General features: G+C 37.1%; 2 protein-coding genes and 1 pseudogene across 3 annotated transcripts; 2 read left to right on the top strand and 1 right to left on the bottom strand.

Moving 5' to 3' along the window:
- The first annotated feature begins 121,513 nt into the window (after positions 1 to 121,513).
- Positions 121,514 to 365,822, top strand: PDGFD (platelet derived growth factor D). Of its 2 annotated transcripts, none has more exons than XM_045818302.1 (7): positions 121,514 to 121,994; positions 284,892 to 285,078; positions 292,187 to 292,367; positions 332,982 to 333,044; positions 336,736 to 336,934; positions 350,017 to 350,231; positions 363,242 to 365,822. In XM_045818302.1, the coding sequence occupies exons 1-7, from the start codon at positions 121,871 to 121,873 to the stop codon at positions 363,365 to 363,367; spliced, it is 1,095 nt and encodes a 364-aa protein (XP_045674258.1). In that variant the 5' UTR covers positions 121,514 to 121,870; the 3' UTR covers positions 363,368 to 365,822. The 2 variants fall into 2 exon arrangements, with proteins under 2 accessions (XP_045674258.1, XP_045674257.1); XM_045818301.1 differs by having other exon boundaries at positions 284,874 to 285,078.
- Positions 244,345 to 245,493, bottom strand: DDI1 (DNA damage inducible 1 homolog 1). The gene has a single exon (XM_045818299.1). It carries the CDS (start codon positions 245,491 to 245,493, stop codon positions 244,345 to 244,347), a length of 1,149 nt encoding a protein of 382 aa, XP_045674255.1.
- Positions 365,823 to 488,041: 122,219 nt separating the features above from the next.
- On the top strand, positions 488,042 to 488,683 carry LOC123805552 (annotated as a pseudogene).
- The last annotated feature ends 88,033 nt before the right edge of the window (positions 488,684 to 576,716 follow it).

The following is a 576,716-nucleotide window of genomic DNA, read 5'->3' as shown; positions in this document are numbered from 1 at the left end:
ACCAGAGAAAAAATAGTGCATTCTGTATCATACAGTTTATATAAAATTTTGGGAAATGGTAACTAATCTGTAGTCATAGATAATAGATCACTCTTTTCCTGATGATTGGAGAAGGCATCACAAAGGGACACCTTTGGGGATTGATGAATATGTTCTTTATCTTGATTTTTAGGTAAGATTTACAGATGTTTACATATTTAAAACTTAAGTTGTACACTTTCAGCATCTGCATAACATCATATGCTAATGAGACCTCAATAATGCCATTAAAAGCAGATCAGACATGGTATGTTCTCTGGTGTCAATAGAAATAAGTTAAAGATCAATAAAAATAATAAAACCAAGAAAACTAAAATAATTTCAAAATTAAACATCAAACATTTTAAAATCCATGATTTAATGGAGAAATAACAACAGAAATTAGAAAATACTTCAAAATGAATGTTAGTGACAATCTAACATATCGAAATCTTTTAGATGAATTATAGCAGTGAATAGAAGGGGATTAATGCTTGTTATGGGTTGAATTGTGCCCAAATCCATATCCTGAAGTTCTAAGCTACAGTTCTCCAAATATTACCTTATTTAGAAAGAGACTCTGTATACGTAACTAGTTAAGATCACAGTGGAATAGGATGCACCCATAACTGTGTCCTTATAAAAAGTGGAATTTGGGGCATAAGCACATACACAGGAAGAATGCCATATGAAGACAAAAGCAGAGATTGGTATGATGTGTGCAAAAGACAAGAAATGACAAAGGTTGCCAGCAAACCATCAGAAACTAAGAAACCTGGCAGAAGTTCTATCTTATGGCTCTCAGAAAGAACCAGTTCTCCCGACACTTTGATCTCAGAATTCTAGACACTAGAACTAAATGTGAAATAAAAAATGTATGTTATTTACACTACTCAGCTTGTGGTAGTTTTTAATGGCAGCCCTGGGAAACTAATACTATATTTTATTTTAAAAAGAATAATGGTTTAATAGCAATAATCTAAGCTTCTAGAAAAAGAAGAGCAAATTAAAAAAAATAAGCAGAATGAAGAAAAGGGATAGCCATGGAAATTAATCAAATAAAAGTGGATAAACAATTGAGAAAACCCAATGAAATCTAGATTGATAAACCTGTAACTAGACTAATTAATAAATAAAGAAATACCAAAATGCTAATAGAGAAACATACTGTCTCAATGGATTACAATACTCAAGTATTGTTTCAAGATAAATTCTCTCTAATAGATATACACAAAGTAATTTTCCATGTGGAAAAAGCAAAGGGCCCAGGGTAGCCAAAATTATCTTCAGAAGAAACAAAAAACGAGGTCATATGGTATGTCATTTGAAGGTTTACCATAATGCTACATTAATCAAGCAAATGTAATATTGACAAAAATGTAAATTTAAAAGAATGAAATGTTTTCAAAGAGACTAACACATATGATTCGTTTATTTTCAACGAGGTGTCAAAATAGTAAAATAGGCAAAGAAAATTGTTTTGAATATATTTTGCTGGAATGAGCAGCTGTGCATATAAGAAAAAGAAAAATCTTAAGCCATACTTCACCTGATACACAAAATAATAATTTCAGATAGATGAAAAATATAAATGCAAAATGCTGCATTTTAAAGATTATTTTTAATGTAGATGTAGGGTAAATGGAGGCAGAATGGCTTCCTCACCCATGTGTCTGGGTAGCTAAGGGAAGCAGTGTAACCATAGCCTTGGAGGGGCCTGATAACTAGTGTTCTCATAGCCATGAGACTGGGTTCAGTAAACTTCCCATAACATAAACTGGGCTCGCATGTGCAGAATTATGCTATATTATGTAATGTTCTGGCATCATGCTGGCTTTGTTCACCTCTAGTACTTAAACAGGTAGGGACTCCCTGCTGGGGGTGATGAAGATGAGAGATACACAAGGGGACAGGTGCCACGATGGATGCCAGGCTGTGGAGCAAGGGCCATGACATGAGACATGTAGATAGACATGCAGCTTGCAGCATTTGTGGCTCACCCACCCGTGAATAAAGGCATGCCAGACATCTCAATGGCTCTGTGAATATTTTTCCATTTGCACAAATACCATGAACCTGCCTGGCCTTGAATGGTGGCAACACAGTAGATTACCTTCATACCATGTATGATACTGGTTTGGACAAAATGATTCATAAACAGGACTGAGAAACTAATAATAATAATAGTAATAATAATAATGTTATCAAAGTTTTAAAAAATTTGCTCAAATGTTGAAAATGTGAATATAGAAACTGCAAACTAGGCATTATTTGTGATACATATAACTTACAAAGAACTTCAAGTATATATAAATAATTTATACAACTGAATAATAAAAAAAGCCCAAATTTTAACAAATAGGCATTTCATTAGGGTTTATATACCAATAACTAATAAGCTCATGAATGTGTGTTCAACATCATTAGTCATCAGAAGTAATGCACATTAAAGTAACAATGTGATACTGTTATGTGTAACACCAAATGATGGCAAATAAAGTAGAGGGGCTGAAACTCTCACAAATTGCTGGTGGGAATGTAAAACAGTATAAATCAATTTGGAAATCAATCTAGCAATTTCTCATAAATGTAGTCATCTTTACCCATGGTACATGACAACAAATAAATGCATAAAAGATCTGGAATGTGCTGCTTCAAAGCAACCTTATTTGAAATTGTCAAAAACTAAAAATAACCCAAATGTTTATCAACAAGACAATGAATAAATACACTGCGGTATTTCTAAATAATGCAATATTACTGAGCAATAAAGAGGAATGAACTACTCAATGACATGGATGGATCTCAAAAACATGCTTAGCGAATGAATCCTTACACAAACTACATTCTGTATTATTCCATGTTTATGAAGTTCATGCACAAAGACAGAAAAAGGAAAGTAAAAATTCATCTTTGGTAAAAGACTTCAGAACAATGGATGTTTCTGGTTAAAGGTGGAATTGACTGGGATGGAGCACAAGTCATCTCTCTTGGGTGATGAAAATCATCTGTATCTTAATGAGTGTGTAAGATTTATGCAATTGTCAAAATTCACCAAACTATGAACTTAATGTTTGTGTATTTACTTCATTGGAAATTATACTTCAAATTTTTAAGAAGCTGAAAAATAAGCTCTTTTACATATAGTAACCCTGTGACACAGAACTGTGTTCTAAGAAAGTTAGTCCAAATATATAATCAATGTGTGAAATATTCTACATTTTGAATCCAATGAACTTGTTTCTCACTCTGGCTCACCATACACTTGCTCACCATAATTTATAGCTTGTCTTGGTAAGAAAGGCTGCTTCCAGAAGAATTTTGGATTTTCCAAAACCTCATCCAATTTTCTTGGTTTAGTCTACTATGTTGGTCTTCCAGAAAACAAGTATATTCTATGCCATACATTCGTTCCTAATTTCAAACTCACATCTATAGCATCAGTGAGCCCGGGCTGCTGTGGCTGTAGGTCGAGTGCTGACCTACAAACTGAAAAGTCACCTTTTTGATTCCCAATCGTGGGTTAAGGTTCATGCCTGGGTTGTGGGCATAAATAAAATCTTAAAAAAATATATATCTTACAGTAGCAGTGAAAGTTCAATCCAAATTAAACTAATTCCTCTCAAATTTGTTAATATGTTCTGTTTTCTCTCTCTCCCTCTCTCTCTCTCTGCCTGTTAAACACTTTTCTTCTGGGAAACAGATTGTCACATTAAGCAGTAGAGGAATAAATTATACAAAACTGCAAAGGGAAGCATAATAGTTTTAGTGAGCTACAATTCACATACCACATGATTTACCATTTATAGTATACAATTCAATGTTTTTAAGTATATTCATAGAGTTGTACAATATCACCACAATCAATTTTAGAACACTTTTATTGCCTTCATTTTTATCACCTTATTATACTTTGTATTTCCTTAAGTTATACTTGCTTTTGTTTTACATTTTGCCTGGCTAATTATTATGCCTCTAGTTGTTTTGTACATATTCTTAATTTTCTCTTTTATTTAAGACATTAAACATATGATTATAAAGTATGCAAATAATACCAATACATCAGTATTTGTAGATCTCATTCTAGTTTTTTTTTTCCCCTCTGATTCTTTCAGGTTTCAGGTCTGCGTAAGATTAGCTTGTGATTTGCCATTCTTAGGATATAGCTTTTATTGTATCACTGGGTGCTAAGACCAAGATTTACATGTTTACCACCTCCCTTTGCAGTGTGCTTTATTTTCCTTTCTCCAGTTCACCATTTTTCATATTAGACATATGGCTTTTTTGGAAGCCCATGTTTATGCAGCCTTTGACCCAATAACCCACCTAGAATTGGTCCAGGGTGCCTTTTGTCACTCTATTAGACTGTTAAATCAAAACTCAGGGTCTCTAGGCACTAGTGTGTGACCTTAGGAACTGTCATGCTTGATGTTAGCTTAACTCTTTGGGCTAGTGATTTCACTTTGTGTTGCTTGAACTCAGAATTTCTGTCACTACGTATCCAGTTCTGCTTAGCATTTTTTAAAGCTTCAAAAAATATTGTACATAATTTTATAGATTAAAATCCATAATTTAATTCTATCTATATTGTTTTGAATTACTGAAGGCAAAGGCAAATGCTGCGAAAAACTAAGACACAAGTGTTTTCAATGATATACAGTACATTTTTGCATCAAATCATTTTATCTCTTTACCTTGCCTGTCCATTTTTTTTTGTTTCTTAAAAGAGCTTTATTGACATATAATTGGTATTCAAAAAACTGCACCTGTTTAAGGCATACAATTGATGAGCTTGTGCACATGCATACCCCCATGATAACTGTCACTACAATCAAGGCAATAAAATATATCCATCATCTCCAAAAGTTCCTTTGTATCCCCCTTTTTGTTGTCTTAAGAACACTTAAAATGAGACACACACACAACAAAATTTTAAGATCCCAATACTGTATTGTTAACTATAGGCACTGTATTGTACAGAAGAATTTTAGAACTTACTCACCTTGAATAACTGAATCTTTATACCCATCAAATAATCACTCCCCATCCCTCTCTCTCTCTCTCATACAAAGGAATCATACAGTGTTTGTCCTGAGACTGGCTTATTTTCCTGAATGTAATTCCCCCAAGGTTCAATCATTTTCTCAGAAACTGTATAATTTCCTTCTTCTTTTTTTAAGGAATGGAATGGAAATATAACATTCCATTATATTTATATAGCAAATTTTCTCTATCCATTCATCTGTCTTTGGGCATTTGGTCATTTTTACATCTTGACTATTGTGAATAATGGTAGAGTTCATTTTGTGTGACCCAGTGGATTAGAGAGTAGCCCTGAGAAAGTGCAGGGTAACTGATTAGGGGGATGGAAGAGGAAAAAAGGGAGGGAGCAGTGAAGTTAATCCACTGTTACCTGGCATCTGCTCAAAAGCTAGTGCTGTGCTGGGCATTGTGAAAGATTTCTAGGAAGAAGACCCTATTTTTTTAATCATTGTTCAATTACACTTGTCCCAACTTTTCCCCCTGTTGTTCTTCCCTGTCCCGCTTGATACCACAGTCAACCCACACCCTGTTTTCTATGTCCATGGGTCCTTTATTCATGTTCCTTGACCTTACCCTTCTCCTTCTTTCTCCCATTATCCCCCTCCACGCTCCCACCTGGTTATTGTCAGTTTGTTCCTTGTTTCTATGTCTCTGCTTCTATTTTGCTCATTTGTCTGTTTTATTTATTAGTTTCCACTTATAAATGAGATAATATGGTATCTGTCTTTCCCTGCCTAGTTTATTTCACTTAGCATAGTACTTTCCAGTTCCATCCATTCTGTCATGAAGGGTAGAAGTTCATTCTTTCTTTCTGGTATAGTATTCCATTTTGTAAATGTATCAGTTTTTTGATCCATTCATTTACTGATGGACATTTAGGCTGTTTCCAACACTTGGCTATTGTAAATAATGCTGCTATGAACATTGGGGTGCACAAGTTCTTCTGAATTGGTGTTTCAGAATACTTGGGGTAGCCCTGGCTGGTGTAGCTCAGTGGATTGAGTGCAGGCTGCGAACCAAAGCATCACAGGTTCAATTCCTAGTCAGGGCACATTCCTGGGTTGCAGGCCACGGCCCCCAGTAACCGCACATTGATGTTTCTCTCTCTCTCTCTTTCTCCCTCTCTTCCCTCTCTAAAAATAAATAAAATCTTAAAAAAATAAAGAAAGAAAAGAAAAAAGAATACTTGGGGTATAATCACAGCAGTGGAATCACTGGATCAAAAAACAGTTCATTTTCAGTTTTTTCAGGAAATTCCACATTGTTTTCCACAGTGGCTGCACCAGTCTGCATTCCCACCAATAGTGCACTAGACAGGGTTCTCTTTTCTCCACAACTTTTCCAGCACTTGTGGTTTATTGATTTGTCAATAAACCACAAGTTTAATGTTAATGATGGTCTTTCTGAGTGATGTGAAGTAGTATCTCACTGTGGTTTTAATTTGCATCTCTCTCATGGCTGGTGATGTTGAGCATTCTTTCATATGTCTATGGGCCCTCAGTATATCCTCCCTGGAGAAGTGGCTGTTCAGGTCCTTTTCCCATTTTTTTTATTGAGTTGTTTGTCTTCCTGGTGTGGAGTTGTATAAGTTCTTCACATATTTTGGAGATCAAACCCATGTCTGAAGTATTAGCTAAAATCCTCAACAAAATATTGGCAAACCAAATCCAGCAATATATTAATAAGATAATACACCATGATTAAGTGGGATTCATCCCAGGGATGCAAGGATGGTACAATAATTGCAAATCAATAGGTATAATACATCACATAAACAAAATAAAAGACAAAAATCACATGATCATATCAATAGATACAGAAAAAGCATTTGATAAGGTACAGCACCCATTTATGATAAAAACACTTAGCAAAGTTGGAATAGAGGGAGCATTCAATATAATAAAGGCCATATATGGGAAACCTATAGTCAACATCATACTCAACAAGAAAAAACTAAAAGCTTTCCCCTTAAGATCAGGATAAAGACAAGGGTGTCTGCTTTTACCACTTCTCTTCAACTTAGTTTTAGAACATAGTTCCAAAAGTTCTAGCCATAGAAATCAGACAAAGAAAAAAAAAAGGCATCTGAATTGGAAAGGAGATGGTAAAACTGTCATTGTTCGCAGATGACATGATAGTGTACATAGAAAATCCTGTAGATTCCACCAAAAAACTACTCAACCTAATAAGTGAATTTGGCAAAACAGTGGGATACAAAGTCAGTATTAAGAAATCAAAAGCATTTTGTACACCAACAATAAAATACTAGAAAGAGAAACTAGGAAAAAACTCTCATTTACTATAGCAACAAGAAAAATGAAGTATCTAGGAATAAACTTAACCAAGGAGGTGAAAGGCCTATGCTCAGAAAACAACAGAACACTGAAGAAAGAAATTAAGGAAGACATAGATAAATGGAAGCATAGTTCATGGATTGGAAGAATTAACATCATTAACATGTCCATACTACCCAATCTATAGATTCAACACAATCTCAATTTAAATACCAATGGCATATTTCACAAATATAGAACAAATATTTCAAAAATGTATATTGAACCATAAGTGAGCCTGAATAGTTTCAGCAATTTTGAGAAAGAAGAACAAAGTAGGAGGGATCACAATATCTAATATCAAATTATATTACAAAGCCACTGAACAAATTAAAACAGTCTGGTACTGCAAAACAACAGACACATAGATCAATGGAACAGAATATAGAGCCCAGAAATAAACCCATGTCTCTATGGTAAGTTAATATTTGACAAAGTGGGCAGGGACATACGATAAAGTCAAAATAGTCTCTTCAATAAAATGTGTTCAAAGATCTAGATAGGTACATGCAAAAAAGTGAAACTAGATTATCAACTTATTCCATACACCAAAATAAATTCAAGATGAGTAAAAGACCTAAATATAAGTTGCAACACCATAAAAGTCCTAGAGGCAAACATAGGCAGAAGCATTTCAGATATCCTATGCAGTAATATTTTTGTTGATATATCTCTTAAGGCAAGGGATATAAAATAAAGAATAAACAAATGCCTATATATTTTTACAAAACAATATTTTTTGAAAAGTCAGATTCTCTTCTAACCCACTCTTATCTTATTAGATAAGATAATATCTTATCTAATATTAATCCCCAATACAGGAAAATACAAGTGAAAAATTGACATTGAAGTAGAAAAGTTCTTACTGGAGAAGGCATATACTTCCTCAGCAGAAAATAATGAATAGATGATAGTTACAATTGAAACTAAAAGCACATAGTACAAAAAATACTAATAAAGAAGGAAATTTATGCACAATTCTCCAAATAAGAAATATTATACATGTTAGAATCCTATTAATGTAAACGTGAAAATCAATATAAAGTTCTTAATGTTAAATAGCCTCAAAGAGTTTTCACAGACCTCTGAGCCCAGCATCCATTTATTGAGGATCCATCCAATTTTACTGATCATTTTCTATGTTTTTATGTTCTATGTCCACTTTAACCCCCCTATGCCCTCAGCATACCTATAAACAAGATTCCTCCACTAAGGAATGAAATGGCAAAGTAATCAACTAGCATTTCTTCCATAGCATTCCCAATACTTCCCTGAATACAGATTATTTTTAGTAAATCTGAGGTAAGGCCAGTGAACCTATATTTTAAATAAGCTTTTCAGTTGATATTCATGATCTAGAACATTTAGGAACACTGCTAGAAGCAACAAGCAAAGTCTAGGCAGCTCCTGTGTACTGGAAAACACAGAAGTACACAAACACTCGCTGAGTTAGATGGCTACCCATCCTGAAGTTACAGGTATGAGATCAAGTTCATAGTCATCTCTTTCTTGTTTTACTTTTGGCACTTCTCCAACTTCTTGATGTCCTAATAAAGATAGATCATCACATTTTCAATTGAAAAATCAAATGATCAAACACATACAAAGCTCTTAAGCACTATTATTTCAAACTGAGAACATGCAAACATGTAAAACTATATTATACAACATGTAGTTCATGAAAATAAATGCAGTCATATTTGATATAGGTAACTTAAGTACAGGAAAAACAGAAAATCCCTTTGTCACTGTGGACCTCTCTTTTACTGAATGATGACAAGAGAATCACCTGCCTCTTTGGGTAGCCTGGTGAGGAAGGTAGATCCCCCATCAAAGCAATTGTCATTGCCTAAGGCTGGGCCTCTGGCAAAGGCTCAGTAAAGCAACATTCCTCGTAGATTTTTTATTGTGAAACCAAGGAAAGCAGCTCTCTGTCTCTGCTGAGAGACAAAACTAGGATCTATGACTCTGGATCTCAAAGTTGTCACACCTAGACGCTAGTTGACAGGGGGAGAAGATGAGTGTTTTAAGAACAAGTGCAAGATGAGAAATTAGTGTATTTTAGCATTTTCTCCAGTCCTTTTGCCAATCACCTTTCAGGCACAGCTACAGCCATGATTTTCCTGTAGCTTTGTTAAATGAACAAAAATCAAAACAAAAAGCATGGCCCTTTTCCTCTAGGTGTGAGTCTGTCACACACAACTGAAAGACCACTGATTGGAACAATAGATTGTCAGGCTTCAGAAGGAAAACAAGGAGTACCTAAATAACCATTCCCAGTATTAGGAACTTTTATGATACAAACAAAGGTTTTAGAGGCAAATGGAATTTTTTCACTATTGATATCTCAGGAATGACAATTTTATGAAAAATAAATGTTTTCTTTGCATTTGAAAATATTTAAAGGTGAATTGACCTAAAGAGAACTTACTATACTAAGCAGAATTATTCACTATTGCCCTTGTAAATGGGTGATATAGAAAACCCAGGTAAGTATAAGAAAAATTATTTGGCAGAGGGTATAACCTGAAAAAACTGCTAGATCATTCATTTATTTGTAATTTTAGCTATGCCTTTACATTTCAAAATAACTGCAAAAACATTTTTTCATCTATAATTACTCAGCTAGCATTTTCAAGAGATGTATTTTATGCAAAATTTAAAATAAAATCTAGTGTTGTTTTCTGTAATTAGCTTGGGAATCCATATAGGATCTGTACTGGAATATATCTTTCTTATTTTGGTAAAAGTTCATTGTTTAAAAGCCTTTCAGAAGTTTTCAGATAATCACTCTGAGTGAACATATTTGTTGACTTGAGAAAAAATTTATTCACCATGAAACTATTATGTAAAATTTAGCCTCTTAATTATATTTTCAAATGAGAACCTATAAGCAAAATAACATGTTTCCTTTGCCCTGGTTTTCACAGTATCTACTGGAATAAGTATAAGAAAAATTGGTATTACTCTCTGTTTTCTGTTTTTTATGATTCATTATGCTATATTTTAGGACATGTCCTGATATATTTTCTGACACAGCCATTTCTGATTCTCATATTTGTGATTGTTGGCATTAAAAAGTACAGGATTTTTCTCATTACAGGGGGGCAGCCATGTTGATTCTCAGCTCAAATTGGAAATATTCATTGTCTACATATTGGAGAAAAAAATGTTAACAATAACACAGATTACTTCATTTTTCTTCCTGATAAAATACTAAGTCAGAAAGTAGGTATATAAAAGTTCTATCATAAAGGTGTGTCTTTAAACTTAAGCATATACTATCTAGGAACTGGTGCTAGAAGTTACACAGACATCTGGAGTCAAGGTATTACTACGAGCCATGGGAACAGATTTAGCTGAAACAAATGAAAAACTTATTTGTAATACCTTCAGTTCCCAAGGGAAATTAAAAGAATGTAGAACATATACCATTAGCACCTGGAAATTTTTGGTGGTGCATAGTTAGACTTTACAAATGAATTAGTAAAATCCTGAATATTTACTCTTCTCCAGGCTATCTCAAAAAAATGAAACTAAAATGAACTTCATTGCTCACTGCTTTGGAGCCATCCATTAATTTTACTTTAAATTAGGCTGTATTATTATAAAGTTGCATCAAATAATAATATCTAATATTTATCATATACTTATAACATGGCAGGCAATACTCTCAGCATGTAATTTGTATCAATTCATTTAATTGTTAAAACAGTTACATGAAGAAAATGAGGCACAGAGATTTAAGTAGATTGACAATATCACAATACCTAGTTAGTGATACAAGCCAAGAAATCTGGATTCAGAAGTGCTATTCTTATTAATTTATTTACACCTACCTATTAAAAATAGAGAAATGTCCACTTAGATACATATAACATACAAAGATAATATGAATTAAAGTATATGAGACTTCTGCATCCAGTAACAATGGGCTAGGTAATTGGGATTAACTTTCTGACTAAGAGCAGCCATTATAACTGGAAAAGAAGTTTTTGAAACATCTGTAGGAACACATCAAAGAAGCAGAAAGGCAGTGCCTGATTTTCAGCTGATGTCTGAGGAAGAAAAGACCCAGAGAGAACATCTGAGAGTCACAGACACTGACAGCCTTGAGGACCTGGGGGCAATAATTAGAGACCAGGGCCTATCAGTGCAGGGGTAATTGGTAAATTCTATTGGTTAGGACCCAGACAAGTTCACAGAGCAAGTGATAGCTTACACAAAGAACTGAAGTTTAGCTTTGAATTATTTTAATTCCAGAATTGAATTAGAATAATTCTGAATGTTGATGCCACAAACACTACTTAGAAACAATAAATAAACAAACAAAAAACAAACACACATACATATGAGTAGATAAGTAGGTATATTGATCAATACACCTATACTTTAAGTTAGTTATTTTTTTACAAATAATTTTCTGAACACATTTGAGTGGGGAGTTGCAGGGTGGAGGTGGGATACAGGAAAGAAAAAATTACAACTGTAATAGCATCATCAATAATATATACTTTTAAAAAGACAGTCAAAAACATGAGTTGGTGAGCATATGGAGAAATTGGGCCCATATATATTGTTCTTTGGGATGTAAAATGATGACACTACTTTGTAAAACAGTCTGGTAGCTCTTCAAAAGGTTACAAAATAAATAAATAAGTGACCCAGAAATTTCACACCTACATATCCACTTAAGAGAAATGAAAACATGTGTCCATGCAAAAAAGTGTACATGGATGTTATAGCAGCATTATTCATAATAACCGACAGGTTGAAGCAACCCATTGTCCAAGAGATGAATGGATAAACATAATGTAAATGATGGCATAGCATTTTGCATTCTGATGCATGCTACAACATGGATGAACTTTAAAAACATATGCTAAGTGAAAACAGTCACAAAGACCATATCTTGTCACATTTTTATTAAATGTCCAAAGTAGACAAATCACATATAGAGAAACCAATTTACTAGTTAACTGGGACTGGAAGTAGAGAAGTGGGGAGTGACCTGCTAAAGCATGCAAGGTTTCTTTGAGACACAATGAAAATTCTAAAATTAGATTATGGTAATTGTTGCATACTATGTAAATTTGATAAAAACTGTTAAATTGTATACATTAAACAGATAAACTCTATGTATGCAAATCAGAAAAAAAGTAGAAATTATTTACCTAATAACTTGAAATAGAAATATTTCACTTAAAACTTTCTGTGAAGAAAGCACCAGGCCTTGGCATATCCTTATACTTACTGAAGAAATGATATCAATCATATTTAAATCGTTTCATAAAATGGGGGAGGAGAAATGTGTAAAACATTTTTTCCTTTATTTGTTAGCAAAGGGTCCCAGCCTCCTGAATAATGGAAATTGACAAAATACAAAGAGAGGATATTTCCTTTTGTCCCCCATAAACATCAGCTCTTCATATTTTAAGGATATTAAACCCCAAAATAAATATTAAGTACCAGAGGGAACGAGGCCCTGTTTCTGAGTTATAATTTATACTTCCAAGCTTATAAACTAGGAATCTTCTTGCTCGCTTCCCAGAGAAAATTTTTTTATCTTATGGAGATTAATTTCTCAAGTTCTTTTAGGAGGAGCAGGTAGCAACTGAGCAGCGTGTAATCCACATAAACTCTCAGATTCATAATTTCAGAGCATCACTCTTGTAGTGCAAAATTTCCCCTTTGCAGTGTAGGCCTAGTCAGCTGCTGTAGATATTAATAGTCTGGTTTTAATCCAGAAACCTTATCATTTCTTTTAAGACAATATAAATGCTATTGATATTGAATACTTACCAAGAAAACTTTCCAAATCATTTTATGAGGTAAGCATTATCCTGATACCAAAACAGAAAAAAGACAGTACAAGAAAGGCAAACTACAGATCAATGTATTTCATAAACATAAACACAAAATCTTTTTGAAAATGTTAATAAGTTAGACTATAATATATGGAAAGGATAATGTACCATGAACAAATAGTGTTTATTCCAGTAATGCAAGTTCATCTTAAGATTCAAAAATCAATGTACTTGGACACATTAGGTGAATAAGAAATAAAACACATATCACAATATCAATAGGTGAGCATTTGACAAAAATGCAATTGACAAAATTCAAAACATTTTATGATAAAATTTCACATCATATTGGAAATGTAAAGGACCTCCTCAATCTATAAATAACATCCACAAAAATCTTTCAGCTAACATCGTAATGGTAAAAGCTTGAATATGGGAATGAGCAAATGTAGGTTTACAGTTATGATACAAGTAACAAAATAATTAACAAACAATAATACAAGAATAAACTTTGTGTTTTGCATACTTATAACTGTAAACCTACTTTTGCCAACTCCTGTATTTCCTCCCTAAGGGTGGGAACCAGTAAAGACATCTTTTGGCTCCCACCACTTTCATTCAGTTTTTTACTAGATGACCTCATCAGAGTAATAGTCAAGAAAAATAACAGTCACACAGGATACAAAGAGGAAATAAAATTGCCTTTCTTTGCATAACACATGTTCTCTACATAGAAATTCTAATGAATTTACCAAAAAAAATTAAAAAATAAATACATTAATCAAGACCACATAATATACAATGTACAAATATCAATGAGGGGGTAAATATGATAAAAGAGGTATAAGACATGCACAATAAAACATGACTTAGAGAATCAATTGAAGATAAATCCAGAGGTATATTATATTCATTGGTCAGAAGAATATATATTTTTACCATGCCAATTCTCTACATATTCATATATAGATTGAATTCAGTATCAGTAAAAATACTAGGCATCTTTTTATAAAAGTTAAGCTGATTCCACAATTTATATAAACATATAAAGAACCTAGAATAGCCAAACAATTTTGACTAAGGTAACCAAAGTTAGAGAAGATACACTAACAAATTTCAAGATTTACTAATCAGAATAGGTATATGGATCAATGCAACACAATAGAGAATCCCAAAGTATAATCATATGCCTAGGGTCAATTGATTTTCAATGAAAGTGCCTGTTCAATTCAATGCAGAATGAATAGTTTTTCTAATACATGGTGTTACACTAACTGAATAGTCATAAGGAAAAAAAATATGCTTCAACCCTTGCCTTATGTTCTGTACAAAACCTAAATTGAAATGCATCCCAGGTCTAATGTAGAAGGTACACCTGTGAAACATTTAGAAAAAAGAAAGAAAAGATAGCATCTTTTGACCTTGGGATAAGCAAATATTTCTTTTTTTTTTTTAAGATTTTATTTATTTATTTTTAGAGAGGGAAGGGAGAGAGAGAGAGAGAGAGAGAGAGAGAGACATCAATGTGCGGTTGCTGGGGGTTATGGCCTGCAACCCAGGAATGTACCCTGGCTGGGAATCGAACCTGGGACACTTTGGTTCCCAGCCCGCGCTCAATCCACTGAGCTAAGCCAGCCAGGGCTAAATAAGCAAATATTTCTTAGATAAAGCATCAAAGGTAGTAACTGTGAGTTTTTTAAAAAATAGGTGTAAAGGACTTTGCTTACACTTTTTCTCTTTGAAAAACACTTTTAAGAAAATGAAAAGGCAGTTATCATACTGGGAGAAAACACTCGTAATATATATAGCACCATAGGAGACAATAAGAAGACAATTGTCAATAAGACAATTCTTATCAATAAGAAGACAATTAAATATTGATAAAAGTTTGAAACAGGCATGTCACAAAAAAAAAGATAAAATAAGCCCCAAACACATGCAAAGATATTCAACATCATCATTCATCAGAGTAAATCAAATTAAAGCCATAATAAACACCACTATATACGTAATGGTTCATATAAAAAACTGACAATACTTAGGGGTAATAAAAGTGCAGGGCAACTGGAGATCTCACACATTGTTGCTGGGAATGAAAACTGCACAACCATTTTGGAAAAATCTTTGGCATTTCATTATAAAGGTAAAAATACACTGACAACATAACCCAGCCATTTTATTTTTTAGTAGTTACATAAAAAGAATGAGTACTTACAAGTCACAGAGATTTGTACTTGTCTGTCTGTAGAAACTTATTCACAATAGTAAAAAACTGGAAAGGACCCAAATGTCTATCAACAGTGAGTGCATAAACAAATTGTATCCATATGATGGATTCTATACAGAAAAAAAAAGGGAATGAATTACTGATGCACACGACACAATGAATAAATATACAAAACATTTCAGCAGAAGAAGTCAGACACAAAGAGCACTATAAGATATGATTTTCTTTATATGAAACTATCAGAAACACAATTCTATTTTATATAACTATAGAAAGCATATCTGTGATTGTCTGGGTCCAGAAATTGATAGTGGGAATAGGTTATAAAGGGACACAGAGAATCTTAAGTGGTCATAGAAATGTTCTATATTTTAGTTTGATATTCATAACAGAGGTTTATATATTTATTCTTATTGAACTACAAATGTGTGTGCATTTTATTGTGTGTAAATTATACTTCAGTGAAACTTTTTAATTTGAAGCAAATAGCTCAATTGTTATAACAATAAGTTATAACAACATATAATTATATATATGCTATATATAACTATGTGTTATATATATAAATTATATATATTTAGTTTAGTTATAACAATCATTTTCTCTTATAAATATGACCAATTGAATTCGCCAAGTTCCAACGTACTTTTAACCAAGATAATGCCAGATGTTAAAAACCACTCATCTATCCACACTTACCATTGGATATGTAAATGAGTCTTAATGTCATATTATCAATATGGTAATTTTTAATTAAGCAAATAATTAGTATATGGTCAAGAAGAAAACAGAATTTTTATCAGTAACAGTAGAGTAAATCAATTCTTTATTTTTGGACATTTAATTTGCTTGCTTCTTTTACTCTATTCTAGATCCTTCTCTGAATCTCTTATTTCCTTTACTTCCCTGTTCCAATGCCATGTCATCTTTTGCTTCAACCCAAACAGACATGACCAAGTATCTTCATGTTTTACAATAATAATGAAACAATCCTCTAGTAATAAGCAAGTAATTAATAGCCTTAGCTAGCATATTTGTTACCTGGATTCTACTGCATTAGGTCAGGCTATCCTGAAGACAGATGCAAATTAATTTTTTTCATTGCCTCATACTTTAAAGCTCTGATGTAATCAAGTCAGATCCCATGGAGACATCATTGTAATTACTCAACTTCATTTTCTTTCCACAAAATGGCTCTGTATATACCGAAAGCAGCCTTTCAGTTCTCATATTTCACTATCTTTTAGGTAAAAGTACTCTGTTTGAAAATGTACATATTTCACAAATAGAAAAGAAAAAAAAGTAAAATGGTTTTCAATGGGTTAATTTAAACCCAACTATTTAAGGACAATGCGATCCATATGTCAGTTACTTCAAACACTGAAAGAGCCACAGCTGAAGCTGTCTCCAGGCCAAGTCACTGTAGTTAACAGGTGTGAATTAATCTTTGTTAGAATCAGTTTTCCTTGGGGAATCCTTATTTCACTTTTTTTCATCTTCTCTACTAAATGAGTGAGACTTCTTTAGAAAAAGAGGTAATGAGTATTTCTTTTAGTATTGCAGCTTGTTCAGCTGTAGTGCACATGTTCTCAGTATCAGCTACTCTCTAAACCATACGCTAATTTTAAAAAGCCTTTGACTGCCAGGCTTTTCTTTTAATTCAGAATGAGAGACTAAAATTGTATGTAATAATCCTGACCAATCAGTGGCACAGGCTTTATGAAATCTACCACTATAGCTGTTTAAAATGTTTTATTTTTCTTGTCTTTATGTGAATAAGAACCAGATCTTAAATTACATCTAAATTTGATTGAGTGTATAGTTGCCTTTGAAGATGAAAGCAGTTTTATTTTTATTTCATTAATTATTGGAGAGGGGAATAAAACTATAAAATATACATAAGCCTACTCTTTTTCTGGTAGGCAAGATAAGGAGAGAATGTGTTTAGAAGTAATGGACAAGTACTAAGGGGAACCCTAGCCACAAAAAAGCTAAAAACTATAACCTTTAGCTCCAGAATCTAGGACTGTGAAAACCTGAAAAATTATTTTCTTTTATCCTGGCTCAAAAGGACTATACAGAAAAAAATTGTGTATTTTCCTACAGATAGGTTGGTATTAGATTAGATACAAGATGTCACAACAAATCCCATAGTTGTGATCTCTTAAAATAAGCACTGACTTAACTTCTGACTAGAATTCCTCACACAATATATTGATGTTAAACATGACATTTTCTTACAGATGTTTCACTGAGAGAAAAGGATGGTGTAATTTCTTAGAGCAAGAGAGAGAAAACGCTGCCACCTCACCAAAGGCAGGTAATCAATTTTTCACTTAATCAGTCCTTCATTATATGATGAGAGAATAAATTGTTTCAACAAACCAAAGCTCTATAGTGTAAGGAAAGAAATGTCATGCAGAAAGTTTAAATTAATAATTCAACACAATATTGTATAAAGGGCAATCAATGGAGAATTAATATTAATACTTTGGACAGTTTCAAGGTGATTTTGCTTAGTTCTTCATACCATATAGAAGTCATAGTCTATAACTCATGAATTTATTCAGCAAAATCATAAAGTGTTTCTGATGTAGAAGATATCACTCCGGTTGCTGTAGAGAGTAAATTGTGACCCAGTGAACAGTTCAGGCCATCTACACTCACACTTTTAGATGTTGTTTTTTTTTTGACATTCCCATTGATTTACACTCTCATGGTTATTTTGACATCAAGGACTTGATATCCCATGGGAAAGGAAGAATAGCTCAGAGATCAGAACCAAGAAGAGGGTAGGGTGAAGGACAGAGGAGAATAATAATTAGGGAACTAGTCCCCGGAAGCAGAGCGGGTCCTAATAAAGGAACATTTATAACCCCCTAAATCAGTAGACGTTTATGCCATGTCCTGCTGGATTTGATAGTTGCTATGAAAGAGGGGCAGATACCTACTTTTTATTCTCTACTTCTTACGTGGGCGTATGTTTTGTAGTTACTCTGTTCCTGTGATACCATGTCTATCTTGTATGTATGGAAGACACGCTACTTCCCTTTAGTTCATATAAACCATAGAAACCTCACCCATAACTGGGTTTATTTAGATGATGGCATCCCAGATTCACAGTCTGAATCTACAATGAGGTAAAAATCTTGGGAAGGTTAAATCTATTTCAAATATGAGAAGAATGTAAATAATTGTCACTGGAGTGTGTACTGTGGAAAATGAAAAGTAGTTCCAAATTGTTTGCCTCACCTCCCATCAAGAGACAGAATCTAAGTTTCTGCTTACATTGGATTGATAATTATGTGTTTCCTCATTGAGTTTAGTCCAGTTTTACTTGTCATTATAATCAGGTAGTTGATTTAAATATTCTGTAAAACAGTACAATGCAAAGTGCGGTATGCAGACTGCTACCTGATTTCAATGGGCTGGTAGTAAAGTAAGCACAGTAATTGAGTGTCTAGAGTCTCTCACAGCAATCTGATTTTGCTACAACAACCAAACATATAAACAGGGTCAGCAAGTATGTTTTGTATTTACATTTCGTGAGAAAATATGTTCTACTGTCTTAGAAGTAGTGACTGGAACGCATTTGAAATAGTTAATATTAAGAAGTATATGCCAGAAATAAATCAATGTATTGCTTTCTTCATCAAGAAAGTCTTGCAATTAAAAAACCATGAGCCAAACCAGTGTGATTATTGGTAAGTTAAAAATTGTGAATTATATGAAGGTTAACATGTTAAACTTAAAAATATTTTTTTCAAATGTAAAAACTCTTTTATTGTTTGCTGAGATACAATGGTTACTGAAGAGAAAATTTCAGCTGGAAATATTTGAACTACAAAATAAATTCTAGTGTTTTATAAATTAAAAAAAATTAGTTTGAGTCCAGCTGTGGTAAAAGCATGGTTACCTGGTATTTTTGGTTATTTTAATAATAATCATAATCCTTCTACACAAAGAAGAAATGTAACAAATCTTTCCACAAAAGATAGGATAAAAGACTCAATCATATTGTAAAGCTCTCATAAAAAAATGCATTGAAGACTCCAAAATAGACAAACAAATAGAGGATAGAAAAATAATGATATTCATGGCAAAATGGGGCAGGAAGACCAAATCTCAATTTGAAGAGTCATCTGTGTGGCTAGTAATGCACACACAACAGAGGAGCCAGCCTCGTTTCCCACATGCCATCCCTACCATTCCTCCTACTTCTGACCACGTAAGATCTGACAGGGAGCCTTTCTTCTTGGCTTTCATCCAATGTCTTTATCTAGAAAACATCAGCCAAATACTCCCAAGTGGACAAAAAAGCTCGAGCTGACATTGGCACATCGGTTTGCCTGTCTGATATGTGATCTCTTAAAAAAGTAGGCATGAAATCACCACTGGGATTCTCTGTGGAACTTACCACCGCCGTCCTCTGACTAGAGGGGCCAATCTTCTACTGCCTCTACAAAGGAGGCCCACTTAGAAGAATGGAAAATATGAACCAAAAGAAACTTATGTCACTTTTTAATAAAGTAAATCACTCTCTCTCTCTCTCTCTCTCTCTCTCTCTCTCTCTCTCTCTCTCACACACACACACACACACACACACACACACACCAGTCCTTATGGTCTAGGGCAAGCCCAGAGCAGAACAGAGAACTCCCTCTAATGAACCCATTCCTCTAGTTAGCCCATAGACTTCACTAAGTAAGAGAGAAAGCTCCAGAAAACCTACAGATTTCTAGCAATGCAGCATTTTGCCCAGTCATTGATTACCAAGCATTAGTGTCATTCTAGTGACCTGAAGGAAACTGTGAAGAATTGACTGTAATTTTAATTCTCCCATTATAATCAGAATGTGTCTGACCAGTATAAATGTGCACTGCCAGTCATAATTTCAGAGCCACACCAAGCGCTCCACAAAACATTTGAAGTTTGGTTGATGAAAAGAAAACTATGTTGAGTAAAACACTGATTCATCTCTGCATCCACTGAGACTACATTTTCGAGCACTTTCAACATACATTTATTTAACAATGAGTTTGCCATCGAGGCATTTTAGAAAAAAAACAAGGATTGCTGCCAAGTCCCCTCCAGGAAGGTTAACCATGCCATTAACTGGCCTCAGTTTTGTGAACCATGCTCTCTGCTGTGAAGTTGTGGAGAATGAGACCCTGGCTCATACAGTGTTTCCAAGTGCCAGCTAGCTGAATGATATAGTTTCTGCTGTCTTAAAGGGTACCGCTGGATATTTTGGATTTACTGGATATTTTACAATCTCAAAATCTTCTCTCTTCCCTCTTCTGTCTTCTCTCTGTCTCTTCTTGATTTTTTAAAAAGATTTTATTTATTTATTTTTAGAGAGGGAAGGGAGTAGAAAGAGAGAGAGAGAGAGAGAAGCATCAATATGCGGTTGCTGGGGGTCATGGCCTGCAACCCAGGCATGTACCCTGACTGGGAATCGAACCTGCGACATTTTGGTTCGCAGCTCTTCTTGATTTTAAAAAGTTGAGAAAACATAACACAAAGAAACACAGAATATTCCACAAATGATATAACCATAATAAATTTGCCAAAGTGAGTGCAACTACTCTGCACAGAAAGACGATTTTGGAGACAGAGCTCACTTCTTTCACCATAGAAAGCTCTATTCTGAATGCCCTCCGGTCTCCCTGACTGAAGCTCTTGTATCAGTTTTTTCTTGTGTCAAAATATTCGTTGCCAAGTATCTCTCTGTTCAGATCACTCCTATTTTAAAAGCACTTTCCCTCAATGTATCAAACTATGCAAGCCCTTGCCCTAGCTCTCCCTACATTTCATTCTCAGAATTCTTGAAAGTCTAGGCTCTTCTCTCAGTCTTTGATTTCCTCACCAACAAATAAAAACTTAATCCTCTGCAATCTGGTTTCCACCTCCACAGTTGCTAAAGCTGCATTTTCAAATGTCACGAGATATAACAGCTGGTCCCAATCCTTTACTTAAATCCCTCTTCTCTCTCAGCTTCATTATCACCATACTGTCCTGTCCTTCCATTCCAAATCTGTGCTGATCTCACTGTTCTCTCTAGTTCCACTGCCTCCTTTAAATCCCGAAACTTCTATATTCCCAAGGTTTAATTAATTGTCACCCATCTCCTCTTTTTACAGTTTCCCTTTGTTAATTTTAAAGGTTGGTGACTTCAGTCAATTCCCTTACACAGAAGATTTCTACGTATTTTTATCTGACCTTACCCTTCTCCAAGCCCCAGACAGATATTTCTAGCCTCCTGTAAGAATCTCAACAATGACATTTCAAATTCAGTGTGTCACAAACAGATCTCAGCCTCCCTCTCAGTCTTCTCCTCAACCCCTCAAAGAGATGTTCTTTTAAATTTTCTGATAAATTGTATTCTTAATTATGTGGCTCAGAATCTTGCAGGTATCACTGACCCTGTCCTAAGACTCATGGATTTTGCTTCCGATACCCTCATAGTAGGGTTTTTCCATGCCCACCGGCACTAACACACCACACACACAGCCATACAAGCCTCTTTCTTTATTTTTTCTTTAATTTTGTTCTGGAACTTTGATTTCAAGGGATTATAAAACCTAGAATGATATTACAGACTTCATAGTTTAACAAAATGCTACCAGTATAACAACATACACACTGCATGCTGATAAATTACGTTTACCAATAAACTTTTTTCTTTTCACCTTTTGATCTCCCAGGTCTATCTTATCTTACAACTAAGGTTCTTTCTCAGTTTTCTAACACAGGGACTCCATTACTTGATTGCCCTTTAAGGGCAGACCCTGCCACATTACATTCCTGCTCATAAACGTCTCGGCCTGTCTTGTGATTCCAATTTACCTGTATGTCTGTATCTTCTCTTCCTAATATATACTGTAAGTTTCAAATAAATTGTACTTTTTCTTGTTCCCTAAATATGGTCTAGACAGCCCTTCTTCAGTACACTTTTTTAAAAATTCTGTTTATTCTGCCTTTAATTCTATCTAAGCTCCATATTTTAAAGCTTATTCATCCTTTAATGTCTATGTCAAAGGCTATCAGCTCATTTCAGTTCTTCTTGATTTTTTCCTGTCTAAAGGCACCTTTTTTTCTCCAAGCTATTGTCTTGGACTTACTAGTATTCTAGAATTTGCAATTTGTGTGTGAATAGCCTGGCTCAATCTACATAGAACTTTCCACAAATTACCTCGTGTTCACTTAGTAAAAAGAATATGAGCATGGAGTCAGATAGATCTACATATGGATATCTTCTCCACCACTGAAGTAGCATGAATAAGTAAAGAAGAGAAAACTCACCCAGGATGGTGTGGCTCAATGGATTGAGTGCCAGACTGCAAACCACAGTTCTATTTCCAGTCAGGGCACATGCCTGAGTTGTGGGCCAGGTCCCCAGTAGGGGGTGCATGAGAGGCAATCACACATTGATGTTTCTCTCCCTTTCTTTCTCCCTTCCTTGCCCTCTGTCTAAAAATAAAATAAATAATGTTTTTTAAAAAGAAGAGAAAATCTTCAGTAAAGGTCAGCATCCAAACCAAACTCAGGTCACATAAATCTTCATGCAGTTCTGTTTGCACTGCAATCTAATGGCTCCCTCTCACTCCCTTTGCCCGCTGCAGAGTCTGTCATAGAAGCATGATATACAGCAGAAACCCACAAACAGCTGAAATTTCAAATAGTAACAATAACTGAATTTCATGTTGGGAAATGACTACCTGAAATAAAGCTCTGTGAATATCTCTTTGTATCCCTACAAGCTTGGGAACTTGGGACCTTTCAGTACACAGTGTTTGTATGACCCTTACAATAGTTTTAAAATACATTTGAATTTGAGTGTCATCAGATCAAAACTATACATTCTACACATAGTCATATTCCTTTCCCATCTTCCTCTCACTCTTTGATTTATAACCAGCCTCCTTTAGCCAGTTATCTAAACTACCTCAATAGTAACTGGGTTTTTAATCTTTGATTTATGACTCCATTTAAGGTAAAATACTTGGGAGAGTACCAGTATAATAATCAAATAAAATGAAATGTTTAATGAATTAAAAAAGAACGAAAAAGAACAGGAAGCCTGGTTTGAAATAAGTTTTCCATTCCTGAGAACATTTGACAACTCTGAATACTAATGCTGCAGCTTCAGTGCCCCTCTTCCTCATTTGTACTCTTAGAATACTTTGTGGATAGCTCTATTGAGAAAAATTACTTAATCTCTGAGCTTCAGTTTACTTATCTAGAAAATGTTTTAATGATGAAGCAGGACAATGAAGGGTGAATATTTTGCTGAGAGGCATAGGTTGTTATTGACACATTAAGCAATTGAAATTCAGAATTTACTTGTCTGGGATTAAAGACTGAATTAACAACAAAGCATGAACTAAAATTCACTTCTCCTTGTCCCAAATTTTTTGTATGGTATCACTTTTGGTTAAGTGACACAATCATGAAGCTGAGCCTGTAGACAAGAAGTGCTAGTAAACATTCCTGAATGCCTCATTTATGCCAAGCTCTTACGACCTCAATACAAAGTTAATAATAGGTGTTACCTTTTTGAATGTTCTTTTGTTGTATAAACAGTGAAACTGAAGCTCAGAGAAGTGAAGTCACTTAACAATCATTATAGAGGAAGTAGCTGACAGGATTTGATCTCTGATCTGACCCCAAAGTTCATAATCTTTTGCCTATGTTACATTATAGAAGAAAGTTCACATGACTGAGATTTTAAAAAACTTGAGTTTGTATCTTGTCTTGTGAGAGCATGCTAGTCATCCATTTCAAATGAATATGTTAGTGTTTCAGTTCCATAAATGAGAGAAACAACTTTGCTGCCTACCAATGCATAGCAAAAGAGTGTTATAAACACTGAAGCACATCAAATATAAATCTATTGAATTAGATGAAGAAATAGATTTTTCAGTAAATGAAGTATTTGATCATCAACCAGGTTGTCTAATTTGCTTCTGTGCCTTTTTCACATTATATTTCTCAGCAAATAATCAATTGATTTTAGAGAGTAAATTTGGTTCAGCTGCAGGCCACTCCAACTTGTTATGAATATATAAAATTTATAAATTTTTAAATAATTTTAAACAAAGTATTTATTTTAAAGCCTGAACCTGGACTGACTAGTGCATCAAAATGTGTCATTTGTCTATTGCTGGTTATTGATGAAGCTGGGGTGAATGAAACTCCATCACTGGAATAAGATCGTAGAGGCTTTAAATCATGTGATAAGTTGAGGAAAGTTCCAGGTAGAAGGAGCAGTGCAAAGGTCAAGGGGTAGAAGTGCTAGTATAAACAAGCTTTTTAACCCTTAATAATACATAATTTGAAAAATCAATGGAATCTTGGTGAACATAGATAAATTACATAATCTTATCAAAATACAGTCAACATTTTTACTTTTTCTCATATAATTTCAGACTAAAGTGCCAGAACACACAAATTTTCAGTGAAGGCAATTTTTGAGCTCAAATATTATCATCTCATGTTTAATTTCTGCTAGTTGTTTATAATTTTTGATTAAGACAATCTGAAAATTCTTAATTTCAAAGATACTGTTGTATATCCTTAATTTTCATTTGGATTTTGTAGGAGAAAAAAGCATATTTATTTTAAGTTAGGTGAATGAATCATCCTAGAGGTGCCATTTTAACAGAGGAGAAATACTCAGCAAACATTTACTGAGGTCATAATATAAACAAATAATGATTTCAAAGGAATGATACAAACAAAAAGTAATAAAATATTCCACTAACCATTTTCTTATTTTATAATGAACTCTTTGTTTGCTGTAACTTAAAATAAAGTTTTTAAAGGTTTGTGAGCAAATTATACTGTGCTTATCATTATTTAACCTGATTTTTTTTAAGCCTCATTGCATCTCTTTAAAAAAAAATCAATTTTTCACTCTGTTCAAGTTAAATTAACTGTGTTTGACTGGTTATATTTTCAGAAAAGCAAAACAAATTTGAAAATTGTTGCTCCGGTGATGAGAAAACCTCCTAATTTGTTTTGTCAGAGCTTTCAACAACATGCTAAATGCACAGAGGATAGTAATTAGACTTCATTTCTCTAACAATTATTGCCAATTTCCCATATAGTTCTGTTTTACTGTCTGGTACTATAATAATGTCAATTTAGAAAATTAAATTTTAGAAGTGGAAAATGAATTGTCAAATACAGAATTGAGGCCAAAAGAGAAGGGCCTACATTATAAAATAAATATAATATATTTATATTTTTTGTACAAACTGTCTTAAGGGATAGCTGTGGTCCTCTAAATTTATATTACTAGTATTAAATATAATAACTTATTTCATAATAATTTACATAGAGCTTCAATATTTATTTTTTATATTTTTAAAGATTTCATTTACTTATTTTTACCGAGAGAGGAAGGGAGGGAGAAAGTGAGGGAGAGAAACATCAGTATGTTACGTCCTGTACGCACCCTGACAAGGAACAAACCTGCACCCCAGGCCCTGCTGGAGGATCAAACTGGTGACCTTTTGCTTTGCAGGAAAAGACCCAACCAACTGAGTCACATTGGTCAGGACTAGAGCTTCAGTTTTTAATACTTTATTTCATACACACAAGAATCCTGAAAGTGTTATTTCTATTTCACGGAAGCTAATATGAGTCAACAACATGAACACCCAGGTTATTTAATCCATATTCTTCCATGATCTTTTCAGCATTCTTTAGCAGGATTTTTAACAAGATCTTTCAAAAGTTTAATCTGATAGAATAATCTATCAGATTTAAAATCAAGAAAGTCAAGATTGAAAATCAAGATTTTTTCATGCCTTCATGTAACTGATAAAGGGACCAAATGTAAAATTTAAACTATTTGTAGATTTTCATTTTTAATATACTTATTGAGACTAGTACTGTGATACAGAATTAAAAGATAAAATTTCTTTTCTTAATAATATAGTTTGCAGTAAAACAACTACATAAATAATGACAGTATTGAGGTAAGTGCTGTGATACATGTATGCTGAGTTGGTATGGGACCATGAATAAAAGCTGTCCAACTCAGGAGTCTGAGACAAACTTGGTAATTTCTTCCTCGATGGTTTGATATTGAGGCATAATTGTGAATGTCTATTAGCACTTATCCAGATAAAGACAAGGGAAAGGATTACTGACATAGCATGCTAGAGTAGCAAAAGCAAACAAGGTATGCAATTGTAGGATTTGTTCTACTACTTACACATATTTTGGATGTGGGGAAGGTCAGATTCAAATGGAGATTGGCAGGAGAAGGGTAAGAGGGGCCATTGAGACAAAGTCATTGGGTCCAATGCACCAGGCTCAGCCGTTCAAAGTTTAATCTTCTGGCCATTGCTAATGTATTTAAATGCAATATAATGTGATTAAATACAACATAATCGAGATGTCTGAGAATGGCTTTTTACATGTAATTAGTTATCTAATAATTTATTGCAAAAGGTACACTTCTACATTGTAAAATTCAATTTAAAACAAAAATGAAATACCCTCTCCCATTTCCATTTTTCAGAGCTAATCATTAAGAGTTGCAATTTCTTCTTAATTTTTTTCTAAACTTAAATGTGTAAGACTTTGTATATTTATCTATCATCTGTTTAGCTAGCTAGCTATTGTTAGCATAAACGGATGATGATAATTTTTGGTTCTACAACTTTTTTTAACCTAATTTATAGTGGCCATTTTCTCACTATTCTACCTCATTGTCTTTAAAGGGTGTTAGCTTTACATAACATGTGTATATTATAATAATTTGCCTAACCTCTGAAGATTAAACTCTTTGTTTCCACCTTTGCAATTATAAAACAATTGTAATAAATAGACATATATGCATACAGTGGTACACTGTAAGTTTTATATAGGGTACTGCAGGGTAAATGGAGGCAGTCTGGCTTCCTCACCCAGGTGCCTGGGTGGCTAAGAGAAGCAGTGTTCTCACAGTCTTGGAGGTGCCTGATAACTAGTGTTCTCATAGCCTTGAGACTGGGTCCATTAAGTATTCCCATAACATGAAATGGGCTTGCATGTGCAGAATTATGTTATGTTATATAATGTTCTGGCAGTTTTCTTCTAGTACTTGAACAGATAGGGACTCCCTTCTGAGGGATGTGATGATGAGAGACACACAAGGGAACAGGTGCTATAATGGGTGCCACGTTGGGGAGCAAGGGCCATGACATGAGACATGCAGATAGACATGCAACTTGCAGCATGTGTGGCTCACCCACCCGTGAATAAAGGCATGCCAGACATCCCAAAGGCTCTGTGAATATTTTCCCATTTGCACAAATACCATGAACCTGCCTGGCTTTGAAGGGTGGCAACACAGATACATTCCTAGTTTGGGCAGTCCTGAGTTAAATGTTCTACCCATTAGGAATTTTGATTGAAATATTATCTAATTGTTCTCTGGCTCTTTTTGTGAATTTTTTACTCTCTGTTGATACTTTAGATTATAAATAAATCTCTCCCTACCCAGTTCTGCTCCAAAAGATGAAATATTCCATACAAATGTAAAAAAAAATAGATGGCGTGTTTATAGCACTTTGGTGCTTACAGATTTGTTACACATTATTAACGATATATATTTAGATCCAAACAAAAGTAATCTTACAGAATCAGGTAAAGGTTCATTGTGTTTTTTTCTTTCTTCTATTTTTTTTAATAGAGAAGGAAACCAAGTCTTGTCAACTGAAACAAAGCTCTGGGTATTAATCTAGGATACTATTTCCATTTCACAACCTCAAGTACAACTACAAATAGACATAATATGGATTTCTTGGATTTTGTTTGTTTGCTTCCTTTTTGTACACTAAAAACTGCTGTGAATAACTATGCATCAAAGCTACTCTGTCCATATGGACTCAAAATATTGTTAGAGTATTATAAAATAAAAAGAAATTAATAAAGCTGGTTTCAAAGACTAACAAGGGAGGTTAAAAAATGATCTGATTTTGAAGCAGTGGTTTACAAAACCTCATGCACAGCTGTATTTTTTAAATAAAAGGTGTATATTTCTGTTATTAACTATTACTATCCGAGGGGACTGAAGAATAAATAGGCTTTCTAACAAATACATTTAACTACAGTGATTTTGCTTTTAATACCTGTAAAGTCTCCCCCTGCCCAAATGTAAGGTGCCTCTTGCCATGTTCTCTTAAGCTCAGGAATAAGAATGGAGATGAGGTCAAGAGTCACTCATGAACCTAAGATTTGCCTAAATTTCATGAATAAAGCCACAGAGTTGTCAGTGAAATTGGAATTAAAGTAAGCAACTAAAGGTATAAAAGTCATGGTAGGTAAATGTGCCTGGCAGTAGTGTCCTTCAATCAGGTGTGAATTGAAGTCCCATTGCACAAATGAGGGAGAGAAACAGATTAAACAGATTAAAACAAGCAGAACTTGCCTTTTTTTTCTAAAAGAAAATATGACAAAACTTGGAAGGCCTCTGTCCTTGGGAAATTAAGATAGAAACTCAATACAACTCAGGAACCAATAAATGGGGAGGAAGGAGTAAAGGAAGGACAAAATGTGTGCCTAGGTAGAGTATCTTTTCATGCTGTCAGATTGCATCTCTGTGTTGATACGTTATCTCTCATTCTGTTTACCTTTTGTATGTTCTAAATTTTTTACAAAGAACAATAAATATGAATAGCTTTTGCAGTAATAATATATATATATATATGTTTTGAAATAAACATTATGGAAGTATATATGCATTACATTTTGTGTGAACATGAAATACATTTTGATGAATTTATTATACACTCTTGTGACTACCTCCCCACTCCCAACCTAGGACATTTCCATCACCGCAAAAAGTTTCCTTGTGCCTCTTTCCAGACAATAATCCTTTAGCTCCAACCACAAGCAACCATCAGTTTGCTTTCTGACCCTTGAGATTAGGTTGTTCTCTTCTTGAGTTTCAGACGAATGGAGTCATACAATCATACTGTGTGTGCTTTTTGTTTCTGGTTGGGTGTTTCTGTTTGTTTGTTTCTTTTTCTCAGCATGTTTGTAAGAGTCATTTGTGTTGTTGTAAGTATAAGTACTTCATTCTATTTCTTAATATTCCACTGTGAGAATAAACTATAATGTGTTTATCCATTCACCTGTTGATGAGCATTAGGAATGCTCCCAAAGTGACACAATTAAGGACAAAGTTATTGGAGAATTAATGTGCAAGCTTTTATGTGAAGATATGTTTTAATTTTTCTTGTGAAAATACCAAGAAGTTGTATTTCTGTGTGATATTATATCTTTATATTTAATTTACAAGAAACTGAAAATCTATTATCTCACTTTACATTTCCAGTGTGTGTGTTCTAGTTGCTACATACATGTTCTTGACAGAACTTATCATTGTTGATGTTACTAAATTTAACTATTCTGATGGTTGTATATTTTTTTTATAATTTTGTTTCACTAGTGGCTAATGGAATTGGACATCTTTTCATGTGCTCTTGGTTCTTTGTATATATTTTTTGTGATATCTGTTAAAATTATGTATAAATTTTAAAATTTGGGTTGTTTGTTCCATTATTAAGTTGCAAGAGTTTTTGTTAAATATTAAGGCTATATATAAATCCTTTGTCAGATATATGTATTTGAAATATTTTCTTCTAGCCAATAGTTAACATTTTTACTTTCTTAACAGTGCCTTTTGAAGAGCAGAATTTTTTTTATGGTTTATTTGTTTATTTTTAGAGAGAGGGGAAGAGAGGGAGAAAGAGAGAGAGAATCATTAATGTGTGGTTGCCTTTCACATGGCCCCTACTGGCGACCTGGCCCACAACCCAGGCATGTACCCTTACAGGGAATCAAACTGACGAGCCTTTGGTTCGCAGCCCACACTCAATCCACTGAGCTACACCAGCTTGGGCTGAAGAGCAGAAGTTTTTAATTTTGAGGATGTCCAATTAATACATGTTTTTAATTTATAGTCTGTGCTTTCAGAATCTTATTCAAGAAATTTTTGCTAACTGGGCTGAAGAACCAAAAGAGAGAGAGGGGTGGGGGGAAGTATAGTGGTTTTTCTAAGTACATTCCTTATTGCAACCATTGGTGGGATTTAACAATCATTGGGGTCTTTCGATAAAGCAGCTACATATTCTACTTAGTCCAATGTAGTCCTGGTTTATTATATAATTACAAGTTTTAATTCTTTCTCTTTTACTCTTAAAGGTGTCCTGGTATAGATGATAAAATATAGGTCACCCTACTATCTTCCCTGGCTTTTCTGTCCAACATGTCTTATGATGGTGATATCAAATAGCCCCTTGGAAAAATGTGTTGACTCTAAAGATATGAACATGGGTTTTTAGATAGTAGATATTCTAATTTGTGGAACAGAACAGAACATGCCCAGGACACCTTATATATGATTTTAAGTGTTTTCTTAAAAGGGGTGTGTTGGAATATTCTAGGACACTTTTCAGAGATAAGCCTTTCTTTGTGCTACTCTAAAGTCAACCCAGCTAAGTTTGCATTTGCAAGAATAAAAAAGAGAGGATTTTAAAAGACTGTGCATGGTAGGCTGAATAATGGGCTCCAAAATAGTGGTGACCCAATCCCTGGATATCTTCAATGCTATTTATATGGTAAAAAAAGAAGTTTGCTAGATGTTATTAAGTTAAGGATCTTGAGCTGTGGATATTATTAAGACTTACTTGTGTTGAAAACAAGGCCCTTCATATGATGTCCCAAGAGACCCACTCCAGACTAAGAGACACAAACAGACAGAAAGTAAAGGATAGAAAAATATATGTCATGCCAATGGAAATAAAAGAAAAACTGGGATAACAATACTTATATCAGACAAATAGACTTCAAAACAAAGGCCATAACAAGAGACAAAGAAGGACCTAGCAATTCCACTTTGAGGTATTTATATGAAGAAATACAAAACATGAATATGAAAAGATATGTGTATCATATGTTTATCACAGCTTATTTAAAATAGCCAAGATATGGAGGCAACCTAAGTGTTTATCAACAGATGAATTGATAAAGATGAGATGATATATATGTACAATGGAATATTAGCCATAAAAATGAATGAAATCTACTGAATGAATGAAATCTTGCCATTTGTGATAACATGGATGGACTGAAGGGTATTATTTTAATTGAAATAAGAGAAAGATAAATACCATATGATTTTACTTATATATGAAATCTAAAAAACAAAATCAGTTAACAAACAAAACAGAAATAAACTCAGATACAGCAAAGATTTGCATGGTTGCCAGATGGGAGGTGGTTGCCAGACTGGTGAAAAACATGAAGGGATTAAGGTGTATAAATTGCCAGTTATAAAAACAGTCACAGAATTGTAAAGTACAGCATAATAATATAGTCAATAATATTGTAATAACTATATATGGTATTTGATGGGTACTAGACTAAACAGGTTGATCACTTTGTGAGTTATATAAATGCCTAATCACTATATTATACCCATGAAGGTAATATTATGTGTTAACTGTAATTTAAAAATAAAAAGAATATTTTAGAAAGTGAAAGAAAATCACATGAGTTACCACTTTATGCCCATTAAGATGGCTATCAAAAAATAATAGGTGTTTTCAAGTATAGAGATATAGTGGAATCCATGTGCACTATAAGTGGAAATATAAAATAGTGTAGCCACTATGGGAAACAGTATGCACATTCCTCAAAAATTAAAAACTAAATTATCATATGATCCAACATTTCAACTTCTGGGCCTATATCCCAAAGTACTGATAGCAGGAATCACACCAACATTTGTTCACATATGTTCATAGCATCATTAGTCACACTAGCCTAAAGGTAAAAGCAAATTGTGTCCATTGACAAATGAGTGAATAATCAAGATGCAATATAAATGTACAATGTAATATTTTTCAGCCTTAAAAATAATAAAATTCTGACACATACTAAAACATGGATGAACTTTGAAGACATTATGCTAAGTGAAATAAGCCAGTAACAACAACAACAAAAACTAATGTATAATTCCACTTACATAGGATAGCTAGAGAACTCAAATTCAGAGACACAGAAAGTAGAATGGTGGCTGCCAGGGACTCATGGAAGGGAGAAAAGGGGAGTTATTGTCAAATGCGTTCAAAGATTTAGTTTTGCAAGATGAACAGGTTCTGGAGATGGATGTTGATGATAGTGGCACGCATATGAATGTAATTAATGCCACTGAAGTGCACACTTAAAAATAGTTAAACTGGTGCCCTGGCTGGGTAACTCAGTTAGTTAGAGTAACATCTCAATATGCCAAGGTTGTGGGTTCGATCCTTGGTCAGGGCACAACCAATGAATGCATAAATAAGTGGTACAAAAATTGATTATTTGTCTTCTCTCTCTCACTCTCCAAAATCATAAATTAAGAAAGGTTAAACTCATAAACTTTATGTTGTGTATATTTTACCACAATTTTAAAAACTACATAAAGCAATAAAATTATTCCGTTTTAGAATAAGGCAGATTATTTGAACCAAAGCTCCCTTTGAATGAATAAAAAGTGTTTAACATAAAAAAATTATGTGAAAGGCATTATGAATTTGCATTACTAACATTAACTGACAGACTCTGTCTGTGAGATGGTTCTATACAGTTCTGCTCTCCTGATGGGAGACAAATCCCCGAGGCTTGATTTAGCCAATGAGAGATGAGCAATAGTGGTGTTAATAAGTTCAGAGGAGAAAGTTTAAGACCTATTGAACGTTTCTTCTATCCCTTCTATCATTGTCTACAAGAATTCCATTTCTTATATAGAACCTGGTTCTTAAATCTATATTCCAGAATGAAGAATAAACATGAGGCAGGAGTATATCTTACTTATAGCTGGCATGTATATATGAGAAAAAAGCTGTTATTATTGGAAGATGTAGAACTTTGTGTTTATTACTTTAGGATAAACTAGTAAAAGTTAACTTGATGGCCTTCCAAGACACTGGGAATGTATTCCCAAAACCAGAGTCTGTTTCCAGTGTGGGAATTTTAACAGGATAACCTCTCAGATTAAATCTTGGACTCCAAAAAGTGCACCCTGCCTGTAAGGATAAACCAGATGCAAACTACCCAATAACCACCTCCATATACTGTCAGGAAAGTTGCTTTACCACTGGGCAAAGCAGCACACCAAAAAACAAGAAAAAATGAGTAACATCACTCATATGTGGGATATAAAAATGAAAGTAACAAATGAATGATTTCACTCATATGTGGGATATAAAACTGATAGTAACAAATGAACCAACAATTAAAACAAACGAAAACTCATAGATACAGGCAAATATGTTGATTAACAAAGGAAAGAGGAGTGGGGGTAGTATAAGGTAAAGGGGTCCAAATATATAATGACAGAAGGTGATTCGACTTTGGAGGTGGGCACACAATGCAATATACAGATAATGTATCATAGAAATGTACACTTGAAACATATAATCTCATTAATCAGTGTCACCCCAATAAATATAGTAAATATAAAAATAAAATAAATAATGAAGATCAGCATCAAATGAACTGAAAAATAAATAAATAAAAATTTACATAAGCGGTGTGAATTCAAAATCCTTTTTATTTTCTAGAGCTTCTGAACTGATTGTGCCCACTCTATGCCTAGCAGAAGCAAATGCACAGTGTCTCTGGAGCAAGCCAATTTCATTCTAAACCTCAGAGAAATTGGGCATTTATTTGAAAAGGAAAATTATTAACTCATAGGCAAAGTTAACACAGCATACAAAGAGAAATGATGTCATGCTAAAGGCCTAGCTGAAAGAAAACAGTGCAAAACAGATCTGAGAAGGCTCTGATAAAGGAATGCATCAGACATTAAAATATGAAAAGGATTCCTATGTAAAACTGTAAAATATCTAAAAGACAAGCCTAAGAATATCCATGGAGAACAGGAAATTGTGTCTTAAAAACTAATGTGTGTATATTCACTTCTAATCAACATGGGAAAACAGGGATTAGATTTACATCTTTGCATCAAGTAACTTAAATATAAAGATACATAAAGATGGAAAACAAAATACGTAAGATGGTGACACTCAAGATATTGCACGTGAGGCAAGGAAGGGCTGTTTTTCCATGAGTGGGGAACAAATGGGGTGACTGATTGCAGGAGAGTGTCCTCATGTGCTTTCAATTGAGTACTACTTGGCATGTATGTTTGCAGAAAGTATCTGGGGTGAGGGAAAAAAGTATTCAAAATAAATGTAAATGGAATAATTCCTGAAATTTATGCAGGCAGGCCTGAGCATAGTGCTTGTTTCCAACAGCCAGAAGAGAAAACTTAGTAATTCCAAAAAACAATTACAGTTCTTTTATTTTATTTTAATCATTGTTCAAATACAGTTTTCTCCTTTTTACTCCCAGTCCAGCCCCCCCCTCACCCCTCCACACTTCCCTCCCATTACCACCCTCCCACTAGTTTTTGACCATGTGTCCTTTAAGTTTGTTCCCGTGAACCCTTCCCAATGTCCCCTGAAATTCCCTCTACTTTCCCCTGTGATCACTGTCAGCCTGTCCTCTATTTCAGTGTCTTTGGTTATATTTTGCTTGTTTCTTTGTTTCGTTGTTTAGGTTCCTGTTAAAGGTGAGATCATATGGTATTTGTCTTTCACTGCCTGGCTTGTTTCGCTTAGCATAATGTTTTCCAGCTCCATCCACGCTGTTGCAAAGGGTAGGAGCTCCTTCTTTCTTTCTGCTGCATAGAATTCCATTGTGTAAATGTACCATAGTTTTTTGATCCATTCATTTACTGATGGGCATCTTAGTTGCTTCCAGCATCTAGCTATTGTAAATTGTGCTGCTATGAACATTGGGATGCAGAGGTTCTTTTGGATTGGGGTTTTAGTGTTCTTAGGATAGAGTCCCAGCAGTGGAATCCCAGGGTCAAAAGGCAGATCCATTTTTAGTTTTCCGAGGAAGTTCCATACTGCTTTCCATAGTGGTTGTACCAGTCTGCAGTCCGACCAACAGTGCACTGGGGACCCCTTTTCTCCACAACCTCTCCAACACTTGTTGTTTGTTGCTTTGTTTACGATGGCCATTCTGACTGGTGTGAAGTGGTATCTCATTGTGGTTTTAATTTGCATCTCTCTGATAGCTAGCGATATTGAACATCGTTTCATGTGTCTTTGGATTTTCTGTATGTCCTCCTTGGAGAAGTGTCTGTTCAAGTCCTTTGCCCACTTTTTAATTGGATTCCTTGTCTTCTTAGAGTGTAGTCATGTAAGTTCTTTATATATTTTGGAGATTAAACCCTTGTCTGAGATATCATTGGCAAATATGTTTTCCCATATAGTTGGTTCTCTTTTAATTTTGATACTGTTTTCTTTAGCTGTGCAGAAGCTTTTAATTTTGATGAGGTCCCATTTGTTTATTCTTTCCTTTATGTCCCTTGCTCTAGGGGAAAAGTCAGTAAAAAAGTTTCTTCGTGAAATATCTGAGATTTTCCTACCTACGTTCTCCTCTAGGACTTTAATGGTGTCATGTTTTATATTTAAGTCTTTTATCCACCTTGAATTTATTTTTGTATGTGGTGTAAGTTGGTACTCAAGTTTCATTTTTTTGCATGTGGCTGTCCAGTTCTCCCAATACCATTTGTTGAAAAGGCTATTTTTACTCCATTTTATGTTGCTGCCTCCTTTGTCAAATATTAATTGACCATAGAGACTTGGGTTTTTTCTGGGCTCTCTGTTCTGTTCCATTGGTCCATGTGCCTGTTTTTTATGCCAGTACCAGGCTGTTTTGATTACAGTGGCCTTGTAGTATAGTTTAGTGTCAGGGTATTGTGATCCCTCCTACTTTACTCTTCTTTCTCAAAATTGCAGCAGCTATTCGGGGTCGTTTAAGATTCCATATAAATTTTTGAAGTGTTTGTTCTATGTCTATGAAATATGCCATTGGTACTTTAATAGGAATTGCATTGAATGTGTAAATTGCTTTGGGTAGTATGGACATTTTGATGATATTAATTCTTCCAATCCATGAACACAGTATATGTTTCCATTTGTTTGTGTCTTCCTTGATTTCTTTCTTCAGTGTTGTGTAGTTTTCTGAATACAGGTCTTTTACCTCTTTGGTTAGGTTTATTCCTAGATATTTTATTTTTCTTTTTGCTATTTCAAATGGGATTTTTTTCCTTGATCTCTGCTTCTGCTGTTTCATTGTTGGTGTACAGAAATGCCTTTGATTTCTGGATATTGACTTTGTATCCCGCTGTTTTGCCAAATTCATTTATTAAGTCAAGCAGTTTTTTGGTGGAGTCTATAGGATTTTCTATGTATACTATCATGTCATCTGCAAACAGTGACAGTTTTGTTTCCTCCTTTCCAATTTGGATGCCTTTTATTTATTTTTCTTGCCTGATTGTTGTGGCTAAAACTTCCAGTACTATATTGAATAGAAGTGGTGAAAGTGGACATCCTTGTCTTGTTCCTGATCTTAGTGGAAAAGATTTTAATTTTTGACCATTGAGTATGATGTTGGCTGTAGGTCTCTCATATATGGCCTTTATTATGTTGAGGAATGCTCCCTCTATTCCCACTTTGCCGAGTGTTTTTATCATGAATGGGTGCTGTACCTTTTCAAATGCTTTTTCTGCATCAATTAATATGATCATGTGGTTTTTGTCTTTGCTTTTGTTTATGTGATGTATTATATTTACTGATTTGCGAATATTGAACTATCCTTGCATCCCTGGAATGAATCCCACTTGGTTATGGTGTATGATCTTTTAAATGTATTGTTGGATGCAGTTTGCCAGTATTTTGTTGAGGATTTTAGCGTCAATGTTCATCAGTGATATTGGCCTGAAGTTTTCTTTCTTTGTTGTGTCTTTGTCTGGTTTTGGAAATAGGATGATGTTGGCCTCATAAAAAGAGTTTGGGAGACTCCCATCTTTTTGGATTTTTTGGAATAGTCTGTGAAGGATAGGGGCTAGCTCTTCCTTAAATGCTTTGTAGAATTCTCCTGTGAAACCATCTGATCCAGGGCTTTTGTGTGTTGGGAGTTTTTTGATTACTGCTTCAATTTCTTTTGTTGTTATTGGTCTATTCAGGATTTCTGCTTCTTTTTCATTGAGTTTTGGAAGATTATGTTTTTCTAGAAATTTGTCCATTTCACCTAGGTTTTCAAATTTCTTGGCACACAGTTCTTTGTAGGAATTTCTTACAATCCTTTGTATTTCTGTGGTATCTGTTGTAATCTCTCCTCTTTCATTTCTGATTGTGTTTATTTGGGTCTTCTCTCTTTGATGAGTCTGCTTAAAGGCTTATCAATTCTGTTTATCTTTTCAAAGAACCAGCTCTTGGATTCATTGATCCTTAGAATTGTGCTTTTAGTCTCTATGTCATTTAATTCTGCTCTGATCTTGGTTATTTCCTTCCTTCTGCTTGCTCTGGGCTGTCTTTGTTGTTGTTCCTTGAGTTCTTGTAGACGTTGGGTTAGGTTGTTTGTTTGGAATGTTTCTAACTTTTTTAGGTGGGCCTGTATCGCTATGAACTACCCTCTCAGGACTGCCTTGGCTGTGTCCCATAACTTTTGGGTTGTTGTGAGTTCATTTTCATTTGTTTCCAGAAACCTTTTGATTTCTTCCCTACTATCATTCTTGACCCATTCATTGTTTAATAGCATGCTATTTAATCTCCATGATTTTGAGTGCTTTGGGTTTTTTTCCTTGGGGTTGGTTTCTAGCTTCAGTCCCTTGTGGTCTGAGAAAATGCTTGGTATGATTTCAATTTTCTTAAAATTCTTGAGGCTTGTTTTGTGTCCTATCATGTGGTCTGTCTTTGAAAATGTTCTGTATACATTTGAAAAGAATGTATATTTAGCTTCTTTTGGTTGGAGGGGTCTCTATATATCAGTAAAGTCCATTTCAGCAAGGATATTGTTCAATGCCACAATATCTTGGTTGATATTTTGTTTGGAAGATCTGTCCATTTTTGATAGTAGGGTGTTAAAACCCCCCACTATAATTGTGTTGCTGTCCATATCTTTCTTGAAGTCCTCTAAGATTTTCTTTATGTATTTGGGTACTCCTATGTTGGGTGCATATATATTTACAATATTTATGTCTTCTTGGTGTATTCTTCCCTTGAGTATTATGAAGTGACCTTCTGGGTCTCTCTTTATGGCCATTTTTTGGAAGTCTATTTTGTCTGATATGAGTATTGCTACCCCGGCTTTTTTTTACTGTCCATTTGTTTGGAAGATTTGTTTCCAGCCCTTCACTTTCAGCCTGTGTAGGTCTTTTATCCTGAGGTGGGTCTCTTGTAGACAGCATATATGTGGGTCATTTTTTCTTATCCATTCAGCTATTCTATGTCTTTTGATTGGAGCATTTAATCCAATTATGTTTAAGGTTATTATTGATAGGTACTTATTCATTGTCTTTTATGCATGTGTGTTCCTCTCTCTCTCTCTCTCTCTCTCTCTCTCTCTTCCTTCCCTTCCTTAAAGCAGTCCTTTTAGAATCTCTTGCAGAGCTGGTTTGGTGGAGGTGTATTCTTTCAGACTTCTTTTGTCTGGGAAGCTTCTTATTTGGCCTTCTATCTTGATCGAGAGCCTTGCTGGATAAAGTATCTTTGATTGCAGACCTCTGGTTCTCATTACCTGGAGTATTTCTTGCCATTCTCTTCTGGCTTGAAGTGTTTCCATTGAGAAGTCAGCCTTTAGCCTTATTGGGGCTCCCTTGTATGTTACTTCCTGTTTCTCCCTTGCTGCCTTTAAGATTCTCTCTTTGTCTTGAAATTTTGCCATTTTAATTATGATATGTCTTGAGGTGGGCCTCTTTAGGTTCCTCTTGATTGGGACTCTCTGTGTTTCCTAGGTTTGTGTGACTTTTTCTCTCATCAAATTAGGGAAGTTCTCCTTCATTACTTTTTCAACTAGGTTTTTGATCCCATGCTCTTCTTCTTCTCCTTCTGGTATCCCTATTATACGGATATTATTATATTTCATATTGTCTTGCATTTCTCTTAATCCCTCTTCATTCTTTCTGAGCCTCTTTTCCTTTTCTTGCTCTTTCTGGATGTTGTTTTCTACTTTGTCCTTTAGCTCGCTAATCCGATCTTCTGCTTCTTCGATCCTGCTTTTCATTCCTTCTACTGTGTTCTTCAGTTCAGAAATTGTATTCTTCATTTCCTCTTGGCCTTTGTCAAGAGTTTCTATTTCCTTTTTCATGTTTATATAATTTGCAGAGAGATTGTTGTAGTTTCCCTCTAATTTCTGATAGCGCATTGTGAGTTCATTGAACTTCCTGATAATCATTGTTTTGAACGCACTATCTGATAGCTGAGTTGCCTCTATTTCATTTAGCATTTTTCCTGAGGCTTCCTCATTTCCCTTCAGTTGGGGGTTGTTTCTTTGTTTTCTCATTGTTCGTGGGTTTTTTCTTGTTAGACTCTGTTTCTTAAATTGATCTGTTCTGGTTCCCTGTAATTATGCTGTGAACTTCTGTGGTAGAATACTTGTGAAATTCAGTGGTGCAATCTCCTTCATGTACCCTGGTGTTCCCAGCTTCCCCCTACTTTTTTTTTGTGATCAGTTGGAGGAGTAAGGCAAAATAGTTTAAGACAGCAAGACAGTGTACTATGATATTTACATTAGTAGCCAGTAGAGAAGAGAGATGGGTTATCCTTTGGCTCCTTATACAATTACAGTTTTAAGAAGGGTATCACCTCAATAGTAGGGAAAAATGAAACCTAGACTAAACACAAATCTGGTTCTACCTAACAAAGCTTAAAATGAAACTCAAAGACTAAAACAACTCTTATAACTAACTTGATCAAGAACACTTATAGGAATACAACAATTCCAGCATATAAGAAGGTAAAATTAATAATATCTGACATTCAATAAAAACTTTCAAAGAAGACCAACAAGTGGAGAAATCCAGCCCATGAGGAGTATATAATAGAAATACTACACAGGACATTAGAATCATTATTATGACTAGATTACTTTTGTTCAAGAAACATGTTAATTAAAGACATAAAAGAATAAAAGGCCCCAAATTAAACTTCTAGAGATGAAAGCTATAATGTGTAAAATTAAAAATGTACTGGATGGCATTAAAGACAAATTGGACATTGTGAAAGAAAAAATTAATGTATTTGAAAAGAGAACAATAAAAAGTACACAAAATAAAAGAAGAATTTAAAAGAACCAAAAAAATGAACATGTCGTCACAACCTTTGGACAACTTCCAGTAGGTATTCCAGTTTGTAATTGGAATCCCTAAGGACTGACAGTGTGGGGTGTGCAAAGAAGACAAAAAATAATTTGAAGAAATAAGAACGTTTTTCTCTTCTAAATTTGATGAAAATGATAAGTCCAATGATCCAAGAAACTTAACAGGCCATAGCATAAGAAATCATTTTAAAAAGTAACAAGACATCAAAGCACATAATAATTATATTGCTTAACTAGGGTTAGTGAGAAAATCTGAAAAGCAGCCATGGAACAAGTCTACATTACGCAGAGAGGAGTAATGAAAAATTTAAAACAAACTTTTTAATCCAAAACAATGCAATCTTATAAGTATTAGAGCAATATTTTACAGTATTAACAGGAAAAAAGTAAATAAATAATTATTTACTGTTTGAAATATCTTTCAAAAGAAAAGCAAAATAAATTTTTAGACCTACAAAAGCTTAGAATATTCATCATTAACAGAAACTTATGTCTGTTAAAGGACATTCTCAGGCTGAACAAAACTAATGCACTAATATAAAATGGAAATTTGAATTTACACAAAGTGTTGGGAACTGTCTAGCCTAGTTTCAGGAGCTGTAATGCCACCGACGGTGAAAAGGCCCCATGGCTAGAGGACCTTGAGGCCACAAACTGCTAAGGAGACAAAAACTTACCCTCTCTCTCATATCCTCCTGCTTGGCCTGAGCGGATGACTAGTTAGCCAATGATGTGTAAGATTCCTCAAGGGAGGAACAACCTAAGACAGGCACAGTCATGAAGGTTCCATCAGGGAAGGACTTAGGAGACTACAGAAAAGGGATGATGGACCTTTACCCCTCAGCTTTGTCATAGCCTGAGTCCTCATTCTATCTGTAAGAAATCCTACCTCTTGGTTGCCTTACTTCCTCTGCCTGACTTATGCCTGAAACAATGCCCTGTGCTGGAACGGGTGGTTCCTGAGGGGCAATCAGGCCTAAAAAAGAATGCATCAAATCCTGTGAAAACTACTTTGCTAAGAATGCCCTCAATTTAAATGTTAAGGGTCCAAGCATAAAATGAGTTTGTTTCCCAAAGTTTTATGGCCTTTTGCCATCACTCTATATATCTGACCCTGGCTCAGAATAAGCCCTTATAGTTTTTTGAATGTTATCTATTCCTTAATCATTACTGCCTGACGATGGTTGATGAGCTTTACATATATATATTCCCTGTATTACTATGCAAATGAAACCCAAGAAAAGCCCACAGAAAGAGGTGCTTGAGGCCTTTCTCCTCTGAGACACTGGTCAGCCTTTTCTCCCCAAGGAGATCATGACTTGGTAGACTTATTCTCATCCGTAGTGGCTAAGAGAGCTCTGTGGGTGGAGTCTCCCACAACAAAGTAATGAAACACACCAAAAATGGTAACTACATGAGTAAATATAACATATCTTTATTATTTAAATATTTTGAAGTATAACTGACTTTAAAGCATAAATGACAACAAAGTATTGTGGAATTTATAAAACATGTAGTATTAAAATATATGACATTAATAGCACAAAGGCCATGAGAGGAAAAATGAAAGTTTGGTGTTATAAAGATCACATACTATATGTAAAATGGTATGATATCACATGAAGGCTAACTGTGATGAGTTAAAGATATATACTATAAACCCTAAAACAACCACTAAAATACACAACAAAGAGTTGGACTTAAGTAATATAAATATAAGAGGAAAAATAAAATAAAAGGTAAGACCAAATAGGATAAATAAAAAACAAATATCAAGATGGTTCACTTAAATACAACCATCAATCTTACACATATATGTAAATAATCCAAACACCCTAATTAAAGTAAAGATTAGTAGATTAAAGATAAAAAGTAATAATTTATTCTATACTGGCTGCAAGAAATCCAATTTAAATGTAAAGATGCAAATTTGTTAAAACAAAGGAGATTTATAAGGCTTACAGTAACATTTTTTAAAAAGCTTGGATGGTTATATTAATATCAAATACAATAGATCAGAGTGCAAAAATATTTCTACAGATCAATGTTTTTATTTTGTAGTGATGAAGGGGTCAATTCATTAAGAGGACATAACAATTCTAAATATTTATGGACCTAATAACAGCTATAGAAAAAATAAACTGATAGAATTGCAAGGATGCACAGATATATCATAATTATAATTTGAATTCCTTACACCCTTTCTGAATAGCTGATAGAACAATTGCATATAAAATCAGTAAAGATATACAATTAAACAATTCTATTAATCAACTGAGCTTCATTGATATTACAGAACACCACCAAAAAACTACAAAATGTGTTCACTGAACATATTGTGGACCATAACACAAGTTTCAATAAATCTATAAGAACTGAGGTCCAAGTGTTTTCTATGACCATAATAGAATAATAGAGAACTTTTACAACAGAAGTATGTTTTAAAAATTATCAATCATATGATAAATAACACTCTTCTAAATATAGAAGAAATCAAAAGAAGAGTTAGAAAATCTTTTTAATTAGTGAACATAAAAGCACAACTTACAAAAATATGTGAAATACTGTTAAAATGGTTTTGAGAAAGTTTATAACAATAAATATCTATATTATTAAAAAAGAAAATTTTCTCCCTGACCTGCATTACTCAGTTGAGCATGGTCCCACAAAGCAAAAGATGACAGGTTTGATTCCAGGCATATGCCTGTGTTGCAGACCTGGTCCTGGCTGGGGCACATAAGAGAGGCAACCTATCGATGTTTCTCTCCTCTTTTTCCATCCCTTTCCCTCTCTCTAAAACTTGAACATTAATATTTTATGTGTGGATGAAGAGAGAGAAGAGATTGAAAATTTCAAGAAAACAGTCTATGAAAAGAGAAGTTCTGAGAGTGAGTCCACACAGGGAAATTTATTATTCTTTTAACTTTCACTCCCACATTAGTATATATCTATTTTTTAAAAACGTTTATGTCCAAAATTCCCATATTCATCATTTGTCTATAAAGTAATTCTGTATTTTATATTTTTAGTCAATAAGGCTATTTGTATAACCTAAAACAACAACATACTGCTTCATGGACTAGATGGTCAGTAATGATGGTAGCAATAATGGTAATCACGGTCATTATACTGTAAAAATTCTCTCTCTCTCCCTCTAACATATAATATGTATATACTTTAGGTATTTATTTGGGATATACAGCTTAGTGGTTAGACAATCATATAGCATATATTTTGACCAGCACTGCTAATTTGTTGCTCTTTGCCTTACCTTATATTCAGCTAGAATCTAAACTTTCAATAGTGAATTGTTAATCAGGTTTGCATTTTATAGTTAGCACCAAAAGCATTTAAAGTTGTAGATCAGATTGTTAAAAGTCAGTTTGCACAAATGAACCATACAGTTTTCTGCTAAAGCAAATAAAGCTTCTCCTGCTAACACTAAATTTATTAGTAAAGTTGCATTTTGAGGAGGCCATTACTGAATAACATCTAAAAGCTCTTCATGATGTACACAGGGCATCACATGCATGACTACTCAAAAATGACTTGATTTGGCCCTGGCTGGTGTAGCTCAGTGGATTGAGTGTGGCCTGGGAACCAAAGGGTCACCGGTTCAATTCCCAGTCAGGGCACATGCCTGGATTATGGGCCAGGTCCCCAGTAGGGGGCACACAAAAAGAAACCACACATTGATATTTCTCTCCCTCTCTTTCTCCTTCCCTTCCCCTCTGTCTAAAAATAAATAAATAAAATATTTTAAAAAACTGTTAATGAAAAAAAGGTTTTGATTTGGGTGGAATGGGAGGAGGAGGGTAAACGGGGAAATCTGGGACAACTGTATATAGAATAACAATAAAATGATAAAAATGATTTAATTCAGAACATGAGAACAGTGAAGAATAACAAATGTTGGCATTGATTTGTCTATATTGAAGGTTATCTTGAGAGCTCACTGTGCCTAATTGCTATATTTATTAATTTATTGTTGCTGCTCAGCTAACTGAAAAGTCAACAGCTTCTTCTGTACTTCACATTAGATTTTCTATAGCTGTATGGTAGAAACTTTAAACTTGTTCTGCCTTACATGAAAGACATTCATTAGTTGACCATTATATATACTCAGTGCTACACAGGTTCCTTATAATACTGAAGTCATATCTATGTACTGGCAGATTTTGTAGCTTTACTTCTCTTTCTTCTATCTTTTCTATTTTAATGGCATGAAAATCTAATTTGAATAATAACCCAGGCAAAATTGCATAATTTAATCACAGTAAAAATATTTCCACGTCAACTTCCTTATCAAGACTTCTGCATGAACTACTCACACAATTTTATCTCTAAAAACATGAATTTTAAATGCGGGAAATTCCCAACATACAAATGGATTGTTTTTCCCAAGTTTATTTACATGACAGTTATTTTGAACTTGGCAGACCCTCATTCACAGAAACAATGTTACACATAATAATAACCCTATAAAGTTGCGTAACATGTCAAACTTTTAAAATTATCTTCACAACTATTTTTTTACCCACCTTGGAAGGAACCCTTTAGAAATATATGTGGGTATTACAATTTCCTTTGTATAAATTATCAACGATAGGCTGAAAGATTAAAAGGAAACTCTTCTATTCCTATACTCATAGAATAGTTTTTACACCAAAAAATGTGGGTGTTTCCCCAGCACTGACCAATTCTCCAACTCTCATAACACTGGCTGGATGCCCTGCAGATTAGTGATGGAACTAGCTATCTGAAATTAGCACAGACTCCATAGGTTAAGAGCTCATTTACATAAGACTCCACACCTACCCCCACACACACACACACACACACACACACACACACACACACACACACTTCAGACACCAGTAGCGAGTCTCAGGTTGTTACCTGCACTTCGGTCCAAATGGCTATAAATCAATACTTCTTATAACCCCTTCTTCAGTTTTCAATAATTTGCTATAATGGCTCACAGAACTCAGGGGGACACTTATTTATGCATACTGGTTTATTATAAAGAATATAAGTGAAAGGCCAGATAAAGACTTGCATAGAGTGAGGTCCTGAAGGATCCTGAACACAACTGCTTCTGTCACCAAATTGGGGTGCACCACCATTTTGACATATGGATGTGTTCACCAGCCCAGAAGCTCTCCAAACTGCATGGTTTAAGGGTTTTTATAAAGGTTTCATCACATAAGCATGCTCAATTATGAATTCAATCTCCAGCCCCACTCTACTCCCCAGAGGATAAAGAGTGGACCTGGAAGTCCCAGACTTTAATCCTAACTGGGTCTTTCTGGTGATCAGTCCCCATCCTGAGGCAATCTAGAGGCTCTCAGACACCAGCCATCTCATTAACAAACAAAAGGAAACTGATTACTCTAAAGAATCCATGGGTCTTAGAAGCACTTGCGTCAGGAACCAGGGTTAAAGATCAAGTATTAGAACAAGAGATGCTTTTAGTGGGCTTATCACTTAGAAAATTATAAGGATTTTAGGAGTTCTGTGTCACAAAATGTTGTGACTTGCCCAAGGAAATGTGAGTAGTGAACAAACCAGTAAACTGATGTTAAAACTCAAGATTTTGGACTGCTAAAATAGTACTTAGTCCACTATAATAAATTATCTCATAAATGTTGGTTGTTATTTGGGATGTCCAAACCTCTCTCAGCAAGTATTGTACATTTTCTTTGAAATATTTTAGGAAATACTGGAATGGTGGTGACTAAGTTAAACACATAAAACAGATCAAATAAGATGTTTTATGTTTATTTCTAAAAGGATACTTTGAGAAGAGCATATTTAATTGAATAAAGATGAGCAAGCTCATGAATATTTGCAGAGAGTCTGAAAGATTCTTTTCTAAATTTTCAAGGATATTAGTTGAAATGGGAATTTCAGGTTACAACAATTTCTTTTATGTGAAAAAAATATGAAACTATTATTTTCTTAATACTGGAATATATAAAATAGGACAGGGGTCTTACTGAGGAATGGGATCTTTTACAAACCAAGAAAAGAAAAGAGAAGAGGAAAAAGACTGGAGAGAGAATTTCTTTTAAAAAATTAATATTTACAGAAAAAGATGAAGAGAAAGACATTGGTTGCCTCTTGTTTGGGCTCTGACTGGGGATTGAAACCACAGTTTGGTGTATCACAGTTTGGTGAGCTACCTGTTCAGGGCAAGAGAGAATTTCTTAGGGTTAGCGTGAGAGTTGAAAGAAAAGCAGAGAAGGATTATATTTGAAAGGAGCCTGCTGATGTGAATTGAAATGAAATGTGAGAGAAGAAAGAATGAGAAAAACTGAGGATCATGAGATATGTGAGGGATCAAAGAGATGGAGAAAGAAAGCATGAGGTCCATCCTTCCTTTTCTTTCTTTGGAAGGGCCTTGGAAAAACTCCTAAAGTACATGTGGCAGACGGGACTTAAGGTAGCTCCAAGGACATTTACCTTCTGATTCTAGTCTTTGTGTGATCTCCTCTCTTGAGTGTAGGCTGGATTTAGTAACTTGTATTTAGTGAATAAAATGGGACAGAAGAAAATGATGTTACTTCAGAGATTAGGTTACAAAAGTCTTTTGTTTCCATCTTCAGTGTCTTCCCTTGATCTTCCTTGGTTTTCTCTTCTTTCCATCTTCTTTCTCCTTCCCTTCCTCCCTCTCCCTCTGTTGTATCATTTGCTCTGGGTGAGTGAAGCTTCCATGTTGTGAGCAACCCTACGGTACAGGCTAGCATAGCTAAATCTGAGTCCATTAGTGCAACAGTCTATAAGAAAATGAAACCTGTCAATAACCACATGAGTGGATCCTTCAGCTTCAACTGGGTCTTAAAATAACTAGAGTTCTGGCTTGCTTTACTACTCTGAAATGAAATTAATAGATAACCCATCTATTTGCAAAACTGCAAAAATTCAATAAAATGCCTTAACTATAATACAAAGGAGAAATAAAAGGGCAAATTTTAATGTCATATAATATCATTTAAATACATATATTGAATTTTGAAAATTGCACTTGCAGATAGGTTATTGTCTATTAATTTCATTTCAGAATTGTAAGGCAGGCATAAAATTGATTAGAATAAAAGAGGACATTAAGTCTAATAGGACTTAGCCCTGGTGTAAAGAAAACACTTATATTTAGTAAAAGTGTTGGATCAACTTAGTATAAAATAAAAAAAACAGCTCAGCAATTCAATGCTAAAACTGTGGAATTTTCAGCAGTATAACTCAAGAAATTCCTGGATAGCAATTTATGATTCTTCTTAATATAAACTTTGTAACTGTGCACCTTGTAACATATTGATTCCTTGTATTTTTGACACTGCAGCCTCAATTATTAAAAAACATATTAAATATTTTTCTTTACTATTTTTTCAATGTTATATAAAGTACAGTTGCTTCCATTTACCCCCTACCACACACCCTCATCACACCCATCCCCACCTTCTACCCTTGAACCTATCCCCTTTGGCTTTGTCCATGTGTCCTTTACACATGTTCCTTGATAGCGCTCTCCCTATTTTCCCCCATTATCTCTCTCCTACCTGTTATTGTCAGTTTGTTCTTTTTTTAAAAAAATATTTTATTTATTTATTTTTAGAGAGGGAAGGGAGGGAGATAGAGAGAGAGAGAGAAACATCAATGTGTGGTTGCTGGGGGTTATGGCCTGCAACCCAGGAATGTACCCTGGCTGGGAATCGAACCTGGGACACTTTGGTTCCCAGCCCGCACTCTATCCACTGAGCTATGCCAGCTAGGGCAGTTTGTTCTTTTTTTAAAAGCAATTTCTTTTAAAGATTTTATTTATTTTTAGACAGACAGGAAAGGAGGGAGAAAAAAAAGGAGAGAAACATCAATGTGTGGTTGCCTCTCCCGTGCCCCCTACTGAGGACCTGGCCTGCAACCCAGGTATGTGCCCTGAGTGGGAATCAAACTCGTGACCCTTTGGTTCACAAGCCAGTGCTCAATCCACTGACCCACACCAGCCAGGACCTTATTCTTTATTTCAATGGCTCTATTATATTTTACTTGTTTGTTTATTTTATTGACTTCATTCCACTTATAGGTGAGATCATATGGTATTTGTCTTTCACCACCTGACCTATTTCACTTAGCATTGTGCTCACCAGATTCATCCACGCTGTTGTGAGGGGCAGGAACTCCTTCTTTGTCCTTCTTATACAATGTCATTGTGTAAATGTGCTGTAGTTTTTTGATCCACTCATTTACTGATGGGCACTTAGGTTGCTTCCAGCACTTGGTTATTGTAAATTGTGCTGCTATGAACATTGGGGTGCATAGGTTCTTTTGAATTAGTGTTTCAGGATTCTTAGTAAGTGAAAATGGAAGCAACTGTATGGGAAAATATATTTGCATATGATACCTTGGACAAGGGTTTGATCCCCAAAATATGTAAAAAACTCACACAACTCCACTCCAGGCAGACAAACAACCCAATAAAAAAAATGGACAAAGGACTTGAACACACATTTCTCAAAGGAGGATATACAGAGGTCCCAGAGATATATGAAAGGATGCTCAGCATCACTAGCCATCAGAGAGATGCAAATTAAAATCACAAGGATATACCTCTTCACACCAGTCAGAATGGCATCATTAACAAATCAACATACAACAAGTGCTGGCAAGGATGTAGAGAAAGTGGACCCTAGTGCACTGTTGGTGGGAATGCAGACTGGTGCACCACTGTGGAAAACAGTATGGAATTTTCTCAGAAAACTAAATATGGAACTGCCTTTTGATCCAGCAATACCATTGTGGGGATTATACCCTAAGAATATTTATTATTTTTAAAATTAGTCAAAGTCAACTTCATTTTACAATAAACTTTCTTTCTACCTTCTCTCTCCATGTCAAATGCTTAATTAGTTATCCATACCCAAACTAGAAAAAAGCTATATGACATTAATCCTTGAGAAATTCCAGATGCTTTCTTCCAATGTTGGCTAAATAGGGGTGGAGCATGCACTAGGCCATCCTTAGATGAAAATATAGCAGTTTACTGGGATTAGAATCATAATGGGATTGGTATTGATACACTTGTACGAACTTCTGTACTTTAATGTATAAATTGCTCTTCACTAAATTATTACATTATGGTTTTGCTGGTTTATGAATATCACTGTCAGAGATACTATACATTATCAAGAAGTGAAGTTATATAAATGTCTTACTGTAATTTTGTAGCTATTAGTATATTAAGAAATTACAGTCTTCATGATAGTGATCATTGCATAACTAAATGTATGACAAATAGCAGCAGCAGCAGCAAGAAGACACAAAGGAAAGAGAGATGCAGAAAAATTGGGAAAGGAAGAAGATACGGTATCTAATGCAAGGGCAATCGTTCTGAAAGGTTGATGGCTGGCAATGGTTTTCAGCTGGTCAATAGTGCTGAGCAGTGAAAACCCCAGGGTCATTCACAGGAAGTTTCTTAGTTTTCAGAACAATATTGCATTGATGTAAGACTTCATGTCTCAGAACTATAAAAACCTACACCCTGAATTCAAAAGCAGAAAAATCAAAGCCATCTCTTATTACACAGTACTGACTTTCCAGTATAATAACATGTATTCTTTTTTTTGCTTTTAGGCTACTTTTCCTTGCCTGCAGCTTTTTTGAAAGATGAAAATATTGAACTTGCCTTTCCACTTTGTTTTTCTCCACATGCTCTCAGATCATTAAGATTTTTTAAAACTAACTTTGTTGCCAATGAAACCCTTTGTGAGCTCTTCACATCTACTTGTAGGTATGAAACCAGGGCCAGAATAAGTCTCAGCATTTCATATACCTATCCCTTGCTTAGTCCCTATTTTGGTCCTCTATCTGTATAATTTTAAATCTGTGCATTATATCAACTTGCTACTATGCCCTATAAAAGTGTCCCTTGAATTATTCCCACTTTTATTTATTCAATTTATCTTTCCCCATTTTCTCAGACTACAAAATTCCTACCCTCCCCAAATTCCATCATTCCAAACTCTTCAATCTATGGTCCTATCTTTATAATTTCCATAATTATCCATTTCTTAAGAGAATAATATGTCACATTTCCACTTAGTCTTAGTTAATTTACTCAACTTTTTTGTTCCTGAAAACTGAAATAAAATTACTCTCGTAAAGTTTCCTCTGCTCACTTGCTTAATGCTGTTTTATTCACTAACACATTCTCAATGCCTAAATCTTAGTATTTGCTCAATCAAACTTTGCTGAGGCAATTAAGGATTCAATTGTTTTCAAACTTCCTACTAAACCATTCAAAGGACTCAGCAATCACTCCCAAATATTTTTCTAGTTTCATCTCTTGCTATTTCAAATAACATATCATTTGTTTCTATCATGTTGAGCACACTCTGAGTTCTGTGTCTGTGTTTTCATTGATGTGCTCCTGGAAAAAAAATTTATCTTTTCCTCTGACTATTAAATATTTTCCAGAGGTATTAGAAAATAGTGGTTAAGAACTAGGCATAAGATGTAAGATCACCTGAATTCAAATTTTACTGTATAACATACTATCTGTGTCAACACTTGTTCTTACCTACTTATTCTTCAAGGACCACTTAATTGCTATGGAGAAAGGAGAACTTCACTCCTCAGCCCACCTAGCATCCCAGGAGCTTTTGTCCCCTTATATCCTTATTAAATTGAAAGTTCCTGTAGGACTGGGAGTATGTCCCACTGATCTTGGTTTTCTCCCATTGCCTCAAAGACAATGTTTTCTATTTGGCAGCCATCATAGTCTTTTTTAAAGTGGGGAAGATTAGGCTCAGCTGGATACTAGTCCAGTGAATAGCAGCTAGTGGAAAGATCAGAAACTAAGGTTGATATGATTCCCTCCACTTCTAAAGAAAAACTGAAAACAGTTGGAAGCCCTTATCTGGACCAAATATCATCATCATTTAGAAAATAAAAATTGTTCTTCAACTGCCTACTGTAATGGGTTTATTAGATGAAGCAAACTACATACCCACCTCAAGTTGAGGAGAAAGGGATTAGCGTACCTTTTACCGGATGATACAGTCCATGTGTGAAGAAAATTCTAAGCATTCAAGTCACCTGATCTAAGAGGCTAAGTGAAAATCAGAATAAGATCCAGTACAAGGGGAGCAGGGAATCCAACATCTAGTGGCCAAATACAGTAGATTACATTGAAATAACAGGCAAAAATGAATAAAAAGCCAATGTATTCCCGAGTAGGAAGCATTGATGTAAGCATCAAAGAGGCTTGTGAACTGAACAATTAGGACTATTCATGGTGCATGGTTATATGTAACAATAACACAACAATAATAATACTCATTATTATCCTGGTAGTTTGCCAGGACAGTGATTTAAATCTAAGAGAGGACACATATTTGAGAAGATGTGAGTCAAAAATACAAGCATTCTGTCCAAATATATATGACATGTTTTTAATATGAAAACACCTATGAAAAGGTCCAAGAGAGAAAACCACATAAGAAGAAAGAGCAAAATATTGCCCTGGCTAGTGTAGCTCAGTGGATTGAACTCGGGCTGTGAACCAAAGTGTTGCAGGTTTGATTCCCAATCAGGGCACATGCCTGGGTTGCAGGCCACAGCCCCCAGCAACCACACATTGATGTTTCTCTCTCTTTCCCCCTCCCTTCCCTCTCTAAAAATAAATAAATAAAATCTTTAAAAAAAGAGATTTAAAAAAAGAGCAAAATATCCAAGTTGTGTTTGAAAGCAGCACCCCGAGTATTACCTTAAGGTGGCTAAAATGTAGACTTGATTTAGTGTGTGATTCTGTGATTCTTGCCCAGAGAGAGTCCAAGAATTGACCCTTGTATCTAAAATTAACTCCACCCAGTAAAATTTCCTCCAGATTTTGTAAGAATTTCTACCATAAATAAAAATGGATCCTAGTGCCTAAATCTTAACATAGCATTTATTTAGTTTTCTGGAGAAGAAAACAGTTGACAATCCTAGGTCATGCCCTTTTGTGAGTCTAATACCTAATCTTGGGAAATGTGATCCTCAAAATAGAGAACTATGAAATAAAAAGATAAAGTTACAGATTTAAATGAGGGGATGATCATAAATAGAGTGAAAATTGATAAAGAGAATTTTTACTTTAATTTGAATAGTGTCAGGAAGAAATTTTTCTAGAAAGAATAGGAACACAACTACAGAAATGATTTGAGTTGGAGCCCCAGCACTGACTGACAGAAATTGTGATTTGTAGGGAATAAAGGGAGCCATTGATTGAGATGAGATTCCACCCCACCATACTGGAGGCAAGTCACAAGCCAAGCGCTCCTGCAGTCACAGGCCATTTGGATCAGGTCTAGTGTTTTCTTTAGGTTTTCTGTAGAATTGCGTGCTGCATCTCACTTGAGAGGCTGTGCAAATTATTAAACAAGTGGAGTTGAATGTTTAGGAGCTCTGGCTCTGTGAGTCACACTGAACTTTGAATCTTGGCTCTGCCAACTTTGTGTGATATAAAAGAAGTTAGGAAGAATGATTTGGGAGAAATGGGTGGGAGTGAGGGTGATGGATGGTACACATTGACTGTGTAGTATTTTGGAGCCAAGACACCCTGATGGTGGACCTCTCCTAACCAAACCCACTTGGGAGGCAAAGAGTTCTTTCTTCTCATTCCTAAATTGCCTGCCATCTTCTAATTTCTTCAGAAATACTATCTTATCCAGAGAGTTTGTCAGGATAGCTGAGTCCAAAGATAGCTGTACAGTTTAAAGGTGCTGAAGTTCACAGCAAGTAGAAGCTTTGACAGACTGATGCATAATTGACTGAAAGACACCACTTGAAGAGTCCAGAAAATAACTGTCCGGGCAATAAGGAGTTAGCTAAAGTCTATAAAATGTTTATTTTACTTCATTTTTAATCAAGCTAGGTAATATGTTAGTAATATAGATGTAATCAATTTAATCATTATAATGGCTAGATGACACATAATACAATCTCAATTTTATAGAAAGCTAAGGATCAAGTAGTGAAAGAAATATGCCCAGCATCACAAAACTGGCACAATCAAAGCATGGTTTTAGGCTGAATTTTGTCTTTCTCTATTCTCACATTCTTTTTCTCACCTATTCACCTGTTAGTAGTGCTAGTGTATGAACTTGAAGATCATACAACTGCCTATATTTTAAAGTGTCCTTCAGCCCAGCTGTTTCCTCAGCCAGCCGAGCCCCTCACCCAGCATGGTGCACTGAGAAGCCCGGCACTGCTGTGTGCAGCAACCTGCATGTTCTGTCTTTTGGAGGAACAGTGTCTGGAGATTGTACCCAGATGACACCTCTGGTGCTTAACAGGAACCACGTCTCTTCTTTAACTTGTGTGGTGTGTCTTCTTTAAATAGTTTTAATTCTCTGAATTATAATCCAATGACACAAAAACCATTCTACAAGGATATATGATGTGCCCTCAGCCCCCACCAGCACCTGCCATCACCAAGCAAACAAGCACTCTAATTACTCATTCCCAAGATCTCATGTTTTCCATGGTACCCATTTGAGACATGTCACATAAGCATCTTACTTGAGTAGTTAATTTAGAGCAGAAGCTCTTATCAGGTGCCATTGGGCATGTGGTATTATGCATTAGAAAATTCACATACTTTTGAGTTTGACCTGATTTTGAATTCTTTTGTTCACAATTCATGGCTGCATGAACTTGGGCAATGTCTCTCTCTAAAATCCAACTTTTTATCCATATAATATTGATATTTGATACTAATACCCATCTCATAGGGTGGTTATGAGGACTAAGTGAGATACAAGGCCCATCCAATAGCAAGCATTTAAAATGTGCTTCTTCCCTATTCCTGCAGAGTAGTCAACAACCATAAAAATTTCCTGATTTAAAAAACAGCCATTTCTACTAACTTGAATTTCTCAAATCAGAAAAGTCTGTAGGGAAGGTAATGTATTAAACCATACCATCTACTGGAACCTCAATTAAAATGAATTCCTTCACACTTTTCGATATGACAAACAAACTGAAAGTACTTCCCTACAAAATAAAACTTGTTGCATATGCTTTGATGGGGGATGGACATTTGGAGTGGGCCTGAGCAACAGAGAGGTAACACAAGCCTCGGGAGAGGTGTGGGGAGGATCTACCAAAGAGAAAATCACCCTAAAAAGTGAGGAGAAATATGAGAGACCCAGAGATTATTTTACATGGCAGCCTAGGGCACAAGAAAAGTCTTAAAAATAATAGCAGGTTGAATATTTATGGGTATATGTTTATTCATTATGTACCTATCCTGGTGGGACACAAGTTTTACATTTCTTTATTTCTATGTTTCTAATATCTACCATAAGTCTGCATATAGTACATATTTCATAAGTATTTACTGAATGAATAAATAAACAGCACTCTTCTAGTTATTAGGCACTAATAAATGCCTACCTCTGTGTTAACCTTTATGTCCAAAATCTCATTTAATCCTATAACTTCCCTTTGATTCAGACAATGTCTTTGTTTATAGATGAAGACACTTAGGCTACAAAAATTTAAGAATGTTAATCAAAGTTATATAACTGATAAGCAAATGTATCAAGATTCAAATCCTGGCCTATCTAGCTCTAATCCATCTTGTTTGCATTCTACCTTATTGGACAAATATATTTGAGCTATGTGATTCTCTAGTAAGTGCTGTGATATCACTCCTTATAATCCCTCAAAGATCCTTTAAATGATGAAATTTTCTTACCTCAACTACTTAAGCACTATTTTTATTTTTCTGGCTGAGGGAGCATGCTTGGCCTCCATGCAGAGCAAGATGAAAGTGCCAGAAAATTAATGTCCCAACTAATCAATGACAGATTGAGGAGATGAAAAGAAATCCCAACCCACTTACTCTTTGGTTGGGTAACTCATACATATTCTACGGTGTCTTCTGTGAGCCTCCAGTAGGATTAATCCCAATTGTTCACAGGAGTAACTTACTTACAAAATAACTCACACTTTACTGACCTTTTTCCATTTACCTACTTAATAGCCCACTCTACTCCTAGTACTTCCAAGAATCACATCTCAAATAAACTTCTTGTTCCCAAATTGTTTCCTCAGGGTCTGCTTCTGGACAACCTGACTTAAGAAATCTCTGTAGTCCTGGCTGGCGTAGCTCAGTGGATTGAGCTCGGGCTGTGAACCAAAGTGTCGCAGGTTCGATTCCCAGTCAGGGCACATGCCTGGGTTCCAGGCCACGGCCCCCAGCAACCGCACATTGATGTTTCTCTCTCTCTCTATCTCCCTCCCTTCCCTCTCTCTAATAAATAAATAAATAAATAAAATCTTTAAGAAAAAAAAAAGAAATCTCTGTCAATGATTCCCCAGGACTCTTCATGGTCTTATCTCAGTAAAAGGCTTTTTCCTTTCCATTTTTTTTTTTTTGCAATTTTTAAAATTCATTTTATTTTTATTGTTCAAGAACAGTTGTTTCTAATTTACCCCCACCAGCCCCCCCCGCCCCCCTGCCCCATCCCCACCTCCCACACTTGATTCTACCCCCCTTTGTCTATGTGTCCTTTATACATGTTCCTTGATGACCCTTTCCCTTTTTCCCCCATTATCCCCTCCCCTCTCCCCTCTGGTTACTATTAGTTTGTCCTTTATTTCAGTGTCTCTGGTTCTATTTTGCTTGCTTGTTTGTTTTGTTGATTAGGTTCCACTTATAGGTGGGACCATATGGTATTTGTCTTTCACTACCTGGCATCTTTCACTTAGCATAATGCTCTCCAGATCTATCCACCTTGTCCCAAAGAGTAGGAGCTCCTTCTTTCTTTCTGCTGCATAGTATTCCATTGTGTAAATGTACCATAGTATTTTGATTCACTCATTTACTTATGGGCACTTAGGTTGTTTCCAACACTTGACTATTGTAAATTGTGCTGCTATGAACATTGGGGTGCATAGGTTCTTCTGAATTGGTGTTTCAGGATTGTTAGGGTATAATCACAGCAATGGAATTGCAGGTCAAAAGGCAATTCTATTTTTAGTTTTCTGAGGAAATTCCATATTGTTTTCCATAGTGGCTGCACCAGTCTGCATTCCCACCAACAGTGTACTCGAGTTCCCTTTTTTTCACAACCTCTCCAACATTTGTTGTTTGTTGCTTTGTTTATGATGGCCATTCTGACTGGTGTAAGGTATCTCATTGTGGTTGCTGATGTTTTCTTTAGCTATGAAGAAGCTTTTTAATTTGATGTAGTCCCATTTGTTTATTCTTTCCTTTATGCCCCTTGCTGTAGGGGATATATCAGTAAAAATATTGCAGAGTAGAATATCTGAGATTTTCCTGCCTATATTCTCCTCTAGGACTTTCATGGTATCCTAACTTATATTTAAGTTGTATCCATCTTGAGTTTATCTTTGTGTGTAGTATAAACTGGTGGTCAAGTTTCATTTTTTTGCATATAGCTGTCCAACTCTCCCAACACCATTTGTTAAATAGCAAGATGCTTTTGAGAAAAGCTGAAATTAGGCCATTCACAGTCAAATAAATAATTTAGAATTAATTGATGTATACCACTCTACCATGTCCCAACTTGACATGCCTGTTTCTTCAGCAGTCTCATTCTGAATGTCCCCATTTATATCTTGATGGCTCTTAGACCCCTTGGGTATTTCCAGGACCTATCCATGTCAGAATGTCATAATTCAACACAAGAGAAAGGTATGGTTACTGTTGGTTGTATGTGTATATTATATTTTGCAAAATTAATGATATGCTGGAAAAATATTTTTAATTAGCATTTCCCTTAATTTAACAGCTCTGATCACATACCCATTTCACCTGATGTAATATAGGAAAAAGGAAAGATCAAGAATATGAACCTGGTAGTTTTTGGTGAATAAATGTATGTATATATTTATGTATATATATAAAAACATGAATGAAAAAGAAATTGATGCATATATTAAGATAAGTTTATAGGCGACATAGAGTATAAAAATAAAATTAATGTCTGATTACAATTTTCTCCTCAGGTAAAATACATATTATATTTAGAGGGGATAGAATGGCTTGACAGCTCTGATAAAAGGTAAATTGAAAAGAAATCAAGGTATGAAAGAGTGAACTATGTAAATGTATTTCTAAGTGACTGACTTTGAATACTGTCTGACAACACCTGGGAGCTGATAATTATCACCTAAAATATACTCTGTATCAGTTCCTTTGGCTGATACATTTCATCACAAAATATGATATTTTTATTCACACTTATAACATTACTGAGGTTTCTGGAGTGTTTTATTTTCAGCCATTTCATTAGCATCCATCTTTCTGGGACTTTATTATTGATCCATAAGTAAGTTATTCCGCCTTTCAGCAGAGCTTATAGAGTGGTCTGAGAAATAAACTTGGGAGTACAATTCAGGGTACATTCAACTTAATTTTCCATTGAGATTTAGGAAATTCAACCATACCCTACTAGTTTTGTTCATGAGTCACTTATGTGTTTTCATGTGGAAACTTTTTTGAAATTACTTGGTTGGCAGAAGACAAATGCTAAATACATATCTATCTATCTATCTATCTATCTATCTATCTATCTATCTATCTATCTATCTGTAAAGTTCAGCTGTATTTAGAAGGGATTGTAACATGATAGGGAAAAAACAGTCATAAAATATGGGCCTGTGAATAATGCAAGACAAGAACATTTAACCAGGATTCAACAGTTCTCTTTAACTCCATGAGAGCTGCATGTCTGCCTTGCCCAATCTCAGGGCCCACTTCAGTGTCTAGCATGGAGGAGGCACTAAAGGATTTGTTAGACTAATTAATGGAGGATGGAAAATATATGTTTTATTTAGAAGCATTGGCTTATTCTTTTTTTTATTTAATCTTTATTGTATTTTTTTCCACTACCATTTAGCCCCCTCATATCCCCCTCCTCCTAGCAATCACCACATGGCTTATTCTTAAAGTGACCATGTTAAACTAGAGGCTCAGGGAAGAAATTCATATATTAATGTCAGGCTATCTATTTTATTTCTGTAAAGGTTTCAAGAAGTAATATATCCCTCTCTTTTGTAAAAAGCCAGTGTTGCCATTAATTTTAGCAAAAAAAAAAAAATAGGGAAAAGTAGCCATATATTAGTGGTGCAATTGTCAACTCAACAACTGCCCTTAAATAAGGTCCAGTCACTGAATACTACAAGGAAGATCTCCAATAAAGTTAAACTCAGGCCCCACATCAATTGATATGGACCGTTTTCTTTGTTCTTTCTTTTTGTTCCCTACTCAATTTCCATTTGTTTTTTACCCATCTGGGGTCTCTACTAGTCTATGGAATGGAGTCAACTAAGCTTTTTAATACCCACATACAAAAAGTCATCCAAAACCAAAAAGGATATAACTCCCATAAAGAGACTGTATTAACTAACTAATGAATAAAAGAAAATGGTCTATGCCGGGGCATTTTTGTTTCAGTGGTAGACTCCTGAGTCCTTTAAATTTTGATGTTTCCATGATGAAAATTACTTAGGTAGGTTTACTCAGTCTGCAGTAGTTTCACAGTATTAAAACACTATATTACTAAGAAAAGTTTCAATTTGTTTTACTACTATTATTACTATCATTTTTTCTTTTATTCAATATAGTTTTCTACAATTATTTTGAGTTTCTCCATGACTTTCAAAAGTCAATTCATCCCCCCCAAGACCTCTTCTGCTTTTGTAGGGCTGTGAAGAAATAGGATTTTTTTTTAAACCAAACCATTTAAGTAAAGGACAGAGAGAAATGCTGACATGAGCTCAGTGCTGCACACATATATTTAATATGTATTATAATTTGAATTAAATTGAATTAATTTATTTGAAGTTCTATCCTTCAGTTTTGCATTTGTTTTATAATTGCTTTGACTTAAAAGATAATAATTTCTAACAACTCACAGATTTCTATCCAGCCAGTCATTTATGTGTTTTTATTACCCCTGGAAAAAGTTCATTTTAAGAGTCATACTTTACAAAAAGGAAAAAGGACACATGGACATGGACAACAGTGTAGTGATTGTTGGGGGGAATGGGGTGTAAGGGGACTAAATGGTAATGGAAAAATACAGTAAAGATTAAATTTTTAAAAAACTCTCATGCTTTATATGGGCTCAGTTTGTATATATGCCTTTTGATTATATTTTAAGGAATACTACTTAGGAATAAAATTTGTCTTGTTTAACCATACAAAAAAGATTATTAGAGTTCATGAGTCAAATACAAACACTGCTAGAGTCATCGGCATGTTTTACACCAGTTTTCCATTATTACTGAGTTATGCAGAACTGCAAATAATTAGAGTACAACAGCAAATTACTTTTGCATGCATTATTGGTATCTGGCATTTCTTATTATTACAAGTAACTTGACTTAAAGAAACAATGGTGTTTTTATGGTATTTATTTTTACTTTTGTGCTTTCTGTTTCAGCTTTCCTCTTCCTAAGACCAAGAAATAATTCTTAAGCAATGTAGGATATATTTCTCTGACATATGGGTGAATGATCACATCTGATAAAAATCAAATGTGATATATAATTCCCATCTGTTACAATTTCAAATGCATAAATACTGCTCCATGGACAACGTGTATAGAAAAAATATAGAGAAATTAACTGTAAAAAACAAAGGGTTACCAATGTTTATATTGTTAACTCCTGAGAGTTTCCATGGCCTTGACATGCCCCATATTAGTACTTAAAAAATTCAAACTATATAAGAGAAGAAAATAGAAGGAAGATAAGAAGCAGAAAGCAGTGGGTTAACATTTTTCATTCATCTGTAGATTAACATTGCTTCTAGGCTAGAGTTCCATAGGGCAGAATCTACAGATCTTCTAAGGTCACACAATACTGGTCAGAAAAATAAACCCATCATTAACTAAAATATAAATAGATTTTTCTCTATTCAGCACACAGGTACCCAAAATGATACCACATTTTTCTACTCAAATCATTTAAATTTTAGCACATTGACCCTGAGACATCCCTAACACCCATGTCCACTCCAGCCATGCATAGATGGATGATTCAGTTACGGTAGATGTCTAACACACATGTTGACTTTTCTGTTTTCCTGTCCTTATCCCTCACTACATTGTAAACTCTGAGAACAAAATATGTCTTGTTTACTGTTGTATTAGTCTCTGGGGGCACTGAAGTTCTAAGTTTCTATCCTTCTAGAATGAGGTAAGTGCATTTAAGATACCTTGTGTGTTCTTACAAAGAAAAAAAATGACAGAATATTTTCCAAGGACCTAATGACCTGTAAAATCACACTAAATGTTATTATGATGTTATCAAAGAATAATTATTTTATATTAAACATAATACTGCAACAAATGTGGTTATGGGAAAATATCAGAATGCTTCAAGATAGTACAACTCATTGCCTAACGAGTTTACCCACTTATCTTTGTTGTTCTCCATGCATCCCATTAGAAAGTAACAGTATTTTGAGGTAACCCACTTATATTTTTAACTACAAAAACCCCACATTTTATTTAGGCAGTATATATGAATATGTTTTATTATGTAAACACATAAAACATTTCCATTATCTAGTTATTATACATGAATATATTAATATTATATATTCATTAGTATTTTATTAAAACAACTTTGGGATATATAATGTTATTTTTTATGAATTTAGAAACATTTTTACCAGGTTTTTATTTTCATCAGCCTTGGATTTCACATGAGTTTAGAGTTGACCTCACTGCACTTGTAAACAGTTATTAGCTCAGTTAAATGAAATTGCAGTGCAGAAATGGGCCAGTATTTCCCTCATTAAATCTGATTTCCTCTTGGACATGAAAATGCTGATGTCTTGATAATTATTCTACTGTCAGACTGACCTCAGACTCTAAAATATTTTCCTAATGACAATGTTACTTTTTTAAAAAACAAATCTTCTTCCCTTAATCATGTTATTTCTAAAGCCCTTTAAGCCTTTTCCAAAATTGATAGAAATGGTAGACTGCTGATGAACAAAACTGAAGCAGAGGCATGGAAGCATGGAACAGATTGAAAGCTGTCAGAATGGAGGGGTGAGGGGGGACTGGGTGAAAGGGAGTGAAGAACAAACCTGTTTTAACCCATGGACACAGACAATAATGCAGTGATGGTCAGAGGGAAGTAGGGGAGGGGTTGGATGGAGATGGGCAAATCGGGGGGGTAGGGAATGAAGAACATCTTTAAATAGTGTCAACAATAAAAATAAGTTAAACAATGGTAGACTGGACTGTTTTCAATTGTTTTGCCATATAGAGCAATCATACTGCATGATTATCTAGGTGATTAGCCACTGAAGAAATGGCACAGCATTTGATCACCAAATGGCCATCATTTGCACATTGGTCCAGGATGCCATGTCTCAGGAAGACTGGAAATCTAGATGAAGAGGCTGCTATCTGCAGTGTCTGTGATTCTATTCTCCTGGACACTGGTCTATCCCAAGTCTTAACTCTCCTTTTGTTTGACCACAGCTTAGTGCCCTGTCTTCCAATGTCTCCTTATTAGTGTTGCCTTACTAACCAGTTCTGTCTGCTATTTGGAAAACTGGTTGCATGCCCAGGGAAATAGAGTGCTGGAATTATAAAGCCTTTTCCAGCAAGAACCTGCAGACTCCTGCCAGCTGCTGTTTGTTGGGGGCAGGGATAAGCCTAAAGCAGGCTGATGCAGCCAGAGATGGAAATTGCACGTACATTACAGGACATCTGTCGTCAGAAGTTTCCTGCACAACAGGGTATCTGCGATTAGAAACATTGTAGGTGCCTAGCCTGAGCACACGGGCGGCACACCAATCAGTGCCTTGATCACGCACCTATCATGCGCCCCCTAGCCTATCCCAGTTAAGAGCACGCCCCAAAGCTACCAACCAGAGCTACTTCCCCTATCTGCCTTCCTCTACCCTCCTCTATATAACTCCCTCCATTTTAAAATAAAACTGGCAGCTTGATCAGAATCCTTTGTCTTGCTGTCGTTCTTTCGTGCCTCCTGTCCCATCCCTTTTCATCCGTTACAGGTACTTCGGCGGACCCCGTTGACTGCCTCGCGGGCCGAGGCAGCTGTTTGTCCATCATTCTATTGCTATCACATTCCCACATGTGAACATTGTGGCTCTCTGCTCAGATCTCAGATTCCACTTTGCTGACACTCCTCTCTTCCAGGGTTCTATACAACTGTTGCTGTAAAGTTCTGCTGTAATGTGGCCTTACATACCCATCCAAGCCATCAATTTGTTGATTTAATGATGGCTTCTTTTGCCTGATGAGATTTTACTTCTGAATGCTTCCTTGACCTAAAAAACTTCCTTTCTAGGCCCAGCTCTCAAGGAATACTAAATTAAAAAAAGGTACCAAATCCAGATAGAGTTACTATGGAAGTCTCCTGCCTGCAGGGAAGCTGGCCACTGTTGGTACAGAAGCCTAAAACCCTGAAGTTGGACTAAGGCAAATGAGGGGACTTTTGAAGTGTTTTAACTCAAGTGAGAAATAACATGTTATTGTAGATATGGTTTCAGCAACAGTTTTATCATGTCCTAATTGTATGACCTTGATACAGACACCTGAGTTACCTCCGTGTCAAAATTCTTCTTTGTAAAATGAGACCTATAACAGTATTTCCCTTACCTAACTGAGGTGAGGCTTAACTGTGCTCATGGATATCAAACTCTCTGGAGAGTGGATGCAGGTAGAAAATAGTACCAAAAGGTAGATATTTGATCAACTGGAGGTTCCATTGTTCCAAACATCGGCTTTGCACTGAGCATCATTCATTCAACACCTACACAGCCCTCCAGTTCACTGATGCCACTTGGACTGACTATACAGTACAAAAGCCAACAGATATCTACCTTGCCTTAAGGAATAAATGCAATATTGAAGTATATTCAGAAAAAATAAGGGCACATATCAAAAAATTGAAAAAAATAATTCTTACTGCACAAGAATGATTAGGTTAGGGTCAACAACCGTACCTTAATAGTGAAATGAAGCAAACCCAGACTTGTCTATTGATAATTTAGGGACAAAGGAGTTGGCTTGATCATATTTGGGGAGATGGCTATTTTTATGTAAGCCCCTTTTCTTAAAGTACCAAATATTCCAAAAAGACTGTCACTCATCCTTTACTTATTTCTCAAGTAAAGGTAACATGACTTTGAGGAATAAGACTACATTTTGAGTCACACATTTTTATTAGTATTATACACAGTTTCACTTTAATTCTCTGCTTTTCTGCCTGCCTGTCTGTTCATGTGAATGCTTTAAAAGGGAAGTAACTCCATTTATTTCTGGAAACACAATCTGTCTCATCCTTCAGGGTCCATATTCAATGCCTTCACTTTCATGAAGTCCTTCCTGATTCTTCCAGGCCTCCAATTTGATATGATCTCTGTCTCCTCTGTATTTCATAGCACTTAATATGTTCATGCCTCATGCTAAATAACAATTTTGAGTTTATGAACCACTGATTCACATACTTGCTTTAATGCCTTATCATACCTTATTTGAGAACTGGTTGGTTTTGTGTATTTGTGTGTATGTATTAGAATCAATTTTAAGTTTCCAAACTCTTACAAACATTCCTTAAATATTATTGAGTCTCAATAAGTGTTTGTTAAATGAATAGATTTCCAAGACTTTAGATTCTCTAGATTCTGTTTCCCATTGGGGTAAAAATTATGCTAATTGTGTGAAAAACAGTGCCTTGTAAGTAAAGCAGTTAAAGTAAGAGCTCAACATATATCTCTTGGTGAGTAAATGGAACATTTACATGTCCCATGGAGATGTTTCAATTAGAGGTATTAGTCTCATTTTCATTGGTAGAGGAGAGGAAGCAGCTTCATGATATATCTTGACAGGCTTTTAATAACTGGGAAGACCAGCGGCAAGCTTCAATGTACGTTAAGTCTCACAACAACATGAAAACATAATAAAAGGTGTAATAAATGCTTCTATCTTAATTCAGCAACTTTTATTTTCCCTTCTGCTCATTAGGCATTTACCTTCTTGATAAACTCTAATCTGTGTGTACATAACTCTAGAAATTTTAAATGAAAGTGATTATTTAAAATCATATTAAAAATGCATATACCTTAAAACATGTCATAAAAGTTTATAAGGCAGTGGCTCTCTGAAATTACACATGGGAGATGTTTTCTAGTCAGAAATAATTACATAAAGCTTTTAAACTTAGCATGCATGAGGTCTTCAATAATTTAAACAGAATATATGGCATGGCAAATGTGACATATGTGCACAGTTAAACTGGAATTTACTAGAGTGCTCTAAAACTGTGTTCTTCTCATTAACTGAATTATATTGATAACTGAGAATTAAGCAGGGACATTTTTTCTCTAAAATCATTGTATGTTTCATTTATAACTTACTGTTTCAAGAGCCTCCAGCTGGGAACACTTACCTTCCACTCTTGCTCCTCCACCATCTATATGCTTCACAATAGCCCTTGATACTTTAAAAACTTAAGGTAGATTATGATACTCTCATTACTTTAAAGTTAAAATTCAGTTTTTGTTTATTGGGAGATTTATTACTATGCCAATTTCACTAGGTGTAATCTGTGTGTTCAGATTCTCTCATTCTTCTTGATTTAGTTTCATAAGATTGTATATTTCTAGGAATTTATCCATTTCATCCTGGTTGTCCAGTTTGTTGGCATTTAGTTGTTCATAATATTTTCTTACAATCTTCTGTATTTCTTTGGTGTAAGTTGTTATTTCTCTTCTTTCATTTCTGATTTTATTTATTTGGGTCTGCTTTTGTTATTCCTTGATGAGTCTGGTTAATGGTTTCTCAATCTTGTTTATTTTTTCAAAGAACCAGCTCTTGGATTCATTGATCTTTTGTATCATTTTTTTAGATTCTCTTTTGTTTATTTATGGTTTGATCTATATTATTTCCTTCCTTCTACTCACTTTAGGTTTTGTTGTTCTTTTTCAAGTTTCCTTAGAAGTAAAAGATTGCTTATTTGAGCTTTTTTTTTTGTTTATTTTTTGGAGATAGCCCTGTAATGCTATGCGTTCCCCTCTTAGGATTGCATTCACTGTGTTCCACAGATTTGGGATTGTTTTGGCCTCATTTTCATTCGTTTCAAGGTTATCTTTTGACTTATTTTTTAATCTTGTTGTTGACCCATTCATTGTTTAATAACATGTTATTTAGCTTCCATGACTTCATATATTTTTCAGTGTTCTTCTTGTGATTGATTTCTAATTTGTCAGTGTTGTGGTCAGAGAAAATGCTTCATATAATTTCAGTCTTCTTTAATTTCATGAGACTTATTTTGTGTCCTAAAATTGCTCTATCTTGGAAAACATTCTGCATACACTCGAAAAGCATATATTTCCTGCTGTTTTGGGGTGAAATGTTCTGAAGATATCAATTAAATCTATTTGAACTAGTGTGTTGTTTAAGGTCTGTATACTTGTTGATTTTCTGTCTGGAAAATCTATCTATTGAAGTCAAAAGGGGTTAAAATCCCCAACTATGATAGTATTTCTATTGATCTCTCCTTTTATATCCATCAAGATTTGCTCTACATATTTAGGTGCTCCTATGTTGGGTGCATAAATGTTTCCTACAGTTACATTCTTTTTGATTGTTCCCTTTATCATTATGTAGTGTCCTTCTCTATCTCTTACTATAGTATTAATTTTCAAGTCTATTTTGTTGGATATAAATACTGCCACCCCAGCTCTTCTTCCTTTCCATTTGCATAACTTTTTCCATCCCTATATTTTAATCCATGTAAATCTTTCAATCTGAGGTGAGTCTCTTAGAGGCAGTATATCTATGGGTCTTGCTTATTTATCCATATGTCTTTTAGTTGTAGGATTTAAGCCATTTACATTTGAATTGATTATTGATAGATATGTATTTATTGCCATTTTACTTTTAAGCTATTTTCCTTTTTTCTTTTTCCTTTCTTCTTTTTCTTAAAGCAAGCTCATTAGTTTTTGTTACAGTACTGGTTTTGGTATAACAGATTCCTTTAATTTTTTCTTCTCTGGGAGCTCTTTATTTGTCCTGCAATTTTGAATAATAGCCTTGCTGGGTAAAGTACCCTTGTTTTTAAGTCATTGCTTTTCATCATCTTGAATATTTCATGCCAATCCCTTCTGGCCTGAAATGTTTCTGTTGAGAAATCAAATGAAAGTCTAATTGATGCTCCCTTGTAGGTTACTACCTGCTTTTCTCTTGCAGTTTTTAGGATTCTCTCCTTGTCTTTAACCTTTTTATTTTAATTATGAGGTGTCTCAGTATAGGACTCTTTGGGTCCCTCTTGTTCGGGATTCTATGATTCCTGGACTTGGGAATCTTTTTCTTTCACCAGACTAGGGAAGTTTTTGGTCATTATTTATTCAAGTAGGTTCTCAGTTCTTTCCCTTGCTCACTCTCATCTCTTCGCATTCCCATGATGCAGATGTTGTTACACTTCATGTTGTCTCTAAGGTTTCTTAAGCTCTCCTCATTTTTTAATTTTTTTTTTCTATTCACAGCTCTGCCTGGATGTTTTTTCTACCTTGTCTTTCAAATAACAGATCTGATCTGCTGCTTCATCTAACCTACTGTTTATTTCTTTTAGTATATTATTTATTTCAGATATTGCATTATTTACTTCTGACTGGTCCTATTTTATGCTTTCTATTTTTTTTTCATGCTGTAGAGTATCCTTATAACCATTACTCTAAACTCTGTATCTGAAAAATTGGTTGCCTCTTTTTCATTTATTTATTTTTCTGGAGAATTCTCTTGTTCTTTCATTTGGGTCCTGTTGGGTTTTTTTTTGTTTTTTGTTTTTTGTTTTTGTCTTCCAATTTTTCTTGCTCCTTTGTGGTTGTTTCTATGTGTTTGTTAGATCTGCAAAGACTCTGGGTCAGCCCTTATATCTGATTCTGCCTGTGACTGGCCCCAGGCAACCTGTTTGGAGCTATCAGCAGAAACCGTTCGTGGCTCTCTATGCTCGGCCCATTTGTGTGCAGAAACAACCAGGCTGTTCACCAGGGCTGGCTTTTACCAACACAAAGCCTGTGGGGTGTGTTAGCTAAAGTCTCAGAGCTCCCACATATCTGCCTTGGATGTCAAACTCAATCACTGATATAACTTCAAGCTGTACTCAACAGCCTGACTTTTTAAAAAAGTTTTTACCACAGGAAATAACTAAGGGTGAGACACGTAACTATAGGTCATGCTAAGTGGTTCTTAACTTTGGTTGCTCATTGGAATCACCTAGGGCAAGGTTGTCAAACTCATTTTTGCCAGGGGCCATAACAGCCTCACAGTTGCCTTCAAAAGGCCAAATGTAATTTTAGGACTGTATAAATATAACTACTCCTTAACAGTTAAGTGAGAGCTCGGCGCTGCTGCCAGGTAGAAATAGGTGCTGGGCCAGATAAAACAAGGCGGAGGACTGGATTTGGGCTGCAGGCCTTGTGCTTGCCTCCTGTGACCTAGGGAGAGTAAAAACATTCTGACACTGGGGTTCCCCTCCCAGAGATAGTTCTTTAATTAGTCTGGGTTGGAGCATAAGTATGGGCATATCTTAATAGATTCCCAGGTGATGCTCAGCTAATGTTGAGATTTTATGTGCTAAAGAGTTTGGCCCCCATTCTGAGAGAATGAGTAACCAATGATGTGCTTTAAACTGTGAAGGAACAGGATTGGATGTAACTTAGAGAATAATACAGCTTTCAAAGTTTACCCCTTACATATAATTTCTTTTTGCAAACAGAAAGAATGGCATGTGCCACCTCTTTAGTTAGTATTTGAGTCCTTTTAATAAAGAATAGCAACTCATCCAGAATTTATAAGATTGATAAATGACCACAGCACATATGTCACTAAAATGGCATAGTACATTTCTAAATATGAATCATTCATTTATTCAGAAACATGTTCTGTGTTTTTACCATGTGCCATGAACTATCTTATAGTAAGAAACAGGAAAATGAACAATCACAGTTCTACTTGTTAGTATGTGCACTCTTTTTCAGGAGGACAGAAAAATACATGACTAATTTAGTGAACAAGTATGGAATTCTACTGGAGTATAAATAAGGGAAAAATCTACTTTTGAGGCCCAAAGAAGGGTCAAATATAGAAAACTTAGATAAAAGATGCAATTTGCTCCAGGACTTGAAAGACTGTTGAAGATTAACTGAGGAGAGAGGGCTCTGGCAATAGCTATGGGCTGGGGGAACCATGAGAAGGTGTGCTCTGTTGAAGAATTAATAATCAAGGGCATAGAGCCACAATTTGCAACTGATGTACCACAAGAATTTTCAAAACATGCAATACCTGACTATTTAGTGAGAGGTACTGACTTCTTTTCCCTTAAATTGTCAAATAAAAAAATAACAACAGCCAACACAACAATAACTATATGGTGTATATGCCCTGTCTTGAACCATAAATATATAGGTCATATAATAGAATTGCATCTTATTGGTCATGTTTCATAATAAGGTTATGAAAATAACCTTATTAAATAACTATCTCTGATTTAATATGAAAATAACTTTATGATTGGGTAAATTCTTGGTTCCAGAAATTCATATATACAATTATAGGCACCTGCTTTTTAAAAAGTCTATTTGGAGCAAAAGTGTAATAAAAGTGTAATAAAAAGTAATAAATTATTATTTTTATAGATCAGTCAAAATTATACCTATTTTTCTTAGGTCTGCAAAAAACAATATATATTTTGGTGTGCCACAGAATTTTAGTAATTAGTTTATGTGTGCCACGAGATGAAAAAGTTGAAAATTGTCATTATAAAGTATAGGGTATGTTGGGGGCAGGGGATGGTGCAGATAACAGAAAATTAATTCACACTATTTCAATCTCTTAGGACCTTTAATTTCTTCTGACAACTTCTTGATATTTGGAGACAAAGACTTAACAGGTTTAGTTTGGTGATGTTTCAAGTCTAGAAATTAAGTTTAAAATTTGAGTTAAGCTCTTCAGGTACAAAATGGAATGTCCCGGAGTAACAGCTATAATGCTAGCTTCTGTTTCCCTCTAGGTTTTCAGTAAGTCCATATGGGAGCACATGTACATAAAAGTCATTCTCAGTGTACACAAGTAGTGCCCATAAGATCAGCTCACTCTAATACACTCTGCATTGGCCCCAAATTTCCACCTAATCTAGGGACTGTAAACTACTTCCTGTGAGCCAAATTTACCCCATTGCCAGTTTTTGCAAATAAAGTTTCACTGCAACACAACTATTCTCATTTATTTATATATTATCTATGGATGCTTTTATACTATAATGGTAGAGTTGAGTACTTGCAACAGAGTCCATGTGGGCTGCGAACCTAAAATATTTACTACCTGGGGCTTTACAGAAAAATATTGTCAACCCGTTATCTAACCTGTGAGTAAAGACACAATTAAAGTGAAAATCAGTTAGCTGAGAGAGATAATTCCCTAAGGCCCAGTCACTGTTTAACATGTTAGTTAGCACACAATCTTGTATTGCAAATAAGGGCACAAGTTCTGGAGCCATCCACGCCACATTCAAACCTCAGCTCTGCCACTTACCAGCTGTGCAAGAAACTTGGGGAAGTTCATAAACTTTCCTAAGTCCTAGACAGGGTCATAGGGTTCAGTTGTGAAGACCAAATGTTCCATAACTCCAGGGGCAACATTCACTTGATAATCTATGTGATTAATTACCATGGAATTACACAGTATACAATCTATATGCCTCTACATGTTTTACTGATCTTTTAAGTAAGTCCAATAATTATATCTTTATCATACAACATACAAAGAGGTAATACAAATTAGGTAATGCAATCAGGTAATTAACACAGGGCATAGCACAGAGTATTTACTCAATAAATAAAGTTTACTGTGCAGATGGCTAGTTGCCTTACCAAATCTCTTTCCCACTTTCTTTCTTTCTATTATAGTTTTAGTCAGGCACAAACCATCTGGCTCAGGTCCATATTTCCTAGTTTCCCCTGCAGTTAAGTTTGGCAATATAATTAAATTTACAAAAAGAAATACAGTAGAGGAATAAGTACTTCCACATTATCTCTGATTTAATATTACTCCCTCTCCCCGGAGTGTACCTTTTTCTCCCTCTCATGGAGTGTGTCAGAAGATACTGTAGAAAACCAACAGTCACCGTGCAAATGAAGGCAATAGCCTAGGGAGATAAAGAAACAAAAAGATGGTAGGAATCTAGGTCCTGAATTATCTGAGAAGTAGAACTTCCCTCACAGACTACACAGAACAAACAGAAGAAAGAGAAATAAACATTCACGTATTTAGGCTACAAATAGTGTGATGAAATTTTGTGTCATCCAACTGTGTTCAGCCTGGGATGCTAATCATTCCTTTGTCCAGTATAGCTATGCATATATACCACCCACATATTCTTTGGTCATTATAGCAGCTGTCTGAGTTATCAGATGTGTTATCAAATCTTTCTCAGAGAGAAAGAAAGAGACCACAGTCACATAACTTGTATAATAATATATTGTTATAATTGTTCTATTTTATTATTTTTATTGCTGTTAATCTCTTACTGTGAAAAATTATAAATTAAACTTTATCATTGGTATGTATGTATATGAAAAACATAGCATGTATAGTAAGCCCTCATTTAACATCATTGATAAGTTGTTGAAACTGTGTGAAAGGACATATAACAAAATCAGTTTACAATAGGATAATTGGTATAAATAAGAGCTAACTTCCTACAGCATCTTTCATCAACATTATAACAAAACAACATTGAACAAAATGACATTATTCGAACACCTGTTCTGTAGAGTTTGATACAGTCTACAGTTTCAGGCATCTGCTGAGGGTCTTGGAGTGTATCCCCATGGATAAGAGGGGATTACGGCATTTTATAGCCTTTTTTGTAGGAGTTCTTTAGCATTTATCTCAATTATTGCAGATATTATTAGTTACTTATTATTAGTTATCATGCATTCTATGTTAGTTCTCATCAAAAATTTTGACAAATGATCCCACTGATGTATATATCCTAATGTGGTGGGGGAAGAGGAAGATGATGGAAATACCTGAAACATAGAAAACTATCATGGAACAAAGCAGAGTTTTGTGGTAAGTGATTTCAACTTTCAGGTACAACTATTGCTTGATTATAACTCATTGTGACTTACATACCCCTAGCACCTACAGCAGTGTCCTACCTTCAGTATTCAATGCATGCAAAATTTGCAAATGGATGATGGTATGCTAGCACAAAAAGAGAGAACATAAAGGTCAACAGTTGAAAGTTATTTTATAAGTATTAACTGAGCTTGGCATCATTGTCCATGCATTAGGAGGCTAAGATAAACAGCTCCAAAGCAAGCAAAGAAATAAAAATATTTTAGATATACTTTCTGTGGGGAAAATATCTTTGATTCCCTTCTAAAATATTTGGTGAAGGAAAACAAAAGTAAGAAAATACTTGATATTATGAAAACTCTCAGGAGAGGAAAAATTGATTTGAAATTTAAGAGACATCTCTGTTTATATTTTTTCAACTCCTGATCTCCAGCTTAAGAGAAAATAACAAAACTAAATAATGAAGAATGAACAGAATGAGTCATGTGCCGGAACAAGTGTGAGGGGAAGAAAATGGATTGGTGGAAACTAAGAAATCCTCACCAGCCTGACTAGCAGGGTACCTGTGCCCCTGTACTTTTTTTATGTCATTTACAGATTCACTCTTCATTCATTCATTCAGTCAACCAACCAGGGACTAGATGCAGTTACTGTACTAGGAGTTGGTGGTAAAATGATAAATAGTGCACTGTTAATAGGGATCTTACTAGGAGAAGACAGTCATGTGAACACAAATAGGAGTTATAAGTAGAGGAACCACACAGCATAATTTTTTCAGAACAGTCACAATTTAAACCTATTGGACACTGTAATTTTTTGCTAGTATCCTTTAATTTTATAAAGTGTCCTAGACTGAATGGCAAATGCAGTGCTCTAATAGAAATCTTAATATTGTCTCAAATGTTTGAGTGGTTAAATCCACCTTAGGAGATCAGAAAATATTTCATACAGAGGAAATATTTAAAGTAACTATGAAATGTAAGTAGCTATAAGCTAGGAAAGGAGGACAGTGTTGGGTACTTCAGGCATGGGGAGTCAAGTTTCAGGGTTATAAGCAAGCATAGCACTTTCAGGAAAGAAGATGGTGGCAAAGAGGAGAAGGTCTAAAGGGAATGGAAATGTTTTTGCATTAAATATTTATGGAAAATGAAGTACAGTAGATTAAGGGTGAATAGAAGGATTTCTGAGAATGCAGGTAGATTGGTGACCACAGTTTATTAGGGAATTCCATCCTCCCAACAGGCAACTCCACAAACAAGATCCATGAGGTCATGTATATGAGCAAGTCAAGGCTGTTGATATTGACTTATGTTTTATAAGAGGATGAAAAAAAAAACAAAATGTTGAATGCATGTATAGGCAAGAGAGCTTTTAGTACAATAAAGTATTTTCTCAAATCTGGGTAAATTTTGAAGCGGGGCCAAACTGGATAGGAAGGGGAATAAAGGAAAAAATATAGTAAGAAACTATACGACTAGATTAATGATCTTAAATTTTAGTATCTAAAAGAATCATTTAAAGTGTTTAATAAAATTATATCTAGGTGCTTCACTCCTAGCATTCTAATACTGAAAATTTGGCATGAGTTTCAAGACTCATTTCAAAGGGATGAATATGGTTAAAATGAGGTGAAGTGAAGGTTGGATATTCAGAGACAGTCATTGAACTGAAAGAATATAAATTTTCTGCCTCTCTTTCAAATTTACTTTAATCAATTGCTATCTTTAAAGTAAGTACTTTATTTAGTCCATTCCTTCCTTCCTATTATTTCTTATTTATTTTCTCATTCAAATACAAAGATTTTATTTAACTAAGGATGTGAAAGACCTGTACACTAAAGACTACAAAACATTGATTAAAGAAATTGAAGAAAACACAAATAAAGAGAAAGATATTCCATGGTGATGTTTTACAAGAAATAATATTGTTAAAATTCCTATACTTCTCAAAGTAATCTAAAGATTCAATGTAATTTCTATCAAAATTCCAATGGCATTTTTTTATAAAAATACAACCAACAATCTCAAAATTTGTATAAAACTGCAAAAACCCTGAGAAAGAAAAAAAAAATTGGAGGCACCATGCTTGCTGATGTCAAGCTACACTACAAAACCATGATAATCAAAACAGTATGATGGCATTGGTGTAAAAATAGACCCAGAAATGAATGGAATAGAATATAGAACCAAGAAAAAAACCCACACTATATGGTCAATTAATTTATGATGAAGAAGCCAGGTATAGACTGTGGAGGAAGGATAGTCTCTTCAATAAATGTTGTTGGAAAAACTGAATAGGTACAAGTGAAATCGAAAGAAATGGGACCACTAGGTTATACAACAATCAAGTCCAAATGACTGAAAGACTTGAACATAAGACCTGAAACCCTAAAACTCCTAGGAGAAAACATAGGTGGTGAGCATGTTGACATTGGTCGTAGTGATGTTTCTCATTTTGGCAGGGGGGTTGGGTAGGGAGAAGGATTTGACATTAAAAACAAAGGCAACAAATGTAAAAATAAAAATGCAAGAGTATATCCAACTAAAAAGCTTCTATAGTAAAGGAAACCATCAACAAAATGAAAAGGCAACCTACCAAATGGCATGACACATTTGCAAATCATATACTTGATAAAGGACTAATATCCAAAACACATAAAGTATTTGTGCAACCCAATAACAGAAAACCTAATTTAATTAAAAAAATGGACAAAGGTTCTGCATAGATATTCAAGATATACATAATGCTAACAGGTACATGAAAATGTGCTCAACATCACTAATCATGAGGGCAATACAAGTCAAAATGACAATAAGCTATTATTTCGCACTTGTCAGAATGACCCTTACCAAAAAGACAAGGAATAACAGGTGTCAGCAAAAACGTGGAGAAATGGGAACTCTTACGTGCTGTTTCTAGGAATGTAAATTTGTGCGACCAATATGGAAAACAATATGGAGGTTTCTCACAAAAAATGAAGAATAGAACCTAACTATGATTCAGCAATTCCACTTCTGGAAAAATATCCAGAGGAAAGAAAATAACTGTTTCAGAGATACACCTTATCCCCATGTTCACTGCAGCATTATTTACAATGCCCAAGACATAGAAACAACCTAATTGTCCATCAAGAGATGAATGGATTAATTATACATATGGCTATTACTCAGCCATAAAAAAGAAAGAAATTCTGCCATTTGTGACCACATGTATGAATCTAAGGGCATTATGCTTAGTCAAATAAGTCAGACAGAGAAAAACAAATACTATATGATCTCACTTATATGTGGAATCTTTAAAAAAATAAACTAATAAATACAGAAAACAGATTGTTGGTGAAGCAGGATGGGAGTGGTAATGGTGATGAAATTGATGAAGGGGATCAAATGTACAAAATTCCAGTAATAAAACAAATAATTTGGTGGGATATAATGTGCAGCATGGTAACTATAGTTAATAATACTGTATTTTTTAAATGTTGCTAAGAAAGTATATCTTGAAAGTTGTTGCAAGAAAATAAGTTTCTGTAACTGTACTGATCCATGTTAACTAGATTTATTTGGTTATCATTTCTCAATACATATGTAAAGGAAATTATTATGTTGTATAGTTAAAATTGATCTGCTATGTCAAATGCATTTCAGTAAAAAAAATAAAATAATAAAAGAAAATGCAGATTCCAAAGGATTTAATTCACTTTCCAGCCTTGGCAGTTTGCATAATCCAAGCCTTGGTTTTATCATCTATAAAATGGGTATAATATCCAGACATTGTAGGGATGTTGCATTAAGTTATGAAATATGTGCAGAGACAGAAAATGGTGGTGAGGTAGGTGGGAGCAGAGCCCAGTTCTCCCTGTGCCCAGCAGGTACACCTAGCCAATCTTCTGAGGAACAGAGTGAACAGCCAACAGAATCCCAACATATATGAAGTTTGGAGGCCGAAAATTGTAAAGGATATTGAAAAACAGACAGGAGATTGCACTGGGATAGAAAGGTCCCTGCAGGCTGCTGTAGCCCCCTGCCCAGCACCTGCCCACAGGATACAAGGAGGAGAGATAGATTACCAGCTACCTCCACTACCACAGCAGGGAGGGCAGTGCAGTACCAGGAGGGATTTGAATGCTGGAAGTTGTTGTGGAGAATAGAGATAAAGTGAGAGACACACAGAGGTATGTACACCCACTGGGGCTGTGGCTACCAGCTAAGTCATTACCAGAGATATTGGGGACCTGGTAACACCTGGAGAAAGGAGAAGAGTTGGGCCATGTTGGACCCTGACCCAGATAGACACCAGTCTGGTTAGAAAGTTGTTCTGTGTGAAAAGCCGGGTGCTTGTTAAGAAAGGCAGGCCTAAATAAGAGGCTTTTACTTAAAAAAAAAAAAAAAAAAAGTCTTGCAGCTGCTTTGTAAGAAACTCTCACTCAGTGGCTGCCTCTCTTCAAGGGTAATTTGAGCTGCTCACGCCTGGCTCCGGCAGCTTGCTGGGCAGCTGATTTGCCCCACTCACCAAGAGGCTGATTTGAGCCACTTGCCTAAACCTGACTCCAGCCACTAGCCCAGCAGCTGAGTCACACCATTCACCTGGAGGCTGACTGGTGCTGTTAGCCCTGTGGCTGATTCTAGCAACTCAGGGGGCCACTGACGGGCCATCAGCTTGACTGGTGCTGCTTGCCCAGCAGTGGGCTCCGGCCACAGTAAGCTCGCAAAGAGCAAGGAGGAGGTGCACTACATGGACATTGGCACAACTGGTGGATTAAAGGTACAGACCTGGCTCAGATGGAAAGTGGGGACCCAGCAGCTCACAGAGGACCTGGGCTGGAGGTGGGGAAACTGAAAATATTGCAGCCCAGACCTGGCCCTCATCCTCGCAAAACCATAGGAGGGGAGAAAAGCAAAGCCCCACCCGCCTTTTCCTGTGGTATCCAGAAAGACCAGCAGAACTTGCTCAATGGGTTTAAAGTCAGCAAAAGACTTATTTTTTTTCTTTCCCTTCCCCCTTTTTTTCTTCCACCAAGTGAGATTTTAAGACCTGGAGTTGTGATAGGTCCAGAGACAAATCCAAAGGGGGAGCACAAGGCTAACCATAAAAACTGAGACTGAGAAAATTTTACTTTGCTATCCAATAGGCATTTTATTGTTTATTTGTATTATTATTTTTTCATTATTTTTACCTCTTTTACTTTATTAGTGTTTTTTATGTCTCTTTTTTCTGTTTAGTTTTCTTCATTTTATTTCTCTGTTTAGTTGTATGATTTGACTGGTTTTCCTTATTCTCTCTTATTGTATTTTAATTTTCCTTCTTTCACTCCACTCATGTTCCAGTAACACACTACTCTTGATCGTGTACTTTCTATTCTTGTTATACAAATCATATATTTCTTGCCATATAATTGTTGTTCCAGTACAATTATAAATAATTGTTGTTCTATACAATTGTAAATACTAAACAGCACCCCACCCTGATCTTAGCCCATTTTACTTTATTCCTGAGCTTTGCTATTGCTCTGACTAACTCTGTTCTCTCAGACACTATGCTTACTTTCTATAATTTACTCTCACTATATCTCATCATCTTACCTTGCACAAGTGCTCTGTTTTCTGGATTCAGTTCACAATCCTCCTCCCCTCTAACATGAGCCTTCTCTCTCTTTCACCTTTTATAAAAAGTGGCTAGTTGGGTGAAATATCACCATTAATGCTATACTTATCCAAAGGATCTCCTGTCTCTTCTTTTCTTGCTGGTACTTTAAATTCCATAGAATACTCTCCCACTGTCTTAATCCACTTTGCCTACCCCCTGCCACTGATCACATAAGCTTCGAACATCAGTATACCCACTGGAGGGAGAAACCACCAACAAAGGAACCACCAAAAGATAAAAACCCATGTACAAAAAGAGAGCCCACACAAACAGAAAAAGGGGAAACCTAGAGCATCCAGACAGGGAAATCAAAGAGACCACACTACTGAATCCCATAGAATTCCTACCATAGAAGTTCACCCTACAAAGACAGCTAGCAAAGTGAAACATCAGGAAGCTCACAAACAAACAAAAAGAATCACCTAAAATGGGGAAACAAAAAGAAGAATCTACAATCAAAAGGAATGGAAGACTCCCCACTCAAAGAGCTAAATGAAATGCAGGTAAGCAAACTATCAGATATAGAATTCAAAATAATGGTTATAAAGATGCTCAAGGAACTCACAGGCAACTACAAGGAATTGAGTGAGAACTACATCACCATGAAGAAGGAAATAGAAACTATAAACAAAAACCAGGAAGAAATGAACAACAAAATCTCAGAAATAAAAAACACACTAGAAGGAATAACAAACAGGATGGTTGAAGCAGAGGACCAAATTAGTAAGCTGGAAGACAAGGTGAAAAGAAACACCCAAGTAGAGCAGCTGCATGAAAAAAGAATTTTAAAAAATTATGAAGATAGCTTAAGGGAACTCCAAGATAACAAAAATACAACATTCAAATCATGGGAATATAAGAAGGGGAAAAAAGGAACAAAGAATAGAAACACTGAAAAAATAATGACACAAAACTTTCTGAAACTGAAGAAGGAAAAAACCATGCAAGTTCAGGAAGCACAGAGAGGCCCAATCAAGATGAACCCAAAGAGGCCAATTCCAAGACATACCATAATTAAAATGCCAAGTATTAAAAACAAAGAATCTTAAAAGCAGCAAGGGAGAAACAAGAAGTAGCATACAAAGGGGCTTCAATAAAGGTAGCAGCTGATTTCGCCACAGAAACATTCTAATCCAGAAGAGAATGGCAAGAGATACACCAAATAATGAAAAACAAAGGCCTGCAACCAAGATTACTTTACTCAGCAAGGCTCTCAATTAAAATGGAAGGCAAAATAAGAATTTTCTCAAACAAAAGAAGGCTGAAAGAATACATCTCCACCAAACCAGCCCTACAAGATTTACTAATGGGACTACTACAAGAAGAGAAAGGAAAGCAGTGAAAGAGAGAGGAACACAGGTGAAAAGGGGAAAATTAACAAATACCTATCAATAATAACCTTAAATGTTAATGCATTAAATGCTCCAATCAAAAGACATACAGCAGCTGACTGGACAAGAAAAAATGCCCCACACATACACTGCCTAAAAGAGACCCACATCAAAGGAAAAGACCTACACAGACTGAAAGTGAAGGGTTGGATAAAATTATTCCAAGTAAATGGACAGGAAAGAAAAGTCATGGTAGCAATACTCATATAAGACAAAAATAGACTGCAAAACAAACACCAAAAAAAAAGAACCAGAAGAATATTTCATAATACTGAATGGAAGAATCCATCAAGAAGACATAAACATCATAAACATATATGAACCCAACATAGGAACACCCAAATACATAAGGAAATCTTAGAGGACTTCAAGAAAGATATTGACAGCAAAACAATTATAGTAGGGGATTTTAACACCCCACTGTCAAAAATGGGTACATCTTCCAAACAGAATTTCAACAAAGATATTGTGGCACTGAACAATGTCCTAGATCAAATGGACTTAACCAATACATATATAGCCTTTCATCCCAAAGAAGCAAAATACACATTCTTTTCAAATGCACATAGAACAGTTTCAAAGATAGACCACTTGATAGGACACAAAACAAGCCTCAACAAATTCAAGAAAGTTGAAATCATATCAAGCATTTTCTCTGACCACAAGGGACTGAAAATAGAAATCAACCTCAAGGAAAAACACTCAAAAACACTCAAACTCATGGAGATTGAATAGCATGCTATTAAACAATGAATGAGGCAAGAATGAGATCAAGGAAGAAATCAAAAAGTTTCTGGAAACAAATGAAAATGAACTCACAACAACCCAAAACTTATGGGACACAGGGAAGGCAGTCCTGAGAGGGAAGTTCATAGTGATACAGGCCTACCTAAAGAAGATAGAAACATTTCACATAAACCACCTAACCCTACACATACAAGAACTGGAGGAACAACAGCAAAGACAGCCCAGAGCAAGTAGAAGGAAGGAAATAACCAAGATCAGAGCAGAATTAAATGACATAGAGACTGAAAGCACAATTCTAAAGATCAATAATTCCAGGAGCTGGTTCTTTGAAACGATAAACAAAATTGACAAGCCTTGAAGCAGGCTCATCAAGAAAAAAAGAGAGGACCGAAATAAACACAATCAGAAATGAAAGAGGAGAGATTACAACTGATACCACAAAATACAAAGGATTGTAAGAAATTACTAGGAAGAACTATATGCCAAGAAATTTGAAAACCTAGGTGAAATGGACAAATTTCTAGAAAAATGTAATATTCAAAATCGGAATGAAGAAGAAGCAAAAAGCCTGAACAGACCAACAGCAGCTCATGAAATTGGAGCATTAATCAAAAAACTCCCAACACACAAAAGCTCTGGACTGGATGATCCCACAGGAGAACTCTACAAAGCATTTAAGGAAGAACTAACCCCTGTTCTTCACAGACTATTCCAAAAAATCCAAGAAGACAGAAGACTCCCAAACTCTTTTTATGAAGCCAGAATTATCCTAATTGCAAAACTAGATAAAGACATAACAAAGAAAGAAACCTCAGGCCAGTATTGCTGATGAGTAGATGCTAAAATCCTCAACAAAATATTGGCAAACAGCATCCAGCAATACATTGAAAGGCCATATACCTGGGATTCACCCCAGGGATGCAAGGATGGTACAATATTTGCAAATCAATAAACATAATACATCACACAAAAAGAGAGGAAAGACAAAAATCACATGATCATATCCATAGATGCAGAAAACGCATTCAATATGGTATGCTTAGCAAAGTCAGAATACAGAGAGCATTCCTCCACCTGATAAAGGCCATATATGAAAGACCTACAGCCAACATCAAACCCAGTGAATGAAAACTAAAAGCTTTCCCACTAAGATCAAGAACAAGAAAAGGATGTCCCCTTTCACCACTCCTATTCAAACAGTATGGAAGTCCTAGCCACAGAGATCCGACAAGAAAAAGAAATAAATGGCATCCAAATTGGAAAAGAGGAAGTGAAACTGTCTTTATTTGCAGATGACCTGATAGTTTACATAGAAAATCCTATCAACTCCACCAAAAATTACTCAACTTAATAAGTGAATCTGGCAAAACAGTGGAATACAAGGTCAATATTCAGAAATTGAAGGCATTTTTTGTACACCAATAATAAAATATCAGAAAAAGAAATCAGAAAAATACCATTTGGTAGAGCAACCAGAAAAATAAAGTACCTAGGAATAAACTTAAGCAAGGAGGTAAAAGACTTGTACTAAGAAAACTACACAACACTGAAGAGAGAAATTAAGGAAAACACAAATGGAAGTATGTACCATGCTCATGGATTGAAAGAAGTAACATCATCAAAATGTCCATACTACCCAAAGCAATTTATAGATTCAATGCAATACCTATTGAGTACCAATGACATATTTCACAGATATAGAATAAACATTTTGAAAATTTATATGGAACCATAAATTACCCTGAATAGCTGCAGCAATTTTGAGAAACAAGAGTAAAGTAGGAGGGATCACAATACCTGATATCAAACTGTATTACAAGGCCACTGTAATCAAAACAGCCTGGTACTGGCATAAAAACTGGCACACGGAACAATGGAACATAACAGAGAGCCCAGAAATAAACCCAAGTCTCTATGGTCAATTAATATTTGACAAAGTGAGCAGAGCATAAAACAATAAAAATAGCCTCTACAACAAATAATGTTGGGAGATCTTGGCAGCTACAAGGAAAAAAAATGAAACTTGATCACCAACTTACACCATACACAAAAACATATTCAAGGTGGATAAAAGACTTAAATATGTTATGACACCAAAAAAGTCCTTCAGGAGTTTATAGACAGGAAAATCTCAAATATTTCACGCAGCAATATTTTTTCTAATATGTCCCCTAGAGCAAGAGACATAAAGGGTAGAATAAACAAATGGGATCTCAACAAAATAAAAAGCTTCTGTACGGCCAAAGAAAACAGCATTAAAATGAAAAGAGAAACAACCATATGGGAAAACATATTTGTCAATGATACCTCAGGCAAGAGTTTGATCTCCAAAATATATGAAGAACTCACATGACTCCACTCTACAAATACAAAAAAAAAAACAAAAAAAAATGATAAAATGAGCAAAGGAATTCAACAGACACTTCTCCAGGGAGGACATACAGGGGGTCCAGAGCTATATGAAAAGATGCTCAGGATCACTAGCCAACAGAAAGATGCAAATTAAAACCACAGTGAGATACCACTTCACACTGGTGAAAATGGCCAACATAAACAAATCAAGAAACAACAAGTGTTGCAGAGGATGTGATCAAAAGGGAACCCTAGTGCACTGTTGGTGGGATTGCAAACTGGTTCAGCCATTGTGGGAAACAGTATGGAATTTCCTCAGAAAACTAAAAATGGAACTGCCTTTTGACCCAGAAATTTCACTGCTACCATTATATCCTAAGAACCCTGAAACGCCAATTCAAAAGACCTTATGCACCTAATGTTCATAGCAGCACAATTTATAATAGCCAAGTGCTGGAGGCAACCTAAGTGCCCATCAGTAAATGAGTGGATAAAAAACTATGTTACATTTACACAATGGAATACTATGCAGCAGAAAGAAAGAAGGAGCTCCTACCCTTTGCAACAGCATGGATGGAACTGGAGAGTATTATGCTAAGTGAAATAAGCCAGGGGTTGAAAAATAAATACCATATGATCTAACCTTTAAGTGGAACTTAATCAACAAAACAAATAAGCAAGCAAAATGTAACCAGAGATATTGAAATTAAGAACAATCTGACAATAACCAGAGAGGAGGTGGAAGGGGATAATGGGATGAAAAGGGTGAAGCATTTTCAGGAAAAACTATAAAAGACACATGGGCAAAACCATGGTTGGGTGGAAGCAGGGGAAGGAGGTGGGGATGGCTGGCATGGGGAAGAGAGGTGGGAGGAAAAGGCAGACAACTGTACTTGAACAACAATAAGGTTAAAAAATGGGGAAAAAAAAAGAAATACATTCAGGGCATCCTAGGTAGAAACTGGAATAGTCAGTTGAAAAATATTGGTTTCTTTCATTTTTTTGTGTGTTGTGCTCTTACTACATATCAATCTTTAGATAATTTCATAAGACTATCCTTCAAATGGACTTCATCAAGTGAAGTTCTCTCTATCTGCTTAGGAAAGATTCTAGATGACCAAGAGCCATTTATTTATCTAGAAAGATTGGAGGAGGATGAGTGTTTTAAGTCTTTTAAGAGAATTCTTAAATTGTAAAGGAAGCAAAATGTAAACTCATGGCCTACATGATTGGTATAGCATCATAAAGTATTTACATTGGAATGAGATTAAAGGTCATCTAGTCTGAATATATGATTTATTGATTAAGAAATTGAGGTAAAAGAAGGCTGTCTTTTACCCCAGGCCACAGAGTAAAGTGGTGGAAATTAGCCTAGTACCCCGAGGTTTTGATTGCCAAGCCAGAGCTCTTCAGATTCTCTCTTAAGTGTGATTTGTATATTCATTCATTCATTTGTTCATTCACTTTACAAATTTTATTGAGTAGCTAAGATGTGCCAGACCTTGTTTAAAATATTGGTTACTCAAGTAGTCAATAATCTGATAATAACAGTTAAAATTTGCTGTGATCTGATTATAGGTTAAATACTATTTTAAGTACTTACATATATTAACCCATTAATAGTCACATATTTGCAGATATGGTATTTTCTATGTTTCAGTCTTGAAAGTATTAGTCAAACATTGCACATAGTTTAAATATTACGAAATTAATATCCAAATAATGTACCTGTTTGATTTCTTAATAAGTTAGGAGAAGGTAGGTGGAGTGAGTATTGTAATGTGCAAATAAGTTGTAAACTTTACATTCATTTTTAAACTCTTTAATATAAAACTGTTAATCTTAACACATTGTTACTTTAATGTATGTATAAAGAAGTATTACTACCTATAAAATGCTTTTTGCTTAGAAGGTAAAAAAGAAACCTATGATTTTAAGTATTTTCTGTATGTTGTATTTAAAGTTTAGACCATTAACTTATCCATTTAAAAACTTAGTTGTTCTTTTCATATTAATATTTTTCTCTAAATAATTTAGTCACAGACAACTTTGCCTCCCTTGTCCCTTCAAAACTTTATATATATATATATCACAGAATATATATATCACAGAATGTGTGTATATATATATATATATATATATATATATATATATATATCACAGAATTAACACTGTTTGCCTGAAATGTGAATTCTAATTAATGACAAAAATGTATAATACTTTATTGGCACATAACACTTTAAAATTATTGGTATTATTATTTAATTTATAAATATCCCACATAAACTTGCATTTTAATATCTTAATTGTAATTCTATAATAAAAACTAGCAAAAATGGTATGCATTATAAAAAATTGGGAGGGTTGTTTATTATCTTCACTATGCAGATGAAGAAGCTGAGGCCAGAGAAATTAAATAACTTTTCTAACACCACATAGCAAATAATAAAATAATTCAAATAGTGACAGTGTTATAATTAAACTAAAGTTAAAAAATAATGATGAAGAGAAAAGTTGGACTCTATCCAGATGTTAGCCAGGGAACTTCATATTGCAATTTTGTTAAGATGAAAAAGATTGGAAGCCTGTTAATAAAGAGAGGAGGAATAATGTTCACACACAGCAGATACAAGTGAGAAGGCCCAAGTACATAAGAGCATGTCCATGCAAAAAAAAAGGAAGCCAGTGTAACCAGAGTGTTGAGGGGAAAGACAAGAAGAGATACTGTTGGAGAGCAGGGTAGTATCCAGGGTGCAGTGCCTTGGCCACAGTAAGGAAGTTCAATTTCATTCTTAAGTGCAAAGATGTATTGATCCTTATAATTTTTCTTTTAGTCTCTGTTGTTTATTCTTGATCTTGGTTATTTTCTTCCTTCTACTTGCCCTGGGCTTTGTGTTGTCCTGCAGTTCTTGTAGATGTAGGATTATGGTGTTTATTTAAATGTTTCTATCTTTTTCAGATAGGCCTGTATCACTAAGAACTTACCTCTCAGGACTGCCTTTGCTGTGTCCCATACATTCCAGACTGTTGTGTGTTCATTTCCATTTGTTTCTAAAACCTTACTGATTTCTTATTTGATCTCATTATTAACCCATTCATTGTTTAACAGCATGCTATTCAATCTCCATGAGTTTGAGTTCAGAGCAGTACAATTTACAATAGCCAAGTGTTGGAAGCAACCTAAGTGCCCATCAGTAAATGAATGGATCAAAAAAACTGTGTTACATTTACACAGTGGAGTACTACACAGCAGAAAGAAAGAAGGAGCTCCTACCCTTTGCAACAGCACGGATGGATCTGTATAGCATTATGCTAAGTAAAATAAGCCAGGCAGCAAAAGCCAAATACATATGATCTAACTTGGAACCTAATGAACAAAACAAAGAAGCAAGCAAAATATAACCAGAGACATTGAAATAAAGAACAAACTAATGGTAACCAGAGGGGAAGGAGGAGAGGGATAATGGGAGAAAATAGGGGAAGGGTCATCAAGAAACATGTATAAAGGACACATGGACAAAGCCAAAGGTGGGAGGCAGGGATGGGTGGGGTGGGGGGAGTAGTGGGGTGAAAATGAAGTCAACTGTCCTTGAACAACAATAAAAAAAAATAAGGGAAAAGAGAAGTCACTGAAGGATTTAAACTGAGACCATGTTTTTTGTGCTTTTTACATTTTCTATTCAGTCTTTTTCAAACTAGTGCACTATACATCATGGATTGTGGATAAAGATCAGAATTAAATTTACTGTATTTAAAATAGGGAATAAATAATTACATATAAATAAATAAAATATAGGGAAAGAAATAGCATTAGGGCAGGGATGTTGTGTTCTCTAGTCATAGGTAGAAATAATTTTAGCTGAAATGTATTCTCATACTTATCTTGTAAATCATTTTTTACCTATATGTATGTAAATATCAGATATAAAATCATGTACTTGAATTCTCCAAGTTACTGTGGAGATAAGATTAAACATGTGCTAACCAAGCAAACCACTGTATTTAGCAGTTACTTGACCCCACTAACCCAGCAAGGAACACTTTCCTTTTGAGGGCAGAAAGTGCTAGACTTTTTTTGTTTGTTTCCTGTTAGATATTCTTTTTCTCATAAAACATCATGGGAACAGTTGCATAAACTTGGGAAAATTAACCCAAGATACGTATTTTAAATCCCTTTTGTTCAGCAACATGATTACGTGCTACAATCAGTGAGTTCACAGCAAGTCATATGTGTAATTATATTATTTGAACCTTCTAATGACTTTAAGACCTCAGATTATCCATTTACAGATGCTATCTGAATAAGAGCATTAGAATTGAATTCAAGACAAAAAATCTAATTGCTGTCCCTTTATCTACATTCTGAAAGGGAGGGAAAGTATCCAGTATGGGAGTAATGTTTTCTATTTATAAAATGCTTGCATATATACCAAGTTATGTGATGCAATATTTTATAAACATAGAAAGTAGCACCCAGAATGGTTAACTGACTTTTTCAACATCATTGTGCTAACTAGTTAAGAAACAAAAGTCAAGCCTAGGGATTCTTTTCACAATCCTAAGTGTGAGTCCCCAACCACATGCATAAACTACATAGGAATGAGCCACGTCCTATGAGGGGAGCCTGAGTGCAGCCTGCCAATACTTTAACTAGTACAGTCCTCTGACATTATTTTCTGAAAGCAATATTAATACCTATTATCAAATAAATATTTAATATCATACTGTATGCACTGCACTCACATGATCTATCTATCCATCAATGCATGTAAAATACATCATCATTTCTTTCCAAACTAACAGGCATAGGAAGAAGTTTTATCATATTATTTTTCAGGCTGACACCAGTTGAGTGTCAGCCTGTATTGTATTCAGGCTGTATTGTATTATTCATTAACACTAGCAAGTACCATAGCATGGTCATGTTCCAGATCAGCATCATTCTCAGTGAAAACGTAAGGAAAATAGTAGTTTGTTATTTCCCCTAAATATTTATTTATGGATATGGCTTAGCCTTGCATCATCACTGAGTACCAGACATGTACAATCTTTTAGCATCTTTGGCCACACTGGAAGAAGAAGAGTTGCCTTGGGCCACACATTAAATACACAAACACTAATGAAAACTGATGAACAAAAAGGTAGGTTTTAAGTAAACTTATCATTTTGTATCAGGCCACATTCATAGCCATCCTGGGCCGCACACAGCCCATGAGTCATGGGTTGGACAACTCTGTACTAAATAGAAAATGAATTTAATGTTTTCTACTATAAAATGAAATTAAAAGACATAGCATTGTTACCATAAGATGCCATAAGATACCACAAGATTTTTTGAGAGCATAAGTTTAAAAAATTTAAGTTAGCAAGGTCATCCATTACTTGCTCTGACCTTGTCTTTCTGAAATAATCCTAGCCTAGCCTACTGTCCCAGATGAGCAAACAGTAGGCCTAATATCCTTGCCACTCTTCCCTCCATTTTTCACCCTACTCACCAGCACTTCTACCCTGAGTATTTCTGGGGGGACAAATCATACAAATATAGAGATTGTTCTATGAGATTTGCCTCCAAAAGACAAGATTGGATGAACCAATCAGATTGTCCTACCATTTAAACCACTTGATAATAAGGGAACATCTAATCAATGATAAATATCTGTTTTGAAAGGTTTATAGAACAGAGTCTATTGAAGCAATTAGAAGCATCCAATCCTTTGAAAGTTATACAAGAAGATAATTTCAGAGGGTATTGGTTGGGAGACAGATAAGAAAGGGTCTGAAATCCAGGCATGGGATGCTGGAGACCTCTGGCCTCAAGAGACAAGCAGCCTCTGTCCCTCATTTGTTAGGAATCCCTGACCACATTTAACTCTAAACCTTGGATAGGTGTGGGACTCTTTAGATGCCTTACAATAAATTTCCTTTTGCGTGAGTGAATTTAAATATTTTTGTTACAATTGATAGAAATATGCTAACTAGAACACAAGTAATTCCTTCAGCTTTGAGAATCTGTGTGTGTGGGGTACCCTCAAGTTATCTTTTACATCCATGAACAAACACATAAAACAAGCAAAATACTTTAATTTTTTAAAGTAAAAGTGCTTCTCAGTTTTAACAGAGAAAAGAGAGATGTTGGGAAAGAAGTAAGTGGGAGAAGCTCTTTACCATCTATCAAAGTACTATGATTAGCAAATTATTTGGTACTAAAAAATCATGACGATGCCACCTATATGGTTAATTGTATAAAAACATGATGTCCTAAAGTGTTTACAGAGATGATGTAAGCTAATCCAGCCACACATTCAATTTATAGTTGGAATGAAAAGTCAGCATTTTGCATACTAGTTTCCTATGGTAGGTATTGTCCACAGTTAATATTCATGCTGAGCTTAAGAATAAGTAAAAAGAAGCACCTAATCTGAAAGAGTGTATTATTGGTGACAAAAGAATAACAACATGAGCAAGGAAGCTGGGACTGCAAGTTTTGCATTTCGAGAAAACCTCATTTTTTTTATAAAGCTATTTGTGGAAGATCTGGGAGTTGCTCCAAGGCAGGCATTTACATTTATGCAATTATTGCATAAATTGTGTGCCTTTCCTTAAATGAGGCACCTTTTGTGTTATCAGTTCCACTCTTCAACTTATGAATGAATCGCTTTGCCCAACACAGGCCATACTGAAGTTTTCTTATTTATATTTGTGCAGAATGTGATAAGAATATTTCTGAAAACATATCTCCTTGTTAAGAAACTGATTCTGTTAAGAAATGTGCTGACCAACACCCAATAGTTATAATTTTTGTTTACTGGGACTTTAATGTTAAGATTATTTTATACATTTCCCAGAGAATCCAAGGTACTTTTATGGGACATTTTCTATTCTTCAACCCAGAATATATTTATCTCAATTTCTCCATGGTTTTAAAAGAATTTAAACAATAGAATAAAATCACAGGAAAGTGGCACTGTTGGTGGGAATGTAGATTGGTGCACCCACTGTGGAAAGCAGTATGGAGATACCTAAAAAAATTAAAAATGGATCTGCTTTTTGACCCAGTGACCCCACTTCTGGGAATATATCCAAAGTAGCCCAATATACTAATTCAAAAGAACATAAGCACACCTATGTTCATTGCAGCATTATGTACAATCACCAAGATACAGAAGCAGCCCAAGTGTCAATCAATAGATGAGTGGATAAAACAACTATGGGACATTTACACAATGGAATACTACTCAGCCATAAAAAAGAAGAAGAAGAAAATTTTACTTTTTGTGACAGTGTGAAAGGGCCTGGAGAACATTATGCTAAGTGAAATACTGAAGTCAGAGAAAGACAAATACCATGTAAGTTCACTCATATGTTGAATCCAATGAACAAACTGAACTAACAAGGAAAATGGGAACAGACTCATAGACGAAGAGCAAGATGATGGCTGGGGCAGGGGGAGGGTAGGGGGTGGAGGGACTGAGCAAAAAGGAAAAAGCAGTCATGGACAACAGAGTGGTGACTGCTGTGGGGAGGGGTATAAGGGGACTACATGGTAATGGAAAAAATACAATAAAGAGGAAAAATAAACAAACCTTCAAAAAAAGATACTTCCACAGTGCACTTTTTGATAATCAATATGGATATTTCATGGACTTAAACTATCAATAACAATGGATTTTGAACTTATCAAAGGTATAATACTTAATAAAGTCATTGCTCCAAAAGAAACATTTGTTTTTACAATTTGACATACAAGAATAAACTTCTATGAAATAAATAGCAGTTGACAAGCTTCATGCCCAGTAATTTCATTGTAAATTCTGGAAGGCCACAAAATTGTCTCAAGATAACGTATTTGTACTGCTTATCTAAAATGAAGGCATGGACATCTGTTACAAAGCATTATAAGGCAGAAAGCTTTGAGCAGATACATATTTTTCCCACTAAGAAACTACAATTTTAAAGATGAAGCTTGTAGCTTGAAGAACCTAACTAAGTTCGGCATACATAATTTATATGCATCTATGTTAAGTGCCTAACTCTCTGGCATGTGAATTGATCCAATTATTGGGGCCAGAAAAGTGCTTCATTTTCATTTTCTGGTGTGATACTTTTAATGGTTAAATATCTGTAGATATTTCTAAATGAGTGCCTACAATGAAGTTGCTAATTCCCCATTTAAACTTCCTGAAAGAAGTTAGGTTAATATTCTGCTATATTAAAATTTATATTCTAAATAGTCATATTGCATTATGTTAGTGTCTTTTATGATTGCATTATTTTTGTAGACTATGGGGAACAGACTTTGAGTAATAAGAAAATTCTATTTTGCATTATTAAGTAGTTTTGTTCCCTTTGTCCCTCTCATATTCAACTATAATGATATTTATTTGACCACCAGAACATTTCTTTTGAGAGAGAGAAATCTTAGCATAATGAAGTGTTTTGAAGAAAACAGCGTGTGCATAGATGCACAGAAAAAGGCAACAATTCTACTTTCCAAGATAAAGTTTTGTGGTACCTGAATATTGCTTTCTATTATTCCTCATTTAGAGCTACTTTTCTCCTTTTGTCAAATTAGAAAAAGGAAATTTTGCAGATGGGAAAAATCATAAAGATGAACAGTTATTTTTCCCTTAGTTTATTCTAATTATTTTTCCCCTTTATTGGCGTGTCTTTATCAGAAAGAGGGTGGCAAAATTATTATTTTTCTCTTGTTAGAACATGATTTTTAGGTTTGGGACATTGTTAGTTAGAATAGATTTTTAGGTTTGGGACACTGTTAGTTAGAGTGTATAGTGGAGGCATAATTATTAAGACTTTGAGAGCAAATCCAAGAACTACTTAAGTTCACCTTCTCTATTTTTAACTTCAGATACAAGGGGTTAACAAACACACCACAGTTCATAGCACCGACATCTTTATCCTTGTATGCCCCTTATTTTATTGTGTTTTCAAATCCCTTATATATGCTCTATATTTACTCAACAATGTCCCCAGTTCCCCACAGGAAGTCACATGAGAAGAAAAATAAAACCTTTCACATCATAAGCTTCCAAGTGTTCTTAACAGGTGAAGGGGAAAAATGAAGGAAGACATAAAAAGGGAGATTAATCAGAAAAGGAAAATTAATGATCTAATTAATCTGGTTTCCATTCATGAAAAACAGTTTTGATACATGATTGATTATAACATAACATTTAAAATTTTCTACCACATGCAGTCTACCATCATTTTACATTGTTCATTTCAAAGATCTACTAGTCATCCTTGATTTATCTTTCTTTCAGCTCTCACATACAATCCAATAGTAATATCTCCAAAATATGTCTCCGTTCCTGTTTTACTCTTTCCAGTCTCTATTCCTGGTCTCCTGATCTACAACACCATCTCTTCTCCTCTCACCTGGACTGTAGCAGGAATCTTCCTTCCTATCTCAATGTTTCCATTCTTAACAAGTATATTTCTGCCATGTTGGCCTTTTCCTTCCTACCTCAGGTCCTTTGCATTGATTCTTTTCTCTGCCTGGAAAACTGTTCTGAATTTCACTTATTTTACACCTTAACATATCTTCATTTTCAGTTCAAATATCACCTCCCTGAAGATGATTTCAATGATCATCCTAAAAATGTAGCCCTACTCTAACCCAAGTCATTCTCCATTTTATGACCGGGTTTAATTTTAAATTGCTAATTATTATTGAGAAAATTATTATTTATTTGTTTGTTTATTTGTTTATTTTTGTATCTCCCTCCTTTTCTCACTTCCAAATAAAAGGTAAACTCCATGAAATATGTGGACAATGTCCTTTTCAGTAGCACCTCCCCCAAACTCAGAACAGTAGTCACCTCACAAGCAATCAGTGAATATTTATTAAACAGGTAAAAGCACCAGGTACATTATTAGGGAATATACATCCATTTTAATACCAGGTATATCATATTATTATTATTACTGTTTCGTGGGTGAGGAAATTGAAGTTTAGAGAGATTGCCTGAATAATAAGTTGCACGTCCAAAATTAAAACCTTCATTTGTTCTGACTCCAAAGCTTTTGGCCTTTTTATTGAATCTTTGTAAATTTGACTTCCTTGGATTTGTACCACAGCCCTGCAATGTAGAAATTACCATATCCATTCTTATAGATGAGAAAGCTTAGACTTCAGATAATCAGTCTGTTTGCCCAAAATTACACGGGTGAAATACAATGAAGTCAGAATTTTAATTCCATTTTCTCTGACCTAACCTCATGCTTTTCCCACCTACCATGCCTCCTCACCTCCCAAGTCATAGTACTAAAGTTAAGGTAGTAGAATACAAGGTTTTAACAATAAAAGATGTTAAAGGTAAGCAAATCATATTTTTCTACAATAGGTGTTAAATTTTTGCCTCCAGTATACAGGGTAAATGTCAGTGATTGACCTTTCGAGGAACATGAATCTTTAACCTCATTAGCATCTTTTTAAAAGGCAAGTGGTACTATACCAAACCCTTTAGAGACCGTACGTATGTACAGGGCTACAAGTCCAGTCATCTGGTTGTAGTCACACAGATTTAGGCTTTGCAATAAAATCAGTTTTGATTATAATTTTGTAGCACACACTATTGCCACTGCCTCCCAAATCCATGCTCTCCTTTTCTTCCTGGATAAAGGGGTACATATTTCTGAGTACATAATCACATTTATTGTGATGCATCTCTTTATGTGTAGCCATAAGACTAAATTTCAGACCATGGAATAAGGAACATAATCAGCACCTTCTATACAAAGAGTGGCCCAGGAAAATATTTTGTAATTTTTTTATTTATTGATTTTAGAGAGAAAGAGAGAGTAAAAGAGAGAGAGGGGAAGAAGGATTTGTTGTTCCATTTATGTATGCATTCATTGGTTGATTCTTTTCTTTTTTTATTGATGTTCAGATACAGTTGTCTCCATTTTCCCACCACCACTTTCCCCTGCCCTACCCACCCATACCTCCCACCCTCAGTCCTACTCCCCATTGGCTTTGTCTGTGGATCCTTTACACATGTTCATTTACAAAGCTTTCCCTTCTTTCTCATGTTATTTGCCTACCCCCTCCCCTCTGGTTTGTTTTTAATTTCAACATCTCTGTTGGTGATCAAGTTTCATTTTTTTCCTGTAGCTGTACAGTTCTCCCAACACCATTTCTTGAAGAGGTTGTTTTTACTCCATTTTATGATTCTTCCCCCTTTGTCAAATGTTAATTGACCATAGACACTTGAGTTTATTTCTGAGTCTGTTATTATGCCAGTACCAAGCTGTTTTGATTACAGTAGCTTTGTAATACAGTTTAATATCAGATATTATAATCCTTCCTATTTTGTTCTTCTTTCTCAAAATCACTGCAGCTATTCAGAGTTGTTTATAGTTCCATATAAATTTTTGAAGTGTTTTTTTGTACATCTGTGAGATATGTCACAGTATCTATTGGTACTTTTCTACATCTGTGAGATATGTCACAGTACCTATTGGTACTTTAATAGGTATGGCATTGAATCTATGAATTGCTTTGGGCAGTGTGGACATTTTGATGATGTTACTTCTTCCAATCCATGAACATGGTACAAACTTCCATTTGTTTGTCTTCCTTAATTTATTTCTTCAGTGTTGTATAGTTTTCTGAGTATACGTCTTTTACATTCTTGCTTAGGTTTATTCCTAGGTACTTTATTTTTCTGGTTGCTCTACCAAATGGTATTTTTCTGATTTCTTTTTCTGATATTTTATTATTGGTGTACAAAAAATGCCTTCAATTTCTGAATATTGACCTTGTATTCCACTGTTTTGCCAGATTCACTTATTAAGTTGAGTAATTTTTGGTGGAGTTGATAGGATTTTCTATGTAAACTATCAGGTCATCTGCAAATAAAGACAGTTTCACTTCCTCTTTTCCAATTTGGATGCCATTTATTTCTTTTCCTTGTCGGATCTCTGTGGCTAGGACTTCCATACTGTTTGAATAGGAGTGGTGAAAGGGGACATCCTTTTCTTGTTCTTGATCTTAGTGGGAAAGCTTTTTAGTTTTCATTCACTGGGTTTGATGTTGGCTGTAGGTCTTTCATATATGGCCTTTATCAGGTGGAGGAATGCTCTCTGTATTCTGACTTTGCTAAGCATACCATATTGAATGCGTTTTCTGCATCTATGGATATGATCATGTGATTTTTGTCTTTCCTCTCTTTTGTGTGATGTATTATGTTTATTGATTTGCAAATATTGTACCATCCTTGCATCCCTGGGGTGAATCCCAGGTATATGGCCTTTCAATGTATTGCTGGATGCTGTTTGCCAATATTTTGTTGAGGATTTTAGCATCTACTCATCAGCAATACTGGCCTGAGGTTTCTTTCTTTGTTATGTCTTTATCTAGTTTTGCAATTAGGATAATTCTGGCTTCATAAAAAGAGTTTGGGAGTCTTCTGTCTTCTTGGATTTTTTGGAATAGTCTGTGAAGAACAGGGGTTAGTTCTTCCTTAAATGCTTTGTAGAGTTCTCCTGTGGGATCATCCAGTCCAGAGCTTTTGTGTGTTGGGAGTTTTTTGATTAATGCTCCAATTTCATGAGCTGCTGTTGGTCTGTTCAGGCTTTTTGCTTCTTCTTCATTCCGATTTTGAATATTACATTTTTCTAGAAATTTGTCCATTTCACCTAGGTTTTCAAATTTCTTGGCATATAGTTCTTCCTAGTAATTTCTTACAATCCTTTGTATTTTGTGGTATCAGTTGTAATCTCTCCTCTTTCATTTCTGATTGTGTTTATTTCGGTCCTCTCTCTTTTTTTCTTGATGAGCCTGCTTCAAGGCTTGTCAATTTTGTTTATCGTTTCAAAGAACCAGCTCCTGGAATTATTGATCTTTAGAATTGTGCTTTCAGTCTCTATGTCATTTAATTCTGCTCTGATCTTGGTTATTTCCTTCCTTCTACTTGCTCTGGGCTGTCTTTGCTGTTGTTCCTCCAGTTCTTGTATGTGTAGGGTTAGGTGGTTTATGTGAAATGTTTCTATCTTCTTTAGGTAGGCCTGTATCACTATGAACTTCCCTCTCAGGACTGCCTTCCCTGTGTCCCATAAGTTTTGGGTTGTTGTGAGTTCATTTTCATTTGTTTCCAGAAACTTTTTGATTTCTTCCTTGATCTCATTCTTGCCTCATTCATTGTTTAATAGCATGCTATTCAATCTCCATGAGTTTGAGTGTTTTTGAGTGTTTTTCCTTGAGGTTGATTTCTATTTTCAGTCCCTTGTGGTCAGAGAAAATGCTTGATATGATTTCAACTTTCTTGAATTTGTTGAGGCTTGTTTTGTGTCCTATCAAGTGGTCTATCTTTGAAACTGTTCTATGTGCATTTGAAAAGAATGTGTATTTTGCTTCTTTGGGATGAAAGGCTATATATGTATTGGTTAAGTCCATTTGATCTAGGACATTGTTCAGTGCCACAATATCTTTGTTGAAATTCTGTTTGGAAGATGTACCCATTTTTGACAGTGGGGTGTTAAAATCCCCTACTATAATTGTTTTGCTGTCAATATCTTTCTTGAAGTCCTCTAAGATTTCCTTATGTATTTGGGTGCTCCTATGTTGGGTTCATATATGTTTATGATGTTTATGTCTTCTTGATGGATTCTTCCATTCAGTATTATGAAATATTCTTCTGGTTCTTTTTTTTTGGTGTTTGTTTTGCAGTCTATTTTTGTCTTATATGAGTATTGCTACCATGACTTTTCTTTCCTGTCCATTTACTTGGAATAATTTTATCCAACCCTTCACTTTCAGTCTGTGTAGGTCTTTTCCTTTGATGTGGGTCTCTTGGAGGCAGCATATGTATGGGTCATGATTTATTATCTGTTCCCCTACCCTATATCTTTTTTTAGAACACTTAATACCTTTACATTTAAGGTTATTATTGGTGGTACTTATTCATTTACCTTTGTACCTTTGTTCCTTTTTTCTCTCACTGGTTTTCTTCTTCTTAAAACAGTCCCTTTAGCATATCTTGCATTGCTGGTTTGGTGGAGGTGTATTCTTGGAGCCTCTTTTAGTCCACGAAGCTCCTTATTTGGCCTAACATTTTAACTGAGAGCCTTGCTGGATAGAGTAACCTTGGTTGCAGGCCTTTGGTTTTCATTACTTGGAATATTTCTTGCCATTCCCTTCTGGCTTGGAGTGTTTCCATTGAGAAGTCATCTGCTAGTCATCTGGGCTCCCTTGTATGTTACTTCCTGTTCCTCTCTTGCTGCCTTTAAGATTATCCCTTTGTCTTGGAATTTAGCCATTTTAATTATGATGTGTTCTGCAGTGGGCTTCTTTGGCCTCCTCTTGATTGGAACCCTCTCTGGTTCCTGGATTTGTGTGGCTTTTTCTCTCATCAAATTAGGGAAGTTTTCCATCATTACTTTTTTAAACAGGTTTTCTACCCCTTGCTCTTCTTCTCCTTCTGGTATCCTTATTATATGGATATTATTATGTTTCATGTTGTCCTGCATTTCTATTAACCTCTCTCCTTTCTTTTTCAGCCTTTTTTCCTTTTCTTGCTCCTTTGGGGAGGTTTTTTCTACTTTGTCCTCCAGCTCACTGATTCCATCTTCTTCTTCATTGAGCCTGCTTTTTATTCCTTCTACTGTGTTCTTTAATTCAGAAATTGTACTCTTCATTTCTTCTTGGCCCTTGTTGATTGTTTCTATGTGCTTTTTTTATGCTGATATAGTTTGCAGTAAGTTCCTCATAGTTTCTCTGTAGTTTTGTTCATTTGTATTGAGTTCATTGAGCTTCCTTATAACCATTGTTTTCAACTCAGTGTCTGATAGTTGACTTGTCTTTATTTCATTTAGCATTTTTTCTGAGGATTCCTCCTTTCCTTTTGATTTGGGGTTGTTTCTTTGTCTTCCCATTGTTTGTGAGACTCTTCTTGTTTGCTTATGTTTCTTTAATTCATCTGTTTTGACTTTCTGACTTTTTGGTGTGAACTTCTGTGGTGGTGCCCTGTGAGATTCAGTGGTGCAGTCTCCTTGCTCACCTCAACTTAATGTACTTGGGATGTCCTTTATGCCTTCTATGCTGCTTTTCTGGATTTAATTGGGTCTTGATTGTTATTGGATCATTCTGTCATGGGTTTTTCCCTGTTGCTGGTTGACTGAGGGTCACTCCACGCACCACATCTTCTGTGCTGCTGTGGAGGTGCTTGTCTGAACAAAACCACAGAGCCCAAGAAACAAACCTACACATGCAAATATAACGGTCCCCCAAAATCCCACTATCAATAGCAAATGAACCAGTTAATAATGGTATAATGAGATTAAGACTATTATAAGAAAGAAGAGTGGCTATGAGATGACGTACTGAAAGACAAATGATTCTGAGAGGGTAGAAGGAAGAGCACTAATAAGACTTAGGAGTTGTAGCAATGGAAAGACAGAAGGAGAAGTTTACTTACCTCATGATTAAAAAAGGGAATGAAGAGTGAGTTATCTAGTATGAGAAGAAAAGTGTATAATACTAGTTTTAAACAGTAATTAAAATTAATATAAAATAAAATAAAGTGAAAGAGAGAGTGAAAAGGAAGGAAAATATTAAATAATTAATAAAAATATAGGAGCCAAATTGGAGAGAAAGATCCCCCAGACTACTATCAAACGAATGAGCTAAAATTGATGTAGGTAGTATGAGAATAAGAGGGGAAAAGAAACAAAGAAAAGTCTAAGAGGTGTTTAGAGGAATGGAAAGTGATTTTGAAATGATAGAGGTAGAGGGAATACTAAGTGAGGAACAAAAACCAGACTGAGTGAGGAAAAAATTAAAATTTGGGATGTAAAGGAAAAGAAAAACAAGGGGGGTTAAAGAAAAATAAAAGGGTAGAATGAAAGATAAATAGAAGAAAGGAAAAAAGGAAAAAAAGGCTAATATGGCAAAATTAAAATTTGAGATGAAAAAAAGAGTAGGAGTGGGGTCCAAAAATATTTGTTTTTTGAAATACAGAATTAGTGAAGCTCTAGAGATAACCTTGAAAAAAATGCAACAAAAGCTACCCTACCCACAATCAACTAGAAAAATTTGTTAAAGATGTAGAGAGAACACAGGTATTTTAACAGCTGGGCAAAAGGATGTGAAATGACCCTTGACAAGAAAATTCACTTTGAGTGTCTGGATGGGGGAGAAATGGTAAGAATGTAGAATGGAACCAAGTTGTAGCTAGAGAGAAAACCAAATTGGAAATGAAAATATTGTAAGGGAAGAGGAAGGTAAGATGGACTAAGAGAAAGGAGGGGCAAAATATGTGAATTGAAATACACTGTAGTATAAAATCTAGTGGCTTATCATATACAAACTGGCTGAACAAGAAATGAATGTTATAAAGCTATGCAGAAAAGAAAATATCACAATTCATGAAGAAGCGCACAGTGGCTTTTGTCTCAGTAGTCTCTTGTATTTATCACTGCTTTTTTCTTTCTGGATCTGCCTCTAGTGATGTCATATGTCGACCCCATCTGAACTTAGGCAGCCTGTTTGATACTTCCAGTGATCTGCTGTCACCGGCTGTCTCCCTCAATTGTTAATCTGGTCACACTGCACTCAGCAGTCAGGTTTAAGCACCATAGGGTGCTTCCCTCCTGGGAATCCCAGAATCCCTCCTGGGGTGGGGGTTATTATTTCCCCTCAGGCTGCTGCTGGAAGGGGAGTGGTCTGCCTGAGCAGGATGGTTGCTGTGTATCGGGGTTGGCACAGCATTGGGATCCTGGTGGCTACTCTCAGTTCTCTCCCTAAGCCTCTGACCCCAGTCTCTCCTCAAGCATTATCTGCCCCAACCTTTGCCAGGGATCTATGTCTGTGGCTGTCTCCTTTAGTTATTAATCTAGTCTCACTGCACTCAGCAGTCAGGTTTAAGTACCAAAGGGCCAGCAGAGAGACTCTCCTGGGGATGGGGCTACTGTTTCCCCTCAGGCTATTGCTGCTGGGAGGACAGTGGTCTGCCTGAACACAAAGGCTGCTGCCCTCTGAGGGATGACTCACTACTGGGGTCCAAGGGACTACTTTCTCAGTTCTCTCCCCAATGTTTTCATCCCTGTGTCTCCTCAAGCATCTCCAGCCCCCTCTGCCCCTGCCTTTGCTAGAGTCCCAGGTAAGTGGCTACAAATGAAAATTTGTGTGTTGGCCCTTTAAAAGGCCCTTGTGTCTCCAGCCATGTCTCTGTCAGAAAGCAACCTTGCCTCTTTTCACTGCTGGTTGTTATCTGTGTACTTTTTGGGTTCTAGTGTTCTGGGCTGGAAATCCTAGCTTAGGGTTTAGACTCCAATATTCTCTGGGGAATCAAACCAGCCCCTTAATTAACCCTCCAGTGCTGCCATCTGTGGGTGCCTGGCCAGCCTTCTCAAGTCTCTATTACACAGGTGGCAAACGCAAGTCCCTTGGGCCAAATCTGGCCCTCCACCTTATTTTATCCAGCCTGGCACCTTGTTTCTACCCAGTAGCAGCACCAAGCTCCTTGCCCCTAGTTAAGGAGTAGTTACATTTATACAGTTCTAAAATTACATTCAGCCCTTTGAAGGTAACTGCAAGGCTGAGGTGGACCCCCCATGAAAATGAGTTTGACACCACTACTCTACCACACTCCTTACCAGACAGGTTGTAATGAAGCTGGTTCTTCTGTCTGTCTTAAGTTATATTCTTCTCTCTCCTTATTGCTCAGTTGTTTGTTCTGGGTGATTTCTCCACAATCGAGTTGTAATTCCAGATTGGTCCTGGGATGAGGTCAGAGTGACTTCCATTCACTCCTCCACCATCTCTCCTATTCATTGGTTGATTCTTCTATGTGCTTTGACCAGGGATTAAACCCACAACATTGGTGTGTTCGGAAAAATGTCCTAACTGAGATACCTAGCCACAGCTCTAGTAAAATCTTTTATGAAGTTTTCTCAGAGTTTGTTCTCTGGTTGGTTGGTTGGTTGGTTAAAATGGAGATCACTCCAAGGTCACCTTGTAAGTATCCCTAAGTCTGTGTTCCTGAAAAAAGTGGGCGGAGTAGGACAACCTACTAACCTGTTCGAAAATAGTATTGTTAGTTGAGGGAAAGATGGTCCAATGGGGTCTGTTCTGCTATACTTTCTACAATGAATTTTAGCTCATATAAAATTGCTAAACAGAGAAGTTATTTAGAATCATTCATAGGTGATGTGATTTTGTATGTAATGTTCCGTAGCATGTTAATGGCTTTTGCTTTGCAGTAACAGCTACAGATCACCAACTCTACTAGTAGGGCAGAACACAGTGAACCATAGAGTAATTCAGAATTGTGACTTCCCATTCACTCCATCATTGTTCTGAGTTTGGATGGTCTTCTCTGGTCTTTGTCTCCATAACTCTGAAGCTCAATTATTCCTTGTACTCTTTCACCATCCTTGTTATCCTATTTTTTAAAAAGTAACTTCCAAGTATTTTCTAACTTATTTGGAATTTAACATGTTTTTTAAAAAGACACTTAGTTTTTTAAAACAGTTTTAGATCACAGCAAAAGGAAGTGGAAAGCACAGAGATTTCCCATGTACTACTCACAACCACCTTAGACAGCCTCCCAGGTGGTATTAATATATAATTTATTATTACACATTAATAATTTATGTGTAAGTTATAATTTACTTTTATAAAAATTACACATTAATAACTTACTAATATGTAATAATTAATGATTCATTGCCATTAATGAATCTACAATGACAAATCATTCATTCAAAGTCCATAGTTTATACAAAAGTTCACCTTGGGTTTATTCTATGGTTTTTGACAAATATATAATGACATGTATCCACCATTATAGTATCATACAAAGAGAGCTTCACTGCCCCCAAAATCCTTGTGTTATACCTATTCATCTCTCCTTCCTTCCTAATCTCTGGCAATTACTGATATTTCTACTGTCTTCATAGTTTTCACTTTTCATGATGTCATATACAAACAGTCCCTGAATTACAAGGTTTGACTTCTGATATTTCAACTTCATGATCATGTGAAAGTGACATGCATTTAGTAGAAACCATAGTTTTTGAACCATCTTCTCCAACTCTCTTTTTCCCAGAAGTCCTGTTATTTTAAATGTTCAATTTTATAGGATTTTTTAAAAAGTAATAGGTACATTGAGTTTCTGTAGAAGTACCCTAATGGCGTCTGAGCCATTACAAATTCTGGAATCTCAACATTACAAGAGTTAGTCTACTCTAGTTTATATAGATTTTTAGCTAAAATCACTTTTACCCATAGAGTAGGCCATTTTGAAGCAGTACTATTAGAAGCAGTGTAGAAAAGTAGTTGTGTGACCTTGAGAAAGTCTCTAAATCTAATTGTCTTACATAAGAAAGTAATGCAATAGGTGCCTGAGAACCTTCAACAAAATAAGCTGTGTGAAGGATATGGTTCAATACTGGCTTATAGTAGTCACTCAGACATTTCAATTGCAATTTTTATCATTGGCTTTGATATTAAACACACCATAGTTTTGCCACTTACTATCTGGACAAACTTAGGAATGACATTGAAATATTTATAGCATCAGTGAAAAGGAATGAATACCTTAACTCATTGTTCCTGGGAGAAATAAATGAGGCAATGTATGCAAAACTAGTAACACATGCTGGATCACATTTAAGTAGAAAAAGTGATATTCAAACACTTTCCCAGGACCAGCAACCACATTAAAAAAAAGAAAATGGTTTTCAGTGTTTTTCAAGTAATATCTTAAAGGTAGTTACTGTTCTTGCATACATATAAGAATGGTTCCAGGGGATAAGAGTGAAACAGAAACATAATTGTAATCTGTAGCAGACGTGCTAAGCTTAAGAAAATGTAAATTTTCCAGCTGCAGTACCATACTATAATTTACCCAGGGACATGTTTATAGCAAGAAACTCTATGTTGGTAACCAGTTTATTAAAATTCTTCCTGGATTTTATTGTATTCAATTTAAATAAGGGAGATAAGACAAATAACATGCATTAAAATAAATTTTAGAACTTGAGAAGTAAGTAATACAAAATAAAGAAATTTAAAGAAATAATATATGAATACTAATTAGTTACTGGTCTACAAAAAGACTTTTTGATCATAATATTATAGAAAAAAACATAAAAAGAAAGTTTAACAAATATGACTTCCTAAAAGAATTTTTGTCAAAATATTTGACTCCTCTATGAATCCACCTAAAAGATTAGCAACAAATTAAGAAAAATTGAGTAGCATATACATCAAAGGATTAATAATATTAATGCTCTCATTCTATTATAATCTTCTCTATAAGAAAAAGAGAAACATTTAAATAGAAAGATGGTTGATGGACTGTGTATTTGTATCCCCCTACAATATCTGATCTTATTTGTTGACATCACAAGACTCACAAGATGGTATTAGGAGGTGGGGCCTTTGGGAGGTGATTAGAAGAACCTCATGGATGGCATTAATGCCTTTACTAAAGAATCCTTAGGTTGCTCTCTCATCCCTTTTGCCACATGCAGACACATTGAGAAAATAGCTCATTGTGATAGATTGTCCTCAGATAATCTATCAGTGTCTTCATCTTACATTCCCAGCCTTCAGAACTGTGAGAAATGAACTTTGGTTGTTTATTAGCCCCCCAGTCTATGGTATTTCTTATTATAGAAGCTGTGGAGGATACCGGCCAGCAGTATCCATCTCAGCTGCAGATGTTCGTCAACAAGCAAGAAAAACATACACAGAGACAACCAGGTCCTGTGGGGGAATAGGAACAGCAGGGCCACTCCTCACGTGGGGGGCACGCCAGTTGGCCACCCTCCCTGGTGGGGAGAGTGCGCCGTTCCCCCTCCAGAGAGGCTTTTCATTGGTTTCGTTTGAATAAGAATTCAAGTAAAAGCTCATTACTCATTGCTAGGAAGTAAGGATCAAACAATAGATAACAAGGAACTCTGAGGGTCTATTTTGAGTCAGGGTCAAAGAGCTGTAAGACTTTTAAGGAACAAACTAACTTCCTCCTTGGACCCTTCTCATTCAACTGAGAGCATTCTAAACAAAGAAGGTTTCACAGGAATTTACATGTTCTTTCTTAGGCCTGATCACCCGGGGAATCCGCCCTTTTCAGCACAGAGCTGCACCACCCTGTCATTGTTTCAGGCTTAGGTGGAGCAAGGGAACTAAGGCAACCAAGAGATAAGGAGATTTTCTCCCAGGCCATGAGGACTCAGGCTATGTCAAAGCCGAGGAGCGAGGGTCCATCACCCCTTTTTGCTGTAGCCCCCAAAGTCCTTCCTTGGGGGCCTCCCACGTGATCGTGCCTGTCTTAGGTCATTCCCCCCTTGGGGAATCTTACCTGTCATTGGCTAACCGACCAAGCTTTGGGGTTCAGTTATGAATGAAGCAGCAGAAGCCGTGCTCCTGCCAGGGAGATAAGCTTTTGTCTCCTTGCTGGCTTACGGTTCCAAGGGCGTTCCCTTAGCCTTAGCCTAAGCCTAGGTGGGGGTTACAGCTTCTGATACCAGGCAGGGCTGTTCACAACAAGAAGCCAGACTAATTAAAACATAGGGGTAAATGTCAAATTCAGATAATTCATTGCACAAATATTTATTAAGCAACTAGTATACTCTAGTATATGCTAGTTTTAAGTGGTAGGAATTAATACCAGAATGCTTAAGACAGTAATAGTCCCTCATCTCAGAAAGTTTCTATTCTATTGAGATGACAGTAAAAAAAATAAACAGAAGACGATTACATAAATAAACGACATAATTTCACTTGGTAAACAAATGCTATAGAAAAGTAGAGGAAGTAGTTATAATGGGGAAGAGGATTTTTTGGATGAGGGATATATGGAAAGTTTCTCTGAGGAGATAACATTTGGACAGAACAGAATGAAATGCGAGAGTGAGCAAAGATTTGGAAACAGGAATAAGTTGTAGGTTCAGAAAACCAACAGCATAGTCAAGATATCTGAGATGGAAATAAACTTAGGGTAATCAAAGAACAGCGAGACCTAAATGGCTGGAGCAGAGTAATAGGAAAGGTGGTTAGAAAGGAAGAAGATCCAGATAGATCATGTGGGACAACTGAAGGAATAGCTATACTTTCAATATAACCTCACTAATAATAGCATACATGTAGAGTAAAAATATGAGAAAAGATTTTACCTATTGAACTGGCAAGGATTTAATGATTGTGTATATTGTTGAAGAGACAGTGAGTGCTAGATATTCTCAAATCTCCTGTAAGAATGAAAAGATGTACTTCTTCACCAGAGATCAATTTGACATCTATATCAAGAGGCTTAATATGCATTTATGATATTTGACCAGTTAATATATGTTGATAGAATTCTAGAAATTTATGCTGATGAAATTATTGAATATACATATGCACACAGATTCTCCTATGTTGTTTAAAATAATGCAATATTGGAAATAAACTAATGTACAGCAATAAGAGATCATTGTATGGTACAAAGATAATATTTTATCCAGAAATAAAATAATAGTTTTTAAAAAACTACTTAATAAGACATACAATACTTAGAATAATATGTCGAATGGAAAAAAAGCAATTAAAAAAAAGAAATGGACCTAATGTAATAAAAAAAAAACAAATAAGTGAGCAAGAACATAGCAATGCAAGCAGTAATTAGGGACTGTGTGAGTTTTATCTTTCTTTTGCATGATCTGTGTTTTCCCAATTTTGTGCAATTGTAATGTGTTACTTTTATAGTCAGGAAAATCAAACATTATTATGAAAATAAAGTTTGCATTCAAGAACTTTTTATTTTTTATAAAGGTAGTCTATGTTGAGTTGTCCTGGTAGTGAGCTGTATGTACAGCTTGTTGGCTGTAGACAGAACAAAGGCAAGAAAAATGCAAACTGCTCTAGGTGTATTTTTGAAAAGGGTCATCACAGGATAATGGGATCTTAGATGCCAAGGGACTATGGAGGTCACTTAGTCAAAACACTTGGTTTTAAAGATGAGGAAACTGAGACACAAAAAATATAAGTGATCTGCCAAGGACTCAACAATGAGTTAATGGCAGAAATTAGACTAAAACCCTCTATCTCTTGCTTATAAGTCTGTTCTCCTGTATCTCAGAATATGTCCTCAAACCTAACAGCAGTATTACCAAAGTTTCAGAAGAAGAAACCTATTGCTAGGGGATAGATACCTCTACTGTGTGGGAAGAATATCTCTAGTGAGGTAGAGACGAAGATGACCAAAAGAACTTGTCAATAATTGACAATGTGATCATTTGTGGACAGAAAACTAAGTGCAAAGAAGAAAAAAAATTATTGAGAGTCATGATATAGTGAACAGGCTAATAACACTATAGAGCAGTGACTTTCAAACTTTTTTATGTCATGATACAAGTAAACTAATAACTAAAATTCTGTGGCACACCAAAAAATATATTTGTTGCCAATCTAAAAATATATATAGGAATAATTTTGATTCATTCACACAAGATGGTTGTTATATTAGCTGTCATTTGTTTTACTTTATTTTTATTATTTACACTATTACAGATGGCCTCAGTCTCACCTCCTTTGCCCACCTACCCCTGTTCTCACTGCCCTCTTCCTGCTGGCCATCACCACACTGTTGTCTGTGTATATAGGTTATGCATATGATTCCTTCACCTTTTTTCATCCAGCTCTCCTTCTCCCCTACCCACTCACAGCTGTCAGTCTATTTCATATATCTATGCCTCTGCTTCTATTTTGTCTGTCAGTTTATTCTGTTCATTAGATTCTACATATAAGTGAGCTCATATGGTATTTGTCTTTCTCTGACTGCTCATTTCACTTAGCATAATTTATTTGACAAGCTAAGGGAAAAGAGGTCAGTGACCCTGACTAAATAATCAGATATTGCATGTTTTAAAAATTCTTGCTGGCACATGAGTTGAAAGTCACTGCTTTAGGGTATCCATTTTTATTAGAATCAGTTCAGCCAGGGAAGGTAACTGGAGCAGCAAAACTAAAAACTATCCTATTCATTCTTTAAAAAAAATGAAGACCAAATGATCTAGAACCAAAAGGGAGGAATCAGATAAAATGCCTAGAGATGGTATGTTGGGGAAAGTATATCCCTAAGGACACTGTGTCTCTTTTTTCCTTATAGTTTTATATACTGAAATTCCTTATATAATAAGGCATTATTCTTGTATCTTAAGAATCTACATTGATAGTTTAACATAGTTATTTCTGCCATCATATGCTTCAAAGATATTATCCTCATTCTTGAAATGCTAGCATCTGAATGGTGTAAGATATATAATTGTAATGCAAGACTGGAGTACAATTTAACAATTCCAGTAGTAATGCTGAATTTCAAATTAGCACAGTGAAGAAAGAGAAGTTACCATTTGACAGATCTACATATAATTCTAATTCATCACTTATTAACGTTGGGTAAATGAGCTTCTGACACTTTATCAATTCTACCTAATAGAACTGAAAACATAAAATGAGGCAATGTATGTAAAACACAGGGAACAGTATTTGGAATATAAGAGGCACAAGATAATCATTAGAGGTTGTTTCCATCTTCCTTATGTTTGAATATGTACACTACTGTCTTCCCTTCATCCTTTCTATTCTTTCTAAATGTGATTAGAGTATTCTGAACTGGGAACCCACTTTATGATCTTCAATGATACTCCTGCAGATCTGTACATCTCATGGGCACTCAGTGCTTCTTAGCCAACTCTTTAACAACAGAGATCTCCACAACACTAAAGATGAAGGTAAAAGCTTGCTCTGACATGTGAGCAGTTGAAATTGCCCATTAAGCACTGAAATGGATATCCACAAACCTAACATATGGTATTGTAGGTGCTGCATATATATCAGAATGTGTGTGTGTTTTGCTTATGTAGAGGAAGGAAGGTACTTTTGACAAGCAAAATCACTGAATCAATGGAATAATGAGCAATGTAATGATGGATTTTACTGCACTTGTTGTATGTGTCTTAGAGGCACAGACAAACCCATAGGAGGACTTGCAAATTTCAATTTTCAATTCCTTCCCACTGAGCATTAAGCGAAATGGAAAAAATAGTTGTTTATTTGAGTTTTCTACTATATTTGGTGTAAAGGATATTAACTTTGAAAGTAAATGAATTCATTTATTCTCCACATGGCTATAATCTAATCCTGTTTTGGATGAAAATATGTGTGGAAGCCACAAACTAGTGAGTCTATGTCCATATGCACAACCTATATCTGCACCCTTACATATAACTCTTTTAACTATCCCTAGGAATCAGTTTCCCAATTTTAATATTTTTTAACCTTAATATATATGTATAAAAATCACCTGTGGAGATTTATGAACAATACAAATTCTAGGTTTGCCATGAATTCTAATTCAAGAGTCTGCATGTTTTTATGAACATCTCAGGCATTTCTGGGGCAGACGGTCATCCCTCATACATTTCAAGAAACTGCTGCCTGGTCTTTCTTGTTACTTCCTTCTAGCGGGGCCTTCTGCCAGTTCATCATCCTTCCCTCTATTGTTCTCCACTGAGAAATAATTTTTTCTTTATTTTTTAGCAATCTTTACTGTTATTTTGCTTTTCTAAATTATACAGTTAATGTGAAACATCTTCACTTGGCTTCCGGAGCACACAGTGGCCTGCTTTTTCTCTCACATTTTTGGCAGATTTTTCTCAGTAGCCTTACTTATCTTGCCAATCTCTCAATGATGATATTCTCAAGGCTAAGTCCTTGGATTTTTTTTTTTTAAATCACTCTGCAAGCAATCTTATTCATCTCATGGCTTGCATATCCAATTGTCTATTTACATCTCCACTTGGATGTTTAAAAAGGATTTCAAGCTTGTCATGCCCAAAACTGTGGTCCTGATATCCCCTCAAACCCAATTCTCTTGCAGTATCCTCCAGTTGCCAAAATTTTTCTCTTATACCCTGCATCCAATCCACTAAAAAATGCCTTGAGTACTACTTAAAAATGTATTTATAATTTGAACATTTCTTACTATTTCCAACTCTCCCACTCTAGTCTAGTTACCACCATATCTCTCCTGCATGAGTCAAAGCTTTCTCACTGATCTACTTCCCTTTCTGAACTGTTCTTACTACAACAGCTGGAATGGCCTTGTTAAAATACAAGTCAGAACATGTTACTCCTCAAAACCCAAAGACTACTCATCTCATTCAGAGTTAAATCCAAAGTCTGTACTATGCCCACAAGGCCCACAGTAATCTGGTCACAAGGCCACTACTTTCTTCCAATTTCCCCCTTATTCCTCTACTCGAGCCACGATGGCCTCCTCACAGTTCCTGGAACATGTTGTCGTGTTCCCACCACAGGGTGTTTGCAACTACTATTTCCTCTCTGGGATGTGCTTTGCTGAGATACATGCATGGCTTGTTTTCTTACTTCTTTCACGTTTGTTTGTTTTTGTTTTTGTTTTTGTTTTTTTTTGCTTAAAAAGTCACTTTCTCAGAGAAACCTTTCCTGAAGTTTCAGCACTTCCCTCCCTCTCTTAACTATTGGCAGTTCTACCCTTAGCTCTTATTCTATCCTGACAGAATTTTTACCTGTGTCACCCATATTTGAACGCTAGTTCTTTGAGTGTGTTGTTTATTACCGTATTCCTGCCACCTAGAACGGTGCCAGACAGTAGTAGCACACATTCAATTAATACTGCATGAATGACTTAATGAACACATGTTTAATTCCTGAAGCCCTATAGTCCATTCAATTTACTTCTAATATTTTCTCTACTTCTGCCCTTCATATTTATTTTCCAATCTCCTTTCCCACAAATAAATATATACCAATACCTTTATGTGACCCAAAATGTACAGTTTTCTCTCTAATACTGTTTGACTGTTAACTTCTTTTGCTATTAAAATGATAGTTTTCAGTTTTGTATCACCTTCCACATGATGAACACTAATGTAATCAACTTCTAATACAATGCTCACTTCCTCACTTTACAGATCAGGGAAGGATTCTTTGAGTGAGTAGCCGAAATGTTTCTCTTATACCCTGCATCCAATCCACTAACAAATGCCTTGAGTGCTGCTTGAAAATGTGTTTATAATTTGAACACTTCTTACTGTTCCCATCTCTCCCACTCTAGTCTAGTTACCACCATTTCTCACAGTAGTTTTTGTCACATTTAGTGATCATTCTTTTATCCTTCTCCATCTGTCCCCTTAATGGGCTTTATTTTCCCATTAAGCATGCTCTACCCACTCATACCAATGCCTCATCACATTGCCCCTCATGCAGTTGCCCCATGTTCGAAGCACTCCCAAATCCCAACTATGACACATTATGCTCCCAAGATCTATGTCATATACAACCAGCTTGGTTCTTTCTTTTAAAACTTATATCTTAAAACTTGTCCTACATTTGCACTCCTCCTAAAGTTTTCCTGATCGAGAAAAGATTTTATCTATCTTTGTAGTTTTTTACATCATTTTGCCTCAAAAATCTCTCTCTTTTTCTCTTTTTCTCTATATTCCCCTTCCTCAGGTCTCTCAACAGTTAAAACACCTCAAATTCCAACCTCAGTTAAAAAATGTGGCATATAAGCGAGAGGTAATAGTGATAGCCAATGTCAGCAAAAAAAAAAAAAAAACAAACAAAAACCCAAAACTGGATAACTCTTTGTTTCAGAATGCAACTATTGGCTCATTAATCTGGCAAAATTCTTTGCATAGTGTAAAGGCACTAACACATGTGCCAAGTGCCTCCCTTTACATTTTCTCTAGGTAAATGTATCCATGGCAATGATACAATAATGACAAGGCAGATTTTAGAGGACACTGACACCTGCATTTATAGTACACTTTTGTGCAGCTTTTAATCATAAATACTAAAGGTAGGCTACCTGACATTATCAGGGAAAGGGAAAAATCATGATAAGTTATTATTTTACAAATTAATCATGTTCTTCTTGCTGAGATTGACCTTAAGGCAGACATTGATTATGAGGAGACAGTAGCACCTCGACAGAACAAAATTCTAATCTTTGGTAAATATTTTAATGCTTATGACTCTAAAAACAAATGCCTTTTTTCTTCACAATTTACCAACAATGTTGTAAGATAATATTCTGTAAAGTCCTGCCTCCTTCAGTGCAGACTTGAGCTTCCCAATGTTCCCTCTGCATTTTTATTAGAAAAGGGAGGAGGCTGAAAAACAGGATTATGAAGGTACTTATATTAATGCACTAACTTTCCTAGAGATGAAGGTGGGTTTTACAGTCATAGTGCACTGAAGCATACCCCCTTAATACATGGTTGTGTTTTATGTTCAATAACTCCCTATGAAAAGGGAAAAAAGTTAAAGTTACTGATTTATAAAAGGAAAATATATGTAATAAATTTAAAAGAATGTATATATTTTTGATAACATAGTTTTTCTGCTATTAAATATCAAATCCATTGAACTATAGCAGCCAACAGTGGAATAACAACAGTGGAATAACTTGTTAAGAATAATAAGTGAAAAATCTAGAAGCAACTTCAGTTATTTAGTGTTTAAGTGTGGACAAAAATCTCACCACAGATTTTAGAATGAAAACTCATATATCAGATTTTTAGCTAAGAGCTTATCAGATAATTGCAGATTCATACAGCAATAATCTTTAAATATCCATCAACATCCTGAAAGTAATCTATTGAATTGCAAATAGTTTATTCAAAGTATCAAACCAAAAACCATCAGTTTTAACACATATGTCTATCTCATAGAAAATACAAGTTATTTGTAAAAGAATGATTGAATATGAAGCTTGAGAAGCTTGATTCAATATGAATGTATTCAAGTTCCAGCATCTACTGGAAAATTAACGTAGTTGAACATAGCTAGTATGAGTCTTGAGATATGTCATTATTTTGTGTACTCTTGATAAAGGGGAAAAACTGTCGGACTACTAAACTAATCAATATTTTGTTGTCTTTAGAAAGGTTATGCTTATTCAAATAACTCTTTCAAATTAATTCATAGTTTTTAAAATTATTCCTGTGCATAAATAAAATAAAAAATATTAGTTGAGTATTGTGGTTTAAATTCCTTAATATATGGTAGCATTTCCATTTTTAATAACTCCCTGTGAAAAGAAAAAAGTTAAACTTGCTGATTTATAAGAAGACACATATATAATAAATAATTAAGAATGTGTGTATTTCTGAGATAATATCTTTTCTGAAACAACTTCTAATTCAGAATACAACTCTTCTTAATAATTTTTGGTTGAGAAGGATTGAACTTTGTGTTTTTCCACATGATGGTATTTTCGGGGCCATCTAGTGTTTATGGTGCAGCATTTATTAAGGCAGCCTCCTCTATTGTCTTTGAAGTCTTCTCCCCATGCAACAACGCCATTCTGTAAGGTTTGAGGCTCTGACTCTCTCATTCTTACCAGAGGTGTCCATTGATGTCAACCATGTTATGACCACTACTTAACTGAGAGTGTTCGAGAGAAGCGAAGACTTATCCTGATTTTAGAATTGTTTAAAATAAGAAAGATAAATGCATATTAAAATTGATGACATATGGTATACTATTTGCAAAATATGTCAAGTAGTTCTTGTTTTTCCTACCTGGGACAATTTCATGTACAAAAGGCTTATTTCTACAAGTACAGTAGTTTCTCACTTACCCATGGGGAGATATACCCTAGTTGATGTCTGAAACCATGAATAGTGCCAAATCCTATATAGAATATATATGGCTATGATAAAGTTTAATCTCTAAATTATGCACAGTAAGAGATTGACAACATTAAGAAATAAGCCAGTCAGAGAAAACAAATACCATATGATCTCACTTATATATGAAATCAAATGAACAGAATAAACTGACAGACAAAATAGAAACAGAGGTGTGGACACAGGGAATAGCTGTCAGAGGGGAGGACGGTTAGGGAATTAAATGAAGGGAAGTGAAGGGACTGAGCAAAAACCATGTATTTAAGATACAAAGTCAAACAACAGAGTGGCGATAGCCAGAAGGAAAGGAGGGACAGGGTTAGGTGGAGGTGGACAAAGGTGGGGAAAATGGGGATGGGAAGAGACTTTGGGGTGATGAGTGCATGATGCAGTGTGCAGATAATGTCTTATTGAGTTGTACACTTAAAATCTGTATGGTCCTGTGAACCAATGTAACCCCAATAAATTCAATTTCAAAAAATAGCACAGTTAGAACAATATATTGTAGTACAAGTTTTGTGAATGTGGCATAATTAAGTAATATAGGGATTACTGGAACACAAGGATTGTGATACCATGATGGTGAATCTGATAACTGAGGTGACCATGGAGTGAGCAGCAGACAGATAGTGTATACAGTGTGGATACACTGGACAAGGTGATGATTCACATCCTAGGTGGGATGGAGTGGGACAATGTGAGATTTTATCATGCTACTCAGAATGGCACACCATTGAAAACTTATGAATTGTTTGTTTCTGGAATTTTCCATTTGAAATTTTCAGATCATGGTTGACCACTGATGAGTAAAAGTCAAACTGCTGACTAGGGGGGAACTACTCTATTATGCAATGCCTCCTGTTTTAATGTTTCAGTGTTTCCACTTGCCTCATCTTTGAGTAGTCTCCTTCAATATCTAGTTTAGTTTATCAGTGTCCCTCTCTGTATAGTGGCCATAGAATTCAATTTAAACAAGCTATACAGGATTCTTTAATACAACTATTTCAGAACTTGTAACATATTGTGGTCATCTAAGTGTGGAAAATCATGTAGCATTTTTAAAAGTTAATTGATCACAGAACTTTTTAATAGTGTATGTTACAGCATTTGAGTTTTGGAAAAAAGATACAGTTAGCTAAGATTCTTTGTAGGGTTTCTCTGTGGTGTCTTGTCTTTGTTATGTGGCACTATAAATTTCTGGAAATCTAGGGTTGAATGTGATTTTAATACAGATAACTCCTTATTTATCCAGTATTATCAAGGAAAATGATCATCATGCAGATGTTAAGGTAATGAAATTTCATTTATGCACAGAATTATTTGCCTTATATCATACATTGTATTACACAATTCTATAACATATGTTTGTGTTATAAACTGACCTAAGTCAACAAACAAGGTCACAAGACAAATTCTAAGATTTTATGTAAATATTGGCCATATTTGACAGTTAAGGTAAATGAAGGCTAAGTTTTCTCTCCAAAACTTTTCTACTAGTTGTTATATTACAGTATAAGCACATATATGTCACACATATAAGTATTATTAGCAAACAAGTAAAAAAACAAGTAGCCAGTTTTTAGAGCTACCCTGACACCTGGAGACAATCCAGTCCTGCTCAGACACCCAAACCAGCACCGTGCATTACAGACTCACTCTGAGCTGAACACAGTGGCATCTGGCAGTAGGACTAGCTGACTTTTTGACTGAGTCAGGGTATAAGGCACTCTGTGAAGCGGGAGGATGCAAGTCCAAAAGGAGGATGTTAGTCAAGACTGAGCTCTGCACCCAAAACATCCAGCTGTTGACCTTGCTGAATTTTCATATCACATTCATTCAAGAAGAACAGATCTCATCAATATTTGTCACCAGCTACATGTATAGGGCACTATTCATTTCACAAATTAGAAATTATTTCTAGCATTGTTTATATAACTCAATAAAATCCTAATGTGTATATTTAGATAAAGGGCTAAACCTCTGCAGACTTAATTTCTGACAAAGATTTTTTACATGCTAACCAATTATTGCTTGAGTTCAAACTGGAGTTACCTTGTATGCCCATACATATATGTGTCATTATTAATATTCAATTGTTTTTAAAGTGAATTCCTATGTTCATAGTGTAAAACTTTACCATACTAGATAGAATATAGCCAATGTTTTTTAAAATTTTATGATAATTTAACACCATTATTATATGTTTTAATTAATGAAGCATTTTATAGATATCCATGAGACCCCAAAAGACATATCAGGATATTTGGAAGCATAGTAAATAATCACAGACTGCTATGTTGAATTTTAGATTCTTTTTATATGTTTTCTCTTGAAATATCCTCCCATACTCTCAATTTTTTTTTTTATTATTCAGTTTTCTACTTAATGGAGAAACCAGATATTGGAGCTGTTTAAAATGACTCACAAAGTAAGGCCAAGCTGGCTCTGAATTAGAGCCTAAAAGTTTCCCACAGAGTAAGGCACACAGACATTTCAGAATAGTGTTTTGACATCTAGTTTGGCTATTTGGAGATTGCTCCTTCAAGTTCCTTCAAGCTGATGAATAAGTTATTTTTGAAACTCAATAATTTATTAAAAAAGCTATACCAGATTGTATCAGCCTTAATATTTTTATATTTTCTCCAGTAATGTTTGGTCTCAAAAGTAAATTCAACAACTTTCTAGAGCTTGTTAGAATTAATATTGTGCTAGAAAAACAGCTACATCAAGTTTAATGGGAAAATATATGTGACACCATAGCACTATTGAGGATGTTGGGCAGATTAAGAAGATAATTAATTTGCATATTTTTTGTCTCAATGTAAGATCACCCTTGTCTATGCCTTAGAACCATGTTAAGGCTGCTGCTGTGCTTTAATGAGGGTTTAGACAGCACTTTTAACTAAACACATTTGAAAAAGATGTGAAATAGAACTATTAAAGCTCCCCAGCTTTGCTATACATGATAAGATTATTGTTCAGTGATCTCTTATTGTATTATATCTCCTCTAAGTTAGTTAGTGAACAATTATAAAATCTTAGAGTTGGGGAAAAAAAACAGTTGTAAGGATTTTCAAAACTTCTTAATGAAGTAGCTTCATTTTTAATACTCGGCATTTATGTAGTCCCCATGATGATACTTTGAGTAATTAAAAAGGAAAAAAAAATTTCTGCCTTAATATACAATTCATTCTGCTCTTAAACAGGTCAAATTAGTTATTTTTAAAACAGTGTATTGCCCCGGCTGGTGTAGCTCAGTGGATTGAGCGTGGGTGTGAACCAAAGTATCGCAGGTTCGATTCCCAGTCAGGGTACATACCTGGGTTGCAGGCCATGGCCCCCAGCAACTGCACATTGATGTTTCTCTCTCTCTCTCTTTCTCCTACCCTTCCCTCTCTAAAAGTAAATAAATAAAATTAAAAAATAAAAAGTAAATAAATAACAGTATATTAATTAGAATGTGCCTCTTAGTAAGAGCATATATATGCATTACAGAAGAACAGTTTATTTACTCTTCCATTTAATAGATCTTTAAGTCTTCAAGTACACAAAGGAAATTTGGGGGTCTCTCTGCACCCTTCACCCCTACTCCAGCTCTATCTCCACATCTCAAGCCTTTATCTTCATAATTTTTAAGACATGATTTCCACACAGATACTTTTCTGTTCCTGGGGCTTCAGAAACTAGTATGCATATTAGTTTTTCTACACTTACATATGCTGTCCAGATGGATTGTAAAGCTAACTCATTTAGTGAATTACAAGTTGGACAGATTTTTTCTGCCTTCATTACCTTGAAATGACCTACTTCTTTCCTGTGGATGCTTTTTCAGCATCCTTTCTTTGTCACATTTTTATTGTTTTTTACTTTGTCCAGTCCATTCTTGAGATTGCATCCCATTGATTGTTCTACATAAATCGGTAAGCTTGCTATTCTTTCAAAGCTTCCTGAGAGGTTTAGAGTTTCACTCCAGCCAACTCTAAATTAGAAATGTCCAGCAACAGTTTGGACCAGAGGCGGCTTTTTATAGCTTTGACAGTTGTTTATGCTCAAGCATAAAGAATATAATCATGAAATACACGCCATGACTTTTCAAAGACGCCACATTATGTGACACTTTAGAGTCACTTGTGGATTCTTTAATTAGTCACAGTATGTAATACTGAAAACTACTCATTAGATTATGTTGGTGACACAACTGCATATTCATATTGTCCACCCTCATCAAAAGTCTCCCTTTTGAAATTTAAAATTTCAAGTGGGGCACTTTTCCAGTCTTTACTCAGGAAACAAATTTATTGTGGCCTCAAAAGAAAAAAAAGAACATCTAATAGAAAGATCAGGGTCAATGTCTAATCAAGGTCAGTGTCTGGGAAAAAAATTCCCAGAAATTTTTTTCCTACTCTAAGTTAGCTTATTCAAAGTAAACTATATTATTGACTGCACAGTGCTTTCAATACATATTTCTCTTTCACAGTGCACTTTTTCTTTTGTAGATTAAATATAAAGAGGAAAGTATGAAAAATAACCAAGATTTTAGAATGCAAAAGATGACCTCTATTTCAAACTTTTGAAAGCAACAACTTGATGGAAAAGAACACACATGAGATGGGTTACCTCTGTTAGGGAGAAAAATAAAGTTGCTCATTAATAAGGGTGATATACTCACTCAAGTTTTAAGTGTCTTATTAAAAACTTCAATATTGGCTTGACTAAAAAGGAGAGTAAATATGCAATATGGAACTGCAAGGGATATAAATATAAGAAAAGATTTTCTTGAATGAAATAAAACTCTCACTCAAGGCAAGAAGCATTTCAAGATCTGAATACTGATTTTTGCTTAAGAAATGGCAAGGTAAGAGGAGAAATCACAGTATGGCAATTCACTGGACATAAGCCAATCATCTAAAGATAAAAGTGCAGAATTCTAAAGAAGGTTGGCAGACATCCCAGATCAATTAAGGAAGAAATCCTGCAATACAGGCAATATATTAATCTTTTAAACCTTAAATTTAGATAATGCAGCTGAAGGATATGAAAGTAAACATATAAACAAGTTGAAGGAAAGTTATAGATACAGGGATTCTTTCACATGGTAGACTTAGAACTTAAGGACTCATTCTATTGAGCTGAATCATTAGTTAATTCAATGAAATAAAGAAGCTAATGCTTGACAGAACAGAGTATCTGGTTGACTGACTGAGGTTATTGGTTATCAATGAGTCAAACTGATAGTTTCACCTACAACCGTTTTTAAAAGTTCAACTCTGAAAATTACTGTTCAAAATGTGCTACCACTACAGCTGGATAAATTGTATTTGACATGCTATGTAGGAGTCTAGATAAAATGTGGTGATTGTGTATATACATTATGTGTAGGGTAAATCATATAGTGTAGTATAAATTGAACAAATATGGGTTTATGATTATACCAACATGTACTATGACTTTCTTCAAATTAGGACCTAGAAAATAGAAATTAGGTGTGCATTAGAGTGTACCAAATTGAAAGAAACATCATTACAGTTGCCTTGTGTTTTTATGGTGTACATTCAGCCTGTGCCACAGAAATGGCAGTTTGAAAGATAAATACTTAACAAGAAGGAACTCTGCGTCATGGTCTGTGAGGAAAGGCAATGCTCAGGGTGTGTGCTCCCTCAATAACTGGAAAGAAAAGCAAATTAATGCTGATTTGAAATGAATTAAGTAAATCAATGTTTTAGTTCTCTGAAGAGCCCGAATTTCAAAGTAATTTCCGCCTTCCTCAAACATAGAGAACATAATACTTTTAAAGAGAAGATGCTTAAAAAGTCTTTCTACAACTTATTTTACTATTAATAAAAATGGTAATAAAAGAAAAAATGTGATACATATTTATTGGCAAATATGTCAGTTAAATTACAAAAGATAACTTCCATTATTAAAAGACAGTCATTGGATGGGTTAAAAAATGGTGTGTTTATAATGGGTCAGCATAATTTAATAATATATTTTTTATATACTTGATACAAAATATTCTGTAACCATGTTGGTATTCTAGTTCCTTCAAATTATTTGGAACAATTTAGAAAATTTGCCAGTTTGTAATTTTATGAATAATTGATTTCATTCTTTGGCACCAAATATTCAAAATATTATAATGTCTTATAATACTTTGAAAATAAACTGAGTTTAATCTAATTTTTCTGAGTCAAGTCATAGGTAATAATGTTTTTGCTAAATGTCTTGAAGCATCGTAGTAAATTTCTTTTCCAAATTTGTCATACTTTTAATCAACTATATTTCATATATATAGTAATTCCTAACACTAAAACATGTTTTCCTTATCTGTATTTCATCCACTGATTTCTTTAAAAGAAAATATAAATTTGAAAAGTAAAGTAACTATTAATGTTAAATGTTAATATTAAATTAGTCTTTGAGCTATCATTTTATTATATATTAATGGAATTTTAAAATTTGCAGAAAAGTTTTATTCTTGTATATAATCAGACTTTCTAACAGCTATTTAACATGCATTTGAGGCTGATAAATGTATATATATATATAACACATGGTAAAAAAAAATGAGAAGAGCCCCGACTGGTGTGGCTTCATGGGGTGGGTGCTGTCTTGCAAACTGGAAGGTCACCAGTTTGAATCCCACTCAGGGCACATGCCTGGGTTGAGGGTCAGTCTCTAGTTGAGGGCATAAAAGAGACAGCTGATCAATGTTTCTCATACATAGATGTTTCTCTCCATCTCTTTCCCCCTCCCTTCCCTTCTCTCTAAAAATAAATAAATAAAATCTTTTAAAAACTATAAGTACAGGTGAAATTTTAAAAATAAAACAAAATATTCAAATCATTGAAAGAGTCTTAAAGGTAATTTATTATGATGATTTCATTTCACAGGAAGGGATCTAAGTCCCATAAAAATTCAATGTTCACCAAACTCCTTAGTCTAGTGACAATGCAGAATTCAGGATGTCAAATCACAGTGTTTTGCTTTTTCTGAAATCTAATGAGGAGAGGATAATAACAGAGTGATGTCCTCTTTGAATGGAGTAGTCTTCACAACATCCCTTCTACAGTCAAGGAGAAGGTCCTGCAATGAGTTGTAAGTTAGAAATTTACTTAATAAAAAAGGCTCTGGTGTGAGACACTTGCAGAATGAGAAGGCTTCAAAGAGACTCATTTTCCACCATAACTTTATGAGTTAGAGAAAGAAGCCAAGCATATTTGAAAATGTAATGGAAAAATGTCATTCTTCTGTCTTAATAATGTAAGGAAAGAATTTATGATATAGATAGTGTCACATCCTAACCTACCCTTTTTAATCAAATTATTATGGCTAGAATATTTGTTTGAGATAAATGTCATTTTAAATCAATCTGTTATAAATTGCTGTCATATTTTTTGAAAATTTCTGAACAGTACAGTTATCTTTATAGTTATTTGAATGTCATTGAACAAGGGCTAAATATCAAATATTTGATTTTTATTATTCTGAGTAGTAATACATATTTATAAATCAGATTTCATTTTGTTGGTTCATATTCTTCTAACTGATCTATAGGCATTTAAAATATATTGGAAAATTCAATGTTGTGGTAAGTTAGTTTGAGACACATGTGAAAAATAAGTTGAAACAGTTTATATTTTATCTTTATATCAGACCCTTCCCACTCTCTCAAAATATTTTATTAAGAAACTATTCTGCATATGATAATACCTTAGTTGATAATTTAATTTGTAAGAATTATTAGGTAACATTTAAAACTATGTTCAGAACAACTGGTTAGTCCTGGGTGCCTAATTTTTTGGTTTATCCTTGATTTTGGATATTTCCTGCATTAAAAACAATCAAGGATATGCTGATTTTATGTGATGCCCTTTACTTTTTTAACTAAATTATTTGACACTATGAATTCACAATGCTCTGTGAGTACACAGTATTTATTAGTATCTTGGAAGCACTACTTTGTATACTATACATTTAATATTTAATATATTTAAATAAATAATCTCTAGCATTTTGATACTTGTTATTTTTCATATATTCTTATGTCAGGAGCTGGGTATAAAATTCTAATGAGCTTTTCCAATCACTTTTTAAAAATGGTATCACATATTTTAATTAATCTCATAATTCAATCTCATCAATCTTTGACCCTTATGTTAATATAGATATGGTTTACTTGTGTAAGGTCCTTCTCCAATAAAATGTAAACTCCAATGAATTAACGATATTTCTCACACTTTCCCTATTTTATTCCCCAGGGTACATAGATTAGGTCACGGCAAAGTAAAAACATAATGCTTAATTAATGCTTGTTGAATGAATAAATGATTGAATGCAGGTTTTATGCCACTCCAAGATGCCTCTTCCAGGGATTGTTTGTACTTTGAGATAGAGTAACCAGAACTTTTTTCAGTGGCTTTCAAACTTTCCTGATTAGGCCCCATAGAAATAACTTTTATATCCCAGTGTGTGTTTGTGTGTGTGTGTTTGAAATAATACTTAGCATTATTATCTTCAGTAAACCCTGGTAATTAAATCTCTATTTATTTAAAGAATAATACTTGAGTGTAGATTTTTAGAGCAGTAAAAACACTCAGTATAATACCACGATTATGAATATGTATTGTTATATATTTGTCCAAGCACATAAAATGAACAAAACCAAGAGTGGACAAACTATAATGTAACCTTTATGTATACCATAAGTAACCAAGAGTGCCATCAGATAAATTTGGGGCTTTTAGGGTGTTGTTATGTAGGTTCATGCACTGTAACAAATGTACCTCATTGATGGTGATGTTGATTACAGGAGAGGCTATACATGTGTGGACACAGAAGGTACATGGGAAATCTATATGTTCCACCCAATTTTGCTGTGAACATAAAACTGCTCTAAAATATAAAGTATTAATAAAAAAGAGTAATAATGTTGGTCTTGAAATTGATTTCATAACCAACAAAATGACAGTTGTGATACACTGTTTTAGATAAAAACAACAAGATGAACTATATTAATCTTTGAGTATGTGGAAAGAATACATGAGTCCTAGTAAGCATGGGATGGTGCAATTGTGAAGTCTGTCTTTTTCTGAACTTTCTACCCTTCTCAGCCACTCCCAGCTCCCTATAGGTGTACATCACTTACTTCTCATACCTCAGACTTTCAGAAGCTAGAAGGCCTGAAAGAAAATGACAAAAGTCCTTTCTAGATCTCATGGGTGAGTAGCTGAGAAATTATGAAATTTGGACTTGGATTCAGCTACAAAGAAAACAATATAATAAAATTATGTCATGAAATTCTCACCAGAACCATACAAAGAGGAGGTGGAGATGGGGCATATAAAAATAGCCTTGAGAATTTACTGTGCATGCACTTCACCCCATGGGCCCATGACTACTAGAGCTCTGTGAGCTAGGAAGAACGGACTGCTGTTCTCCCTGAGAAATTAGCCGAGTCAGCTAAAGTCATACATAGTCACTGAAGTTCAAAGGAAAGCACAGAATTAAGCTCCTTTGCAAGTACATTTTTCCACTTTTTCACCGAGTGAAATCTTGGTTAAGTAGAACTAGTCAAGATTTATTGCAAACTAAACACTTCCAACCGCAGCCCCCTCCCCAAACCCCACTATCACCATGACATGACCTGTATCTTGTGGGTAAATGAGTCAGTCACCCCTGGAGAAGCACTGGGATTCCACCTTCTCCCATTTCCTCCTGGCCACTTTGTTTTCTGTTCCCTTTCTGATCTAACGTCTAGGGTTAAGTGCAGGGTAGTGGGAAGAGTCCTGGCTCACTGTCAAAGCCGGCATATTCACTTGCAGAGCGGGTTACAGCCTGGCCAGAGAAAGTTGGGCTGCTACTGCGGCTGAGAGTGAGTGCGCGCAGCCCAAGGGCGGAGGACGCAGCTGCTTCACTATCCAGCCTTGCAACGCACAGCCGCTGCCCCCTGCAGCCTGTGTTGCAGCCGCTGGCCACCGGAGGGGGCGAACAAACGTCAACCTGTTGTTTGTCCCGTCACCATTTATCAACTCCCGGCACTACAAGGAAGTGCGGCACCCACACGTGCTCTGAAAGTTCAGCATGCAGGAAGTTTGGGAGAGCTAGGCGATTAGCTTAGCGGCGGCGGGCCAGCGCTGGGCGAGCGCAGGCAGCAGAAGTGTGGCGCAGCACCGTGCAGCATCAGTCCCCGGAGCTTCTCCCGGATTTTTCTTAGAGTCACAGCGTGCCTCAGTCGCTGATCCCAATGCACCGACTCATCCTCGTCTGTACTCTAGTCTGCGCAAACTTTTGCAGCTATCGGGACACTTCTGCAGCTCCACAGAGCGCCTCCATCAAAGCTTTGCGCAACACCAACCTCAGACGAGATGGTAAGAGGCTCCGATTTTATTTTTTTTAATTAAAAAAGCACTTTTTGTTGTCATTGACTCTCCACCCCCCCACCTCACCCCTCACCCCATCTATCTTCTCTCTCCAAATCTTTCATGTGGTGAATGTATTGTGCTGGAGAGGTTCCTGCCTGTCCGCAGTCCTGAGAGAGCAGCTTTTTCCAGAATGGGATTGAGAGGAGTAGGATGCGTGCTGCAGAGGATCCAGTGGGTCAGGTGGCTCATCTCCATACACTGTAGAGAAGTCATTTCGGTGTCCAATAGTCACTGATTCCAGGACCACGGAGTTACAGAAAGTTGCAGGCTGCGCCGCCCATCGGTCAAGCTCTTAACCTTTTGAACTTGAAAGTCGGATAGATGGGGCATTTATAATAAATAGGTGGAGGGACTGGAGAGTGACCCTCTCTGGGTGATTTATTTTAATTTTTAGTGAGGGGAGAAGGAATGATACATTTCAGCCTCTCAGTCACTTCTGGAACAGAGTGACAACTATGCATTATTTTGAGGAGATGGCTGTGTGCAGCATGTTTCCTTCTGTCCCCAAGGTGACTTTCCCACTGGGGTTCAAAGTGGCTCAGAAACTCAGAGTCTGGAAAAATAGGGGTTATAGGGTACCATGTGTACCACAGGGGTACTGAGTTTCTGCTATTGGTTTCCTTACACAGAAGGCTTTCCAACTGTTTGCAAAAAGGGAAGCTCTTTAAACATCTATTCTAAGCAAGGTCCCAAGCAGGCTTGTTTGTTTTTCTTCATTCCAGAGAACACCTGGTTATCAGGTCCCAGAGATTTTAACTGAGTTTATTTATTCTCTGGGCCTCCACCAAGATCTGAAGTTGATTTATTTCTCAATTCTCAACTACAGCTGATGTTGCCAGTATTTTGCAGCTGTTTCTGTCACCTACCTGAACTGATCTATAGACTTTTGTATTTTTCCTTCATCAGCAATATCTTTCTCTTCCTCTGCTTGCTTAAAGTTCTAACACCTCCCCTAAGGAGATCACCAAGCTAATCTTAATGGGGTCACTGTTGGAGCTGGCAATATTTGACTGTTCTCTGGTAAACTCATATTAGCCACCTTATTCCCTTATCAGTTTCTTTCTTGGTATGTCCTTAACTTGGACTTCACTGAAAGGCTTTTGAACTTTGAAACAAATGAACAGAAAAAACTTTATTATATTTTCTGATGACAAGTGGACTGTGGATTTCAGTATGTCCAAGTTATCTGAAATGGCATATGTGTGTAGGGGCTGTAGGAGGCCACAGAGTCAACTCCTGACCAAAAGACCCCCTATTTTATAGAATTACTTTAGTACAGCACCTTTCTTATAACTTTCCAACTTAGTTAAAGCACAAAATATTCTTATTAAACTTAAAAAAATGTTTAGGTTCAAGAATAATGTTTTATAGTTTTGTTCCTTTTGGAAACTCATTACTGTTTCCAAAAGGAATAGTCTTCTAGCTGACTTTTAGTTTTGTTAATGTTTGCACTTTATATGCCCTTTCAGCTGCATAAAGTAAAATGCCATTTATAATTTGCATGACTTCATAGCCATAATTTTGTAATCTTTGGCCTCTCAGTATCAGTTACAAGAAGTCAAGGACAGAATATGAAAAGTATGTAACCATTGCCGAGTAACCCAAAATTCCAACTAAAACCAAATCATGCAGCTCATAATACTTTTTGGGGAAAAGAATAATCTCATTTTGTTTTTTTGTGTAAAAACTCTATCTAGTCCACATGACAAATGATTTGTCTTATCAAAATTTTTAAAACTATGCTGGATTTATTTCTTCATATTTTAGCTAAGGCCCTTTTACAATTACTCTTACAGTAGGCACACACATACATACACACATTGATTAGATTGTTTGATACTTTTTAATGTCAGTCTCTTCCTATAAATAAGACTGGGAAAGAGGAAAAGATAGTTTACTTAAAAAATTTTTATATACCGATTGAAAAATTTTAACTCTTATGAAGTGTGGTTAGCTTGGGGAATCTTCAAACGGTAGATTATTCTTAAGTGTTATAGAGCATGCATCTCAAAGAGAGGCAAGATTGCCCCACAAGGTCAAAACTGTATCTTAGGAGGTGAAAAAAATCTTTGATATTACAATGGTTTGTGCTCCTCCTAAGGGTCAGTACATACAAACAGATTAACAGTCTATCTGTACTGTTGATATTTCATAGGGAAGGGATGTGGTTAGGAAAAAAATCTAAAAAGGCTCCTTAAATAGAGATTGACAATAATGTAAAAATTTGAGAAACATTGCCGTAGAGTTTGGAGGAGAGAGTAAGAAGAGAGGGTCTTTGAAAAAGTCTAGACGTTGTCTGGAAAAATCTTAATAACATCAGTTGAGCTGACGAGAGAGAGCAACATTAAATTAAACCTTTGTTCTGATTCTAGACATGTTTAATTTGTCCCAAAGTTTTCTAATGCCTCATTAATAGGTCCATATTCTCAATCTTTTGACTATCAGATTAAGATAGGGTATAAGCTTGGGAAGGGCATGGACACGGAATATAATGAGGGGAAACATATTAGGGTCTCTAGATGATCTGGTCCTCAGATTTCAAATGGTAAAAAAAAACAAAAACACAACAACAAAAAATTAAACATGACCTTTGAATAGGGGTTTTAGAAACCATTACCTAATGCTGGAACTATCATTACACTTGAGTGCCATTGATTTCTCCCTGCTGACCCTGTTAGCTGCTATCTAGCGTCAGGGTGAATGAAGAAAGGAACAATGAAGGCAGGCATATTGTCCTGGGCCTGAGGTGGGATGGATCCTGTCCAGCTTGATGACAAAAAACAACTTCTTTTTAATCAACCTGTACTTAATAGTGCCAAATAACTGGAGTAGCTAAGAAATGATACAGAAATAAAGTATAAGGTTGATAAATAATATAATCTCCTTCTATCCAGTGTAGCAGGCTCGTCTGCTGATGCCTCTTGGCCTTCCTGCACTCTTTGTTATGTTATATAGTGGACCCTTGAACAACTTGGATGTTAGGATTGTCAACCTGCATCAGTCAAAAATCTGGATATAACTGATGATTCCCCAAAACCTTAACTACTAATAGCATCCCATTGGCTGGAAGTCTTACCAATAACATAAACAACCGATTAACACAAGTTTTGCATTATGTGTATTATATACTGTATTTTTACAATAAAATAAGATAGAGAAAATTATTAAAAATTATTAGGAAGAGAAAATAGATTTACAGTATTTTAAAAAAGATTTTATTTATTCAATTTTAGAGACAGTGGAAGAGAAGGAGAGAGGGAGAGAAATATCAATGTATGGTTGCCCCTCACACACCCCATACTGGGGACCTGACCTGCAACCCAGGCATGAGCCCTGACTAGGAATCGAACTGGTGACCCTTTGGTTCGCAGCCCACATTCAATCCACTGAGCTACACCAGCCAGGGCAGATTTACAGTATTTATTGACAAAACTCCTTGTATAAGTGGACCTATGCGGTTCAAACCCATGTTTTTCAAGGGTCAACTGTTTCTTGTTCTAAAAGGAACATCTGTAGAGCCCTTCTCAGCACCTGCACAATAGCTGAAGCTGGCCCAGTGGAGGGCAATGCTTGAATTTGGTTTCTGTATCCAAGAGGAAACTAGGTTCTGCAGCTAAGAAGATTAAAATTAGTTTGCAGTAATTAATTGAATTTTTATATTTCCTTATATCATATTTATAATTTTTTCTCAAACTGATTTACTTTTGATATCTTTTTCTTTATTCACCTCTCAGTACAGGGAAAAATCTTCATTTGGCAAAGCAACCACATATGAGCACGTATTCTCATTTTAGTGCCTATGAACTTGGTTGTTGTAATAAAAACTGGCCAGAGCTGGTATTGCTCAGAGTGTGGATCATGAAGTATAAAGGTAGTAATTAACTGACGGCATTACTTACTTATTTTAAAATCAAACTAGATAGAACTTCCTGCTTAGGGGTTTAAAAATACAAAATTACCCTTCACTTTCTTGACCTATTGCTGCTTTCAGAAACTACAGGTGTCAGATTGTTTAATATTCTAGTGTTTGAATCATCTATTACATTATCATTATCTAGTGACAGGCCTGCAATTTTAGTGATTGAGGTCTTAGATTTTTAAGTACTCAAGCTTGTTTCTTAAATAAAGTGGGTTTCTATTATCTTTATTGAGGACAGCACATAGACTGAAGCAAGGATCAAAGCTTAAAGGGAAAGCGATAAAACAGAGAACAATATAAACAAATTAAAGTATCTGAAAGCTAAGAATCAGATTAGTGTCTAAATCACATGTTCTTCTGTGTTTCTATTTCCGTTCAAGTCTAAGGGTATTAAAGCCTCATAGACCATAGTGGTGATGACATGTTTTAAATGCAACATAGCTTTGATTTTCCATCGTAGGTTACACTGTCTCATAGAGGTTCTTCTAAAAAGGCTGGTTCAGCCAGGTGTCCATATACTGTATAATAGAAGATGCCAGTAAGTTGTGAGTTATAGTGATGGCCATATTGTATTCATTGAATAACAGTGATTTTTGTCTACAAGATTTTCCCTTTCAGCGTATGAAAGCAAAAGTTCATTGTTTCATAACGGTAGGGTCAGACAATGGAGCAATATCCCCAGAGTTACTGTACATAATGGCCACCATAAGCATGCTGTCACAAAGGACTCTTGAGCATTATTCTAAGAGTCTAGAAGGATATGTATATTTATCACTGTCCTGGAGAGTTGAGTCATAATGCAAATCATTTTCCTTCTGGAACTGATTCTTAAGCTTTCTTTGCTGAATGTTTTGATTAGCATAAAAAGTCACTTCCTGAACACCTTAATAAAATTCTTCTTGTGTTTAAATAAGAACATCTTCTAAGCAAACAAGTGTAGGATGTTTCTAACTTGTGTATACGCCATTTCTGTAGTGCACTGGTCTTTATAAAAGATCAAGATGCCTCTTGAGAAGAGATGTGTTACCCTTTGCACTACCTGATCTCTTTTAAGGTCATCTCTACTCAGGTCATTCTTTGCTTGATCTGGGCTGTCAAAAGATGACAGGACAAATAGTTCTTTAACCTGAGCTCTGCCACTGACCCTGCTCATTTATTCAACAATTACTTGTTGCATCTCTAATGTCTTCAGCTTTCTGGATCAGATGCTCAGTTATCAAGTACATTATGAATGAAACAAACATGGTTTCTGACTTCTTGAAGTCTGTGGTCTAGTGAGCAATATAGAAAAATAAGCACTTTGTTCTAGAGTACTGTAATTGTGTTTCAGATGCACTCTGGAGAGTCCCAAGATTCTCAGAAAGTTCCTTAGAGGTCATAACAAACATGCTGGGGAAGCTGAACATACATAACTTCAGGTTCTCCACCCCTTCTTAAGCAGAAGAGTTCCATGTATCTCCACATTTCTGTTTCATATATTTCAATTCATTCTAAGATTTTTATTCCAAAAAATATATTTCACAGATTAAAAACCATGAAACCACTGTGTAGTGTGATTGATGCCTTAATAGAGAAAATGCATAAAGAGTATTGAAATTCACAAGGTGGACACAACATACATTTTAGGGATTGTAGAAGGCTTCTTGGAGGACGTGATGTCTAAACTGGGGAATGAAAAGTGAGAAGGATTCAAAAAGTTGATGGAAGTGAGGAAGGAGGGTGGAGTTTCCTAGTGCAGAGAATAGCACTTGCCAAGATTTGGAGATGACAATACAGGTAAGCAAGTGTCCACTGGTGAAAGGCCTGAGAAGTAATGTTAAGGAGTTTGGCAGTCATCCTGAGGGCAAGAGGAAGCCATTGAAAGACTTAATTTAGGGAAAGATATGGCCTGTTCTGTGTTTGAATAGTGAGTGCTGTAGTGTTTCTGAGAGATCAGCCAGGCCAGTGCTATGATCAAGACCAGCCTTTCAACACCTCCACTGCCTGGGGGGCATTGACACAGAATTTATTTTCATTATGATAGTGGAGGACGTGCCTAACTTTCCTTGTCTGAAATCTGTGAATATTAGGTGCCCAGTGCTTCAGAACAACACTGAAGTTTCCTCACCCTGGGTACCCCTCTGCAGCTAAGCACACCAGGCATTAGAAATTATTAAATGTGTCTGAGATCTCATTAAATAAAGCAAATCATGAAAGTAACCTGTCTAATTTTGATAATATTTTAAGTTATTTCAAACTTCTAAATTTCAGAATTAATGCAATTTATTTAAAAGGGAGCAGTTTTACATTAACTCTTTTAAAAATTACTTATTTTAGAGAGAGGGGAACATTAGAGAGAGAGAGAGAGAAACACTGATTTGTTGTTCCCCTTCTTTATGCCTTCATCGGTTGCTTCTTGTTTGAGCCCTCACTGGGTATTGAATCCGCAACCTTGCATCAGGATGACACCCTGACCAGCTGAGCTATTTGGCCAGAGCACGTTTACTCTTGTGAGAAGAACAATTTACCAAAAAGCTACAGGCAGATAATATATAATAGCAAAAAGGAAATAATCCAAGACAAACACAGCAGCAGAAATGTCCTCCCCACTCAGTATTTCAGAATCAGATATAAGCCATAAATAAAAGAACAAGCCAACGAGACACTAAAATGCACAAGTGCGCAGACAGGAGGCAATGTTTTCTTCTGAGGATTTTTTTTTTCAGAACAGTAATGAAGCAAACCTTGTTTCTTACAAGTGTTGGTGATAAATATAAAAATATAACTTTGCTCTTTATCTTGATATGCAGACATCTATATATTAAATTTAATATTGATCAGTTAATACTGTGTTTTGTGCTATGTGAAAATTAGAGGTTTTTCTATAATTGGGAGATGCAGAAGTCTGTGAAAGGCATATTAACTGCCTTTCATCACAAGGAGTGATTTTTCTCAAATTTTAGATTTTGTACTTGAGCATTTTTTGTAGAGTGTTTATGAACACAGTTTTCGGTACAGTGCTTGACCTATAAAAGTGAGCCAAACATGATTTGAAAGCTTTTGTATTAAGATTCTTGGTTTTTGAAATTTGAAATCTAGCATGCCTTCTTTGGACTAAGGGAGCTTACTGACAATTGCTGGGTATAAGCTATGAGCAAGGGTTGAATATGCTATGTTACTTTTGAACAAGTCATTTCAGACCCAATTGTGAGAAGCTGCTGACAAGTTCTGCATTTCACTAAAACATTTAATAAGCAATCTAGCATCAGCCTACTTCTATAGAATTTAGCTATTCAGCAAACTCAGCTATGTAAAACACAACCAAATGAACTAATAAATATGCAACAAATTCACTTAAAAGCCAAAATTAATGTCACAAAGTATAAAAATGAGTTTGTAAAGTTTATGTGGTAAGCATTAAAAGACCATTTGCCTTTACTTCCCAAGTAATTTCATCCCTCTTGCTTATGTGATTTCCATATTTGCAGCAGAACAGGAGCTTGCAGTCAGATTAACAGCTAGCAGGAGTATCAGCACTAAGTGACAGCTAGTAGTTTTCTTGTCTCCTCTTATATTTTCAGTTTTTGAAAAGCATTCTTAAGACCTAAGCAAGCATAGCTCTCATAGACTTCTTATTAAATGTGGTGAAAAATGCTATAACCAGCTATGAACTGAATGTTTGTATTGCCCCTTAAATTCATACCTTGAAATCAGTAAGTCCCAATGTGATAATAATAGAAAGAGGAACCTTTGGGAATTGATTAGGTTATGAGGACAGAGTTCTCATGAGTGGGATTAGTGCCCTTGTAAAAGAGACACCAAAGAGATCCCTCCTTTGCCCACGTGAGGATACAGCGAGAAAACATTTGATCTACTGGCACTGCAATCTTGGACTCTAGAACTATAAGAAATATATTTCTGTTGTTTATAAGCCACTCAATCTATAGTATTTTTTATAGCAGCCCAAATGGACTAAGACTCAACCTATTTCCCTATGTCACCACAGAACCATTATATGATAGCCCAGTAAAATTGCTGATACTTTTAATGATGTCTTTGAATCATAAAGTTTAGATTATATACTTGTTATGTTTATCAAGATCATAAATTGTACGTGGTACTAGCTTAAACATACATGAATTTAAGCTATGAAAATTACAGGCTCACTTTGACAGCCTCATGAAAAAGAACCATAGTAGCCTAATGATAATGCACTGTTGTTATCATTCTTTTAGTGGTAACTAATAGATTTGTATTAGTCAAGAGGGAGATAAACAGGGATTTCTATCAGTATTTTGGATTATATCCTATTGGGATTAGAATTTTTATAACTTGAATGAAGACATGGAAAACATACCTCCCAAACTTGAATATTTTAGCTGGAAAGTATAGTTCATGGGTTAGATTAGATGCTGAGGTTGGCTGACTTTTCCTGTAAAGGTACAAATATTTTCTGCTTTGTGGGGCATAAGTTCTCTGTTGCAAATACTCATCTGTGTCATTGTAGCATGAAATCAGCCATAGAAATTACACAAATGAATGAGTGTGGCTCTGTTTCAATAAAACATTATTTACAAAAATAGTCAGTGAACCTACAGACTACAGTTTGCTGATTACTGAATTAGAGATCTATGTACTCTCAGGTTGAAATGATGGACTTATCCTATTAAAATGCAATTCAACAGGGATAAATGTAAAATCTAGCTCTTTGGCTATAAAATAAAAGCAACTACATAATTATGAAATGAAATAACTAGAATTAATACCAGCTTATGCAATTATAGATCAGATAGATAGATAGATGATAGATAGATAATAGATAGTCTATATGGTTTAGTTGAATACAGCTATGTTTCAACAAATGATGTAGTTGCTAACCAGTAATAACATCAACAGTGTAAACCTAGTAGTTTGCACTAATAACTTATCTCAGGGTCAGAGAGTCAGCAGTGCTCTTAAAAGGCAGTCGAATATGTGGGTGATTTCTCTACTGTGCATGATTGTGCCTCTTTCAGACTCCCTCAGCCTGAGACTTACCTCACAGAGTTTATTTCTACTGTTTTTAAACTTTCCCTTCTTATTGGTTCCATCCTCTCACCAATACATATGTCCAAGTTTCTTTGCATCCTCCCACAGCATGTGTAAGGTGTTCTACTCCTTCTCTTCAAGTCATCACCATGTTAACTTCTTCAGTCAATACAGCTCACTGTCTTTACTCACTGTCTCCTTTCCCCTTTGCAATTTAGTAATCTCTGGGCTCCACTGGACTGCTCTGGGGGAGGTCACTATAATTTTTAACCTCCTCTGTGATCAGGAGGTCTTCTCTTGAAATGTTCTCTTCCCTTGGCTTTATGCTGCCCTCTCTTTGTCTCAAGTACCTCTCAATTATGTTTTATTTATTTATTTTTTATGTATTGATTTTTGAGAGACAGACAGGCAGACAGACAGACAGAGACAGAGAGAAAGATGTAAATTGTTTCACTTATTTATGCGTTCTTTGGCTGATTCTTGTATGTGCCTTGAACACAGATCAAGCTGCAACCTGGCACATTGGGACAATGCTCTAACCAACTGAGCTGCCCAGCTAGGGCCCCTAAATGACATGTTTTGAATGGTGATAGAAATAAAGCCAGAACTACCTGAATATTTATTTTAGGTTCTTTGGAATAGCAAAATTAGAGAAGGTTTTAAAAAGTATATTTTATGTTTTGTTCTGTCCCTGTAACCATTATGAATAGTAAAGATCTTAGATGAATGAGGATCTTGTGACTATAAAAAGAAAGAGCATCTAACAAATAACATCATATTATATAAACCGTCAAGTTCTACAACTGCAATATTTTTTGGTAGATATGTGTAAATAGACATATAAACTTTTAATATTTAAAATAATAGAGGGATATTTATAACAATAGAAAATGACATTGAACACACATAGGTATTTTGTATTTTCTTTCTTTATTTGTTTGTTTATTTATTTTCTCTCCTTGGGTGGGTCGTCATCATCCTGTGTGCCCTATAAATACCGGTATGTTTTTTAAACCTCTGATCTTAGCCTTATCTTTTCACTTTCTCTCTGATAGTTTTTGGAGGATCTCAGTTTTGTCCAAAGGATTGACTGCTACTTATGTGCCAATGTGCTGTAATTCAACATTTACTGTCTCTTTACTGAGTTCTCCATCTGTCTGCTTACTTCATTACTTGAGGTCTATAGTGGGTGATCTTACTGGTATTTAAAGTAAACTCTCCAATTCAGTAGTCCTCAAAGTAAAATAATTAGTTTTTTATTGTTCTTTTTAAAAAAAAATTTTAAATAAGAATTAGTTTTCTCAACGTTAAGACATTCATCCAGTGGTGCATTCCTTAGCAGTATTAATCTTTTTGCTCTCATTGTCCTTCCCAGCATATTATAATTGTTTTTGAGTGAACTGTTGAGTGCATGTACTGACCAGGCATCACAATATACACAGAGGAATTTCACCATTCTATGTAGCCTTTCCTGACTCCTAAATCTCCCCATTTATAACTACTTCTCTATTTTTTCCACATCTCCATCATAAATCTTACATTGATATTTATTTACCTATCTTACATCTGCTGATGTAAGCATAATTTCTGTACTTAATACAGTCCATCATCCTTGTTTTCCATTTCATTGCCTGGCATGTAGGAGCAGTTCAATAAGGTTTGAAGAATCAGTGAATCATCATCCAATTAGTGTCTTCCTTTTATGACTGATCTTTGGGCCACATGAGCTCTCTTGCTATCAGATTGTAACTGAATGGGCGAAGGGATGTTTAAACTCTCAGTGCAGGGTGACTGGCAGGTTTCTGTTAACTGTATGGTGGCTATTTATATCATTGAATAGGAAAGGGAATAGGAGAGGAAGAGCAGATAAGAAAAGGTCATGGAAACAGAAAAATAATTTGTGCACACTTTAGGCTTTAGAAATTTGTGCAGTATTCATGTGGATAAACTCTAGGGGCAAGAAAGAAGTACTTATTTGTATAAAATACATTCCCAGTAAACACAGACTAGACAACTATCATATTTTCTAAGTAAGTGATATTTCTGATTGTGAGTATGCATGTTAAAACCTGGTATTTCTTGAGTACTGGTAATTTATAATGGCTTTCTTAGCCATTATAAACAGTGGATTGGTGGAAAGAGTTGGTTATGTTTCCAAAAGACTTCCTTGAGAGTGCCAAGATCATGCATACTTCTAGACTGCTGCCTAGGCATAAGCATGACATTTTGGGGTTAATTTTAGACTTATATTAATGGAATGTAGAGAATTTTCAACTGTCTTTTCTTACCCCACACCCCCAAAATAAGCCCCACACATGCTTTGATTAGAATGAACCCTTTTTGGTATACATTTCCTTTCCACATTAGTATTTGAGAACTTCTATGTAAAGATTCCACCACTTAATAGACATTTAAAAGAAAGAAGTAAATAAATGAAGGGTCAATAAACAATTATTAAAGTAGAATATTGATGATTAACTGTAAAAGTCTAAGGGGAGATTAATTTACCTCCATTCTGTTTGAAAATGTATTTGTATAAAGAGAATATGTTCACACTATATGTTATAATACTGAGGAATAAAGGAGAGTTGCTATTAAATGGAACAAAAAAAGTATATATTTCGTGTAAAAACAAGAAGTTGTTACTTCTCTTTCATTTCTGATTTTATTTGGGTCTTCTTTTTTTCTACATGCATCTGGTTAAAGATTTATTAATCTTGCTTATTTTTTTCAAAGAACCAGCTCTTGGTTTTATTGATCTTTTGTTTTACATCTTTAGATTCTATTACTTTTATTTCTGCTCTGATTTTTATTATTTTCTTCCTTCTACTGAATTTGGTCTTTGTTTGTTTTTCTTTTTCTAGTTCTTTAAGTGAACATAGGGGTGTATATATTCTTACAAATTATTGTTTCAGGGTTTTTTTTTTTCAGATATATTCCCAGAAGTATAATCACTGGGTCAAAAGGCAGATCTATTTTAATTTTTGAGGTAACCCTATACTGCTTTCCATAGTGGCTGCAGCAATCTGCATTCCCACAGTACACTAAGGTTCCCTTTTCTCCACATTCTCACTAGCACTTCTTGTTTGTTGATAATTAATGATAGTCATTCTGACCTGTGAGAGGTGATATCTCACTGTGGTTTTAATTTGCATCTCTCTGATGATTAGTGACATTAAGCATATGTTCATATGTCTATTAGCCATCTTATGTCCTCTTTGGAGAAGTGTCTATTCAGGTCCGTTGCCCATTTTTAAATGGATTATTATTATTTTTTGGTGTTTAGTTGCATAAGTTCATATTTTTAATTATTTTTATTGTTGTTCAATTACAGTTGTCCCAATTTTTCCCTCATTACTCTACCCTGCTGTACACACCCCACTCCCACATTCAGTCCTACCTCCACTTGTCTTTGTCCATGGATCCTTCATACATGTTCCTTGACTTGACCCGTTCCCTTCTTTCCCCCATTATTCCCCTCCCCCAACCCCTCTGGTCACTGTCAGTTTGTTGTTCATTTCCATGTCTCTGGGTCTATTTGTTAGCTTGTTTGTTTTGTCATTTTGGTTCCACTTACAGGTAACATCATATGGTATTTGTCTTTTGCTACCTGCCTTATTTCCCTTATCCCATTTATTTTGATCTACTCATTTACTGATGGGCACTTAGGCTGTTTCTAGCTATTGGCTATTGTAAATAACGCTGCTATGAGTGAGCATAGGGTGCTTAGGTTCTTGGTGTTTCAGGGGTCTTAGGGTATAATCCCAGCAGTGGAATCACTGGATAAAAAAGCAGTTCCATTTTTAGTTTTTTGAGGATATTTCCATAGTGGCTGCACCAGTCTGCATTCCCACCAACAGTGTACTAGGGTTCCCTTTCCTCCACAACTTCACCAGCACTTATTGTTTGTTGATTTGTTAATGATGGCCATTCTTAGAGTGAGGTCGTGTAAGTTCTTTATATACTTTGGATATTAAACCCTTGTCTGAGGTATCATTGGCAAATATGTTTTCTCATACAGTTGGTTCTCTTTTTATTTTGATACTGTTTTCTTTAGCCATGCAGAAGCTTTTTATTTTGATGAGGTCCCATTTGTTTATTCTTTCCTTTATGTCCCTTGCTCTAGGGGACATGTCAGTAAAAATGTTTCTGTGTGAAATATCTGAGATTTTCCTGCCTATGTTCTCCTCTAGGACTTTAATGGTGACATGGCTTATATTTAAGTCTTTTATCCACCTTGAATTTGTTTTCGTGTATGATGTAAGTTGGTGCTTGAGTTTCATTTTTTTGCACATAGCTGTCCAGTTCTCCCAACACCATTTGTTGAAGAAACTGTTTTTACTCCATTTTATGTTTCTGCTGCCTTTGTCCAATATTAATTGGCCGTAGAGACTTGGGCTTATTGCTGGGCTCTCTGTTCTGTTCCATTGGTCCATATGTCTGTTCTTATGCCAGTACCAGGCTGTTTTGATTACAGCGGCCTTGTAATACAGTTTGGTATCAGGTATTGTGATCCCTCCTACTTTGCTTTTCTTTCTCAAAATTGCAGCAGCTATTTGAGGTTGTTTATGGTTCCATATGAATTTTTGAAATGTTTGTTCTATGTCTGTGAAATATGCCACATGAAAAGATGCTCAATATCGCTAGCTATCAGAGAGATGCAAATTAAAACCACAATGTCATACCACTTCACGCCAGTCAGAATGGCCATCATAAACAAAGCAACAAACAACAAGTGTTGGAGAGGTTGTGGAGAAAAGGGGATCCTAGTGCACTGTTGGTGGGATTGCAGACTGGTACAACCACTATGGAAAACAGTATGGAATATTCTCAAAAAACTAAAATTGGATCTGCCTTTTGACCCAGCAATTTCGTTGCTAGGATTATATCCTAAGAACCCTGAAACACCAATCCAAAAGAACCTATGTACCCCAGTGTTCATAGCAGCACAATTTACAACAGCCAAGTATTGGAAGTAACCTAGATGCCCATCAGTAAATGAATGGATCAAAAACTATGGTACATTTACACAATGGAATTCTATGCAGCAGAAAGAAAGAAGGAGCTCCTACCCTTTGCAACAGCATGGATGGAGCTGGAAAGCATTATGCTAAGCAAAATAAGCCAGACAGTGAAAGACAAATACTATATGGTCTCACCTTTAACAGGAACCTAAATAACAAAACAAAGAAACAAGCAAAATATGACCAAAGACACTGAAATAGAGAATAGTCTGACAGTGTTCAGAGAGGAGAGGAGAGGGAATTTCAGGGGAATTTCAGGGGAAAAGGGGAAGGGTTTATAGGAAGAAGTATAAAGGACACATGGATAAAAACTAGGGGTGGGTGGAAATGGGTGGGAGGAGGGGAGGGCTGGGTGGGTGGGCTGGGATGGGAGTAAAAGATAGAAAATTGTACTGCAACAACAATTAAAATAAAAAATATTTAAAAATATGATGGCCATTTTGACTGATGTGAAGTGGTATCTCCTTGCGGTTTTAATTTGCATCTCTGTGATGGCTAGTGATGCTGAGCATCCTTTCATATGTCTCCGGGCCCTCTGTGTGTTCTCCTTGCCAAAGTGTCTGTATAGGTCCTTTGCCCATTTTTAATTGGATTATTTGTCCTCCTGGGTGTCATTTGAGTTGTTTATATATTTTGGAGATTAAAGTTCTTTATAAATTCTGATTATTAACCTTTCATCAGATGTATCATTCACAAATATTCCTCCATAGAATAGGTTGTCTTTTCATTTGGTTGATGGTTTCCTTTGCTATGCAAAAGCCATTAGATTTTTTATTTTTGTTTCCTTTGCCTGAAGGGATGTATCCGAAAACATATTACTACAAGAAATGTCTGAGATCTTACTGTATATGTTTTCTTCTAGGATTTTTGTGGTTTTATGACTTACATTTAAGTCTTTGATCCATTTTCAGTTTATTATTGTGTGAAAGTAATCTAGTTTCATTTTTTGTCATGAATCTGTTCAGTTTTCTCAACACCATTTATTGAATAAACCATTTTATTCCATTGTATGTTTTTCCCTTCTTTGTCAAACATTAACTGGTCATAAAGGCATGTTTATTTCTGGGCTTTCTCTTGTGCTCCATTGATACATATGTCTGTTTTTATCCAGTACCATGCTGTTTTGATTATTGTGGCCTTGTAGTATAGTTTGATATCAGATAGCATGATTTCTCCAGCTTTATTCTTTCCCAAGATTGCTGAGGCTATTTAGGGTTTTTTGAGGTTCCATATAAATTTTTGGAATATTTGTTCCAGTTCTGTAAAATATGCCATTGGTATCTTGATAGAAATTGCATTGAATCTACAGATCGCTTTGGGTGCTATGGCATTTTTAATAATGCTAATTTTTCTTATTCATGAACATATTATATCATTTCACTTATTTGTATTTCTTCAGTTTCTTTCTTCCATGTCTATAGTTTTCTGATTACAAGTCTTTTATATCCTTGGTTAAATTTATTCCTAAGTATTTGTGGTGCAATTGTAAATAGATTGTTTTTTTAGTTTCCCTTTCAAATAGTTCATTATTGATTTATAAAAATACAAATGATTTCTGGATAATTTTTTTATATCTTGCTACTTTACTGAATTCATTTATCAATTATAGTAGGGTTTTTTGTGAAATCTTTAGTGTTCTCTATATACAGTATCATATCATCTGCAAATAATGAGTTTTACTTCTTTCTTTCCAACATGGCTGTCTTTTAGATCCTCTTCTTGTCTAATTGCTTTGGCTGGGACTCCCAGTACTATGTTGAATAAGAGTAGAAAAATCAGACATCCTTGTCTTGTTCCTGATATTAAAGAAAACACTTTTAGTTTTTCCTGTTGAGTATGATGTTGGGTACTGGTTTGTTATATATGGCCTTTAATATGTTGAAGTATATTCCCTCTATTACCACTTTGCTTATAGTTTTTATCAAAAATGAGTGCTGGATTTTTATCAAATGTCTTTTATATATGATCATTTGGTTTTGGTTCTTCATTTTGTTTATGTGATGTATCACATTTATTGATATGCAGATATTGTGCCAACCTTGCATCCCTGGAATATAATCCACTTGTTCATGGTGTATAATCTTTGCAATGTATTGCTGCATATGATTTGCAAATATTTCATTGAGGATTTTAGTTTCTGTATTCATCAGAGATATTGGTCTATAAGTTTCTTTCTTTTCTGTATATTCTTTATCTGAACTTTATTATTATAGTGTCTTTCTTTGTCTTTTACCATAGACTTTGTTTTAAAGTCTATTTTGTAATCTATAAGTATTACTACCCCAGCTTATTTTTTTTCAATTTGCTTGAAATATCTTTTTTTCATGCCTTTAATTTTAGTCTGTGTATATCTTTTGTTCTGAAGTGTGTCTCTTTTAGACAGCATATATGTGGACCTGGTTTTCTTATCCATTTAGCTACCCTATGTCTTTTGATTAGAAGAGTTGAGCCATTTACATTGAACATAATTATTGATAGGTATGTATTTATTGCCATTTTATTGTTTTAACTATGTTCCTCTGTTCTTTTTCCTCTTCTTCAACTTCTTCAAGAAGGCACTTTAACATTCCTTGTAATACTGGTCTGGTGGTAAAAAAATTCTTTAGCTTTTTCTTCTGTGGGAACTTCTGTTTCTCCTTCAATTTTAAATGATAGCCTTGTGTTAGTTCCTTGCTTTTCATCACTTTGAATATTTCATGCCAATCACTTCTGGCCTGAAATGTTTCTGTTGAGAAATCATCTGACAACCTTATGGGAACTCTCTTGTGGGTAAATGTGTGTCTCTTGCTGTTTTTAAGATTCTCTCTTAATCTTTAACCTTAGCCATTCAAACTATACTGTGTTTTAGTGTGTGTCTTTTGGGGTTCATCATGTTTAGGATGCTTCATACTTCCAGGACTTATGTGTCTTTTTCCTTCACTCAGTTAGGGAAGTTTTCAGTCATAATTTTTTTCAAATAGGTTCTTGATCCCTTGGTCTCTCACTTTCTTCCTGTTACCCCTGTGATGCAGATATTGTTACTCTTCATGTTGTCCCAGGAGTTCCTTAAACTATCCTTCTTTTTTAAAATTCTTTTTTCTTTTTGCTGCTATGATTGGGTGTTTTTTTCTACCTTGCCTTCCAAATCACTGGTTTGAATCTCTTCATTATCCAACTCACTGTTTATTCCTTTCCATGTGTTTCTTATTTCAGATGTTGTATTCTTCATTTCTCATTGGTTCTTTTTATGGTTTGTATGTTCTTTTTCATACTTTTGAGCATCTTTATAACCATTACTTTAACTCTGTATTTGATAAATTGCTTGTCTTCATTAAGCTCTGCTTCCGAAGATTTCTCCTGTTTTTTCATTTGAGGCATGTTTCTTTATTTCCCCATTTTGGCTGCCTCTTTGTGTTTGTTTATATATATTAGATAGATATTCTATGACTCTTAATATCCTAGAGGTGGTTTAATGTAGTAGGTGTCTTGTGGGGTCCAATGGTACATTATCCTCAATCATCTGAATTGGGTGCATCAGAAATGTCGCTTGTGTGCGTTATGTGGGCCCTCCTGTTGTAATTGAGTTTTAACTGCTGTTGACCCATTCTTGCACGAGATAGACCATCAGTCTGACTGAATGTGAGGCTCAGCCTCAACCATGGTGTGCAAGCTGTTGTGCAGGTGCTGACCACATGAGATGGACTTTGCTTCAATAGGTCTGTTGCCTCCTGAGTTCTTCCTTTGTATTTGCCACTTGTGAAGCTTATGAGACCCTGCTATAATGTTTTCTGAAGCTGACCACTGGGTGTGCTGGTTCTGGACCTCTTAGAAGGAACTCTGGTGCAGACCACTGTCATATGCTGCCTGTGACTGGTCCTGAGCAATCTGCTTAGGGACTACAAGCAATCCACAGTTTGTGGCTGCCTCTTCTGGGCCTAAAGGACTAAGCTGTGCCCCAAGGCCAGCTTTTACCACCACCAGGCCCAGGGGCAGGTCAGCAGAAGTCCAAAGGCATCCAAAGATCCACCTCTGCAGGCCTCCACCTTCCTGCTTGCTGCCTATTAGACTCAGTCACTGAAAGAACCTCTGGCAGTACTCTAGTTGCATGAGGTAGGTTCTCAGTGAGTCACCAGGTAGGGGTGAATGATGTTCTCTAGATTGATACAGGTTCAAATTCAATGCCAGTGCTGGATCTGAGGCTACTCAGCTAATTTCCCTGGGTATAACAAGTCTAGCTGCCACACATTGGTTACTCACATACCTTTGTGTTGAGGCAAGGTCTCAGGGATTCATCAGGATGAGGCCAGCAGGGTTAATCAGGCTCAAACAGACCAAGATTTGGACATGTGGAGGGAGGGGCTCTCCTCCAGTAGGTCATGGAAAGGAAAAATGGTCCCTATTTTAGAGCACAGAACTTCTGCCAGGGGAAGACAAAGTTCAGCATAGTGGGACTGCCAGAACTTGGGAGGTTAGGGCTAGGAGATTTCCAGTCAAGCTTCAAGGGAGGTAAGGGGTGTGACAACCTCCCCAAAGTCACACAACTTAGTCTCTAGTTTTTGGGTTTCTGTTTTACTCTGTTCTGTAGATGAAATTATGAACCATAAATAATTTATTCTGTTTAGTTCAAAATGATATTGGTAAAAGTAAATATAGAAGCAAAATAAATAATTTTTAAAAAAATTATATCCATATTTTTGGTAAAAAAAATGTACCAATGCTAACAGCTAAGAGGGTGGTTGATAGATAGCAGATACTTGATGTATATGGATGAATGAACAAATAAATATCTGAGCCCTCATCATTTCTACCCTGAGTTTTTATGATTACTTCCAATACTCTCCTTGCATTGTACCTAACTGCCATCTACCTAACAATACAACTGGAATTCACCTTTAAATCTACACTGCTTCTGCTCCTCTCCAAGTTCCCTGCTAAAAAAATGATATTGGTTAAACTGTTGTGGAGCACAACATTATTTCAAGATAGAAAAACAAATCTATTATTATTATTACTATTGTATTAAAACTTGAGCAGAAAAAAACTTTTAATTATGGAAATGTGAGTCTAAATTTTATCTTTTGTGTGTTTAGCTATAAGGCTAAATATTCCTGCACCATAAAAATAAATATGTGGACTCACTTACCAACCCAATATGACTTAACTTTTATGTGCTATGCAATGTGATTATTTGAGCACTGGTTGACAGTAGAGAAAATTCAGCTTTGTGTGTCATATTTTTTCCTCTTCTTCTTGGTTGGGAATGTAAATTAAACTAGGGAAATTTTGTATTTCTGAAATGTATTAAAAATTAAGAATAATGGTTCACTCTCATTAATGTACAACTATTCTAGTCTATACAATCTCAATACATTTTAGATATAATTAAAATATATTGAAAATTTTACATGAACATTTTATTGCTTTGTGCCCTTTACACATCCAGTTTGTCTGTACATGAAAAATTTATGAAAATCCCATTTAGAAACATTGATGAGAAAAAAATCATTTCCTGAACAACAGGTTAATGTGTGTAGTCATTGGCTGAAAATTTCCTTTGAGTATAGGACCAACTAGTTGGCCACTCTAGACTTGCACAAAGTTCCAACAAACTGGTTATATTACTTGCCAGGTGAATGGATTAGTCAAAAATCAGTTACTTTTGGGGGACAAAAGCATTATTATGATATCAGAAGTGAGAAATCATCCTTTCAGAATTTTGTGGTTTCTGAGATTTTTGGAAGACAAGGGACAGAATGGTGAGCATATTAAACTATAGGAAAATGAAACCTGCAGCTCACTACCAGGATGTGAAACAGGTGATCAATTACAGGTGTGCATTGGCCACGTAATCGCTACATGAAAAAATTGTGGCTGTGCTTATCCAAAGTGATGTGCAAACATGATACTTTTAAGTGAATGTTTTAGTGCAGATTGAAAGTCTACGTATTGGGGTGTGTCCTGGGCTGAGTAACAGCCCTCAGAGATTTTATGCCCTAATTGCAGCTTCTCTGAAGGCCCCTTATATGGTAAAGATTTTGCAGGTATGATTTGGCTAAGGATCTTGATATGAGGAGATTTTCATGGTTTGTCTGGGTGGGCTGATAGGAGAGAGACCAAAGGAGATTTGACACAGGTAGAGGGAGAAAGGACAATGTGACCAGAGAAGCAGAGATTTAACTGATGTGGCCGCAAGTCAAGGAATGTCAACAACCACCACAAACTGGAAGAAGCAGAGGATTATCCCCTAGGGCATCCAGAGGGAACATGATCCTGCCAGCATTTTTATTTTGGTTCATTGAACTGATTTTAGATTCCTGGCTTCCTATAACTGTAAAAGTATACATGTGTGTTGTTTTAAGCAAATATGTTTTTGGTGATGTGTTACATTACAGCACTGACAGAGCACTAATACAGGGTCTTTGATGTGAAAGATGGAACTGCATAACTTGTTAAGCCCAACTTTCTAACCATGTACACAATTTCTTTGGCAAGAAAATCTGTATTGGTAGTTTAGTGGTGTATTAGGTCTCTGCCGTTGAGGATATTCTAGTAAAACAAGCCTTAGTTGGTCCTGGTTCTATGTCAGAATACTTAGAAAATTCTGGCTTCAAATTTTATCTTTTTTTCCCAATAAGATTAAGTACTGATATGATAAAAAGGGCAATAATACTATTTCATTATATTTTCGTTTATTTTTAAAAATTTCCCTTAATCCTTCGATTCCCAGCCAGGGTACATGCCTGGGTTGCAGGCCATAACCCCCAGCAACTGCACATTGATGTTTCCCTCTCTCTCTCTATCTCCCTCCCTTCCCTCTCTAAAAATAAATAAATAAAATCTTTTAAAAAATTTCCCTTAATCCAAATATTTCATTTATGCATTTGCTCATTCATATTATTATTTATGTGTTTATTCCACAAACTTTTGTTGAGAGTCCACTATGTGTCATTTTCCATACTAGATTCTGGGGCAAAATGTTAAAAGTGATGGATCATAATTTGTCAGTTGAGCATGGAATCACTATGTGATAATAGCTACCACCCACAAAGTATTTATTAGTGTGGAGAATATGCTGATATTATATATGTGCCAGTGCAATGATGATATTTTATATTAGGTGATGGAACAGAGAATAGATATATGAGAGGAAATCTTTTCAAATTATAGGATTATTGGAAATTTGGAGTTTAGGAAAGGAACAGTGAATTCCAGTTGAGTTTCTGAACCCAGTTTCCTTAGTTGACATTGAACCTCTCTTGCCACTCCAGGCCATCGTTGTCCAGTAGAAATATAATGCAAGCCAATGTTATTTTTAAAAATTTAGAAGGTACATAAAAAAGTGAAATGAACAACATGAAATTAATTTGAATAGTATATTTCACTGGTGCTATATCCAAATATTATTATTGTAATATTTAAGAAATACATTTTAAAAAGTGACTTCTTTTTATATTCTTTTTATCATATTGAGTCTTCAAAATATTATATGCATTTTATACTTACAACATATCCTATTTCAGACTAGCCAATTTTCAAATACTACATAGCCCCACAAGAGGCTACTCATTGCCAATTTGGATAGCAACAATATTTTAAAATTACTTATTTAGACCAACACAAATTTTTGTTGTTTTTTTTTCAACATAAAAAAATATTTAATTTACAAAAGCTATTTCTCTAGCTCCTTCTTGCAATTTGGTGAAGTTGACTGAGTCACTTTTTAGAGCTATTATAACCCAGCATGGGCAAATTTTATATAGTTTATATTTTGTTTTCTTGTTATATCAACATTGATACAATTGATGCATCTGGTTACTTTCATGTATTCTCTTGATTTTTAAAAAAATTACAGTTATCTAACAGACTCACAGCCAGTCAACCAGGCTACTCAGTTTCTACACCAGGTGCAAAATTTGATATTTGAGGAGCTGCTTATGAAAACAGCAGCTGGTACTTCTCTTCCATGCATGGGAAAAAGCTATGTTTAACCAGCATTGGTTTTTCTTTTTATTTACAGCTTAATTTGACTTCAGTAATGATAACATTCTCTTTTATCATTTGACCATTTTTTAAAGTCTGGCTGATCAGTAAAAATTTGAGAAAAACAAAATGCTGCCATGTGTTTGGGTGGTTTAACCTGCTATGTATTTGATACAGATTTCTATTAAATAACTCACATCTCCCTCAGTTTTGAGGCCTTGGACAGCATAATTTTGGAGGATGCATTTTCAGAAAAATTAAATTTTCTGAAAACTGTTGTCCTACATTTTAATGTTTCAGATCCACCACTTACTCTGTGCCATTGAATTAATGATTAATAAAAATTATTACAGCAATATAAATCATTCCTACTTCTGTTAAGTGACATATCTCTACCACGCTTTTGATTTGATGTTTATTGGCATGGCTTATATATCTTCCTGTTGTAAATTTTAATGTAATTTAATTAAGTATCGTGTGATACTGTATATTTAATTTGCTTATAACTTGGGGACTCCAAAGCATTCTGTTAAGCAGTACTTGTAAGAGTGTCCTGTTTCTCCTTAACTGACTTTAGAAACATTTCATTGCATTATGTTCCTGCGAGAGGTTCATGTGTAATGATGCCTTGTAAAACTTTCAGTGCTATAAAATTCAATTCTTTCTGAGTGGAGAGCTCAACCTGAATTGCCCATTTTGATGTCTCATCCCAGGAAGGACCTCAGCACAGTGTGCCTAATTTTTAAAACAAATGCTCCAGATGAGAAAGGCTGTTCTAAGGAAGGAACTGCTGCTCCATGAGCTCAGCATCTGTTCAACAACTGTGTGTGTCAGGACACACACAGTATGACTCCCTTGTTGCTGGAAACCTTTTATTCATAAGGCACTTTTTTAAGTATGTATTTTTTATTGATTTTCCCTTTTTATCCCCCCTCCACCCTGCCCCCCAACCCTCCAGCATTCCCCACCCTTAGTTCATGTCCACAGGTTGTACATATTTTGAGTCCTCTGTTTCCTATACCATTTTTTATCTTTCCCCGCCTACCTTATGCCTACTAATCATACTTCTTCCCTGTACCTTTCCCCCCCTCTTCTTCCCTTCCCCCTCCCCACTGAAATCCCTCCATGTGATCTTCATTTCTCTGATTCTGTTCCTGTTCTGGTTGTTTGCTTAGTTTTTGTTTTCATTTCTTTTAGGTTCATTTGTTGATAGTTGTGAGTCTATTGTCATTTCACTGTTCATATTTTTATCTTCTTTTTCTTAGATAAGTCTTTTTAACTTTTCATATGGTAATGACTTGGTGATGATGAACTCCTTTAACTTGACCTTATCTGGGAAGCACTTTATCTGCCCTTGCATTCTAAATGAAAGCTTTGCTGGATAGAGTAATCTTGGATGTAGGTCCTTGCCTTTACTGACTTCAAATACTTCTTTCCAGTTCCTTCTTGTCATAAGGCACTTTTCATTTGCAGTGAAGTGGTTTTACAAATACTATTTTAATATGCCCTGTGTATAATTCGCACTTCTCTCTACCTGAAATTACATCATTCCTTTTTATTTGTGTAGATTCTGTCTTCTCCCAGGAATCCAAGCTCTGTTAGGGTAGAGACTTTGTCTCTTTTATTCCCTCCTGTATCCCTGGTCCTGGAATAGTTTCTGGTATTGTAGGAGGTACTCTCTAAATATTTGATGAATGATTGAATGCACATCAGCTGAGTGTAACTGAGGTGAAATTCAAACTTGTAGGAAGAAGAAAGTGTCTGTGGATAGCAATGGTGGACTGACTTCGAAGCAATGAAACCTAAGCTTCTGGACCTCTCCATTCTAAGACCCTGCTTTCTAATTTTATATTTATAATTTGGTATTCTATTTCTTATAGAGAATGTCCCAAATTGTATTAGCATCAGACCCTACAAAATCTGGATGATTCCTTGGTATTAAGGTAGATACCTAGTCATTTGAGATTTTCTCTGAAGATAAGTTCTGTTGATTTGGGGCTTTTTTATGGTAAATATAATGGTTATATATTTATATATGTTTTTATCATTTTGAACTAAAAGTAGTAATAAGAATTGACAATGTGTGGTTCTTCCATTTTGTGTTGTTATTTTATTTATAATCTTAACCTTTAATGTTCAGTTTACTTGGGTGTATTCAAGCCAAAGTTGTAGATCAAGCCAGTTTTCAGCCTGTTCAGAAGAGGCTTGACTTTCTAGCAATCCGTTCTCTGTATATAAAAACATGAATCTAAATAAAGTGGAAAGACAGGATGAAATCTATTTCTGACTTGCCAGTCAAATCTTTCTTTAAAGTCTGAAAGCAATATGTATGCAAATACAAACTAGTCTTAAGAAAAAAGGACAGGAACTTATGCTGCTTTAAATAATCCTAATAGAACTTGAAAAGTAGACAAATAAGTTATACTGTAACCAAAGAAAAAAATGCAAATTCTTTCCTGCATTTATAGCAGCATTTTGGGAGTGCATTTTGCTTGAGTCATCAGTCCTGTATTGAATATCTACTGTGTGCCAGGAACTTGAGTGCAAGAGAGACACGATTCTTCACTGCAGTAGCTCATTTGGTGGGGAGACGCTGGAGGCCAGTAGGTTATATACAGCAGAGTACAGGCTGTGAGCTGAACATGCCAGGTGGGTGCACTGAGGAGGAGACTCCATCCTAGGAACCACCGCAGGGATGGTTTGACACCTCTTCCCCAAAGAACTTTGAGTAGCCGTAAAACGTAAATAAAGTCTCCAAGGATAGAAATGGATGGGCTAAATCAAACATGTAAAGTCCAATTAGCTGCCAGATTTTATATTTTCATGGAGCCTAAAATCAAATAATTCCAAGATAGAAAATCCACTTTATTCTACAAGCATTGGCTCAAAACCCTCTTTCTATTTGTTTGCTCCCTCCAGCTTATTCAGAAATGTGTAGGCTAAACATGGATACTGGTTTTAATATGAATCTTATTCTCTAATGAATGATTTTCTGAAATAGCCCCAGCAAACAATTCCTGATCAGGAGTGTCCCCTATACCACAGAGAGAATTGCAACTCTCTATAAAAACACATATAAAAATACAGCAGACCTTTTAAAACACCATGTTTAGTAGAGAAAGCAATTTATTTTCCTTACAAAATATTAATAAAAATGAAACTCTATTCTTAAAGAAAACCTCCATAGTTCCCTAAAAATGAAGCCGTCATTTTTCAGGGAGCTGTGGGAGCATACTGTGATCTCATCCCCAGGGAGGAAGCCCGAGGCATGTTGGTTTCTGGGAGCAAATATCTTCCCTGGGACATTCCCTGTAGTAACAGGAATGATTTCCTGACTTCACTTAGGACACCCTGAGAGCAGGTTCTGAAACTGGGATGGAGGTGCAGTGCCAAGGCTTATGTTGTTGCTCCTCGATGCATCATAATGTTGAATCTCACAGGAGACATTGGCCATGCTAAGGTGACTTATGAACAGTTGAATCTCACAGGAGACATTGGCCATGCTAAGGTGACTTATGAACAGTCTGCATTTTCTAGAGGAATTTACAAGGGTTGTTATCACTTGCTGGGAACCTGCCCCTTATTCTTGTAACAAAGAAGTTCTTAGGGCATTAGATGTTTATAAAGTATGATTAGTCACATCACAAAATCTCACTTAACTACATCAAGAACTTGAGGACTTTCTGATAAGAGAACTCACAGAAGACTTGAATATTTATTGATCTGTTTGACAAACATTTGCTGAGCACCTTTTGTTAGCATGGAACTGTACTAGATAAGATGGAGATTTTAAAAAACAATTAGGTTATCTAGGGGTAGAAATATTATGTGTATATTAGCACATATACACATATATCCAAATGTGTGATAGTATTTTACACATATATGTATAGGTACACTCACACTTATTTATATGTTCAGATATATCACATTACATATGTTACAAATATGCTCATGTAAAACATAAATATATGTGGTCCCATTAATATAGTAGTGTTAATTAATATAGTACATGTTAAAACATGATGGTGAAATAGTTCTAACTAGGGAGAGTTGCCAAACCCAGAAAGTCAGAAATTCTTTTATGGAACTGAAGATGGCATTTGAACTAGACTATAAGGATGCTATAGTAGTATCCTTGGGCTGCTGTATCAAATTACCACCAATAACCTTGGTGACTTAAAAACAACAGAAATGTATTCTGTCACAGTTCTGGAGGACAGAAGTCCAAAACCTAGGTGCCATCAAGCCATACAACCTACAGAGGCCAGGGGAGAATCTGTTTCACACCTCTATCGGCTGTTGGCTGTATCACTCCAATCTCTGTCTCCGTCACTTCAGCTTCTGTCTTCATGGTCACATTGCCATCCTCATTCTGTGCTTCCACTATCCCTTGGGTTTCTTATATAAGGACACTTGAGATTGTATGTAGTATACCTGTGAATAATCCAGAATAAGCTTCCTTACTGAAGATCCTAAACTTAACCACACTTTTGACTATAGACGTAATATGCAAAACTTTCAGTGAAGACATATCTTTTGGGATGCCATCATAACCCATTACAAATGAGAACATTTAAAAAAAGTTTTATTTTATTATTTTTAATTTATTTATTTTTATCCTCAACTGAGGACATTCACTTTTTTTTACTGGTTTTAGAAGAGAGAGAAAAGGAGAGAGAGAAATATAGTTATGAGAGAGAAGCCTCGACTAGCTGCCTCCCATACACAACAGAAACAGTGATCAAACCCACAACCTAGGCATGTGCCCTGACTGAAATCAAACTCACAAGCCTTCAGCTACAGACTGATGCTCCAACAAACTGAGCCACACCAGCCAGGGCAAATGAGGACTTTCTTAAAAGCTTAATTTGGGGAGAGCATCACAGACTGAGAAACTAGACTAAGCAGAGATGTAGGAACATCTCTAAGAAAAAAAGTATGTGAGTAACAAGGAAGAATATCAGGGACCAGTAGCATGTAGAGAAGAGGAGAGAGAAGCAAGCAAGCATCAGATGCAGCTAGGGGGCCAAACCGTGGAGACCCTTTGATACTGGCAGCCATTTTAAAATGAATTGGGAACCAGATAGGAAGCTATTAATATAGCCCAAGTGAGACATCATCAAAGCCTATATACAAATGCTAGTTAGGAGAATGGAAAGGGAGAGATTTCAGCAGTAAAATCAGATTGGAGTTGATTTCGTTTAGATTCCACTGGAGATTTTGCAACTATCTGGATAACTGGATAACTGGGAAAGGGTTAGGACATTAACAACATTAGAGAAAATAGAAGATAGAAATTATGATCAGATATGAATATTCAGCTGCCAATGTGATGTGCAGAGGGAGATGCAGTTAGAAATGTACCATTGGTATCCAGAGAGAGTTTGACATTAGAGTTATCTGCGTTGAAGGGTGCAGCTCCGAAAGGAAGGAAGGGAAGAGGAAGAAGAGGATGTCTCCCAGGTTATAATCTTAGAAGACTCCTTCCTTTAAAGGTTAGGAGAAAGAAAAAGAGAACTAAACTTCCTTTGTATATTTCTTTTTTCCTCAGATGTAATTATTAAATTTATTTTCAAACATACAGCTTAAGTGAGCAGGAAATGAGAACATTGAATTGCTCAGTTTGCACTGCATTGAGACTTTCTTATTTGTCATTATACTTTTTAAAACTTCTTTTTTATTTTTTTACTGTTCAATTTCAGTTGTCCCAATTTTTCTCCTGTTGCCCTCCCTTGGCCCTCACCCCATCCCCATCCCACATCCTCAGTCACTCCCCAGCCTGTTGTCCATTACCATGGGTCCTTTACATATATTCCTTGATGAGACCCTTCCCCTTCTTTCTCCCTCTCTTCCCCCTCCCCCTTCCCTCTGGTCTCTGTAATTTGTTCCTTATTTACATGTCCCTGGTTCTATTTTGCTTGTTTGTTTTGTTCACTAAGTTCCACTTATAATGAGATCACATGATATTTATCTTTCGTTGTCTGGCTTATTTCACTTAGTGTAATACTCTCCAGTTCCATCCATGCTGTCACAAAGAGTAGGAGTTCCTTCTTTCTTTCTGCTGCGTAGTATTTAGTTGTGTAAATGCCTAAGTGCCCAGCAGTAAATGAATGGATCAAAAACCTGTCGTACATTTATTACACCATGTATGTTTCTCTATGTTCATGCACTAACTGTAAGTGATCTCAAACTCCTTGTGTCATTTCTGTTGGAATAATGGTATGTAAATCTTACTCTTTGCATTTTGTGCTAAAGTAATTTGCTCTAATTATGACCTTATTAAAATAACACAGTTATATTTGCACTTTATTTTATGGTAATGACTGATTAACAAAATGCTAACTGGCATTACAATTTTGTGCTATATTTGTTCTGATATTAAAATGGCTTAATTAGGGTTTAATTTGCACAGTAGCCTGAGTAATTATGTGATATTTCTTTTTTTCTTTTTTTGTTTTTGTTCAGATAGTTATTTGTTTAGACATGGTAAAAGCCCAAAGCTTTGTCACTGTATGTAGGGTTGACAGTGGTTTTCAGGGAAGAGAATTTTCTTTATTAATCAAGGAAATAGGCAGTTGATTTTAAATATGTCATTTTCCAAAGTGTTTGTTGTTTCAGGCGAAAATTCACTAGATCACACTTTGTCCAACTGAAAGAATAACTTCTGCATATAACTTTTGTGTTAGTCTTTAGAGTTTGTGATTAGATCATTGTCCCAGAGCTTATTTCTAGTTCAGTTTAGACCCATATAAACCTGTTCTTTCACCATTTATCAGATAGTAGCTTTTGTGGGGTTCCCTGATGCTCACCTTTTCCCATTTATTATCTGTTACTTTTACTTGTTTTACTTTTCAGCTATTTCCATTAAAAGTTATTGTATGCCCTCTCCCCTGCCATAGATTATGCTCAGAGGATGTGATGTGGCACATCAGATCCTTGCATTAGGAATTAGTTGTCCTATTCTTGGTTACCCATTCTCTCAGTAACTATACAATCCTCTTTGATCATATATCAGTTGGAAATAATATGATTCCATAGTATAATTAGAGCAGATAGTGAAAGAATCAAAGGAGATCATGTGTATTTAAAAGTACTCTGAAAAATTCAAAGTGCCATACAATGCACAATGTAACTGTACTGTATGTTTAATACTAGATATTTAGTTTCTTTATTCTGCAGTGACACATTTAGAGCACAAAGGAAGAAAGGTTCATGGAGTAAAGTTATGCATCTCAAAATTTATTGTGAATGTGAATCATCTGGACATCATGTTGAAATGTAGATTCTGCAGATCCAGGAGGTCTGAGGGGGCCTGAGATTCTGCATCTAACAAGTTTGTTCCTGGTGTCCACACTACTTGTCAACCAAATTTAGTAGTAAGGAACTAAAGAACTTATGCTTTATTCATTCCGGTTTCTCTCTAATTAAATTATAGAAGCATTTAAATATAAATAAATAAATATATGTGTACATATGAACCCAGATATATTCTTAATAATATACATAAGGCTGGGAGGAAACATATAAGCTTATTTAACCCAATTGGAGAGTCAAAGTATTTTAAACAAGGGGAAAACAAAATTAATCTAACCAGAGATTTTGCTCTTAAATTATATATGTAGTGACACCTTTTATAATGCAAATTTCTGCCTAAAATAACTGCTTTGTAAATGTGGATTTTTTCACTGGGTTTTCTTTAAAGTGTTTTATTTTTAATAAACAGTTTTGTATAAGTTAGAATCTATTGTCTATTTTTTCTTTAATGAATATGGTACTTAGGAAAGTAATAAACATCACATCATTTCATTTTTTTCTTTAACACATAGAATTATTACAGTACATTAGCTTTTACAACTTATAGATTTATACCATTTTTCTTAAAACATTCAAAAATATTTATTCTCATAACATCAGCTGTAGGAGGCCTCCAATCTAGCAAGTGTTTGCTAAATGTGGAGGATAAAGACAAGTGCACATGGTTCCTGCTTTCAGGAGCTCATTCTCTTCTGGATAGTCAGCGCAAAGCCCTGCGATCACTCTGTGGAGAGGAAGCTTTGCAATCCAAAAGAGGGTGGTGTCAGGGTGGCAGATAGAGGTTAACAAAGGTGGCAGAAGGCAGCTCGAACTGGGTGTTAAAGGGGCCTGTTGGGAAAGAAAGGAGTGATGGAATTCCAGACAGAGAATTTCAGACATTAAATAAGTAAGAAGTGACAAAAAGGTGATGTACATCACTAGCAGAGTAACTCGAGGTACAATGAAAGGCCACAATGAATCATGACAGAATTTGTTATGTGGCAGTCAGGCAGCACCATCAATCAGTGATCCAGTCAATATGCCAAGATGGTCTTTGGCAACAGTGAGATTTATCAAATCAACTGTAGTTTATAAAGGTATGGAGCACTAAAGGGGCTCCATATGTTTTGGATTCCTATAATTTTTCCTTGCGTCAATGGTAAAATTCACCTAATATGCTTTACTTCTTTTATCCTAGAAACAGCACTGTAAATTGTCTGTCTATGGCCATATTTGCAAAAATGTTCCCATTCCCATTAAGTATGTTTAATGCCAGTCATCACACTCCATTACATTTTTATTTAATCCACCCCTGTCCTCCCGTATGTTGAGAGGTTATAGAAGGGCAAGGATTGAATCTCTCTCACTCACTGCTGTATCATAAGGAACATTTTATTTACTTAGGATGCAATTCTGTGTTGATTCAATGTTTAAAGATCCTATTTTATTACCAAAATTGCAAATAACAGACAAGCTAAAAATGTACTTAATATTTAAAATAGTGTTAATACTTTGTGTAGGATATTTGGTATAATGAGCCTGATGTTTGGTAGACCACAGAGCTTGAGAAATGCTCGTGTAGTGGAATGAAGAAGAGAAAGAAGAAACTCTGCATTGTTGTCAGAGCACAAGCAACGCCTAGCTGTCTGACCTCTGCCAAATTCTCTAGTGTGGCACTTAGTTTCCCATGTGCAAAACGAGAACACAGGTCTACGTAGACTTTAAATCCCTTCTAGTTCTAAAATTTTATGATGTATTTAAGTAAAATATGACTAAAATCTCTTAGGATGTTGACTCAAATGTTTGAGTATTTCTTAAAAGAACTCAGTCTGACATGCAGGATAATTCTTTATATTTTATCTGCAGTAAAGCATAAAATTGATGACAGATTGCTATTGGTGCAGGGTGAACACACCTTACCGATTAAATGTTGATGTAGGTTTAGTGTGGCATAATTATTCTTTTTATGTTATTTATTATTGGCAAACATATTTGTGAAAAGCTACATGCAAGCTGAACTTCATTCTCATGTTATTGATATCATAATTGTAAAGTGTTTATATTTACCAAATTAACGTGTGCATATAGTTAAAAAAATCAGTCAGAAGCCTCTCAGGGTTTGCTGTAATGAACCATAGTTCTAGCAGTCTCTATCTATGTGCACAGTCCCAATTCCCAGATCACTTTGTTTTTTTTCTTTAATTGGCAGTTGTTTTATTATTTCCTCTCATATGCTGCTGTTTCTAGAGTTGTCATTCTTGGACATCACTTATGGGCTTTTAACTGGAAGGTGGTGATTCATGATTTTTGTGAGGAAGAGAAAGTAAACACACATGCTTATTCAATCTGTCATGCTTACCTGGAGGCCTGCAAATATCAGAGATGTTTTATTTTTGTGTCTCTAGAACCATTAAAAGACAGTAACTAGACCCTTAAGTCATATATAGCCTTGGCTGTCTTGACTGTCCAGTCTCCAAGGCCTGAATCATGGAGAAAATTGTGGGTCTTAGATACAAGAGAACTGAGTGGTACCCCGTATCCTCCTTTATCATATTCCAAAGCTCACAGAGTTGCCTCTGCATTTTCATTTCCTCTGTGTTGAAAATACTGGATCCCTGCCTCCCCATCCCACTGCACCTTCTGCCTGGAGTTCCCTTTGCCTTTTCCCCACTGAAACCCAATGTTGCACTATGAGCATCTTTCCCTAGCCCTCCCAAGAGTTTATGGCTTCATTTCTGTACTTCTGCAGTCTATTGGTGCATATATTTTATATACAGTGTGGAGCAAAAGAAGGTTTAGAGAAGTTTGTATGGAAAATAAGAGTATAATGCCAAGTGTAATAAGCCAGGTGGCAAAAAACAAATACCATATGACTCACCTATAAGTGGAACCTAATGAACAAAACAAACAAATGAGCAAAATAGAACCAGAGACATGAAAATAAGGAACAAACTGACAGAGACCAGAGGGGATGAGGGAGGGGGGTGATGGGGAAAAGAAGGGGAAGGATCTAGTCAAGGAACATGTATAAAGGACCCATGGTAATGGACAACATGTGGGGACTGACTGAGAAAGCTGGGGTTGGGGGAGTGGGCGGGGCAGGAGAGAGCAACGGGAGAAAAATTGGGACAGTTTTAATTGAACCACAATAAAAATATAAATAAATAAAAATAAAAGCATGTGCTTTAAAAGAAAAATGATATAAAAAAATAAACAAATAATAATACAAGGATAAACTCTTCTGTTTCCCATACTTACAACTATAAATCTTTTGGCCCTGCCCTGTATTTTCTCACTAGCCCTACCCCATTTTCTAAGCATCTCTGTTGCATGCAGACCCTTCCTTCCCTTCAGTTCCCTTGTAGGCATCTCATAGCTGTCTTTCAGGTACCTTAAATTCATCAGGCACAAAACTACTCATCCCAGCCTTTAGGAAGTGTCTTGCCCTTCAGTAACCTCTGTTATGGTGAATGATGCTCTTATTAAATGAGATTCCCCATGTCCCTTTCTATTGTCCTCTAATCCACAGTCCTGTACACTGCAAGGAAAAGGTGAAAATCAGATTAGATTCTTCTCTTATTAAACTTTTTCAATGTCACCAAGTTCTAACTTTTGAGTAAGACCTATGTTCTGATATTTTATGCCTCTCAAGCCTCATCTACTTACCCAGCCTTTGCTAAAACATATACCCTAGGGTTCTGGCATACTATAACACCATGTGGTATTTCTAGAAAATGACATGTCTACTTTTCTGGGATTTCATATATATTGTACCATTTTGGAATATTCCCTTTCCTCCTCCTCTCACACAAACTCCCATCATTACCTGTAAAATTCCTTATCTTGCATCAGCTCATCTTGCAAGCCCTTCTGAATTATCTCAGAACTGAGACCAGTGCCCCTGCACTGGGCTTCTTTTCCCATAATACCTAAGAATGTGTGATATAATAGACTAAAGAATATAGCTACCCTTTATTTAGAACTTATTTTGTTCCATGGATTGCCCTGTTTTATGGATATTATACTAATTGAATATGGTCTCCTAATAACTAATGTAACAGACACAGTGCTCACTTTACTTCTTTTGCCCATGACCCTTCTCTGAGAGAGACTAACTGAAGCCCCTGCTGAGAGTGAATCTCCTGGCCTACCTCACTGGCCTCAGGACATTGGACAAGGAAAAACACTTGACCAGCCTGGGGCCACCAGATTCCCTCTAACAGAAAGCTCGAATTTGGACTCAGAAACACTAATGAGATGATGAGATCACGGAAAGCTAAGCTGTGATGAATAACTGCTTTCCATTCTATGCATTCAAAAGTAAAGAAAGTGAGTCAGAAAAGAGAAAGGAGATGAGAGACATACAGTTCTTTGGGCCATACAGGTTGTGGGGGCACAGAGTAGACCTATGTTACTGACTGAGTGATTCCTTTCAGCCACTCACGAAGCCTGAGTAAACATACTGCCTTGGACTCCAGGAGACCTCCCTGTGTCTGCCCCTAGGTTTTTCTTTTTACCAAAGCTTAGCAATGGGTTCTTCTTACTGCTTTTAACTGAATTATCCTTAATTAAGATTCTGATCTTAACAAAATACTGACTCTGAGCTTCTGAGGACACAGAGTATGCTTCTTAGAGCTTAGCATATAGCCTTATATATGGAGGGGCTTAGTAAATGAACAGATGTCTGAATGACTCGATCAGTCCTTTAGATTGGGTACCTTCAGATGGTCAAAGCCACAGTGTGACTCCTCATATTTAGCATTCCTGAGGTTGTACCACTTGAGTGAATTGGGCTTGTTATGAGGCTTATTATCGCAGTTTATAATTCTATTTGTATATGTAATACATTTTCCAATCCAACACAATCATTTGTTTCAATAGTATACTTAGGATGTTCTAACTATGATTAATAGGATATATTTCCCCAGAGACACTTAGCATCTGAAAAAAGTTAAGGGTAGTGTTTATTGTGCATAACCCATTATTTTTAAAAAGATTTTATTTATCTATTTTTAGAGAGAGGGAAAGAGAAGGAGAAAGAGAGGGGGAGAAACATCAACATGTGGTTGCCTCACATGTGTCCCCTACTGGGGACCTGGCCTGCAACCCAGGCATGTGTCCTGACTGGGATTCAAACTGGCAGCCCTTTGGTTCACAGGCCCGCACTCAGCCCACTGAGCTACACCAGCCAGGCCAATAATCCATTATTATTTGCTGCAGTTACCTGGTATGTAGTACTCCAAGGATGGTATTGCATATGTGTGTGTGTATATATGGGTATATATGTGTATATAACCCTTAATCACCCATTCATATACACACAGCTGTGCTTATACTTGCAAAGGGTGCTGAACACAAAGCTCTTAAAAATGTGCTTGCTACTTTCATGCTTCCTGTATATTTAGTTAGTAGGTAATAGGAATAATTAATGTTACAGAAATGCATGTGGTTGTCAGAGATTCATTAGGTGAAACAAGGAGTGAGCATGGGTGTGACCTGCCCAGCTGTCTGTCCCAGCATGGGGTTGTCTTAGTAGTTAAGAATATCATTCTGAATGCTGCTAGGTATTTTCAGTTTTACCAGATCATGTCTCTGGTAAATGATATGCACAGATCATGGAATGAGGATACATCAGGGCTCAGGGTTCTGCCACATAATAGGTTATACAGCCTCTTTGAGCCTCCATTTTGCTGTTATTTTTGTAATTTTGTGTTTTTTATCTATATAATGGAATCATAACACTGATCTTGCATTCATGCATTATATAACTGGTCTCTATACTTAGTTCATCATATGACATAGTAGCATGTCAATAAATACTAGGTACTGTTAATGCTGTTTGATTCAAAGAAATAAAATTCATTGCTACAAATTAGAAATTGGATGCCCATAGTAAAACATGGTAGTAAGGTTCTGAATGAAGATAGTGTTTTCAGAGAAATAGAGCTTTTGTCACAAATAACACCATCACACTTGCATATGCTGGAGCATCTCCATTACTTATACTAGACAAGTTTGTGAATATATTTGGGAATCTTTGCTGTACTCTCTTCAGCATACAGGCTGGAACTATAATGATAACTTCAAAACTTGGCTTATCATTACAACTTAAAAACACAAAAAGTTTAGCTATAGAAGTGCCTTCAGCTTTCAAAAACATTCATAGTTTATAAAGTTCTGCTGAGATCTTGATGAAATTATTTATACTTTTTCATTATTTTTGAATTATAAAGATTCAATATATTAATTAAAGTTAAGGTCCAATTTGATTGGATGCTGGCAATCATTTAATTTTTCATGTATTTAACACATAATTGACTGCTTATCATAGTACCAGGCCCTTTTCTAGGTCCTAGGTACATAATAAGGGCCAAGTGAGGCAAAGTCACTACTCTTATGGAACAAGCTTTCTAAGGCGAAAGAGACAAAGGACACTCATAAGTAGGTAAGATTGTCTCCAAAAGTTAGAAGTACCTTAGAAAGAATAAAACAGGGAGTTGTGATAGTAAGTTGGGTAAATAGGTAAAAATTTTAGGTGGGTTGTAGAGGAACAAACTCTTAGGAAGTGACATTTGAAATAAGACCCAAATTATATCAAGGAATAGGTTTTGTGAAGATTGGGAGAAGGAGTGTCCCAGGCAGTGGGAACAATAAGTACAAACACCTAAAGGCAGGAGAACAGAGAGAAACCCAGTGCACTGAACAAGGTCCACCAAAAGATACCAGACCCTGATTCCTGCAACCTGTGAATGTTAACTTAAAACGCAAAAAATTTTGCAGATGTAATTGTTAAAGAACTTAAGAGGAGATTTTGCATTTTCTGAGTGGTTCCTAAATGTCATCACAAATATTCTAAGAGAGAGGCAGATAGAGAGATTAGACAGAGACAGAACAGCAGACCCACAGAAGATGAGAAGGGAATGTGAAGTTAGAGGCAGAGATTGGGGTGATGCAGTCATGAGCAGTAGGAAGACTGGCCACCACCAGAAGCTGGAACAGGCAAGGAATGAATTTTCCCCTAAGGCTTCTGAAAGGAGCTTGGCCCATTCAAACACCTTGATTTTGGCATTCTGGTCTCCAGAACTGTGAGAGAGAAATCCCTGCTGTTTCAAGCCAAATAGTTTGAAGTCATGTGTTACAGCAGCCTTAAGAAACATATGCACATGGAGAATGAGACCTAGAGTGATAATAGAAAAGCAGATATTTTAGGGTTTTTTTTTTTTTTGTAGGCCAAATAAGATTTTTTTATGAAGGAAGTTCAAAGGTCTCATGTTGCATAATTTTATTCGAGTCAGTTTGGCTGTTGGGGGGAATTGATTGTTATGGTGGAGAGGCGATATGGGTGGGTTAAGAGTAGAAACAAACTGGTTAGGGGTCAGATGCAGTAATTTGAGCAAGAAATAATGAAATAATGGTGGCTCGGTTTAGGATGGAAGCCAGAGAGGTGGAGACAAGTAGAAGAATTCAGATAGTGTTTTTGCTTTGGTTTGGTTTGGTTTGGGTTTTTTTTTTTTTTCTTTAATTTATTTTTCAATACAGTTGGCATACAATTTTATATTAGTTTCAGGTGTACAACACAGGGATTAGGCATTTATATGGGATTGTATTTAGGAGAGAGAGCTAACAAAACTCACTAGTGGACTGGGTACTAGACAGTAAAGTGATAAAATTAAGAGCAATAAAACTGTTTTGTGTTAATCCTGTTAATAAGGAATGCAATCTGAAAAATTCTAACATTTCTGTTCTTTATTTTTAAACAAACTAAAATAAATTATCTAATGAAATAGATTACTTCCAAGGTATTTTTCTAAGATCTTTAGATACATCAGCTAAACTGTACTTGGAAAGAGACAAGACTGTGTGTTACAGTGACAGGACAAGAAAACACTTTTTCTGGGGCACTAGTCAGTGCACTGCTTACTGAACTCGTGCCATAACTCTGCTTCTCGAGGCTTTTAGAAACTCTGTAGCTATGTATGGCCTAAAGTACTCGCACAGCAGATTTTACCAGGATGTAGAATAAAATTTTATTGTCACATCTTAGCATTATTTGATGGTAGCACCAGCATTGTGATGAAACTAAATGACTGATAAAGAAAAATTGATTAATATTTATAAGTACTTATACAATATTTTCCCAGTTAGTTGCAGTTCACTAACAGAGGTTCAAATTGAAGGACTTATGTGTTTATTATTTAAGTAAGATGTGTCATTGATCTCAAGAAAATTTTGATTCACATTACTCGATGTTCTATTGTTTATGGAAATACTATAAAAATGACCAGGATTCAAAGTCAATTAAAAAACTGAATTGTTACATATATTGATAATATTGAGATAATAATCATAATGAAATGGTAACATTTAGATGTTATATTAATATAATAATAAATAGAAGTAATATTTAAATATAATATTAATATAACTAAAATCATTGAATGTCACTGTAGGCTGGGCATTACTTTATGAATTATTATTTATAAATTTAATCTTTATAACTAATTCTACCTAGTGGACAGTAGTTGAAGTGACATTTGTCAATTCTGAGCTCAGGCAGTCAAGAATCGATTGTTGCTTCCATATGGATCTTCTCCTACTTAGTGACCTTGACGTTCCAAATGGTGCAGCTACAAGAGCATCATCCAGACTGCCTAGATTTCCTGTCAGTGAGAAACACACTGTGAGTTGTTACTATGACATACTCAACCCCATTCTGACTAATACAATGACTGTACAATGTATTGTGCAATCACATCGATCATTTGGTATATTCTCAAAACATCATGGAAAGGTAAATTTAGTATTAAGGATACATATTTTTTATTTTGACAAGTCAACTAATTGCACTATTATAATCTCCCTCTAAGACTAATCTTTGGTTACATGGGGAGAAGGTAGGTGTCTTCACAAGGCATAAAATTTTAGTATAAAGGCTTTTTAAAAATAATGTTGTATAAAATTATATTACCTGTAGCAACTAGCTTAGTAGACTACTTTCCTTATATAATGGCTTTATAAGCCTTCTTTCTCCATGTTATGGAGTATAAAGAGGAGAATTTAAAATATAATACAAATAGGAAATAGCAGGAAAAATACATCACTGTGAAAGAGGAGCCCCCATGTAAAGAGATTTGCAAAAGAGGCTACAGGGAACCCAGACTAAGGTCACTAAGCATTTTCTGTCTGTCTGTAAAGAGTGGATTAGTATATTGTTACATCTGTATTTGCCTGTACAAACCAGGGGAATAAAGAAAACAAGTTCTTACAGTAATATCTTAATTCATCTGGGTATATACATGTCAGGATTATGTTACTTGTGCAGAATTAAAAAAAAAAGATGCATGGTTTTTATTGAATTTTATCCGGACTCTTATCTATCTACTCTGTAGGGAAGTACAAATAGGGAACATCAAAGAAAACAATGAGAAATTGATCTAAGAATAAGTATGTGAATTAAGTCATCCAATTGGATAACAAGATGAGCCATTTTATCTAATACTACCTTCATTTTTGATAATTTCCTTTCTGGTGGCATGCTCACCATGTCAAGGGGGCTTTTAATTCTCTAGATTTCTGTCTTTTTTCTCCTTAGGTATAGAAAATTTATTTTACTTTAGTTTTTGAGGGTTTTTTTATTATTTGCTCAATCCCTCCACCCCTCCTTCACAGCCTCCCACCTGCTGACAGCCATCAGCCTGCTCTCCAAATCTCTGGCTTGCTTGAACCTGAACAGGGTTCATATGTTTCTAGTGGCATCTCTGTGGTAGGTACATCCAAAAATTCATCCTGGTGCCACTTGTCAGTTTTATCTCTACTTTACCAGGTCCCTGCAAATGAGAATTTCAGCCTAGAGGTTATCTCACCAGAGTGCAGATCACCAAGTGGCTCTTTTTTTTTTTTTACAGTTCATTGTCATCTAGGATACTCAAAAGGAAAATACCTGGACATTGTCTCTGACTAAGGAGATTAGGTGGCATTTCTTCTCATTGGTAGCAGCAACCTTTAAGGCACAGTTACTAGACCATAAATGCTAGTCATTGTAAGATGACAAAGAAATTGCATTTATAATTCTTCCCCCATCCTACCTCTCTCTGAGTGGTAAAGCATCAACTTTAAGGGAAAACACATCTCATTCTTTGAATAAATATATTTCAGTTCCTACTGTGTTCTAGGCTGTCAGGATATACTATAGGCAAGGATCCTGCTGCCACAGATGTTATATTTTAAAAATGGAAAGTTGGAGAGAGAAATGATAAATAATCAGTGAGCTTATTGTGCTGCTTCTAAGATATAACAAATTCAGGTCATATGCAGCTTATAGTTGAAGATGTATTTTCTACCATTTTCCAGGTGGCAGTCTGACATAGCTGTCATTTCCTGCTGATGTCCATAAAGATGGGCATTTGTTTTCTAATTGAGTTGTGTTATGTGTACACACATTGAGTTTAGTGGCCATTTGAAATGTCTTTGAGAAAATTACACTATGATTTGACTTTAAAACAAAAACATTATTGCTGCAGAAAGGACAAGAAGAGAGCACTTAAATTTGATATTAATGAAGTTAATACTCATTTTGAAAAGATTACATCTTAGTATTTTACTGCAAGGCAATAAATGATATATTGCATTTATATCTTCTATTTAGGTATGTAAAAGAGTGATATATGATAAAAACCAATGACTAAATAAGACTTAACAGAGACTCTTCATTTAGTATACAATAAGAACTCAAAATAGTAAAAAAAAATATTATCTTACTTTAATTGACAGCCTTTTGCTTTCTTGGGAATACACAAAATAATAATGCATCTTGTAATCAATCACCTCTTGTATTCAATGAAATACAACAAATGAACTAAAAAGTGTCAGGTGGTTCTATGGTCTATTAAAATAGTAGAACAGGATGGGGTTATAGAAAATGGCTGTGTTGAGGGGAGGGGAGGCCCTTTAGAGAGGTGTCTTGAGAAGGTCTCACTGATCTTGCTGGAGCCTGTGCTTGGATGGACAAAAAGTAGCCATGCTTGAAGGGGGGCATTTCAGAGAAATGGACAGCAGAGTCAAAGGCCCAGAAGGTGAATACACATGTCCTATTCAGCCAACAAAGAAAGGTAGTATAACTGAGTATAGGGAAGGCTGATGTGAGGATATTTTTGTCTTTTTTTGTACATTTCAGCTGCCAGAGACATTAACTTACGCAACTCAGATGTTGCCCTTCTTCTAGTAGCTGAGATCACCTCTCTGGGCTTTGGAGAAAAGTGGGCTAATCTCAACCCACCTGCAGTCACTTCTGCTGTTTCTTGGTGCTATTCCCAGAACTGTTGTGAGGATTATCCATCACTCAGTAGCACGTCACCACCTAGAGAGTCAAACAGCTGCCCCTCATCAACAGCTACAAGGTTCCTGTTCCTACTGCTTCTTGACAATGCCTGTGCCTTACTTCACAGGGTTGGCTCACAAGGATGTGTGGTTACTTGAGACTTCATCAGGCATTTTGGTAGATAAAAGGGAAATTGAAAAAGAACATAGAATATGGAATATCCTCTTTTAGCCTCATCGCATACCCTCCATCCACCTGAATTTCTGCAGACTGCAGCCTCCTATTATACTTTTCAGCCCTCACCTGTCTCTCTCTTCTCTCATTCTCTGTCTTAGTGTTACCCCTCCTTTAGTTTCCTATGCTCAATGGTTTAGCTATTTCTTCTTTTGTTTTTCCCCTAAACTCTTGCCTTTACATTTGACTTTCATTCTGAGACACTGATCAAGGTATTTTTTATTAAAGTCTCTTCTTTAGGAGAATCTATGGTGCCAGCTATTAGGATGGTAAATTCTACACCCTGATGCTTCAGGAAGCATCTGGTGTTGGTGCACAATGTTTCCTGCAGTCACAATAGCAAGGTTTTATTCTACTCTTGTCTCCTTCTTCTCTATGTTGAAAGGGAAAAAAAAGAGAAAGAACGTGTTCCTAGGGACATGTCAGGGAAGGCGTGTACTTATTTTCATGTGTCTGCTCATGATTCCAGATGATAACAGGAGGGAACATTGCAGGTTAGGGGGATGATTGACAAGGAACACTGTAAAATCTCCATGATTTTTTGTTTGTTTTTCCAAAGATGGAAAGTCCTTATCTCAGGGCTTCCTTATCATTAAAACACTCTCCATGGTGTCTGAACAGCTGCCACCTTATGCTACCTAGAAAAATTTAAAAATAAAATCTTTTGAAGTTGTCCAAAGGAGAAATGAAAAGCAAACAAACAAAGGAAAAAGATGGAATGACAAAGTGAGGCCTTAGTTGCTGGAAAAATATAGAGCTCAACCTGGAGATGGCTTTTCTGCATGTGCCTTGCCAGGTTCCTTGAACTTTTCTGCATCTCTTATGTTTTTAAGATTTATGCATGTTTCCACTTTATTCTAAACTTTTGAAGATACACCTGCAGAATATTTTCAATGCACACTGTAAAACTGGTGGTCACAGCATTTATTTGGAAACTCTGCTGAGTCACCAAATGTTTAAAATTTACATTTCTAGGTCTTCATAGAATAATGTAATCTCTGAATGCAGCATTGTAATTAAGAATTATAAGCAACAATAACAACATAAAAATCAATAATAATAACTGACACCATTCATTGAACATTTTTAATGTGGTATGAGAATGCTAGAAATTTCTGTATATTATCTATGTGCATTATCTCACATAATACTCACTGAAAATCTTCCAGGAATATATGATTTTTGCCCTCTTTTAGGTTCAATAAATTAAATTTCTCAAGAGAAGCCAGAATTTCAAAAGAGATTCTTCTCATTCCAAAATAATTCTATAGCTTCTTCTGAATCACTATTTATTATTTATGGCAGGCTTATAAAAGAAAGCATAAATACATTCTTAATCATGCATGTAGTCATCTATTTGTGCCAGGCTTTTAATGTACCAAAGGGCCTTAGATGAGGGGTGATACTACTATGTTCAAGATTTTTGAAGATACAGGGTGCTTTGGTTGCTCTGAAGAAGGGGGTACCACTGGCATTTCGTGGCCATGGGCCAAGGATAAGGAAATCTGCTCTCTGAGTGGAACTTTGGGCACAAGTTTTAAATTAAACTATTCAGCACCTTTTCATAGATTTGTTCCTTTTTATGTAGGCCACCTTTATACTCTCTTCTTTTCCTTTAATTAGGATGCTATAGCCTATACAGAGGTATGATCGACCTATACCATGTTTTATCAGTGAGACAGGAAACATCCCCATGTCCTTTATACTCTGCTTCTCAGTGAGAAGCTAGGAATATCTCACTCGTGGAGCTCTCTATACATGGAAGGAAACATCAGGAGTGGTGGAAAAGCATTCCCTCCTGGAACCCCCACTTCCACAATCAATGCCCTTGGTCGTTCTTTGGTGCTGTACTCTCAGTCTTTGACTATTAGTCCTCATTGTATGATATGCATGAGATTATGAATGCCTGCCTTCTGTAATGGTGCCATTGTTATTTGAGGTTCTGAAATGAGTACCCTGCACCTTAAGTGCATAGTGACAATGTGCCTGTTGGTCATTGTACGAACAATTTATCCACTGTCAAATGTCAGCATCAGGAGTACTCATACTGTACATTTTCTAACAAAATTATAGGGAGTTTAATATTTTTGCATATAAAATTATGAGAATTTTGGTGCTGTTATGAGAAATCACTTGCAAATACACAGTAATGTAACAATATGTAACTTCTCTTTTTTAATTTTTATTGTTGTTCAGTTACAGTTGTCCCCATTTTCGCCCATTACTCTACCCACTCCCCTACCCATACTCCCTACCTATCCCCCACCTCCCACATTCAATCCTCCCCTGCTCCATTGTCTTTGTCCATGGGTCCTTTATACAGGTTTCTTGACTTGACCCTTCCCCTTCTTCCCCTATTATACCCTCTCCTGTCCCCTCTGGTCACTGTCAGTTTGTTCTTTATTTCCATGTCTCTGGTTCTGTTTTGCTTGCTTGTTTGTTTTGTTGATTAGGTTCCACTTATAAGTGGGATTATATAGTATTTGTCTTTCACCACCTGGCTTATTTCACTTAGCATGATACTCTCCAGTTCCATCCATGCTGTTGCAAAAGGTAGTAGTTTCTTCTTTCTTTCTGCTGTGTAGTATTCCATTATGTAAATGTACCACAGTTTTTTGATCCACTCATTTACTGATGGGCAAGGCTGCTTTTAGCACTTGGGTATTGTAAATAGCACTGCTATGAACATTGGGATACATAGATTCTTTTGAATTGGTGTTTTAGGATTCTTAGTGTATAGTCCCAGCAGTGGAATTGTCTGGTCAAAAGGCAGTTCCATTTTTAGTTTTTTGAGGAAATGCCACACTGTTTCCCACAATGGCTGCACCAGTCTGCATTCCCACCAATAGTGCACTAGGGTTCCTTTTTCTCTTGCTGTTTGTTGATTTGTTTATGATGGCCATTCTGACTGGTATAAAGTGGTATGTCATTGTGGTTTTAATTTGCATCTCTCTGATGGCTAGTGATGCTGAGCATCCTTTCATAGTCTCTGGGCCCTCTGCATGTCCTCCTTGGACTGTTCAGGTCCTTTGCCCACTTTTTAGCTGGATTGTTTGTCTTCCTGGTGTGGAGTCACATGAGTTCTTTATATATTTTGGAGATGGAAATTTGTCCAAGGTATCAATGGCAAATATATTTTCCCATATGGTTGATTCCCTTTTCATTTTGCCAATATTTTCTTTAGCCATGCAGAAACTTTTTAACTGAATGTAGTCTCATTTGTTTATTCTTTCCTTTATATCCCTTGCTCTAGAGGACATATCAGTGAAAATATTGCTGTGTGGAATAACTGAAATTTCCCTGTCTATGTTCTCCTCTAGGATGTTTATGGTGTCACAACTTATATTTAAGTCTTTTACTCATCTTGAGTTTATTTTTGTGTATGGTGTATGTTGGTGGTTGAGTGATTCTTAAAATATTATTAATAGAGGAGAGTCTATAAACAATAAACATTTTGGGGTAATATCATGTGGTTTTATTTGAACATTGGTCAAATATATTTAATATATATTTACTATTTCAGAGTAAATATCTCCCTGATAATTTTCATATGGCTGATTTTAAAAAATCTGAAACAAACACTGAAATTCCTCACAAACACTTCAGATAGAAATCCCCCTAGTATAATATAATATAAGAATAAAAATAAAAATGCACATGAATATTTTGTTATATGCAACCCTTTATATATATTATTTTATTTGATTCAGAAAACAATTCCATGTAATATATATTTAGTTCTATTAAAAGATAATTGAATTTATTAAGGTTAATTTGTCCAAGGTCAAATAGCTGGTGGGCAGGAAATTCAGATGCCAAAGTACATGCTTCTTGACTTCTGTGCTGTTCTGTGAGGAAGGCATGTTTTCCGACCATCCTCAAGGCTCATTAATAACCTATTAACTTCATACCTGCTCCTCTCTCCCATGACTACTTTAAATGTTCTGGCTTTTCTTGTAACTTAGCAGGACTGCCTACAGATGAAAGTGGAATTATTTAGTCAATTCTAAGAGTTTGGTAATGAAAATGTCAGAGTGTTTCTTTGTTGTAGAAATTTTAATAGTAAAGGCAATTATAAAATGAAAATTAATGTTTCTGACTCCTCTAATTTACAATAAATACTAGCTCAATGATTGCATTATTTTCTACTTGATGATGCATGAAAAGTTATTTTACTGACTTGTCTGGACTCTTTAAGATTTTTTATTTTAAATTCATGAATCGTCTGTGTGAATAGGAAAGACTGCATGTAGACTTCCGATTTTTTGGAGAGAAAAATCTTCATTTTCATAGAGTGTTTACTAAAGGGTATGGTATAGACTAGAGCCAATACTGAGAAAGGTTTATTAGGTCATCAAAACAATGACATTTGTCTGTCAAAACTTTGCTTTAAACTAATAAAAAGCATCTCAACTTTTTCTAGCCACTTCGATAAATAAAATAAATTTTATTAATCTTCTCTGAATAAATGAGAAACAGATGGACATGAACACAGCTGGTTTAATGAATATAAACGTTTATAACAATTACATGTATTGAAGATGAGGGCTTTAAACACTCTCTGCTAGTCTTCCACTCATGGACATCTGTGACCACTCCAATGGCTGTTGATGCAGGATTTCTAGTGAAGAGGACTCGGCACTGTCCCATATAGCCCTTTCACAGCTGTTCACTTAATAGTCAGAAAGCCTTTTCATGCCTTAAAGTGGAATGTACCTCCTAGAATTGCCTACAAATTGCTCTGACTTAACAGCTGAATGTGCAAAATGACCCTTCCCCCCTCCTGAAAACTCTTAAAATATATTGGTATTTATTGTGCTCTTGGCCCTTTGTACTTGCTCTATTTGTGCTGGAGGAGACTGGCACAGAGGTCCTCTGTTGCTGAGATGAGAAGGGAGGGAAAGGTAAGGCCTTTAATTGGCTTGAGCTACAAAAAAATACATGGGAAAACAGCTTTTGGAGCCTAGTACAGTCCACTTGAAAGCACTATTAATATAGGAAAAGGTTTGATAAATTTAAGCTCACTCTTTTCCAAGATTCTGTCTAAGCCCTTTTCTCTTTCCACCTTGCACACTTTTTTAAAGGGTAATCTTATTAATGCTCATCCCTGCAATTACCATCTGTTTATTATTGATATCTAGGTGTTCCTGTTCAGCTCAGCTTTTATATCTTACTGCTTACTGGACACCTCTACTTGCACATTTCACTATTATCATGTGATTTTCAGCACATCATGTATATTCAGCATGACAAAAAAAAACAATTATTTTTTTCTACCAATTATGTTCTTCTCTCTTTGTATCTTATACCATTCAGCCAACCACTTTCTCTTGATATTTGACAGGCCTGTTTGATTCTTCCCTTCCTGTATCTTATCTCTCAATAAACTCTATTTTATATCTAAATAGTTTCCAAAGCTTTCTCTCTCCATTCCCACTACAACCGTGGTAGTCTAAGCTCCTATGACCTCCAGCCTGCACCATTGTGGGTCCCTCATAATCCAGCTCCATGCACTGTTCTCTTTTACCTCCATACAGCCTTTAGATGAAAGTTTTCAGTTCCTCAAATATTGCCTGATTGTTGCTAATGTAGATCTTTCACACACACTTCTGCAGAATCCCTCTACCTTGTCTCATCTTGGCGGTCCTTAAGGACTTTGAACTCTTCCACGGTTGCAGTTGCAGTGCACTATCTCCTTTCTTAGGTATGAATTGTCAATTCTGTGAATAAGTACAACCTTTTCACTACTGTTTCCCCGGCATCTGTGACTCTTTGCAAATAAATCAGTGATCAGTCTTTGAATCAAGCCTTGGTGGATTGGTTTGGCTTTCCCCAAGCAAAGAGGAAAAACCACAAAATCAAATATAGTAAATAGGTACAGAAGGACTGTGCTAATGGGCCTGGCCAACTGGAAGCAAATATTATATTATGTTTCTTGGATTTCTGGAGTGAGCATCCAATACCTACAGTAGATATTTAAACAAAAAAAAAGGAAAGGAAAAAGTAGTGTTAGAGAAATAACAAATTTTAGGAGGAATATGACAAAGGAATACAGGTGAATAAAAAACAAAAGATGTTTGAAAAACCTTTCAGCCCTGAGTGGTGTAGCCTAGTGGGTTGGGCATCATCCCACAAGATAAAAGATCACCGGTTTGATTCTCACTCAGGGACACGCCTGGGTTGCGGGCCAGGTCCCCGGTTGGAGGTGCAGGAGAGGCAGCTCATGGATGTTTCTCTCCCTCTTCCCCTCCTTTCTGCTCTCTCTAAAAACAAATAAATAAAATCTTTAAAAAAACCTTCAAAGTTTCTGCATTCAAATTATAAGCTTTGCTAACAAGTTATTTATGTTTCCTTTGAATTCATGAATTCAAAATAAAGACAAATAAATTTCACTTTAAACATATTTAATTAGTTGAATTCATGACTTCAGGAGATTATTGACTCATAGTTTACTAGCTTTAAACATTGATGGAACACTTGTTAATAATAGATGCTCATACTCACTATTTAGCATTCACTACGCAACCATGTTTGTGTCTCCACAGACACATAAAGCAGTGGTTTGAGGCAATTAACTAGACATTTCAAGAACTTTTTTACTTGAATTGTCTAGATAATATCCCTGGTGCTCTATTTGCTATTTATACACAGACAAGGAATATAAAATTCATTTTCTTTTTCAAAGGCTATTTCATAGGAAAAAATACCTCATTATTGAAAACCACACCTAGGCTAATAATTAGAACCAGAACATTAGTTTCCAGGTATCAAATAATCACTTTTATGGTCAAAAGTTTTCAAGTGCTATGATGATAGTTTTTTACTTATTTTATGTTTGTATTTGTTTATGGGTTTTTACAGACAAAGTGAATTATTTCCATAATAGGGTATCCTATTTAATAAATATTCATGATAAATATCATGATATCATAAATATAAATATCATGATAAATAAACATTCATTTAATAAATATCATGAAAGTTCCCAGAAAAAAATATTCTTGAAAGGAGAGAGAGAAATTACAAAAGTCCCCAAACTCCCCAATGGTTTAATTTGTTGAGATTAACATTACAAGTAAAAAATATATAAACACAGCTGTGTAGAGTGTGTCAGAGATACAGGGTCAACAACTGTTGTCAGTATGTGCCCCAGCTTGGACTAATAGTAATTTTTCCTTCTGTATTACTTTTTTCTGCATCTGATCTCTTGTTCCATGCTTCTCTTATATCTATAAAATCATCAGGAGCAAGGTACAATTCCAAGTTGTATAAAATCTAAGATTGATAGTATAAAAACTGAAATTAAGGGATTTTTTTGTAAGCCTTTGGTTAGCTGGAAAAAAGAACAAATTTGACTTACTGAAAGTTGTCTTTTAGGGACCACATAGGAGCAGAATAAAGATACTTGGATATCCCAGGGTTCGCTGCTGTTATCAGATGTGTCACATTTATCGATGTCAGTTACTTCTTTTGTAAAATGAGGCTGTTGTTTACCTAAAAAGGATTTTTTGAGGACTAAATAAAATATGTGAAGAATCTAGATCAATGCTCAGTATGTAATCAGTGCTCGAGAGAGAGAAATTATTATGGTTCTCACTTTGCTCTTCGATAAAACAAGGGGACTATGTCAGTGCCACTCCAGGTCTGGTTTGTGGACCACTAATGACTGATGAACTAACTCAGCTATGAGGTAAGTACAGAAATTGAGAGTACGTGTTATAAATTTTACATAATTTTCCAGAATTTTGTCTGTTAAATCTAATAATTAAAAATTAGAGCTTATGTTCTTATATATTTAACTTTTTATATTATTTCATTTAATAGTGACTTATTTTCATTGAGTTTTACAAACTTACTGGTCAATGGCAGATTGAAAATTAAAAAGGAAAAACCTAGTTCTTCACCACAGGTAATTTGGGTAGCCAGGGCTCAGATAATTTCTGAGATATATTTTCCTAACTATGAATTTCTATAATTTTGGATAACTATAAACTTTTCTTCAGAGAAATGTGCTCACAATAGATAACAGATGTTTCTAAAAGTTTGATTTAGTGACAACAACTCCTCTACATTAAAATTCCAAAAAGGTATTTATTCACGTAGTCACCTGCATTAAAAAGGATGTTAAGGTGCCTAAGGAAAAAAGGAATGTTTTTGCATTGTTGACAGTCAAATTAAACTTTCAGTTTTTTCTTTAAAATCTAATCTGTTACCCTTTGTGACAGCATAAATGGACCTGCAACATAAGCCAGTCAGAGAAAGACAAATACTATGTGATCTCACTCATATGTGAAATCTAATGAACAAAATAATCTGATAAACAAAATAAAACCAAAGGCATGGACACATGGAACAGACTGATAGATCTCAGAAGAGAGGTCAGGGGGCCTGGAAGAAATTAGACAAAGTATATGTATGCAAAGCCCATGGACTCAGAAAACAGTGTGGGAAAGGCAGGGGGGAGTGTTTGGCAGAAGAGGAAGGGATGGGGGACTTTGTTATGGTATCAACAATAAAAATAACTTAAAAAATAAAATCTAATCTATTGGATGGAAAGATTTTTTATTAATGAAAAGCAGGACTTCGGCTAAGATGGAAGCATAGGTAGAGATGCTTTGCTGCCTTGCACAACCAAAAGAACCACAATAACAAATTTAAAAACAAAAAAGAACCAGAAAATCAAACTGTATGGTAGTCCAACAACCAAGGAGTTAAAAAAGAAACATTCATCCATACTGGTAGATGGGGTAGAGACAGGCAGCTGGGGTGGAGAGGAAGTCATGAAAGGTAAGGCCCTACATCCAAGATTACTCTCTCCAGCAAAGCTGTCATTTAGAATGGAAGGGCAGATAAAGTGCTATGGGGGAGCTTTGTTCAGAAGAATGCCTCCATCCACCATGGGTGAGAATAAGTCTACCAAGACATGATCTGCTTGGGGAGGAAAAGTGGCCAGTCTCTCAAAGGAGAAGGGTCTTGAGCCTGTTCTTCAATGGGTTTCTATTGGTTTCAATTTGCACAGGAATACAGGTAAAGCTCATCAGTCATTATCCGGCAGTAATGATCAAATAATAGATAACATTCAAAGAACTATGCAGGCTTATTCTGAGTCAGGGTCAGATAGCTGAAGGGCCAAAAAACTTTGGGAAGCTAACTCATTTTATGCTTGGACCTTTATCATTTAAATTGAGTGCATTCTTAGCAAAGCTGACTTCACAATATTTTATGCATTCTTTCTTAGGCCTGATCAGCCTGGAGAACTCACCCTTTCCTGCCCAGGGCTGTACCACCCTCTGGCATTATTTCAGGCTTAAGTCAGGTGGGGGAAGTAAAGCCCCCAAGAGATTAGGACACTTCTTACAAATGGAATGAGGACTCAGGCTATGTGAAAGCTGAGGGGTGAGGATCCATCACTCCTTTTTTCTATAGTCTTCCAAATCTTTTCCTGTTGGCCCCATCATGACCATGCCTGTCTTAGGTCATCCCTCCCTTGAGGAATCTAACCCATCATTGGCTAACCAGCCATCCTCCAGGGGCCAAGCAGGGTGAAGTAAAGAGGGCAGAAGTGGTTCTTCTGCCAGGAAGATAAGCATTGTCTCCTTAGTGGCTTATGGTCCCAGGGTCTTTTTACTCAACTTTACCCATGGCGGGTTACAGCTTTTGAAACCAAGCAGGGCAGGGCAGTTCCCAACAAAGTGCTTCTGAGATAAGGTCAAGTTAAAGGAGTTCATCATCACTGAGCCCTTATTATATGAAATATTAAAAGGACTTATCTAAGAAAAAGAAGATCAAAACTATGAACAGGGAAATGACAACTAACTCACAACAATCAACTAAACCTAAAAAACAAAAATAACAACAAACTAAGCAAACAACTAGAACAGCAACAGATTCACAGAAATGGAGATCACATGAAGGCTTATTAACATGGAGGGGATTGGGGAGAATGGGGGAAAGGTACAGGGAATAAGTAGCATAAATAGTAGGTACAAAATAGACGAGGGGAGATTAAGAATAGTATAGGAAATGGAGAAACCAAAGAACTTACATGTATGATCCATGGCCATGAACTAAGAGTAGGGAGGAATGCTGGAGGGAGGAGGGGTGCCAGGCGATAAAGGAGAGAAAAAAGTGGGACAACTGTAATAGGATAATCAATGAAATACACTTTTTGAAAAGCAGCAGGAGATTTCAAAACAGTGGTGATATGTGTTCTTACTTTGTGTCACCAGTTCCGTTTGTTAGATTAGAAGGAAATCATTCACTTCACAAAAACACCACTCCTGTAGTTTAAATGTCCATGAGTGGGTTAATTAATTTCTAGTTAAAGTTGTTCATCAGCTATTTTTGAGATAGCTTTGATGTACCTGAGCAGCACAATGTAATTATAAGGATCTTTGTAAGTGGAAGAAGGAGTCAGAAAATTGAGAGGCAGATAGATGGTAGCATGAGAACTTGGCCTGATGTTGCTGGCTTTGGAGTGAGACAAAGAGGGCCAGGAGCCAAAAAAGGTGGAAGGCACTACAAGCTGGAAGAGGCTCTCCTAGAGTCTCCAGGAGATTGCAGCTCTGCTGACACCTTGGCTTTAGCTCAATGAGGCCCATTTTGGACTTGTAACCTCTGGAACTATAAGGATACATTTACATTGTTTTAAACCACAAAGTTCATGATAGGATGTTATGGCAGCCATGGAAAGTGAACACAGACAGGCACTTACCAGACATGATGCTATTTTTCCCTCCTTCCTGGCCCATAGCGTGGGCTCACCAGCCCAGCCCAGCCCAGCCAGGAGAACCTGTACCGCATCTCAGGCCCAGGAATAATACTCTTTTCTGAAAGTGTTTATTAATTGACTTGTCACTGAGCAGAAGGTGGCAGAAATGTATGAATGTCTTTGTTTCTTCAACTCCTGTATCATCTAAATAGGCATAACAATTATTTTTAAAACTACCCATCTAGATTTTCTTATGTGAAATTACCCCAAGAAATGCGAACCATAAACTGATCCGAGATCAAGGAGTAACCCAGGTTGTGTATGGGTGCAAGCTTATACAATTTGGAGAGCTCTGTTTAAAAGTAAAATCAGCCCTGGCTGGGTGGCTCTGTTGGTTGGTGCATCTCCCTGTACACCAGAGAGTAGAGGGTTTGATGTCCTGTTTGGGCACATACCTGGGTTGTGGATTTGATCCCCTGCTGGGGGGCATATAGGAGACAACTGATCGATGTTTCCCTCTCACATCAGTGTCTTCTCTTTTCTCTCTCCCTCCTTCTTCTCCCTCACTCCCTCTCTCCCTTGTTCTCTCTAAAAGCAATGAAAAAATATCCTCAGATGAGGATTAAAAGAAAGAAAGAAAAAAAACAAATGTAGGTGTGATAGTGAATATGTATTTAGAATGAGAGAATTAAGAACAACAAATTACAAACAAAAACACAAATAAGTACCACTGATATCTGAAAAGATAGAAAATAATATATAATTTATTATTAATTAAATGGCTGACATATCTTTATAATACTTTTTTATCTTTTAGACTAGGTCCCCTGTATAGTCTCTTCATATGACCATGCTTTTATATGTCATTTTCTGTGAAAAAAGACAAAAGTCATGCAGTCTTTCTTCTAGTATGGCTAACAAATTTTTATCTTTTCATTTATTAGTAGTTTGGAAAAGTTTCTCTTAGCTTCACAACTTTTTGTTAGGCATGTCATTCAAATTTTTAAGATTGTTGCACACCTCCATCAAGTGTCTTTTATATATGAGCTGAAACATTAAAGATTAATTTCATAGTCCAGCTGCTGACTTCATACATTTTAAACCTTGCTTCTTTTCCACTACTGATTCCCTGGTAACTGGTATCAGAGGACGTTTTCCATATCTCTGCAGAACCTCTGGCTTTGCAACTCCATGTCCTGACAGAAGGCAGAGGAAGTAGTAAAATATTTCTGGAAACTATTCCTACACTAGGACATTGGTGATGACTTGACAACACCAGGACATGACTGTGAATCACATAAATGCAGCCCATTAAACCCAAACTAAATGTTTTTTCAACCCAACTTTCCTTAGCAGAATTCACAATGCCTCTACACACTCCATTATCACCTCACACAAGGGAGAGAGGCTGATGGAGCATAAGAAAGAATAGAAAGAATCCATTTGCATTCAAAACATCTTGCTTTTAAAATAGTACCAAAACATATTACTTGGTAAATACATGGCTAGGGCGTCTCCCAAGGCCTTGGAAAAAGCCATTGCAAGGCGGCGGGGGTGGGGGGGACTCTTAAGCTTTGTCCATTTTTCATCTGTAATAAGAAATGATTCCACACTGGCAGGATTCTGTAAGTTTTTGTTTTTGAAGTTTTTCAGTGTGTAATTCTAAAATTCCAAATGTTTCCATAGAACTGAGAAACCTCGGTCGTATCCCATGTCAAAACATTGGTTCCCTTGGGCTGCTCTCTTGAACCTTGATGCCCCACTTGATGTGAGGATAAAGTTTTCAGACTTATTTCTGTTTGAAGAAGCTTTCTTTTGTGTTTTTTCTGGATTCCACTAAGACAGACATGCTCAATGCAGGTGTCTCTCTTTGCTTTTCAGGATTTTTAAAATCATTTTATTGTAGCCATAGCTTGATTTAAAATAGGTAATTTTGCACATGACTACCCCCTTTATCTTTTAGATGAATTTAGGCCTCAGATTCTCTCAGATACAAAGAAGGAGTAAAGAACAATGTTACCTGGAATGGGAAAAAAAAAAGATGCAGCAAAATTTCTAATGAAAACAGGAAGAATGGATCAAAGCCTTCTTTTAGCCATGGATGATAGAAGGTGTTGCGGAATTTATGACTCTCTCAACTGAGTGGTACCTTACAGAACATCAGTAGTTCCTACATTTCACTGCTAAGGTACATGAGGCCCAGAGAAAGAAAATGTTCCATTATTTCTCAATGTTCCATTATTTCTCAAAACTCTTATCTGGATTGACAGAGTTTTATTCAGTATTTATAAATGTTCCTATATTTATTTGTTGGTAGCATGTATAAACAATTGACTAATTTACTTGGATTTTTAATCCTCACAGATAGAATTTCCCAAATTTGGTGAGAAACTTGGGAAAGTTTTTCATCAGTGGAAAAGTGATGTGGGGTGTGGAGAAATAGCAGGAACATTCGGCAATCTCAGTGTACAAAATTTTGGAAACCTCTAAAGAGGAAGATGTGGAGTTATCACTTAGAAATAAATTTTCTAGACTAGGTGTTGTAATTTAATGCAAAACAGATTGTTTTCTTTTTTCATGTCAAGTATGAGCTGTCCTTCTTCAGTTTGGAAATACACTTTGTGAGAAACTTGTTTAAATATGTATTTGATGCCACTTTGAATTGAGAACTTATTCTGTCTTGGTAAACTTCTGAGGGACCATGGAACAGCTCTGGGTTGGAATTCTCTTCCAACTCAATCTCACATTACACAGGAGGCATTGAAGGACCTCCACAGCACATTCGCCTTCCCTAGCATAGAATATTCATGTCAGTCATAGCTGACTACTTCTCCCTGAAAAGACCTTGCTCTTTCTTTTCTCTGTGCTTTTAAACACCTGCTGTTTTTTGTGTAATTTCTGTTTAAAAATATTAGTAGGGAGCGTCTTTGACCTATACTTTGTCATCCCCAAACCCTTTTCAATTCCACAGTCTGTGTAATGTTACCTCCTTCTTTATATATATATATATATATATATATATATATATATATATATATATATATATCTCTCCATTCTATCCTTTTATTTTATTTTTTATTTGTTTTTTTTTATTGTTGTTCAAGTACAGTTGTCTACTTCTTAAAGTCATTCTTGATTTTCCTTCCTGGGAATGAATGAACCAATCAATAAATGTCCTTCCTTCCCTCTTTCTCCCTTAGTATACTTGCCAAGTGTCTTCCTTATTATATTCTGCCATGTTCTATAATTGTGTTCAAAGACTGGCCAGCAAGTTACACTATGGAAAGGATGGTTTCCTGTGGGAGCTTTGCCTTGGACATGGCATCCCTAGTGCCTACTATAGTGTCAGGCAAAAAAAAAAGGTGCTCAATCATTTTGCTTTGTTTTGTTTTAATGAAAGAGAAATGAATTAATAACACCTGCTTGATTTGGGGGGAACTCATATAATCTTTGATATAGATAATTTCCCACATAAAATTAAATTTTAAGGTGCTCCTTCTAAACAATGATGTCAGTGCCAGTCAAAAATCCAACTGAATTAAGGCCTTTATCACTTATAAGTCCTATTATTTATTTTCAAAATCGCAACATGGAATCTCACTTTACAAATCATGCTTTGTATTGTTTTCATTAATTGAATTACCTAGGAAATATAATATTTTGCATTTATAATTTTATAAAATGACAGACATGCAGATGACAAAAACTGACTGAAAGGCACATTGGTATTGCATTCCTTTTGAGAATGATTTGTAATTAATATGACCAGTAAAATCCTTAGTATGAAGATCAGAAATTTCTGGAAGTATATTTTTCTAATAAATTATACAGGTTACACACTACTTCTTAAAGATGCAATAATAATACATGTTTAAATGCCTGAATTGTGTTACCAAGTCTTGTGACCATGATTCATTTCATAATTCCTACTTAATTATGGATCTTATATTTTAAGATCCATATTAGAGAGATATATTTCAAGAAGCCACCTATTTTTTACTCTGTCTACCTGTAACTCCTAGACAGGTTAATTTAACTAAACTGTAGAGTGAGCTTATGTCTAAAATTTGCCCTGTCTTTGTCATTAGGAGCATTTTTCATTTTTCCTTCAGGTTGAATTTCTTTCAGTAGAATATTGTTTAATTTATCCAGAACCTAGCATGGTGGAGATTGAAATTTCACCATTAATGAAAAAATAATAAATAACCAGATATCAGTAGGATGGATTTGTTACTAATGCTGTTCATGTGTAAAATTTTATTTTCTCCTTCATGGGAATTTTAAGAATTGGAAAAAATAAACATAGAGTCTCTTAGGCATCATGCTGTTTGTATGGTTATATATTCTGTAGTCATTTTTATATTATTAGATAGCTAGAATTCTTGTTCTTTTAAATAATAACCACCATGGGGAAAGTTTCCTTTCATAGATTTTACTTAATAAAAGGAAGCAATATGTTTATTGAGTTGAAACTATTTGCACTAGGATAGAAAAGCATTTTTAGTAATGTATGTAATGGTTAAGGATTTTTTTTTTTTACTTTTATTCCTTCTTTCTTTTTGGTTGCTATAAAAATATTTTATCCTGAGATCCTAGTTACTCTTGGAATCTTTCCTAAAACCCTTACCATCTTCTTGCCATTGAAAGGTGAACAAAAATGCAAATAGACCAAACAATTAACCTTATAGATGCTGCCATCACCGAGCTATGATCAGAATTCTGTAACATCACTGCAGTAAATTTATTTTGTTTTATTTGTTCCACTTTATTCAGCTTAATCAAGGTATAATTGACATATAACACTGTATACATTTTTTTCTTTTTTTAATGTATTTTATTGATTATGCTATTACAGTTGTCCCATTTCCCCCCTTCTCTCCCCTCCACCCTGTACCCCCTCTCCCACCCACGTTCCCCCACTTTAGTTCATGTCCATGTGTCATACTTATGAGTTCTTTAGCTTCTACATTTCCTGGACTATTCTTGCCCTCCCCCTATCTAATTTTCAACCTACATTCTATGCTGCTTATTCTCTATACCTTTTCCCCCTCTCTCCTCCTCCCAACCCCCTGCTGCTAGCCCTCCATGTGTCCTCCATTTCTGTGATTCTGTTCCTGTTCTAGTTGTTTACTTAGTTTCTTTTGGTTTTGCTTTAGGTGTGGTTGTTAATAATTGTGAGTTTGCTGTCCTTTTACTATACATGTCTTTTCTTTATCTTCTTTTCTTAGGTAAGTCCCTTTAGCATTTCATAAAATAAGGGTTTGGTGATGATGAACTCCTTTAACTTGACCTTATCTGAAAAGCACTTTTTCTTCCCTTCCATTCTAAATGAGAGCTTTGCTGTATAGAGCAATCTGGGATGTAGTTCCTTGTCTTTCATGACTTGGAATATTTCTTTCCAGCCCCTTCTTGCCTGTAAGGTCTCTTTGGAGAAATCAGCTGACAGTCTGATGGGAACTCCTTTGTAGGTGACTGTCCCCTTATCTCTTGCTGCTTCTAGGATTCTCTCCTTCGGTTTTTACCTTGGCTAATGTAATTATGATGTGCCTTGCTGTGTTTCTTCTTGGGTCCAACTTCTTTGGGGCTCTCTGAGCTTCTTGGATTTCTTGGAAGACTGTTCCCTTTGCCAGATTGGGGAAGTTCTCCTTTATTATTTGTTCAAATACGTGCTCAGTCTGTTGCTTTTCCCCTTCCCATTCTGGTACCCCTATAATTCGGATGTTGGAACATTTAAAGTTGTCCTGGATGCTCTTAAGCTTTTCCTAGATTTTTTGAATTCTTATTTCATCATGCTTTCCTGCTTGGTTGATTCTATCTTCCTTCTGGTCCACTGTATTGTTTTGAGACTCAGATTCCTTCCTTTCACTATTGGCTCTCCTCCGCGTATCTTCCTGCATCTCTTTTATGGTAACCTGCATCCTTTCATCTAAATTGCGCCCATAATCAACCAATTCTGTGAGCTTTCTGATCACCAGTGTTTTGAACTGTGCGTCTGATAGATTGGCTATTTCTTGGTCGCTCAAAAGGATGAGTCCTGGGGGACTGATCTGTTCTGTTGGAAACATGTCTTATGTCTTTCCCTATCTCTCCCTTTTTTTTTTTTTTTTTCCGGTCTGGTCTCTCTTGTTACGGTGAGGGGCAGAGCCTTAGGTGTTCACCTGGGCTGGGCACCCCTGTCGCTAGATTGTGACGTTATATGTGGGGGCGGGGGCGGGGGTGGGAGCAGGAGGGAACAATGGCGGTAGTTCCGTTCTCCTGGGCTCAGACCCTTCTTTGGGTTTCTGGGCTGCGAGCTCTGCCCTGGTCCACAATCGCTGCCTCACTGGGTCCGCCAGCCGCAGCTTGTGTACTCAGGGATCACTGCTGTGTTCTTGCGCCCCGGAAGGCTGTCGCACCAATTTCGTGCCAAATTTTCCCCGACCTCTGCGCGCCGCCGACCTGCGCCAGCCCCGCGCCCACCAGCTCGTTGTCTCCTATCAGTCTGGGTGTACGGGTCTACTTCAAATTCTTGGCTGTCCGACTTCCATTCAGATAAATCTTCTATCAGTTCTGACTGATATTCTATTTGTAAATTATTGTTGTTCTAATCTTGGTTGTGCGAGGAGGTACGGTGTGTCCACCTATATACACTGTATACATTTAAAATGTACAATGTGTTGATTTGATAAACTTATATGTTGCAAAATGATTGCCACCATAACAGTTAAAACCTCCATCATATCGCACAATTACCGTCTTTTATGATGAAAATATTTAAAATTTACTCTTTTAGCATCTTTCAAGTATAGAATATAGTGTTGTGAACAATAATCACCATGCTTTTCATTGTCCCTAGAATTTATTTATTTTACACTATTTTTACTATTTCACCAACATCTCCCTTTGTCTCTCACCTTTCATCATATAGTAACTACCATTCTAGTCTGTTTCTCTAAGTTCATTTTGTTCAGATTAACATAAAAGTGTTATACATATATATATAAAAGTGTATATATATACATATATATATATATATACAGTATTTGTCTTTCTCTGTCTGACTTATTTCACTTAGCATAATATGCTCAAAGACCATGTTTTTGCAAATAGCATGCTGTCCTTTCTTATTGCTGAATAAGAGTCCACTACCTATCTATGTATCTTTTTTATCCATTCATCTGTCGATGGACACTTAGATTGTTTCCATATCTTCACGATGGTAAATAGCACTGCAGTGGACACGGGAGTGCAGATCTCTTCCATATTCTGTTCTCATTTCCTTTGGATATATACCCAGGATTGGAATTGTTGGAATATATGGCAGTTGTACTCTTCATATTTTGAGGAATCACCATACTGTTTTCCATAGGACTTAACCAATTTATATTCCTACCAATAGTTAATGAAGATTTCTTCCTCTCTACATGCTTGCTGACACACATTGCCTCTTATCTTTTTTACAAAAAGAGATCTGCAGACAGCCTTAGGGGAATTCTCTCATACATAGCAAGTTGTTTTTCTCATGCTGCTTTTAAGATTTTCTCCTTATCTTCAATTTTTTGCAATTTAATTATAGTATATCTTGAAATGGTTCTCTTTGGATTCATCTTATTTGAAACTCTGAATTTCTTGGATCTGAATATCTGTTTTTTTTATCTAGGTTAGGGAAGTTTCCAACCATTGTTTCTTTGAATAAGTTCTCACCCTTTCTCTCTTCTTCTGTCCACTTTATTGTGCTATCCGTTTCTTAAGCTATGTTCTCTCTTTTTTCTTTTTGCTCCTCATTGGATGAATTTCACTGTCTTATCTCTGATTTCACGATCCTTTCTTATGCTTGCCTGAGGTTGTTGAACCCTTTTAGTGGATTTTTTTAGTTCAATAATTGTACTCTGCCTCTTTAACTTGTTTTGTAGTTTTAAAGTATTTCTGTCTTGAACAAAGACAAAAGTAAAAAGGGCTCCTGGACATGGGCAACAGTGTGGTGATTATTGAGAGGAGGGGATTATAAGGGGGCTAAATAGTAGTGGAAAATATAATTTAAAAATTAAATTAAATATTTCTGTCTCTTTGTTGTAATTCTCATTTGTTCATGCATAGTTCTGACTTTGGTGAGCCCCTTTATGAGGTATTTGGAAATCTCTATCGGATAAATCACTGATCTCTGTTTTTGAAGATCTGTGTTTGGAGGTTTATCTTGTTCTCTTGTTTGGAACATATGTCTTTGTTTCTTAATCTTCATTGACTCTCTGTGTTAGTTTCTGTGCATTAGATAAATAGCCATCTCTAGAGAGTCATCTCTAAAATAGATGGAGTTATCTTGTGTAGGAGATGGACCTTGTCAATCAGGCCCACCTGTGCTCCCCTCTGTCTCTCAAACCTCTGTGATTGTCCTACCTGCCTTCTTTATTCTTAGTGGTTTAAGTAGATGAGGATGTGCCAAGGCCCATCAGTGTCCCAAGGAGAAAGACTGCAGTCAGCACAGAGATACAGCTGGGTTGAAAGCTGGACCCTGAAGCAGCAGCTGGGAAAATACATAGTTAGGCTTTCCAGGCAATTGGGCATTTTTGTCTGCTCATCAATGCTGGAACTGTGTAGATGGCTCTGCAGGGGTGCTCTTGAGCCCATTAAGATGTTTTGTTTGTTACAGTCTTGTGTGACTCCTGAATACAAACACTGTTGGCAAGAGCCAGACAATTGGAGATTTCATTCCTCAGGTGGCAGATGCAAAAGCTGAGGCACCAGATGTGTGTAGAAGCTCCTTCCTGGAAGATACTGGTGACTTGCAATATCCCTAGGGTAGGGATAGCCTAGGGAGAGGGCACCTGTCTTCTCTGGTCTCTGGGGAGGATCATAGTCACCACCTAGATGCATGCTAAATTAGAAGTTTATAAAGTGACTGCAATGAGTTTGAGAGAGCAGCCGGTAATGGCTTGGTGAAAAGACAATGTGTGGAGGAGCTGGTTCATGATTTCTTATGCCCATTGTAACCATGACCAAACAGTTGTTTGATCCTTAAAAATCTTTCAAAGCTTTGCTTGGGCTTTCTATCTCAATCCAGTCACTAGTTTCATTATGACCTGTAAGATTTATCTCAAGTGCGGAGAGCTCTCACTTAATAGAACTTGCCTTGGCATTGTTATGAACAGGATTCTGAAGGGCTAAATGATTTTATTTTAATGAATAAGAGTATTGCTTACTGCCAAAATCACAGTCATCTAATTGCCATGAATCCATTAAAAATTATGTAGTATTCATTCATGTATTCATTCATATTTTTCACCATGGACTACATATATATATATTATATATATATACTATATATATATATACACACACACTATATATATACTATATACTATATATATATACTATAGTATATAGTGGACAATACAGACATACTTTACTTTCTGTAATTACACTAATTTTGGTAATACTAATAATAATTATAATGGTAACAACAATAGTATTTTATGGAGAGCTTACTGTGTGGCAGAAGCTGGTCCGAGCATTAGAAATATGTTTTGTCACATAACCCCAACAAACTCTGTATGTTATCTCCACTTGTAGGTGAAGAAAAAAAATAAGGAAAAAATTGAGGAAAAAATAAGTTATTTGACAACATTCACACAGCTATTAAATGACTCTAGAGTGCTTTATTCTAATAGCAGTGAATTTTTTGATTGCTGTAAAGGTGTCTTAATTTCTCTGAAATTAACAAGATTTCATCTTTTCTAGGGCATTTTAAATTTACTCTGACATGTATTCATTTACTATTTTTGCAAAATAATTTCCAATTTAGCAGCTTAAAGCAACTTGTATCTATTGTCTCACAACAGTGGTGTCTCGGGAGTCTGGTCCTGGTTTAGTTGGATCCTCCGTTCAAATGCAGATTAAGGTATCAGCCAGGGCTACAGTGTCTTGTCAGGCTTTGTGTCCTCTGGTTGTTGGCAGAATTTGTTTCTTTGTGGTTGTAGTACAAAGTTCTTCAGCAGCCAGAAGCCACTCACCATTTTCTGCCACATGATCCTTTCCATAATATGGCATTTGCTTCTTCAAGACCAACAAGAAAGTGTCCCTGAAGCTTATCTCTTAACTCTAGACCTTTTAATAAAAAACTCACCTGATTCAGTCATTTTGGGTATAATCTAAAGTCAACTGCTAAGGAGCCTTAATTATATTTGCAAAATTATTTTACCTTTATCATATTCTGTAACCTAATTCTAGAAGTGATATCCCCTCATCTTCATTGACCCTTCCTGCAGTTAGGGGAGGGGACTATGTGAAGGCGTAGGTCATGGGGGCCACCTTAGAAGTCTGGCTACCACAACTTACAAAAGGAAGACTTGCTTCATTCCTCTCCACTGCTATACCTGAAGCTTGTGAAAGGCCTAGAACTAAGAGTCTTTACTTTATCCACTACATACAATAAAATGCCTTGGAAAGAATAGGCAGTCAGTATTAGCTGAGTGATGGAACAAGTGTGGAGTTTTTATCTTTTGTTTGTCAGTTCCAATATCTCACCCATTGGAGTGAGATCAGTATTAACACAAATTTTGCCTGTTTCTAGAAACAGAAACAGGTTTTCTGCTATGACTATTTGGAAGTTATACCCATGCAAATGTAGTGATTTGGGCCCTGAAAAACAAAAACAGCATATGTTATGATACAGTCTGGCTGTGTTTTCCAGTAGTATGCTAACATTCTTCAGAGCTGAAAACTGTAAGCATATGCTATCAATTAATGGGTACATGAGGAACTTTGCAAACAACTAGTGCCAAAATGTTAAAAATTGAAATTACCTCATCTTGTTTACAAGTGGACTACATAGAAGTTGGAGATCACACAGCTTACTTAGCACATTGTCTGAATGCTGTTTAGTCATCTATCAAGGATTTTTTTCTGTGCCTCAGTGCAAAAATGTGCGCTTTTAATATGGGCGTGATTTAAAAATCCCTGTGGTGCTAGTTTAATTTTTAAATGAAGATTTAACAATACTTCTAAAGTTACTTTTTAAATAAACATTAACCTCCCCTTTTTTCTTTTATAATCATTGCATTAGGAATTTTTCCCCCAAATATATATTTTTTTCATATATATATCAATCATTCTGGACTTCTTTGTAGGAATGTCTAAATTTAAATTCACTTGTCTAATTTCATTACATACCAACATCTTCTTATGTTTAACAAACTGAGGAGTTTACATTTTTCTCTGAAGAATTATGAATTCTGCATCAAAACACGGGAAGAACCTTCAGGAATTTTTAGTGTAATAAATTTGTATTTTTATGCACTTTTTACTATCCCTCTCCTTTATCTTCTTGTGGCATTATTTTCCTACTGTCATTTTGGAATTTATGGGCTTGCACCGCTGAATTATAGAAGCTGGCACTTTTATGCAGAATGTCACTAGATATTTCTCTGCACATCAGGAAAATAGCATGTAAATCTAGAAAAAAATTAGAAAATATTAAAAAATTTGCAACAAACCAATTTTAATAATTGGAGATATAAGCATCATATTTACAACATTAATTTATGTGTATCAGATTGATGACTGACCAAATACTTTCAATTACTCACATAGACATGGTTTATTTTGTTAATCCCCACAGTTTGTTCTCAGTTCTAGTCTCAGCCTAAGTGAGGTGACTACCGAGCAGGCATTTTATTAGGGCCTGTGACTTTGACTTGTTAGTGAGCTTGTGTAATTTGAGAAAGCTAGTTGGTAACAAAACATAATATAATGAACAGTGGATCATAATGATACCCAAAATTTATAGGCATGTCTTTAGCTGTCCCTCCTTCTTGCACAGAGGAAGCACAGGCTTCAAATTAGAGACCCAGGTTCAAATGCCAGCCCAGTTCTAAAGTCTCTCTTCTCAGAAAAGTTACCATATGGTTGATCTTAATCTTCTCTGTTTCCTCAGCCTATAAAATAATAAGCATGGAGCCCCCTTATGAGGTTGCTTCATGTTTTATATCATTAAGCCATGTAAAGTCCTACATGGACTATTAACATAGTGAGAGACACATAAGTTGTTTCACTTAAATTTTACCTGTTTTTTTATGATACTGACATAAGTGACATATATGGCAAGCAGCAAGAAGGAAGTCCTTATTAGTGAAAAATACGAGTTTTCCTGTGTAGTGTTCCTGTAGATCGGTGAAAATTTTCATGTGAAATCAGTGTTTGAGGTAACAAGCAGCTGTTTTACAAGGTACTTTTGATTATTACCACCCATTTCCAGTGATGCACAGCACTTAGGGTCTTAGAGCACTTCTCTGGAGAAGTGTCCTTGGAGATGTGTGATAAGTTATTAATGGAATACTTTCACAATATTAAGTAGATTTTTCATATATACACATACACACAATGTTCTAATTTTTTTTTTGGAATTTTGCTCATTGAGAAAGGAAAAAACTCTTTTTTTCCTTTCAGGTGAAAGATTTAGATACAAATGGATAATTACAAATAGGATTTTTACAACCTACATAATAAACTGAAAAAAACAGACTTGTTAAATTTATAAAGAAAAAGGTTAATATTTATGTAGTAATTACAATATGACAGCGTTCATCACAGCATTTTACATGTATTAATTCATTTAATCCTCATAAAACAAGGCACAGAAAAGATAAGTGACTCTTGTGGTCATCTGACCGATACATGGCTGATATGAATTTGAAGCATTATAGTGTGGCTCCAGAAACTTTGCTTTTAGTTAATATTCTAGTTAAAATAAAAGGTCATATCATATGTTTCCAAATAATACCACCCTTAGACCCAAGTGTTAGTGGGCCCAGCTAACCACACACACACATGGAAAATGTGAAGCTTCACGTGAGCATCTGGTCTGTGCTGGCAAAGTGTGCCCCGCAGCTCACTCAGGCTCTGGGAGCTGCTTAGGGCATCTCCAGCCCTGAGTCCTTAGCAGGGCCTCTGCACCTGCACCTGCTCCAGAGGTGTGTGGGTTGCCAAAGGCAGAGGGACGCTGCTTCTGAAGATTCAAATGGTGGAAATGCTTCGGTAAGGGAGGAGATGAAATAACTCATCAAAACTTTCTTCTCAGGTGGCCTCTTTGCAATAGATTATTGCATTGAAATAAAACATATTGTCAATTAATTGTAAGCATCCATTTGCTTCTTTCTCTTCATGTTCCAATATGAGATTTGAAGGGTATTAACAATCTAGTGTGATATATTACATTTTGCAAGATAAAGCAATCCATGTTATTCATAGACATAACATTCAAGAGGCATGATGCCTACATTGGCAACTAGATAGACATGAAGTACTAATTTGCAAATAATTATTTATTTATTTTTAATTTAAAAATTATTATTCAATTACACTTTATATTCAACAATATTTTGTGTTAGTTTCAGGTGTACAGCATGGTAGTTAGATAATCATATACTTTACAAATTGTTCCTCCCAATATTTCAAAAACTCACCTGGCACTATATATAGTTATTATAATATTATTCACTATATTCTCTTTGATGTGCTTTACATCCCCGGGACTATTCTGTAACTACCAATTAGTATTTCTTAATCCCTTCACTTTTTTACCCAGCTCCCCAAGCCCCCTTCCTTCTGGCATCATCAGTCTGTTCTCTGTATTTATGAGTCTGTTTCTATTTTGTTTGTTTATTTTGTTCTTTAGATTCCACATATAAGTGAAATCATATAGTATTTTTGTTTCTCTGTATAAGTTATTTCACTTGGCATAGTAGCCTCTAGGTCTACTCATGCTGTCACAAATGGTAAGATTTCATGATTTTTCATGGCTGAGTAGTATTCCATTATATATATGTACCACACTTTCTTTATCCACTCATCTTATGGATGGACTTAGATTGCTTCCACATCTTGGTTATTGTAAATAATGCTGCAATGAACATAAGGGGCATATAGACTTTCAAATTAATGTACTGTGTTTTTTCAGATATAAATCCAGAAGTGGAATTGCTGGGTCATAAGGCAGTTCCATTTTTAATTTTTTGAGGAAACTTTATACTGTTTTCTGTACTGGCTAAACCAATTTGCATTCCTTAAATAGTTTTATTTTGTAATAATCATGAATATTTAATACATTTAATTAAGATTTTAAAATATTAATAAAGCAACCTAAGATATATTTTCAAGGGAGAAAAATGAAACATGTTTCATTGAACAATTTATAATTTTAAGTATTTAAACATACTGTATGTTGACCTCCATTTATATTCTGGCTATGGGCAAAGCATGGGGCCTGATTAAAATATCTAAACATCTGACAGTTTGAAGTTGAGCAACTACATGATTTTCTTAGTTTTACTTTTCCTTTTGGTATTCTGTTTCTTTATGATAGAACTTGGAAGGAAAAGAGCACTCAAAAGGAAAATTTGGGATCCTGTAAAATCCATATTTCACCTTCTCTACTCCAGATGGTACTTAAAATTTTTATTTGATTGATTATTTATTAGTGGTTTTTTCAAGATTGTATAAGTTAAGAAACAAGATCTTTTTCAGAAATTCTGTTAAAAATGCAGGTGGCTACCTACTCTCAAGATAACTTGCGTCCAAATTTTGGCCCTGCAGATCATCAGCTGTGTATCACTGTCAGATTAGTTGAGCTCTGTGTCTCATTCCTTCTGTGAGTCAGACATGCTACTGCATGTGCCTCCCAGTGTTACGGTGAGAACTGGCTCTGAGGAAAACCTCTGTGGAAGTTAGGTATTTTCATTTTATTTTATTTTATTTTCAGTGTTTTCAGCCACTTTCATTAAGAAGAACATTAAACAATTACTTGATAATTTACATGAGGAATTTTACTTACTTTCTCAAAACTAGGACAAAAATAAACAAATTTTATAATTTTTGTGTAGCTTATTCATTTCTGTGCATTTTTCTTCCTTTTTGTATTTGGCAAATAAAATTAAGTAAAATAGACTAAAATATTTCTCTTCCAAATACATGATTCACAACCCTATAAATTACTGTGAATTATTAAAAACTTCTTATCAGAGTGGGTAAAAGTGTAAATTAAAGGGAACTGCCCCCCTACCATGAACATACCAAACATCTCATCCTCCTCCCACCTCTTCATTCATTTATTCTGGAAGGTCCAGGTTTGTTGGTATCTCAAAGAGCCTCAAGGCCAGAAAAAAGGTGTGAGAATGGAAAAAGAATAGACACCATGTCTAATCTTTGCTTTTTTTTTTTCACCAAACAATAGCCTAGCCCAGAGCCAGGTGTACATTAGGCACCAGGCTGACACTTTTATATTTGTTGCAAATTCAGACAAATTATGTGGTTGAATTAGCCTGCTTTCAGTAGAAATTGATGACTCATCTCAACAATGATAAATTTTTTTACATGCAAAGTACTATTTGTGGTGGAATTTAAGAGGGAGATTCTTTTTTTTTTTCTAATGGTTGAGAGTAATTATAAAGGAAGAAGTTATTTGAAGCTTTTGGAGAGAAAGCTTTACATTTTCTTTCTAGTGATAGAGCCACTATTCTGAGTGTCTGAAATTTGCTCTAGAATTATAATAGGCCGCACTCAAGAATGGGTTGTGCTTGGAGGAGACAGTATGGTTATGTTTAAATTAAGAACAGACCTGGTACAGGTCAAAGCCCCATTGTTTACCAGCTGGACAGATTACTTAGTATCCTTAAGCCTCAGTTTCTTCATTTGTAAACTAAGGATAATGATGTTACCTTTTGGTGTCAGCATTCTTAGAAAAATTTGTTAAAGCACTTCACACAATTAAAGAACACAACTACTACTCTACCATTGTGCTGTCATTATTAATGTTGTTGTTAAAAAGTTGTTTCTCTATAACATTAGCATCTGTGAACTGTTTAGGAGTTAGATCCTACCATTTACTGGCTGCCTTGCTAATGCCAGACATTCTTCTAGATGCTTCATGTTCTTTTCCCAGCAACACTAACTGGTAGATGGTATTATCTCCATCATTAGTCACAGATGAGCCTAAGGATCAAAAGAATGCAAAGTTTCAGTGTTTGGTTAGCAGTATCGTTTGTGTCTGGCTACTGCATTTTAAAGGTTTGGAAATGCCAATACATGCATATGTGCCAAATCACATCTTAAGAAAATACAATCAAGTTTTCTTTTAATTGCTACTATGTAAAGACTGTTGGTGTACTGACACCCTCATAAAAACCTCAATGCACATAGCATGTTTGGCCTGATGTGCTCATGACTTGACTTTAGAACCATCTGAGTTATTATCTAAGCGCTGCACCAAGAAGCAACAGCTCCATTGAGTGGGCTGCTGTTGCTGAGGTGCTGGTGCAACCCTCTTGACCTCATTTACCCTCTCTTTCAAGAGTAGAAGAGTGATGGTTTCAGAAGCACTGTAAGGCTTGACTTGTTGAAGATCAAACAATTTAGTATGAACAGTTAAGATAAAAATAAATAAATAATGATCTCATTTAAGTCAACATGAGATTAAGTCTCAACCATATAATTTATCTCCTTTTTGCAGTCTGATCACGTCACTACTCCTTAGCACAATTTGAGGTTTACACTCTTTAGAGGAGTTTTAAATTGCACCATGGATATCTTCTCCCTTATTTACGTATTACACCATATATAAATGCATGCCTAGTTTCAAATGATAGCTTGAATTGTTGTCCAAATTATTAAAGACTGATCAGACTTGAATGAGGCAACTTAATCAGCGATCCCAGAAACATCTACAGAAAAAGACACTTGTAAGAGATGCTTTTGTAATGACTACATGCATGATACATGTTGACTGAAAGGACACAAGTATCTCCTATGCACTCTGCTATGCATCACCTCTCACTCCAAGCTGAGTGCTTTGTGTTTCTTAGAGTCTCAAAATATTTGCTGAATGAAGAAATGGAATTTGGGAAGGTATTGGTAACTGTAATTTGTTCATTACTTCTTTTTCCTCATTCTAGGATAACATTAAGAGTTGAATAAATACACCATTCATGTTTCTTATTTTTATTAATTTGGCTTTAAGTTAAACAATAAACATAAAACTCTTCATATTTCTTTCATCATTATTGATATTTCGAGCAATACCCTTAGTATTGTAACTATAGATAACAGAGCTCCATTTGTTCATTCATTTGCTTGTTTTGAGCAATCATGTAGCCTTTTTTTTTTTTTGCAAGAAAAATAATACAGGTACCGGACAGTTGCATTGGGAACAAGTCCTTAGAGAAAACTCAAATTGTGGCTCATTTCATAAACTACAATTGATCATTTCAGATAGAAACTATTATTTTTTTCAAGGAAGGCATTCTAGAAAATTTAACTGTAATAATAACAGGAGATTTAAACTTAGTACCAGATTCTCCAAGTGCCTAACTAATTCTCTTGGGATTATGTTTTGGCACATCTTGACATTGTATTAATTCTTTCATGCCACTAGAGTAGAATTGAATGACTTACTGTTTCAAAGTACAAGCTGTGAAATAATCTGCTTCAGAATTGATAGAGCTAACTTGCATTTTATTTCTTCATATATCAGTAAGAGAGATTTTATTTCTAGTATGAAATATATGTATATAAAGATATAAATATGATACTAGAGTTTGTAAGATGCTTTCTTCTAAAGATTGGAGCTGTATATTTGGTCTTTCCAAACACTAACAGTAATGGAGATTGTGTGTGCAAGTATTCATTGCAGAGATGATAGGCTTTTCAATGGAATGTATTTTATAGACTAAATCTTGAAAGAGAAAAACTAAGAATATTTCTTACAATTCAAATGTGCTTCCATTGCAGAAATTGAATCTTTTTCTTTTTTTTTTATGTCCCTCTTCGCTCTCCTTTACCTCTCACTTTCTTTCTGACTTTCTAGTCTCTGAGGTGACCAGTGCCGCTGTGATGAGAAATGGATGTTACAATGGGAATTTCAGGCATAGATGACAGTCTTACCATGAATGAAGGCAACAGTTTTGTAAATCTCTCTCCAACTTCCTACTTATAGGGCCCATACTAGAATTGAATGGGCTGTCTACTTCAATGGAAAGATTAGTTTTCAATGGCCAAAATCTTTTTTGTTTATTAACTTACATATAATTCTTGAGTACCTCCTTTGTACACTGTGCTAGGTGCTAGATACATAGTAACAAAGAAATCTAGATCTAATTCTTACCATCATGGAGATTATAATTTAGTTAGGTAACATAAAACAAACAAAAATAAATACATTGTAGTATGAGAATACTGGGTTAATTTAAGTTAGGTGGGTGGTTAATAAGTCATCTGAGGATATACTGTTAAACTGAGAGCTAGAAAATAAGGAGAGGTGAGTGAGGTCAAGAGTAGAGGGAAGACATTTCCAGGTTGAGGCATCTACAAGAAAAAGAAATATTAGTCGAGAAAGATCTTGGTGCGCTTGAGTAACTGACAGGAAACCAGTCTGGCTGGTGTGCTGTGATCTGAGAGGAAGATTGGAAACCTAGGCAGGGGTCAGATCACGCAAAATTTTGTGGGCATATTTAGTTCTAATTTTATTTTCAATTTAGTAGAAAGCCATTAAAGGGCTTTAAAAAAACGTTTGTCATGACCCTAGGTATATTTCAAGAATATCACTTAGCAGTGTGGATTTGAGGGGAAAAAAGTGTATGGGAAATGCCAGATAGGACATTCTTGCATTTGCAATGCAGGGGATGATGTCATGGCTGAAGTTTTGGCAGTACTGTTGGAGAAATAACTGAAAAAGTATATGTGGATATAGTAGTATATAATAGATTGGATGGGACACACAACAACTGTATGAGAGAGTAATGTCTCAAGGTTGATCCTTAGTTTTCTGTCTTGAGCAACTGGGGAGATGCTATTCATGGAACAGGAAGACAGGCTTTGAGGGGTAAGGGACTTTAATTTTTAAAAATTTAAGTCTTGAATGCTTGTATCCTCACATAGGCTTTTGGATATATTTTTCTGGTCCTCAGATATAAATTTTGGCATCCCTCGAACAGAAATTATATTGTATAGGTGAGACAAACTAAGGAGATTACATGTAGAGAGAAAAGAAGAGAGGGCCAAGATTGATTACCAGGGAATTCTAAGATTTCCAGATAGGTTGGAGGAGGAAGAGTGGCAGATGCCACTGAGATTTGGCAGGGAAACCAGGAAAGGCTAGAGGAAAATAAAGAAGTTATGCTGATTTAGTCATGAAGAAATGGGTGATATTAAGATTGAGGGGGTGAGTAATATGCTCAATGCTAGTGAGAAAGCTGGCAATTTAAGAATCAAAGCACGTCCAATTAAATTGAACAACCTAAAGATCATTTTGGTGTGTAGAAGAGTTGATGAACTAGTGGAAGCTGATGCAAGACTTTAGTAAGGTGAAGAATGAATCAGGGGAGTGGCAGAGTGTTGAATGTAGCTATTTACAACTCTTTACAGTCCCTTTTTCTGAAAAGAAGTAGAGAAATGGAAATGGGACAGTAGCTGGAAGAGATTGTGAAATTAAGAGAAAGTTGTTTTAAAATAGGGGAGATGCCTGAATGGAAAGAGAAGGCATAACCCACAGAGCAAAGACCTTGCAAAGAGAATTAAACAATGGGAAACGGAGACATGAGAGGAACTGGCCTTAGTTAAGAAAGGAGAAGATGGGTGGAGAACCGTAATTTGGTGATGTAATTACATGAGAGCAGTGAACCCTATGGATTATACTTTCTCAGTGAAGAGAGAAACAAAGTCTAAAGGCTGAAAAAATGAAGGGTGAAAGGGTTTGGGAGGCTTGAGAGAGAAAAGAGCAAGTTTAATAAGAGAATATTATGAGATGTGTACCTATTTGAGAACTATTCCAGAGAATATGAATATGTAAAACTGATAAAAGAAGAGATGTTTTGTTTCAAGATAAGAGAGGAGGCACAGATTTTTGTCCATTCAGTTTTTTCTCACACTGCTGAGCTAGCCCCAGGGAAACTCCCAGGCTCCAAAGCATTCCATCTGAAAACACCTGCTCCAGGGCAAATGTCCCGGTTCCTCAGCAGAGACTAAGCAGTCAATTGCTGTGACTGTGTGGGGCACATGTGTGTGCAATCACGCCAGCCCCTTCCAGGGCTAAGGTGATTGCAGTCTCCCACCACCCCACATCTCTTTTTCTAAAATTTTATCACTAATTTTTTTCTTTTCGTATTGAAGGCATATAGAATTCCCAGTGGGGAAAAGAAAATCTAGAAGAGTTTCTCACTTGTGAAACTTAGAAGCATTTAGGTTTTTGCTAACTGAAAGCAGGACGGATGCATTAACATGTGAGACCTGGGAGATTTCAAAGTGCAGAAGAGAGTTGTTCAGAAAAAACTGGGAAAAGAACCATCTACTTTATAATTTTGTAGGAGATTTTGTAGGAGATTGCTTTTTCTAAGCTAGTGTTTAAAGTCATAGAAAAATATTGGCCCTGGCATGTTCTCAGGCCTGACTATGGCGTGACTCATGCTGCTCTCGGGTCAACCTTAAAAACATGGGAGTGCAGGGTAAACGTTTAAATCCCAAGATGACTGTGTTCTGTTTTTCCCTATAATCACTGCTGATTTTCTACTTTCTATGTAATGAGCACATTTACTTGAATTAGGAAAGGCCAACAACATGGTGTACTTTTTAAAAAGGGATAATGTTCTTCAAAATTTTGATAATAATTACTTATGCATGCGTGCCCCTGACAGAACTCTACATGGTATGCAATGGTTTCTTCCAAGAAGATCAGAATTAATGTATTTTTTCTGGAGACATGTTATCATTATAAAGACATGTCCTTTTGCAGTGACATTTTCTAATCTGTGAGAAAACCTATTATTTTTCAGAATATCATTCTAAGTCTCTTTAAAGTAGTCAAAGGAATGGGTCTGATTTGCATTCTGTTTTGCTATCTTCATACATAATGGTTCAGCAATTGGGCTCTGGAGAGTTCAGTATGGGTGATCATGGGCATTATACTGTTCTGTAAAATATGAATAATAAAATTACCTCTCTCACAGTGTTGTTGTGAGGGTTTAATGAATTAATATACCCCAAACACTTCGGCCATTGCCTGGAAGCAGTAGTCATAAGCTAGTTAAAACATCTGAAGAAGCCACAGAACCTATCAGGAGGCCACATAATAGAGTCAAAGACTGATTTTGAGTCACACTTCCAGAGATTCAAATTTTGGTGCTGACACTTTTTCCCTGTAATCTTAGGAATGTCACCTTGTTCTCTCAGCCTTGGCTGACTTAATCTTACTGGCTTAGGGGCTCTATTTTTTCTCTAAGCTTTAGTTTCTTTATCTTCACACTACAGATAGTCATCCTTCCTTCACAGGACTGATGTGACAATGACATGGGATAATGTGTGGAAACTGTATGGAATGGCATCATATATTTCTCGCTTAACAGTTGCCAGTGGTTGCTTATATAATGTCAGCCTGTCCTTCATTGCCAGCCAGGTTTGTTTCTATCCTGATGGAAATGACTGTAGCTATTTCTGACAGCTTCCTCAATCCTCATGCTCTGTTGCACGTACAAGTCTCTGAATATTAGATAATTTTTGCAATGAGGTATAGATTTAAAGTCAAAACAAGATTATGAAGTCACTATTTAGATAATGGCAATTATTATTATTTATGATATAAACAGTAAAGGTCTGTTCTAAGTACATAAAATTTAACTCCTAGGGGTTAAGTCTTAGCTTATTCCTTATTAATAAGGAATAAAGAGCATAGTCAGGGAAACTTTATAGCAAGTTGTGAAAACTGACTCGGTAAAGACAGCTTGTCAGCCTTTCTCTTGCAAGTACACAGTGCCATATAACACTGTTGCTGAAGTGAATACAATATGATCAGTTTTATAATATACACAGAAGCTGTTCACTCATCCACACTGGGCAGAGTCTTTCCTGGGAATAGTTCTATCTGGGTCATGCGGACACAGAGAAGAGCTGAAATGTGAAAGTGTATTGAATGGAGGAAACTTCTCTTCCTTAGATACCAATTAAGGACTTAATGGTATCTATCCTTTAAAATAAAAGAAAGTGTTTCATAGTTGATTCTGTAGTATGAAGCATTTCTTTTTTAAGAAAACAGAAATAAATTAACATATTTTAATTCTTAAATACGTTCAACTGAAAAACCATTTATAAAACTGCAGTGTACTCATACACGTATATGCTATCATGGTTTTGGCCAAAGACTGCCAGATTTTAGTATAATTTACAGTTCTTCTTTTTTTTTCATAAGATAGCTGTGTATCTGTATAAATCCTGTTATTTTATCCAGTCCAGGGGCCTTAGGGAATGCTTTAGGATTGCAGCATTAAACCTGGTAGTTTGCTCAAGGGGCTTCTGAGAGACTAGTTGCAGTCCAAGTTAGTACATCTGTTTTAAGTCATATAAACTGCACCATAGGCACAGTGATGGCTGCAGCTTCCAAGTGGACTGCTCCTGGGACAGACCCTGGAGATCCATAATTCAGGGCATTCCGGCAAACTTGAGGGAAAGTACTATCTTAGCTTCTGGGTCTGCGTGGGACATGGCACACAAACAGAAAAATAGAGTCATTTTTTATCCCATTTCCCTATCTCTCTCCACTACAGGCAGATGCTTCTTGAAAAGTGCTATTTTAAAAAATAGCATTGTGGGTTTTTTCTAATTAATACAACTTTTCCACAGTGCTTCATCTGCTGTATCTTGGTTTTCAGCATTGACTGAGCACTGATGACATTGATCTCATAAATTTAGAATTTTAGTTGGGAATTTTGTACAGGCTTGGAAGCCACAAACCCAAATGTTAAAAATGGAAAGTGAACTTCTGTATGACTTACAGTTTTTTATTGTTGTTTGTGTCATAATATGGTTCCAAGGGAAGTGTCCTGAGGGGAAAAAAGGGGATATATAATTAAGATTTCTTCTTTTCTTTCTACTTTCCACTGCTGTCTTTTGAGGAAGAAAGAGCACTCCAGTCAGTCTTCTAGAAATTATGGATTTGATTGATGGGGACATTAATAGGTTTTAGTTGTTGATCTGAATTAATTTGAGGACAAGGAGTGGTATGTTCTACTCTCCACTGTGGGCATCTAAGAAAGGTGAACTGACTTTTAAGGCTCTGTATCTAATGTGAGTGGGCAACTCCAATAGACTATAATTTGTGCTTTCTTTGCTGTGTTCTGATAGGTACACGTTACAGATAAGTTGTATCCATTTTGTTATAACAAATAGATTATGTTTCACATGTATCAGGGAAGCTTCTATTTAAATAATTCTTTGGTAAATTCTTAAAGTTGAAAGGATGCAACTTGTAAGAGAAAACGAATGTAACTTGAAGCCTAGGTGCTCTCACTGGCTGGCAAACTGTAGAGAAACTTCTGAACCGTGCCAGGACCCATCTCCCCGTCTACAAAGTGGAGATGAAAATTTCCCATTAGGTTTGTTGATGATCAATTGATGTGTTTTTGCAATAACACTTGGTAAACTCTGAATTTTGAGGTTTATGATTAAAGTTCTGATTTACTTCTTACAATTGAATTTTTATTTTGTATAAACTTGGTATTTCTAACATCAAACCTTATCAACATTAAATCTCTTCTTTTTCTTAATTTCCAAAAAACAATACCTCTCTTCTAACAGGTTTTTGTTTTGAAAAATATAGTTATTTTTCATAAAATAGGTTATTCTATGAACAGATAAGGGTTTGTTATTTCTATTTTAAGTGAATTAATAAATAACTTTTTAAATGCCTGTGATTATTTTTCACCTGGTACATTTATATTGTGTATACATCAAAGCTATTTGGAGTCTTCGGTAATTTTTAGGAGTGTAATGGCAACACAAATGTCCTTTGATGAGTAAACGGGTAAACAAACAGTGGCACATCTGTACATGATCATCCTCAGCAATTAAAAGGGATAAACTATTGGCACATGCTGCAGCTTGGATGGATCTCAGTAAAGGACAGTATGCTGAGAGAAACCAAAGAGCCAATTTACACAAGACATTAACATTCTCAAGGTGAGAGAAGGATAGAAAACATATCAGTGGTTACCAGAGGTTAAGTTGGAGAAAGTGTGACTACGAAGGGGTAAAAGAGCAAGTTTGTTTGTGGTGATGGAAGAGTTGTATAGTGATGATGGTTGTGGTTACACCAATCTATACATGATCAAATTTAACAGAAATGCATACAAAAAAGTACAAAATGGAGAAATTTAAATAAGATCTGTATCTGAGTAAATAGTGTTCTGCCAGCATCAATTTCCTTTTTTTGAAATGTAGTGTGGTTATGTAAGGTATTATCTTTGCTGGAAGCTGGGGGAGGGGGGGAGGGTACTGTAGTTACTGATATATAATAGTATATATAATACATAATATTATTACATTATATACATTTTAGATGATTAATATTTGAGAAGCATTGTCATAAATAAATCTGCCAGCTGCCTGCCTTTCAGACCTTTCTTTCCTTTACTTCTTACATTTCAACCACATTCCTCTTCCTTTGTTTTCTTCACTGTACCTAGCTGAGGGCCTTTGTACAGGCTCCATTTTCCCCTAAAAATCAGGTCCCCAGCCCTCTTCCAAGCTGATTCTACCTCATCATTTAATCTCTGCTTAAACATCCTTTTCTGAGAGATGGCTTCCGTGACCACCAAGGTGAAGTAGTTTCCAGCCTTGATCTGAGTTCTCTGCACTTTGATCTCCACATGAACAGTTCCCACCACCCAACATGTTTTGTTTCCATTTTTGTTTGTCACCTGTGACCTAGGCTGTGAGCTCTCTGAGTCCAGGCATCTTCTCTGAGAATCCATTGATATTCCCCAGGGCAGAGAACAGCATTTGAAGTATCACTGGAATTAAATACATATTTGTGGAGTGAGTACACTAATCTATACACATGCTTCTTCACCATCACATCCAAGTTTCAGGCCCAGCTTTCTTCACATGCAACACTTAAGTCTAAAGTGTTCAGCCGAGATCAGGTCTCAGTTACTTAGTTGTTTTTTATAACTTGACTGTGGGATCTTGACCTCTTTGACACGTTCAGAATTGACAGTGTACTTTGGAAACACATTAAAGACTTCTGAAGCTTTAACTGAATTTCTTGTCTTATATAACTAGGAGTTATAAACCCAAACTCCCATAGGATCCAGGCAGCCTGTGTAAATTTGGAAGACTTCCTGGGGTGGAGTATAGCAGAGCAGGACCAAAGTCACCATGTGAAAATGAAAAAAAATCTCACCTGATGGCTAGATTTCTCATGAGGGCCAAGAGTCTAGAATTCTGGTGACATCTATCAATTTTAGAATATTGTCAATTATTTTAAATATTTAGAAAAGACTGTTTGAAGGAATTCTGATCTCTAGATTAAGATTTGTGGGTTTTGTTCTCTGTGTTGTAACTGTAATCATATCTGCCTGGCAGAAAACAAAATTGTTTTCAAAATAATTTGGAGATTTTTATTTAAAAATATATTTGTTTGAATAATACCTCTTTTCTTTGATGTATAAATTATTTAAACCTACATCTTCTAGTTTCCAGATTCCATTGACTAATTCTGAAAGATCTGGAATGTTTTTTGCTTTCAATAAACTTGTCTTTTATTCCAGTGCTAGGTTAATGAGTGATTATTCTGTAATTAAATATTAATTTATGCTCTGTGACACTCCTAACAAAAGTATTTTAACAGTTTGTATGCAACAATAAATTCACGCAGCTGAATGCATCCTGCCTAGTCAGTGTCAACTAAGTCACAACTCACACACCTGGTACCATGCAAGTTCCTCTTGATGATGACTACAATGAATGCCAGAACATGGAGAACATTAAACTTTGAGACAAAGTGCATTTTAAGATTTATTCAGTATAGTCAATTTTAGTTGAGCTGCAGTAAAATAAGAAGACACTGAATTGCTGTTTTACAGTATTCCTTGGCAAGTGCTTTTTCTTTACTTAAAATGTCCATCCAACAAGAGGTCAGGAAAGGTACCTTTCCCCTATACCAAGCCATCCAGTGGTAACACTTAGATTTGAGTAGCAAGAGGGCCTACCATTTTCAACTCCTAGGGACATATTTTCTTTAACATCCTGTAACTAACTGGAGCTCAAGTATACTTGTTTATGTTGCTTCCTAAAATAAAGTCCCTACAGAAAAAATATGTTGCCCAGTAGAGAGATGGATATATTCTTGGTTTCTGAGAAAGCCAAAAAGAAACATGGTTTTAATTTTGTCATTAATAGAAATATCAGTGTTATTGGTATTATTTTGAATCTTAACACTATTGAAGAGAATGCAAACTGAGAAGTGGAGTTGTGAGATTTAGCAAATAAAAATACAGGATATCCAGACTGTATTAGTCAGAGTTCTCCAGAGAAAGAGAACCAATAAATTATGTATGCATATATAAAGAGATTCATTATGAGGAATTGCCACACATAATTGTGAAAGCTGAGAAATCCCAAGATCTGCATTCAGCAAGCTGGAGACCTAGAAATGCCAGTAGTGTAGTTCCAGTCTGGGTCCTAAGGCCTGAGATGCAAGAAGAGCCTATTTTTTAGGTTCAAGTCTGAAGGTAGAGAAATAACAATGCTTTCAGCTGGAAGACAAATGAAGATCAAATGCCTTCAGCTCCAAGGAAGTCAGGCAAGAGGAATTCCCTCTTATTAGCTAGAATGTCAGCTTGTGTGCTCTCTACAGGCCTTCAGCTGATTGGATGAGGGCCACCCACATTAGGGAGGACAGTCTGCTTCACTTAATCTGTAGATTCAGTTGTAATCTCATCTAAAAACAGCCTCACAGATACATATTTGATGTATATAATATTTGATTAAATAATTGGGTACTCCAAAACCTAGTCGACATAAAATTAACCATCACACAGACTAATTTCAATTTCAGATAAACAGTAAGTGATTTTTAGTATAAATATATCCCATGTAATATTTGGGACATACTTGAACTAAATAATGACTTATTGTTTATCTGAAATTCAAATTTAACTGACCTGTATTTTATCTAGCAATATTACCTAGCACATCAGATTACCTTATGCTCATTTTTCTCAAAATGAGGTAGACCAACATGCCTGAGTGGCATTCTGTCAGCAAGTATGTGAAACGCAGAACAATATGATGCAACCTCCTACATAATCAGTGTTTGATTAGAAGTTTGAGGATATGTTTTAAGATTTTGCAGTCTTCCAAGATTTTGTCATATGCATGCTTTAATTAAATCAACATGATCCAGTGTTTCTATATTGGGACAATGCCATATTTTACTTTATTTATTTATTTATTTTTTTGGTTGTTTGAAAGCCTGGAGAACAGACACATTTTCCGTGCAATTAGTAATTGGAAGAGTTGATACTTCTGTGTTATCAGGAGATGTAGTAGTGTTCACCTGAGCTGTAGAGTAAAAGTGGTCAGGGCTCAGGAAAATAAAAGAGGAAGGGGATTCTGCCTGTTGTGGAATGCATCATTTCTTAGGATGTCCTCAAAACCCTTCACAGACAATTTTTGAATAATACTTTTTTTCTTATAAATCCAGTATTTTAAACTTCCTATTAAAAATAGTGCTCCCACACATTATTTCAGCTTTTCCTCCCTTTTAGTCAGGTCAGATATCTTGTCCATAAACCACTGTCTAATGTTGTTCCACTTCTTCCAGCAGTTTGTTGAAAAAGATGACCAAGATGCTGAGATCTTTTTGAAAACTCGGTACCATTCATCATCTAACTTTTAAAATCCTTATGGATTTTATTTTTTACCAGCAATATAAATATGAAAGTATTATAAAACCAATACCTTATATGGACAAGTTATAGCACCCTGAAATACACAAGGTCTTGACTAAAAGAAGAAGACCTCACAAATGTTTGCAGTCAACTAAAACTAGTATATTTACATTAAAAGACAGAGGCAGGATGTTCTTAAAACATTTTCATGTGTTTTAATTAACTGTGATGTTTCAAATAAGTGTAAACCTTAGTGTTTTGAACTGATCTTTAAAATGGATGAACCAAAAATTCAGCCATGCAAATTCTGAATAAAAGTCACTGGCACTTTCAGTAACTAAAAAAGAAAAAAATCATAACTATAATCTAGATGGTAAAAAATACAATCAAACCCATAAAATAATACTTTTCATGGAATTTTCTTCAAGGTCCATTTCAGAATGACCTTTAAAAGTGAGATTCACATAATGTGAAACAATTCTGAAATCTTGGATAAGGTCAAAACTCTTCTGGTTCAAAAAGAGGTAGCTACTCAGAAAGTCATCTTTATCAAACCCCATCAGAGAATGTACCTAAACTACTCATTGAGAGCTAGAGTTCTTGCCTGTGTATCTCTGTGATTTTAGAGCAATAAAGTTAACCACTTAATGGACTTTGTGTGTATGTGTGTTTATATATATAAACACACATATTATTTATATATATAAATAATAATAATAATATAATATATATTTATATATATTATATATATATATAAAATGGTATCAGCAAAGATACATTAAATTTCAAACTGTCTTGTCAACAAGCATGTGAGAAAAAACTTATCAATAATTGACAGCTCTATAAAAAAAACAAGCCTTTGGGACCTCGATAGACTGCATGAAGACCTTGCTGTATTTATTAAGAATTAAGTGCCTTAAAGACTCTGGCCCATGCTTTTTTCACTGTTTTCAAAGGGATGGTTTTACAAAAAGTATTTTATAAAATCAAGGGTTTCAGATACCTTTTATTTGAGACAAATTGGTGATGAATTGTAAAATGTATCCAGAAACTTATTCTGTGAATATACAGGGTGGGACAAAACAGGTTTATAGTTGTTCGAGTGGAAAATAACAATAATTAATGAACAGTAATACAAGAATAAACTCTGTGGTTTACTCATAGCTATAAACCTACTTTTGCCCCACACTGTATTCTTGTATATTGAAGTGAGAAAGATGGTTAAAATCCTCAAACTAGGGTTTGAATTGTAGCTTTTCTATGGAAGGGAAAATATGGGATATAGTGATAAAAGGCAAAGAACAAGCTTAGTGGTGGATCTTAGTGGTCTCATACATTTGGTTTATTTTACATATTTTATAAGAATATTCTTATCAACAGCTATATTTGCAAAACCAAATTGTTCTTTTACTGATTCTATTAACATTACCATAGTAAAAATAAAATTCTGTAGTTGGATGAAGAGAGTTGATCACATGGACTATGTATCCTTTGTGGCCCTTAGTTCATTTGGATCTGACAGAAATGAAGGTTTCTTGGTGAAAGGAAAATAGCTTTTGATGACTTATTTTTTGAAGGCATTAAAAAACAAACTAAATAAACAATTCACAGAGTGCTTCAACCTTTCACACAGAACAAGCAACTATACCTCTTACCAAGAAGTTTAACTTAATGAATTTTCTGTCAATAATAGCTTGAAAATTTAACTGTACCAGCGTATTATTAGGACCATATATACCTCTTTTGAGGTATTTCCTTGACCTAGTTCATGAAGAAGTAAAATATTATTTCCATCTGTACCCACTTGTGTATTATTTATATATTGTACATATCAAAATATTTCAAAACTTAGTGGTTTAAAAAAACAAGAAATATATATCTCTTAGAGTTTTTTTTTATGGTTTGGAATGGTTTTGCTGGGCATTTCTGACTAATCATTTTATGCAATTACTGTAAGTATATCATCCAGGGTTATGGTTCTCTGCAGATTTACCTGTGGCTGAGGATCTGTTTCCACACTGACTCAGTCACATAACTGGCAAATTGGTGCAGGTCATTGACTAGAGCCCTCATTTTTTTCCCATGTGGGCTTCTGGACAGGTTGCTCACATGTTCTCATGACATGGCAGGTGGTTCCTCTAGAGTGAGTAATGCAAGAGGCCACCATGGAAGCTGGAATGTCATTCATGGCATCTTCTTAGAAGTCATACACCATCATGTTCTCAATATCTGCTTGTCATACAGATCACCTTTATTTGATGTGTAAGGGTACTACTCAGAGGAGTAAGCGAGGATCAAGGTAAAGGGACATGTTGGAGGCTGGCTACTCCAACATATGTTAGAGGGTCTTCATGCAATATTGTGATACCAATATGGAGACAAGAAATGCTCTCTGTGCTGGAACTGATATGCAGTGAATATCAAATCTCTTCAGTTCAGCCCAATTTTTGGACATTGTAGACTTGGTATCTTCTTGCATATTAAGCAAAATGATGACAGAATTTCTGTTTGTCTTCCAGAAGGTATTTAAGCCATCATTTTAATATTAAGACATAGTTGATATATTATGGAGTCAAATTCAAATTTTAAATGAGATGTCTGGAAGATTTTAAAAAGAGACCAGATTTAGGTCAGGCTGCCTAGGCAGTTCCTCTCCTAGAACTTTAATGACTCTTTGGTATGGATGTTTGAGAAGCACTTTCTTTTAGGAAACTCTTTCTGTTAGACAATTTGGCTGCATAACTAATTCTAAATATCTGAGTTTAAAAGGTGCAATGTCAGACTATGTTTTATTAGTTCTTAAGTCTTGAACGTGTTTCTTATAGATCTGTAGTCATTTTTTTTCTGCAATTCTATATAGCCTAAGGTTTTCTTACTTACCTTCCATCAGTATATATATATAAATTTTTCCATATTTCAAAACCAAGATTTTTTGTTTACAACAAAGTCTTCCCATAATGCCTTCATTTTTGTCCACTTGGGTGGGGTAGGCAACATGGAATGGACGGGGTTGTAAGAAAGAGAGGTTGGTGCTAAGTTAAAGGTAACAACTCTTGGTGAAATTTCTCCAGAGCTTTCATCCTGCTACTTTCGTGTCAGTTACTAATATCCGCCAAATGTCATAGTCACACATGAGAAACTCAGTAATAATTTGTTGAATGAATGTCAATGAAATAGATCTGCAGTCAGTAAGTCACATACTACTGGTTGTTATCTTCCTGTGGTAAGCTGTCATGCTATGAAAGTCAGGCGTTTCATGTTCATGCTCTTCTATGTTCTCTTTGAGGAAGAAAAAGCTCAAAAATTAAAAGTTCAGCTCTGCTCTAGTCACTGTCAGCCTGCTCTCTATTTCAGTGTTTTTGGTTATATTTTGCTTGTTTGTTTGTTTTGTTGATTAGGTTCCTGTTAAAGGTGATAGGAAGAGGGGAGGGAATTTGTGGGGGAAAGGGGAAAGATTTGCAGGAACAAGTAAAAAGGACACATGGACAAAAACAAGTGGGAGTAGAAATGGGAGGGAGGTGGGAAGGGCTGGGGGGTGGGCTGGGCTGGGAATAAAAGGCAGAAAACTGTACTTGAACAATTAAAATAAAATAAAAGTTCAACTCTGCAATTTGTCATTCATTGATCTTAGTTTTTAGAGAACAATTGGTTTTAACACATTGAAGATTTGCTACTTTGTTTTTTTTATTCTCATAGAACCCTCAACATTATTGTCTTTATTGACAGAAATATTAGTCATACTGTTACACTTATGAAGAAAGAACACCAGTCATCACTCACTCGGTTTTGTTATAGAACTTTTTGCATGTATTACCACTTTCAAAATTGCATTCAATACTTTCTTGAATAATTCTTTGTTTCATAGTTAAACAATGAGATATTATAAGGTTATTCTTTAGACTCTCTGAAGCACAAATACAATATTTTTATCGATTAATTTGATTGTGCAAGTTCTGAACAACCAAAATAGTTTATTTTGGAAACTCACAGGCTCACTGGTCTGTAAGCTTCCTTTGGGGTCAGCATTACATTCCTGGCATCTAATACAGTACCTGAATAGAACAAACATTTATAAATACTTGCTCAATGAATAAATGAATTAGATAGATCATACACACTAACCGAAATACTGAATGCCATGTATGCTTTTAAAGGACCTGAATTTCTGGCATGTAGTTTAAATCTGGTGATGGTTGACATTACTTGAAAGGACTTTTCTTGGCTTAAGCACTGTTTATTTATTGCTGATAAGCATATGTGTCATAGTGTATTCTCTTGTTGGAAGCAGCAAAGGCTATAGTGGTAAAAGGCCAAAGAGGTAATGAATTGTAGTCTTTGGAAATTCTGCTGTTAGGTCAGAGCAGTGCTAAAAATAGGTATAAATGATTTAGATATAACAAGTCCCCACTTTTCTCTTAGTAGAGGATGCACTGTGCTAATCCTCTTTTCTCTTCATGTAATCCTAATTACTGTATAATGAGGAACTCACGGGGCTTTTTAGCCACTGTGTACGCATAAGCAGTAAAGGGACTGTCAGCAGCATTATCTTTTAATTCAGAGTATGACATATACTTCAAAGCATGTACAAAATGTATACATTTATAGAGATATTGCTTGACAGAAATGAAAGTTTATAAAATGAACATATGCCATAAATAATGTGTTCAGTCCTCTCCTTTATACCCTTGCCATTAGTAACTTGTTAATGAATGTGGTAATATATAGGCATTTACACAAAGATTAGTTTTTCAGATTACAACTACTCTGTTGCTATTCAGGTGTTGGGAAAACTAGAAAGTGAATTCAGAAAGGGACTGTTTGGTAGGGATTGAAAGTGTGCCTTAGTCTGGAATGAATGTGTCAGTTCAAGAGTTCAGGATAATTTTAGGGGGAGAGTAAGATGACAAACAGGCTCACTGCAGTTCCAAAGAGGTTCCTTGAGTAAATGCTATCACCCACACATGGCACTATGGTTATTACAGACAGGAAGACACTGAGGCAGACTACTTATCTCATCTGTTGGGTAATGGAGCCTGATTTATTCAGCTATACATCAGTTTGAATTCACTGAATGAAGTTTTATTTTGTTTTGTTTTATTTTCAGGTTTTCAGATCTGTGCTTGGTATTGTCAGTAGGGAGAACAATTAAATTACACTATCTAAATTATGCTGCCAACTTAAACAATTAATTTTAAGCAATATTCATAGTAGACTCTGAAAAGCATCAAATAGATATTTCTTTACTTGCCAAATTGCTAAGTGAAAGCTTTAATGTACAAGTAAACCTGGACAATGTTAAAATTTATATTTACTTAACAAAAATATATAAAGTTTATGAAGTATATGTAAAGTTAATAAATAATATGACTTTTCATAATATTTCTGCCTTCACTGGTAAACAACTGATTGTCTAAACATTAAATGTTTTACACTATGGGAGTAATAATCTATATTAAAGGCCATTTGTAATAAAAACAGTCAACTTATTAAAATGAAATAATATTTGGTTGGATTGCTTCCAAAATAAACATGAATTACATATTGATTTGTCCACAATCACATATCAAAAGCAGTTTGGATGAAGTTTTACTGGAATATCAGGTTGAGGAGATAAACAATACATAATACATACTATATTACCTGGAAAAAAAGGAAATAACAAATGCAAATTAAAACCACAATAATATGTCACCTCACACTTGTCATAATGGCTGTCATCATTAAATCAACAAACAACAAGTGTTGATGAGGTTGTGGAGAGGAGAACCTTCATGCACTGTTGGTGGGATTACAAATTGGTGCTACCACTGTGGAAAACAGTATGGAATTTCCTCAAGAAATTAAAAATAGAACTACCTTATGACCCAGTAAAACCACTTCTGGGTATTTATCCAAAGAAATCCAAAACACTAATTATAAAAGATATACACACCCCCATATTCTTTGCAGCATTATTTACAATATCCAAGATATGGAAGCATCCTAACTGCCCATCAATAGACAATTGGATAAAGAAGACATGGTATATATACACACAATGGAATATTACTTGGCAGTAAGAAAGAATGAAATATTACCATTTGTTACAACATGGATGAACCTAGAGGGCATTATGCTAAGTTAAATAAGTCAGACAGAGAAAGGCAAATACTATATGATTTCATTTATATGTGGAATTTTAAAGAACAAAATAAACAAACAAAAGAGAAACACTCAGATGTAGAAAACAAGCTGATGATTGCCAGTCAGATTTGGGGGACTCAGTAAAGAAAGGGAAGGGATTAAGAAGTACAAATTGGTAGTTACAACATAGTCATGGGCATGTAAGTACAGGAAAGGAAACACAGCCAGTAATACTACAAGAACTATGTATAATGCCAGGTGGATACTAGAATTATTGGGGGTTCACTTTGAAAACTATATAAATGTCCCACCACTATGCTGTATATCTGAAACTAATATAATATTGAATGTCAACTGTAACTGAAAATAAACAAATCAGCAAACAAAAATGCAATGCTTATTTTCAAAATAGGAAGTAATATTCCCAAGAGACAGCAGATGTTCACTAAAATGCTGAGGCCACGAAGGCATAGTGCATCTTCACTGTGTGCGCAATGAAGAGGCCTGTAAGAGATGGTAGCAAGTGCTGTAATAGTGTCCTTTTTGAGTTGTGGTGCCTCCTTCTGTGTGTGGTTAAGTGGTGGAGCTAGAGCAACACAGCTAATCATATCCTCCCTCCATGGCCCACCAAGCACAGCATGAGGCTGTGGGACTAAATTACCTTTAAAATCTACCGTACTCACTTTCATCTCCGAAACTTCTTTTCTATATAAATAAGAGCTCCCTAATCACATTGAGCCTCACTTTCTTCATTCAGTAAAATGAGGACTAAAAAATACCTTTAAAGATATTGTGAGTACGGTAGGGTTATTTTAACATTTTGGTAAACCTCCCAGGCTATCTTTCCTAATGGGTAAGTTTGTTTTTCCTCCTATATCCCATATACCATATGACCCCAGGGAGAGAGGCAGAAAAGTACCACCTTGGGAAGGAGGCGAATGTGGGAGAGCTCCTGTAAGACATAAGAAAGAAGTAAAAGAAAGTCTGACTCAAGGAGAATGGGAGAAAGTGATGGGGTAAGGTAGTGCGTAAGAACGAGAAGGTGGGGAAACCATCAGATTAGGGACAGCCCACATACTACCAAGAACACTTAGTACTGGTTTCCTGGGGCATAGTGTTAATAACCTTTTAGAGAGACACTGTCTAACAGGTCTCAAAGCAGTAATGAAGCCTTAATGGAATAGGATATCCATTAATTTAATTAGTCTGAGTCAATGCTTCTGATTAAATAGTACACATGTGTTATACAATTGATGCTAAAGTTCCCTATTACACAGCCACCAACTCATTCCCCCGGCCATGGATACAAGGACCTGTTTAGTGTACTGGCCAACTAGTGCAGACCAGTGATCAGAAGAGGAGGTCACCCAGACTTAGAGACTAAAAGACAATGATAAGGTCCAACATCCAAAGAAGCAAATGCAAACCTATCCAAAATAGGCTGCAGAGGACCAAGGACATCACCAGTATATTCTCTGTGACCAGGGGTCATATCTTCAGAGACCATGGGCAGCACAGATTGGCCTCCAGCCTGGCTCCCAAAGCTGTAATTTTTTTCTTTCAACCAGATGCCCTTTTAAAGGAGAGAGGAATGGGATAGGAAGAACACAAAGAATATTGTTAGGGAACCTGAACTTTGAATTAATTTAATATTTACCTATAATACTTTGATTAGAACAAAATGATGCTCTTACTATATGACTAATATATATTTAACCAATGGAATTTCTTCCCTGCTATCCTTAGGATGGGATATCAAAAGAAAGTCTAGAACAGTTACATAGAGGGACAGAAACTAAAATAGTTTATATAATCATGCACATTGGAAGTAAAGTTTTATTTCTCTATACATTTTTTTAAATCTTCACCTGAGGATATATTCATTGATTTGACAGAGAGAGATATCAATTTTTTGCCTCCTGTACACACCCCGAATGGGGATTGAACCCACAGCCTAGGTATGTGCTTTCACTGGGAATTGAACCCACAACCTTTCTTGGTTTACCAGACAATGTTCCAACCAACTACACCACTTGATCAGGGCTATACATTTTTAATGATATTCTCTCTGGAATTCTATACTTGGGTGTCCCACAAGCCAGTCAAAAAACCTACATTTAGCAGTGAACTCATTATTTCTCAACTACCTCTCTCTAAATACCCACTTACTCTGATGTGTTCTTTTGGGGGAAATGATACTACCAGTTACCCAAAACACAGTTTTTCTAACTCTGTTTTTGTTTGTTTGTTTTTTTTTTAACTCACTCACATCTCTTAATTTACTCTCTGTCCCCACTCACAGTGCCTTAAATCCAGCTCCCTTCATCTCTTACTTGGTTGTCCACAGGACCTACTTGTTGGTCCCTTGGCCTACAGGCAATCCATCATCCACAGAGCTGTTACAAACGGCTTTTCAAATGTAGATCTACTTTTGTCTTGCCTCTTCTTTGAAAATCTCTCTCTACACACACACACACACACACACACACACACACACAAACATTACCTGTGGAGTATAGTCCAAATTCCTGGTTGTGATGCATGAGTCCTTTTAGAACAAATACATCAGAACATCTGGGTATGAACCTCCTTGAAGATTTCAGTATAATTCAAGGTTGAAAAAAGTGATGTAGATAGTTGAAACTAAATTTATATTTTTTCAAGGATGAATCTTCAATGAAAACACAAAATTTAAAAAATTTTACATAGAACAGCAGACACCTGAGATGTGTTTCTACAAGAAGCTGGAGAAACACTATTCTATCCTCCGGTGGGAAATATATTTGAAGGTTCTGAGTGGGAGAGTGATGTGATCATCATCATTTAAAATACTAAGTCTGGGAGCAGTTTTATTGGTGTATGCAGAGATCACACAGCCATTAGGAGGAAGTTCTGATGCACAGAGAGCACAGAGAGCACAGAGCCATTTGGAAGACCTTTGCAATAATCTAGGTATGAAACGCTACTGATACAGATAGATGAGGCATGCAGAAATCATCATGGAGCTAGTCTAGGGATGGAGAGACATCACAGTATCAGTCAGGAAGTGTGGCAGGGACACATACAGGTGTAGTGGCAGCACCACAGAATGGGTACAGGTGCTAGACAGCTTGACTTTGGGACATGTGCCAAGGTTTTTGTTTTCTTTTTTAAAGTATTGAACTTACTGTACCACATAAGCACAGTTTCATATTAAGGCATGACTAGGAAGACAGGGAAGGAGTATTTCCCAGATTTAGTATGGATTTTAAAAAAAACTGAAAATTCTAATCCTGAATTCAAATAGACAGTACATTTTGCCAAACACTTCTGCTTATAAAGCCCAATACAGCTAATGGTTCATTAGAGCAAGGTTTGCAAATTCATCGGTAGTGCTCTTTGTTTAATTATCTCTGTGTGAGAAAGAAATGGCCAAGGTATATGGCCAAGGATTATTTAAGGGAGCAAATTAAAGGACCCTCCTGTGGCCAGCGACTTTTTATCCCAGCCCTGTTTTCAAACTGCATTTGCAGGTTATCACAATACAAAATGATCACCCTGGGTCATTAAAAGAAAGTTAGATGGCATCTAATTTGTATGTCACATTTTGTAGTTTATTTATAGACTGCCACTGCTTTTACTTAGTTTTCTTTTAAATCAGTGTTATTTAGTTTTTAAATAATAAGAAGTTATGAACCCCTTACCCAAGAGCTAAAAGTTTTGCAATGACCTATATTTCATTATGTAATTTCTTCAATCACCTATTTACTCCAACCCAAGACAATCAGCACCTTCAGTCTCCTGATCATCATTGCTTTGCTTTCTTTTTATATATAATCTTGTTGCCAAGTTTCTTATTACATAATGCAGGTATTACACTATGCATAGGCTTTTTCACTTTGAGTTATTTTACCCATATTCCATATTCAACCATATTGTTGCAGATTGCTTTAGCAACTTACTCTGTTCTTGGTTCATGTGTGTACCTGAGCCTGTACCATACTTCTTCATAATCAGCCTTAATATCTGCTTTTCTTCACAGGTATAGCTGTGGTTCCTTACTTACAGGTGTAAATGTATAATCACACTATCAAGCTCCATTTAAAAAGCTCTGTTGGAAGTAGCACAGCATTTTCAAGATCATGACACCAAGAAACATTTAAACGCTCTTAAAGGAAATTGTAGGCATTTTGTATCAGTTGTCCATTGCTACAATAAACAAACTACCTTAAAAATTAAAGGCTTAAAACAACAATCATTTATTGTTCTCACAAGATCACAGATCAGCTGGGTGCCCTTGCTGATCAGAGGTGGATTGGCTGTCCTCAGCTGGGCTCAGGCAGGTATTTATGGCCAAATATTGGGTTGCCTGAGACTGGCTGGTCTCAGAGCAACTCAGCTGAACTACTGGACTCATCCCTTTGCTATCTAGCTCAGGCTTGTTGTCATGGTGGTAACAGGAGTGCAAAAGAGGAAATTGAATTGTGCAAGCATTTTTCATGCCTTTGCTACGCTGGATTTGCTATTGGCCCATTGGCCGAAGCAAAAGCCGCTGGGTGTGGGTGCACTAACTAAATATGCAGATAGGGTTTTAATGAAATTAATCTGCGACACATTTTTTAAATCAGGCATTAGTTATCATATATCTTATGTAACTACTTTCTACTCATGTTATGATTAGGCAAATAAGTAAATATTATGGCTAATGGGAGCCAACTTTCTCACTGTTAAAGAAGAGAGTCACAAACACAAAAATAAACAAAAACAAAATGAACACAGTGGTTTTGTATTTGTATTTGAGGTATCAGTGTGAACTAAGGGCTTGTAATATAGATAGCTAGATACATCTGTTCCCTTGCTCTGTTTTCTGAAAAGGCCTAGAATCCATGACATATACTTAGTATCCAATTCTTTGTTTCTTTGTACCATTCATTCTGTGCTAATAGGACCAGAGCTTCTTGGAAAAATGGCTGACTCCAGGGCTGGGCCAGGGACAGTGTGAAATTAGCCTGGAAAATCTTGTATGGTAAAAGGTAAGGGAGTATTAAAAGAATGAGGGGGACATGTCAAAGATACAGGGACCAACATGAAGGGGTTCCCCCTGGCCAAATCTGAGATAATATGAATGTCAAAAATATGATATTAGGTAATATAAATACTAAATAAAATTAGAATTTGTGAGCCCATCTGAAGAAGCTGTTGTTTCAGTAGAAAGCCATATGATAAGTGTAGAAAGAGCAATGAAATTAGAAAACCACCATTTGTCAGCCCTTATAATGACTGATTCAGGCAAAAAAAATCTGTTGATGCTAAAAGGAATGGATTAAAGCTTAAGAGAATGCTTACATAGTCTCAAAAATGTCTCTTAATAAGCTATATATTAATTATAAAAGGTAAAGTAATAACTTTAACATGGAAAAACATAGCAGACATCACCTAAACCGAATACTAAAAAATGGCGTTGTCAGTTGTGACTAATTGGCAGCTTGATAATGGTGCTTTGGAAAGGACACACCAGTGCTTCTTCAAGATTCCTACCAAAGTGCACACGCTGAATCTAATCTTGAAGACGCATCTGACAAAACCAAACTGATGCTTGTTCTATAAAATAATTGCCCTGTGCTCTTCAAAGATGTCAGTGTCATGAAAGAGAAGGACCTAGAAATGACCTCAAATTAAAAAATTCTAAAGAGACATGACAGTTGAATGCTGTGCATGCTCTCATGTTATCATTTGCTCTTAGGGATGTTACTGGAGCCACTTAGAAATTGAAGAAAGTTTGTAATATCTGTAGGTTGGATAACTCTAGAACATCAATGCCAATTTGCTGATTTTAACAATTGTACTGTGATTATATAAGAGAACTTCTTGCTTTCAGAAAATATATTGTGAAATACAATAGAAATAAAGGTATATTGCATCTGCAATGTATTGTGAAAAAGTTTAGGGAAAAATACATAAATACACATAAAGAAAAAAGGGAAAAGTGAGGAAAGGATAAAGCAAAAGCCATAAAATGTCAAAGTATTTGTGACGCATAGTCCTAAATTTTTGTACTATTTCTGTAATTTTCAAATTATATCCAAATATTTGAAAAAACAATAGATTCAAAAATACTTAAATATATATTTTCCCATTGCTCTTCAATATAATTAATGAATCAATCAGCATTGGCCAATCCCAATTTAATACCCTATGTAGTAAAAAAACTATATAATGGCTTTGATAGATCTTTACTAATTGCCACCAATATTAAACTAAAGAGTAGAATTTTGGTTGGGCCCAATTTAAGTAGCACCCTAGATTTTGGCTTTTTTCTACTTTTGGAGTGAAGGGACTTTGTATAAGTGAGTAGGGTTGGTCTTTCCTAAGAAACCCTGTATGCCAAAGCTCCACAGTTTTTGACAGAGGCATCCACTGAGCATAAGCTGCTGTCTGTCTCTGGTCATTGCTAGAAGCACAAACTTTTGAAGGCACAACACTTTAGTAAATTATAATCTGTGTATAATTAATGACTTCTCTACTAATTCCCAGATTTTTGTGTTAGTGATGTATTGGGAACTTGAGAGGGTAATTGAAGTTGTACTCAGATTCAGACCCACATTGAAAACAAATCATGGGTGTACACAATGAAATCCTGAGACTTTTTAAACCCCAATTACAAAAGCTACATGAGAAGAGGTAGTCACAGCAAAAGAAGAAAAAAGTTATTAGCATGGGATTATACTTTAATGAAAAAGTATTCCCTTATTTGGGGTTAAGCATGTGTCCATGCCTGCAGAAAGTAGCCAGAAGCAGAGAGGTTCGGTGGTTCATTACAAAAAATCTGGGTTCCAATATTGATTCTGCACATAATGTCTGAAATGCAAATTTTGATCTCTACCACATAGGGCATGGGTGTGATTACACCAGATAAGCTAGAGCATCACAGTGTTACCATTATTATTATGGCCTCAGTTTTCTAAATGGAGAAGAGATACCATCAAACCAGCTACTGTCTGATCTCATATGTTAAAAACAGCTACATGCAAAAGAAACTGATTCTTTAACATATAAACATTTAAGTGTGTGATAACACAAGATTCTCTTTCATTTAACTGAACAGTTTGTGGCAACCTCATGCAAGTAATTCTCTCTTCCCTGCAATCTTATTAACATTATTCCCATGAAATAACCAAAGAACTGAAGCTAAAGCATTTTAATTAACTCAGGTTTAATACATTTTCCTTATCTGCCATTGCTGAAGATACCAGATGATCAGAACTGCTCTATGTACTCAAAATATTTTAGTTGATCAAAGAAAGGAGACCACAGGAAATTCAATGCTAAAAATTCATTTTGTTCTAGTCAATCACATGCATGAGCAAAGGCCATTTATCTTTCAAATATGTTAAAATTTCTGTTTTCCTACTTAAATCTAATATCACTCTATTTTGCTAAAGGAGACAGTGCACCTGGCAGACCTCTGAGTTTCTCCCAGCCTTAAATGTGACTGATGGGTAATCAGGAGATTTCTCATGGTACATTTGGTAATAATTTTAATAGAATTTCAAGATGTATGTGTGTGTGTGTGTTTAACTTGATTGAATCCCAATAAAATTATTTTTAATTTTGAGGTATGCTTGCTTACTTAATATATATGAAAAAAAGAAGCATTGCTTAGTATACTTTTCAACTGGCTTTTTATATTGTCAGAACATTATTTAATCCATTAAGAAACATTTAGCAGGTACTTACTATTGAAAAAGAAATGGTTTTCAGAGTGTATTGGAAATGACACAGGATCTTTTTTGATGCTGCCTCAAGAAAATCTGTGTAACTGCCCATAGTACCCATGTATGGAAATATCTCCTTTAGTTTAAGATATTTTTGGTTTCTAGAAAAGTGTTGAATATGTGTATATAATCATGGCAGCTGACATGGCACTGATACACACATTTTATTTCATTTACAGTACTTGTATAAATTCAATGTATCCTCCAGAGAGAAAACTAAATAAAGGACTGAATCCTTGACTTCAAAGTCCTGAGATGAGGCACATCATCTCTGTATTGCACTTACCCTTGCCAGCCAGCATCTTGCCCAGTGGCTGATCCTTATTTTGTCCCCAGTAACTGTGAGATGGAATAGAATATACAATTTAGGGTGGGAGAATAAATATTTGGAGATGTACAAAGCAAGTTCTCCTGGAATTTGATAGTATCAGTACTTCAAGATCTGAAGAAAGGGGAATTTGGGGGCTAATGTTGCAGGACAAAGTTCATCCACCCAGCACTGGAAGAGCCAAACACCGAACACCCGGAACTGCAGTGGAGAAAGACAGGAAGTTTTACTAGGGGTGGAACCACCCAGGAAGCTAATGCTCAAAATCCTGAACTCCCAGATCCAGGGTCTGGGGTGGGTTTCTTAAGGGTGTAGGTGGGAACAGGCATGTGGAGGTGTTAGTGGGACAAGTCCTAATGGGAGGACCTTGGAGCTTGGCCATCTATGGTAAAGGGGCATCAACCCTGGATCTTCCTGGACAACAGGACTCCTAGCTTCTAAAAGGGTTTCAGTGTTCAGGTTCTGATCTAGTCTTTTTCTTCCCTGTGTGTGTTTGTGTGTGTAGCCAGGTCGGGGGACAGGAGGCAAGACCTTGGTTCCAGTTGCAGCTGGAAGTCAAAGTTGCCTCCTCCATGCGTGCTTTGGCTGCGTGACTTGTGGTTTTGGTTTGTTGTCTCTGAAAAGCAACTCAGTATCTCGTTAAACAGGACAGGGCTCTTTTGAACTGGTTCTGTGGTCACTCACTCTAATATGCAAAGGGTAAGTGGAATTTCATAGTATAATTTGATCATATGAATTTTGTGAATACCATCTGGGGTCAACCTGTGGTGTGGATGGAGCCCAGCATGTGCACAGTGACACCAGAGATTTGCTGTCACTTCCTTCTGAGTTATGCCTAAAAATGTGCTCCAGATACCCTTGGCATTTCATTATAAACTCTGAGGAACATAGCAGGTATTAATTTATCCAAATATTTTTTTTACTGTGATATCTCTGGGTGTGAGTTCAATTAGTTTATTGCCTACTGTGTATAGGGATATTTCTTTCTACTCATCTGAAACTTACTGGACAGTGTTTGTGTCATCTCATTCAGTGTTTTTACTAAGTGCTTGCTTTTCAGATTTTACATGAATAAGACCAGACCCAAGATCAATTCCTGAAAGATATGCACTGTTAGTAGTCTTTATCTATTGATACATCTGATTATTTTTAACTCTACAACCATATATGACAAAACATAACCTCCAATCCAACTCAACCAGCATTTTTTCAAGTATTTTAAAAATTTATTTATGGTTTTGTTATTTATGGTTTATTTATAGAATCTTGAAAAAGGATTTTAGCTGATTTTTAACAAGTCGTGGTTCTATTTCTGTGAGGGAATATCAAAAGCTCTGGAAGTTGAGGAAGGTAACCACTCTCATAGGGAAGTTGTTTCCCTCCATTTGCAGTGGTCCTGCTGCTGCTCCTGTGTTTCAACCATGAGCCCGCTTTCAGCTTCATATCTTGTCAGGTTGTGAGAATTGTATGTACCATGTCATATTTTCCAGATAAAAATTAAAAACATTTAGTTAACCAGCTAAATATTTATCTAGAATGTTTAAAAAAGGACAGGTATTTCACCATTTCTGTACTTTATTTGATGATCAAAGTGATTTGTTTTTCCCATCTCTTCGGGGTTTATTAACAATATATTGTAGATTATTCAGGACAGAATAAAATGTTTCTAACACTTTAACAAAATTCTGTTCTAGCAAATATACAAGGTACAAAATATATAGAGGATTTTATGCATCATAATGATTTGAGCATAGTTCTTCATAGCATTTTGATAAAGGAGATAGAACAAAGAATTACACACACATTGGGCTTTATTCAGCTGTTACATTTTACACAGTCCCTACCATATGGAATTCAATTATTTAGTGAATGGCAATGAACAAGTTTCAATTGCCAGTTAATTGTTTAAATATATTTTATTGATTATGCGATTACAGTTGTCCCATTTTTTCTCCCTTTTATTCCCCTCTGCCCTGTACACCCCCTCTCACCAACATTCCTCCCTACTCTTAGTTCATGTCCATGGGTCATACATATAAGTTCTTTGGCTTCTACATTTCCATACTATTCTTAACCTCTCCCTGTCTATTTTCTATCTACCATCTATGCTTCTTATTCCCTACACCTTTTCCCCCATTCTCCCTCCTCATCCTCATTGATAACCCTCCATGTGATCTCTATTTCTTTGATTCTGTTCCTCTTTTAGTTCACTTAGTTTTTGTTTTTGTTTTAGGTTCAGTTGTTGATACTTGTGAGTTTGTTGTGATTTTACTGTTCATAGTTTTTATCTTCTTTTTCTTAGATAAGTCCCTTTAATACTTCATAGAATAAGGGCTTAGTGATGATGAACTCCTTCAGCTTTACCTTAATGGGAAGCACTTTATCTGCCCTTCCATTCTAAATAATAGTTTTGCTGGATAGAGTTATCTTGGATACAGTTCCTTGCCTTTCATGACTTCAATTTTTGTGACACATATTTTAAAAGCCAATTCCATTTAAAAAGTTTTATATTCTATTCTTACTTTATATTTCTCTGTCAGTAACTCTTAGATTAGTTTTTTATAAGAAATGTGTATAAGTAGTTTAAAATTCCATGCCCCATAATGGAAATTCTTTTAATGCTAAAGGAATTCTAAAAATTGTAAACCTTTAGTAAGGCATGAGGGTAGAACAATAGTTGTTGAACCAGTTGAATAAGTTAAAGAAATGAACATTTGAGCTCAAAACTTAGCTCTCTGGTAATTGTATTTTATATTAACTTTAGTTCTATTAACTTGTAGCATGAGCAGTTATACAGTGCCTCAGTCTGAAGGCAAAATTAAAATATGCAATGTGTGGAGAGGCCATGTTTACAGGATTAAATGTGAAAATACAGTGTAACAGGAACATGACAGATGGTCCAGAGTGATGTCTCCATGTGGAATGATGTGCACTCCTGTGTTATTTCCTTCCCTTCCTCCATTTTATTTTTCTTTTGCCTCCTTTTGTGTTTTGTGTTTTGTTTTTGTTTTGTTTTGTTTTGTTGTTTTTGCCTTGTTCATTTTGTAAATACAATATTCGAAACTCATCAACATCCAAACAGTGTTCTTGGACATAAAACCCAAGTCATAGAAAGTGCTTTTTTCTGTCTCTTTTATGTACTCTGTTGACATTTTGAACATCTTAAGTGCTTTTGTGTCTTTTGCCTATGGAGGTACTATTTCTACTTTGCAGAAAGGACAGTTACATAACTGTTCCCATGTGCTTCTGTAGTGCATTAGGCTTCTGTCTAAAAATGGCTTGGAGTATAAGTCATATAGTATGTTCCTCAGCACATCCACTGGATTGCCTTGTAACCCCAGCCAAGGTATTTATCACATGGTAATTTAATGAATAAAGTCAACATGTCAACATGGTCAGTTGTAGGTGATATCTGTGAAGTGTTTGAACTCAGTGGGAAAGGACAACAGTATGCTATTTTCTGCTTTATAAACACATACTAAAATTGACCAAGAAGGATGCATTTTGGATATTATTAAGGTACAAAGACATGGCCTGAATGGGGCAGATTCAAAGTAAAGGCTTTGAAGCCCAGCTGCCTGGACACCAATCCAGTTTCCACCATTTACCATAGTAAAACCCTGAGAAATGGACCTACATTTTTTTTAATGTCCTTCTTTCTGTGTCCCTCTCCCTCCCTCACTGGTATTCTACTTTCATCTTCTTCCACCCTATCAGGCAACATAGGCTTTTTAATAGGGCCAGGTTTAGCCGTTTGAAAAAAAAATCCACTTAAATTTTAAGGATGAGGAGTCTGTGATTCACTAATGTTCCCAGAATCCTCTAATGACTGCAGATCCCTCTCTTTCTCTGGCTCTCTGTCTCTTTCTATCTCTCTGTCTCTCTCCCCTCCCCTCTCTCAAACACACACAAACATCTGAAACAGCATGGAAGGAAAGACAAATCATTAAAGGACTTGCTGAGAAGTCTCTTGTTTTACATAATGTTGGTGATAATGCTGGAGTCTATTTCCTGAGTATGTGCATTTAACGATCTTAAGATCTTTTGAGTTGGGAGAACAATACCTTTCTTAGCCCCAGCAGCCTGCCACCACTGTCTACCCTCATTCTGCAATATTTAGCAGCATTATTGAGGGGATGTCTGTTAGTCAATTTCAAAGCTTAGAGCCTGGGGCAACTGCCCTAGTTTCCTAGATCTCAGGGGAAGCTTCTCATAAAGTAGCTGTTTAACCTAATACATGGAAGTTTAAAATTATAGGGTTTTTGTTTTGTTTTATTCTATGTTCAGGGATGACAGATGTTTACAGAGTTTTCTAAGAATACGTGGGAGATAAAATTAATAGTACTGACAGATCTCTGTATCTGTACCTCTAGAGAAGCCTGCATATCTGATCAGCAAATTCATTAATGTCTTTTGTGGATAATAGTGATTAATCTGATTGAAAACATTTTTGTTTTTTCCCCTTAATATGCATTTTCAAATATGTCCCTTGTCCTCAGAAAACAGGTTTGAATTTACTTTTTTTTTAAATCACAACCATTTAAAGGATGTTTGTTGTAACATAATCTATTATTTTTGTATGCCAGGTAATAAACTAAGGATTTTAGTGCGTGGATAAGCATATTTAATTGATGTAAGTACTTATTTCTAAGCTAGCCTGAGGTATTGAGCTACCACATGGAAATTTTTGCAATCTAACAAAAAATAATTAAGTTAAAAACTTAAATGGATCATTTCAGATCAAGTTTATAACATCGATTGCACAGTTTCTCATATTTTATTTGAATTCAGAGAATCTATTTTATTCAGTGGAGTCACGGATGAAAGATGCTCAGAACCAAATCAGATGGCAGACAAGGGAAGAACAGATGGAGGAGTTTACCTTTTCTGTAGCCAAAAACAAGAAGAATGAGAAACATCCCAGGGAGAATTGGCCCGTGGTCCTGACTGGGATGTTGGCTTCCATGTGACGTTGCAACACTGGGAGCTGTCTGGGACCTGGCTGCCTGTCACTGCAGCAGGCGGAGTCCGCAGTTGCTAACCCTTATTTCCCAGGCCCAAACAAAATGTTTTTGAAAAATTTCCCTTTTCCCACCTCCTCTGCCTTAGAAAAGCTCAGCTTTGATTAAAGGGAATGGAGTCTCAATTCCATCCAGGAACCATTGGTTCCATCCAGGAACCATTCTATAAAACATGATAAATGTGAACAGAACATAGAGGCATACAGAAGCTTAAGTCACACTGGGATAGGAAAGCTCAGTACCTACCCAAGATTCAGCATATTGATATTCAAGTTATAATTACTTGACTCAACCAGAAATTCTCAGTTTAAAACATATCAAAAATGCATACTTAGCTCTGGCTGGTGTGGCCCAGTGGGTTGAATGGGTTGAATGTGGGCCTGCAAATTAAAGTGTCGTGGGTTCAATTCCCAGTCAGGGCACATGCCTGGGTTTGAGTTCCAGGTCCCCAGTTAGAGGCATGCAAGAGGCAACCGATATATGTTTCTCTCACAAATCTGTGTTTCTCTCCCTCTCTTTCTCCCTGACTTCCCCTCTCTAAAAATAAATGAATTAATTAAATTAAATAAATGCATACCTGGATCCATCATAAAAAAGTGATTCCTGAAACAAGTCCAGCACATAGTAGGTTTGTTCATTCATGTAATAAATAAGTATTAACCATATGTTACCCTGCTAATAAGCTGGAAATGTGGAAGTGTGTATAGGAATCTATACTAGTAATCCAGTCAGAATTCTCCTTTGTTACTGATCTTCACAGAATTTAACCACAAGTAGTGAAACTAGGTCTGAATTAGCAAACTTGAGGCAATCTCTCAGTCCTTCCCATCCCTGCACTGGGAGAGAGTTAATGATACCTCTTCTATGTTCATCTCACCTGGATGGGTACTTGTGCCCAGTATACACAGGATTGTGTTCCTCCAGGCTTCTGGGCCAGTCATCTGACCCAGAAAACCATGATCACCTGGTCTATAGAAGATGACACAACCTGGCCTTGGAGGAGGAAGCCACATGGGTCAGAATACAGTCATCCTACATGTGTAAGATCTGAGAGGTACAATTACACCCAAGGGCACCTGGATACATGGAGCCTCTCTGGGTTGCTGATCTGGGTAGAGCACAGGTCTGGAAGTGACAGTGTCAGGATGGAGTCAAAATGTGATTCATAATGTAGTGGACTTGTGCGGTCCTTTGCAGCTCTAACACTGCATGTTTCTGACACTACTCTCCATGAGTAGGTCTTTGGGGATGACACAGTCCCTTTATAAAAAGAAACAAATGGCAGGCAATGAAAATCAATTAAGATTTAGTCTCTTGTCCTTCAAACACCATTTCATTCTGAACTCTTTCCTTGGGCTGTCTCCTGTTCACACCAATCCATTGCAGGGGCTACACCTCCCATAATGCATAATGACAACTGACGTTCAGATGATTAGTTAAAACACACTTGTATTTAGTACCTTCTAGGTGTTCGGCACTTTGCTAAGAGTTGGACAAATGAAGATATATAAACTGGAATCTCTGTTATCATTTTAGTAGAAGAGGCAAATGTTAGAGGATGCTTTCCCAGAAATGGATTGGATGCCCTGAAGCACAGGGGAGAAACTGGTGAAGCCGTATGACCTAGCAGCAGAGTGATTAGGGAGGGAGACTGCTTGAAAGTCTTGAAGGGCTGTTTGTACTCTCATAGGCTGACAAGGTCTCAGAAGAAAAAAAAATTGTATAGCATATAGGAAACTGCTATAAAGTGGAAATTTTTACAACACAAATTGGAAAAACAATTAGAGAACTACATTTTAATTAACTGATTTTAAAAATGTAGTCAGCCTTCTGTACCTGTGGGTTTCTGCATCTGAGGAATCAAGCAACCATGGATCAAAATTATTTGGAAAAAAATAATAAGATCCAGAAAGCAAAACTTAAATTTGCCATGTGCAAAGCCCCACACTGAATCGACAGGAATGAAATGAGGGTAGGCATGGTATGTAGCCTATATGCATATGTAGGTTATATGGCAATATTATGTCATTTTATATAATGGGCTTGAACAGTCTGTGGGCTTTGGTATTTGTAGTGGTGATGGAACCAATCCCCCCTTGATACCCAGGGACAACTCGAATAACCAACCATATTGTAACAATGTGAAGCTAAAACTTAATGGCTCTTTTCACCTGGGAGAGCAAGAGAGGTGTTTCACGGTAAAAAAGGTATTTTGTGCTTAATTGATCAAAACAATGGATAATAAAGTATGTTTAAGAAATATATGGGAATGATAATGCTGACAGTTATTTTTAAGTTTTTCTTAGTAAAAGATACATACATAGATTATAATTGTTTAGGAATGTTTAGGATTTGTATTTGCTCAGGAATGTCAGATATTTTCAAGAACACACCTAGGTCAATAAAACTTCAGAAAAATAAATACTGTTTAGAGCTACTCTGAAATTTCCTAGCTCCAAATGCTTTTTGTCTTTGAAATAATTTTAGGCATATTTGTTGATGTATTACTTACACATAGTAAAATATACCATTCTTAAGTGTACAGGGTAAGTTTTGATGAAAATAAGCAGTTGTGTAGCCATCACCACAGTCAAGATACAAAAAGTTTTTATCACCTGAAAAAATTTGGGGCAGATTCTCTGTAATCAAAACCTCCCCAATACCATGTACTGACACTTATTGATGTTTTCTGTCTTTACAGTTTTGCCTTTTCATGAATGTCCTATAAGTGGAATGATACAGTACATAGCCTTGTCTGTCCAGATTCTTTCACACAGTGTGTGCTTTGCAGATTTGTCCATGTTGTTGCACATGCCCATGGTTCATCATTTTTATTACTGAGTGGTTTTCCATCGTATGGAGATTCTATAATTTGTTTATCCATGCAGATACCCATGAGCTTTTGGGTGTTTCCAGCTTTTGGCGACTGTAGATAAAACTGCTATGAACTATGATGTCATTTTTGGCATGAATACCTATTAGTGTGGTATGTATGTTTAACTTTACATGAAAACTCCCAAACTATTTTCCAAAGTGTTGGCTCCTTTGTGCCTTCCTACCGACAATGTATGAGAGTTCTAGATGTTCCACAGCTTTGTCAGCACTCAGTGTTGTCAGTTCTTGCTGCTGTATACTTTTAGCCATTCTAGTAGGTGTGTCTTGATATATCAATTGTGATTGTATTTGCATTTCCCTAATGACTAGTAATGTTGAACATCTTTTCATGTGTGTGTATAAGAACCATTCATATCTCTCTTTGGTAAACTGTCTTTTAATCTTTTGCCCTTTTAGTAATGGATTAGGTTTTTTTCTTATCATTAAATTGTAAAAAAAAATAATGCACATGTTTGGATATCGATCAGATACATTTTGCAAATAATTTCTCAGTCTAAGATTTTTCATTTTCTTAAAGTGTTTTCTGGAGATTTTCTATTTCGATAAGGTTCAATTTTTTATCATTTTTTTCTTTTATGGTTCATACTTTTCAGTATCATATGAAAGAAATCTTTGCCTGATCTCTGTCATTAAGTCCTTTAAATGTCTTTTTCTCTAAGTTTTATAGGCTTTATATTTAGGTCGATATGATCAATTTTGTGGTGTGTGTGTGTTGCACATGGATGCCTTATTTTTCCAGTATTATTCGTTGAAGAGACAAGTTTTTCTTCACTGGATTACTATGATATCTTTGTTTAAAATCAAGTGACCATATATGCATGGGTTTATTGCTGGGCTCTATTGTGTTTCATGGATAAACACCACACAGTGCTAGCACCAAATTATGTTGGTTACTGCAGTTTTGTAGTAAGTCTTGAAATTAGGTATTGTGAAATTTTCAATGTTATCTTTCTGTTTTCAAATCATTTAGTTATTTTAAAACATTTGTTTTACGTATAAAGTATAGAATCAGATTGTCAATTTTTACAAAAAAAATTCCTGCTGGATTTTTATTAATATTGCTTTGATTTTATATATCAAATTATGAACAATTGACAACTTAATGATACAGGGTTTTCCAGTCCGTGTTCCTTAATTTCTTATCAGTGTTGTATGGTTTTCTGCACATTTTGCCATATTTTGTTAGATTCATCCATGAGAACTTCATATTTTTGGATGATATTGAAAATTTTAAAATGCAGTTTCCAAATGACTATTACTAGTACATTAAAAATATAGTCAATTTTTGTATAACATAATTTTTAAACATTTAATTAAAATTGAAATATGGAAGTAAATGATTGTTTTAAAAAGAAATTTTTATGTTTTCTTAGAAGAAACTGTCATGCTATTGAGGAAGACTATGTTCACTAAAATGTAACACTTATAATACCACTTAAACACAAATCTTTAATACAAGTACTGTTCTGTTAAAACCTAGGAGTGGTGATAATATTACAGGAAGTCTCTTCTCTGCTTTTTAAAGTATTTTTCTGTAAAATAAGGTCATTTTCCCTTTGTGGCTTAGTGAGATTAAATAAGACTAAATGCAAAGCACTTAACATGGCTTTTGATGTATAGTCAGTGAGGGTCACTCTCCTTCACCTCCCTTTTCCTTCTTGAATGTTATATTAATTTCCTACTTCTGCTGTAACGAATTACCACACACTTATTGATTTAAAACAACAGAAATCTATTCACTCCCAGCTCTGGAGACCAGGGGTCCAAAATCAAAGTGCTGAATGGTTGGTTCCTTTCAGAGGCTCTGAGGGAGAGTTCTGTTCCATGCTTTTTTCCCAGATTCTGGTGGCTCCAAACAATCCTTGGCTCTCCATAGCTTGTAGCTACATCTCTTCACTGTCTGCTTCCATCTTCCCATGGCCTTCCTCTCTGTCTCTCTGTGTCCCAAAATTTTCTCTCCTTTCTCTTGTAAGGATGCCCTGTGTCTTTAATTACATCTGCAAAGGCCTTATGTCCAAATAAGGCCACATTCGTAGCTACTCAGGGTTAGGACTTGAACCTATTTCCTGTACACTATTCAACCCAAAATAAATGTCTATCAAAGATGTGTGCAAACAAAGATGTATGCAAATCTCATGTACAACACAAGTAAAGAATATGGAAAGGACACAGCTTGGATATAGAATGGATTTACATTTGCATATCACCTTGTATGTATATGGATTATTCTGTCCCTCTTTTCACTCTACATTTATAAAATCCTTTTTGTTTGACAGATTTTATCTAGCAAAACTAACAATCAATTTTAGAGTTTTAAGGTTTTAATAATTTTATATCCATATCATATATTTATATTTTAACTCTGAGGTGGGGTGAATATTCTGGCTCTGCTTATTGATTCTTGTTTTTTATTATGTATGTTCATTTTAAAAGCAAAAAAAGATTTAAATGAGAAATAGAAATTACTCTTAGTGCTTTTATGTGTGTATTTGGTGTTCTTTACTCTCTTATCCAAATGAAGAAAGCAAAGTGGAGAAATACTATTTCCATGGCAACAGCTGTATTATGCTTGAGCTTCAGTAGTCATTTCTATAACACACTGGAGCACTGTAGTCCGTACCTCCAAAGGACTCAAATTAAGGAAACAACTCATCAATGTCTATTATATCACTTTATCTAAAGTTCTGGAAGGTTTCTCCAAGTAAAAAGTCAAACTGATCACATTAATAATGTATTTCAAGTGTGTTTCAGATTTTAAGAATAATAACTTCCAATGTATTTAACCTCTCTTAATTCTTGAAATAATTGTTTTTTACTATTACTACTACAAATTAGTAATAATATTACTACTATTTCTTACTAAGAATTAGTGTTATTACTTATTACTACTAAGTAATTGATATTACTTAGTACCTTACTACTAAGATATTATTACTAAGAATTGATATTTACCACATGGCTTCAGCTAAGTGCCAGGCACTGTGTAACTATTTTAATATATTATTTCTATTCCTCATACCATACTTGAGTTAGACATATTATTAGTTTCATTTGCAGGTAAGGAAACTAAAGCTCAAGAAATCAAGAGACTTTACTTATTCCTACAACAAATATTTATTACCCCATTCACTGCTAAATGCCAAACATATAATAATGAATAAGAATGAGCTAAAAACTGACAGGTAGGATTCAAACCCACATCTGCGTAACTTTAAGATCTATGTTCTTTCTGATAAATAAATACCTACTGCTTAATCTGATTTGCTACCTGTCAGGTTCTTTCTGTGTGTGTGTGTGTGTGTGTGTGTGTGTGTGTGTGTGTAGTGTATATAAATAATATGTTACATACATTAATTTTGTTAGTTTCTTATAATAATCCTTTTAAATGAATTGCTATTATAGTGGAGTAGCACTTCCTTTTTCCTGTAAAAAAATTTCTTTTCAATATATATAAAAATTTCATAAAAGTCATTGGTAGTAGCAGGTAGTTTATATTAAAATTTTTTAATTAAAATAACTTTGACATGCCATATTACATTTGTATAATGTTTTCTAAATGATAGCTATTATTGTTCTTAGTTCAAACGTGCAAAATTGGACTCAGCAATGTTATGGTACTTGCTGCACCTGAGGCCTGGCCCTCCTCTTGCCTAAGATATTTCTCTGCCTGTGCCTTCGCCATCTGCTCTCCAGGCCTGGTACCTGGTACCACTCCTTTCTTTCCTGTCTCTAACCTTTACTGGTGACTTCTTTTTGGCATTTCAACCTACTCAAGCATCTCCCATCTAATAACAAGTAAACACTCTCCCTTTGTCCTCTTGTTCCCTCCAGCTAGCGCTTGTCCCCCTTGCTCTGAAACTAAACATTTTAAAAACATTCTCTGCATTAGCTGTCAGTACTTTCTCCTCTGCTGTTTATTCCTCACCATCTTACTTTTGTTTGCTCCCTTTTTACTCAGAGTGCCTTCCCCTGAAAGACTGTGCCAACCTGATACTACCAATGATACCTCATTGCCCATGCATTTAATTCTGATATGATTGAACGATGTTTCTTACCCTTTTCTCAAAAATGTGTTTGTGTTGCCTGCTTAAGACTTTTGCCTCCTTTCTTGTTATGGTTATCCCCTTTTTTAAAAACTGTCACATGTTTAATGGGCAAAATAGATTACTTCATCACTCTTGGACCAACAGTAGGTAAAATGAAGTCGTTAAAACACAATCACTGGTAAAGATCAGTGTGTGTGTGAATGAGAACATTGAACAACCAAACTGAAAGTTCCTGTGCAAATAGGTAGCTGTCATTTTACCAGAACTGTACTTCCCAGAAGCATAAAGCTTTCTTCCTCCTTTCCAATAATCATTCCTGAACAGTCAAAACCCAGTTATGAGGAAAACATGTGATTGTGTAGGGCAGTGTTTGCTGTTGCAGAATTTGAAGTATTTGGTGTTGTGTTGGATGATGGACATGGTGGGCTTCCAGCCAGTTGATCTTGTGAAAAACCTTCTACCTCCTCTCTTGGTGGCCTCTTTCACTTCTATAATTCACAAATCTTCTACCTTCATAAATGTCCCTGTTCTGTCTCTTGCTGGGCTGTAAATCTCTTTTATCTTTGGTATGTAGCAAAGTGCCATCATAGCCAGTACTGCCCAGAACCCTCAGGAGATCGGGGCATTGTTCCCTCCAGTTTTATAGATTCATCAAATTTTGTACTGAAGATGGGTTGTTTTGTGTCTCAGCATCATATTTGGGTAGATTTTTCTGAATTATAGAAGTGTTTATAAAATCCTGTTCTGTTGAATATATGTGCTACTTGTCCTGTGCCTTTTACTGTATAGTATGCTCTAAATAACTGATTTGGCCCCCAAAAGTTTATTTTCATGTAGATGCAAATTGGTTTCCATAGTGATTACAGTTACATTAAAAATATAAATAATTTATCTTCAGTGTTTAACCAGTTCAGCTATTTAACACATTTTCATAGGGACAGTATACAGATCTGAATCATTTTTGTGATAAGCTAATTATGTTATAGACCCTCTTTGGGCTACTGTCAATTTCTGCAGGAATGAATTGCCATCTCACTTAAGTGAGCAAATGAAATGACCACAATATTTAAAATACACATGCATAAAAGACAGACACAAGCAAAGAGTTAAATTTCAGTTATTTTGCATAATGTTTCTGTCCAAATACAAGACAGAACAAAATAATGTCTCCTTGGAGAAAATTTATATGTTGTGAATGGTCTCTCAGCTTCTTAGCATTCTTTTTGAAAACTCCTGCCATATAAAAAGGGCCTATATTTTTCCTCTAGGGTATCATTATAAAATCAAGTTAGATTGCTATTCTAATTCAGTTCAATTGACTGAGGTTCTTAAAAAGAGTTTACCATTTTAGTTTCATAATAAGAATGTATTTATGCAGTTAAATCATAAAAATATAAATCAAATAATAGGAAAAGTATGACTCAAGATCGCTGCATGGGAAATCACAAATATTCTGTTTCATAAATTATTTTACTGTGTCTCTGAGAATAAATAAAAACAGAAATTCTGTTCTAGATGTAGTTAGAAGAAAGATCCTGGAAGATGGATGTATATTTTTAAAAAGAAAGAAGAAGAGCATCTTTGACTTTTTCTACGGCCTATTCAGGTTATTTCTTTTTCTTTTTCTTTTTTAAATTTTTCCTTTTTATTGACTTTATTAGAGTGACACTGATTAAGAAAACTTTGCAGGTTTCAGGTATACAATTCTACATCACATCATCTGTACACTGCACTGTGTGTTCACCACCCCAAGGCAAGTAAGTCCCTTCTATCACCACTTATCCTCCTTTTATCCACTTCTACCTCCATCCACTCCCTCCCCCTGGCAAGCACCATAGTGTTGTCAGTGTCCCCGAGTTTTTTCATCTCTTTTTTTTTTCTTTTTTGCTCAATTCCTCCACCTGGAAACTTTTCTCTTTGTTTTGAGTTTATGTTCAGCTTATTTCTTTATATTAGAAAAGAGTATTTGTTCAATACTTATTTCCTTAGATGCCTATCAAAAGCAAAGAGATAAATGAATTCATAATAATTTCACATTTTATTAAATTAGGTAAATAACAAATATTCATGTGGATCTCACAGTCTCTCAAAGGCTTAATTTGTGGTTCTGATGAGTTTTCCTTCCTGAACTGATAACCACAATGGAAGGAAGCACCAAAGCAAACAGACACGACACAAGAAAGCAAAACCACCATCAGAGGCTGGTGACAAGCCCCTGCTGTGCACTGTACCTGTGCAGATGACACTGGAGAGTCCCCGTAGATGACTTCGTCATTGTCAGGCAATATAAATGGACACCTTGTCTGAACCTCCAAATAGTATTGCTTGCAAGGAATTGCCTTTCTACAGCCTACAGGATATTTCATACAAGTGCAACCTCTTCCACCAGCCCTAGTATGCATCTGGCTACCAGTTTAGAAGCAAGTTTGTGATAACTTTGAGAGTCAATGTAATTGACCTAGAAAGAGAAACAACTCCCCCTTTTCATGTCAGCTATATTGCATTAGCCCTGGTTGGAAGAAAAGTGTTTTTCAAACACTGAAAAAAAACCACATAGTCTTTTTTATTTCTACGGCAATTCACCCACAGACATTTTCTAACATTTTCTGAGCACCTTCTACATCCAAGCCAGGGGATTCCAAAGTTCCCAGCTCATCAGTGATTACTATGTGTTTACTATATCTCATTAGTAAAGATCTAAATGTTACTAAGAAGTAAAGAAAGGACTTTCTAACAGTAACATTTTCCATTTCATGAATGATTCCTGGTTGTAAAATTAATAAAATAAGCTCTTTTTTACTCTTCTTAAGAGTTGTATTAATCGGGATAGTTTTGCTGAATTTCTATTGGGTTCTCCTTACTGTTGTCACTCGGAAACAGGAAGGAGATGTATCCCATGCTTCGACATTGACATTGATATTCCAAAGCACATAAGCTTCACCCTTGAGCTTTTTATTCAGAAATAAGAATGAAGGAGGTACTGATACACACCTCAAGGTGGATGAGCCCGAGTAAATGAAACCAGACACCAAAGGTCACATACTGTCTGAGTCTGTTTAAATGCAATATCCAAAACACATAAGGCCTTGGAGATAAAACACTGATTGGTGGTTGCCAGAGGCTGGGAGGGGTGGAAAGGGAAGCAACTGCCCGGTGTGCACAGGGCTTCCTTTTGGAGTGATGAAAATGTTTGAAACCAGATAGATAATCTGATGGTTGCACCACATTGTGACAGTACTAATTGCCACTTAATTGCTAAAAGTTGTTAATTTTATGTTATGTGTGTTTTACCTCAAAAAATGTACCAAAATGTTTAATTTTTGAAAAGTCAGAAAAAGGCACATTGGTTATTTGTGTGTTTTTACTATATTTGATTACATTCTATAGATGAAACAGTAGTATACATATAATATCTGACAGGCATTTTTATTCAATAAATGTCCATAACAAAACTATTTGAGAACTGTGTAATTACTGATTGTTTTTAGAAATTAGTATTCTACTGATTAAGATTTTTTACCTAGAATTTTCCCCATCTGTCTGAGTTATCTCACTACGTAATTAATTGCCTGCCTTGAATTTTACATCTTCCCAGGAAGCTCTGTATTTTTTCTACTTAAGTTATTACTGTGATGTTGGAAATTTGCACTTGGGCTAACTCCCACAGTCGAATCATTTGAAAAGCCATTCACACGCTGGTTTTCTCTTGCACACCATTTATGAAGGTGTCAACTAGAAAGGTCACTACCAGCAATGCCTGCAGTATCCCGCTGATCATTCAAGTAGAATTTGGTATATTGCCCTTAATAATTGTCCTGTCCTTGTCAACTAATTCTCAGTTCATGTTGGGGGCCTTATGGTCAATACAATTAAAATTAAACTTTGTCACTTTATGGTAGTGAGATATCTAATACTACACTGGCAATACATGAGTCCCAAACTTTCTTTGCTACTCTCAGGTGATATTGCTGGCAGCACTTCTATTTAATTATTATGATAGTTAATGATGATGGTTTCCATAATGAGGGCTGGTTTTTCATTTCTGGATCGCCTTATCCTAGCTCTTTCTTTTCCTGGCTGTAATCTGTGGACTGTTTCACTGCTCATTAGGACCTCTAAAGCATAAAGAAATAACAAGGCAAAGTCAACTTCTGTTAATTTTATGCAGTTAGCCACCTATTTTCAGTCTAGGGACAAGTGTAAGAATTGATAACTGTGAATTAAATGGATGTGCTGAAGATTCAAGTTATCCCTCTGTGTGAGGTAGCTTCCCCTGACATCAACACCTAGAGTTACTATGAGAGTCTTAGATTTGGGAGGGTGCTTGGTGTGACTCTCTGTCCAGCATTTCTCTCCAGAGGTGGGTACTGCTGGAGCTTGGGAGGAGCTGTCATTTGTCTCATAGGATCACTCCATACACTGAGGAACATGGAGCACCCCCAGACCTGGAGTTTTAAATGCCAGTGGTCTCCAGGACAACCCAAAGCATCCCATGCATTTCAGGGTGCCACCAACAGTGCAGATCTACAACCTCCTCACTTTACTTGTGCAAACTGAGGCCCAGAGAGGTGTGCTTGAAGGCAGCTGCTCAATAAGTGGCAACATTGGTGCTAGAACCAAAATATCCAGTTTCTTTGTCCACTTACTAGCATAGCTACTTTCATTTAAAATGCTTAAACTTGAATCTTAAGTGGACCCCCAGTACTGGTCTGAAATTCAATTACCTTTCCTACTTGATTTACTTTCTTATGTTCTAATGTGCCTTTTTTATACCTTTTCTTTACTCCTCAGTTCTTCAACACTCCCTGTCTTCATCTCACTCAAAGCTGGTGCTTGCTTCTTATTTCACTATGAAACTAGAAGACAGAGGAAAACTAGCTCATCTTCACACCATCAGATCTGCCAGTCTACCTGCATTTACATGCGGGTGCTTTGCCGGCCTTGCTGTTACAAGCAATGGACCCTTCCTAAGCCCCAATTCCTCCCTCATACCCAAGACTGTGCCTCTTCAGTTACCCTTGTTCTCTCGTATGTCTTCAGTCCCTCCCTCCCCCTGGCTCATTCTCATCCACATATGAACACACTGAACTCTCTGCTTTCATAGTAAAAGAAATGCCTCTACCTGCTACAGTGTTTCTCCACTTCCCTGAAAGTATTCTTTCCTGAGAGAGGTGTTAGTACTTGCTTTTTCCACCTCTTTCACTCCAATCAATTCCCAGCTCCTCAAACTAAGTTCTTGTTCCCTACCCACAAAGTCACTCTTGTCATTTACCAACAATCTCCACCTTTGTTTCTATTTCCCTCACATCCCATTGGTTACTTTTTATGATGCTCCTTTGCTGGTTCCCTCTCCTTGGATCAGCCTGTACACACTTCACTTTTTAAGGGTGTCATCCTTAGCTCTTCTATTTTTAACAAAGCAATCAGAGAAAGCTTTAAAAAATAAATCAAATGTCTCTCCCTTCCTTGAAGTCCTTTAAATGACTTCTCATAACATTCACAATGAAATCCAAGTCATTTATTTATAACTACAAGGCCTTATGTAATCTTACCCCTTCGAGATTGCTCCTTCACTCCACCCTAACCACTGACCTTCTTACTCTTCCTTGACACTCTTAGTTTGTTGCATCTCAGGGTCTTTTGCACAGGCTGTTCCTTCTGAAATGCTCTCTGCCCAGATCTTCTCAGGAGTTCCTCTCTCTCACCATCCAGGTTTCTCTTCAAATATCATCTCCTCTGAGAGACCTTCCTTGAGTATCTAAAGAAGTATCTCTCTTCCTCCATCATTTTCTATTTCCTGGTAGTGCTCCACTCATCCATAAAATGTATTTCTACTTGAAATTCTATAGATATTTATTTACTGTTAGTTAGAGGTAATATAGTGGAATGATTAAGCACATAAAATCTGCATACCAAATTGCTGGATGCAGCCGCTTACTAGCCCTGTGACCTTGGACTCTTTACTATCTCTGTTCCTCAGTGTCCTAATCTTTGAAATGGGGACATTATTTAATTCTGATAGAGTGCTATAAAGAAAAAATGAGTTAAAATATATAACACACTTACAATAAAGGACTCACCTAGTAAGTACTATGTAAATGATTAACTAGTATTATTTTTTATCATTGTTTGAATGTTCCACTGGAAAATAAACTTCAAGAGGACAATTACTTTGACATTCTTGTGTACCATTTTTTTTTCCAACTCCTGAAACAATAATAGTGCCTGGTGCATTGTTGGCTCTGAAAATGTAGTTATTGCATGAACAAATGAGTAATTTGTCACTAATTAAACTTATGTCTCAACATACTTTCACATTATACTTGTGTAGCTGCAAAACATTAACTTTGAGAGTGACCTTTATCAGTACAAAGGTTTGACTTAGTATACTTGTAAAATAAGACACTGTGCCTATTATCAGCAGGATTTTGGAAACCTTCAAAATAGGTTGGCTGTGTTAAGACCCTTCCACTTACCCAGGCACCATGGAGAGAACAAGAAGGTATGAAATGTTTGGGGTGAACTAGGAGACAGAACAGTGGTAAAAGCTCTAACTTTGCTTATTCAAGGGAAGATATGGCAGAAAAATGAAAGAATGACAGTTAGAATTGGGGTTCTACTGTTTAGGTTTACCTATTTGTTCCTGTAATTTTTACATATTATTGAGAAATGTCTCCCTTAACATTTTCTATTTAGAGTTGTGTATTAACATTTTCTACTTAGAGTTGTATATCTACTAATTGGCCAGATTCCTCTGGGTCAGTACATTACCTGCAAGGTGAAGACAGGTTATCCTAGGAATATTGCTTTTGAATGCCTATATTTTTTCAGGGTGTCAAGTTATTAAAATATGTCCAAATATAATATAGAAAGTGTTTCTATAAAAATATAGGTTTTTATTAATGAGATACTGCACATGGTGTCCTGGAATCTCTGTAGTTTTCAAAAAATGTTTATTTATTTGTATCTGAATATATGGCAGAATTACAGTAGCAATATATTAGAATCATTTTGTCCAACTGTAAATGAACATAATGCATTTAATCTGGCCCATCAGCTTCACCAATTCTTCATAGCAGCTCAAGTGAAGAATCCTGAATCACTAACGCATTCTTTGTGCTTTCTGTAAGACTTAAACACCCATTTAGTTGGCTGTCAAGCTCTTAAACCTTTGCAAAACTATGGAAAGTTATGATGCAAATGAAAATTTGAAACTTCCACATGTACCTTTATAACATTTAACTACAACTTGAAATGTGTTTGGAATGGTTTTAAAAGGAGAAAAAAATAAACTATACTATCACTGTTATTCAAATTTTTGCTAAATCACTTAAAGTAATAAATAAATAAATAAATAAATAAATAAATAAATAAATAAAGCATTTAACCTGAATCACTGAGAACGGTTGGGTAGCACAGAAAGGATTTTGCATTTTTCATAAAACTTAAACTGAGTTCTTATTTATTGAACACAGATAAAAAGAGGAAGCACAGTTTTAGTTTCTTGTGTTAATGAAGACACTTTCAGACCAGAATTAAAAGTTATTATAAATGAGGATCTGAGTGGAGGCCTTGCCATATGGGGACATAAACTCTTACAGCTTACGGCACATCAGTGAGATTGTTTTCTGTCAATTCCTGCTTTGGAGAACAAGTGATGAGAGTTGGCAGTGTTTGAACAAAGAATACCTTTGTTTCTGTTTTACTCTAACTGCCCATCTGTTGCTTTAACTTTATGTAATTATTTCTCATAGAATGAAGCTCATAGCACTGGCTCCATTATATTTATGTAAAAGTATCTTAATATCATTTAATTATAAATTATTAATGAGATAATCTAGCAGTGAAGTTATTCAACAGTGAGTTGACAACAAGGCTCAACTGATAATCCAAGTTGCCTTGCATATGTTTCTGATATTCCACTGATGCCATCAACTTGTCTGTGCTGCCGTTCCCTGATTCAGTGAAAGCTAACCCCTGTCACAGGTTTCACTGTCCTCCCCGTGGCAAAGGCAAAGCTCTCATTTTGCCATTTTGCTTTCTGTCAGAATATTTAGCACACTGGACATAGTGGCTGGCTTATTTTTCCTTAGAACCTTCCCAGGCCTCTGCTTCCATTGAAATCTGATTATATATCCTTCTCCTTCCCTCCCAGCCCCTGATTCTGCACAGCTTTCCACTGAAGAATCATGGGACTTCCATGTTTCTTTGACTCCCCAACCATCTATTCAGCAAAGCTGTTGATTCTAGGCATCCTCTGCAATCTCTCAGCACAACTACCAAAAACCTCTTTCTGGGTGCAGTCCTACCTTACATTCTTTTCATTGCACCTTGACCTTCAGATAGCTCCATGACAACATAAAATAAATGTGAAGGCAACATTTTACTCATTTGTGTTTCTTTCTGAAGTTGTTGGTTCTTTGTTAAATATTCTCTTAAAAACTCAAAACCCAGGATTTACTTTGAGACTTAAATTCAGTCTATCACTATGGTTATAACAAGTATGAAAGTGGTATAACTATGTTTTATAAATTTGCAGGATAATTTAAGTGCACAAATAATTGAACTATTTATTTTAGTACTCTGTGAGCCCATTCTCTAATGTCATTTTCTACTCCATTTTTAAACACACACGCATACACACACACACACATTCCACTATCAAGGAGTCTTGAAAATTAAAGCAGTTTTATTAAAATCAGTTATATGGTGAATTTTCTTGAAAAAAAATATAGGGTTCTTTCACTATTTTAGCATTTCTTTTATGTGGAGGCCTACAGCACACCTATGTATTTTAAATTAAAAATCCACTTATAGATTAGTTTTTTACCATTTTTTTAAAGATTAACTCTCCATCCTAGAAATATTTGATGAGTGAGTTTAAATGAGGCTTTCTCTCGTATACAATATAAGACACTCTACTACCAACATTGCAACATACATTGATAACAGGAATCATTGATCATTCAGGCCTATTTACCACTTTTTGGAGGTGCCCACAGCATATCCACATTTCAAATTAAAAATCGCTTCTCCAGGGTGAGAGGCTCATTGCCCAGAGCACAGATGAAAGAATGCTGCAGCTTTTTATCTGAGTAACTTTTCCCCTGAATTCTAATCTCCTTACCTACACTTTTCTTCTCTTTATAAAAAGGGTTGGTTTAAAATGGAATTTAGGAAAATCTGTTAGGGTATAAACCCACTGTCTTCTTAGATTGCCAACCATCTGAAGAAAACACCCATAAAGACTCAAAAAACAAAATTCCCTTCTAACACAGGGTTGACCAGATGTTCTGTTTGCCTGGAACTGATAGAGTTGCCAGGACACTGGGCTATCAGTTTTGAAACCAGGACAGTCCCAGGCAAACTAGGGTGATTTGACCACTGCATATACTATTTAAATCACACTAGAAGTGGAACAATTGACAGTTTTAACAGATTAAAAGTAGGCTAAGAATTTATTTCTTGGGTCACTTAGATTTAGATCTACACATGTAAGTATCAGTCATGTTGTTAACTCACAACATATTTGTTCTAATTATACAAAGATAATCTTACTATCTAGATATGATTTACTTTTACCTCACATATTTTACATAAAAAATTAAGTTAAATAAAAAGTCACCCTTTTATTATGTCAGTTTATTAAGGTAGATCTTTGTCCATTTATTCATTCACATAATCTCATTTATTGAACAGATATTATTGGCCTCAAATAAAATAGTAAAGACTAATATTATTATAAATTAGATTATGATCACTGCAGAAAATCTCAGCACTTATTGGATTTTTGTTAGTAATTTTAAGCCCCATTCTAGGTTTTCCAAATGCCCAAACATTTATGTAATTGCCATCTGGTTGATATTTTAGTGTTCATGAGAACTCCTGTTCTCTTTTTCCCCTGGAGTTCAAGTATATAACAAATATTCCATCAAATAGACTCATCTCCAGTAGTGAATTTCTTCTGCCTGTATTGCTGGTTATTCATCCATAATGTAGGCCCCAAGCCCTTTCCATTAACTTTGTGAGGGAAGTATTTGATCACAACTGCTGACTCCTGCATCAAGATTAAGTCCATAATAGGAAACAACTTGAGCCCATTGTCACTGGGTCAAGGCAGAAATAGACCACAAACTTTACACTGAAGTTTGGCTTGAGAATATGCCATAAACTGTCTGATTTGGTTAGTTGACTCATCTCAAAGTGACCTTGAATGACTCATCTTTGAGAAGGTGACAGATTCTCCTCGATTCTCCCATCTGCAGCTGAAAGTACCAGTTGAACTCCAAAAAATCAATCCTGCATTGAGGAAATCCAGCACCTAAAACAGTGCCTGACATACTGTAGGTGCTCAGTGAAGTTTTGTCCGATGGACCATGCAGTATAGGGTTGTAGTTAGCATCTCAAATGGGAAGCAGGAGTTCATTAGAACACTGAACTTATATTTTGTAGTATTTCATGATTCAGCACCATAGTCAATATTTCTGAATTATTTACTTTGTATTTTTTCAAGTTCCTCTAACTTGACTTTTAAGTTGTTTAAGGCAAAGACTGTAACTTACATTTCTTTGTCACTCTGAATGACATAATGCAATTACAATTCTCTTGAAAAAAGTATATTGAATTAGTATTGACATGGATGAATGCAAAACACTGATACTTTTTGACTGATTGATTGAATTCCTAGACATGACATGAGTTTGGAAGGAAGACTATGTGAATTAGTGTAATTTTAAATTAATTTTCCTCTGCATGTCAAGGCATCCTCTGGAGTAAAGTGCTGGTAGAGTAAGATTTTTACTTTTTTAATTTTGGGTTTTTTAAAATATATTTTATTGATTATGCTATTACAGTTGTTCCATTTTTTTCTGTCCTTTATTCCCCTCTGCTCTGCACCCCACCTCCCACCAGCATTTCCCCACCTTAGTTCATGTCCATGGGTCATACATATAAGTTCTTTGGCTTCTCCATTTCCCATACCATTCTTAACCTCCCCCTGTCTATTTTGTACCTACTATTTATGCTTCTTATTCCTTGTACCATTCCCACTGATAACCCTCCACCTGATGTCTTTTTCTGTGAATGTTTCTTTTCTAGTTGATTGCTTAGTTTGTTTTCATTTTTGTTTTTTGAGATTCAGTTGTTGATAGTTGTCTGTTGTCATTTTACTGCTCAAAGTTTTGATCTTCTTCTTTTTCTTAGGTAAATCCCTTTAACATTTCATATAATAAGGGCTTGGTGATGATGAACTACTTTAACTTGACCTTATCTGGGAAGCACTGTATCTGCCCTTCCATTCTAAATGATAGCTTTGCTGGATAGAGTCATCTTGGATGTAGGTCCTTGCTTTTCATGACTTGGAATACTTCTTTCCAGCCCCTACTTGCCTGCAAGGTTTCTTTTGAGAAATCAGGTGATAGTCTAATGGGACCCCCTTTGTAGGGAACTGTCTCTTTTTCTCTTTCTACTTTTAAATTCTCTCCTTATCTTTAATCTTGGGTAATGTAATTATGATGTACCTTGGTGTGTACTTCCTTAGGTCCAACTTCTTTGGGACTCTCTGAGCTTCCTGGACTTCCTGAAAGTCTGTTTCCTTTGCCAGATTGGGGGAGTTCTCCTTCATTACTTGTTCAAATAAGTTTTCAATTTCTTACTCTTCCTCTTCTCCTTCTGGCACCCTTATGATTCAGATATTTGAACATTTATAGTTGTCCCAGAGGTTCCTAAGCCTCTCATTTTTTGGAATTCTTGTTTCTTCATTATGTTCTGGTTAAATGTTTATTTCTTCCTTCCACTCCAAACCCTTGATCTGAGTCCTGGTTTCGCTCCCTACACAAATGGTTCCCTGTACATTTTCCTTTATTTCACCTTGCATGGCCTTCACTTTTTCCTCTATTTTGTGACTATACTCGAACATTTCTGTGAGCATCCTGATTACCAGTGTCTTGAACTCTGCATCTAATAGGTTGTCTATGCCTTCATTTCTTAGTTCTATTTTTGGGTTTTGATCTGTCCTTTCATTTGGGCCATATTTTTTGTCTAGGCACACCTATTATGTAGTAAGGAGCACAGCTTTAGGTATTGACCAGAGTGGGACAACCCACATCGCTGCACTGTGGCTCTGTATTTGGGGGAGGGGTCTGAGAGGGAACAATCCCACTTACTCAGCTCTCTGCTGGCTTTCAGTCACTTCCTCCTTTACCCACAAGCAAATTGGGCCCTTCTGCTGCAGATGCCCAGCACTAGGAGGGTGGGTGATATGGTATATGTTCTGGGACCCATGGTTCTCTCCAAAGAACTCTGCTGCAAGTCTGGCAATTTCTCCTGCTGCTTGAACCCTCACAAGTTTTTTCAGTCAGAGGTTTTGAGGCTTTAGTTCCTTGCACTGGAACCCTGGATTGTATGGTCTGTCTCTCTCCCTAGTTGTTCCTCCCAGTTTATCTGCATGCAAAGGTGGGACTGCCCACTATGCCAGCCACCGCCTCACCTGCCTGGGTCCTGCAGCCGCCACCTTGCCATGAGTCCTCTCCATCCCAGCTACCCATCTCCGCCCCTCCTACTGATCTGGATGAATGTTTCTTCTTTAACTCCTTGGCTGTCAGACTTCCATACAGTTCAATGCTCTGGCAGTTCTGGTAACTTGTTAACTTGGTTGTTGTCCTTCTTTTGGTTGTGCGAGGGGTCAAAGTGTATCTACCTACACCTCCATCTTGGCTGTAAGTCCAGAGAAAGAATTTTACAATGATAATTGATACTATAGGGTAAAAATTTGATAAATGTGATTATTTTACCTGGAATCTGCTTATGTTGTTCACTGTCTATGTTATTTGTAAACAACATCAATATACTAGTTAACAGAAGGAAAATACACACTTCACCTTCATCTGGAGCAGGCCCTTATTGCCTCCTATGAACCTTAACATAGGAGGAAGTTGTCTTGTGATCTTTCAAATGATGTTCTTAGAATAAGCCTTGTTGCTTAGAAATATAGGAAGCCTGGATTCAAAAAATCTTTCTCAGAAAGAGAGAGTGAGAGAAAGTAATAGTCAGAACACATTCAGCGCAGTGATAAGAAACAAAACCACCCACTCCCAGGTGTGCCCATCTCAACAGCCTGTTCAATGGGTCCTGTGGAAAAGACACAGAAATGCCAGCAGGGCTGCAAATCCCAATTTTCTGATAAAAGACCCTTAGAAATTTTGAGATTCTAACGGGGACCCAAACATGCAAACAAATTGTGGTTCAAAAACAAGTTTGACTCAGGCTCTCATGTGAATTTTTTTTTTATTTATTTTTGAATAACTTGCCTGTGATGAATAAAGCATTGTGGAATGGTAAGTAGTCCTTAATCTCAGCCCAGGCCCCACTCACTTTATAAAACAACACTTAAACCAAGACAGTTAACTAAAAACTAAATAGCCTGTATTTTTAGGTTTCTTTTTTCCCCAATTCACCTCTAATTCTTTTTACCATTGTTCCTCTTCTTTGATTTTCCAAGCTACTGCTAACATCAAAGAATGTTAGCATTGATTAATATCTTCACCAACAGTGTCCTGGTATGAATCCCAGATTACTCCCCAATTATTTACTCAAGTGTTTCTCTGTGAAATGTTGGATGTCAGCAAATGGCAGTGTTCTCTTTAAAAGGCAACATTTTGTACCTGCAGTGAAGATGAATTCATCTATGAAGACATTCATTTGTCTTTTTCTTTTGGGAGGAGTGGATTATCCCCTAGAAAAAGATCAATTTTATGACCCCATATTTTAAGAAAGAAGATTAGATGCTCTCCTAATCTCAAACAACATCAGTCTTCTTGTTTAACTGAAACAGAATGCATTAACACAGTTTTGAAATGCATGTTTATCAACAATAGTGACTTTCTTTTAAGTGAGGTGGGTATTTAAATGGGCATTAGGTGAAACCAAGGGTTTAATGGATTTTTAAAATGGTTCATTATTTTAAACAGGTCTATTTCATCACATGGTTTACTTTATCATGATTTCTAATGCGAAAAAGGAAATGAATATTTGTTCATCATATTCCAGGTGGTTAATTTCTGATAGCAGATACTTATAAATTGTATATTAGCAACCTAAACTTTAAGAGGAGAGAATGCCTCTTTGTTTTTTCCAACATCAATAATGGTCATTTTAGACATATTGAAGGTACATTTTGCTGGCTTATTATTTTAAAAATAACCTCCAAATTAAAATTTATTCCTTTATTTGCACATATTAATAATGTCATGTCCACACTGTTTTTTTTCTAAGTTTATTACAAGATTTTCTCTTACCTCTCTGCCAGGCTGAAATCACCTTGAGGTCTAGAACTGGAACTGGAACACTTCATTTCTGCTTGTAAAGACCTGGTTCAGTGCTTACTTCATGGATGTTCAATAAGTAATTGTTGACTGGATTAAGATTACTGCTACCGGTTGTTACTTTTACTGGGAGTATGTTGCTAGTATCCATAAAATAAAATTCTGTAACAATTTTGCACCAGTCACAGGAATTAAAATGTGTCTGGTAAAGAAGTGAAAAGAACTTCACATTTGAAATCAGAAAGACTTGAATTGAGCAACCTGGTAGGTCAGTCAGTGTTTTCAAATTGTGGATCAGAACATCTTGGTGGGATACAAGTGGGATATGTGACTGGCATATTTTTTAAATAAAAATGTATAATTTTTCAAAGAAATAAACTACAAAAAATAAAACATGTTATTTTTTTTGTTTCAGAGATAGACCAGTGTGTGTGTGTGCGTGTGCGCGCGCGTGCATGTGTGTGTTTGGTGTGAAACTGAGTCATGATCTACAATGTGGACTATTGTCAAAAGAAAACTTAAAAAAACACTAAGCTAGTGGGCATTTCAATGTTTCATAATAACTCTGAGCCTTAATTTCCCATCTATAAAATGTGGCTAATGATAACTATTTTGAAGATCTATTCTGAGAATTAATGGTATTAATATATGAAGTACATTTATAGCGTACTTATTCCAGTAGAAGATGCTAAGGACTTTGCATATTTTTATCTGTGAAAGAATCCTTACATTTATCAAGTCAGTTCCCAATAATTCATAAAATTTACAATTGCTTATTCCTGAATTTACTCTGAATTTTTTTATTCATTTTGTTAATTGCATTTGTCCTGACTGCTTAGTTAGCAGCAAAAAGTAGAAAAAGCAAAAAGTAGAAATGACCATTGGCCATTTTCAGTAGCTCTTCTGGCTGTCAGCCTGGAGGCAAATGTAGACAAGGTTGGGGAATGTGAGAATAGGAAAACCTGTGATGAGGAAGAAAACTGGGAGGTGAGCTGACTGTGGCTGAATGGAAAAAAGTGACTTTTCAGGAAGATTATTAATCTCACCAAGAAGGGGATCAAGAAAGGGATAGATATGGTGATTCTAGAGGAAGTTTGTTTTGTTTTCTGTAGCCTTTGAGAATGTTTTGAATGGCTTTAGGTCTTTTTGATAAAATAAAAAATTTAAGAGCTACTGCAGCTCATAATATAATCTTTGTACCTGAAAATGGCTCTCCCCTCTAAAACAATTTTTAGATAAGAAATCCGAGTTAGATAATATGACCTGATTTGCCTAAATGATAGAGAGCTGAAATCAGAATATGCATTTCTTGACTTTGAGTCCATGACTCTTTCTCATACCAGTATTGATGGGTTATTTTCCTGAAAGATTTTCCCTGAGTCTGACAGCCTCAGGCAGCTGAACTTTTTCTTGCACATGTTTTAGCCATGCATTGCAACTAAGTCTAAGATCTTTCCTTTCCCACTAACATTGCAGAGCAGCTTTGTCAGGTGGATCATAGAGCCAAAAGAAGTCTTAGAGATCTTCTCATTCAGAAGTTTTCAAATGTTACTTTAACAGTGAGAACATTTCTTCAAACAAAATTTATGTGGTGGCATAATTTATATAGCAGATTTGTTTTTTTCAAATGATCTATTTAAAATTAGTATTAAGGGAACCGGAGCATTGCCTGCCCCTACCTCCTCCTGCCACCTCAATAAAACCACTAGGCTACTAAGCAGCACCATAATTTTTAAAAATCTACTTGATTGCCTTTGTTTTATAACCAAGGTTTCTTTGAATTCAAGAGAAAGAAAAAATTATTTTAGGCTACCCTAGAAGAAAAATCTCTCAAATATGGCCGAAATAGTCTTTGAAGTGGATTGCAATGAGGAAGACTCCAGAGGAGTGCAAGGGAAGATGCAGTCTGAGGAAATGGGCCCTTCTGCCACCCAAAACAGAGGCTTATTAGTCGTGATCCACTTGAGAGTGTAATTGGCCCACTATTTCTAATAACTTTCCCAAAGAAAATAAAATCTGTGAAAATAGACATATTTCTCTGATGTAAATAATTGCAAGTGCTGATCTGAAATACTTTTGTGTAGATGCCTTGTGGGGTCTGCAGCAATCCCTTCTTTCAGCAAATTCTACAAAATAGCAACTGATCTGGACAAGCTGCCCTGGAATCTGATGGAACAGCGTCTCTAAAGTAGGGGTGTCAAACTCATTTTCACCGGGGGCCACATCACCTTCCTTAACAGTTAAGGAGCAGTTACATTTCTACAGCTCTAAAATTATTTCGGCCCTTTGAAGGCAGCAGCAAGGCTGATGTGGCCCCCAGTGAAAATGAGTTTGACATGCCTACAAAGGAAGAGGGTGCTTTTTCTTTCATTGATTATTTGCAAATCAGTTGGAGCCTCCACTGCCTCCCTAGGATGAGGTTCAGTGATCTATGGTGAGGGAAAAGAAAGCAGGGCCAAAATCAGGCGGTCATGATTTGCATAGGTACAGATCTGTGAACTTGATCCCAAGGCCAGGTTTAGTTGTTACTGATGTTTTTAATGGTTACATTGCCAGTGAGCTCACAGTTTATAACTTCCTAGAACCTAGATTCCCTCAAGTTGGTGGCTTATTCATGACCTATTTCGATGCTCTTTTCATCCTGAATCAGTGACCAAATTTTTAATAGTATCTGCCATCCTTGCCTGAAGACTCTTCTTGCCCAGTACCACTTACCAGCTTAGCACATGGGAGCAACTCTCCCTCAGGAAGAAAGTGAGTCTGCGTGCCAGTGGTGCCGATCACCAGCACGTTTTTCTTCAAGTCAATGCAACACTGGTGTCTCCTGAGCACATCTAGCCCTAGAAGCATGTCCATGGGCTGCTCCTCGAGGATAGAGAAAGAGCATTGTAAGAAATCGCCCTCTATTTGAATCTGAGCTAGATGAACTCGGCCCATGATTCTCTGTGTGCCCACCCCTTTAGCAACCCCAGCCCATCTTCGGTCCACCAGCCGGATTATGTTACATCTCTCAGCACAGGCTTGGCTCATAATAGTCATCTGAGCCCCCGAGTCAACAAAAGCCTTCAAAGGATGTCCATTCACTTTGCAGTTGATATAGAGCATGGCCACTTGTCCAAAACTCTCTGGAGCTACTTCTATAGCTATATTCATGTTTTCCTCGATGTTTTGCTGCCGGATTTCTTCTTCTATTTTGGCCTGAGCTTCCAAATCACATGGGTCAGCACAGTAGAGGTGAAGCCTCTCTTGCTCTCTCAGGGCACTTTCCCTTTGCTGATCCATCAGGACCTGAGAAAATGTCTCAAGGTTTCCACTGAGCAAGGCTCCCGCCAACGGAGGATTGCGTACCTTCAGCAAAGACAGATCATGGGGATTGGAGAGCAGCATGCTTCGAATCAAGGCAGGGCTGCCCAGGCCTTGAGCAGATGTCATCTCTCCAGAGCCTAGGCCATGGGACTGCCGGGATGAATGTGCCTGCTGCTGCTGCCGGGAGCTGGATGTCCCAGGCGTGGTGACCCCAGTGAGATCTACCAGAGGCAGGCTCGACAAGCGACCTGAAGGCTGAGGTCCTACATTCTCCTTCTGAAGTAAAACAACCACGTCGCCGTCTTTGAGGCCATAGGAGCCCAGAGAAGCGTGGTCGTCGGCGAGGAGCCTCTCCATGTAGAAAATCTGGGTCTCTTCAGCAGGGATGCCAGACTCGAGCTCACAGAGAACTCGGAAATTGCGGAGCTCAAAGTCAGGGCGGACCCGGAGGGAGAAAGTTAGCTCGGAGAGGTCCCTCTGAACACAGTACACAGTGACCAGCATGGCACAGGCCCAGGGGGGCCATGTGAGCAGAGGGCATCAATTGTTCACTGGCTGGCTGGAGCTGGTCTCTGTTGGTGACTCAGCAGCTCCTCAGACTGGGTGCCTTGGCTTAGGTTCATTCACCTCTCAAAAAGGCTCAGCCACTCACCAGTCTGGGGACTGCCTGCCAGCCTCCGTGCCCACTGCCTGGCCCCATGGAACCCTGAGGTAACATGCTATGTTCCAAAGTGCATTTGTATGTGTGCCATTTGGAACTGAGAATGTCCATTCCCATAGAAACAAAGTTACTTCAGTCCGTTAGGTTCCAAGACCAGCAGCTTAAAGCCTATTAAACCCCATGATATGAAAAAGATTTCAACTCTTCCTAAACATCATCTGTCTATTCTCTGTATCTATGAGTCTGCTTCTGTTTTGTTTGTTTCTTTATTGTATTCTTTAGATACCATATAAAGTGAAATCTTATGGTATTTGTCTTTTCCTGACTGACTTCACTGACTTCACTGACTTCAGCTTAATACCCTCTAGGTCCATCCGTGCTGGTGCGAATGGTAAAATTTTGTTCTTTTTAATGGCTAGGTAATATTTCATTGTATATATGTACCACAGCTTTTCTTATCCATCCATCTATTGATGGGAAATCGTAAATAACACTGCAGTGATCACACGGTCACATCTGTTACGAACTCATGTTTTGGGTTTCTTCAGATACATACACGAGAAGTGGAATTGCTATGTCATAAGGCAGTTCCATTTTTAAATTTTTGTGGAAACTCAGTACTGTTTTGCACAGTGGCTGCACCAGTCTGCAGTCCCACCAACAGTACAGGAGGGGTCCCTTTGTGATGAAACCATTTTTATAGAATAGAGGTGTTTCTGGCAAAGCATGAATTCCCAGTTCACACCAAAAGAAGCTGTTTTTATATATGTAACCATTACCTTTCCTGATACTGAACATAATGCACTATGTTTTATCATCTTGCTGTAACTCTTTACTTTCAGTAGTATTATGTACTTAAGTGCTTTTTACTAATTTACTCTTTACTGAGAACACACGAAGGAAATCAAAGACCCTCAGGTTTGGTCAATTAGCTGTCATTGTTCTGTAGGTCACACAATGTCAAGATTGCCAAAGATCCTTTGGAGTCTCTAGTTCAGCCGCCCATCTAGGCCTTAAACCTCTCCTGCAAAACCGCCTGGAAACTGAAAAGATAAACACAGCCTCCTGGGGATGTTTAGTACTTCTGTTTATATATTGTTTGAGTCTTTAATTTTACTCAGCACTATGGGGAAGGGGAGCAAAAATAGGTTTACAGTTTTGGGTATGAAAAATTATGCAACAATTAATAAATAATATAAGAACAAACTATGAGTTATGCACTCATAACTGTAAACTTACTTTAGTCCCACCACATATATTTTTAATTAAAAACCTCTTCTGCTTATGTAATAAACTGGAAGGTCATTGGGAATATATCTAGATACTGCTAAAAATAAAAATTCTTATACCATAAGTCCATATTTCACAAACCACTGAGAAATGGGCACTCTGAATTATCTAGATGTGCTAATCTAGGTAACTGAAGGTTATAGAAACTTTTCTTGAGGAGCCTTTTGTAAACTTATTCTCTTGCTTTCTTCCTTGGTAAGTACAATATAGGCACATAATTGAATCTTTCTTTGATAAGTGAGACCGATGCAAGTTCTCAGGGCTATCACTCAGAAAATCAATTCTCATTGTGTAGCCTAAATATCCAGAAAACAGGAAAGATGACACTGATTTCATATTGGCCAAGTAAGTAACCCCAAAGTTAGTTTTTGGAATAAACCCACCATGATACCTTTTCTAATTTGTTTCTTTATAAAAACGTATTGCAGCAAAAAATCCATGTAATTGATGGCTCCACTTCAACATCAGTTGATACTTAAAGTACTGTCTCTTGCTTACAGAGCAAAATAAATGTCTTTTCCTAAAAAAAATAGTGGCTGCATAAATGTGTTTATGTAGCATATACAATAATTTAAAAATATTAAGGAAGTACATTAGCTTGCTGTGTTTGGCTTTCTTTCTTTATGTGACTGGTATTACTTTTAAAATAAAGTGCAGTCAAGACTTATTAAGACAGTTAAATCATCATTTGAGATTTTCAGTGCAACTTAGGAAAGATGCAGAATTTTTAAAGCAGTGTCCTTAGGTTAAAAAATTAATTTTCCTGCCGTGGCCAGTTAGCTCAGTTGGAGCATCACCCTTTACACCAGAAAGTTTGTGGGTTCAATTTCTAGTCAGGGCACATACCTAGGTTGCAGGTTCAATCCCCCGCCAGGACATTGCAGTGCAGGAGGCAACTAATCCATGTTTCTCTCTCACATTGATGTTTCTCTTCCTCTCTGTCTCTCTCTCTTGCCCTCCTCCATCCCATCCTCCCTCCCCATTTCTCTCTGTAAAATGAATAAAAACCTATCCTTGGGTGAGATTTTAAAATTTTAATTTCTTAACTGTTCTTTTTGCTTTACAATAATGCAATAACTTGTGCTAGAAGTGTCATAAATGAATAATATTTATTTTTCAGGTAGTTCATTATTTAACAGAAGCATTAAAAATGCTCAAATGAGCCCTGACAGGCATGGCTCAGTTGGTTGTGTGAGATCCCACAAAGTGAAAGATCTCCTGTGATTCCCAGTCAGGGCACTTGCCTGGGTTGTGCGCCAGTCCTGCATGGCAAGAGGGGCAACCGATAAATGTTTCTCTCACACATTGATGTTTCTCTCCCCCTCTCTTCCTCCCTCCTTTCTCTCTTTCTAAAAATAAATAAATAAAATCTTTTTTAAAAAATGCTCTATGAAAGTTCAATCTTTTATTAGTGTATTTGGAGAGTTCCCATATGAAAAGCTTAGGTCCCCTATCTCTGGAGTTTAACACCATCATGTCCTCTTAGGTGTGCAGTTGAAGAAACTTGGTCTACCTGAGAGTTTAATCTGAATGAACCTGCTGGGAACTCAGCTAATAGTTTTCCTTCACTGTAAGGAGAGAAGACACATACGTACCCAAGCATACACATGGAGAGGGGAACAACAAGAGAATGAGCAAGAATGCAGCCAGGACATTTTTTCAATTACTTTGAAAGTGTAACTGAAAGATGATGTCATTTTCCATCAGGGAATATTTTTATGGCACATTTTATTTATTGCTGTAGTTTATTAGTTTCAATATTGTACCATGAAGAGAGATGGCTTTTAAGTTATATATTGCATGTAGAGAATAATACAACATAGGATAATCTCTTGATAATTTTGCTTTTAAAAATATACAGGGTGGAGCAAAAGTAGGCTTACTGTTGTAAGTTTATCCTTGTAATATTATTTATTAATTATTTATTTTTCATACAAACAACTGTAAACCTACTTTTGCCACACTCTGTATATTTTCCAAATCTAAATGTATGTGTGTGTATTTACTTATTTTTAAGAAAGTTTGCCACCTCCATTTTTTGCCTTAGGATCTATCTAATGTCTTACTCATATAAAAATTACTCTGATCTGTGAGACACATTGCTTGTTATTGAAAGTTTAAAGATTACTTACAATTTCTGAGAGAAATACTTATAAATTAAATAAACTTAGTGTAACAAAATAGAAACAGGATAAAAATGACTTACAACTTCAGATTGACAGTTACTTTTTTTCTGAGTACTTTAGAAAAGAAATGTTTTCATGTTCTTATTCCTGTGTGCGAAGAATAACCATGTAACACTAAATAATAAGACTAATAATAGGGCCTTGCATTTTGAATTCAGCTATTGTTGAGAAATATCATTCTTTTCATATCAAACCAATTTTTTTATTGTGTACTACTCTGTAGTTACTTGTAATCAACTCATTTAAAAAACACTGTCACTAACACTGGCCAGTGTGGCTCAGTTGGATGGAGCATTGTCCCATAACCAAAAGGTGGCAGGATCAAATCCCAGTCAGAGCACATACCCAGGTTATGGTTCAGTCCCAGTCAGGCATGGCCGAGCATGGATGAGAAGGCAATCGATTGTTGTTTCCATTTCACATCAATGTTTCTCTCTCTACCCCTTCCTCTCTCTTTCTAAAAACAATGAAAAAAAAAGGTTCTTGGGTGAGAATAAAAAATTAATAAATAAAAATTAAAAATTAAAAATCACTGTCACTATAAATCAGAAATACCAAAGTAACCTATTCATAAATTCAAATACACTTTAATAACTTCAACATAAATTTTTATTGTCAGAATATTAATGCTAATATATACATGAATTCATCATTGCATTTAGGTAACTATGTCTTATCCTGAAAATGAGAAAATGTGCTGGTTCATAAGGTGTTAATAATTAATCAATGAAGTATTAACCTCTGAACATCTTCTAGGTGCCTATCACTTCTTAGGGTAACTGATGGAAAAGACATATATTTCTGAGCATATTCCTTAATCCCCAAGAGCAATAGTGTGTATGAGACTAAAATATCAAACTATATGTTTGAAAGTCAGCATCTTTATTAAATCCTTTTTATACTTTTATTTTAGAAATTGTATCTTCATTTCATTAAAACTATTTCCATAAGATGTTTACTCCATTAATTATTTTTACTCTCAGATGCCTTATCTTATTCAACCTGGAAACTCCAAAGTTCTAACCAAGATCTTGGTCTTGACGTAGAACCAGAAAAGTTTGAATGATTGGCAAAATTCCCATACAGACCTGCACATTGGACAAGAGTCCACATAAAAGAGTGGCAGTGAAATCCCAGATCTTCATGTGTGAAGAAAAAGCAGTTCTCTCTCCTCAGGAGCTCTCTCCTGAGTTCTTCCTCAGTTCTTTCAGTGCTGCCAGGAGGGTGCTGCTAAGGTTTGAAACCAGTTTGTGATTGTTTTCCACTCAGGTCTAATTTTGTGTACATGTGTATGTGTGCTTTCTCTGCTTTTATGCTTCTTGTCCTTCCAGCACAACCATTCCTAGTGGGGATCAGTGGAGGGCAACATCACTGTCTGTGGAAGCATCTTGGCTTGGTTTCATTAATTGCCCAGAAGTATATGTATTTGGAAAGTTAAAAACTTGTTTAATATTTACATAGTTAGTTTTCTCCTATTTGGAGGTGAGCTCAGAAACACGTTAATACTTTCTCACAATAAATATTTAATGGCCACTTCCTATGAGCAAGTCAATGGACTAGGTGCTTTGAGGGCAGAATGAGTAGAAGTCACTTTCTTCCTTCAAAGAACAAGATATCTACCAGGGGAGATAAGACTTGTGCCCTCTGAATTATTTTACATAATAGAAATTAATATGAGTCATGATAGATATGTAAATAAACCACTATGCTTACTTAGAAGAGATAAGTGTTGCTTATTTGGGTGGGGGGAGTGCCGGATGTTAATAGAACTATGCAGAATGCTCATTGAGTTGAACCTGCAAGAATGATTTGGTCACAGCCGTAGTTAAATTTTACTTACTTGGGTTTGGAGGAATAGTCCTTTCCTTGAGGAGTTAATATCATGCCACTAACTCGACTGACTCCCTTCTCCTCACACAAACATACATTTTACAGTTCATTTTTTTATTGTAGATGCTTGAACCAAAAATAGGTGCTGTAGGAGAGTAGGACTGGTACAGGGAATGAATATAGCCTTCTTAAAAGGTAGAATTTCCATCCGCAATGCTCACACAGGCACCTACACCCTCAAACAGAGTGAATATCCATACTTCTTTCTGGTATAGAGCCTACTAGTCGAGTTAAGAGGCAGTGTTTATTTCATGTGGAAAAGTCTATACAGTTCCTGAACTGAAATCTGTATAGATCTCTTTCTCAATCCACCTGCATCTCTTTAGAGTTGGCAAAGATTCCTTCAAAACTTCACATACATTGTCCATCAGTCTTAGCTTTATGGTACTCTCTAGCCTGTGGAGATATTAGAAAATGAGTAGAAGCTGTCATCAGGAACTTCCAAAAGTCCCTGTGGGGGCTCTTAATACAAATGTCTAAAATTAGTGGGTATCATATTTTAATTTTTAAAAAGTGTGCTGATTGAACTATACATATAGCTATGAAACAAAGCAGAACTTTCTGAAAGTAACCAGTTTTCACATTATCTACACACATTCACCTCTGGCACATGAGACTTCTAACTATGGGGGAGAGAGTAATAGCATACAGTCTACCTGAACAGGAAGGACATGATGCCTCCGGCCACTGGCCCTGCCACCCCAAAAGCTAATTACATGGGAAGTCATTTTATTTATGGTGACACTTTGAGTTAACTGTCTTTTCAGCATGCATGTATGTTTCTTTCCTGACAAACCAAAGATATAGTAAAAAGGTCATAAATAAATAAAAAAGCACATCATACCACAAGAACATGGTCAATTAGATATTTCCTGAATTATATGCATGATAGGTGATGTTTCTACAGCTATATGATAAAAGAGAAAATTTCCAGATTGTTATTTATATAGCTTTCTCTATTCTAAACAGCAGCTGAGTTAATTGATCACCATGGTAATTAGCATAGCTAAAACCCATCTGTCTATCTATAGGATTTAATTGTATTCCAACCTTGAAAATGAGAACAAATCCTGATAAGCAAAAGCTTAAAAAAATAGCAAAAAAAAAAAAAAAGAAATCAAGTCATCTTCTACTTTTTTCAGGAAAAAGTAGATTTAGCAGCCTAAATGCAATGAGAATTCTTTTTAAGACCATGCAATGACCTAACATCCAGAGCATTTCATGTCTCTATTCTGAAAGACATGATTCTCTGGTGCTCATCTCTGATCACTGTTCCATTATTATTTCCATTTCACTTATTGCTGCAAGCAGATTTCATGATATGTTCTTTCCTTTGTGCCAGCCCTCCATCCCCTCTCAGGTCATCTGATCCAGGATTATGCACCTAAAGCACTGGGCCACCTATATGGCCACTGGCCCTGCAGGTGACACAGGCACTAAGGAATAACAGTGAGACAACACAGGTGACTATGCTATTCACTCTGCTTTTATTAATGCAGAACCAATCCAAATCCATATTTACATAATAACAATAATAATCAATCAGAAACAATCAACAATAACATCACACAAGAGAACTGGAGAATATCAAACCTGAGTCACCAGAGCCCAATCAGGTCCGGGTCCAGGAGGCAACCAGGGGGTCAGCATCTTGCAAGGCAGAGGCACGGGATGGAAGCACAGTGGAGCTCTTTCTCCTGAGGCTGAAACATGCAAGACATCTCAAGGTGAATTGCTCTCTGCGTGCATATCCATATCCATACTCTGGAGTCTTCTGCTTTTATGCTTTCTTTTGGAAGCAGAGTCATGTTGTTTATGCAGTTTCTCCTAAGCATGTTTTTCACAATTTTGATAAACACATGTTTATGTCAGCTCTGAGTCACATGTTGTTTTATGTCACTCTCCGAGAGGGTTGTGTTACCCTTCAGATCAGCACATGTTGTTTGACATGCTATACTGTGCATGCTGAGGGACTGCATCATTCCTCAGAGTCACTGTTCTACTGAGCATGCTCTAAACATGGCTTCAAGTCCTGCTCTCCACACTTATGAATGTGCTACTTCACTGAGCTCAAAAATGTACTTAACTGCTTGCATACTCCTGTTTACTCATGTACTGGTAAAATGTTTCAGTGTGCTTATTCACAGAACATGTGTAGTCTCTCTTTGGAGGCCTCCAGAAGACAAAAACTAATCAGAATAATCACATACTTTGGCTTTCAAAATCAGAGACCAATTTTCTGATTTATCATTGATTTTTTTCTTTACAAACTATAAGAGAAATGGAACAGAAATGTCTAGGCAGCACTAAAAAAACTTTGAGTCTTTTATTTTTCCGTATTTCCTTATTTTTCTTTAAAACAGTGTTAATTTTGAACAAAGACTTGGTTTTATTTTGTGTTCTTACTATAGTGTTTTCATCTAGAATATAGGGTTGTGGTGGACTCTTTGTGCCTATGGCCAAGAGACATTGGACCAAATGTTCTGAGCATAACTAGTAAATTACTGCTTATGCAACATGAAATCTTCTGGCATTAGATTGACATCAAAAAGTGGAGCCTCACTATAGTCATGGTTTTGGATATTAAAACTGAGCTTTCAGACTATTTCTTTATAGAAAAGTTTAAAGCAAACAGGATCATCAGCTACAGAATTTGCAGCAAACCAACCTGTGGGGGGCGGGGGGAAGAACAAACAATGACAATTTCAAGTAGGAGATGTAATTTGTGTTTGCTGGGAAGAGTATGTAGCAGATTTACCTAGCAGCTAGCCTCAGGTGTCCACCTTCTCTTTTAAAGCCCTAACACCAATCCTTTATGGTATTGAATTTTTCACCAAAAATAATTAGGATCATCCTAGATAGAAAAATATCTCAATTAGAGAAAAAAACATGCTGTACTTTGGATAAAATAGACTCTAAGTAAATTACTTATTACAAAGAAGACCATGTGTTCTGTCCTTTGAAAATAATCACTCAATCTGCTTCTGTGACCAAAAAAAAAAAAGAATGCCAACAAAATACAGACATCTTCATAAACTGGTTATCAGGAATTTAATAAAGATACATTATTCTATCCTTATATAAAACAACATTGTTATATATATATATATATATATATATATATATATATATATATATATATCTTTATATAAACAATATTCTACTTATATATCTGCAGTTCCAGAAAAAGTCACACATACATACACACACACAACTGGATACTGTATACAGAGCAATAAGATAGAATGCCTATTGTAGATTTGAAGTCATAAAAGTGTTACCTAGGAGACTGGGGTTAGGGCATCCCCCTCCTCAGTCCTCGCCTTGCTCACAAGAGAATAACTCATTCAAGAGACAACATGTATAGTAGAAATGAGATAGGAAGTTTATTGAGCACAAAGCTGCAAATGGGCACTCAGACTAGCTGAATGCCCCATGTATAGTAGAAATAAAGTAGTAAGTTTGTTCTATACACTTGAGCACAAAGCTGCAAGTGGGCACCCAGCTAATTGAGTCCACTCACTATTTAGGTTTGGGGGTTTTTATGCCTGTAGCCACAGCTTCTAGGTTCTTTTTTCTCCTACCTCTTCCAGACCTTAGGATTAAAACACAGTTTCAAAGACTTTCTTTTCCATCTAGTGGAAACGATGCATACAGAATTTCAAGGGCTCCCCTCCTCCTGCACTATCATGGTTTTTCTTGTGATTTTTGGAACACCTGGCAATCCTATCAGACCAAGCTCAAGACTGCTGAGTTAATGGGTGACACATGTTCCCCCATCGCCTTGGTTTACTATCGATCTTATCTAATAAAAGTAAGGTTTAATTCCTTGAATTTGTCATTTATTATCCAAATATGCTGGGACAAAGCATTAATTTTGTTTAGTCTCATTACTTTTATATAAAATGAGGGTAATGAACATCTCTTTTCCATAGGATTTTGGTGTGGACTTAATGGAAAATTTGAATTTGTCTTGTAAATGGAAAAGTACTCTATTGAAGTAAGTTATTTTTTCCTCATATAAGTATGAACAATAATTAACAGCCTGGAAAAGTAAGAAGAGAAGAAGAAATTATGCATCCTGAAGGAAATATGTAAATTAATTTTAAGCCCTTATTAAGTTTCCTTGAGTGGTGTTGTGCTTTGAGGCCATTCCTGCTCCCTTCAGCCTTGTACTCTGGGCTGCCCCGAATAGTAGCAAGACTTGATCATCAAATCTGTTTAAAAACCAGGAAATATCTTTCAAAACATGAATAAGTAAATCCCTTCCTAATACATTATGTCAATAATTTATTCATGTCACTTTTAACAATAGCAGTCTGAAAGGTGTTTTTGTAGTTACCGAAAGTAGACAACAAGGTCCCTGCTTATTAGGTGCTTATAGAGTTATTGAGCAGATAGAACATAGTGAAAAGAAAATCTATTCACCATAATTAAGACTGAGAAAGTGTTGCATGGTAAATCAAGACAGGATTGATTATCCTGTGTGCAAACTGTTGAGGTTGACACCAAGGATATAAGCATAGTTTTTTTCAAAATCACTGTGGGGGACAGTTATGTCTCAGATGGAACAATGAGAGTGCCTCACCCTATAGAACACTCTCCAAAGGACTTTTTGTTTTCTTTATTAAACAAACCCTGAGAACAAATTACCGAGCTGAGGAAATCAAACATGCAGAGTGGGTGCCGAGTCATCTGGACTGAACAGTGTGGCCATGAGGCCATGAGATTTGGAAGCATAGCAGACTTCTCAGCATGATCAACAGCAGCCATCTAAAAGTTTCTTTGAAGAACTACTATTTTAGACAGAGATCATTGATCTTGTGGCCAGGGGACAATGAATGCAATCTCTCAGAGAAGGACCTTCAGATACTTTGATGATGCACCTGTTAGTTTAAAAAAATCAACTTTGATCACACTCTCCACATGTGTATACTTATAAAGTATATATAGTACTGTATAACATAAAATATGAAAAGTTTAAATGATGAATTTAAAACATCTAACATTCCATTTATATTTACAAATAGAATGTACTATTTTTTCTACTATTTTTATTCCTGCCCTCACCAATGGATTTTGAGGTGCCAAGAACATCACTTGAGACAATTAGAAAACAGTTAAGTTTCTGATGATTTGAATATATGGCCAAGAGGCAGGCTCCTTTCAGGATGGCATAGATTGGGGTTAAAACAGGGCAAACGTCCAAACAAAGCATAGCCTTCAGAGACACTGCAGAAAACGACATATCTAATGCCACATTCATGGGCTGACACCAGTCTCTCCTCACACAGTATTCAGCTGGGTGAATGTCAGAAGACAGTGTAGTAATCACAGTCACGCAGTCTAAACAAAAGCAATAAAGGCAAGAGCAGCGGGAACAGAACACCACCTCCCCTAGCCTCCCACCTGCTGCATTGTCATACAGAGCAAAAATGCACAGGGCATCTGAGGGCCTCTGTAGTGAGTCCGTGTGGGATCTGACCATCAGATGAGGAGGGCGGCTCCAAGAAAAAGGGAGAAGTAAGAAAAGCAGGTTCAGAAACACTTTATCTTTGCTTTCCAGTGGCTAGGGAAATTGATGAGTTCTTTAGGAAATGTGCACTGCTGAGTAAAGAAAGCTGAGATTTTGTGATGCTTGTACTTTTGAAGAGATACTTTTGCTCCCCTGGCTCATCTCCCTGAGCCCATGGATGTGTTCTGGAAATGCTGACAGCTTCCCATTTCTGCGCTTGTGTGTTTCGGTTTCTCTGCCCTCCAGGGAGCTTTCTCAGACCTCCCCAGCCTGGAAGAGCTAGGGTTTTAACGACCCCAGAAACAACTCTCCAGCAGTGAAAGATGGAATTCAGGGGATGAATACCACCAGCTTCTCCTTCTTCTGGGGAATACTTCTAAAGTGTGTTCCAAATGGTTCCTCAGAGGGGTTGAAGTGAAGTTGTCATGGCAGTAATGTATTCATTAGATGTTCTCCCTTTCTTGTCTCACTTGATCTACTTTCTCACTTGTGCTTCCTGGGATAACCTCCCAAATAAAAATCACCTTTTACCCACACTTTTGTCTCAGTGTTAGTGTCTGAGGAAAAATCATAAATTGTAAGGGTGACGTATTCATCCTTTATAGTGTGTGTGTTTCTACATTATTTCTTCTAAAGTCCCAAAAATTCATGTAGATTTTACAAAAGTATAAACACAATGGGTTTATACCTCAAACCATCTGACAAATCTTGGTGCCTGGATCAGGGATCAATGTGGCTTTTATTAATTCTACATGTCCTCTAACAGTGTTCTCAACTGTTTCTCTAAACTAGCTGATTCACATTCAAAAGCTTCCTGCCAGTAAATCTCACAGGTTCTGTATTTGGTATTTACAATATATAATAAGATGTATCAGGAAGACACTTTGGCATAGACCTTAAGAGCATGGACTTTGGGTATATTGAGTTTCAGGTCCCTATTTTGACACCTTTGGTTCTGTGCATAAATTTCGTTGCATTTTAAAGAAGGTTCTCACGTGATATCCTGTGGACTCCAGAGAAATCCACCTGGCAGTCATTTGGGGCTTATTTTCAAGCATCAATCATGTTATGATACTTGGTTTAGGCTGTGTTCTATATTCTGTCCACAACTTCTTGAGATCACTTCTTCAGTAGAGCTTATACAGGCTTGACACTTGTATATGCAATTAGGTAATTTGCATGCACACTTTTGACAGCAGTCTTATGTGTATCTCTCATTGTTTTGACAATATTAGTAAACATTAGAGAGACAATGACTTAAGTCTCAGTTATTGGTATGCAATTCAGTCAAGTTACTGTGATTCTTTGATGAAAATTCGTAGCCTTTGACCAATTTGTTTTACATGTGAAATGAAGATATACTAGCAGCGTGATAAGTAATGAATAACTGTTGTTTCATTTCTCTTTGCATCATATCATCATGTTCAAATATATGCTTAAGTTTATACTTGGAGATTTTAGTCCTTTTGACTTACCTCCTTTGTCAACAAAATCTATAGTCCAAGATGAAAACTCCTTGACACTAAATGCCCAATTCTGTATTTTTAAGAACTTTTTTGTTCACAAGAGCCCCAACCAAAACCTCCTCTTACTCATGATTTTTTCCCTCAGTGTCTTAGTTTATGTTACACTATGAGACAAATGTTTAGATCTATAAAGACTGAGTGTCAAAAGCAGAAATGTTGGAAGAATGTATGAGATCATATTAACACTGGTCAAAGTGTCCCAAGTTTGTACATTTTTTTCAATTTTTTTTATTGTTCTTCAAGTACAGTTTTCTGCCTTTTCCCCCCACCCCAGCCCAACACCCCAACCCTTCCTACCTCCCCCCCCCGTTTCCACGCCCCCGTTATTGTCCATGTGTCCTTTATACTTGTTCCTGCAAACATTTCACACTTTTCCCCTGAAATTCCCTCCCCTCTTCCCTCTGGTCACTGTCAGCCTGTTCTCTATTTCAGTGTCTTTGGTTATACTTTGCTTATATATCTTTTTTCCTTAAGTTAGCAAGGTTTATATATTAAAACATGGCTGATGTTAGAGACACAGGTTGTAGTTATTTCACCCTGAATTTAGATGTAATTTTTTTCTTTTAGATGTAAAAGAAAAATTGTTTCCAAGAAAATTTCTGCATTAAGTGTGTAAATTGTAATAGGCATTTTGCCAATCTATAGACTTTCACTTTGAGAGTCCGTGGTGGCTACAATACTAGTTCACTGTTGGGAGAGAAATGCTGACCATCTGTGGTTACTTAATGTTTACTGAGATCACGTCTACTCAATCTTTACTCTATAGCTATATGTGAAATTTCTTCACAGTGGATTGTCTTTATATGATATTAAGACTAGACATTAGGAGAAATTATGAAATTTACTAAGAATGGATCAATAGTGTATCTTTTATGAAAAAGCCAAAACTATTGGGTAAAAGAATAGTCAGTGTCATCTTTTTTCCTTGTACTCAAAATCAACACTTCCTAAATGCTGCCCAGTAGGTAGGTGCATTTTTAGAATGATTATATAAGTATGTTTTCAGTGAATTAAATAAGATGAAAGTAATTTTGCCTTATTAATTGCAAAGGAATGATTGAATCTTTTAAGATCAAGAGCTCCCTGAAAACACAGGATGGCTGACATTCCATTTGAAATGCACTGGAGCACAATTTATAGTTTAGAAAGATGTAAATAAAACACTGCTCAGAAAACATTTTGGTTGCTTGTCTTGCAGCTGTTATTTACCAGAGATTCTAGTTATTTAAATATACCTTATTCCAGAATATATTCAAGGTCATAATTATGGCAGATTTCTAATTATATACAAAGTTTTACAAAGTGAAACATTTCACCCTGGGGAGCCCCCTGAATGGCTGTAGTCTCTTTATTAAGTGAGCTGCTGCAGAGTTTGGCTAAGGGTACTAAATCAAAGGTCTATGTATATGTTTTGTTTCTTTGGGCAAGGAACAAAACTATAGTTGTTCCATAGTTTTCATTTTTGACTAACTGGAAGTACAAACCAATAAACCTTTGAACAAATGTAGTTTTTACATTTTATATAATTATTACTCAAATGGTATCTAGAAAAATTTAACAACTATAAAAGTGGGCTGTAAATTTATTATGAGTGTACATACCTAAATTTATTAAACATTTGTGAAGGTGCAGATACATTCACTAAATTTTGGTTTAACATTGTAACACCAGAAACCAACATAAAATATTCTTTTACTTTTATTTTCATAAATTTCAAGTTCAGATTTTTTTCTTCCTTATGGTGTGCTTGGCACCAACTGCTTTGGAAATTGACCTAGGAAATTGGAGGAGTAAAAGCTGTTCTTTATTAGTGCTACATAAAGTATGTATTATTGTGTTATCACATTCTAAGTGATAATTATGAAAACATTATTCTGTAGGCAGTCCTATTTGTCCAATCTACTAACGAAGCTGCATAAATTAGTGCAGCTATATCTTTAAGCTCTTAAGTCTAAATATCAATCTTGAACAGTATCCTGATGGGGTCCATTAAGTTAGAACTTTAAAGGAAAATACAAACAATAGTAGAAAATCAATTGAGTCCACACTGTAAAATAAGAGCTCTATTTTTACTTTAACATAATTATTTTAAGAAAGCAAACAGAAGAGTGTAACTCCATATATGTCAGCATATATGCATTCTATCATTAGCTTAAAATTCTTCCTCTTTAGTAAATGGTTAAAGTATGTTATAACCCAATTTAAAACATTATTCTTTCATTAACAAATTTCTGGTATTTGTGCATCACATTCTGCTCTTTGCTTCACTAACTGGGAAAGAAAATAAGGAAGGGTGGTCCTTTCCTTGTGTCAGACCCCTAATGGGGATTCTCAGCACTTGTGAAATCAGAAGTTTTTAACACCTGCCTGAATGTGCTACTTAGAAATCTAATTATTAGTACCTCATTCACCATGCCCATAGCCAGGGTGTGAGTATACCCTCTCCAACACCATCTGTCTCAGCAGGTATCCATCACTTTGATTCTTGGAAGTTTCCCTTCATACATGTGTTAGTTAGCTGCTACCAGAGTAAGCTATATAACAACAATCCCATAATTCAGTGGCTTAAAACAAAAATTATTTATTCCCACTCATGTGTCTGGGGTCAAATGGAATTTGACAAATGTAGACAAGGCTTGTATGTTGTTGGCTCCCACATTCAGTTTGGATCTATATCTGCTCTGTATGTCTCTCATCTTCTCTCATCATTGGCTTAACAGGGTATCCAATACATGTGCTTCTCATGTCAATGACAGAAGTGCTACAGAGTTGAATAGAAACACAGGACAACCCCTAGGGCATAGACTCAGAATTAGCATGCCGTAATGATTGCCTGTATTCTGTTTGTTTTAATAAAATCATATTTCCAAGCCCAGTATCAATGGGGCAGGAAAATAAAGCAGTGAGAAAGTAAAGAAGGATGAAGAACTGGAACAGTAATGAGATCTATCATAGTATGTGCTTCACAGTTGGCCCCAGTGTTCTTTTCTCTTTCATAACAATGCTGTGCAAAGAAACACTCTAATAGCTCTCCAACTAATAATTCTAGTGATTCAGTAGATCACACTGAATCAATCAACTTCTAGTTTTCCCCCAGCTACTGTAGCTCAAATGTGATCCATAGACCTGCTGGCATTCCCATGAGCCCTTTGTTACTACTGGTCCATAATAAGATAAGGAACTTGCACCAAGTGTACATTAACTATGACTCTAGAACATTGTTTAGTTTGCTAAAAGTGTTTTTTGTAGCAATAAATTTTATTTTTTTAATTTTTACTGTTATTCTATTATAGTTTTCCCAATTTTCCCCCTTCACCCTCCTCTGCACAGTCCACCCCCAACTCCTACTGTCAATCCCCACGCCATTGTCCATGTCCATAGGTCATTCTTTGACTTGTCCCTACCCCTTATTTCCACCATTATCCCCCTCCTGCCCCTGACTATTGTCACTCTGTTCCATGTTTCCATGTCTCTGATTCTATTTTGCTCATTAATTGATTTTTGTTCATTAGGTTGCTCTTATAGGTGAAATCATATGGTATTTGTCTTTCACCAACTGGCTTATTTCCCTTAGCATAATGCTCTCCAGTTCCATCCATGCTGTAACAAAAGGTAGGAGTTCTTTCTTTCTGCTGCATAGTATTCCATTGTGTAAATGTACCACAGTTGTTTGATCCATTCATTTACTGATGGGCACTTAGGCTGTTTTTAGCATGTGGCTACTATAAATAGCACTGCTATGAGCATAGGGTGCATAAGTTCTTCTGAATCGGTGATTCAGGGTTCTTAGGGTATAGTCCCAGCAGTAGGATCTCTGGGTCAAAAGGCAGTTCTGTTTTTAGTTTTCTGAGGAAATTCCGTACTGTTTTCCACAGTGGCTGCACCAGTCTGCATTCCCATCAACAATGCATTAAGGTTCCCTTTCCTCTACAACCTCACCAGCACTTGTTTGTTGATTTATTAATAATGACATTCTGTCAGCTTTGAGGGGATATCTCATGGTGGTTTTAATTTGTAGGAAGAAATTTTAAATGAGGAACACAGTATGTTGATTTTCAATACAGCTCAACCTCATCACATAGTAGACAGGCACACTGAGTAGCATAACCTTAGAACTTGTCTAGAAAAATAAATTTCTTAAGCCAAGGTTTTGATTTTTTTCACTAATTATAAATAACACACAAATCCCCAGAAATTAAGTTAGAATGTAATTAAGTCAGTACATTTAAACTGGCATTAATGGTCCTTTCCACGTAAAATTCTTCCATTAGTAGTACAGATTCATGCAGGGAATAGTATAATATTAGAACAGATATGAAATTTGGCAGTTATGTTCAGGCATAAGAAAAGTTGAGAACAAAATATGACCACATCATGAGCCCAATACTCTTAAAATATAGTCATTTCCCTAGATCTAAATAGAAAAACATGTTTCCCATTGCCTTTTTCAAGATATTCTAGAAACTTTCATTGTGTTCCCTAATGTATACAAGGTCCCTAACAAAACAGCTATGACACAATGAAATAATTATTGTTTTTATTAATACTTATCTTCCTTGTCTAACACATTTTCTGATTCTTGTTACATTGGAACATTTTTTCCATTTTTATTTTCATTTAGTAGCTATCAATAAATTATTTGTAATATCTTTAGGAAATTAAATGAAGAGTCAGATCACACTTTATGGGGTTTCTATTTTTAGTATATTATGTCAGCAGTCACAGTCACCTCAAACTTACTGGGGGAAAAAAATAGAACAATGAAATAGTTCTAAGACATAACATTTCTAAAAATAATGTCAAGGAAGCCAGAGTTTAAATATTAAGTATATGTCTCCACCTCTACATTTTTATTACGCATGCAACTTCTACTCTTTAAAGCAATAAATTGTTATAAGAAACTGCCTCACCACCCTTTGAACTCCTAAAACATTTGTTACCTAGAATTCATTGTTTGTTTATTCCTTTGTGCTACTTTTCTGCACGTCTGCTGAACTAAATGACATTTCTCTCATTTCTGCTTAAGATTTTATATAAAGCATTTTCACTTTTTTTTTTGCCTTCTAACAGTTCCACAAAGAAGTTAATGGAGATGTTCTCCATCGTAATTTTGGGGTTGGACACCTAGATTGGGTGGGTTTTTTCCCCACAGACACATAGCTAGAAAGTAGTACAGAATGCTCCACATAAACATTTTATTTTTTAATTTTTATTTTTTTATTATTAATGTTCAAATACAGTTGTCTCCATATTCCTACTATCACATTCCCCCACTCTACCCACCCCCACCTTCCACCCTCAATCCTACCCACTTGGCTTTGTCCATGAGTCCTTTATACATGTCCATTTACCACCCTTTCCTTCATATTTTAAAAACATCTCAAATATATAACATGTATGCATGACCTGTTATCCACCTCCCATTTTGATAGTAGATATTAATAATTATGCATGATACTCTTTCTTTCAGATCATATCTGCCATCTTAGAAATCTTCTCAATGTACTATTCTGGAAAAGTGTCATAAATGTTTGGAGTGGGCATTTAGGGTTAAATATGTGTGACTTTCACTGTCTTACTTTTGTTGTGTTATGATTATGTTTTTTGTACTTGTGCCCTGTGATATGTACTATGGTGCCTTGCACAAAGTAGTAAATGCCAAATAAATATAGTAATAGTTTTGGCTAAATAAGTACAAGCCATAATGTGGTAAAATTTGACTATAATTTTTTAAAATTTTATCATCATTCAATAATTTATTTCTCAGATATTATTGGGCCTCATCTTGTGCCATGCACCATCTTATACATTTGAGATTCAAGGATGAATTCACTCATGGGGTGTGAAAGGGAGATGGAAAAGGGCATACCACAGCAGACAAAATGTGCAAGGGCCCTGACCCCAGTGTCTGGAAGAAAACGTCAGTGGCAGTAGCTCACCTCTGAGGAATGGGGTCACCTGGGACCCCTTGGACTACTATTCTCATAGAAAGGGGTATCGTATGAGTTGGGCAGAACCTCTGAAAGACATCTTAGTTCATAAAAGCAGTCTAGCAGGAACATACATCATCAATTTGACTATAGGGTTTATGAATTTTGGCTTCAAAACTGTGAATGAACCTACTTATTCAAAAATGGGCTGATTGGTTAATTTCTCCTGTATTGCTTCTTTGTATATAAATGCACCTAAGTATCTTGTTTCAAGAATATTCTGAATTTCATTCATTCAAAAATATTTGTTTAATGCCTCTTATTATCTCCATTAGCCCCTGAAACAACAGTGAACGAGTCTTATTTTGTAGAAGCTTCTAGTCTGGAAAGGGGAAGACAGTAAAAGAATGAGAGTTTCAGGCAAAGCCAATAACATAGCATGTTTTCTGTCACAAGGCCTGATCCAAGAAATGTTATTTCTCTTCCCTACAGCCCACTTACCATATCATAATAATATTCTCTGTTAATTTTTTAATCTAAAATCCCTCTGTTACATAATGACTTACCAGTGAGAACAGCAAGTCACTCTACTAGTTTTCCAATCTTTCTAGAGATATAAATGACAATAACACATCTTTACAAAGTTAGCATGTTGGTGTAAGTAATAAGATGGAGAGTGAGGCAATGCCAGCTGAATACTTCTTTGTAATACAGGTGTCAGGACCCACAAAGAATCTCACAGGTGAGGGGAAGGATCAATACTTCCACACTGCAGCTACTATTTATTGAATACTTCCATGGTTAAGCACTTGGGATTTATGAAGATTACTAATTGTATGGGCTATCTTTTTTGTAACAGAGGAGGGTGAGGGGTTGACAGGACAGTGATAGAGGCTATGCTGAGTGGCTGGCTGGAAACATGGACTAGAGGAAACAGATGAGGACTGACATTTGACTAAAGGAGACTGAGAGTCAGCCTCCAGCAGCTAACGGTTAAATCTTCCTATCTGATATCTTTAGTACATGTTTCTATTTAATGGTTAGTAAAAAAGGAAAAAACACTGACAGAATATTAACAGATAGTACTAAGGAGAGAGAAATTTCTGAGGGCTGAAAATGTTTGAAGAGCTTTACACAATTCACTTTATTGTGACCAATATTTCTTTAGTGTTGCTACAAGCCAAATATGGAAGGAAAAGTTTTTTTGCCAACCTCCCTTGACACCAAACATAATGTAAACACCTTTTTTAGAGCAAGAGCTATGTCATATTAACATTTTTCATTCCAAGAGTACTTCTGGTGCCCTGTCCCTGTTGAAGTAAGATGCATTCAGAAAATATTGGTTGGCTATATGTTTCTGGTGGCCTTGTAAAAACTGGTACAAACACAAGCAAATACAGCAGTTGTTAATTAAGTGCCATCAGTGGCCACTCTAACTGCTTTCCTCCTCTTTTTCTCACATACAGAACCCTCATGGGTAGACATGGGCTTCAGGGGAGGCTCAGCTGCCCTTCATCAGGGAAGTGCATTGTGTGAGTGTGAGCCAGTTGCGATAATTCTGTTTCCCTCTTGGGACTGGCATGCCCTGGGAATGTTTCCAGAGTGTGTCCAGTAAGGAGGAGGGAAAGCCTGCTTAGGGTGGGTATATGGGTTCCAGAAAGGTTTCTGCTTTCTTAAAAAGAAAAACATATGCAGAAAGCCCTTTTTGGCTTCTGAAGCCAATCCTGTGAGGGCAAGAGAACGAGAGCACCGGGGCCATCCATCACATTCTGAGGAGAACTGCCAACATACCCAGGATAGTGGAGCAGAAGGCCAGAAGCTGTGACTATATGGCAAAGCCTTGTGTTAACCAACCCTGAATAAGTTCTACCTCCAGACTTCTTATGTGGTAACATATTTTCTTTCAGTAATTTCTGGTGTAGTCATCTGTTACTTGCAGCCTAAATGAGTCTATGGGATCAGTGGATGATTGAACATGCAGTGCTGTGCAAGTGAAGTAAAAGGCCCCTCCTTATCTGTACAATTTCAAACAGGTTTGCAGAGTTTCAAAAGGATTCATTAAGCAAGTATTCTTGATAACTTACTATGCTTCCAAAATTGATTAATCAAAAGAGAATGCATTCTGATTGAAGTTTTGGACTCTTTAGCACAGACGTGAAATGGATAGTGAAAAACAGCTGGTGTCCAATGTAGTTTCCACATGAGTTCTTTATATGCATGAAAGGATTGGGTCTTTAGCCAAAAGTGAAAAATAGAAATGGAAAATGTGTAAATAGCTAAATTGGACAACCATGCAAAACTCATACAGTTTCATAATTTGGTGTAGTATGCCATTCTACATAGTTTAATGCATATTTGTACTCTGGTACTTTCTAATTCATTCTTTTCACACTTCCCAAAACCCAAGTTTATTCTGTATGTATCTCTAATCTAATATGGATACATATACTAGTTAGAAAATTGTGCTTTTAGCCCTGTCTAGTGTGGCTCAGTTGGTTAGGCATCGTCCCACAAAGCAAAAGGCTGCCTGTTCAATTCCTAGTCAGGGCCCATGGCTGGGTTGTGGGTTCGGTCCAAAGAAGAAACCAATGACTGTTTCTCACACTGATGTTTCTCTCCCTCTCTTTCTCCTTCCCTTCTCTTTTCTCTAAAAGTAAATAATAAATAAAATCTTAAAAAAATAAAGTCATACTTTTAAATATATTATTTTATTTAAGGAAAATATTAAATATATATTTTCCATGTGCTCAGGTGCTTTATAATGCTTTTCATATTCCATATGCCTAGGCAATGCTATCTTTATCTTTTTAGTTTCAGTGCAAAAAGCTTTGGATGACTCGTAGTTTTTGTGCTTCTGAAATTAGAGTTTTCCTAAGACTAACTTAATATGTAGCTGTGTTCACACCTGAGACTCCTTGAGAATAAACAAAATCTGCATTTCTTTTTCAAGCACTAGACTGTTAATCTAAGAAGAAAGTAGAACCATGTTTCAACTGGTTTCTCATAGCATAGCACCTGTAACAACCTCACAGATTAGTAGTAACTCCAACTCAATCTAAAAGATAGAATTTTATCAAAGGTATTTCAGAAAAAGAAATCCAGTAAAATTTATAAACAATTACTCATAGTTTATAAAATAAAATAAAAATATTATAAAATAACAGTTCAGAGCAACAGAGCAGTATTCTAGAAGCCATAAAATTATGGAAATAGGAAGGGGTGTGTGTGTGTGTGTGTGTGTGTGTGTGTGTGTGAAGGAAAATATATATTTTTTAAATTTTTCCTTTTCAAGAAGAAAAATATCAGAAGAGTCGAAAATTTACCCATCCTACCTAGTGACATCACACTGAGAATGAAAACCTGACCCTTTTCTACAATTCAGTCCTGGATGCCTATCAGGCACCCTTTAACATCTCAGTAAATGCTTATACAGTGATGGACTATTTTGGGGCTGGTACCAGAAAATAGCTTCAGATTTATTTTCTGCTAATCATGTCAGAGATTATCTATTTATTATTATTACAGGGATGAGCAAAAGAAGGTTTGCAGTTTAACTACACAAAACAGAGTCTATTCTTATTTATTAATTATTGTATTATAACCATAAATGTATTTTTGCCCACCCCTGTATATGGGTTCCCAGGGAAGCCAGACAGATATTGGTATATCATTATTTTTTTCATATAACCATCCAGTTTGCTAGTATAAACCATAGTGGGCCTCTGAATTTGCCTATTTGAGTAAAAATATATTCCTTTTAACCATTTATATTCACACAATTATGTCATTCTCAATACTTATTAAATGATAGTATGAATTGTTTTTTATTAAAGGCCAAATCTTTCTTCTATCGAATCTGAAAAAAAATGATGCTAGATCACCATAGTGATTTAACAAGATATTAAGCTTGCTTTGTATTTCAAAAGCCAAGGGTATATTGCAAACATCTTTAATAATCTCTAAAGGATATTATGTATTAGAATATTTACAAGTTTCTCATTTGATAGTCACACTCTATCTATATATATGTATGTATATATACATGTGTGTGTATATATATTCCAAACATATGACCATGTCTTAGTCATATAACTCAGTTTTTCCTATCAAAGATAATGTTAATTGCTCTTAAATATTTTTTAAATTGTGGTTATAGAGGGTAAGCAGGCTAATCTTGAGACAGAAAACAATCTCTTCTGCAGTGTCATGTATCAGCTCATACAGTTCCTTTATTTGGTCATTGCTTTAGTCCTGCAGCAAACAAACTAACATCTGCTGGATGCTAGGGAATGTACATGATACAGGACCATAGACAAGCTTGCTGGTGTGTGGTGATCAGCACCAAAATAACTGGATGTGTGAAGAACTGAGATGAGGAGAATAATAAAATCCAGTGACTATTAACCTCATTTGTTCAGTTAACTGGTTACAGATATCTGACTGTCTGCTGCTTAATGTTAAAGTAGGTGATGCAATTAAATGAAGTCAGTAAATGAAGAATAGAAGTTGTCACTGCTACATATAAGCAAGTTTCTGCTTCTGAATAAATGGACTAATGAGACTAATGCATAAGTTTCTTTTGAGCTTTAAATAGACCAATAAATATTAAGCACTTATCACAGTACCTAGACATATTTAGTAAATATTAGCTGTTGTGAAAATTATTGTTTTTACTTAACATTCACATATGGTCTAAAAATTATGTAAATTATGTGCTATGTAAATTTAATTTGCCAGAAGGTCTTTTTGCTTCTAGACAGGTAAACCACTCATTTTTTTCTATCATACTTCTGAACAAATATTTATTTTACATTTATTAGGTACCCACTGAGAATAATAGTGCCATCTAGAAATGTACAGTCCTGTTGTACAGGCAAGTGGAAAGCTAAGTATAGAGCAAAAGGAGACTTAGAATATGTTCAGTGTTAAAAAGAGTGATGCAAACATGATTCTGCCTCTGTGTTTCTAGACCAATGCCAGACATTGTTAATCATTCCCACTTTTCCACAGTTAATAGACACACAGGCCCAGAATCCTTTTCATGATAGTACTACAGGAAGGTGTCACCATTCAAGCTTACCTACAGAGTGTCTGCCATCCCTAGCGAGACAAGTTCTTAAAAACGATCAAAATCACTTCCGTAACTATATTTTTCTGCACCTTAGCACTATTTTTCTTCCTCTGTAATCATCAAGTCTTCCTCCATGAGTCCTCCACCAATACCCATTTCTCTCCCGACCATCTCTCCTACCAACATTGCAGTGATTTACAGTAAAATAATGAGACATTACCCAGTGTATGGATAGATCATGCTACCAATTAGAAAACAAAAACACAACTCAAGCTTTCACCTCAGTGTGTGAGAAACATGTAAAGAATTGCTATAATCAGTAGAACTGTTCATCAGCTTCCAGTTCTCCTTTCCTTCCAGGCACCCATCTTGTTGGAAGTTAAGTCTGGCCATGTGATTAGCTTTGGCTGGTGAAAAACGTAAACATGAGTATAGTACTTAAAACGTCAATGGGCAATCATTCATCTCCTGGTTTCCCCTTGCCTTGACTGTTCATGTTATGGCATGACACCTCCTTAGCTTAGGTCCTAGAGTGAGGAAATAGGAAGCAGAGCCTCATCGATCCAATGTAGACAAGCAGTTTGAGCAAGAAGTAAAACTTTGTTGTTAAAACCACTGAGATTTGGGCTAGCATAATCTAATCTCTTCTGCCTAATACCACTCTGACTACACAGTACTTAGGAAAAGAGAAGAATGCCCAGAGGAGGCTCACCAGATATGGTAACAATATTGAAGAGACTTGTTAGTATGAGATTTGGCAAGGAAACAGAAGGCTTGCTTCATTCTAAAATGCCATTCATTGTAAAACCCAGCATCAAATTAGTAATGGCTTTTGTGGGGGGAAAAATGTCCACATTGAAAGGACACAAAATGTTTTTTTAATAAAATGGTAACAGTACAAATTTATCCATAAAAATATAACCTCTTATTTAATTATCCCAGTGAAAGTCCAATTTTAAGCTTTTTTTAATTGACTCTCAAAAGTCCTCAAAATCACTTCTTCCTACAGTTTTGATGCACAGCTTGAAGGTTAACATGACCTTTGGTGTGTGTGTGTGTGATATTGATTTGCTTAGCGTAGTACTTTTAAAGGATCACAATTTTAAAGAATACTGGAGAATACTTGGAGTTCATCTGTATTTTTCATAATTACCATATCGTTTTTAGCTTATATGAGTTACACGTCACTAGAGTTAAACAAGTCTCTTGAAAGCTATCAACTTTTGACAGATTGATGTTTATTACCATCACAATCCGTGGATTATTTGCATTCATATGTTATAGTTTTGACAATTTTTGAGCCAGTCTGAGATATTTGGTAATTGCTATTGCCTTCAATTTTACTGTCTGAGGTGGGAAGGGAATTTGTGTTTTGAACCTCAAAGATGATCAAAATTCAGATTTATTTACTTGTATACATCATCTCAGCTTTGGTCCTGTAAAGCACTTGGTTATTTCTTTACAAAATAATATAGATGAGCCCTGGCTGGTGTGGCTCAGTGGACTGAGCACTGGACTGCAAAGCAAAGGGTCGATAGTTTGACTCCTAGTCAGGGCACATGCCTGAGGTTCAGGCCAAGTCCCTGGTGAGGGGCACACAAGAGGCAGCCACACATTGATGTTTCTCTCCCTCTCTCCTTCCCTTCCCCTTTCTCTAAAAATAAATAAAATCTTTAAAAATAATAATAATAATATAGATGAGGTAGCTTTTATCTTTTTTATTATATTTACATTATTAATCCTTTTTTCATATTCATTTATACACCCAAAAACTTTATTGTAGTGCTACCTTTATAAAGACATTTTAAGTGACACAATATCCAAATGTTATAATTCATCCATATCTGATGCTACCAATGCAAACATCTGAGGTTGAAATCAAATGAAGTTATCCCCTAAGCCTGACTCAATTTACACACACAAAAGTCACCGCAACTATGTCCCAATGTGCTCCACTTCCTAACAACTGAAATGTTAACTTTAACAATAATCATTTTCCCTATTTTAAAATAATATAAAAGTGTTATGGAAATAGGTGGAATGTGATATTAAAAAATGAATGAATCTATAAATAGCATGAAAGATATATAGCTTAATAAGCATTTAAGTACAATAGATATACATAAAGTATTCATATATTATATGAGCTGTAACTTCTATGCATATTATATATAGTTGTAGGTATATACAAACCACAAATAATAAGCCATGTGATTCTTATATTAACTCTTCATTTTCTCCCAGGAATTGATGAACCCTTTAGTCAGATGTGACTAAGAAAATGCTTTTGTCTTGCCACATAAATCAAGTTTTTAATCATTGGGATATTTCAAGATCATCTTCTGTGTTCCACACTATTCAAGCTCATGTCAGCTTTTTTGGATTTATTACTTCCTCCTGACACTTACCTATAAAATAATTTCAGAAAACTCTCCCTCTCTGAGAATACTCAAAGTTCACACTTTTAATAGTCTTCCAAAACAATGTTTATAAGAACATTGGTTTTTCTATAATGTTTTCTAGAAAAAAATGCTAAGTCAAAATCTTCCTAGCTATTACTTTTCTTTCTATTTTGCCTGTTATCATTATATATCTCTGAGCTAAGTTGGAAGTGGCTAAAGCAGATATTTGTTTCATTAAGGTTGTCTTATTTTCTGGGTGTTAAGTTAGTATGATTGAACAGATCTCAGTCTTCAGCAGCCTTTGATTCTATAATACTTTCTGTCCTGCCATTCAACATTACCCTTCTACATCTGCCATATTTCTGAATGTTACTGTTTATTTTTTACATCATTTACATGTAAGCATCACAGTGCAAAAACTACAATAGAAGAAAAGAGATTTATCAGAGAATTAATTAATATGAATTATCTTAATGTGTTAAAATGTTGTATGGCTACTTTGGGACAATCTTTATTTTTACTGATTTTAATTTTCAAAAATGAAACCAAAATCTCTCCCATTGTAATATAATTTTATGTCACTTCTGTAATCTATAAAGTGGAAGCTCTTTTGAGGGAAAAAGTGTGACTGTTCACTGTGGTGCAGCAATGACACAAACCCTTGCATATTAAAAGATACAGTGAAGTGAGGAATAAAAGGTATCAGCGTAGTAGGCTGGACAGTCACTGCACTCCTGGCGACTCTCTCTGGCAAATTGTCAAAAGGATTTTATAGTATTTTTATTTTTTGGTGGACTCAGATTCCTAAAGAAGAATAATTTTGAGCTCGAGGAATTATCAAGTGCTTACTCTCCAAAACACTGTCTCCAAATTGTTAATATAAGGAAGGTTGTTTATGGAACATTAACATATTGTTTGTGAGAAAAGGAATGTGACTTTTAAAAAAAGATAGAACTATCAACCAATTCCCTCCTCCTCACCTTTTCATAAACAGACAGGTTTTGTATTACTGCTGAGTTCATACAAAGTCTCTGCTGGAGAATTCTAATTAAAAGTCAGCTTTGCTTGAAAGCTTACTTGCTCAAGAGCAGGGTGGTGACAGGCGACTGTTGTTTCTGGAGAGCAGGAACGGGCTTCCGGAAAGCCAGTTCCGCTGAGAACACTTGCCAGGTGTCATCTCAGCTCCTTGACGAAGGCCGGCCCACTGACAGACAGGTCCAGGGGGGCTGAGTTCAGTGCTCACAAGCTTCAGTGTCCCAGGAGATACTGAGGAAAAAGGTGTAGCAAATACTCGCAGGCTGATTTTTAAACTAACATTGTTAACAGACTCTAATTTTGACTTTTAGCAGGTTACACGGCAAGACTTCCAAACCTGTGCCTTTCAAGTTAGGAGATAATTTGTGGAGAATTATCTAATTAAATTTAATCTAATCTCAATGGTGTATTTTAGGTTCTGTTTTTTAAAATGACCTCTTTGTTTTAAAATTAGAGACTCCCTGCCCTACTCTCTTTTATGTTCCCCATCCCTCCCTAGTTCCTTTTTCTCTCTTCAACAATGCACCTCACTATGTCTCACCAATGAAGGTGCGATTTTGTGACCTAGGACATTTTTCTACACCATGTTGTTGTCCTTGAGGGAGGGTGCAAAGTTTATTTGAGGCAGTTTAGTAGTGGTAATAATAATACATTAGGCGAGGCACGGACCTGACTCTTCATTATCCTGGCTGAGTTTCTTTTTTCAATTAGATGGTCACATGGGCTGAGAAGCTGTGGGATCTAGTCATTCACCTGATCTCATATGTCACTCACCGGAAGTGAGAGTAGTCCACATAGGTATGTTTGTATAGAAAAAAAACAAAAAACATAGTGCATATAGGGTTTGGTACTGTCTGTGCTTTTCTGGCATCCACTGTGGGTCTTGGAACTAGAAAGCATCCCCCAGGGATAAGAGGGACCACTGTAGATTTTGAGTATCTCCATACACCCACACTGACGAGGCACTGGGACCAGGTTAGGAAGCAAAACAGTTCTTTCCCTCAAGGAATTTAACATTCAACCTATGATTTTTTATTCTACTTTTTGCTTCCCTATGAAACTTTCAAAGAAATTATGAAGCACATTGCATATCTTCAGTTTTTATCTCTTGTATCTAACCAGCCTCAGAAAGAAACCTCTACTTAGATTTTTAAAAGAGCAAAAATAGAATACATTCTTTCTATCCTAAAGGATTTATTTAAATCCCTCTGTAACATGTTCAAATTGATATGCTAAGTGACCATTATGTGCCTAGGACAATTTTTTGGTTGACAAGGAATAATATGTTACTAAATAATGTGTTTGAACAATGTGTTGAGATCACCCATTTGTGCTCTTATTTAAGTGACAGCATTCAACTATCTATAATATCAGTGGTAGATATCTCATCGGAGGTCTCAGATTCTAGATGCCCTTGTCCCATCACTGGCTCACTTGTGTCTGTTAGTCACTGTCCAACCACTGGCAATTCTGTGCACTTGAAAGAATATCGTTGATGTGTCATGTTATTTGGACCTGTAAGAAATCTTAAATGCCTCATTATCCAACTCTTTAAAGTATTGGTTTGAGAAACAGAAGCCAGAAAGATGGCATGGTGTGTTTAATGCAGCTGTGTGCTCTTCTCATAGGGGAAAGTCACCAGGACTAGGACATGACAGAGCTGAATTCAGGCTCTGCTCTTACATACACCAGCCTTTCTTTCTTCTGACTTGAAACAAATCATTTTAACTTCTCTGTGTGGATTTCATTACCTGTTAAAATAACAAAACAAAATTTAATTTAAAAGAAAAAACAAAAACAAGAATGAAAGCAATGATATTTACTGCCTATATTTTTTTCAACTTTTATTTATGATGAACTTACAAAGTTGGATGCTTCTGAAATATGTTACACCCTCCAAACAATAAGTGGTCACATTGTGGCTGCTGTTTTGCAGCAGAAGTGAGACTGGTATTTATATTATACCATTTACCTGAATTCTGGGTAAACATTTCTATTGTCAGTGTCAAAAAGGCCCAAACTTCTACACAATATTTTTATTTCACTTTTTTCATTAACTGAATTTATTGCGGTGACATTGGTTCACAAAACAATACAGGTTTTAAGTGTGCCACACAATAAAACATCTGCACAATGCATCGTGGACTGATCACCCCAAGCAAAGTTCCTTTCCACCCCCGTTTTCCCCGCTTTGCCCACCTTCACCTACTCCCCACCCCCTTTGCCTCTGTTGGTCACCACTCCGTTGTCTGTCTCTCTCTGTGTAAATAAATATATGACAGCTGTCAGTCTGTTCCCTATGTCCATGCCTCTGTTTCTGTATTCTGATGTTTGTTTTGTTCATTAGATTCCAAATATAAGTGAGATCATATGGTATTTGTCTTTCTCTGCCTGGCTTATTTCACTGAGAGTAATATTCTCTAGGTCCATCTATGCTGTCACAAAAGGTAAAATTTCTATTTGTTTGTTTGGTTGTTTGTTTGTTTGTTTTTGTGGCCTGGTAGTATTCTATTGGGTAAATGTACCACAGCTCTTTTATTCACTCAGCTACTGATTGGCACTCAGGCTGTTTCCAGATCTTGGCTCTTAACTCTGCAATAAACATATGAGTGATCTATTCTTTTAAATTAATGTTTAGGGATTCTTAGGATATATTTCCAGAAGTGGGATTGCTTGGTGAAAAGGCAGTTCCATTTTTAAGTTTTTAAGGAAATTTCATACTGTTGTCCACAGTGGCTGCACCAGTCTGCTTTCTCACCACAGAGCAGAAGGGTTCTCTTTTTCCCACATCTTGGCCAGCACTTGTTGTTTGTTGATTAACTGATGGTAGCCATTCTGGCAGGTGTAAGGTGATACCTCATTGTGGTTTTAATTTTTTCATACATCTATTGGCCATCTGTATGTCCTTTTTTGAGAAGTCTCTATTTGGGTCCTTTGCCTATTTTTTTGTTGTGTTGTTTGTATTCCTAGTGTTGAGTTGTATAAGTTCTTTATATATTTTTGAAATTCACCCTTTTTCAGATGTATCATGGCCAAATATGTTCTCCCATGTCTTTATGGGTCAATTAATATTTTGACAAAGGAAGCAAGAGCATACAATGGAGTAAATACAGTCTCTTCAATAAATTTTGTTGGTGCTCTGGCTGGTGTGGCTCAGTGGATTGAGCCCCCAGCTTGTGAATCAAAGGTCACCAGTTCGGCTCCCAGTCAGGGTACATGCCTGGGTTGCAGACCAGGTCTCCAGTGGGTGCCATGTGAGATGTAGCCACACATTGATGTTTCTCTCTCTCTCTTTCTCTTTCCCTTCACCTCTCTTTTAAAATAAATAAATAAAATATATAAAAATAAATTAAATAGCGTTGGGAAAATTGGACATATATATGCAAAAAAAAGAAAGAAAGAAACTAGACCATCAACTTATACCATAACAAGAATAAACTCAAATGGATAAAAGTCTTAAATATAAGTTGAAAAACTATCAAAATCATAGAAGAAAGCATGAGCAGTAAAGTCTCAGACATCTCTCCTAGCAAACTGCTAGACAATTTTTGTAAGAGTTTATTTGAGCCGAACAGATAGCGCATTCTGGGGAGCAAGATCTCCAAGACTCTACAGAATGACAGTTTTTCACATTCTTTTATGCATTTGAAATTAAGGAGGGGATGTAAGGAAGATTGTAGAAAGCAAGGCAGGAGTTGGATTACAAAATAGTTAACAGGTTTATGTGCTCTCTCGAGGGTTAATACCCCCTTCAGTGGGTATTACTTCTGGTATTTCAAAGGTGTATCAGCCTAGACACACAAGAACAATGGACAGGGCTGGCTTAAAAGCTTTCACTAAAGAAGTTGTAGGCCTGAGGCACGTGTTCCCACAAGGACCTGCCCAATTTGGAATTTGTAATCAGATGACTCTGTGATCTTTTCCATCCATAACATGATATAATGTATCACCATAGAACAGCCATTTTACAAATGACATTTTGTAGTAAATACCTTTGCAGGTTGGGAATTTCCTAAGTCAATGACCATTCTTTTCTTTGGGTTTGTAGCTGCAGAATATAGTAGCTGTGACACTCAGCCAAGCTACTGATTCCAGGGTATCTTATGAAGTCATTGTGTTACTGAACAGCTAGGGGGGTCTCACTGCCCCACCATTACCCTCAAGGCAAAATTTCAGGAGCAAGGTTTGGTGATAAAGGAAAGGAGTCTTTATTCAAAAGCTACACAATTTTAGAATAACAGCTTCCCACTTGCATTAGTCACTTAAACCTATCAATTATGGCTAAACTCTTTAACTCTTTGGTTATAACTTTAATCATTTAAACATGTCAATTAAGGCTACACTTTTTAACACCTGAGTTCTCCTATCATTTCCCCTGTTAGTTTTTAATTATCTTATTTCTATAGGGTTAGTTACAAACTAAAATAACATAAGACACAAAAGCTACACAACTTTGGAGTAAAGGCAGGTCTCTGCCTCAGAGCTCATCCCCTCTAGAATACCCAAAGGAGAATAACCCTGCCACCCACTGCCAGGTCAGCCCAATCCTAGGCTGTGCCTGTAGTTTCTTCTTCATCCAAAATCCACCCAAAATACCATCCTCTGGGAAATGCAGGCAGCTGCAGCACGATCGCCCAGGCAGCCTTGAGGAAGATGAACCCGAGAGACAGTCTCTGCCCTCTTTTATTTTGAATCTCTGGCCTATAATTCCAAGTGCTCTGGAGGCATTCAGCTTCTCAGCCAATCCTGTTTACCATTACTTTGGGCAACGTCCTCCTCTGGCCCCTCCCTACACTTCCCCAGTGATCTGATCAGATCTCTCTGTACGAAGTGGGGCAAATGTATGTCTTTACTATTCTACTGAATGAATGTGAGATGGCACAGCATACAACTTATATCATTGCTTTTTCCTGTGGAATCATTGATAAAATATTTCAACCTTTACTTCAACAACACAATATTTGCCCTTTGCATCTTAGGTTGTTGTAGATAATATAAACTGAGAAGAAATAAAAAATATTACCTTTGTTTGTAATTTCATTCCTCCTTAAACATCATAATAGGTGACAATGGGTTACCAAACACATTCTATTCGGACCCAGGATTACTATTCTATGACGTGGGGAAAGCTGGCTAAGGGGTGAGACCCAGGTGTTCAGGGTCAAAGGCACGGAGGTTGGCAGCCTATGACCCTAGATCATTGTTTGCCAGAACTGATGTCCTGGAAGGGGTTCCAAGGTCAAAGAACAATGAGCCCATGATGAGCCATCAGTTGGGAGGTAAAATTAAAAATCAGACACAAGGCACTGAGTCAAAGCAGGGAGGTAGAGGAGCTTGGGAAGTCTAGAATAAGAAGCAAAATAACAGAAATTATAGGATGATCAGTGAATCTCAAGCTTTAGGGAGCATTGGAATCACTTGGAGAGCTATTAAAAGAAGCAGCACTGGCTCCACCTGTAGCATTCCTGCTTCTGGGAGTCTTGGGGGAGCCTAAAATATGCATTTCCACCAAGTTCCTAGAGGATGCTAATGATACTGGTCTGCAGGCCCCACTTTGAGAATGGTGGTTCCAGTGTCAGCAGTGACTTTTCATGAGCTCCTGGAATAGCCTGCTGGGAGAGCTTAGAAAGGGTTGGGGACAGGCTGACAAATAAAACAGTTGGCACTTTTTTTTTCATTTTAATTACCTTTAAAAACAAAGTCAAATGCCCTAGTCAATTTTTGAGGATATAAACCTTCTTCTGTATTAAAATGCAAAATAAGAACTTACGTTTTTGCCATATCAACATACATAGAAATTCTATGAGAAATGAAATGTATCGTGTTTTTGTACTAGTCATACAGCTAGTTCACAGCTGTAGTTAAAAAGTGTGTGTTCTGCAAATAAACTGCCTAGGGTCAAACCTTGATTCCACTACAATTTTTCTGCCTTGAGGTCACTAGTTTCTTAAACTCTTTGAGCTTCATTTGTAAAAAGTGGATATTATTAATTGCATAGGTTGTTACAGGATTAACTGAAGTGGGGTGTTTAAACTGTCTGTGTGCCTGGCACATAATAACTGCTCCATAAACGTTTGCTATTATTGGAACACCAAAGTAAATACCTTCATTCAGGAATGTGACTTTGTATACAATACTTGGGAGTTATCTCAGGTTGAAGTTGTTGCTTACTCTGTGCATCTATAATTCATTGTAACTCTTCAGCTAAGAATAACACTGAGTTGGCCTGAGGTTATCAATTACATGTAAACAATGTGATTGAAAAGCCAAAGTGGATTAAAGATAGCAAAGAATCTAAGATTCTCTTTAGCAAGTTTCAGACTAAGAAGGAAGAATACCTTCTATTAACCAGTAGTTAAGAGCATCAGCTCTGGGACCAGATGGCCTGGATGCACATCCGGACTCCACCCTTTACCAACTCTGTGACCTTGAATAAGTTACTTGATGTGTCTGTGCCTCAGAATCTTCATTTATCAAATGGTTACACATCCACATACACACTATCATATTTAATAGAGTTTAGATTCTCTACATGAAACATGCAAAGTGTTTATAACAAATGATTTGCATGAAATAAGCACTCTAAAAGTGTTTGCTGTTATTGATATCTAGATTGTATATATGTAGATTTTTGCACTATTTTGATTTTAAGGAAAAATAAATCAGAAAACAGTATTTTTATTTTTTGGCCTCCAATTCAGTATGCTGAAACATAGGTCTGTGCTAACTTTGTAAAACTGGAAACAAGTTTTTTATTAATAAACCTATACACAAGAAGGAAAGCCCCTCCCACCAACCCCCACCACAGCTTTCTTAAAGATATAATTGGTGTTTCATTTAAAGTGGAGTTAGTACTTGGAAGACAATCTAGTCTTTAATAATGTTCTATAAAAAAAGAGGTCCTTTTCTCGACTTGCAGGAATCTCTGCGAGTGCACAAGCAAAGGATGTCCGTGACTTTGTCATTGAGAGCTGCGGTCTTCTGTATGTTGCCACTACTGACTTCTCAGTCCTTGAAATCGCCTCTTTCTGGACAACTTGACATAGACATGGCACTGCTGTGGGCCCCTGCTTCCCTCCCAGACATCACTGCTCTGATTTCCCAGACAAACCTTTTGTCATCATCCCCTCCCCGACAGGTCCGTCAGCATCCGCACCTAGACTCCCTCGGGCAGACACTTCCAGAGAGGATTCCGTAATTCCCAAGACTTCCTCTTTCCTCCCTAAGCTAAGGCCTTATCTCTTCTATTCTCCCATTTCAGGTCTAGTGCTCTACTCCCAAAAGCCTGTTGAGCTTCCGTTTGAATTTCTCATTGCCACATGGAAACCAAACTTACATTTCCTCAAAACCGGTTACCGTCCCCATGCTGCTATGTGTCAATGTTACCACGCTGCACTGAGATCTTTGGATAAGCATGTTGCTCCTATATTGACTCATCCCTATGGCTTTCTTTCTGAACTCCAAGTTCCTTTTGATTTATTTTCCCTGGCCTTGACTTACTGCTACCTGCCCTTCTAGGTTAGAATCTTCTTCTCTAGAAAGTACCTTGTTTCCCCTTATCTGAGATTTTGCTTTCTACAACTTCAGTTACCCAAGGGCAACTTTGGTCCCAAAATAGTAAAAGGAAAACTCCAGAAGTAAACAATTAAAACATGTTTTACATTGCATGCCATTCTGAGTATCATGGTGAAATCTCTGGTGTCCCACTCCATCCCATCCAGGATGTGACTCATCCTTTTGGCCACTGTCTCCAAGCTGTATCAGCTTCCTGCCCATCAGTCAGGTAGTAGCTGCCAGGGCTATCAGATCAACCCTAGGTCTCACAGTGCTGTTAGTCAAGTCACCCTGACTTTACTTCATAATGATCCCACAGTGCAAGAGTAGAGATGCTGGCAATTTGGATATGCCAAAGGGCAGCCGTAAAGTGCTTTCTTTAAGTGAAAGGTTAAAGCTCTTGACTTAGAAAGGACAGAAAAGAAGTCGTGTACTGAGATTGCAAGTACAGTAAGAACAAATCTTATATCTGTGAAAGTGTAAGAAGGAGAAAGAAATTTGTACTGGCCTTGCTGTTGTACCTCCAACTGCAAAAGTTACAGCCATGGTATGTGGTAAGTACTTAGTTAAAATTAAAAAAAAAAAAGCATTAAATGCATGGGTGGAAGACCTGAACAGAAAAGTGTTTCAATTGATGGCAACATGTTGCACCAGAAACACTGAGTCTATACGGAGACTTCAGCAAGGGATCCCCTAAAACCAGTGACCACATTTGTATAACTTTTATTATGGTATATGATTGTGATTATTCTATTTTATTATCAGTTATTGTTGTTAATCTCTTACTGTGCCTAATTTATAAATTAAACTTTGTCATAGGCGTGTGTGTGTAGGAGAAACACAGAGTGTAGGTAGGTTCTGTACTGCCCCATTTCAGGCATCCTCTGGGGGTCCTGGAAAGCATCCCCTGAAGATCAGGGGGGACTGCTCCCCTCGGACACCATCCCACTGCAGGTGCTCTCCTTCCAGTTTGCCTTTCACAGCACTGACAGGCTAATAATATTCCTTTCAACAAGCCTTTGAGCCTTTCCAGAGCTTTCTTGTTTCCACTTATATCAAGTGCAGACACAGTTGCCCAACTTCCAGCTATTTCCGTAGTTTGCCTTTAAAGCACGCAGCCCCCCCCTTCCCAAAGGGCCCACTGGGACTGTGCGCAGCTTAGTCCTCTGACTGTGATCCCGTGCACACACCTTGTACTCACCATGCCAGCCTTGCAGCCCTCCCTGCTTCGGATCGACATTGCTCGTACACTCAGCACTTGTGTTACTTTGTGCCTTGTTCACACTGGGTGGTATGCGTCAACTTTGTGTTTCATGTCTTTAAAGACAAGTGCTCTGTAAACATTCTTAAATTATATTTGAACGTAACAGCATCTGGAACAATAAATATATAAAATTAAATAAAAATAAAATAAAATAAAAACACTGAATGTTACCCCTGAAAGAGACCAAAGGCAAAATGTGCTTCTCAATCTTGTTATTTTACAAATGAGAAATCTGAACACATGAGATGAGATATTTTAAAATTTAATAGTTATATTTTCAGATTTTTGGTTATCTTCTATTCATGGCACAAGGTACTCAGTTACTATTTACATAATTGATAAAGTTTTATTTTAGAATAAATTTGCTTTTGATTAGAGAAATTATAAGTAAATAGTACTGGAGGTAGAAAATATGGCAAAAATCTGAAAGTAATAATCAAGATACAGAAGTGCTGAAAACAGTGTGATGCACCGCTTAGTCTGTGTTTAATTGTTTGCCTGACTGGTGGTTGACTGACCAGTTGTAGCGCACAGCTGTCTCCCAAGGCAAACAGCCTTCTCCGGTTTACTAAGTGAGCACACAAGGAAGTTTCATGGCTACATTTCCAGCATAAGGTCAAGAGAAGCAAAGAGTAAAGGGTCAACTGGGGAAACTGTTCCTGGCACCTATGAGGCTGTCTTCAGCTGAGCTCGCTGGAGGTGATGGCGTGCCTACAGAGCCAGTGCCCTAGTCTGTGGCAGGGAGGGTGGACTTCCTTTAGCCATTTTAACTCTTCCTAGGACTCTCTCTCCCACACAAAGTTTAACTGGGCAAGTGCAACACTTTAAACACAGAAATTTCCATTATGCACCAGAACATTTGTAAAAGAGAGAGAAGCTTTCACATTTCACATGCTGATTCACTGTTCATTCCTCTTGTTTTGGAAACTGTAAGAGCCACCCTGAGCAGCCCAACTTTCAGTGGTTTCCACCAGCAATTTAGGTCTTCCTGACCAGGCTCACTGAATTATAGGCCCCAAAGTAAATTCTCTGCAGGGAACAGAAATAGACTCTGGCTGGAGATCTGTTCGGGGGTGGTAGGGGTGGGTGGGAGCTAAAAACCCAAAGTCTCAAGAGCAAAGAACTCTGGACATTAGAAAAAATGAAAAGTGGATCCACTGTGCAATGCAATTCTGATATAAGCTAGCTAGAATTAAGTCATTTCACAAGTTAAGGGCACAGTCCATGCAAGACTGCTCTGCAGACACCAGCTACAAGTTGGGGGTTCCCAGACCACCCACACTTCTGACCAACTGGCTATAAACTCACGGTTTCCCACAAGCCCCTCAGGCTTGAGAATGTGTTAGTGTTATTGTAGGAAATGTCCAAACCTAGAGAATTTTTATAGAAGTTTATTTGAGCCAAACTGAAGACATGCCAGGAGCAAGCTCTCAAATGCTCCGGGAATGGTGGTTTTGCAACTTTTTTCCTGCATTCAGAATTAAAGAAAAAACTTAAGGATGATTATTTGGATGTGGGATAAATCAAGGTGGGAGGATTGTATTATAGGGCATCTAACGAGAATATGTGCTTTTTTGAGGGTGGTTTTGGCTTGTGTCAAAAGTGCATTAACCTAGGTACACAGAAACAGTGAACAGGCCTTGCTTGAGGTGAAGATAAACTTTTTACTAACAAGTTATGTGTCTGGGGTCTGCCCCCCACCATGACCTGCCCAGGTAGGAATTTATGATTATGTCACTTTGCAAGATCACTTTCTATAGAATTTCCATTTTTTCATTCACACTAAAACAACTCATAGAACTTAAGAAAGCACTATAGTTAAAATTATAGTTTGACTAAACATGGTACAAATCAGAATAAACACAGGTGACAAGCAAGTCTGGGAGGGTCCCAAGCATGAAGCTTTTCTTTCCTCAGGATAGGTCACCTTCCCAGCACAGCAGTGAGCATCACCAACCAAGAAGCTTACCCAAGCCCCAGTGACCAGAGTTTTTAGTGGGTTTCATGCTGTAGGCAGGGTTGATTGAATCATAAGCAATGTGATTGGACTCAATCTCCAGTGCTCCTTACCTCCAGGGATGTTGGGAGGCCAGGTCCATATGAAGGTTCAAAGCCCAGACTATCTAATCACATGTTGGTCTTGCAGTTGTGACCAGCGCCCACTGTACAGCTACTTAGGGATGCCCATTAGATCACCTCATTAGCATAAACTCAGATGAGGTCCTAGTGGTCTATCATGAAAAAGAATACTTATTTTTATTTTTAAGGGTTTTTAAAAATATTTTATTTATTTTTAGAGAGAGAGAAAGAGAGGGAAAGGAACATCAATGTGTGGTTGCCTCTTGCCCCCCACCCCGACCCCACCCAGAGACCTGGCCTGCAACCCAGGCATGTGCCCTAGATTGGGAATCAAACTAGCGACCCTTTGGTTTGCAAACTAGCACTCAATCCCCTGAGCCACACCAGCCGGGCAGAACACTTCTGTTCTGCAAGTAACAGAACACTTCTATTACTTGCAAAATTCTAAGTGTTTAGCAGTTCCATCTCAGGAACCCAAAGAAAGACCAGACAAATTCTTTATTATACAACACAAAAAGGAGAGTATGAAATGGACTTATTTTAAGTCATGAAAAACTAAGGCAAAGAACTGATTTTTATGATGAAGAAACAACTGAAAAACATTGCTTGAATATAAAATATATTGGTCATTAAACACTATTAAAGTTATTTTTTTAGAGAATGTTCATTAAAGCTGGGGGACAGTGAAGCCAGGAAGGCCTTTGGACAGAAGAAATAACAGGAGAGAGCCCAGGTGGCGCTGCTTTGGCTCCCTAGAAATGTTATAGGAAAGAAGTGGGCCAGAGTGGTGCTGCTTTTAGCTCACTGGAAAATCAGAGGAAAGGCAGCCTTGGACAGATTCTGGGGGTTTAGTCCAGGATGAGATGCTGCTGCCCACTGCTCCCTTGGTTACACGTCTCATGGGGTCCCTAGAGTTTAGGAGATGCCCCCCTGTGGGGGGAGGAGAGGAGGAAGGGATAGGATAGATGTGCTCCCAGAAGGGAGAGCCAGTGCCTGCTACTAGATTATTTAAAATTTGTTTTCCACTCACTTGTTCATTCATTCAGCAATATTTATGGACTCTCCACCTCCTATGCTAATCAATGAGGATATACTGTCACACTGTCACTGTAAAAAAATTCTTTGTATTACATTGAAAAGAGGAAGGATAACTATTTGAAATTATTTTCTTATTTTAATTCCAGTTGAAATGAACCTGACTTCTGAATAACTGTTAATTTTTGCTATCAAGCGTGATGTTAAGAGAGCCCCACAAATTGAAAATATTTGGCATCTAGTCTAGATTTATAAGGAATTGGGAATGTGGGGGATAATAGAAGAAATATATATGTTATTTGTTTAACCAGAAGGCTACCGTTTGGTCTTGTTTTTAAAGAAAATCAAAAAGTGCTTTGAAATGTGATATGTTTTAAACTGTTCTTTTTCTGCTTTCCTGTAATTGGAGCAACATACTAATTTCTACAAGTTGTGACTACTAACAGAGAGCAATCACCTCACAGACTTGTACCGAAGAGACGAAACCATCCAGGTGACAGGAAATGGCCACGTGCAGAGTCCTCGCTTTCCAAACAGCTACCCCAGGAACCTGCTTCTGACCTGGCGGCTCCACTCCCAGGAGAACACAAGGATACAGCTAGCCTTCGACAATCAGTTTGGATTAGAGGAAGCAGAAAATGATATCTGTAGGTAAGTGAAGAAAAAAAATCCATTTTAGAGAACTCTTCCAAGGTAAGAAAAAGGTGAATTTACAAACATCATCTTAAACTTTCCTTTGGGCCCTTTGGACCTACTCAGAATGCACCACTTATTTCTCAAAAAGCCATATGTCAGTCCTAGCAGACAAAATAAACTGGAGCATAGACAGCTGCTGACTAACAGAAACTCACTTTCACACCTGTTGGAGCCAGGCTGCATGAGCCCCAGAGAAGGAGGGAATCTGGAGGCCTCTGTCTTGGCCAGGTGCAAAGCAGCCTGTGTGAGCAGCTGGATGCATCCAACATCCTAGATCACCTGCGGCCAAGTCTCATGGCTCTGGTCTAAATCCACCTTGGGCTTAAAGAGTGTACACCCTCCTTGGATCCAGGACCTAATCCAGACAATTGTAACCTATGCGTAGCAGTAATGGTTTCCCCAGACCTCATTTGGAAAGGATGATAGTGAGGACCTATGGTGGTGAGCAAGAACAGATGTGGACATTTTATGCAATGGTTATGCAATGGTGAAGTGCACTAGAATATTTTCTCTCCTTTTCTCCTTTCTTCTCCTTTCTCCTAAATCATAGTTTTAAGGCCTCAGGTATGTGTAAGGGGGAAGGGAAGGCAACCCCAGGGTCTGTGTGCTCCTCAGATTTTCAGTTTCCTGTGGTTTCTCAGTCACATTAAAAGATGAAAACCATGTCTGATAATCTCCCTTTTTAGCATATTGATCAGAGAGGACCCTGGCTGTTGTTTTCTGAATTGTCTGTTCACAGCATCCTATTCACTTAATTAGTATGTATAAGACTTGGGGAGGAATTTTTTTCTTTTCTCTACTTAGCTGCACACACTTGTTCTGCATTGTCAATGAACTATTGAACTGCTAAATCCTTTCTGCAGGTTTATTTTCCTTTGAATAATAAAGAGAGTGCCTCAAATTTAGCTGTCCTTTGTTGCACGATTATTATGCTGACAGCTTTGATTATCTTGCTATTTTTTTAAAGAATAACAGTAGTGACTATTACTTTCTAGAACCACAGAAGGTATTGTATGCTAGAAAACATACAAATATATGCAGGAAGACCTAATCAGTATTTACAAAGAGAATAAACTAGAGCAGATCTTGTGCCTTTTCAACCTTGAAAGAGAGAACTAATTTTCTGTTCTGGAAAAAAGAGATCTTGGAAAAAACCCACAACACTATTAAAAGATAGTTAGAGGTGATGACCTGGGAGAGGGGAAGCCAGGTCTTCACTACTGAGCAGGGTTTTTGATTTTGGTAGTGAGTGAGCTCTTTGGGCATGCTGGCTTTAAAATAGAAGAGGAGGTTAGGATGTCTTTGACCCTACACTAAATCTATCCGCTTTTCAGAATTTATGAAGAGAGGTAGAGGAGTAAGAGGTGGAAAGAGGAGAGGAAGAAGGGAAAGGCACAGGTCTGAGACCTGCCTCAGAATTCTCCCCAAGAAACAAAATGGTGTGCTCTTGACATCAGACACAGCATCAGAGTTACACTGATGATGTGTTTTTTAAAAAGCAAAAATGACGGATTGAGTTAGTGACAACATTTCAAGTATACCCTGGCTTTGTGCAGTAAGTATGATTTACATGTATTATGTATAAAATGAAATGCAATTGATTTTCTACCATCTGTTCAAAAGCCTCCTTGATGTTTACACTAATATTTTATTGCTTGAGTAATGATTCTTTGTGAGTGCTTTTCACCTTCTAAGCACTGTAAGTAATTAGTTTATACAGCACCCAAAAGATAATCAGCTGGTAAAATTGTATAAACCTTCTTACTCTGCTCATAAGGAAACTGAGGCAAAGGACATAAAGATCTCATAAATCACTGTCAACAAAATTTAATACCCATATTATTATGTTTACCTCCTTAGATTAACCTGCCCAACCCAATAAGAGCTCTAAGGTGTATGGGTAGGACCAGTTAAGCCATACTAGATTTTTTTTTCATATTTAGACATGATGTTTCTCATACTGATTCCTTTTGGCAATTATGACAGAAAAATATAATATGTTTGAGAGACTGCTTCTGACACCAGAAAGGGACCAGGATCAAGTCTGTTCTGCCTTGGCACAGTCTGAAATGTGGGGGTTCTTAATTTCATCCGGGAAAGATTTCATGATATGAGTCCAGGTGATTTTGAGAGTACATTCATTAAAGCTGGGGCCAGTGAAACAAAGGAAGGGTTTAAAATAGAAGAGGCAAGATCATAGAAACAGGAATGAGCCTAGGTGGAGCTGCCTTGGCCCGTTACAAAGAAAGATACAGATGGAGAAGAAGTGAGGCAGCTAGACTATGTGGACTCAGGAAAAAGTGACAAAGGCAAAAGGAGGGTCCTTGGAGACGGTTCAGAGGGTTAGCCAGGATGAGCTGCCGCTGCCTGCTGATCCCCTGGTTGCAAGCTCCTGGGAACGTTGGAGCCTAGAAGAAAGAAAGCAAAGATACACACCTGTAGAAAGAAGGAGAGGGAAGGTGTAGACATGTCCAAGAGAGAGTGCACAATGTTTCCTTTGTATTAAGAGCTTTTGTTTTCTGAGTGTAGAAATTCTAGGGGAGGTCTCACAGGACGATCTCAATAGAATAATCATAAGCTTTTCAGGTGCATTCTTTGATATGTTGATGCATCAAAATGAACTTACAGAGGGATCAGGGTCATGCACCTTCAAAGAATGCCGCTGGAGAGGGTCCAGGCTAGGATCAAGGCAGGTCGGCCCTAGCATGGTCTGGAATATGTAAACCATTTGCTCCTAAGTGTCCTTGAGAAAGACAAGATCTAGCAATGTATTGATATGATCTGGTTGTAAATTGCTCTGCTGTTTAGTTATCTGTCTCAGTTTCCCCATTCCACTTGCTAAGGAATTTTTCTAGCATTTTACTAACCTACCTCACTGCCACTGTTCACTGTGAATGCACATCATTTGCATTGAGAAGTCATCTGGGAGAGGTAGAGTGGAGGAGTGAGACACTGACACCCAGAACCAAGAGGCAGATAGTTCAGTTCATCAAGTACAATGTTCCACAATCTTGGGTATTCTGAAAATAGAATTAATGATCCTTAGAAGATATCAACTCTGTCACTGAAGATGTCTTACAAAGTGATGGCAAAGTGGAATGGTATGGAGGCATCTCAAGGACCAAATGGTTATGGAATATCTAAAGAGGTCTTTCTGGTTCCCCTCAATCCTGGCATTGTTTGCCTGACCAATGCCAAAGCGGAACCTTAGTCTTAAGTCATTCACACCCTGGTTTAACTAGCCCAGATATTTCCAGTAGTGGTTAGCAAACATCTCTACTCAATTCATATGCTTTCCATTATGATAAAAGTCATGTTTTATGATATTATCCTTTCAAAAGACAGTTTCTAAAAAGAGGAGTTAGTGATTTATTTTTTGTGATGAAGTACTGATTCTATATGCTGTACAGATACAGATCTTCCTTTTTAAAGAAAGTATGGAGTGTGGTAAATTAATTCAAAATGGGAATTTGTTTGAAAAACTTTATATAGTAAATATTTGGATATATAATTAGAGCTACATCTCCTCAAAAATGATGATAGATTATAGCTATTTGTTTTTGCAGGAAAGCTTTGTAAACCAGATGCTCAGAAAGTGGCCTGTTTTGATTATTAATGATTTGAGAACAGTCATGGCAAATGTGTGTGAAGGATTTTTTCAGAATAGATTGTGGAGGTTTGGATTTGGAAAACCTAACCCAAACACTAGCTTCACTTTAAAAATGTCTATAGCTTAGCCAGTCCCCAGGAACCACGGTGACTGTTGTGGCTGATGCCGGTTTTCCACCGGGCATTGCTGAGCACACAGCCGTGGGAGCCCCTGAGCAGTCCAGATGGAAGCAGCAGTAAACACGGCTCACCTCCTCGCACAACCACGTCAAAATTACAACTAAACTGCAGAGCAACCATCACTCAAAAAAGTCAGAAAGCAAGTTGAATGGTTGCCCAACAACTGCAGAACTAAAGAAACTGCACCCGTCCAGACGGGTAGGAGATGTGGAGACACTGAGATGCAGAATGGGCTGATCCCAAACCCACACATGGTAGATAAAAATTCAGGGCATATATCTGTGGAGTGAGGGGTCCCAGGTCTACACCAGGCCCCCCAGCCCTACAGCCTAGGGTTTTAGTGCCAGAAAGATAAGCCCCCATAACTTCTGGTGGTAAAACCCAGCCAGTTTGAATTGGTGAAAGGAACTATTAAAGTCCCAAGTAGTCCCCCTTACAGGATCCAAACATGGACTCATACAGACTCATTCCCTCAGAGCTCCAGCACCAAGGCAGCAACTTACAGGGCACTGGTGATATGGGAAGGAACTGAAGTGTCTAGCATCAGGGTGAGAGCTAGGGGACAGCTTTTTCCCAGACAGAAAGGTGAGTAGAGACCATTGTTCCTTTTATGAGTCCTTCCCACACAGAGCCACAGAGCTGGTAGGCTGGAGCCATTATGTGAGACTCCATCAACACAGCTCACACAGTTTACTCCACCCTGGGGAATCTCTGAGAGGCTAACCCAACCAACTTACAGCCAACCCAAGCTGTTAACCGTGGCGTTTCCAAATGAATTGCTGGTCTCAACATAGGCTTCATATCTTCTCAAATCCCTTCAAAAAGGCAACAACTAGCCTCAGAGAGCTGCCAGACACCATACCTCTGGCTAAGTGGCCCTAGGCCCCACCTAAGGGCAGCCAGCTTTGGATCACAGTTTGGTTCTCCTGGGAACCTCCAAGCTGCAACCTCCAGCACAAGTTGCAGTCATGTGCAGATTGCTTTGTAGCTCATGTTGAGTGGGCCCAGGTGGAACACAGGTGAAAGCTGACCCAGACCTGTACCACATGGGATACCCCAGAGACTGTGCACCCAGTGGACAGCTACAGACTATATCAGAACACAACCATTCTACTGCTGCACAGCTGATTCTCCATGGAGGGTGGAAGTTGGTGGTCAGTGGTTACAGCCAGTCCTTGAAGCTGACTGGCCTGGCTAAATCCTTCCCATTGACCTGCCAACAGCCATCAAGGCTCAACTACAAGAAGAAGGCCTACTCAGCCCAGAGGGAGGAAATATCTGGAGTGCCCTGCTTTGTGATAGGAGAGGCTGTGCCACTAGACCCTATAAGACACCTACTACATTAGGCCATGCTACCAAGACAAGGAGTGATAGCAGCTCTACCTAATACATAGAAATAGATACAGGGAGGCTGGAAATGTGAGGAGACAAAGAAACATGGCCCAAATATAGAACAGATCAAAACTCCAGAAAAGAATTAAACAAATAGAGATGAGCAATATATCAGATGCAAAATTCAAAACACTGGTTATAAGCATGCTCAAGGAACTTAGTGAGTACCTCAACAGCATATAAAGACCCAGGCAGAAATAAAGGATATACTAATTGAAATAAAGAACAATTTACAGTGAATCAACAGCAGAATAGATGAAGTCAAAAATCAAAGCAAGGATATGGGACATTAGGAAACAAAAAACAGCCAATCAGAACAAGAAGAAAAGAGAAATTCAAGAAAACAAGATAGTGTAAGGAGCCCTGGCTGGCGTAGCTCAGTGGATTGAGCTCGGGCTGCAAACCAAAGTGTTGCAGGTTCAATTCCCAGTCAGGGTATATGCCTGGGTTGCAGGCCATGACCCCCAGCAACCGCACATTGATGTTTCTCTTTCTCTCTCTCTCTATCTCCCTCCCTTCCCTTTCTAAAAATAAATAAATAAATAATAAAAAATGTGAAAAAAAAAAGGTAGTGTAAGGAGACTCTGGGATAACTTCAAGCATTCCAACATTCACATCATAGGGGTGCCAGAAGGAAAAGAGAAAGAGCAAGTAATTGGAAGTCTATTTGGAAAAATAATGGAAGTAAACTTCCCTAATTTGATGAAGGAAATAAACATACAAGTCTGGGAAGCGCAGAGTGTCCCAAACAAGATGGATACAAACAGGCACACCAAGACACATCATAATTAAAATGCCAAAAGTTAAACATAAAGAGAGAATCTTAAAAGCAGCAGGAGAAAAACAGTGAGTTACCTACAAGGGAGTTCCCATAAGGCTGTAAGCTGATTTCTCAAAAGAAACCTTGTAGGCTAGAAGGGATTAACAAGAAATATTCAAAGTCATGGAAGCACAGACCTACAGCCAGGATTACTCTACCCAGAAAAGCTATCATTTAGAATCAAAGGGCAAATAAAGAGCTTACCAGAAAAGCAAAAATGAAGGAATTCATCATCACCTAACCATTATTATATGAAATGTTAAAAGGACTGATTTCTGGCTGGCGTAGCTAAGTGGATTGAGCGCAGGCTGGGAACCAAAGTGTCCCAGGTTCGATTCCCAGCCAGGGTACATTCTGGGTTGCAGGCCAGAACCCCCAGCAACCACACATTGATGTTTCTCTCTCTCTCTCTCTCTCTCTCTCTCTCTCTCTCTCTATCTCCCTCCCTTCCCTCTCTAAAAATAAATAAATAAAATCTTTAAAAAAAAAAGGACTGATTTAAGAAAAAGAAGATCAAAACTATGAACATTAAAGTGGCAATAAATCTATGTCTATCAACAATTTAATCTAAAAACCAAACTAAGCAAACAAGAAGCACAGAGAACAGAATCATGGATATGGAGAGCATTGTTATGGTTGCCAGATGGGAGGGGGTTTGGAGGTATGGGTGAAGAGGTGAGGGAATTAAGAAGTACAGATTGGTAGTCACAGAATAACCATTGGGATCTAAAGAAAAGGACAGGAAATGGAGTAGCCAAAGAATTTATACACATGACCCATGGACATGAACAAAAGGGTCAGAATTGCCTGAGGGAATGGGAGGTGCTGAGTGGGGTGGGGGGCAAGGGGGGAATATTGGGACAACTGTAACAGGACAATCAATAAAATATAATAAAAAAAATAAAATATCTGTAGTTTATAGTTTTTATTTCATCTGGTAGGCCATATCCCAGATGTATGTGATAAAAAATCACATACAATAGTTTTACATTCTTGATGAAAGTATGAATTTCAAAGTCTACTTTAATCAGTATTTGTTTATTTTTATTAAATTAATACTAGATATGATTTTGTGGAAGTTGAAGATATATCTGAAACCAGTACCATTATTAGAGGACGCTGGTGTGGACATAAGGAAGTACCTCCAAGGATAACATCAAGAACAAACCAAATTAAAATAACATTTAAGTCTGATGACTACTTTGTGGCTAAACCTGGATTCAAGATTTATTATTCTTTTGTGGTAAGTACCTTACCCACATTGTGATTAAAAGAAGACCCTGGTTTCATAGAGTATAGTGATTATTTTCTATGATTAAATATAGTGATGTGAGGGCAAAGGAACTTTATTGATTCCCATTGGTATATTTTGTTCCTGCCTATGGCCAAAATATTAAGGCCTTTTTTTTAGTAAGGAATACTATTTTGGATCTATTAAGTCAACTCTTAGGCCCAGACATTTTGAAGGAAAACATGGTATATAGAAGAAGTAAAATAATTTATGATAAAACAGGTACCATATTATCTTTAATTCAACTGAAGCAAGATAAATGTATAGCCAAATAGAAGGTAAGTGAAAGTTGAACATCTTTGATTTGAAAAGTTGCCTATGTATTTCCAATCACAGAAAAGAATCCTGATAATTTTAGTTTAAATTATCACCCAAATTTGGAAGGGTCTATGTTATAATCATAAGGCCTGAGTTTGCAAGCATCTTAAAGATCATAATGGTTCTATTAGAAAATATTTAACCTCTTATTGAGTCAAAATAGACATTGTAGTTAATCCTCCTTGTTGGGGCACACACAATCACAGTCATGTCTTTAGTTAATCAGTCATTCATAAAACAATATAAAGTTGCTGACATCTTACAGTTGCAGTAGATAGAAAGGTAAGTAGGAGAGACAGGGTTCTTAACCTTCTACTGTAGCTAATAGTTTGATTGAGAGAACAATTAGAAAGGGGAAGCAACTGAGAATGATGAATATTAAGACAGAAGTACTGGGTGCCATAGGTCAAGCCCAGGCAGACATCAGAACAATTTTGCCTATATAGTATCTTAAATACACCTGAATCCTTTAACTGAGCATAGCATATTGTCTTTTTTTTCCCCCAACAACATTTTTCTTCACTTATTCAGTTTGTTTCTATCCCTTTTCAAAATGTGGATGCCAAAATAGAACACAGTACTATAAATGGAATAAATTTGTGGCTTTTTTCTCTCCTGAGTTACACTTAGAATAAAAATAAATCTTGGCTTTTTAAACTAATGGCTTTTTTGTGTTATTGGGAGTCATTAAATACTAAATGACTTCTACATCCAAACATTGTAAATGAAGAAAATGCACATGGTGACACTGGTTCCAGTTTTAATTTGGAAATAATCCATCAAGCATGATTTACATTATTGCAAATTCATACAATGCCACTCAGCATTAAAACTGAAGTGTGAACCTTTGGTATCTACATTTCTTTGCCTTTTAATGTGCTCAGTGATGCATCCATTTTCAATTGTTCAAGGTCAAAACCGGATTGGCTGGTTGGAACCGTTATGGATAGGCTTAATGAAGAAACTTCCCCAGCCCTTTTTGTCAAGTGCTGTTAGTAGAACGTATATACCTTTCTGTGAAGCTTTGGTTGTGACTAAATTGAATGACACACAAGTCAGTTTGAAACACCCCAACTCTAATACAATATCTTTACAGAAAAATAATTTCTTTTTCTAGAAAAGGCAGTACACAGTGCATGTGTAAATTTGGGGAGGGAAGCAGGAGCTTGAGGTGCTTTGCATTATGGGGGAGGCTTATCACTCATTTTCTAGGCAATGTTAAGTGGAATGTTGTGCATTCTCTGTGATTTGAATGTAAACTCATTGGCATCACTCTGCTCAGTCACTCATTCACCTCCACCAGTACATTCAGTTGTAATTTTTAAAAATGATGGCAGTCACAACTTTTTTTTTTACAATTTCCCTACTGGCCACTTGGTCTACATTCATTGAGAGTAGCTCTGGGCTCTCTTTCCACTCCTAATAGGCTTCTGGCACTATATGATCAATTAAGTTCAAAGTGCTTTGGTTGCTGAATTCCAAGAGTTAGAATGAGCTTAACCTTCAGGTGTGTATAACTCCAGATCTGCATGATTTTTTGATAAACCTCTTCTGAGTCTTGCTCCACAAGCATGGAAGGTTAATTATGGCTTGACCGATGTGTGGGGAAGATCATGAACAGCATGAGTATGAACTTCAGCTCTGCTGTTTACTGGCTAAGGGCTCAGTGTTTTCATCTGTAAAATATCTTTGCCTTTTCTTGTTGCCAATATCATTGCTATTTCCTGTCAGGCAGCAAGTGAACCTGTCGGCCGTGCACAGAAAGCCCAGTTGTCAGTGCGTGCGTGTGCGCATGCGCAGACACCTCTGACGCGATTCAATTCCTCATCCACGAGAGGAACCTGTAATTGCACATTGTAACAAACACCAAAAAACTGTGTGTTTAATAGAAGGTACATTTTCAAAATTCAAAAAGAAAAAAATAATACATTTCAAACCTATTGAAAACTTCCTTGCTTTTTTAACAAGCTAGTTTATTTTAAGGTTGAAATCAGCTAATAACCATTATCAAGTCTTCCTAAAATTTAAAAAAAAAATACAGTGCTACCTGGCCAGTTACTTTAACTGTATATATATTTCTGCAGTTTGAATTAACTTCAAGTGGTACTGTTAGATTTCCACTGAGATTAAAACTGCATGAATCATGGTTTTGCATTACAAATAATTATGTAAAATAAAAGAAAATAGGAAAGGAAAAAAGGACTAGAACTGAAAGGTTGAATAAGATCATATCTCAAATACAGCAAATTTTTCAGATTCTAATTGTGTTTCCCTAAAACTTAGCAGTCGGGGAAGACAAAATCATCAACAAAATCGTGGTAGGCAAGACATCCTCAGTCACTGACACTAAATTCTGAACGACAGCTAGAGAGCAAAGGAGGGCCCCATTCACTATCTCTGTAAAGTGTGTGAGAATTCCACCTTTAATTACATAGTCAGGTTAAAATATGTGAATATTTGGAGCATCCACTGGTGTTGCAGCCACTTCAGCCAGAACTGTAATAGAGTCAAAAGCTAGTCAATGTGAGGGTGGGGATCCTCACAGCAGAGTCTGTTTACCTCAGTTTCTTTCTTTCAAAAATATCCTGCTGGAGGTTGGGAGCTATAGGATCTGCAATTTGTAATTTAAGTGCCTGCTCTGAGGCAAACCAGCCACAATCCTGGAGATACTGTGCAGAGTTTCTGCCCTCAGGGTCTAGCATGGTAGTGGGAGGAAATAGACAATAAACTTGTAACTAAATAGGGAAGTAAGCACTTCTATGTAAACAAGTTATTTGAACTTCAATAAAAGCTAGAAAGAAGATAAAAGAGAGTAGTGTGACAGAGAATGCCTGAGAAGGGGCTCACTCTAGCTAGACTATCAAGGGAGATCTGTGTGGCAAAACTGAGTTGAGACCTGAAGACCTGGGAAAAGGCACGCATGAGGAGCTATGAGAGAAGGGTGCTTTAAACAAAAGAATAGCAAATAGTAAGACTTTAAAATAGAAAGGAGATCTCTTTCCTTTGAAAGTAATGATTTTTTGATGGCCCAGGACTTAGGCTGCTGGAACAAAGCAGACATGAGAAGGAAGTAGAACAGTACCTAACTACTCACTCACTCCAGAGTGAGAAAGGAGATTTCTTGTCCTCATTTCAGCCCTTTCCTATTTGGGGGTATCTCTCAAGTCTTTCAGTACTGAGACTGGGTAAACTTTTTTAGCTATCCAAATCCAGAAGATCAATTAAGGCCAGATACTAAGAAAGCATCAGTAAAATATCAAATGAAGTGCGGGACAGAAGGAAAACCAGGAACATGGTCAGGGTCAGACAAGAAGAGAAGAAAGCAAGCAGAGCAAGAGGCAAATGCATGCTCAAGAATTCCTAAGTAAGCATTGTTGCGCTGGGCTGCCAAGTTAGTTAGCTAGCCTAAGAGCTCCAAATGGTGTTGGCTGAAGCACTCACACTCATTCTTAAGGACAGAGTCTCATTGTTGCAGCATTTTATTGGCAAGGGTAGCTAAGTGTTCTTATTTAGAACTTTACAAATGTCCTAAAATTTCACCACTTACAGAGGCCATTTTGATGTTCTATGGGATCTCGTGGGGTAGATTTAGTGAATCAGTTATTTTAATCACATTACATTCTAAAACCTGAAAACATAATGAGAACTTTAATAAGAGTGCATGAGATAGGGAAGTGGAAATTTTAATGTAGACCTGAAGCAAAAGATAATTTGACATATAGCTAGTCTACAAGCAAATGGTAGTGGGTAAGCAGAATAAAGAGGAAGTGGGCTCTTGCAAGAGCTGGGGGTAAGGAGCAGAAGGAAAGGAAGGGGGTAAAAAAGAGGATTAAGGAAGAAGGAGGAGACAAGAAAGTGAAGTGGAATGAAATCCCAGGTAAATATTATTTGTCCCTGTCTCATCAGGGAATTATGCTAGTTATGCTTTTGTTTCAATGCATTAGTCAACAGACTTTTTATAGAGCATCTGTTGTGTTCCATGCACTGTGATAAATATTGGATATAGGGTAGTGAACAAAACAGCCAAGGTTCCTGCCATAGAACTTATAATTTTATAAGCACAATCCTAATGATGGTGTTGGTGATGATGAGGATTATAATAAAATATATAAGGGGGGGCCCCCAAAACACAGAATTATCTTCTGGAGGGTGCACCTCTTATAGTATAGGCTTCCCCTGTTGGGCGAGTCTTCTAGGAACCCATCTATATCAGTGTACCAGCTGGCATTTTTGTGAGGGGTTTCATTTGGATTCAGTGAACTTTTTAAAAAGACGCTTTCAATGCATTCACCCATTTCATGATGGGTAATTTATCAGCACACCTGACCACACTGAACTGAGTGTGCAGCAGTTTGGACCAAAAACATCATGACCCCCATGCTCCACCCTCCCCATTCACCTGGTCTTGTCCCAAGTGACTCTTTTTTGTTTCCCCAGATGAAAAAAAGTCCTCAAAGGGAAATGTTTTGTTTCTCTGGATGAAAAAAGTACTCAAATAGAAATGTTTTGCCAATATAGAATAGGTGAAAAAATAAGCAGCAGTAGCACTAAAAGAAATCAAAATTGATGAGTTCAAAAACTGTTTTGAGCAGTAGAAAGAAATGGCTCTATAGGTGTATTGCATCAAATGGAGAGTACTCTGAAGGTGACTGAAGTTTAAACATGTAAGAATGAATACATGATTTTTTATAAATAAATTCAGGGTTTTTGGGAGGCCCCCTCGTATAGCATCTAAGCCTTTAGGTTTTGTGAAGTTTAAATGTATGGGGCAATGTATGTGAATGCAGTGCCTATGGCTACTAAATCGTGCATTGTATATAGACTTGCCTAAAACATATATATATATATATATATATATATATATATATAAATTATATATATAATTTAGAGCTTCAGCTTCTTAGAGATCTAGTGTCTATGCCAACTCTCTTATTTTACAAGTGAGGCAATAAACACAGGTTAGTGACTGTATAAATAACACGACAAACCCAATTTGATTATGAGTTTTCCTGTGGTCAAAGAGTTCACATGTACATGTTATCCATGAGATATAAAAGCTGTGTATCAGCTCCAAAAAATGGAGCATATCCAAGATTTTGTGTAAAATCCCAGGGACTCCCCTGAATCTCATTTATGATGCCCTACATGTCCCCTTAGATGCAGTTAAGAACCCCACACATATTGCCTCTGCGTGTTATCTGACTTTGGAATGTTTTCTGCAATGTTGACTAGTCCTTTCCAACATAAGCATGTGTTTGAAATAATACTTCACTACTGCAATTAATTTCCCTGATAAACCTCATGTGCTAATCATATGAGCAGATGACTCCCCACATACTAAGTTAACAGACTTCAGTCTTTGAGAGGGATGCTGTTTAATGGCATTTGGGCAGTCCAGTATCCTATTTATTTAGTATTTAATTATACGAACATGGTACAAGTAAACTTTTATCCTTGAAAACCAGGAAGATGGAAGGAATAATTTAAAGTGATTGTGCCTGTTTGTATACAAAAAACTTTCTATAACTGTGGTCTTTGATGTACTAATATTTTGGTAGATCAAGAAAATGAAAAAAATAAAGAAGGAAGAAGGCTATTTGACTTTATAAAAAATGGCTGGCATAAAGGTATGCCTAAAACAGCAGTATTTCTTTCTTAAAAAGTTATGAAATGAACTTTAATAAAAATATTTCTACCTAATGTTCACTTACGAATTCAACAGGTATTTCTGTGAACTTACTATGGATAATAAGAAGAAAATGATAGTCCTGTGAGGAAGAAACAATTTTAAAACTGTGAATTACAGTGATAAATTGTGAATGGAAGATTGTAGGCACACAAGGAAGAGAGATACTTAACCTCACAAAGATGGGGATTGCTGGTGTAAAGGAAGAAAAAACATATTGTTTCCTCTAACCTCTTAGTTTCTCTCTGTCTGGGACCCTGAAAATTAGACTGACGAAAGGCAGGTTAACAAGAGAAACCAAACAGAAGTCTCTAAACATGCATCATCAAACACATGGGAACATTCAGTGATGAGTGACTCAAAGCTCTGCTTAGAACTTGGGCTTATATAATATCTTAACAAAAGAATAATAATTTTTAGAGAAGTGACAAGATAAAGAAAAAGAACTTTGAGTTTCTAAGACAGCATATAGTGGAAAAGTAAATAAATATATGGGGAACAAACAAAAGCCAAAGGTTAATGAAGTTCATTATGTGAATTTCTCTGGTGCCTCTGTAGGCGGAGAAGGGTCTCGAGTTGTCTGGTGAGTAACTTCTGTGCTTCTGAGTAGAGAGGGGAGGGGACACCTTAACCGATGTGTGTACCTCTAGGCAGTTGTGGGAAGGGCAGAGAGCTTTTCCTATATCTGCTTCTTAACTGCCTTCAGGTTAAAATAACCCTATATTAAAGTGACGTATTTTGGGGTAGCTTTATTCATTACCCTTTATTGGACTGAGTCAGGGAGGAAAGACCACTGTGGAGAGAGTGTTGCCTAAATAAAGGCACAAAGTCAAAAAAGGAAGGCAATTCAGAATATCCTGATAAATAAAGTGTTTCAAGTTAAGGGTACTAACAACCACTTATTATCCTTTATTTTGCCAGTGGAAAGGAGATACAAGAAGTCAAAAGGTCATTAAAATAGCAGCTTTATTAATGGTGGTTCAAGAAATGTCAAATCTCAGAACTTTAGTAAAATAGAGATGATAACTTTGCTGGGGCCCAAAACCAAGTGGGGGTGTACTACTACAGTGATGCAATTTCAGACCCAAAGATTATTTTGAGGGATCTGAAGTCTGAAAAACAAACTAAGGGTACAGTTACACCCCCTTCCCACTGTATAGAAGATCACAGGTCTGGTCACAAACAATCATGGAGTCAGGGGAGCCAGTGAGGGCAGCCAACTCCAAACCTATGCTTAACAGATGGACCCAGAAAATAGAGAAGAGTCGACACTCTCCCCAATGGTTGGAGTCAGAAGCAGGCAGGTCAGGAAAGAAATGCAGAAATGGGGTGGGTATAGAGGAAGGGAAGGAGGATGGAAGAAATTCATGATGAAAAAGACCAAAAATGTTTGCTAATGTCTCCATATCTTCAGGCTGAGGCAGGAATATGACAGAAGGGTTTTCTCCTATAGACAAGCAATAACAAAGTTTGTGTGCTTGTAACATCTAAGCCCATATTGATTTTTATGCCTTTATTTTTCAATCAGTCATCTGTGGCAAAGGGCCTTGGGAACTTAATCCTGCTCACCTGTGAATGTAAGGAGAGCCAGTTGGCCTGCTCCATCTCTCTAAGAATCAGCTACTGTGAGTGGGAAGTGGAAGATCCCTGGAACTTTTAGGAAACTCCAGTCTTTACTCTCAGGTGAAAGAAGGAATTAGAAATCAGTCATAAAGACAAGACTCATCTAGCCTTGAAAATAACTTAATGTTCCCTTTTTCAGTAGGGATGTGACAGATTAAAGCTGACCTCTGTTCAATAGTACTTCTTTCACCTGTGAGAAAATTGAGCTACAAAGTGACTCTTCCCTTATTGCAATTGAAAATAAAAACCAGAAGGACAAAATATATATAAAAGATTGAAAAGGCTTGGAGCCATCTCTGAAAAAAATAGAGATACATGAATAAATAATAAAGTAATCATTGCTTTTTGGCTAAGCCCTGCTAATTGCTTCAATCAGTCTCCCTACCTTCTGTCACCCCTACCTTCAATCTGTCCTGCACATGGTTGCCAGCTAAAGTAGAACTGTGATAAATCATTTTCCAGCTGAAAACTTGTAAATGACTTCCAGTTTCCTGTGGAGTAATGTCCAAACACCTTGCTCTGAAACTGAGAGTCTTCCATGTTCTAATCCCAAACTAACATTCTAGTTTCAATTTTGCCTTCTCTCTATACATACTCTTCAGTCCAGACAAAAAGCATTGTTCCTTGATAGCCCATGATTTTCCACTTCTAATCCCTGACAATGAATTTACATGGAGAGAATCAAGAATCCAATCCCTTCTCTCTCTGTTAAAGACATATTCATGTCAAAGAGCCTACTTGTCTTTAGTTCCTCAACCAGATATGTTTTTTCCATTCAGCACTCAGATTTTTGTTCTTGATCAACATTATGGATTTTCAAATAAAAAAAATATTTTACCTGTATGCCAGATGTTTTAAAAATATTTATAAGAGTTAAAAAAGGGAATAAAAACATAGTTTTCATCACTCAAAGTACAGCCTCTATGAACACTTTGGAATTTCTTTCCAGTTGTTTTTAATCTGTAGAAACCTATGTATAAGTCTCACTGTCTCCATCAGAGGTAATGTTCCTTGGGCAGGAAGCAACTTTATTTCTGCAGGGACTATCACAGGGCATTGTACCAGGTAGGTGTCAAGTGTTTAAGCTGTCCCAACACATATTCATTGAGTACCTATAATGCATCTGATTGTTTGGAGTAAAAGCAATAAAAGCAATACTCAATGATGTGTAGCTCTCGCTGGATAATGCAATTGAATAGAGTTTTGTCCTGATACATCAAGGCTGCTGGTTAGATTCCAGATTAGGTCACATACAAGAATAAAGCAATGAATCTGGAAATAAATGGAACAATAAATCAATGTTTCTCTCTCTAAATTCAATGCATAATAAAAAAGACTGATGACTTTTAAAAAATACTCAATGATATGAAAGGAGAAACACACTGATGGACCATTGCCCATTGACTGTTTTTTCAGACTGAGGACTTGAAGGACTTGTTCCCTCTCCCTTTAATATTGTAATCATACCAACATACCAATGGATCTAAGTTGCTTTGATTCAAGACTCACTGGGCATTGGGGGAGAGGGTGGGGTTGGCTTAGGGACAAGAATGGAGTTGTGAGAGCCATTGTAGGGTCAAATATCAGTGGATTATGGAATTGAATCAGGCATTAATTCTAATTTTAATTCTAAAATCTGCCTGTACCATGTTTTTCTCTCAGGGAGCATATGATTGCATCAATAACAGCTTAACCTCAGTAGTTCTTGTCAGAATGTAATTGTGACATCATAGAAGAGGTGGTGTAGGTTCTCTGTTGATGCAGCTGCTTAGCTGCTCTTCCTCATGAAAAACTTTGGCAGCTTTCTTAATAACTGTAAAAATATCTTTGGGATTCTGGTAGTCTGTCACCCATTGCTGAGGCCTCAAGAACTTTCTAGGTTTTTAAGATTCTCCAAAGCCATTTGTTAGATTTTTTGAGGTTTTATCTACTGAATAGAGCATGTGGATCAGAAACACTCACATTCAAATTTATGCTTCATCTGTGAAACCTAGGACACATCGTTTAAATTGTATGAGCTACTGTTTCTTCATTTGTAAGATGAGAACCCACCAGTATTGTAAGGTTGTTTAACATACAATAAATATACAGATGATGGATTATAGAATTGTACACCTGAAACCTATATAATTTTATTAATTCATGTCACCCCAATAAATTCAAAAAATTTTAAATAAATCAATAATAAACATACATGGGTTTGATAGACATTGTGTACAACTAATACAACTACTACTATTACTGTTCTCATTAAAATATCTTTGGAGGGTTAGATTCAAGTTAGGTATGTCTGAAGTCCTTTAAGAGGTCTTGTATCTTAGTCCATCTGGGCTACTGTAACAGAATATCATAGCCTGCATGTCTTATAAACAACAGAAATTTATTTCTCATAGTTTTAAAGGCTGGAAAATCCAACTTCAAGGCATTGGCAGATTCGGTGTCTGATGAGAGCCAGCTTCCTGGTTCATAGATGGCCATGTTTTCCCTTTAGCCTTACATTGCAAAATGGGAGAGACAACTCTCTGGAGCTTTTTTCATACGGGCACTAATCTCGTTCATAAGCGCTCCACCCTCATGAGCTAACCATCTCCCTAAGGCCCTACCTCCTAAATGATCACATTGGGGACTAGGTTGCAACATTAATTTTGGGGGGACACAAACACTCAATCTACAGGCTTTTGGAATCAGATTAACAGTGAGGAGACACTTGGACTAAGAATAATGTCAGGTTGAGGAGCACTTAAGAAGTTCAACTACAGTTCCCAGATGGAAACCCCACACCCTGAGGCAGTTTTCAGAGAGGACAGGAAGCCAAGCATTCACATTCTATTCAACTATGCTAAGTTAGATGTACCTACCCTTCCTTCACTCCTTTTTAACTGTTCATGAAAATATCTTAAAATAGAACTTTAGTAAGAAGATTTTAATTTTAGTAGTATGTTGGGATTTGAAAAGTTTCTTAATGTCCTTGCTATAGAAAGGCATTCATTCCTCATTTAATTCTGCAAAACACTGTGCCAGCAGACCTTAAAATATTCCTTTGGCTCAAAAACAAGCCAGGTCTCTGGAACAGTATAGTTGTTCAAGGCTACAAGTACTCAGTGTGATGTACTGGCATTTTTCTTGCCTGAAATGCTAAAATCAGCTATTTTTACAAGGATAAAAAGACACTGATACCATAGTATTTTAATCTCTATAATAAATATCTCTATAACTGATAAAAAAGAAGTATGAATGAGTAATAGAAACTTATTTCATTTAGCCATGGAGGATAACCTAGATAGGGAAGTTTTTTATTGTTAAAAATATATAAATATGATTTCTTAACCAAGAAGTCATTTCTGAAGGAAAATCACAGATATAAAGGAAGAGCTCTAAATTATAATTTTAGAACATTACCTAATTTTTATTTAATGGCACAATTAGAGTAAACAACAATAAATGATTCTATTTTCTTCTGTACTTTTGTAAGAGTTTCTCTTGTGTAACAAAAATATATGATATGTATCAATATGAAAATAAAATGGTTATTTCTAAAGTCAGTAGTAGACAGAATGGCAAAGCAGACCCAAATTTGTGTGACCTCTCTTGGAATCATCTGCAACCCAGACCCTGGACCCAGCTCCACCCCACCTCTGCTCAAATGTTCTTTCCTCATGAATCAAAAACAACTAGCATACCTTTCATGTGGACCAAGCTATAAATTAACTCTCTAATTAATTTGGTCCCTTATTCATTTTACATAGATTTTTGTGGATTTCCATCTCTGTGTCAAATTCCAGGGTAGGTCCTGGGGATGCAAATAAGACGGGAAACCTGCCCATAAGACAGTAAAGTCGGGCAGCCATCATGTGATAAGCAGCAACTGAAATACAAGCTGAGAGATTTGTATGGAAGGGGAGAAGAGAGAAAGTAATTGTGTCTGAGGGAAAGAGAGGTTGGTCAGGAAATGATTCACAGAGGAAGCTGTATCTGACCCAAAGAGGAGAATCATTCAATCCAAGCAGAGGGAACAAAATGAGTTACCGGCTGGTAACAGTTTAAAGCCTTACCCACCCCAAGTTATTTGAATTTGAAACTAATAAATCCTACAGCTAAAAGGAAAGAAAATCAGCCAGAGGCATTTCAGGCTTAAACCATAGAGTGTAATTTAGATAGCTTGAAGCAGCACAGTTCCAAAAAATGATTCTTAATCAAGTTGTTGCATTAAAACATCTAAGCATGTATATGTATATATATCCATATATGTATACATGTGTATGTGTATGTATGTATACATATATGTGTACATATATATAATGTGTGTGTATTTATATTTATAACTAAGATCCGCAGAATTTATTCCAGACTTTCTGAATTAGAATCTTAGGGAAAGGGCCTGAAAAACTCTTAAAAGCTTGTCAGCAGATTTCTGATGTGCTGGACTGTTAAGAACTATTTCCTTTGAGAAGAATCCCTAATTTATACAGCAGAGCCACAGACTTTATACTATTTTCTGACCATAACCATCTCCTACACTCATTTTACTGCTTTGACAGCACTGAGTTCACCTTAGCCGCTTATGGTGTGTGTTGACATTTCTTGTTAAGGTGCCCTTTCAAACACAATAACAAGCCTTAATTAAATTGTATCTCTTGCCAGACCCCATCACTCAGTACAGTGGCATGTGATAGTTAATGTTCCTGAATTAATTAATCTTTTTGCTCAGTAAGCTTGTGGAATACCTGCTTTGACCATTTCTAAAATACCCACTATGTACCAAGCACATAGTAGGATTAAATGAGATGATATGAGAAAACACTTCATAAAATATAAGTGCCCCAACACAGTTTTGAGATAACAAACTATTGGGTGTGCTTCTTAATTCCATTAAAATGCTCTGTGGGCTAAAGTCTTTCAATCACTGAATTCACATTTTTACATCTAGATAAATATATTTAAGCCCTATAAAAAAAACAGTAAGTTCTCTTACTGTCACACTCCCTTCAACTCCAACAGCATTCTAGTTCACATCTCCCATTAGTTCATTTTCTGACTGCAGGCACTGGAGAGGGCATATGCACACAGAGTGGCCCCTTTGAAAGACAGTATTTGTGTCCTGATATGTTCATGAAACCAGAACTTACCTTACAAACACCATCTGCACACACTGCTCACTTTCTTCTCTCAGTAAATCAAGTTTTGTTTTGAAACACACATTGCTTCAACCTTCCATTAAGATATAATTCTTTCTATTTTTCTATATAAAAAGAAAAAAACCTTTGCTTAGAGAAAATACACGTAATAGTGTCATTTTGTTCAGCTGTTAGCAATGAGAATGACACTTTTTATGATGATGGTGCCAGATGGAACCTGTCCCATCCTCTCCTCTGCTGTGTAGTGATGCTTATTTTGGGCACACTTACTATACTTTATCTGCCTTCATTCTCCTGTTCTAATAATTCTGTAAACTCTGCTTTAGTTTTTATAAATTCTGCTTTTCAGCATATTTCAGTTTGAATGATTACTGCCTCATCTTATTATTTGGACTGGTGGGGCCAGCAACCAGGTTTTTAAAGGAAAGAACAATCTCCATACACAATATATTCCATTACCTTCAAACACATAAAAAGTTCCTTCTACTATTAATAGGTGAAGAAGGATTGTCATTTAGGTTTATTTGTAGGCACATTTGGCATATTTGACTTAAAATAAAACAAAGTAATACATACATTGTTTAATTCATCTATATATACTCATCCTGTAACTACCAAGAGAGATTTCAGGTGGCTGATTCAACAAGTAATTGTGGAAAAACTGCTTTATGCATGGTTCTGTGAAGGATTCAAGAGACCTAGCCCAGCTTTTGAAGAAAAGTTAAAATGATACTTACCATTCTAATAAATCCTCACTTAATGTACTAGATAGAGTCTGTGACTTTAAATGGAGTATAACAAAACTGATTTTACCATAGACTAACTGATAATAATAAGAGTTGTATTCCTCCAGTCTCTCATCAACATTATAACAAAACAATGTTGAACAAAATGTTATTCAAAGACCTGCTGTATTTTTCAGTTAGCATGGGGCAAGTGTTATGAAAGAAGTGCAGCAAGTGCTATACAGTCACTCCTAGGGGTGGACAGAATTTGCTTCATTGTTGGAAATGGCAGTACTTCAGGAAAGTGGAACACCTTCTCACAGTACTCGGGTGCCCACTGTTTTTAGTCCCCATTCCATCTGGTGCAATTCAGGCAGTAGAAGAAAATATTGAGAATGAGAGTTTAGGCATTGTATTTCCTCTTTTCATATGGATAGTTGCTGTGATGTTTCTTTATTACTAAGCAGCTCCCTGTTTACCTCCCTAACTCCTTAATATCTTTCTCTATTAGTCCTTTTCTCTCTGTTTTTCTGTTGGTCTGGGTATGACTACTACCACCTCTTCCTTGGGCAATAGCCAAGAATGTCTCCTCTCCCTTGTTTCACCATGGGTAGGATTGCCATTGAACCTCACTTCCCCATAGCAGCCTAATAGATCTTTCTAAGGCTCAAATACAAACAAATATGCTATTCTTTTCCCTAAAACCCTTCAGTGGTTTCCCATTATTTGTGATAAAATCCAAACTAGCAAGGCAACCAAGCATTTAATGGTTTGCCTCTGCCTGCTTCTTATCTTTATCCTTTACCCTGTCCCATCTCATCCTCTTTCCAGCTACCCTGAGCATAATATCTTTCCACAAATAGATGTGGCTTGTTCACAGGCACTGTCAGTTAGTTTTCTGTTTTCTTTGCTTAGAGGAGGCTCTGTAAAGGCTCTGGAATTCGAATCTAGACTCTGCTACTTGCTCAGTGTCAGACTTTCAGTGGGGTCCTTCAGCTCTCCAAATCTGAGTTTTCTCATAAAGTGTAAATAATGAGTTGCCGATTCCTTACCAAGACCAGAGATAATATGTCCTGGTACAGAGGCTGGCACATCATAGGTGTGCAGGATTGTCACCTACATCTGACCTCTCAAACTCTTTTCCAAGTATCAACTCTTAAGCTGGGGCCTCTTCTCATCCCCCACTTAGAACTGATCACTTCCTCTTGCAAACATCACATTAACATTCTGCTACTATGCGTCTAGAACAATGTATGATACTTATTTGTTTACATGTTAGTCTAACCCTAAAATTTTAGGAATGCAAGCTTACTGAAATCAATATGCTTAAAAACAGGCAAAGTTCCTTGCACACAGTTGACACAGTGTGTGTGTGTGTATATATATGCATGTATAGTGTGTGTGTATATATAGGTATGTATATGTGCACACACATATGCATATATAAAAATGAATGGGTATTGTCAGACTTCTGTAAAGGTTCTTTTGATATTGACCATTTCACTAAAACTTGGCAGACAGAAACTACAAGCAACCTTTAGAATTCTCCATATGGCACCCTTAAGTTGCGACTGAGAACAATGTAGTACATAAAAGTGTGCCTATATTGATGCTATAGATAGTGGACATCTAGGCAAATGTTTTTCTCATTATAAGTATATGTGTACTAACATGTATTAAATATTTGTACCATCTCACTGTACGTCTCAATGAGGGTGTATGTTGCCTCCTCTCAGGGAGGTGTCACATTAGCCTATCCATACCTCTTGTCAAGTTTTTACAAAACTGACATTCAAAATCTCATTCCCTGATACCATGTGGCCAAGATATTTACTGCTAATGGTTTAGGCCACCAATCCCAGCCCAGTTTTCCTGCAACTGTGTTTTCCATTGTACCTTGGAGAAGTAAAAGAAGAAGAAAAACCTGAATGAGTCAAGTGGCTCCTCCTGCCCTTTGCCACCTTGCCCTAACTGTAGTGAATTTGTTTCTCGTTCTCCCCATCCTGTGATATTGGACGATATCTGGAAACATTTTTGGTTGTCATAACTGGGTGGGGGTTACTAATGGTATCCAGTGGGTAGAGACCAGCATTATGGGTCAACATTATAGTGCATAGGCCACCCTCCTTCCAGGCCCCAGAAAAGAGTGATGCAGCCCAGAGTGTCAAGAGTGCTGAGTTTGAGGAACCTGCTTTAAGCTATTTGTACACATTTTACTGCCCAAAATTCCCTTGTGATTTCCTGCAGTGTTTTAGAGAAGGAGGTTGGAGAAAAACTGGAGAAGAGCAGAGGGCATATTAGGACTTAAACAAGAAAGTGAGGAGGGGAAAGGTTATGTAATGTAGGAGAAAGCTGAGGCTAACTTGCACAAACCACAATCCCCCTTCACCTTTCTTCACTCACTCCTGTAACCATCTCTCAGGCTTCACTGTAAGCATGCTTTCTTTATGCTATATATTCATGCCATGAGAATTCCCAAAGTGGAAAATCTGAAACTGATATAATTAATAAAATACCTGGAGGTTTGGTAAAATTACAACTAAAGTGTTCCTTTGCTGTTATAAAAGTTATGAAGTAAGAAACAGCTGTGTAGTGGAAGAATTCCATAACAGGTTTAAATGGATCTTACACATGAGATTGTTTATTAATACATACACAAAGATAATGTTTTAGGGTTTTGTTTCTTTGACAATTGCTTAAAATTTACCATAAATTCTTAAACTTACCCAAGTATTTTATTTTATGAGATATAAGTATATGTACATGCTGCATAACCGAGATTGGCATAATTTTTTAAACACCTATTTTCACTCTGCCAAAAGCATCAAATATTTCTTTTCTTTATATCCATTGCCCTTAATCCATTCCTCATAAATTTTCATGTAAGAGAAATTGGTATTAATAAATGCCCATAAGCAAAAGAGTTGAGGTTCAGCAAAATATGGAAAAAGTTACATATCTATAAATGCTTAAAAGAGAATATTTCTAATATGAAACTTACAACAATAAAATACATAATTTTTGTTCTACTCATTAGCTTTCAAAAGCAATGAGTTTAGGAATGGATGCATACATTTCAAGATGCATTGTAGAATGAATTAACATTCTAAGTGCTTTTATTGCTTTTTCCTCAGAGCAGTTTTCTTATAGAAAGCTGAGGATATTAACTACAAATGGGATTTTCATAAAATATAGTCCAAGCAAACCAAAGGATTTACAAACTAGAGGCCTTTTAGAAAAATAAAATATAAAAAAGATTGAAATAATAAATATAAAGCTAAAGCTATGATATGAATATATTCACAAAGACAGTTGCTCAGTGAAAAACACGCAACACTCCGAACTGCAAAAACAGAAAGCTCCAGAGAGTCGTTCATTACACTGTGCATCACAGCAGTGGGGTTGATTGCATTTCAAAGGTATATCTTTGAATACTTTGTTCACTCTGGTGTGAAATGACTTACAGGGTGGCTTTTTCACTACTTCCATTGCGAGGCCATTCCACAGTTTAATAGATATCACTATTGGGAAAACTTAGTAGATACAGAGCCTGCATTTTCTATTATTCAATTTCATACCCTTACTTCTAGTTATTGCCCTGAGGGAGAGTCATAAACAATTCTTTCCCTTCATGGTGATGCATTTTGAAATCTTGGAAATTTGTATCATATCTCCCTAAGTCACTCTCTTAACAATTTTACATGTATTGTACATCAAGTACTTAATGCCTTTGTCGATGAACAATATATTTAGTTTTTATAATCTTGTCTTATAAGTCATTTTGCTCATCCTGTTAGTCAGTTCTCTAAACTCCCACAAGTTTGTCAACATCGTCTATTAAAGCCCTGACACAACGATTGGAAATCTGATCCCTGTCCCTTTGCTGCACTGCACAGGTCAGCCCTTGGTTTCAGACTGCAGAGCTTCTGGGCTCTGGCACCTTGGAGACGGTTTAACCATCCCTGCTCTAGCTCGTTATCACTTGCTCTATTTCACAGTGGGACTTTCTACTTTAAAATTTCAAGTAAAGTAGTTACATTTCTAGATTCAATGTTGTCACAACTCTTTATTAAAAATTCTTCCTCTTTAATCATAGACTGTATTGTAAAAGCCACTTTGCATTGATCCTGATATGTAGAAAAATAATTTCACTAATTTCCGTGTTCTTTCAGCTCTGAGATAGTTTGTATTTAATGTAATATGAACACTTCCACATTAAGAATTATTAAAATACCCTGCTAAATCTGACCCTACAAAGGTCCTGTACAGGTACATTATATGCAAATTATTAAAGCAACCTTTGTCAGGTAAATAACTTAACCCCTCTAAAATATGTAGTGTGAAAAAAATTAATTAATTAATAAAATAAAGTAAAATATATAGTGTGTATACTCATCACAGCCATTGTTTTCTGATTCCTTCGAATTGATCAGGTATGATCACATATGTCAGAGCAAGTCTTTTTTTTTAATTTCTAAGTCTTTAATTTTTTAATATAAATGTTTCTTGTTTTATAAGATCATGATTCCTCTACACAACATTCAAATTTTAAAGTTTTTCAGCTCTAGTATTAGGAAAACTACTGTTGTTGTTTTGTCTGAATATTTTGTTGGTACCAGAGTCTGTATTTTTCATCTTAAAATAAAACAGATATGAGTCGTGAATATATTTTAAAAGACTTTGACCCTGTTATCAGAGTTAAATCTGTGAGAATCATTGCACTATTTTGAATTTCAATACTTAAAGCCATGGAAAGAGTAGCTCTGATATCCAAGGACAGAAACAGAGAGAAAGTATTCTTTTCACATGGCCTTAGGATAATTGAATCAGTCACCTGTTTCCCCACCTTCATAGCATTCTTGTTAAGGATGATACCTCAATAGTTTACCAAGAAGAAAAAACACCTCTGGAAATGAAACTAAATGTCAATTGATGTCTTGCTGCCAAGAGTGTGGTTTCTAGAAACTTTAGGTGTCACACACTTATAAATGTTTAAAAATAGAAATAATCATTAACCCATAAAGCAATCTTTAACTTTAAGTCACACTTATGAATAAAGATAGCTTAAAAATTAGTTGTCCACCTGAAAATATGGTCTTTAAACTTACCGTTAAATGCCCAGCTAACAGATAATGAATCATCATTAAGAATCTGATAAAGACAAATCATGCCCTAAGAACTCAGTCACTCTTCGGGTCTTTATTGAGAGTCTGCTACATCCAGGCACTACATTGACTGCTGTGGAAGCATACAAGTTAATGAAAAAGAATCCTTAAAAAGTCTTTGTATACTCTGGGAGCACAGAGGCAGGAGCACCTGCATTAGAACTAAGGATGCTTTTCAAAGAAAGCGATCTCATTTGTGTTCTAAGTGATGAGGTGAAGTTAGCTAAATGGAAAAGTGTTAGAAGAATTACCCGAGCAAAGGAAACAGCTTGTGAAAATTTAAGAGGGCTGATAAACCGTGCAATAATTCTGAAAGCCTGAGGAAACATAAGTGACTGGCCAGAGGTGATATTGGAAAGGAAGGCAGGAGACAGATCAAGAAGGTTTTGTTGTGCTCATCATAGGACTACAATCTGCTCAGGAACTCTGAAGGATCTGAGTTCTGGAAGTTTTGTGGATGGTATAGCACTTTTTATTTTGATTGAGGACCAGTATGGAAGGCCAATGGAGGACATATTGTAGTTGGGCACAAATTGAGAAAGACTAGTTAGGCCTTCATACTAGTCCAGAAGACATGCCATAAACTCCTGAATGAAAGCACAGGTTAGGAGACATGGTCTTGAAGGATTACAAAACAATGATCCGAAGGATTTAGTGACTAATGAAAGAATACTTCAACATGACTCCTAGAGGTATGATATACACAATTAAGTGAAACTGGTGGTTATATTTTTCTAGGAAAGGAAACAGAATGATGAGCAGGTTTGTTGGGAAAATTGAAGAGTACCATTTCAGGCATGTTAAGTTTAAGGAGGTTAAGGAATGTACAATGGGAGGTGGCCAGAGGGAATTTGGCAAAATGAACTGGATTCTCAGCGAAGACATCTTGGCCTGGACATGGAGTCAGGCATCATTCATGCGTAAATTATTGCTGAAGCCAAGAAATTTGATGAGTTTACTTAGGTGCACGTGTCAAGTATGAGAGTTCTGGGAAACACTGACATTTAAGAAGTCATTTAACGAAGAGAATCCAGAGAAGAAACAGATAAAGAAGTAAATTGAGAACACTAGAGTATAATGTCACAAAAGCCAAGGGAAGAGAGACTTATGGAGACAGTCATCGACAATGTTAAATGAGAGAAAGAAGTCACATAAAATAAAGCAAAAGGGTGCATTGGCTTTGGTAATTCAGAGAATATTGAAAATATTAATGAGTCTTTTCATAAGAATGGTGGAGCAAGAACTAGGCTGCATGGGACAAAGCACAAATAAAATTGCAGTAATTCACAAGTATAAAGTACTTTTTCAATAAGTTTGAGTGTAAAGGGACACAGATTTAAAGAAATGATATTCAGAGAGGCTAGAATCAAGGAAGTAATTTTTCAGACAACTAAGAGAATCAAGCCTTTTTTTTTAACAGGTTGCATGGGACAGACAAGTGGGGGAAAGGGTAAAAAGAGACACAGAAGAAATAAAGGCAATACAGTGTGCTGGTTTTCTCATTTTTCTCTAGCAGAAAGACAGATGAAAGAGTCCAGATGTTTGAGAATGAGTGGATTCCTCCAGAGATGGACTTTTGCACGGTGCGTGCCACTGGACAGCTGGGTAGCAAGGTAGTATTGGTAAAAGAAGTCTTGAAGTAATGGATTGTGAGATCTTGAAGATCAATAGAAGGCTGATAACTCAGAGAAACATGGTGATGTTAAGTGTGGAGGCTTCAGAGACGTTGAAAAGAGAGGGATAGCAATAAGGAATTCAAGGGCATGCTAGGATTTGAGGGGAAGGTCACAGAGTGCTCCGTGCATTTAAGATTTCAGATTAAGGGGAAAGTGAGGTACATAAGAAGAGTTGTTACAGTTGAGTCAAAAGGCTGTAAAAAGGATTTTCTCTGTACTTTATTCATGTGCACTGACATTATCCAGGATAATGGTAGCAAGAATTGGAGACAAATACAGGAATATGGATGCTGTGGTCCTTAGTGAATGTGGAGAAGTGACCAGGATTTCAGCAGAAGCAGCAATGTAGAAAGTGAAAGCAGGGAATAATAGCTTAGTGGCCTGAGTTTCAGAGGTCACTAATTACATTGGGTTGGGAAAAATAGGTTTATAATTGTTCCATAATTTTATGGAAAATAATACAATAATTAATAAATAAAATAAGAATACACTCTGTGTTTCATGTATTCACCACTATAATCCTATTTTCCCCACCCTGTATTTATCTGTATGTGCCCACAGTATCTTTAAAATAATGTCCAAGTTGCCACTGAGTGGCATCCGTTTTGTAGATTTTAGATTTTGGAGCATCTGAATGCATTCTGTTAAAAATATCAGTGTTTGGGAAGTGCCAGACTGGAACCAGATAAGAAGTGTCCCTGCCCATTTCCCAGCCCAGCAGGTTTCCAGCGTGGCACCTCTCATTAGTATGCCTCGGGGGAAGTGCTGTCTGCGGAGGGGAATAGAGAGTGGTCAGTGAAGGCTTCCAGGGAGCTTGTCCCACAGCACGCAGGTCTAAAAAGCACCACAAAACAGTGGCCTCTCAGAAGTGATATTGTGCTCATGGTGTCCCAATATAAAATTAATGATTTGTAGACTGAAAACACTCAACCAGTTTCAGAAATCCAATTTAAAGTTTCCTTTCATTTTTGAAGGGAATATGGAGTCCAGTTTAAAACAGCTCCCAAAAGCAATATTCTTTACTGTGTACAGTAAATCATCTGTGTTCTATCCCTTCAGTAAGCTAAGAAGTTGGCAGAAGATAACACAGTGTTCTCTTGAGAGCAAAGATTCTTGTTAACTTATATTCTTATCTTCTCTAAAAGTTTATGGGTTTTTTGTTGTTATTGATGCTCTTAGAAGGATAGTGTCTCCCACTTAAACAGGAGAGTTGAAGATGTTTTTCTGTTATTTATTCTGATGAAAACTAATATATAAATGGCAGTAAAGGCTGACAAGCCCAACAGAGGATGAGCAAATGTAAAGGGAGCCATAGAAAGCAGTAAAGTGGATATCGAGCTTTCTTAGCCCAGTACTATTGGACACTGGTTAAATACGATGTTATTTTGCTGTGAACAATCTTTCTCCTCCATCTCCCACCCTCATTCTATTCTCCATAACTCAATAGGAAGCTGAGAATAAAACAATTCTAATTAGAGAACTTTGCCTGATCCTAATAGTTTTTGGCTTTTATATATGAAAAATTATTACACAGTTCTCTCTCCACATCAGTAGGAAAAGGAGAAAGGCCCCCTCCTTTCTCTTGTTCTCTACGCAAATAGCTGAGTGCTAAAGGCAGAGCACTCAGTCCTGCCAACTTGCTGAATCAGGTTCAGTGAGAGAGAATCTGAGAACAGCCAAGAGTACTGCCACTGTTTCCTCTCCAGTCTGCTGAGGGCAGTGTGGGGGAGGCTTTCTATTCTCCCAACTGGACATCAAGAAGCTGCTGAAGTATCAAGGTTTCTCCGTTTTGCTCCAAGCACGTGGTGTTCCTATTCCTGAGGAGACCTCCTCTAAACCTGTCAGTCAGAATGAATTTACCAAGACCTCTCAAGGGCAATGAATTTCACCTTAAGGTTGAGACTACTATGGTCAGCATTTGAGCGCTGCAGATGGTGTGGGCCAGATCATTAATGACTCAACCCCTAAACCCTCCATCAGCACCTCCATAGGCACCAGGTTCTCTTCTGCAATTAGAAAAGAGCTTTGAATTTTAGCTGTATCATCTCTACTCATAATTATTCATTAGCATAACAATATACATTATAGTGTAAAAAACTTTGGGCAATATTACAACTGTTGGATTGGTATTAAAACAGAGCCTCCATAGCTAGAAATAAAGACCACTGGCTGACAACTCTCAGTAATAATAAACGGTTGTTGCACTTTGTAATACTATGAAGTAGATGACCCCTAATGACCTCCCAAAGTTAAACTTTATGTTAAAGGGAAGAAAATACAGCTTTATATTATATGCTTACTATATCTTTAAATGACCACTTTAAAAGATGGTTGTTAAAGAGGATCCTAAATCCTCTGGTTTCTCCTGGCTTCTCACATGTCAGATGCAGAGAAAAGAGTGAATGTAGTTCAGTGTCTGTGTGTCAAGGCTTGTGTATCATTTCGTATAAAATATTTTTTTCCTGTATGGGTTTTTTCTTAATGCCAGTGGTTTTCCCTTGAGGGAACTTATGTTCATGTTGCTGACCTAATATTGAAAGAAGAATTAGTGTTTTTCAAATATGTCTAGTATGGAATACCCCCTCTTCATTCTACTACCATTTGTGCTCTTTCTACAGTTAAACAATATAAATATAAATATTGCCTAAGGTAATATCAGCTGGAATATGATGAGAAGTGTATGCTGTACTGCAGTTATCTTTCATGGGGACCTCACCTGCTCCCTATGCCCCTTACAGAGGACATCACTGACATTTCAATATTGTCAATTGCCTCTGAAACCAACATGTTTTTCTTTCTCTTTCTTCAACATTGATGGGCTTGGGGCCGAGTTGAGTAGAGATTGGGAGGGTAGGGCAGTGTTTATGATGTGACTTGCCACCCGTGGACTTGGGGAAGAAGAAAATGTGTGACTAGAAATCACCTAGAGGTCTGAAGAACAATTTTAAAAAGGACTCTCTTTTCTTAAAGCATGTACTAGAGTAGAAAAGATCTGGACTAGGAGTCAAAAGGCTTGTAAACTAGTTCTAGCTTTCTCATGAATTAAATGTGTCCCCATTGGAAAGTAATAGTGATGGACAAGGATTCTTGAAATAAGCATTGGTTTCTTAGTTACGTTGCAGTAACTAATGATTCTGAAATTTCAGTAGTTTACATAAACAAAGGTTGACTTCTCACTTACATCATGCATCAGCTGTTAGTTACCTGTAGCTGTGCTCTAGGTATTTTATTCATGTGAAAATTCAGCCTAAAGGATTATCCCCCATCAGGGACATGTAGCAGAGGAGAGAAAAACAATGGTAGAATCACACAAAGTGTTTATTTTTATTTTTATTTAATTTATTGAGATGACATTTTTCAATAAAATTCTATAGGTTTCAGGTGTACAATTCTAAAATACATCACTGTATATTTTATTGTGTGTTCACCAACCCAAGTTATGTCTCCTTCCATCACCATTTATCACACCTTTACCCTCCTCTACTTCCCCATACCCATTTTCCCTCTGATAAGCACCACAATGGAGTCTGTGCTTTTGAGGGGTTTTTTTTTTGCTTAATCCTTTCAACTTTTTCACCCAGCCCTCCATCCACCCTCCCTTCTGACAGCTATCTGTCTGTTTCATATATCTATGAGTCTGTTTCTATTTTGTTTGTTGGCTTATTTTGTTCATTAGATTCCACATGTAAGTGAAATCATGTGGTACTTATTTCACTTAGGATAGTACTCTCCAGGTCCATCATGCTATTGCAAAAGTTAAGATTTCCTTCTGTTCTACAGCCAAGTAATATTCCATTGTATGAACGTAACACAACAATTTTATCCAGTCATCTACTGATGGGTATTTGGGCTGTTTCCAGGTCTTTGTTACTGAAATAAAGTTGCAATGAACATAAGGATGTATGTATTCTTTGAATTGGTGTTTCCAGTTTCTTCTGAGATATATTCTTAGAAGTGGAATCACTGCATCATAAAGCAGTTTCATCTTTAATATTTTTAGGAAACTCCACACTGCTTTGCACAGTGGCTGCACCAATCTGTATTCTTACCAGCAGTGCATGAGGGTTTCTTTTTCTCCACATTCTTGCTAACATTTGCTGTTGGTTGATTTATTGATGATAGCACTCTGACAGGAGTGAGTGAGGCGATATCTTACTATGGTTTTAATGTGTGTCTCTCTGTTGATGTTGAGCATTTTTCATATGTTTATTGACAATCTATCTGCATGTCCTCTTTGGAGAAGTGTCTATGTGGGTCCTTTGCCCATTTTTTAGTTTGATCATTTGTTTTCTTGGTGTTGAGTTGTATGAGTTCTTTATAAATTGTGGATAATAACCTCCCTATGAGCTGTGTCATTGATGAATATGTTCTCCCATTCAGTGGGTTGTCTTTTCATTTTGTTGATGGTTTCCTCTGCTGTGCAAAAGCTTTTTAGTTTGATGTAGTCCCATTTGTTGATTTTTCCTTTTATTCCCCTTGCCTGACAAGATATATCAGAAAACATACTGCTGTGAGCAATGTCTGAATTTTACTGCTTCTGTTTTCTTCTAGGATTTTTTTTTTGGTTTTGCAACTTATATTTAACTTTTTAATTCATTTTGAGTTTATTCTTGCGTATGGTTTAAGAATGTGGTCTAGTTTCATTTTTTTGCATGTATCTGTCCAATTTTCACAACATCATTTTTTAAATGAACTATCTTTCCCCCATTGTATGTTCTTGCCTTCTTTGCAAATATTACTTGACCATAAAGTCATGGGCTTATTTTTGGGCTCTCTGTTCTTTTCCTTTTGTCCATGTCTCTTTTTTAATACCATGCTGTTTTGATTACAGTAGCTTTGTAGTATAGTTTGATACCAGGTAGCATGATTCCTCCAACTTTGTTGTTCTTTCTCAAGATTTCTGTGACTATTCTGGGTCTTTTGTGGTTCCATATAAATTTTTGGAGTATCTGTTCTAATTCTATGAAATATGCCATTGGTATCTTAATAGAAATTGTGTTGAATCTCTTGGTCACTTTGGGTAGTATGGACATTTTAATGATGTTAATTCTTTTGTCCATGAATGTAGTATAGGCTTCCACTTATATGTATCAACAATTTTTTCTTCAGTGTCTTAATATTCTTCGAGTACAGGTCTAGGTATTTTTTTGATGTAAGTGTAAATGGGATTGTTTTCTTGGTTTACCTTTCTGATAGTTCATTATTAGTGTATAAAATGCAAGTGATTTCTGGGTATTATTTTTGTACCCTGCTACTTTACTGTATCAGGTCTAGTAGACTTTTGGTGGAGTCTTTAAAGTTCACTATAGATAATATCATGTTATCTGCAAAGTGTTGTAAAGTTTCTCGTATTCTATTGGTCAAAGGAATTCACATGGCCAAGCCTGACATCATGGAGCCAGAAGTATACTCCTCCCATAGGTCAGGCATCAGGAAGAAGCCCTGAAAAGGGAGACTCGGTAGAAAGAGACAGCACAGTGCCTGCAAATAGGATGCTTTTGTCAGTGACTTGTAAAGTCGTGCTTACCTCCTATATCACAAATGTTAATTCATGAATTAGAAGGAGCAATGATTAGTTTGGATGTAGACAGGTTTTGCCAAGATATAGGAGGCTGGTTAAAAGATGACCCAGATCAAGAATTGGCTGAACTCTTACATGAATCAGTAGTTTGCATATGCATATATTGTTTTTATCTTTTAATTTCCTCAACTATTTCTAAAGTTTGTTCTTAGCTTTTAAGAATTTTTGAATGGTTTTTCCAGTATATAAATAGATAACAGTTCTTTACGTATGCATGATGATTTTCAGGTGGCAAAGTGTTTTTGCATACATCTGTTCCTCAAAATAATTTAATATACATCTGTTCCTATCTCATTGGTTCCTCATGTGACCAACTTGACCACGTCTGGTTTATTTACTATGTATTCCCAATGCCTAGCACAATACCTACCAAGCAGTAAGCACTCACTCATTTGCTCTGCAGTAAGAGAGAACTACTTTTGTAAGGAAGCTGTTGGAGATAATTATGAAGGTGGAGGAATGCATTCCATCCCCAGGAAAAAAGCCCAGGAAAGCCCAGGAGATTATACATCCCTTTACCTAATGGTTGCAGAAATGACCAGTCAGGAACTCATATCTCCTCTTTCAGAAGATCCAAACAATTGTTTTATCTAATGTATCCCTGCCAGTACCCAGCTCACATGGTGGTATGGCCAGTGAAATGAGATCACAGATGTTAAACTTTCTGAACATTTCAAAATCTCATTGTTCACTTCAGGTTATAGCATGTTAAGCCATTGTAGGTTGGATACACCCATAAATACTGTTTTCCCCAAAGGAAGAAAAATGTGTTAAATCTAACTTTATATGTGTCAGCACTTTTCTACCAGCTTTATACTTTTCTACTCAGCCATGTACTATGAAAAACAGACATTTATTGAAGAAGATACAAGATACAAGAAATATTGTACATAAAACAATGACTCCTCAGTCCCCTTCAAAACAGACACTTGGGACCTCACACGGCTCTTCAAATCGCCATCAGTTTTCCCAACATATTTTCCTGAATCTCAGCAACAGTCTGAAATCTCTTCCTTTTCAAAGGTGATTTTAGTTTTGGGGAAAGCCAGAAGTCGCAGGGCACCAAATCCAGGCTGTAGGGGGGCTGAGTCACCTGGGTGATTTGATGTTTCACCAAAACCTCTATACAAGATATGATGCATGAGCAGGTGAGTACTTGTGGTGATGAAGCTGAGAATCACCAGTTACCCATAGCTCTGGCCTTCTGAATCATCTGAATAGTTTTCACAGAGAAATGTTCAAGCTTAATGCAAAATTTGATGCAGATTCATTGCTCTACTCATTCAGTCATTTTGAGTGCGAAGACCACACAGTACACATGCTCACTCAATGGCACTTACCATTCCCATTGACTAGTATAGTGAAGTCATCATTGTTCATTTATGTGTATTCCAGTCCACTCTCCTTGGCTTTCAGGTTACATTAATGTGCCTCAAACTGTTCTTGTTGTATTAACAATGGTTGTACTTTTACTGGACAGACCTTGTATGTAGTAATCTATTTAATCCCCCAAACATCCCTTTGACATATGAATAACTATTATCTCCATTTTCATATAAGACTCTTGAGGCACAGCGAAATTAAATAATGGGTACAAGGACTCTAGCTGGTCAGTGGTAAAGTGGGATTGAATCCAGAGAGTCTGACCTCAAAACTGTAACACATTATTCCCACCTTTGCAGAGGTATTAATATAGCCATCTTTCCAGTAGAAGGATAATAATTGGGATGAGGTCACTAGTTTGGAAAGAACACAGTGAATGTCTACTTGGACCAGTTAGCTTTACATGAGTTATCTAATTTAATCCTCAACTAACCAGGGGAGGGGACTCGGAAGGGAGTTGTTTTCTGTTTTACAAATCAAGAATCTCCCCCATAGAGAGTTTATCTTACCCAGGGCTACACAGTGTTCGATGGTTCGATGTGGAAGAAGATACTGAATGCTCTGTCACCAAAGCCACATTTTAAAAATGCTTTAAGACACTGATTTCAAACCTTTTTATCAACCAAGGTTACTGCAGTCCTTAGCAAAGTGAATAGCAAAGGAGTGTCTTAACTCCTCCGTTCTTCACTTGAAGGCATGGAGTTTGCTTTCATTTGTTTGTACTTAGAGATTCTCTGATGCTAGCTATCCAGACCCATTTGTATTCTAGCATCTTTTTGATCCCTGCTGGGTTTAGAGATAGCTTTTAGTAATCCCACCAAATCAGTCCCCGCTGACCAACCTTAGGGGTCATCATAAAGTACTTAAGGGAATTTTATCTATTGAATCCTCTCATCAGACAAACATTCTAACTCTTCTTTGTAGAAGAAAGGTAATTTTGTACCCTGCTGAGGGATAAGATAAAACTAAATTGTATTTGAGTGAAGAATGCTATTATCATTTTAGGGGTTTGATTACCAAAATAAGAAATCACTTTTAATTCTAAAGTTGTTTTAGAAGATTATGGACATTCTGAAAAGTTTTACCAAAATAACACTGAATTTCTTGTCTTCATTTTCCCCCAAATTTTCAACTCTCAGAATAGCTATTTGTTGTTTACTATTTGTTTTCTAGGAACTCCATTATGTTGGTTAAGTTCGCTGAAGTCAAGATGACAAAACAGTTTTCTTTTTTCTTTTCTTTTTTTCATATGTACAGAAAGGGCAGCATGTAAACTAGGGTGAGTGATATGCAGCTGTACTAGAAACTAGCTCTCTATGAGTTAGTGCAATGCAATACAGTTCATCTAGGCACCTAGGCTGCAGGCACCAGATCTGTCAGTGATGCTGACACTTGACCTTTTGGGGGCTTGGTTTTCTTGTATATAGGTAAAGAATGGCCAGGAAAAAGCTCACTGGGAGCAGTGACTTGGATGTTCTTTTCATTTCTGTATCTTCAGTTTCTTTAAGCATATAATCAGCAATAATAGTAAGTCCTTAAGTACCTGTTGAATGATGATTAAATGCCCTACTTAAAAAAATTCCAAGTCTGGCATCGAAAACCCTCTAATTTGTCCTGCTTCTTCTGCTTCAGCTTAATTTCCTGCCTAGTACTTTGGGCACATGACCTATTGGTAGGTCCGAGATCATGCTACTATCTGCCTTTGTGCCTTCTCTCCACCTGTTTACCTCCCCCCACCAAAAGTTCTAATTATCACTTGAACTATTGCCAACTCCAAGGACACTACTTCTTAGACCTTCCTCAGACCTTCTAGATGGACTTAAAGGATTCCTTCCTCTTTAGACAAACAGGATTTTGATTGTAGCCCTATTAGAACATTTATCTCTATAACTTTTCTATTATTAATTTATTCATTCCACAGATATTTATCAAAACACAACTGTGTTCTAGCCAAAACTAGAGCTTTCCATGAATCATCTCATTCGCTCCTCACAGTGATCCAGTGACATTTATTTTTTCATTCAGCTAGTGCTTATTGAAGGCATGTTAGTTAACAGATCTTGTTGTAGGTGCTGGGAGTTGAGCAGTGAAAAGGAAAACATAACACCCTCCAGTGACTGACATTCTAACGAAGAGGCACAGACTCTGGAATAACTAAAAACATAAATGAACAAGGTAATTCCACATAATGGTAACCTGTTTTAAGAAAATAAATGTTGCCGAAATGAAACACCAAAAGTGGGAAATCAGAATGAATCTGGTGATAAATTTTTCAAGGGCAGTTGTACAACTTATACATCTATCCACTAGCCAGTGTCTAGCACAGTGAGTTACATAATTTTGTTATTTAAAAACCTTAGTCAAATAGTGAACAGAACACTGAACGTAGTGATCTGTAATCCCCCTTCCATCTCCAAAACTGGCCTGCTGAGAATAAAGAAATGGATAGAAGGTGTAAATATAAGACATGAAGTGTGTCTACAACAATCCATATGCAGGGAATATCTCAGCTAGTCCTTGGGTCTCGGCAACAACATAGCTCTGACTTTTCTCAAGCCAGTAGGAGGAAAGTAATACACAATCTCTAGAGTATTTTCTCTTTGATGTTGGAATGCATTGCCTTTTCATTTATTATTTAATTTTTGGCACCATTCATGTCCTTTGTAATTACATTTGGCTTAGATGAATATAGCAATGAATTTGCATTCACTAAGTACACAGCCTGTGATAATCCGAAAAAGTATAGCAAGAAGCAAAAAAGAGCCAATCTAGTATTTAAAATTTGCTGTGCAAGGCCTAATGTTTCCACTCACTGAAACTGCTGATGAATATCTCTAATGTAATAACAGGCAAAAGTAAAAAATGCTGCTGTTAACTGATGATAACAAAAGTAAAAAGAATTGTGAAAGCTCAGACAGGAACAACGGGATTCAAATTGCAGGATCTCTCATTTAAACACCAGTTATTTTATTTTGAAATAGTTTTCCCAACCAGTAGGAGAAGCCTGAGTTGTCTACTCAGGAATGATGATGAAGCTACATGGACCAAGTTGTACATCTCTTCCCAAGAGGTCTCCTTCATTGACTTTAATTAAAGTATGGCCACAGTACTGAGTTTTTCTCTATGCAAAGCTTTACCAACTCTGATCATAATGAAACCTGTGACCTGTGTGCTTGGCACTTAGCTCCAACAGGCCTGGCTGCTGGACCCAGACAGCAAGCCTGCTTTTGAGATTTGAAACCCAAAAACTACTTTGATTAGTCGCTAGCTAAATGGGAAGTGGAAAGAGGAACTGCAAGGTCAAGAGTGTGATAATCTCACCTCTGTTAGGAGTGATTTGCAGGGGTATGAGTATTACACTTTTGTTTCAAAATTTACATTACACAACTCTGTGGTTTAACCACACAGATGTGTCTGGAAATCACCTTAGACTCAGAGCAAGAATAAAGTTGTCCTTTGAATTAACTGCTACTTCATTTACATAGTTCTACAATAGTAACATGGCTATTACATATTTTACCTTTTGGTATAGCATGTGCCAAATGACAATTATGACAAGTGGCCACTCTGATGAGTGTATACCGGTCAAGTGGAAAGATAAGAATGAGTGTGTGCAGGGAAGATGTGGGTCGCATCCTTAGGCAATACTTATGTTTTTGAAAAGAATGAACAGCTTTTTGAATGCTTTATAACTGACATGCTCCTGATTCTCCTATGTTTCCCTTTAATTTATAAAACTATCACTTACTGAATACTGTTTTATGAGTGCTTTTTGTCTTGGTAATATGACAAGCTGTGTTGACTATGGCTTTGTGTTGTGTATTGGACTTCAAATGGTATTTTCTCCCTAACATTAGATCTTAGGAGTTTTAATTAGCAATGGAATCATTTCAGTTCATAAAGGAAACTATTTTAGTTTAGTGATTTTGGTGAGATGGCCTTAATCTTCAGTGTCTATAACTTTCATTTTCTCTAATATTTGTTTTAATAATATGACTAGCTTTGTACTAATATTAGGATAGTCCCTTTATGTAATGCCATTCAGGTACAGAGAAATATAAACATTTTAAGCAGTGTGAATTTTAGCACAGAGTCACCCAATGAAAATAAAATGGTTTGTTGAATCTGAGTAAGAAACAGAGTTTCCTTCCTCAACAGCATAAACAGAATTAAACTAAAAACCAGAAAGAATGTCATTATGTACCAAGCATTGATCTAAATGCAAAGAAATGAAAACATGAATAATTTAATTCGGTATTTCTTAATTTTATTTTAAACTTGCAATTTTCCTAAGGTAGTAAAATAATTTCCTCAGCCATCCATTTTAGCTTAGGAATGTAAATAGTTTTAAGATTAGTTTAGAAATATCAAAAATACAATCTTTAATAATTTTCAATAACTGGTGAATCAAACCAAATGTTCTCTTGAAATGCATTGAAGGAATGTATAAAAACCTGTACTTAGCACAAATCAAACATGTTCACTTATCTCATAAAAGGATTCCTTATAAATAAAAGGAGAAATAGTTCAGCAGAGAAAAAAGAACACAGAGAGTCAGCCTCGAGTTCAGATATGTGTGGAGCCTCTTTATAACTAGGGTTGCTTCCGTGGGCAAGTTACGTGGACATCCTGTATCCCTGTTTTCTCATCTCTTAAAGTTGCAGAAATGATGAATGAGATAATGTACAGAAAGGTTTCACATGATGCATGGCACATTATCTATGTTCCATAAAAGGCAGCTATCACTACAAAATAATCATGGCATTTTCTTAATATTAAACTTTATTGTGTTTACACAAGCTCTTCACAGAATTTAAATCTGCACCTAGCTTTTTAACAGCACATGGTAAGAGAGACTTCTGGCAATGTTTTTGCAGGTGTAAACTGAACACATTCATTAATCATTCAGTCTGTATCCAACACGATGAAAGCTGTGAAAGTTATATTTTGCAATGTGCAGGTTTCTGTGCAGCTCCTTGCTAAGGTTCCCATAAACACTGGCTTCGATCAACCTTCTGGCCCATCCATCTCTCCTCTCCAATGTCATCATGTTTTCCTCAAGTCTTGGTACACAAGCAATAATTGCAGGTTGCTCATCTTTTTCCAGCCTGAATAAACCCCCTTTCTCTATCTGCAAACACATCTTGATTCCTCTCTAGCTCTGAAGTATGTGTCACATGACATCCTCCTAGCTGATAACCTCTTCTCTGCTCACAGGAGGAAATTTCTTTATCCATTGAACTGCTATTAGCTCTAATCTTTTCTTATCCTATTGGGAATGACTTCCCAAAGTTCTAGCTATCTGAAAAATTCTGAGACTCAAAAGTTTAAAAAGTTCCTTGTCTTATAACATAAGAAATAAAATGAACTTTTGAAAAATATTTTGAAATTAGCATCAAGATTACATGCACTATTAGTTAATGAATCCTAAAAGTTCTCACTTAAAATTTAGCTTTATTGTCCATAATGATAAATGAAAAGATTATAAAATTAACTTCAATCAGGGGCAATGTGCAGGTATATCTTATCCATGAGGTTGTTTGTTATTAAGATACTTTTTATTAAAATTATATTTCCTATAATAGATGACTTAACAGTCAGGGCTTCTTATAGCTCTAAGAATATATATTATTAAATTTCACAGGCAAATTCTCTAACATTGAAACATGATCTTTGATTCTTCTTGATAATTACTGACTCTCAAACTCTTGCTACCCTTGTATTAAATGTTATTTCCAATAAAAGCTGATCTCCTGCCAAAGCCTACCCATATTACTTGAAAAACAGCTGATTTTATGATGAGCATGTAATGGAACAGACTTGTAAAGGTTTGTTTAGATCACAGAGTTTGATCCTCAGGCTTTTAGTTTTTGTTTTATTCTGTTCCTGTAGATATTAGGATATCAGTGCATTATTATTTTATTTTATTATTTCTAGAATGCCTTGGACTGCATTCCCGAAGTTCATGTATTGAAGTATCAAAATTCTTTAAAGAATCTTCCCCATAGAGTGGACCCAGGGCACAGGCCTCTGAGTATTTCAGTTTCCCTCAGTGAGTCATGAACACAGCAGAGTTTCATTAACACATGAAGAATTTGCTGAAGGAATACATGTTGATAGCATATTTTGTGTTATTGTTCTATTAGTTTGACAAATCCCTCTATGTTTTTATGCATTTCAAAAGGAACACATCTAAGCTCAACTCAGTCAAGAAGTGCAGCTATAATTAGAGAATTTCTTAATTTTTTTCTCTCAGAGATGAATGTAAACCAGCAAACAGAAGAAATTTTTTTTCAAAGTCAGGAAACATACTCTGACAAATGCCTTTTAAAACTTTCCCCAAACAAGCCACCTTAGTAAGTTAAATTGTTTTGGTTGAAAGCTTTTTAAAAACTTCAAGAACTGCATATGTTTTAAGAGATGGTAGAATATATTTCCATGAGCCATGAACAGTTTATGGCTCATCTACTCACATACAGCATAATCACCTAAGATAAAAATGAACAGCCATTCTCAATATCCAGGAACAGGTGGCACAGCTGATCATCCCCTAATGTTTGGAATATTGGCCTGACAACAGCTGTTTCCAAAGACTCAAAAGACAAGTGTCCCCTGCTCCACTCTCAAAGGACAAGAGGCAATTTTTTGGATATCCATTGCAGGCACTCAGTGATTGAATATATGCAAACTCCCCTTAGTTGGGGAATGAGTGGATCGCTCACTTGTTAACTTATAATATGCCTCCTGCACTCTGGGGTGGACTCAAGGGGACTGATGGCAAGAAGCTTCTGGAGATATTCTTTCTGAAAATGGAAATCGAATCCCTATTTTATTTTTAAAAACCAATATTATTATTCAAAATATTCATTATCTGTAGTGTTATTTTATCCCTTGCTATATTTGCTTCCAGCCTGTGTGTAAACTGTCCTCAAACAAACTCAGACAAATACCTGTCCGTGTCTCAGCTGATGACTGACCACATGTCCCAGCAGTGCCTAAAGGCATGGAAAGTTGTATTGCATTATCTGTGTTTTAGGTGGAGCCACATGTTACCCTTCTGGGACCCTTTTCATCACATCTTTACTAATTGATGAAAAGTATGTCCACAAAAAACTTTTATTTTCTAGAGAATACCCAGAGAATACATAGGTAACACCATTCAATGTAATAACATACAAGACTTGAGGGGCAAATGTTCACATACACTTCAATCCATTTGTTCTTTTCCATTGTTGTTACAGAAGTTTACCATTTCTTATTAAAACTAGATGTTTATAATGAAAACTAAATGTTTATTATAATTTTTAGAATATATATATATACAGTGTTTAATTAAAAATAAGTTATTTTACCAGCAAAAAAAAAAATGGGAAAGTGGGAATAGCAGAAATTTATAATTCAGGATATGTAAGCTATGGCAAAAAACCACAGGCAAGTCCAGAGAACTTTTATAGCAGAAAGCGAAAGTTGGAATGAGCTGTTATAAATACAGTCCATTGAAGGTAACTGAGAGTTTGAATTGTAGTGGCTTTTTATTAGGTGGGCTGTGACTGTCTCTCATTGGCTGTGCTGTTGCCATGGCAGGAGAAAATCTTCATTCCTCCTGCTGGGGTAGTACTGTAGAGTAGAAAACATCTTCCTTTTGGAGATGCACAGTGCTTCTCTTCCAGTTTGGTACAGCCAGGGATGAATAGTAGGGCATTGAGAGCTGGCCCTTCTTGGCTGAGGTCTCCTTTATTAATTTGCACAGTAGAAAACATAAAAAAATAAAAATCATCTATCATCCATTGACAGCAGTGTCAATATTTGTCAATATTTGTGTGAATATGTTTTTAGTTCTGTTTCAGTCAGACAGATCTACATTTTGCTACATTTTTCTAGCAAAATTGTACAGCATGGGACATACTCATTAACAAACTTTTGATTTATGAGTTCATTTTATTTTAAGAATGCTAACTGTTATATCTATTACAAGTATGTTTGCTAGTTTGTCATTATTCTTTCAATCTTGTTTTGGTATTTTTGGATTTGTATATTTTGTGTGTGTAAGGCATATCAATTTTTATGATTTTGACTTTTGCATTCTTGCTTAGAAATCTCTTCCACATTTTGAGTATACAACTATTTGTCTGTATTTTCAAGTACTTTTAAGATTTTACTTTTACATACCTCCTCAGTCCCTAATCTATAGCACCTTTCTCATACAAACCAAACTATGCATATGCACCTGTTTAAAAAGTGAAGCTCTCAGAATTATATCTATGTTTTCATAACTACTCCAAATAGTAAAATGCAGAGAATGAGGGGAGAACTTTCATTTCAAAACCCCAAATAATGAGTTTCACTGCCAAAATATAATTACAAACTCTTTTAATGTGAGAATATACACAGAGAATGTTATTATTTTTAATGATGTAAATTAATTCTTTTTAATGTAGTGCAGCATAAAGTGCCTATAATGATAGAATGATATATATCATTATTTGATGGGTTGGAAAGAGCATGTAACTAAGAGATGCAAAGTAGTTTATTGGGTTGTAGTCCTGACTCTAGTAATAATTAGTTTGAGGATTCTGAGAATTTCATGAGGCATCTGAGCTTCAGTTTACTCAACTCTGAAGGGACAGCATTAGACCCCTAGACAGCATCAGTAAGTTACCCACGGCACCAAAGTGCAGAGCTTTCCTGCATGAAAATATACTGGCGCCTTCCTTTTAGGACGGAACATACTATAATTACTGTTCATGAGCAGGAGGTCAGGAAATCAAGGACTGAATTTGTACCAATTTCTTAGAAAAAGTTATCTCTTGGAAATAGTTCTCTCTCCTCACAAAAATGGGACACGGTTTTTAAAGCATTTGTCTCAGTTTGCTGTAATGAAGAACAGAAGTGTACCTTTTTAAGCTTCACTGTTTTTGATACATTTTAAATGATTATTCACTGTCCATTCTACTTTAGCAACTCTTAAGTAATGCTAAGTGCATTGTTCTTCTAAGAGCACCCACAAAAGAACACAAATTTGTCTTTCATTCATGTGGAACTTGAAACAGCAAGTGATCAACCCAGGACAATATTACAAATATGTAACAAACGGTGTGACATAGACACTGACCTATCAGAAAGGACTCCAGCTATAAACTGCTGCTTTGCTTGTGCTGAGGGCCAGTGGCTGAACATCACCCCTGAAGAATCCAGAGTAATCAGAGCATAGCAGTTCCTCAAAGAATTAGAAATAGAACTACCATGTGATCAGCAATCCCACTACTGGGTATAGATCCAAAAGAAAGAAAATCACTAGTTCTAAGAGGAATGTGCAACCCCTTGTTTATATCAATGTATAAAGAAAATATCACATGTATTACATATAATATACACAATGGGATATCATTTAGCCATGTGAGAGAAGGAAATCCTGCCATTTGAACCACATGCATGGACCTTGAGAGAATTATGCTAAGTGAAATAAACCAGACACAGAAAGATGAAAACTGTATGACTCACTTATATGTGGAATCTAAGAAAATAAAAAATAGAAATAAAATAAAAAAGCCAAACTCATGGTTGCCAGGAGCAGGGGAGTGGAGGAAATTGGGAGGTGTTGGTTAGAGGGTACAAACTTCCATTTACAAGATGGATATATTCTGGGGACTGAATGTGCAGTGTGAGGTCTGTAGTGAATAAGGCTGTATTACACACCAGAAAGCTGCTAAGAGAGTAGATCATAAATGTTCTCACCAAACACACGCACAATTGTAGTTATGTGAGACTTATTGTGGTAATTAATCTACATATTATTATATGATTATATATAATTATATATAATATTTATATACCTATATAAAATAATCACAGCATAATCCTGGCTGGGTGGCTCAGTTGGTTGGAGTGTAGTCCCATACACCAAAGTCTGTAGGTTGGATTTCCTGTCATGGCCCATACCTACGTTGGAGGTTCCATCTCCAAGGTGCGTACAGGAGGCAACTGATCAATATTTCTCTGTCTCTGTCTCTCTCTCTCTCATTCCCTTTCTTCCTCCTTCCATTCCCTTCCTTTCCTCTCCAAATCAATAAACATATCTTCAGGTGAGTATTAAAAATTATCATGGTGTACACCTTAAATTTATACAATGTTATATGTCACATGTTTCTCAATAAAGCAAGGAAGGGAAGATAATCTGCCTGTCATGTAGAATGTAGACTCTAGGACAAGAGTAGAAGCATGGAGCAGGTTAACAGGCAATTGGGAGAATTTCTGGTATCTTGGACTTGGGAGGTTGTCATGGAAGAAATGAGAAATGATCATATTAAGGATGTGTTCCTTCCCATGACAAGATTCTCTTTTCAGGGCTAAAATTTGGAGGTTCTGTGTTTTATTCTTAAAAGGAATATTTTTCTCTTTTTAAGTTAATTTTAAATGTCATTATAAATAATGACAAATTTTGAAATAGTATAAAAAGTGTGATTTCTTTTAAATGTCTAATATTCCTATTGCTAAGGGAAGATAAATTGATATTTTACCTGGATCTTAATTAAATTATTTATTATTTATTCCTATTAAAGTTTCTGACTGGAATCCTATAGTCGAGATAGTAAAGAAGCTAAAATTTGTTTAACATTTATCTAAATGCATGTGTATGAAAGGCCTTTTATATTTAAAATGCTTAATAATATTTTATCATGTGGCTATGCAAGAAAATGAAATAAACTGAAGTCACAGGATTTAGTAAGTATAGACATAAAATCTAGACAACTAAGAACATTTTGAAAGATATTATCATAGAACCTTCCACTAGTACTCTGCTTTATGTCTTTCCTGATTTCCTGTTAACCCTCTTTGAGACACTGTTTTATGTAAGCCATAATGATGCAAATGATGACCACACAGTTTGTACTCAAAAATGAGCTCTGATGGCCCTTAGCTTCATCAGAAACGACTGCATGATACAGAGCACAGCATTTATCTCTCTGAGAGTTGATTTTCCAAACATTAAAATGAAAAGACTGGACTAGAGAATTCTAAAATTCTTTCCAGTTTCAAGATTTGAAGATTGTTCGTTTCTGGTTTTTATACATGGTCATCATAATCCATTACTTGCTTTAATTGATGTTTCTGTGATGATGATTTGTAAATCTGTATCTCAAGTGCAAGTATATCATGAGGTACATTCTCATGCAGCAAATGGCCTCAAAAACATCTCTATCTGAGTTTGCATAGGCACTCCAAACACAAAGTGTCCAACATTACTCATTAACCTTTCCCAGTAACTAGCTTTACTTTTCATATATTTTCCCAAATGTTGTCTAGATACCACTGTCTTTTTGGCTGAGGCTTGTCCCTCACTTTTCTTACAAGTAACCATCTGCTTACTTACCTACTTATCTGAGTCTAAAGGCTCAACTCATGAGTCACCTTCTAACGTGAAATTTTTCCAAGTCTACTTCCTCCCCAAGTAGAATTTCCTGTCTTTCATGGCATTCTGGTTAGTCTAGCATGAGAGCACCATCATGAGTTTATTGCACCTTTTTATTTACATGTTTACATTTTTAACTCCTTAAGGATAGGAATGGTTTCTTATTTCCTTGTGATTTTATCCACAGCTTAGAACATATCACATAGCAAGTAATTAACAAATATTGAATCAATGAGTGAAAATGAAAATTCTGTGATCTAAGGATTGCTCATGTCTGTCTTATCCAGCACATGTCCTCCTGCCAACAGTCTCTTCAACACATGGAGCAGCCATTTGTCTCTCTTACCCAGGTTCGCCTGCTCACCTACTTAAGAGGACTTACAAAAATTCTGACCTTCATTTGCACACATCCATCTGCTATGGGAATGCATTGTCCTTTTCATATGCATATCTATCTTGCAAAGTATAAAGACCACATTCTCCCTTTCTTTCCCATTTTCCAAAGTTGAGATTACAGTAACGGTATCTATTGCAATAGATGTTCATTCCTTCAACCCCATATTTGACTCAGCTCTCTCTTGGCAAACAACTAAAATTTTCTTCATCACAGGCACTTATATATAAACCAGTATCATCATGAGCAATTAACAAATGTACTTCAGTTCCTCAAAATGTGAATGAAATTTAATCTTAATACTTAGCTCTCATTCAGTAAGTATACTTGGGTAAATAAGTTGACATATTTGAGTGGCTGGATTTTTCTCAGCAATATCTTAAAATACCTCTTACGCCCTGGTTTGGTTGGAGGAAATTACCAAAGGTAATTTATGTTAGCAAGATCAAGAAACCATGTATGGCACATAAAATGGTAGAATCAGTTTGCCTTCCCATTATGTTTTTTAACTCTATTTTTATTGTTTACATTATTACAGATGTACCCATTTTTTCTCCCTTTGACCATCTCTATCCAGCCCTTGCCTCCCCCCACCCTGGCCATCACCACACTGTTGTCTGTGTCTGTGAGTTACAAATATACGTGTATGTTCTTTGGCTAACCTCTTCACCTTCTTAACTTACTGGTGCTAGAGCAATCAACTTGAAAGTCACACGAAGTCAAGAAAGATTTGTCTTTTAAGAGAAGTTTCTTTCTCTAAGATACATTAGTATCACATACCTTTTATGGCATCTCTGAGATAAATAATTTTCTCAGGTCTGCCCTTTTCCTTCTCTCCTCTAGTGGGTGGTACTTTGTCACTCCCACAGTTATTTTCTTTCCTTTCCATTCTTCTTGACATTTCTTGATAGAGTCAGGAGTAGCCCTTTGTCAGTTAATTTATATCTGAAAAGATCACTGATATTGTAGACTAGCTCAGCAGGCAGGACTGAACATAATGCAAACCTAGTTCAAACCAAATAAATATTAATACAAATAATAATTAGTATTAATCTTTAAGTACTTTATTCAGTGTTAGTTATAATGAATGATGAATGAAGTCAATTGTCAAAACCACCCTGTAATTTAAGGCCCAAATACCAGCCTTTTACAGATGAGGAAGAGAAGGATTGGAGGAGAGGTTAAGGAGATTACCTGAGTTCATACCTGGGAGTGAGCTGAGTTAAAACCTGAACTCATCTATATATTTTCTGTTTTACCAGTGCATGTGAGTAAATATGAATGCAGTTGTCTATGTCTTGAATGGGAAAAGTTCTTGAGGAGAGGTGAGACAAATGGTGACCTGTTCCACAGGAACACAGCCCTTGTTCCTGTTGTTACTAAGATGGAAGGAGATTTAAATGGCTGAGGTGCATATGATGATTTGAATGGAGGTATGGTTGACTCACATGGATGCTTTTTACCTTCCAGGAAGACTTCCAACCTGAAGCAGCCTCAGAGACCAACTGGGAGTCAGTCACAAGCTCTATCTCAGTAAGTAATTTATTTTTCTGTTGCCAGGAAAAAAACTGATGAAGTAGCTAAGGTCACCCCAGAGCAACGTGAACTGCATCGAGACCTATGGCTTTACCAAAAGCCAAATCTCAAGCATGATGTGCTCTTCTTTCTCATTTGGATCACAGTGGGCCGTGACAGATGCCCTTTATTCCTCTTTCAGAAAGTTTCCAGGAAATGCCAGTACTCATTATGGGAACACGATATAGACAATAGCTTAAGTATTTACCAGTTTCAAAGCAAAACATTCCAACTAAAGGACTGTGCAGATACATCACATGTATCAACTGGTCCATGGCCCAGTCTCAAGTGGGGAATTTTGAAATAGCTTTTTGACTATTCCAGGGGAAGCTGTTAATCTTTGCATTTTCGAGGATCTTTTCAGACATGAAAAATTCCAATGTTTACAGTAAGATAACTTAAGTGCAAACCAGGCATGTGTTCTATTTGACTTGGAAATAGAACATAACTCAATGCTGAACCGTAAAATGGTTCATGCCCCTATTTTTTTCGCCAAATTTAGTAACTTCTCAGTATTCCATCTACTTATCTAGTTTGTACAGAAAGAACAGAATTGTTTTCACCAATTCTATGGGTAGCGCTGACGTAGCCATAAAACACAAGATAATAAATGCAGTTGTTCATTGAAAGGTCAAGAGCATGGAGAATGCTTGCCCATGGTTCTAAAGTGTGGGTCAGTATGACTGAGTCAGTGGAGTTGATTTTTCTTTTCCAAAAGTGATTTTTCTTTTCCAAAAAATTCCTCTCTGTGGAATTTCTTTTAATTCCCTCAGATGGCAGGATTTCCTCAGCCACGGATTCTGTGAGGATTTAATTCACCTGATGTGGCTGTTGAACTAAAACAATGTGATCTGAGCCAAAGAGCAGTAGGGCCTCTGATAGTGATATTTAGAGTGTTTTATTTTATTTTATTATTATTATTAATTTTTTGTGGTTTTGACAGTCCAGAATGCTTGCTCAGAACCCAGCTAAGGGTAAGCAATCATTGTCAAGCAGGTGAAGATGAAAATAAGGCAGGGAAGACTGTGGAGCTGGGATGCTAGGCAGGAGGCTTGGACAGTTAGCAGCCTGAGACTAGTGATTCAAGGTAGATGCCAAAGGCAGCTTTTGCAACCAGTGCCTAGTGTGCTATTCTGTCAAGAGATTGCCCAGCTTCTCAACTTCCTAGACATGATAGCTCAGGGTTGTCTATCCATTCCTGCCCTAAATGCAGAAATTATAAACTAATTTCTTAGCTAATCCAGGATAAAGTCCTCAAAAAGAGAGGGATTATTCCATCCCCTTGGAACATCTGTGAAAGCTCAGTCCTGGGTCCATATCCACTGGGAACTCTTCTGGGTTGAGTTCCAAATCCAGGTTCTGACTAGTCCTCTTAGAAATCCAGAGAAATATAGCTTTTTTCATCAGCATTCTGGTTTTCAAGAACCTTCTGGAGTAGGAGCAAGAGACTTTGGACCTATTATAAACTTCTGGACAAATCATACTTTGTTTTGTTGAAAGTGGTTTAGTCCTCAGAGCATTTTTTTTACAATCATCATTTTAAGGTAATTCAGTTAGCTTTAGAATGTGTGTTTATAAATGTATAACAAAAGGTGAATGCAATTAACTTTATAGTGCCATTGACAGAGGCACACTGAAACAATTCGTTCTCTCAAAAATAGTTTTTAAAAAATTACCTCAGAAACAAAAATAATCTCATGGGTTTACTAGGTTGTCTAGTAACTCATAAATATTTCTTTCACCAGCATCAGTATTTCTGTCAACTGTCCTGAGTCAAACTTGACAATAGCAATAAAGTTCATACATAGGGACAATTTTACATTTTACTGTGGTTTGGGTTTTCTCTTCAGACTAAAGTTAAAAATGATTAAATTTCACTCTCCCCTCAGAGACTAAGAGCCCCTCCTCAGCTTCCTCTTGAGGAGTTACCTGAAAACACACTGCATTCTAGGAACAGTTAGGAGCAACCCCAGGAAACGCCTTGCCAGGAATTCCCCAGAGCCATTATAAGAAGCATTTGCTTGTGTGGAGGTGGCTTGATTGATACTCCTGCTTTTATTTTTAAAACTGAGGGAAGCATTTTAATTTCAAAGCTTAGATGCTGCCCATTTCCCCAACTTTTGCCAGTTTTTTTTTTTTTTTAGACCCACATTGTTGTTGATACAAGACTAATTGCAAATCATCTGGTAAGAGCCAGGTAGACAGCAGATTCTCCAAACAATACAATTTTAATGGGAACTTAGAATTCTGGTACTGAATTTAAGTATTATCCGCCTCTAGCATTTGATGCCAACAGGAATGTCAAAGACACAAGTGAAGTACTTCAGTCAGAGTTCAGCTTTTATCACACACACACACACACCCCTAGTGTAATGAGCTGGCCTGACATCTTTCCCCATCTATATCATGTCTCTCACCCTGCTCCCCAAACCGAATTTCCCCCCACTCACCTTCTCCTACAGGACATATTTTAAAAATGCTCCTCAATGACAGCAGTGTTAAGTTAATGCTTTTACACATTTAGTTTTGCTAAAGAGGGACTATTCTGTCAGTGCCAGTGGTCATCAAATTGCTTACAGACCTTTGGACTTTGATTGGTTAAAAGGGGAAAACATTGCCTCAGAGTGAGAATATAAATGTGGGTTTTGCTGTCTGTGACTCTATGGCGCATATTATTTCTCAATAGGATACTGCAGTTAAATTTCAGGAACACAAGTTTTCATTAATTTCCATTTTCCTGTAGTGATGAGAGATGTTTGCCTTTGGGGGATCTTATTTGTTTGGCAGTTTCTTTAAAGATATTTAGAAATCATTTGAAACTGTGTGCTCTCTATTTCCTTGTGAATGGGTCATGAATTTTTACAGAGATGTTTCAATCATGGCTCATTTATCTCCAGATTGTACAAGGGTTAGTGAAGTAAGTGCTTGGAAACTTATGTGGGGCTGTATTCCGTGGTAAGATACATAATCCCTTCCAGACTTTCAACGATGTTGCATTCCCTGTTTAAAAAATATTCTTGACAATGTTTTAATGGCAACTTGGATCACTGGCAAGCTACAGCACTTCAAAACATACATATGCTTCCCATGTGAATCTTCCACTCTGAAGTCGGCAGAGCCAGTTTTGTAAATAATTATCTTTGCTGACAGTAAATAAGTGTGTTAAATGCCAAATTTTGTCAAGATGTCTCCAGACTAGATTCAAACCCTGCTCACACATCTGGCAGTACTAGGTGACCTGTAGAGAGGTTAAACATGGTAGAATGGAACAGATTCTACGAATCTTGCATGCACAGAGTTCAGAATTTAATTACTTATCATCAGTTGTTGATATAGATATCGACATTTAACCAGGAAATTGGATGACTTATTAACTTTAATATTTCCATCTCACCTATGTCTTTTTTAATGATTATAATACAGATGAAGTGAAAGTTATGATCTGCTGGTTTGGATTTGGAAAAAACGTGAATGACTATCATTTACCAACTAATTGTTATTATTTAGAAAAATATTATAGCATGATATTTATGCACATGTTGTCTTGTAATCACAATTTTGTTTATGTTTCTTCCATATAGTTGTATGACTATTGTATTTCATAGCAATGGGCTTTTTCTGAGTACACTGAGCTATATGTCACCCTTAGGGGGTATCCTATAACTCTCCATCAGTGACGGACCCCACTCTCACTGCGGATGCTCTGGACAGAACAATTGCACAGTTTGATACTGTAGAAGATCTGCTCAAGCACTTCAGTCCTGAATCGTGGCAAGAAGATCTTGAGAATCTGTATTTGGACACCCCTCATTATCGAGGCAGGTCATACCATGACAGGAAGTCAAAAGGTAAGAAACAGAGCATGGGAGGTTCTTCATCAGCAAATAGGAGTATTAACAGTAATAATAATTAAGGTTTAACAATGCAATGTACTTAGTTCACTTAAATCGGATGATATTTTTAGTCCATTATCAAATATCTTTTTCACAGCACCTTGATAATGAAGTTCTATGTTTTTCCCAAACTGTGTTATCTATCTGGGATGAAGAAAGGTTTGATTCAGTCAAAGATCTGCTATAGTATGGAGATACAAAAGAACTTACAAAATTACTCAGATGAGCTTTATGCTTCTAGACAAGGCCTTATTAACCTCACTGTTAACAGAGGAGCTAACCAAAGTCAGGGGAAGTAAATAATTTGCCAAAGCCTGTGTGGCTAGTTAACAGTGGAGAGGAAATGAGAATTGCGGTCTCATGCATCCAATGGCAGAACCTGTGTAATAGTTTACTACAGTGCTTAAGGAATATCAATTTAGCCCACAACTCAGTGTGGGTGGAGAGGCTCCTGGTAAAGTGATGGTCAAAAAACTTTTTGTAGACTTCAACTCTGCTCATTCAATTTCCATTGTATAACTTTTTAATGAGGACCTATCATGTGCTTGGTGTTCTGGGTGGTTCATGGAATATAAACACCACAAAGAAGAGGCAGAGAAATCGGGGATAGTTTAGAAGTGTGTGAGGAAACACATTCAATTGGAAGATTCAAGAAAGTATAATAAAGGAAGAAGAGAAGAACACTCACGCAGGGAAAAGATCAATTGAAACAATAATACTTGAACTGAAAAAAAATCTTAGTCTTCTATCTGAGTGGTATGATCTTTGGATGAGAATGTTCATTTGAATGTTTAACTCAAATTAATAGAGAAATAGCTTGTAATTTTCTCTTACTGAATAAAACTATAATTTATAATCAGTTATAACCTTGCTTTATTTGATAAGATTTATTTATCATTAAAAATTTCTCTAAAAGTCTTACAAGGCTGGCTTCCATCATAAATGTGAAAGCATTTAGCTAAAATATAGCTTGTTTCCTATACTCTGTAATATCAGGGGAACATTTAAGAACTGTGAACCTGGGCTGCTGTAGTAATGTTTCTGTTGGTGAGTACAACCTAATAAAATATTTGGACTAAAATGACTAATTAGTTAACTCCTGCCTAAGTCTGCTGCTTATGGTTTAGGTGATGATACATATACATATGCATACATACACATACATAAAATACATACCTTGGGAGGTACAAGACAGTCACTAATGGACCCTAAAGTTATGGAGGTATTTCATAGGTACAGACTGAACTCTCAAACTGAATCTCCCCAGGCCTCAGATTGGCTTCAGTTCAAGGGAGAAATTGCTTTCCTGTAAGGCATTGCTGTCTTTGGATTGCTATTAGGTCAACTTAAAGGAAAGTAAAATATTCACAATGTTATGAAAACTTCAAAAATACTACTTAATATGGTATTGGATGAAGAAATTATAAAATATGACTCTATTGTTAAGTATGTTAACCACTACAGTTATTCAAGGGGCAGCCCTTCTTGGCAGCCATTCCTGGGGAAATATTAACATTTGAAAGTCACCTAAATTCATTACATTTTCCCCAGAAATTATATTAAATTTGAGGCAGGTGTCTGGGTTTAAATCCTAACCCTGCCACTTACAAGTTTTGTGATTTTTCAGCAAGTCATTGAAACTTCCTGAGCCTCAGTTTTCTTATTGGCAACATGTGTTTGAAAACGCCTGTTTCAGCCCTGGCTGGCGTAGCTCAGTGGATTGAGCGCGGGCTGGGAACCAAAGTGTCCCAGGTTCGATTCCCAGCCAGGGTACATGCCTGGGTTGCAGACCATAACCCCTAGCAACCGCACAGTGATGTCTCTCTCCCTCTCTCTCTCTCTCTCTCTCTCTATTTCCCTCCCTTCGCTCTCTAAAAATAAATAAATAAATAAATAAATAAAAGATTAAAAAAAAAAAGAAAGAAAACGCCTGTTTCCAGGAACCATGAGTGGTGAACCCAGCATGCAGTCATCATTTCAGAAGCCTTAGCTAGCTACAGGGGCTTAGAATTCTGAAATTGTCACTGCCTTGTTGAAGCCGTTCTTGTCCCCTGTCCTCTCCTTGTGAATCCAGCCACCTCAAATAAAGTTCTGAGTGCTTGGGAAACCACAGCACTTACATGTCCTACTACTGTGTTATTATTATACTTTAAAGGGGATATGAGATCCTGTGACTTAAGAATATCAACTCTGGCTTAATATTAAATTACCTGAGTAACTTATAAAAACCACAAATGCCTAGTCTCATCTCAGACACACTGACTCAGAGTCCCTAAGGAAGGTGCTGGGTTGAATATTGATCTTTAGAGACAGCCCGGGTGAGAGCCACTGTTTTAGAGATTGTTCATCATATAGCTCCAGCACTTGACACAGTCTCTGACATGTTTTAGATGCTCAATTAATATTTATGGAACCGGTGACATTAATAGTCCAGCATTAGTACATTTCTAGTTTACAGAAACCCACCCCATAGACTAAGGAGTATGGCTTCATTAAGAATACCTTTGGAAGAAGGACACATGGCTGTGGACAACAGTGTGGTGACTGCTGGGGGGAGGGGAATAGAAGGGAACTAAATACTAATGGAAAAAAATACATGCTAAAGATTAAATTAAAAAATTAATTTAAAAATAAGAATGCCTTTGGTTGTTGAAATAACCTTATAAGAGCATTCAAGGTGACATTCTGAAAGAGTAAACATTTCTTTTCCCCTGTTGGCTGAGATTCCATTTCTTAATCTCTTGTTTAAAACAGTCCTGAGGCAGATCTGTACCGTTTCGTTGAGCACGGCGAGTCACCACAGTCTCTGCACTTGTATAAATGTGCTGACTTAACTGTTTATCATTCCACTGATGCTGAACCACCTGCATGTATTACAAAAGCAAAGGAAGTCAGGTTTAATATTTCAGTTGCTATTTTCAGCTTTTGGAAATTAAAAATACAAAGTCACAATTTGTATCCTGACGTGTAAGAAAGGGGACAGTGAATAAAGAGTGAACATATAAAAATAATTCTAGATAATGGAGGCCCATTATCCATTAAGTGTCAAATAAAATGTGAACTTTATGGGATCCATAAAAAAGGTTTCCTATCATCAGAATAATAATTTTAATGACATTTTACAGAGCAAACATCATTTATGAATATCTATTAAACATTCCTCTGATTTGTCCACACTGATCAAAAGTGACATTTTTCTTGATACCAAAGAGCAATTCTAAGATGACCCTTCATTATCAAAGGCTCAAACACAGAGTTTTATAAACTCTGAAATAAAACACAAATACTGAGTGAAGAACCTATGAATGAGTTAGAAACAGTTAATATTTAAAATTATGTTTTATGCTTTGCTTCATAAAATTATATTTTATGTATTTGAAGGGACATAGGTGACAGTGAGTATTTAGTTCTCTTTAAGAAAACAGTTGAAAATGGGAAAACAGGACACTAAGAATTCAGGGAGAAGAGGAAGAGAAAAGAGACAGATGACATTATCAACTATTGAAACCAGAAATTCAGCACAGGTCTAATCTTTTAAAAATCATAAGTAATAGATAAACTCTATCTTGTCTGTAAGAATCTGGACTGATGATAATATATCAAATTAATATATTCAACTTTCAGTTTTATATAAGGGAATGGAGAAAAGGGTGGTATGGATAATTGAAATCTATTGATAATTGTAGTTCTAAAACACATTTTTCCCGATAATTTCAACCTCATGTTTTCAACCCCTAGCTCCTCAAAAGTGTTTTTTTTTAATGTATGAAGTTCAGATTTCCTTTATTTATTCTGACAATGAGACCACATGCTAATATTACCACAGATTTTCACATAATTAGGTAAAAAATCATAGGGATGTTCTACAAGCTATATAATTACCCTCTGAATCATTTTGTGACCACTGAAGTTTAACTGAAACTATTCTATAATTGCTTTAAAACACATTCCTTTAAACTTAAGGACAGTCTTTATATATTCAAGTTCATAGCATGAAATTTGACATTTCTAAATTAAATCATTGGTATTAAGCTCTACTAGACTGGGCATTACTTGAGAGCAATTTATAGAGATTAACAATGTGAGATGTGTTCTTTTACTTTTATCCTTTTATCCAGAATGATAGTGTGTTTAGCATAAAAAAAATCTAATATATGCAATAATAGCAAGGGGAAGACTCTTGTCACAGTTTAAGTGTTGTGATGCAATTTTGGAGATAATTGTTGAAGCAGTCCATACGAACAGTTTTGAACTATAATTATGCTTAAAAAATGAGTTGCTGTTTTTGATGCACATGCCAAAATTTACATACACTCCCCTTTTTTTAAAAAAAATCAGTATCTTAATATACTGAGTGGAGCAAATATATTGACATTTTCATTCCAAATTATGAAGTTTGAAATATATAATTTTTATAGATTCTAAATGTTTAGATACTATATATCTGAGATACTTATGTCCGAGAATCTAATACTAATTATGTGATTTCTCTCTAAGATATAAAATACTTGACTTTTTAATTTGAAAACTATTTACGGCTAAATAACTGGCATAAAAAACTGAGGATTAAAGGAAATTAATATGTTGTAGAACAAAATGTTTGAAATGGTTCTGAGTTCTCTTAGGATAGAATACCTTTTATTGTTAAATTAGTCATTTAAAGAAGTTTCTTTGCCCTGACCCTGCATGCTAACCTCAAGGATACAAGTTTTCTATAGTGATTTAGAATGTGGTAACTTCAGAGTATATGCACATATTTTAGAAACAAGTTGAAGTCACCACAAGTCGGACGCTTGCAATTTTATCTGCCTATTTGAGATCTGGGTAAGAATTTGCAAAAAGCCCTTGACTGGCACCAGCGATGGATCAGATAAGTCAGTCTTGAGATATCATTCTTCTGTAACTATCTATCTGTAAATTAAACACACAGAGGTACTAGGCACATTAAATCAAAATGGATTTATTTTTCTAATTTCTCATGATGAATGAGAGTTAGCTTCACTGAGTTTCCTGAACCATGTGGTATGCACCAAGTAAAACCTTTCTTTATCAATATTAAAATTGTTTACCATAAATTTGATAGAAATAAAGTTAGTGAAGCAGTGCTGCAGTGGGTAGAGCATGGGCTTTGTAGTTGTGTAAACTTGAGATAAAATTCTAACTCAAATGCTAGTGCCTTGAAGAAGTCACTTACAGATTCTGAGCCTCTGTTTTCTGCAAAGTTAAGTGTCTCTAGGTATAACCACTTTGCAAAGTTGTGTTAGAATTAATAACAACAGAGTATATAACACTCAGTGGACCCTCAATAAATGATAACTACTATTATTACTTGAATATGAAAATCTGCACAGAAGCAAGATACTTCTGTGAACTCCTCTGCTCTCTTCTCTGGAAGGCTCTAAGATAATCAGGAATCTGAAAACCTCCTACAGAGTGCATAAATATTGTCAGATTTAAGTATCTGTATAATCAGTACACTCAAAAAAGTTTATACGATGAGTGCCAAGTACTAAACTTTTCTATGATACTATTTACCCAGAAACATTCTGGCACCATTTTGCTGCTGGATGTTTCCTTTACAAATCTTTTCTTTTTAGGGTGTAGGCACTATTTATAACTAATATGATTTGTAAGTATCTAGATTCCCCACTCACTCAGTTCTAAAGACCATACTGTTTATTGTGTCGCATGTGTCTACCAGGGCACAATCACGAGATGGTTGAAGAAAAGCTCAGCTTGGGAACAAGGATCCCTCCCCACCCCCTGCCTCTTAACGCAGCCCCTGCTCTTACCCTAGTCCAGGTTGTCTATCATTGTGGGTATCCTAACCTTACTGTCAGTATTCACGTGATCCCTCCCATCTAGGCACATGACCCCAATGCAAATTGATTAGAAAAACCCATTTGGTTGTGGAAAGCCATAGGGAAATGTTAACATCTGCCTGGGCAAATGTGCCTTTCCCTTAACAATCACTCTTGTTAGAGATGAATGGGTTTGGCTTGTGGATCCTGTGCCCCTTTTTCTGTGAAGTATTGGGGAACACCTCTAGCATCCTTCTTCTCAGGACCCCAACAGATTTAAAGAGAAAGCCCACCCTTCCTAAATCACACACCCCTGCTGAAACTGCTGGTACTGGGAGATCTGGCTCATTAAGTGTCTTTACTTGCAAACGACTGTGCTAAGCCTCATGACTTTAAACTGAATGCACGTGATCATTGCCTTCTGACATTTGGACCAAGGTAGGCATGACCTTCCTTTTCTTAGTGATCACCAATTGCAGAATGTCGGCTGTTTGTGTGATTCTATTCTTATTTTTACCTCATTGATCTGTTTTACTCATTTCAACAATAAGGTGGGACATATCTACCAAGAGCTAGGATTTGGACCTATGCTTCAAACACTCAGCTCAGTGAATCTTTCTTTTTTTTTAATCTAGAATGTCTACTTTATTGGCATAAATTTGTCTAAAATGCTTCCTGATAAGTTTTTTTAATTTTAATCGTTGTTCAAGTACAGTTTTCTGTCCTTTACTCTCATCCCAGCTCACCCACCCATCCCTCTCCCCTCCCTCCCATTTCTACTCCCCCCTAGTTTTTGTCCATGTGTCCTTTATATTTGTTCCTGTAAACCATTCCCATTCTCTCCTGAAATTCCCTCCCCTCTCCCCTCTGGTCACTGTCAGCTTGTTCTCTATTTCAGTGACTTAGGTTATATTTTGCTTGTTTGTTTGTTTTGTTGTTTAGGTTCCTGTTAAAGGTGAGATCATATGGTATCTATCTTTTACCACCTGGCTTATTTCGCTTAGCATCATGCTTTCCAGCTCCATCCATGCTGTTGCAAAGGGTAGGAGCTCCTTCTTTCTTTCTGCTGCATAGAATTCCATTGTGTAAATGTACCATAGTTTTTTGATCCATTCATTTACTGATGGGCACCTAGGTTGCTTCTAGCACTTGGCTATTGTAAATTGTGCTGCTATGAACATTGGGGTGCATAGGTTCTTTTGGATTGGTATTTCAGGGTTCCTAGGATATAATCCAAGCATTGAAATTTCTGGATCAAAAGGAAGATTCATTTTTAGTTTTCTGAGGAAGTTCCATACTGCTTTCCATAGTGGTTGTACCAGTCTGCAATCCCACCAACAATGCACTAGGGTCCCCTTTTCTCCACAACCTCTCCAACACTTGTTGTTTGTTGCTTTGTTTATGATGGCCATTCTGACTGGTGTGAAGTGGTATCTCACTGTGGTTTTAATTTGCATCTCTCTGATAGCTAGCAATATTGAGCATCTTTTCATTTGTCTCTGGATCCTCTGTGTGTCCTCCTTGGAGCTCAATCAATCTTAATAAATTCCCTGGCAGGAGAGTATTCTTATTCCTATTTTATATGGTAAAAGAAACAAATTCAGAAATTTTCCCTAACATCTACAAAGTGTAGAGAGCCTTGACATTTATCTGGGTTTGTTGGCTGCAAAGCCCATGCTGTGGGAAACTCATGATGTTTAAGGTTCAAAGATTCGTAATCTAGTAGCTAAGAGAACGCGGGATATTTGAGATCTCCTCGATTCTTTTTCTCTCCTTACCTGTGTTCTCACTTTTCATTTCATAGATAAATGCACTTCATACATCTCCCCAGGTCACAAGTTCCTAGAGTTCTTAGAATTGTCTTATGATGGTATGAGCTGCTTTGGGGCCTAATTAAATGCCTTGCAGATATTCTTGCACTCATCCATTCATTTTTGAGCACATATTTGTCAAAGGCCAACTCTATGTCCAGTGACTTAAGACAAGTCACTTAACTCCTACACCGCAGTTACAACTATCAAATGGGGAATGGTAGTCTCTAAGGTGAGTTATGAGGGTTCAATAATACTGGAGTTTGTGAAAGAGGCTCACACAATACCAGGCACATAGTAGGCACACAATACATTTTCATTCACTCATTACTTAACAGTGTTATTAAACCCTGAAAATTAGGAATTGTCTGATTGGGAACTTTTTAATATAATTTAGATTGATTTCTATAAACACAATGGTAAATGTTTCCAGTCTTTAGAAATTAAACCAGCAAATACAGTCATAGAATTCAAGATTTTAAGTTTAAAATACCTTGACATTCCCTCATTAAAAGTTATAATTATTCTTGCCATATTTACTTGCACTTCTAAATTGGGGTTGAAAGGTGGAAATAGCTTTCACAATTATGTGCTAATTTATGGAAAAGGAAATTGGAAAATTGTAGTGAGGTTGTAATGTCCATAAAGATGAAGACTCTTCCTGAGTAATTTATGAACCTTGAGAGAAGCTAAAATCCCTTAGTTGCTAAACCTCTCACCCCTGCCTAAAGCATTATAAGTCTAGTGTTGCAACATCAAAGTAAAAATTTTAGCACTTTACATGACAGATTATGACATTATTTTCCATTTGGCAAAGGATATATTCCTGAGCAGCTTTTGACATGTGTTGGGGACCAGCCTTCCTGGTGTGCCGTCCTCTATCCTGCATAGCACTTTTAGGTTCCATGGGTTTTGGTGCAGTTATCTTCATGCATCATAGCTCTAAATCCTAGTTTCTCAATTCTAATCTAACACCAGTGGTAGCTTGATTTATTCAGATAATAGCTATTCAGCACCTATTCCTTGCAAAAAAAAATAGGGATTGTTACTAGGGCTATAAATGGCTGCAACTTTCTCTAATTTAGATTTTAAGTTTCTGAGTATTTATTCAGAGTCACAAAAGATATATATTTAAAGAAAATCAGAAACACTGGTCCAGGGGTTTATAGTGACTTCAGTTTTTTTTTATTGGATTTAATTGGTTATTTCAAATATTCTAAAATAGCCCATGTCCTTAGACTACAAAGATGTGTTTCTTTCAGCAGTATCCTGCTTCTAATTGTTGAAACCAAATGGTTTTAGAAGAGGTGGACTTAACTGACCTCTATTTGGTCCTTCCTCCAGGGCCAGAGCACTAGGACAGGGGAGATAAAAAGATAATGAACTCTGTTTCTTAGAACCTTATGTCTTAGTGGAGGAGAAGCATCTAAACAAAGAAAACAATAGAACAAAATGAAAATCATGAATAGACAAAAGACCCCTCAGTTTAGTTGAAAAGATGAAACATGTTATATTGCTTCACATCAAAGAAAAAAATAGGCTTGCTAACATTTGCCTGGTTCATTAGCCAGAACATGGTGCACTGTTTAGGTAGAATCTGACAGATGGCATTGTGTGCACAGGAGCACATGCTTGGGTATATGCAATTGACAATATCTTGAAAATGATAGGTCAGTGCCTGTCAGCACATGTGAAGCCATGTCATTTGGACAGCATGTGTTCTCTAGGGGGTAGGCTCCAACATGGCTCATGGAAATTGATCTTTGTGCCCTCCTTCAAATCTTCAGACTGGGGCTCATAAGTGCAAGAAGCTTGAAAAAGCCAGGATTTAAACTGTGTCTCCATCACTGACTGAGTGTCTGACATTGGGACCACGTTTGTTCTTAACCTTCTGAAATCTCAATCCTCTCAACTGTAAACATAAAGGCAATAGTGGTATGTAATTCATAGATTTTGGGGAATTTCATGCAATCATTTGTGTGCAGAACTTTTCATGTTCCTGGTAGTTGAGAATATAAATGGCCAGGATCAGAAACACCAGGGGGACTCTCCTTTCTCCCACACCTAAGCCTTAATAAACTAGAAACTATAACAAGGATGTGCTTTCTCCAATACACCATTGCTTTACACATTCCCGCCCCAATGCTCAGAGCCCAGAACTCTAATAACAATCCAAGGAACTTCTGTGACTGGGCTATGCTTTGAGGCCAGGGCTGCTGATAGAAGGGGGCTCCCGTGGTACTGTGCAGGGGGGCCACACACCAGATTAATGTGCCCAGGGGAAACCCTTGAGGACAGTGAAGCCTTTGCAGCCTTTTTAACAGATTGTCAGTGCATAGCCCTGAAAACTTAACTGACATCAAACTGAGCCATGGAAAGGCAAGAAGACTCAAACTAAAAAAAAAATGCTAAAGAGGAATTATAACATTATGTACACCTGGGTGAACTAGGGAAATTATGTGAAATTAATGGGCCTTTGAATTAAATTTGGAACATTTTTGCTGCCCTGTAATGTTCCTCCATGGAGACTGAAGCAGGAAAGGAAAGGGCAGCCCTTCTCCCTGAACTTGTACCTCTTGGCCTTCCTCCCTCCCACCAGTCTCATGCCAGAGCCCAACTTCCGCCCCCAAGTACCATCGGAAGTCTTAATTGCTGCTCAGCCCCTTGCCTGGCTCCTTGCTCTGCTGCATTGCTAATCAGTCTTCCTTGACTGGAAACTCAGTATCTCCTGCAGAAAGTCTGCAATCTTGCTTTGAAGTTATTTGCATCCAGGCAGAAGAACCTTTTAGTTCTAGTTCTAAATTGAGCGTCCCTGTGGTTTCAATCGCCTGATAAACAGGGCGGCTGGATTCCATAGCAGTCACACTGGGCCACAGTTCTTAGTCACATTAGGGAATTGATGCATAAAACTGACAGTATGGTAGATCTCTTCATGGTGGGGAGGAACCAGAAGTAACCCATGCTAGTCAGTAAACTGGTGATACAATGCACAGAACTGGGTTTTAAGGCAAGTAAGACATACATACCTTATTCTGGTGTGTTGAGGGCACTTTGGTGTTTAGTTATATTCCCATAAGGCAAGCATACTGTAATTTGGCTTGGATACATTCTGGAGATAAGAATATAGCCATTCCCCACCCCAGTCCCACTATGACAGTCTACAGAAAAGCTTGATACAGCACAGGGGGCAGGGTGTCCTTCCTTCAGCTATTGGAAACCTGTCATTCCCCCATTCCACTGCTCTGACAAAGACTATAGAGCAAAAAGGGAAAAGGATTTCAATTCCAGTTTTCCCACTTACTCTTCACTTTGGGTAAGTAATAGCCACCTCGAAAGGGTGGGGAATCAGGAAGTGTAGTCATAGGTGTAAGGCGCCTAGCAGAGGACTGAACTAAGGAGAGACTCTGTACCATTACTTCCTACCTATCCCTCCCTGCCTTCCTGCACATTACGACCTCTTCTTGATAACTGCACCTCTTTACTCTGCAATGCTCAACAAAAATATATTCCCATTACCACAAGTGGCAGATTTGGCCCTCTGCATCAGCCCTGTCCACAGGCCAGCAATAGTATTTATCTCAGGGTGACACTGGTAATGGATGGTTGCTGCACTTCTTAATCCATTTATGTAATCCTTCTTGCTTTGCTTGCAGTTATCTGCAGGGCTTTAGCAGCAATAAAATATTTCCTTTCCCAAGACAGAGTTCACTCAATTTAAATCTGGATTGATTATAGCTAAAATGTATGACATCTTTACAAAGGAAGAAAAAAACAGCAATAAATTATGCACAGTAACTATTTAGCATTTATTCAGCCCCCACAGTGTCCTGGGCTCAGCATATAAATTGTTGGGGAAAAATGCTTGCCCTTGAGAATCAAGGCATAGTCACTCATGTGGAAAAGGACTCAGAGCAGGGCACCAATCCAGTTGCCAGCTCTTTCCTTATTCAAGGCTTCCTGCAGCCATCTGGCCAGTCTTTCAGCTGACTTCACGGGGTTAAGTGGACTCTTCACCCACTAGTGACTTTTTTTCTTTCAGTTTCCCTCAGATACATTCTACTGACAGTGTCCTTAGCCTTTGACCTCTGCCCCAAAGAGCACTCTTTACTGCCCCTCAAGCAATTTTCATTTACGACTAAGACACTTGTTGGAGCTAAAGTCTGGGGCCAGCCTGATGCTATCTGCCCGACATTTGTGGAATTCCTCATGCAGTGACCTGTGGTGACAAGGGAAGTGCACTGGGACATGGCGTGGAACCCGAGCAGACCGGGGACTTTCTCTAACTGCATTCTTCTGAGAACATAGTCATGCATGTGCTCATCAGTCAGAGGGTTTGGATGTCAAGTGGATGGATGATTAAATTTTGAGACCACTAATTAAAATGTAATTTATGTACTATAATAATATAAATGTAATTCCTATACATATTTATGGATAAAATTTGAAATTTACAGTGATAATCTTCATTCATAGAAGTCCCAGTAAACATACTCCTGAACAATCATTTACATAGATGAAAGGCCCAAAGAAAGCAACAAAGAAAAATGGCCTGCATTTTTTCTTTTAATTTTTTACCATTAGACTTTAAAAGGAAAATATGCAGAAACAATGAAAATCAACCAAAATGAATAATAATAAATAGCATTAATTGAGTGTCATGCATTCTAGATTCAGTCCTTCAAATACTGCTGTAAAATAGGTAGTTGTATTATTTACGTTTCATAGGTGAAGCAGAGGTTCAGAGTAGTTAAGTAACTTTCTAACTAAAAGGAAGTGTAACCATGATGTGAGAACAGCTGTGTCTTTACTGCAGAGCCAGGAACTTAACCACTGGACTATACTGCCATCTAGGACCCAAAGCACAAATATGTAGCATATTCACAACCCCAAAAATGCCATTTTCTTTAATGTTTCGGTTGACCTTTGAATTAAAATGAGCTTTTTCTTTCTCACATTTTCTTGTAAAATTTCATCGCCATTTAAATACATTAGAACAATTGTCCCTAATGTGTCCCTCATGTGATTCAAATTAGATTTAAGTAATATCAAGAAGAAATTTTTTAAGAACGCAATTATTTTACATTGCTGATCATTTCTCTTTTTAACTTCAGAACATTATTTTTGCGTTAAAAAAAGTTACAAGGAAATTTGAGCCAATATGTAGACTTAGTCATGTTTTTGAGGGTTTTCTGGTCTTTAGTTGTTGCTGGTGGTTGTTATTTTTTTTTAAGGGCAGACAGGATCAAATGAAAAATTAGACTTTCCACCTCTGATGTTCAGAATAGTAATTGAGATCCCAAGGACATATTCAGTCCTCAGGTTAAGATTGTTGTCAGAGAATCTTCCCACCCATTTCCCAAAGCACATGCTGAGTGTTTTGCTTACAGCTGTGCACTTGCTTACATAGTGTATGCGTTTCTTACAGTTGACCTGGACAGGCTCAATGATGATGTCAAGCGTTACAGTTGTACTCCCAGGAATTACTCAGTAAACATAAGAGAGGAGCTGAAGCTGACCAACGCCGTCTTCTTTCCACGCTGTCTCCTTGTGCAGCGCTGTGGAGGAAACTGTGGCTGTGGGACTGTCAGCTGGAAGTCCTGCAAGTGCAATTCCGGGAAAACTGTGAAAAAGTATCATGAGGTATGTTGTTCTCAAAGGCCTTTTTGTAGTGCTGCGTCTAGCAGTTTCTGCTGCAAAAGTCATGTAATCCACAGGGTGCTGGAAGACAGCACCATTGCACACAGTTAGGCTGTTCGGTGTGTGGGAGCATCCAGCCAGGGGAATGATGGGGAGCTGAAATTATACTTGCACTAAATTTGTCAAGCTGAATGCACTGGGAAGGGTCTAAGTCAATCCTAAAGAAGGGATTCCTCTTTCTAATCCATGTAGGTCGACACAGCCTTGTTAGAATACATATATAGTCAAATGTATAATGAAGTAATTTCAGAGCTTACTTGGCTCCTTGTAGAAAGAGCATGACATGTATTTACAGGATATAACTGCAAAATGTAAGTTTCTTTAAGAAAATGCTAAGAGCCAAACTTTAATGCAATCACATTATTAAAAAATTAAGCAAAGATAGCAAATGATTTCTCAGAAAATATACATTGTCAGAGACTTTTTCATTCTGTAAATATGAACATATTTTTCTTTTATGAATGCTAATTTTTTCTAAATACTCTGAGTGCTACCTGGAAAATAAGCTCTGAAATTATGTAAAAATAAGTAAAAGAAATAAGAAAAACAAATATTTAAGAAGAGAGCAGTAACCTTTAATAATAGTTATAGTGACAAACACTCATGAGCACTTAGCATGTGTCAGATACTATTGTAAGTCATCATTAACTCACTTAGCAGTTTCTCAATACTGCTGTAAAGGGGGAGGGGGATGTTATTTTTATCCTCTTTTATAGGTGAGTAACTGAGGCCTAAGAGGACCAGTGAGTTGGCCAGTACGGCATGGTTGATAAACCACAGAGCCAGGATCTACTCTCCGATCGACTGGTTCCAGAGTCAGTGTTCTCATTACTAGTCACACTGTGCTCTCTCTTTTAAAATATATAGCTTTTTGTTCAGCATTAAAGAGTAGACATGGGGGAGTTAGGGCTTCCCCTGACAGTGACAGCAGCTTTATTGCTTCCTGACTGTGGGAACACATGCAAGTCACTGAAGTCTAGAGACTCAGTTTTCACACATGTGCAATGGGACTAAGAAAATATGTTAGATAGTCCCTTCCTTGTGGGGTGGTTCTGGGGATCAAGTAATACATTGCATATGAAATGTGTTTTTCACGATATGAAACATCAAGCAGAAAATGCTTAAAAATATAACTGAAATGTGAAGTAGACACTATTTTTAGGAATTGTTGTTAAGTTGCTTTTTATCAGTATCCACCAAAACAATAAGAAAGGGATAGTGCTCCCTAAATAAAATCTCCAACTTCGTAAAATGGATTTGTTATCCTGAAAACAATAACACAAGAGTAAGTTGGGAGGTAATTGAGCATAATGAAAATGGACACAACATAACTGGTATTTTCCACTTAGGAAATACGGGAAGCCAGGGGCACTGACCATGCTTACCTTACAAAAGGCAAACACATTATTTTAGACCTACACCGAACATACTCTCTTACTCACAAGAGTTTCTTACTCCACCTGCACAGTTTTCAAAGAGGGGGAAAAAGCCTTCTATCCAGAGAATGCTATCATCTGTGTTCATTGTGTTTTATATTTGAACTACCTGATGAACTCTAGGTTGGATATTGTCCTTACTTTCAAGAACCTGAATATTGTAATGTTTAGTTATAACCTGAAGGTGAGTGCAGAAAGCAGTAATCCAGTTAGAGTTCAAATAAGGTAGGAGGTGACAAGATCTCTACCTCATCATAACTGTGAGAGAAAACATTCAAGTTCAGTCTTTGATGTATTTGGAGAGTGTTTTGTTTTCCTCGTGGTTTTCTTGTCAGATACAAGTTACAGCTTGATTTTTTTAAAGATTTTATTTATTTATTTTTAGAGAGGGAAGGGAGGGAGAAAGAGAGAGAGAGTTGTGCAGTTGCTGGGGGTCATGGCCTGCAACCTAGGCATGTACCCTGACTGGGCATTGAACCTACGATACTTTGGTTCGCAGCCCGAGCTCAATCCACTGAGCTACGCCAGCCAGGACCTTGATTTTTTTAAATTTTTTATTGCGGAAATGGCAGAGTTAAACATACACTTAAAAGGACCCTCGCCGCCCAGACAGGGTCCTTTTCTTAGTTCCTTTCTTATCTCCACACACAATAGCTGTTACCTGTAAATTCCTGTAAACAATTAGTCTCTGGAAAGGGAAGCCCTTGATCTCTTTGTTCAGTCACACAAATGAGTCTAAAATGTTGGCATCTTTTGAAACTCCTGTCTAAAGCATCTCTTGGAAACGTGTCATAATATTTTTACTTCTAGAAGTCTGCAGAGCTCTATACAAAATCCCTCTGCCAAGTGCTGAACAAAGGAACAAGAGAGCACCAAACACTCACCCAGTAACTGCGTACCTGGAAAAACAAGCCTGTCACATTTCCCTTACACTCCTAAAATACCCTTGAAGTATGTCACAGTGATCACTCTGCTGAGTGCCCCAAGGAAAAGAGCGGAAGGCTTGGTTCATTTCCAGAAACGCAGGCTGCTTGAGCTAGGCTAATAAGGGTGAAATCCTAGCCCTTTACTCTATAGTTCTATGTCTACATTCTTAACTCAGAGAAATGAAAATGCAGGCTCCTCATCTCCTGGTTATAACTGATGAAATGTGAAATGAGTTTCTATGAGAGATGAGCACCCTTAAGGGTGACTAGAACTCATCATATAAGCAGGCCTATGTGACTCTCCACAAATACTTTAATGCTCAGCATTTAAGGAATAAAACTGAGAGGTTATAAAGCTCCTAATGAAGCTAATATCATTGCTTTTTTTTTCACAGGTTGTGCTATTTCTCCTGTTGGGGTTTTAGCATTCTTCACTGTGCAATAGAATGTTAGCATCTTTATTATATTCTGTTCTCAAAGGTTTGTAGGAATTCTACTAAAGCATTTTTTTCTTTTTCCTAACAACTATCCTATGCCTCTTGGAGTATATAGGATATACAAGATAGATTAGATAGTGATTTTTTAAATAGTGAAGTTTCCAGGGAACATATTATGTAGACAGAGGATGTTATATATCAGTTCTCATCCTCCCTTGATAATTCATGAAGAAGGACTATGCTATTCCCTAGAAATATGGTGACTTCTTTCATCAATATTTACTATTTTTCATCATTTGGTCTCCTCTGTTTATTCAGTCAACAGCTAAAAACTTGGGAGACAGCAGAGAGAGTGAAAGATAGCAATTAATTTTCTTTTTTCTCTCTCATGATTTTTTCACAAAACTAATATAACCCCCCTACACTAGAAGAACACTCTGCAGTGATGGAGCTGTTTCACATCTGCATTGTCCAATATGGTAATTACTAGTAGCAGGTGGCTGGTTATGTGGCAGTTGAAATGTATGTAGTGGACATGAGAAACTGAATTTTGAATTTCATTTACTGTTAACTAACTTTACTGTAAATAACTACATATGGCTAATAGCAACCATATTGAACACACAAGCCTATTTCTGATACATTTACAACATGTAGAATCATTCTTGTCTCTGCACAGAACTTAAAAATGACTTTAGAGGATTATTTTTATTTTAAAGAAGAATTTTATATTAAAAAGTGCTTCCTATTAATTTGAGTTAGAGATATTGATAGGTATTTGTAAATGAAACAAAAGATTAATTAAAGGTCATAAAATGTTGAGTTTCAGACTTGAGATAAAATAATAGTACTCTTAATTTTTATATGCTTTAACTGTCACTAGTTTTGTTATTTAGCTAAATTTGTAAATTGAGACCAAGAAAACAGAAAAGCTTTTTTTTTTTCACAGTTTCTACTCTATGATAAAAACAATGAAATGTTGGGTTATGATATAACTAACTAAGAATAAAAGTCTAGAAAATCTCTTTTCTATTTTTTTTCCTGGAACATCATTTTCAGAGTTTATATAGAGTCCTCTGATTCCTTCTTTCTCTTTCTTCTTTTTTCCCCTTCTCCCTCTTCAAGTGAAACCAGGAGATAGCTCTTTTTCAGGCCGTTTCTATGTTTTCCTTGAGACAGGGCAATGGAGCGAAAAGTTGTATGACTAAAAGAGAAAAGATGTAGATTCTGGTTCCAGCTACGCTGCATGGGTGGCAACCTAGGGCCAGCCAAGTAAAACCTCCCAAGGCCTTAGGTTTCCTTAGTTGGAACCTTCAATTTTGAGTTCCCAGGCAAGCCCTGAAATTGCATGATATACATTAATTGTTGCACTCTTGCCTAGCCCCCAAATTTCATCTTACTGAAATTATGTAAGGAATATAAACAAATTGGTGGTTGAGGTGCTAGGTAAATACAAAAGAATTAAGATATGGTCTGCAACAGTTAATGTTTATAGAAAAGGTGATTTACTCATTAATAATTGCACCTGTGCTCCTTACCTCCCAGGGATGCTGTGTGAATAAAAGCGTCTGTAGACTCTAAAGCACAAAACAGATGTGAGTGGGATTTTCTGAGAGCATTTTCTGGCTTTCTCAGTTCTGACTTCCTCTCTTCCCAAGTGAATGCACTCCGTTGAAGTACTGCCAAATGTGCACATTCTCTCCCGTCCAAATCTAGCTTCATATCAGGGCTTCCTGCCAAAGATTAGCAAACTTGTCCTGGGGCATCATATATCTCAGGTAAATGATACCCACCTATGTGATGACCGGTTCTTAGGGCTAAGGCCATGCTCTGAAATTTTGTGCCCAGTTAGGTTTCCATTATATTTCCTGCAATGGGCAGGCTGGACGTGTAGTCATTAATTCTCTAAGACACTGTCAAAATCATTTGACTATTTAGTTTTGTAAAGGTAAGGGCTGCACCCAAATATACCCTATAATAAAGCCAGGGTGCCCACAGAAATCTTGTATTAGAAGTAAATATCCACAGATGATGTCGAGATTGCATTTTCAAAATTCATGAGCATTTTATAGATCCTCACTGTAAACCCAGTCTTTGATCATATTCAAACTTAATTTGTCTGCAAAACATTACTGAACTTTTTTTCATTTGTGTATTTTTAATTGAATGCTGTATCTTATGACTTGGTATCAGTTCTTTTATTACAGGGCTCAGCCTCTGCTGCAACTACTGCATGCAAGCTGGGCAGTTAGGTAGAAAATAATGTTATCCCTTCTCAAAGTATTTTTGCTTGTAGTCACTTGGATTTCAGAAAAATTGACTACCAGACCTTAAAAATCTTAACGCTGTACACATTTTTCGTATAGTCTAAAGCATGAAGAAGTCAAAATACAAGCAAGAATATGAAGTGATTTTTTATTTTCTTAAGATAAGAAACTGTATCGAACAGTGCCTGCTTTAGAAGTTGAGTAGAATCTTAAATAAACTCTCAATGATTCAGGTTTGTTATACATTCTGTTTGTCCTGAAATATATCTTTGTGTTCCTATGCAAACCTTTAATTTGAGAATTGTTACACAGGCTTAACAACCTTTTTTTTTTAAATCTCAATAAATGAGAACCCAACTCAGCAGATAGCTTATCTGCCTGGTGACATTTATTAGTATATAACTTTATGGTGATGATTCATTCAATGTTTATTGGCACTGTAGTAAATATCTTTTGTGATACAGTAATTTGCAAAATGAGCACTTTCGACCTTGTGTGGTGGTATGAAAGCTGCCAACTAGCTCCATCATTCTCCATTTACTAAAGTCAACTTTCCCTGGTTTCCCGTGGTTTGCCAGGTGGTGAAGAGGAGTCGAGATTTCTATTTTCACCCACAGGTGATAATAAATGGCTGGCTCTTCTTTAGTGAATTTTTATTTCGGTGTGTGCTTGAAACTGTGAATCATAGCTCAGAAAAATAGGAAATAGTTTTGTGATGGTTTCTATTAGCAAGTGTCCAACAGCGGCTGTAATTAATTCAATGGTTCCTTTCCTTTAAAGTTGACTAAAAAACTAGTCCGTTTGCTTCCTCAGATAAAGGCTCTTCATTTTTCTTTTAACTTTCCACCATCCTGCAGATCAGCTTTGCTTTCTTCCTCCTTTCAGTGCTGTGTGCCTGAACTTAAGACTATTATATGGTCTGAAAGCTTTGGACATCAGTGCTGTGACCAGCCAATAAAGCAGTTCAATTTTCACTTTGTTCAAACAGTGCTTTCCTGTCTTGTCTGGGAAAGTGTCTGCAAATTCATTTTTCTCTTCTTATCAGCAAAACACATATATGCTGTGCTCATATTGCTCAACATAAAACACAGGGAAAATCCCTGAACAATCAACAGATGAGTTAACTGCAGAGGTTCTGCTGTCATTCCCAAGTACACTCTTGTTTGCCATCAAATGAGAAAGCAAATAGACAGAGTACTGATTTTATAAGTGGCACTCATTGCAAGTTATTAGGCTTTCATAATGGCCTTCTTTAAACAGAGAGTATTTATCATATTCTCATCTTCTTAGAAATCACTTTTCTCCCCTGCATCTGCCAGCCCCCAAATTTAGTTTACATGAAGACAATCTTAGACAATAGCAGCTAATCAATATTGGGGAAAATCTTGACTAAACTGTAGGACTCCATCCTCTAACCCCTTCTTAGGCACTCTGTCCAAACAGGGCATATTTGGTCATAGTAGGGCTTTTTGTATCTGCCATGGGCATGACTGTATTAATTACCTCACAAGGTAATTAATCTTTTGCTTTGCTCTTATTACTTATTTTTTCACAGAGAAGCAACATCTATTATTTTCTATAGTTACCCAACAGGAGAGAACATGGGAGCAGTGAAAGGCCAATGTCAATATAATTCTACTATCATTACTTCAAAGTTTATTTCAAAAATATGAAAGGATTAAAAGCGGTCCAAAACATGGCCCACTCATTTGGCCTCAGCTTCATTTCCTGGTTTGTTTGCTTTGTCCCCTGTGTTTGCTGGAGGTAGAACAGAGGAGATGCAGGGAGGAGGTAAAAAGGAATATTCATGCACATACACTCCCTTCTATATTGAGGGCATCTCCCACTGCCTGCACCCAGGAGGTTTCTTTAGCAGCTACTATGTTGTCAGCATGCTGTCTAGCTGTATAGAGTTTCAGTTTCATAGGTAAGGATGAGCTAGTCCACACGGGAGTCAAATTCTGTTTCTAGCAATTACTAACTCTATGACTTTGGGCAAGTAACTTAATCTCTCTCTCTCTCTCTGTCTTCTTATCTGTGAACAAAATGAGGAAAGTACTTAATAGTACCTAATAATGTTGCAATGAACTCCAAATAATTTAATATTTGCAAAGTTGCTTATAACAGAGTATGACAATAATGTTATTGATTATAACATTATAACATAATGTTTTGCTATTCTTGCCCTCAAAGCTCTTAAAATACAATTAATAGAGAGAATGCATAATAAATCATGAGAAATTGAGTGACACATATGGTATGTGCAGAATTGCAGACGAAAAAGATAACAATGTAATTAGCTATTAAAACTGGCATTTGTCTACCTGGCAATGCTTCCATTTAAAATGGAGTGTGAAATAAGGAATTTTCCTGACAAAAGAAATCTAAAAGAATACACCTCCATTAAACCAGCATTGCAAGATATGCTAAAGGAGCTGCTTTAAGAAGATGAAGGAAAAGAGTAAGAGAGAGAAGAACACAACTACAAAGTAAAAAAATAGCAATGAATAAGTACCTATCAATAATAACCTTAAATGTAAATGGATTAAAAGCTCTCATCAAAAGGTATAGGGTAGCTAAATGGATAAGAAAACATGAACCAGCATGTGTGATGTCTACAAGAGATCCACCTCAGAACAAAAGACCTATAAAGACTTAAAGACTAAAAGACCTATAAAGTGAAGGGTTAGAAAAAACTTCCAAGCAAATGGACAGGAACAGAAGCTGGGGCAGCAATGCTTACATCAGACAAAATAGATTTCAAAACAAAGGCCATAAAAAAGAGATAGAGAAAGTCACTTCATAATACTTAAGGGTAGAATCCATCAAGAATATATAAACATTGTAAACATATATGCCTCCAGTGCAGGAGCACCTAAATAAATAAGGAAAACCATGGAAGACTTCAAGAAAGATATAGACAACAACACACTTATAGTAGGGGATTTTAACACCTCACTATCAACAATGGATAGATCTTCCAAACAATGAATCAACAAAGACATTGTGGCACTGAACAATACTCTAGATCAAATGGACTCAACTGATACATACAGAATCTTTCACACCTAACAAGCAAAATATACATTGCTTTCAAATGTATATGGAACATTTTCAAACAGAGACCACATGATAGGACACAAAACAACCCTCAACAAATTCAAGAAAATTGAAATCATAGTAAGAATTTTCTTGAATCACAATGGCTTGTAACTAGAAACCAACCTCAAGGAAAAAACTCAAAAACAATCAAAGCCATGGAGACTAAATAACATGTTATTAAACTTTAAATGGGTGAACAATGAAAGCAAGGAAGACATCACAAAGCTTCAGGAAAAAAATGAAACACACAACAAAATTAACACACAACAGCCTAGAACCCATGGGATACAGCAAAAGCGGTCCTGAGAGGGAATTCCATAGCAATACAGGCCTGCCTAAAAAAGACAGAAAAATTTCAAATAAACAACCTAACCTTACATCTATGAGAACCAGAGGAAGAACAGTAAACAAAGCCCAAAGAGAGTAGAAAGAAGGAAATAATCATGATCAGAGCAGAATTAAATGACATAGAGACTAAAAGAATACACACAAAAGCCCTGGACCAGACAGCTACAGAGGAGAAGTTTACCAAACATTTAGGGAAGAGATAACCCTGATCCTTCTCAAATTATACTAAAAAATCTAAGAGAAGCGAAGACTCTTTTTACAAGGCCAGTATTATCCTAATTCCAAAACCAGATAAAGATGCAACAAAGAAAACTGCAGGCCAATATCATTAATGAACATAGATGCTAAAATCCTCAAGAAAATATTGACAAACAAGATCCAATAATATATTAAAAAGATCATACACCATGATCAAGTGGGATTCATCCCAGGGATGCAAGGATGGTTCAATATATGCACATCAATAAATGTAAAACATCACATAAACAAAAGGAAAGACAAAAATATGTGATCATATCAATATATGAAGAAAAAGCATTTGATAAGATACAGCACCTATTTATAATAAAAACAATCAGCAAAGTGGGAGGAGAAGGAGCATACTTCAACAAAATAAAGGCCATATACAAGAAATCTACAGCCAACATCATACTCAATTGGTAAAAACTAAAAGCTGTCCCACTAAGATCAGGAACAATACAAGGGTGTCCACTTTCACCACTTCTATTTAATAACCATTTCCAATAGTATTGGAAGTCCTAGCCACAGTGATCAGAGAATAAAAAGAAATAAAAGATATCCAAACTGGAAAGCAGGAAGTAAAACTGTCATTGTTTGCAGATGGCATGATAGTGTACATAGAAAACTCTATAGGTTTCATCATAAAACTATTTGACCTAATAAGCAAATTTGGCAAAACAGCAGGATACAAAGTCAATACTCAGAAATCAAAAGCATTTTTGTAAACTAACATCTAAATATAAGAAACAGAATTTAGAAAAAACTCCCACTTACTATAGCCACAAGAAAAATAAAATACCTAGGAATAAACTTAACCAGGGAGGTAAAAAAAAAAACAAAAAAACAAAAAACAAAACAAACCTGGGCTCAGAACATTACCGAACACTGAGGAAAGAAATTAAGGAAGACACAAACAAATGAAAGCATATACCATGTTCATGGATTGGAAGAATTAACATCATTAAAATATCCATACTAGCCAAAGCAATCTATACATTCAATACAGTCCCTGTCAAAATACCAATGACATATTTCACAGATATTTAACACATATTTCAAAAATTTATATGGAACCATAAATGAACCAAATAGCCTCAGCAATTTTGAGAAAGGACAAAGTACAAGGGATCACAATACCTGATATCAAAGTATATTGCAAGTCCACTGTAATCAAAACAGTCTGGTACTGGCCTAAGAACAGACACATAGACCAATGGAACAGAATAGAGAGCCCAGAAATAAACTCATGTCACTACGGTCAATTAATATTTGAAAAAGAAGGCAGAAACATAAAATAGAGTAAAAATAGCCTCTTAAATAAATGGTGTTGGAGATATGAACAAGTACATCAGAAAAAAATGAAACTAGACCACCAACTTACACCATGCACCAAAATAAACTCAATGTGGATAAAAGATTTAAATATAATATATGACACCATAATAGTCCTAGAGGAGAACATAAGCAGGAAAATTTCAGCTATCCCACATAACACTATTCTTGCCAATATATACCCTAGGGCAAGGGATATAAAGGAAAGAATAAAGAAATGGGACTACATCAAATTTAAAAGCTTCCGCCCGGCTAAAGAAAACATCAGCAAAATGAGAAGGGAACCAACCATGTGGGAAAACATATTTGCCAATGATACCTCAGACAAGGGTTTGATCTCCAAAATATGTAAAGAACTCACCAGGAAGACAAACAATCCAATTAAAAAATCGGCAAAGGACCTAAACAGACGCTACTCCAAGGAGGACATATAGAGAGCCCATAAACATATGAAATGATGCTCAACATCACTAGCCATCAGAGAGATGCAAATTAAAACCACAGCAAGATACCATTTCACACCAATCAGTATGGCCATAATTAACAAATCAACAAACTGCAAGTGCTGGCAAGGTTGTGGAGAAAAGGGAACCTTAGTATACTGTTGTTGGGAATGTAGACTGGGGTAGCTATTGTGGAAAACATTATGGAATTTCCTCAAAAAACTAAAAATGGATTCTGCCTTTTGATCCAGTGATACCATTGCTGGGGTTATACCCTAAGAATCCTGAAATACCAGTTCAAGAGAACCTATGCACCCCTGATAGCTTTATTTACAATAGCCAAATGCTGGAAATAGCCTAAGTGCCCATCAGTAAATGAGTGGGCCAAAAAACTGTGATATGTTTACAGAATGGAATACTGTGCAGCAGAAAGAAAGGAGCTCCTACCCTTCACAACAGCATGGATGGAACTGGAGAGAATTATGCTAAATGAAATAAGTCATGTGGTGAAAGCTGAATATCACATGATCTCATCTATAAGTGGAACCTAATCAGTAAGACAAAATGAGCAAAATAGAACCAGAGACATGGAAATGAAGAACTGACAGTAACCAGAGGGGAGGGGAGAGGGGGATATCAGGGGAAAGAAGGGGAAGGGGCAAATCAAGGAACATGAATTGAGAACTCATGGACATGAACAAGAGGTTGGGGACTGACTGTGGGTGTGGGGGCTCGGGGCAGGGGAGAACAAGGGAGAAAAAGGTGGGACAACTGCAACTGAACATCAATAAAAAACTGGCATTTGGACTAGTAATCTCAGTATCAAATACTTTTGAGTCTTTTTGCCTCCCTCATACACTCTCTTAGGAGGTTCCTTTCTGTCCAGGTTTTGTCCTCATAAATAATCCTTTGAAGCTCTGCTACAAACAGGTCTCCCTGCTCCACTCTCTGCTCCACTCTCTGTTAGCAGGGTCCAGGCTCGCTAGCTTGACTGAACTTTGAACAAAGCCAGTGATTTATTCTCCCCACTGGAACTACCCTGGAACAGCATAGCTAAATGCTAAAGTAAAGGGTATATACTATGATGCATGAGTTCTGAGGACTATGGCCCGATTTTTCCTAATAGATGGTTTTGGTTTCTTTGTGACTTGCATCAGGTAATGTGTGGATAAAAAAACTGCTGGGAATATAATCCATTGTAAACAATTGTGAGGATGCCATGAAAAATCATGCAGATGTGAAAGCAAGTTTTCACTGCATCTAACCTTCAGACAGGGCCAAAATATATCAGCAAAGTGTATCTGGTTTCCTCTCTAGCTAGCACTTGGGCCTACACTCACCTGTGAGCCACAAAAGGAAATCATAGGCATTGTAGAGGCACTGGGTCAGCATTCTAGGAGCCTAAATAAAAAAGCCCCGTTCCCAGGTCCAAGTACCCAGAAGACTCTTAGCTCTCTTTAAAGTCTCAGTTCTCTGATCTATAAAATGATAAGGTTTTTCTGAGGACAAAAGAAGTAGTGAATCTGTGCAAATTCTTTGAAAACTGCAAAATGATACATAATTGTATGGTGTGCTATGACAGAGTTTAGAGTCTAAGAGGAAAATAGGACAAAATCAAAAGTGAAGGCTAAGAACATAAAGAAGAGAAGCAGTTTAACTATCCATATACTATATGTAAGAATACGTATATAATTTTGCAACTATGTGATGACTAATGCTTGACTTCAGTGAAGGCCATAGCAGGAAAGAAGAGATAGCTTCTATTTAAACTTACTAAGTTAAAAAACATTATGTTTAAACTTACTAACTTAAACAATTGAGGATTCATTTTATTAATTTAGGACATGCTGTGTTGATACACAAATGTTAATGTACAAAGATTAGTGGAGCCAGGTCTGTTTTGAATTATAAAAGGTATTATATATTAATATATATATATACATTTTCATTTATTGTCACTAGATGCTAATGACCTTCATTAGGGCAAAATATTTTATATAATAATAATTCAGCCATGCCAGCATATTATGTTCATGACATTATTCATTGCCCTGTCTACAAAAATAGTAATATGCTCAGTATTGTTATTTATCCATAACATATGCTTTGGCAGAAGAATCATTATGACAGTATTTGCAGGACCTGGGACAAAGCAGGCTCTTAGGAAGCTATCAGTAAATACCTGCTAGGACACCTTAGGTCATCTTGGTACTGCAGGTAGGTCGGTCACACAGGAGGTATTACTCTGTGATTAGTTGACCCCTCCACTTCAAGGAGTTGATGACTATAAAAATATTTATATGTGTGAATTCTAAACAGGATTCTCAAAGGGCTAAGAACCAGTTGTCAAAAAGAGAATAAGCGGTATGTATTGAGTTGTACTCGAACGGCTTTCTAACAAGAAATATGTTTATTCTCCTAGGTATTAAAGTTTGAGCCTGGCCATTTCAGGAGGAGGGGCAGATCGAATTACATGGCTCTCGTTGACATCCAATTGGATCACCATGAGCGGTGCGATTGTATCTGCAGCTCCAGACCACCTCGATAAATGAATGTGCACATACATTAAACATGAAAGATCTTATAGTTTAAAGAGGGTGTGGTAAGAGATCCTTTTCCCACCAGCAACAGAACTTACTATTAGACTGCAAAGCAATAAATACAAGTGGTCGCTGAATTTCAACCTAGCTTTGTTAGTGCTCTGGCAAGTAGAAAGGTATATCATCAACCTCTATAACCCAGAATATAGAATTGCATTTAATAATAGTTATTAAACTATTCCAGGGAATATGAGGGTATATCCATGTCTATCTATAAATAGATCAAATGGTTTATCAGTATATATAACCAGTACACCAGAGCTTACAATAAGTTTGAGTCATTTAGATCCTTAAAATCTTTTGAAAAAATAAGAGACATATTAATACATGAAACATGTCTTTGAAATATTGGAAGGTTAATTTATTTTTAAATTTTGAATCACAAAACAATTTTGGATCTTGTTCTTTTAATGAAATCACCTTATATGTTAAAAACCAATAGATGAGCTTTTTATGTATACATCTTAATTCTGAAAAAAGGAAAAATATGGTTTCTGGGGACAAAGCACAAACCAAACCATTTTTTTCCATGAGATACACTACATGTTTACCTATATAGACAATAATTACTGGTCTTCAAAAGCATGCCATAAAAATATAGGTACTTTAGAAATTAAATAATTAAATCTTCTTTTTCTGCATCTTCCTGAGGCATTCAAATTTATATAACACCAGTCTCATTTTTTTTCTCAGAGGATTTATTATAATCCTACAGAAGACAATTTATAAGCTATAGCAGAAATTGTTCCCAAGAACCCATCCATGGAAGTAACTTCTTTAGAGAATAGCATGGAAATTCTGCACGAGCCTTTCAGAATACTGTTCATTGAAAGATTTGGGCAGTTAAAAGTCAAAAAATTAAGCATTAAGGTATTAACCTAACTGGAAATTGGATGGAAAATGTGTTAGGATCCATAGTTAATAATGGATTTGAACTCTCAAAACAATGCTAATTAGTTTTATGTATTTCCTTTTGTGTTCCTGTCTCTTTGATATACAGACATGGATTTACAATGGCATTTTATATTTGACACACCATCATGGATTATTTATAGCCTGAAAGTTTTTGTGTATTAAAACAACCCAAACTTATTGATATAAATCCCTAAACATGAAGTCACTCACCATTTCTGATTCCCTATTTCTGAACTAAGTGAAATCAGATCTGGGGTCTCTAGTTCTTTTCCATATCTATGGATCATGTTCTAAGAAGACACATTGCAAATTGTGAGTTCACAAGTTTGGCCCTGCTCTACCACTACAAAACTGTTTTTGCATTGATGGCTGTCATCGATATGTAGAGTAATTTTTCCTCTCTGGCTCCTTACTGTCTGTCTGCTTTAAAGGAGACCGACTCTAGGAGTAGGAAGTGATTCATCATTCTCCAAGGCAAGACTCTTAAGAGAGCAACACTGAAATCAGGTAGCTGCAGGGCTGCTCAGAGGGAACTGCATTTTTCTTCCTGCCTTGAAAGAAAAAACGAAAGCCAATTTCTTCCATGAGTCCAGGGCCCTATTGACTAAAACCAATTTGAATGAGGGGCATGTGGCAGGAGCTTGTTCGGTCCAGGTGTCAGATGAGTGGCCACTTGGATTTTTAAGCCTGGTGCTCTTAGGACCAAATTTTCAACTACACTTAGCTCATTTCTACTCAGTTTTTTTATATGAAAGGCCAATGCTTATTGAAGATATGCCTTCAAAATATCCCTAAAAGTGTCCAGGGTTTTTACCTCAGGGGGGTGAGTGATAAAATTAAATAGAGATTGTTCAGTTATCCAAAATCTCCATGTACCATCACAAATAGCTGAGACAAACATTGTAATAATCAGGAACCACTCTTCCCCTTCATGACCATTTGCAAGCTTCCTATGAAAATATTGGATTCCTGTACAAAAATAAAAATGTGTTACATCACACTAACTTGTTCAGCTCACATTGTGTCTGTACATATGAAAAATTAGAGTGTTCTACCCAATTTTCAATATACCTTCCAGGTTGCAATAACCAGGATGGTTTTCAGTTAAAGCCCTATGTGTATTTTTTATTTATTAGCTGAATGAAATGCAAGCAGGCATATTCACTCACTTTTTTCCTTCCTCAGTATTTTATTAAGACTTCTCCATTGGATATCTGTTATCTATTGCACTTCCAACATATATTCAATAAATCTCTTCCATTGCCATCAAAAGAATAAAAAACTCACTGTACAAATTACATTTCAGAACAAACCCTAATAAATCCACCCGAAATAATGTCTTCCATTCAATACATTCTTATAGGGCAAAGCACTTTCAAAAGTAGAATTTTTGTTTTTGTCATATGGTAACATGCAGCTTTTTCCCCTTACAACAAATGTAATATGCTTCTTATCTTCATGAAAAATAAATACTGCTTTTGAACAAAAGTACTCCATTATTTAGTACTCCACTGCGTCTTTAAAAGGTACATTTAAAATGTTACAAACTTACTTTTACAGATGCATGCACCTGTTTGGAGTGACAACGCTCAATTTCTGACGCTCAATGGCGTGGTTTTAGAATGTTGAAAGGGCACAAAACTTGTATACTGACAATAAGATTCTACTCTGTCTGTGTCCTAAAGCCAGGCAATGGGGTGGATCTTGGGTTTTGTTGTTCTCTTACCACTGTTTTTGCTTCTTGTATGACTGTTTGTTTCCCCTCAGGCCTTTAAATGAAATATATTCTCCTCTGATACTGCTCACTTAAGAGAGTTCATAGCTCATCTCTTCCTCCAGGACCTGAAATCAATAACTTCACAGACGTATTTCCCTTTTGTCCATCCTCACACCTTTTCCTATGTAGATGGACACCCCAGTTGGTGGGTCAGCTCGGGGAGACCAGTTTAGGGGCTACACTCCTATAAAATTTGGTTTATAATTTGGGTTGGAAGGGAAGTACAAGGAGAGCTCTTTTCACCACAAAAACTGCTTTTGCTTGTAGCTTAGTCTTTATCATCATGCTACCGGAGACAGGATCACAGCTGCAGTGCTGGGTGAAACTCTGCCACTTTATTTAGTTTAGTGGTTTTAGGTCATTTGGGGTAAAAAGAGGAGAAACATATGCATTATGTAGAAAGAATCAATTTTACCATGGAAATACCCGTTAATGTGTGAGGGAGGGACAGGGAAAGGATCAAATAATGCTGTGCATAGCAGTTAATTCAGATAACTTGGATTTTATGTAAAAAGATTCATACTAGTCATATATGTAAGCAATATTTTAATGTGAATACATTAATAATTTTATTTCATTTTCTGAAATGTGCAGGTATCTAGTTTTCCTCTAAGAGCATCTCAGCAGATGTCCAAATTGTTCACATTATCCTGGGGTCTTCTGGTAGAGCATTACATTAACATACATAGATTAATATTCATACCTGAAATCCTAAGAAGTACAATTTTGTTTACTGACAGCCCTGGTCAAATATGCTGAAAGAGAGGATATTTATAATTCACTGGTTTTATTGACATTCACTTAAATTCTGTTGTTTTTAAAGATCAAGTTAAGGAGTACATAGGCCTTCAAAACTTAACATAACACCCTGGGATAACTCCCACATATAGTAGTTAGCTATCAACAATGAATGAGCAATTAACTGCTTGATTTAAGACTTTATGTTTGCTGTTTATCTTATAGTTCTGAATTTGCAAGTCAATTTGTACCTTTTTAAAAATAAATTTTATTTTTAAATATCACATTCAAAAGGAGTGGAGTTGAGTCCATAATAAAGGTTAATGTGTTCAATGAGCAAGTTGTGGGCCAAATCTTTATTTTCTAAAAAAAAAAAAAAACTTGACTTTCTAATTATTTTAAACTGTTAGATATTGTTTGCCAGCTTTAAAGGCCAGGATCCAATGATAAAACCACTCTTGGATTCAATTTGTATTTTAAATACTGCTTATAATACAAATTCTCTTCTGAGAACTCAAGTCTGGGTCATATTCTCTAACCTGTATCTTTGATCAAGGCCATATCACAAATTCATTCTTTTCTAGTATCTTCTAACCTTTCTTGTTCTCCCAATTACTTCCACATTTCTTCTTTTTCTCACTAATCTCTATCCACCAATCTTTAAGTCAGAGAGGATCAGGATTGATGATTACTTTGGGAAGGTAAGGAGGTCATTTGAGGAGATCAGGAAATCAAATGTAAGATTTTTCAATGAAGCAAGCAATAGGGCTGAAATTGCCAGCCGTTAAGAAATCACTGCTTTTTGAGAGTTTAACACATCAAGTGAAATGTTTTCCAATATTTCCCATTTTGGTACAAACTTCAGAATACAGTGGTGGATATTTATTGTCTTCTATAGACAATAAATTTCCTTATTTCAAAGGAAATTTAGCCATATTCAATAAAGGGAAAAGTAATTAGGTTAAATGTTTTAATTAGTCATCCAACAACAATATGTATTCTTGTACATTGTCAGGCGTGCTTTGGGGTTCAAATCACAAGGTCCACAACAGAAGATAAACCTAGAGAAAGGTGGCATAGGTGATATAAACAAAAAGAACAAAGACCCCCGTGTGTGTGTGTGTGTGTGTGTGTGTGTGTGTGTGTATACACACATATATATATATGAGTTTAAAGAATAGCGAGGACTTAGGTTAGCTCCTGATTATACAAAGTCTCATGTGGATGGCTAGCAAAAACTTTGTCTTTTACATGTAGGAGAGGAAGCCATGAGGCTTTCTGAGCATAGTATGGCCTGCAAGTAGAAGAAAGAAGGCCTTGGGTTTAGTGACAAGTCTGCCACTTTCTGTACCTATGTGTCTTTATTTACAAAATCAGAAGGATAAGATGTCCTATAGGTCATTTCAACAGAAGAGTTCTGCAATTTTGGAAAATTCTGCAGGAAGGATGAGGGTAGACTTATGAATTAAGAAGCTCCTCAAAATTCTGGGGAATGAGACAGGGACAGAAGTGAGACCTCAGAGACAAGGATAATGACCCCCTGTGGTTGAGCAGACTGTCCATTGCAAATCTCTATGCATTGCTATTTGCATGGACTAAGATGGCAAGAAAGGTCAACAAGAGGATTCAAAGGTCCTAATAACTAGATGGGAGGTCAGTGCAGGGTTGGGGGCTATTCTGGGGGAAGAAGTCATGTGAGTTGGAATTTTGAGAGAATGTATTCTCCTTGGAAAACTAAGGAAGGAGAAGCTAATTTTGAGACGAGATCACATTCAGTTAGAAGAGCTAAGGCTTGTAATGGCGACTGGGACTCATCTTGAGAGTGTAGAAGCTAAAACCATGAAAAGATAAAAAACAGAACCTGAAGGACATTCATAATCTCAGAGAAAAGGAAAAAAAGAAGAATTACAAAGCCCATAAATATGTCTTCCAAGCTTGGTAAATACTTAGTGAGGGCAAATGAGCCCACTTTGCCCAGCACTGTGCCAGACAAACAGATTTAAAGAAGAATAAAACAGCCACACTTCCTGCTCTTATCAAATTAATATTAAATAAATGATTAAATAAATAATCCCTTATATTTGTTAAAAGCAAAAGCATAATGTGGGATGACATTAAAAGAGAATGTAGATCAGGGGCAGAGAGGGATTCCTTAAGATGACATTGGAGCAGAAGCAGAAAGTTAAATAAATGTTAGCCATGGGGAAAGTGGAAGGAAGTGAGGCATTAAGATGGCAGTGTTAGAATTTTTTTTAATGTGGCTGGATTAGAGAAATATTTTGAATGTTTAATGGACCAGAGGGGTTTTGAGAGGGAGGTGAAGGTAGTTGTCAAGGATTTTTCCCAGGCTTCTGGTATAACAAATTGGGCAGGCAGAGATACCATTTATTGAGATGAGGGACATGGGATTAGAAGGAGATTTAGGATAGATCAGAAATTCAATGTGAGATATGCCAAATGGTCTTTGACATATCCAGTTGGAGATATTAAATAGCTAAGTCTTTGGGTCTGGAACTTAGAAAAAGTGTCTGGGAATGAGATGCAAATTTGGGAATCATTAAATGTAGCTATTAAAAGCCACAGGAATGGTTGAGTCACTTAGGGAAGGGGGAATATTGAGGGAGAAAGGATCACAGGGAAATTGCAAGAGTATAAAAATACCCTGAGTACCACAGGAAGAAATTGAACCAAGGGGCCAGTTTTATCAAGTATTGCATAGAAGATGTAGGAGACACCTACTGATCTAACTGCCCCCAAACACTTCTCCCTATCCCTACCTCCACACCTTTTCTGAGAAGATCCACTTTATAGTGGCACTGTGCAATAGAAATTTGTGGTGATGAGAGTGTAGTATATCTGCACTGTCCTATTACCATAGCCACTAAGTATGTGTGGCTATTGAGGACTTGAAATATGACTGATATAATGGAAGACCTGAATTTTACTTATTTTACATTTAATGTGAATAATCACATTGTGAGTAGTGACTACTGTATCAGCCAGTGCATCTCCAAACTCTAGACATCACCCACAGAGTTGTGGCCACCATAACCACTTCATAGGATCACACCCACAGACATTAACCTCAACCAAGTGTCCAGGGTAGTGACACATGGCCTGACCTGGGACTTAAGTCTTCCTTAGGATGTATAGAACCAAGAAGAGATGAATACTGTCTCTGTTTGGTTATTTGGATGGTAGGATGTAAAAATCAATGTCTATTGACAGCCATTCTCCTTCCATGTAGAACAAAAGTCCAGGGAAATTCAAACTGCAAAGGGAGAAGAAAGAATAACACCAATGTGCAAAAAAGTAGCCGAGCTTCCCAAGGGAGTTCCTTGCCCCATACATCCTGATGTCTAACCAAATCACTCTCTTGTAGTCTGAGAATGACAATGGTAAAACTGTGAGTCAGGTGATAAAATAATGTGGATGGAAGTGTGATGAAATGGAAGTTTTGAGTTAAAACTATTTTCTGGAGAAGTTGATTAATGACTGGAAGGAGACACAGTTGATTCTCATCATTGACAGTAATTATTATGTGTTCTATAACACTACTACAAACATTGAATTAGTAAATACTGAATCACAGCGTCTAAGAAAACCACCGGGTTACTGGGAGCCTCTGGTCACAACACATATCTCGATCAATCAATACATAATATTATTTTATGTATGCTTCTGTTTAAAAACACCTTATTTTATGTATATATTGTTGATTCAGTAACGTTGAACTCCCAGCCAGCAGCACTATAACTTATGCCTAAATATAGTTTATCTAGCCCTGGCTGGTGTAGTTCAGTAGATTCAACACCAGCCTGGGAACCAAGGAGTTGCTGGTTCAATTCCCAGTCAAGGCACATGCCTGGGCTGCAGGCCAGATCCCCATTTGGGGGTAAGCAACTACACACTGATGTTTCTTTCCCTCTCTTTCTATCTCCCTTCCCTTCACTGTAAACATAAATAAATAAAATATTTACAAAACTAAAAAAATAAATAAATAAAGTTTATCTAATTCATGGATTTTCATTCTAAGTCACAACACAATCTTCTTGTTCTTAGGAACCCCAGACAGCACTTCAGCACTATACTTGAAGGCCATTTTAAATGGTAAAATCACCAAGAAAATGCACAAAAATGTGAGAAATGTGATATGAAATAGCTCATGAGGGGACACTTGTTTATGAGAGCTGGAACAAGGGGTAGAATGTCACCTTGAATGACCTTTACTGGGAACATGTGCATCAGACAACTCAAACACTTTACTAATCTGTGCATGTTCATAAATGGCCACAATAAAAACCCACCACGTATATTGATTTTGGAGTTACATATATATTTTCAGGACTAGGGAAATTTGCAAATATAGAAGTTGCAAATGATGGATTTTGACTCTAATAATAGTGCTTTTTTATTGAGTATCTGCAATGCACTAGAACTTTTTCTGAAGCTTTCATGTATTGACTTAATTCTCATAACTCAATGACAGATGGGTTCTGTGAAATTAAAAAATTAATATTTCAACTGATTTAATAATAAATGTTTATTTAAAAATTGTTTATTTAAAATTTATGCTCAATTAAAATATAAAGCAATGTATCTTATTTATTATGTTTCATAAATATGAAAAAGTGAAGCACAGAGAGTTCAAGTATATTACCCAAGGTCAAAAAGTAGTAAACTCCAGGCAGTTCCTCTACAACCCACATCCTTAATCACATTGTAACCCCATCTGTCCAAGTCACTAGACAGGAGGCAGAACTAAATAATTCCTTTATATAAGTTTTCTCACCTACAGTCTTAAGCATGGTCATCAGTCAAGCTTCATTTCTTTAATTAATAATAAGTATCTAATATGAAGTAAGCACAATTCTAGGTATCAGGGACAATAAACAAAATAATGAACAACACATGTTCTAGCTTTCTGGTATTTATATCAAGGAAGAAACAGAAAATAGAGATATATAATTTACATAATGATAAGTGCCATAAGAACAAAAAGCAAATCAGAGAAGCTAAGGAAGTTCTCTCATCTAAGGAGGTAACATTTTTGCCCAGACCTAAAGGAAGATAAGACATAATGGGTGGAAACATATTGGGAAAGAGCATTCTCTGCAAAGGGAATAGCAAATGCAAAGGCCTTGAAGCAAAAACAATCTAGGGCTGGTGCAAGGAACAGCATGAGGGGTAGGGTGGAGTGGGCAAGGAACTCAATAGTGAGACAACAGGTGAAAGAGGTAGGCAGGACCAATTTATATGGGGGCTCATAGGTCAAAGTAAGGAGTTTAAGTTTTGAGTGTGCTGGGAAGTGCTTAGTTCTGAGCAGGGAAGTGAGATAATATGACAAGCTGGTAAAAAATTTCTCACTGTGTAGAGATTTTACTGAAGGAAAATGAGAGTAGAAAAAGTATAAGAAAGCAAACTCGGGAGGGAAAGGAAGCTTCACCCAGGGATGCTGAAGTAGAGGAATTGAGAAGCAGGCAGTTTCAGGATGTATTTGAAAAGCAATGATGTGAATTGAGAGCACAAGACAAAGAGAGGAGTCAAGAATGCCTCCAAGGATCCAGGCCCAGACTCCCCAGACTGGCAGGTTAACGCTAGAACTTTTACCTCAATGGGGAAGACAATTGGTGATTGAAGCAGGGTTGGCAGATGAAAGATTTGGTAGTTTCTTCAAACTTTCACAGCCTTTTACTGAATTCTAAATTCTGGAAATTTTTATGTTGATTTCTGGGTCTTCTGAAAAAGTATACACTCAATATGTCGGAGTAAATCACCTTACTTATTCACTGAAACACTCCTTTTATTAAAAGAAACAAAATCAAAAACTTTTTTCCCTAAACATTATCTGAACACCAATTAAAATTCTGTTTATTACTTGAATAAAAACTAAAGATTCATGTGATGAATTACTTGCCCCTGTATACACAAATACACCTAAATGAAGACACTTGTGTAATATAGAGCTCTGACAAGAGATAGTAAACAGATTTAACAAATTAGCTTTTCTGAGAAATACAGACTGCACTCATCTGAAGCCTGCAAATGGAGGAAGGAAAAACAAAAACAGACCAAATCAGCAAGTGTATTAATTTTTTAAAAAAGGAACTATTTTGGTCAACTATTTACCCAAAAATGGTTTCAAAAACAAACTAAAAATAGTTCTCTGAATTCCAATACCTCAGGCTCACCCCATTAGGTCTGACAGGAGCTGAAATCATTTCCTGTTTTATCCATAGGAGGAAACATATTTCTCTAGTAGACATTTTAATGAAATATATGAGCATTAGCACAAGACTGGGACTAATATGGCTTTCATTTTTCTTCTCATAGAAATTAAAAATAGAGTAAAAGCCACAGAGCTGTGCACAGTATAGGGCTAAACTGATCTTAAAATGAAATAAAGGAAGCAAGGCAGCACTTAATCATCAACACCGTATTGTGTCTAGAATACATGTAGGGTTTTATGACATCTTTTTCAGTGATTTGTTCACCAGTTATTTTCTGAGACACTACTATGTCTCAGGCACTGTACAAGGTACTAGAAGTGGGCCAATAATGCTTGCCTTTGTTGTACTTGCAGTCTAACACTGATGCAGTCTAACACTGATCCAGTCTAACACAATCTAACTTTCAGAACCATTGAGATCAATCCCTCTCCACTCCCCTTAGACAGTGTCTCAAGCTCAGATCTATTGGTACTTGAGGCCAGTTAATTCTTTGTTTTGGGGGGATGTCCTGTGCATTGCAGGCTATTTAGAAGCATTCTTGGTCTCTGCTTAGTAGACACCTGAAGCATCCTGACCCCATCAGAACAGTTTTAAAAAACTGCCTCCAGATATCGCCAAATGCCCCCAGGAAAAGAAATTTACCTCCACATAAGATCTTTCGAGGAGGATATTAGCAACAAAATTCTGGCTTTCTTTGGGATCTCCTATTTATTCTGCAAAGGTGCCTTTGCCAAATTGCCTGCTGAGGAGATTGAGGATTAGTTTAATGTGGATGGGCCAGTCAGTCAAACCAGGCTGAAATGGTTTTAGAAGGCAACAGAATCCTCTAGTTAACTTCTGAAATATAAAAGCAATACATGTTTCTAATGACAAAAAATATATCACCTTCCGGAATATTCCTTCATTGAACAACAAAAAAATGTATTAGATACCTTCTCCCCTATAGACCATACACAATTATAGGTGCTTGGGATAGTGAAAAAAAACCAGACCAAAATCTCTGTCCCTGTGGAGCTTATAATGAGACCAGATAAATGAATAAGTAAAATGTATCTACTATGTGAGAAGGAAATAAGTGTTCTGGTTATCAATAAATAAAAGCAGGGAAAGGAGTTCAATAGTCAAGGAGAATTCAATTTTAACTAAAGCATTCATCTAAAGTAAAGTTTCAAGGAACATAAGGGAGAAAACCATGCAAATATCTAATAAAGGAATATTCCTGGCAAATAAATAAGTGCAAAAGCCCTGAGGTAGGTGCTTGCTTGGTATGGACTTGTAATGGTTTAAGCTAGGTTGAGTAGCAGGAGGTAAAATTAGGAAGCCAGCAGAAGCCAGATTTTATTGAATCTCTGAGATCATTGTACGGACATGGTTTATAATACTAAAGATCTTTAGTAGTGTTCAACAAATATTTCCAACTGTTCTTCTAGGCACACAGCAAAATTATATTTTCCTGCTCCCTTAAAGTTAAGTGTGGCTATATGTGATAGATTTGATTATTTTCTCCACTTCTTCACCTCTTCTTTGCATTCACACCAATGACCTGGCTCTGCAGACAGTATACTTCTCTATCCCTTGGCTATAATTTTGGTCACATGATTTGCTTTGAACAATAGGATGTAAGAAGACATAACACAAGCAAGGTATTGAGATACACCTGCCAAGTGGGGTTTGCCCTCTTGGGCATCTGCCATCACAGTGAAAAGAAAAAAGAAAAGAAAAACCATGCCTTGGCTATCTGGCTAGTCCACTAACTTTCCAGGAGGAAGATGAGAAACCTATTATCAACATAACACTATCCCACATGATTTAAAGCTTACAGCAGACCACCCAGTTTAGCCTTGTCTAAGTCAGATGACTCCCAGCCTGTGTGTAGATGCAGGACAAGTAAGCGCTTATTGTTCCATGGCACTGTGATTTTGCAGCAGTTTATTGCATGGTAACACACCGTGCTTTAGCCAATGAAATGATATCAGAAGTAGAATATGCCAGTTCCAGGGTGGGAGTGAAATCTTTAAAGCCACTATGTAGTGTCCCTGCCCCCTCCCACTTCTGCAGGGATAATGAAAGTATAAAAGGTCTATACAGAAAAAGTCCAACCAGTGTTAATATAACAAGAAGTTTGCACGACATCGACGTAACCTGGCAGCCCAGGAGAGTGGACTTCAATGTGCATGTGTCATTAATGAAGACTTCACTGTACTAGTCAGTGGGGATGGTAGACCCCATTGAGTGAGCGTGTGTACTGTGTGGCCATTGCATTCAAAATGACTGAGAGTAGAACAATGAATCTTCATCAGATTTTGCATTAAACTTGAACATTCCTCCATGGAAACTACTTGGATGATTCAAAAGGCCACAGCTATGGGCAACCAGTTATTGGCAGCTTCATTATGACAACCCGCCCACTCATACATCACATCTTATATAGAGGTTTTTGCTGAAATACCAAATCACCCAGGGGACTCAGCCCCCTCTACAGTCCAGGTTTTGAGCACTGTGAATTCTGGCTTTTCCCCAAACTAAAATCACCTTTGAAAGGGAAGGTATTTCAGATCATCAGTGAGATTCAGGAAAGTATGACAGCGAAGCTGATGGTGACTGGGAGAACTTTGTGAGGTCCCAAGGTGCCTACTTTAAAGGGGACTGAAGCATTGTTGTTCTATATACAATGTTTCTTGTATCTTCTTCAATAAATGTCTCTGTTTTCCATATTACATAGCTGGACACTTTCTAGACAGACCTTGTAGGTGATGGCAGAGTCACTATCAACCTGGTTCCCTAAGTGACTTTGTTGAACAGAGTCCCTGATGTCCCACACTAAACATGCAGCCTCAGAACAAGAGGCTATAATAATAACGCATTAGTAAGTATTTTTAAAAAGTACACATGGCCAGTAGTGTCAAATGCTACTAAAAGGGACAATGAAGGTGAGGATGTAGAAATGACCATTGAGATCATGAAAGAATGTCAGTTAGAGAAAAAAAGCCAGTAGGGTGCTTTTGAGATAGAACGGTATGAGATGTATATATAATCTGGAATTAGCTCAGTCTCCATATAGAGCCTCAGTAACATTGAAGACAATATTATGAGGCTCTGAGTCATCCATGGTTCCGTTCACTAACCATGAAACCAGCATCAAATACCTGTGAGGCATCCTATACCCTCACTTCTTCAAACATCAAGTCAATTAACAAATTCTGTGAATTATTCAGTAGCGGTCGTTCCCAAACTTGGGTATGCATCAGAATCATCTGGAGGGCTTGTTAAACAAGAATCACGGATACCCAGAGTTCTGATTCTATAGGTCTTGGATAAAACCTGGCTATTTACATTTTTAACAAGTCTCCAGGTGATACTAATGTTACTGGTTATGGAATCAAACTTTGGAAATCACTGGTGGGCTTTGCAATTCATAAGAAGAATGTAAGTTGGAAAAGTTAAGCTTGGAGAACCTAGTGGCTTATGTGCTGGAGTTTTATTGCCTGGATTTCTTTAAGTATGTGTGTTTGTTATATCTCTGACTTCACAGGTCACAGTAAAGTTCATCATGTAACTGGGAAAGCTATTAAGGTAAGTGTTGAAAGTCACCTTTCGAAAATGGAAGAACAACGCTGAATGCTGGAGTTGTTTATTTGACAAAATGTGGTTTCAAAACTTTCTTGAGAACTACTAAGCTTAAGGACTTTTCAAAATTATTTTTGAGTCCTTTAATCATTTTTCTTATCAGTTTTATGAATCATCATAATTTCAAACATGCTACTTCTTCAAAACTTATCTTTTGTAAAGAGTCACATTTCTTCCTGTGAGTTAGCACTCATCATTTCATGGAAAATAAACTGGTAAGCTTTCTACAAAGCACAAAGCAAGGTTATGTCTCCAGACAGATGTATTTGTAGGATTACAGTGTGTTTCTGTGCTGCTGATGAAATGCAGTTGTGTTAAACTGTCAGTATTTTCATAGTCGACCAATCTTTCTTATATAAGCATGGCTTAAAATCCTCTGAAAGAATAAATATTCAATCTTCACAAAATTTTATATTGATTTAGAATCATCCCTATAATGGCCAAGACCAAGAATTCAATCTGTAGAGAGGCTAATGGTTGTGTTAAAATTTATCTGAAAAGAGCCAATGGCTAGGGACCAAATGTGTGGGTGAGTTGGCAAGCTATTAGGGAAAGTTGGGTTATCAGGTTTTCAAGTGCCCTATCCAGAGAAGGAAATTATTGTTGGTAAAAAGTGCATTAAAAAATTACACTCCTTTTATTAAAGATGAATTTATGAAAAACTTAAAAATTGATGAAGAAAAAGTAGCTCCATCTAATGTAAGTTATGAGACAGAAAAATAATTGTTGTCAATATAATTTGTATAGAATGTGTTTTTGGGTCAGTTGGAAATTTGGGTGGGCACATTGGATGGTGATGTTGAGGAGAGTATGGGAAGGAAGAAGGAGGGAGCTCTGGGGAAAGGGAATGAAGTGGGGAGCTGAATGAGGAGCTCTGGGATCAGACAGTGAGGAGGCCAGTTCAGGAAGACTGACCAAAGTTAGGCTTTGGAAGGCAGTGGTGATGACAGTTTTGTTCCAAAGCCAAGGGGGAATTCAGGACTCTGACAGACTGATAGAAAGCATCTTACTCTGTATGGACAATGACAGTAGGCGGTAATGGATAAGAATACCAGAACCAAACCAAACATAAACTTATTTTGGAGAGGACAGGAGGGGGTAGGAGAGCCTCAGCATCAGCATAAGCTGAGCAGGACTGACAGTAAGTAACCACAGGAGACCTGTCATTTACCAAATTTCACTCTGGTGGGTACTCTGAGCTGCCCACAAATCTTAGTCAGATATTTTCACATTGTAAATAGATCTTGGAAACAACACTGAGCTAAAATAGAAATGGGAAAGGGGAAAAACATTCCTGCCTCCTCCAGCCCTGTCCCCAGGTGGTAACAGCACACAGTTTCAAGTAACATTTTCTTCACAGAGTCCATTGACAGACCCACAATCTCTACAACAGTGCCTTTTCCTTCAATGTCCTGGAAGAAAAGATTATGTACATACCTGCAGTGAACAGGAGCCAAAAGCATTTAATACCAGTAATTCTCACCATGGCTCAAGCAATAATTGCTAACATGCATTGAGTATATGCCAGGAATTGTTCTAAGTATTTAACATCATTCATTCATTTAACTCTTACAAAACTCTTATTCTTCTACCATGCACATTTTAAAGATGAGAAAACTAAAAGGGAAAATTGTAGGACACAAACCTTCAAAGGTTCAAAGCCAGAACTAAACTCTGGAGGTATAGTTTCAGGGGCCTATGCTCTTACCCACCATGCTATCTGACCACACAGAACAGCCTGCTCCCCTGGGCTCTGTAACTTGGTCAGGGAATATTACAGTTGGATTTAGAACAGTAGAATACACACCAAAATTGAGAACACAAACAGAATCCCATGCATCTAAAATTTGCTCATGCTATTTCTTCCTGTTTGAAGTACAGCTCATTCACACTGCCCTTCTCTGTTTGGTGAGCCATTTTGCATCGTTCAAAGTCCACCTGAACACCACTACTGAAAGTGTCTTCTTTGTCCCTCATGACTCTTCCACTTACGCTCCCATAGCATTCTCTACAAACCTTTACTTCCTGTAGATTTATTTCATGATATTTCATCCTATGTATTTATTCATTCATGCAACTCTTGATATGCCCTGCACTCTATAGAAATCTTATCTTTATTTTCCTTGAATTTCTAATGCCTAATACAGTGTGTGACAAATAAAAAGTGTCCAAGAAACTGAATTAATTAAATGATCAATTGAATGTCCTAAAAATCATTGTCTTTCTTGACACTTGAGTCACTAGGGTTATATTTCACTAACTAGACCCTTTATCTAGGTGTCTGTAAGAATAATAAATGCAGGGCAATCTTCCCTTCCTGACTTGGGAATTAAAGGATTAAAAAATAACTTATTTCAACTCTAATAACATGCTTCACATTGATTGTAATTACTTGTAACTTATGTCTGTATTTGCTGCCAGAGGGTAAGCCCTCTGAAGGCAAGCTCTTTTTCTCTCTTTCTTGGTTACTGCTGTGTACCCAGGTCCAGGGCAGTAACTGGCACAAAGTGAGTGCTCCTAGTTGCTTTCTAGAATCAGAGACCCATGTCTCTGCTGCCAACTTTCTATAAAATTTGGGGGGAGCTTTACTCATCCTGACTTCCGTTTTCTTCCCTTTATAATAACAATAAAGATGAAGAAAAGTGTATGTTTTGCTTCTGTGGGTGTAGAGACATGAAATTTTTTTTTGTCATGGACAGGCATGAGATTCCATGTCTCTAAAACTGTCCATGCACAAGGCAGTTGATGCTAGAGTGGTCCAAAGCACTTACTGGTCACTGGGTCAGTCAACATCACTGGGTCAGTCAACATCACTGAGACAGGGCCCCAGCTGACCACATTCTCACTCCAGTTGTCATTGGAGGAAAATGTCAACAAGGGTACTTTATGGAGAGCAAAGCTGGCAGCAGTAACCAATTGAGTGATCGCACAGATCACAATAATCTATTTAACTAGGGATGCCCTAGATTAGAAGATGTGCAAAGTTCTCAACCTCTCTGAAACTATGATATAAGCAGATGAAAGGAGAGATAAGAAACTGATTGAAAGTAACTAGAATCCAAGCACTCAAACACTGTTTTAAAACAGTGAAGAAAGAATATACTACCATTTCTATTTATTCCAAACTCTCACTTTTTCACTGGAAGTCACAGTAAGCTTAGGGCAAAGGGAAACTGTTCTACTTCTCTTGTTTGCATATCAGAGGTAAATACAATTTACACAAAACTGAAAAAGCATGAGGGCACATCAACCTTTTCTTTATTCTGCCTAAAACAGCAAACTCAAAAGAGCGGAGGCTGGCAAGCATTCCGGGACTGATATGGAAATAACACCAGGCTTCACACTTGGCAGCTTCTGATCCCTGTGAAGAGAAAAATTTTTTGCTTTGAAATCAATGTTGAAAGATTGTAAGAGATATAAGTGTGATGTCAACGATTTGTATTCCACTCGTGTTTTCTCAAAACGCTCAGGACTTGAAGACCCATAACATGTTGAATAACCATAGTCGAAATTGTCAGCGCCTTCCTTTCCAGCTGCTCTGCATGGCAGCTGATAAGCAACCTCTGTGTACAGCAGCAGTCGTTGAGTTACCTCTGCAAGCCCTGGAGATTCAACAGCTGCAGTTCTTTCCCACATCTCACACTCCTGGGAGGGAGAAAATCCAATGAGAAGTGACAAACCAGCCACAAGCTATTGAACACTAACACAGCTGCAAGTTCTGCAGCCTAAGCAGCATCTGGCGCCATCTTCATAAGGAGGTGGCTGTTTTTTATAAATCAAATACAGTTCCCCAGGGATCAGTGACAGAAATTTAGATAAGAAATTTAATGGCTATGTTTTATTTAAAGCATGCTTAAGTCCCCACACTTTGTAACTATAGCATGAAGTTTAAAATACACAACAGCCCCACAAAAGAGGATGGCATGTCAATGGAGAAATATAGTTGTAACCAGGAACATTATTGAATATTAATTTGCCTGTTGCTGTGGTGAACCTTGAGATGCCTATTGGCATTTCAGGCAGCCAACATACGTGTGTTTCTTGTGACCTGTGAGGAGAAGACGAAGAGAAATGTGACACATTGTGTTAGACTGCAGGGACAACAGGACTGAAGGGCTTTCTGCTACCACACAAAGGCACTGCATCCTCACACTGAGGGGACAGCCCATAGTGTGAGACCATGTGGCATGACACAGGCTGTATTCCTTAGTGAAATGATAGAGGCTTAGGTGAATTTCATTATTTTAAAGCTGTACATCACTGCAACTGTCCCCAAGAACTCCTCAGAGATACAACTTTTGACAGTAAGACTGCAGTCTGATCGCAAATGGTCTAGTTGCTGAGGACAAACCTTCTAGGACCAGATGGTAAACGTGGATGTTGGGAACCATTTAGAACTGTAAGCGAGCTTGGAGCTGGTGATGGAGCCGCCAGTAGGACAGGGTAGCAAGGGTGGAAGACATTAAGATGTACCCACGGAGAAAAGGCACACTTCAGCAATGCCTAGACCTCGCATGCTTATGGAGTTTTCAGGGTGGGCCCGGACTTGGAGGACCCCAATCTGAAGGGGGAAACATTTTGTTTCTTCTTGACTGTGATCACCCTGGGAGAGGGTAGCAATTGTGCCACCACAAAAAGGAAGGTGGTGGCCAGGAGGGCTGGGAATCCAAGAACCTGTGGGAGTTGTAAAGCATGGGAACCAAAGCGGCCCCACAAATTCTCGGGTAGGGGGTGTGATGAAGTTTTAAAATGTCAGAATGATTTGGCAGTGAGCTGATGAGTTTTTAAATGTTATTGAAGGTGATATTTCAAAACAGATAAGATCAGAAGATTGTTGAATATTGTTAATGAAGCCTACATTTAATAACTTCTAATAATGCACACACAAAGCACATTTGAGAAAGACATCAATAGTATATGAAAATGCCTCACAGAATGTCTGGACATATAGTAAGTGCTCCCCTTCCAGAATAAACTGCTCTCCAGAGTCAGTCCTGTGAGTGAAGTCCAAACCAAGGTTCTACACCAGCCTGCACTAAAAAAACTCTACTCATGACCAGAAGTATGCATCAGTCAGCCAGTTCAGGTATCGTGATCTCTATTTGCCAAACACAGAATTTTAAAACATCTAATAAACAGGACGGCTCTCAAAGCATTTATAATTTCATCAGTATAGATCAGTGACTCTCAGCCCTGGCTTTCTATGCGTATTATCTAAACAGCTTTGAAAAATACAGTATTTGTTCTGGAAATTCTGATTGAATGGTCCAGTGAAGGGCACGTATGTTTGTATATTTTAAGTTCCTCAGGAAGTTTCAGTGCACAGCTAGGGTTGAAAACCATTGATATCACTCTTATCTTAAGTAGTCTCCCATGCTACAATTTTCCCCGGTACTTGGTCATTAGAGGACTTTTTCTCTTCAAATTAAGTCGAAGTTTCTCATTAAAATATTTAATAGTGTCCTATGGCATGATAAAGTGAATTTAAATTCTAACCTGACATTCAAGGGCCTTACCTATCTACTTTCGACCTATCTTTCCAGTTCTATATTTTGCCATATTCTATGAAGTTATGCAATTCAACTTAATAAATCTATTTCTCAAAAAGTATATGTATGCACATGCCTCAACAATGGCCCTACACTATTTCCATGTAAAAAGTACCCTCTACTTTGATTATCCAGCAAAGTCTACTCATCTTTCAAGACTCTGCTTTAATGTCAATTTCCACAACCCCTCAATAGATTTAAATGATTGCATGCTCTCTGCCCCTTAGCCATATGTACACACTACAACCAATACCATAATTATTAGAGGCTCATATGACAGAGACAATGCTAAGTGGTCAGCACATTCTAGCTCATTTTTCTTTTCCTTGACAGACAGGAAGAATATATTTATTGTCCTTCTTTATTGCTGTACTGGAGTCATGCACTGGCTCCTAGCCAATAGACTGTAAATGGAAGCAATGAAAGCTATTCCCAGACTTGGCCCTTGAGAATATCACACTGAACCTCTTATTTTCTACCTTTCCACCCTGAGAGCAACTGCAAATTTCTTAAGTTCAGGAACTGTGGCTTAGTCATCTTTGGAGTCCCAAGAACTAGTAAAGTGTCTAACACATGCAGTAGGTCCTCGATAAACACTTAGAGATTAATGCCAGTATATAGAAAAAGAAAAATAAGTGGCAGTTTTTACTGTTAGATATTTACAAACAAATCTAAAATTGGTTACTGTTGACAGTGCAGGACAGGAGCCAGTAAACAGGGAATGCAATAGACCAAGAAATAGAAAACTACTTCGAAAAGGTCAATGTATCCTTTGGGAAAGTAACTGGCATATATGGAGGTCAGCATGGCATTTGTCTTTAGAGTAGCTAAAAGGCTGTGGAATACATTTATAATGATGGTAACGATCAACCTTATAATTTATTGTATTTGCTTAACATGCCATATGTTCTCCAAAAGATGTTATTACCTATTATTTAATTTCACCCAGGAAACAATACACAAATCGTTGAAGCAGGTATTGTTATTTCTACTTGAGATAATGAAATTGAGGTCCAGTGAGATTAAGTATGAGCTCCAGGTCATGCCATAAATCGTGGTAGGATTAGAGTCCATCTTCCCAGGGGCAGTAGGCTGTCTGTTACTCTGCACCACCTCGGGACTTAGATCTGACATCTATGTGTCACAGGAGATTATTGGTTATCAACTGCAAAAGTTTCAAATTGTAGAGAGGCAGGTCCACCAGTGTCTACTTCAGCTACACTGATTAGCCAATTCTTAGAGCTCTTACTGTTGTTCTTGCAATTACTTTAGTCTCTGCGGTTCATAGGAGTGGCCTGATTGATAGAGAACTAAGAAAGTCAGGATTAGAATTCTGAGCAGCAGACATAGTTCAACGCAGGAAACAGTTGTAGCTTCTAGGACTCCCTAACATAGGACAATCAGAATCCAGAAGTTTTATTTATGTGAGAGTTTTGGTAAACCTGTAAGTCAAAAAAGCTAAGCTGAAAACTCCATGAGGCCATATTTCTCATGTAGAAGGCAGGCCTGGGCAGAACTCCAGTGGGTCAGTGGAGATGGTGACATCATGTTGAGAATAAATGAGACAAGGTTATATGTTTAGTATTTTCATCTCAGAAGTGATTTCAAAGATAGTCCCTCATGAATACCCCTAATTGAGGAACAACTCAGAGCCTATATTCTGACCAAGGAAGTCTCTTTCATTTAAAAATGTGGGCTAATGAAAAAATACAATAAAGATTACATATTAAGAATAAATAAAGATGGGGATTCATCACTAGTAAGATCAGCAGAATTGTCCTCGGGGAAGAAGGTGCGCTCTGCATACTTTGCATTCCAATTGTCTTCCTGTTCTTTCCTCTCCAGGGCTGACTGTGCAATGGTTTAGTACCTACTACATTAAACTTAAAGAAATACTACAATAGTGATACTGCCTGCCTGTGAAAACTGCCTAAGTTTAAATTCTTACATAATTCAGTATGTAAAGCATCATCATCATAATAATACTAGGTGTTATGTATTAAAAGATTACTATGTGGCAACTAAACTTTATTACAAACTTATTTATCTACATCATGTGCTTAAAAGGCCGTTGTGGGCTGGCCTGGAATCTGAACTATCATTGTTCCTATGGGGAAATAGTCCATATGCCAAAGAAGTGACTTAAAGTAAATTTTGGGAACTCTTCCATTCATAAATTTAGGACAGCCTATATATAGATATGAAAAGAGTATACATTTCTTTCTAGCTTAATGGAAACTGCTGTATGAATACTGCTCATAGTTAGGAAATTTAAAGAGTCCATGGGCTTTTTTCATTCACATGAGGATGATGTGCTTTTTTTCAGATCTATAAAATTGTGGTATTCTTAGAGAGCTTTATCACAGGCAGCACTTTCATAAACTACTCTCTCCTTAGCAAGCACATTCCTATGGAGTCTAACTGGGTGAGACTTCAGTCTGTTTCTGGCTTTGAAGGAAGAAAATCAGTGCAAATGTCTCCATCACTCCAGGCCACACAGAAAATGTGCCTGTCTGCTTGCTCCTGAGTGTTCTGCAATGCTGCGAGGGCCATGGCAATGGGAGATCTACTGCAGCCAGGTGCCTGATGGTATAAAGGTGGAAAGAAGGAGAGATCAGGGAGGGGTCTGATTTCTCAAACACACTCATGAATTGAATCACAAGCACTTACTGAGTACCTGCTATGTCATCTACCTGGTGCTTTGAAAAAGGGGCAGCCAAGTCTCTCTGCGGTATAATAAGTGGGCAGAGCCCACCATTCCCGACAATGAAATTATGCTTTGAAATTAATGTAAATCTGCTTTTCTTAAGGCCAATATCATTTCTCATGTGCCTTTCATAATGTGAGCATTTTGCAGAGCTGAACGATGTGTTATTTAAACTTACATTTTTTTTCTACAACATGAGCCCTAAACTCAAATACTTCACCTAGTTTCCCATTAAAAAATAACAGAAAAAAATGGCCATGTCCAACTTTCTGAGGGATTGTGTGTCAGTCCAACATTTTCTAAGAAATTTTCTGCATAGTTTCCACCTTACGTGCTGTCTGTAAAACTTAACCCCTGTGTAAAATGTGACTATTCTGCTTGGTTGGAGGACTGGATTCATAACCCAAGGCTCATTTGGAACATTTCCTAATCGAGTTGTTAGGAAACACACATAAAATAAAAATTTTGTCCCTTTCTGCTCTTGTGTGCTAATGTTGCCTTGTCTTGTATCACTGTGGTTTGCAACCATTTTTGTCTTTGCATTGCATACAATAAGCATACAACTGCTGTGGAATATGCTGCCCAGAACATCAGTGTCTTAATCCACTTGGCCGGCCTTAACTAAAATGAAACACACTGAATGGCTTGTAAACAACAAAAATTTATTTCCCGCAGTTCTGGAAGCTTGAAGTCCAAGACCATGCAGTAGCAGGTTTTGGTGTCTGGTGAGTTCCTCATAAATGGCCATCTTCTTGCTGTGTCTTCACATGGTTGAAAGGGGTAAGGAGTCTCACTGGGAAAGTAAGAAATCTTTAAGGGCACTAATCCCATTCATGAAAGCTCCTGACTTAATCACCTCCCCAAAGCCCCACCTCCTAATACCATCACATTGGAAATTAGGTGTCAACATGTGAATTTTGGGAGAATACCCATATTCATTCCATAGCATTCAGTTATCCAGGTGAGAGGAAAATGCAGGATCTCTTAGGTAAGATATAGGGCTGGGGTAACTAAGAGTATACACAACCACTTAAGTGAAGCAGTGGGGTTATGGCTGGACCACATGTGGAAGGGGTTTGCTAAAGCATGTCTGAGAAACATCAAGACAGAATTGATTTTAGATTTTAACCAAGAGCCTGAGCAAGTGGAAATGTGATACTGAAATGGGCAATGGCTATACTATAAGACCTAAGAAGAGGAGTGAAACGATGAGAATGGTGTTCACCCAAGCAACAAGTTTCAGTGAAGCATGAACCATTTGCTGCAAAAGTAGCAAAAGGTCACATGTAATTTATAATCTAGTCTTATCAGGTGAGACTTGCACACAGGTTCAAACTGGTGAACCAGGTGACCTGAGACAGGAAGCTGAAGCACGCACTACAGACTGTACAGAGAATAAAACATGATGGAGGGAAACTCCTCTGGCTGGTATCTATAGAATAAATTAAATTAAAATAGTGAGAGATTAGATGTCAGATGCTATATCTAGGAGAAGTCAAAAGGACTTAAATTAAGATAAAAACTTTGGGAAAAAGCAGAAGAAGCAAGTAGACTAACACATTTTTAAAAAGTCATGATTTATGGGTGAATTGGAAGTGGGGAAAAAGAGAAGGAGAATTCTGAGAGTTCCATGAGATTTCATGTGAGTGTGCCCCATGGACATCAGTGAAAGGAAAGGAGCAAATTGTAGAAATGCAGAAAGTAGGGTTTAGTAAATAATTAGTTCATCTTACATCAAATAACAGCAAGCTATCCAGAGAGGGATGCCTTATGGGCAGTGAGGATTTGTTGGCAAGATGCAACCCAAGAGACCTACAGTGAGACCAAGTCTGTAGAAACTGAATCCAGCCATCTGTACAAATAGTGTTTCCAGAGTTCTGAGTAAGGGAAAGTCATTAGGAATCAGGAAGATCATAAATTTTCTAGGAAGATGTGGGATGAAGTGTGGCCTTCAAGGATGAATATGAATTATATAAGTAGAAGGAGCTGGAAAAACATTTTAAATTAAGAAGAAATTGTAAGAACGATGATCCAGAAGTGGCACAATATATCTATCAACTGTCCAAAGTGGCGACTTGTAGATCAGCTTTTCAGGTGAGAAGTTTCTAAGCAAATGAAAGGAATACAAAATTTCTGGGATAGTTTGGCAACACGTTATATTAATGGTAGACAGGAATTTGGCAATGGGTACAGCACTGGAGATTTTTGAGAGGCCTGTGAAACAACAAGCACTTTGTTGGAGAAGGTCAATAAGGAAGTCAGTCAAAAGGGAGATAGTTGTGGTCGAAAAGAAACTGCAGACCTTGGCATCCTCAGATCCAAGTTCAAATTCTGACCTGCAAAGTATTAGGTGTGTGACTTTGGGTGTTCTATGCATTAATTTTTCTGAGTATTAATATCTCCCAGCTAAATGGTCATATAATACATACTTTTTGATATGTGGGAGGAAACATCTGGCACTAAGCAGGCCTGTGATGGTGAGTTAAATGAATGGCTTAGAGGGGAGGGTCTTGGTGCAGAGAATCTTTATACAGGGTTTTTTTTTTCAATAATCTAGGTGTAATTCTAGATTGTAATTTCACCAGAAGAGAAAAAATAGATGATTGGGAAAGATATTCTGAAGCAGGAAAAAGGAAACAGAAATTGGTAATCTATTGGATTGAGTAAAGGAAATACAAAGATAAAGTCTCAGTTGATTATCCATGCCCTGTTGGACTGATATTGTCCCTTGTCAGAAATCACAGTGTTCAAGAAAGCTGAAATCTATTGAATTTGGCTTTAGACTCAATCCATGACAGATATGTGGAAACTTGAAAGAGCATAATTTATCAGGTTTCCAAATTCGGTTTAACCTCTGTTATAGTTTTTAAAAAATGGCAGCCCTCTTTTTTTACTTTTCTACCATCAGTGATTTAGACTCCATTATTCCTTTTCCAACATTGACCAGGAGAGGAGCTCAAGGCAGAACAGAAAAATAAATTTTTCCAAAGCTAGTAGAAGTCTTTTTATACTCGCTGCTACAGAAAAGCAACTGCAATTGCTTTGTGACCTTTGGTGACAGTTGCTCTGCCTTCTGGGTATCAAGATTGATTTTCTGCATCAGCATAAATGGAAGCCAATTGCCCAAGATCTGAGATTGATGGTCTATCAAAATACAGCAGCTTTTTTAGAGATGGAGTCTGCGGCAGAGCGTCACCGATGCTAATAAAATGGCTGCTTATTCTCTGCCCCTAAGGTGATAGTGCAAAGGTGTTCCCTTTGTGAACACTGGAAAATAATAATAAAACAGTATTTATATGGTAGTCTCCTGCCAAAGAGTTCACAGCATTTATTAACAATGTCTCCTTGGTGACCTTCTCGCTCCCAAAGACTGAGTTAAGGAGCACAACCAAAACCTTGCAGAGAGACAATGTCAAGGATGGACTGACCATTCTTGTTGCTGTTATGTTGAGTCTGAACCAATTGTGACATCATAGTTTGAAGAGTGCTCTGAAGCTCAGAAATTACGTTCACATACATAATCTTAGAGTTCATAGAGGGGTTTTGGTACCCAAATCCTGCTACTGACCCCATCTCTCTCTGGGTTCCTACCCAAACAGCTGAATGCACAAAGAACAATTCCCAAACAGAAAGGAAATTACCATTTTATTTATTAACAACCTCTGTGCTGGAGCACATGATCCAGACCAGAAAATCTGGAGATTCCTATTCCTGCTCCCCAGATTTTAAGATAGGTTTGCAGAGAACTTCTACACTGATGTACCTGACCAGTTTCAAACAGGAATAGAGGTAGCCCTGATTGGGCCTTCCCAGAAAAACAATCTACAAGTTGGGATTTTCTTTAAAGTATTTCATTAATTTTTTGTGGATTTGAACAGTGAATATACTGAAAATATAATTTTAAACTTTAGTATCTTTGAACTAGCACAGCATTTTGATCATGCTTAGAAGTGAAACCCACTAATTCCTTCTCTATAATCTTGTAAGGGATGGAACTGGGAAAAGGCAGAGTTCATTCTGGGGGCTAATGTGACTATGGAGTGGGTTTACCAAGAATGCATGTTATCATATCCTAAAGATCAAATAACCAAATGGCTTAACCTAAGCCAACATTAAGGAGCTCTAATCCAGTCTGGCCCTAGGTGAATAAGGCACACAACTACCTGCAAATCATAGCTTGGAGACTCTTACAAACCCCTTGACTGGGAGTTGAGTCCAGCCTGCGGAGGAGGGAGCTGGAGAGGCCTAGGCTGTGAGTCTGGGCCTGAATTAAATGGACATAATTCAGCGCAGAGCCCAGTCTCAAGAAATAAATTGGAGAGCCAGTCAGCAAACCAAGGCTTAAACAACAATTGGTTGACCATGGTAGTGATGAGAGAGAAGGCTAAGACTTGGTCAGTAAATTGTACTGAGGGCTCATCCAAGGGATGAGCAAGCAATCTGGCAGCAAGCAGCAAGATTAACTCTGATGGTGGGTCTGAGCTTTCAGATTCATACATAGACCAGATTAGCTCTTTAAAAAAAAAAAAAGGGAAAAGACAGGACCAGAAACCCATTAATCACATACTGGACAGAATTACTGGTATTTATGTGGGCTGGGAATAGCTACCAAGGCTGAAACCTCATTCCCCACTGGAATTCAGAAACATCTGGTCATTTTAGATAAACTAATGGAAAAGGACCATCAGGAACTTATTTGTATCAGGAGCCAAGGAACCTAAGAACAAACTCATTCTATACAAACCTTTGACAGGGTCAGATGGGGGATAGGGACTCCACTTTCAATATATGTTCTGTCACTTGGATTTGCCTTCCATCCTTATCCTTCTGAGGACTTATGTCTTAGGGTAAGTTCAAAGTAGAAAATCAGAGGATGAGTCTACTGACCTTTCTGTAATACATTGAAGCAAAGAAAACACCGCTTTATACCATTAATAGGTAATAAAACAATATCCAAGTAAGAAGAGGGACTGTCTGTGAGCCTTATATGCCTTCTGTCTCCAGAGTATGACATCAGTTCCTTGAACCCCAGGAGACTAAGGCATGTGAGCAAAGGTGGCCCCAGGAGGAAAGCCCACTGGCTGATCGCAGCCTGCTGTCGTGTACTCTTATGTTCATTTCATATTCTGCTGCTAGAGTGATCTTTCTAGAACAGTGCCTCTCAAAGTGTGGTTTCCAAAATACCTGCACAGGAATAATTTGTTGCTTGATAAAAATCGGTCAAATGGCTAGACTTCAGACAGGGCCTACAGCCTAGAAAAATATAGGCAACATCCTAAGAATTACCATTTCTACCAACTGATATGATTCTTGTATAAACCATGTTTGAGAGCCACTATTACAGAACTTAGATGTTAACATGGCACTTTCATGCATAAAAATTTTAAATGGCTTTCAATTGTGTGTAAAACAAATTCTAACTGATTAAAATGGCTTTCAAAGTAGCTCAGAACTGAACATGCCTCTCAGCCTCTCTGGCGTCCTTTCCTCAGCCTCACAGGCAGCACTGCTCAGCCATGCTGAGAAATTGCCTCTTCCTGAACACTCTCTCCTTGTTGTACCTGTGTGGGCTTGTGGCTCCTTCTGACAGGAATTTTTGCTATTTTCATTTTCTTAGAGAACTTCTACTACTACTTCTTAAAAACTAAATCTCATATTATCACCCTCTATATGAGTTTTCTTAAGCACCCGGAGCAAAATTAGTCCCTATTCTTCCCCACTATAATGGTTCATTTTCCGTGTCAACTTGGCTAAGCTATGGTGCCCAGCTCTTTGGTCAAACTAGACTAGGTATTTCTATGAAGGTTTTTGTGGATGTGATTAGCATTTACAATCGGTTTGTTACAGGGTGCAGCCAAGAGGGGGGACCCCAAATGGGCATTTGAAATGGGGTCCAGAACTTAAGGTGTCCAGGAGATTTTAAGATGTCTCCGTCCCCCGCCCCCCAGGGTGTGGGTTGGGGGAAGGGACAAATGGAGCAGGGTCATTGAGAGCTGTTTTGCATAGCAACAGCCTTGCAGCTACCCTCTGGCGTGGTCATTTAACATATTTATAGCCTTTGGCTGGTCGCTTAGATATGTTAAATAGCTGTGGCCACGCCCTGAGCCAGGGGAATGGAAGTAACTTCCCCACCAAGACGTGAGTGGGGGGCAGATCCCCCAAGCTACAGCGCCTGCGTGGGAGCTCGGAGAAGATTGGCTCCAGGACATGGGGCCACACCTGCCCAGACTCAAGATGGCAGCCCAGTAAAGCTGACAGGATATGAATTCTGGCATGTGAAGCCAAGTGTGGGAGGAGTCGGAAATGAGGCTGCAGAGGAAGATTCGCCGCGGGGATTTAAAACCCAGACTTGGCGGCCATTGGAGAGAGAGAACCGTGGTGCTTTAAGAAGGAGAACCATGCTGCCTTGAGAAGGAGAGCCATGCGCAGCCCTGACTAGGAGAGAACCATGCGGCTTTAGCAGAATAGGGAGGACCTCAGCCATTGAGGGAGAGAACCATGCTGCTTTAGGAAGGAGAGCCATGCGCAGCCCTGAGAGAGAGAGAACCACTCAGCTTTGGCAGAGTGGGGACTCTCCCCTTCCCACAGCCCTGAGAAGGAGAGCCATGCACAGCTTTAGAAGAGGAACCACCACCTGGTTTTAGCAGAGATCCCAGCGACTCAGCCGAGGGTGCCGGGAACCCAGGGAGGTCTCCCAGTCGAGATGGAGGACTAACTAAGAACCAGAGGACTGTCTGAGCCATGGACTTTGTTTTCCTTTCCTGAGATACGGTACTCTGGACTGGGCAAAGGGGGAAGGAAGGAAGGACTGTGTCTGTTTGTGGGTGTTTTAAGGGACTTTAAGATTTTTGATGAAGACATTAGGTCACTACTTGAAGTCTGTATAGCATTAAATAAACATTTCCTTTCCTTTTCACGAATCTCTGGCATTGAGAGACGTCTTTCCTCTGGCGGCAGACATAACGGACCTGGGGGCTTCTTTCAATAATAGTATATTGTCTCAGGCCCCCCTTGTTGTGTTCTGTAACAGGTTGAGTTTAAAGAGAGAGAGAGGGAGAGATTAGATAGATAGATGATAGAGAAAGAAAGAAAGAAAGAAAGAAAGAAAGAAAGAAAGAAAGAAAGAAAGAAAGAAAGAAAGAAAGAAAGAAAGAAAGAAAGAAAGAAAGAAAGAAAGAAAGAAAGATGATAGATAGGTATCCTGTTGTATTATCTCTGGAGAACCCTAATACACTAACTATTATAGAACCACTTTTATTTACCTTACCGTTAAGGTGATGGACAACTTACAGGAGAGAATGGGCTCTAAGCTAGTCACAGCATCTGCCTTGTTCCTGTAGTGAAAACCAGAAAGCTTCTGCTCAGTGTGACTAACCTGTTGCCCAGGACAGAGAGGAAGGAAAATCTAGGTATGCAAGGGGCATGTCTTCTTTTCCCTAACACCTCTAGGTGAAAAGAGAAAGATTGCTTTCTCTGCAAACACAAGCTGAATTTCTCCCAGCACTGTGAGGCCTGCTTGTTGGTCCTGCACAATTATTGCTTAGCTCTCTTAACTACCCTTTAATCCATACACTTCTGTGAATGGTATCTGATGTTTGCTTAAATTGACCCCCCACACACAACTCCAGAGCCCAGTCAGGGACCTGGCATATAGTAGTTGTTGTGTGTGGGTCACCGGCCAGCAGTGACCACGGAATGCTGTGGATGGCTCGATGAAAACATGCGAGAAAAAACATACACAGAGACAGACTAGTTTCTGTGGGGAAGTAGGCACGAAATGGCCACCCCCCTAGTGGGGAGCACGCTGATTTACCGTCCATACCTGCTTTTATTAGGCTCATTCTGCATAATAATTCAGGTAAAGTACAGTACTCATTAGGGTGAAGTAAGGAACCATAGAAAACAAAGAACTCTGCCGGTATATTGAGTTGGGGGTCAAAGAGCTGTAAGACTGAGGAACAAAATAACTTCCTCCTAAGACCCTTCTCATTCAACTGAGAGCATTCTAAACAAAGAAGGTTTCACAGTAATTTACATGTTCTTTCTTAGGCCTGATCACCCCGGGGAATCCGCACTTCTCAGTACAGAGCTGCACCACCCTGTCATTGTTTCAGGCTTAGGTAGAGCAAGGGAACTAAGGCAACCAAGAGACAAGGAGGTTTTTTCCCAGACGCTGAGAACTCAGGCTATGTCAAAGCCGAGGAGCGAGGGTCCATCACCCCCTTTTGCTGCAGCCCTCCAAGTCCTTTTGGGGGGCCTCCCAAAGTGATCGTGCCTGTCTTAGGTCGTTCCCCCCGCGGGGAATCTTACCTGTCTTTGGCTAACCGACCAAGCTTTTGGGGGTTCAGTCATGAATAAAGCGGCAGAAGCAGCATTCCTGCCAGGAAGATAAGCTTTTGTCTCGTTGCTGGCTTACAGTTCCAAGGGCGTTCCCTTAGCTTTAGCCTAGGTGGGGGTTTCAGCTTCTGATACCAGTCAGGACGGTTCCCAACAAGTAGTACTTCATTACTGTTGAAATACAGTCTGAAAAACTATTTTTCTTTTCAGGATCTTCCTCCCAGGCCCCACCCAGACCCCTGCAATGTCTCTGAGTGACTTTACCCCCCTTCTGACTGGGAGGGCGTGTTCAGCTGGGCCAGAGACCTCATACAACTGGTTTTCAGTGTTCCACAGAAAAGTGTCTCTCAAACAAGGTGAACTTCATTTCAGAGTGTTGTCATTGCTTCCTCCCTCCCTCCTAAATACAGGCTGACAGATTGATCTTACCTTTGATTGCGAAGTCAGAGTAGTGACTTGCTTTTTAACCTTTTACTTGGAATGTGGATCATTTCAGAATGAAAGGTCTATACTTCCCAAGTGGCATTTTAATCAGAAGTGATTGTGAAATGAATGTGAATTTTATTCTTTTGCTGAGAATCCTCTAACTAGCTGCTGTGCACAGTAATATCTTCTACCTCCCAGTATTTTATGTTGTATGAGCCTTTTCTTATACAATAATATGGGCTCAATAAATGTTAGCTACACTTTTCTTTAATCCTGACACCAAACCTAGATGGTGGTTATTAATATTAAGTTGTAAAGGCAGCTCAGAGAGATAAGCAGATTGTTCCAAGTTTACAAAGCTAGTAATTCAAAGATATAGGCATAAATATACCTATGTAATAATAGCTACTATTTATCATGGAGTATTTGTGATATGTTAAGCAATTACTAAGAGCTTTGCATGCATTACATCTTTAATTCTTGCAATAGCTCTATGAAATAAATACTATAATCTTTCCCATTTTATATCTGCAGAAATTAATGGATAAAGAAGGTGAGAAATTTGCCCAAAGTTGCACAGCTAGTAAGTGATGGAGCCAGATTTCAACTCCAGGTCCATCAGGATCCAGAGCCCACATGCTACACTGCTACCCTGTACTGCTTCTGTACCTATGTAAGCTTGCATGTGTGTGCATGTGAATGTTCGTATGCATGTGGAGTTGTGTGTGGGTGGGTCAACTAAAGCACGTTACGCTTTACCACATTTTAGAAAGCAATAAAACAGTTCATGCAGTTAGTAGATATAGAGCCAGAAACTGAATTCAGCCCAGTACTCTTCCCAAAACCATGTCTGCCTTCCTGAGTGCTCGTGGCTCTGCACCAACACCAGTTTTCAATTAGCTCTGATGACTGGGACCAGGGAGACAGAGGTCACTGAAATCCAAAAATAATGTGTAAAACATATTTTTATGCAATGTCCTGTGTTAAAATATCCTGCTGGCACTGTTCAAAGAAGTCCTGGAGATGTGTCTAAGTTTACTTCATGTTCTTTCCTGCTCTTCCTGGAACAGAGGTTCAAATCAACTCCCAAATGAGCAAGGCTGGAAAACAGGGGAAGGCTGAGGGGAGAGTCCTGGAAGAGATAGGGAACTTAATGATATCCACAAGAGACTGGATAACTGAGGAATTTTTGGCTTCATTATATAAATTGTTAAAAATCTAAGAGGAAAATGAGAGGAAAGGGGGGAGAAGAGTGGATGTGCTTGTCAATGGGTGCCAGTGAAGTTTAATTGATCAGGGACAGAATTTGGCATTTTATCCATGTTGGCTTCATGTTTGCTGAAGAGATGACAGACTGAATTAATAAACAATTAGAAATTGTTTTATCCCAGCTGACCTTTTGCATATATACCACAACTTGACTTCAAGAGCAATTCCTGGAACCTGTATCTCCCAGTCACCTGGAAGTGGGCATAATGAACATGAAGTGTTTTAAAGAATTTTGTTATTCTTTTACTGTCAAGCATGCAATCCTCCATTCTTGTGAGCCCTGAAATCTCTTAGGAATCCTATGCTCTGGCAGCTTGGAGTGAACAAGTGCCCTTCACTCCAAAGGAAGTCAGAAAGTCCCTTTGCTGTCTTTACTGCTCAAGTCAGTGGCAAGCATGTGTCTTAAATCCAGTCAATCAGACTCACTCTCCCAGAACTATAAGTCTGAAGTGAATGGCTCAGGGTCTCACAGGAGGCTGAAGGTCATCTTCTCAGTAGTGGCAGATCAACTGTGTCTTCTGCCTACCTCAGGAGCACTGTAGTGTTCACTCGTGTTCTCACTCTGGGCTTCCAGTCTCCTCTTAGCTCTGTGAGTCCATTACCCTTCCAACATATTCCTTTCTTAGGTGAATATTGTGAGACATTCTCTATAGATTGTAGTCAAGAATTTCAACTGATACAAAATTGTGTGAATGACTTGAAATGAAAGAGTAGTCAAAAAATGGCTGTGCATTTAACCCTCACCAGTACCACTGCCATAAAAACTACAACACATGCAATAATTGACTCAGGTTTCCTCTAATTTAGTCTGCGTTATCTTTTACTGAAGTTGTTGATGCTATTTAAATCATTACAGTTATCAGATACCAGGAATGAAAATAAAAACAGAATTAGACAGTTTAAAAAAAAAACACAGCACAGACTTAGAGTTCAGTATTATTTCTTCCTACCTGCTACAGCCACTCTGTCAGACACCATCTACTGCTGTAAGCACAGAACTGCGATTTGCTATATAATTTGCTCACACAGAAATAGTAGAGGTTCAGCTTGGGAGTCTGGGAGAATGGTTTCCATTGCTAGAAGTCCATATTGCTTATTGACTCAAAAGTTGGAAAATGTTTACTTACAGTTGAAATGACCACAGTTTAACACAAAATAGTTGTCACAGAAATCTTCTGCAAGCTCTTCTCAATGATGACCTTTCAAACCAATTCCTGTATGATTTAATGAGTGATTTGCATTGGGGCAATCTCAAGTGCAGATTTTGTGTAGGCAAAAACTCCCTCCAGTGCTCTGAGGCCTACATAAACAAGCTACCTGTTGTTAGAAGAATCCCTCTTGTTAAAATGATAACAGTTCCATAGGTCATCTGGGGAACCAGGTAATTGCAACAATATTTCTGGGCTACTAAATTCCAGTCATTGCTGCTGCAAATGAGAAGGAATGGGAAAGTCATCTTCAGTTTTTCAGAACTATATTATCTGTGATTCAACACAAGAATAGAGGAAAGAGATAATTAAAATCAGAACTAAATGTTCACAACTGATTTAATCTCAATATCAGGTAATCAAAGTACATATTTAATGTGCTGGGCCTCCCTCCCTCTACTTTCTCTCTAACCTCCACTTCAGGTGATGGAGTTATTGGGCTCAGAAAACTGGAGCAGTGATTGCATATAGCTGTTTGTATGGCTAGACCAAGGTCACAGAGGCATGGGGAAGGGGAGGAGGAAAGCAATGGAGAGTGTGAAAGATCAAGCTCAGAGCAAGAAAGGAAATTCAAAGACAGGAAATGGCCAGTTATCAATTTATTGCCTCTTAGCTCTAACCCTGCTATTTATCACCTGCTTCTGTGGTAATGGAACTCAACCTTTCTTCAGCATTTCCCTTTTGCAGAGAGCATGAATTAGACATTGCTGGTAGAGGGCAATGGGGATGGGAAGGTACTGTAGGAGAAAGGGCTTTTGTTTCTGCTTCTGGAGACTTTTTTTTTTCTTGCCTGCTTGCTTCTATCAAAAGCCTGCCAGTGACATATGTAAGGGAAATCCAGTGGCATTCTTCCCCTGCCACTTTCCTGGAGTTCTCAGTCCTCTGGCAACTTGGCAGCCCCAGCCCTAACCCTTCCCAGGAGATCATCTCTCTGTGGACCTCTAATGCAGACAACATGCCCCCCGCCCCAGGCCTCATGGTGCCCTGATGGTGAGTGGACTCCCACTCTAGACCCCTTCTGTTTGGATCCATTGTCCAGCCAAACCCTAAAGGGTGTCTGCTGTTTGCCTGGTCTTGGAACAAGGGAGATAGAACTTCTCCTTTTAGTAGATGGAAACCACACCTTAACCTCCAGCAAGGTCTACATCCCAATGTTAGGCAGGGGGCCTCTCTTTCAAGTTTGTTCCTCCTTTAGGTATTCTTTCTTTCTCAGTCCTAGAAGATTCTTTAAAGTTCTCTTTACCTACATAGTTACTTCCCTATTATAGTAATAATGCTTTATTTTCAACTTTCCCTGTGTGGTTCTGTCTCCAAACTGGAACCCAATTTGATTTAAAAAATTGGTAGAGGGAATAGTCTGGCAAAGATGGAATGTCATCATTGGTTTGGTCATGACCTTATGCTGGAGTGCAGTGCTGAGCTCCTTGACAATGGAGAATAGGATACTAGGTACCCATGGCAAACAGTGCCATTCTAATTAATTAAGCTATAATCTGTGTTTGATTTTGTTGAAGTACCAACTGAAACAAGTGGCTTAGACCCCAAGTGGTTGCTGCACTTGACTTTTATGGCTACAAAGATTATGATTTGGGAATAATTTTTTTCAATGGACTTGAGCATTTATAAAAAAGAAAACTGACATCTTCACTTTCTTTAAGATTTAGCTTGAGTTGCTAAGAGCTTCCATGACAGCCTGGAATGGGCCCCCTTTAACTTGTAGTCACAAAGCTAATATTATGTAAAATAAAATGCAACATTTAAATATGTGTGATGCTGAATTACAACAGTAGTTAAATTCATAGTCTTTTCAAGTTTCTCAAGTGAAATTTTGGATATTTATTAGGAAAAAATAGAATCATGGAACTTAGAATGGGACAACGCGTTTCACACATATAAAGCTGACAATCTTGAATATCCTTGTCATTCTGAGTCTCCCTTACCAAGGGAATTAGTTTTCCCTCCAGTGTCTAAGAATAACCTATCTTTTCTTGAAAATCCTGTGATAACGTCAGTTGCGGAAGAAGACTTTAAAATGGATTCTTATTCCTTTCAAGACATACCACAACCATAATCTCTGGCCATATACTGAGAAGCCAGAACACACCATAACCCAGAAAAAAATAGCTAGCATACCAAAATAATTACAACACTTTGCTCTTACATATGGCCAGAAACCCCAGGGATGATATGCAGAAGTGAATTCTAAGGGTGTTAGACCAAGTGCAGCACTTAACTACAAAGCCAAGGGGGAAATATTTACCATGAAGGCTAACATAGACATACCAGCAATCAAAATCCTTTGATCCACAAGGTTATTAGATAATGGGCTAATTAATTCCCTAGGAATTAAATAGATTGATAAACTACTAAAGTATGTGTTGACCAATAAAATGCAGGGGGGGGGTACAAAAATACCTCTGGCTCTGGGGTCAAAAACCTGACTTGAGTTACCACAGTGAAGAATCATAGCCTCTCACTAAGTTTCCAGACCTCAGTCAACTCAGACCCAGAGCCCTTTGACTAAAAGAGAGGTCAAATTAACTGGCAGAAGTTATTCATGCCATTGTTACAAGTACCTATTTTATAAAGAATCCAGTAGGCATTTATTAGCATTAGATTGCATTAAAGAATGATCTCCTAGTCTCTGGGGGATTATTAGACACTAATTTTGAGTTTATGCTAATTCCCAAGGACTCAGAATGCCATTATAGCCCAACAACCAAAGCAGGGGCTTATAATGATCACATAAAACATGAAGACTAAGTTCATATCTGACTTACAATGGCTCTGTTTATCCCCAGCTTGGCTCTCCAACCTAAGGTGAGGGTCATCGTGGTAAGAACTATTAATTGAAAAACGCTGGAATATTCCCTCCCCATCAGAACAGTAAACTAGAAGCAATACCTCATCCCTAGAAAACTGCAGAAATTAATGTCACCACCAAATATTTGAATATTGGGGTGGCGATACCTATCATGTTACCATTTGACTAACCAGTTGAAGTCATATGACTACCATTAACCACTCAATTCCATGGTTCTCATGTCTGTCACTTGCTTCATAGTTCTCCAGAACCAGAAATATTATACCAGCCATTCACCTTCTTTGACCCAAATCTATCCCAGGTCACCACCAGTGAGCATTTTAACAATTGCACTGCCACAGGGTCTGCTGGTTCTCCACCAGCCACTAGTGATGGTGTCCTCAGTTCCAGCAGCCAGTGACTCTCCAAAATGCCATTTATAGTCTGCTTCCTAGAACCATGTCTGATACTTAGATTGGATTCTCTGGCGATAGGTATTGAGACACTGAGTTGGATGGGGGAGGGGCTCTTAGGAGACATATCTTTAAGCAAGAAAGGAAGGTAGGATTGGGTAGAAGGAAAAGCTGATTCTGTTGAGAGTTTTGGAGGTGAGATATCTCTCAGAGTGTCCCAGATTAAGCTACAAGAAGGCTGGGCCTTTGTCTCCTTACTTCCACTTATTGTTGGCTGTGGGATGCCTTCTGAGAGCTGATGTAATTTTGGGCAAAGTGACCCTGGAGACTGACAGCAAGCTCATTAAGGGATGCAGCTGTGAGCTATCAAGAGCTGATAGTCCCAGAAGTCAGGGACTGAATGAATCAGATCTAAAAAGGGATCTTCGAGGAGCACTGTAGTACTTACTACAATAACTGCTAAGTCATGTCCTACTAAATGTGCTGCAGCCTGGGTCAGAATTGGTTCTAAAACAAACCAGTAGATTCAATGTCCTTAGTGCCTGAAGATGAGCTTATCTGGGTAAAGGAGGGACTTGGAGTTTGCATCTATTCCAGAATAAAAACTTAGTGAAAAACAGTCATTTAGTTTGTTTTCTCTTGCCCCTGCAGTTTGGAGTACAAGGGATGAAAACAAGAAAAATGGAAAGGAAAGTGGTTGGTTCATTGAGCACAGAGGAGTAAGGCCCTATCCTTGGAAACTCTGCACTTTTATAGGTAAAACTAAAGGTGGAGGTGAGTCTCAAGCCTGCAGAATGAATCATCCCCCTCTTGACAGAGTGCAGTGATTATAATCAGCTGTGATGGCAGAAGAAAATAACTATGGGTACACATGACACTCAATTAAATCAAGGTAGTTCATACTCATATCAAACTATACTATAAGGCATAGTAATCAAAACAACATGGTACTGGCATAAAAACAGGCATAGAGATCAATGGAACAAAATAAAGAGCCCAGAAATAAACCCACGTCTTTATGGTCAGTTAATATATGACAAAGGAAGCAAAAACTTACAATGAGGTAAGAATGGTCTATACAATAAATAGTGTTAGGATAATTGGATAGACATAAGCAAAAAAAAAAAAAAATGAAAGTAGACCACTTCCTTGTACCACACACCAGAATAAACTCAAAATGGATAAAAGACTTAAATGTACTCATGAAACCATAAAAATCATAGAAAAAAACATAAGCAGTAAAATCTCAGACATTGATCATAGCAATATTTTATCTAGTATATATGTCCCCAGGCAAGGGAAACAAAAGAAAAAATAAACAAATGAGACTACATCGAAATAAAATGTTTTGTGCAGCAAAGAAAACCATCAACAAAATAAAAATACAATCCATGGAATTGCAGAACATATTTGCCAATGCATCTGATAAGGGGTGGATATCCAAAATTTATAAAGAACTTATAAAATTCAACTGCAAAAAAAAACAAACAATGCAATTAAAAACTAGGCAAAAGATCTGAATAGACACTTCTCTAAAAAGGACATGCAGATGGCCAATAGACACATGAAAATATGCTCAATATCACACCAATTAAATTAAAACCATAATGCGATATCACCTCATGTCTGTCAGAATGGCTATAATCAATAAATCAATAAGCAACAAGTGCTGGTAAGGATGTGGAGAAAGGTGAACTCTTTTGCACTGTTGATGGGAATGCAGATTAGTGCAACCACTGTAAGAAGCAGTATGGAGATAACTCAAAAAATTAAAAATAGACCTGCCTTTTGACCCAGCTACCCCACTACTGGGAATATATCTGAAGAAACCTAAAATGCTAATTCAAAAGAACATCAGCACCCCCAAGTTTATTGCAGCATTATTTACAATCACCAAGATATGGAACCAGCCCAAGTGTCTATCAGTAGATGAGTGGATAAAACAACTATGGGACATTTACACAATGGAATACTACTTGATTGCAAAAAAAAAAAAAAAAGGGAAACTTTACCTTTTGTGACAACATGGATGGAGCTGGAGAACATTACACTAAGTGAAATAAACCAGTCAGAGAAAGACAAATATCTTATGATTTCACTTATATGTAGAATCTAATGAACAAACTAAACTAACAAGAAAAATGGTGACAGACTCATAGATGGTGAGTAGGATGATAGCTATGACAGGGTGGGGGAGTTTAGGGGGTAGAGTGGTTGACAGTGTGATGATTGTACAAGGTAGAGGAGTATAAGGGGGCTAAATAGTAATGGGAAAAAATACAATTTAAATAAAAGCTGTGATTCATTTACACAATGTAACAGTACTTAGTCATAAAAGAGAAAGAAATCTTACCTTTTGAGACAGCATGGATGGATGTGGGGAGTATTATGCTAAGTGAAATAAACCAATCAGAGAAAGACAAATACCATATGATAGCACTTACATGTGGAATCTAATGAACAAAGTAAACTAACAATAGAAGACTAACAGACTAATATATACAGAGAACAGACTGACAACTGTCAGTGAGGATGGGTGTTAGGGGTGAAAAAGATGAAGAGATTAAGCATAAATAAACAAACAGAAAAGACACACACAACAGTATAGTGATTTTCAGAGAAAAATGGAGGTGGGGAGGTAGAAGAAGGCAGAGAGGGGATAAATAATGGTGGAAAGAGACTTGACTCTGGGTGGTGAGCACATGATGCAGTATGAAGATGATGTGTGATAGAGCTGTACACTTGAAACCTTTATGGTTTTATTAATCAGTGTTACCCCCAATAAGTTCAATTAAGAAATGTAAAAAAATGAGCAAATGACAAGAACAGGCATTCAGAAGAAGCCACCCTATAGGAAAATAAATATATTAAAAAATAAACCCATTAAAAAATCACTGCAGCAAACTTATTCATCCACTAGATTTCCTAAAGTAAAAAAGTTTGACAGTAGCAAATGTTGCTGAGAATGTAACCTTTATATTATTTAGAACCAAAATGAAAGTGAAGTGTTCTTTTTGAAAGAGTGATGACTCTATTGTTATCAACTAAAGGAAATAAATATTTGTTGAATTTAAAAAGTGTGTTCACTTGGATGCAAATAAATTAGTAATCACCTTTGGCTGAAACTGCACTCATGTGGAGGGAGACCTGAGGGATGTTATCACTGCTTTGGAAAGTATTGTTTAAATCCCTGAAGTTGAAAACATATCTCCTGTCCTTGCAATTCTCCAAAAGTTCCAGCCTGACCACACATAGTAGAGGGCTGTCAAAGGTTTGTGTGTACAAGATGCTACACTGAAGTACAAATCCTTCCAGCCCACTTCCAGCATGCCTGTCCTGCTTCCTTTATAACCCAGGGCGGCCCTTACAGTGACTGTCCTGCAAGTCCTCTCTCTCCCTCTGACGGGAATGGTTCCTCAAAGGGCAAGGCCAAGGTATGTAAGTGAGGTGTTCACACCAGGTGAAGAATTTATGGCCACTAAAAAATTCAATAGGCAAGACAGACATTTTTAAAAATCAAAACTAAGGGCAAAAATTTATGATGAACAAAATGTTAAAGACAAAATTAGTTTGTTGATTTTAACTTTTGCCTTAAGATCCAGTATATTTCATCATTGCTCTGCTAAGAAGGAGTTGTCTCATTTCCAGGGGTTAAATACACTCAAGGGATTAGATTAAATACACTTTCTGACTGAAGTTTAAGGTCTCTTAAAGCAGTGTTCTGCAACTTTAGTTGGCATCCAAATCACCTGGAAAGTTTGTTGAAACACAGATTGCTCAACTCCAAACCCAGAATTTCTGATCTAACTGATCTGATATGAGGACCAAGAATTTTCATTTCTAACATGTTGCTGATAATGGGGCTGATGCTGATGTAGGAGCCACATTTTAAGAATCACTACACAGACGTCTGTATAAATAATACCCAGTAGTGTCCAAAGTAAGAGCTCATTTAAAGAAAAAAAGATTTGGTGATCTGAGTAAGTTAAGGAAATATCATACTGCCAAAGTCAGCTAGTACCGTAAATCTATTCTGAGGAGGATACTGAAGATGAATTTCTTACCCTTTTTCTTTGTAAGGAGCATTTCATTATTCACCCTGGGTGGACTCAGTTCTCTACTGCCTGGTACAAGATGACACATTTTAGATAGACATGAGGGACAATGGGGCGCTGATGCCCATTCCCATGCTCTAGGGCAGGGCATAGTGACAGAGGTTAAATTTAAATTTGGCTCCAGAGATTTCTATTCCTTAGAGCTCCCTCCATCACCCCTGTCTTTCCTGACATCCTTTATTCACATGCTACCCAAGCCCTTCCTACAAGGGTACCACCCAGACCAGGCTTCCGTGGTCACCCTCAGAGATGGGGTGGGGTGGAGGTGTTAGAGCAAGAATGAGGGAGACAATTCACTTCAGGTAAGGCCAAATAAACACATTTCCAAGCCTCACCATGGGTTCCTTCTTTTAACCTGTTTGATAGTTTCTTGGAAACTGTGACATGAAGTGAAATGACATGTAACCAAAGCAATTTTAACACAGGCTAATTGATACAAATCAGGGTTAACTTCCCACCACATATTCTGGTCACAAAAACACTTCTAATATTAAACATTGAAATGTGAGCTACCCATACACTTGAGAAAGATGAATAAAAACAAGAAAACTCTTTTCCAAACCGCATACCCCTGGTTAGGTTTGTGGGTGGCCACAGCCCATCCTCTCAGCTCAGGCAGGGCCAACCCTTGGAAAGACATAGGAGGCCCTTCCATCACAGGGCCATTCACCCTCACCCATACTCAGACTGGGACAATCAGACATGCCTAACTGGCACATTTGGGATGTGAGAAGAAACCAGAGTACCTGGAGAAAACCCATGCAGACCTGGAGGAACGTCTGAACTCTGCACAGACAGTGACTGCCAAAGGGAATCCATTTTTTTTCTCATCAATGTTATAATGAAACAAAGTTGAATAAAATAACATTATTTGAGGACTGGCTGTACTAAATTTGCAACCTCCACTAAGGTGTTATTCTACCCATTGTCAACTCATTTTTAAAGCTGTTATTGGTAGTAATTTCCAAGTTGCTGGCAAGAGACTCACAGTAGTGTCTACTATAAATAATGTTATTTTAATTTAGTCTGAGAGTCTATGATTTTTCAGACATGCTTTGGTACAACCTAAAAGCTTAAAGGATTGCTTTAAAGCTTTAAGTAAGTAGACAACTCAAAGCATAAATTTGAAAAAGTGAGAAAAGTATTAGTATTCATTGCTATTTTAAAATTCCCATTATTCTTACTTATAAGACTACCTGAAAACCAGTTAGGCTGTAGGTTTATGTTGTTATGCTGTCTATTACAATGCTGCAGAAAATGGATATAATTCTGTGACAGCCACCCTGAAAAGGAAGTGAGAAATAATGTGCCATCAGCAAGCAATAAATTTAAAAGGAACCAGCAGAAATACAGAAAAATACTCAATTTTCTTCCTCCTTATCTCTTCTTCCATTTCACCCCAACTGGAGGAAGGAGAAACAATTCCTGAATCCTAAGTCTTTCCTTGGACCCAAAGTTTCAAAAGGACAGGTGAGAGTAGGGAGTTGTCGGAGATGGCAGAAAAACAGAGTAAGTTATCTGTCACTAGAGTTGTTTATTAAGCACAGCCTAATATGACACAAGTGTGGAGGCTCAGCTGAGGAGTGGAACCAGTAATTGAAAAGTGATTAGAAGTTCAGGGAGCACTCTTTTCTTCATACTGCATCTCTGTTCCCTGTTGCATATCTGTTTGATATTTCCACTTTTGTAGATTGGCTGGGAGGAAGGTAGATGCATCACCACTTCCAAGATTATCAACTCCATTCAAGAAAGCAGTCCAGACTGGGACTGCAATAGCTTTATTCCTGTTCTTTGTTGGAGGGAGGAACTCTGATTGGCTAGGCTGGCTGCCTAAGTCCAAATCAGCATCAATTTGGTGAGGAGTCATATTGTACCCACACAGCTGCTTGGGGTCCTACTTGGGTTGGGTAACAGTTTATAGGCAGAAGGAGAAATTCTTGGTCCTTGGGCTGGAAAGACACCCCCAGATCATCTACTATACTGAATGAGCATTTGGTAAGAATGCTTCTGAGAATCAAGCATCAGATGTGGTTTTCAACTAAATGAGCTTTCGGGCATCCTCTGATGCAATCACTATAAGAATATGATTGACAAGGAAATGTGAAGGAAATGCAAGAGCAGGGACAGCACTTGGATTGTGCCTCCCTTGCTGACATATTGAAGATTGATGTTTTTGTAAGAACTTTGAAGATGAAAGAAGCTGGAAACAGCATTAAGTCTTTACAACCAATTCCTGGGAAAGTGGGTTAAGAGATGAATTAGTTCCAGGGCTGTGATATTGTAATGACATTCACTGGAGAATTACTTTCGCCGTCTTTTACAGGGTACATTCCACTGTAGAGAAGACTTACTAGGAAGCTCAACAAACTGGAGTTCTGAAAGGAGAGGAAACCAGGATTTTAGGATTACCAAACAGTCCTGAGGTCAGTTCACCATACTCATTCAACACATAAGTAAGCCTTAAAAAATGGTGTGTCAGGGCTGGAGCAATAGATATGAATGGTCTAGTCTTCCTTCCTCATTTTATAGATGAGAAATTTGAAGCCTACAGCTAGGTAATGGCATAACTGGTGCTATCATTTGGGTTTCCCAATCCCATTCAGTCACAGTAAGTATGGAAAATTCCTCTGCATGATGTGATATGTGACTTGGAAGAATTTGAGAAGCCCCTTCTCAGCAACTTGAAAATATTTTCTGCACTAGTCTATTGCACATGCAAGGAGCCACACCTGTTCCTGACTTCTATTAAGCACTACTATCTTCTGCTGGTTCTCTTTTTAAAATGGAAGTACAGTAGGTCCTCTAATGTCATTTTTAATGTTGTTTTGTTATATTGTCACTGAAAAAAAATTAATTCCCACTCTGAGCCACTGCTGTAGGGTTTGCACATTCTCCCAGGTCTGCATAGGTTTACTCCAGGTCTTCTGGTCTCTGGGAGATGTGCCTGTGATTCTAACAGGTGTGTCTACACTATCTCAGTGTGAGTGAGCATGGGTGAGAGTGCGAGTGGCCCTGCAACGGAAGGAGTCTCTCCTGGGTGGTTTCTTCCTTGTGCCTGAGCAACAGGGACGTGCTCCAGCCACCCACCATCCTGAAATGGGATAAGAGGGTTGGAAAAAATTATCTTATTTTTAGTCATTGCATTTATTTCAATTTTAATATTAGAAGAATTTCAGGTCTTTATTTAGAAATTTGGTGATGTATTTATAGATAGAAGACTGAATCTCAGCTCTATCATTCACCAGCTGTATGACTTTTTGGAAAAAAATTATTTCTATCCTAAGTGTCAGTTTTATCATTTGTAAAATGAATAAATCCAGTATTGATCTCACAGGGTAGGTAAGAATAAATGAAATAATGCATGTAAAGCCTGACCTGGCTCATAATAAGCACTAAATATCTAATGTGTCAATAGTCAGCACTAAATAAATAGTAGGTACTATCATCATCATTACTATTGTTACCATCACCATCATTTCTATGCATGGGTTTAATTGGGACAATTTCTTCCCAGTGGAGGATGGGACTGCTGTAATAGTAGAAAAAAATTAGGGAAAAAGTGGTACAGAAAAGGAAGACTGAAATGCAAAAGGAAAACTTTGTACTTCATAGTTTGGCAAATGATCAGCCTGGTTTATATGAACCAAATCAAAACTCTCACAGGTTCCTGGATTAAAAAATAATTTTTTAATCACTTTAGTTTAAGAAGTCCTTAATGTTATGTTCATATCAGAGTTTCCATCAGTCAATTTTCAGTCATTTGATTCTCAAGAAATCTTTCAAAAGAGAATAAATATAGAGCCTACCTATATTTGTATACAATCTGTGGAAACAAAAGTGGTTATACATTATTTTCATTGTTGTCACAGCAAATAAATTATTTTCAGAGCTTGTTTTTCAATTTTAGCATAGAAAGCTTTGAGGACCATTTGGCTTCACTTTTAACCAAGGATCCGAGAAACTACTCAATGGCTCTGTACCAATCACATCTGACTTGAGGAGCTGCAGGTAACTCATGAGGTCTGGTCCAAGGTCAGTTCTTTACCTTACCATGGAACCCAATTGACCAAATTTGGTACTTTTGGGAAGCAGGCAAAGATAATTTGAAGCTAATGTATTTTATTTATTTGATACTTGCTGATTGTTACATTCATCAAACTTTTATGAGCCACAAGTATGAAGGTGCCTTCACTAAGCTATAGAGTATTTTCTTGGCCTCCCACTGAATCACTGAGTGTCTAGAAACATAAACACGCCACAAATCAAAACTAATACATCCTTCTTTGTTGCATTTTCCTTTCTCTAAATTCAACTGCTTCCACATTTTCCAGTGAAACGTCTATAGGATATAGGATATATTTATAATATATAGGATAATCAAATTTTTATTTATTTATTTATTTATTTATTTTATTTCCATCTCTATATTGTCCTTTAAAGCTCTCTGGGTTTCCCAGTCCTAGTGAACTCTTCTATTTGCCATTGTCTATGGGACTCCTTTTGTCCATTCAGCATAGTCTATAATTAGAGGCCAACTAAAGGACCTCTACCTGGGCTCTTTTCTTCATGCTTATATCCTGATCTTGGTCCTCTGGATCTTATCACTATTTCAGTAAAAAAAAGGAAATGCAAAGGAATGACGAAAGGAAAGCTATTTATTTATGTTTTCTGTGAGACCTAGAAATAGCTGGCCTAAAATATGTTCTCCATACCTTCTCTGCTAGGTTCTGTTCAAGTCCTGGTAGGCCTTCCAGGAATCAATTCTAGGCAGAAGGCATCTTAGGCATACCTTATCACCTCAGTCAAATGTGAACAACATGTACATGAGAAGGTGAGGTAATCCACAAGAGTCGGGAAAACATAGCCCTTAGTTATGATAATAAAATTCTTATTCTTCCTATTTGAAGACGTCTCCCAAAGCATGATGTCAAGTGATTTTACTGGAAGTCTATTTAATTCTTGATTTATATAAAGGACTTTTTTCCTATGTAGTAGAGCTGAAAAGATCAATAGGTTATACAGAGAAAGTCTTGAGCTTCCACTAAGACAGTAGATTGTATTGTTGGACTGATGGAGAAGGTGAAATAAGGATAAGAGAACAACCTCGACAATTGGTTGTAATCAGATCATGAAGGTCTTTGTAAATCTTCTTAAGGAGATTGGACTCTATTCTGTGTGCAGTGGGAGGCCATTGATGGTATATGAAAGGGGCCAACATGTTTGACAAGGATACTTTTGGCAAGATAAATTTACTTTTCTAAATCACATTCATTTCAGAAGCTGAAATGCTCTAAGAAGCTGAAATACTCCAAGACTAAATAGTTGAGTGGTGGGATCCTCCACTGAAAGTGGAGAACTTTCTCATCTACCATGCCATCAAGGAACCTCAAGTTTTACATCAGAAGAATCTGCAGCAAAGTGGAAAGTGTACTGGATTAGGAGGGGGAATATGAGCTTAAGTCCCAGCTCTACCATTTATTCCCTGAGTGACTGGGATCAAGTCACTTAAAATTCCTGGGTCTCGGGTTTCTTATCTGCAAATTAGAGATAAAATCTGCCCTGTAGCTATTCTGTGGATAAATGTGATAATCAAGTGAAAATACTTGATAATCAATATATAGATGTGTCTATGTGTGTGTATTAGCTCTGGCTTCTGGCTCATTGCCCTATCAGCTAAATCAAATAGCCTCTCACTTAGTTTTCCATGGATTGTCTAGACAACAAAAGATTTGCTGAGTGCTAAATACTGATTGCTTTCTGTGCAGGGTTTACAGAAGTTTCCAAAAGCTGTTCTCAGCCCAGACATTGGTTGCTCACTAATTAGTGTAAATTCTCTTGATTTCTATAGAGTGAACATTTTTTTCACAATTTTTCTCCCATTCCATCCAACTGTCAACCTTCTAGTAAAGACTGTTCTAGCCTAAAATAGGATCTCCACAGGGAAGGAACAGGTATGTATATATGTGGCAAAAACTGGGTATCTGAATCATTCCCCACAAAATGCCAAATTTGAACCAAGGACCAGAGGTCCCTTCCTTCTGGGTGGCACTGACTGGTCCTAGGAGTTTTGTGAAAATAATGGTCTAAGTATAAGACAAGCAGCCAACATGCAGGAAGAAGCAGATGTGGTTGAAAAAAAAATAAAGCTCCCACAGTGATACGTGGTACCACTTTGCCTAAGCCAGACATCTTGCCTTTGCTAAGATCTAATCACAGGCCTACTGCCTTTTTCAGTCTTGACCTCATTAGCATTAAATTTCTGTCATTTGCGAATTAAAAAACTCCTTCACTATGCATCCTAAATTGCAACCAGATATTTTGTTATTTATAATAAATTTTAGTGGGCTCTTAATGTCTCCTTTTAAGCAAGTATGGTAATTTTAAAAATGGCTTCAACACATTTTACCTGTTCTTTCATCAAAAGATAGGTTAATGGTCCCTTCTCTGAAATCTAAGTGAGCTTCTGATTGCTCCAGCCAATAAAGTATGGTTCACAATGATGCTAGTGATTCCTGAGGCTATTCAGAAATGGTTATGTAGCTTCTGCCTGGTCCTGTAGAGCACTTATTTTAGGGGAGGCCAGCCATCATGTAAAAAGCCCACAGGTCACCATGCTGGAGAAGCTATATGTAGGTGTTCTGGTTAACAGCCCCCTCTGAGCTCCCAGCTGACAGCCTCTGCTGATCACATAAGTAGGCCACTTGGGAGGTCCAGCCCAGTGTGCCTTTCAAAGGACTGAAGCCCACTGACAGCTGGCTACTACGACCTGAGACACTAAGTGAGAACTGCCCAGCCAACCTCTTTCCAAATTCCTGACCAACGAATCTTGAGAGAGAGAGACAAAGGTTATTTTAAACTTCTAAGTTTGGGGGCAAAGTGCAGCAATATTTATCAGAACAACACATTACTTAAAGACTTGAGATTCTAGAAAGTTATCCACAAAACTGAGGTAACATCTCCCCTTACAGGATCCATGTGAGAAATTAATGATAACTGAGATGGTACCTGAGATGGTACATGAAAAGTGCCGCAACATGTTAGTATGTCACTGGTTCTCAATAACCATCCTTCCCTCTACCATTCTTCCAGTAATAAAGATGGCCCAAACAAAAGGAGGTCGTATAGGCTGTAGATGTTTTACCAGTATTAGCTATTTTTCCTTTTGGACCCACAGTCCAAAAAACTGTATTTCCAGAATATCCAGTAAATCATTAGTCTGCAGTAACTTCATAATCCTTCTTTTGTTGTTGAATCATTTATCCAGAGAGCTTTCTTCAGTGTTTACAAGTTTTTACTGTCATATTCACATTAATGTTCCATTCTCTTTAATTTTTTGATGAGTTACTTAAAGACAGGCTATATTTATTAGAATATTCTTTTATCTCCATAAGTAGATCAATAAATCATAAATGCTTGTTGAAGTTCAATGCCATATATTTAAATTTTCAATAGTAGGGTAAAATTATGTAATTCATTAGAATAATAACATAGAGAAACACAAATTCTATATGACCTCCACTTTTATGTAGAATATTAAACAAACAAACAAACAACAAAAAAGAACATAACTGCCTTTTGACCCAGCAATTCCACTGCTGGGATTATACCCTAAGAATCCTAAAACACCAATTTAAAGTAACCTATGCACCCCAGTGTTCACAGCAGCACAATTTATAATAGCCAAGTGCTGGGAGCAACCTAAGTGCTCATCAGTACATGAGTGGATCAAAAAACTATGGTACATTTATGCAATGGAATAATATGTAGCAGAAAGAAAGAAGGAGCTCCTACCCTTTGCAACAGCATGGATGGAACTGAAAAGCATTATGCTAAGTGAAATAAGCCAGGTGGTAAAAGACAAATATATATGATCTCACCTATAAGTGGAACCTAATCAGCTAAATAAGGAAGCAAAATATAACCAGAGACTTTGAAATAAAGAGCAAACCGAGAGTAATCAGAGGGGAAAGGTGAGGGGGATAACAGGGGAAAGAAGGGGAAGGGTCATCAAGGAACATGTATGTATAAAGGACCCATGGGCAAAGCCAAAGGGGGGTAGGATTGAGGGTGAAAGGTGGGGGTGAGTGGAGTGGAAAAAAGTGGTGGTGGGAAAAAAGAGACAACTGTACTTTAACAACAATTAAAAAAATCTCTCTCTCTCACACACACACACACACACACATATACATATATACTCTATTTTACATTCACCTTATTTATGAAATAACTAGCAATATAAGAACTTCACTTCCAAGATGATTCTCAAAATGTATCCAAAGGTATTTATACATTTTCCAAATTCTGGAAATTCTCAGGAGGAACACATTAGGTTCTTTGTCTTTGTTGACCCCTCACCCACACACACAAAAATATTTGTGCAATATAAAAAACGTCCAAACCTGCAACAATTTTTACAAGTTTATTTGAACCGAACTGATAATTGCCAGAAAGCAAAATCTCAACAAATTGAGAAAGTGCTCCAGAGAATGGAAGTTTTGCAATTTATTTTATATCTGAAAATCAAAGCAGGAAGCCTAAGGAGGGCTACATGAAATTCATTGGTGGTAGATTAGGGAGGTGAGAGAAAGCAAAGCAAAGAAGTCTCTGGGGTTGGATAAAAAGTAAAATGAATAGAAACATACTTCCTTTACATAGATGGGTATGAAATAGTAACAGTTAATGATTAACATGATAATAATAACAATAAAGAGATTTGTGGTCTCTGCTCTGGTGCAGAGTTGTACTTTGAGGGGTCCAAAATAGAAAATTAATATTCCAAAGGTATGTTATCAGTTAAGGTAAAGATTGACTTTTGTCAAGAAAGATACTGGACTAGGGCATGGCTACTTGTCATGACTCACTTTTACTTAGGAAGTTTTAATTTCAGACCATCCTACGTGGTCACTTTAAGTCTCCGCATTTGTAGGGCCTGCAATGCAGCCTCCCCTGAGCTTGTCAGGTTTAGTTTGTGGCTTCTCTTTTGTCCATAGTGGTCTTGTTCCTCACATACAGTGTTTTTCTATTCTACTAGGTTAAGATTTTTAAAATCTAAGTGATGTCAAAGGAACTGCCATGATTTCTCTTTGCTACCAAATTAAAAAGTATTCAAGGCTTCTGGTAAGAAAACCACATTATCCAGAGAAATCATAACAACAATTTCTCTCAAGTCAAAAATCCTCAGATATAAAAATATCCAAAATATAAAAAAAGAAAAGGATATATGTAATTAAACTAAGATAATGATACATATCCCACCTCTCTCTAACTTTCTGATACTTTAAGAAGTTAGAGATATTTCATGATGGGAGAGAGTATTAAGACTCTATTTGTGGAATTTTTTTTCATGGTCCAATGATGAAAATAATAAATTCCACAAATAGATTTCAAGTTGGTCAAGCGTTTTGGCTTTGCAAAGCTAATCTCCTGAGCACCGAACTCTGTGCTGCCTGGAAATGTTCAAGACAACAGTGACACGAGACAGCAAAGTGGCCAAGCACTGCGCAACTCTGATCCTCATATCACCAAATGGGATTTGGGGGTGGAGGCCAGGGAGGAACAGAAGTTATTTTTGTTGTTATTCTATTACAATTCTTTCTTCTTTCTGTTACTGCTGCCAAAAGCTATGCTGGATGACAGGCTTTTCAGTATTTACATTATCTGGTCTTAATCAAGGAATCCTGACTTAAACGTAGCCTTTCTCCCAGACGCAGTTCAGTGTGATAGATTCTGGGGAAAGCACTGACTGAAGAGGCTGGTTGCCCTCTTAGGCGCAGAGCCACAGAGCTGGAAGGAATGAATACAACACTGAGTCTCCCCCTTGGCTTTAGGCAGTAACTCTTGGAGATTAGAGTTACCACACCATCTCCCATACAGGCAATTTGCCCTAGTTTAGAAAAATTGTAGACACAGAGACTGAGCAGCCCCTTTGGCAACTAAATTTACTTTATAATCTTTATACCTACCTTTATCCTTCCCTCTAGAGAATTCCATTACTGTGTCTTCTAGTTTAATTTGTTTTGCCTTTACTGCCTACAGTGTATTTGAAGTCAAAAACATGATTTCACATATGGCATAGGAGCCTTACCTATGAGAATCTGCTATATACATGGTTTACTTCTGTGGAATACTTCCCCATACAACACAGAACTCTCATTGACTAGAATGATTTTTCCCCTCTAGGAAGTCTACTCAATTTATGCCTTTGTAACAAAAAACAACAGTCATTTAATGAGCGCTGTTGTAGGCAGAATTCTAAGACAGCTGCCAAGATGCCCATCCCCACTCCTACATGTGCGGGTGGACCAGGGAATATGTTAGGATACCACTCCCATGTTTGGGTCACTAGCCAGTTGACTTTGAGGTACCAAAATGGAGATTACAGCTCATGGACTGAAGCAGCAAAAATCATTAAATATAGCAAATTTCACTCTTGCTTCAAAGATGTATCTTGTGCTCTGGGAGGGTCGCTCAGCTGGTTGAACTATCATCTCATACACCAAAAGATTGTAGGTTTGATCCCTAGTCAGGGCACATATCTAGATTACAGGTTTGATCCCTGGTCAGGGAGTGTACAGTAGGCAACTGATTGATGTTTTTCTCTCACATAGATGTTTCGTTTTTTTTTTAAAGATTGTATTTATTTATTTTTACAGGGAAAGGGAGGGAGAAAGAGAGGGAGAGAAACATCAATGTGTGGTTGCCTCCCGCTCGCATGGCCTCCCTGCCCTGCAACCCAGGCATGTGCCCTGACTGATAATCAGACCAGAGACCCTTTGCTTCACAAGTCAGCACTCAATCCACTGAGCCACACCAGTCAGGGCTCACATTGATGTCTGTTTGTCTCTCTCTCTCCCTTCCTCTTTCTAAAATCAATGAACATATCCTTGGATGAGGATTTAAAAACAAACAAACAAACAAACAAACTGTGCATTGTTTTACTGTACTTTGCTTTATTGAGCTTTGATTTTTTTTTTTTGAGTTTCACAGGTAATGGATTTTTTACAAATGGAAGGCAAGACCCTCTGTCAGCAAAGAGATTATAACTCGCTTTATTGATATATTCTATTATGGTGGTCTAGAATTTAGCTGACCTATTCAGGTGGGCCCTTTCTGAAGTCAGAGAGATTAAAAGTATGAGAAAGATTCTACAGGGGATAGATTCTCTTTTATGGTCTTTGAGTGTGAAAAGGGCCATGTGACAATATCTTGTAGCTGAGAGAAATCCTCAACTGAAGTGAGCAAGGAACTGAATTCTACAAACTAGAATGATCTTGGAAAGGAATTCTTCCCTATTCAAGTCTCTAGAGGGGAATACAGTTGGCCAACACCTTAATTTCAGCCTCCAGAGACTCTGAGCAGAGAAATTGGCCACATAGTACCTGGCCTTCAGACTGACAGGTTTGTGAAATAACAAATGTCTGTTATTTTTAAGCCACTGGATTTATAATTTGTTATACTTCAATAGAAAACTATTATAAGCATTCATTAATGTACTAGACATCATAGTGAAGATATTTCTTATATTATCTCATTTAATTCCTATAGCAACCCTTGGGGTAATCATTATGTTCATTGTTAGAACAAGAAAACTGACACCTGGTTCAATGAACTGAAGCAGCAAGGATTAGTTCATTAAATACTCAAATTTCACCCGCAATTTGTTTGTTTGTTTGTTTGTTTAATTTATTTGGGTGACATTGTATTACAAAACCATGCAGGTTTCAAGATACAACCCAACAAAATGTCATATGCACACTCATCGTGCACACATTGCCCAAAGGAAAGTCTTTTTCCATCCCTACTTCTCCTTTGCCCACCTCTACACCCTTTCCATCTGGCCATCACAACACTGTTGTCTGTGTTTATGTGTTTTTTATATATATTTCCCACAGCTGCAGCCTTCTGAAACATCTGAAAAGTCTCTGTGGAGGAATTTTCACACTTAATGCAAAATTTGATGCAGATTTGTTGCTCTACTCACTCAATTTGAATGCGACGACCACACAGTACACATGCTCACTCAATGACATCTACCGCCCCCACTGACTAGTACTGTGAAGCCATCATTGTTCACATATGTGCATTTCAGTCCCCACTCCTTGGCTGCCAGGTCACATAGATGTCATACAAACTATTATCGTTATATTAACAATATTAACAATGGTTGGATTTTTTCCGGGCAGATATCGTTTTATATATATATATTTTGTTTCCTAATACCTTCACCTTCTTTCAACCAACCCCGCAAGCCCCTTCCCTCTTACAGTTGTCAGTCTGTTCCATGTATCCATGCCTCTGTTTCTATTTTGTTCATCAGTTTATTTTGTTAATTAGATTCCATAAATAGGTGAGATCATATAGTACTTGTCTTTGCCTGATTGATTGGCTTATTTCACTTAGCATAATAATCTCCTAAAGACATGCCTTGTTTCACTATGCTTTGCTTTATTGAGATCTGCTTTATTGAGTTTCACAGATGTTGCATGTTTTAACAAATGGAAGGCAATACCGTCCACCAGTAAAATAACTATGACTTGCTTTATTGAGATACAAGCTTTATTATGATGGTCTGGAAACTAACTGACAGTATCTCCAAGGTATGCCTGCATTTGAATTTGTAAGACCCATCCCCAAGAGATGCTTTTTCCTCTGAATTGCTTTTCCTGTCCTTATAATTTTATTGGTGGCTTGATAAAAGTCTTTGTCTCTTTTAGGAACAAGCCACTGAGAAAGCTTTTTTTTTCCATTTAATCATGCTTTTGAAAAGTTGAATACAGATTTGAGCATTAAAATTATAGAGCTTAAACTCTTTCACAAAATATATGCTAATATATCCCTGTCCTTCCTATATAAAATATAAAGAGTATGATGGTTAAATTACTGGTTTATTGCCCTCTCTAGCTCTGCCAGTCTGCACTTGGGGTGCTTTATTGCCACCTACAGCTTAGTTCCCACCTAAACTCTACTCTCCCTCCCAGGGTAAGAAAATGTAGGACTGACAGGTCTGTGTTATAATCAAGTCAGCCTTGCTGCTGGACTCATTCTGACCCCATACCCTGGGCCAGGTGAATCTTTGCTTTCCTTATGATGACAACTTTACCTTGTACCTAAATTCCCTTTATAGGATTATTATCTGGCCCCATCATGCATTCTTTCAAGGAATTACTCTATTTTCTCCACTACCAGAAAGCCAATCTTTCTCCACCAAATCACAAGATTTCAAAAAAAAAAAAAAAACAAAAAAAACCCACGCACACATGAAAGAAAGCTGCCCTTGCTACTCAGTGAGAGAGCAATGAAGGACTAGTGGAAATATGGAAAGAATTGCAGACAGAGTGTGGAAGGCAGGGTGTCAAGTGTGGGGGTAAATTGGATTATGAATATGAAGGCAAAGTGGAAAATGTTAAACTGAAATGGAAAGAACAGAAGGGTGAATGGAAAAAAACTAGGGGTGGGTGGAAATGGGAGGAAGGTGGGGAGGGTTGAGTGGGTGGTCTGGGATGGGAGTAAAAGATAGAAAATTGTACTTAAACAACAATTAAAATAAAATTTAAAAAAATAATATTTTTAAAAAAGAAAACATTTTTTCTAAAGAATAAAGAATGGAGAATTCAGGGGAAACTGTAAGCACATGAGACATAGCAGCAAGGCCAGGGAAATTTTATCATATTTGAAGTGTCTGAGCTTTATTGTTCTGCAATGGGAGGGTGGAGTGTCTTAAACCTGCTGCATATGAATCAGAAACATGATTGTCTTGGAGAGTATTGCTAGGTCAGGAGTCAAATCACTAGAGGCTTTGACAAAATCTGATGAAGGTGATAAAAATTATGATAATAATATAATATCAAACACTTTAACTCTACATGTAAGCACTTTTCCAAGTATTTTAACTAATTTAATTTTAACAAAATTCCTCTAGAGTTCTTACTATTTTATGCCCATTTTTTCGATGAGAAAACCAAGGCACTGAGAACTTAAGCAATTTGCCCAAAGGGAGGAAAGGACAAAAAGCAGTGAAGAGCCCAATGTGGCAGAAATGTAGGAAACAAGTGGGAGATGATGGAAGGTAAGTGGGAAGTAAGAAGAGTCTGGAAGGTTTTATAGGCCATTTTAAGAAATTTGGCTTTATGCTGACAGAGATAGTAAACCATTGAAGGGTTCTGAGCAGAAAAGTGATGTGATTTGACTTGCATTTGACAGTCTTTCTTCTGGCTGCTAGGTTGAGAAGAAATGATAAGCAGAACTGGGGACTGGGGACTGATGTGTATATCTTAAGAGTGAGGTCAGGCTGGCCGGAAGGAGACCATTGCAATAATCCAGTTGGAGGGGGTTGTAGGGGAGATTTGTACCTGGGGTCAATTCATGCCTGGGATCACTAAACTAATGCCAGGTGTCAATTGATTATACTTCATTGAACCCATTTATACTTCTACTGACTAGAGACAGGAGATGGTGAGATTCGGTAGATAAAATGACTATACATTTATTACAACTATATTATTTATTAATTAAAATTTTCTACACATGGATAACTCTTAGTGAATTCATGGTCAACCTACGATAATAATATGGCAGTGCATGTTCTGTAGAGCAATATTATGTGAATTATTTTGGAAACGCATAAGATATGCAGGTCAGTCACATATTACTCCTGTCATGTAACATAAAAGTCTCAGAGAATTTATAAGCTAACTTACCCAGAATCATGTGAACTGTGAGTCAGAAACCTGTGTTTTCCCCACATAACCCAACTTCCTAAGCAAGCTTGTGCCCAGGAACATCCCAAGATGAGAATGACAAGAGAGGCCTCTGTATCTCCAGGATAAAGAAAAGTAAGCGTATGGCATTGCTTGCTGGCATTCGGGTGGAATGTCTGCCTTCTGTAACCACCACACTTGGTTCTCAGCATTTAAATTACGTGCACTATAAGTTCAGCTTTGATAAAAGTTGCAAAGTATTACAAAGAAGACTTACTAAGATAAAAAAACCAATAAACTAATCTTGTAAAGTCAGATCTCAACAAAGTCTTTCATGATTTTAAGTTAAGACACAGAAGAGCATCTTGAGGAAGAACTGGAAGTGTTTCATCTGCTCAGTGCAGTTTCAAGAACCAACAAATATCTGCATGCTATTATCTTTGATTTCCAATTCACAAAAACACAACCTGTCCTTTTTTCCTCTTTGCTCAATTTGTAGTGCATAACTCAGACTTTTCTTTATAAGTATACTTCTTTTCTCAGCTGTTAAATAGATTACCTCCTCTCTAATGATTGGACCAAACTAATGTGAGGTACTAGTCTTGAGCACAAAATTTAGTTCAGGGAGCACTAGGAGAGAAAAAAAAACTAGTAATGGAGATAAATAACATTTTAATGTAATATTTTATGTTTTAATTTTTTAAAGATTTTAAAAAATTTATTTTTAGAGAGAGGGGAAGGGAAAGAGAAAGAGAGGGAGAGAAACATCAATGTTTGATTGTCTTTCATGTGCCCCTTACTGGGGACCTGGCCCGAAACCCAGGCATGTGCCCTGAGTGGGAATCGAACTGATGATCTTTTGGTTCGCATGCTGGCACTCAATCCACTGAGCCACATCAGCCAGGGATAATGTAATATTTTAAATATCACAATTAGTACCAAAAAATCCATAATGAAGAAAATATCAAAATTTTTAATAAAGGCAGTGCCAGTATTACTGATCTTTCCTTTTGCCTTAGGTTTCAATGTAGCTCAGCCCAGTGATGGTAAATGATATTGCTTTCTGATGTTTTATGCTTCAATACTTTTTCTGCATGTTTATTCAGTATGAGCCATAGGTGGTTTCTCTCATGTGAGGCTGAAATATAGAAAGATTAAGAGTAGAGACAGGGCAAATATTGTATCTTATAGAATATATTGGGCACACCATGATTTCCTTTTAATTTGTTACATTTCCCTAAAGCAACACAAAATGTAACTTGTCATCATCTTAATCTCCATTCCACAGAGTAATACCAAGTAAGCACGACCTCCTTGCACTGGCAGCTGAAATGCTGCAATGCAGCTTGTTAAACAGTCACTGGCCTGTATGGCACTGCCTGGCTTATGCTCTGAATGCTGCAGGTAAAGCTGATTATCTGCAGATGGAAATAACATGACTTTTGAATACACAAAGCACAGAAAGCAATGGTACAGCTAACACAAAGCTGTGACTGTTAAGCAATTGTTATACTTAGCACAATTTCTTGAGCCATTAATTAGAGTATAGCAGTTCCTCTTGAGATAATGCTGATTAAAATATATATACTCTCTGCTGGAAAATAACTTCGGGGTTGATGCGAAAATAGCAAAGAGAGATTTTAAATAAATACCTTTGAAAGAAAGGGCAGTTTTGTAAAGAGGAGATTGCTTGTCTCCTTGCCCTGCTGGGAGCTGAATTTCCCAGAACCATTTTGTTGTTGGCTGGGCAAATTTTTCCAAAACATAAAAGAGAAGAAGAAGGAAGAAATGATTCAGCTAAATTCTTAGTAGCTAACAAAAAATTATCTTTAGAGTTAACTTTCTTCTTGGCCCTGCTTGGGTAGCTCCGTTGTTTAGAGTGTTGTCCTAATATACCAAGGTTGTAGGTTCGATCTCGGGTCAGGGCACACAGAAGAATCAAACAGTGAATGCATAAATAAGTGGAACAACAAAATGATGTTTCTTATTCTCTCAGTATCTCAAATCAATAAAAATTTTAAGTTGTTTTTTAAAAATTAAATCTTATAGATTTGACTTTATTCTTAATCTTTTGTAATCACAGATACATAATTCAAGGGGTTTTCATACAATATGCATGAAAACATTTCATACATTTTTCCTGTAAACAAGTATAAGGGCAGACCTCACCAATTAGCAAAATCCACATACTCAGTAGTTTAACTAACCCAGTGTGCATCTAGGGCTCCCTGCAGCATTAGCAATCTGGCCTTTTTTTTTGGTCTTTAAATACTTATTAAACATTGTGGTTATGTAGGTCTCTCTTGTGTGCCAATGTAGGAGCTCTGTTCAGCTGCTCATAGGCAACAGAAAACTCAAGAAGTGAGGAAGTAGCTGATAATCTAAAACATAGCTCACCTGCCTTCTAGTTTGGGGCCTTAGTCTTCCAAGTATGCTCTGCAGACCATCAGCATCATTACCTACCTAGGAGCTTGTTAGAATTATAGATTCACAGGATCCAGCCTAGACCTACTTAGTCACAAAGTCTACTTAACTGGATTTCCAGGCAATTGTTATACACATTAGTTAAAAACAAACTGTGCCCACAAACCTGAGCTTTCAATGCCATCCTTGTGACTGGGAGGAAATATTAAAAGAGTGGCATATGATCTGCAAGTGAGAGCAAATGCAAAGCAGATGTGAACCATTAAAAATTTAGCAGCCCTTCTCAGCAAGAAGGAGTTTTCCAGAGTTATATAGCTTGATAGGTAGATATTCTTAGTAAAAAGGAGACTTTGTTGTAGATAAACCTAGTCTTAGATTTCTGGAAATTTTAAGGGAGAACTTCTGTTTCACTGAGGTTCAGTGGAAGTGATTGCTAAAAGCCACTTGAGGGCTCAGCAGGCAAAAAAGAAGCAGGAGGAGGAGGAAGAGGAGGAGAAAGAGAAAACATTTTCTGGTTTATTTGTGGCTTCAGACTGACCCTTACAAAACATGGCACATTGACTGGTCCCTGTTGCATCAGACTTTAAGGAGCCCTCCCAGTGGTTCTTAGCTGTGGTCTTATTGACAGTTTTCACACCTTTTCTCCATGGATCATTAAACCCTTGGGTTTATTTTGCCACACGTAAGTCAATATATGTTTCATACAAGTAAATATCAATGATGATAACAGTGTCTTCCATTTATGGAGTGTCTGCTTTATATGACTAGTATCCACAATGACTTGAATTTATCTCTTTAATCTCACATGGCCCTGAAAGAAAGCATTATTCCATTCTGTAAATGAAGAAATTGAGACACAGACACCATTACTTTAAATTTTTCCTCAAATCATTTCCTTTGTTTTGAATGATTTGTTTGAATAAATAGGCAATTGCTTCTGCTGGTTCCTTTCTTTAAGTAAGTCAGTCTTTTCCATCAGTTGATCTACAACTAGCATCTCGGCTCATCTTTATCATCTATTTTCCAATGCTGACCAGTGCCTGGCCACGTCTTGCCATTCCCTGCTATATGATAACCCTGGATTCATCCAAATAAACTCTTTTCTTGCCTCCACCATACTGGGGCAGACCACCCATCTCACCATACAGAATATTTCATGGGATGTCTTGCTCTGCATCAAAGACCCCACTTTCTATTTAGGGAATGACTCATTTGCTAAGAAGTGTGGTTATATTTAACATCAATGAATAGTAATAGTCTTTCTTTTCTTCATGCCCACTGTTTAGGTAAAAAAAAAAGCTTCTCTTACTTCCTAATAATTATTCATCAGCCCAGGTGTATGGAATTTTGAAAGTGACATGGTTCCTAATGTAAGAAAATAAAAAGTTATTTTCCAGTAACAAGTCAACTCCCAATTAGGATCAACACTCTGTAGTGTCCTGGCTTGTCCACTTAGACACTAACACTTCATCACTGAAGAAGATCTAGTGTCTTCTAATTTTGGGATAACTTAGAGAAGTGTGTTTCATACACATAACCACAGAAGATGGTTTAAGGGATCTAGAAGGACAGCCCCAAAAGTGATGAATAAAAATATGAAATTTATTTGACATCAAAAGTTTGATCTCTTTTTTTTTATTCTGTATGTTAACACTGCCTGGGAATGCGTGCAGATCGCTTGGGTGGACATATAATGCATAAATGCCTGATGGTACCTGGCCTGGCGATTGATACACAAAAGAGGAATTTCTCATTTTCATTTTGTATTTATGGAGTTGAATTATTGAATATAAGCTTCCAACTCTTTGGTGTTAAAAACTTGTAAGTGTGTTTTCCATCTTCTTCTATTACCCTGCATGAGAGGTAAATCCTATTCTCTCTACTCCCATCCTCAAACATGACCAGTATGTCATTATAAATAAACTTACTACTAGTTTTTACTAATTAAGTAGCCACCATGTATGAATACTACAATTAAGAAAGTCATATGTCCATCTAAAATAGAACTGCCATCAATATAACTAGTTAATGCATAGCCAGATACATGAAGATCTTTTTTTGTTATTTACTGGGGTGACATTAGTTAATAAAACCGTACAGGTTTCAAGTGTACAACTCTACCACACATCATCTTCACACTGCATTGTGTGCTCACCACCCAAAGTGACGTCTTCTTCCACCATTATTTATCCCCCAACCCTCTCCCACCTCTCCCACTTTCCTCTCCACCTGACAATCATCATATTGTTGCCTGTATCTTTTTTGTTTATTTATTTGTTTGTTTTTGCTTAATCCCTCCACTTTTTTTCACCCAGCCCCTAAACCCTCTTTCCCTGGCAGCTGTCAGTCTGTACTCTGTATATGTGAGTCTGTTTCTATTTTATTTGTTACTTTATTTTGTTCATTAAATTCCACATATGAGTGAAATCATATGGTACTTTTCTTTCTCTGACTGGCTTACTAAACTAGCATAATACTCTCCAGCTCCATCCAAGCTTTCACAAAAGGTAAGATTTCCTTCTTTTTATGGCTGGGTAATATTTCATTATATAAATGTCCCATAGCTTTTTAATCCACTCATCTATTGATGGGCATTTGGGCTGCTTCCAAATCTCGGCTATTGTAAATAATGCTGCAATGGATGTAGCAGTGCATATATTCTTTCAAATTATTGTTTCAGGTTTCCTCAGATATACCCGAGAAGTAAAATTACTAGGCCATAAGGCAATTTCATTTTTAAGTGTTTGACAAAACTTCATACTCTTTTCCACAATGTCTGCACCAATCTGCATTCCCACCAAAAGTGCATGCGGGTTCTTTTTTATCCATATTCTTGCTGTTTATTGATTTATTGATGATAGTCATTCTGACAGGTAGGAGGTGATATTTCATTGTGGTTTTAATTTACACTTTGTAGTTATCACTCTACCTGATATCAAACCATACTGTACAAGGCCATAGTAATCAAAACAGCATGGTACTAAGTATAAAAAAATAGGCATAGAGATCAATGGAACAGTATAGAGAGCCCAGAAATAAACCTATGCCTTTATGGTCAATTAATATTTGACAAAGGAAGCAAGAGCATACAAGGGGGTAAAGAGAGTCTATTCAGTAAATGGTGTTGGGATAATTGAATAAATTCATGCAAAAAAATACTACACCACATCTTTACACCATACACAAGAATAAACTCAAAATGAATTAAAACCTTAAATGTAACTCACAAAACCATAAAAAATTTAGAAGAAATCATAGGCAGTGAAATCTCAAACATTTCTCATAGGAAAATTTCATCTGATATTTCTCCTTGGGCAAGGGAAACAAAGGAAAAAATTGCAAATGGAACTATATCAAATTAAAAAGTTTTTTCACAGCAAAGGAAATCATCAACAAAATGAAAAGACAACCCACTGAATGCATGAACATACTTGCTAATGATATATCTGATAATGAGTTAATTTCCAAAATTTATAAAGAATGTATGCAACTCAACACCAAAAAACAAACAATCCAATTTAAAAATGGGCAAAGGAGCTGAACAGACAGTTCTAAAGTTTTATCTTTAAAAAAAAACATGCAAATTGTGACTATTCTCCAATATGTCTTTGTTTTATTATAAAAATGAGCCCTGGCTGGTATGGCTCAGTGGTTGAGTGCTGGCCTGCAAATCAAAGGGTCGCCAGTTCGATTCCCAGTCTAGGGCACATGCCTGGGTTGCGGGCCAGGTCCCCAGTAATGGGCATGTGAGAGGCAACCACACATTGATGTTTCTCTTCCTCTCTTTCTCTCTCCCTCCCCCTCCCTAAAAATTGAATGAATAAAATCTTTTAAAAAATAAAATAAATGAAAATCATTTAAGTCTTATAACAGATTAAATTACCTAAATTTCTACCTCTCAGTTTTGGGGTGAAATTAAAACCCCTGAATGATGTTCTCTGTGTATTCTCTGGTGTTTAGTATCCCTGAGACACTATTATGTGTGCCCTGAACAACCAATAAGAGGATATTACAGTCTTCTGATAATTTTGGTTACAGTCTCCTGATGATTTTGGTTATTATGAAGAACAAGACAGTCATTCAAAGAAAGACACGTGCCTGAATGCTGCACTTTCAGAAATGTAAGAGTATTAGTTAATGTACCTGCTGCTTGGCACCTGCAACCTTAGCTAGCACCTGCTTCCAATTAGAGAGCCAACGGTAAGTTGAATCACTGTCACTGAAGCAGGTGCAAAGCCTCCAAGTGACCACTCTTCAGACACAAACTCTTATAATAGCTTCCTTCCTATGATATTTTTACAAACATCATAATGAGATCTGTGAATATCACTTTTAAAAACTTGTTTCCTGCCTCATGCAGCAATGAGATGAAGTCACTGAGTCAGCTAGATATGTGTATGTGTTCTCCTCAATAATCTTAAAATTAAAAAAATACATATATCCATGTAACATTAAGATCTTACCACATACCTTCATTGCCAAGGGGTAAATCCTATGCTTGGAGCTGCGCTTAGGTGCTACCCATTATCTCTTTGGGAAGTTCATTGTTACTTGGGAGGCAATGCAATGACATTCAATAGGTTTATTAGTTATGTCTTTGAGCCTTGAGACCCTTGTGATTCTTGTTGATGAAGCTATGTTTAGTTATGAAAGACTTTGTCAAATAATGCCTTAGACCTAAGGCACTTAAATAATGCTAGCTTCAAAATTAGAGGAAAGATTATTGAAAATGTTCTCACAGTAATTTGGAACACAATCTGCTCATGTGTGAATAGTAATTTTTAAATTAAATACCTCTGAGGCCATAATTATAAGTGTCAGATAATGAAAGGATTGGTGAATTTGAGAAAGGAAAATTAAAAACAAGATCTTCAAAAGTAAGTCAGGACATCTTAATAGTACAAAGTGAATCAATATAAATGTAGACAGAAATTTCCCTAATTCATAGTATAGTTCTTTGTACTGCAAACTTGTTCATTATTGTGAAAATCAGTCACATTTAGTCTTCTTAATTGTTGTTATGAGAATTCCTTTCTTCATTTATTTTGAAATATATTTTATTTAAAAAGAGTATATATAAACACAGACAGTTTAGAGGGTAACATTAAAACAAACACTTATGTACTCACCAACCCACAAAATAAAAGAAACGTAACAGTTACCTCAATATCTCTTGTGTCCAGAAGTTTCTATTCCCTCCCCTGGGTCACAATCATTCTTTGTGTAGATCAATTCCTTTTGTTAAAATAGGTTTAACCATATTTGTACGTGTGCCTAAACAGTAGATGGTTTAGTTTTCTTGTTTTGAGCTTTCTGTTGGTCATCTTTAGGGACCTGACAGCTATGACTGTCAAGCCCGTAAATTTCTTTTCTTGTGTCCCTGTCTGGCTTTGGCATCAAGATAATGCTGGAATCATAAAATGAATTTGGAAGTTTTGCCTTCTCCTCTATTTTTTAAAAAAGTTTGAGGATAGGTATTAATTCATCATTAATTCACTGGTAGAATTCACCAGTGAAGCCATCTGGTCCTGGGCTTTTTTTGTTGTTGGGAGGTTTTTAATTATTGGTTCAATGTCCTGATAATAATTGGAATGTTCAGATGTTCTATTTCTTCATCATTCCATCTTGGTGGGATTATGTTTCTAAGAATGTATCAGTTTCTTCTAAGTTATCTAATTTGATGGCATATCATTGTTCATAGTATTTTCTCATGATTCTTACTCTTTCTGTGCTGCAGTTATGGTGTCTCCTCTTTCATTTCTGATTTTGAGTCTTCTCTCTTTCTTCTCAGTTACTTCAGCTAAAGTTTGGTCAATTTCTTTTCAAAAAATTAGCTCTCAGTTTTATCAATGTTTTCTAATGTCTTCCTAGTTTCTATTTTATTTATTTCCTTTCTAATCTGTGTTATTTCTATTCTACTAATTTGGGGCCGAATTTATTCCTTTCCTAGTTCTTTGAGATATAAAGCTAGGTTCATTATTTGAAATCTTTTCTTTTTGACCCAGTGTTGCTTTGTGTGCAATAGATAAAATAGCCACCACCTCTGTTGGTCTTAATAGGCTGGACCCATTTAGGAGATGAATCTCTTCAATCAGCTCAGATGGAGCTCCTGGTTACTTATCAAATCTTTGTGATTGTCTAAGCCACTAAGGAACCACTAGGTTCCTTAAGGGAAGTCATAAAGGGGCCCTCAGGGAAGGACTTAGTGGACTATAGAGAAGGGGCAAAAAGACCCTCACCCTCGGCTTTGTCATAGCCTGAGTTCTCATTCTATCTGTAATAAGTCTCCTCATCTCTTGGCTGCCTTGTTTTTCCCACCTGACTCAAGCCTGAAACAATGCCAGAGGCAGGTACAACCCTGTGCTAGAATGGGTGGTTCCTGGGGGCAATCAGGCCTAAGAAAGAATGCATTAAATGCTGTGAAACCTGCTTTGCTAAGAATGCCTTCCAGTTAATATATACTAAATGTTTTTGGTCCAAGTACAAAATGAGTTTGTTTCCCCAGGTTCTGTGGCCTATTGACATCACTCTGTCTACCAGACCCTAACTCAGAAAGACCTTTGTGATTCCACAATTGTTATCTTTAAACCATATTTCCTTTCTCTGATCATTACTGTTTGACACTGACTGATGAGCTTTATGTGCATGCTGTGTATCCCTATGTAAGTTAACTCAATAAAATCCCAAGGAAAGAGGTACTTGAGGCCCTTTTCCTCTGAGAGATTGGCCAGCCTTCTCTCCCCAAGCAGATCTTGTGTTGGGCATTTTCATTTCATCTATGATGCTGGGGGATTCTGCAGGATGGTGTCTGCCTCAATAAGTAATCTATCAGTACAAAATACTGGTTATAAGGATAGTCAAGGATCTTAGTGAGGACATCAGCAGCATAAAAAATATCTAGTCAGAAATAAAGTATACACTAATTGAAATAAAGAACAATTTACAGAGAATCAACAGTAGAGTGGATGAAGCCAAGAATCAAATCAATGGTTTGGAACATAAAGAAGCAAAAAACAAGGAGAAAAAAGATCCTCCCCCCGGGCTCCCGCCAAATGGGGATAGTGTAAGCAGCTTCTGGGTCAACTTCAAGCATTCTAACATTCACATTATAGGAGTGCCAGAAGGAGAAGAGAAAGGGAAAGAAATTGGAAATCTATCTGAAAAAAATAATGAAAGAAAACTTTCCTAATTTGGTGAAGGAAATAGACACACAAATCCATACAGGAGGCACAAAGAATCCTAACAAGATGGACACAAATAGGCTCACACCAAGACACATCATAATAAAAATGCTAAAGGTTAAAGATAAAACCTTTTTTAAAATATTTAACTCATTTATTTATTTTAGACATAGAGGAAAGGAGGGAGGAAGAGAAGGAGAGAAACATTAATGTTTGGTTGCCATTCCCACGCCCTCTACTGGGGACCTGGCCTGGCTGGCAACCCAGGCATGTGCCCTGATTGAGAATCAAATCGGTGACCCTTTGGTTCCCAGGCTGGCACTCAATCCCCTGAGTCACACCAGCCAGGGCATAAAGAGAAAATCTTAAAGGTAGCAAGAAACAAGCAGATAGTTACCTACAGGGGACTACCCATAAGACTGTCCTTTGATTTCTCAAAAGAAACTTTACAGGCTAGAAGGGATTGGCTAGAAATATTCAGTCATGAAAAGCTAGCATCTACAGCTCCTAGAAACCTAGGAACCTAGGTTCCTTGGGTTGTTCCTTCCTTGAGGAATCTTACCCATCATTGGCTATCCAGACATCCTCCAGTGCTAACCAGGGTGATGTGAGGGAGGCAGGGGCTGTGCCCCTGCCAGTAGTATAGGTTCTATCTCCTTAGTGGCTTATGGCCCCAAGGCCTCTTTACTCAGCCCTAGCCATGGGACCCTTTCACCTGTTGGTGAGGATACAGTTCCTGAAACCAGGCAGGACAGTTCCCAACAGCTTATCTCCATTTTGTTTGTTTCTTTCTCTGGTATTTTGATCTCTTCTTTCATTTGGGCCATGTTTCTTTGTTTCCTCATTTTGGCAGCCTCCCTGTGTTTGTTTCTATGTAGTAGGTAGAGCTGCTAAGACTCCCTGTCTTGGTAGCATAGCCTAATGTAGTAGGTGTCCTGTAGGGTCCAGTGGCAACCTTCTATCAACAGTCATGAAAGTCAGAAAGTTATATATGCAGCCTAACCCCTACCAAGGAGAAACTGGTAGCTGGTTATCTTTGCCCCCTCACCCTGTGGAGAACCAGAGGGAATTACTTGTATTTCCAAATAGAATAGTGTTTCTAGCCCTGGTTGGTGTGCCTCAGTATATTGAGTGCTGGCTGGTAAACCAAAGGGATGCTGGTTCAATTCCCAGTCAGAGTACATGCCTAGGTTGCAGGCCAGGTCCCCAGCAGGGGGTGCATGAGAGGCAACCACACACTGATGTTTCTCTCCCTCTCTTTCTCACTCCTTTACCTTCTCTCTAAAAATAAATAAATAAAATCTAAAAAATAAAAGAATAGTATTTCTAAATTGCTTGTGTTGTGTGTGGTCCTGGGGAAGTTGTGAATATCAAGTACCATGAACTTGTAGAGCTAGGTTATTTGGGAACCAGTCCCTTGGACCACAGCTGTAATAGTTGGGGTGCTAGATGTATGGATAAGTTCCTTACATGGAGAATCTGGGGGTATGTTTTTACTGTTGGAGTGAGCCAGAGGGAGATGGGTGTTTTTATCAACTCCCTCTGTAGAGAGGCTGGGCAGGATAGTCTCTGGGAGTATTTGTTCATCCATTTAACCACTGCTCCTTTGTTTGCTGTAGTCTTATAGGATTCATGAGTAAGTCCCTTTAGCTCACAGAGCTAGGTGATTTGGGGATCCATCCACAGGTGGCAACCTGAAAAGTTAGGGTACTCGATATGTGGTCTAAACCTTTTGCTCCTCAGGAAAAAGTTGGGAGTTCCCTCTTGATAGTAAGGCTGTATGTCAGGAGTGGGGCTTATAACAAGAGTATTTCTCAGTCTTTCCTATTCATTTGGTATCTTGAATTTATATAAAAGACTTCTTCTTTTGTCCAAAAAGCTGTCATTTGCATAATATCCAATGGAAAATTTAGAGGATTCAGTTGTTGCTCCCACAGCATAGTCCCTCAAAAGGAAATTATCTGGAAAAATCCATCAAAGGAGCATTGGGCCCTCCATAGTGTAGGCTCATCCCTATATTATTCCTCTGTACTTCCAAGAACTGTTCTTTCTCAAACCTGCCCTTGACCATTGATAGCAATTGAATATCAGTTTGCAAAGAGTAATGGTTTCTGAGTTCCAACTATACAAGTTTAGATTTGTTGGTCTAAACTTGTCATACTAGAAAGGCCTCCTAAGTAGTATGGTAGAGTCATGGCCCATACTAACTCTTGGTCAGTGGAATCTGTATTCATCAAAATACTGTATTAACATCAATGATCAAAGGGACATTTTAGTATTCTGGGAGAACAGTCACATCCACTATCCAAATGGCTCAGTATATTTTTCTAAGGTAAAGAATAGTCTTGCAGCTGACTTTATGATTGAGGAGAATAGGACAAAGAATGTGGAAAGGGAAGAAACTCCAAGGAGAGAAGGACATAAGATATAGGCGGTGTATGGAAGTGCTAAAAGAGGTGTTTATGTATGTATTTATTGTGGTCAAGTCAGTAAACTTCTAACCTAAGCATCAAGGCTGATTCTATCAGCAGTTCCAGTGATAGCGGAGTGGTGAGAATAGTACCGTGTCTTGGTGATAGCTATGTGGTGTACTGAAATAAACCGTGGGCTTTAAAACCACATGTGCCTAGTTTAATTGCTGCTTCTAGTACTTGTTGGCTTTGCAACTGCTAGTAATTGTTTTAACCTCTCAGTCTCAGTTTTCCAATTTGTAAAAGAGGACAAAAATATCTACCATGGCAATGTTGTGAGAATTAGCTATCATGAAGTAAAGACCTTTCAACACCTACCCTATGACAGCTCCTCAGAAATAGCTAGCAGTAACCAGAGAGGAGGTGGGAGGGGGTAATGGAGGTGGTGGGACGACTGGCTGTCAAGGAACATGTGTAAAAGACACATGGACAAAGCCAAAAGAGGGTAGGATTGAGGGTGGGAGGTGAGGATGGGTGGGGTCGGGGGGGAATTGTGGGGGTGAAATGGAGACAACTGTACTTGAACAACAATAAAAAAAGTTAAAGAAAGAAATAGGTAGCACTTATTATTGAGTGACACTGTACTCACCACTGTGTCTCTATCTCTTCATAGTTTTCAAATCTATACAATGGGAACAACTTTTTTATCTCCTCCATTTATATTATAAGATAAATGTGAATGTATCTTGAGCAGTTTGGGTGACCTTTTGGACAATTTCATATAACAAAGTTCTTTAAGAATATTGGCCAAAAAAAAGGAAATTTAAGTTAGATGATAATGGATAAACTGGTCTTTTTAAAATATAACTTATTCTACCCAAACTTTGACTAGTTTTTTATTAATTTCCCCATATTTTATGAATAATTTCTTCATAGTATTATATCCTAATTTCTTCATAATATTTCCAGTCAAAGCCAAAAACTGGAATAATAAAACATTTATCAGAAGGATCTTCTTGTGAAATAGTTGGCTTTCTTATATATTTTGAAATACTGTATATATTTGAATATATTGGTGAAATATCTGCACCCCATGATTGTTTTCATTGCCTTTCACAGTTGTTATTCTAAATGACACAGCCTGGGGCAGATGGATTTCTGAATCATTGCTGTTCACTCCCTTCAGGTATGCACCCTGCTATCTGAGGTTTTGCATTGCATTTCTTTTCAATGAGCTGTCCCAGTTTCTTCCCTTTAGCCACCATGGTCAAGCTTGGCTTCTGAGATACAAAAAAAGGGACATTATACCAAATAAATACTGTTCCAAGCAGGGTTGTGTCCAACTCTCTTTTTCCTCTTTATCCTAGTACACAAATTTGGAAAATACAGCAGCCTTGTAGTCCCTGCTCTCCTCCACCCTTTATGCTGAGAACCCAGCCAGTTCTGAGCAGCCAGCTCCCAGACTCTTGTTTCCCCGGCCTGTCTTCCTTTTCCAGGGAATGGTCACCTCTTCCAGAAGGCCCAAGGGGCCCCAAGTCATACTATCCCCAATTCTGCTTCCAAAAGGGAACAAAGAAAGAAGAAAAGAAAACAGAAAAAGGACAAAGTCTTTTTTCTCCTTTTTTCTCTTATTAATTTTTGGAACCAAGGAATGGTGTCTAAAATACAGCAGATATTTAATAAATATTATAATATGAATAAATAAACAATGTAAGATAGGGGATGATATAGGTTCTGTATACCCCAGCCATTGCACAGCCTGGTTTGTGCAATGGCTTGTTTGGCATTCACTCCCACCTTGCCCTTTTTGTGTCTCCATGAAATTTAGAAGCTGGAAAGCTAAAGGTTCCATTTCTTAATTTCCTTGCAGCTGGAGTTACACATGTGATTTAGGTTCTACCAACCTGGTGCACTTATATGAGATTTGGATTGGAAACTGACTTAAGTGAGGAGAGAGCCATGAGGCATCATTTTGCTGATGTAAATTATGAGAGGTTTGTGAAACTGGTTGGCAGCTTCCTCATTTGATGGCTAGCTATAGCTCAGGTTGAAGCTCTCCCATCACTGTAGAGGTCCCTGGAACCCCCAGCTACAGCCTTCTTCTACCAAGGGTGTCCAAACTTTTGGCCTCTCTGGGCCACACTGGAAGAAGAAGAGTTGTCTTGGGACACACATTAAATACACAAACACTAACAAAAACTGGTGAGCAAAACAAAGGTTTTCAGCAAATTTACAGTTTTATGTTGAGCCACATTCATAGCCATCCTGGGCTGCACGCAGCCTATGGGCCACAGGTTGGACACCCCTGTTGTACCTTCCTAGCAGTTTTTTAAGTCACTCAATACATCGTATTAAGTCTGGTTTGGTTTGGTTTGGTTTTGTTTGCAAAAACTGTTGTCTGCAACCTAACTCTACTGTAGAGTGCTCACTGAAGTTTAAGACTTCATCTCTTTTTACCAGCCCACACCTATTTGTAACTTTTTATTGCATAATAGCTGCCTTAATGACTGTTCTGAAAATATTCTATTGGACTTAGAAAAATAAACAATTGGATCTTTCCATTTATTTGGTCATTATTTATCATCAATATTTCCCCAGAGCCCAGTAGCTCTGTCTAAAAGCACCCATGCATAAATATGTACATTTCACTGTTTCATTTCCCCAACCTGCTTAATGCAGGACCTTCCACCCACTTTTGCCCCATCTAAACTTCCTTTAGCCTGTGTGTACTTTTCAGTTCAGTATATTAACAAATTCTTGTAATTCCCAATGTTCATTTTTATATTTTTAAAACTGAACACAATGAAATATTTTTTTGAATTTTTTTTATTCTGGATTACAAAAATATAGGAGGGAAGTACTGTGAAGGGTTTAATGCAATAAACAAACATATGTATATGTAAAAAAAAGTCACAAACATAGAAATACTTTAAAGGATTTTTATACTACATTAAAATGACAAAATAAAAAAGGATCAATCAAAATATGTCTATATAGCTTAGAAATCCTCCCAAAAGTCTCTGTACCTAACAGTCATGCAGGTTGGCTGTCCCCTTTTCTCGTCTGCTCAGCTTGTAGCTCATTTAAGCATTATCAGAGATGACTAGTGCTCTAGTTCTTAAAACAACCTTGTTACCAAATCCAAGACCCTGCATCTTTGTATTTTGAATCCTCAGGCATTTCTTCCAAATGGTCATAAGCAATCCTCCTGTTTCTTCCAGTAAATCTTTTCTGTTGATATCTTCTTTCTCCCACGCCACTTAAGAATAGCACCTTCCCTATGACCACTGCTTTCTACAGGAGAATGCTTTTTTTTTTTTTTTTTTTTGCTGAGGCTGGGTTTCCATGTGCTTCCAAAGTAACCAGACACCCAAAATGACTGGGTGATGCTGTATAATCAATCCCTTTAGTCATTATGCTGTCTGAGCAAGAGTGCTCCAAGAATAAATGGAAAAATGCCTTCCTCCCTTTATCCTGGACATGATTTGTAACCAAAGCAAAATGACTTAAATCCTGTGTCTCACCATAACCTCCTAAAAACAACCTCCTTTTCTGTATCAGGCTGAAACTTATATGTGGAGTTTGATGAAGGAATATATACCAGCTATTCTCTGGTGCCCTTTCTTCCCCCGGGTTTGTGCCACAACCTTCCCTGAAGTCAAAAATAAAGCCCCTAAGACAAGATTAAATAATGTGTTAGGACCATTTCTCATTCATATACTCCAGCAAAGAGCAAGCACTAAACCCCCTTCTAAATCACCACTTCTCATTTATTTGAACATCTTATTTTGTGCTAGGCATTGATGATCCTAAGATGAATTATACATGGTCCTTAACCTTAAGGAATTCATCATCTAATGCAGAACAATTAGAGTGACCACCTTCAAGATGCTATATTGTATGCTAGAACCAGTATGTCCAGGAAGTGCCTGTCAGATCTGAGCTCCCAAAGAAAGCCAAAGAAAACTAAGATTTTTAAATATTTTTATTACTTATGAGTAAGCATATTTGATAGAAAAAAATTGTTCTTAGGCATCAAACCTGAAAAAAAATGGATTTAAACTAAACTTATCTTTTACAGCAAGGCGTTAGACTTCTGAAATAATGCAGAAGATTCGATTATCAGTTTAGACTCTTATGAATTGGAAATCTTACACAAATTCAAGCTTTAGTAATTTCAAGGATACAAGTAATCACAAGGCGGAGCCAAAGCAGAGAGAGGTCCAGGACTGCCAATGCCACCTTAAGGTCCCTTCTTACTGCATGAAGATGCACTTTGGCCCAAATCACCTTATGAGGTCTTTTAACTGTGTGTGCAGAGATATTGCTTACATAGGAAGGTGTTGTTTCAATCATGAAATATCTGTTTTATATTTAGATAGATATTTAACTTAAATGACATTTCCAAGGAAATTATGCCTTATAAATGCATGGATTCCAGGTTTGTTTTCCATTAAGTAATTCTAGAGAGATCATATGTCCTGCTTAAAGTCTTCCATTGGGAGTCTCCCACAAGCAAATACTGTTTATCAGGAAGTCTGTCAGCTAGGTAACTTTTCTTTCTCACAAGTGTCTTCCCAACCCCACAGTAAAGGGTGAAAAAGAATTGGAGGCCAGCTCCTTGTCTCTTCCTACCACACGGAGGATTTCCAAGTCAGGGAGTCACCTCCTAGATACAGAATACAAAGTTAGGCATTAGCTCTGGCTGGTGTGTCTCGGTGGATTGAGTGCCCACCTGCAAACCAAAGACTCACCTGTTAGATTTCCAGTCTAAGGCACATGCCAGGGTTGCAGACCAGGTCTCCGGGAGAGGGTGCACAAGACGCAACCACACATTGATCTTCCTCTCCCTCTCCTCCCTGCCTTCCCTCTCTAAAAATAAATAAATGAAATCTTTAAAAAAAGAGAGAAATTTAGACATTAATGCAGTTATGAAAGATTGGCATTGAGCAAGCATGGCATTGGAGCATTGTCCTATTTCTCCACCTCTCCTTCAGAAAAAGAGGTGCTTTCCTTTCCTTACAAGTCAAGAAAATGGGACTTAAAAGAATCACCCAAAAGCTCACACATGTTCCCTGGGGTTCAGGAACATAAGGATTTGGAGCTTCTCAGAAATGTTATAAATAAGAGGCCACCTAGAGTTCCCCTAGAGAGGGGAGGGCAGGATATAGAGGGTGAGAGCTACATTCCCAACAGCAAAAGGGAAATTAGAAATGGTTTATCCCAAAGGACACATTACCCAAGGGGGATTAGATATTTCCAAGAAAGGAATTCTATGTGGGGTAGACTGGCTGAAGTGAGGCTGAGGGGGAAGTTGTAAGAAACCAGCTGGAGAGGCATTGCGGTATCATCCTCAGTGAATTTTAGGTACAAAATCCTCAATGGCTACAGTTCTAAAAATCCTCCAAACTCATTCAAGAGAGAAATAACCAGTATTGTGACCTTTGTCATAAGTGGAGGACTACAGAGTCAGATACGCAGCTGTTCCATTCAGATGTGATCTCTGCCCCATCCCTCTGTGAAGCCCTGTGGACTTAGAGGCAGCCAGTGGGTAGACATAGGGGGAGCAGAAGAGTATGTCTGTGGATAGAGAGGTGACCATACCTTCCTTTTTTACTGAGTCATGTGCAAGCTGGGGGTGAGAAAGAGCTTTAAATTGATAAGAATTTATAGACTGATGTTAGAATGATCTGGATTTCAACATAATTTGTTAATATTTAAATATGGCTGAAAGTACTGTGGAAAGTCTTCATCTGGAGGAAGAGAGGAACAGGGGTTTTAAAGCTAAAGCTGTGAAAAATAGTAAAGTTGCTGTCTGACTGAAACTGAGCAAGTTTTGATTATCCAATAAATGATTTATACATGCACACCAAAATATTCTTGCCTTATTAGTATTTATACCCAAGGTTTGTATATGTGTACTTAATGTGTATAACCTGTGTGTATGCATAAATTTTCCTTATTTCTACCTGTTGGTGTTAGAATTAATTAGTACACATCATGCTTGAAAAACAATACAGTTCCTTAAGCAAGAAAGAATTTGGGCCCTGGCTAGCATAGCTCAGTGGATTGAGCTCGGGCTGCGAACCAAAGTATCGCAGGTTCGATTCCCAGTCAGGGTACATGCCTGGGTTGCAGGCCACGGCCCCCAGCAACCGCACATTGATGTTTTTCTCTCTCTCTCTTTCTCCCTCCCTTCCCTCTCTAGGAATAAATAAATAAAATCTTAATTAAAAAAAAAGAAAGAGTTTGGGAACAGAGAAATATTTATTAATGTTATATGCAATTTATTTTTCACCTATGAGAAAATCATTTTTTAAAAATGAGAAAAAAGTGATCCTTAGTTGAAAGTAAATGCTGGATAATTTAAGCCTTAATTGAGGAAACTTCAGAGCTTAATGGGCATTGAGACCTTTCATGACACATGAGTATTATCCTCTTATGCAGACAGGGAAGAGCAGGAGTGTTTCATTCTGAATGTGATTTGCCCCAAGTCCCAGGCATCTTCAATAAAAATAAAATCTATTGTTTCTTTGACTCTAAAAAATGAACTTCAAATAGAAATGCAAACACTTTAATGTAAGTTTAATAAAATGTTTGTATTTAGGTTTGATTTTCCGTTGTCAGATATTTGAGACTTCTTTGTTTTGCAAAGAACTTTGATTACCTTTCCCCATCGTATTTAACTATCAGCATACTTGCCTCTCTCACTGGAACAGGCTCCTGTCACTTCCATTTCGCCATCACACTTCCTGTGAGTGCTCAGAGATTCCAACATAAAATTATTCTGGATGGTAGAAGACAGCAGCCGAGTAGGTGGAACCTGTGCACACTTGATCGTGCCCCTAGCACGAATTTTTCAGCTGACCTTCTAATAAGTGACCAGAATAATCAACAGAATCTTAGCTGATATAAATTTTTGAAGCCAAGGAGTATAGAGGATACTTTGTGCCATTGGTAAGAGATTTGATAAGCACCTGTGCAAGGCACCTGCAGCAGAAAAGAGAACACACAGAAAATGCAGCTTAGGAACTGCTACCTCTTCTGGAGCACAGCACCTGGTCCCTCACAGAGAATCCCCCGACCCTAACTGGAAGAGAATTAGGAGGATATATGGAGTCTGGGAGACTCAGGCTGTACACACACAGCAAGCAGCACATCCATAGCTACAGTGCCAACTAGGAGAGTTCAAGAAAGAAATTCTACCTCCTAAAACTGTCCCAGACGGGGAGAAACCTTTGCATTTTAGGGAGGTGGAGTGTGCAGAGAGCCAGGGTAGTGATTTTGGTGCCGTTTGGTGCCACATAGGGACTTTTTAAAGATGGAAGCTGAAGCATGGCTGGACAGTGACCCCATGTGCATGTGACAGCAAAGAGGCCAGATTCAAAGCTCAGTTCATGCCCACTGAGTCTGACTGGCCAGGAAGAGTAGAAGGCTGCATGGAAAGTTATTTCGGGGCCCTGCCAAGCATGGCTGGTGAGTGGAAGGCTGCATGTAGAATAAAGGATTTGGATCTGAGCCTCCTGCAAGAGCAGTGAACTAGGAACTGGATGGGCAAGAGCTGAGCACCCGAGATATCCTTTCATAGCAAGGAAGGCCCACTCATTCTGCACAGTACAAACCACTGGAAAGGGGAAGGCTTGCCCAGCCCCCACACGCAGGATTGAAAATTTCACAGAACAGTAAGGCCAGGACCAAGAAACTCCTGCTGGGCATATATCCGCATGGAAAAGAAAGAGAATGTCAAAAGGGGCTCTTTATGAACTTTCATTGTACGCTATGCTGGCTCTTCCTTAAACCCTATTCCACTGAAAACAGCAGAGCAGAGAGATTAGAAATTGGCGCAACAAGAGGCATTCAGGATCCAGCCCAACCTTGTCTCTCACACAGAGCTGCTTTTAGTGCCAAGCAGGAAAGAGCTGACCCTTTTACACAGATTGGTCCCTCACATGAAACAGACAGCTAATTCATCAGAATCTTACACATTATTGGAAAAAATCTGGGACAGACCAAGACATGTGGTGCAGGGGCTGGGGAACACATCCACCATCCTCCCTGAAGACTGAACAGCTCCTCCCAGGAGAGAACCAGGAATTACAACCCCCTGATCTCACCAGAAGCCCCCTCTAGGGGCAGGTGGAGGTTGTACATGCAGTGCTCTCAGACATGGGATAAAAAATCCCTGGGCCTTGTGCTGATAAAAAGCCAGCAGGGCAAAACATCAAGGACCAGCCAAGCCTGAAGGAGATAACCACGGACGGTGGTTTGCTTGTAGCCATGAACCCAGCCTAAAGCTAGACTGGGACACCAGCCGACATTACCAGGGACAGATCCAGGAGAAGACAGTGGCAAACAAATACTTGACTTTGCTAAGACAAATTCCACCTTGTTCTTTTTCATTATTTGTGTTATTTTTTCTCCTGCATAGTTTTTTAACATTGTTTCTTGGTCTTAATTTTGTATCTATTATTACACTAATTTTTATTTTATTTTTGTATAATGTATTTTATTTTATTATTTTTTAATTTTTATTTTAGCTTTATTTCAAATCTCATATTTTATTCTGCCTTTCTCTGACTCTATTTTGCCTACATCCTTCTCTCTTTAATTTTTGTTTTAAATTTTATTTTTCTCTTTCTATATCTTGATTCTGTTCCTCACTCTTATTATTTCTTCCCCCTCTGTTCTCTCAAAACCATCTTTCTTTCCATTAGTCATCTCACATTCTTTTGCCCTTTCTTATACTATTCTAATTATTGTTCCATCTTTATTAATATTTGCTCAGTTCTCATTGATATTGAGGTTGTTGTTCCATTTCTTCACATTTATTCCTAGTTATTCACTATTTTTTATTTAAATCTCATATTTTACTGTACACCTATCCTACCCCATTTTGCCTTCCTTCTTCTCTGTCTTATTTCCATTTTAATTTTATTTTCTCCCTTCCTAAGCCTGGTTTCTAACCCTTACATTTATTAATTCTCCTCCCTCTATCCTCTCAAAATCATATTTCTTTTTTTAATCTTGCAATCTTTTTCCTTTTCTTTCTTATAATATTCTTATTCTTTTTCCCACCTTTATTAATCTTTGCTCATTTGTCATGGATATCACAGTGATGTTTGTTTTTCCAATTTGGTTTCTATTTTTTCACTACTTTTTTAAAGCTCAAATTGTATTCTTCCCTTTTCTTGGTCCATTTTGGCCTGTCTCCACCCCATTTTATTTATGTCATAAATTTTGTTTTCTACATTTCTTTGCCATATTTCCATTCTCTACTCTTATTCTTTCTCTTCCCTCTACCTTCACAAAAATCATTTCTCTTTCCATCAGTCACCTCAATTCTTTTTTTTCTTTGTATAATATTCTTTTTCCACTTTTATTAATCTTAGCTTATTTGTTCTTGATATTGTGGTAGTGGCTGTGGGGTATATCTGCTGGTGTGGGTTTCATTTGCTAAATTGTTTTGTTCCAGCAGCTTCTGTACAATACCATACAGACATGGTGGGGGTTGTGACTCTCAGTCAGCCAGACAGAGGAGAGAACCCACCAATGAACAAGTCAATAACAACCAAAACCCAATTATAAGAAGATAGCCCACATAAACTTCATAAAGGGCATTCTTAGAACATCCAACTCAGGTTTTCAAGGAGATGTCACCACTGAGTCCCTAGGTCTCCTACCACAGAAGGCCACCCCAGGAAGACAGGGAGTCAAAAAAGATCAATCTAATATTCAGAAACAAACAAAAAAGAAGAGTCACCTAAAATGGGGAGAAAAGAAACAACCCACAATCAAAAGGAAAGTAGGAATCCCCAGAAAGAATGCTAAATGAGATTGAGACAAGCAATTTGTCAGACATAGAGTTCAAAGTAATGGTTATAAGGATGTTCAAGGAATACAGTGAGAACTACAAGGAACTTAGTCAGACTTCATCAGCATGAAAAAGGATATAGAAACCACGAGTAAGAAGCAGGAATAAATGAAGAATACAATATCTGAAATGAATAATACACTAGAAGAAATTAAAAGCAAGCCAGATGAAGCAGAGGGTTGAATCAGCAAGTTGAAAGACAAGGTTAAAAAAAAAAAACCATGCAGTCAGAGTAACAAAATGAAAAAGACTAATAAAGAATGAAGATAATTTAAGGGAGTGGCAGAACAACATGAAACATAACAATATTCACAACATAGGGATACCAGATGGAGAAGAAATGGAGCAAGGGATAGAAAACTTTCTTGAAAGAATAATGGACAGAAAACTTCCCTAACTTGGTGAGGGAAAAATGACTCAAGTTCAGGAAGCACAGAGGGCCCCAATCAAGATAAACACAATGAGGCCCACTCTAAGACACATCATAATGAAAATGACAAAATTTAAAGACAAATAGAGAATCTTAAAAGCAGCACAGGAAAAACAGCTAGTAACATAAAAGGAAGCTCCAATAAATCTATCAGTTGACTTCTCAACAAAAACTCTATAAGCCATAAGGGAATGACACAAAATATTCTAAGTAATGAAAAGCAAAGAACTACAACCAAGACTACTCTACCCAGTAAGACTCTCATCCAAAATGGAAAGTGAAATAAGGAGCTTCCCAGGCAAAAAAAAAAAAGAAGCTAAAACAGTACATCTACACCAAACCATCATTGCAAGAGATGTTAAAGGAACTGCTTTAAGAAGAAGAAGAAGAAAGAGAAAGAGAGGAACACAGGCACAAAGGGATAAAATGGAAGTGAATAAGTACTTATCAATAATAACCTTAATGTAAATGCATTAAATGTTCTAATCAAAACACATAGGATAGCTGAATGGAAAGAAAACATAACCTGCGTATATGCTGCCTGCAAGAGACTCACCTCAGAACAAAAGATCTACACAGACTGAAAGTGAAATGATGGAAAAAGTATTTCAAACAAATGGAGATGAAGAAAAAGCTGGGGTAGCCATACTGATATCAGACAAAATAGACTTCAAAACAAAGGCCATAACAGGAGACAAAGTCACTACATAATACATAGGGGAGTTGTCCAACTAAAGGATATAACCCTTATAAAGATATGAGCACCAACATAGGAGCACCTAAATATATAAGGAAAATCTTGGAGAACATTAAGAAGGAGATCAACAGCAATACATTCATCATAAAGGATTTTAACAGCACATTGTCAGTAATGGATAGATTGTCCATACAAAGTCAACAAGAATATTGTGGCATTGAATGACACCCTAGATTGCATGGACTTAGTTGATATTTACAGAGTATTTCACCCCCAAAAAGCAAACTATACACTCTTTTCAAACACATGTGGATCATTTTCAAAGACCACATGGTAGGATACAAAAATAAGCCTCAACAAATTCAAGATAATTAAAATCATATGAAGCATCTTCTCAGATCACAATGGCTTGAAAGTAAAAAACAACTTTAAGGGAAAATACTCAGAAACATTGAAATACATCTAGACTGAATATATGTTATTAAATAAGGAATGGGTTAACCATAAGACCAAGGAAGAAATCAATAAGTTCCTGGAAACAAAAATGAACAGAGAAATATCCAAAACCTATAGGACACAGCAAAAGTAGTCCTGAGAGGGAAGTTCATGGCAATAGAGGCCTACCTAAAGAAGACAGAAAAATCTCAAATAAACAATCTAATTCTACACCTATAAGAACTAGAGGAACATCAACAAAAAAAGCACAGAGTGAGTAGAGGGAAGGAAATAATCAAGATCAGAGCAGAATTAAATGTTACACACCTAAAAAAAAAAGTAAAGTAAAGGATCAATCTATCCAGAAACTGGTTTTTTTCTTAAAGATAAACAAATGGGACAGTCCTTTAACCAGACTGATCAACAAAAAAAGGAGAGAGAGGACCCAAATAAATAAAATCAGAAATGAAAGAGGAGAAATTATAACTGATACCAGAGAAATACAAGGATTGTAAAAAATTATTATGGACAAATATATATGAAGAAATTGGACAACCTGGGCAAAATGCATAAATTTCTAGAAATATACAATTGTCCAAAACAAAATCAAGAATAAGCAGAAAGCCTGAATAGACCAGTAACAACTAGCAAAGTCAAAGCAGTAACCAAAAAACTCCTGGCACACAAAAGTCCTGGACAAGATGACTTCATTGGTGAACCTTACCAAACATTTAAAGAACTAATTCCTATCCTTCTCAAACCATTCCAAAATATTCAAGAAGAGTAAAGATTCCCAAACTCTTTTTATAAGTCCAGTATTATGCTAATTACAAAGCCAGGTAAAGACACAACAATGAAAAAAAATTACAGACCAATAACTCTGATGAACAAAGATGATTAAACCTTCAATAAAATATTGGCAATCCAGATCCAGCAATATATTAACAAGATCACACACCATGATCAAGAGGAATTTATCCCAGGGATGCAAAGATTGTATAATATTTGTAAATCAATAAACATAATACACCACATAAATAAAATGAAGGACAAGAAGCACATGATCATATCAATAGATGCTGAAAAAGCATTTGATAAAATCCAGCACCTATTTATGATTTTTAAAAAACATTCAGCAAAGTGGTAATAGAAGGAGCACACCTCAACATAATAAAGGCCATATGTAAGAAACCTACTACCAACATAGTAATCAATGGACAAAAACTAAAAGCTTTCCCTTTAAGGTCATGAACAAGACCAGGGTATCTGTTTTCACTACTCTTATTCAACACAGTACTGGAAGTTGTAGCACAATGATCAGATAAGAAAAAGAAATAGAAAGCATCCAAATTGGAAAGGAGGAAGTAAACTTTCATTTTTCACAGATGACATCGTAGTGTACATAGAAAATCTTATCCTCTCCACCAAAAAACTACCTGACCTAATAAGTGAATTCGGCTAAATAGCAGATACAAAGTCAATATTCAGAAACTGATGACATTTTTATACATGAACAATAAACTGTGAGAAAGAGAAACTCAGAAAAAAATCCCATTTACTATAGCAATAAGCAAAATAAAGTACCTAGGAATAAATTTAACCAAGGAGGTAAAAGACCTGTAGCTGGAAAACTATAAGACACTGCAGGAAGAAACTGAGAAAGACACAAATAAATCGAAGCATATACCATGTTAATGGATTGGAAGAATTAACCTCTTTAAAACGTTCGTACTACCCAAAGCAATCTATAGTTTCAATGCAATTCCTACTAAAATACCAAGGCATATTTCACTGATCTAGAATAAATACTCCAAAAATTTATGTGAAACAAAAGAAGACCCCAAATAGCCTCAGAAATCTTCAGAAAGAAGAATAAAGTGGGAGGGATCACAATACCTGATACAAAACTATAGTACAAGGCCACTGTAATCAAAACAGCCTGATACTGGCATAAGAACAGACACATAGATCAATGAAACAGAACAGAGAGCCCAGAAACAAACCCATGTCTCTATGGCCAATTAATATTTGACAAAGGGAGTACTAGTATAAAATTGAGTAAAAATAACCCTTTCAATAAGCTGGTGTTAGAAGACTGGACTGGCACATGCAAAGAAAAATGAAACTAGAACACCAATTTATACAATAGAGTAAACTCAAAATAGATAAAAGACTTAAATATAAGTCGTGATACCATAAAACTCCTAACAGAAAACATAAGCAGTAACATTTTAGATATCACATGCAGCAATATTTTTGCTGATATATCTCCTAGGGCAAAAAAAAAAAAGGGAAAAAACAAATGAGACTACATCAAATTAAAAACAAGCTTCTTCACAGGTCAGCTAAAGAAACTATGATCAAAATGAAAAGGGAACCAACTGTAGAGAACATATTTGCCCATGATACCTCAAACAACTGTTTAATTTCCAAAATATATGAAGAACTCATATGACTCAACACAAGGAAGACAAACAATCCAATTTAAAAATGGGCAAAGGACCATTAAAGGGCCCAGAGACACGAGAAAAAATGCTCAATATCACCAGCCATCAGAGAGATGCAAATTAAAACCACAATGAGATATCATCTCACACCTGTCAGAATGATATCATTAATAAATCATCAAACAGCCCTGGCTGGCGTAGCTCAGTGGATTGAGCGCGGGCTGCGAACCAAAGCATCACAGGTTCGATTCCCAGTCAGGGCACATGCCTGGGTTGCAGGCCATGACCCCCAGCAACCACGCATTGATGTTTCTCTCTCTCTCTCTCTGTATCCCTCCCTTCCCTCTCTAAAAATAAATAAATAAAATATTTAAAATAATAAATAAATAAATAAATCATCAAACAGCAGGTGCTGGTGAGGATGTGGAGAAAAGACAACCCTAGTGCACTGTAGGTGGGATGCAGATGGATGCAGCCACTAGGAAAACAGTATGGAATTTCCTCAAAAATTTAAAATGGAACTGCTTTTTGATATAATGAATTCACTGCTGGAAATGTACCCTAAGAATCCCAAAACACCAATTTAAAGGAACTTATGCATCCCTATGTTCATAGCAGCACTATTTACAATAGCCAAGTGGTTGATACTGCCTGAGTGTCTGTCAGTAGATGAATGGATCAAAAAACTGTGGTACATTTACACAATGGAATACTACACAGCAGAAAGAAAGAAGGAACTCCTACCTTTTTTGATAGTATGAATAAAACTGGAGAATATTATGCTAAGTGAAATAAGCCAGGTGGTGAAAGACAAATACTACATAATCTCACTTATAAGGGGAATCTAATGAACAAAATAAACTAATGAGCAAAATAGAACCAGAGATGCAGAAACATGGAACAGACAGACAATAGCCAGAGGGTAGAGAGTCAGGGGATAATGATGGAAAGAAGGTGTAGGAGCCAGTCAAAGAACATTATGAGTGACCCACAGACATAGACAATGGTGTGGGGTTTGCCTGTGGGAGCAGGGGATGAGCTGGGTAGTGGAGGGCAAAGGGGAGGAAATTGGGACAACTGTAATAGAATAATAATTTTAAAAAATGATTCTTTTTTTCTGCTATAAAAAAACTAGAAAAATCAATTTAGAGAGTAACAAGAAAGGTTCTGATTATTTCTGTAAAAAATTGGCCAAAGAAGCAAGCCCAAGTATTAAAAAAAAATCCACCTTTTTTGTTAGATCCTGACATTTGTGATTGATAAAAGGCTATTGGATCTTGGTGTAGAAGACTTTCATTTGGACTTATCCACAAGACCCTATTGATGTCACCATTGACTAGTAAGCAAGAGCAGCGAATCCTATAGATTAATATACTGCTGATTTACTTTCTTCAAAATAACATATTATAAAAACAAAAACTTTAAAAGTATATAGATTTAAGAAAGAAAAATAATTTCAAATCTGGTATGTTGGCAGAAAAATCAGAAAGAAGAGGACAGAATAGTGCATTCTGTTGATTATTCAGTAGTTCTTATAACATAAATTTTTATAATTAATATATTGAATACATTAGAAAAAAGAATGATTATATAATTAGCTGTTAGTTTCTTAGTTTTCTTAGCTTTTCAGAATTTTTTGTAATTATTAACACCTTTTAATCATAAAGATCCATAATGTGAACATTCAACATTATGGAACATTATGCAACATTATGCAACATTATTCAACAGGAACTTTCTAAAGGGCTTATCAGTCCTTAAATACACCCTCTTAGATTCAAACTATGAAAACAGTACTGAAAAAGCTATTGAGAAAGGCAGAATTTGGAGTTTTGATTAACAGTGAACCAAATGTGATGAAAGCAGATTATATTACATAATCATATTTTGTATGAACAAATGCTTGAATAGAATGTTCCCTGAGGTTCCCTGCTTGTCATTCACCACTCAAATTTCAAAACATAGTCTCCAAAGAAAAATAGATATTTGGGAATTATTTAATCTCTATGCCTATCATATACATTGGAGCTTTCTTAAAAGTGGAGAATGTTTAAATAACCTGTTAAATAAGAGGTGGTGTTTTACTGAAATAGGTCATTGACTAGATGAGAACTACACATCTAGTTTAGGTTCAAAGTCACTTTTGCATCTCCCTGGGTTCGGATCCCTTAATTTGCTTATGGCATTCATCATTGCCGCTCCCTGCAAAAAGGTATCTCACCCATTTCAAATCCTTCTGTTGACGATAACGGGGAAGCATTCCAGATTTTTCCCCGCATATCCAAATACACTTAAATTATTTTAGTCAGTTTTTTCTTTAAAAGTTTGTACAAATATAGAATTTTTCACATGTTTGAAAAAGTGAAGCAGTGAGATATAGGTAAAAAGAATAGCAAGTTTATAATATTTTGCCTTCCCTAGAACATTGTATATGAATTGGATTATAACCAATCTCTTTGCCATGCATGAGAGAGGTCACAACAGGAAGAATGAACATCAATCACATCATCTTACCCCTCCATTTAGATGAGCCATGTAGTTATATACACTGGGCATACATGCATACATTCACTAAATACCCATGCTTATATGGCTAATTGTGCATTTATATATGTATATGACCCCATATGTGCCTCACAGAACTAATGAACTCATACTTTATTTAATGATGCTAAAGAATAGCTTTGTGAAAGTTTCCTAGTGCTGTAGCAACCAGGCCTTCTCCATTTCTTTGGAAAAAAATTTAAATATTTTATCTTAAGATTATGATGTATGCACAATATTATATTAATTTCAGGTGTATAACCTTATGATTAGACATTTATGTGACTTATGAAGTGGTCACTCTGATAAATCTAGTATCCATATGACACTATACATAGTTATTACAATACTATTGACTATATTCCCTATGCTGTATTTTATACCTCTATAATTATTCTTTAATTACTAATTTGTACTACGTAATCCCTTCATCTTTTTCACCTATCCCCTAAACCCCCTCCCACCTGGCAACTGTGTAAATATTGTCTGTATAGAGTCCATTTTTGTTCTGCTTGTTTATTTATTTTGCCTTTTAGATTTCACATATGTGTGAAATCATATGGCATTTGTCCTTCTCTTTCTCTGTTTGACTTATATTATTCAACACAATACTCTCTAGGTCTATCCATGTTGTTACAGATGGCAACATTTCATTCTATTTTATCGCTGAGTCATATTTCATTGTATATATGCATTACTTCCTTTTTATCCATTTATCTATTGATGGACACTTAGATTGCTTCCATACCTTGGCCATTGTAAATAAGGTTGCAATGAACATATGGATGTATATATCTTTTTTATTTAGTGTCTTGGGTTACTTCAGATAAATGCCCAGTAGTGGAATTGCTGGTGTCTTTTCTTTCTTTTTTTTTTGTTTGTCTCTTGTCATAGCCTTTGTTTTAAAGTCTGTTTTGTCTGGTATAAGTATTGCTATCCCAGCTCTTTGTTTGTTTCCATTTTTATGAATTATCTTTTCCATCCTTTTTCTTTTAGTCTGAAATGAGTCTCTCTTGTAGACAGCATGTGTAGGAGTCTTGTTTTGTCATCCAATCAGCCTCCATATGTCTTTAACTGGAACATTTAATCTATTTGCACTTGTAATTGTTGATAATACACATTTATTGCCATTTATCTTTCATATTTTTGTTATATATTTCTTCTTCTTAGAGAAGACCCTTTAACATATCTTGTGGTATTGGTTTAGTGGTGATGAACTCCTTCAGCTTTTTCTTGTCTGGGAAGCTATTTGTTTGTCCAAGTCTAAATGACAGCTTTGCTGGGTAGAATAATCTTGGTTGCAGGTTCTTGCTTTTCATCACTTTGAATATTTCATGCCAGTTCCCTCTAACCTTCAAAGTCTCTGTTGAGAAATCAGCTAATAGGCTTGTGGTAGCTCTCTTGTAGAAAAATAACTGCTTTTCTCTTGCTGATTTTAAGATTATCTCTTTATTTTTAGCCTCTGGAATTTTAATTATGCTGTTTCTTGATGTGGGCTCCCTTTAGATTATCTTATTTGGGACACGACTTGGACTTGTATGTCTATTTCCTTCTCCAAGTTAAAGTTTTCACAGTAAAATAAAATAAATTTTTACAAAAGTTTTCAGTTATTACATTTCCAAATAGGTTTTAAATTCCTTGTTCTTTTTTTTTTCCTCTGCCTCACCCCTCCATGATGTGAATGTTGGTAAGCTTAATGTTGTCCCAGAACTTACTTGTCTTTTTGCATTATTTTTTTCTTCTTCTTGTTCTATTGGGTGCTTCCTGCTTCTTTATCTTTCAAATCACTGATTCTATCCTCTGCATCATTTATTCTCCTATTGATTCCCTGTAATGTATTCTTCTTTTCTGTTATTGGATCCTTAATTTTTGACTGGTTCTTTTTTATGTTTTCTAGTTCTGTTTTTACATTTCCTATCTCTTTGTTAAAGTTCTCACTAAGTACCTCTACTCTTCTTGTAAGTTCCTTTATAACCAGTATCTTTATACTGGTTATACTGAGTATCTTTATAACCAGTGTTTAGAACTCTGCATCAGGTAGATTGCTTGTCTCCATTTTATTTAGTTCTTTTCCTGGAGTTTTGTACTGTTCTTTCATTTGGGATATTTTCTTTGTCTCCTCATTTTGACTGCCTCTTTGTTTGTGTTTCTATGTATTAGGTAAAGCTGCTTTGTCTCTCAGACTTTGTAAAGTGGCCTCATGTATGAGGTGTCCTGTGGGGCCTAGTGGTACAGACTCCCTAGTCACCAAACTTGGTGCTCTAGGTACACCCTCAGACTCTGTGGGCTTTCCTCTTCTAGTTGAGCCTTGATTGTTGTTGGCATATCAATGGGTGAGATTTACCCTCTGGCCAATCATCTGCAAGGACCTGAAGTGACCACAGTGAAGGATGTGCTGTGCATGGTCCAACCTCACAGAGCAGTAATCACTTCAGCAGAGCTCTGGTTTTCACTGAGTTTGACCCTTGAGTGGGTCAGTTATGGAGATGGTGCTTCAGCATGGTCTGAAACTGACCAACGGGTGTGCTGACTCTGAGGCCTCCTGGGAACTACAGGCCAAGATCATTCACTGCCTATACCCTGCCTGGGGCCACTCAGCATGAGCTACAGAGTGATCTGCAGATGGCTGCTACTTATGCTGGGCTGGAGGTGCCTGGAAGAGGCCAACCTGCTGCTAGTACCAGACCTGGAACCATTTAGAAAGAGGTATGGGGCACACTTGGGCCATATGCTGCTTGTTTAAGATTTATGAACCTTTGACAGATTGTAGGAAAATCAACAGCATAAGCCAAGACAGGCCTTTTGTATGGAAAAGCAACTGGAAATGATTCTGTTGGGCCCACAAGTTGGGTGCGGGTCTCAGTGGATCGCTAGCACAGGACAAACAGTGTTAGCTAGGTTGATGTAGACTCAGATATAGTGTCCACCTGCTGGCTCTATAGGGGAAGTGCAAAGAATAATGACCCCAGAACAATGGCCCCAGATAAATGGCCCCAGAAAAGAACAATGGCCTCTGCCAGCACCTCTGTCTGGGAGAAAGCTACCTTCCATCTCTTGTTTTGAAGTAAAACAATTCAGTTCTTCCCATACATCCCTGTTGCCTTTCAAGCTGCTTCTCCAGTGCTGGAGCTCAGAGTGAGTAAGTCCAACTAAGTCATTGTTTTGGCCCTTTAAGAGAATCACTTGTCTCACTCAGCCACAATCCCTGCAGGTTTTTAGAGCCAAAAGTTATAGACATTTCTCTTCCTGGCACTGGATCCCTGGGCTGGGAGGCTTGGTGTGGGGCTGGAACCCTTCACTACTCAGAGGGGACATAGGCAGGGAAGATACCCCTCCAGATTTTTATCTGCCACATGTGGGTGTGGGACCAGCTCATTCCACATTTCTGCCCCTCCTACCAGTCTCATTGTGGCTTCTTCTTTATATCCTTAGTTATTGGACTTCTGTTTAGCTAGATTTCAAGTGCTTCTGAATGATGGTTATTCTGTAGTTCAGTTGTCATTTTGATATGGTTGTGGGAGGTTCCAAGTACCACATTTACCTATGCTGCCATCTTGACTGGAAGCTTCAGGACTTCATTTCTACATATTCACACAACCTTAGGCCAGGGCTGTAATCATCGAAGTTCCATGTATATATAGTAGAGAGTTAACGCTTTCAAGAAAAGAGCATTCATTTACTCTTTCAGGATTTTTTTTTGGCTCTTCATTGTGTGCCAGATACTGATTGAAGCCCATTGTAAAGAAAAGGGGATGTGAGTTTGCAGAGAGGGCATCAAAAGCCTGATTGAAATTATGACTAGGCACTGAATCACTAAAAGGAATCAGGAAGTCTCTGTCGATCCCATAAGAAAACATCAAAACTAAAAGTTATAGCAGTTCAGAAAAACAGGACTGAAATATTTTCTTAATTATCCTTGATTAGAGAATGTTACACAATTTGTGCACCAAGTGTGACCAGTAGTCAAATCTAAATTTGTTCTTGTAAATTCATAATAAATTGTAATATTTTATTTAACCATTTGGTAAATTCAGTTCATATACCAGTGTGATAAAGTTATCTTCAAGTAAATCCCCTTTTCCCTGAGCCTCAAGGAAAGAATATCAAGAGGTTTTACCAGCTATAATTAAATCCATACAACTCTAATAATCATTGTCACTAGTTTAATGCTTAGGAAGAAACATACCACTCCTGATTGGGTCTACATTTACCCTGATTATTGGTAGAGAGGAAAAAGAAGGTTAACATATTTGCCTCTGAAAAAAAGGATTATCACAAACTGAATCAGTGTCTAATAAAGTTCTGGTATGGATGGTGATAATAACAGTTATAGATGCTGTGAAGCCCATGAGCCATCATCATTAATTTAGCTCCACATGTGTAGGCAAAATAATAGGATTCAGACAGGCCTCTGAAGGGAAGATCTATCATATTGATCAAGAGCAGCAGGCAGAAAGATGGGTTTTCAGGTCTCATGTCTGACAGTGTTATGATGCAGTAAAAGACAATCAATAGATCCCATCTATCTGACGGGACTGCCTGCTGTTTGGAACACAGCCTCACATGGTGACCTCCTTTACTCTCAGTCTACATTTAGCCTAATACTCAGCATCAAGTTACCTGTTATCTGTACCCTGTCCAACCCTGTACGTGGGCTTCCACTTGCCTCTTGAGCCACATCCTTCCTTTGTACTTTATGTACAAATCCTCCTCTGTTCTTTGAGCTTGGGTTTCTCAAATTTGAGCTTGGGTTTCAACATATTTATTCCTTATTCCTTCTAAACTGAGGTGCTGTTCTTGCATGTGTTATTGCTATTTCCTGCTTGGGCTTTAACAGTGACCTCTGAACCCTAGTCAAGTGCATGGGCTCCTGTTCAAAGACTGTAATGCATTCCTGTCTGTAAGTACTTCCCAATGTCACCTAATGCTAATTCTCAGTCATTAAGCTCTTGCCACTGGTTCAGGACTACCATTACTTCAAGGTGGAATACAGATGCTAATTATTTACCAAATACAGCTTGTGGTTTTCAGCCATTCTTACCAGATGCTGAATTCTGTGTAATGGTCTAGATGGCTTCTCAGCTTCTGCATATAGGATTTTTTCTTTTTTGTATATTTCAGCCTACTTGGTGTAGACACTGCATCAAACCCAGTCCTCTTATGAAATGTAGTAAGAGGTATTGTAGATGCAAGTTGTCCTTTACCTGAAAAAGGACCATTGGTAACAGCAACTACAATTTAACACATTCGTTAATTCAATTAATAATCTTTATTGGATACCATACATGAGATTCCCCCTCTCGTGGAGCTTATATATTAGGCATGCATTCACACATGTGTGTGTTGTTGTTGTTGCTGTTGTTGTTTGGAAAGAGGAGGCAGACAATAAAAACCAGTATCAGGTAGTAAATGGCTCAGTAAAGAGAATTTAGAGGTGAAATGATAGAACTACTTCAAATTGAGTAGCTAGGAAGCCTCTCTGTGGAGGTGACATTTGAGGTGGACATTTGAAGTGACATAAAAGAACCAGCCATTGGATGAGAACATATTTCCAGAAAGAGAACATATTTCCAGAAAGGGGAAAATCTGAGATAAGCCTGAGGGTGTGAAACTTAGATCAGAGTGGCTGGCAATATAACACAGGAATAAAGTGGTTGGAATTAGGATGGAAAATTTAGCAGAGGCTGAGTTTTGTTAAAAGTTCAAGTTTAATTTAAAATGATGGGAAGACATTTGAGGACTTTAAGGAGGGAAGTAAGTTGAACTGAGTTACATTTACAATAAGCATTGTTTCTAGGTGAACAGAGATTTACCTGGAAGGCCTGAGAGGCAGCTAAGAGACATGTTAGGAGGCTATTGGAGTAAACTAGAGGTTTGGCGGTTGGACTAGGCTGTGAGAGTGCAAATGAAGACAAGTGGAGGTTAATCTGCAGGACGTGCAAAAGGATTTGATGTTCGATCAATGAATCTTAGATGTTTATTGAGGAAAAGGGCTAATGGTGATGCTATTTTTTTTTCTTGAGGATGGGGAAGACAAAAGGGAAAAAGCAAGTTGAAAAGAGAAAAATTGGCCCTGGCTGGCATAGCTCAGTGGATTGAGCGTGGGCTAAGAACCAAAGCATTGCAGGTTCGATTCCCAGCCAGGGCACATGCTTGGGTTGCAAGCCACGGCCCCCAGCAACCACACATTGATGTTTCTCTCTCTCTCTCTCTCTCTCTCTTTTTCCTTCCCTTCCCTCTCTAAAAATAAGTAAATAAAATCTTAAAAATTAAAAAAAGATAGGAGAAAAATCAAATGTGCTATTATTGGCTGTGTAAGCTTGAGTTGCCTACTAAACATGATGTAAATAAGTAGACAATGAGGTATATGAAACTGAAGGGCTGGGATACAGAGAACTGGAACCTATGCAATAATAGGAAAAAAATATGTATTGGTCTTTGGTCCTGATTTCTAACACAGAGCTCCTAAATCTTTTGGAATTTCTTGGGTGACAGGAGTATTGTTGTTGTTTTTTCTAATTAGGTGACTCCTGGTGGGCTCCCCTAGATAGTTTCCAAATGGGACCTGCTATTCAGAAAAACCTATTCAGCCATTTTTAATTTCTTGGAATTTCCAGCCCCACTCCCCATCCTCTAGGAAAAGGAGGAGGCCAGAAACTAAGTTAATGATCAACCATGCCTTGTGATGAAGTCTTCACAAAAATCCCAAAATTACAAGGTAGGGGGAGTTTCTGGGTTGCATTCCAATCCCATGAGGACAGAAGCACCTGTGCTCAGAACTCTTCCAGATCCCTGCCCCCTCATGATTCTCTTCATTTGTCTGTCTATCTGTATCTTTTATTATTTTTATTATATAATAGGCTGGTAAATGTATGAAAGTGTTTCCCTGACTTCTGAGAGCTGCTCTAGCAAATAATCAAACCCAATTTATAGCCTATCAGTCAGAAGCATAGGTGACAACCTAAGATTTTCAGTTTGGTATCTGAACTGGAGGAGGCCATTTTGTGAAACTGAACCTTTCACCTGTGAGATCTGATGCTGCCTCCAGGTAGACAGTGTCAGAATTGAGTTAAATTACAGGACATCCAGCTGCTGTCAGAGAATTGCTGGATGAGTAAAAAACCCACATACCTGGTGTCAGAAGCACTGTGTGAGTGGAGGAAAAACACAAGAGGAGTGTGATTTTCTTTTCTTCGTGGGAGTCATCAGCATAGACATGGTGTTTATGGGTTTGAAAGTGGAGAAGGTCACATGGGGGTGTAGATAGAGAAGAGAAGGTACAGAAGACACTTCTGAGGCATTCTAAAATCTCAAGGTCTAGGAAAGGAAAAGGAGCCTGAGAAGTGGTCATAAATGTAAAGGAAAAATTTAGTAAACCTTATATATGTGAGGGTACATGCTAGTCTTTTATATAAAGAGGTTAACCACTTTAATCTTTACTTTAAAATTTTATTGTTGTTCAATTATAGTTGTCCTCATTTTTCCCCAATTACTCTCCCCTGCCTTACCCACCCCCTCTCTCACATTCAATACTCCCTACTGTCTTTGTCCATGGGTCCTTTACACATGTTCCTTGATGTGACCCTTCCCCTTCTTTCCCATGTTATACCCCTCCACCCTTAATCTTTACTTTAACTTCCAGAGCTAGAAAGTGAAGTTTGGCATCAGGTTGTCTGTGTTGGAACTCAAGCTGCTCTACTGGCCAACTTTGTTACCTTGACCTAGTCAATTAACCATTCTACGACTTAATGTCCTCACCTGTAATGTGGATTTATAAAAATATCTATCCAATAGGCTTGATGGTTATATTAAATGGATTTATGTGTATAAAGACCCTAGAACAGTGCCTAGTATATACTAAGCACCCAATAAATATGCTGTAGCTGAATGTTAGCTGAACTTTAGATTTACTTTCTGTGAAATAACTAAATATATTTTCCACCACCCCGCAAAAAAATGTCAGAGTTAGAAAGAGGCAAAAATGCCCATATAACTAGCCAATCAAATAAGCAATCCTCATAAAAACACATAATGTGTTGACCATTATATTAAATTTCAAAGTAAAAATAATTGTTTTAAAAGATTTCTTAATTTTTACTTTAGAGATTAAATGGGGGAGTCAATGTTAATAAAGTAGTAAATTTATAGGGAACATTAATTTCAATTAAATAAAGTAATTCAAGTTTGGCTAATTATGTATTCTCAAGCATAGTTGTTGGGAAGCTACTTCAATATAGAGAGAAGAATGATTTGTATTCACCACACTGGTTGTTTATCCATAAATTGGTGTTTTTAATTGTTTGAAAGTCATTTGTTCTCTTCTGCAAATTAAATGTTCCTCCATGCATATGTTAGACTATTTTATTGGCAACTTTTTTTATAAAGCAAAGTTAATTTCAGCTTAATTCCTATTCAAATTAATGATAGTTTCTTTCATTTATGAGCTTCTAAATCTTTTCTACTGGTATTAAAATTACATTCTATTACTAAATTTGAGAAAGGAGAATTTCTCTGCCCATAATCTCACTGTCCAAGATCAATAAATTATGTGAAAGGACTGTTGTTACTTTGGAAGAAACTGTGAGGAACATCTGCCAACCCTGAGAGGTGACAGGTCTGACTATGATATAACACCATAGGGTTCAGATCCATTTGAAATTTTGTCTGAGTATACCACAGTGCATTACTCATCACAGACATTCTTTAACTGTTGGAAAAAGGACAGGAAGGAAAAAAAGAAAATGAGAGAAGGAGGTAGGGAGAAAGGAGGAAAAAATGTCCTTAGAGTACAGTCGAGAAGCACTAGTTTCTGAACATGGTCAATCACCAAGCACTGGCTCAATTCTGAGAAGTTTCCAAAGCTAGGCTGATGTACTCTGTTGAAATTTGCCAAAGAATTGCACACCTTACTGCTGAGAAGTCACACCAGATGTCCTGTTTAAGGACAAATGACATTTATTCCTGCAGGCAATATCCATAAGTGAGGAAACAGAAAGTGTTTCAGAGCCGGTTAGTCAACTTTAAGTTATGCTCAGTGCACTGCATCGGGAATACAAAGAATTTTCCAGATGGCATCATAAAGTCAGTTCATTTTTGCAAAGCACCATCTCATTTTTGAGAAATAGCCCTTGTTATTCATTCCCTTTGGTCCTTTTTGGAATTGCTTTTCTTGCCATAAATGCAACACTTAAACTAGAGAGTAAGGTAGGATACTTGCTGTATCTTATAAAAAATATCTGACAGGCTGAGAGCGTTCAGATATCAGTCGACATTGTCTTAACCACTGGTCAGGTCATCAAGGATACAGAATGCTAGATGAGTATTGGCATACTACCTTTACTGTTAATGATAAAATTCACTTAATAATTCACTTAATCATTCTGTGTTTCACTGTCTACATACTCTTTGTACCTTTCCAAATTCACACCTTTCATCAAACCCTATCTCTAGTGTAGAATGTACTTTCTCTCCTTTTTCTAACCAAGTCCTACTGGTCTTTGGGGCACCGATCAAGCCTCCTCCTCAAGAAGGCATGCATGTATGTGTCCATGTCACTCTAAGAAGGGATTTATGTAATTTCACTTAGCATCAGAGCAATCTTATAAAGTAACTATTATCATGCCTTTTAAAAAGACAACAAAATGAGACTATAATACAATGCCTATTGTCTAAAGATAGTATCAGAACCTGGATTTGAACCCAGATTTCTTTGATACCATTGAGTTCCTTTCACAGACTCAGTGTCCTTTGTTGTAATTATTGCTATTATTGCTGTTATACCTTTTTCTTAATGTAAAGGTTCATGTCTCCTTACATAAATAATAGATGTCTTTGCAAAAGGAATAATATCTTTTTAAAAATACTTTTGAATTTTATTGTTGTTCAAGTACAGTTTTCTGCCTTTCCCCCCCATCCCTCCCCTGCTTCCACCCCACCTTGTTTTTGTCCGTGTGTCCTTTATAGTTATTCTTATAAACCCCTCCCCCATTATCCCATCACCTCTCCTCTCTGGTAACTGTCAGTTTGTTCTTAATTTCAATGTCTTTGGTTATATTTTGCTTTCTTGTTTGTCTTGTTGATTAGATTGCAGTTAAAAGTGAGATCATATGATATTTGTCTTTCACTGCTTGGCATAATGTTCTCCAGCCCATCCATGCTGTCACAAGGGGTAGGATCCTTCTCCTTCTTACTTTCTGCTGTGTAGAATTCCACTTTGTAAATGTATCATAGTTTTTTGATCCATTCATTTACTGATGGGCACTTAGGTTGCTTCCAGCACTTGGCTATTGTAAATTGTGCTCCTATGAACATTGGGGTGCATAGGTTCTTTTGGATTGGTGTTTCAGGGTTCTTAAGATATAATCCTAGCATTGGAGTTGCCAGGTCAAAAGACAGATTCATTTTTAGTTTTCTGATGAAATCCCATACTGTTTTCCATAGTGGCTGCACCAGTCTGCAATCCTACCAACAGTGCACTAGGGCTCCCTTTTCTCCACATCCTCTCCAACACTTTTTGTTTCTTACTTTGATTATGATGGCCATTCTGACCAGTGTGAAGTGGTACCTCATTGTGGTTTTAATTTGCATCTCTCTGATGGCTAGCAATACTGAGCATCTTTTCATGTGTCTTTGGGCCCTCTGTATGTCCTCCTTGGAGAAGTGTCTGTTCAAGTCCTTTGCCCATTTTTTAATTGAGTTGTTTGTCTTCTTAAAGTGGAATTGTTTAAATTCCTTATATATTTTAGAGATCAAGCCCTTGTCAGAGGTATCATTGGCAAATAGGTTTTCCCATGTGGTTGGTTCTCTTTTGATTTTAATGCTATTTTCTCTAGCAACACAGAAGCTTTTTATTTTGATGATATCTCATTTGTTTATTCTTTCCTTTATGTCCCTTGTTCTAGGGGACATATCAGTGAAAATATGGCTGTGTGGAATACCTGATATTTTCCTATGTTCTCCTCTAGGACTTGTATGGTATCATGACTTATATTTAAGTCTTTTATCCACCTTGAATTTATTTCTCTGTGTGGTATAAGTCGGTGATTGAGTTTAATTTTTTGCATATAGCTGTCCAGCTCTTTCAACATCATTTGTTGAAGAAGCTATTTTTACTCCATTTTGTGCTGCTGCCCCCTTTGTCAAATACTAATTAATCATAGAGACTTGGGTTTATTTCTGGGCTCTCTATTCTATTTCATTGGTCCATATGTCTGTTTTTATACCACTACCAGGCTGTTTTGATTACAGTGACCTTATAATACAGTTTGAAATCAGGTATTGTGATCCCTCCTACTTTGTTATTTTTTCTCAAAATTGCTGCAGCTATTCGGGGTCATTTATGGTTCCCTATAAATTTTTGAAATGTTTGTTCTATGTCTGTGAAACATGCTATAGGTACTATAATAAGTATTGCATTGAGTCTATAAATGGCTTTGGGTAGTATGGACATTTTGGTGATGTTAATTCTTCCAATAATGAACACAGTATATATTTTCATTTGTTTGTGTCTTCCTTCATTTCTTTCTTCAGTGTTGTGTAGTTTTCTGCATACAGGTCTTTTATTCCTTGGTAAGGTTTATTCCTAGGTATTTTATTTTTCTTGTTGCTATATTAATGGGATTTTTGTCCTGATTTCTTTTTTTTATTTTAATCATTGTTCAAGTATAGTTTTCTCCCTTTTACTCCCAATCCAGCCCACCCACCCAACCCTCCCCACTTTCCTCTCATTACCCCCCTCCCCCTAGTTTTTGTCCTTGTGTCCTTTATATTTGTTCCTGTAAACCTTTCCCATTCTCCTTTGAAATTCCCTCTTCTCTCCCCTCTGGTCACTGTCAGCCTGTCCTCTGTTTCAGTGTCTTTGGTTATATTTTGCTTGTTTCTTTGTTTTGTTGTTTAGGTTCCTGTTAAAGGTGAGATCATATGGTATTTATCTTTCACTGCCTGGCTTATTTCTCTTAGGATAATGCTTTCCAGCTCCATCCATGCTGTTGCAAAGGGTAGAAGCTCCTTCTTTCTTTCTGTTGCATAGAATTCCACTGTGTAAATGTACCATAGTTTTTTGATCCATTCATTTACTGATGGGCATCTAGGTTGCTTCCAGCACCTAGCTATTGTAAATTGTGCTGCTATGAACATCAGGGTGCATAGGTTCTTTTGGACTGGTGTTTCAGGGTCCTTAGGATATAATCCTAGCAGTGGAATTGCTGGGTCAAAAGGCAGATTCATTTTTAGTTTTCTGAGGAAGTTCCATACTGCTTTCCATAGTGATTGTACCAGTCTGCAGTCCCACCAACAGTGCACTAGGGTCCCCTTTTCTCCACAACCTCTCCAACACTTGTTTGTTGCTTTGTTTATGATGGCCATTCTGACTGGTGTGAAGTGGTATCTCATTGTGGTTTTAATTTGCATCTCTCTGATAGTTAGTGATATTGAACATTGTTTCATGTGTCTTTGGATTTTCTGTATGTCCGCCTTGGAGAAGTGTCTGTTCAAGTCCTTTGCCCATTTTTTAATTGGGTTGTTTATCTTCTTAGAGTGTAGTTGTGGAAGTTCTTTATATATTTTGGAGATTAAACCCTTGTCTGAGGTTTCATTGGCAAATATGTTTTCCCATGCAGTTGGTTCTCTTTTTATTTTGATACTGTTTTCTGTAGCCATGCAGAAGCTTTTTATTTTGATGAGGTCCCATTTGTTCATTCTTTCCTTTATGTCCCTTGCTCTAGGGGACATGTCAGTAAAAAAGTTTCTGCGTGAAATATCTGAGATTTTCCTACCTACGTTCTCCTCTAGGACTTTAATGGTATCACGTTTTATATTTAAGTTTTTTATCCACCTTGAATTTATTTTTGTATAAGGTGTAAGTTGGTGCTCGAGTTTCATTTTTTTGGGCGTGGTTGTCCAGTTCTCCCAACACCATTTGTTGAAGAGGCTATTTTTACTCCATTTTATGTTGCTGCCTCCTTTGTCAAATATCAATTGACCATAAAGACTTGGGTTTCTTTCTGGGCTCCCTGTTCTGTTCCATTGGTTCATGTGCCTGTTTTTATGCCAGTACCAGGCTGTTTTGATTACAGTGGACTTGTTGTACAGTTTACTGTCAGGTACTGTGATCTCTCCTACTTGACTCTTCTTTCTCAAAATTGCAGCAGCTATTCAGGGTCATTTATGATTCCATATAAATTTTTGAAGTGTTTGACTATGTCTGTGAAATAAGCCATTGGTACTTTAATAGGAATTGCATTGAATGTGTAAATTGCTTTGGGTAGTATGGACATTTTGATGATATTAATTCTTCCAATCCATGAACACGGTATATGTTTCCATTTGTTTGTGTCTTCCTTGATTTCTTTCCTCCGTGTTATGTACTTTTCTGAATACAGGTCTTTTACCTCTTTGGTTAGGTTTATTCCTAGATATTTTATTTTTCTTTTTGCTATTTCAAATGGGATTTTTTTTCTTGATTTCTGCTTCTGCTGTTTCATTGTTGGGTACAAAAATGTCTTTGATTTCTGGACATTGACTTTGTATCCCACTGTTTTGCCAAATTCATTTATTAGGTCAAGCAGTTTTTTGGTAGAGTCTATAGGATTTTCTATGTACACGATCATGTCATCTGCAAACAGTGACAGTTTTGTTTCCTCCTTTCTGATTTGGATGCCTTTTATTTCTTTTTCTTGTCTGATCACTATGGCTAAAACTTCCAGTCCTATATTGAATAGAAGTGGTGGAGGTGGACAGCCTTGTCTTGTTCCTGATCTTAGTGGAAAAGATTTTAGTTTTTGCCCATTGAGTATGATGTTGGCTGTAGGTCTCTCATATATGGCCTTTATTATGTGGAGGAATGCTCCCTCTATTCCCACTTTGCTGAGTGCTTTTATCATGAATGGGTGCTGTACCTTATGAAATGCTTTTTCTGCATGTATTGATATATCATGTGGTTTTTGTCTTTGCTTTTGTTTATGTGATGTATTACATTTACTGATTTGTGAATATTGTACCATTCTTGCATCCCTGGAATGAATCCCACTTGGTCATGGTATATGATCTTTTTAATGTATTATTGGATGTGGTTTGCAAGTATTTTGTCGGGGATTTTAGCATCCATGTTCATCAGCGATATTGGCCTGAAGTTTTCTTTCTTTGTTGTGTCTTCATCTGGTTTTGGGATTAGGATGATGTTGGCGTCATAAAAACAGTTTGGTAGCCTCCCATCTTTTTGGATTTTTTGGAATAGTCTGTGAAGAATAGGGGTTAGCTCTTCCTTAAATGCTTTGTAGAATTCTCCTGTGAAACCATCTGGTCCAGGACTTTTGTATGTTGGGAGTTTTTTGATTACTGCTTCAATTTCTTTTGCTGTTATTGGTTTGTTCAGGCTTTCTGCTTCTTTTTCATTGAGTTTTGGAAGATTATAATTTGCTAGAAATTTGTCCATTTCACCTAGGTTTTCAAATTGGTGTATAGTTCTTCATAGTAATTTCTTACAATGCTTTGTATTTCTGTGGTATCAGTTGGAATCTCTCCTCTTTCATTTCTGATTGTGTTTATTTGGGTCTTCTCTCTTTTTTTCTTGATGAGCCTGCTTAAATGCTTGTCAATATTGTTAATCTTTTCAAAGAACCAGCTCCTGGAATAAATGATCATTAGAAATGTGCTTTTAGTCTCTATGTCATTTAATTCTGCTCTGATCTTGGTTATTTCCTTCCTTCTGCTTGCTCTGGGCTGTCTTTGTCATTGTTCTTCGAGTTCTTGTAGACGTAGGGTTAGGTTGTTTGTTTGAAATGTTTGTATCTTTTTTAGGTGGGCCTGTATCGCTATGAACTTCCCTCTCAGGACTGCCTTGGCTGTGTCCCATAAGTTCTGGGTTGTTGTGAGTTCGTTTTCATTTGTTTCCAGAAACCTTTTGATTTCTTCCCTAATATCATTCTTGACCCATCCATTGTTTAATAGCATGGTATTTAATCTCCATAATTTTGAGTGTTTGAGGTTTTTTTACTTGTGGTTGGTTTCTACCTTCAGTCCCTTGTGATCCGAGAAAATGCTTGGTTTGATTTCAGTTTTCTTGAAATTGTTGAGGCTTGTTTTGTGTCCTATAATGTGGTCTATCTTTACAAATGTCCCGTGTACGTTTGAAAAGAATGTGTATTTAGCTTCTTTTGGATGGAGGGCTCTGTATATATCAGTAAAGTCTATTTCATCTAGGGTATTTTTCAGTGCCACAATATCTTTGTTGATATTTTGTTTGGAAGATCTGTCCATTTTTGATAGTGGGGTGTTAAAATCCCCCACTGTAATTGTGTTGCTATCCATATCTTTCTTGAAGTCCTCGAAGATTTTCTTTATGTATTTGGGTGCTCCTATGTTGGGTGCATATATATTTACAATATTTATATCTTCTTGGTGGATTCTTCCCTGGAGTATTATGAAGTGACCTTCTGGGTCTCTCTCTTTATGGACCTTTTTTGGAAGTCTATTTTATCTGATATGGGTATTGCTACCCCGGCTTTTTTTTCCTGTCCATTTGCTTGGAAAACTTGTTTCCAGCCCTTCACTTTCAGCCTGTTCAGGTCTTTTATCCTGAGGTGGGTTTCTTGTAGGCAGCATATGTGTGGGTCATTTTTTCTTATCCATTCAGCTATTCTATGTCTTTTGATTGGAGCATTTAATCCATTTACATTTAAGATTATTATTGATAGGTACTTATTCATTATCTTTTATGTACGTGTGTTCCTCTCTCTCTCGTTTCCTTCCTTTCCTTAAAGTAGTCCCTTTAGAATCTCTTGCAGAGCTGGTTTGGTGGAGGTGTATTCTTTTAGACTCCTTTTGTCTAGGAAGCTTCTTATTTGGCCTTCTATCTTGATCGAGAGCCTTGCTGGATAAAGTAGCCTTGGTTGCAGACCTCTGTTTCTCACTACTTGGAATATTTCTTGCATTCTCTTCTGGCTTGGTGTGTTTCCATTGAGAAGTCAGCTGTTAGTCTTATCAGGGCTTCCTTGTAGGTTACTTCCTGTTTTTCCCTTGCTGCCTTTAAGTTTCTCCCTTTGTCTTGGTATTTTGCCATTTTAATTATGATGTGTTTTGAAGTGGGCCTCTTTGGGTTCCTCTTGATTGGGATTCTCTGTGTTTCCTGGGTTTATGTGACTTTTTCTCTCATCAAATTAAGGAAGTTTTCCATCATTACTTTTTCAAACAGGTTTTCTATCCCTTGCTCTTCTTCTTCTCCTTCTGGTTTCTCTATTATACTTCTATTATTACATTTCATATTGCTTTACAGTTCCCTTAACCCGTCTTTGTTCTTTCTGAACATCTTTCTTTTTCTTGCTCTTTCTGAATATTTTTCTCTACCTTATCTTCCAGCTTGCTGATTGAATCCTCTACTTCATCCAGCCTGTTTGTAATTCCTTCTAGTGTGTTTTTTACTTCTGAGATTTTGTTGTTCATTTCTTCTTGGTTTTTGTTTATAGTTTCTATTTCCTTTTTCATGGTGATGTAGTTCTCACTCAATTCCTTGTAGTTGTCTGTGAGTTCCTTGAGCATTTTTAACCATTATTTTGAATTCCATATGTTGGGGGCAGGGATAAGCCTAAAGCAGGCTGATGCAGCCAGAGATGGAAATTGCGCGTACATAACAGGACATCTGTGGTCAGAAGTTTCCTGCACAACAGGATATCTGCGATTAGAAACATTGTAGGTGCCTAGCCTGAGCACACGGGTGGCACACCAATCAGTGCCTTGATCATGCGCCTATCATGCGCCCCCTAGCCTATCCCAGTTAAGAGCACGCCCCAAAGCTACCAACCAGAGCTACTTCCCCTATCTGCCTTCCTCTACCCTCCTCTATATAACTCCCTCCATTTTAAAATAAAACTTGCAGCTTGATCAGAATCCTTTGTCTTGCTGTCGTTCTTTCGCGCCTCCTGTCCCATCCCTTTTCATCCGTTACAGGTACTTCGGCGGACCCCGTTGACTGCCTCGCGGGCCGAGGCAAGTGGCGCCCAACGTGGGGCCCCGCTGATTGCTCGTGCGGACCGCTGTCCCCTTCAACCGCAGCGTTTCGACTGCTTTGCAGCGTCTCGCCCGGCTCACCGCGACTGCCCGACCGCGCGCCGGCATTCCCTGACGACCCCCGTTTCCCGACAGCGGCATCTCAAAGGTAAGACCCAACCATGGGACAGGCATGTTCACAACGTGATTTATTCGTTAGTCAGTTAAAGGAATCCCTCAAGGTGCGGAAGATTCGGGTTCGTAAAAAAGATTTAAATTCCTTTTTCACTTTCGTTTTTAAAATCTGCCCATGGTTTCCTCAGGAGGGTAGCATTGACTCCCGCGTCTGGCACCATGTAGGCGACTGTCTCAACGACTATTATAAAGTTTTTGGTCCCGAGACCATCCCTGTAACTGCCTTTAACTATTATAACCTCATAACAGACATCCTTAAAAACCACAATAACTCCCCTGATATACAGCACCTTTGTAAAGGAGGGCAAGAAATTCTCCGCAGTCACTCCCCGGCCCCCTCAAAAGCCCCCTCAGTTCACGGCCTCCCTGACGCTTACGCTGACTCGCTTTCGCGACCCCCCTCACGAGCGCCTTCAAATTGCCCTCCTGTCTCCATCCAGATAGATACAGACCCTCAAGTCCCTTCTCTGTACCCTCCCCTTCAGGAGTTCTATTCCTCTGCTCCACCCCCCGATTCCCAGGACCCCGGCGACCAGTTAGACCCCTCTGAACAGGCAGAATTAGAGGACGAGGCCGCTCGCTACAAGAATCCTGACTGGCCACCACTCGTGGCGGCAGTCCTTCCGCCATTCAAACCGCCTCCTTATAGTACTTCTCACGCACCCGCTGCCGCCATTTTGCCTTCAGCGCATGGCGCGTCCGCCATTTCACCGGGGATGGGCGGTGGAAACGGAGTGAATGCGGTGTCTGCAACGTCTCCCCCCGCGTTTACGCCGTTTCCAAGACCTCTCCTTCAGGAAACCCTCACTTTCATCTGAGATATTAAAACCATTGCCAATGAGCTCTCCGTTCTTACGATCAGTCCCCCTCCCCACGAGACTTTAGCATTCCCTGTTACTAGATCCCAGACTTGCCCAGATAGGACCGAGAACGTAGATAGTTCAGCTGCGGCTGCAGCTACCCCCCTTCCTGATAGCGACAACCCCAAGGACTCTGACAGCTCCCCTTCTGATATAGACGAAACAGAGCCCAGTACAAGAGGTACTGCGGCCCCCCAAACTTATTCCCACACATACAAAAAACTTAGCCTCAAAACATTAGAAAAGGTCAAATCTGCTGTAACTCACTACGGGCCCACAGCTCCCTTTTCCCTCGCCCTAATTGAAAAATCTTAGCGAGCGCTGGCTCACGCCCAATGATTGGTTCTTTCTAGCGAAGGCAGCGCTAAGTGGAGGTGACTTTATTCTTTGGAAAAGCGAATATGAAGACACCGCTAAACAGTTTGTTCAGCGCAATATGCGAAAAATCCTCCTCTAAAAAATTGGACCATTCTTAAGTTTATTGGCTCCGCCCCCTATCATAGCAATGAAAAGCAAGCTCAATTTCCCCCCGGACTTCTAACCCAGATCCAGTCCGCGGGTCTTAAAGCATGGAGGCGCCTTCCACAAAAGGGCACCACAACCACCTCTCTTGCAAAAAATAAGACAAGGCCCAGGCAGAGCCATACAGTGATTTCATAAGTCATTTACAAGAATTAGCTGAGAGGCTCTTTGGCGCGGGCGAAAGTGAAAACGCTTTCGTCAAACATCTAGCTTATGAAAATGCCAACCCTGCTTGCCAAAATGCCATCCGTCCCTATCGGCAAGGAGAGCTCTCTGACTATGTTCGCCTCTGCTCCGGCATCGGCTCTGCCTATGCTTTCGGACTTGCCATTGGTGCCGCCTTACAAAATTTTTATGCCCCCCACAGCCGGCGCGCCCCCTAATCGCCTTTGTTACAACTGTAACTAACCTGGACATTTTTCCCGAGCCTGCCCCCAGAAGAGCCAAAATCAGACTCAAATTCAGATCCAAAACCCAACAGGGCCTAGTACTAATAGTCCAAGAGCCCCTGCCACGAAATGCCCTCGCTGTAAGAAGGGTTTTCACTGGTCCTCAGAATGCAGATCTAAGACAGACATTTATGGACAGCCCATTCCCCCGCCGCAGGGAAACTCCAACAGGGCCCGGCCCCAGGGCCCCCATACCGGGTGTGAACTCCGGGGCTACACAGTTCACTCCCGATCACTCCCACCCACAGATCCCTGCCCTCCCGGTAATCAATCACGCCGCTACGTCACAGACCTGTGGAGGGCCACAACAGGCAGCGCAGGATTGGACCTCTGTGCCGCCACCGACACAGTACTAACTTCAGACAATAGTCCCCTAATAGTCCCTACCGGCGTTTTCAGGTCCCTACCGCCTAATACTTTTGGGCTTATCTTCGGCCGAGTCAGTTCCACCCTACAAGGGATACAAGTCCTCCCTGGCATTATAGATAATGATTTTGAAGGACAAATCCAAATTATTCTTTCCACCACTTCGGATTTAATTACCATCCCCAAAGAGACTAGGTTAGCCCAAATAATCATCCTCCCCCTTCAACATCTTAATTCCAATTTTCAAAAACCCTTTCGAGGGTCAAGCCCCCCCAGTTCTTCAGACGCATATTGGGTACAACAAGTTGCCGAGAGCCGTCCCTTACTCGAACTCCGAATTAATGGCAAAGCCTTTTCAGGCATTATTGACACAGGAGCCGATGCTACTGTTATTTCTGAGTCTCAATGGCCTCGAAATTGGCCCCTAACCATAGCTGCCACACATTTGCGTGGCATAGGACAGTCAGTGTGCTGGGAACAAACTCCTCCTATTCACACTTCTGATGGAGGTGGGCCTCAAGATATCATAAGAGAACTCACCGTCCAGAACCAAATAGAACAGATCATTGAAAATCAATTCCCTACACCCATCACCCTCTGGCTCTTCCCAAGTCGCGAGGAATAGATCTAGATACCCAAACGAAAGACATTTTGACAGCCACCCATCGGGCACTAAATATTTCCAACCCTACACTAGCCCAAGATTGCTGGTTATGCTTAAGCCAAGGCACCCCCATGCCTCTAGCTGTCCCCACCAACATATCAGCCCTGAATATCACCGAACAAAATTGCACCCTCAGCATACCCTTTAGAGTTCAGCCTATGCTTTTCTACTCCTCCCCCTGTATCTATAAGAAATTACAAAATAATTCTTTTGATATTTCTGTTGGTTTCGCTAGCTTTACCAATTGTAGCCACACGCTTAATTACAGCACATCCCTCTGCCCTGGTCCAGGACGAGCATTCGTTTGTGGTAATAATCTAACTTTCACCGCCCTGCCCGCCAATTGGACAGGGCTATGTGCCCTAGCTGCCTTGCTACCTGACATAGACATTATCCCAGGGGATGAACCCGTCCCCGTTCCTGCTTTTGACCACTTCGCAGGACGACACAAAAGAGCCTTAGCTATTATTCCCCTGCTTGTTGGTCTAGGAGTTTCTGGAGCAGTAGCTACTGGAACTGCAGGATTAGGAGTTGCAGTTCACTCCTATACAAAACTTTCCAAACAACTTGTCGATGATGTCCAAGCCTTATCCAGTACTATTACTGACATTCAAGACCAACTAGACTCCCTAGCGGAGGTAGTCCTCCAGAATAGACGAGGCCTAGACTTACTCACAGCAGAGCAGGGAGGCATTTGTTTAGCTTTACAGGAACGATGCTGCTTTTATGCCAACAAGTCAGGCATCATCTGGGACAAGATCAAAACCCTTCAAGAAGATCTGGAAAGACGACGAAAAGCTCTAACTGAAAGCCCTTTCCTTACAGCCTTCAACGGACTACTCCCCTTTCTTCTCCCTCTCCTCGGGCCTTTAATAGCTATCATTCTCTTCCTAACCTTTGCTCCCTGGATTCTCAGGCGCACCACAAACCTCATCCGAGACCAACTTAACTCCCTTCTTGGCAAATCTATCCAGATACATTATCATCAGCTAGAAATGAATGAACCTGGCACTGACTCGCAGCGTCTTTTCCCAGAATGTCCTCGCGCATAGACCTTGCACCGCCCCCCCCCACCTCTTATGAGAACAGTATAACCCTTGGCATTATACTTTACATGCAAATTGTAATGGACACCGCTAGGTGCAGAGCAAAGCATCGCAAGGAGAAGCTGCCCCGAAGGTGGCCCTGCCAAGTCTCCTGAGAGGCACGTCGGCTTGCATAGAGGTCAGTACCCCAACCCTCTCCTCCGAAAAGGGTGCTTCAGAGCTCAAGATGAGCTTAGGAGGAGCCAGACCACTGCCTCCCCTAGCTGGTTAATGTCCACTCCTCACCTTAAAAATACAAAAAGGGAGGAGATGTTGGGGGCAGGGATAAGCCTAAAGCAGGCTGATGCAGCCAGAGATGGAAATTGCGCGTACATAACAGGACATCTGTGGTCAGAAGTTTCCTGCACAACAGGATATCTGCGATTAGAAACATTGTAGGTGCCTAGCCTGAGCACACGGGTGGCACACCAATCAGTGCCTTGATCATGCGCCCCCTAGCCTATCCCAGTTAAGAGCACGCCCCAAAGCTACCAACCAGAGCTACTTCCCCTATCTGCCTTCCTCTACCCTCCTCTATATAACTCCCTCCATTTTAAAATAAAACTTGCAGCTTGATCAGAATCCTTTGTCTTGCTGTCGTTCTTTCGCGCCTCCTGTCCCATCCCTTTTCATCCGTTACAGGTACTTCGGCGGACCCCGTTGACTGCCTCGCGGGCCAAGGCACCATATCTGATAGTTTGCTTACCTGTATTTCATTTAGCTCTTTGAGTGGGGAGTCTTCCATTCCTTTTGACTGCAGGTTCTTTTTTTGTCTTCCCATTTTAGGTGACACTTTTTGTTTGTTTCTGTGTTTCCTGATATTTCACGTTGCTAGCTTTCTTTGTAGGGTGAACTTCTATGGTAGGAATTCTATAGGGTTCAGTAGTGTGGTCTCTTTGATCTCCTTGTCTGGACACTTTAGTTTTGCCCTTTCTTCTGTTTGTATGGGCTCTCTTGTTGTTCTTGGGTTTTTACCTTTTGGTGGTTCCTTTGTTGGTGGTTTCTCTCCTCTATCAGGTATACTGATGTTCACAGCTCTCACCTATTCTTGTATGTGATCAGTCACAGGAGGTAGACAAAATGATTTAAGACAGTGGCAGAGTATTTTATAGAATACAGCAAGTAGAGAAGAGATAGGAGATCCTTTGGATACATATAGCATTAACTGTGGTATTTCACCCAACTAGCCAGTTTTTACAAAAGGTAAAAGAGAGCTAAGACTTGTTAGAGGGGAGGAGGATTGTGAGCTGAATCCAGAAAATGGAGTGCTTGTGCAAGGTAAGATGAGGAGATATAGTGAGAGTAAAGTATAGAAAGTAAGCATAGTGTGAGAGAGAATAGAGTTAACCACAACAATAATAAAGCTCAGGAATAAAGTGAGGTGGCCTAAGATCAGAGAGGGTTGCTGTCTAGTATATACAATTGTATGGAACAACAATTATTTACAATAGTACTGGAACAACAATAATATGACAAGAAATATATGCTTTGGATAACCAGAATAGAAAGTACATGATCAAGAGTAGTGTGTTTTTGGAACATGAGTGAAGTGAAAGAAGAAAAATTAAAATAGAATAAAGAGAAAATAAGGAAAACCAGTCAGAGAATGCAATTAAACAGAGAAATAAAATGAGGAAAACTAAACATAAGGCAGAGAAATAAAAAACACTAATAAAAGTGGTAAAATAATGAAAAAATAATAAAAATACACATAAACAATAAGGTGCTCTATGGGATAGCAAAGTGACATTTGTCTCAGTTTCTCAGTTTGGGGGGTTAGCCTTGTGGTCCCCCTTTGGATCTGTCTCTGGACCCTTCCTAACTCCATGTCTTTTTGTCTCACTTGAGGGGGTGAAAAAGAGAGGAAAGAAAAAAATACACCTCTTGCTGACTTTAAACCATTCAGCAAGTTCTGCTGGTCTTCCCAGATACCACAGGAAGAGGTGGGCTGGTCTTCGCTTTTCTCCCTTCCTATGGTTTTGAAAGGATGGGGACCAGGTCCAGGCCATCCCCAGCCTCCACAGTTACCCAGCCTCCAGCCCAGGTTGTCCATGAGCTGCCAGATTCAAATCAGCCACTCAGTCTATGGGTGCACAGTGCCAGTCAATCTAAGGCATGCGGTTTCACTCAGACACCAGCCTCTGGGCAAGCTCAGCTGAAATCACCCTAGGGGCAAGCCAGACACTGCTCCAGAGTTCCTTACAAAGCAGCTGCCTGCCATTCTTAACAAGTGCACAGCTTTTCACATAGTCCAACTTTCCAACCAGTCTGGAGACTATCCAAGTCAGGGTCTGTCCTGGCCCAACTCTTCCCTTCTCCAGGTGTCATCCCACACTCCAATTGCTCTGTTGCTAGGGACTGTCCACAGTCCCAGCGGTGTGTACCACCTCTGTGTGTCTCCTACTTCATCTCTATTCCCCCCAGTGACTTCCAGCACTCAGGTCCTTTCTGGTGCTGGGCTGCCCTCCCTGCTCTGGTAGGGGAGAGAGCTGGTGATCTAACTCTCTTCCCTATATCCTGCATCAGGTGCTGTGCCAGGGGCCACAGTGGTGCAGATCCCAGAGACCTACCGTCCCAACACAATCTCCCGACCATCTGTTTTTTAATATCTTCTGCAATTTTTGGCCTCCAAACTTCATATAAGCTGGGATTCCATTGGCTGTTCACTCTCTTCCTCAGAAGATTGGCTAGGTGTTCTACCTGGGCACAGAGAGAACTGGGCTCTGCTCCTACCTACCTTGCCACCATCTTGCACCTCTCAGAATAGTATCTTTGTATTTCTAACACTATGATGCCAACTACATGGGAGCAGAGATTTTGACTCTGCTGTTGACTGTTCTTACTCTAGCACACAGAGCAGTGCCTGATGCATAGTAAATATTTACTAAATACATTTTCATATGTCTCTTACAGTGTCTGGCCTTGCGCATAGATGTTTCCAATAGCTATTTATTTTTTCTGGTGCAGTGAGACTGTCCCATCATTAAGATTTTTTATTAAAATCTTCTTGGATATTTACAAAACACTTTCTCCTTATATATTTCCATGCCAGTTATTCATCTTTTGATATTGGCCTTGTCTACCTAACATAACCATTTTCAAATCATTAATTGAAGTATTTAGTCTACTCTTGTTTTTTCACGCTGACACCAAACATTGCCACATTTGTCTCTAGTGATGTAGAATGAGAGGCACAACCTGAGAATGTATTCTCAATAAAAATTGCTTACTAAATATGATTTATTGATTACTAATTATCTCTACACTAAGCACTTTGTTTATATTATTTTATTTAATTCTAATAGAAGAATCCCCCTTTACAGGTTAGGAAAGTAAAGCTCAGTAAGATTAAGCAATTTACTCAGGACCACATAGCTAGGATTAAAGCCCAAGGTACAATCCACAGAGCTCTACTACTTTCATGTGGTTTGTGAGGTTCTGACAGAGGACACTGAATATTTTTGTAAGCTGGCATGCCCAAATTAGACAAGTCCTAACAGGCAACTCAGACAGAGTAAATAATGGCACTGCATTTTGGGGGGTTGTTGACTATAGCAAAAACTCAAAAAATGATAGTCACAAAAATATCAATTGATTCCAATTGCTTTGTTGACATAGTCTGAGAAATTATTAAATATTGCAACTGAAGTTCCTGCTTTAAGTAATGTTACTTTAGTTTCTGAGAACTAGCTTCTCTTTATTAGTGGAAAAAATTGTTAATATGTAACATTATTGTATCTAACTTCACCCTAGTAAAAGTCAGTTGTTTATTAACATTTTGAATATGGATAATATTTCACTAAGCCTTTTTAACAGGACTTCATGGACTAAATTAACTTCAGTGTTGGTCTGGCATTGAGTCACATCTTTTTCTTATGTCAGGGAGTGAGGATGAGTGAATCAGTAGTGTTCAGTGAATATCTGAATGCAAAAATTATAACACAATAAAAAACATGAGTTCTATGTATTTGCAGTAATTTCTATAGTTTTTACGATTTTGGAGCTATTGAGAGTCTAGTTGTTCTTGTGTCTTCTAAAGTTAACTGTATTTGAAAACTTGGTTTAACTGATTTTTAATTCCTTCTGGTAAGGAATTAGTGATACTAAAGTCTTTATCACTGGTGCTTTTTAAGAGACAACATAATCAGGGAAAGTTTTAGATTTTTACAATTTGAAAGCTATTTTTCCTTTACTACTTACCATATGTAACCCTGAGCAAATTTCTCAAAAAACAAGTGCTAGTTTACACAACTTTAAATTTAAGTTAATGTATAACTCAAAAAAATCAAAAGAGATTTATAAATCTATAGTGTTTGCAATTCCTCTAATTAAGTTACAATGTAAATATCGGGTAGAGGACTGTGACATTCTGTTACTTTCTCCCTTTGATTTCTGTGTAGCATGGTAATAGATGCACAGCAAACAGCAAATTTAGTTCATATCTGTTATGTCATCTAATCCCAGATGATAGGGGAAAAAAACTGGAATGTAGCTTGGGAAACAGTATTACTGTTGTGACTCTATTGTGATATTAATAAATCAGTAGCTTCTGATAGACTGAAGCTGACTCTTCTCTTATTGTAGAAGTCTAAAGTCTCTTGATCTACAGGTTTTGTATCATTGCTTGGATGAAGATTAAACAATATCTCATTTTACAGCAAGTTAGTATATAATGGTAAATTATTTAAATGACTACAGATTGCCTATAAGCAAATATCTTTTCAAGAGATATCTGATATTCCTTACTAGCAGGAAGGATACATTCACTAATTATTCATTAAACGTTCACTGAGAACCAACTATGTGTTAGAATCTGCACAGGGGGCGGGGGGGTGCTGAATTTTAATGATGTCCTTTACCTCTGAGGAACTCACCATGTAGTGGAAGAGAAAGATGCATCAATAGGTAATTACAGAATGCATCCCAATATCATATTCTTTTGGTGTCATAATCAGAAGAAATATTGTGGAAAATAAGGCAATATGTCCAAAAGTTAGATAAAGAGGATTATCTAAAAATCTATTAAATAATATTTAGAAAGTACAGAACTTGTATACAGGAATCTTGATGTAGAAGGAAGTGAAGCAAAGAGCTGGACCCAAGGATGTCAGAGATAATGAGGCAAAGGAACCTGGCCAGTGGATGCATGGGATGGGAGGAATTATGGAGGAGGAAGTCTAGGAGGGAACTTGTCTTCTGGCATATTCAAGACAAAGCAGGCTTCAGATTCTGGAGGAAGACGGGACAAAGGAACACAGATTCTCCCATCCATAGAAACACTTGAGAAAGCCAAAGCCTTAGTCTCTTCCACAAGGAATTGGAGAAGCAGAAAAATCTGGAGGAAGCTGAAGGAAAAGCCATGGTCACCTCTAATAGCTTGCTTACTCAGCCTCAGGTCATCTTCATAAGCCTTAATCAGGCTTATATAGTCATTCTTTATTTTAAGCTTAAAAGATTTTATCAAAGTAAAAGATATAAAGAATTTGGAATAAAATATTTGAGCAACTGGTTATTCCCTCTTCTTACCAGTGCTTCAATGTTTTAATTTGTATCTGCTGCTGTTGTTACCATGGAATGGTCAGTGGGAGCACCAGAGAGTCTCCCCCATTGGCCAAGATGGTGGCAGAGGGAAGTCCTTCCACTGGGTGCACTGAAAGCTAGAGATATGAATGGATAGGTCTCCTAGCACACCAAAAACTAGAAACATAATTAGACTAGGAAAAAAGTCCTCCCCTCCCTATGGCTATAAGAACTGCAGACTTAATCAGGGGGATGGAGATGCCCTTGGAGATGGGAGTCCACCATTCTCCCAAGTCATGCAGCACCTGAATGAAACCTCTTTCCTTTTGCACCAGCACCTGCCTTAGAAGTGTGGCTTTTTAGTGGTGACAGGTGGCCAAACCTCAGTTTTCATTCAGTAACACTAGTGAAGGTGGAATTCCTGCATTTGGCTGAGTTTGAATTTTAAATGACAGAGAAATCATTGAGTGATTTGAACCTAGAGAAATCTACAGAATTAGGTCTCAAGGTATAAATTAAGTCCAATTTTAGGAAAATGGAGAAAGCAATGTTTTTGCATAACAGAGTTTTTGACCTTGAGGAAGTTGCATCAGCTAAACTTTCTTTCAAAGATTAGTCATGTGCCTTTATGTAATTTCATAGACATCTATAAACAAAAATTTCCTCATCTCTTTCGTAGTGTCCTCAATTTATACAAACATATAAATTTGAGTACTGGGAATTGGTACATTTTATTGGATGGAAATACTAGTTCAATTAAAAATAGAGTAACACTTTGTGTCAATTTCTCTATAAAATGATTTTTTAATACCTAAAATCTTAACAGTTAAAATAAGTAAACTACTAAAAAAAAAACCACTGGGAACGTCATTTCACTTTTTGCAAATATATGTGCCTAAACCTTAGAGATAAATTGAAAGTATACAAGTAAAATATAAATGGTAGCTATTATGATCAGATGAGGGTATAAGAGCTGGTTTGTTTCTTTATATTTTCCTATGTTTTTCAAAATTTCTACAATAAACATGTTATAATTTTTGTAATAAGAAAATAAGTACTTTAAATTTTGTGTTTAAAAGATGTTAAACTGAACTCAAAAAGCATTGGAACAATAGATGAGCCAAGAGATTCAAAACCTAAAGTTATTCTGTCTTAATAAAATGTGACCTTTATTTAAAAAGGAAAAAACAGCAAAAACAACAACGTGGGTGTAAAGTGGCCCAGTGGGAAAGAGCACTTGAGTTAGTGAGGACACCAAATACACAAAAACAGCCTGTAGGAATGTGTGAATGTCTGTTTCCTTTCACTGAGGTGGGTGGAATCTTGGCCAGTCTTAGCAGAAACTTGGGCCTGTTTTTGTTCAGGAACTGAGCGTCTGCCTCCTTGGAGCTGAGCTGGCGCTCCCCTATGGTCAGCCGGCTGCATTCTGGGCGTCCCAAGCCCTCTGATCCCAGGTCTGCCCAGCCCCACATCACAGGCCCTAACAGTGCCCTGGGCCATTAAAAGAAAAAAAAAAAGATATGCCAGAGATGAAGGAAATGACACAGGCAGTTGGTCTCAAACAAATAAGCAAAAGGAGAAAATATGGCTGGGAACCTAAACAAGAATGCAGGGGAGGAAGTAAACTAGCAAACAAAACTCAAGGCTGAGAGCTCCTAAAACAAAAGCCTATTTCTTGATGAGGATAAAAATCTCCTCACCAAGACCAGAGGAAACAGAGAACTTCCTTAGTAGCATTGACTTGACAAACACCCCAAAGGCCCACTGATTGTGAAGCTCTTTTCCACTCCCAGGGTCTATTAGCTCCAGAAGAAAGAGGTGGCTTGAAATCCACCGGACCAAAGCTCCAAGTCCAGAGCCCTGCGTTGTGCTCTAGGGGGAGTCATTCTTGCAAATACAATGAAAGGCCCCTGGAGTGATGCAGCATGCTAATAATCACTTACCAAACCTCATCTGTAAAATGGGATTGATGCTACTTGCCTCAGATTCTGTAGTGCAGATGGATGCCATGATTATGTGTTACCCAGTTTCCATCTTCTGGTCCAAATGAGGTTAGAACAGTTTTTTATTGCCTCCTTTTAGCCCTTTGTGTCATACATACTTTGTTAGGGTTATATTCGGGGATACTTATATTTGAATTCTTAAGATTTTTCTACTGATTTAACTATTTATAGTTTTATAGTTTAGTTCTCTCTTTTACTAGAATACAGACATAGTCCCTTCAGATAAGTTCCATAGCTCCAGATCAAAGACAATCCTCTGTGCTTCTTCACACCTAATGCTTGATTACCAGATCAAAATGCTTGGTGTCTGACCCATCTTCTCTTAGGAGGAGTTCTTGACTAAGAAACTCCTCAGTCCCTCTTGTAATTGTGCTTCCATTGGACATGAATCTTAGTTATAGATACAAAGTCTATAGCACAGAGTCCGCCTCTGTCATAGTAAGCTCTCAGGAAGAGGAAGTGTGGCTCTCATTGTCTGCTTGGAAATGATGGTCATGTGAATGGACAACTAGCAAAAATGCTCTCTTCTGAGGCTCTGTTCAAATACCTGAACCTACAAGGATCCAAAGAAACTGTGAGAATTAAGGGAACAAAACAAAAGGGTGGATTTTGTTTATTTTTTAATTTTTAATCTTTGGTTAGTAGTCATATAGGGGCTCTACAATTTATACTTAGCATATTTCAACTATTCACTCCAAAACTATCTTTTCTTTTAATATATGTTATTAAATACTGATCTTATGAGAAGAGAGTACTTAGTTTAACTTATTTTTAAATTATAGTTGTTAACAGAATAGTAAAGAGGCATACATTTAAACCTCTTATGGGGAAAGTAGATAGAAATCTAACAGTTTTTCACTCTTCAGATAACTTCAGAAAAACACCATATTCTAGGTAATCATCTGGAGTTCAGGCCACTGAGATATTCTGCTACATCCAACTCCTCTGCAGAATGTGCTAGATGAGCTCCTGCAGCCCAAGACTGTGAGGTCCCGGGATCAGATAATTCTCCGCTGCCTCTCAGCCCATCCCAGTGGGTGGCCCAAAGTGAGCTATCATAACTTGATCTTCAGTGTTTCTTTTAGGGATCTTGGAAGTGATTATGAGGGATGGGATCAGGAAATAATACATCCAAAGTCCCCTGCCTACTCTGGTGTAGCCTGGTTAAAAGGGAAGACCATTCTACTTTCAGAAGGACAAGGAGTTCTAAGATCTTTAGAAGTGCAGAGATGCAGAATACCTGAGCTATGTCTGACAGTAACTCAAAGTAAAATAAATAATAATTGTCAAGAAATGCCAAAGAAGAAGAAAATGCCAAAAATTTTTTAAAAATGAAGTTCAATGGCAAGGGGCAGAAGGGTTCAAGCAAGTGAAGCAAATTATTACCACAATTTAAAAAAATACAATTTAAAGTTTACAAACATAAGATGGGAAGATTGGCTCAATACAAATTTACCAAAAGTATGTGGAAAGCCTAGTGGTCTCAAGATGTCAGTCAGTAACACGCTGCTGCTGTTTGGGGAGGGGGGTGTTTGTTTGTTTGTTTGTTTGTTTTTAATGTAACATGACACTAGACTATTAAGGATTAGAAAGTCTAGAGGAAATGTTTCCAAAGCAAATGGAAATAATTATATATTTGTTGAATACTCTTGTCCTATGTGTAGGTAAACATCTAACAAGAGATGAGAAAGAGCTAGACAGTCACTATAAGAAAACAAAGATAAAGATTTAGGGCAGCAAATCTAAGAGTAAAACTGGGAATTTCAACTGTTCAGCTCAGAAAAGTGATGGCTGAGGGAAGATTTAATTTGTGTCTCCAGTCTTTAAATGGGCATTATCTGGTGGTTTATGACCATCTGTTCTTTAGCTTCCCCAGGGATGGAAAAGAGGAAATGTGTTTAAACTGCAAGAAAATAAATTTAGGTTAGACCAAAGGGACTTTCAGACCAAAGTCTGTGCAACATTGCAAGCCCGGATGGCATTTCCTCCCCTGAACTCCCCTGGGACACAGACAGACAGGCCCAGCCCATAAGGGATGAATTCTACATAGCTCAGCTGGGATCAGTCATTGAATCTTTTCAGACTTTAAAGAAAGTGATTGAATGTCACTTGAATTGAACTTATTCTCTTCTGCCTTAAAGCTTTGGTCTGAATGGAAATACTTCTTATGTCCTGAGTAAAGAGTTATCTGTTGATGCTACTGTCCCACCATTAGTGTCAATGAACTTTTCATTGTTTTACTGCTAAACTGTGGGCACATTCATTCATGTCTTTCTGCCCTATTACCCAAATACCATAGCATGCTGCCCCTACGATAAAATCTGAAGTACTCCCCTGCTTGGGATATTGCTCTATCTTGAGGCCTGCATAAAATTCAAAGTCTTAGCAGGTGGTATCAGGTTTTCCCTGAGCTGGCCTTGTCAGCCTGCAGACACTCAACTCCTGCCCTTCTTCCTTGGGTCCTGGCTGAGCAAAACTAGTCTCCAAGTTTGACTTGGCGCCTCACCACCTTATGCCATTTCACACACATCTGCTTTTCCCTAGCATGCTGTTACCTCCCTTATTTGGGTGGAAAACTAAAAAGTCTTCAATTCTCCAGTCAGATGTTTCAGCATTTCTGAAAGGTTTGCTGTCTTTTCAAGGGAAATCTTCATTTTCTTTCCCTTAAACTACAGTGTTTTGAGCACCCATACATCCATGGAGAACTTAACATGTTAATTACTGTGAGCTTCAAGTCTATCTTTCCATCAAACTATAGCAGACTTGAGAGCAAAAATTGAGATAATTTTTGATCCCTTATTCCCAGTTGCCCAATAAATATTTGGTAAGTAAGAGGGAGAATGAATAAATGAATGATAGGTAAACAATTGTGAAATTGTTCTTTAGCATTAAGGGTAGAAATTATTACCATAAGGAAAAACTAAAATTATAGCATAGTAACACAAAGAAAACTTAACAATTGCTTTAATTTTATTTCTCTCTGTAGTTGTAGTTCCAAACCAATTATTGGTTTACATTAGATAGTCTGTTTGGATACACTGTTAATGAATGAGTGATGACACAAACTAGCACTTGTATTTGTAATGTTTTCCTGCCCTTTTTTGGCATTACTGATACCCCAGCTTTAACCAACTTCATATACATATACTCAAACCTAATACTCTTCCCAGGAAACCAAAAGATTTGTTTTTGTACCAGTTAGGCAGCTCTTTTGCAAGCCAGTTTTGAAACCTGAATAAAAGAAAGGTAACTTCATTAGATAAAATTTAAAAATCTTCAACACCATCTCCATTTTAATTCAGTTTACTTCAATTACATATACACTGTCCACCATATTGAATTCTTAGACCTGGATGTTTGAGAAAATATGATAATAAATTAAAGTTTCTGTCTTCAAGATGTTTATAATCTAGAAGGAAGAAAAAGACACCTACATGAATGACTGTAATATAAGGGACAGTACAATTAGAGAAAAACTGATGGAGCATGGAATGGGGTAAGAGGAGCATAGAAAGGGGTTTCTTGGGTTGTGTGGCATTTGAAATGAGTCTCTAAGGCTGGAATGGATTTCAACAGAAGGAACTGGGTAGTGAGTGAGGTTTGGTACATTAATCCACAAACAGAGCAGGAGCCAGCAAAATACTTGAATGTGTTTTCAGAAAAGTCAAGATTATAGAAGACAAGGGTGTATGTAGTTCAGTTTGAAGAAAAGATAAGCCAAGGCATTTAATGTGAAGATGAGGATTGTGTTTAATTCAGTAGTTGATGTAGAGATGTGAAGGTATTGATGAGGACAGTGATCAAGAGTATGTGGATGTCCCGATACAGGAAAACAGAGCTAAAGATTAATCACTCCCATCGACATGAGAAGCAACAAACACCTGGAAGATAAGAAGAAGCTGTAGGCTTGACAATGAGAAAAGCAAGTGAAGATATTTTGTAGAGAAAGAATATAAGCTTCAAAACTAGACCATCAACTGAATAAAATGTGAAAATGAACACACAAAGTCCAAAAAGGGTTTAAGATCCCTGCCTGTGTTCTAGGGAGAAAGTTGGTACAAATTAACACATTACAGGGAGCCAGAGATGAATAGACATTAATTGAGGTTTAGGTACATGGGTCAATGGCAAATGAAATCTGCAGACACAGCTACCCAGCACACATTTCTGAAGCTAGTACTCTTCTGGAGCTCAGGAGGGAACCTTAGAGTAACTCCATAGAGACAGTGTCTTAAACTATGGTTTTTCCTTTCCCTTATATAATCCTTCAGAGAACCCTACACATTGTGGGAGGTACAATTCATGTCTCTTCTCATTCACTGACATCCTTGAATCAAGCCAGTATTTTCAGCCCTATGTAGGAGATGTGCTATAGGCAATGAATAACATATATTTATGAAGCCTTTAAAATATCTGAAATGCTATGTAAATGTAAAATGTGAGGTGGTAACCAGAGCTCTGTTCTGGATCACAAGCAACTAGGAAACAATAGCCTATAAGAAGCAACGGTAACTAAAAATAAGAGATTAAAGTACCTGCAGTGGTGTGTGTGTGTGTGTGAGAGAGAGAGAGATAGAGAGAATATGAGGGAATGAGAATTTATTTTTCAGTATTCAATATGAAAACACATCAATTTTCCTCCAGTTCTGATGGTTGAGAAAAGTTTGTGTGTTGTGAAGGGTACTTTATATGCTCTAGTTATTGTAATTGGCACCTACAAGATAAGTGTTTAGATATACACAATAAACTTGCTCTTTTGGAAGTTGTTTCTTTGCTCTCTTCTCTCTAATACTCTTCAGCTTGACACAAGACTTAATATCCAGGTGAGAAATGATAAAGTACATTTTGGAAACTAAAGAAACTCAAGGAAAAGACTTTTATTCCTATTATTCTCTGTTCTTTATAGTGTTTTTTTATATTTCCAATTCTAAAAGTCTGAAGGTCAACTTTCTTTCATAAAGCAGAGCAGAATCATGGCTACATTAGGAGTTACTTGAATCTTTGACCATGTTTGTTGCACTGTGGTTATATAAAATATGTCTAACATATATTTCCTCTTCCTATTTGTAAAATGTCACTTTTATTATCTCTAGAAATTAATGTACTTTTCATACATTTTAATGTATTCACCATGTTAATTATTAGCTTAAAAATACTTCTTTACCACATCAAAAATCTCTTGGCTATAAACCTTTCTCATAAACTCTTTGAAAAATATTTACATAGTAGTAGGGGTGGTTAGCTGGCACTTTTACAAAGATCTTTTATTTTGGCTTAGGTCCCTTTAAATAGGCTAAATGGGTACATCATAAATAAATAAAATTTGTTTAACAATTCCTAGTGTGGATAGGATTGCTTGGTGTTTTAAGGATTTCTGGCACTGTGGTGAAAGCCACACAGACTATAAACTTTTCCATAGTATTTGATGATGAAAATGATGGCAATGATGACTGGCCTTGAATAACCACTTTATAATGTGCTTAATAAGAATCCATCTTTGAATGACCCAGAATGAGTTTTCTGTTCTCACATGACGGAAGAACACTGTTCTAGCACCATCATCTGGACAACCCACAGTCTTTCCAAAAATACAACGATTAACAAAACAACTGTACTTATTTCCTTTAAAAACACATATTACTCTAGCTCCAAGGAGTAAATGTTTTTAAGTTTAAATAATCACTGTTTTTTATTATTCTTTTAGACTATCTGATTATTTTTTCACAGTATGATATTGAAAATGAGAAGTCAAAAATAAATGGTCAAGATTTTCTAAATAAAATGAATAATTGCTTCAATTTTTTCTTAGATTTTAGTAAAGCTAAGGCCAATTCTAATAACACTGTATTGCAAAATTTTATCTCACAGTGGCTGGCATGGCCTTTTAAGTTTAAGGCAGTGTGTATTTGGGGAGGGGCCACAGTGCACAGTGGCATCCCCAAGGAAACCTCTATTTTTTCTGGAGGGAGGGTGAGGAAGAAAAGCAGAAGGATAGGTAGCAGGACACTTACTATGTAATCATTGTGCCAGATAACAAATGTGTTAGCATGCCCATATGTTAATATAAGGAAAGTTAATTTCTTTAATTAAACTTTCTACTTTTGAGATAAGTGTAGATTCACATGTAGTTGTAAGAAATTTCCTTTTATTGTGCTATTGCACTGACTAGTACTTCCAGTATTGTTTAAATAACAGTGACAAAAGCTACATCCTTGCTTTATTCCTGATCTTAGGAGGAAACACATTTAATTTTGCAGCATTAAATATGTTACCTGTAAGATTTTTGTATTTACTCTTTATCAAATTGAGGAAGTTTCCCTCTGTTCCTAGTTTCCTGAGAGTCTTTATCATGAATGGATGTTGAATTTTATCAAATGGTTTTTTGGTATTGATTGACAGGGTGGTGTGATTTTTCTTCTTTAGCATGTTAACATGGTGGATTACATTGGTTGATTTTCAAATATTGAACCAACCTTGCATCCCTTGAATAAAGCCCACTTGATAATGGTGTATAATTCTCTATATATCACTATGTTTTGTTTCTTAATATTTCATTAAAGATTTCAACATCCACATGCGTGTAAGAGATTGATCTGTGGATGTTTTTTTCTTTCATTCTTTTTTATTTGGGAGTTGTGGAGAAGGGTATATTTTTATCTAGGTTTTGTATCAGAGTAATAATAACATCATAAAATGAATTGGAAGTACTCCTATCTGTCTAAAAATTTTTTATGGGAGTTTCAAGGTTATGAATTTCATTGCCTTAATAGTTACAAGGATACTCAAATATTTATTTCATATTGGGAAAATAGTACTATTTTATGTTTTTGAGGAATTAGTTCATTACATCTAATTTCCAAATTTATGCATGTAGAATTTTTGTAGCATTTCCCTTATAATCTTTTTGATATCTAAAAGATCTGTACTGATATTCCCTGTGTTATTCCTAACATCGGTAAATTTTTTCTCCTTTCTTCTTTGTTCGTCTTGCTGGAAGTTTGTTGATTTTATCAATCTTTTCAAAGAGTCAACTCTGTTTCATTGATTTCCCTTATTGTTCTGCTTTTTTTTTTTACCTTGATTGATTTCTGCTCTTTGTTATTTCTTTCTATCTGCTGATTTTGGGCTTATTTTGCACTTTTTATAGGTTGTCAACAGGACAACCTATAAAAGTTTAGAAGAGTTTATATTCTTAATTTGAGACTTTCCTTGTTTTTTTAACCTATGTATATAATGTTATGAATTCCCCTTGTAGCAATGCTTCCACTCCCCCACAAATGGTGATGCCCTATATTTTCACATTAATTCAATTCCATGCATATTTTAACTTTCCCTCGAGACTTTTCCTTTTACCTATAGATTATTAAACAGTGTGTTATTTAGTTTTCAAATGTTTAGAAACTTTTCTTTTATCTTTCTCTTATTCATCTATAGTTTAATTTTATGTGGTCAGAGAACACACTGTGTATGATTTCAATTATTGTAAGTGTGGGGAGGTTTGTTTTATGACACAGGATACGGTTGATCTGGGTTATAATCTCTGAACACTTAAAAAGAATGTGCATAGAATATTCTATAGTTGTCAATAAGATCTTGGCCGATAATCCTAAGTTCTTCTATATACTTGCTAATGTTCTGTCTAGTTGTTCCATCTATTGTCGAGAAGAGGTGTTGAGGTCTCCACCTACGATTGTGCACATGTTTATTCTCCATTTAGTGCAATTACTTTTTGCTTCATATATTCCATAGCTCTGTTGTTTGATGTATACACATTTAAGGTTCCTATGTCTTCCTGGTAGATTCACCTTTTTTTTAATTAAATAATGCCCATCTTTCTCTCTAGTAGTTTTCTTTGCTCCCAATCTATTCTATACTAACATAACCACTACTGCTTTTCTTTGGTTAATGTTTGCAGGGTATCTTCTTCCATCCTTTTACTAGCAACCTGCCTGTATCTTTGTTTGAAGTGAGTATTTTTTTGACAGCATGTTGTTGGGTTATGTTCTTAATTCCCTCTGCCAAGCTCTGTTTTTTCTTACCTTTTTATCCTTTCTTCCTTCTGGTTCTCCCCTTTATTCTTTCTGCCTCAGACACACAAGCCTCTCTGCTCCTCCCGAAACTGAGCAAGAATGTTTCCCCTCAGGGCTTTTGCTTTTGCTAGTGCCTTTGCCAGGAAAGGTACCTGCTCCCCTCATTCTTTTCAGGTTTACCCAAATGTCACCATCCTGTGGAAAACAGAAACTTACTACTCCCACCACTTCCCTCGTTTACTTCTTCAACTTCTTTATCTCTTCAGCAGTGATCACTATCTAACATACAACATGTTTTTCTTAGTTTTCTCATTTACTATCTGTATCACCCACAATAATATACCTGACTGCTAAATCTCCTCTGTCTACAGCAAGACCTGGCTCACAGGAAGTACTCAATATTTATTTATTAAATAAGTGAAAGAATTAAAGAACTGGCTGTGGCTTGCTCTCCAGGTTCATCTGTGCATTCTTTCCCTCTCATCTGTCTCCAGCAGCACTGACCTCCTTTCACCTCCTCAAGTGAGACATGCTTCAGACATCAGGCCTCAGGACCCCACTGCCTGCTGCACCCTCTGCCTGAGTCTGACACCCTCTCTATCCCATCCTTGCTGCCCAGCTAACCAAACACAACCAGAAGCCACACTGTCTCAGAGGAGCTTCCTCTAACCCCTCAGGCTAGGTCAAATTCACCACTAAGAGGCATGCTTAGCATTGATCACAGTTTGTAATTAATATTTGTTTGGAAAATTATTTGATTAATGTGTGTCTCCTTTACTGGACATTAAGATTTATTAAGAAAGAAACTGTGTCTGGTTTGCTCAGCATTATATTCCCAGCACCTTGCACAATACCTGACACAAAGTAGATAAAAAATATTTTCCAAATGAATAAAATAATAAATGAATGAATAAATGAGTACTCATTTTAAATTCTATTAGCTTCAAGAAATGATTGGAGAGCTAAGAATTGAAGGAATACTTGTGTAATTCCAGCTATAGAGGACTCACTGGTCTACAGAAACTAAAGCAAGCAGAGAAGAGTATTTCTAGATATGTGAGTGTGAAGGTTAAGGAGCAATAGGCTCTCTTTTCTTTGTGAAGTTCAAGTGGTGGTTGTCTGCTAAGAGCTGAGAGAGGTGATGTGGAGAATTAGTGTTTCTCTTCTATAGCACCATTGAAACTTTGGGCTGAATAATTTTTTTTGTGGTGTCTACCCTGTGCATTGCATGATATTTAGCTCCATGCCTGGCCTGTACTCACTAAATGCGAGCAGCACAGCCCTCTTCACCAAGTCATGACCATCAAATTGTTTCTAGACATTGCCACATGTCCCCTGGGTGGACAAAACTGCCCCAGGTTGAACACCACTGAGATAGACTTTAAGATGTTGAGAATGCTTTAAAAAAAATTCTAAGAAATGAGGAGGCAAGAAAAAGAGCCCATATGTGAGGGAGACTCTTAGTGTGACAATAAATGAACTGAATGGGGTGTTATATAATGACAATTAGAAACATTTGAGGTCCCCACTGAATAAGAGTGAATTTGTAGTGTCCCAGTGCATCAGTACATGTGATCACATTATTTCCTCCTGAAATACAAAGCAACATGGATAAAGAAATGAAAAATGTAGCTAATGGACTAATCCAAGCTTGGATTTTTGCCAGCTAAATGTGAGGAAAACAAAAAGATGAGGGAATAAGTACATTAAAGATTCTGATCAGAATTTTCTTAGATGTTAGTTACAAGGAGAGGAGAGGTAGAGCAGAAGGGTAGCCTAATATACAAGTTCCCAAACTTGTGGAATCATGTGAAAAGCTTTGTAAAATCCCTGTGGTCAGGTCACACCCCATACCAATGAAATCAGAACTTCTGGGGGTGGCGCCAAACATTCATAGTTTTAAAGATCTCTAGATGATTCCAAAGTGCATAAAATTAAAAGTTTAGAAACTTTTGCACTCTTAGGGTAAATCACTACCCCAGTGTTTCTCAAAGTGCAATCCCACAACCATCAGCATCAGCAACGCCTCGAAACCTATTAAAAATACAAATTCTCAGGTCCTACTTGAGACCTACTGAATCAGAAACCCTGAGGTTAAGGCTCAGCAGCTTTATTTTAATAAGACCCTGAGGTAATCAATTTTGAGAATCATTCCTCTTTTAAAAAGAGCTTTTGGTGATGTAGTAGAGAAATTATTTGGAAGCAGTCGACTGTTTTTTTTTTCCTGGAGGGACAATAGTTCTTCCTTACCCACGAAGGACATGCTCTAAGATGCCCAGCAAATAATACCAAATTTTACATATGCCATATTTTGCTTATACATACATACCTATGATAAAGTTTAATTTATAAAATTAGTCTCAGGAGAAGACTAATAACAATAACTAATAATAAAACAAATACAACAGTATACTTTAATAAAAGTTATGTGAATGCAGTCTCTCTCTCATAACCAATCTTATAACTGAGATGGCTGCTAAGTGACTGACGGGCAGGAAGCATGCACAAAGTGCAGATGCTGGACAGAGAGATGATCCGTGCCCAAGGCAGCATAGAGTAGGGTGGCAGGAGATTTCATCATGCTACTCAGAATGGCATGCAATTTATAACTTATAAACTGTTTACTTATGAAATTTTTCATTTAATATTTTTGAACTGGGGTTGACTACAGGTAACTGAAACTTTGGAAAGTGAAACCATGGGTAAGGAGAAACTACAATCGACCTGGATGGAATGTGGAAGAGTAATGTCCTTTGGACACTGGGGGTGTCATCTAGGTAACCATAAAACATATTGTAAATAATAAGCAGAGAAGGAAGTGTTGACATCATTCCTTTGGTGTCACACACACAGGCTGGCTGGACATTGTTTAGAATGTACATCATACTCCCATTTTTTATTTTCCATTCCTGCATCAAAGAAGTGTGTATTGTCCTTCCATGTGAGAGAAAATATAAGTAGGAAATAGTTAGCATTTTATTTGTGTCACTTCAGAGTTCCTGCTCATTGTTCAGGCTTGGTAGGCCAAATCCCATAGGACATGCAGTTTGCTCCACTGAGAATTATATAAAACATTGCCACAGTTTTCAGGCTGTGGATGCTAATGCCTGAGCTAACTGCTGGCTTCAATTATTTTCATCTCCAAATTTGGAGTGGGGTGTGTGTGTGCATGTGATATGCGATATAGCCAAATTGTTTTTGCTGCCATTCATTATTCCCTTGTTGGAATCCTTCTACCTATCTTTGGCAATATCCTTCCTCACTTTCCTACGGGGGGAAAATTACACTTGCAGCTTTTTCAGCTGCAATTACCCAAGGCTGCCAAGAAGTGACTCTAAGAAGACTGCAGCAGAATCTTTGGATACAAATAAATACAGGGACTTATCAAATAGCATTCAGAGTATAGGCCAGTCTTCACTCAAGAGGGAAAATAAGTAATATAGAATCTGAGTTCAAAATTCACTTAATGAGAAAATTCTTGTGTGTACATATGGGCAGGGAGAGAAGTACAATATACAAACTAGGTCAATGAAACAAAAAAATGACAATAATCATTAACTTCTTGCCAAACATAACAATAAACAGTAAAAAAAGAAAATATATATTTTCTTAATTTTTTCTTTTTCTATTGTATTTAGGTGATATCTATATGTTACCTTTACATTAAATGTTAATCTCCAGAGAAGTTTTTTTATTGTTGTTGACTTTTATTCAGCACTTACATGTAAATTATGAGGTCGGTCCTGAAAGTATCCATCCTTGCACTATGAAAAATAGAGACATTTATTGAAGAAGATACAAGATACAAGAAACATTGTACATAGGACAATGACACCTCTGTACCCTTCAAAGTAGGCACCTTGGGACCTCACACAGTTCTCCCATTCACCACCAGTTGCCCTGTCATATTTTCCTGAATCTCACTGATAATCTGGAATCTCTTCCCTTTCAAAGGTGATTTTAGTTTTAGGAAAACCCAGAAGTTGCAGGGCACCAAATGTGGGCTCTAAGGGGACTGAGTCACCTGGGTGATATGCTGTTTTGCCAAAAACTCTGCACCAGACGTGATGCATGAGCAGACACTTTGTGGTGAAGCTGCCAATCACCATTTGCCCATAGTTACAGCCTTCTGAATCATCTGAATAGCTTCCATGGAGGAATGTTCAATCTTAATGCAAAATTCAATGCAAATTCATTTCTCTACTTGCTCAGTCATTTTGAATGCTATGGCCACACAGTACATATACTCACTCAGTGATGTCTACCACCCCCACTGACTAGGACAGTGACTAGGACATTGTTCACACATGTGAATTCCAGTCCACTCTCCTGGGCTGCCACATTACATCAATGTTGTGCAAAAAATTCTCATTATATTATCAATGGCTGGACTTTTACTGGGCAGATATTGTATATGTATGTAAATTCCTAACACACTTCATAGTAGCATCCCACTTAGGATAGTTTGCTAGTATTCTAAACTACTCAGAACACAAATAATAACTTATAAAAATGCTAAAAGGAGTCTCTGAAACAATCAAATAAGACAGATGTATCAATGGATCTGTTCTAGAACAGTGGTCCTCAATGTTTTTAGATTCATACAAAAAATAGTTGCAGCCTTGGCCCACTTTTCCGCTGGGCAGCTGTTGCTTCTTCCTCCAGCTGCCTTCAGTTGGCACACCTGCTGGTTCAGTTATGGCAACTTGCAACCCCAGTGTCATGATTGGTGATGATGAACCGGTTATGACCTAGATATATTCTGTATGCCTAAGCATTACACTGAGGTTTTGGAAAAGGTGTTTATTCCTCATAGACTAATTATGGGCAGGTCCAAATGGCTTACACGAGATGTGATGGAGATGGAAGGCCATCATATTGTAGCCCTCTGTTGCTCAAGGGGGGCTATAAATTCTTTGCTGACCTGCTGGATTACATCAAAATACTGAACAGAAATAGTGATAGATCCATTCCTGTACCTATAGATTTTATCAGACTGAAGAGCTACTGTAATGACCAATCAACAGGAGACATAAAAGTAATTGGTGGAGATGATCTCTCAACTTTAACTTGAAAGAATGTCTTGATTGTTGAAGATATAATTGATGCTGGCAAAACAAGCAAACCTTGCTTGCTTTGGTCAACCAGTATAACCCAAAGATGATGAAGGTCACAAGCTTGCAGATAAAAAGGACCCCTCGAAGTGCTGGATATAGACCAGGCTTTGTTGAACTTGAAATTCCAGACAAGTTTGTTGTAGGATATGACCTTGACTATAATGAATACTTCAGGGATTTGAATCATGTTTGTGAAATGGGAAAAGCAAAATACAAAGCCTAAATGAGAGTTCAGGTTGAGTTTGGAAACAGGTTGAGTTCTGGAATCCTATTGAAATCACCAGTAAAGTTATCACATGTTCTAGTTCTGTGGCCAGCTGCTTAGTAGACCTTATTGCATATATCTTCTAAGAATTTTATCTGTTTTGTATTTTAGAAATGTTGGTTGCTGCATTCTTGAGCTCCTTATTTGCACTATGAGCCTAAAGACTACCAGTTCTCTTTGAGTGGATTGTTATTTGGCTTGTGAATGAAAAATCTTTTAAACCACACCACTACTGAATGGAAATATTGTAATTGTATCTGTAAGAAAAATTTAAAGAGAAGATATATTAGTTTTTAATAGGTATTTTAATTTTTATATATTCAGAAAAGTACAGAAGTGATTGAATATTGTTCATTATACCACTGTGCATTGAGAAAAGTAAAAAGAAGTTGGGTTTTGTATCAATGAGAGCATCTAAGAGATATTGTTACAGCGGATAAACCATATGTTCTGGAATTATTTTAGTAGTGTTTCAGTATTATTAACTGTATTTTCCTTCTTTCTTTTTCAGATTATTTTCAGTGCCTCTTTGTCAACAGTTCCTTTTAAATACAAATCAATAAATTAAGAATAAAAAAAATAGTTGAAGACCTCCTAAAGATGGTTTGTTATATATTTATCATTTAGCAGCCAGCAAAACCCATGGTTTTTACTATGGGAATTAAGTGTTCTAAGTGTTATACAAAATTGTGTTATGAGGTAGGTATTTACTATTGTTAAACTCATATTAGATATGAAGAAACATATCTAATATGTTTCATATTAGATATGAAGAAACATATCTAATATGTTTCATATTAGATATGAAGAAACATATCTAATATGAGCAAACATGAAGACAGATTAGGTAATTTAACCAAGGTCACCCGGGTGGAAAGTGACAGAGCTGGGATTTGAACCCAGGGAATCTGGCCCCAGAGTCCGTATGCTTAATCAAACTACTATACTATTCTTCTTCCACTGATAAGTAAAACAGATTATAAATTTATTAGTGCACTAAAACCAGCTGTTACCTCTAAGTGCACACATCCGAAAAGAAATAATGTATATCATAAGCTATTTTACATGTCATTTCATAGACCTAATAATTCTGCTTTTACCAACATTGACTGGAAACCAGTACTGTAGAACTCAGAAAAGTTGCTTTCAGGAAAATTTCTTAAACCAAATGCAGCACTTATAAATTACCCTTAGATACAGTTCTAATAACTTTGACCACCTGGTTTTCAACTCCATAGCAAATTAGAAGCAGAATATCTTGGTGGTTAAAAACCTTGGCTTTTGAAATCAGAATGCCTGGGTTTAATCCCAGGCACTGCCTACTTTTTATTTAGGTTACCTTATTCAGGTTACTTAATTTATTTAAATCTGATTTCTCACATGTTAAAGGTCCATAGGATACTTATTCATGTACTATGAGGATTAAATGAGAAAATGCATGCAAAGCACATTGTTACATTGTACATGGCACATGGTGAGTCCCCAGTAACAGCAGCTGGTAATGGTCCTGTAGGTGGGAGCAACAGTTATAGTAATAATGGGAACTGTAAAGACCTTACACATGACCATTAATAGCCTGGAAGCCTGACAGTCAAATGTCAAGATCAATGATGATTTATATATTTTTGAGTTTGAGAATATTCTTCAGAATCACACAGCTTTGGAAATATTAATAAAGCTTTTTTAATGGGGCCATTTCACAGAGTGCTAAACAGGAAGGAATTTTCAAGAGGTTCTTGGCTCAGTTTTTAATAAATCATGTAGAAAATAGAAAAGAAATTTCTCTCACAGCTCTCAGACACAGAGAAGCATATTTTTCTCACATCCCATAATTGCCACAGTGACTGTTTCATCCACTGTTGGCAGTTCCTTCACATTATCCCCTCAGGTGGTATGTCAGACAATTTCTTTTGCAGTCTCTCAACATGAATTTTTGGGATGCCAATCAAGGCCACATATAAAAGACAGAGGATCAGATCAGTCTGTAGGCTGAAAACTAAATAACTAGTAACATTTACTACCAATCAAAAATATATGTGCACAGAAGATATATTTGCAGGAATTATTCAAAAATAAATTGTTCATTGAGGTAAGAATGAAATCATTGCTGATCAGACACATCAATCAGTTTTTCAATGATAGTATTCTAAAATTTTCCTCATCTTCATGATTATGTAAAAAACATGCTTTTTAGAAAGCCATCTTTATTAATGAGCCATAAATACAGTCTCCTCAGTGCCTGCTGCAGAATTTAGTAAGATAGTCTGGTGCAGAAAGACTCCGATTCATGAATAGGCTCTTTAAAACTCTCATTATAGATGTTTTGTGATTATTCCACCATTGATCAGAGGTGCCTTGCATACCTATAAGCTGCTTCTGTACCTTGCTTGCTTTTCCAATAATTGTCAAGATTGTTAAAAGAGAAAGCTGTAGAAGTGAGCTTAATGTGGAGAATCAAACAATCTCATATACTGGTATAATGTAATCTTATTTTAAAATTTATATAATAAGAGACTAAAGAACAGAATTTTGCAGCTAAAGACCAAGTGCTTATCAAAATGAAAAAGGATTATTGTCAATTCTGAGAAGTGATTGTCTTCATTTAGTTTCTTCAGTTTTACTGCCAGTGAGGAAATGATGAGCTCTTTTCTCCCTGGGGCAAATAGTAAAGCTCATTACTCAGGTTTGGAAGGGAAAGAGTCTCTCTAGCTCAGGTTCTTTCTTTGTACCAGGAAAGACATAAAGTATAATCTTTATGCACAAATTTGAGAATTCTCCTTCTCATATCTCTCTGTGCATACTTCCCTTAAATTTCATGTCAGGACCAACATCCTATTAGACCAATTGATGGCCCCTGAATGTATAATGTCAGCAATGTCAGTGAAGCAGTAGGATTCTATTGGAAAGACTGCTGGGCTAGGTCAGACATCTTGGATTTAACCATACCCACCATTAGACTAAAAGGGTCCATTTGCCTGCATGCATCAGTGCCCCATAATACACAAACAGGAACTTGCGTCTAAGAAAGTAGTAAGTTTCTTTTTAGAAAGTGTCCCAAAGTGCTCAAGGGCTTGGCTCCCTGATGACTTGCAGGGAATGGGTTGTTTGGGGGGTGGGGGGGAATCAATAATCCTGGTGACTAAGGGAGTTAGGGTCATGGTCAGGGTCATGGCCTTTACTGATCAGTCATCACTAGGATAGGAGGCAGTTGATCAGTGATCTGGTCCTGGTGTCAACCATGGTATTACTTCCTCTAATTTGCCACCTTTCGGGGCCTGGAGCTGAAACACAACTGAGGCCTAGATGTCACCTCTAGTTTGATGAAAAGTCTGTCTTCTCTCTGGTCAACAGAACTAAGGCTTTGTTCCTAAGATTATTTGATGTTGACCAAAACCTCATTGTCCTGAGGGCTTAATGACTATGGAAGTGGATATGCAAAGGAGAGAGAGGCAGGTGAGTCATGGTGCTGGGTGAGGCCAGTCTGAATCAAAAAGAAAGAAAGGAAATAAAGTTACATTAAAGAAATGAAGTTTCTACATAGTTACACCACCATTTACTTGCTGTTTAGTATTGACAATCCAGAAGTATGAAGAATATTTCAATTGTATAGGCATTACTATGGTTAATACAGATGGACAGAAGAGATCATGGACTAATGTCTGAAAAGGCTTCATTAATTCAAAATGGAGGCAAATAGTTCTTATCTGTTTAGATTTCATTCTATCCTCTCAGAAGGGCATAAAAAGTAATGAAATCTTAAAAGACCTCATCCACATTAGTCTCACTCTCAAAGGGATCATTTAGAATGAAATTCTTTCAGAAATATCTAGGTGTAGGAACAGGGTCGAATGTGCTATGTAGAGTGAAGTAAAACAAATAATTTTTGGTTAAGGGTATAGATACTGTGAGGTTATTAAAGTCTCAATATTTTATAGCATTCACTGTATGGTGAAACCGTAAAAAAAGGGACTCAAAAATGAGGTCACTGGCTTGTCCATCCATTTGTATGCTTACGTGTCTACTTGTAAGTTTATTTTTCTTAAATGCACTGAGGTATTTTCCAATTAACCACAATGATCACTGCTTTTAATTTTGTTACCCTATTTCCTATTGCTTTTTATATTTATATCAGTGGATTAGCTGTGAAGTCACTTGATATCAGGAAGCTTAGATTAAAATGTCTGTGAAACCCAGGTGTTTTTACCAGCCAATTTTGCAAACACATGACAAAGAAATAATAACAATATAGACTAATTTTTCCATAAAGTAAAAAAGGAAAGAATACTACAAAGTTGTCTTCATATTGAAAATATCTATCAATATGATGCCACGTGAATAAAAGAAAAATATATGATCATCTTAATGGTAACCAAAAAAAGCATTTGATAAAACTCAACATCTCTTCATTATAAAACTTCTTAGCAAATTAGAAACAGAAATGACCTTTCTTAATCTGATAAATGTTGTCTACAAAAACAACTGCAGTAAGGATTAGACTTAATGATTAAACCTTGACATTTTTTTTCTTTGCAGTTAGGAAGGAAGCACCACTTCTGCTATCACCACTTCTATTCAACATTGCACCGAAGGCCCTAGCCAGAAAGATGTGATAAAAACAAACACAAACAAATAGATAAATATGAATTAAACAAAGAAAGAGAGAGAGAAAGAAAGCTAGTTCTCATCACAGTAAATGATATGGTCAGGTAGTGGAAAATATAACATAAGCTACAGATAAATTATTAGAATTAATGAGTTTTGAAGATTACTGAAAACAAAGTTAATATGGAAAATAATTGCATTTCTACATATCAACAATAAACTGAGGTGATATTGAAAAGAAATAATGATTTAAAATAGTGCCAGTACCATCAATTTGTTAGAAGCGTATCTAACAAAGATATTTGGAGAGAAAATGGTAATAGCAGGCCTGTAAACAATCCCTCTCTTTCCTAGAAATGCACAGACACAGGAATAGCCATCAATCAATCCCCTCACAAGCATGCTAGCAACCCCGCCTCCTTGTAAGCACTACTGGTATTTAGTAGTAGAAAGATAAATGACAGTCCTTTTCTAAGATGTTTTTAGCATTATTTACTTCCTGTAAAGAAAATATGGAACATGTGGTTTTTTGCAGGCAGGACGGGATGGAGAATTTCACTTCAGTGGGATAATGAGTGGAGTGCAAAATGAGCTTACTAACCAAAATGGTTCCCTTTGTGCAAACAATATTCTGCATGTATCATTTAAACATCACATGTTAAGTCTGAACCAGAACACACCCTACCACAGAAGAGAAAGAATCTTTAGGGGTCTGCATTGATGGTTTGGGGCTTTTCCAAAGGAAGAGCACTTTGCCCAAATCTCATATTCTTGATCCTGTATCCTTGGAATTATTAGTAATGTTTGCTATTAAATTATTAGTAATATTTGTTCTTGCATGTGTGTCTGAGTTAACAATTCCACCCTTTGTGTATCTTAGATCTAACAGAACACTATAAAATATGAATGACATAAAATAAAGGAAACATTCCTAAATGGAGAGATATATTATGTCATAGAATGGAAAACTTAATATTGAAAAGTTATAGATTCAATGCAATAGAATTATTATTTCTAAAATGTGTGTTTGATGTGTTGAAATTGAAAAGCTGATTTAAACATTCAGATGAAAATTAAAAATCCCTGGAAAGCTGAGACATTCTTGAAGAAGGTGTCAGGGTTTACTCTGCAGAAACTAAGATTACTATAAAACTGTAGTCTTTAAGATAATGTAGATTAGCTAAAAAATAAACACACCACTGAATTAAATTGAAGATCAAAAGACTAGATGTACAGCCCTGGCTGGGTGGCAAAGTTGGTTGGAGCACTGTCCCATGCACCAAAAGGTTGAGGGTTCAGTCCCTGGTCAGGTCACATACTTAAGTTGCAGGTTTGATTCTGGGTTGAGGCACATAAAGAGGCAAATGATCAATGTTTCTCTCTCACATTGCTATCTGTCTCTCTCTCCTTCTCTCTCATTCATTCTCTCTCTCTGTTTCTCTCTCTTTCTCAAAAAATCAATAAACATATCCACATATCTCAAGTGAGGATAAAAAAAAGACCAGACCTACATAGTTATGGATATACAATTTATGACAACCATGTCACTGAAGAGCAGTGAGGAAAAGACAGCTATTGCACTGAATATTTGTGAGACTGCGCACTAAAATAAAAAATAGATACAACAAACTTCTATCTCATACCATAAATCAAAATTAGCTGAAAGTGGAGTATAGTCCTAAAATGAAAGGAAAAATAATAAAATTTGTGTAACAGAGTATAAATAATTGTCTTCATGATTGCAAGGCAGGAAAACATATTTAAACAAGATATAAAAACATGTATACATGTGACTGACCACATTACAATCGAGAACTTCTGTGCATTCAAGACATGATCATGAGAGTGAAAGGCAAGCCACCAATGAAGAAAAATATATGCAGCTTAGTAAGCCATAAAGGGCTTATATCAAGACTGCATAAAGGTCGACAGAGAAAAAGCTATCTCTGTGGAAAAGTGGACAAGACACCTGAAGAAGCACTTTACCAAAAAAGGATTTATGTATAAATATATATAAATGGTCAAAAACGTATTAAAAGGTACTAAACTTTCTTAGTCATTAGAAAAAAATGCAAATGAAAGCCACATATGATCTGAAAGTCTGATCTATGACATGTTATCAGAAAGTCTGAGATTAAAAAGACTGAAATTACCAAGCGCTGGTGAAAATATACAATAACTGGTACTCTGAAGTATAGCATGTGGAAGCATAACTTTTTCAACCACTTATGAAAAGAATTTGACATTATCTACTAATGTTGAACTTCCTTATACCCATGACCCAGGAATTCTACTCCTAAGTATAAACCCCAAAAAACAGTGTGCGTGTCTGCATCAGAGGGTATATATAGTATTGTTCACCAACATCATTTGTAATGGCTCCCAAATGAAAACAACTCAAATGCTCATCACAATAGAATGGGTTAACTCTGATCACACAATACCATGTAACACGGAAATGTATGTGAATGCAATAGCATAGATAAAACTCACCAAAATTGTGAGTGAAGGAAAACAGACACAAATGAATGCATACTATGTGCTTATATAGAGAGTTCAAAAATAGGTGAAACTAAAATGTTGAAGAGTAAATATTTGGGTAGTAATATACAAAGAAAACCTAGGAACCAATTCAGGACAATCAACGAAGGGCAAAGGTACTAACCCGTGGAGGGTGAGGTTCTAGGTTGTCATCAATGTTTTATATTTAACCTGGATGGTGATTATGCAAGTATTCACTACATAATGGTTCATTAACCTATATAGTAATATTTTACTTAATTTCCATATAATATTATGTTACCCAATACTGTTAAAAGAGAAAAAATGTCTGTGAAAAACCTGGGCAATATAACAGCAATTGTTTTCTCCAGCTAGAAAAACATTGGATTTGAAGAAACCCTGCATAATATAAAGTTGGAATTCTCCCTCTTGTCACACTTGATATTTTGGGGTGGAAATTGGATAATTCTTTGTGTGGGAGGCTGGCCTGTGCATTGCAGGTTGCTTAGCAGCATCTCTGACCTCTAACCACCAGATGCCAATAACACTGTTCCCCCCAACTGAGACAAACAATTGAGAACCACTGACTGAAAGGAATGAACACTTAAAGGCATTACTTTTCATGCTCTGGTTACAAAGTTTTCCAAGTAGCCTTTTTTTAAGTGCTTTTTTTTTTTTGCCATTTTCTATTGTGTTACTTTCAGCATTCAGTTCCAGTTTTCTCTGGCAATTTATTTCAAAATCTCCTGGGATAAATTTTCTATTTAATTTGTTCTTCAAATACAAGGACCCATGTGGAGACAGAAGCATTCAAATTCTTACAATTAATAGCAAATTTTATGTTGCAAGGTTTGGTAACATTGCTCAAGAGGAGATATTTTTTAAATGGAATGCAATCACAGTATCAACTGGCTGATATGAGACTCTGATCTCAGTCTTTGTGAAAAAAAAGAAGGAAGGAAGGAAGGAAGGAAGGAAGGAAGGAAGGAAGGAAGGAAGGAAGGAAGGAAGGAAGGAAGGAAGGAAGGAAGGGAGGGAGGGAGGGAGGGAGGGAGGGAGGGAGGGAGGGAGGGAGGAAGAAGGAAAGAAAAAAAGAAAGAAAGAAAGAAAGACAAACCCAGGGATTTACCCACCACTAACTATGGGAGGAATCCAGAAAAAGTGTATCTCCACCCTCATCCTCAGCAGCCTGTTCCCTCTCCCCATGAACCCCTCCCTTCACACCTTCTCTTACTTCCACGTTAACAAAGACAGATTTGGCAGTCATAACTCAACCAGTCATTTCAATTACAGTTTTCAGTGAGCCACATCAAGAACTAAGAGTAAAGGGTAAAACCACACTCCACTGTGGCATTTTTATTGCCTTATTTTAAGTCATTACCAGTAACTGGAATCTGTATACTTCACTGCACTTTTGAAAGCAAGCTCATTTGCAGCATATTGAGTATACATTTGGGGGAAAATGAGTAACAAATGTTGTTAACTTTGTGCGTTTTTATTTCCAAACACATCTGTGGGACAAATTATAATAAGCTACCCCCTGCCAACAAAAGATACAAACAGTATTTCAGTTTGACTGAACCTATTTCTTGTTTTGGAGGTGAAATCAAGACCAATCCTTAGCAGGGGTGTTGTTACAGAACACACACACACACAGGGCCACAGGGGGCACAATATACAATTACTGAAAGGACCCCCACTAGGTTCAATTGTCCGCCACCTTAGGAAAGACATCTCTCAATGCCAGATATTTGTGAAAAGGAAAGGAAATGTATATGTAAAGCTATACAGACTTAGTGTAGTGACCTAATGTCTTCATTAAAATATCAAAGTCCTCTTGGATACCCACAGATGCCCGCAGCTCTTCCTTCTCCCCCTGCCTAATTTGGGGTACCGTATCTCAGGAAAAGAGGTAGATATCCGTGATTCAGGCTGCTGGCACCATCAACTGTGTCGCCGTCCAGGCAGGATCTCTAATTAATCCAAAGTCATGTGTCACCTTCTCATGGCCTACTGGCAAGAGTTCTTTCACCCTTCTTTCAGGCAAAGTCTCTCCTGCTTCCCAGGCCACGTGGCCAAAGGGAGCACCCCAAAGCCGTGTGGTCCTCTTCTACCAAAGCTGCAGGGAGGGTGGTTACTGCTTTGCCAAAGCCGAGTGTCGGTTCTCTGCTAAAGCTGCATGGTGATTCTCTCTCACAGGGCTGCCAGGGTCTGCACTCTGGTGAAACCTCTTGGATCTCTTTCTATTGCCACAGCTACATGTTCTCTCTACACTGCCACAGCCTTGTGGTCCTCTCTCTTTAATGGCTGTCACATCTGGGTTAAAATCCCTGTGCTAATCCTCTTCTGCAGTGCTTTTCTGACTACTCATACAATCGGCTACACTTGCCAGCACTCCCATATCCTTCTAGCTTCACTGGGCTGCCATAGTGAGTCTGGGCAGGCCTGGCCCCATGGCATGGAGCCAATCACCTCCAACCTCTCACACAGGCGCTGTAATCAGGGGGACCTGCCCCCCAGTTACATCTTGGGTGGAAGTTACTTCCATCCCCCTGGGGATGGCTGGAGCTATTTAACATATCTATGCAACCAGTTAAAGGTTATAGATGTGTTAAATTGTTATGGAAAAGACAACTCAGACGGCCTGGGAGTTTATGAAGTAGGGTTTATTCATGCATGCGGACCCAGAGGAGGTAAAATCCAAATTCTGGGCAATCCGCTTAAGCTGGAGGCTTGTTTACATGCTTGTTACACAGGCAGAAGGAGGAGGGGAAGGAGTGCAACTGGTAAAACGGGGGTTAGTGTACGACCTTGAGATAACTGCTTATCTGGGAAAGGCTGCTGTCTGGGAATGACTGCTCGTCAGCTCCTACCTAAGAATGGCTACTGCTCAGCTATGTCCTGTCACAAAATGACTAGGTCAGAGGTTAGCTGAAAAGCTGTTGCTGTACAAAACAGCTCTGCACGTTCCTGCTCCACATGTCCCTTCCACCAACTCACACCTGTGGAGGAAGGGTGAGGACATCCTATATGTCTTTCTATTATTTGCTGGACACCTTGAGTTCTGGATCCCATTTCAAATCCCTATTTGTGGCCCACCTCTTGGCTGCACACTGTTACAATGTCAAACTCATTGTCATCGGGAGCCACATCAGCCTTCTGGTTGCCTTCAAAGAGCCGAATGTAATTTTTGGACTGTATAAGTGTAACTACTCCTTAACAGTTAAGTGAGAGCTTGATGCTGCCGCCAGGTAGAAACAAGGTGCTGGATGGGATGAAACATGGCGGAGGGCCAGATTTGGCCCGCAGGCCTTGTGTTTGCCACCTGTGCCTTGGAGAATGGATCCTCTATCAAGTTTACCTGTGTTCCTCCTGCACCTCTCCTTACACAACTGCAGTTAGCTGGGATCAGCACAAGGCTGATGGATGGACAGTCCAGGGTAGGTAATTCCAATAGCTGCTTTGGCTCTTATAAGCACGACGTTTCCTAATGGCCCACTGCCCTCCATTTAACCTGCTCATAACTCTGGCTACAGTCCTCTGGATACTTGAGCATGGTAGTTACCTTCTATGAGTTTTCAAATCCCCGTTCTGGAATGACATGCCTCTTGAAGCTGTCGAAATCCTAAATACCCCCCTCCCCACCCACCCAGTCTTCCCTTCCTTCTCTTTGGCACATAGGTCAGAACAAAATGTGACTTCTAGCTTTGGGCACCTTGGTCTCCTAGGGCATTCCCAGGGGTTTTTTTTGTTTGTTTGTTTGTTTCTCAGATCTCTATTGTTTTTTTCTATTGTCAAAATAGTAATTTAAAAACAATAACTGACACTTAGAATGCATACTGCATGCCAGGAATGTTCTAAGCACTTTAATCTTCACAACAACTCTATGAGGTAGGTTCTTTTATTATCACTATGTTACAGATAAGGAAACAGGCCAAAGTAGGTTAAGGTGACTAAGGACACACAGCTAAGTGATGGAGCCCCTGGAAGTCTCACTCTAAGCAGTAGTTTGTAAAAAACAGAGTCCTCTACAGTCATGTGCCCGAATTTGACCTCCTCTAAACTACTGTGGCTCATGACTCATACCTGTCCAAGGCACTTGTCATGCACTCCATGCTACTGACACTGTATCTTTGTCTTTTATACCCTAATATTTTATGATTGATGGAGGAGAGAGACAGTGTCTTCTGAATCTTGGTGTCCCTACATCAGGCACTCAAAACATGCTGAAAGAGATTTTTATGTTTAACCAAAGCTTTTCTTAATTGCTTCATAACAGTGACATATTAAAAAGTCAATTTATCCTAAGATGAATGATTTGAGAGAGGAATGTTTCTTTTCCTGTGTTCAGTTCATTCAGGATATACCTTTTCCTTTTTTCTTTCTTTTTTTTTTCTTTCTTCTCCTCTTCCACCTCTTTTTCTTCTTTTTCATCTCCCCAACCCCTCTGTCTCTGCTCTCTCTCTGTCTTTTCTTTTGTTCTGGGATATTTTCTCAATTGATTTTAAATTCTGACAGCATCAACACCAGAGCATGAATTATTCAGTGCAACATTTCCCAAAGTGTGCTTTGCACATTATTAATAATTGTTATGTCAAAAAGGGGAAGGAGGATTAGGGTCCATGGAAAAATAAATTTAAGAAATGCAGGGCTAAGCAAATATAAATAGAATTATATAGAGAAGTCACTAATAAGCCTGGAGTCATTACTAGGCTAACCTACATTATAAATCTTCAAGAAGGGGACACAGCCTGTAGAATTTCCTAAATCTCTGTGTTACTGAGCAGACTGGGGCCCAGTCACATGGTGCCTTGGTGCATGACCCAACAATTAATGCTGGTAAAAACAGGTCTTTATTTACAACACTCCAATCTTGGGATAGCTTAGAGCACCTCAGCTCCAAGCCTTCCTTTCCCATGAGACCCAGCACTTCCTGTACTCCCTAAAAGGCTATAAGCCAGAAACTCCAAAAGTAGAAGTTCCCTATTTCCTTATCTTAAGCTGGCTGTGCAAATAGTTCTCCAGTCTCTCTGGAAGGTACCAAACTGGGCATCCTCACACAGCAGCTCTCTTCTTCAGGATCTGAGATATGTTGCCATTAGCCTCTGTGTAATAATCCAGCAGAGCATATGCCATGTTATTCTGGATCATAGTGAAACTCAGGAAAGGCACAGTAAGAGTCCAGGTAAAATCCAGGTGCAGCAGTTCAGGATTTTGTAAGGAAGTCCTTTGCAGCTCTGAAGTCAGCTAGAGTAGGCACCATTGTTACAGAACACAACAAGGGGGCCCTGAGACGATATACTATTACTGAAAGAAGCCCCCAGGTCCATTATGTCCACCACCCGAGGAAAGACATCTCTCAATGCCAGAGATTTGTGAAAAGGAAAGGAAATGTTTATTTAATGCTATACAAACTTAAAGTACGGACCTAATGTCTTCATCAAAAATCCTAAAGTCCCTCAAAACACCCACAAACAGACACAGTCCTTCCTTCCTTCCCCCTTTGCCCAGTCCAGAGTACTGTATCTCAGGAAAGGAAATAGAAGTCCATGGCTCAGGCAGTCCTCTGGTTCTTCCCAGTTAATACTCCATCTCGACTGGGAGACCTCCCTGGGTTCCCGGCACCCTCAGCTGAGTCGCCGGGATCTCTGCTAAAACTAGGTGGTGGTTCCCCTTCTAAAGCTGTGGGGGTCCCCACTCTGTCCAGGCCTCGTGGTTCTCCCTCTCAGGGATGCAGGAGTCTTCACTCTGCTAAAGTTGCGTGGCTCTCTCTCAATGGCTGTGATCCTCTCTGCACCTCCACAGCCACATGGTTCTCTCCCTCTCAGGGCTGCGCATGGCTCTTCTTCCTAAAGCAGCTTGGTTCTCCCCCAATGGCTGAGGTCTTCCCCATTCTGCTAAAGCCGCATGGTTCTCTCTCCAATGGCCGCCAAGTCTGGGTTTTAAATCCCCGCAGCCAATCTTCCTCTGCAGCCTCATTTCTGACTCCTCCCACACTCGGCTTCACATGCCAGAATTCGTATCCTTCCAGCTTTACTGGGCTGCCATCTTGAGTCTGGGCAGGCGTGGCCCCATGTCCTGAAGTCAATCATCTCCAAGCTCCCACGCAGGCTCTGTAACTCGGGGAAACTGCCCCCCCAGTTACGTCTTGGTGGGGAAGTTACTTCCATTCCCCTGGCTCAGGGCATGGCCACAGCTATTTAACATATCTAAGCGACCAGCCAAAGGCTATAGATATGTTAAATGACCACACCAGAGCTAAGCTGCAAGGCTGTTGCTATGCAAAACAGCTCTCAATGGCCCTGCTCCATTTGTCTCTTCCCCCAACCCACACCCTGGGGTGGGGGGGGCGGTGGAGACATCTTAAAATCTCCTGGACACCTTAAGTTCTGGACCCCATTTCAAATGCCCATTTGGGGTCCCCCCTCTTGGCTGCACCCTGTAACACCATCACAGCAGCAGCATCTCCTTTCCTATTTGTCCAGGCCGCATGGCCTCCTTCCTCACTATAAACTACATAGCTGCTTCCTTACTTCTCCCTCCTCACTGCTCTCTTAGAAACCACATGGTAAGGTGCCCTTTTCCTTCCCAAGCCCTGTGGCAGAGACAGAGAGAACGAGCTTAAATCCCTTAATACAGACAGCATGCTTCCTTCCTCACTACCACTCCCAGTGTGGCCAAGAGAGCGAATGGCTGCCCACCTTGTTTTAAATCCTGCCCAGATTTTCTGGCTTGACCACTTTCCAACTCTCCCCACAATGGATTGCATCCACCATTCCTGTACAGTTTAAATGTATTTGGTTGCCATCCCTAGTCAGGGCAGGCGTGGCCTCCTGCCCAGACTCCGTGACACGTGGCAAACTGCCTTCCTGCCTCTCGCCTGCACTGTAAGCTCCCAGGATGCTAACTCACAAACCAGGATACATTCAGAAAGTCATGCCCATCTCCCTTGCCTCAAGTCGCTGCCACAGCTTTTTAACATAACTAGTAAGTAGCCAAGTTGCCATTGATATGCAAAATCTTGTCAATTGTCCATTCCCCAAGCCAGGTTAGTTGCTGGTTTTCCTGGATCCTCCTCCGGCACCTAAGCATTCTGAACCCCCACTGCATCTGTGACAACAGACTCCAAAAGTAGGATTATGGGAGATACTCTGTGAGAGCGAGTAAATATTGATTCAGATTAAGATTCAGATTTTGTTTCTGGAGTCATTGAACCTGAGTTTGAATTTTTCCTCTTCCATGAAAAAGCTATATGACTTTGGGCAAGTTACTGAACTGTTATGGGAATAATCACACATATTTTAGAGCATTATTATAATAAATGAGGATGTGAATTACCTAATAAATGATTTTTAAATTTGTATTTACTTGTTTTTACTTTATTTATTTATTTTTAGAATGATTATTTTTATTAACCATGCGAACACCTGAAACAAAGAAAGAGCAGTGTGTGCCTGTGAAAACAAGGTCTCAGAGAAAAACACGAGCTACTAAACCTTTCTTGACACACTAAATTTTACATTGATTAGGCTGGAAGGAAGCTGCCCTATTATGGCTAGCTTAGGTCAATATGCCTGGACTAGTTATGGTTATTGAAAGCCAAAAATAATAGAGAACTCTCTATTTAAGCCAGAGGCATTGTTTCCTGAGAATCCCCAAACCAGAGATGATTACGTTGACTAGTCTTGACCTGAGCCATTAGGAAGAATAACTAAAACAGGTTTATTTTCCTGGATGTGATTCAAGATTTGTCATAAGTTAAATTTTCAAGCTATTTTCAAGGTAACCACTCTGTCAGAAATAGTGTTTGCCATCCCTTTGAAGATGGACGACAGACTCTTGTGTTCCTGGAGCCAGCTCTCTACAGTCTCAGGGGCACAGACTGGTTTGCTGTACATTTTCTCACTTCCATTTCACAGGTTCTTTCCACTTATTTGTTGACTATAGTTTGTTCTTGAGTGCTTCAGGCTTATAAATGTATCAGATAGTAAAATGTTGGTGCAAGAGATGGGTAGAAACCTTTAATCATTTTCTCTTGTGGGGTAAAACTGAGGCTCCACACTGAAAAAACAAATTGGTTTTAAGAGTCCCATCGGAAGTTCGTGAGCTCCTATACTGATGACAGATCTCCATAGACAATTTATCATTTTATTTTAAAGCAGGTTGGATTAATCTGTTTTTAAGCAGAAACACATCAATTTTAATGTCCATTTTTAATGAATTGTTGATTAATACATAGAAATTTTTGGTTTCAAAGCTTTAAATCAAAGTTTTTTTCTGCACGTTAGACAAATCTTACGTGTATGAGAAAACCTTGATGGTATGAGAATGTCTCAGTTTGTAAGGACTGCTTAAACAAAATGCTGTAGACTGGGTAGCTTATAAAAAACACAGGTTTATTTCTCATACTTCCAAAGGCTGGAAGTCCAAGATGAGAATGTCAGCATGGTTGGGTTCTGATGAAGACTCTTCCAGGTCACAGGCTGCTGACTTTTTGCTGTCTTCGTATGGTAGAAGGGACAAGCTACCTCTCTAGGGTTTCCTTAATAAGGGGAGAGCCTTCCTGATTTAGTCACTTCTCAAAGGCCCTATGACAGCCTAACACCATCACCTCTGGGGACAGGATTTGAAAATATGAATTTTGGGGAGATATAAACATTCAGACCATATCATGGCATGAGGATGAAGAAAGAAGAGCAGGAATGACTGATCTGGTCAATCATTCCCAGAGGAGGAGCCTTTGCGGAAACTCTGACATATACAATACTGTGGACCTAGTGTACCCAGCACCATGCCTTGAAGAGGGAGAAAAAATTCAGTGTATTTGACTCGGCTGCCAACAGGCAGAGAAAGGCAGAGGGCAGAAAGTTTGTGGTATGAGAGCCTGATACAAAAAAAAAACCCCTCTAGAGAATAATATTTACTCCTTGTGAGTCCAAGTTACCCTCTAATCCAGGGGTTGGCAAACTTTTTCTGTACAGAGCCAGAGAGTAAATATTTTAGTTTTTGTGGATTATTTAGTCTCTGTCACAGCAACTGAACCTTACCATTATAGCACAAAAGCAACCATACACACAAAATAAGATGAGAGTGGCTCTGTTCCAATAAAACTTTATTTGTGGACATTCAAATTTGAACTGCATGTAATTTGCATGTGATGAGAAATACTATCCTTTTCATAATTTACTAAAATCTTGCAACAATGTGAATACTGTTCTTTGTTCATGAGCCATACAAAAGTAGGCAGTGGGCTGGCTTTGGTCCACAGGCCCTAGTTTGCTAATTTCTGCTAAACTCTTGGTACCCAAAGCATGGTCCACAGACTAGCAACACTGACATCACCTGGGAACTTAATAAAAATGTTGATTCTGAGGCTCCACTGCAAACTCTCTGTATCAGAATCAAAATTTCAACAAGATGCCCAGGTGAGTCACACACACATTAAAAGTTTGAGAAACAGGAACTTAATCAACAAAACAAAAAAACAAGCAAAATATAACCAAAGACACTGAAATACAGAGAGAGCAGGCTGACAGTAAGCAGAGGGGAGAGGGGAGGGAATTTCAGGGGAAAAGAGGAAGGGTTTGCAGGAAAAAGTATAAAGGACACATGGACAAAAACAGGGGGTGTAGAAACGGGAGGGAGGTGGGGAGGCTGGGGGCGGTGTGAGCTGGGATGGGAGTAGAAGGCAGAAAACTGTACTTGAACAACAATTAAAATAAAATATTTTTTTAAAGTTTGAGAAACATAGATCCCAGCAACAATTTGGATTGTACTAGCACAGTGCTCTTCAGCCTTGGCTGTAGAGCATGGCTCCAGGCTCAGAGTAAACCCCAGACCAATGGAACCAGAATCACTAGGATTGGGGTTTAGACATTGTTTTGTTTTATATTAAATCACTTGTGTGATTTCAATGCATAGCCAAAATTGAGAACAACTACTCTAGAGACCTTTAACCCTTGAAAGAAATTCCACTGGGAATGACTGGCAATTTGAAGGGTGATATATTAGTTAACTTGGGCTTCTATAACAAAATACCAGACTGAACTGAGTGGCTTAAACAACAGACATTACTTCTCAAAGTGCTGGAGGTTGGGAAGTCCAAGATCCAGGTTATTCCAGTTAAACTTCCAGTGAGGCCATCTGTCTGGCTTGAAGACTTCAGAATCTGTTAGCACATGGAATTTCCTCAGAGTGTGTGTGGGGGGGGGGGTGGGGGGGGGGGGGGGGGGGGGGGGGGGGGGGCAGGGAGATCTTTCTCTTTTCTTCTTCTCATCATATAAGGTCACTACTCCCATTAAGAGGGCCCGACCATCATGAACTAATCTGACCCTACTTACCTGCCAAAGGCCCCATCTGCAAATATCAGCACATTGGAAGTTCGGGTTCAACATATGAATTTTAGGGGGATACAAACCTTTAGCCCATAACAGCTTGTAAGAGCGAAGATCAGCTACCCCTGGATAATTGCTCAAAAAATAACTATTAGGATTTTACTATTTAAAAGGTACTTTCTCACTCATTACTTTTTGATCCACTGATGTCTCAGCAATTAAATTGCTGGACACTGGGTATCATGCCTATTGTGTACAAACAGGAGAATTAAGAGTGGTGACTGATGGGTGCAAGTCCATCTTGATCATACATGACAAAGATGTATTTGCTGACATCAAGGTTATTGCTTCTCAATTCTGCTGGGCCTTGAGCACAGAGATTGTTGCAGAGAATGAAAGAAGGGAAAGAGAGGAAATAGGATGGTAACAATAACTTAGCTATTGTATTTGTAGAATGCCATGTATTGTGCTGAGTGCTTTATATATAGTAATCCCATTTAATCTTCACAACAACTGGGAAACTGATCCTCATATTACCCAAGGATGCAAACTAGCAAATGATGTAAGAAGAATTGAAGGCTAGTCTTTCTAAGGCTGAAACCTTTTATTTTCTTTGTTTGTTTGTTTTTGCTTTTTGCAAAACATAGCTCATTTGGCAAAACTGTCACTAAACCTGGCTTAATCCAGTGCTTGGGTTTCTAAGTAAAGAAAAAAAAAACATAGAAGTTATAGTAATTTTAACATGTCAGTCAATGAAGTGTAATACTATCTCTCTGGTTAGACAAATATAAATATCTGCTCCTGAAAAGAATTATTACCAAATAGTCATGTGGTTAAATGATTGCTGCTTATAAAATGTTGTCTTTCCTATGCAGGTTGGCATAATTTAGTTTACTTTTTCAGCCTCCCATGAGAAATAACAGGAAAAGTTGCACTACTCAGCAAAGATTAAAGCACTGGAGGATTGATGATGTCTGTAAATATAAAATGAACCAATATTGCTTGCTGCTGCCTCTACCAAATGGGACTTACAAATTAGTAAGACAAATGATTCATGAAGAAGTAAAGCACAGACCTTGGTGTAAACAGAAGGGAAAGCAGCACACTTGTTTGCCCTCTTCCAACCCTCTGTACCTGTAATCCCAGTGTCCTGGCCTACTCCATCCCTCTCTTGCACCCTCTCGCCTAACTCAAATTCCCCCAGCTATCGATCTCTGAAGGGTGACTAAAACCTTATCTGATAAAAATGACTAAGTAGAACTAGTTGTTTCCTCATCTCTCTCCATGACCTCTTCTATGAAAGGTACAACTAGACGTCTGAAGTTGCATCACTGGCCCCTCCTCTACACATACACACAACCTACTCAAGGACAGAAAGCATGCTTGAAGTTTGTGTTTAAAACAATTATCAGCATCGTCATCATTTTCTAGGATAATAATAATAATAAAAGTTATCACATTAGTGTCTATTCTATATAGGTACTATGTACTTTTCACAAAAAAGTAAGGATGTTAACTAAATTTATCAAGCTTATGTGGCAAACAACAGAAGTGCTGGGTTTGAACCACACTCTGGCTGCTTCCCAAGGGCCACACTCTTTCTGCTCTGGCACACTGCCTCCTGTGATTCTAGGCACCAACTGTGGAACACCAGCTATGAGCCAGGCACCATTCTCTTCAACGGTCACAGCATCTCTGTGAAGGAAATTTATGATACTCAGTCAAGGACTTTGGAAACATTAGCCACAGCTTTCTCACCCCATTTAGATGTAAGAGCACATAAAAGGGATAGAATAGCCATGGTCTATGTGGCCAGTTGATTGGAACATCGTCCCATAAACCAAAAGGTCACGTGTTCAGTTCCTGGTCAGGGCATATGCTTAGGTTGCAGGCTTGGTCTCTGGTCACACACGAGAGACACCCAGTCAATGTTCTTTTCCTCTCCCTCTCTCTCCATCCCCTCCCCTCTGTCTAAAATCAATAAGCATGTCCTCAGGTGAGGACTGAAAAAAGATAGGGATAGGATAATATTGAATATTACAGGGATTAGAAAATAAATTATAAAATGCAAAACTGCGCAGCCCTTAAAATAATATCTTTGAAAAATAAGTTAAAAAAGAAAAAAGTAGCATTCAAAATTGAGGTTGGAACAAAAAGTAAAAAAAATGGCTTAACAAAAATAAATGTCATCTTTCTTGGGTATTTTTAAGCTTTCCATTTTTAAATTCTCTCTTTATATTCAACCCCGTCTCTCTGTCTCTGTCCTTGTCTCTTTCTCTTTGCTTTGAGATCATTTTGAAAAAGTAAATGAAATCACTAAGCCTGCCTAAGGTTTCTGAGTGCAGTCAGGGAGACAAACACACACGTGTGTTATGATGGTAAAATATAAATCAGCCATGAATCAGAGGATTGCCTCTTGGAAAACCAGGTGATGTGAAGAGGTGGCAAGAAGAAATGGATGAGAGAAGAAATGCATGAGGCTGTGGGGGAGCAAGAGGCCCATCCCCACAGCCTTAAAGCCCTCCCCTGGCTCTTTCCACAGCTGGTCTCAGAGGCCAGACTAGGACATTATACTTGAAAATGAGACCTGAGTGCCGAGCTAACATTAGATCTGCTCAGGCCCTATCTCTCTGAGCCTTTGTTGATGGATTTCCAGTGCCCTGGAACTTGAACTCATTTTCCCTCTCAGTCATATTGGCCAAACTCTTGCCCTGGAAGAACCACTATCGCCTATGCTCCTAGGCAGTGAAAGCTGCTGAAGAACATTATAGAGCCGGGATAGAGTTCATGACTGCACACTTGTCCTGACTGCTACCTGGTCTTCCTCCTGCATTCTTCTAGTATTTTTTCTTATCTCTTCCCCTAAATGGTCATTGTATGGGCCTGAACAATGAGACAATTTATTTATTCATTTAATTAGTTATTATCCAAAATCATACTTTAGAAGAAAAAGGAAATCACTTTATATTCAGGTCTCTGCAGATTTTCAGAAAATAGTTCTCAACTAAAAATCCCTAATGATAAGTAATATTGCTACTATGCATTAAAATTTTGATTCTGTAAAAGTAAAAGGCAGACATGGACCTAGTAACAGAATTGGTAAATTTCATGTATTTTATTTTAAAGGTATACTTCTTGTTGAAATTATTTTATATGACATGTGATTTTTAATATGTATGTTTAAATTAAATAATATACATGGACAAGTTAGCCCAAAACACTTTTTGATGGTATTGGATGTTCTAACTGGGAAAAAGAAAATATCTTTTATTTGGAGTTGAGTTCTATTCTGGAGGTGCTTTATATTCAGGCATAAACTAGTGGTGTGCAAATTAATATGTTCAGAATGCATCTCTTGCTTAATTTCCCTGTTGGGTTTCCCTCCAAGCCTCTCTCTCTGTTCCCTCACTGCCTGCCCTTGCCGTCCTAGGTTCTTTCAGTGCGATCTTTTTGATGTATTTCAGCTCCTATTGCTCCTGGCAACTCAAATCCTTCAGTGGCATCCCATCTCACTTTGAGTAAAAGCAAAGTCTTTCTTTACCCTCAAAGCTCTGCAAAATTAGGCTTTTTCTATGACCCTCATCTCATTGTTTACAATGTCCCCTTATTGCTAATCTTCAAATATTTCAAGCACACATTAGATTCAGGGCCTTTGCTAATGCTGCTCCCCAAGTCTGGAACATTCTTTCCCCTAGATGTGCACAGTTTATTTACTAAATTCCTCTTTGTAATTTTTATTTCCAGTCTTTGTTGAAATGTCATCTTAGTAGTCAATACCTTCCTAGGTATTTTAAAATAATAATAAAATAATAGTAAATAATAACATTAGGTAGATTTCATCATTCAATGGCTTTCATAGTGAGCCTGTAGCAGGATACAGCCAAGAGGTGGACCTCAAATAGAGATTTGGAATGGGGTCTAGAACTCAGGATGTCCAGGAAATATTAGGATGTCCTCACCCCTCCCCCACACAGGTGTGGGTTGGGGGAAGGGACACTTGGAGTGGGGCCATTGAGAGCTGTTTTTCATAGCAACAGCTTTGAAGCTAACCTCTGGTGTTGTCATTTAACATATCTGTAACCTTTAACAGGTTGCATAGATATGTTAAATAGCTGTGGCCTTGCTCTGAGCCAGAGGGATGGAAGTAACTTCCCCCCAAGACGTAACTGGGGGGCAGGTCCCCTGAGTTACAGCGCCTTTGGTAGAGCTTGGAGAAGATTGGCTCCATGACATGGGGCCACGCTTGCCCAGACTCACGATGGCAGCCCAGTAAAGCTGGAAGGATATGAGAGTGCTGGCAAGTGTAGCCAATAGTGGGAGGAGTCGGAAATGGGGCTGCAGAGGAAGACTGGCGCGGGGATATAAAACCCAGACTTGGCAGCCATTGAGGGGAGAAGACCACACAGCTTGGGCAGAGGAGGGAGAGGACGGTGAGGCCCTGCCAGAGTAGAGACTCCCACAGCAATTGTGCAGAGAGGACCACGCGGCTGTGGCACGGAAGAGGACCATGTGGCTGCAGCAATAGAAAGGAGAGCCACGTGGCTATGGACATGTGAGAAAACCACGCGGTTTTGCCAGAGTGGGGACCCCTGCAGCTTTAGAAGGGGGAACCACCACCCGGCTTTAGCAGAGATCCGAACAACATAGCTGATGGTGCCAAGAACTGAGGGAGGCCTACCAGCCAAGACAGGTTACTGGGAAGAACTGGGGGCTGCCTGAGCCACAGACTTCTATTTCTTTTCCTGAGATACAGTACCCCAGACTGGGCAAAGGGGGGAAGGAAGGACTGTGTATGTTTGTGGGTGTTTAAGGGACTTTGGGATTTTGATAAAGACATTAGGTCATTACTTTAAGTCTGTATAGAATTAAATAAACATTTCCTTTCCTTTTCACAAATCTCTGGCATTGAGAGGTATCTTTCCTATAAGGTGGCGGACATAACAAACCTGGCGGGTTCCTTTCGGTAATAGTATATCACCCTTTGTGCCTCCCTTGTCCCCTTGTGTTCTGTAACAAGCCCTTATCATAATCCACAATTATCTTGTTTAATTGATTAGCAGTTTATTATCTGTCCTCCCTCTAGAATAACTGCTGACAAACTTTTCTGTAAAAAACTTTATTGCAAATATTTTAGGCTTTGCAGGCCTTACAGTCTGTTATAACTGCTAAACTCTGCCATTGCTTTGAAAACACAGTCAGAGACAACATGTAAACAAATGGGAATGACTGTTCCAATGAATTCTATTTATGAACACTGCAATGTGAACTCGTATAATTTTCACACCACAAAATATTATTCATCTTTTTATTTTTTTCAAGCATTTAGAAATAGAAAAAAAACATTCATAGTTTGTATGCAATACAAAAACAGGTGGCAAACCTGATTTGGTCTGTGAGCTGTAGCTTTCTGATCCCTGACCCAGGATATTAATTATCAGAAAGACAGAGACCTTGTTTATTACATCTTCAGATTTAGAACAGCACCGTACATACAGTAGCTGCTCAGGAAAATATTTATTAAAAGAATGACTCCCTGAGTTTCTCCAGCCTCCCACATCATAAACAAGTAAATCTACTGGAAACTGCTCAGAAGATTAAAACAAGAGTTCTCTTACTAGTCTAAAAAGTTTTTGTTTATGTATAGCTACATATACATTCCCTGTTTTGCTTTACATTACATCATTCTCCAAGAAACCTTAAACATGATGGACTTTTGACAGTTACAAAATACAGGACTAATCTTATGGCAAATTAAATATCAGAGGTTAAGCAGTCAATATTTTACAGGATATGCTTAAATAATAATAATACCAGCAACATCGACCTCCATCCCAGTACACCTTGTACCTCTTACCCTCCTTTAATTTACTGCATTGCATATATTTTCATCCAACATTTTATACTCAGGCCAATATCCTTTCTGAACATAGATGCAAAACATTCAACAAAATGCTAGCAAACAATTTTCAACAATACTTTAAAAAAATCATATACCATAATCAATTTGGATTTATTCAAGGGATGCAGCATGATTCAAAAACTGAAAATCAAGCACTGTGATACACCACATTAAAAACGTGAAGGATAAAAATCACGTAATTATCTCAACAGATGCATAAAAAGCATTTCACAAAATTCAACATCTATTTATGATTAAAAACTCTCATTAAAATAGATATAGAAGGAACATATCTCAACATAATAAAGGCCAAAAGCCCACAGCTTACCTCATATTCAATGATGAAAAGCTGAAAGCTTTTCCTCTAAGATCAGGACACGACAAGGATGCCGACTATCACCACTTTTATTCAATGTAGTATTAAAAATCATAACAAGAGCAATCAGGCAAGAAAGAAAAAAAGCATCCAAATGGGAAAGAAAAAATGAAACTCTCTACATGCACATGACATGTTATTACTTACAGAAAACCATAAAGACTTTAAAAAAAACTATTAGAACTAATAAGTAAAATCAGTAAAGTTTCAGGATACAAAATTAATGTGCAAAATTTTGCATTTCTATACTCTAATAACAAACTACCAGAAAGGGAAATTTTTAAAAATCCCACTTACAATTGCATAAAAAATAAAATACCTAGGAATTAACCAAGAAGGCGAATAAACTACACTAAAAACTATAGGACATTACTGAAAGAAACTGAAGAAGAAACAAATATATGAATAGATATTCCATTCTTGTGGATTGAAATAAGTAATATTGTTAAAATGTCTATATTACCCAAAGCAATCTACACTTTTAATGCATTCTTTATTAAAATTCCAAAGGCATTTTTTATGAAAACAGAACAAATAATCCTAAAATTTGTTTGGAACCACAAAAGATCCCAAATAACCAAAGCAATCTTGAGAAAGCTGAAGGCATCACTCTCCCTAATTTAAAATTATTTTATAAAGCTCTAGTAATCAAAACTGTATGGTATTAGAATAAAAACAGACACATAGATTAATGTAACAGAATTGAGAGCCCAGAAATAAATCTACTCATATATGGTTGTTCACTGAAACATTTTTTATAAGAGTAAGATATGGAATCAACCTCAGTGTCCATCTATGAATGAATGGATAAAGAAAATATTATATACTACTCAGCCATTAAAAAAGGATGAAATCTTGCCATTTTCAACAACATGGATGGTCCTTGAGGGCATTACACTAAGTGAAATAAGTCAGAGAAAGACAAATACCATACATTCTCATGTATTTGTGGAATCTAAAAACAAACAAACAAACAAACAAACATAACCAAGCCCATAGTGAAAGAGAAAAGATTGCTGGTTGCCAGGGGCAGGGGTTGAAGGAGAGGGATGAAATAGTTAAGAAGGTCAAAAGGTACAAACTCCAGTTACAAAATAAATAAGTCTTCTGATTGTAATACTATATTACATATTTGAGAGATGCTAAGAGAATAAGCCTTAACAGTCTAAATTACAAGACAAAAATTGTAACTTCATGTATGGTGGCAAATGGTATTTAGACTTATCATTGTGATCGTTCTTTTTTCTATCAGTGCCTATTTCTTCCTGCTGTTCTGTTTCTGCCTCCTTTAGGAGACAAGGAATTCCCTGCTAATTGGCTGTAGAAGCGATTGGCAACATAAAAAGGCATGAGGATGGAGTCCCTTTTGCTTTCCTCTCACTTATAATCAGAAAGTATGACCAAGAAGTCAAAACCTGGGCAGTAAACTCAATCTTTCCTTTCACTATGAAAAAGTTGGGGTGGGGGAAAAATGGAGACAACTCTACCTGCACAAAACCAAAAAGAAAAGAGAAAGCTAAACATGGTACTGAGTTTAGAAGAAACACTCTGGGCTGATGAAATGCTAGAAGCTCCTTCTTCAGGTGAAGCTCATCTCTCCTTTCCTGGCTTCCTGTACTGGGCTTGTGGGCTGTGGGAAAACCTGCAGCTGGGGAAACTTTCACAGGCAGCTCTAGCTGAGGGCCTGGGATGAGTGTTGACCCCACTTTCGTCAGGAAGGACACTTCTACTTCCTAGGTTTACTGTCCCTTACAATGGGAGGCTGTAAAAAGGGCCTCTTGTGGGGTGGGTTTGGAGTGAGTTCTAACTTCAGAATATTTCTTCTTAAAATTAGCCTCTGTCCTTGACAGGAGGGGTTATGGGCTATTTTCTTTCCTATTCTGAGTAGAAAGCTGTGACATCAGAGAGAAGCTCTTTATGTGTATAGACCATTGTCCTCCAGGTCCCTTCACCAGGCTGACTTGATAGCTACCTTCTGCCCCAAAGCCATCCAAGCCCCTTTCTGGAAGGACTCAGCATGTCTAGTCCATTTGTAGGATGCTGACCTTGACTGAGAATTATTCTTTACAAAGGCTCTTTTAGGGCACAAGGGCTTTAGTCTGATTGGCTTTTACCAGCTCTTTCTTCTGTGGCTTGGAGTCTGTGAGACACAGTGGTGTTTACTTAGGTTCTGATTTCATTTGTCTCTCTGAGATTTGGGAGGCAGCCCCAAGGCCAGGGCATGATTTTATTGGAGCATTGAATGTAGTATCCCCAAGTGGTCATGGGCCTGTTTTTTAGCTCCCCCTCCTCTTTTGCCTTTCAAGCTCACAGTGTGGTGTTGATTTTGTCCTCACAGGAAAAGCCTAAGCAGTCCCTCTTCTTGTGCATTTTCTAGGCTCCTGGATGTTCCAGTTCTTGAGACTAACCCCCCAAAAAGTAATAAATTAGTTAATAAATAGAGAGCTCTTTCAAATCAAAGGAGCCATGTTACAACTTAGCTGACTGATGTAATAGATGAGCAGTCTGGGAAGTCACACAGGCCCTGCATGTGGTCCAAAACTCTGTTGTCTCTGTGTTGAAATTAACTTTTGAATAGGAGGACCTCCTTTTCATTTGCACTGGACCCTGAAAATTATGCAGCCAGTTCTAAATTTGTCTGTGAAGCTGATTTAGATGATAAAATTATAGATATATAAAAATAATAAAAATGAGATATGCTGCCACTTTTAGAATCAGCATACTCTGCTAAGCATTTAAATGCATCATACAACTTAATCCCCACAACAACCAAAATGTAGGCCTGATGACACCACTGAGACATTACCACTGAGAAAGACGAGCTCCCAGAGGTTAATGTAACTATGTAACATATATAGAAGTAGTAGACCTCAAATGCAAGCTGAGCCTCTGCCTTCAAACTCATGTCTTTAACCACTGTGCTGATATGATTATTGATCGTAAGTCATATTTATATCATATTTTTATGTAGATCACTTATTGATACTAGTGGAAAGGGACAGGAATGACACTTACATCAGTCACCCAAGGCAAAAATGAGGATTGGACTGAGCAATAAAGCACGGCAAGAGCTCCTTGAAGAAAAGTGTCGTGATGCCACTGGGGAGGGTACAGATAGATTCCCCCAGGACGAATCTGTACAAGCAGCCCTGTAGCAGCTAAGAAAGAAGAAAGGAAAGGTGGAATGACATTCAATTAACTCCTAATTTGTTGTTGCATTTTCTCCTATACTCAGTCTTCTCTAGATCTTGCAAAGGAATCAGGTGCTTGAAGGCTGCTAAAGCATTAAGAACAGTGATTCTCCACAAGTGTGTAGAAAGTCTGTTCTTTCCTTAAAGGGCATGGGGGCGAGGGGTTGCCAGGCAGAGTTTGACTACCTTTTTTAGACTTAATTTTTGGAGTAGTCTTAAGTTTACAACAAAGTTGGAAGGGACATACAGAGATTTTCCAAATACTCCTGCCCCTGCATATGCATAGTTCTGAATGTGAACATCACTCACTCAGAATGGCATGTTTATTGTGAGGGATGAACTTATATTGACCCATCATAACCCAAAGCCCATAGTTTACCTGAGTTCAGTGTTGGCATTGTACACTTTGAGTTTGGACAAACATATGACATGTATCCTTTGTAATATTATACAGAGTGTTCTCACTGCCTTAAAAATCCTCTGTGGTCAGGGTCCTCTACTTTTAATCTGTCTTCCTTAATTTTTGCCAAGAAATGTACAGTGTGTTAAGGAGTAGTGTAGCTGTATTATTCCTTTTCCTGAAAGTTATCAAACCCCTCCAAAGTCTAGGGTTAGGACACAGGGTCGGCTCTACAAGGGACAATTGTCTTGGGTCTTCCATAACTAGGAACAAGTCCGCTGGGACACCTGGGAAAGGCTGTCACCTCTGGGGGAGTCATAAAGAATGGATGGTCTGTACACTCTGTGCTTAATTAGGGAAGGGGTAGTACACCTAGAACAGAAAAACCTTGTCTGTACCTGTGAACACTCTCTTCCCTTAGCTCCATGCTCCACAGTCATGCCCAAAAGTGCAGACTAACCCTCTCCCGAAGTCATTCCCTGTGAATGTAAAGCAGGCTTTTGCCTTCTCTGACCTACTTTGCGTCTGCTAATGCCACCCTGGTATTTTCATCTGGTATCTCAATATACTTTGTTTTCCTTCAAAGTAACTCTCCACATTGCCAATCTTATCAGAACACTCTCCCTACAACACCCATGCCTCCCCAGGAAGCTGGTTTCTCCTACTGGTGGGACTTTCCTGGCCAGCCATTCAGTAGTGACAGTGTCAGTGTTTGAAATCCCTGTGTCTGGGGGCCCATCCTCCTGGAATCTCACTGTGACCTCCAGACAACTGCTTCCTACAATGCCTCACCCTCACACCCCCCTTCAAGAGCAGCCAATGACCTCCCTCCTCATTTTTGTTTCATGGTCGCTGTTGACCCACACAGGCATTCAGTACACTCTTGGCTCAGTCTTTCTTTCCTTCTTCTTAGGTAATATCAGTGTTCAACTGGACAAGCTCAGTGATGTCCAAATTTCTACTTATGAACTGAAAATATAAGAGGTGCATAAGAATCACCCAGGAAAGCTGTTAAAATGAAAAAATCCTTTGATTCATCCCAAACATCTTGAAAAAACCTCCTGGAATGGAAACTTAAAAGGAGTTTCCCAGATAATTCTGATTCACACACGTTTGGCAACTACTAGAGTAGACTGAGCTCTTCTTGGGATAGAACACTACTTACTTCCCTTTCTATCTTTAAAGGTCATGGCAGAATTATTCACACAGAAGGAATTCATCAAACTTGTATTATACTCAGCTGAAATGAGTGAATGAACGATACAACCAGAGGATCTCTAGGCTCACAATTTACTACTATTATTTTTGCCCTCCTCACTTAAGAAATCTAGTACCATGACCACAGCCTGCATTTTTTCATCCCTTGGAAATATCTATCTTGAAATTCTTCATTACCAAAATTCCATTTATTAGAGCTGTCTCCCTTGCTTTGCTCAGCAGTCACTTTTGAGGCCCTTAAATTGTCATTGGTTTTGACCCCCTCATTCCTGATCTAATCCTAACCTGCCACGGAGATCCTTTATTTCCCCTGTGCATGGAGTTAGCCCTGTTGATCTGGACCCAAGGTTCTGCATGCTTGAAGACAGGCCTGGAGAAATGAAGTGTTTCAATAAAAGAAACATGGCAAATACACCTGAAACCAATGCCAAATGTGACAGTAAACTAATTGAAAATTTAATTAAAATTAAAGAAACATGGCAGATACCATCCACTAACAAAACAGCCTTTCCAATAAGCTTTACCTTTTTTGGTCCTATTCATATGTAATGCCTGCCTTAGTTTCCCCTTTGGGGGAATAAGTCCTAATTAGGACTTGTTCTAGAGTGATGCTTGGCCTTATGGGTATTTTTACCTCATGTCCTAGAGCCAGTTTATGCAACCAGATTAATTTATAGAAATAGAATTATTTCAGAAGACAAGGATAAGCCCAGTGCATAGAAGTTTTAAGAAAGAGCATTTTGATTTAAAATAAAGTAGAACTTTCTGACAACTGGATCTGTGCAACAATGAAATGGACTGTAGCAAGGCACTGCATTTTTATGCACAATGGACAGCTTAAGAAAAATTAATAAATTGCTTATTAATTGAAATTGAAATTAAATTAGCTGCATTTATTCCTATAGGAGGATTAAAATCACATATGGTCACCCATGTGTACCCATATGCAGTGTGTGTATACCTCTTGTCACTTAGCTACCTATTTTACAAATAGAAGACATAAGTGAAAAAAATTATGTGGCTCCTGATCCCTGGTCTTCATTACCATACTTGGTAAAGACAAGTAATAAGTAGCAAACACAGATGGGCTAATCAAGTTGGCCAACATCCTCCTTAACGTCCTCTAGTAATTCCCCACTAGCCTACCCCAGAGTTTACACACTCTTACCTTTTGTCTCAGTGGAATTGGGTTCAATCTTTCACATCTATTGCAACAGTCTTGATCTCTCTTACTAAAGTCTTCCTTTTTTAGACTTCATTTTTTTGGAGAATTTCTAAGTTTATAACCAAACACAAAGGGAGGTACAGAGATTTCCTCAAAAACCCCTGCCCCCACTCCTGTGCTCCCAGCCTCTCCCACTATCAACATCACTCACTCAGAATGGTATGTTTATTACAAAGGATGAACCTACACTGACACATCATAACTCAAAGTCCAAGTTTGCCTTAGGGTTTAGTGTTGGGTTTATACATTTTATGAGTTTGGGCAAATATATTATGACATATATCCCTCATAATATCATCATATTTTCACTCTCCTAAATTTCCTCTGGGTTCTTAGTTCCTTGGCTTTTGATGAAGATTTTCCAGCTTCCTTTAATCTTTACCAATAAAAAACACAGCATGTTAAGTAGTAATTCATTGTTTTTATTCTTTTCCCTGCAAGTTATCAAACCCCTTTGCATTCAGGACTCAGGATTGGCTCTACAAGGGAAATTGTCTCATATATTCCATACCTTGGAACAAGTCTGCTGGCACATCTGGGAAAGCCATATCATTTCCAGGGGATTCATGAAGAATGGTCTATAAACTATATGCTTAATATGAGGGATGGGGTAGTACATCCATTTTAAAAATGTGCCTATACATGTACCCTTAGCTCCGTGCTTCACAGTCATGACCCAAAGTGCAGACTAACCCTCTCCCAAAGTCATTCCCTGTGAATGTCAGTCAGACTTTGCCTTCTCTGACCTACTTTGTGCCTGCTTATTCCCATCCTGGTCCTTTCTTCTTCGTACCTCCCTTTACCTTATTCATTTACTTTACTTTTCCTGGTAACTCTGTACATTGCCTATTTTCTTTTAGAATACCCCGCCAACACAAGCACCCATCCCTCACCAGGAAGCTGGTTTTTCCTGCTGGTGGGACTTTTCTCGCCAGCCATTTCAGTGAAGAGATAGTGTCATTGTTTGAACTCCCCGTGTCTGGGGGCCCATCCTTCTGGAATCTCACTGTGACATCATTAGTTTTCCCTAATGATGATGTTTTGTGTAGCCTTTTCAATGGAAATAGCTTCAAATTTTATACTCCCTGTGTCTTGAGGCCTCTTTTCCTGGAATTAGACTTGGACTTCCAGACTATTTATTGCCTTCCACAGTCCTTCACCTTCATACCCCCTTTCAAGACCAGCCAATAAGCCAAAGGGTTCTATTAAAAAGTCATGGCAGATACCATGAGCTATGAAGGCAAACTTTTCATCAATTACTACTCTGTCCTGTTTATATAGAATACCTGCCCCTTTGGTAGCAAAGACTTGTTCTACAATACACCCTTGCCTGCTCTTGGGGGTATTTTTGTCTCTTATCTCTAAGCCAGTCTCTCCAACAGGATTAGTTCGTAAAAGTAGTAGAATTATTTCTTAAGGAAAAAATAAAGCCAGTGTGTAGAAATTATAAGAATAAATATTTTAATTTAGAGCTTCTTGACAACTGGATATATTCAGAAATGAGATGGACTGTAGCAAAGAATAGAATTTGTGCACAATGGCCATTTTAAGATAATTAATGAATCATTCTTAATTCAAATTGAAATTAAATCAGCTATAGTCCTACAGAAGGATTAAAAACACGTGTGCACACCATGTGTATGCATATATAGTATATGTATCTTACCATTAGCTATCTATTAGTGAACAGAAGGCCAAGTGAAAAGGTTAGCAATGCTTTTTAGACATTAAATGCTAATATTTGAAGACATCTGGTTCAATTTGCTAAGCAGTTGCATTTATAACTTCTCCCTTTCAAGGACTTGTTAAAATAAAGGCAGAGGTGTAAAAACCCTACAGTTCTCAAAGGAAATAAGGTTGGGGTGATCACAACCAGAAATTTTCACCAATTGCTGGAGGGCAGACAGCAGCGATTTCTTAGCTAATGAGGCCACCTCCTTGAGCCACTGGATGACAGAGGCCCTGTGGGAAGGAGGCAGATCTACCTGGCAGTGATTAAGACTTCCTGTTCCCCTAAGGCTGATGAAACTTTACACAGGTTTCTTCCTGATTATAGGCCCTTGACCTGCCCTTTCTCAGAGCATTTATTTTTAGAAAACTTGCCATTGATAAGTCTTTCTCTGCTCCTTTGAGATGTAAATCTTCGCCTAGCCTCCTACCAGCTTTACAACCCAGAAATGTCCTCCTCAAAATCCCGGAAGTCTTCCCTTTGAAATGTAATCATCAAAGAAGATAGGAGCAGTCTTCATATTCTAACTAGATAAGGATAAGTATCACCAACTAGCAAACACAGAGACCAACCTACTCCTTAATATGATGTAAATTTCCACTAGCTAATTCCTCTGCTTAAAAACTCTGTCACTTTTTGTCTCAATGGACTTGAGTTCAATCTTTCATACGTATTGCAGCTGTTTTGATCTCTGTTGCTAAAGTCTTCCTTGCCTAACTCTATCCAATGCATTTTTTTTTTTTGCAGCAGCAGCAGCAGCACCAGCACCGGAATCTTAATAACTAACCCCTCCTGTGGTGGAGCACTGGATCATAGGAAGATGAATCATGTACATCCAAGCACCATCTTAGCCTCCCGTTTCCCAGAAAGGTTTTCTTCCTGAGCCACATTGTGCTAATAGCACTGTTTGTGGTCCCCATAGGTCTCCTGCCTGTCTCTATATTGGTTCTTCCCCCACGCTGTGGGATCTAGGCCTCACCTCAGCACACAACTGCCACAGTCTGTCCTGCCCTGTTAAATCCAACCTGCCTCAGAAATAGGAAGTCCAGAAAGGCCCCTCTACATCTAGGTGGTTGCCCCAGAGGCTCTTTTGCCCTCATCTGTGCACTTGCATGTACTGAAAGGCTGTGGTTGAAATTAGATTTAGTTATATAGCAATATTAGCATGATTATCACCCTTCAAGTAGAAGATGGGGGTTGTAGAAGAGATTCTTTCACTGGGCAGGAGGCTGGCCTATGTTAACTTGAGCATGGTTAGCATGGTGCCTATGTTATCGGTGTTAGTTTTCATCATTAGAAATGCATTATTTGGTAGAAATTGGAATATTAGGAAGGTCATGGAGTCGAGATGGCTAGCAGTATACAAAATCAGCTTTGTGTTTTCCAGTGAGACCAGGTATATAACTGCCCAACTATATGACATTTCTTACCCCTCCTATGCAGTTGGATGTCAACTTTGAGTAAATTCTCACCAAAAGATTGTGAGACAAAGGATGTAAGACACTGGTATGACTTTCACTTGCTCTTCCATGTGTCCTCTGGCCCCACCCAGTTTCAACCATGCATTAGGGATGTGAAGAGCAATACAAAAATATTCTTGGGATGGGCTCACCAACATGTTGCAAGGTAACTGTGTCCAGGATGATGGTAAGGAAAATGTCCCCACCAACTTGAACTACCCATTTTGGAACTAGGACTGCATAAAGAAATTTATTTCTATAGGCTTGAAGCCACTGTATTTTGGAGCTGTTCTAAAATAGCAGCTCAGCCTTCAACCTAATAATGGGAAGATTTTCCAAGTGTAATTTTATAGCAGTGACAGATCATGTAAACAGCTGTCACTTATAAATTCACCTCTGAGTGAACTTGCAGTTTGGAAAAATGATGAAAACTAACACTAATTGAGGACCTACTATGTGTTGCCCAGTCTGCTAGGTGCAGTCACTGAATCCAAGTAAAGAAGATAAAAGCACAGCATGTGTATTTCTTCATGGGTTACATTTTTTTAAATAAGCAATGTTTATAATTTCTTTTGTCTTTTTATTGAATTTATTGGGGTGATATTTGTTCATAAAACCATACAGGATTCAAGTATACAAATCAACAAAACATTATCTGCACAGTGCACTGTGTGCCCATCACCCAGGAAATGCTGTGCTATTGTTTCAAGGTAAATTGGGTGGGCCTTTCTACAAGGGGGAGATTGGATAATTTTTTAAGGGATGAAGGCAATTGAAGGATAATTGCTTCCTGAAGTCAAATCAATAGAGCTGTGAGAAAAAGTGACAGCTCAGCTAAATTCTCCTCTCACATTCTCACAAGAACAGCAAACTGGGAGCTCCAACTGAAGGAAATTTGATTTGGTTCGTGTTTGCTTTGAGAATATTTTCAAGTACTTTGTTTGTAAATTCAGTAACAAGTTGGTAATTTTTAAAAAAGGAAAGAACATGAAGCTCTAGCTACTAATTTTTCTTTGCTGGATTAATAACTTAAATGTCAAGATATATTTCAAGAACTCTTAAGGGAAAACATTAATTAGAAAGAAGCATAACATTTTATTCAAGAGCTACAACAACTAATAAAATACACTTTAGTTTAACATCCAAACTAAATGTAGATATTTATAAATGTTTGAGAATAAAAAACTTATATTTGTATGATTTTGTTTTTCCACAAAATGTCTTTTAGGATTCCTACTGATACTGGTTTAATGATTTCCTCTCAGTTGTTTAGTACTTTCAGAAGTACACATGCAGCTTCACCAAGAGTAGGAAGGAAAAGGTGTCTCCACCGTGGAGCTACAACCTCTGAATTCAGAAGGGACTCACAGGGCTGGTTGTCCAACTCGCACTCTCACCACCTTCTCACCATGAGGATGTAAGCAAGTCATTTGGTTACTTGTCAGATGGTAAATTGTCTCACTAACAATGGTGATTAGTTGTACAAATGTTATCAAGATTGACAGTTTGTGAAACCAAAATGCATACATAGTACCAGGCATATAGTGAGTGCTCAATGAATGTTTGCTGGCCCCCCATCCTTTCTTCTTCATTCTTCCCCATCCCCCTCTTAATGTCATCATTTTAAATACAAATATTATCATGATAGCTATAGCTATAAATCCTAGGTCTATCAGGAAAAAGTCCAGCCATTGCTCATGTAACAAGAATGGTTTGTACTGCATGGATGTAACCTGGCAGTCAAGGAGAGTGGACTAGAATGTGCAAGCATGAACAATGATGACTTCACTGTACTAGTCATTGGGGGCAATAGACGCTGTTGAATGAGTATGTGTACTGTATGGCAGTCACATTCAGAAATGACTAAGTGAGTAGAGCAACAAATCTGTGTCAAATTTTGCATTAAGCTTGAACATTCCTCTGCAGAAACTATTTGGATAAGTTAGAAAGCTTTTGGAGACAATGCAATGAGTGCGGCACAAATAAAAGTGTGGCACAAACATTTCAATGGTAATCAAGAATGTATTGAAAATGATCCACATTCTGGAAGGCCTGAAACAAGCAGAAAACCTAGGAATGTTGAATATGTATGAGCTGCAGTCACCAAAGACCAGTGACTGACGATGCAAGAGAAGCTGATCTGGGGATTCCAAAAACTACTGTGTCCAAGCGTTTTAATGCAGGATCTTGGCATGAAATGTGTCCTGGCAAAATTCATTCTGTAGCTTCTGCTATCAGAGCAGAAGGAACATCATGTTGTAGTTGCTCATGACTTGATTCAAACAGCTACCAATGAACCAGATTTCCTCAAGTAGGTCATAATGGGAGATGAATCATGGGTCTACGGCTATGATTGGAAATGAAGGCCCATGTCATCCCAGTGGAAGTCATCTGATTCCCCATGCCCAAAGAAGGCACAGCAAAGTTGTAGCAAGATCAAGACCATGTTAACTGTGTTTTTTGAATGGGAAGGTGTTGTCCATCATGAGGTCGGCCCTCCAGGCCAACCAATTAATAAGGAGTATTAATTAATAAGAAATACCCCAATGTTCTTCATTGGTTGAGAGATGTAATATGATGAAAATGGATGCAGCTATGGGCATCAGGTGATTGGCAGCTTCATCATGACAATGTGTCCACTCATACATCACATAATGTGCAGAGTTTTTTGGCAAAACAGCAAATCATCCAGGTGACTCAACCTCCCCACAGCTCACATTTGGTGCCCTGCAACTTCTGGCTTTTCACAAAACTAAAATCACCTTTGAAAGGGGAGATATTTTGGACCATTGATGAGATTCAGGAAAATACAGTGGAGCAGCTGATGGCGAATGGGAGAACTCTCAGATCCCAACATGCCTACTTTGAAGGGGAGTGAAGCATCATTGTCCTGTGCACAATGTTTCTTGCATCTTGTATCTTCAATAAATGTCTCTATTTTTAATATCACATGGCTGAATACCTTCTGGAAAGACCTTGTATGAAGCTCATGCACACTTATTTGCTCCTAAGCAAACAAAAGTGGGACCACATTTAGTTTGGAGGAGGAGACAGAGAAAAGAGAGAACTGAGTTACAAGGTCAAGTGGCCAAAGACTCAAAATGTAATTTATTAAATCATAATAGTGCTTATAATATTGGAATTTAAGGGCAAAGCCAAAGGCCTTTTCTCCCTGCCACTCTTCTGACTCCGATAAGCCACCATTAGAAATAAGGGTTTGGCTACTTAGAGGACATGATTAGCTGATAGTGCTAGGGGTGGCATCTGCCTCTCTGAGGGAGCCACTTTTACTTGGACCAAACAAGATATGAAAATAACTCTTCAGTCTCTTCTTTCCACTTAAAGCAAAGTCCTGCTAGTGGCAGCGGGGATACCAGGAGCTATGCTTTCCATTTCATTCTTCATCAGATTACCACAGTACCCCTTTCCTAGGACTACTCTCATAAGCAAAGAAAGTTCTGGTAAAACTTTCTCAAGGATCATCTCTCTTGGTTTTTTCCTGCACTGCTGTATTAGATTTGTCTTTCAATTATTAAATGATGAAATCTCAGTTTTGAATGTGATCTCAAAGTTAAAAGAGATGGAAAAAGTAGTTGGCCTTGGTATTGACTTGTTCTGCCTTGTTAGATAAGAAAGTTTGAGTGTTCTCTATATTTTAGCCTCTTATCAAAGTTCAATTTTAATACCTGGCATGAAATGGTCAACTAAATATTACCTCTTATCCTTTCCCTCATTCACATACTTTCTCCAGGCACCCCTTAGAGAGGAGGGACAAAATTTGGGTAGTCTTCTTTCCAACTACTACTATTAATACCACTTCAAAATACCTTTTTCATATCACTTTTAAGATTTCACCTAAGATTTTATTTATTAAAGGAAATTCAAACACTAAAGTGAATAGGCATGTCATTTGCCAAATTACATTTGAATTATTTATTCATAAAAATTGTATCACTAAGAGGGAAAATTATATTAAGCAGAACCTCTGCTTACAACCTCTGGATATAAAAAAATGCAGATTGAATCCATATCCTTTTCTAAAGCCACACTAAAATGACTATAAAAGGAAAAGTGTGATCAGAGAAGAAATTATAAAACATTTCTATTATGTAAAATTCAAAATTAAAGGGAAAATTTCCCCAAACTGAATAAATGTTTCCAAATTGAACTAATACACTGTTTTCCCTGCTTAATAGATGAACATAACCCATTCTGAGTCATGTGATCATGAGTTTTTCCCAAACATGGGGGCGGTGTTGGGGGTGGGTATGGGAGGGGAATGATTCTTAAGTTACTAAAGAGCAAAAAAGTAGATCCCCTACAAAAGATCAGCATCTGAATGACTTCACACTGCTCAATAGCAATCTCAGGTACGAGAGGCAATAGAAAAAGGCCTTAATTTCAAAGGAAAATAGTTTCCAACTGGAATTCTATAGACAGCCAATTTTCAATCAAGTTAGAGAGTAGAATACAGACATTAAGAAAGGCAACATCTCAAAAAATTGCTTTCTGCTTTCTTTCTCAGAAAGTGAGTGGAGAATTTTCTCCATCTTCAAAAATAAAAAGAACAATAAAAAAAGGAGACATAGTGTATAGGAAATATGATATGGAGAAGGCAGAGAATAATCTGGACTATTATAAAGAGAATTGTCATTTCTGAACCCAGAATTGTAGGTAAACCATTCCAGAGAAATCAGGCTGGTTTGGAGCAAGTTGGAAGAGACTCTTAGGAAGGTAAATTTAATAGAAGGGAAGGGACTGCCTTTTCGCTGTACACCATTTGTAACTAGGTTTTCTTGAACAAGGTTCATCAGTTACCTTTCAAAAAATAAGTTAATGTAAATATAGGGGGAAACTTCTAAATGCTAACAAAAATAAATCATAGATGAATATATCAGTCTTTATACATTTGGTAAGTACATCGATAGCCACAGAACAGAAGAAACAGTACTGGGCTTGGAATCTGGAAACATTAATCTCAGTTCTGACTTTAATTATGGAACTTTGGGTAAGAAAATTTAATCTCTCTGATGCTCAGTTCTTCATATGTAAAATTTTAAATAGTCAAAATCTCAAGGGAAAAATTTAATGACTTAAAATATGACTTATAATAAAACTATTATTGCTAAACTTACAGGACTTTAAACACATTAGTGCAGGCTGAACTTAAATGTACACAGTAAAGTAAAAGCAAACTTGAAACATTTACCTAGCCAAACTGCTATGTTATAGTAGAAGTGCAGCCAAACTTTCCTAATTTTTAAATTTGCTACACACTAAAACTCCACAAATGTTGTCAAGCTTACTGGGCCTTCCTTTCATACCGAGGATGCCAAATATAACCAGGACAGTACATGAAAAATCTATAAAACTGAGTTTTTCATTTCTTCCTAATAATTTCATCTCTGAATAACAACTCTTACTAAATGATTCCATAATTTTGAATGAATGCTGTCCGCCACTTGGCAGCCTTCAGATGATTCTTCTGCTCATAGGCTCATCCTGGAAAAGAATTCAGTTTTGTTTTATCAATAAAGCACTTTTATTATGGGGCAGCCTCAGGGCATTTGTATATTTTTGTTACACATAATGATGAGGTTTTAAGTGAGATGACGTAAGTACAAGATTCAGCATGGTGTTAGGTGAATAGTAAACATCTCACAAATAGTAGCTATTTAGAGACCAAAGTCTATTGAGAAAGTCATTTTAAGTTTGCCAGATGACTGAAGGATTACTATTCCCATATCACATACATATACATATATATACATACATACATATATATATATATATATATAAAGTCCAGCCATTGTTAATATAATGAGAATGGTTTCTGAGCCATCAGTGAAACCTGGCAGCCAAGAAGAATAGACTGGATTGAGCCTATGTGAATGATGATCATTCCTGTACTAGAATTGGGGCAGTAGACACTGTTGAATGAGCAAGTGTACTGCATGGCCATTGTATTTAAAATGACTGAGAGAGTAGAGCAATGAATCTGCATCAAATTTTGCGTTAAGCTTGAACATTTCTCCATGGAAATTATTCAGATGATTCAGAAAGCCGCAGCTGTAGGCAACTGGTGATTGGCAACTTCATCACCAAAAGTGCCTGCTCATGTATCACATCTCATGCAAAGGTTTTTGACTCAGCCCCACTATAGCCCAGATTTGACACCCTGCAATTTCTGGCTTTTTTTCAAAACTAAAACCACCTTTGAAAAGGAAGAGATTTCAGACTGTCGATGAGGTTCAGGAAAATATGATGGGGCAGTTGATAGCAGTTTGGGAGAACTGTGAAGTCCCAAGGTGTCCACGTTGAAGGAGACTGAGGTATCATTGTCTCATGCACAATGTTTCTTGTATCTTGTATCTTCTTCAATAAATGTCTATTTTTCATAGTGCATGGCTGGACACTTTCTGGACAGACCTCGTATATATGACCTATAGGTACAGATATGACCAGAGAAGTATGATCTGGGAAATGAGGAGAATGACAGATGAGGTTGAAGAAGGCCAGTTGGTGTGGATTTGTAGACCATGGCAAGGTGAGGACTCTAGTCTTCCTTGCCACCACCTCCTATCTTATTTTGTAACCTCCTGAACCATGCTTTTCTAATCATAAGACCATGCTTTGTGTTTTATGCTCCTTCTACCTAGAACACTCTTCCTGGAGATAGCTCCATGACTGGATCCTTAACTCCATCCAGGTCTGTGTTCCAGTATACCCCCAGATGGCCAGATGCTGTCTACACCCAGGCAGATGCTTGCACCCAGTAGGCAAGCATCTGTTTCTACACTCTTATTTTATTTTAATAACACCACAAGTTAACATTATATAATTTGTTTGTCTACTTGGTTTTCTCCCCCATTGAATATTTTTTCCAAGAGGGCAGGGAACCTGGGTTTTGTTTTTGTTGTATCCCCTATGCCTAGAACAATGCCTGGGACAGAGTAAATGTTCAAGCAACACTTGCTGAATGAATGGAGGAATAAGTGAATACATCAAAGTATACTAAATTTGCATTCAAGACAATTGGAACTCGGTATTAGTTCTGCTGATACATGCTGATTTTAACTGAATTTCCTTAGGAAAGATCATTTATTCATTAATGATCTCTAGTTATTAATCACCTCAGTTAAAGGAAGAAAAATGAAGCAGCTTATTCTGTATAGGAGAGCCTGAGAAAGCATCACTGTTAAGATGACATTTGATCAGAAATGAGAAAGATCAAATGGGAAAGTGTCATAGAAGACAGACCTTTTCAGGGCCCTGAGGTGGGAGAGTGCTTGGTGTCTTTGAAGAAATGAAGCTGCTAATCTGTACTCCCTCAGTTGCCTTAGATCTCACATCCTCTTCACGGTTTGAGCATCTTGTTCAGCTAGTTGTGAATCTTTCTTTGTTTAACCCTAAATACATTATAGAACTATATTTTGCATATTGATATTTGTTCATATGCTGTATAGTTTAATATGTATTATGTAATTGTGGTTATCATTGCTCAGGACAATATCAAGGAACAACAAGGGGAACTGGTGTCAATTTTTGTTTTACAAGCTGATTTTTGAAGCAAACCTTTAGTTGTGATTTCAAAGTGACTGCCTGGTAGCTGTGAAAATAAGACATACCACATCAAGACATATCTTAGCAATTATTTTAAAAAGAACACCTAGGTTTTTCTTTAACAATTGTGTTAAAAGCCTACCATAATTTTGCCCCTTGCAGCTTAATAGTCAAATACATTCCTGCATCCCTTTATGTGCTGGGAAGTCATCTGAAGTAAATTAGAAGTAGGCAGAAATCCTTAGGGTATGTGCGACAGTTGGAAACAGTTCAGCACTTAATTAAAAGTCAATTATGAGTTCTAGGAGCACCCAAATCCAACTAATAGTAATAATAAGAATTGCAATCTAAAGTGGCTAAGAAAGGCATTATAAGCATTTCTGCTGAAATTAATTGTTTGGGTGAGATGCAATTTTAATATAGGACTCTAAAGTCAATTTTAAAAATTACCTAGATATAAGAAGTCAGTCCCAATTCCCTTCTCACTGTCTTGGAAAATAAAGACATACACAACTTTATAATTGACTCAGAAACTTATCTTAACTTTGGGCAAGTGCCGGGGGTCAATTGCAAGGGTGGGCTCTGGGGGGCATGGCTCAGGTGGGCATAACAAGGTGCTCACAAAGTAAAGCCATGGCCCTGAAGGGTCTGAAGTCCTCCCCATCATAGCTGTTGTTCAAATTGAGCACCAGTCACTTATTGGCACCTTTCTCCCTAAATGTTCATATGACCTCACCACACAGAGCTGTCTGTACTAGAATCCTGCCTCTCTCACTCTTAGTCCCAGACTTTGGGACTTTCAAGACCATTCAACAATCGTTATATGAATTTGTGTCTGTATAGAAGCTTTTATTTCCCACAGTCTTTTCTTTTTAGGCAACATGCACACTTTTAAAATAACCTGCTAAAATAACACACCTACATTTCACTCTGGTTAATTAATTTCACCATTGTCTGCAACCAAACCAAACTGCTCACACAAGGATGCCTATGTTCTGCTCTAAATGTCCTGGGTGAGCTTAGTCCCTGACTATCCCCTTCATTCACCCAGTGGTTAAAAGAATCTTGAACCCAGTCCATAGATATACGTGCCTGGTCAGCACAGTATTATAGAGCTGTTTCTTCGAACTTGTGACCCTTCTTTTCAATATGGCCCTACCGCTACCTATTGTCTTATGCTGGCTTGTTTTTATTTTTTATTTATTTTATTTTATTTTTGCCATCTTTGCAAACTGCATCTAGGAAAATGAAAGGACTTTGTATTTCTCCACACTGTTCCCTTTTGTCACGCATGCCCAATCTTTGCTCATTTTTTAAGGACCAACTTCTTTGTCATCATCCCTCTTTAGCCTTTTTTGACACTCCATAGAGAACTCTTTCCCCTCTGTCATCCATAGCATCCTTTGGTTAATCTGAGGACACTTCACCTTTTTGTATTAGTTTTCTGTGGCTGCTAGAAGAAATTGCCACAAACTGGGTGGCTTAAAACAACATTTAAGTGAGAATTTATTCTCTCTCAGTTAATTTAGGCTGGAAATACAAGATTAATAATGGCTTGGTTGAAATCAGGTGTTGATAGGACCACATTATTACCGAAGTTCTAAGGATAATGAATTCTTGTCTCTTCTAGCTTCTAATGGCTGCCAACATTCTTTGGCTTGTGGCTGTATGACTCCAATTTCTGCCTCTGTGGTTGTACTGCCTCCTCTTCGGTCTATTTGTTTCCCTTTGCTTCTCTCTTATAAAGACAAGTGATTGCACTTAAGCCCCACCCGGATAATCCAGGATAATCTCTTCATCTCCACATTCTTAACCTAGTCACATCTCAAAGTCTTTGCCATTTAAGGTAATGTTCACAGGTTTAGGGATTACGTTGTAGTCATATCTTTAGGGGTCATTACTGAATCTACGACACCTTCCCTATGTACATGCAGCCATTTATGCACTTGCTCAGAGACCCTAAAGGGACTAGGAGCAACCTGAAGGTAAAATCATAGCCTAGTTCTTCTAAGGGTTTTAGCATCTCACTTTGCACCTGGTAGGGAGTGAAATCTGGAGTGTTATTCAAAATATTTAAGAGGTACAGCATGAGCACTAACCAATCAGAATGAATACTGGCTACAGGATTACCCCAGGGGTTAACATTAAGTTTTGAGATTTTGGGAGAGTATGTAAGTGTATTGGGGTAGAAGGTCCCTGAGGAGGGTCTGAGGCTACTGCAACTATCTGAGGAAGGTGGGCATTCAGAGGGATTGGGGCAATAGCTGCTCACAAGCAAGTAAAGAAGTATATGTTCTAATAACTGGTGTGATGGCATTGTATGCACTGAGACACTCTCAGACTGAAGAAAGATACATACTTGTTGAATGGATTAATGAATGAATAAATGAATAATGGAGTTTTTCTCATAAACAGGTTATTGAGGGAGATATTCTTGGATATAAAGACCTATTCTTGCTTTTCAAACAGCATCATGAAGCTGCTTACTTCACCTGCAAATCACATTATGGTCCACCCAAAATAATTTTTATACTCTATAGATTCATGGGGATGCCTGGTCCTTTCTATCTGGCAGCTTTAACAGGCCCACTGTGATCATAGGAAAGATGGTATGAGAAGAAACGGGGACTAATGCCAACTCATCCAAATGCTGCTGGAAAAAACACTTGACTTTTGTTGCCCTGGTGTAGGACCCAGGAGCACAGCACGAAAACCAGTGATTGCTCTCCCACACATGGTTGAGGGAAATGAAGCTGAGGGTCAGTGAGTGATGGCCCCAAATAATTAGTCTGCACAGCCATGGACAGACAAGATAATTGCAAATGTGCAAGGATTTGAGTGAAAGATCTAAAATGAAAAAAATAAATACTCAAGGAAGCTTTGGCAGAATTCAAGCAATGAATACATCTAAGCCATATAATAATTTTTCAAGTGTTTTGATATGAGAACTGTTTTAAAATGCCCTAAGTCAGAGTGCAAATTTAGCTATGATTAACAGCTTCATTTTGATGAAAGGAGGACTCTTAAAATACAAGTGTCGTTCAAGGTGAAGGAAGGGCAAGTCCTTTTTGGCTGTTACCAGAAAACCTGTTTACAGCTCAGTCTTTGACTCTTCACCTCTTCTCCCCCCCACATCCATTGAGTTGAAAATGCTAATTTCATAATAATAACTTCAGTACTGTCTCTTCATACTGGTCCCACAGCCACCAACTCCTCCTTTCCCTCCTACACGCCCAGAATAATCCACTCACTGGTCCCCAGACTCATCTGCTTCCAGCCCATCCCCCTGAGGACTGAAAACACCTTTTTGGGAGCAGGTCTCAGCAATCAGTCATCAATCAGTCCAAAGGCCTACAGGGACTCCTCTGTGAGTCAGCTAAACAGACTCTGCTTTTTCTCTGTCACATTTTTTCCCCTTAGTTCAGGAAATTGCCTTGTCAGCCTTAAGAAATTCCAAACATTCTCAGCCTCCAGATGAATTAGCCCTTTTTTCAAGAAGCCTTGCCTGGCACTTCCTTCTTTATTCCCAGTCCTTGAAAGGAAACTCTCCTTCCTCTGGTTATCTATAGCATCTTACTTTTATTTCAGTCTGAACTTAACCATGTTTTCCTTTCCTTTATACTGTTTTTTGGTTTTTTATTTTGTTTTGTTGTTGTTGTTTACAGCCCTTTTTTTTCTCTCCTAGACTGTGAGCTTCTTGGGAAGTGAAACATGTTATTCATTTGTTTCTGCACACACACTCTCAGATCAAACCAAGAGGCAAGCTGAATTATGCAGTGCTGGTTGGAAATAGGCCCTTGGAAAATGGAGCACCACAGAGCTCTTCAGTTTTACACCCTGAACTTGAGGGCAGAAGCTGTATCTGATTTATCCACCCTTATATGCTATTATCTGTCTTGGTGCCTCACAGGTAGTAGGCACCCCATTAGTGTATGCTGAGTAAAGAAATAAATTAAGTGAATAAATGAGTGATTAAAAGACAAATAGGTGAATATGGAAAAGAGGTAGAGAGGTACTGAAGGGAGTCCAAAGTGTCAGGGGACTTGAAACTACAAAGAAAGTGGCATATTCTCCCAAAATGTTTTGTGACTCCCAGTTTTTCTTATGTTCCTTCCCCTATTCACCATAGAGCTGATGGGAAAAAAGCCCAATGTTCTGTCTGAGAAAGTGAGCCTGCTGGTTGGAGTTTACATTAAAGTACCTGGATGGAATTGTTTCAGTGCAGTCACCCTGCTGTGTCACAGAAAGCCACGGCCTAGAGGGTTTGGAATCCCACAGATGCTACAAACAGTGCTCTGGCCCATGCTGTGGCCTATGCTCACTGTCCATTAGTACTGTCCTGCCAAGGTTCAGAGCTGAGGAGTCAGAATGGTGTACAGCAGGGACAGGGAGACAAGGAAATCAATTCTTGTAGTCCTGGTTGAATTTGGGGCACCCCCTGTTGTCCAGGCTCACAGTTTTTTTAAAGATTAGATGGAGCAATATACAGTGGGAAGGAACAGGATCACTGGAGAATGAAAACAGTGAAGGTTAATTTATTCTGTCTGTCACAGGGGATAATCAAGCTGACACATTTCACACTGTTACATTTGAATGCAGCTTCTGATTACATGCTTTTTGTTTAAGTCCAAATAACCACAGAACAACTTAACAAACTGAAACTTTGTACTCTGAGGGCACTTGACCTATTAATCAGTGAACTTGAACACCACTCAGTCATCCTGACAACATCTCTGCAAGATAGGAAGGAAGTGGCATTCTGTCCACCTGGCACAGGGAAAAGCTGAGACATGAGCAATGTGCCTATTTATCTACCAGCAAAAGCCTGAGTATAAGTGCCGAGAGCATGCACAGGCCTAAAAGCCTCAGTAACCACAGTCATTCATTCAACAAAGATTGATAATATCCTGTGCTGGACACTTTCTTTTGGTGTCAAAGACAAAGCAATGAATAAAACAGACAAAATTCCTGCCTTTAAGGTACTTACATCATTGGGTTAAAAGCCAAAATAGACAATATATGTTAAATAACAGTAAATCCAGTAAACAAAAATAAAGCATGATACAAAATTAAAGATTGATGGAGGATGTTTTTAGGTATTAATAGCTAAATTTCAATAAATGTGGGAAATCAAGGGATGACATGAGGCAGCAGGCAGCAGGGACAAACAAGCAATGCTCCAGGGGGAGGTGGGAGGACTGTGGATTGCAATAGTCAAGGAAAGACTCCATTAGAGAAGTAGACCTTGAACTTGATTTCAAAGTAAAGCATCCACAATGACTTACAGGCTGGAGAGCAGAAAGTATTATGTGGATAGTAGTAAAATTTGCATAATACAAACATTAGGAGGTTTAAAATTAATTATACTAATAAGCTGATCTTGAAACCATTCTTAAGAGATTTCCTTTAATGTATATATTTGGACATGCACAGCCACACAAACCCAAGCTAATGCTATCTGATGCCAAGCAAATGGCCAAGAGAAGAAAGATGTTGGTTGGAATGCAAGAAGGCATGAATAACTGAATGACTAAATGGTGCTCATAACTGAAGTCAATCCAGTGATAGTCACTAGAATGGTTTCTGCCAACAGGCAGAAAAGGCTGACTCAGCTACTCTCCAACCACTTATATCTGGGTAGTCTTAAAGGTTTAAAAATCCCTTTCACATATATTCCTTAATTTAACCCTACTAACAATCCTATGAGATGTCATTATTTTTTCTGTTATGGCCTGACTGTTTGTGCCACCTCCAACTCACATGACAAAGTGTGATGGTATTTGGGAGATAGAAGACCCTTAGGAGTTAATGGGGTCATGAAGATAGAGCCCTCGTGAATGCAATTAGTACCCTTATAAGACTAGACAGGATAGAGATGTTCTCTCTCTCTCTCTATCTCTGTCTACCCCACACTGTCATATGAGGATACAGCAAGAAATCTATCTGCTGCAAACCAGGAAAAGGCCCTCTCCAGCACCTTGACATTGGACTTCTCAGCCTCCAGAACTATGAGAAAGAACTTTCTCATGTTGAAACCACCTAGTCTATCATATTTTTGTTATTGCAATCCAAACTGGCTAAGACACTCTTCGTGTTTTTAAGATTTTTATTTATTTATTTTTAGAGAGGGGGGAGGGAGGGAGAAAGACGGGGAGAGAAACATCAGTTGTTTGCCTCTCACACACCCCCAACCAGGAACCTGGTTGGCATCCAGGCATGTGCTCTGACCAGGGACCTTTTGATTTGTAGGACAACACCCAACCCAGTGAACCACACGAGTCGGGTGTCACCTCTCATTTTAAATGTTAGAAATTGGGTCTTAAAAAAAGGTAACTGACATGTACAAGTGCCCTTCGTCAGTAAGAGGCACTTGTCAAGCATTGTTTTTCTGACCTCAAATACTAAGCATTTCTATTTCTTGGGGCTTGACCTCCTACTTTATCTCTCAAAAATATTTATAAATTTATATATATTCAAGCAATTAGGTTCCAGTGATTCTCTATTGTCCAAATGTAGTAACCAATGTTTAGCGAACTTATTATGACCCAAGAACCAGCTACGCATTTGTATGCAGCGACTCATTTAAACCTTGTAAGAATACTGTAAGGTAGTTAGCACCACCATTACCATCTTCATCACCATCCTCTTCTCCATATCACAGATGAAGAAACTAAGGCACAAAAGTGTTAGGAAAAAAATGACAAGCATCTCAGATAGCTCATCAGTTCTGGGATCTGGACCCAGGTAATAAGAGCCCCTGCTCTGAATCTCTATGCTATGATGCCCATGACCAAGAGTGGTAATCAGTGTTTCAGCTCTTGGAACTGTCCCTCTCAGACTTGGTACCTGCACCATCGCTCTGGGCTAAAATAGGTGTTTCAGTGAAGCTCATTGTTTTGGATCTCATCATCCAGAATGCTATTGTCTTGCATTATTCCACCATTCACTCACTCACTCATTCAAGCATTTACTTACTCATTCCTTCAGCAAATAATTACAGATCATTGACTACAGGCCAAGCTCCCTGGCAGGTTGGGAGCAACTGCAGACCTGGGTCTCTCTCAATCATCCTACCTCATGGTCTTATGCCTTTATGCACAGAGTCTCACCCCTCCTATCTCATATACACATGCCTTCATGCTCTATCTATGGTGTCTCCAACCAGCACAGACCATTTCTGGCATCTGAATCCTCCTTTCAGTTCATATAAAGGACTTCATATTCGTGAAGATTCTATTGCTCCTTACAACAAACCCTTAAGGAAGTAGGCGTTATTGGTTCTTACCTACAGATGAGAGTTCAACTTTTACTTTTTTAGTCAAACTTCTCCATCAATCTATCTCTTAGGAAAGTCTTTCCTTCAGGGAGGAAGCCAGCACAAGGGAGGGGAGCCCAGCCCATGGCTCTGTACCTTGAGGGTGTGGCCTGCTGACCCACTGCCATTAGCCATATGAGTGTCACAATATGATACTAATAATAAATCTCCAAGGCTTCCAAGTAATTCACCTTTTTTTACTTTTATCCTTTCTTTTCTTTTCCTTTATTTTTATTGTTGACACTATTACAGATGTTCCCATTTTGCCCTACCTTTGCCCACCTCCACCCAGCCCCTGGCCCCTCTTCCCTCTGGTTATCACTATCCTGTTGTCTGTGTCTATGAGTTATGCATCTATATCCTTTGGCTGATCCCTTCACCTTCTAAAAAATAAATCTGCTTGGCTTCCATGTTCTCTGTAAGAAACCAGCGTGTACCTGCATTTCTGTGTTCCTCAGCAGAGTGGAAGGAAGAGTGCCGCAGCTCGTGGGCACTGGGCATCACTGGAAACCTCTGTGCCACAGACTGGGTGACAGGGCCATCAGGAGTGGTGATTTGTCCAGGGTCACATAGATTTAGGATTAAAACTGGTTCCTAATTTCCTAATCTAGAGTTATTGTTTTTCTTGGCTCCACAACAGCCTGTCACCCTCTCCTACCTCAGATGTGCCTTTTAAGTCAACCTAGAAACCTTTTCAGCAGGTGAGACCAGGGCCATGTTATGCCAAGATAAATCCACTTACATTTTTTGGCCACACCCCCAGAATAGACTCTTAGAGCACCACCAATTTCTGCCAGGGACTGCCAAAGGCTCCCAAACTCAGACCTCGCATTCCTGTCTAATTATTTTTCACCATTTTAAAGCAAATGTCTCTTTAGAAAAACACTGGTTTCTCACTTGTCAAAACTTCTAGGTGCTCTGATTTAAAAAAAAAAAAGAAAAAGAAAGAAAAAGACAAGGCACTGTCGTTTTCATGCAAATCTGTGTAAGTGTAGTGTCAAATATCTGAGCCCTGAAGGGTTTGAGGCAAAACCAGGAGAAGCAATCATTGAAGTTTTTTATGGACCTTGCTCACTCACATTCTGCTAATTTACTGAGACAAAGTGAAGTCTGCCAGCTAATGACCCTGCACTTGATGCTGGAATAATTTGTGTAAGTGAAAACCTGCCAGTTTGTTGTTGTTTTTTTTTTTCAGAAAGTATGCTTCTAAAGACAGAATCACTTAATATTATAGATGTTTAAATTCTTATATTTAAACGTGCAAAACATCTTAATTAAATCAGTCTCTCTGCAAAGGACTGAGCAACTGCTTTCAGCTCCTGAAGGACTAATATTTAAATTCAGTGCCTCTTTTTGGTTGCAAATGTGAATTATTTGTACAGAGGGCCTAGGGAGTGTTATCGTAACTTAAACAGTTTTAGATCTACAAAGTACAAATGACTAGAGTGGATATGATTCACCATTGTCACACTCTGTGGCTTGGAACTCAGACACAAAGAGATGGTTGAGAGAAGGAGGAGGGAGGCTTTCTTTATATCCTTCGTTCTGACCGAATGAAAGGTATAAAGAGGATTTTGAACTGATTGGCATGTTTATGCAAACACAGGAAGCTAGGGGAAGGAACAAACCAATGAAGGGATTTTAGTTTTATTTTTTTTCCCCAATAAATATAAAAGACAGAGGAAATGCTGATAAAAGAGCTTTGATAGCTTGCCTCCAAATTTAAAGCAGGACACTGCCTGGTACAATGCCCTTTGGGTTTGAGAAGTACTTTTTGGGACCTACTTAAATTGTTACTTACAATAGGCTAGGATCACACATTATTTTACTCTGGCCCATTACACTCCAAGCTGGTCAGTGATCATCAAGCCTAAGGTCCATATTTGGCTACTGGGTTTCACACCAGGAGCCTCATTCTAAAGACAATTGTCAAAAACAAAGAAGTCCAAATCTAGAGTGTTCTGGTCCTGTAATTGTATGAAATTGAAGTCAGTAGACAGAGGACTTGAGAACTGTATGTCTAATGTGCAACTGTGAATTATGCTTCTGCCAAGTAATTGTTATGAAAAGTCGAGGGTTTAGTTGGGACCATGGGGTTTCTGCCCTTGGCAGTGGGCTCAGGAAGTGCCTTCAAATGTCTTATCCTCTTCACGTGTATGGGGTGCAGTAAATCAGATATTTATTAGCCAGACAGCATGTAAAAAATAGCATTTATTGAGTACTCCCTGCATGTCAGGCACTGTGCTAAATACTGTGTATACATAATTTTTTCAGCCCTCTGTGATATGTATTCTTGTTAACATCCCCAAGAAAAAGCAAAGTTAGAAAGGTTAAATAATTTGTCCAGAAGGACAGAGCTGATAAGTGGCAGACACAGGGTTTAACCTCATGCTGTTAGATCCCAGAACCTTCAGACTACAGTGCAGAGAATGCTACTCCCGGGTGTGCACAGCCAGGTAGAAAGAAGAGAAATAGCCTGTAGAGATCAGGACGACTCACCCGAAAATCACAGAGCAAGATGCATACAAGGCTGCAATGAAAGGTCAAGTCCCAAATGCCGGTATCCAAGAAATGGAACTTAAATGCTTGATGCATCCTTACCTTGATTACCCTATTTTTTTCTAGAGTTGGCTACCTTTGGGTGGAAAACCTATGACCCACACAAGGACAATCGTTCCCAAATAGAGGTAGGTAGATTCTTATTTCACAGGCTTTTGGAACAATTGGAAGGTGATCACTATCGCCTCTCTTTTTCCTCTTCTCCAGAATGCAAATGGTCCAGCCTCTCACAGGCAAGCAGACAAATCTGGATGTCAAGTGTGCAGCCTACATGTGAGATAGAATCTGGCCATGATCTTGGACCCCTCAGGAAGTTTGGGGAAATCAAACTCTTTCTAACATGAAAGGGTTGAAATCCCTCTACCCTTCACAGTGCACAGTCTTATATTGTCTATTGGCTACTCCTGTGATATATCTGTGCTCCCTGAGCTGGTCTGATTTTTTGTTTGTTTTGCTTTTTTGTTTTTTGATATATATTTACAGATAATATTATGGTGACTATTTATTTTCAAAAATATTGCTCATGTCAATAAGATGGACTTTAATTTTCATGGCCTTTCTGTTCATCATACTCTCTGGTTCCCAAACTTGATTGCCCATCCTACATCTTAAATTGTGAGGTTAGTTATTTCATACTTAGTGTTTATTTCATTCTTTTATTCTCCTACCTCCTTTTATATCCAATAGTGTAGTATTTATTTTGCATATCTGGCAGTTGCACTAGGCCATGCATTTCTTTGTTGAACCCAACCAGATCTTAGATCTTATTCATCTTTAATAAGGCTCTACTTTCTCTCCCCTCCCTCTCTCTCTATTTCTCATTATTAGCAATAGCAACTATAATTCATGAAAATCTAATGTTCTCCATTTTTAAAACTTTCTGTGGTTTAAGCTGTTAGTGAAATACAAAAAGCCAGATCTTTAGTTATCTAATCTCTACCTAATACTGCAAGCCCCCAAATGAGGAAATGCCAAAGGTCAGGGCTCTGAGGCACTGAGTCTGTCAAATGTATATCCTGTGTATTTGTAGTCATCTCTACATTGTCCTTGATAAGTTTGTCTACCTTTATTTATGTTTGCCCTGTGGTAGTACAGTGGGTGCATATAATAAATAGAAAAACAAGTGATTAGACTTTCAAATATTCAGTGGGATTTTTCTCCCCTTAAACAAGTATTTTCCTACAAAGTATCTTTAATCAAACTACTTCATTTGGCTGCCCTAAAACTAAAGAAGTCCACCAACAGATTTTGATATTAAATATATCAGTAGAAAAATAGGATATGTTATTGAACCCCAATTTATTTTCTCACACATGTCTCTCTTTGGGGTGCCCAAAACTCTGAATATTTTTATCACAGGTTGCTTCACATAGAGTTGAACTTACCATTTTACACATTAATGTTCATATACCTCACAAGAGAGTAAGCATATAAAAGGCAAGAAATACATATTATTTACTTTTTTATCTTTACCATCAATTATTATAAAAATAAATGTTATTAGTTAAATAGACAAATGAAAAGTTTCAAATCAACTTAATTTTTAAATTAATCTCTTATTCTTTGGCCCTTTCTGTTAAGTTTGATATATGTGTATTCTAAGTCACTTTCATGTTCCTGAGAGCAAAAAGCATGATAGCATTTCTTGTAAAGGAGGAAGCAGTATTGCGAGTCACAAAACTTGGACCCAGTCCCACCTACTTGATGAAACTCTCTACAGTAACTGTAGTCTACACTGACTTTCTTTCTCGGAACTCCTATTGTACTTGGAGACAGTATTATCCACTTTAATACAGAATTCTTCCATTATTTTTTGCATGTGCTACTTTTATCTCCTTAACTAAGCAAATAACCTGGAAATGCCTGGTTGATAATGAATAGGGTGACCAATTCTTCCTAGTTTTAGCATTGGAAGTCCCCGTCCCAGGAAAACCTTCAGTTTTACACAAACCAGGACAGTTGATCACTCTCATAGTGGAAAATTGTTCAATTGACTAAATGACTAATTGTGTAAGTTCTGTTCATCATTGATTATAAGTGCCTAGGTAACATCCACAACCCTAATGTTCCTTCTGCTGTCTTACATGTGGGTGTGAAACACAAACATGCAAGCATCTATTGAAACACTGATATTTACTGGGCTTTCTTACTGAGTAAATCATTACTATACTTTAATTTTAGCTAGACATGATCTGCACATTTGAGTTGGCCTTTCTCCAGGAAGCCTAAGAAACCATCTAATTAAACTTTGAGTGAAACTTAGCAAGATGAAATGAATTGGCCAAAGTTTCGTCAAAATTGTAAGAGGGTTTTAAGTATAACTCTGGGCTTTTGTCTCCCAGGCCTATACTCCACCCCCTACTCCTGATCAACAGTTTGTGATTTGGGCTAGATCTAAATTTCATACCACAGTTTATTTCACTGGACCTCTTTCTGCACTCAAAATAGTCACATTTTGAGGTGACCTAGGTAAGTGACTAGAGATAAATATAAATGAATCTATGGTACTTCTAACTTTTCCCTAAGACTGCTTATTCCCTGAAGCTATATTTCTGTACTAAAAGAAAAGACATAATTTCTGGCAGCTGCCATTCACCTATAATGGGCTAGCATTATCCTTTCAAGATTACATCTTTCTACCTAAGAACACAATTAGATAAGCCCTGAATAATCCTCCTGCCATCAGTTTTGTTCCTTGTAAATCAATGAAACCATCAAGCGTGCTAGATTGGTATTCTTCAAAGTGATAAATGGACCACCTCCATCAGAATCACTGGGGGTGCTTGTTAAAATGTCCACCCTAGAGCTCTGATTCCAAAAATTTAGGAGTAGATTCCGGAGAGCCGATTATACACACACACACACACACACACACACACACTATTTATTAAATATATAATTATATATATTATATATAACTATACATTATATAATAATATAATATATTATATTATCTATTATACATATATTATATAATATATTATATGTGTAATATATAAGTATATAAAATATAAATATATAATAAATATATTTAAATGTATGTTAAATATATTATATATTTATATAAATATATATATAAATATAACTGTTGTTCAAATACAGTGGTCTCCATTTTCCTGTCACCAATTTCCCCTATCCACCCCCACCTCCCACTCTCAATCCTACCCTGCTTTGGCTTTGTCTATGCATCCTTTATACATGTTCCTTGACAACCCTTCCCCTTCTTTCCTGTTACCCCTCTCCCCACTCCCCTCTGGTTATTGTCAGTTTGTTCTTTATTTCCATGTCTCTGGTTATTTTGCTTGCTTGTTTGTTTTGTTGATTAGGTTCTACTTATAGGTGAGACCATATAGCATTTGTCTTTCACCACCTCACTTATTTCACTTAGCATAATGCTCTCCAGTTCCGTCCATGCTGTCGAGAAGGGTAGGGACTCCTCCTTCTTTCTGCTACATAGCATTCCATTATGTATATGTGTCACAGTTTTTTGATCCACTGATTTACGGATGGGCACAGAGGTAGCTTCTAGCACTTGGCTATTATAGATAACACTTGTATGAACATTGGGGTACATAGGTTCTTTTGAACTGGTGTTTCAGGATTCTTAATATAAGTCATGACACGATAAAATTCCTAGAGGAGAACACAGGGAGGAAAATTTCAGATACTCCCTGCAGCAGTATTTTCACCAATATGTCCCCTACAGTAAGGGAAAGAAAGGAAAGAATAAACAAATGGAACTATATCAAATTTAAAAACTTCCACACAGCTAATGAAAACATCAGCCAAATGAAAAGGTAACCAACCATATGGGAAAATATACTTGCCAATGATACCTTGGACAATGGTTTAATCTCCAAAATATATAAAGAACTCACACAACTCCACTCCAGGAAGACAAATAATCCAATCAGAAAATGGGCAAAGGACCTGAACAGACACCTCTCCAAGAAGGACATACAGAGGGTCCAGAGACATATGAAAGGAAGCTCAGCATTACTGGCCATCAGAGAGGTGCAAATTAAAATTACAGTGAGATACCACTTCATACCAGTCAGAATAGCCACCAGAAACAAATCAATAAACATTAAGTGCTGGCGAGGTTGTGGAGAAAAAGGGAACCTTAGTACATTAATGGTGGAAATGCAGACTAGTGCAGCCACTGTGGAAAGCAGTATGGATTTTCCTCAAAATACTAAAAATGGAACTACTTTCTGAACCAGCAATCTCACTCCTGGGATTATACCCTAAGAATCCCAAAACCCAACTTAATATGTATTTTTTAAGATTTTAATTCTTTTTATAGAGAGGGGAAGGGAGAGAGAAGGAGAGGGAGAAAAACATCAATGTGAGAGAGATACTCGACCCTACTGGGAAATGAACCCACAACCTAGGAATGTGACCTGACCGGGAATCAAACAGTTGACCTTTCACTTTGTGAGACAGTGCCCAACCCACTAAGCCACACTAGTCAGGGCTAGAGAGTCACAGCTTAATGAGCACCCAAGGTGACCCTTATGCATCATAAATTTTGAGAATCATTGCTCAGAAGGCTGAATATAATCCCAGGCAGCATCCCAGCGATGCTCACAATTTGCCATCTCTCCCTACTTGACTATCACCCCATAAGTGTATGAACTTGGCCCTGTTCACTGAAGCAGGACTAGTGCTTAGAATAGGAGCTGTTACCTAATAAAAGCTCAATAAAATATCTGTTGAATTAATGAATTTTATATAATTCCTTGAGAAATACATAACTCCAAAGAATTTTCAGAAAAATCAATCTAATACCTATCTATACCTTTAGTATAGGGATATACGTATATTAAAATTTGATAGAAATATTATAGAATTGAAATTAAAGTTGTGTTTTCATGGTCTAACTGTAGACAGCTTGTTACAAATTGCAATTCATGCCCAAATAACTAATTGCTATGTCCCAGGATTTGAGTAGACTTTACCATAATTGTCAACACATTTTCACCTTTGTGTCATAAAGTTAATCTGAAGAGAGTGAAACCGGAAAAGACACCGGACCTTGTGCTGCCTGTCACTTGCTAAACCCAATAAGCAGGGACAGAGATTGAATATTTATGGGCACTTTATTCAGATGGCTGGTGATCTGAGAAGGTGGCAGGTTCATACCCTAACAGACCATCTTACATTTTCTTTCAAGGCCAGGCTTTTATAACAGAAAACAAAGTACTTGAGGCATTTTGAAATTCAGGGAAAATTAGATTTAAAAAAACTGGAGTATTCTCACCCTGGGCAGTTAGCTGTGCCCAGGGATGAGTAGTCATCTGTCTCTCCCCAAAACACAATGGCCCAGATACCTCCACTTGTCCCCAGGTGGTAATCTTTAGCAGTGTCTCAGGAGGTGGGCTGTTTCTCCCAAGAGCCAGGATGGGCCTTATCTGTAGGATCTGAAGCAAAAGCTTTAACATATGCATTACTTACTAGGCTTATTAACTATTTACCTTAAACTAAAAGTTTCCAACTCTTGAGTCCCCTATCAAGTGAAACACATGCTGGAGGAATTTAGTTTCAGCCAACTGTGCATCTACCATTGCTTCTATTTACAGAAGTGCCAACAAAACAGATTGCTGCAAAAACAGCTTGAAGTGAGGATCTATATTGTGCAGTAGCTCTCAGCTTTGCTTGTGCATGGGAATCATGGCTTCGAATGCTGGGTTGCCACCCCCAGAGATTCAGATTTCATTGACAAGGTGCAGTGTGGGCGTTCAGTTTTTTCCCAGGTATACTAATATACAAGTGAAGTAGAGAACCCCTGCAGCAGACTGAGTTTTCACGGTTAACACTGACAGTGCTAATACAGCAGATATTGTTATAAGATCTTCCCCTGTCGTAGTGTCTCTGGCTGCTCTCACAGAATACTGTAGAGTGGGTGGTTTATAAACACAAAAGTTTGTTTCTCACAACTCTGTAGGCTGGAAGGTCCCAGATCAAGGTGCTGGCCGATTTGGTGTCCCACTTCCTGGTTCATGGAGGACTGTTTTGTCCCCATGTCCTCCTTCAGTGGAAGGAACAAGGGAGCTCACAGGTGTTTCTTCTGCAGGAGCGCTAATCCCACTGACGAGGTTTCTACCCTCACAATGTAATCCCTCCCCAAAGACCCATTTTCAAACACCATTACATTAAGGATTAATTTTCAACATACCAATTTTGGGGTGACACAAACATTTAATCTATTACACCTTTTCTCATAAGTCATACTGTTTGCTCTGTACTACTTCACACTAATCTGATTTCCAACACTGCTGAGAGAATATTTTTACCCAGCAAATATTCAATACCCATATACTTTGTTAATTTGAAATAAATTGTCACTTTAGCTTGTATTCACAAGCAGAGTATCTGCTGAGGTGTGCTTGGAACATGAAGATTAACACTTATTTTCCAGCCTTTACTCTGATTAGTTTTGAAAATCTAAGGAAAGCACACTTGAAGCCTGAGTTCCTTTAGAGGAAAATGGAGCAAAACATATTCATTTGCCTGGAGGCATAATATCCTTGAATTTAGGCTAATTAAAGCATGAATCATCTAACTAAAGATAATACCCAGTGCCTTTCTTCATAAATTAAGATACGTGTGCTAAAAAACTGGCTCAAATGTTTTTTGATAGTATAAATGCTATGGTTTGCTTCTTTCATGTAGGGGAATGTATAAACTGTTTTAACCAGCTTCAGTTTTATAAAGATGCTTTCAGAAAAAGACCAAAAAAATTTTTTAAGTTAAAATGATAAACTTCAGAGAGCTATTCCAAATTTCTACGACTATAAACTGTGTTGCTTCATAGAATACAAATTAATATCATTTATGATTTATTCAGAGATAAAGCATACTAAGAATTAGTTCTGGGACTGACAACAGATCTTGACAATTCACTTTATGGTTGCTCTTCTTTCCCTTGCTTTTCTGCCCCTTTGTCAAGATGTAGGTACTGTCTTTTGACAGGTGCTAAAGACCACAGGGCTCAGCTGGCTGCAGACAGCAAACCTCTGAGCTGGAAAGCAAAGGTGCAGCAAGTATAATTCTTTCTTTGCCGAACAGGCACTGTCTATTTTCTTCTAGCCAACAGGAAGATAGAGCAGATGCTGCTCTCATCTCCACTCGATTGAAAGAAACATTCTTTATTTTGACACTTCCTAGGATTTACCAACTCTTGGAAATCTAGTTAGCACTTGATAATTTATGCTAGTTATTATGGACCGACTGTTTGTGCCCCCCTCAATCCTTACGTTGAAGTCCTACCCCGCAGTGTCGTGGTATTTGGAGAAGGGCCCTTTGGGAAGTAATTAGGATTAGAGTAGTTATGAGGGTGGCACTCTTATTATGGGAATAAAGGCTTTATAATGAGAAGAGATCTCTTTCTCTCCCTCCCTTCCCCAACCTCTGTGCAAGCACAGAAGAAAGGCCCTGTGACAATGGAGTGAGGACGCAGCCGTCTGCAAACCAGAAATAGAGTTCTCACCAGAAACCACACCCTGCCAGGATCTTGGACTTTTAGGCCTTTTGTTATATTATCCTCAGCTGACTAACACACAATTCCTTTCCAAAATTCAGATCCTTTTGCCTGATGGCCCATGTTACCAGGACCATATTGGCAATTTTTAGTTTGTATTTCATATTTCACAAACACATTTAGTTTGTGTTTATCATGCTTTTCACAAAAAACAACATGGCTGAGCACACTGATTCCATGTGCACTAGGGTAGTTCATCACATAAATTTTGATTTTTATAGGAAATTAAAGGAAAATGTTAAAGACACTGCATTATATCCGCCCCCCCAAATCCATCTCTTTATTTGCTTTCTACTTTAATACAGAGTTTAGAGCCAGAAAAACAGAATTGGTTAATTAACCCTTTATGAGGCAAATAGATTAAGCATTCAAGTTGTGACCTAGCATGAACATTACTCAACTAGGATAGTTAATTTTCCATCATTGGGAATAACTGTGAGACTGTGCTTCTTTATCTTCTGGTTGGAAAAAGGAATAAGCTATGAGTCCTAGTAATAACTCGCCTTCACAAGGACCAGTAATCACTTAGGTACTTTGAACAATTAATTGAACAGTGACAACGTATTCAACCAGTTTGAAAGCTATCTAGTGACCTTGGCTCTTAAACCATGTTAAATACTTTCAAAATACATCAATTTTGAAATAAAGTAAGATAAGCTTTAAAAAGAGAAGGCAGTTCAAACTATTAATTGAACCCTCCGGAGTTTTCAGATTAGGATAATTTGCAGGCTACACTTGTGAGGCTTTCTCTCTCAGAGATTCATTCCACCTCAAGGTTTTGGAGACTTTGCTCTGAGAGTCACAGATAGATCAGGGTTTGGTGACTACGCCCAGAGCAGTGCTGTTCACTATTTGTCATAAATGGGCATACACACTGGAAAACAGTATTTTAAAAGAGAAAATAAATGGGGTCCTGTAAGCATGGAGAGCCCAATTTTCATCACTCTTCAGACATCTTTTTAAGAACAAAAAAGGGGAAGAGGCAGGCTGAGGGGAGGCTACATGGAGAGATTCTAGAAGTTTCTGAATGAACCATTCAATTATATAGTATCTTTAAAAAACAATGGTGTGATGAACAGAAAGGAACATGGAAGAAAAGACCACCAGGGTTCAAGTCCCAAATCTCTCTATGTGAGCTCATTCAAACTCTTTTTAGTCCCTGTAAGCCTAAGTTTCCTCATCTGTGAAGATAAATAATAACTCCCTCCACTACTTTGTGAGATTAAAGATAACATAAATCAAAGCCCTTTGAAAACTTGAGATTGCTACATGAAGAGCTTTAATTAATACAATTATTTTAAAAATTCTATCACTAAAAAATAAAAATTATACATGATCAGCACACCTGTAAGCATTCCTCATATCTTTTCTGCACATTTCTGATTATTTTCTAGGAACACTTAGATGTAGAAACACTGCTAAAAAGCCCAAAGAATTTTATAGATCTTGATATATCAATGAAAAAAACACAAAATAAGCAGAATATGCATCTAGACTCAAATTTCAGATGTATTTCTTACTAAATGTGTGATTTGGAGCAATTAACAGCTGCTCTAAATAACTCAACAAATGTTTCTGCTCTTCTCTCTCTTCCTAAATGTTATTCTAACTGGAGAATTCAAAGTATTCTTGATGCCCCCAACACTACTTAGCCCATTTCTCCTTTTGTAATACAAGAGGAGAACACCTCAGGCTGAATTCTAAGGCGGGTGCCTGCATCTTGTCAGAATCCTTGAGGGTTCAGAGCCTGTTTCAGCAGGACAAACTCAGTCTTGTGGTTTTGTCATTTTACCTTCAGGCAATTGGATCTTGGGAAATGACTCATCAAACTCCAAGAGACTTACTTAGAAACCAGCATATCAATTTATTCATTTACATAAGAAATAAAATTACCAAGGAAATTAGAATATTCTCATCAACTGATTATTGTCTTTTCCCACCAGAAATTCTATCTGAAAGACTAAATTTATTTCAGCAATTTATTTTGTGAAATGAGAGTGGATTTACCACTACAGTTTATGACTGTCTGTCTTTTTTTTTTCCTCTCTCCCCTGTTGACCTGTGGGTATTTTGATGGCTGGAACATCTATTTCTATAACTGCAATGAGTAGTGCAATGCCTGACAAATCAGCAATAAAACTAAAAAAAAAGTTTTTTAAATGTGTTGCCCAAAAGGCAGAAAGATGGGACAAAATGAAAAGTCAAGGAGTAGAAGAATAGTCCTCCACTACTCAGAAGTGGAGTACAAAAATTGGCTCAAACATAAGACCATTGGAATTTCTATTTAATTGTTTGCTTTATATCGTCCATTCACTTTCCAATTTTATCCTAGGAGACCAGTTATTTGTGCCTAGGGCCAATCAATGTGCCCATATTTATGACCACTCCAATCAAGAAATCATATTGAATCAAGCAACAAGAAAAAACACATATCCATCTTTATGAAAACCTTTCTGATTTAAAATTCCTTAAATGAGTACCAGCAAAATTAGAGTTTTAAAGATTCACTCTTGACAGCTAGTTTGTGGGAAGGGAGGTAAGGGGGTGAAGGGATTGAGCAAAAAGGAAAAACAGGACTCATGGGCATAGACAGTGCAGTGGTAATTGCTGGGGGGAGGGAGGTATAAGGCTACTAAAATGTAATGAAAAATATAACAAAGATTTTTTAAAAATAAAAAATAAATAAAATAAATGGAATTTCTAATTTAAAAAGATCCACTCCTCTGCCTTTATCAATTTTGTGGGCTTGTACAATAGGTGAGATATTTATTTATAATTAATAGTCTTTGAAATGTAGAGATTAATTATCAGATCAGATTGAGAGGCCTGAGTTAAGTGAAAAAATTCTGAAAACAAAATTAAAAAATACATGAGAATAGCATTCTTTGAGAGTTTTTTCACATTATTGTACTGATCTTTGAGTATCTGAACTAGGAAAAGCAGTGCTTATGCATACATGATACATGAGCCTTACTGAACACAGCCTCATAGAAAATAAAAGACTAAAAGTGATGTAGATACCACTCAAATCATGGGCTTATGACTGTTATTCCTCTCTGGGTTACTCAAAATCCTTGTCTATCTATCCAACCAACCCATTGCTGCACATCAATTTGAAAATAAGGTGAGAATAAATGTTAAATAAAATGAATTTTCTCATCAGTAAATTTAGATGAACATGCATATTACATAACTGTGAGCAATAGAGATGAGAGAAGAACCTTTATTGAGCAGCCTCTCTGTCCTAGGCATGGGGATACATGCCGGTTGTGAATGACCTCACTTTACCTTCACATCACTTCACTTAAAGTACAGATTATTACTCTCACTTTACAAATGACAAAACTGTAGCCCAGATTAGACAGCTAATAACTGACAGAGCTGGTATTCTATCCTAGGTTTTCCTGATTCCATAATCCCATAGCCTGGGCCCAGGAACACATCAGGAATTCTACTCTATACTTCTAGTAATATCTACTCGCATATCTAACTGTGTGATCTTGGTGAATTAACTATCATTTTGGGAATCTAGTTTGTTCATTATTATAATGAGAGAAATGGGCTAATTTCTAAGATTTTTTTCCTACTCCATGAGTGTATGTTGAGCATGTGTGTGTGTGTTTATCTGCAAAACACAATTCTACATATACAAAACATATAAATGAAGAGAAAAATGAACAAAAATCTAATAAAATACATTTATTTAAAACAAAAATTATACATGATGTATATGTAAAATTTATCACACACATATAAACACATTAGGTTTAAGAACAAAGTCCCTGATTCCCAAGCTGGTATTCAGGATATGAGGCCACTTCCTATAACTCTCCAACCACATCCCTTCCTTCCTTTGGGTGACCACTGGATGGCCAAACTTGGTCTGGCACATTTATGGGGGTGGATTTAATGTTTGGTCCTTCAAGACTAGCATTGTTCTCTGTATCTTTGTTCAGCCATGGCAACTCTGATGAGGCCAGCACAGGGAGGACTTAACCAGCTTCACTGGCCCTCTTGCAAGGTCTCTTCTCCAGAGGTGGCTTGTTTTACTCTCAGTTCTAGTTTTCTCTACTTGCTTTCATGCACTGAACTGTACCCAGCTGCCACCAGCAGCTTTGTCATAGATCTATTGTGGTTGAGCTTGACCTTGTCAAAATACTTATCTTGGAAGTCCAGTGATGTTTGGGGTTCTGGGAAGAGAAGTCATCCATGTTGCCACAGGACACATGGACAGAATTTTTAGGAGTCGCAGCCTGTGCCTTATGAAAGGAAGGTTGGAAATATTTGCTTAGGTGTCTGGAATCTAAGCTAACACTAACCTCTAGTTTTAGGTTACCTGTGCAAAAACAAAACAACAGAGAAAAGAGCCCTGGGAAAGGAATAAGCAGACCCAAGTGACAGTTCTAGTTGTGACTGGTACAATGTAATCTTCAGCAAAGCAGAAGGAATGGTGGTTATGTAGGATTTATAAGCCTTGAGACCTGTGGTTCTTATTCTAATGTTATCACTTACTTTGGAGCTTTATAACCTTAGGTGAGTTACTCAATATTTCTGAACCTATCTTCAAAGAAAGGTTAATAGTATGTACCTCACAGAGTTGCTATGATAATCATATGTAGTAACATATTTTGATGATATTGAGAACATTTAATTGAAAAAAATAATATTGTTTTACAAAGTATTAAAACTAATTATTGAACCATAATGAGTATTTAAACTATATTTGTTTCACCTTTATAGTTCTGTTTTACCTCTATCACTAGATCATGTCTTATGGGACACTTTATATAAAAAGTACATTGTAATTTTATATAAATCTGTATACTTTCCTATAAAATTCCTCCCACATATGTGTTACATTTTTAAAATATGTAGACAGATATAGCTATGTATATAGTCATTTATTTTGGTACAATCATCAAAGTGTAAGATGTGGAAAAAGGAATTTGTGTAAAAAAAATGTATAATGATTGCCATGCCCTATAGTATGCCTTGAAATAATCCCTCAAGATATTATGTAATTTTTAATAAACAGACTTTGTGGCCAGTTCACCATTAGCATGACAATTATCAGTGCCATCCAAGATATTTGGACACCACCCAGCTCTTCTTCAGACAAGCCCCGAGGCTGCAGAGTATTTCCTTAGTTGACAATGTAGTCTCTCATGAGAGTCAAATCTTGTCCTGACATCCTGAGTCAGCAAAGTTGTTATTTATTTCCTATAATATAGTTTGAGGATTAAAAATAACTTTATTTGCACTGCTGCTTCCAATTAGCAGTTTACCTTGATGTGGTTACCATATGCCAATCAATACATGATGCCCTTGATGTAGCCTCACAGAGAAAGAATACAGTTAACAGCAGAGGTAGCACTCAGGGGAAGGTGTTCAGGCCTCTTACCTAACCAGAGGAAATTTAACATATTTAATTTTTTTAGTTTCTAACCGATGAGATTACTGCACTCTTGTATTTGATCTGAAAAAAGTAAATTGAGTACTATGGTTCAGATGTTTATATTTCCCCAAAATTCATGTTGAAACCTGATTTCCAAAGTAATGGTATTAGGAGGCAGGGCCTTTGGGAGGTAATTAAGTCACTAGAGCAGAGTCCCCATGAATGAGATTAATGTTCTTCTTTGTGGCCCCAGAGAGATCCTTCACCCCTTTCATCTTCTGAGGCTGCAGCATGAAGATAGCTGTCTATGAACCAGGAAACAGGCTCCCACTGGACTCCAAATATGCTAGCACCTTGATCTTGGATGTCCCAGCCTCCAAAACTGTGAGAAATGAATCTCTGTTCATAAGGTCCCCATCTGATGGTATTCTGTTACGGCCGCCCAGATGAACTAAGACACTCAGCTTGCATGTATAGATCATCTATTAACAGATTAAGGGCAAGAGCACAAAGCGGAAAACCAGAATAGAATTTAGAATCTAAACACCTGGCTTGTGCTATACTCCAAGTAACTATGCGACCTTGGGAAAAATCACTGACAGCCTCAGCCACTGTACCTGTAACACAGGAGTAAAAACAATCCTTCCCTTGCAGGGTTACTCTGAGAAGTAAATAAGTGATGGGAAATCATCATATGAACAGAAAAGCACCATATATACCCATAAACACAAATTATTTACATGCTTAAACTTTCAGGAGACAAAAAGATAGTGAGCATCTACATAAAAAGCAAGAGTAGTAACTAATAAATCATTAAGTGCTGAGATTCTGAGTAGCTTACCGTTGTCACAAAAAGTTGTTTCCATCAAGGAGTTGAGTTTTAAAAGCTACTGTGGCTACTTCGAGTATGATGCCTCCTTCACTCCCTTCATGGTGGAACTGGGTGGAACACAGGCCATTCCTAGCAAAGTTCAGAGCCTAGAAAAATCCCTGGAAGTTTTGAAGCAACTTATCATTAATATCAAGGAAGTTTTTAAAAGCAAAAGAAATATTTCAGGGTGGGGGAAGGTATGTTCCAAGTGTCCACAAGCATTGTCCTGCAGTTAATGAATATTGATATTTCTTTTTTCACTCATGTTTTAAATCATGTACAATATTTTATGCCTGGTTTCTTCTCTTCCTTACACTGTACTCATTATTTGGTTGATTTTTATATATTGCTATAACTTTAACTTACATGTACATAGAAATGCTGCCAAAGTCCTCACCTCTGCCTTGAGCATCCCTCTCAGCCTAAACTGCCTTTTTGTGCACCTCCATACGGATGTCCCTTAGTTGTTTCAAACCAAGTATGTTCAATAATAAACTAGTTATCTTCCTTCTGATCCTGCCCCTTCCTTGGCTATCCAGTCTCAGTTGATCTCTTGGTCTTCCACCCCATCTTCACAGCCATATATGGGACTCATCTCAATTCAATTACTAGTGCCACTCACACACTCCTAGGGTTTATACACAGAAATATCCTTTGATTCTGCCTTATTTTTTAGTTCCTATATTGTAGGCTCATTTTATTCATTGGGCTTTTTCAAGAATGGCCTAGGCTAGAGGCATCAAACTCATTTTCACTGGGGGCCACATCAGCCTCATGGTTGCCTTCAAAGGGCCAAATATAATTTTAGGACTGTATAAATGTAACTACTCCTTAAATAGGGACAAGGAGCTTGGTGCTGCCGCCAGGTAGAAACAAGGTGCCGGGCCAGAAAAACCAAGGTAGACGGCCAGATTTGGCCTTCACGCCTTGTGTTTGCCACTTGTGGCCTAGGCAGTTTCTCTTCTGCTTGTCCTTTAGGTTCCCATCAATCTTCCATTTCTCTTCACACACAGTCAAAATAAATCATCATGTATTGCTCTGTCTCAAAATATGAGTTCTCCTTTCATATAGGATATTCATACTCTAACATGGCACTGAGGACATGTCACCCTTTGTTACCAACTAAACTTTTATCCCCATCTCCTACCACTTCATTTAATATTCATAACCCAGTTTATGAAGCTAATGATGATTTCTCTCTAAACATACTGTTTAGGGAGAAACAAAATTTTGTAACTTCATACTGTTGTTATTACTGTTTTCTCATCCCAGAATGGACCTTTTGTCCTTCTTTGAAATTTGTCATCTTTCAAGACCTGACATAAATTACACCTCATCAGCAAGACGTCCAACCTCTCCAATCCCACCATAGAATGTTGTAGCATATTAGGCAATTGCTCCTTAAACTTCTATGTGTCTATCAATCAAATGGGAACCTTGTTAAACTGCAGATTCTCATTCAGAAGTCCTGCAGTGGGACCTGAGAGTCCTCATCTTCCACAAGCTCCCAGTGTCCATTGCAATGCTGGTCCACAGACCACACAATTAAATTCTGACTAGTAACATCATTCAATATAGATATTTTGGTCTCACACAAAACTTTGGGTTTTTCAAATCAGAAACAATGTCATATTCACTTCCCAAAGCACTTTATCATGTGTTAGAAAATAAATGGATTGAACTGTCACCACCTAGATGCTGACTGGGACATTGAGTATCCCACTGTAACATTCATCTCTGTGAGAAGGAACTAATGCACTAATGATATGATAACACCCTTCATTTGTTTTGTGATTACTTATGCCAGACCACATATTCAGTGTCATAATTATCTCATTTATGGTTTTCAAGAACTCTGGAGTATAGATACCATTATCATCCCTATTTAGCATAGGTTGAAAGACTCCCCTAAGAGCCCAAGGTAGTTATTTGGGAAGCTAGAGTTCAAATCCAAGTCTGTCTGACTTCAAGTCAGTGCTTTGTCTCATTATATTCTATAGTCTCCCCTGATTGAATGCTAAGGCTTTAGAAACTGAGGATAAAAATATGGCTAGTCCCCCAAAACATAGCAAATCAAGTGCACATATTTAATAGAGAATTGCTTGGAAAAAGAGGGTGTGCACAATCTAGCAATTTCAAAGTATGTCATTGCAAACTTTCACAGGGACCTGAACTTTCCTGCCTGTGATATTGGTGCAGGACCAGTAACCCAGGACCCCAGAGAATCAATTACCCACAACGCAGCTTCCTTGTGTTGCCATCACTGCGGAACTGCAGAGCATCTGCTGCTGTGCTTAATCACACAGACAGAGTGAGCGTTCTGCAGCTGAGTGAAACCGTGTTTCTCTGCTCTGTGCCACAGACAGGGCTCTATTTATTGCTGAAACTCATAAGGTTCAGATATGGTTCTGGACAATTTAAAACTAATGGACTCAGATGGAAAGAGATAATGTACAGAGACATTTGCTACTTCCTCAGAAACAGAGAAATATATAAAATTTTAGTTGTAATAGCATCTGTAGTAAATGATCATTTAGAAGTCAAAAGAAATGGGCATTTGATGGTTAGATTTCTCTGAACGGTCCAGGCTATAGGGCACACACAGTGCGGGCCGGCCTGCTTTAGTTCTTCCCTAATGAATGTGAAGCCAACCCATTACTCAAATTCTGATCTAAATGAACTTCGAAATTCATTGAATCAGAAGTTTGGCGTCTTCTTTTTTCCTCTTTATGCTTCCTTTGGGTGAAGCTGCTTTGTCCCACAATTAATCACTCCATAATAAAGGGATAGAATATAAAGTTAATATACCTCAACATTGTTAATGATCAGACTTTTTTTGATATGTCAAAGATCAATAAAATTTAAGCTATAGTCTGATCTCAATCACTAACATATTTTTAAAACAATTGACTTTAGCATATGTTTATATTCCTTAAAATTATCATACAAATTGAAAACTACTTTGTCTTCACTCTATAAAATTCAACAAATGCTTCCAAATTTTATTCATTAAAAAAGAGTTATATTTTATTTAAAAGCTACAATTATATTTTGAAAACTCAGGCACTTGGTATGACTGGGAATTCATATCTAGCTCATGACCCTAAATTTCAAATTATGACTTCTGCTTTTAGAAGCATTTTCCCTCATTAACCCAGCATCCAGAAAAGCCTTCTTGCTGCAGGAGGGGTTTCAGCAGTCTCTTACTGTAGAACAGGGCTCCAGACCATGTGCTACAAATGTGTGTCCTGTATTCTTTGGTAAATCAGCATATGACTGACATCCACATCTGGCACCTTTGCTGAGAAGTGGTGACACTGATGTACCCCAGACCTTTACTGGAACTCTGGCTTTGTCAGGGATTTCCCTGTGTAACTGGGACATCCTTCAACCTCTTAGAACTTCATTTTCCCATTCTAAATGGGACCAGCAATACTGCCTCCCTCACTGTGAGAACAAGAGAAGGAGAAGAGCAGGAGAGGAATGCCAATGAAGAAAGATTGGCAATATTTTGCCAGTTGTTGAAGTTGAGTGATGTATATGTGGGGGTTCAGTCCAGATTTCTCTAGTTGAGTTTAGCAACTAATGCAAGGTTAAAGAAACCTAATAGATAATGTTTCAATAGCTAAGCTCTAATTTATAGAAGGCATTGGGCAGGAGGTAAGAATTATTATTGACCTAAATGACTGCATGATAAAAACAATTTTGTGTTTCTTCCTGAAAATAAAGCTCTGAATATTGCCTATTACTTAAATGTCCATGTCTGGCAGGGATTACAAATATTTTCACATATATGTATTCATATATGATTTTCCCTAGGATAAATACAGAAGTGTAATTCAGTGGATATTTGTTCTCACAATACTATTTGGATAACTCTATTATACTGATCCTAGAGTGAGTACAGGAAAAATAGAGAACAGCTTTTCACACCATTCTTGTCAGCAAAGATTGCCTGCCAGTCTGTCACAGTGCAGCCACTGTTTAATTTCCATGTATAAGAAAAAGATTCAAGCTAACTTGTGATTTTTTGTTTTTGTATTTTTGTTGTCAAATATGGCTTCAATTTTCCATCTGGGCTCTGTGAAAAGAATGTACTATTCCCTGATGAAATGTTCAAAGAATTCCCAGGTCCCTGAGATCTGTACCTTGTTGACCCCATTAGTTTATTGCCCCTTCATTAGGCTTAAAGGAAGAGATAAACCACCCATATGAAATTTGTTTTTTCATATTTTGCAGTTAACTCGGAAGCAAAACTCGACAATCACCATGGCCCTTTCATGAGAGCTGAGGAAAGGGAACAGTTGAAGGCTGAAACAGGAAAAGGGTAGGAGGCTGACCAGATGTCACAGGGACAATTAGAAGGCAAGGAAAGCCAGTAGCCAGGGAACCTATAAGGACTAGCTGGGTGCATGGGTTGGAGGATGAGGTACATTCCTTTCAATGGAAGCCAGAAACTATAATGGATTCAATAAAAAGGGCAAACAGCATTGTCATAACCACCTGGAGGCAGGAACCTGGCAGTGAAGGTGAGCTGAGCTCAAATAGTACATCAGAGACAAGCCCTTAGAGTCCCTTCTTGCAGCAAGCCTCTAATAAGCATCTACCCTGTGGCTGGCATTATGACAGTGACATACTAGTGGACAAGACAAAAATAGTTCCTGCCCTTTCATAATTATATTCTAGCAGTTGACACAGACTGTTATAAGCAATGATACAGTATCTTAAAGGCTAGGAGAGCGGAAGTACAGGTTTTAACCCAAACTCAAGCAATCTCAAGAAAACTATATTTAAACTCAATCTGAACATATATGCAGGTGTTGGCAAGAGGTGAGACATGGCTAGAAATGTATTAGTCAGGATGCCTTAAGCTGTAAGGAATGGAAAAACAGGACTGGCTTGAACAGCAAGCTCATTTGTTCGATGACAAAGAGGTAATCTGGATGGAGGGTGGGCCTCAAAGTTGATTAAGCTGCAGGTTGAGTGATGTTGTGGAAGACACAGGCGTTTGCTTCCCTCTGCTCCAGTACCTGCAGTGTTGGCTTCCTCCTGTCCCTGCCTCCCCTCATGGCTGCAGGATGGTGCTCACAGTAGTCACCACCATGTGCTTCCTTGTTCAAACTGAAGAGGGAGAAATAAATTCCCATCATTCTCTCTTACGACCAAGAGAGACCTTTCCCAGCAGCTTCTAGCAAAACTCTCCTGTATTACATTGCCCAGAATAGGGTCATAAAACTCATCACAGGCAGCATAGATTGAATTACCCTGAGGTCAGTTCCCCCATCACATTACTGCTCTTCACTGTGGAACACGTAGAATCAATACCGGGAAATTAACCATGAAGTTCACTACAATGTGGGGGGTAAAATAAAACCTGCCAGGAAAAAAATCAATATCTTTGAACTCCTGGAAGCCAAGGAAAGCATGGGAAAGACAAATACAGGTAAAAGATGTATAAAAAAGTGGAAGCAGGTTACGTGATTTCATTCTAGGGTACAGAAAACATAGACAGAGCAAGAACACCGTGGGAATACACAATGGCCCATACAAAACACCCAAAAGCTCCACTGTAGGCAAGTAAGCCTGAGTTCTTGAGTTCTTGAGACTAAGTTTGAAACACTATAGTTAGAAGGTGAAGGCTAGAAGCTGGCAAATAACTTCTCATGAAGGACTCTGTGGAACCTGGGGAATATTTAGAGCTGGTCCTGGGCCAGCTGCAGGAAAAAGAGAGGATAGTTCTCCCATTATTCCCTGGAACCCAACTCCTGCCTGGTGCTTGAAGATCAGTGGCTTTTGGGGAAACTGAGACCCAGTCCTCTTGGCACACAGTGTCCTTGGGGTAGGCACTGGCAGACAAGTGTAGTGAGACTCCAAGTGACTTTGAGGCAGAAGTCAGTAAGTGGGCATCATATTAGGAGAAAAAAACAGTGCTGCCTGGTGTCCACAAGTGACAAATTGATTTGTGAACCTGGGTGAGAATAAACATAAATAGTTCTAGGGGAGCTAAATTCTTGGATAGAGCCCCAAAGGTCATTGTAATATTGTCATTAATATGAAGCAGGTGACATTAGATTAGTGAAGAGGTAAGTTCATGGAGCAGAAAGTAGCAAGCTGTGTCTCTGAGGGATGATTAATTATTAATTATCAATTGATTATTAATTATCAAAATAATTATCACTTTAAAAAGTATCACAACACAGAGGTGCAATGACAGATTGTATTTTTATTCCCAATGATGCAATATCCTTTTCTCTGCAGGAGGATTAATCTTCCCTGCTAGGGTCACAGACTTAGCAAATAAAAATCCCAGCTGCCTGTACTTCAGATGTACAACAAATAATATTACAGTATTAGGGTGCTCCGTGCAGTATTTGGGACTTACTTATACCAAAAACATTTGTTTTTTACCAGCATTTTATCTGGTGATCTGAAGCCCTGGCACTGGCCCTGAGACTCACTGTGCCTATATTGGAAGCAGTATAAGCTGCTTCTTCATTGACTTTGGAATTAACCCCAAGACATGCTTTGACCAAACAAATGGGAGTGGATGTGACATATACCATTTCTGAGCAGAAGTTTTGAGAGGCACCAGAAGTTCTCACCAGCTCTCTGGCTGTTTTCCTCTATCATACTACGGGCTGCTCCTTCTACTTCAATCCCCTGTACAAGAAGACACATGGACCCACAGTCACCAATATTGAACATAAGAGAAAAGAATGTTTAGGATTGAAAGCCAATGAGTTTTTAGAGTTATGTATTCTCACAGCAAAATTTACTGATGCAGATATCATGAACAACTTCTGAGAAAAAATATGTGCTTGTATACATGAATAGGAAAGTAGATTTTTCCTAACTCACATGGTCTATAGGTTTTTCTACTTGTCATATTAATATTTCATCTATATGGCTACTGATTTTTCTTTTTCATTTGTAATTAAGGTAAAAATTTTATTCAATCCATTTATTTTGGGGAAATCAGTGGGAGCATATTCCTTTTAACTTTTATATAGGTAATCTTTACAAAATTAATTAGTATGTTGTGCAATATTCAGTTCAATTGCTCAGAAATATTTATTCTATAGACACTTTCTGTGTGACAAACCCCGTGTTAAACATAAATCATTAGGCTAAGTGGCCAATGGATATTTGCCTTAACTCAGACCACATGAAAATCTACATCTTTCCACTTGGGAAAATCATGTTTACTAGGACACTAAAATACAATTTTAAAAAATTGAAGGTGAAATTACACTTAAACTGATTTTTTGAAAATTCTTTAAGTATCTAGTTAACTTTGAAATTTTGCCATCTTGTTCTCAGCAGCCACCCCATTCTTTCAGCGTACAACTGACAAAATTTACATGTAAGTGATACACATACATGCACACATGAGAAATTTCTGCTTCTGAAGTTTTTTTCTACTTCTAATACTCTACATTCTTCTTGGCTATGTCTATGTTCTATGGCATTTGATTGCTGACATATGATTGTCACAATTTACCATAATGCACTCAGTCTTCATCTAAATCTGCCTCTAGGAGGTGGTGTGTCTGATCCAGGTACTCAGATTGATATTCGTAAATATTTGGCCAGTTCTTATAGACTTGATTTTTATCATTGTTGGCTGAAACAGCTATGCTAGACCTGCCTTATAAATGCACAATCTTGACCATTTACAATGTCAATAATAAACCTCTATCATTTTGCTTGGGAATCACTGTCTCTTACCCTCATCTGTACTTTAGCCTTTTGAATGTGTAATGACAAAGACATTAGGGGAAAAAAATAATGGGAACATTTTTGTTCCTTCAGTCAACACTATTTCTGTATTTCTTCCTGGAACATTCCTGAGGCTGAGCTTGCTGAATTTTATCAACAAGGAAATGTCAGCCAAAGCCTGGTATTTAACTAATTTGCACTGTGCAGTTTGCAGCTCACAAGGTGCCAATTAAAAAGCAAGAGAAGAGGCAGAAGAGCCTGTCTGTCAGCTTGGTTAGAGTGAGATCTGGTATTAATTATTAAAGGAACTCAACATTAACAACAGCTAAGCCAGGAGAAGCACACCTTTCAAATACAATCACCATTGAAATGCTGCTCTGAGAACTGACTAAAGTGGAAAGGTTCTTAGATGCAACTAGAGAGAGTTAGAAAAGCCATTGGGCAATAGTACCTGACAGAGTTGTTAATTGCCTAAATAATTACCAATAGAGGTTGTGGAGTCTTCTTTTCTGAAGGTTTAAGAAAAAACAAAAAGATATCCAAGTATTTTATAGGGCATTTACTGAGTGTCAGTTCTTACATTAAGCACTAAAATTCAGCAATAAACTAGATGGTAAGGTTCTGGCCATTTGAGAACTTATATTTTTTAAAAAATGATGACAGTCTCTCCTCATATACAGACTTTTCTGTCCTTACTCTACCTACAATGGCCCTATTTACTCATCAGATCTGGACCTCCAGATTGAACTAACATTAAGTACTGTACTTTTCCTCTATGCCAGGGAGTGTACCAGGTAACACCATACACATTTCATCCTCACAACAACCCTACATAGTAAGGATTATTTTATGCATTTTACCAATACAGCCTGTGAGACTGAAAAAGACATGCAATTTAATTAGTAGCCCAAAGTCCTCTGAAGTAAATTTGAGGTTAGTTTTTTAATTACAAGACTCATCTACTGTTTTTCCATCTCACTTTACTAATTCTGTTTTGCCTTACCACAACAAGGGTATTCAGGCTTAGACTCATGGTACTCGCATCTGCATCCTGATATGTATTTGATGTCTTATCATCTCAAGGACCAAGGTGTCAGTCAAGCAGTTCATGCAATAGCAAAGGAGTATTGTTATAAATGCTTCATGATACTGTGAATTTCCAACTAGCGCCTCTAGACAGTGCCCAGATCTTTGTGCTCTTATAATTTAGTGGCTCCAATGATAGGAGTCTCAGTGGCAGCAAACTGGTAAGAAGGCAGCTTGGAGGTAGCAGGACCTATTAATGCTCCTCAAATTCCATAGTACAGGCGGGCATCTCTATGATTGGGAGTAAAACTGGCCCAGTTCTGTATTATGGTGAGCAGTGAAAGAAAAACTCTTTTAGGTCCTCCCCAATAAAAAAATAAAGCCTCTAAAATTACATATGTAAAGTGGGTGTTTGGAACTTAGAATATTTTCAACAAAGTTTAAAAGTTAAGTTGCAATATCGGTAAAAATAGCAGAGTAAGGACCTTAAGAATTCTCTTCCATAAAAGCAATGAGAAAACTGGCAAAAACTGTAAGAATCTACTTTTTCATAACTCTAGAAATTAACAAAAGACTTTCCATAATCCAGAGAGTGTGTATTATAAACATACAGCAAACTATTAGCAAAAAACAGTAACTTCTGTGAACTTTTAACTTACCATATTGCACCTTTCCCTCTCCAGCTTCACAGTAGCCTTGAATATCAACAGCCCACAGCCATGATAACAAACAAATGGGGACAGAAAGGGGTTAGAGCACCTTTAAAGTCTCATTCCTGACTTTTCATTATATGACCTGTCTAGTGGATCTTGGATCCACCCATCTACCAGGTAATGCAGTTTTTATTTGGATCAGAGCTCACCAAGCTGATTAACTTCACAACTGCCTGAAGTGGTGGATAAAAGTTGGGACAAACAATAGGCTAATCAGAAGACTTAAACAATGTTTGCAGGGCCAAATCCAAAATGCTGTGATATGTTTTCAGGAGTTTAAAAGGCCACCCACATGTGCCTGGCTGAGTGTTCAAGAGTGCCACAACAGGTACACAGGGCCCCTCAGCAAAAACTGGAAAATTTGTTGGATGCAGGTGTTCAAAAGAATCTCTTTCCCCAAAGCTAACCAAGTACACATTTCAGTGACCACACAAAACAATGATGAATTCTGTATTTGGCAAAACTGTCCTTAAAAAATGAAAAAGAAATTAAGACATCTTTAGGTAAACAAGAACTGAGAGAACACATTTCTAGTAAACCTGCCCAACAGGAAATACTAACATGAACTCTCCAGGCTAAAATGAAAAGATACTAGACAGCAACTAGATTTCATAAAAAGAAATAAAGAATACAAATAAAAATAACTACATAGACAAATATAAAAGTATTAATATATAAGTTTTGTCTATAATTGTCTTTTTTTACCAACTTATTAAAAAGACAACTACATAAAGGACCTGAATAGACACTTCTACAAAGAAGACTCATGCAAAGACAGTAAATGGAATTATGAAAATATGCTCAATGCCACTAATCATCAAATGCAAATCAAGGAAATGCTAATCAAAACCACAATGAACTATCACCTCACACCTGTCAGAATGGCTATCATCAATAAATCAACAAACAATAAGTTTGGCCAAGGATGTAAAAAAAGAAACCCTCCTGACCTATTGGTGGGAATGCAGATAGGTGCATCCACTATGGAAAACTTCCTCAAAAAGTAAAAATGGGTCTGCCTTATGACCCAGTGATTCCACATCTGGGAATATATCTAAAGAAACCCAAAACACTAATTAGAATATATGCATCCCTATTTTCATTGCAGCATTATTAACAATATCCAAAATATGGAAGCAACCCAAGTGCTCATCAATAGACAGTTGGATAAAGAAGATGTAGTACATATATACAATGGAATATTACTTGGCCATAAAAAAGAATGAGATTTCTTTTTTATTAACATTTGCAACATCATGAATGGACCTAAGGGGTATTACATTAAATGAAATGTCAGACAGTGAAAGAAAAATACCATATGATTTCACTTACATGTGGAATCTAAAGAGCAAAATAAACAAGTACAATAGAAACAGACTCATAGATACAGAGAACAAACAGCAAACTATTATACTACTACATAGATACTATCTATGTATACTATCTATACATAGATACTACTGATGATTGCCATGAGCAGTGAGGGGTTTGGAGTCTGGGTAAAAAAGATGAAGAGATTAAGAAGAACAAATTGATAGCAACAAAATGGTCCCAGGGATATAAGGAAAAGCATAGGGAATATAGTCAATAATAGTGTAATAACTGCGTATGGTGCCTGGTGGATACTTGAAATATCAGGGGGACCACTTTGTAATGTATATAATTTTCTAACCTCAATGCTGTATACCTGAAACTAATACAAATAATATTAAATGTAAACAGTAATTGAAAAATAAAATAAAATAAAAAATAAAAACAACTGCATAAATAAGCAATTATAATCTGTGTTGAGAGGAACATGATGTATAAAGATGTAAATTGTTTTAGGTGGTGAACACACAATACAATAGACAGATGATGTTTTATGGAATTGTACATCTGAAACCTATATAATTTTATTAACTAATATCATCCCAATAAATTCAACAATAATTGTTTTAAAAGATGTAAATAAACAATGAAATCACAAGGTAAGGAAAAGAGAGCTTTGTAGGAGCTAAATTTTTTAATATTATTAATATTAAGTTGGTACTTATCCAAACTATATTATTATAAACAAAAATGTTAAGATGTTAAAATGTCCAGGGTAACCACTAAGAATTAGCTCAAAAATATAGTAAAAAAAATACCGAGAGTATAAAGAATACACTAAAAATATCCATTTTATTTTAAAAAGACAGTAATGGTGGAATAGAGGATTAAAAAAAGAAAACAAATAGTAAAGTGGCAGACCTGAATCCTACTTATCAGAAATTACAATAAACATAAGTGGATTAAACTTTCCAATTAAAAGACAGAGACTGACAAAATGGAATGAGAAGCATGATCAAACTATATGCTATCTACAAAGGCACACTTTAGATTCAAAGGCAAAAACAGGTTGAAAGTAAATGGATGGGGAAAGATGTACAAAATATATGCAAATAGTAATCAAAAGAGAATTGTACTGATATAAGACAAAATCAATACAAATATCAAACAAAAAAGACTTTTTGGTAATGATTTCTTGGATATAACACCAAAACCACAGGCAACAATAACAATAAATAAGTGGAACCATATCAAACTAAAACATTTCTGCACAGCAAAGAAAGTAATCAACAAAGGGAACCTATGGGATAGGAGAAAAGGTTGGGAGAAAATCTTGCAAACCATGTATCTGATAAGAAACTAGTATGTGAAATATATAAGTATATCCTGCAACTCCCACAACAGAAAAATAAATTCACTTAAAATGTGCAGTAGACTGGAATAGACATTTCTCCAAAGACAACATACAAATGGCAAACAGGTACAGAGAAAGACAATCAATATCACTGATCATTAGGGAAATTAGGTGTCGTTTCACACTTGTTAACATGGACATTATCCCCAACCACCCTTTTTCCCAAACCCCCCAAAAGAAGGAAAGTTTAAATAAGGGTTTGGTAGAATGTGAATAAATTGGAAACTATGTATACTGTTGATGGGAAATAATGGTACAATTATTATGGAGAACAGTATGGTGTTTCCTCAAAAAATTAAAAATAGAACTACCATATAATTCATTAATTCCATTTCTGGGTATTCATCCAAAATAATTTAAATTGGAATCTAAATGAGATATTAGCACTCTCATGCTCATTGCAGCATTGTTCACAGAGGTAAAAACAACCTAAATGTTCATCAGTGAGTAAATGGATAAAGAAAAATTGGTATACACATACAATGAAATATCATTCAACTTTAAAAAATGAAGAAGACATTGCCATATGTAACAACATGGATGAATCTTGAGAACATTATGCTAAGCAAAATAAACCAGTTGCAGAAGGGCAGACTCTGTATAATACTAGTTATACATGGTATATGAAATAGTCAAACTCATAGAGGCAGAGAGAAGAATCATGGCTGCCAGTGGATGGGGGTGGGGAGAAATGAAGAGTTTCTGTTCAGTCAGTATAAAGTTTCAGTCAGCCAAAAGAAAAAAAAAGAGATCTTCTGTACAACATTGTGTTATGGTTAATGCTGCACTGTGTGTACTATGTATTTTTGTTGAGGCTATGTGTTTTTTATCACAATAAAAATAGCATCCAGACTTGAAAGAAGGATGTAAGACTGGCACTATTTAACACCATCTTGTTTGCAGAAAATCCTAAGGAATCCACAAAAAAAAAAACTATTAGAGCTTGTAATCAGGTTCAGCAAAGGTATAGGTTATAAGATCTATACAAAAGAAAATCAAGTATACTTTATAATTAGCAATAAACAACCTAAAAATGAAATCTAGAAAACAATTCCATATATAATAGCATCAAAATGAATAAAATAATTCAAAATAGATATAACAAAAGAAGTCCAAAAGTAGTATACTAAAGACTGCAAATAATTTAAATAGTATATACTAAAGACTTAAATAAATGGAAAGATATGTCATAATTATGGATTGAAACACTAAATGTTGTCTGATGGCAATATTCCCTAAATTAATATATAGATTCAAAGTAATACTTACCAAAATCCCAGCTGATATTTTTGGCAGCAATTTACAAGCTGATCCTAAAATTCATATGGTGGTACAGAGACCTAAATAGCCGAACAGTCTTGAAAAGGAGTAACATTAGATGGCACAGTTCTCAATCTCAAACTTATCTCAAAGCTACTATAATCAAAACTGTTTAGTACTGGCTTAAGGGTAGACATATAGGTTAATGGAATAGAACTTAGAGTACAGAAATAAACCCATAAATGTAGAAACAATTGATTTTCAACAACAGTATCAAGATAATTCAATGGGTATAGTCTTTTCAGCAAATGGTGCTGGGATAAATGGATATTCACGTGCAAAAAAAATAAAGCTGGACCCTGCACGCCATGTTAAAAAGATTAACTCAAAATGGATCAAATATCTAAATGTAAAAGCAAAGACTATAGCCCTGGCTGGTATGGCTCAATGGATTGAGTGTCAGCCTATGAACTGAAAAGTAGCTGTTTCAATTCCCAGTCAAGGCACATGCCTGGGTTGTGGGCCAGGTCCCCACTGGGGAGCGTGCAAGAGGCAACCAATCAATGTATCTCTCACATGTCACTTGTTTCTCTCCCTCCTTTCCCCTCTCTCTAAAAAGAAATAAAATCCTTTTAAAAAATTACAAAGACTATAAAACTCTTAGAACACAGGTATAAATCTTGGTGGTCTTTGATTAGGCAATGGTTACTTACCTAGGACACCTAAAGCATAAGCCACCCCCCAAAAAAAGATAAACTGAACTTCATCAAAATTAAAAACTACTGTGCTTCAAAGCATACTCTCATGTAAGTAAAACTACAGTGTTCAGAATGGAAGAAAATATTTGTAAATTATGTATCTGATAAGGGTACAGGATCCAGAATATGTAAACAACTCTTACAATTTAACAACTAAATGACAACCCAAAAGGGAGAGAGCACAAAGGATTTAAATGAACATTTCTTTAAAGATGCCATGCCAAAATCATGTGCAAGCAGCTTCACTGCAATACTGTTTGCAACCACAAAAAAACTGGAAACTAATTAGACATTCATCGACATGAGATCCATTCAATATATCCATGCAGTGGAAAAAACTAGAGAGTCATTGAAACATGAAGTCAAATGGTCTGTGCTGCTACTACAAGATCTTCAAGATATATTAAAAAAAACACTGTACACAACACTAGGATCTAATTTTTGTTAAATAAAAGATAAATAGAAAACATAAAATAAGTAATTATTAGTTTACCAACTTAGCCCCCACACAGTTAGTTTGCCTATTATTAGTGCTGCACTTATACAATAATAATCTTGGAGACACAGACTTGGGATCAAATTTCCTTTTTACAACATACTGTGAATTTGGGTAAATTGTATAACCTGAGAGTTCATTTCTTCATCTAAAACTGTAGCTAAGACTTCACCATAGAGCGATTATGGAGATAATATGAGCTATGTATATATAAAAGCATTAGGTGTCTTTAATAAATGGTCATACATAACATTACTTTAATGTGAATAAAATAGTCTCATAGCAACTCTAAATACAGAGACTGCTCTACAATTCTTGATTTTTAAATAGACCAAAGATGTTTAATCTGAGCAGCTCTAATGCTTGAAGCTAAATCTTCTCCCTATAATGCCTTACTTTTCTGAATACTCAGCTCCAGCACCCTAAAATTCTGGACCTATCTGTGCACTGAGCCCCACCAAGGCCTAAGCATTGAGGAAGTTGAGAAGAGTCGGCGGTGGCAGGGCTGCTTTTGCAATATTGCAGAGGAGGAGTTCCACAGAGGGCTCTGTGTGCAGAGGACCTGTGCTGACATTGTGCCTCCGGTGGCCATGGAGGTGAACAGACACATCTGTCAGGGTAGTTTGTCCATGTGTGGTGACTGTCCAGACATCATAGCCCATCCAGACAATGAGAAGAGTTAGAGTGAATAGGTTGGAGTGACTTCTTGTACTTTGCTTTCCGGTTTGACTATTTGTTTAATTTATTTTTGTGTCTTTTTTCTGTTGGATGGCAGACTGGAGTTGTGCAAAAGGTGAGAAATCTGGGGACCAAGAAAGCAGGGTTTAATTGCGGCTCCCTCACCTTCCAAAAAAGCAGACTTAAGCAAGTCTCTTAACCCATCTGAGCCTCCATGTGTTAATTTAATAATAAATACATAAGCGTATGCACCATACCTCAGATATAAAGATTCTCAGTCATTATTTTTTTTCTCCTTCTCTGCAGCTTCCCCTTAGTTATGATGCCACTTGCCATTTTGGTCTTGGTGAAAGATGTTTCTTCTTCTCTGCACCCAAAACCTAATGATATAGCTATGTCTGTGACTATGAAGGATGTGTCCCCAACATAGTTGTTCCAGATTTCTGAAGACATGTTTCAATGATCATCATGTAAAGGGCTTAAGTAATAGGATGCCTACAAAGCACTAGAAGGAATGCCAATTTTATTTCAGCTTTTACAATGTGATCATAAAAGCTAGAAATGGAAGGATACTGGGGAAACATAATAACTTCTATAGGTAGTTTCCACATGAAAGTAGAAATCACTGCTGGCAAAGTCTTCCTCATCTTCACCCTTCAGCACTTTGGTTCATGATGCACTTCCCATAGGGCATGCATGGATCTCCCTGTGGTGAGGGGGAGCTGACGAGTATTCACTTGCCAGCTAACTTTGCTGGGTTAAAACAAAAATTTCCCTCCCAGGATTCCTTTCTCTACTTTTTCTCTATATGTACGAAAAAGATAAAAGGAAATTTTCCTTATGATAATTGCTTTGCAGGAATTAAATTCATTTACTTAAAGCAAAATGTAAAAACCCTTAAAAATTAGAATGACCTCAAATCTTTTTCTTTTGGAAATTAGTATCTTTGTTTCTATTCAAAAATGTACTCCCAGTTCTCATCATATCTTTGCTGTACCTGTTTTGAACTTCTCTTTCTAAAATGTGTTCATTACTAGCTTATACTTTGGTAGTTTCTGTAGTGTTCTTTTTTCATTTGCTTTTTGAACATCTAAATCCATTGGGTTATTACAGCTCAGATATACCCAATAAAAGCTCCCTGAAATGGAGTAGGGGAAAAATTCCTCTATAATTTTGATTTATAGAGGGAGCAGCATTTTGATCTCCCCAAATTGTAATCAGACAAAGAGGTGTAATCTGTTGATCATGCTACAGAGAGACTGGTAATAAATCCCCTTTGTTCTCTCCTGACGGAATAGAGAGTAGACACATGAGAAGAATGAGATAGTCCCCATGGATTTTTTTTCTAACCATTCAACTTTCCAAAGTAGGGAACAGGATAATTTTTTTTTTATTTTTCTCTTTCTTCTGACCTCTGGCATAATTCTATCCAAAAAATAGTCTCTCCAGGAGTCAAATTACAAAAGATCTAGTTGCTTGGATCCAAGCTTACAAGCTGTTTTATTTTTCAAAAATAAAGTCTGCTGACATTTTCATGACCTAAAAAAACTCACTTTCTGTTCTAACCCTGTTGTTTGTGAAATGACAGCAAAGCAAAGGGAAATATATTAATCCAAGCTATCCAGCTTTTTCTACCACCTCTGGTTGTTCTACATAGTAGAAAAAATTATGACTGCAGTCAAATAAAAATAGACTTTGTTTCAATGGCTTCTTCCTTATTCTTTGCAATCGTCCCAACCTTGGCTGCATATTGAAATCACCTGGTGAATTTTCAAATATACTAATGTCACTACCTGTTCTCAGATATTATAATTTTATTGATCTAGTGACGCGATCACTGACCGGCAGTGACCATGGAATGCTGCAGATGGCTCGTCACCACTCAAGAAATACATACACAGAGACAACCAGGTCCTGTGGGGAAGTAGGAACTGAATGGTCACTCTCTCTCATGGGGAGCGCCATGGCCACCCTCCCTAGGGGAGAGCGCCCCTAAGGGAGAGCGCCTAGTTCTCCAGCCAGAGCAGGCTTTTATTGGGTTTGTTTGCATAAGAATTCAGGTAAAGCTCATTACTCATTGCCAGGAAGTAAGGATCAAACAATAGGTAACAAGGAAGTCTGAGGGCTTATTTTGAGTCAGGGTCAAAGAGCTGTAAAACTTTAAGGAACAAACTTACTTCTTCCTTGGACCCTTACCATTCAATTGAGAGCATTCTAAACAAAGCAGGTTTCACAGGATTTTACATATTCTTTCTTAGGCCTGATCACCGGGGGGACCTGCCCTTTCCAGCATAGGGCAGCACCACCCTCTGTCATTATTTCAGGCTTAGGTGGAGCAAGGGAACTAAGACAACCAAGAGATTCGGAGGTTTTCTCACAGACAATAAGGACTCAGGCTTTGTCAAAGCTGAGGGGCAAGGGTCCATCACCCGCTTTTGCTGTAGCCCCAGAGTCCTTCCTTGGGGCCCTCCCATGTGATTGTGCCTGTCTTAGACCGTTCCCCCCTTAGGGAATCTTACCCATAATTGGCTAACTGACCAAGCATTGGGGGCCAGGCAGGATGAAGTAAAAGGAGCAGAAACAGTGCTCCTACCAGGGAGATAAGCCTGTCTCCTTGGTGGCTTACAGTCCAAGGTCGCTCCCTCAGCCTTAGCCTTGGTGGGGGTAACAGCTTCTGATACCAGGCAGGGTGGTTCCCAATAGCCTAGCAATAATTTTAAAAGCCCAGCAATTAGAATTTTTACAACTCTCTGGTGATTGCAATGTATGACTCAGGTTGAAAACAACTGGAAAGTAGAATTCTGGAATAAAGAGTAAAGTGCAGACTCACAGCTCCCCGCCCCACAACCTCCACTTTATTGTAACATTGAACTGAGTGGTTCTGCATGTCCATGCTTTTTACCTTGGAGGTCTGCTTGTTGCTTTTGGGTTTTGTTTTTGTTTTGTTTTGTGTTTTTTTTTTAAGGAAAAAATTGTTATTCTATTTTTTCTGTTCTGTTACAGGGCAGAAAGCTAACATTTCACTCCTCTTCTCCAGGCAGCTTCATGTCTATGACACACACACAAAAGTTTTCAGTGAGTTTTGTTTTTTATATTTATAACACATCACAAAGATAAATACGTGGGTAAAAGCTTAGTGATGGTTAGTTCTGGGAGGCCTTGAAGAGGCCTGTCCTATGCTCAGGCACTTCAGAGTGACTTAAGAGGGAAAAAAGGTGTCTTTGGAGAAGGAACGGCGAAGGAACAGAGAAGACTCCTTAGGAATATTGAAGATCCCTTGACCTTCTAAAAATGCTGAATGACTACAGATGTAAATGACACCAGTAGCTGAAGTCTTCATTAGTAAATGAAACATAGTAAGGCTCCTCAATACCATGTAGTTAGTGGATATTACCTGCTCAATGCAAGTCTCCATCAAAATGGGAAAATGAAGTGTCCAGCACAAAGCCCACTAGAAATAACACGTATTAATTTAAATAGGATATTTGAAGATCACATGGCTGGATGCTGTTGAATAACAATGTTGAAAATTACTCTTTCACTTCCTTCTTTTTTTTTTCTATTTTAGAACCAATGAGTTAAGGAGCAGTAGCCAAAGCAGTAAAGACCCATGGGTCTTGAGCTCACAGAGGATACTTTTTAAAGTAGTTTTGTTTAAGGGTTAAAGATTGTTTGTCATAATTGTAAAGATATTTTTTTTTAATTTGGAAAAATAGTAAGTCTTTTTCCTCTCTTTGTTTCTCCCTTTTGAGCTCAAAAATTTATTTACACCCACCATAAAGCTATAAGGCATACAGAAAATAGTAAAATGGCAGAAATAAGTCCTCTCTTATCAATAATCACCTCAAATGTAAATGGATTAAACTTCCCAATAAAAATACAGAAATTGAAAAATGGATTAAGAAACATTATCCAACTATATGATGTCTATGAGACACACTTTATTCCCAACAACACACATAGCTTGAAAGTAAAAAAATGGAAAGGCATATTTCATGCAAATAGTCACCAAAAGATCATTGGTTGGTCATAGTTTTATCACACCAAATAGATGTTGAACAAATAACTATTACAACATACAAACATGACATTATATATTGATAAAACAGATCAATTTTCATCAAGAAGATATAACAGTTATGAACATATAAGCACCAAACAGAGCTCCAAAACATATGAAGCAAATATTGACAGAATTGAAAAGAGAAATAGTTCTACAATAATAGTTGGAGATTTCAATATAACTTTGATTAATGTATACAAGACCTACACTGAAGTCAAGAAGAAAAGAGAAGAATGAAACAACACTATAAACCAACTAGATCTGAAAGACATACAATGGATTCTCTTTATTTGCAGTAGTTATATATAATGAACATTCATGTAGCAAACATTAAATTATTTCTCTTAGGAGAAATATAGGATGTGGTTCATGCATGACTCCACTAACAGCATTTTTATCAACCAATAAATACATAATCTTTTAAAATGTATGTTTCTGTTCAAAGACACCTTATTTAATATAAGTTGTTCATTCATTAATGTTGAACTTACACCCAAGAGAACTATAATTCATAACTAAATAAAGCTTACCTAACACACATTTTCTCTGTAAGGCACATCACAACCTTCTTGCATGTAAGAACACTAGACAGAAATTCTGCAGTAAACTTGGAAGCCATTTTAAAGAACTAAATCACCAATAAAAAGCCCAGATATGTGAAAAATATGGCACTAAATAGATCATGAAAAGGGCATTTATTTATAGTATGAGAGCTAAAACAAAAAGGCAGAGCATAATCATATTCAATCTGAGCTGGGAATGTGCACCTCAGGCAATATATCTTACACCTCTCTCAGCATGTGTACATCCACAAATAACTGCAAAAGCATCATGAGTATTGATATACATACATTTTAGTGAGTAGGTTAATTAGAAAATATGAAATCTATGAATAATAAAAATCAACTGTGTATGGAATACTTCACTGAACAAAAATATACATATTTATCTCAAATGCATGTAAAACATTCTCCAGACTAAACCATGTATTATACCATAAAACAATTCTCAATAAATTTAAAAATATTTGGATCATGCAAAGTATTTTCTCTAGCCACAAGATAATGAAGCTAAAAATTATTTTTTTAAAAAAGGAAAACCAGGAAATTCACAATTATGTGGAAATTAAACAACACAATCTTAATCAATGGGTGAAAGAAGAAATCACAAGGGAAATTAGAAAACACTTTGAGATGAAAAAAAGTAAAAACACAATACAAAAAACTTATGGGATACAGCAAAAAGAGTGCTCAGAGAGAAATTTATACCCACAATTGCCTACAATAAAAGTAAGATTTTAAATCAAGAATCAAAAAATTCTCAAAGAAAAATTTAGAACCAGATGGCATCATTGGTGAATTCTACCAAACATTTAAATAAAAATTATCACAACTTTTTCCAAACTCTTCCAAAAAATAGAAGAGGAGAGAGTACGTTCTGACTCATTCTATAAAGCCTGCATTACTGTGATACCAAAGCCAGAAAAAAGACATGACAAGAAAATAAACCTAACACAAGTATCCCTTATGAAGATAGTATTTCATTAAGAATTATTGCATCTAACAGACTGAATCCAACAGTATATTAAAGCCGTATTCACCATGACCAACCAGGATTTATCCCAGGAACTCTGAGTGCTTCAGTATAAGCAGATTAACCAGTACAATATAGTACATTAGTAGAACAAGGGAAAAAAACACAAAACCATCACAATTTTACCAAAGTCAGCACCCTTTCATAATAAAAACACCAAATAAAGTAGGAATATAAGGGCGCTTCCTCAATATGATAAATAACATTTATGAAAAACCCACAGCTAATATGATACTAACTGATGAATGACTGAATACTTTTCCACTATTAACGTTTGGTAGAAATTAGACGAGGAAAAAAAATAAAAAGCATCCAAACCATAAAGAAAATAACAAAACTATTTTTATTTACAGATGATATATCCTAGAAAATTCCAGCAAATACACAAGAAAGTTAGTATAGCTAATAAACCAATTCAGCGAATTTACCAGGTACAATATCAACACAAAAAAGTCAGTCATTTATATATACTATCAATGAACAGTCTGTGAAAGAAGTTAAAAAAGAAATTCCGTTTACAAAAGTATTCAAATAATAAAACACCTAGGAATAAATTTAATCAAGGAGGTGAAAGAAATATACACTGCAAACTACTAAACATTGCTTAAAGAAGTTAAAAAATACATAAATAAATAGAAAGATATATTTGGTCATGGATAGGATGATTTAATGTTAAGATATCAATACAATGCAGAATAATCTACAGATTCAATGTAATCTCTATCAAAATTCCAATACATTTTTTGCAGAAATAGAAAATCTGATCTTTGAATTCACATGGAATTTGCAAGAAACTCTAGATAGTCAAAAAACATCAAGAAATAACAAAGTTGAAGAATTTACACTTTCCGATTTAAAAATTTACTACAAAGCTACAAGATTCAAGATTGTGTGGTTAGGATATAAGAATAGACATATAGGCAATAGAATAGAATTGAGAGTCCAAAACTATACCTATACATTATTACCAGTTGATTTAGGATAAGGATGCCAAATCTATTCAATGAAAAAAGGATAGTATCTTTTAAAAGACGATGCTAGGACTATTGGATTTGCACTGCAAAAGAATGCAGTTTGATCCCTACCTCACCATATTGTAGAACTCAAAGTGGATCAATGACCTAAGTGTAAGAGCAAACACCATAAAATCTTAGAGGAAAACATAGGACTAAATCTTTTTATAACTTTGGATTTGGCAATAAATTATTAGATATAACATCAAAAACACAGATAATAAAAATAGATAAGCATGAAAAGTAAAACTCCTGTGCAATAAAGTCTATTAATGAGAAAATAAAAAGCAACCTATAGAAAGGAGAAAATATTTGGAAACCATATGTTTGCTAATGTATTAATATCCAACACATATAAAGAACTCCTAAAACTTAACAAAAAGACAAGAAGCCCAAATGAAAAACAGACAACAAATTTAAACAGACATTTAAATGGCTAATAAGCATATGAAAAACGCTTAATATCATTAGTTATTAAGGAAATGTAAATCAAAACCACAATAATATACCACTTCACACCCAGTGAGATGGCTATGATCAGAAGGGGGAAAAGAAAAAAACAAATGTTGGTGAGGATGTGGGGAAAATTGGAATCTTATACAATGGGAATGCAAAGTAGTGTAGCTGCAGTGGAAAACAGTTTGACTGTTACCAAAACTACTACAACAACAACAAAAATATCCCTAAATATAGAAGAACCATATTACCTAGAAATTCTACCTTTAAGGATATACCTAAAAGAGTTTAAAACAGACACAAACAGATGAAGGGATAAGCAAAATTTGGTATATACAAACAAGTCTATCTGGAAAAAGCCCAGCCATTGTTCATGTAACAAGAATGGTTTGCATGACATCAATGTAACCTGGCAGCCACAGAGAGTAGACTGGAATGTGCATGTGTGAACAAAGAAGACTTCAATGTACTAGTCAGTGGGGGTGGTAGATGCTGTTGAGTGAGCATATGTACTGTGTGGCCGTCACATTCAAAATGAGTGAGTACTGCAACAAACCTGCATCAGTGTTGGCATTAAGTTTGAACATTCCTCTGCAGAAACTATTTGGATGATTTAGAAGGCTTCTGGGGATGATGCAATGAGTGCAGCACAAATAAAAATGTGGCACAAACATTTCAAAGATGGCCAAGAATCTGTTGAAATTGATCCACCTTCTGGGAGGCCTACAACAAGCAGAACACCTGACAATGTTGAACGTGTACAGGCTGCAAATCAACAAAGATCAGCCACTGACAGTGGGAGAACTAGAAGTTGATCTGGAGATTCCAAAAACTACTGTGTCTGAGATTTTGACACATGAAACTTGTCTTGGCAAAATTTGTTCTGTGGCTTCTGCTACCAGAGCAGAAGGAACATGCTGCAGTTGCTAATGATTTGATTCAAACCACTACCAATTAACTAGATTTCCTGGAGAAGGTCATAACCAGAGATGAATCCATGCGTCTATGGCTATAAGCCAGAAATGAAGGCCCAGTCATCCCAGTGGAATTTGCCTGGTTCTCCACACCAGAAGAAAGCACAGCAAAGTTGCAGCAAGATCATGGCCATGTTAACTGCATTTTTTGATTGGGAAGCTATTGTCCATTATGAGTACACCTCCCAAGCCAAACAGTGTTCTTCACTGGTTCAGAGATGCCATGGTAAAAATAGCCACAGCTATAGGCAATTGGTGATTGGCAGCTTCATCACAACAACTCACCTGCTCATGCATCACATCTCATGCAGTTTTTGGCACAACATCAAATCACC

Source organism: Phyllostomus hastatus, unplaced genomic scaffold (assembly GCF_019186645.2).
Source record: "Phyllostomus hastatus isolate PE091 unplaced genomic scaffold, TTU_PhHast_1.1 phas_scaffold_317, whole genome shotgun sequence".
Lineage (NCBI taxonomy): Eukaryota > Metazoa > Chordata > Mammalia > Chiroptera > Phyllostomidae > Phyllostomus > Phyllostomus hastatus.
Note: the sequence above shows the minus strand (reverse complement) of the source record. Positions and strands in the feature narration are given on the sequence as shown.

Bases quoted from the DNA above. Each gene is read 5' to 3' on its own strand.
- PDGFD (XM_045818301.1), top strand. From the start codon at position 121,871: ATGCACCGACTCATCCTCGTCTGTACTCTAGTCTGCGCAAACTTTTGC. The intron at 292,368-332,981 runs GTAAGTACCTTA...TTTACCTTCCAG, and splicing joins AGATTTATTATTCTTTTGTG to GAAGACTTCCAACCTGAAGC. The intron at 350,232-363,241 runs GTATGTTGTTCT...TTATTCTCCTAG, and splicing joins CTGTGAAAAAGTATCATGAG to GTATTAAAGTTTGAGCCTGG.
- DDI1 (XM_045818299.1), bottom strand. From the start codon at position 245,493: ATGCTGGTCACTGTGTACTGTGTTCAGAGGGACCTCTCCGAGCTAACT.